At 41.7% G+C, this 576,716-nt stretch overlaps 11 protein-coding genes and 1 pseudogene across 22 annotated transcripts; 5 read left to right on the top strand and 7 right to left on the bottom strand.

The window, feature by feature from the left end:
- Positions 1 to 21,936: 21,936 nt before the first annotated feature.
- Positions 21,937 to 58,284, bottom strand: TMEM272 (transmembrane protein 272). 2 transcript variants are annotated; one of them, XM_045567302.1, is made up of 5 exons: positions 58,020 to 58,284; positions 41,013 to 41,093; positions 33,076 to 33,135; positions 29,162 to 29,244; positions 21,937 to 22,597 (listed from the first exon to the last, which is right to left on the bottom strand). In XM_045567302.1, exons 2-5 carry the CDS (start codon positions 41,068 to 41,070, stop codon positions 22,328 to 22,330), a joined length of 471 nt encoding a protein of 156 aa, XP_045423258.1. In that variant the 5' UTR covers positions 41,071 to 41,093; positions 58,020 to 58,284; the 3' UTR covers positions 21,937 to 22,327. The 2 variants fall into 2 exon arrangements, with proteins under 2 accessions (XP_045423258.1, XP_045423259.1); XM_045567303.1 differs by lacking the exons at positions 21,937 to 22,597; positions 58,020 to 58,284 and adding exons at positions 24,014 to 24,376; positions 48,133 to 48,261.
- Positions 58,285 to 58,969: 685 nt separating this feature from the next.
- On the top strand, positions 58,970 to 59,853 carry CCDC70 (coiled-coil domain containing 70). The gene has a single exon (XM_045567301.1). The coding sequence runs from the start codon at positions 59,049 to 59,051 to the stop codon at positions 59,715 to 59,717; it is 669 nt and encodes a 222-aa protein (XP_045423257.1). The 5' UTR covers positions 58,970 to 59,048; the 3' UTR covers positions 59,718 to 59,853.
- Positions 59,854 to 100,066: 40,213 nt separating this feature from the next.
- On the bottom strand, positions 100,067 to 168,248 carry ATP7B (ATPase copper transporting beta). Of its 3 annotated transcripts, XM_045567297.1 has the most exons (22): positions 167,973 to 168,248; positions 167,536 to 167,671; positions 137,398 to 138,631; positions 132,962 to 133,219; positions 131,265 to 131,428; positions 128,527 to 128,688; positions 126,473 to 126,549; positions 124,788 to 124,962; positions 123,238 to 123,471; positions 122,437 to 122,528; positions 115,431 to 115,558; positions 115,172 to 115,326; positions 114,829 to 114,963; positions 111,770 to 111,964; positions 110,434 to 110,616; positions 109,083 to 109,233; positions 107,744 to 107,887; positions 106,351 to 106,493; positions 104,837 to 105,040; positions 104,639 to 104,756; positions 103,024 to 103,126; positions 100,067 to 102,456 (listed from the first exon to the last, which is right to left on the bottom strand). In XM_045567297.1, exons 2-22 carry the CDS (start codon positions 167,584 to 167,586, stop codon positions 102,183 to 102,185), a joined length of 4,380 nt encoding a protein of 1,459 aa, XP_045423253.1. In that variant the 5' UTR covers positions 167,587 to 167,671; positions 167,973 to 168,248; the 3' UTR covers positions 100,067 to 102,182. The 3 variants fall into 3 exon arrangements, with proteins under 3 accessions (XP_045423253.1, XP_045423254.1, XP_045423256.1); XM_045567298.1 differs by lacking the exons at positions 111,770 to 111,964; positions 114,829 to 114,963; positions 167,973 to 168,248 and having other exon boundaries at positions 167,536 to 167,782; XM_045567300.1 differs by lacking the exons at positions 100,067 to 102,456; positions 103,024 to 103,126; positions 104,639 to 104,756; positions 167,973 to 168,248 and having other exon boundaries at positions 104,844 to 105,040; positions 106,326 to 106,493; positions 167,536 to 167,782.
- A 260-nt stretch (positions 168,249 to 168,508) lies between these two features.
- ALG11 (ALG11 alpha-1,2-mannosyltransferase) lies at positions 168,509 to 183,477 on the top strand. The gene is made up of 4 exons (XM_045567296.1): positions 168,509 to 168,660; positions 172,765 to 172,995; positions 176,526 to 177,454; positions 181,311 to 183,477. The coding sequence occupies exons 1-4, from the start codon at positions 168,617 to 168,619 to the stop codon at positions 181,580 to 181,582; spliced, it is 1,476 nt and encodes a 491-aa protein (XP_045423252.1). The 5' UTR covers positions 168,509 to 168,616; the 3' UTR covers positions 181,583 to 183,477.
- Positions 183,478 to 185,313: 1,836 nt separating this feature from the next.
- Positions 185,314 to 233,406, bottom strand: NEK5 (NIMA related kinase 5). 3 transcript variants are annotated; one of them, XM_045567293.1, is made up of 23 exons: positions 232,921 to 233,406; positions 231,323 to 231,461; positions 226,732 to 226,828; positions 222,124 to 222,221; positions 220,408 to 220,491; positions 220,249 to 220,319; positions 219,773 to 219,859; positions 217,480 to 217,534; positions 215,317 to 215,517; positions 215,158 to 215,239; positions 213,889 to 214,022; positions 211,579 to 211,763; positions 208,638 to 208,704; positions 207,690 to 207,806; positions 206,585 to 206,671; positions 204,998 to 205,090; positions 200,790 to 200,870; positions 200,491 to 200,559; positions 198,367 to 198,493; positions 194,266 to 194,361; positions 192,781 to 192,930; positions 189,674 to 189,788; positions 185,314 to 186,196 (listed from the first exon to the last, which is right to left on the bottom strand). In XM_045567293.1, exons 1-23 carry the CDS (start codon positions 233,199 to 233,201, stop codon positions 186,022 to 186,024), a joined length of 2,691 nt encoding a protein of 896 aa, XP_045423249.1. In that variant the 5' UTR covers positions 233,202 to 233,406; the 3' UTR covers positions 185,314 to 186,021. The 3 variants fall into 3 exon arrangements, with proteins under 3 accessions (XP_045423249.1, XP_045423251.1, XP_045423250.1); XM_045567295.1 differs by having other exon boundaries at positions 198,367 to 198,457; XM_045567294.1 differs by having other exon boundaries at positions 192,781 to 192,918; positions 232,921 to 233,405.
- A 1,098-nt stretch (positions 233,407 to 234,504) lies between these two features.
- NEK3 (NIMA related kinase 3) lies at positions 234,505 to 257,900 on the bottom strand. Its single transcript, XM_045567292.1, has 16 exons — positions 257,766 to 257,900; positions 254,667 to 254,840; positions 253,277 to 253,370; positions 253,091 to 253,188; positions 251,786 to 251,869; positions 250,010 to 250,077; positions 249,831 to 249,917; positions 247,433 to 247,487; positions 245,730 to 245,930; positions 245,097 to 245,169; positions 243,113 to 243,159; positions 240,533 to 240,635; positions 239,861 to 240,004; positions 239,471 to 239,605; positions 237,401 to 237,527; positions 234,505 to 236,950 (listed from the first exon to the last, which is right to left on the bottom strand). Exons 2-16 carry the CDS (start codon positions 254,781 to 254,783, stop codon positions 236,869 to 236,871), a joined length of 1,515 nt encoding a protein of 504 aa, XP_045423248.1. The 5' UTR covers positions 254,784 to 254,840; positions 257,766 to 257,900; the 3' UTR covers positions 234,505 to 236,868.
- Positions 257,901 to 261,985: 4,085 nt separating this feature from the next.
- On the bottom strand, positions 261,986 to 278,746 carry CKAP2 (cytoskeleton associated protein 2). 2 transcript variants are annotated; one of them, XM_045567291.1, is made up of 9 exons: positions 278,530 to 278,746; positions 277,567 to 277,651; positions 274,193 to 274,268; positions 273,209 to 274,077; positions 272,384 to 272,588; positions 269,983 to 270,153; positions 267,673 to 267,742; positions 262,762 to 262,993; positions 261,986 to 262,260 (listed from the first exon to the last, which is right to left on the bottom strand). In XM_045567291.1, the coding sequence occupies exons 1-9, from the start codon at positions 278,726 to 278,728 to the stop codon at positions 262,005 to 262,007; spliced, it is 2,163 nt and encodes a 720-aa protein (XP_045423247.1). In that variant the 5' UTR covers positions 278,729 to 278,746; the 3' UTR covers positions 261,986 to 262,004. The 2 variants fall into 2 exon arrangements, with proteins under 2 accessions (XP_045423247.1, XP_045423245.1); XM_045567289.1 differs by lacking the exons at positions 261,986 to 262,260; positions 267,673 to 267,742 and having other exon boundaries at positions 262,843 to 262,993; positions 278,530 to 278,743.
- Positions 278,747 to 285,512: 6,766 nt separating this feature from the next.
- Positions 285,513 to 312,667, top strand: VPS36 (vacuolar protein sorting 36 homolog). The gene is made up of 14 exons (XM_045567288.1): positions 285,513 to 285,716; positions 293,115 to 293,183; positions 294,835 to 294,905; positions 297,297 to 297,411; positions 298,474 to 298,563; positions 299,287 to 299,373; positions 302,693 to 302,725; positions 302,844 to 302,921; positions 303,556 to 303,690; positions 304,972 to 305,037; positions 307,082 to 307,146; positions 307,754 to 307,838; positions 309,145 to 309,221; positions 309,316 to 312,667. The coding sequence occupies exons 1-14, from the start codon at positions 285,621 to 285,623 to the stop codon at positions 309,407 to 309,409; spliced, it is 1,161 nt and encodes a 386-aa protein (XP_045423244.1). The 5' UTR covers positions 285,513 to 285,620; the 3' UTR covers positions 309,410 to 312,667.
- An 89-nt stretch (positions 312,668 to 312,756) lies between these two features.
- On the top strand, positions 312,757 to 341,525 carry THSD1 (thrombospondin type 1 domain containing 1). Of its 4 annotated transcripts, XM_045567284.1 has the most exons (7): positions 312,757 to 312,896; positions 313,518 to 313,633; positions 315,260 to 315,349; positions 318,517 to 318,614; positions 322,275 to 323,240; positions 331,321 to 331,479; positions 339,893 to 341,525. In XM_045567284.1, exons 4-7 carry the CDS (start codon positions 318,557 to 318,559, stop codon positions 341,278 to 341,280), a joined length of 2,571 nt encoding a protein of 856 aa, XP_045423240.1. In that variant the 5' UTR covers positions 312,757 to 312,896; positions 313,518 to 313,633; positions 315,260 to 315,349; positions 318,517 to 318,556; the 3' UTR covers positions 341,281 to 341,525. The 4 variants fall into 4 exon arrangements, with proteins under 4 accessions (XP_045423240.1, XP_045423243.1, XP_045423241.1 ...); XM_045567287.1 differs by lacking the exon at positions 331,321 to 331,479 and having other exon boundaries at positions 312,757 to 313,633; XM_045567285.1 differs by lacking the exons at positions 312,757 to 312,896; positions 313,518 to 313,633; positions 315,260 to 315,349 and adding an exon at positions 315,625 to 315,723.
- An 18,050-nt stretch (positions 341,526 to 359,575) lies between these two features.
- LOC123649081 lies at positions 359,576 to 360,592 on the bottom strand (annotated as a pseudogene).
- Positions 360,593 to 370,643: 10,051 nt separating this feature from the next.
- On the top strand, positions 370,644 to 396,400 carry ESD (esterase D). 2 transcript variants are annotated; one of them, XM_045567283.1, is made up of 10 exons: positions 370,644 to 370,733; positions 372,013 to 372,081; positions 376,938 to 377,012; positions 381,089 to 381,177; positions 384,149 to 384,247; positions 386,094 to 386,218; positions 387,371 to 387,490; positions 388,973 to 389,071; positions 390,765 to 390,932; positions 396,168 to 396,400. In XM_045567283.1, the coding sequence occupies exons 3-10, from the start codon at positions 376,945 to 376,947 to the stop codon at positions 396,246 to 396,248; spliced, it is 849 nt and encodes a 282-aa protein (XP_045423239.1). In that variant the 5' UTR covers positions 370,644 to 370,733; positions 372,013 to 372,081; positions 376,938 to 376,944; the 3' UTR covers positions 396,249 to 396,400. The 2 variants fall into 2 exon arrangements, with proteins under 2 accessions (XP_045423239.1, XP_045423238.1); XM_045567282.1 differs by lacking the exon at positions 370,644 to 370,733 and adding an exon at positions 370,759 to 371,013.
- Positions 396,401 to 408,731: 12,331 nt separating this feature from the next.
- On the bottom strand, positions 408,732 to 575,831 carry LRCH1 (leucine rich repeats and calponin homology domain containing 1). Of its 2 annotated transcripts, none has more exons than XM_045567279.1 (19): positions 575,268 to 575,831; positions 496,350 to 496,494; positions 480,587 to 480,713; positions 470,375 to 470,480; positions 465,932 to 466,068; positions 464,115 to 464,242; positions 462,911 to 462,974; positions 459,405 to 459,510; positions 456,844 to 456,968; positions 455,106 to 455,173; positions 453,349 to 453,435; positions 449,048 to 449,137; positions 448,906 to 448,942; positions 444,977 to 445,030; positions 444,203 to 444,275; positions 433,999 to 434,108; positions 431,246 to 431,383; positions 425,944 to 426,021; positions 408,732 to 409,766 (listed from the first exon to the last, which is right to left on the bottom strand). In XM_045567279.1, the coding sequence occupies exons 1-19, from the start codon at positions 575,578 to 575,580 to the stop codon at positions 409,656 to 409,658; spliced, it is 2,097 nt and encodes a 698-aa protein (XP_045423235.1). In that variant the 5' UTR covers positions 575,581 to 575,831; the 3' UTR covers positions 408,732 to 409,655. The 2 variants fall into 2 exon arrangements, with proteins under 2 accessions (XP_045423235.1, XP_045423236.1); XM_045567280.1 differs by lacking the exon at positions 408,732 to 409,766 and adding an exon at positions 418,318 to 418,614.
- Between the last annotated feature and the right edge of the window lie 885 nt (positions 575,832 to 576,716).

Raw genomic sequence — 576,716 nt, 5'->3', positions numbered from 1 at the left:
ACACACACACACACACACACACACATACATGTATCCGTCTTCCACACAATAGGATAAGACTATGCATTGTTTTACATCCTTCTTTTTCACTTAACAGTGTCTTTCATTGTGCTAAGAAAAGTTTCTAAAATTTTTTATTTTATTGTGATAAGAATATTTAATGTGAGATCTACCTTCTTAACAAAATTTTCAATGTATGATCCATTGTGCTGACTAACTGGCATTTTATGCCCATGGATTAGTAACTCCCCCAGCTCCTGGCAACCAGCATTCTACTCTTTGACTCTATGAATTTCGCATGCTTTAGATATCTCATGTAAGTGGAATCATGCAATATTTTTGTCTTTCTGGGACTGGCTTATTTTACTTAATGTCCTCTAGGTTCATCCATGTTGTTGCAGATGGCAGGATCTCCTATTTTCTGGCTGAGTAATATTCCATTGTGTATATATACCACATTTTCCTTATCCACTCATTGGTCAATGGGCATTTAGGGATGTTTCTACATCTTGGCTGTTGTTGAATGACACTGCAATGAACATGGGAGTGTGAATAGTTCTTTGGGATCCTGATTTCAATTGTTTTGGATAAATACCCAGACATTCGATTGCTAGATCATACAATAGTTTTATTTTGAAATTTTTTAGGAGCCTCCATACTGTTTTACATAGTAGTTGCACCATTTTGTATTCCTAGAAAGGGTGTGCAAAGATCCCAGTTTCTTCACAGCCTCGTCAACACTATTTTTTTATAGTAGCCATACAGAGAGGCATGAGGTGATATCTCATTATAGCTTTGATTTGCATTTCCCTGATGACTAGTGAGGTTGAGCATTCTGTCATATTCTTGTTGCCTATTTCCATGTCTTCTTTGGAAAAATGTCTATTCAAGTTCTTAGCCCATATTTAAATCAGGTTATTAGTTTTTTTGCTATTGATTAACAGTAGCATTAACAATAGGATTAATAGGTCTTGGAGATGTTTTTATAATATATAAACCTACCCTATGCTTTTTCATGGCCACATAATATACCATTGCATGGATATGTCATAGTTTCCTGCTTCCAATAATTTAGGGGTTTTTGTCAATATTTTCCTGTTAAGATAATACCTTAGGCATATCATAAATATAAGATGACAACTTCCTCTGCAGCCCTCAGTCTTTGCTTATGGTGCGAATCAGCCTCTGCCTTGTATTGTGGTTACTGCTGGACACAGCTGCCTTCCTCAGAGACACAGAACTCTGTGATGGAGGAACCATGTCTAAGGCCCCCTCTTCTCTTAGGGTAATACACACAGTCAGATGCATGCTGGATGATTAATGGACGTTGGTTGTTTCGACCTTTTTCTGCAGTACATGAATCTAAACTTGTATTCTTAACATCCAGCAAATGCAAGGGCAGCCCCTCGGAGTGTCAGTGCACATATGTGACTTATCACCAACCCAAGGCAGCGATTCTTGCTGATGCAGAGATCTGGGTGCTTAACATACAGATGAGGATTTGAGCAATAGCCACAATTCCCTTGATAAAGCAGAGGAGGCCTGTACCCTGCCTCAGTTTCCCCATTAACTGAGCCATAGAACCCAAAGCTGTAGTCAAAATTTCTTTCTGCTGATCTTAAAACATATTTTCTCACACTGAGACAAAGACTCAGGGAATAAGAACACAGAAGCAAGTCCACATTTTCGTGATTCAGAAACTCTATAGTCAGCTCAAACACCATATTCATCTTAAGCCTGGCACGACTGAATATTCCTCTGCCTTCAGAGGACAGGAAAGGTATTGTCTGTACAGGACTATGATCTTTAAAATGTGTGTGGAGGCCCTCACTCAGCCAGAGCCGACGCAGGCTGCTGACTCATGCCTGCATCAGACACGAGCTGTATCAGTGACTGAAAACCAAGTCTAGACACCTAATCCTTTCGTTCTGAGACCTTCTCCGCAACCACCTAAAACTCTCTTCCACCCGACAGCGCTGCGAAGCACGTATACAAAATCCAGGTTCAAAATATCAAAAACGAGATTCAAGTGAACTAAAACCAATTCTGCTTTGAACATTCCACAAGCTCCTTGAGCTTTCTGGAAGCACCGTAAGTATCTCAGGATGAAAAGAAGTAGCAGCAGGGAAGAGAGAATCCCTGTCCTACACAAAGGGGCTGTGGAGCCTGCTGAAATAAAGCAACAGGAAAAGACCCAGGAAATCATCTCTCTCCCTCTGGGCCAAAATAGGAAGCCAGAAAGCTCCCAGAAGGAGAGGCCAGGTGTGGCCAGGAGAAGAAATTGGGAACAGGTGCATGTGTGTAAAAATCCCGACCTGCGGGTCCACACGATGGAAGGCTCACCCTAGGAGCCACTGTGCCCCACTGGACTAACTCTTTAAACCCTGGCATGCAATGTGGTTACTGACATTGAGCCTCCAAACTCAATTGGGATCCTTTCTGCAGGCGAGCCACCATCTAGCAGCTGTGTGGCCTGGAAGTCAGGAAGTGACATTGTGGAAACCAATCTCCTTATGTCGGAGCAGTTCTCATGATGAACATTTGTAAACAGCAATGGTAAACAGCATGGGAACGTGCTCTCCCAAGTAGAAACTACTATGGAGGGATGAGGCAGTATTTAATATTCATGCTGAGTACTCAGGAAACCAATCATTCTCAAGAAGCTGGAGATCCATCTTGGCCTGGAAGCGCTGGAGAGTAGAAACCCCTGTTTTTGATCTTGGTGTGTGATGAGGCTGGAACTGTTCCCCCACAAGACACGAGGCACTTCTGCAGCAACCTCAGCCACAGCAGGAGGGTGGCCGGAGTGAACATACTGCCCAGACACCTGTACCACTGGGATCTTTCCCTCTAAGACCCATAACTCCAGTTAAATCATGAGAAAGACATCAGACAAACCCCAGTTGAGGGACATCCTACAGAATGCCTGAGCAATACTCCTCAAAACTGTCAAGACTCTCACCAAAAACTCGGGAGTCTGAGAAACTGTCACAGCCAAGAAATGATGACTAAATGCAATGTGGGATCCAGGAACTAGGAAAAAAATGTGAATAAAGTATGAGGTTGAGTTAATAATGCTGCACCAATATTCATTTATTAGTTGTGACCAGTGAACCACATTCAGGTAGGATGGTAACAACGGGGTTACTACCTGGAGGCAAATGGAAACTCCCTCTATTATTTTTACAACTCTTCTGTGCATCTAAAACTATTCTAAAACAAAAAGGTTATTTTTTTTTAAATGTTGCCCATGGAGGAACCTGACAGACAAAAGTCTGGTGCCTTCCCTACCGGCAGCAAGATGGGGATGAACTACAACCACAGGCTTAGGAAGGAGGGTCCACCCCTTGGAGCCTTGTGCCCAGTGGACGGCTGAGCAGGGAGTTTGCTTTACGATAACAAGCACTGCTTGCCCAAGCTTGGGCCATGCACAACCTCTCTAGAAAGGTCACCTTGTCATGATGTTTACCCCTCCATACAGCCACACTCATGATCTTACCAAACCAGTGTGTGCAAGAGGCTCAGACTCCCATGTGACTGTAAGTCTTACCTGGGACCCAGCCTGCCTGTGCTTGCCTGACCCAGACCCTCTCATCCAGGGGACTTCTGCTCTTTGATGTCCACCTAACTGTGCAGCCAGGACCGGCCTCTCTCGTGCCTGCACAGCTCGACCACACACCTCTGCTGTTTCTGGGAGCTTGCAGGCTTCCACCTCCCACTAAGCAGAGCCTAAGCACTGATTAAAGAGAACTAGGGAACTTGTAGCAGAGACTGTAAAGTTGCGAGTGGTGATAGTATTAGCATAAACAATAATAATAAAACCAATAATAACAATATCTACTCCTATTGATTGAGAACTATACACGCTTATGACACCCTGAGTATCCCGAGTTGTAGCCCTTAACACGGATTTTGAGACAGGGCCTAACAGAAACCTCTTTCAACAGAGGGGACTGAATGCAGGGATTGGTTTCCCAGGCAATGAAGGAAGATGAGAACTCAACAGGGATTGGTGAAATAACCAGAGATTAGTAACAACAGGAAGCTACTACCAGCTCTAGGATCAAGGAAAAAAGGGAGAACACAGTGTGACCTGAGCCCAGGAACCAGAAAGGAGAACCAGAGAGGAGACTCGGCTATCACCGGGGAAGACAGCATCCTGGCTTTCCCCTTCCTCTCACCTGGCATTCTCCCCTAATATCCACCACTGGCCAAACCCAGGCAGAAGCTGTCTCGTGTAGGAGCTGGAGGAACACATACCTGCATACCACCAGCTCCCCAGCCCACCCCCGCCGTGCTGCAGAGCAGAGCAGGCAGGCCCAGGGCAGGCACACACGCTCCAGAGAAATCGCCTGTTAACCACCCGTATCCTACGTCAGACTGGAGAGCGCTGCGTCTGCCTTGATCACCTCTGGGCCCCAGCTCCCAGCACACTGTCTAACATATGGCTCACACTCAAATACATACTCAAAAAGTAATGTCGCCCTATTTTTCAATGAGGAAACAGAGGTTCAGGGCAGCTGAGAATGTTGCCCAAGCTCACAAGGCGAGTGCAGAAGCAGGACTCAAATCAGCGCACCGCTCCCTCCTGGATGCCACATTGTTTGCCTAGGGGCTGCCTACCAGTGGGGGGCCAGGTGAAGCTGGGAGGAGGGCTGCTCATAAACAGGGAGGGCAGCTGATCCCTGGCAGGGCCGGGAGGAGACACTGAGTCAGGGGAATCCCAGGCACAGGTATCAGCTGACAGGTGCCCTCAGCCCTGGATGCTCCAGTTGACTTACAAACACAGAAGAGGAGCAGATTTCCTGTGTGCGCTCAGACCCCTGCAACTCCCCCTGCGTGTGTGGAGTGAGGGGGCAGCAGGCCCGCGCTCGTGTTCTCCCCACCCCGGGGCACACGCTTGCTCCCGGTTTTGCTCTATCCGCCTTCTAAGGATGGTGAGACTGGATATCAGGATGGCTTGATATTACAGACAGAACCACATCATCACCTTTTTCCATGTAAATCCCCCTTTGAAACCGTGTGGCCCGCACCGCAGCAGGCTGGCATCCAAGCAACGCTCCTCCTGCCCATGGCCTGAGATTAGTATTCTGGGTGCATCTTGTAGCGGCACAACTGCAAGTGATCAGCAGGCAGACAGCCAGCGTTCAATCTCGAGAGCTGCAGCCCACAGATCTCAGCAGCGCTCGCACACATTAGAGGAAGATTTAGAGACCCTCACACTCACCTCACACTAAGCCTCTGTAAGGCCGCTGATGTCGTGAGACAGGGATTTCTGTGAGAAGGGGAAAGGAACAGCCACTTGCTTTGAAAATGTTATTGCAAAGCCGATGCAAAATGTTTTATTGTAGATTGGGGCATTTTTCTCTTTAGCCATGATCCATGCCTGGGGGTGGGTGGCCCCTCTCCAGCCCCCCTCCCATGCCCCTCCCCAGTTGCGGGGTCTCCTGGGGAAGGAGGCTCAGAGGAGAGAGGTCAGAATAGAGTGAGGGCATTCTTTAGTGACAGTGAGCAACAGCAGTCAGTAGTGACAGAGGGGCCTCCCCAAGGTCCTTCCTCTCCACTTGACAGCAGGGGTCAGGGTTTTCCACCAGGGCCAGCCTCACGGTTGCTAGATGAATCACAGGAGAACAATCTGTACAGCAGCACAGACCCACGTTCGGGAGTGAACCAAGCACAGGCTGAACCAAGCTCAGCCTTTGCCACCTCGAAACTCTTAATAACTTTTACATGAGGGTCCCGCATTTTCATTTTGCACTGAGCCTAGCAAATTATGTAGCTGATCCTGGTTCTAACTCTATCAGAAGAGGCAGGTCTGAAAGCCCTGTTAGAAAGTAGCTCTCTTGGCTGGGTGCGGTGGCTCACGCCTGTAATCCTAACACTTTGGGAGCACAAGGCGGGAGGATCACTTGAGGCCAGGAGTTCGAGACCAGCCGCCTGAACAAGAAAAATTAGCCGGGCATGGTGGTAGGCACCTGTAGTCCCAGCTACTCTGGAGGCCCAGGCAGGAGGATCGCTTGAGCCCAGGAGTTCAAGGCTTCAGTGAGCTCTGATGGCACCACTGCACTCCAGCCTAGGTGACAGAGCAAGACCCTGTTTCAAAAAAAAAGTAGCTCTCATCAAGACCACCATGCTGGAAGACCACTGGGTCAACGCATGGTTTGGTGGCACCTGAGTGACCCTTGATGCATTTCACTGATGTGAGGTCCCTCTGGGGTGGAAAACCCAGCAGTGCCATTGTCCAGTGTAATGTCCCTGCAGCAAGGATGGGCCCCTGCCTGCTGGCCTCCGCTGGCTTTGTGGGCAGCCAGGGCCCCCACTTACCCCGGGTCAAACCTAGCCATTCAAAAGCAAGACTCCAGCTCTCCGTTGGCTGAGGGTGTTTCTGAAACACAAGTGCAAACACAGGCCACTGCCAATGCCAGGAGGGGACATGGGCGGGAGTCCAGCCTGCTCAAAGGTGAACACGGAGGCAAGAAACCCCAGCAGGAGGGTGAAGAGCAGCTCACCTGGCTACTGCTCTCCCCACCCCCCCATGGATGATATCACCTTTGGCACCTTCCTCTGGATCATGACAAACCAGGTGAACTGTGCCACCTGCTGGAATTCAACGAAACCATCTGTGAGTTATAGCTAGGGCTACAGAAACCAGCTTTGCCAAATGAAAAATTAAGGCATGTGGGCTCACAAAAAGAATACCTGAAATTGAAGCTATTCTGTTAAATCCAGATGGTTGGTCCCCACCGTTAGACGGGCCAGGGCAATAGCGAGGGTGATACTAGAACCTTCTCTTGCCTATCTGGGCTGATTGACAGCACAGCTGGGATAACGTCCTGATTTTGTTAAGGGTCTGAATACATCGAGGATAAGAGCTGTGGATCTTGGTCACAGCTCCGTCCCTAGCATCCAGCACAGTACCTGACCCAGAGGTCTCAAGCCTGGCTGCACTTTGGACTTACCTGGGCAGCCTCTGACGCTCCAGAGGACGGGCCCAGGCCTGCCTGTGTTTTACAAGCTCCCCAGGGGATCTAACGTTCAGCCAGAGCAGACAATCACTGGCCTAGCATGTAGTAGGGACTCCATAAATATGCCCTGAATGTTGAATCCATAAATGGCCCTCATATTACTCCAGCAAATGCTGTACCATCTTCGATCAAGGTCCATTTAAAGGAGAATGCGTTGGCCGTGACAGTTAAGAAGTAATCATTACGGAGCCTGCTTTCTTCACTAAAAATCACCCGCTTTACTGAAGGGGGTGTTTCACGGGAGGCTGCCGCGGACCTCGGGGCCAGCCCTGCCCTCCTCCCCACAGCACGTCAGAGTGCTCCCCGTTGCTAAGGCGCAGCTAATCCTCTCTCTGACTTGGCAGATAATTAAATAAAGCTCCAAATGATATAATATTCCCCTGGAAAATGTCTAACTTGGTTTTTAAGAGGGAAAAAAAAAGGAAACATCTTCAGCATCTTGAAAAGTGATAAATCCCCAACCTATTTCCCCAACTTGAGCTGGAACATCAATTTTTCCTGGAGAAGAGGCTCCAGAGAGACGTGCCAAAGTTTTTCTGGCCACCACAGAGCCCTGTGGTGACCCAGGGTAGTCGAGGTCATACAGGACACTCTGGCATTTACCCTGTGGAAGCCTTCAGCTGACTGAATGATCTGCGGGGCACCCGGAAGGGCAGGGCAGCAGAAGGCTGCTCTAACCCTGTCGGCCGGACACCAGCAAGGAGGAAGCTAGTTCAAGGCACTCCCCTCTCCAGTTATTTTGGGAGCATCGGCTCTTAACCACAGTCCACGTCCCAACTGCGGTGGACTCCAGGCTCTCCCCCAGCCCCCTCAAGAAATTCTCATTAGAAGACATGAGCCAGAAATCAGGTGTCCATAGGGTTTTTTCTTTGTTGTCGTTAAGTTCCCCTGGGGATTCTGATCACCAGCGTTCACTTGAGCCCCTCCCTGCTCTTAATCAGAAAAGCCTGTGACCTGTGGGCTGGACCCATGCACTCCTGTGAATTATTTAAGTGCTGAGGGAAGGGCTCCAGTCCAGTCCTTGCTCTATTCACACCTAGCTCGAAGCTCAAAGCACAGCTCAGAAAGCTGGCAGCTGTGCCCATGACCACAGGATGGCTGTCCAGGACTTCCTGACCTCCCCATGAAGCCGGGCGCCCTCCTCAGTGTGGACCAGCTGCAGCCTGGCCGTAGGGCTCCGTGGACATACGGGTTAGCAGGCTGCTCACCTCACTTGGCTATTCCAAGGGCAGTTGCTTTTCCAATGCCACTGTTCCCTCCAGTGACCAAGAAGACTATTCTAGGAACTTGGACTTCCAGTCATCAGGGACAAAGTCCTTAGATGCAGATTCATAGCCACTCCTAGAAACAGGAGACCCACGGAAAGGACAGCTGTAAGGAGCTGGAAACACAAGCCCCTGCAGGGAGAAAGCCTAATTCTAGGGTTGCCCTCTGCCTCTTCCAATGCATCACACAGCTCCTTCCTCCCTCACCCCCCTCCCTTCCCTCCCTGGTCTCAAGAACAACATCAGCTCACGGCCTACACTTCCTGGACCATTGTCTTCTGAACTTTTAAAAATATTTGGAGATTCCAACATTTTGGCATCCAAACTCTCTCGGACTGCCTGATACTGGGAAGTGGCGTGCACCCACACAATCCCTTGACAGATGGATTGTTTTCTCCCATTTGGGGGCAAGGGAGAAGCTTAGGAGACCATTAGCATCATGCTTACTGCATGGCAGGACAGGTATCACTACCTAATTGGAGAAGTGGGGGAGATTTGCAAGTAGGGAATGAAGGAGGAAAAAGGTAGAGTTATTTGAGCTTTGCACCCCATCAGAGGAAGCCGGGATTCCTTCAGGGCTACAGGGTATGTGCTGCACAACTCTAGAGGGTGCCATTCAGATCACAGTGATGGGAGATTTGTATCTGCACTGTGACAATTTTCTGGCAGATGACAGCAAAGCATACTGCAGAAGAGGTGCTTTTGCTAATTTCCACAAAGGCAGTGGACAGATGCAATCCTGAGTTCTTTAACTGTTTCTCTCTCCCCTTCCTTTTGAGATACTTCTTCTACCTTTACTTTCCTAGTATTTCCTGGTTGTGAATTGGCTGAGGGCAGTCGTGGCAGAATGGTGAGGTTGGCAGGAGGTGGCCCTGAGAGCAGACTGTCCCCACACTCAGGCAGGCTGGGTTCTCAGAGCTTTTACCTCTTACCCACAGAGCCAAGGTTTTCTCCCCTGCCACGCAGACACCCTGTTCACACACAGACTGCTCTCCTGTCCCACATCCTGGTATGACGCATCTGCCAGTGACACGCCCTGGACACTTGGGGAAGAGGCCAAAGGATGTTTATGGGCTTGGGTTTGGTTTGGAAGTCACTGCCACACGGCAGGCAACCCCTCTTGTCGCAGTCAAGCCAGGTGTTCTTAACAGAATAAGAATGTTCCTGTTCCCACCATCTGTAACTCACTATCTGTGACATCCAGGGCAGCTCAGAGAACACCCTAGCCACGGCTTCTGCTGTGAGTGGCCCAAGTTAGTGCGACAAGCAAGACCTCTTATTCCAAAGCCTTCCTGAAAGGTTGACTTAAAACTAAAAATAATATCAGTTAACAAGGGTTTGAACAACCTGGGGTAAGTCAGCTCAGCCTCCTAATAGCTGTGTGTTCTTGTGTGTTGACTTAACCTTTCTGAGCTCTTATCTCCTCGTCCGCACAAAGGGGATAAGAAGAGCTGCCTCTCAGGCAGCCTGAATGGGCTGGTGTGCATAAGGCATTTAGCTCAGCACCTGGAACATATTAGGAGTTCAAAAAATAGTAGTTGCCACCATTGTTATGATTAATAAAAACAATACCTTCCATGTTCAAAATTGGGCTCACTTGGCCCCCAAGCCTTCAAATCAGTAGGCACTTTGAGAGCATTTTAAACTACAGAGAGGAAGCTAGAAGATTTTTTTCCCCTATGAGTGCAGGTGAGTCCTGGAATCACGGTGACAAGCTTCTCTGGAAGAGAAAGGGGTTCCCCAGAAAGAGCCATGACTAGGGGCCTCCCCAGGAGAAGGGCCGTGGGGGACGAGCGAGAGCTTCCCAAAGCACAGCAGAGCCCGGAGAAGAGCGGGCCACCGGAGCACGTGTCGTAGGAAGATCCCCTCTTCAGCGGCAGGAAGCTGAGAGGCTTTTCTCGGTGACATCCAGCTAGAGGAGACATTAGCCTCTGGGCTACCACGTTTATCCGTATTAGAGGCGAATGTTTGCTGAGGGCGGCTCCTGTGGATTAAACCTCTTTCTCAGACTCCGTGCTGGGAGCGCTGCCAAGCGGGCAGTGCCAGCCTGGCCTGCAGGATGCGCCCTGCCCTCCTGCTGTCCTTTGCCTTGGCTCTGTGCCTTCTACGCAAGCATTTTATCTTCACAAACTCTTGACATCAGTCTATTTTTCAAAGGCAGAGACATAAATGACTTGCCTAAGGTCACCAGACGGGAGATGATACAGCCAAAGGGGGGTTTCCATTCTTCAACACACAGGCCAACCGCTAAGAGGCAGTCCCCAGCCAGGCAGCGTCAGCGTCACCTGAAAACCTGTTAGAAACACCTTTTCTGCCCCTGAGTCAGATACTTGGGAGCGGGGCCTGGCAATGTGCGGTTTCACAGGCCTTCCAACCCGGTTTGGATTGAAGCTGAGAGGACCATGGTGCTTAGCAGTTTCCTAAACCCCAAATTTGCCAGGGAGCAAGCTCACAGGCCTAGTATCCCCCCTCCCCGACTTACCCAAATATGGAATTTGCTTAGGTCCCATCCACCCCTGCCAGGGGCTTAAGAGTCTGTTTAAAACTGTCCCAAGGAACTATTAGGTTAGGGGCAAGTTTAGGAAACAGACTGGATCTTGCTGCCTAGGGGCCCAATACAGGGAGGCTTTATAAAAACCCCGCTGTGCCAAGGGAAACACTGTAAACCCTAACTACGGGCTCTCACCCTGAAATCAAAATGGGCTTGTTGTCTTTCCCTCCCATTCACTAAATCTGCAACAGCCAGGAAACCAGCCTAAGTTTGCCAATTCCCTTCTTCTACCCTCCCCCACACAATTTGCTGTGGCCTGAGCCCCCTTGGCCTGACTTCTACCTTCCCTCAAGGTGGGGAAATCAGGATGAAAAGAGTCCCAGGAGAGATTTTTATAAGTTTGCTTTCCCTCGGGCCGGCCCCTGGGTTGGAAGCTGACTCAAGCTTCATGCTGCTTTCTGTGTAACGTGGAAAGATCCAGCAATTAGTGGCCACTGCCAGAGGACACCCCTTTCAAAGAAAGAGGCTGCCACTGTGTTTGCGGCATCCACTGCACCGTTTTCTGCAGCAGGCAGCCTTAAGGCGGGTCTAAACTTTTTCCAGGAAAGATGTGGGGTGAAGAGAAGTGAGCAGCAACTCCTGCCTCTCCCAGGAGTTCTGCCTTGTGCCCTGGGATGATGGAAATCTGCCCAGGCTGCCTTAGGAGTTGATAAAACTCCAGTGCAGGGAGGAGAGGAAGTCTCAGATGAGAATGACCAGGGGGATTTTTACAAATGCCAGTCCACGCCCCAAGACAGCCCCACTGACTCAAATTCTCCATGGGTGGGGCCCGAAAACTGGTACTTAAGTTCTCTCCCTCATGATTCTAACGTGCAGACAGAGTTGAGACCCACTGGTTAGCCCAATTCATTTTAAGATTAAAAATCTCAATGTCTCTTCCGCCGGAATGTGTCGCCCCTTAAGCCCACAAGGAGGCAGAGAGCCGGGGCACGCGCGGCGGCGCGGCCGGAGCCAGGGCCACGCACCCTCCCCCGAGCGCACGCGCCGGGTGCACGGCCCACCCTGGCCCCGCAACCCGGGCTCGGAAAGTTTCCGCCGGGGAAGGAAGTCGCAGTCCACGTGCCGCATCTCCTAGGTACGAGAAGACACACCTAGGGAAGTACTAAGGCAGACTCTTGGCTAGCGATTTAGCGCTGGCCCTGCCGACGCCGCAAGCTGCCCCGAGAACAGCTCCCGCAGCTGACGCCCAGGAGCGCGCAGCGGGGCGGGCTCGGCCAAGCCCCGCCCCTCGGGCAAGCCCCGCCCCTGCCTCTGGCCCCGCCCCACGCCCACCTTCGGGCTGCCAGACCGCGGGCGCCGCTGTCGCTCAAGGCTCGCTTAGTCCGCGCAGCGAGATGGCGAGGGAGCGGCGGGCGCGTCCCCGCCGGCCCTGCGCGCGCCCGCGCCGTGGCTTGCCACGTGACGGCCCGCCCCTCCGCCCCGCCCGCGGCCCCGGCGCCGCCCGCCTCCCTCGGCGGGTTCGCTTAGCCCCTCGGCGGGGTGCGCGGCGCTGCGGTGCGGGGACGCGGACCCCCTCCCCGGCGCGGCCTTCGCCCCCGTCCCGCCCCCGGCGCCGCCCGCCGTTACATCATCCCGGTTATGTAAGAGCCGCGGCTTCCGGGGCTTTGCTCCCCCGGGAAGGCGGGGGTCTCGGAGCCGGCCCGTCCGCGCCGCCCCAGCCTCACAGGCGCGGGGGAAGGAGGGGCCCGGCCGTGGCCGCGCTCGAGGGCGCGGAGCCACCGCGGGGTGGAAGCCGGGCGTCCGCGCGCGTGCGGGAATGCCCGCCTGCTGCGCGTGCAGCGTAAGGCCGGGATGCGAAGATGGCCCGCAGCGCACCTCGCGGGATTTGGTTACCTGGAAAATAATGCGGAATAAAACGTTGAACCTCATGATGTTAAAAAGATTTCTCCATCTAATGGGTTTCATCATAAGGGTCATGGTAATAACCAGCATCCTCCAAGTTCCTACGTGTATTAGTTCACGCAGTGCCCTAGTACATCCCCCCTCGCCAGCAGGTGCGGTCAGGTTCAAGTGCAGGCAGTGACACAGGTGGCACGTGGCAGGGCTGGGGCTCCCACCCGAGAGGTAATTCTGCCTCCAAAGTCTATAGACTTTTGCCACTAGTTCTGCAACTTCAGGCAGTGCCAAGGAGGGTCCCCTGATCTCCCCCAAATCTTCATCAGCCTCCCTCTACCCAAGCCCAAATAAACAAGCGGTGTAAGCAAAAGAGAGAATGGTTGCTGCGTGAACCCAGATCTCAAGACTAGTCATCCGGCCCCATAACAAGTCCTGTTATGTAGGACTCACACCCCTGGCCACATCTGACCTCCAACCCTAAAGCCACATTTGAGTTGGGTCTTACTGCTGTCCTCAATCCCAGGCACTTGGTTAAATTCTGTGCTGGCTTACCCAAGTCTCCCAGAGACTGAGGCACTCTTACATAAGATGTACGGAGGCCAGCTGCTTTAATGGCCTCATTACTTAGGACATAGGATCACTGCCCACCCCCATCCCCCAGTGGTCGTGTTTCTACTTCAAAATAACTTTTGAAATAAATCTCCCCAGAACAGCTTGCTCCTCAGAACAGGACTCTGAAGTTCCACTGCGTTGCTCTTATTCCTGGCAGAGTGATGAAAGGAAGTTTTAACAAGTGGCATTTTGCAAAACCACCCAGCCTGGTGTGACTTTCAATGCCTGTCCGGTTAGGCTGGGAGAATATTTTAGATCCCTAGGGTTACACACTGTGCTTTGTACACTCTGCTTTGTGTCAGTGATGGAAGAGGTGCCAGTCTGCTCTGAATCTCTCTGACCACCTCAGGAAACATGCTTTTGGTTCACACAGAGGGGGTGAGGAATTGTTTTGAACCACAAAGTCTATTGAGGGTGTCAGCAGCTCTTGAAGTAAAAGGGTGGATGGAAACCCAGCTCTCTCAGTTAGCCATTGAGCCTAGGCATGCTGCATAACCAGTAAGTCTTAGTTTTTTTATTTGTAAAATGAGTATGAATATGCTCACCTCATGAGGTGGTTGTGACGATTAGAAACATTCATTACAAAGAGCTTAGTATCATATGAAGTGATCAGAAGTGTTCATTTCCCTCCTTACGCCTTCCTCTCACTCCTTTTACCCCCTATACTTACAGCCATGTCGTGTACATTCGATAAATGTTCCATGAGTGCATGAAGTGTCTAATGTTTAGCCTCAGACAAATATCCACGAAGTAGTTAATGTCTGTGCTATACACATTTCCACAGGAGGTTTTAAGAAAAGCCATCCCCTGTCTCAAAATGAGCTTCCACTCTTGCTTGGATGACAAGTAACACATATGCAAAAACAAAGGGCAGCATAGAGTTAATGTGGGGGGGTGGAGGGTCAAGGAGCAGCTGAGCTGGATTCTACTCCAATTTCTGACATTGATTCCCCGTGTGACCTGGGGTAACAGTGTATTGAAGGCTTAATATGTACCAAGCATTGTGGGTTACAGCACTTAATCCTCACGGTGACCTGTGAGGTTACTCTTGCTATTATCCCCATTTTAGAGATGAGCAAACTGAGACTTAGAGGGGTTAAGTAACTTGACTGAGGGCACAGTAAATACATGGCAGAGCCAGGATTTGAGGCCAGGTAGTATGAGTCCAGAGCTCCTACCTTCCCCACTGTATCACACTATATGGGGGCAAGTCACTTATCCTCTTTGGGCCTCTGTTTTCTCATCTGAAAAAAAAAAGGGGGTCAGACTAGATGATATTTGGGGCCCCTTCCAGCTCCAACTTTCTGTAAGTCTAATAAGAAAAGTACATAAAGATGTTAATTAGGCCCAAGGCGCTTTTAAGAGCAACATCAAAAGGGGTATGGTTGCTTCCTTCATTTCCCAGGGGTGGAAAGCCTCTAACATATTTCTTATGTGTCCCTGGTTCTAATTTGCCACTCAAAAAGCCAAACAAAGAAATCATCCTTCAAAGCTTCCTTCCCATTGATTTAGATCCCTGAGGCTAATTTTGACCAAAGTAGAAGGAGAAGCAGAAGGTGTAGACTAAGAAATCTATGGCTTCCTGCACAACAGATATACATCATGGGAAGTCTGCATCATCCTCTAACACACACACACACACACACACACACACACACACACACACCAGTGTTCATATCGCCTTCCACTGACGCTCAGTACCAGTTTCTCTAGCCAAGTTGTCATGGCAACACCAGCTGCCAATGAGATCATGGAAGACAAGGTCATAATGGCAATGATGCCTTAATATTTTACCTGACAAAGCCACTTAGTTAATAAGATGAATAACCGTAAATCATAAATCCATAGGAAGCTAGGCACCATTCACCGTCCATGTTTAGTGTGCAACTGGGGGTGGGGAATAGAGATGAAAGCAGAGGGGAAGGAACAAAAAGGAAGAGAGCGTGAGGCAGGGGGTGGGGAAGGTCTCTGCTGCCGATCCGTGTTATTTCTCAGTGTAGATCATGCACAGGTGCTGACCCTGCCTGTGCATGGATTAAGGAACTGGGCTCTTCCTAATGACAAGGAGGGAGGGGTGTCACAGGCTCCCAGCCTCAATCACACAGGCTTATGAGAAACCCAAGGCGACAGCTTCCTGGTGTTCACACTCGCAGAGGAAAGAAGCAGCCCAGGGAAGACGGTAGAGAACAACCCGCTCAGTGGCTGATAAAGTCACCAAGTGGTGACGCCTTTGTGGTGGCCTCCTTGCCTCTCTTGATGACATCACCTTGTACAGACTCACTTGCCCCAGGGTTGTCTGTTGCCCATCTGAGCCAACTTCCTGAAGAACAGAGCAAGTTGAGTTAAGGGCTTCCTTCCTTTCACAAGGAGCTAATCACAGTGTGCGCCTCTGGCAAGAACTTGGCCGGGGGGAGTTGAGGTGGGAGACTCCATGTACACTGCATGCCCCGTGTGCCCTTTGATGTTGTACCGTGTGCGAGATTCACTTCTTCAGACAACAAACATGCAAGGATCGCCCTTCCTTCCCCAGCCTTGTCTACCCTCCAAGGACTGGAAGCATTGGCTGTGAGACCGGCCAAAAGTGGGGCCAGAGTGACCCGGGTAGATCAGTCCCCAACCGCGTTGATGAAGAAAATGATTTCCCACAAACGTAGCCCGTGTTGGTTTTAAACTCTTATGAAGCCTGTTTCTCAGGCTCTCGTATAGCAAGCCGGTTCTGTTCCGAGGGCAAAGCCAGCAGGTTTTCCGTGGTGGCTCTCGGCAGGAGGCGCTGGGGGCGTGGTGCTGCCCGGGATGCTGCCGCAGCTCACCTTCCTGCACCGCCTGGTGCCGCCACTGACCCCGGGTAGAGGGCACCATCGCGGGCGGGAGGGGGGTGCTCACACCGGGTGGCGCCCTGGCGAGAATGGGATCCAGTCGGAAGACCCACATTCAGTGCCGTCGCCTCTTCGGAAAAGAAACTTCACCTCTCAGAGCCTCAGTTTCCCCTCCACTGGGAGTGTAACTGTACAGGCCTCACAGCACAGTGGTGAGGATGAAGTAAAGTTAAGTTTCTCTTATTTAACAAACACTCACACTCCACACACTATGGGCCAAGCCCTGTCCCAACCTCCTTACAAATGAGGAAAACCAGACTCAGAGAATTTAAGTGGCGTGTCACAGTCACAGTCACACATCTGGAAAGCAGCAGAGTCACACGCTGAAGGCCCTTTCTGTAAGGATGGGGGATGTCCCTTGGCGGCTGCTTCTCAGTTTCTTCTTTTAGTAACTTCTTTGGGGGCCTGGAACTTCCACCACAATCCCCTCCCCTTTTGTGGTGGGCTGATTTGTTCCTGGGTGTGACTGGGTAGCTTGTAGTCCCACAGCCCCCTCTGCCAGCAGTCCTCCCGCCCCCGAGCCCAAGCCAGAGGCTCTCAGAGATGGAGGGTGGGCATCGGGACCTGCCATCACAGCCTGGGAGTGTGTGTCCCTGCATATGCACGGGTGACCAACGACCCTGTGCTTCGGCTATTTAATATTGGTCAATGCTGTCATTCTTCAGAGGCTTGAGAGGATAAGGAATACATATACATATTTTTTTTTTAAAATGTGGTAAAATACACGTAACACGAAATTTACCAGTTTTAACTGTACAGTTCAGTATTAAGCACCAGTGATGGTGCAACTATCACCACCATCCATCTCCAGAACTTCTCATCTTACCAAACTGAAACTCGGTCCCCATGAAACACTAACTCCCCCTTCCCCTCCCTCAGTCCCTGGTAACCACCATTCTCCTGTCTCTATCAGTCTGATTACTCTAAGTATTCATACCTCATTTAAGTGGAATCATACAGTATTCGTCCTTTTGTGACTAGCTTATTTCTGTTAGCATAATGTGCTCCAGGTTCACCCACATTGTAGCACATTGCAGCATTTCTTTCCTTTTTAGGGCTACATACTGTTTCATTGCATGAATATACAACATTTTGTCCATCCGTCCATCTGTTGATAGACACGTAGATTGCTTCCCTCTCTTGGCTATTGTGAATAATGCCGCTATAAACATGGGTGTGCAAATATCTCAAGATCCTGCTTTCAATTCTTTTGTGTATATACCCAGAAGTGGAATTGCTAGATTATATGGCAATTCTATTTTTAATTTTTTGAGGAACCTCAATACTGTTTTCCATAGCGGCTGTATCATTTTACATTCCCACCCACATTGCACAAGGGTTGCAATTCTCCATATCCTCACCAACACTTGTTATTTTCCAGGTTTGTTCTTTCTATTTTAATAGTAGCCATTTTAATGGGTGTGAGATGGTGTCTTGTGGTGGTAAGTTATTATTTTTTATGCATCTTAAAATAATGTAATAATTTCTGCGATATTCAAGTGCCACCTCCATCTTGTGTTCATTGACTAACATATCTTAGTTACACGTACACACACACCCACATCATAATGAAAGGACAGTTTGATCCTTAGGTATGTGGTTTTGTTATTGATGCTCACATTCCTGGGACTATAAGAAGAACATATAACCTAATTCACCTCTCTCCTCTCAGGAGCTTAATCCATTGTTGGTGACAGGTGTGTCCTCAGATGAGTCACATGCCTTAATCTAAAAGGTCCTGCACCCGGCTTCCTCAGGACTTCTGGCTCAGTCAGAGGTTTACTTACGCACACAACAGGAGGATGGCGAATATTTTCTCAAACTGAGCTCTCAGTTGTTCATGTGGCAAAATGAAATTTCACATTACTGGTTTTCCCACTTGGATTCCTGGAAATGACAGACCATGCCAGCTACAGGGAATGTGCCTCTTCAAACGAGTCTTTGAATACTGGTCATGCTCGAGGCAGATTTCTGCGTTGATAATGAAAAGACATCCATGATACAGGAGTGGAAAAAAGCAGGTTGTAGAAGAATATGAATATTGTTCTACAGTCTGACATAATTTATGTAAAATGCATATATTTATGCTTAAACATGCATGGCATATTCTGGAAGCATACTAAAAACAAACACTGGGAACCTTCTTGGAAACTGGGACTGGGGGTTGAGGTGGGTCTTGAAATCTTTTACATTTTACTTCATACCCTTTGACACTGTTTGAATTTCTAGCCATAGCAGGTATCACTTTTATAATAAAAGTAAAGCTTTAAAATAGTCATTTTGGGAAAATGAAAAGCATTATAAAAGGTGATATATGAGTAATTTTGCTCATGCCTCCAGCTGTGGAGAAATAACTGGGTCTTAGGCTGGGTTCCCTGGAAGCAGAGTCTGAGATGGGGCTTCCTGGAAAGCGATGTGTCGGGGGCGTGGTCTCAGGAAAACAAAAACGCAGGGAAGGAGGACAGGAAAAGGGAAGACGGACGGTAGCTTCCACCCCATGCCTGTGGTGAGCTCTGTAGCATAGATAACACCACAGGTTTGACCCCCCCCCCCCGAAACAAGGGGGTTGGGCCTTCTCTCCCTCTGCTCCGCGAGTCCTTAGCTGTGGGTACCCGGCTGGGGCGAGGAGAGCGGTGACTCCCAGGCACCCCTCGGCAGCTGGCTCCAGTCAAGCAAGGACAGGCCCCAAGACGGGGTGCAGGTATGAGCCATCAGCGGCCACACCTGCTGCTGGGGGCACTGAGCTGACAAAGAGGGATCCCAAGGGAATCTGGGCCACAGTCTCTTTCCCCGGTGACTTGGGAATTGAACCCAAACTGGCTTCCTTGTAAACAAATTTATAAACTGTAAATTGATTTATGCAATGTTTTTCTTTTCCTTTTTCTTTCTTTCATTTCTTTTTGTTTGGGCCATGGAAAAGTACAGACTATACCGGACATTTTAGAAGCTGGAATACTCAAAAGGGAAATAAAGAGTAAAAACAAGTCTGTTTGGAAGAATCCAATCAGATGGCAAGAGTTTGGCAGTTGTGGGGAAATCACTGGAAGGCTGGAGCTCAGAGCTGCTGGCCAGGGAGGGGCAGCTCCGGAAGGAGACAGTGCGTTCCCATCGGGCTACTGATGGTTGCAGAGAAGGCTTTTTTTTTCTTTTAATTTCACGGACAGTGTATATCGTATCATTGATTATATCTCCCTTTCTGCTTTGCATTTGAGAAAATTCAAAGCCAGATTTGAATCCAGGACTAAGTAATTCAGGGAATAAGGCCAAAGGGCAGGGGTTGCTCTGGGAGGGTGTATTGTAAGGCCTAACATTTCACAGGCTGCCTTGACATCTGTGAGCTTCACAGGGGCCCAGAGGCCTAACTGTGACTTCTCCTGCCCTCACCAGAGATGCCCCTGACCCGGCGGGCAAGGCTCCCCTCCTGGCTAGTCCCATATCAGTCGCACTGGCTGCGTCTCACCCAGGCACCAACCTAACGGGTTCCACTCCCTGCCAGCCTGTGAGATTACCCAAGCCTATCACATCCTCCCATGGGATCCCTGGGTTACCGCACCCTCTTGCTACACACAGCGTGGCCCCCACAGCCCCTACTGGTTCTCTCTGCTCCTGAGAGCAGCCCCACGTGGCCCTGCTGGTACTGTGTCCCCCTCCCCTGGGCCGTGAGTCTATGTGATTAATAAGCCGCTGTCAATCTCATGTGTCCAGTGTGAGGGGGCATGTGTTCAGCCATCTTATACTCTTTAGGGCAGGGACCCCTCTCTCAACAATGGGGTGATAGGATGTGATCAGAACACAGACACATTTTGAGTCACAGGGGTCTTTAGGAGCCTAATTAGAGCATGCTGATGTCCAAACCCTTCTTAATACCTTTCCTTTGCCTATGAAGCAGAGCTTTACTTCCGTACGATGCAGTCAGTTTTTAAACTTTAAAAGTGATGTCACAAAGGAAATGTTCTAGAGAAAACAACATATGCATTTGAAAACACCCCCCTCTTATTTCACTTCTGCTTGCAATGGCAAAATGCTGTCTCCCAAGATATCCAGGATAACTTGGCTGCTATGGTACTAGGCTAAGAAAGGCAATCTATTGAAATTCTATCTCTATAAAAGAGATTTGTTTTCTTGTTAGTTCTATACTTATAAAAAGAGAAATTACCACTAGAATCACTAAGAAGGATTCCCTGTTAATTCATTTTTCTAGAATCTCCACTACAGACTCATCTGCCCACCTGAGGATTTTGAGTTTTATGGAGCAAAATTTGTCCAGAGCAGGCTGGTGGTTGTCAGCTTCTGTGTACAGAGTCTGTGCCCTCAGGAACCCACTGGAAGAAAGAAAAACAAAGCATCCCAAGGACGGGAGCATTCTCTTCCCCAGGGGTATTCAAGGAAGACACTGGGGAACAAATTGTATGAAGTTTATTCCATCAACAGTGAAGCACAAGATCCAGTCATACAAAAATGAAAGCTATTGACCACTTTGCCTCTTCTCATACTAAAATAAATGGAAATAACATGAAGTACTGAAATGACATCACATTGTCCTCATGGCGACAACCACGATACGCCTGACGTGGGTCAGTCCACGCTTTATTCGGGGCCTGAGTGCATGAGTGTGGTTCTCTGGCCCACCGGATCAGAACCAGTGAGGCCCCATGAATCAGGATTCCTGGGGGCCGTGATTCTGCATTTGAAACAAACCCCTGGGTAGTTCTAGTTCCTCACCGAGGTTTGAAACCACTGGTATGGCTGATGCCAGTGAAATGGTCCCACTTTTACCACTTTCAACAGTCATTTGTATAGATTCGGGCACAGAATGATTTTTAGAATGATGCCCAATGTAGCAAATACAGTTGAAGGGCTTCAACATATAGCTTATCTTTGCTGCAGTCTTTTTTCAGGTGGGAACAACTGATTATCTCTGGATTTGTTCCCTTGAGCTTTCATAGCATCCAGAAAGTTGAGATGTTTCCATGTCCATTTCCCCTGGAATGCCACTGCCTTGCCACGTTCCCACCGAGGAGGGATGGCCGTCTCCTGCGTCAGTCTTGGGTGGGCACTTCCAGTTTGCAGCTACGCACAGCCCGTTTCACCAGGGCAGCAAGCCCTCTTCAGGCCATGCCAGTAATTACAGCCAGGAGCTGCTTACACTCACCTACCTAAATTTTCCCCCAGCAGAGAGAAATAATGCTAACAGGGCGTCACTTAAAGCTTTGGTCCCCAACCCCCGGGCCTCAGACCAGTACCAGTCCGTGGCCTGTTAGGAAATGGGCCGTCCATCACCACCTGAGCTCTGCACCTCCAACCCCCCCAACCCCAGTCCATGGAAAAATTGTCTTCCATGAAACTGGTCCCTGGTGCCAAAAAAGTTGGGGACCACTGACTTAAAGGCCATGCAGCCCATCCCTTCCTAGACAGTCTGATGTCATCTCTGGATTAAGCAGAACTTCGAAGAACCACAGTTGTAGGCCATTGCCTTGGCCCCAGAACTTCTTTCTTGAAACATGCCTCCTAATAGCCATCTCACCATCCATTGAGGAAGGATCAATGGATCCTAATAAATGATCATTCAAAGGCTGCTATGCTAAAGATGGCACCCAATGAATCACTATGTATCCCTCTATGAATTGATGCCCATGAACACTATCTTTCAGACTTAACCTGTGTTTTTCCAGAGGGGGAGAATATTTTTACTCCGGGGAAAACGTGCAGCCTACAACTGATCATCATCTCTTCCTTACTGCTTGGGTGGCAAGGAAACTCAAAGCCAAAAATGTGGTCCTGGTTCAGCAGTCATTCAGGACCGACATTCTCCATTGCAGCAGGGGGTAGGGAGGGGGTTACCCATGAGAATGAGCACACTGCGTCCGCCGCTCCCTCTGGTAAAGATACAGATTTCTGCCACACTCCAGGGATATCCACGCCTACCAGAAACTGGGACTCTCCAACATTTGAGACATAGCACTCACCAATATCTGCCATCTGCTAACAGACAATTTTACACTCGTGGTTTTTCACTGGCTCTTTCCACCTTTGCCAAGGCCCTAGCAACGGGAGCCGGAGACACTTCCACGCGGGAGATGTGCAGGGGTCCCTGGGCTCAGGTCTTTGCTGCTCAGAGACATCCAAACGTTGGCTACGTGACTGGGAGTGGCTGACAAGTCATCATCTGGGGAAAGGAGGCTGGGAGGGGAGCCCAAGGCACACCCACCCAGCCCGCAGCCTCTCCCCGGCCCCAGCACAGAGAGGGCAACATGGGGCACGATGAGGGAATTGGGCATCACAGGTGAGGCCGGATCCACAAACCACACACCAGGCATCTTCTTCCACCGCTCTAGTGAAAATGAAGACAGAAACTGCCCCGAGGGCCAGGGGCAGAAAAAGGGCCATTCCTCTTTTGCCCAGCAGAGGGCGCACCAAACACCTTCTTCTCACCTGGGAGGAAAAGTGGACAAACCTGACTCCAGGTGACAGACCCTGGGGAGCGCTTCCAAACTCAAGTGGCACGTCTCCACGGGGCTTAGGGGTCCTTTTCGCTGAAAGCCACAGAGAGGAGTGAGCCTCTCAGTTTGAGCTGATCCTTCTGATAAAGGGGGGTGCCTCACATTGATGGCCGCTGAGGGGTTGGTTTGATTATAAAGCAAAAAAAAAAAAAAAAAGCAGCTCAGCTCAGCACCGCATAAATACACAGACAGGCTGTGCCTGTGGCTGAGAGAGAAGCACAATTAAGCAGGTGCCGTGCCCCCCCCCCCACTGCTCCTAGAGAGACACACGACAGTGTCTTTATCTAAAATCCTAAAGCTAAAATTCTAAAGCCTGAGGACGTCCCTTGGCAAGAGGCTGCCCTGCTTGTCAGTACGGACACACTGACCCAGCACCCCAGCTCCCACGAACTTCATCTTTCAACAGCGGCAGCAAGAGGCCAGGTTAGTGGCCGCTCTTTGGTGTCATCCTAGACTTGCAGACATCTTGGTTTACAAAAGGCTCCCAAGCCTAACCTGCTGCTAGGTAGAGGAGCTACTGTATGATCTTTAAGCTCAGAAACCAAAAAATACCTACACTGATGGCACCTTAACTCATGCAACGTGGCCGGAAACATATAAAACTGGCTCATGCCACATAGCCAGCCACAAATCACAAAGAGGTACCCAGCTAACCAGGGAAAGAAACAGAGTCAAGGCCAAGCAAAGAGTTGGCAGTTGCAGCACATGGAGCACACTAGGAAATGCCGGGCTAGCGGGCTGGCCCAGACCCCAAGGTGAAAGCTGCTTTCTTGACCTCGGCAGATTTGACAGCTGTCCCTGCGATGTCCCTGCCCATCAGATCAAACTCGTGTGATTCGGGGTTAGGAGAGACTGCTTCTTCACTTTCCTGAAAGGCAGCTGAAATCATTAAAACGGCACCTTTCTCCTTTTAATAACAAAAGCCATCATTGCAAGTGAAGCCAGGATATGTCTGGATATGTCTTGTTTGAAAGTCTGTGTTCTTTCTAGGACGTCACGGTGCTCGTGGTTGAACGACAACAGCAGTAGCAGCGGGAACTACAACCAACCTTGCTCCTGTACCACCCAGGGGACTTGCACCACGAAAGGGTCTCCTACTCTTTGCCTCCTTCACTTCATCTCCCCTCCAAAAAGAAACCCTTTGAAAACTCCTATGAGTACAAAGTTCCCATCTTGAACCAGCAAAAGCGCTTTCCCCCTGTGCCAGGGAGGCAAGTGTTTCTTTCCCCTGCTCTCCAATCAGCACATGTTGGTGGTTTCCTGAATGCCTGGAGGGAAGGTTTTATTACCCCTACGGTGTGTCCTTGTCCTGAAACTGTGTGAGCGTGTGTGCTGGAGGGGGTGGCTGTCAGTCTTCATCGGCAGCAACTCTCCCCCTGGAACACACGTAGACACAGGCGCTGCCCAGGATGAGCAAGGCCAGCGCGGTGTGACTGAGCGCCAAGACCCCTACCGCAAAGAGGTACAGGGTTTTGTCACAGTAACCCTGAGGGTGCTGGAAAGGGGGAATGAAATCAGGCAGGTACACAGAAAAGACCCAGTAATTGCCCAGGATGAACCAGAGGAAGAGGAAGAGACTGAGGATGAGGTGGAGGTAGTACTTGTGCACATTCCGCCTCCAGGGGTACTCATCCTCGTCATCATCATCGATCACCACGGCCTTGGACAGAAGCCGCCTCATCCTGGTGGAGTCATACAGAAGGAGAGACACCTGGGTCGTGGCAGGGAATGAGGGTCGCAGGGCAGAGCCGCGGGGGGCGCCAGTGGGAAGAGAGAGAGAGGTGTTAGTTAGAAATGCCACGAAGCAGCAAAATTAAATTTGAAGAATTAGAATTAAAACTGGCAAGGCTGAAGGCATAAATCCATAGTCAGCATCCTCTGTGGCATTTTCCTTTTAGATGTGTGCCTTGGCTTGGACAAAGGCTTAGTTGATGCAGCTCATCTCTGCAGCGAGGCTCGGACCAGCTTTCGCCTGTATTGTGCCGGCACATTCGAACCCCACGTGGCATTATAAAAATGACACCTGGTTCAGATACTAGAAGACCTCGAAATAGGCCCCTCCATCTTGCGAGGAACCCCCAGCAGACTTCCCCCTGCTATTTGCAGGCCACTTCAAAGGCCTGGCACAGTACCTGACTCCAGGTACTGCCAGCTCTTTCCTCCGGCCCCTGCCTCTGCCCCGCCTGCTTTCTCTTCTCTTGGGCGTTTCCACTGCTCCCCATCTCAGGCACCTAGGATTCCCTAGTGGGGCCATGGAGTGGGAGTGTTGTCCCTCCTGTTCTCATGTGTCTTTCAAGTCAAGAGCACAGGCCCTCGTCCTGCGAGCCATACTCCTGGGGGGGACAAAGACCATCTGGGTGGATGGTCCCTGACTCCAGCCTGACACTCCTTTGAAATTCTGCTCCCATCTGGTTACACAAAACACCACCGTTCCCATCCAGCTCTGACTGGCCTCAGTTGCCTTTGCTGCAGGGGAACAGTTTTCCTCCGAGAAAGCAGCCGTGGGAGAAGGCAAGTGGTCCTTGCTAAGGCATCCTGCCACAGTTCCCTGTCTTCTGTCTAGCAACTGGACCTGTGATTCCTTTTCCAAGCCCAGCCTGCGTATCTTCCAGGCTCCCCACCACTGCTACCGCCAGCCTCATGGTGCCCCTAACCCTGGAGGGCGGGGCTTTAGAAAGAGCCCTTTGGCGACGGAGAGCGTGGTGGGTTGGCGAGGGGGAGAGCCCAGCTGGGGTGCAGTGGAGGGAGAGGCGCGGCCGCCCAACCCCAGTGAAGCCAACGAGAGAGCTGGGGGCAGAGGAACCCAAGCTGTGCCTGGGGGGGAGGGGTGACTTCAGGTTTGGACTAGTTCCAGATGGAAATTCTGGATGGAAATGCAGGTGCTGGGGGCCCACAGGGGGCGGAGTGGGGGCCTGGAGGCCGACAGAGAGGTGAGGGCTCACATGGAGGAGCTACTGTGCAGAGGCCACAGTGACAGTGACGCTGGGAACACACCTTGTATAAAAGGACCCCCGGTGCCGGGTGAAGCGGTTGATATACATTATCTCAGCTAATTCTCGAAGCAGTCTGAGGTGAGAGGTATTAAACAAATACGGGCACGGGAGGACCACAACTGGAGCCATCGGGCCAAAACGTCAACAGCGACTTTCTCTAGTGGTGGAATTTACAGGTGGCTTTGATTTTCCTCTTTGTGCTAATCGGTATTCTTTTATTTTCCACAATGGCAGCGAGTTGTTACTTCTGAAAAGATAACGACGCCTGAGGGAAGGGTTAGTTCAGCGCTTGGCTGCGTGGGCTGCTTTAGCTCATACGAACCTCGAGCTGCCTGTTACCATCTGTGTTGCCCACAGGAGGAAACTGAGGCTCAGAGAAGTTAAGCGGCTTCATCCAGGTCCACAGTAAGTAAGAGGATGAGATGGGCATCGGTCCACACCTCCCTGACCACTGTCTACACCACACTACACTGATAATTAAATCGGAGGACGTGAAAGTGGAGGTTTCTCTCCAATGTGGTCTAACTGCCCAGGTTTTCCAGGCATAAGACCTGCAGCCTGGCTGGGAAGCAGAACACTCCCACGAGAAAAGGCAAGTAAGAGCTTGGAGGAGTTCAGAAAGCCACGCTCCTAGAGCTGATGTCAGCATCCAGGGAGGGCTTCCTGGCAGAGGGGGCATACTCCAGAGCCCTGTGGGCAGGGAGAGGTGGGTGGGGCCTCCTCCGAGGGGGACTGTGAGGTCAGGTTGAACACCAGCCCGGCCATTCCCTCATCCGAGCTGGAACCCGGAGTGCAGCTCGGGTTTCTGTCACTCAGACCCACCTCCCTTCCTTGCAGGGCCCACTCCTTGGGGGAATCCCCCACGCACCACGTGTCCGAAGCTCTGGCTGCCCTCCCGGGACTGGTTTTCGGGCACCAGGACAGGACTGAGTAGCCGCCACCACTGAGAGGGGGATGGAAGATGCGGGAGTGTGGGGCAGAGAATGGTCACTCAACCAGTGTTTCAGAAACTTGCTTTTAACACGGCTCCCAGTAACAGATACATTCTACATCAGGGCCCGGGAACTGGGTGACTTCGTGTCCTTGTTGGCTCAGAGAAGCCCTGCTCTATGCTGCTGTCCTGGCATGATGATTATTAAAGCCCCTTGTACTGTCAAAAGTGTCCCACTGTGCATGATAAATTATATGGTCAACTCACCCAGCGCTACATGTATACAAAGGCAAGTATCACGCAAAACTTACTAGGCACTCTAATTTTCTATATTATTTTTTAAAAAGCAGATCACAACCTCCTAAATTCATTTCATGATCTTCTAATGGGTCATGACCCTCAGTTCTTTTTGATAACTCCAGGAAATGTCTACTCACTTCCCTTCAAGTTTCTGTTTGTAAAACGCAACCCTGGGATGCCATGTGACGCATTTCATGAAGGATGCCAGGACTCCATGTGCCAGTTCTGAGGTTAAATGCAAAGTGTCATCACCACAAGTAAACTCCTGTCTCTGGGGACTCCCTGAACCTGTCTGCCACTGCTCTATAATGGTTTTGGACTCACTGTGTATTACGTTGCTATGATGAGCACAGAAATTTAATTTGGCTTCAAACAGTTTTAGATTGCCAGGGGGGAAAAATCAATGCTGTTTATTAGGGCCCTCATTTATTCATTAACATAAATTACCTTTGGGTTCTGGGCTGGCTTTTGCTGTTATTAAGAGGAGCAGACCCCGTGGACAGTGACATCTCTAAAGAAAAGTTCCACTCTGTCAAGTCGAGTGAGGGAGGGTGGGGCAGAGGTAATTACTGCCCAAAACTCTGCCCTTGTTTTGAGTATGTCTATGGTGCTCAAACCATCAGAGCCTTCCCCTGACACCGTGGGGGCCGTGGGGGAAAATGCAGCCCTGTTGAGCCAAGAGCCTTTGGGTTTCCTTGGAGCTAAACAGAGTCCCTGGTGGATTGCACAGGGATGTTGTTATGGGGACCGTGTGTATTTGTACATTCCACAACATTGCTCACCAGCTGCTGTCAGGAGATGAGGAAGTAACAGGGAAGCAACCCCAGACAAAAGGCTCCAAGGGTTTGCCCCAAATCAGACGTTTCCTAAGATAGAAGTGAGCTTGTGGCTACCAATTGCATAAGAGAGTGGCAGTTTTTAAGACGTTCCTTTGATGTCTTAGATCAATAGCATGACCAGCGCCACTGGCCAGCATCTTCTGAAGGACCCCAGCACCAGAAGGGAGCTGACAAATCGGACAGTGGATCCCAGTGAAATTTCATATGCAGTGCTCTGGCTTCCGTTTTCTCTTGCATTATTGCTTTGTTTTTATAAAACTGTTTTGGAAAAACAGATGCTTGTGTTTTCTAGCTTTTGATACAGACAGCTGTGAGGTGGGCTCGGATGGTCGGAAGAGTCATTGATACATGGAGGTTGGCCTAAGGTACTTTTGGTAGGTGTGGTATTTCCGTGGGCCAGGGATTTTGGAACCTCAACTTCAGGCTAGCCTGACCCTGCTATTTCTTCTTCAGTTGCTTTTCCTGTTTAAAAAGATGTCAGTACAACCCATGAGCAAATCAGCTGTACAACTTGAGAGTCCCAGAGAAGCACCCCTACCCCCAGACATAAGGGTTTCACGGTTAATTGATAACTGCAGCCAATTTATTCTATGGTAGTCAACTGAGAACTAGGAGGTACAGTTAAAATATGAACTGCTAAATCAAACACATTTTAATCAATGTCAACTCTCCTGCATTGAACAGGAACTTTTCTTAAAACAAGCACAGAGAAAGGCCATGAATTCACTAGGTGAATTCAACGGTATAACTGGCAGCCAATGACTCCTGTGAATCAACTCCTGTTAGACTAAAAGCCACAACTTAACCCGTGGGACTCTGCAGCAGAAGGAAGCTCTTGCAAAGATGCACAGCCCTGGGTGAATACCCTGCATCTGGAAAACTCCATGTCTCTGAAGCCAGTCACTCCAACAACCATGCTTAGGCGGAAGTTGTTCTGGCTCCCATGAGGGTAGCAAACAATTAACAGATGCGTTCCACAGTGCTTGCAAGTTAAGTTTCTGCAAGGACTGTTACTGAAAGCTGGGCACCTGTAGGAAAAATGGTAGACCTTCTCCTTTCAAAATCGAAATTTTCTGCCTATCAGCAGAAATACAGAGCTTTTAAAGGGAGTGCCCTCAGTTCTGGGCTATTGTGGTTAAGTATTCTAATCTTCCTTTCTCTGCCAAAGACAAAGCCCCACCTCTGCCCACCTGGGGGGCTGGCGTCAGCCTGGGATAAGAACAAAAGACACTGGCCTGAGGCCGGGATGCAGGTTTTAGTTCTCAGAAAGGAGTGCAGGATGTTTTAAAGAGACAGAAAATATTTTTGCCCTTTTTTTCAGGCCATTCTTTCTGTTACGTATTCCCCACTCTCAATTTTACGCTTCCGTATCTATGGGAGGAGGGGTGATTACTCTGTTACAGGACTATAAACAACAGATAAATATACTTTACCTTTAAGGTTCCGACGATCCCGCCCACTAGCAAATATAAAGGAATGAGGGGCTGTATAGGGCAGTCCTCCAAAAACTTCATTCCTACACAGGGCAAACAGAAGAGGCTTGAGAGAAATGTACACAGGGCCTGGTTATGAAAATGAGTGAAACAGTTACAAAAGCCAAAATCTTAATCATGCCAACTATATGCATCATTGCCAACCTGCTCCCCAGATGCTCAGAGGACTGACACAGCGGAGCCCACTGGCAGCAGAAGGGTGGCACGTACACCATCAGATGGCAGGGACCAGGGGCCACTGCACCTTTGTCTGGGCATTAACGGGCCATGGGTTGTACTCTGCTTTTATGAAAAGCCAATGTATGACAGTTCATGTTTTCAAGGATTCAGTATTCAAAGAATCCCTTTAAATATACAGTTTCCTTGATATGTTTAAAAGAAGACTATTTGTGGGTCCCGTTTCTAAATGCATCCACCGGGTAAAGTGAGGCTCTCATTTACTCTGCTCCCAGGGCCAGGTAGCAGGGAGGGGCCGGCAGAGAGCTCTTCCTCCTTGGGCAGCGAACCCGCTGCTATTTTATTCATAGTCACTGTACTATCACCACCGGCCATGTCACTTGCCGGACCCCAGGCTGGGAAACCTGTGTGTGCTGACATATCCTTAGCAACCAGATATACTACCAAAGCCGGCTTAGACCCCCACCCTGTATTTATTTGTTTATTTTTTGTAGACACGGGGTCTCACTATGTTGCCCAGGCTGGCCTTGAACTCCTGGGCTCGAGGTGATCCTCCTGCTCAGCTTCCCTAGTAGCTGGGATTACAGGCGTGAGCCACCATGCCTGGCATTCTCTACCTTTTCTTAATGGTAAGCTTTCTTCCTAGAGCAATACTTTCTCTACTTTTCTTAGGTCTTCATCTTCTAGGCCTATTTTAACCAATGATATGATGCTCAAACGGCCAGGTTCCCTATGGCTTCTCACACACATCTCTGCTGTGCGGGGACACTGACCACTCAGCCTGTGCCCCCACATCACCCGGCCCTTTGTGGGACGCAGGGCTGAGTGACAGTTCTGAACAATGGGCTGTGGGACTCTGTGGGGCCAAAGCATTAAGAACTGATACACGATCCTTGGTTTTCTTCCCCTGCTTTAACCAGCTGGAAGCCATGGATTGAGATGGTTAGTTCTCAAGATTGAGTCAACCTGGAGGATTAAGTCATCCCATTGCCTGGGGGAGGCCCCTGGGCCTTGGAGAGGCCCCAGGTCCAGCACCGCATTTGTATAAGCAAGAAACAAACCTTTATAGAGCTAAGCCACTGAGATTCCAGGGTTAACTTGTGACTGCAGCACAGTTGGATTACTCTGACTAATACAACACATTGGTCAACAGGGCTCCAAAAAGGGAATTCTTACTGCAGAACCAAAGTCTCCTGTTTAAATGACATTTAAACTCTTAGCTTTGATTTGACATTTTATTTCCCATAAGCGCCTTGATACTTAAGCAGAGGAAATAAACCACTTTATGACTACACTATATTCTGTGGAAATTAACAAAAATTTGTAGGTATGCAGACAGCCATAACAAGCCAAATCCACACGTTGATCCCATCGTCAGCCTAGCTAGAGGCTTGCTTTTGTGCTGTCTCTGATGTTTAGCTGCATCCGTTATTAGATGGCCATGCTTCCCAAGTCTCAGCACAACCTTTTCACGCAAAGACCTTTAAGAACTTGATGCCAGATTTCTTGGGTAGGAACTGCCTTTCAATTCAAAACCCAGCTGTGAAATGAACATTGAATAATGACTTATATAGCTGCTCATTCCTAATGAATAAAAACAGCTGCTGTTCACAGGAGAGTCAATCAGTGCACAGATGGCTTTAAAAGATCCTAATAAATTTAATAAAAGCTGTCTTTCCCCTGTGTTCTTCACATATTGCTTAGGACCTATCTCAGCTCTAGATTTTCTTTCTGTCTGATCTGTAGTGTCACAATTATTCCTTTTGGCTTTAGAACTCTCTCCCCAATGCAGTTGATAACAGCTACCGGATGTAGCAGGGGTTTTTTGTTGTTACATTTATTACTGTGACAAAATAGCTAAGCAAAAAAATTGTCATTTTAACCATTTTATATGTACAATTCGGTGGCATTTATTACATTCGTCATCTTGTGCAGCCATCACCACTATCGATTTCCAAAATTTTTCATCCCCCCCAAAACACAAACTCTATAACCAATATTGCTCTATAAACAATAAATTCCCAATACTCCCTTTCTGCAGTGGGTGTAGTAGTGATTTTAGTAAAATGTCCATGGGAATTGGCCTTGTGGGATCATCTCATTTAAGCAACCTTGTCGATGAGTGAATCATTCCAGTTCAGTTCATTTGCCAGATAATAAACCACAGGCTCCAAAGCCTAAGCTTCTCACTCTACAGATTTTGCATACCACACTCTGACGGGTGCTCCTGACTTCCTAACCAGGCTATACTCACTATCTTATGAACTCTTCTGGAAAGAGCAAAGCCATCTAATAAATGTTAATTTTTGAACTGTACTGTAATAATGACAGCTTCAGGACCTGCTGAAGTGGTTCAATTGTTTGCTCTTACACCAACCAATCCCAGACTACTCTGCTGTTTGAGTTCTCTGCAAACTTCAAAATTTTTTCTTATCCTTTTATTTCCTGTCAGGCTGTCAGCTTCCATGTCTTACAGATGTAAGGGTACTGTTTTAGTTTTTTAGTATTGTTGCTTTTTTGGAAGGTGGTGAGAGTCACATAACATAAAATTAACCATTTTAGTCCAGGCATGGTGGCTCACACGTGTAATCCTAGCACTTTGGGAGGCTGAGGTGGGAGGATTACTTGAAGTCAGGAGTTCAAGACCAGCCTGGGCAACATAGTGAGATCCCTGTCTCTACACAAAAATTAAAAAATAAAAAATTATCTGGGCCTGGTGGCGTGTGCCTGTAGTCCCAGTTACTCCAGAGGCTGAAGTGGAAGGATTACCCTATCTTAAATTTAAAAAAAAAAAAAAATTAACCATTTTAAAGTGAACAATTCAGTGGTAGTTATTGTATTCACAATGTTGTACGACCACTACCTCTATCTAGCTCTAAAATATTTTCATCACTCCAGAAGGAAACCCCATATCCATTAAGCAATTAGGGTACTGGTTTTGTTGTTATTGCTGTTGTTATTGCTTTGCAACAACTCCTATGCCCTTTGAATTTCTGCTCCGATGTGCTGTGAGCTTGACGTAGAGCACCGGGCCTGCTGGGCCTCTGAGTAAACAGGGGTGGCTGGGTTCTGCACGCAGAGCTCAGGGGCCCCATTAGCAAAGTTCAGGAGTGTGAGACTAATTCCACTGACACGTGAAGATGATTTTTAGCTATTCAGGGAGCTTCCCCTATCCCATCTCTCCCCACACCTCCCTTCTTCTTCACACTTCTGGATTATGAGGTTGTTTAATTTATGTGATTTGGGGAAGTATTTATTCATTCATTTAGCAAAAAAAAAAAAAAATGCGTAGAGCGCCCATACGTCACCCTAGCACGAGATGCATCTTTCATACTGCTCACGACAGGCTTCCACATGGGAACACAGGCTCTGGGAAGGGACCCTGCAAAACCTCTAGCCCAGTGGCTCCCAAACCGGGGCTAGAGGGACTGGAATCATCTGGGGACAGATTTTAAAAAGCAGATGTCTGTCTCTACCCCAGACATACTGTATCAGTACTTCCCAGCGTGGAGCACAGGAATCTGTATTTTTTAAATGCTCAACAAGTCATTCTGAGATGGCAAGTAGGTGTTTGGGGATGATCGGTCTGGCCCGTTCTTAAACACACGTTTTCTGTTTAAAACTGAAGTGGGTGGGCCCACGCCCTGGCCCGGCCTTGCGGCAGCTCAGCAGCTCACCTGTGAAGGCCATGGACAGCGGCAGGGCCAGGAAGGCGAAGAGTGCGCAAACGAAGCAGGCTGCAGGGAGAAGAAGAGTGGGCTCTGGATTAGAAACACGGACCCTTTCATTTCCTCTTCATTGCAGGTTACTGACACATCCCGGGAAGCCTGACCTTCTCTCCCGTGGCGAGAAAGCAGACTGGAGGAGAAGGTCACTGCTTGCCCAGGGCTCCCGTGCGGTGGGTGCTAGCCAAGACTTGCATTTCTCAGAGAGCAGAACATGCTAAGGCCCAGATTTCCTGCACGACCTCTCTGAGTCTGACAGCTCTGAGAAAAGGAGTTTATAAACCGTGCTCTGCCCGTGCCAGGATGCCAGGAGCCTCCGGCATCACCGAGCCAGACAGGATCAACCCTGTGCTTCCTGGGAGCCTGTACCCAGGCCAGATGGCTGTTCCCTGGATAAATTTCACTGACAACTCACTTTATCACTGAAAGAACTTGCCTCATGAAATCTTTTTCCCTTTCCGTTGGTTATACATTCCACAGCATGTGCTATTAGGTGATCTCCTAAACTTCCTACTGACAAACAGTATAATAGAGCTCTGAATGGACCCTCCATGCCCATCTTGACCTTCACCTCCAGGAGATGTGCAGGGGGCAGTCATGTAGAGCGATTTGACCCCATGTCCACTCCTCCCTCAAACCAGCTTTGCGGGCAACCTGTGCAGGCACTCGGCCCGCGCTTAGGAGGACCCAGCGTCTGATGTGATGCTCTTCTGGTGCCATCTTGCAAACCTAAGCGATTTCATCTTTGAACTTGAGTTCCGTGAGTGCAGCCTGCTGGGGCAATGAAGCATGGGTGTCAGCAGAGGGACCCGCACGATGCTCGGGTCTGCCACTCCCCGCTGCCACATTTGCACACTGTGTTGGTGGATGCTGGTGGGCCTGTGACGCGTGGGAGGGAACTCGGCGCTGCTGAAAGCCAGCACAAGGCAAGCTGCTGCGTCTTCGACTGAGTAAGCGGGTGCTGACAGCCCTGAGAGGCATGTTCGCCTGTGAACCAGCACTCGCTGCAGATGCAGACAGAAGGCGATGGTGTGCCAAGAAACACGAACAACCAAGGAGCCCCATCATCTCCTTTCTGACTCATGTTACTTCCCTGCATTTCGTGACATGGAACGAAGGGAAAGATAGAGCAGTCCGTAGCTCCTTTTCTTTGCAGACCTTTCTAATCATCAGTAAGCAGAAGGTAGAGAGTGTGGGGAGACTGTGCCCATATCAAGAAGCAAAATGAAGACAATTAAGTTAATTTTGTGCAATGGTTCCACTGTTTTGGTAAAAGCAAATACACGTATAAGAGCTATGAAATACAAATTGTGCCATTTCTGCGACTCCACATACAAGTTAAATGCTATTATGATTGCATTTAAAATGGCATTATATAATATTAAGATAAATGGTAAAATTTATGCTAAGAATTAAAAATTATAATTTCCCTTTACTTAAAAGTGATGTTAACTAGCACATAAAAACACTGTACCAGGTCAAAAGAAAGATTGCAATAAAAAGGAAAAAGCTTATATTTTAGTACCTTGAACATGTGCTATTTTCTTGCTGTTTGAACGAGGTGCTCTGCATTTTTGGTTTGTTCCAGGACCTGCAAATTATGTGGCAGGTCCTGTTGGTTGTGGGTGACACAGTGCTTCTGGCAGGTGTGGTGAATTAAAGAGAAAATTTCAGTTAATTTAGCTACATCTGTTTAATTTAGAGTGGGGGTCAAGGAAGGAATTTCTTACTGATAAAGGATAGAAAACCAAGGGGCTGTTGAATCCCATTTCCTATTTCTGACCTTCAATCTTGTTACAAACATGAGAAAAAGCAATTGACATCCCGGAAAAGCCTTCAGTGTGCCACAAGCTTTGGACAGATGATGCCACCTGGCCACATGTGTAATTCGGGTGTTGAGTGACACAGAGACATGGGGCAGCCACCTGCAGAGGCACCTGCCACCCAAGCCTCCTACTGAAGAGTGACAGTATTCTGCCACCCTGAACTATGCCACTTTGGCATAAAGATTATTTGGAGCTAAAGACACTTAAGAAAAATAGCAAGTGCAAGAAGAGCACCCTGACCCTCCCTTTTTTCTTCTTGAAAGTGGGAAATAAAACCCCCACTTAGAGGATGTTCTCCCTATACTAAAGGAAAGTAACGTTCTTATCATCAATGATGAGCAATTGGGACCAAGAGAATTCTGTACAAATAGATCTTGTCGAAATCACTCTTATCTCCCTTTGGCCTCCCCACAGAGCTGGTGATTACTTTCCCACAGTTTTCTGTCTTTGTTCAGCCTAGTATAAAAGCATTCAGGTTTTGCCACTGCTTTGGGTCTTCATTCCTTATAAAGACTTGCATGTCACGTAAAAGTTGTGTTAAATAAATCAAATCCCCATCCTCAGGCTAAGCCCCGGCTTCATTAGCGTCAGCCCCTCTGGGTTGTCACAGTCGAGGTCTAATAAGGCTCAGTCTCACTACCTAAACCTCAGAGCCACGATTCTCAGAGTCTCGGTGGCCGCTCTATGCTTAACAGACTGGAGTCGCTACAACCAGGGCCTGGGAATCTGCATTTGAAGCAACTCCCAGGTGATCATGCAGTAGCCGCCTTTCTGTAAGCAGGGATGGAGACTCTGCAGAGTCCTCCTAGGGCCTGTTTGCTCGGGGCAGAGTGAGGCGCTGGGGCTGTGGGACCCACCGGGACGGAAGTCACAGGCAGTTCACAGCACTAGAGCTTCTTTACCACTCAGTCCTAATAAGGACACCAAGCCACAGTCAGGGATCGGGGAACCCCACCTCTCCCCGGCTTCCTGCCTCCTGGGGCGTCTAGTTGCCCAGCCCTCGGTTACTGGAGCTCTCTGGAACAGACGTTGAGTTTCCTGGTGATGCTGCCGTTTCCACAACGACAGTTTGACAGCATGGCCACCACTGGCTAAAAGTGCTCTCTGCCTTTGAATTTATTAAGCACTGATTCCCGTGCACCTCAGAGCGCCACATTCTGGCTTCTGATAAAATGAAAGTTTCTACCTATAAAGTCAGTTTGAAAGACCTGAGTGAAAGAACTAAATCAACTGAGGGCCCCGAGGGAGAAAATACTTCAGCAATCGTGGGGGGATATTGGAATCGGAACATTGGAGCCAAATCATTCTTTATGCCAAGAACACAGCTTAGTTCATGCTGGACTTCGTGAAAGTTGCAAAAAGACAGAACGTTGGGAAGGGCGCCCTCCTGAGGCCGGCTTGTGTATTACTGGCTCAGGACTCACTTGCACCTGGAAGTGGGTTTAATGGTGGGCGGCTCTCACCATTGCTGGTGGCAGCTGCTGTGACTATCAGAGGCACAGGCCTGTTAGCAGGTGTTAATGGGTAGCCAGCAGCATTAAAACCATTTTAAGTGGGTAATGTCAGCAGGAAGAGTGAGGAGCTTTGGGGTGAGTTTGCGCTCCAAAATCTGTTTCCTGTCAACAAGTGTGTTCCTGATCCTTTGCTTAAATAGTGAAGTGCAGACACCGAGACCAGGTCTCTGTAGTTTTTCTCTGCAACACCACCCTTCGGGACCTCCACGGAGCTGCCAAATGCCCACGAGGCAGCTGGCAAAGAGTGTGTGAGGATAAACTCGAGCTAAACTTCTCTCTGCACTTCCCTGTGTCTGTGGTGGCGCCAGGGCACTCTGTCCCCTCCTGCCACGTCCAGCAGTTCTGTCTCTGCCTCGTGTTTCCCACCCATCCCTCTTCCCAACCCCTGGACCCAGCACCCTGCGTTGCCCCATTCCACAGCCTCCTGCCACTCGGCAGGGAGCTTGGTCAGCAGCAATTGGTATGAGATGGTATTTTTTTAACATCTAATCTGCTTTATAGATTCTAGGAATGGACTTCTCTATAGATAGTCATCTATTCATTCCTGCTTTCAATAAAGGTTGGGGAGCTGCAACACGCATGAGCCTCAGCAGCACAGACTTCACGATGCCACGGTGGGCATGAGATGTGTACCCACGGGGCAGCACAGGTTGGTGTGGGAAAGGGCCCAGCAGAGGTGCATGAGGCAGTGAGGGAGCCCGGAGAGGGGAGTCCTGAGGGAATCAAGGAGGGGCTGAAGGAGAACCGACATTGGCGCTGTCTGGATGGATGGGTAGGATTTCGACAGGCTGAATTGCAGGGAGGTGGCATTTCAGTCAAAGGGAAAAGCCTAGAGGAGATAAAGGATTTGAGGAAGAGAAGCTGAGTGGCGAGTCATCACCCTGAGCCGTACCTAGGCGACCCAGGACAGAGAAATGAGAGATGAAGTAGGAGCTAGACATTGAGACTAGAGGGCGTTTCCGCGCTGCGTCAGGGCGTTTGGATAGTATTAGGAAGATAAAGAGAGCTGGGGGGGGGGGGACGTGGAATCGAGAAGTGACATAATCAAAGTCGAATCTTTGGGAAGAGGCTGGAGCCAAAGGGGGTGGCTCTGGGGACACAGAGACCGTGGAGGAGGCAGATCAGCGATTTAGCCCCAAGAGCAGTCGTGAGGCTCAGGCAGGGCCCCAGGCGCTGACCCCGTGTGGGAATGAAGAGAAAAAGGAGTAAAAAATGACTCATGCTCTTGCTCGGGTGACAAGAATGGTGGAGCCGTTGACAGAAGTGTGGGATGGAAAGCGGCAGGGCTTTGGGGAAGGGATATGTTTGTTTCAGAATTCACTGCATGTAACGTGCCGGGTAAATGCACCGGAACCTGGGATTCCAGGGCTCCAGGAGTTTCTAAAACCACCTCCGTTGCCCACTTTCTTCACTTTCTAAAGGCTTTCAGTTACACCTGAACAGGCTGAGTTAGTAGGAAATACTGGGCCCTTCCTCAAACACTGGTGTTGCCAACTCTTTCCCCGATTCCTGAAAAGAGATGGAGACCTTGCGCTCCCTGGAGCCCACTGAGAGCAGTTCTGTGGGACTGTCCCAAGGAGAAGGGACAAGGGATGGGGGAGGAGCAGTAGAGGGGAGCCCATGCCAATGGAGTTCTCGGATGGAACCTGTGGCTGTGGCTCCTTCCTTGCAGCGCCCAAAGGGAATTGCTACAAGGCGCACCTGGGGAGTGGACACCCAGCCCCCAGGCTTGTAAAGACCCTGACATGCCAGGCTTGGCACCGGTGCTGGCCCACCAGCAAGGACAGGGTGTGCTGCTGCGCAGTTAGTGCAGAGAAGGGGGGGCCTTTGTGACGTTAAGGGGGTGACTGGAGGGAGAGGGAAACTCCTCTCACCTGGAAGAAGGGCACCTTTTCTTCCACCAAAAGCACCGTCTGTTCCTAAGCTGTGTGTCCTTGAGGCCACCACTACTAGGAGGACACCTTTGCAAAAGTCGCACAAAGGGTCCGTAGAGGCTCCTAATGGCCTTGCCACAGAGCAGAAGCATCCCCTGCCCCAGACCCACAACAGAGGTGAACCCGATGCCCCCCAACTCCCACACCTGAATTCTCCGGGACCCGCAATGCCCAGGCTTGACTCTCATGTTACTCTGACAAGTGGGAGCTTGTAGTCAGATTAATTTTACTTAGAGCAGTTTTAAAAGTACATTAAAAAAATTTTTTTTAAGTGCATTATTTCTCATTGCCAGAATTGTAGAATAAAACCTGCCACTCTCTATTCAGTACGCTGAGTTGCGTGAGCCTCTCTCATCTCTGGGGTGCTGCAAACACCACCCAGGGTCACGGCCCTGTCTTCCAGGCTTGGGTGGAAGGCCTCTCTCCCTGTGTCTCCCTGCAACTGGGCTCTAATCTGCTGCTGTCTCCGCGTGGAGTTAAAGAGGGCTTCCCGGGACCCCCCTGACAGGGGCAATGACCTGGGATCACCACACTTGTTCATTTAATTGAGTTATCCCGTGAGGGCCGCAGGCCGCTGCACACACTGCACATGCATTCATCACGATTTCACTGCTGCCCAGTCAGGGAAATCACCCTCCAGGGCAGCAGCAGGTCGCAGGGAAGCAAATGTTCCGCAGCAGAGAGACAGCTCAGCAGAGAGAGCGTGCCAGATGGGGAGGCCAAGGGCCAGGGCTGCACAGTGGCCCAGGAGAGCTCTAGAAAGCTCCTTCAGGTGGCTCGCTGGGGTCTGAGGGCACGGAGACCACCCTGCTCCCTTGACGGACACCCAGATGGACAGGCCACTCCTCTGAGACCCCAAACCTTAGCTAACTCCACACGTGGACAGGGACAGCCACAAATCAACCCAAGGGGATATCTGAAGATTGTTCTTAAAACATAATTTTTTCCCCTGATTCTGTAAGTATGTAAATTTATAGGAAATATGGAAGATGCAGAAAATAATACAGAAGAAAATTTAAAAGTCACTTGAAAGGAAAACACTATGGTATATGTGCACCAGATACATAAACACATGCATCTAGTGCACTATTTTATGAAGTCTGGGATCAGGCCAAGGAGTCCAATTTTTCCCAGCCTAAATCCTAAAAGGAAAACTAACTGTGAAAATTCTTAAACATTCACAGAAGTATAGAGAGTAGCAGAACAAACATTCAGATACCTGCCACTCAGGTTTTTGTCTGCATGGCTTTTCGTTTTGAGTTTTTAAACTTTGTAGTTGGAAATAATCCCAGCATGCATTTCCTAAGTATAAAGATGCCGTCTTACATAACCTTAGCACAGTGGCAGCTTCTTAAGTCTACACTGATACGATACTTTACCATCCATATTTCAATGTTGATGACCTAATAAAGTCCCTGGATCCAACGTAGGGTGAGGTATTGGTGTCACATCTCCTTTGCCCCTACTATGGTGTGAACGTGTCCCCCAAAGCTCATGTGTTGGAAACTTGACCCCCCGAAGCACCAGTGGTGGGAGGTGGGGGCTAATGAGAGGTGACTGGGCCACGGGGGCAGAGTGAGTAGATTGCTGCTGTCACCACGGGAGTGGGCTTGTTACAGAATGGGGAGTCCACCCCGTCTCTCTCTCTCTGTCCCCCATGTGATGATGCAGCAAGAAGACCCCTCAATCTTGGACTTCCACCCTCCATAACCGTGCGCCAATACATTTCTGTTCATTATAAGTGACCCAGTCTTTGGCAAGACAGCCCCCTTGACTGTAGAACATTTTCACAGCCATTCTTTATTTTCTATGATGTCGACATTTTTAAAGAATACAGTCTTCTCTGTTCTTCGTAACAAAACATTCCTCACCTTGTGTTTGTCAGATGTCCCTTTGTGTCTAGATTAAGGTTATGTATTCTTGGCTGCATTACTGCATAGGTGATGGCCATCTGTCCCTTGTTAGCGACGTTAATTTTAAACTCCAGTCAAAGTCTGGCCCAGTTTCTCCACTGTGTAATTATTTTTTTTCTCCCTTGCAATAAGGAGCCTGCAGTTCGACTTTAAGACAATGCAAACATCCTGCTTATCATTAACGTTTCCTCTTAGACTTAGCATCTGTTGAGGAGGCCTCGCCATCATCCAGCCTGAAGGTGGAGTTGTCCACAAAAGCAGGGAGATCTCCTTCAAGGATCAAGGAGACAGGTAGGTTGTGTATATGGGGCAGGGGAGTTACTTTCAGGAGGATACAGAGCAGCAGTATAGCCAATGGTGTCTCCTTTCCCCCTGGCAGTAAACTGACCTGTGTGTCTCCCCCCAGCCGAGGATCAGAGCCTCTGGGCAGAGGCTCAGCACCGCCGCCCACTCTGGCCCCCACACCGGTGTGCATGCTCCAGGGGTGAAGGGAGGCGGGCCTCAGAGCCATCCCTAAGATCAATAAGTAACGAGTAGAAGCAGAAGGCAGCCAACAGAGGGCAGGGCACTGTCCACCCCATCTCTATGCCAGGCCCACCCTGAGCCGAGCACAGAGCTTCCACACGACCCCCCCTGGCTTTAACTCATCATATGATCCCCAAATCCTACAAAACTAGGGCATTTCTTAGCACCGTGACTCACCATTGCTGGCGATTTTAGAAATGCACTGATGACACGCCTTCTCCAGACCTCCTGGCATCGTGCTTGCTTGCTGACAAAGTCCTGGAATCGAAAATAATTCATTAGAAAGGTTGGCAGAAGGATTTACTCAGCACCGACAAATACCTGTATGTGTGTCAGCTGTGGGCTGCATGGCCTCAGTCAGCCTGGGAGTCTGGGTGCCAGTGTCAGGCCTGGTCTGCTTGCAGGTGTGGCCTTGTCAGTGGTTGGTGGGGCTGAAAGAAACACCCCTTATTTCACAGATGAGGGAACCGAGCTCAGAGAGGTTAAGGGGCTCACCCCGCAACACCCAGACAGGAAGACACAAGACCCGGAGGGGAGATAAGAGCAGCTATCAGTCACTGAGCATGGCAGCACGCTGGGCATCGTGCTAGTTCTTTATGTACATCGCCTCATATTCAATCCCACAACGATCCTCTCTGGGAAGTATTATAGACTCTGTTTCACAGATGGAGCCTTGGAGACTCAGGTTAAGATTCACCCGAAAGCCAGAGCTGGCAGCAGGCAGAGCCCAAATTTGACCGAGGTATGTTATGGATCTGGGTGTAGCTGCTGGAGCCCTTCTCACTTCCGGACTCAGGTCTAGCGCTCCGCTCTCCAAGGGCCCGAAGTGGGAGGGGAGCCCTGGACGACCGGAGCAGGCTGGGCTGTGACCCGAGGGGCCTGGCTAGCTTTCGGCCTTCCCTGCGGACTGTGTGGTCTGAGCAAGGTAGTTGACACCGTGGGAAAGAGTTTCCCTTCCTGGGAAGAAATAGCCATAAATTTTAAATTCACAATACAAATCCACCCCATCAAGACAGCAGATTTTCCTGTGCAGTGGAATGGAGTGGCCCTGCAGACAGTCGGAGAGGAGGGGCATCCCTTGTCCCTTTGTCCCTGAGGCCTGGGTGTGGGCAGTTCTACCACTTCCTACTATTTCCTTGCTGGGGCGTGAGCCTCCCTGGGGGCTGGCGGGTTCGGACAGGATCTGGGCAAACATGCTGACTGTACACATAGCCTGTCCAGGAACGAGTCCCGAGGAGGCGCGGCTCCCTTTGAAGGCACACTTTCCACCGTCCTGCAGGGGTCTGCAAGCCAGGGGACCCAGCACCTTGGAAGCGCTGCCTTCGGGTCCTCCTGAGCGAACCAGGCCTTAGTGGGGGTGGGGAGGACATGTGGTGCAGGGACAGAGGTGGGGATGATGACGGAGGGACGACAGCGGGCTCTGGGCAGAGCCGCGGCTCACTGCAATTTCCTCCACGGCTAGTGGGTGTGGGCTGAGGGCAGGAGGCCATACCACTGGCAGCTCTTCCTCTGGCAGCTTCTCTCTCCAGCCGACTGACACACAGGCAGGGTGACTCGGCCAGAGCTTTAGGCTCCCAGGATCAGAATGAGATATGGGATTTTATTCCCTGTCACTGTGTTTCCAGGCTATGCCATGGCCGAAGCCTGGCTCTGGTGTCTGCAGGATGTTTACTGTGCGGGGAGGCAGCGTGACGGGAGATGGGACAGTCCCCAACCAGAGGCGCAGCCCCAGTGCCTGCCAAGGTCTTCCCCTGTTACCTCATTTCATCCCCCCACTTCCCCCAGGGGCAGGCATGCCCCCATTTTCCAGAGAAAACTGAGATTCCGATTAATTCGCTTGCTCAAGGTCACCCAGCTGGTAAGTGGTAGAACAGGGATTTAAGATGAGGCCTCTGTGACTATGTGAAACCAGGTCTCTGTGACTTCAAAGCCCACAATCTCTTCCCCTCATCCCAGAGCAAGAACAAAGGGGAAGAAACCTAGAAAGAAAAGGCTTCCTAAAGTGAGGCAGGAGCTATGCAAGGGGGTTATTGTATCTTCTTAATCAGTCCTGTGGATGCACCATCTTATTTAACCAGGTAAGGATTATTATCCCCATTTTACAGATGAGGAAACTGAGGATCAGAAAGTTAAGGACTCGCCCGAGATCACGCAGCTAGATTGGGACTCAAGTGTCTAAGAGCTGCCAAACTCGAGGTGCCTACTCTCTCTCGACCAGAACTGACTTGGACAGTTTTGATTGCAGGGAGGTGACAGGACACATAGCACCAGAGCTGAGCACCAAGGGTTTGGTGGCTCCTGAATCCCCTACAGAACTCAGTGCCTGGAGAGTCCCAGGTGTGCCTCTGCCGTGCCACCTGTTGATGCCACCTTTCCCACCTGCTCTTCTACTGGAAGCAACAGCGGAGGACGCGTGTGTGTGTCTTTGTCTCCCAGGCACATAGTATAGGTCTTCAATATGTTTAATGAATAATTCCACAAACTACTATTCAACTGTCCCTTCACAAGGCTCCATTTTTTCCACAATGTCTCTGTAAAAATTGTGGCTGGGGTGTCCTTACACACAGAAAATCAGGAAACCTGCAGCCCTGAGCAAACAACAGCTTCCTTCCGCATCCCTGTCCTTGGGCTTTTTTAAGGATCGAGGTGAAATTAGACCCGTTCTGTGGCCTAATGGGCTTTGCCAAGTGCACACGTTTTTTGTGAAACCGAAAGTAGGCCCTGAGTCATGGACAAAAGGCTACTGTACGACTTACAGATTTATTATCGATGGCCACACTTAATGAGGTCGATTACCACAACAGTGCTAAGCCACTTAAAACCCCGTCTGCAAAAAGCAACCCTCCTCTACCGAAGACAAGCCCAGTTACCTGGAGCAGGAAAAGTACAGCCCATCAGGGCTCCTAACGGCCCAGAAGGTCAGTTCCTTTCTTCACTCTTCTTGGGTGACAAGGAGGGCACCTCACATGAGACACAGAGCTCTCGCTCTTGTCCTGTGAGGGAGGCCCCTCCGCTCCCTCGGGGTCTGCTGAGGTGTCTGGAGTCCCCGGCAACACTACAGAGAAAGTCCCCAGCGCCTACACACCTGTCTTCCTGAGTCTCAGCCCCAGGTGTGCTACGTCCCTGCTCTGACAGCCCTTGTGGCGTTTAGGACTCGCGAACTGCAACAACCCAGGCCCCCTGTACCTGGGATACGGTACGGAAATGTCATTTAGAAGCTAGTGGACTTTTCTTCTCAGGGGTGGGTGTGGACCTCACATCTAGCCACGAAGCACATTTTTCTCCTACATTATAGAAGGGACGTAACAGAGGGAGGGGAAATAAGAGCAAACTGCTTATACTTGTGCTGTGGCATTGCTACTGATTTATAAATTTCCTTTGAAACACGTTCAATTGCTTCTTTCACACCCACAACCCAAGACATTCCAGTCTTTAAATCCACAATAGCTTTGTGGACACCATCCGTATTTGTCTGTGTCACTTTATAACAACACATTTGAACCTTGGGCCACTGGGATAATTTATGACTGGGGTAAGAGGTGCATGCTGTAGTTTCCTGTGAATCTTGAAGAATGACGTTCTGCTTCACAAAGCAGTATCAGGCTGCACATAGACTTTTCAAAATTCAAGTACCCTGAATTGGCTGTTCTCCTTAGCCACTACACGCAAATAATGGTAAAAACATCAATTAAAAAAACTATGATATCCTTATTGGTAATAATATTAGACCCAATGAGGCGGGAACCAGCAGAACCAAGCAACACAAGGCATAGGTACTAGATCCATTTTATAAATGAGGCGATTCTTATTCCTTCAAGCCTGTTATTTTCATAAACCGGCAAGATAGATGAGAACTAAAAAAAGAATGACGTGCTGTTAGTTCTGTCATGCCTTAAAGAATGTTCCCTAAGAGACAGGTAGCTGTGACAGTAGAACTCAGCTTTGGCACCCCCACCAGAAAGGGAAGGAAGAGGAATTCCATGTAGAATCCCAAATGCTGGTCAAGAAACTTGGCATATTGTGTTCAACTTCACTTATACGGAATACAGAGTTAGTTAAAACAGCCGTGAGGTGTCATTTTTCACCTACCCGATTGGCAAAGATTAAAGAGTTTAGGATTTTAGTGAGGAGGGAGGGAAACAGGGTTAAGGACACAGTGTCGGTGAGAATGTAGATGGGTGCCACTTGTTTGGAAGGGAATTCAGCACAACCTGTCACAATTTGTGTATGCAGTACGCAGGGTGTTATATATAATACGATGTCATTCATGTAACAATGTCTGCACATCTACGTAAATGCACCAAGCCACTGTGAATAACCATTGCCTATTGAGAGAGGTACAGGGAAACAGGGCCCCCAGGGCTGGGGTAGGGAAGAAAGCGCTGGAGAAGGGGACTATTTTCCCTTCTACTCTATACCCCAATATTGCCTTGATTTTTCCCCATGAGCATATTTTACCTTTAGGAGGCCAGTATTTTATCCATTAGGAACCCAGGCTTCTGTGTTTTACCTTTATAATTTAAAACTTTTTATTTAAAACCTTTTAACATTTAGGAGCATTATTTGAAAGGAAAAGTAGATTAACTGTTTTTCAAAAGTCCAGAAATTTTTTTTAAAAAGTATCTTGTAGTGGCATAGAAAAATAGGAAGGAGTAAGTCTACCTGGGAGCAGAAATGAAAAGGAAAGAGATGATATGATGGTGGCGGGGAGTATTTTTCTCTTTTGGAATATTTTCTTTAAAATTATGAAAGTAAATTAGCAGAAAAAAATTAGATCATAGAGAAAAGAAAATTACCTGTCGTTATAAACACCTGCAGAACTTCTAGCCTAACAAGTCTTAGTATTTTGGAGCTTTTCTTTTAAGTACATGCATACGTATACGCACATACGTTACGTACACACATGCACACATTTTAGACGGCTGTAACCATCAGGCATGTTAAACAAACACTTTACATTTGGATGTAAGGATTCTTTTTCTTTGTGGTCTTCATATCTATCATTTTCACAGCTGAACCATATTCCATAGAGTAGGCTATATCAAACTATATTTAACCATATCCTGTTGTTGGATATTTACTTTTCACTATTATAACTAACCCTTAGAGACATACCTATCCATGAAAATTGGGGTTTTTTTTTCATGCATTAGATAGCTCTCTTGGAATAAATCATTACTTAATTAAAAAGCATAAGCAATTTTTTTGCTTTTGAGATAAAATTGACTTCAGAAGAAGCTGTATCCATTTCCAGTGCCAACAGCAATATGAGAGTGCTAGTTTCACCACACCCTAGCCAGCACTGGGTGTTAGAGACACTAGAGCATTTTTTACTCCTTTCATAAGCAAAAGTGGAAATTAATACTTTTAACTTACATTTTCATTACTATTGCACAATAATATTGCACCAATAATATTACACATTCTTTCTAAGCTTGTTTCCAGTTGTATGTTCCCCTTTGTGAATTTGTTTTTATGACCTATAATATGGATTTATTTCAATTCAAAGCCCACAAAGAAAGCTGCAATTTGAGAAACTAGCAGTGAATCTGCTTTTTTATTCACTGAAATCACTGTGTGAATTTACAGATTCAAATATGCTACAAAAGACCTATTCACTATTATGGTGGAAATTTGAAAAACTCACAAAACACAATCACACACTCCCCCTAGCCTTTTCAAATGGCAGCTCTTCTAAGAGAGAGAGAGGGTCCCTCAAATACAGGAGACCTCAGTGGAGTGGATCCCTGCTAATGTTGGCAGTAATGACACAGCTTGTAGTCAATTTCTAAAAATTCCATCTACTAAGAAAATGCACATTTTTCTTATTTGGTAGAAATTTGAAACAGGAAGAGACTAGGGTCGTAGGCTGGGTAGTCCCTTCTCTCCAGTGAGAACAGTGACTTAGAAGCCCACCCTTGTGTATTCCTGTGATAGGATTGCGTGTCTCACACTTGCTTCTGCACAAATAAGGGTGTGATAATAGCCCTTGTTGTTTCCTCTCCTAGAACTTGAGTGATAATAAAAGACATGAAGGGAGTTAGTCAATAATCATGGCCAAATGACATTCTCAACACATTTTCCATTTTCATTCCAAATGGTATATCTCAGTGGTTCCCAACAAGAGGTGATTTGTCCCTTAAGGGACATTTGGCAATATCTGGAGACATTTTTAATAGTCATGACTGGGACAAGGGCTGTGAAAAATAGAGACCAGAAATATGCTAAACATCCTGCAAGAAACAGAGCAGTCCCCTGCAAGAAACAGAGCAGTCCCCCACAAGAAAGCATTATCTGGTCCAAAATGTCAGTAGTACTAGGTCTGAGAAACTCTTTTGTATCTAACATTCCCAGTTTTAGTGTTCACATTTATAAAACACTACTTTATGTTAAACCTCTGATTTGTGTCATAAATCAACAGTGAACCTGTATGTGTAGGTGTGTAAGTTTTTAACACGTAGCACCGGGTCAGCATTTAGCATTACTTATTTTTACCCCAAAGCTCCAACCTGAAGCAGCAACACATCTTTGATGTGGTGACTGTGTTTTTAGTGATTGACCTGGTAAATGAAACTGCTCATTCCTAAATTAGATGTGAAAAGCTCATTGCTTGGTCTGTAATAAACATTGAATGTTAGACATTAACTGTGCCCATATCCGTTCCTTCAAAGACCGGTATTGCTGAACAGTTGCAACAAACGTTTGGGGTGCTCAGGACACAACCCTTTCTTCTCTGTAGCTCTCTGTGTGTCCTGTGCTCTTTCCTCCCCTAACTATGCCCTCATTTATGAATCCAGTGGAGGCGACTGGATTCATGTGTCCCTACTGTGTCCAAGAGGGGTTCCACCCCCTCTCTAGAATTTCTTCATCGCTTGGCTCCTATGAAATGAAAAATGTACTTCTGTTGAGCTCTACCACACTGTTAAAATGACCAGGCCAAAGGCACCTGCTCAGAGCCCCGCTAGGTGAGACACGGAGGTGACATCTGTGATCGCCACTCGCTGCCCTGTGGTCGGCAAGTTGTTCCTGGCAGCCCAGCATAGCAAGCGCGCCTCCGCCCTGCGGCTCGTCACCCCTTACCGTTATCCCCTCCGCTGGGAAAACCATTTTCTTTGGACTTAGGGAAGATCGTTTCCTTTCTCTCCACACAGTTAAGAAAAGCGCTTCCACAAGGCACTCATTTCCTTTCCAGGAAGCATAAATCAGCACATTGTCGTCTTCCTATGAATGACTCGGAGAAACCGTCTGCTAGGAGTGTGTCCAACTTTGCGGGCTGCACGGAGCCGCCCCGACTCACCTTCCCAGCCGAGCGCGCGCGGGATCCAGAGGCGGCCGCGCTCAGCGGCGCGGGGGCCGCGTCCCGGGCCAGCTCCGTGGGGCTCCGCTTCCTCGCGGCTCCCCTGCCTGTCGCAGCTCGCTGTCTCTCTTTCTGGCTTTGGAGTTCTCTCCTGCAGCGCGACAGCACCTCGCGGCTTTTCCTCTCAGGGGCGGATGATCTGCATCGCCCTCTGCCCCGCGTGGGGACAGCGCCCCCGCGCCAGCGCTCGCACCCCGGAGCGGTCCCCAGGCCGCGAGGGGGCAGCACAGCAGCCGGGGAAGGGGCTCCAGCTTTGGGGACCTTTTGCGCTCCTCTTGCCCCTCGCCTTACCCGCCTGCCGGCGCGCGCGAGCGAGAGTGCGCTGCACGGGGCTTGCTTGGGAAAGAGGGTGGACGTGCGCCATCCACGCGCGCTGGCGACGTGACAGGTGCCTTATGTACTTGAGGACTGCCCCGTGGAGGAGGACCCTCCCCCCACTCCGTTCCAGATGCCACATCGGAGACAGAGTGACGTTACAGGGTCGCAGAACGGTGCCCCGTGGCATTAACTTTCTAACAGCTGCCGTCTTAGACACGAAACAGGCTATCTGAGGGGCTGTGTCGTCGATGTAAGCAAGCAGCCAGCAGCACAAGTTCTCCACTGTCGATTTATAAGAAGTGCGGAGACACTACTAAAAATGCAGATTCCCCACCGCCCAAAGATTGTGAACCGTAGGTCTGGCCTTGGCTCCAGGAATCTGCATTTTAGACTCTGCTAAGTCTCGGGTGCTCCATGGACCGGACTTCGAGGAATAGTGGCATCATGTGACATTAAAGGCATCCTCCAACCCTGGCATTGTACGCTTTTTGTTGTTGTTTTAGTGGAAAAGGCAGGGCAATAGGGACAGGACTGGGTGAGATGACTAACAGACAATGTAAGGAGCTGCTCGGATTCAAGGCTGCCCCTGCACTTGCTCGGCCTGGGAGTGGAGCCTCCTAAAATCCGGGGCCCTAGGCCACTCTCCCATCCCTGAATCCACACTGACCACACCACTCCCCGTGGTGGGTGGGGCAGAGGAGCAGGAAGGGAGGGGCCCCATCCAAGGAAAGGATGTGTAGCCACATAAGGACGTTTCTTTCATGGACCAACCACATATACGACCATGGTCCCAGAAGATTATAATGAAGCACAAAAATTTCCTACTGCCTAGTGATGTCATAGTGTGACACATTCCTCACTGTAGTGATGCTGGTGTAAACTAGCCTACTGCACTGCCAGTCACATAAAAGCCTAGCACATGCAAGACTGTGCTGCTGGTTTGTGTATTTACTATACCATACTTTGTATCATTATTTTAGAGTGCGCTTCTTCTATTTTGTATATTTTTTTTAAAAGTTAACTGTAAAACAGCCTCAGGCAGGTCTTTCAGGAGGTATTCCAAAAGAAGGAATCTTTATCATAGGAGATGACAGCTCCATGCGTGTTTTTGCCCCTCAAGACCTTCCAAGGGGTAAAACTAAAGTTTGTTGGATAAAAAATAGAAAAAAGAAAAGAAAGAAGACCTTCCAATGGGACAAGATGTGGAGGTGGAAGACAATGATATTGATTATCTTGACCCTGTGTAGGCATAGACAAATGTGTGTGTTTGCTTCTTAGTTTTTAACAAAAAAAGTTTAAAGAGTAAAAAAAAAAAAAGATAAAACCAGAAAAAATCTTATAGAATAAGGATATACAGGTAGAAAATATTTCTGTATGTCTACACAATGTTTGTGTTTTAAGCTAAGTGTTATTATAAAAGAGTCAAAAAGTTTAAAAAAATTAAAAAGTTTATAAAGTAAAAAAAGTTAGAGTATGCTAAGGTTAATTTATCCTTGAAGATAGAAAAATATTTTTTATAAATGTAGTGTAGCCTAAGTGCACAGTGTTTATAAAGTCTACAGTAGTGTGCAGTAATGTCCCGGCCTTCACATTCACTCACCTGTCACTGACTCACCCAGAGCAACTTGCAGTTGTGCAAGCTCCATTCATGGTAAGTAAAAATGTACCACTTAAAAAATCTTTTATACGGTGTTTTTACCGTACCTTTTCTATGTTTAGATACACAAATACTCCCCATTGTGTTACAATTGCCTACAGTATTCAGGACAGTCACATGCCCTGCGGGGTGTGTAGCCTAGGAGATATATACCATTTAGCCTAGGTGTGCAGTAGATTACACCATTTAGGTTTGGGTAAGTGCACTCTGTGATGTTCACACAAGGACAAAATCACCTAACAGTGCATTTCTCAGAACGTGTTCCCATTGTTCAGTGACACGTGACTGTTCTTGAATCTCTTCACACACTGAGCAAGTTGAAGTAGAGTGGTTGCAAGCAGCAAGGCCGGAGCCTTACAGATTCCGTGCTCCCATGGCGGCATCAGGGAGCACATGGTGATGAACAGCCTGGCCTGGAGCTGGCGTGTTTCAGCCCAGGGGTCAAAAGAGACAGCATTTCAGGTGATAGGGCAGGCTTCCTGGGAGTGATGGGGGTGACCCAGAGATTAGCAGTTGACAGAGGAAGCAGCTGCTGTCCCTAGGGTTGATGAATGGAAAACCACTGCTGCAAGTGCTGCCCAAAGCAAGGTAGGTGCTGTTGATATCCCCATTTCACAGAGGAACAGCATGAGGCACAGAGAGATTAAGGTTGGATAGCTACTAAATGTGTAATGAATTTAAACTCAGGCACTGTGATACAGACTCCATGCTCTGATCCATTACCCTTTTGCCATTTGAATAAAGGGCACCTTGGGGGAAACAATAGTAGAATTGAATGAAAGTTGAATTCAGAGTATGAATTTTTTATGCATGTTGTTAGTTGAGGTGGCCCTGCTGGTAAAAGTGAGTTCATTCATTCATTGAACAAATACTGCTTACTCCAAGCCAGACACTGAATAAAAGGATTATTTCATAAAATCCAACATATTCCATAAGGAATTTTAATTCAAATGAGTTAATGAGTGTACGCCTGAATTTAAGCACAAAGGAGTCTGTGACTTACTGACGGTATGCCTGACTTCTTGACAGAACTGTAGAAATGAAAGCAGACTGCAGTTGCCCAAAGACCAGGCTGTGTACCCCATCAGGAGCAATCAGAAAGCCAATGGACACTGATGAGTGTTCGCTCTCTCTTTTCCCCAAGATTATGCAAAAGATTATTATTTTTGTCTTTTCCTGTGTTTTATTCCCAAATAAATGCGTTCTGTGTAACCATTCTCATTCTCTTCATGCTTTCCTTGGAGAGTTTTCCATTCTGTTACTCTTCTGTTTCAGTCACTTTGTCTATATTTGCCATCTGCTAAACCTGACAGCTTCCTAATTTGGGAGAAAGGCTTCAGGCTCCCTCACTTGAACTTCTACCTGAGTCAAAAAGCATTTCAACAGAAGCTCTCATTTCCTTTTTCACTTTTGTCAGTGTTATAATTTTCCTGAAGATAATTTAAGAAAACGAGAAACAGGATGTCTGAGTCCTAAACTAGTTCATAGTCCAGAAGAAGAATTAAACAACATTCAACCCCTGATCGGTACTACAACCTGGATGAATACTGAGGTCATCATGCTAAGTGAAAGAAGCCACTCACAAAAGGGCAAATACTGTGTGATTGCACTCATGTGAAGTACATAGAATAGTCTCCTTTCACAGAGATGGTGTAGAGTGGTGGTTGCCAGAGGCTGAGGGGAGGAGAGAATGAGGAGCTATTGTTTATTAAGTATGGAGTTTCAGTTTTGCAAGACAAAAAAGAGACTGATTGCACAACTGTGTGAATACACTTGACACTATTGAACTGTACACTTAAAAGTGGTTAAGATGGTAAGTTTGATGTTATGTGTATTTTACCACAATTTTATAAACACACTGACTCCTGGGTCTGGGGAGTTGGGGGGAGTCAAGCCCTAACATTCTAAGGAACCGGTAGTTGTACAAGGTGCTCCGGGAAAATCCCAGGGTCTCCTTCAGGGCAGGCTGTCAGGTTGCCAGCCTCAGCCCATTTACTCAGGGCTCTCACACGACTGGAGCCTTAGCATGGGCTTGAGGAAAGGAACAATGCCTGTCTTCTTGTCCCTAACTTGTGGGCGTGTGTCAGGGTTGGGGAGATGCACAGCGCCACCTGCTGGGGGCTCTTTGCCCTCGCTCCCACCGCCTCCTGCGGGCTGTCCACCTTTCCGTGTGCCCGGCTGTCTCATTGAGAAACAGTTGCCTTTCCCAGCTGTTTCTTAGCTGCAGCCTTGGCAGCTGGCGCTCTCCTACCTGGGGTCCTAAGGCAGAAGACATTGTAGCAGCTGGCTCTTCCTAATCTTTCTCAGATATTTATTTTTCCGGATTACTTTTTTTAAGGTGGTTATTTAGTCAAGTTTCTCCTGGAGGACGAGAGGGAAACTTCGGTAATTTTGTGTGAGATTGCATTAAGTTTAAATATCAATTTGGGGAGAATTGGCATTCTACTCTTATTTTTTCCTGATTGTTATCAATTCTAAAATTTTAAGTGATTCTCTCATCTACAAGTAATGATGATTTCTTCCTTTCTAATATTTGTACCTCTCGTTTAATTTCCTTGTCTAATATATTGGCTATTGTATACAAAATTGTGAGTGCTAGCCACTTTGTCTTGTTCTTGATTTTAATAATATCTTCAGGGATGATTTTTTTAAAACATTTAAAAAGTGGACAAGGGCCCTGACCCATAAGAATGGAGGCACCAATCAGAAGAGTTAGCAGCTGTAGCTGGTTGGTACCATTAAATCACTGTGCAATTATGGACACATAGCCCTGAGTGTTTTATCATTAAGCATGATGTTGTTTGCTGATTTGTAATAAATGTAAAATAATATTAATTCATATTTTATCAAGAATTTTTTCTCAGGATAGAATCAAAGGTCTTTATAACCTGGTTTCAGCCTGTCTTTCCAGCCTGGTAATTCTCAACATGGTTCAACATCCACCTGCCCACTCATAAATCCTTCTGCAACTCTCTAGCATTAAAAGGTCCAGTCATGCAAAACAAGGGCTTAAGGATCTGACCCCTGAGTTCCCACACCTTTCTTACGGGCTGTTCTCTGTCTTGGAAACCCTTCCCACTAAGAACCTGCAAACACACCCAGCTTTCAGGTCTCAGCCCAGACATCCCTTCAGAAATATTCCTCGACTATCTCCTGCTTTCTGTGCACCCCAGTCAAGAAAGAGTTGATCCCTTTCTCCTTCATGTACCCCAGTGTATCCTGGACACATGTCTATGGTGTTTTTCACACTATGTTTGTATTTTGTTGTTTCCATTTTTTCTCCATTTGTGGACTGTGAGCTCCTCTATCCTTAACAGTGAGCACAGGGTTTGACGCTTATTTAGCACTCAACTAACATTTGTTGAATAAATGAATGAATGCAAAAATCAGTAAATCTCATGCTGAGCATGAAGATTTATCACGTAAAATGGATATAACATTTTTAAAAATGTTAATTGGATGTATTTTCCTTTGCTTTAACTTATGATGCCATAGTAAGGAAAAGAGCAAGTACCACGGTTCTGATTATCTATTGCTGTGTAACCTCTCCAAGCTAAGGAGTATAAACAACAATGATCATTCACTATCTCTCTCAGTTCTAGAGGTTGGCAGGCCTCAGCTGAGAGGTTTTTACTTGAGTCGCTCACATGAATGCAGACAATGGCTGGGGTTTCAGTCATCTGAAGGTATCCTCACTCACATGTACAGTGGCAGCTGATGCTAGCTGTGGCTAGGACCTCAGCTGGGACCATGAGCCAGAACTGCATGAACCTTTTCATGTACCCTGGGCTTCTATTCCAGCATGTGGGCTAGAATTTAAGAACAAGTGTACTAAGAGAGAACCAGAGGAAACTATCACCTTTTATGATCTAGCCTCAGAAATAGTGGTTTGCTGGTAAATGTTTATCAACCAGTGCTGTGTGTGTGTGTGTGTGTGTGTGTGTGTGTGTGTGTGTGTGATTTGTAGCATTTGCCATATATTTGTAGCATTTATATCTCATGATATAAATAATCCCTCTATGCCTGTTTCAGGCTGTGAGCATGGAGTTGGGAGCAGATAAACACTCTGGCTGGCTGGTTGAAAGGGCTCCAGCACCCTGCTGTGCAGCACACCACCACTTTTCCTGTGCTCTGTTGGCTTAAGCAACCAAAAGTCCACCTAGGTTCAAGGGGAAAGGGATGACTTTGCCTCTTGATGGGGCATTGGTGAAGTCACAGTGTAAGAAGAGTATGGATGGGGGATATTAAGGCCATCTTTGGAAAATCCAATCTGCCACAACCACCAAGAACAAAGATCCAAAGGAATCCACACAGGCAAATGTGATGTAAAGAATGTCCCCAGAAATAGGCAAGATGAGGAAAAGTCCTTCTGCCACCGGAAGAAGAAACTGGGGAAGGCAAGGATGAAAACTTTTCAAGGATAAAAAGTGTAATGGCAAGGAGTAAAAGCATAGAAATCACATATATATAGAGAGAGAAAACCTGCCAGTAGAGATCTTTTCCTCTGCTTCTTATTTGAAACTCTATTCATTCATTCAGTCAATAATTAATACATCAATAATTAATAAATCAAGGTGTAAATAGGATGGGTTTCTTATGAGGCCTCTCTGTATCTTGCAGATGGCCACCTTCTTCCTGTGTCTTCAAATAGTCTCACCTCTGTGTGTGTCTGTGTCCTAATTTCCTCTTCTTAGAAAGACACCCATTATATTGGACTAAGGTCCACCCTATTGACTTCATTTTAACTCCATTACTTCTTTTTTTTTCTTTTTTCTTCCTTCCTTTCCTCCTTCCTTCCTTTCTCTTTTCTTTCCTTCCTTCCTTTCTCTTTCTTTCCTCCTTCCTTCTTTCCTTCCTTCCTTCCTCTTTCCTTCTCTCACCCCAAGTAGAGTGCAGTGGCATCATCACAGCTCACTGCAGCCTCAAACTCCTGGGCTCAAGTGATCCTCCTGCCTCAGCCTACCAAGGAGCTGGAACTACAGGCGTGCACCACCACACCCAGCTAATTTTTCTATTTTTGGTAGAGATCAGATCTAGGTCTTGCTCTTGCTCAGGCTGGTCTCAAACTCCTGACCTCAAGCAATCCTCCTGCCTCGGCCCCCCAGAGCACTAGGATTACAGGTGTGAGTCACTGTGCCCAGCTTCTGTTACGTCTTTAAAGGTTTTATCTCAAATACAGTCATATTCTGAGGTACTGGGGTATGAGGGTTAGGACTTCAGCATATGAATTTGGAGGGGTGGCACAACTCAGCCCATAACACCTGCCAAATAATGGCCAAAAACTTTCAAATTTGATGAAAAACTGCATCCAATCTGCATATCCAAGAAGCTCACCAAACTCCAAGTAGGATAAACTCAAAGAGATCCACACCATGACACATCACAAGCAAACTGTCAAAGACAAAGACAAAGAATCTTGGAAGCAGCGAGGGAAGTCATTCACCACGTACAAATCCCTCACTGCAAGTGATTTCCCAGCAGCCCACTCCTGGAGACAATCCAGACAGAATCTGAGGTCATAATCATTGGTGAGTCATCAACTGCACCATCCCATTGATGAAGTCAAAGATGGAAGATGGAGAAGTCTTTCAGACCTTTCAGGTGCTCTCTCCTTTCCTTCAAGTCTCTAGTTCAGGGCCCCTTCTTTGCCCTCTCCATCCTGTGGGGCAGGACGGAGAGGTCCACAGGGGTCACCGCAGGCAGTGTTGGGGTGAGGCCGCACCCACATCACTAGGGATCTGACATGACAATGATGCCCTGACCTCTGAGGGCTACAGGACTTGCCCAGTTGGGAAACAGCTAAACAGTAGGTAACTGTTGGCTTTAGATTGTCTAGTATTTGTTCTAATCATAAGGTAATATATAACATTTCCCTTAAAAATAAGTTCCTAGTCTTAAAGTATAATTATGAAGACTAGGCAGGTTTCTTTAATTCATGTTTTATATCTACATAGATGCACATCTAGTTTTATATTGTAGTTTATATCTAAGTATACATCTACGTATTTGATATGGTACTTATTTTATTTCTTTCTCAAAGATAGTTTAGTAGTAACTTGAGAAAAACTTGGAGATGAATTTTTTCCAACATTCTAACCCACGAAACTGTCGTTCATTCAGCCAATATTTCCTGAACATCTATCTTGTGCCAGACATTGTTCTGGATGCTGGACATAGAGATGGGAGATGACAGGAGGGGCATACACTCAGCCTGAGCTTGGCAAGGGGGCATCAGGAGAGGCTTCCTGGAGGAGATGACTCCTTATCTGAGTCTTGAAGAATCATCTAGGTGAACTGAAGTGAGGCTGGGCAAGGCTATCCAGGGAGAGAGACCAGCACAGCATGGAAGTGGGAGAGAGCTTAGCATATTTGAGAGCTTTTAGACAAAGAACCATAATAGGACATAATATACCAAATCAAAGTTCCAAACTTCAATTAAATTCTGCTCAATTCAACCAACATTTTTATCAATTCCCTCCTACATGCACAGCTCTATATTAGATGCTGGGTTACAGAGATGTCAGGATGACATATCCACACATCATTTCAATCAAGTATGACAAGTATTAATAACAGGAGTACATCGAGACAGGGACATCAGGGAGGTGGTGAGGAACCTTGTCTGGAGGGTTCGAGGAGCTTTCAGAGGGCCAGGGATGAATAGGAATTCAAGCCCACAGCAGGAGGAAAAGGTAATCTCTGCACAGGACATGGCATGTGCTTCTGCGTAGAGGCGGGAGACTGCAGACAGGGTCCTGAGAACTGAATATACCTCATTGTCACTGAATCTTAGAGTTGAGTGGAGACTGGGTAGGATAGCAGGACTCCGGTTGCACAGGGCCTTACTAGGGTGTTTGGTTTTGATATTTGTGCTATGGGGTCTTTGAAGGTGTGTAAGCAGGTGTGAGACGATGGGACAGTGATTTGGAAACGCCCCTAGGGCCACAGAGTAGGGGGCAGATGGGAGGGTGATGTGGCTTTAAGAAATGTTAAGTAGGAGAGCTTGATGGTTGATGAAAAGTCTGGTAAGGGAGAGGAAGAGGTCAAGGATGAGCCCCAGGTTTCTGGCTTGTGTGACTGGGTGGCTGCCCACAGTGCACACACACACACACACACACACACACACACACACACGCCAGCTGTGTGCCTTTCCTTCTCCCCCACTCCCTGCTCCCAAACTAGAAATGGGAAGACACACACAGGGAAAGCCCCTACAATCTCGAAAGGTCTCATGTTGCTCCTCAGCACGGTGTTTAGTGAGGTCCACTGAGTGAGGCCAGACGCTGGCAGCTTCCTCCAGAAAGCACAGAATGGAAACCAAAGCCCTTGCTGTGCGCACGCGCCCTGTATCATGCTGCTCTGGGGTCTCCCCTGCACCCTAACCGCTAGCCCCTGCCCTGTCCTTTTCCTCACCCCTCGCCCCACCTTTGTAGTTGCTGGAATTTCTGTGGCCAGTTCTGACATCTGACACCTCAGATACTTGACAACAATTTGGAGATCTTTCTCCCTCTCTCTCCCTCTCTCTCCTTTCCTTCTTTCTTTCTTTCCTCCCTTCTTTCTGTTTCCTTTTTTCTTCCCCCGCCCACTTCCTGCTCCCGCTTTTATTTCATTGTGTAATATACTGTATTAATTGAGGTACATAAAATATCCATATACAGCTTAACACATTTTTATAATGACACACATGAAACCACCGCCCACGCAAGGAAACAGAACACTGCCAGCCCCGCAGAAGCCCCTCGCAAGTGCTCACTTAATCACAGCCCTGAGTCCCAACCCACCACCCCCGCACGAGTAACTGCTGTCCTGACTCTGGGACGCACTTCCTCGCTTTTCTTTTTTGTGAACTTACCTAAGTATGTTCCTCTAAACAGTGGAGTTTAGTCTTGCTTCTTTTGGAACTTTATTCTTTGAAATTCCTTGCTCCTCCTTCTTTCTGCATTGTGTTTATAAGACTCCCCCACACTGTCGTAGTAGGTAGCTGTGCTGTCCATCATGTGGAGATGCCGCCATTTTTTATTCCATTCTATTGTGACCGTCATTGGATTGTTTCCCGTATTGAGCTCTTATGAACAAAGCTCCTCGAACATGCTTGTATGTGTATCCTGATCACAGTTTGTAAGTTTCCTCAGGGCTTGTATCTGGGACTGGAGCTGCTGGGTAAATGTGGCATCTTCATAACTGTTAGCTATTATGCAATATTGTGTGAGAGTCCTCTTGCCCCACATCCTCACCAACATTTACCATTGCCTCTCACCTTTTTGTTTTAAACCTCCGTTCCCAAAACAGACTCCTCTACTAAGACAGACTCCCCTAGGTCAGTGGGCCTCACCCTCTGTGTCCCAGGAGGCTTGGAGCAGAGGACAGTCACATGTGAGGCCCCTGCTGTGAGCATCCGCCCCCCACCTCCACCCCAGGAGGATATGAGCACTCCCAAGTGAGAAGGCCCAAACCTTAAGTTAATTCTGAGTGATTTAACAAAAGTCAGTTCTTTCTGGGCTGTGGGACTTTTAGTGACACACCTTTTACCATGTCACACTTGTGTGCTCTGATGCCCTGGTTTAGAACCACTGTCCTTGTGGGCTGAGAATCGGTGCAGCCTTGAGTGTGAATGTACTGACAGCCTCTTCAGCCCAAGACCACGACCACCCAGCACGTTTCTCTACTGAAGCTTGTCCCTCACAAACGCCACCACAAGGACAAAGAGAGCAGGGGTCAAATTTTCCCAAACAGTATGGACCTGAGGGCTGCCCCTGGCATGTGGTACTCATGGACGTGTTCTCTCTGGTGCCCCCACAGGGTTTTTAACCAGCTGACCTGGACTTGGCCAGCGGCCCTGCCCTCCATCGCGGCCACCCTGCCATTCTGGCTGGCGAGGAAGATGTTCCCCTTCAACGTGGGCAAATGGATGGGGCTCGCCTGCGTCCGATCCCTGGTGTCATCTCCTCCCAGTATTCGCCGGAAGAAACTCATCCACAAGCTGCAGGAGGAAAAGGCTTTTCGGGAAGAGATGAGAACCTTCCGTGAGAAAATAGAAGACTTCAGGGAAGAGATGTGGAATTTCCGAGGCAAGATCCGTGCTTTCCGGAGCCAGATCTTGGATTTTTGGGAAGAGGAGAGACCTTTCTGGGAAGAGGAGAAAACCTTCTGGAAAGAGGAGCAAACCTTCTGGGAAATGGAAAAATCTTTCCGGGAAAAAGAGAAAATTTTCTGGAAAAAATACCGTACCTTCTGGAAGGAGGATAAGGCCTTCTGGAAAGAGGACAATGCCTTATGGGAAAGAGACCGGAACCTTCTTCAGGAGGACAAGGCTCTGTGGGAGGAAGAAAAGGCCCTGTGGGTAGAGGAAAGAGCCCTCCTGGAGGAGGAGAAGGCCCTGTGGAAAGACAAAAAGTCCCTCTGGGAGGAAGAGAATGCCCTCTGGGAGGAAGAGAAGGCCTTCTGGGTAGAAGGTGGCGGCCGCCTTGCTGGGGAGCGGATGCCAGAGGCCGGGCCCTACCAGGCCCTCGGAGGGCAGCGATTGCCAGCCTCCTCCCGAGGCAGGGCCTAGTGCACACAGGACATGCAGGGCCGCGTGGGGTCCAGACTGCTGGATTGAGATTCAAGTCCAGGGTGATCCCATGTGCTGAAGAAAAAATGCACTTATTCGTCTCCTTGCTTTGAAAGACCTAATAAAATCCTGAGGAGACGTTGTGGAAAACCAACTTCCTGAAGGAAGGCTGGCTGTGTTTTTTCCAGGTTTTGTGTTTCTCCAAGGTCATATTCCCACTTTCAGGCTGTATTGCTGGCCACAGAGTCCCATCCCGGGCAGTTCACAATGACTGTGGTCTGTGCAGGTGTTTAGGGGCAGAGACACTGTGGCTTTCTCTGAAAGAGTAAGACTGGGGCGGAACGGCCCAGGCAGCACAGCCAGAGGACACAGGGATGGAGAGGGGCTGGGACCGTTCTGCCTCGGCCACACTGGGGGCATAGTGTGGGGGCCTGGCGTGGGCTCTCATCTTTCCAGAAAAGGCCACAGTGCTGTCAGCAATTCATCTGTGCCTCTTCCTCACCCAGCAGATCACTTGGAACACACAGGCAGAATCCCCTAACAATCCACTCACTGGTAGTTCTGAGTCCATCACGCTTCTCAACTGCACGCTCTCCGGCGGCATGAGAAAGGGGCCTTAGCATTGGGCTGAGGTTCAAGAGTGCAGCCCACAGAGGCATGGACCTTCCCTGACAATGGGGTTAAGTGACCCATGGGATGATCTCAGAGTTATAAGAGAGTCTTCCCAAACGGGCCCACTCAAACAGGTCTCATTATCGATTCCTTCCTTTGGGTTTCCTGCCTTCATTCATTTCAAAATTACAATGCCCCTGGGAGGCAATATATTAAATGAATGTACACTAATGTGGTCAAACAACTTATGTGCCCAACTTTTCTTCTGGGGATGGAGTAATGAAATGGTCTAAATGGGGATTGGTCCAGAAACGATCAGAACTGGGGGAGTAACAAATGCCAAGGCAAACGTGTCCTGCTGTCCCTTTTCTCAGGCCTGGTCCTCATCATTATTAACACATGAGCTTCCCTTGCTTCTGTGGGTCCCCTTCCACAAGCACTTTCACACTTGCCAACTCATGTGACCTTCACCACAACTCTGTGGGCTGACAGGGAAGGTGCACAAACCCATTGTACAGATGAGGAAACAGAGACCCAGAGCAGAAATGATTGCATGTGGCCAGCAAGTAGCAAACGGAAGGATCGGGACTAGAACCTACGCCTGCCATCTGCCTCTTGGCACTCCAGTCCTTCCCTAACGCTGCCCTAGTTCATGGGATGGGACTGCAGAGCGGCTCGGCCAACAATGGTGTCAGTTCTGGGTGAGCCTTAAAATGTCTTGGGATCTCACTATGCCTTGGGGTGGTGGCGGTGGAGAGATGGGGAGGGGACAGGACAAGGGACTTTACGAAGTTTCCTAGCCATGCTGAACAGAGACATTCCTGGTGTCAGGAGAGTGGGCTGACTCCCAGGAGCAGCTGGGCCTCTGTGGCTCTAGATCACTCTGGAAAAGTCTGGGTTCCCTGTAAGGCCCCTGATGCTCAGAGGCATCCAGTCCTGCATAGTAGGAGCAGTTTCTCCTGGGCCACAGTCCCATCCTCAGCTCCCCACGGCTCCCTGCGCAAAGACGCTGGCAAGCTGTGGCACAGCAGGCTGGCATGGAGAATCAGGTTCCAGGAGAGGCTGCCAGGGGCCCACACTCAAGATCTCCGCAGTGGACGGTGCACAGGGTGGCAGGAGCCCCAGTGCAGCAAAGGCTGCAGATTCGACAATCCCCAGGGATTGTGTCAAAGATAAAATCAGAGTGTTGATCTTAAGATCAAAGAAATGTAAAGGCAGGAGGTAGGAGGTGCAGTGAGTAGAAATGACCCCTAACAGCGTCCCCCAGAATCCACTGGGGCAGACAGCTGTTGTTTGACAGAGGAGAGGATGGTGGGTCCCTCTGGGACTCTATCCTTCGCCCAGCAAACAGCTGTGAACTTCTGTCCCCAGGCTGTCCTCTTCCCTGTAGGTGGGGAGGTGGGCAGGTGAACAGACCTGTGCCTCGAGGCAGGGAGGGCTGGGAGAGACAGCCCATGGGGGGCTCCCATGGTGACTTTTACCTACTGAGCAAGTGGGGAGAGTGTGGGGCAGGAAAAGGGTGATGTCTGGGTGACGCCTAACAGGCAAGGTCAGGGCCTGAGAGAGCCCATCGATTTGAGGGATCGTGGGGGACACAGGACAGGGGATCGGACTAGCACAGCTGACACAACGACTGTGGGCAACAGAGAGCCACTGAAGAATTTCCAAGAAGGGAATAACATATTTAGATTCAAATTTTAGACACAACATGTGGCTACTCCGCGGACCAGCAGCCTTGGCCTCACCCGGGAGCTTGTGGAAATGCGGCTCTCGGACAAGGTCCCCAATGGCTTTAGAGTCAGAGGTGCATTTCCGCAGAGTGAGTGAGGGAGGGAGGCTGGTGTGGAGAAAGGATGGGGACATTCAGCGGGTTGTGGAGGAACCAGAGGAAGGTTCTGGAGCCTCCCAGGCGGCAGTGGGGTTGGTGAAGAGAGGCAGGTAGCTTGGAGAGTTGCTGGGAGGAAATGACGGTTCACTAGGGAAAAGGGGGGTTGGATTTGGGCAGGACGGGAGAGGCAGGGATCAAGGATGCTTAGTCACCAGAACACCATGTTACCCAAACTGTAGGCGGCATATTTTAAGCCCTCTAGGCCATCTCCTTAAAGCCCTTCTCTCTCTTGACTTGGGGTAGGAGGTAGCCTCTCCCGTCTCTTTCCCTTTGGTGGCAGTAGAGGGATTCTCTTTATAAAGAAATCTTCCAAAATTCCCCAGAAATTTCCTACTTTTGACCCTTTAGTATTTTCAATGTGTGTGGGTAAGGGTTTAGAAGTTATGTAAACAGGTTTTAGAAACTTCCTTGGTAAATTCTTCTGGAATTTGGTGTCTATTGTCTCCTAGTGCTTCAGCCAAAATTTCCTTTTAATATTTTGTTACATCTCTATAGAATTCAGACTAATTAGATGACTGTAGCCAGCCCACACCTCACTGTAACCTCATGAGAGACCTCAGCTAGAATCACCCAGCTAAGCTGTTCTAGGATTCCTAACCCACAGAAATTGTAAAATAATACAAGTTTATTTTTTTAAGCCATGAAGTTTCAGGGTAATTTGTTATGTAGCAATAGATAACTAATGATTCTCCCCAACCACCACCACCTCCCCCCACACACATAATTTCCAGGCTTCCTTCCCCACTCAGCTCCCATGTCTTTGTGCTCATCTTCCTCAACGGTTCTGCAGCCTTATCTTCCAACCCACTTTTTGAACTTTTCATTCTTGTTGTGTCATATTGCTAATAACTCTTTTTCGTTTTTCTGAATATTCCAAGCATTTTGTTCTTGTTTTAGAAATGAAATGTCTTATTTCTCAGAGGATGTTAATAATACTCTATTAACTTTTAAAAATTTCTTTTCTGTGTATAGCCTCTATTTTCTCCAAGTTACAGTTATCTGTTAATTTTAGGCTTTGTCATATTAGAGGCTTTCCTAAAGTGCCTGATGATCCCTGGACATCTGCTTATGTTTAAGAGAGGAGCAATAAAACAGTTACTGGAAGTTCTTTGTGCATGGGTAAGTCCCCGGAGTTAGCACTTCTAGGCCTGTTCTCCTGAAATGGTTAAATTCTCCAAAGAAGATACTTCTAGTCTCCTAGACAAAGATAAGTGGGGGAAGTTAAACATGAAAAAAAAAAAAAAAAGAGGCCTGGTCCAGGAGTTCCATCTTCCAAATAATGAGATCCAGAAAGAAGAAAGGCAAAGAATATAGAGGAAGAAATGGTCAAAGAAATCATTCAAGACCATGTCCCAGAACACAAATTTGCAGATGGAAAGGGCACATGAGTGCCAAGAACAGTAGATGAAAATAGTCCAACCAGGACATATTACCATGGAATTTCAGAGCACTGGGGGCAAAAAGAAGATCCTAAAATCTCCCAGAGAGAGAAAGAGAGAGGGGAAGAGAGCAAGAAAAAGTAGAAAATTAAAAAGTCACATAAAAAAAGACCAGAAACCAAAATAGCTTCAGATTCCTCACATGCCACAGGAAGATGTTGGAATAGCGGAAGACAAGGAAACAACAATGTCCACATTCTGAGTGAAACTATTTCCAACTACAAGTTTTATACCCAGCCAAATTATCAAGAGAATAGCCTAAAGGCATTTTCAGGCACACGGGATCTCAATTGACCACTAATACATCCTTTTCTGGGAAGCCCCACCACAATAAGGGAGTTAAGCGAGACAAGGGCAGAAGTGACCCCAGGAAACAGGAGACCCAACACAGGGGCCAGGGGAGGGGAGACAGCAGGGGACAACTGTGGCCCAGGCCCAGACAGGATCCCAGTCAAGAAGGCATTAAAAAAGACTTTTTCAAGAGGTGAAATTGATGGAATACCTGAAGTAATTGAATGTGTTAAGAGGAGAGAATGTGAGCATAAATAAGTGGTAAGTATGGAGAAAACTCAGCAACTAGGGGGAAAACAACAGTTTTATATTAATGTAAAATAAAGATTTGTGCAGGAAAGAAAAATAGCTATGGTATACTACATACACAGCTGTGAATCACATTTACATAATTATGTAAACATGCATACCAAATAGTGATCAACCCAAATTACAATACACAATACTGGAAAGAGAGGGGAGATGGGAAATCTGCTCATTTTTTTATTGTGGGAAATTATTATATAATGCCTAATACTGAAAATTCAAAAGATTGCAAGATAAGCATATTATTTAAAGCCATGTTTCTCAAGCTTTCCCATACATGGAATCACCAGGAGGGCTTGTTAATTCAGGGCATCCGGAGGATTGCTCTGCTCCAGCCCCCTCTGCTCCAGCCACACAGAACATCTCTCCCTTTTCCGAACCTGCTTCGCTCCCTGTGACGCTGGACTCTTGCACTCATCACTTCCCTCAGCCTTCCCCATGATGAGCTCACATTCAACCTTTGAGTATCAGCCTAGATTGGGCTGCCTCTGGGGAGCCTTTCTTGACCTTGTTATCTGAGTGGGGGATCCTTCTGGGGTCCCTCTCGCACCTGCACTTCCCCCGGCCCAGCATCAGCTACCCTGAGGGGACTCCTCTAGCAGACTGTGAGGTGCAGAGGGCAGAGACGATGCAGGGAATTGTCGAGAGGCTTTGTGGCTGCCCAACACTTTGGAATACCCTTGTGAACAACTGTGAACCCAAAAGGGTCAATCCTTCAAGATGGACCCTGTGTGGCTAAAGGCCTAAATGTAAAATAGAGCCAAGTGGCTATTTGCTCACTAAAGGTAACACACTTATTCTGAGTTCCCCGAAACCCACATAGCTCTGTTCAACACTGGGATGGTTAGAGCTCACCTGAACCAACCAATCAGGGCTTAGCTGTGTCAACCAACTGGAACTAAGTTTCAATCCTTCATTTTCATAAACTGACCTGATTTGGAACTTTTACTATAAAGCCTGAGTGAACCCTCTCTTTGTTCTCTGGAATGCACATCTTTGTTTTACATCAAAGGCTGTATCTCTCAGGTTTATAAACTCTTCACTGGAATAAAGTCTCTTTCCTTCAAATTCCTTTGCAGAGAACTTTTGTTCACACTCTTCTTATGTTTGGGGAATTTCCTATCTCATAAGTGAAAGAAATTTAGTTCCCATCTTCCCTTGCAGCCAGGGCACAGACATGAGACCCAGACTTCACCAATCATAGGCACCCCAGCCAGACCTCAGTGAAGAAAGAGATGCCACGTGCAAGTCATGGAGTGAGGGCAGGAAATGAAGCTTTTAGAGGCAGCGGGGCCAGAGGCCCTGGCAGAGGGGTCCCTGCTTGGGACCGTGGTGTGGGCCGCAGAGCCCATGCCCAGCTGCAGGGGCAGTAGGGGCTCTGTTGGAGCAATCCAGACCTGTATTCCGCACACTGTTCCTGGCTGTGTAGCCACCTAGGCTAACTCTCTGAATGTTGGGGAAATTTCCTGGGCTACTTAATGCCCTTCAATAAATACTTTATCTCATAAGCTAGCTAGAGTAGGTTTATTTTCTTTTTTTTTTTTTAACTAAGAACTAGGACAAGATAGAGAGTAACTGTCTTGCTTTGAATTTTATCTTCAGTGCCTAGCAAATCTTGGGCATGACATAGATACTTAATACATGTTTAATTATGTAGATGAATGAATGAATGAATATTTGAGGGAAGAACACTCCTCCTGACTTCCCTGAGAGAAGGGGTGTGGGTGTGGGACCACGGTCGGGACTGCCCATCCTGCCCCTTCCTAACATGGAACCACATACCCAGGTTTGCACCCAGGCTGTGCAACCTCAGACCCACAGGAAGGAGAGATGGCCCCTTGATCCAGGGAGGGTCCCATTCTGAACATTACGATCATCTCTCTAACCCCGGGGAAGGCTGCGTCATTTGGGCGACTTCTCTCGCTGCTCCAGGTAGGTGGGAGCATACCTCATCATTTGTTTTCTCATTTTTTTGCCCATTGTGAGCTCCCCCAGCTGGAACCGCTGTTTTTCCTCATGCTTTATGACTGTGCTGTCTGTGCCTGCCCCCCTCCTCCTCCACAATCTGAAATGAGCTCAAAAGTAATATAAAGCAATGCTTAGCCGCAGTCTGCCGGGGCTAGATTCCTGGGGGCAGCCCCAGCACACCAAGCTCCAAGCTGCGCATTTGGAGAACTCAGAGCTGGTTGCTTAGCAACAAAATGAGATGCTGGTTTAACTAGTTCTAGACCCACATTTCCCTAATCAATGCGGCTTTAACCCTCTGCTTCAGAGCAGAGACCCCAGCAAAGCCTGGAGAACAGAGATCAGTCGGTGAGGTTTGTTGAGAACTTCTGCTTTAAGCGCTGTTCTAAGTGCTGTATACCATGTTACATCTCAGTTAATCCTCACAACAACCCAGTGAAGTGGCACTGGTATTAGCTTCAGCTACAAATGAGGAAACTGAGGCACAGGGAGCTCAAGGTCACACAACCAGGACGAGGTGGAACTGGGATTTGGATCCAGGGCGTCTGGCTCCAGAACCCAAGTTTTTTTCAACTAAGTTAAAATGCCCCATTCCGTAGCCACTCTCAAATGCCTTTCCCTGAAAGCAGCTAAGGCAGGAAGCTCATCTGAAGGACAGATGCGCGTTCTTTAGCTGCGTGGAAAGTTAAGCTGGGCTCAACACGCTCCTTACGGCTCAAGTGCTCTCATCGTGAATGACCTGGTTTTGATGCCAACCATGTTCCTCATCACAACATGACACACCACCAAGAAGATATTCTGATGACAATTCCCTTGAGCCTCCTCCCACTCATCCCTCTCCAAACCCAGCAGAGTGCCACCCAAATTCTGCCTTGGCCCAGGAGTCATTTCTTGACCCCAATGTCCCCAGGGGAGAGGTTGTGGCTACACAAGGGGCCCAGCTGGGGGCAGAGAACTGGAAGGAAAGAATCTGCTTGTGGGAGCTGCTGACCTGGGCATGACCACAGCCCTCTGCAGGGCCCGGGGACAACCTCCCGGTCGGGCCTGGGTCCTACTTGCCTGTGCAAAACCAGCAGGACGCCCCTTACTGAAGGTGAGTAGGTAGGATACCTGTGTCTCTTCCTCCTCAGCCACAAAGATCTGTGTAGATCCCGACTCCAAAACCAAAGCTCTTCACTTCTCCCCTGCCCTCCCTCCCTCCTGGGCCTTCAGCCCAAGGCGATTGCCTTCTAGCTGCTCTTCACTGTCTGCCTCTGGGCAGCCGGGCTGCTGTTCCTAGAACAAATCTCTTTTTCTAAGTTGAGGCTTCACTGGCTGCCTCCTTTTCCTCCTCAGTCCTGTGCCTGCCCTCCAGTTTGTTCTTTGCAGCTCTCCTGCGGGTGCTCCTGGAAAGGAGGGACCATCTGTCACCAGAGGGCGATCAGGAACCATTTGGCAGAGCATTGGCCTCTTGGCTTCTGGAACATCTTCTACATCCTCATTAGACTCTACCATGACCTCTTCCCAAATTATGTTCCTTTTCAATAGTTCCTGGTGGATTTTTCCTTGAAGCATGGTCAGCAGACTACTGTCTGACCCCTGGTGTGGCCCCTGTCTATTAAGGGGTCCTCAGGCATGGGATTCGGGGAGTCACGAAAGCATTTCATTAGCATGCATTCCACCCATTTGAAACGAAGCTTAATCGTGAGTACAGAAATCCTGTTAGGTTGTTAATAATCATTACACATGCACAGATTCACATGTGCTACAAAGATTACTCTGTGCCTGGCTTAATACTCAGTTAACTTCTTTTGATATCATTTGTATTTGCGTTACTATTTACTTTTGTTAAATTTGCATGCTCTGATTTTATTATTGTGTTGTCTTATATCCTCATTTCTGAAATGGTATCATTGGCTCCAAAGTGGCTTATTAAATGGAATTTGATGGAATAGAGAGGATGTTTTCGGGAACAATGGGTGGGGAGAAAGCAGGTACTGGAGGGCCTGGAAATTTAATTTTTTGGTGTATAAATTTGTTATCAGGTATTGGGGAACCATTACAGGTTTATGTTTGTCTGCTTATTTGTTTTTGTGTGTGAAAATTTCTTCTGCTGTTTAGAACCCCAGCTAACTTACAGGAGATGGGATTCCATCAAACAGAGGGGTCTTTGTTCGAGGAACACTCTGGAGTGTTTGAAAGGCAGACTGGAAAGCAGGATGAGGGAGAGGAATTTCTCTGGATGCTGGTAGGAAAAGTCTTTGGGAGTCCTAGGCAGTGATGACTCCAGAATTCTACACTGCAGGAAACTGAAGATTTGGTTGGAAGGAGACCTGAAGCTAAAGTGCCTTCTTCTGGCCAAAACTTGATACTCATCATTGTGACCTGAGAGGCAGAGAGTGAGGACAAGGGATAGGAGAGAGAATGGAACTTGGCAAGATGCAGACGGCTCGGTACAAGCTGCACGGCATGACCCCAAGTTATCACTTAAATGCTGTGTGGCTAAATACCTCAGAGGATTAAATGTGACGATGTATGTAAAATGCCCAGCGCACAGTAGTCCCTCAGTAAATGTCTACTTCATGCCTTTTCTCCCACTGCCAAACAATATGCTGCATTGCACTATAAGGCAGGGCAGAGATTGTGCCTTGTCTGTCTTTGTAGCTTCAGCTCCTTGCACAGAACGCGGCTATAGTAGGTGCTCAGTGAATGCTTGTGCTTGAGAGAATGGGCCGTAATTTACTCAGCTATTCTACTAAGCTGTTTATTAATCATTGAACCTTGTGTTTGTTTCAAATCTTTCTTCATTATAAACATCACTACAATGAATATATTTGTTCCTACTTTGGTTTGTTTCTTTAGACTCAAGAAAGTAGAAATAGTAAATCGAGAGGTAAATTTCCCCATAGTATTTTCTGACATGTTTATATTGATCATTCTGCTGAAGTTTTTAGCATTTTTCTTGCCCATTTGTGTGAAATATTTAGGTATTATAGATGTTAACTCCTGTCTTATTTGCTGCAAATTCTTTTCCCACTCTGTTGCTTGTTGTGTTATTTAAGTACTGATATATGATTTTATTTCAGTTGTGCTGTGGTCACCTTTATTTTTTAAGAAATTTGAAGTCGTGATTTTTTTTTCTAGAAAATTTATCCTTGAAAAGTCTCTTCCATATACAAGTTTGGTAAATATTCACTTCTATTTTCTTCTGGTTTTTTTTTTGCCCCCTCTGATAGCTTATTCTTAAGTATGTACCTCTTGAATGTATATGGAATTAGATTGGTAAGTGGTATGTGGATAGAGGTAAGGGCCATAGATATTTTTATGAATTTCTAATTAGCAATTCCCTGGCATTATTAAATAACTCTTCCTTTCTCCATGTGGAGCCTCCTTTGTCATATATTCAATTTATATGTACTATATTTGTATCTCTTATTTCTACTTAAAGCTTTATTGAATTTGTTAGAATTTCCAAGAGGACAGTATATAAAAAATGGTAACATTGGGCTTCCTGGTTTTGTTCATGGTTCTGATGACAGGTTGATTTGTATTTAATTCAGAGATTCTGAGAATTTAAGATTTCTTCCCTTAGAAGAAGCCCCAGGCAAGAGAAGCCCCAGCCCCGGGCCCCAAAGATTATAAATACCAACAAAGATTTTTTAGTTTTGTACCTACTTCGATCAAAGGGAATGATGGGAGAAGACCTCAGTTCGACAGCTGTCTTGAAAACTCAGGAGTTCTTGGCAACGGGCATCTTCTGTTCACACGGCTGAGGAACAGAGAAAACCAGTCTGCAGCAGGAAAAAACACACTTGCAGAGAGAAGCCAGGGACAGGGGACATCTGTGCTCCTTACAGCATACGGGTTTCTGGTCCCTGATGTTCTTCAGTCCAGCTTACTCTGTGAGATACTCCAGTGTCCTTATTAAGACTTTCCCTTTTTCTTACACTAGCTCATGTTGTTCTTATTTCAGAAAGTGAAAAAGTCCTAAGTAACAAGAAGGGCTGTGGATTGCATGAGCTGTCTATGACCACCGATCGCAGAAGCAATCCATCAACTCAGGGATGAGAACATTGCTGATGACTTTAAGGTGTTCCCTGTGTCATCCAAACCAGCCTAAAGAGACTGTAACAATTAAAAAAATCTCTACAATTCAGGGGAAGATTTGGAATATGGGTTGAAGTTAAGATGAGTGGCAGCTGGATAAAGGCAAATGAAAAATGTGTCCTTCACCTCCTCATGCCCCCTCCCCCAACATACACACGGCCCTTCTGTTTCCACCTGGAATTTCAGATCACCTGCTTTGTGCCAGCACTAAACACACAATGGCAACTTATAGATAGTCATTGTCATCAAAGACACTAAAATATAGTGGGGGAATGAGACTTAATTTCAACAGAATGTGGTAGGGTCTCAAAGAGAGGTTGGGAGTGTGGAGAATGGTCGTTTAGCACAAGAAGAGGGTTCAGGAAGGGCTCTCTAGAGATTAAGAGCAGGGAGTCCAGCCATCATGGATGCCCCAAGTTGACACCCTTGGTAACAGCGAAAGAGTTAGATGCTGCAAACATTCTCTTGGAACAACCAGAATTCACGTGATGCTGCTTCCCCTAACATGCCATGGGGTGGGGAGGATGGAGTGGGGTGGGAGGAGTGGTCAATGAAGCTATAGAGTGTTTTTAAGCTTCAATTTGATTTGAGAACATTAGTACTAGAACATGCAGGGTAATAAATAATAGAGTCTGTAGTTTTGATGGGTGCTTATTTTTGGAAAGCAGTAGGCGGCTGCAGTAATTTTGAAGCTTCTAGATTGTTGACTTTTAAATTCAATTCCTTCCACCCAGAAGAAGAATTCTAAGCTAAGCTATGAACAAAGAAGGACTGAGAGTCAATTGAAAAGAACCTCTGTAATTATGATTCCCTTCCCAGAGGCAGGGGCCTGTACTAATAGAGTATTAATATTTGGAAATGAGAATTGGTTATTTTTAAAAATGCTATTGGTATATTTTCAAGAGAGTAAACAATATTGATACATATTGGGGAATTTCTAAAAAATTAATACTTGTTGTTGTACAAAGAACAATACAAAGGAAAAAGTCAGTTCTCACACTCCCCTCCCACCTTATAGCAATCCTACTTTAGTGAAAAAAACAAATTGACAAAATACACAAATACTAATGACTAAAAGGGGAAATCTATAAGTGGAAGTGATTCAAGACTGTTTTTTTCCAGTGGGATCACATTTCTAAACCTAGGTGACAAGCTCTAAGTTCCATGGGCACCGTGAGAAAACCACAGGTCCTTTCAGTTAGCAGGATCTAAATTCTAGACAAGGTGTTGAGAAAGTTGGAAAAAGGTGACTAAAGTGTTGAAAGCTTGTGCTGAAACGTTGGGGGAACTGAGCTTGCTCAGCCTCGGAAAAGGAGGCAGAACGGGGAGTTAGTAACAGTCACGGAGTGTTCCGAGTGTGCCCAAGCAACAGAGTAATGCCAACAGGCAAGGTGTGGAAGCCGTAGCACGTGGGCATTTAGGTCACACCTGCTGAGGCACCTACCCTGACGGTCATTCTATCATGGAAAGGATGAAAAATCCCTTCTCTGGAGCTTCAAAAACAGGTGAATTGTTATCCAGCAGGGATAGCTCTAATATTAACAGCCTGAAAGGCTATAAGAGAACATGATGCTCCTTGGTAGTTTATTACTGTTTTTCCCAATAATTACTCTACAAAAAAAATCAGAGAATGGGAAATGCAGGAAGGACTAGAAAGGTAGGAGGGGGAATTGAAGAATTGAAATCAATCTATCTAATAGAAAGTAGAGAGAGAGGGAGGAGAAGGAGCAAATGTTAAGTGAAACAAGACACAAGCACAAAAAGACAAATCTCTCATGTTCTCACTGATATGTGGGAGCTAAATATTAAAAACAATCGACCTCATGGAGACAGAGAGTAGTATGTGGTTATCAAAGGGTGGGAAGGGCTGTGGGAGGAAGGATAAAGCGGGGATGGTTAATGGGTGCAAAAATATAGTTAATGAAATAGAATAGATAACGTTTGATAGCACAACAAAGTGACTATAATTGAATAATTAAAGGAGTAGAATTGGAATGTTCCTAACACAAATGGTAAATGCTTGAGGTATGGATACCCTAATTATCCTGATTTGATTAATACACATTGCATGCCTGTATCAAAACATCACATGTGTCCTATAAAGATAGACAACTATCATGTACCCCAAATAATTAAAAATTTAAAAAACCAAAAATGTATGCTTAGAGACATTTTGGAATTGGACTGTTGGATCTTTGTATTGCTAGGACTTCTTACTTTCTATTGAAAGAAAAGCTGGATACATTGTCTTCAAGTGTAAGTCCAGCCTATTGTCTGATCTTAAACAGTATATTGAAGTATTAGCACCTCAAATGATCCTCCTTAACTTGCCTTTAGCCCTGGTTTTATAAGCTGTTACAGCACAAATTAACTTCTTAAGAATTAAAAGTCAGATGGGTAGAAAGACCAAAGCATGGTCAGAGTATTTCCTAATCCAGTCCCGTGTTTGAATGAATATTGAAGACGTGCAAGGGTGGCGTGGTGGGGGGCGGGGATGATGAGGATGAGCTAAGCTGATACATGTAAAGCACTTAGGACAGTGCCTGGAACACAATAAATGCCTGATGATGACGATGACGATGATGATGATGATTAAACTCACCAAGCCTCCATCTACTTGTTTGTAAAATGGGGCAAATAATACCTAGCTCATAGGGCTGGTATGGGATTAAATGACAGAATGTTTCAGCACCTAGCACAATTGCCTGGGGCGTGGCAGATGCTTTCAGGATCTGTGGGCTTGGTGCCATGATTCCTATGCCAGTTAAAGCCAGTCATGGTCATTCCACCCCCAGCCACTGATAAGTTTAGAAATGAGCACCTGAGCCATTTCCGTCCATTAAGACCTGAAGTTCAGTCTGCTAGGACCTTCCGTGGAACCTTTTGTCGCTCCCAAGAGAAAGCCACAGGAAGAGACTGTCTCTGATTTGTGTCTGGATGTGACACTTCTCGGCCTTTTTACTCAATTGTCATACATTGTATAACGACAAATGAATGTGCATGTATAAAATAAGTGGTTGCCAATAAATTACAGTAGAATAAAATTCCTGTAGACCAAAAAGACTTGTAAGGAAGCCGGGCTCTGGGCTAGCTTTAGTCTTCATACAGAAGCAAGTTTCCCCCGAGGGACACCCCTTTGGATACTGACAGGCAGATACTGGTCTTGTGGAACTAGTGTCTTAGAAACATAATCTACTACCCACACCACAGGATTCCAGCTTTGAGTCTCTGTTCCACCTGAAATCTAGCCAAACAAATTAATGTCCAATAAGAACAAAGAGTTTCTAAAAAAATGGCAAAGGACACACACAAAGGTTGCTTGCCTTATGCTCCCAATAAGAACTTGAGGATCATGAGGTTTCTTAGGTCACTGAAAACTCCATATGGGAAGAACGATTACATCTTCAGAAGGTTTCTTCCCCATGTTCAGTTTCCCAGCCTGGTGCCTGGACCTTTGACCACACCTGGCGCTCTCCTTATTTACTGTAAGGCTTTTCCTCTCAAGATACTTGCCTGGGAAAGTAGCAGAGCGATCCAGAGGGAAGAGACAAAGGCTGATGCAGGCAGCAAACGGACACATGACAACAGACTCTGGAAACAAGGAAAGAGATGCTGGTTGGAGACACTGGGATTAAAGAGCCAACAGGTGGAGGACTTTGGTTTTAGTTTTAAATAACTGTCAAGTTATTAAGCAATAATATTTACATTCGTTGAATGGTCAGTATGTGCCAGGCAATCTTTCAAATACCACATATATATTAACTCATTTAATCCTCAAAATACCCTATGAGGAAGGGACTTATATTGTTCCCATTTTAAAGATGAGAAAAATAAGACACAGCTGTTTAAGTGACTTACTCAAAGCCACCCAGCTAGTAAATGGCAGAAGAGCATTTGAAACCAGGCAGTCTATCTCCAGAACCAGTGCTCTTAACATTTCCACTGTTGGCATATTCAATAAATAAAGACTTTTTTCTTTAGATACACATTCCCTACATCATTCTGACTTTAAGCCATAGTTACTACAACATAATCCATTATAAGCAAAAATCTGGAGCAGTGCCTTGGAGTTCACTGTCATGATATTCCATCTGTGGTTAAGTTCCCCATTATGGGAAATTGGAGGGAGTAAAAAATTTTAGTGGAGAAAACTAAAACCAAACATAGTTTCTTGTCCCTGAGTTAAACAATGCTGAGCCCAGGCAAAAATAACTTAGTTACTTGCTCCAGGAAGTCATTGTTTCTAGAGGATAAGACTACAAACCAACTAAAATAGTTAACTAGTGAGGACTATGAGCTGACTCCTCCAAGCTAACTTTAAGATGCTTACCATATTGTGCTCACCATCCAAAGCTGTTATGTCAGAAATTCTTGCCAGTCCCAACCAGTTCCAGGCTTGCAAGACGCACCTTAAAATCACCCAGTGGAAGACCTACAACTCTATAAAGATCTTCCCTTTGTTTTCCCTTCTGAGACACTAAGACCCTGCAAGGTGGTGTGCTCTCTATTGCAGTAAGTTTAATAAACTTGGCTTTGCTCAGTATGTACGCGTGTCTGGTGGTCTTTTGGGGGAGCTGACAGTTGACAGTGGGAATGCCTTCACCTTCTAGTGCTGGGCTACCCATACTCCTTTCAGTCACTCTGTAAGCACCACTGACTGACTAACCTGGGCAACTACTTGGCAATGACCTTGAGCACTGCTTCCATTCTCAGGTGCACTTTGGCTGCACAGCTCTGAAGAACGAGCCCCTGAGACTGGTAAAGGAGCGCCCAGGGCACTGCAATTTGAGCCTTCTTTATTGTGTTTCTTAGGATTTTTTTAAAAATAAAAAGGGATGATATTAACAAAATCTTTGCATTTCAAAACTGAAGTCCATCATGCTACACACCAGCATTACTAGCTGACGGGCTGCCCAGGACAGAGAGGACAGGCCAAACAATGAATGTTTCTGTTGTGAAAGTCCTTGGCTTTGAGCTGTTTTCTTCACACTAATCCTGTAATGCATACCCTCGTGTGGCTCATTTGGGGCCTACTTAAAAGGAATTAGAGGTATTTGTTTCCATGACCAGACCACAGCATGAGGAAACTTGGGAGTCCTCCGGGACGGTAAATTCTTGAAGACTCTGTCAGCTATTCTCGATCCTTCTCCTCCCACTCTGGAAGATTTCAGGCCCGTCTGGGAACAGGAGGCACCTGGTGGAAAGGTGAACCTGGCCTTTCCTAGTTCATCTGATTCCTGCCCTGCCCAGTGCCTCTTAACTCCCCAGCGCCGGCCACCTCTAGTTTTCTGGGACAGCGCTGAGTTTAGTTCATTTCATTTGACTTAAAAAATATCTTTAAGCATACACACACCTATATAACTTTACATAAATAATAAAATGTGATCATCTTGCACATATGGTATTTTTAGTTGATGCAGCCTTATAAAAATTCATTTTCTCTTTCACAGTCCCCACCTCTGCAATCTCCCTGTCGTGACCAGGTGACATCAATGTCATGTTAGTCCCCTTCTCCAGCAGCTTCCAGGCAATCCTTGCTAACAACCTTTGCAATCATGTACCAACATAGGCACATATTAGATTTGTTTTCTAGTTGTTTATAATCACCCTATGCACGCTTTTCTGCATCTTGCTTTTCTCATACAATAGCATATTATGGAAATCCTTCCAAGTAAATTGGTACAGTTCAAATTCACTCTTTTTAATCATGTAGTCTCTGGTGATGTATATTTCACTGTGACTTTTTTTAACCATTTGCCCACTGATGGACATTTACATTGTGTTCAGGTGTCACCATTTGCCACTATGACGGTGCTATGTTAAGCATCCTTGGACACATGTCATGTTCATCCTTACCAGTGGTTTTCTAGCTATGGGATAATTTCTTAGGAATAAATTGCTGGGTAGAAGAGTATATTTTTTAAAATTTTAACATATACAATAGATATTGCCAAATTATTTTCCTGAAAGGCTGTAGTATTCACACTTTTCCTCATATCTCTGCTGCTGTGGACTGAATTGTGTCCCTCCAAAAGCCGTATGTTGAAGCCCTAATCCCCAATGTGACTGTAATTGGAGATGGAGTCTTTAAAAAGGTAATTGAGGTTAATGAGGTCACAAGGGTGGGGCCCTAATCCAACAGGACCATGGCCTTATACGAAGGGGGAGAGATGTCAGGGATGCATGCAGGGAACCGGCCATGTGAGGACACGGCAAGAAGGCGGCCACCTGCAAGCCAAGGCGAGAGGCCTATGGAGAAACCAGCCCCGTTGGCACCTTGCACTTAGACCTCCAGCCTCCAGAACTGTAAGCAAATAACTTTCTGTGGTTTATCCCACCCGGTCTGTGGGATTTTGTTACAGCAGCTGAGAGAGAGGGCAGCAATGCAGAGCGAGGGGTGCCGGTGGCAGGCCCCCCAGAGCCCTCGGGGTTGCAGGCCAGGTGCTCACAGTGCTGAGCAACCGTGGCAATGGCTGTGAGAGGCTCCCGGCTCAGGTTGAGCTAGAAATACAGAGGTGCAGTCAGCATCTTCAAGGACTCTGCCAATGGTGGGAGCTACAGGTGCTCAGTGGAGACAAGGTCAACACTCCCCACCCCCCAAAACTGCGTGCACACAGATGCATGTTAAATAAAACTTAAGAGAGGCCATTGTTACGGGCTGAGCTCCTGAACTAGGCCGCAGAGGACCAGACCAAACCAGGATGGAGTCGCTTGTGCTAGGTGCAATGTAGTCAAACCCAACTTTAAAACAGGCCAGCTTTCCAAAAAAAACAGGAGATTCACAGCAACCAATCAGAAGGGAACCCGTGTACCCGAGCCAGCTGATGAGGAAGTCCCCTCTGCCTCAACCCTGTAAAGAAAGTCACTTTGAACTGACCAAGCTGCTTCTTCTTCCCTGTTTCTGCTTCTTTAGCCTTTTTCTGCCTATTCTACCTCCTCCACTCAGCCCAGATGAGCCGATGCTACTCAATTCACAAATGTCTAATAAAAGCCAATTAGATCTTTAAACTTGATTTGTTGAAATTTTGCTTTTGAACATTTCCTTTCATGAATGTTGTGCACACGTCTCTTGGAGTGGACATGAGGTCCCAGGAAAGGTTTTGCTGCAGCCACCTCTGTGTCAGGAGGGCCGTGACCGGGGAAGAGGGCAGGTCACCGACCAGGCACGAACGTAAGTCATGGGCTTGTGTGTGGGGCCCACGGGCGCTGCGAGCCGTAACCCGGAGATCGCTCAGCTGAAACGAAGGAAATGCCCTCATTATGCAGCTCCTTCCCTTTCTTTTCCATCTTCTTGGAAATTTCTGTCAAGGAAAAGAAAATTACCAAAGGAAAAACCTTGATATCTGTTCAGAACTTACAGTTTACAAATCACTTTCAAATCGATTACTTCATTTGATTCTTTGCTGAAAAGCCTTGTCCCTTGAGAAGAGAGATTATTTTCCTCCTCTGACAGGCTCATATCAGCCAAGGGGCACACAGATAGTAAAATTTAGCAATCTTTATGACAAACCTAATTTATGTTCTGTCTCCCAACGGATTTGCTAAAGAGTTTTATGTTCTTTTACTGAATTGCCCTGGAGCAGGAATTTGCACAAATTCTGCTTTGAAAAGGCTCAGGGATGCCAAGAATGTGTCTCAGGGTCCCCAGGTTGGGAGGGGTGTGGAGAGGCTTGGGGTGTACAAAATTCAGGCTCCTGTGCCAGGTTCAAGCACAGCAGCTTTGCTTTCCCTGCTTTGTGTACTATTTTCCTCAGCCGAGATGTCTGCAGAAAGGACTCTGCAGGGGTGGATTGGGGAAGAGGGGCAACCATTGTTTTAGGAAAACAGAAGGACAAAGAGGCAGGATTGCATCTTATTCATTTTTGAATGCCCAGCTTCTAGCCCTCAGTAGATGCTCAATTAGTATATTTGGAAAGAGTATTTGGAGAGGAGAAGGGTGAACTTGATCAGGGTTATTTAGGGGTGGGGCAGGGACAGTCAGTGGAATGGAAATGAAAGTCAATAAAAACATTGGAAGGTCAATGATTTTTTGAAAATATTTATAAACTTGGATTAACCAAAACTCTGAAGAACAGGTGAGTGAGTAGTGTGATGCAAAGTCACTTTTAGGGATTTTGCTTTCTCCCAGTGAAAATAAAGTCTTATTTTCAAGCTGGGAGGTGGAAGGGGTGGGGAAAATGTGGGCCAGAGAAGGGGGCTGAAAGACTCTCCTTTCCTCACTTCATCTGAGTCTCCTGCAGTGCTGCTGGCTGCGGGGAAACTGAGGAAGAGCGGCCCCTCAGCAACAGAGGGGTTGTTATCGAGCAAATAGGCTCAACTTCCCGCTGTGCACAGAAACCAATAACTATGGCACTGGCTCTTGAGAAAAGAAAGGCTTTTATTATAAAACTGGTCAGCAAGGAGACAGGAGCAGGCTCAAATCTATCTCCCCAGTTTGGGTTTGGGACAGATGAATGGACTTGAGGGTGTGGGAAAGGATTTAGGAATGCTGGGTTGGCTGGGTCCGATTGGGGAGCTTCAAATTTGACTACTTATGGTAAGGTATGTTGAGGAAGATTTTAGCCCTGGATCTTGTGGGCCCATAGACCCCTCACCTTTGAAAAAGTTCTGGTGTTCAGGTTCAGATCATGTCCTGGCATTCTTGGTTTCAAGCGGAGAAATTGTCAGTTCTGGGTGTCGTTAGTGGTCAAAGCTTTTTTTTTTTTTTTTTTATTGAGCATGCCTGGGGTACATGACTTGCAGTTTTTAGCTCTGTTATACCTACAAGGTAACTTAACATTTTGCCATCAACAGAGTAGGCTCAGTTTGGGCTGGTCTTATGGTTACAAACACCCCCTGCCCCTTTTGTTTTTGGTTTATCCCTCAATCTTGAAGGAACTGGGGCAACGACTGCTCTAGCTACTTTTTGTTGACAAGGGGCATAGGTCTGGGTCTAAGGAATAAAATTGTTTTGTATTTAATTATAAATACTCACAGGTCCCAGGTTGTGGTCAAACAGGGAACTCTTTTGTATACTGGATAATTATTTTATGAGCAAGGGGGAATTAATTTAAAAATATAAGAGAGACAACAGGTACAGACCTTGACAAGAAGGAAGAGAATTTTCAACACACGTGGAATTATAATTCTTAGTTTAAGTGGACCCTCAAAGATAGATCTTATTCCCAGTGGAAACTATGAAAACAGGTTTTCTAACATATCTATGTTTATTAGGGGTCACCTGATGGGACCAAATGGCTTCTTGTCTAATTTTATTTAGATGGGTCTCAACTTTTGTAGAAGTGTTAATGTAAACACAGCATGACAAATTAGCCATAGCACAAACACCTCCTTGTTTAGCCAGTATATAATCTAGAGCAATTCTATTATCCAGCACTATTTTAGCCAAGGAATTTAGCCCTCTCTGTTGAGCTGCTGTGGCCAATGTGGTCTCACTGGCAACCCTTTCCAGGGTGATGGAAAAGTTTTCAGTCACGTGTTTATGAGTGGCAGCTCCGCACCACGGCAACAGAGTTTGCCCAAAGAAATATGTTACACCATCTAGTAGGCCACCTGGTAAATATTTATCTAGGAGGGGGTCTAACGTAGATTTTGTGGCCCTCGTAAACAGTTTTATGGTGTTAGTCTAATGCCGACCACCAGAAACGTTATGGACAGAGAAAGGAGTGACCAGGTACCCTTGTAAACAGATGCCTCCCAGGTGCCAGCTGTCAAGGCATTTATAAGCCCAGGGAGTTCTCATTTTTAGGGATTTTATTTAGGACTTCATCAAACCAGGGGTCAGTGTACAGTGGTGTCCCGGAGGGGTTATCTAACTTACAAATTGATAAGGAAGTGGGCAGTCTTTGAAGGAATACTCGATTTTTTTTTCTATTAAAATCTTGACATAAGTGTGTAGACTTCCAGTTTGAGGATGCTCTCTCGGACCAGAGGGTGGGAAACAGGAAGCGGAAAGTAGGTGTTGCCAAGCAGACCGATGACTGCCTGTCCCTCCGTTAGCCAAGGTCGGCTTGTGCGGGCACCGGCCCCTCTGCCTTTACATTGCTTTTAGCTGTCAGCACAGGTGTCGCTGTGGGGCACGTTCATGGAAACAGGGCACTGACCATCCTCTGTCAGCCGATTCAGCCCGATAGGTCATACTTGTGGGTTTTTGATCACAGGTGACTGTGACATTTGGCACACTAGAGAAACTGATCACAGGGATAACCAGGGACCAGCAGGACCAAGGGCGGATGGGGGAGGGTGTGGGATGACACACTCAACATTTAGGTAATTTCCTGAGGCAGCTAAGAATTGGGGAATTCTCACCAAGGAATTATCCTTCCATGCTGAAGTTAAAGCAAGCAAAAAGTGAGGGAGAATCGGGGCATTTTTAACAGAGGAAATGGTTCAGTCCCTCTGGGAGGAGACAATTGACTTGTAGGAAAAAAAGGATTAGAAGAAACTCTACCCACGGGAGGAATCAAAGTTTCTGAGTGATTTTTTGAGGTTAAATCAAGGAGGGAGGGACGACTAGTTAGATAATGTAGAATAGTGTGTATGACAACAATGTAAAGATTAGGTTGAATTAATATAGGCCTGCTGGGGTATCTTGGGCAAGTTGTCTCTTAATTGTCATCTACTTCTGGGCTCCTGGTTTGATCAGGTGGAGGCTGGTTTCAGAGACAGGAACAGCTTTTTATTTATCTGGAGATCCAGGAGCTGTTTTGGTTTTATTGTGTTTTCTGAAAAGTAACTTATGATTAGTTAGGAGTTTGCAAGTGTGTTTCTTGGTAGAAAAGTCAGTCATGGGCCTCCACAGCCATCTGGTATTTTGTTGATCTGGTCCTTTTGTTTCTGTCTGTCAAGGGTGTGAGCTGTTTGGGAATTATAAAGTAGGCAGGGAGAAACCTGACTATCAATGGGTATAACTTTTACCCAGAGAGGCCAAGAAGAATCTAGACAGACAGGCCTTGCTGGGTTTCCCCACTCTGTCTATTAGCCTTAGATCATACCCTTTTTGTCCAGTCATATTTCTACATGGTGTGCATACTTTGTTGAGCCTAAGCACAAAAAATGAACAATTTCCCCTGTATCTTTGGGCCTTCAGTCTGAAGGCTCCTACGTATACACATTAAATAAATGTGTATGCCTTTTCTCCTATTAATCAGTCACTGTTTCATGGCAGTGATTTTTCAGTGAACCCTTAGGGCAAAGGCCTTGGTCCCTCCATCTGCACACACTCCTTAGACACCTGCCTGTCCTTTGCAGTGCTCCCCAGCAGAGCTCCCCAGCAGGGGATTTGTACCAGGGTTCTTCTCTCCAAGGGTTCACAGGAACAGAAGGCAACCAAGGAAGGCCTTCTCAGATGGAAATTAGTTTAATTTGCTTTCTTTGCATTTCTCAAAGATTTGTTTAGGAGATTAGTGGAGAGTTTAAAATATATGTATTGTTTTAGTCATTTAAAAAGAATTTGCCAGTATTAAATGCATCAAAAGTTCCCTCTCCCTCAGTAAGGAAGTAGAAGCAAAAAGCATCCTGAATTAGAAAGTTTTGGCCTTATTCCTGTGCTGCAGACTGTCCCACCCCGCTCCCCACCACCAATCTCAGACCCCCTCCTTCCTTCTAGCTCAACCAGGGCCTGCTGCCTCAGAATCACTTTGGTCCTACAACTCGTCAGAAAAACAACAGCATCAACAAGGAATGTGTGCTTTTCTGGGGCTCTCCAAAAACAATTTTTATTTTAGAGAAGTTGTGCAAAAATCTCTTCCTCTAGCTCTCTCCATATGTGCTTCTGCTTGGCTGCTCCACCCCAAGAATATGAACATTCAAATGATCACCACCAGCCAAAGGCTTGATCACCAGGGAGTGTGACAGTGCTCAGAGGAGGCCACACAGTCGGTTCCGTGTTTTGGAAAAATGTTTCTTATTTAATTAATATTACTGTTTATTGGATCCATGCCCAGAATTAAGATCAGACCTGAAAATGATGTTTTTTTAAAATGTAAAAATCATCCCAAAAGTTTGCCATCTTGTGGAGAAAACAAACACATGAAATCCTCAATGCCAAACTTTATATGATTTAAATAATAATGATGATAATAAATGATTAAAACATCGTGCTGTAAGCAGAGTGAGGAAGGAAAGGTTCATCACACGGGACAGAGTGTAGGGCCTGGGACAGGCCCGCACCCTGTGCTTATTGTCAAATAGAAATTAAACGGATAGAGACACCCCCCAACCTGTGCTGGGGAATTGCGTGGGGAACAAGACTGTATTAATCGCAACTTTCCTAGGTGGGGCCTGGTGGAAGGTGTTTGGGTCATAGGGGTAGATCCCTCATGAATAGCTTGGTGCTGTTTCCTCAGTCGTGAGTTCTTGCTCTCTTGCAAGGCTGAATTAAATATTTTAGAATATAGGTTTTTTAAAAAGTATGTCATTATAGGTCAGGTTCTCTAGAAGCTGAGCCTGAAGTGGGCATTCTTGCTTGAGCGATGTATTAGCGGAGGGAGGGAATTGAAATAAGCGTGGGGGGGGGTGGTATGGGGTGGGGTCAGGGAGGGAAGCCAGCAAGTGGTCTTGGCTGTAGTCACACACAGCCTGATCCACGGGGAAGCTCTGACTATGAATTGATCCACAGAGTTGGCCCCTGTGGTGGTTTGATCCACAGAGTGAGCCCCCGGGTCCGCCCGCCTCAGTCGAGCCTGCAGATGACTGCAGCCCTTGTGGACATACTGCCTGCAACTTCTTGAAAAACCCAAGCCGGAACCACTCGGCAAAGCTGCTGCCAAATCCCTGGCCCGCAGGAGGTAATAAATGTTTATTGTTATTTGAAGCCACTAAGTTTTGGAGTAATTTATTTGGAGAAACAAGTGACTATTAATAATACAGCCCTGATGGCAATCAGTCACTGTTGTGGGATGCCGAGGGAGTGATAACCTCCCAAGCATGTGGCTCCCGTTCTGCCAAGGGGAGTTCTTCCGGAAGCTGGCAGCTGCTGCGAGCCAACGCTCAAAGCTGGGGGATGAGTGCACCTGCCTGGGAAGGGGGGCCTGGGTGAGGCACCAGGAGCACCCACTGTAGGTATTGATTATAAACTATCTAAACATAGCTTTGATTTTGATAGTTCTGTATGCACATACACACACATGATTATGGAAATACTTCGCACTCCTCTCGTGGGTACCATCATTTTAGTGTGTGTAACCAGGAGGTACACAACCAGAACTGCATTCCTGAGGAGCAGCGGCAGCAGCGGCAGTGGCAGCGGTGGCAGGAAGCAGCAAGGTGATCTAGAGGCACTTTATTTATTACTCACTAGGTCCTGCAAAGTGCTTGCAATATAGAAAGTGCATGCAGAGATGATCAATAATAACTAACTATAGTGTCTTCCTTTCATTACGATTCAAGTCTTGCTTCCCAATGTTACACTTCATAACTCACTCCTAAGTGTGCCGTTGGAAGTGAGGGGGAGGGAGGGGTGGCCCCGGGAAGAGGCGGGGAGGAGAGAGACTCCACAGCGTGGCTGACAGCACCTCGGCTGTCACTTCAGATTCCGGTTGCTTTCTCCAATGGACAGGTTGGGAAAGCCACCAAATAGAGGACAAACTGCCCCCAACCTACCCCAGCACACCCTTTGTCTCAATCTCTAGGTATAGAGGCAGGAGGGCCTCAGCATCTAACTGAGTCAGATGCTAAGTTAAGACACCCAAGAGTCCCAGTTTCTGGGGGCCAGGGTAAAAGGCAAAGTGCAATTTCCACTCCAGTGTTAACTAAAAAGTGGGAAAGACTAGTGGGGTGCGGGTGGGGGCAGGATGCCCCAGAATGCCCAAATTTTGGTTTCCACAGACTAATGGTAGCCATAGTGCAGTGGTGGGGGCAGAAAAGAGGAACCAAGTAGGGCTTTTGCTCTGGCAGAATCGTACCTGGTTGGGCAGCCTGCTCTGATGTGCATATTTAGTGACATGATTTGGGTTTCTCTGTGTGTGTGTGTGTGTGTGTGTGTGTGTGTGTGTGTGTGTGTGTGTGTACGCACACACATGCATATTTAGAAAGAAGGACCTTGTCACTAAGGGCTCAGATGCCAATAACTCTTAACAAAAATGCATTCACACTGGACAAAGTGAACACTCAAGCCCAAGACAGGCGTGGCCCCGGCTGCCGGCAGTGTGGCAGAGCTCTGCTGCACTGTTCCCCATTCCCCACCAGCCCGGTTTGCAACGATGATGACCACAACCATGGTGATGATGATGAAGATGTCATTGTTGATGAGCCCATGGACCCGATTTAGTACTGCCTACCTTGAAATTAAGAAATACATGATGGGCCGGGCGTGGTGGCTCACGCCTGTAATCCTAGCACTCTGGGAGGCCGAGGCGGGCGGATCGTTTGAGCTCAGGAGTTTGAGACCAGCCTGAGCAAGAGCGAGACCCTGTCTCTACTAAAAAAATTAGCTGGACAACTAAAAATATATAGAAAAAATTAGCCGGGCATGGTGGCACTTGCCTATAGTCCCAGCTACTCAGGAGGCTGAGGCAGAAGGATTTCTTGAGCCCAAGAGTTTGAGGTTGCTGTGAGCTAGGCTGATGCTATGGCACTCTAGCCTGGGCAACAGCTCTGTCTCAAAAATAAATAAATAAATAAATACATGATGGCAGGAATTGAATTCAGGCAGCATTTGGCTATAGACAATGGACTGGTGACTGCCTGTTGGGTAGCTTATATGCAATCCTATGACAATCCTGAGGTCGTTGTTGTTGTTGCTGCTGCTGCTGCTGCTGCTGCTGATGATGATGAAGGGATAGATCTGGAAAACCTCCTGGCCTCCAGAAACTAATGCATAGCAATGGATATAGTAATGGATGATTTTCCCTGGGCTTATATAGGAATTACTGGTATTGGCATGGTGGAGAAGGAAGCTCTAGACCAAATGAGATAGGACAAGCCATGGTCCATTTTCAATGTATTGTAAAAAGCACAGATTGTGCATCTCTAATCTAAAAATTTGAAATCTGAAATGCTCCAAAGTTTGAAACTTTTTGAGTGCCGACATGATACTCAAAGGTCATAGCCAAAGGCAGGGCTCATTGGAGCATTTCAGATTTCAGATTTTCAGATTAGGGATACTCAACTAGCAAACATAATGCAAACATTTCAAAATCCAAAAAAAATCTGAAATCCAAAACCCTTCTGCTCCCAAGTATTTTGGACAAAAGATACTCAACTCATACTGATGCTGAAGTTGAGAATCTTGGGCTTTATTTACTAGGAAAGGGGATCCCATCATCAGTAGGGTTTCTTAACCCTGCAGTCCCCAACCCCTGGGCCTCGGACAAGTACCAGTCTGTGGCCTATTAGCAACCAGGCCGCACAGCAGGAAGTGAGTGGCCAGTGAGTGAGCAAAGCTTCATCTGTATTTACAGCCGCTCCCCATCAATCACATCACCGCATAAGCTCCTCCTCTCCCCACCCCCCATTGCCAGGTTCCATAGAAAAATTGTCTTCCATGAAGCTGGTCCCTGCTGCCAAAAAGGTTGGGGACCACTGTCTTAACCCCGTCACTATTGACATTTTGGACTGGATAATTCTTTGCTGTGGAGGCCCGTCCTGTGCAAGTAGGATGTTTAGCAGCACCCGCGACCTCTGCCCACTTGATGTCAGTAGCAGACCTCTAATAGTTACCAACAAAAATACCTCCAGACATTACCAAATGCCCCGGCAGTGGGCGGGAGGTCAAAATCACTGAGCTAAGGGGAAAGGCAGACACCATGGAGGAGTCAGAAGAGAAGAGTCCTGCACAGGAGAGGAAAAGTCGGGCTGAAGGTGGCTCATGCAGGGACAAAGAGATTGTCCTCCTCCAGAGAAAAGTGTTGTCAAGACACTGGAGCAGGGCCCAGGACCAGGACTTCAGGAGCAACAGCTGTAGAGGCCCGTGATTCGAGAGCAGCTGTGCACCTGCTGTTGCCACATTAGGATGTGGCAGGTCCTGCCCGTCTTGGCTGGACCTGTCCCCAACCCTTCCCCCAGTCAGGGAGATGCCATTGTCCTCTTGAGCCCCTTTCATTTGGAAAGCATCTTCTACAAGGCCTCCTGAGGGAAGCCAGAGTTCCTCTTCAGCAGATATCTGAGGTTTTTTTCTGGCAGCCTAGTGATCTCTGTTCACGAAGGAAACACCCAGAAGCAGAGATGCAAGAGGACAGACACCTCCTAGCAGCAGAGTCCATCTCCAACCTGGAAATCGAATCCTGAAATATAGCTGCACCTGAAACCTCCTGGGTCCCTGTGGGCATTTGAGACACCTCTGAGTTCTAGGACATGCAGAATGTGTTCATGGACCAACCAGTATTTAAATGACTACACTCTGGTTTCCAAAGAAACAGGGTGTTATTATGGGAGACTCTGTCCTCATCAGCCTCGGTTACCGTCAGTGTGTGTCTGAGGACAATCCCCTGTGTATGACATGGGAGAGTGACTCAAGCCATGATTCAGCCCTCTTTGCCTCAACCCGATGGATAACAACAGCTTCACTTGGGGTTCTGAGGCCGACAGGTGGGTGTCTAGCTCAGACTCTTAGATGCAGAACAAATGACTCACCAGGATGAGTCTCCATCACTGCATGGTGGAATACTCACTGCTCCCCAGAGGTGACTTGGGGCTCGGGCTTTGAGAGCCTGTTTGGCTCTTCACCGGCAGGCTGTGTGTTCTGGAGGGACTGAACTCTTCTCCCAGCAAGTGGAGGACCATGCTGGGGTCCTTAGAGCAAGAGCTGCTGGAGCAGCAGGCAGGGCCGGGCTGTCTGGCGGTGTCAGGGTAGCATCCCCCGGCAAAGGCTAACTCCTCAGTAGCCTCAGGGGACTCCCCGAAGCATCTAATTCAAAGGGTGAAATAATCTCCTAGTGAGTACAACCACAGAACAAGAAGGTATGAGGGACAGAAGTGACTCACTGAAGCCCCAGTGTGAGGTGGGGAGGCATGGTAGGGCCCCCAGAGCTTCACCCCAGACCCCTAGCTGTCCCTGAGCCCCACAGCCTCAGGGTCCTCATACGAAGACTAGGATAATGAGGCCTAACCCACAGGTGGCTACGAGCACAAATGAAAGAACATACGAGAAAGTGCTTCCTGGGCCCTAAATTGTGGGGTAAATGTTGGTTATTACTGGCCCAATTCTACATGCTTTACAAATGGCATTTTTATTGTATTATAAAAAAGCATCCCCATTTCTATGGGAAAAGTTATAGGGTTACTTTAACTCCTGATAAGAAAATCATATGCCCATGAGAAAGCCTGACGCTAAGGCATTCAAACAGTTTGCAAACAGGCCCGGGCTCCCCGCCAGAGCAGGCAGGCACTCTCCCGGGATGCCAGGCCTTGAGTTAGTCGGAGGGACAGCAACGTACAGTCGTGCCAACCCCCCTCGAAAAGTACAAAAAGTCCCTGCAGGCTCCTGGGCAAACACCCAACTGACCCTCAATGCTGGGACCAACTGTGCTTGGGAAGTTATACCCTGTCCACACACAGCAGAGACAAACGAGCTGGAGCTCAACTTCTTTCTGCTCTTCCTGTTGGATCTAATCAGCTGAGAAAGGCCCCGGCAGCATCCTAAAATCCCATCTTCTGTGGTAGGTTGTTTGCAAAGATGGTTGCAACAACCCTCCCATCCCGCACAGGCGGTGTTCATCTCTTCTCACCGAAAGCTGGGTCCGTGACGTGCTTTGACTCCTGGGATGCAGCAGAAGTGATGTTGCACAACTTCCAAGCTTGGGCCTTACGTGGGCCTTCTGCTCTTGCTCTCTTGAACTGCCCTTGACATCCTGAACTGCCCTTTACATCTGTATCCTGATGCTTTGTCACCTGGAGGCTTGCTGACTTTGGAGGGACTGTCCCTCCCAGGGTTAGCCAATTCCTAGAGATAGTAAAAACCTTGCCCGTTGGCATGCTGTTCCTACACAAACCAACCAATCCAGATCCCATACCCCTAACCACCTACTTTATCAGCCTCTGAGTCACTATCCATCTGCCCCAATTACCCCAGGGCCAGCTACCAGACAGCTAGGCACAGCCCCTACCCCCAGAGCCTGCTGAAATCACTCACACTAGCCAACCCTAAATCTGCTCACCTTGCCTCACCCAATCCTTCCCATGGAAACCACAATAAAGACTCTTGCCCATGTTTGTCCATCACTCCTTCTGTCTTCTGATTGACCTGTGCTTCCCTGTGTGGCCCTGGGTGGCATAGCGTGTCCCCTTCTCTTGGATCTGTAACAAGCTACCTTATCAGTGGTAAGCATCACCTGATCTCTTGGCCCCACCATACCTAAATAATAATAAAACCTATATTTTAAAACAATACCACATGGAGAGAAAGACCCTGGTGACCCAGCATCGCAGCTGTGCCCAGCTGTGTGCTGACTCTGTAGCCAAATGCAGCCACATGCACGAGCCCAGAAGAGACCAGTAGAAGAACCTCCAAGTTGACAGAATCATAAGGAATAACAAATCATTGTTTAAGTCATTAAGTTTTGGAGTCATATGTTATGCAGCAGTAGCTAACTGAAACACCTGCCACCTTATCACTTTGGTGTTTTGGTGTTTGTGGTCTGAAATCATTGGTTTGGGTGCTTGATTAGTTTTATACAAATTTTTGCACAAATTTTCTTATTGATCTTTGCTTTACTGAAGATAGGTTAGCTCATTAGCTCCTACCAAATAAGACAGATCGTGCTTTCCAGATTAGAGCCCTGCAGGAAAGGGCAGAGTGGTTCACCTCTGCCTAACATGATCCTCAACTGTCCCATGTACAACTGAAACTCACCAACCTTGTCCCCACAGGAAGATCCAAGGCACTTAGAGCAGTGCTAGCACACAGCGAGCACTCCTCTTTGCCTGCCCACCCAAACTTACCTGCTGTGTGGCCATTTCTAAGACATGTGACTCCTTCAACACAGATGCCATACTGCCGGCAATGAGTCATCATCTTTGTGCACGCACAGCCTCTGCTCCTCCAGCGGGCTCACTCCTTCAGGACAGGAACCAAACTACCTACAAAAATGTCCTTCATGCACTAGATGTTCTACAAATATTTTTGCTTAATTGGTTTCTGCAGACAGTGATTATTATTATTATTTATTTTTTTTTGCTACGCATCAGTTCACTGCTCTGACGACTGGGCTCATATTGAAACATAAGTCACATCACACCACTCCTCTGCCTGCAGCCTCAACTGGCTTCTTGCCTCGCCCTGGGTCAGAGCTCCACGGCCCTCTGTGCTTGGCCCAGCACCCTCTCCTCCTCTCCCGCCATGCTCCCTCCATCCCTCTGCTCCTGCCTCCCAGGCCTCCCTGCATTTCCCAGCACTCCCCAACGAGCTGCCTCAGGGCCTTTGCACTTGCTGTTTCCTCTGCCTGGAACATGGGTACTTATGGTATCCACATGGCTACTCCCTCAAGAGTTTGCTCAAATGTCACCTGTTGGTGTGGCGTCCTCTACCCACACCCCAGCCCTGCACCCTCCATCTCCTTTCCTTCCTTTATCTTTCTCCATAGCCGTCATTCTCCATCACGGTCCGACTGACCATAGATTTGCTTGTTGGTTGATTGTCAGCCTCCTCTTGTCACTACAGAAAGGTCCAGATGGGCACAGATGCGGTGGTGTTCTCTGCTTGCACCCCCAGTCCTGAGGACAGCGTGCGTAGCAGTATTCAACTTCTACTGAAAAGTGAATAGACACACGCGAGGGAGGCAGGGCTCCTGGGACCTGTGTTTTCCCGTTTGTGCTTGTTCTGTGTCACATGGGGGCAGCAGCGTGGGGACACCCGCAGCATGATGAGCACATGCAGTGCATCCTCGACAGAGCTGCCAGCGCACGGTGCGGGCTCCGGAGATGGATCTCTTACTAAAAGCTGCGGGGTCCTGGAGAGAGACGGGACACAGTACCCCATTTGGCCACACTTTCAACATTTCCCTTTCAACAGCTTTCTCTGTCTTTCTCCAAAGTTCCTTCTCAGCCATCCCTAACTTATTTCTCCAGGACTTTTCCAGGAAGCCTCTGTCCCCCTAGACCCAAACATGCCCCCGACCCTGGGCTTTCTGCGACAGCAGCACTGACCTTCCCCACCACTGCCTGGTAAGCAAATCAAAGGCAGGGACAGTGTCCCCAGTGCCCAGCGCCGTCCTGGCATGTAGTTCGCATTCAGTGAACACTCGCTGAATGGATGAACGAGCACGTGAACGAACGGGGCAGAAGGGTCTGTAACGTCAGACTGATGGAAATGACGACTGGAAGGAATTTCACCCTCGTGAGCCCAGGGATTTGTCTGACATTCGGGACGAACAGGTGTCCGTTAAACAAAGCTTTGCAAGCAAAGGAATTTCACCACTTCCCCTCTTCCTCTTTCTGCCAAAGCCTGTTGATTCAGACACCAAATTAAGAAATAGATGAGTGGGCAAATCCCATTCCCGGGGCTCAGTCCATGCTCAACATTGTTCTGAAACTAACGCTTTACGTGGAATACAGTTGAGGTCATCGGGTTTAAGATCAAACTCCTCCCTTTAATCCTGGACACCCCCTTTCCCCAAAAGCAGGGTCAGGGGCTTCAGTCCCTTGCAAAAACCATTCTAATGAGATACATTAACTCCTAAACAAATAATCAAGGAGCTAAATGAAGCAGTGTGATTTTACCTGTGGCATTTTGAGAATTACCAAAAGATTTTTTTTTTTAAATTGTATTGGCACCAAAGAAATGGGAGGGGTGCTCCCAAAAGGGGCCACACAGCAGAACACATCTCTTGGAATGACTGTAATTATGTTGCCTCCCTGCTCTCCAAGCCAGTGACAGCGTGTGCTTAGCAAGCCATTCACTGGTGAGCAAGTCCCATGTTCCTCTTTTTCTAGATTTGCATCTTCTTTGCAGGGACAGCTTAGAAGAACCCAAACCCAGGCCAGGCTGCGAGGGAATGTTAGACCCTCTCGGCTACAGAGTTGAGGGCAGCACGGAGCAGAGCCTGCAGCCTTTACGGAGGAGCATGTCCTTCTGGGGAATGCTAATGACCAGGAAGCCTCCAGACGATTGGGACAGCGAGGAAACACAGCCTGCCCCCATCCCTTAGCATTTTCTCCTGGAAAATGTGTCCACAGAACAAACATCGGCAGCCTCTAGGAAACAAATACAGCTACACGTGCTATAAAGACGACAAAAATCACCGCAGCCTGTTGTCATCAGGTGGCCAGGAATTTTGGTGCACTGGGGAGGCGGGAGGAAGGAAGAGAATGCCTGAGGCTGGCAGCCTGCTGCACAGCTGCAAATGCACTGACACAGACAGGCAAAGCCGACATCTGTCGGGGAACAATTAGCTGCCATCAAGCCCTTAGCCTCTGCTCAGCCCTCTGCAGGGTGTGAGATGTTTCCAGATGTCCTTGTGTTCTAACTCGGTCTCTTCTTCACGCACACTGAGAAAAAGGAAGCCGGGAGTACATGCTGTAAGAAGCAGTGACCTGATTTCCAGTGTCAGCTTAGCCCAGGAACAACTGCGACCAGTCTCGCGGGTGCTATGGGCCAACACACACGGGGTGGTATCATGTAACTTGTCATATAACGCCTCATTTAATCTCTGAATAACTCTGCGAGGTGGGTCATGTTAAGCCCATTTAATGCACAAGGAAACTGACACTCAGCAAGGAGCTCTGTCTCTAAGGCGGAGGCAGCCAGGCAAGCCGGGGCCAGCCAGGTACGTTTGTCACACTGGAAATTCCAGTGCTCTACAAAGGCCCATCACAGGGCACAGGGGACCTGCAGACAGGAGAGGGGCAGGCCCCCCAGGAAGTGTGGGGGCTAGAAAGGACATTCTTCTTGGGGACCCTGGGCTGACTTTGAAGATTCCCCACTTAGCCCACCTGCCACCAGGTAAGCGGGTGCTGCTGGATCTGTGAGTTCAGCCACTGACCCTGCCACCCTGGGAAAGTCACACGACCTCCGGAGTGGCAAGATTCTTGTCAGCAAAATGGGAAAGTGCCCACTTGCAGCTGAGTGGTTGGGAGGTTAGAGATGGTCTGTGGAAGCTACTCAGCCCATGGGAGGAGCCCCACGCAGGTGTGGGAGGGAAGCTGGGCAGTGAAAAAGTTCAAGAACCTTCACAGTGCCACAGTCTCCCGGGTTGGAATGAGGGGAAAGGGGCCTGTTGATGAGACAGACTCCACTCATCAGGAAGCAATGACAATGATCTAATCACATGGTGGTGGCACACGCCTGTAGTCCCAGCTACTGGGGAGGCTGAGGCAGGAGGATTGCTTGAGCCCAGGAGTTTGAGGCTGCAGTGAGCTATGATGACATCACTGCACTCTGGCTAGGGCAACAGAGCAAGACTCTGTCCCCAAAAAACAAACAAAACAAAAAACAATGGAAAATAGGGTCGGCTTTCTGATAATTTCTCAACTTAATTGCCCTCTTATGTCACCACCAATAGTATAGCCTGTGAGCACTTTCCACAGAATTTGAAAGAAACAAAGAATTTTAACAGATGCTAACAAAGGTAGAAGTAATTTTCTTTACTTTTACTACTACAGACTGTTTAACAGTATCAACATACACACACATACATATAACATACACACAGATATAGAGATATCCAAATGTCCTCTCAGTCTCGTTAGCTATGGAGCGATACATAGAGACAGGAACATTTCCTTGTAACTCACACCCCTTCCACGCTTTCTGCCAGTTTGCCAAGGAGAGGCCTCCTGCCCGTTCTTGGACTCCAGCCAGCGGGTGCTTCCAGGCCTCTGAGGGCCACCTCCAACACAGCCAGGCCACCCTGCCTCGCAGCACAGCCCAGACCAACCAGCCTGGCCCCTGGCTCTCCCCTGAACACCCCCTGCCCCCTCCAGGCCTCCCCTTCACGGTCTTCCATGAAATCACACTCAGTGCCCAGCCCAAATGCTCCCCTTCCTCCCCAAATCCCTCTCCTAAGGCACAGGATCTCATTCTGCCATTAGCTGTCTGTGTAGTGTTGCATGTGTACATGTGTGTAGTGGTGTGGGGGTGTCATGTGTGTGAGGTGTGATGTATGTGTATATGTGTGGTCTGGAGTGTGTGTGGTATGTATGAGGTATATGTGTGGAGTGTATATATGTGGTATACGTGTGTGTGGTGTATGTGTGTGGTATGTAGCATGTGTGATGTGTATGTGTGTGGTATGTAGAGTGTATGCTATGTATGTGTGGTATGTAGTGTTTGTGGTATGTAGTGTGGTGTGTATGTGTCATATGTAGTGTGTGGTATGTGTGGTATGTAGTGTGTGGTATGTAGTGTGTGTGGTGTGTAGCAGGTGTGGTGTGTAGTATGTGTGTTGTGTGTATGTGTGTTATATAGTGTCTGTGGTGTGTGTGGTATGTTGTATGTGTGTTGTGTGTGTGTTATATAGTGTCTGTGGTGTGTGTGGTATGTTGTACGTGTGGTGTGTGTATGTGTGTTATATAGTGTCTGTGGTGTGTGTGGTTTGTAGTATGTGTGTTGTGTGTATGTGTGTTATATAGTGTCTGTGGTGTGTGTGGTATGTTGTATGTGTGTCGTGTGTATGTGTGTTATATAGTGTCTGTGGTGTGTGTGGTATGTTGTATGTGTGGTGTGTGCATGTGTGTTATATAGTGTCTGTGGTGTGCATGTGTGTGTGTGGTATGTAGTGTGTGTGGCGTGTCCGTGTGTTCAGATGGTGAAAGCAGGCTCTGTGCCTTACCTGAAGGCTTGCAGGGGTCGGCATGGGCTCAGGCCTCATCTAAGCACCTGGTGAATTGAGCTCATCCTGCAGTGATGGTCCTGCAGTGGCTTTGCTCTTCCTCACTGGCCGTGACAAAGCCACCCCCAACGCCACAGCCCTTGCTCTGGTAACTTCCTAGTCACCAGGGGAGGCCAAGGTTACTCGGATCCCTCCAGGAGATCCGCTTCGTGGGGCAACAGACACAATTCACCGGTCCTTCCCCACTGCTGAGGGGAGGACACAGTGGGCGAAAAGCAATGGCGTTAAAAGGTGACAGCACAGGAGGGCTGAAGCAGCCTAAGTTTTTAGGCTCAGGAGGAAGGAAGAGCACAGGAGAGGCAGAGTAAGGACGCTTTGTCATCGGCTGCATGAGTGTCTGTGTGCGTGGGGCAGGTGGGGCGGGAGGGGGGCTGGGAGTGCCCTGAGGTGGGACAGGGAGCCAGGATAATTGAAAGTGAAAGCACAGGTGACATTCAAACATTACCTAGATCGTTTCACAGTGTATCTATACTTCAAAACATCATGTTGTACATGATAAATACATACATTTTTACTGGTCAATTCAAAAAATAAAATAAAGCAAAAAAATATAAAACACTGTTATCCAGCAAAAAAAAAAAAAAATTATAATACTTAGAGATGGGTGGAGCTTTCAGTGAGAAACAAACCCCCCAGCCTGAGGCATCTAGTATATTTCATACTTTACAGGAAACCCCCTTTGACTCCAAATAGGTGTACCCAACGTCACAGACAGGCAGCGTCAACTTCCTTTAGGTTCCCAGAAGTGATACGTGCCAACACGTAACTGAGGTCTAAGCTCATATGTATCTGGCCTTAATTCTGAGCATTAATCAGCAAAGAGAAGCCGTAAGTTTACAAAACACCTACATTCCTCGAAAAAAAAAGTAAGTAAAAGATCCTCTCACTGCCCTGAACCCCAGGAACTATTAAAGGCAGGTTATTCTGTGACTACATTCACACGCTGCCACAGCCCACTTGCTTCTGTGATGGAAATACCACACCACTGTGCTGGGTTTTATATTTAGCCCCCAAAGCTGGGTCATCAGAAATAGTACAGCAAGATTGTTCTATTTGAGTCAAAAATTAGTGCATTCTTTAGGAAACCATACCTGAAGGTAGTGACGTAATTCTATCCAGGAGAAAGGGGAAAGACATCAAAAAAGATGGGTGAAAATGATCAAATTCCTGAGTATAATTCAGGTGGGTTGAATGAGACAAGATCCTGCCTTCTAAAGGCATTTCCAGACTGAAATGCCACATTAAAAATAAACCACTTTCCTTTTTTCTGCAGCTCTTGTTCACTAGCACCCGTCACACTCGTGTTCTCGATTCCCACCGAGCACCTGCATCACTCGGACAGTCAGTATTTCCCGAGAGCCTGCACCCCGTTCCGGGACCATCTCAGATCTCCCCCGAGAGCCTCCGCTCCAAGGCCCTCCTTGGGGACCCCACATCAGTGTAATTTTACCGATGACTGCCTTTTACGAGGGTCTACTGTGTGCCAGGCACCGTGCTAGGCATCGAACACACACAATTCCATTTAACTGTCACAAGCCAATGAATTAGGAGTGAACTCATTTTACACTGATTCAGGAGCTCAGAAAGGCAAGTGACTTCCTCAGAGGGGAAGCCACGTTTTGAACTCAGGTCTGCCCAACTCCAAGGCCAGTTATTTAGCCTCCCCCACATTATGTGGCCTTACGTCCTTCCTTGAACACAGGGCACACCGAGGCAGAGGTCACACGCTAGCACCAGCAGGAAACAAGAGAATGGGGGTCTGGCCTGGCGTCTAGCAAAGGCAGCTCCTTTTTAAGCAAACTCCATTAACAGTTCTTCTAAGTCTTAGCATCAACCTATAAATAAATAGGCTCTTCCTCTGGCCCAACAGACAAAGGTGGCTTTTACCCGCTTAGGGGAGGAAGGCTGAGCTGTTGTTGTTGGTTTTCTTCTTTCTAGAATACAGATATCATCACTCATGACAGCAACGATGACGATAGCAGCTAACGTTGAGCACTCCAGATGTGCCAGGCACTGTCCTAAGTGCTTTACTCAGACGACATCATGCCCACAGCAACCCTGTGACACAGGAACTATTATTGCCCCCATTTGTGTAGACGAGAAGGCTGAGGCCTCAGATCACACTTTTGTTATTTTTTTCATTTGCAAAGAGGTAGATGATCTGGAGACTGGACGACACGTTCCCTGCCCACTGAGATTACCTGGGATCACTGGGCCACGCAGGTTTCCTATGGACTGTCCCTTCCATCCTCGTATCTCAGGACAGGTGAGAAAATAGGGGGCTGGAGCAGGTGAACCCTCCTCAGGGTCAAGCAGCCCCCAGGGGCCTTGGTGAGGATCTGCCTTCCAGGCCACTAGGGTACCAGCTCTGTAATCGACACTGCTGAGGACAGACTTCTGGCCAGAGGTTGAGGTGGACTCCTGCAGTCCCAAGCCAAACACAGGAGCCAGAACTTGGAGCTCTGCGAGCCCTTTAAAAACCTTTTTTTTTTCCTCTTAGATAAGTTCAAGACTAAAAAAAAAGAAATTATCCAAACATACAAGCATATTTAACATGAAGCTCAGCACATGATGATAAAGAGAAATATGACGATCGCCGAGTCACCCCAACATTACTCTGCACGGCTAAATGCAAACTTGAGGAGGCCCTGAACCCCTGGGCTGCAAGTACAGGTGTTACATATATTGTAACGTAGAGGTGCCCAGTGCCAGGGCTGAACCCCAGCCTCACCCTCTTCCCCTTCTCCTGTGTTTTCATTATGATCACGCTTATCTGAATTTCCAGATACATAAAAAGCGATAAAGAGAATTGGCTGTGGCTGCAGACTGGGAGGTTGTTTTGGTCAGAGAGACACCTGGTGGCTCTTGAGATAAACCACACTGTCCTGCCAAAAGACACAGCTTGCACCACTTAAGGCCAAGGGGTGGGGAGCAAGGAAGCTCAGTCTCTCTCTAAGGGGGGCAAAGGCGTTCACTTTTGGGAGGAGGAGGGAGCTTTCCAGAGGGAGCACTGGCTTTGGGGCCAGAGCCAAGCGGGTGTGAAGGCCCCGCTGCCTCCCGGACAGCCAGCTCCACAACCTGAGGCTTGGTTCCTGTCTGTGGGACAGTGATGCAAATAGCAGGCCCACCAGGTGAGCGACGGAACCCGCCCGGGCACCCAGCAACCTGGAGGTATCTGACCGGGTCCTGAACCAGCTCACAACAGGTCCCCCCAGGGCCCACTGCAGCACCTCTGTGCTCAGATGGCTGCAACTCGGTCAGGAGTTGGGCACCAAGGGGCAGGAGGGCTTTGCTGCCTCAGTGTCCCGATGTGGTCAACCCACAAAGGCCATCCCCCCATGATATAAATCATGTTCATGGGCTTTCCTTTTGGGGCTGGGAGGAAAGCATTATGGGAGCCTTTCTCCCCTATTTTCTATATTTATGCTTAAATTTTTGCTATAAGCAATTGTGTTTACAACCAAGAAGAAATAATAGCCATTTCTATTTCAGAGGGAAAAAATGCAAAATTTCCATCAATTCTTGTTTTCATTTTAGCCCTTGGATGATTTTACATCTGTTTATTCATCCTTTTGAATAGAAGAAAGGAGATTCTGGGATTTCGCAGCACTACTTAACATTCTCATATTCTATCCTGTAATTTCAACCGTTGTCATTGTCTTCACACAAAGGAAAACAGCAGACGAGTAGACATCTCCCTCTGGAATGAAAACGCAGACAATGGTGTTTATGTGCCTGCCCAAGCCGAGTTTGAAAATGAAGAAAGTAGAATGGTTTCATTTCTACCAGCTCCAATTTGGTACTTTGTCCAGTACCAAATCAGCTTTCCCACACATGGACGTAGTCTGAACAGGGAACCAACAGTCAGCACGAGTGGTTGCTTGAAGCATTTCTTTGTATATATGTTACTTTACTTTTTTTAAAAAAAATAAGTAAGAAAAAATTGTATGCAAACAATTTTCTAACTCAATTTCATACACATTAGGGAATTTATCTACTGAAATACAAATTTTTTAAAGCAAAAAAAAAACCCTTCTGTAATTTATCTTTTTCTAATAGAGGTCACTTTTCTTAACTTGGTTCCTTAGAAAAGTAACAGAATAATTTTTTTTTTTTTTTTTTTTGAGATAGAGTCTCGCTCTGTTGCCCGGCTAGAGTGAGTGCCATGGTGTCAACCCAGCTCACAGCAACCTCAAACTGCTGGGCTTAAGCGATCCTACTGTCTCAGCCTCCCGAGTAGCTGGGACTACAGGCATGCGCCACCATACCCAGCTAATTTTTTCTATATACATATTTTAGTTGGCCAGATAATTTCTTTCTATTTTTAGTAGAGATGGGGTCTTGCTCTTGCTCAGGCTGGTCTCAAACTCCTGACCTCGAGCGATCCACCCACCTCGGCCTCCCAGAGTGCTAGGATTACAGGTGTGAGCCACTGCGCCCGGCCTAGAAAAGTAACAGAATAATTTGAAGATTTTTTCACACATCAATTTCCAGATGGTTTTTTTTTTTCTTTGAGACACAGTCTCACTCTGTCGCCCAGGCTAGAGTACAGTGGTGTCATCATAGCTCATGGCAACTCCTGGGCTCACGCAATCCTCCTGCCTCAGCCTGCTGAGTAGCCGGGACTACAGGTGGACGCCACCACACCCAGATAATTTTTTCTATTTTTAATAGAGACAGCGTCTTGCTCTTGCTCAGGTTGGTCTCACTCAAACCCCTGAGCTCAAGCTATCCTCCCGCCTTGGCCTCCCAGAGTGTTAGGATTACAAGGGTGAGCCTGGCCCAAATGCCATTTGTTAAAAGAAAGCTAGAATTATCACATTCATTTATTTAAAAGGTAATCCCATCACAATTCTCCACTAAGGTCTTAAAGACTGAAAATTTATCAGGAATGCTATGATTTATTCTGGTGCTTGGTGAATCTATCAGGGAAATTTGCTCAAGTTTTAGAAACCATGTTATCTTCTAAAGAAGTGGGATCCCTTCCTAAGGTGGTATCAACCCTTGCTTTTCACAACGGGACATGCACACAACATGAAATTTCCATACCTGGGCATCCACAAAATCAGTCACGTGCATGTGGCATTTAGTCCTCCAGGGGGTGCCAGCGGGCACTGTGGCACAGCAGCACATGGCGCCCTAGGCCTGGCCATCTAGCAGTGCAGTCATTTTGAGCACAAGATAATCACCTCAGTGATTCCACAGAGAAGTGTTGGTACCAAGACGTGGATATGGGAGGAAAGCTTGAAATATGATAAAGGATTGTGTCACCAGCACGTCTCTGGAATCTACAACTGTGCAAAGCTCTAAAGTAGGTAGTTTGTGTCAATGGTGACTTCCCAGTGTCTATTTCCCTTTGAAGGAAGATGGCCACATGTTCCAGTTTGTCTCGATAGTCCCAGTTTAGGCCAGTTGTCCCGGCACAACTATTAATAGTGCCTCCTTCCACTCTTAAAAGTGTCCTGGTTCAGATGACAAATTATACTGTCACCTCCCTTTAGGTGTACCCCACTTAGGGCCCCCTTGCTACCCTAGGATGCCCACAGAGCTTTCCTGGCAGAGCCCCTTGGTCCAGATTTTTCTGCTACTTCCCCTGCCCCACTCTTTCAGGGCCAAGGAACTCAAAACAGATCCCTTCTGATTAAGATGTGTGTGTTTGAGAACAGCCTTTTGCAGAAAATCACCCTGAAGCAGAGAAGCCACATGATGGGGTGCACTGTGCCTGGCACAGTGGGGGGACTGAGCTCTCCCCACACACCACTGAGGCCGGCCACATTCGGCATTCGAGAGAGGGGTAAACATCAGTGCCAGGGATGGCAGATCAAGAGGGCTCCGGCCACCCTTACGTCCCCCGCTGTTAAGACCCCATCCTTCTCTGCCCCCTAAATGCGTGGAGCTGAGCCAGCGCCTCGAGGTCATCACGAGGTCATCAGGGCACACAGGGCCCCACTGGCCTCCGGCCGTGCTCCTCTCACAGGCAGAGCCAGCAGGGCAGACTTTTAGAGGAATAAAACAAACTTTATTCTAGTATTGCACGGAAAGTTTTTGAATTAAGAATTACCTGACCGAATCCTTTATTCTTGAACATCTAGAAGGTTATTTTCTGTAAAATTACGTAAATATTTTCATGTCCATATATGAACATGGAGTTTATGGTCCTAAAAGTTTTAAAAATCAACACAATTATTTAGATAATGATTAGCCTCGTTAGAAAACAAGACACATTCCCCGAGCAACAATAAAGAGAGGACACAACTTGGGATAGACAGTCGGGGGGGGGGCAAGGCAGAGACTAAAAACAATGAAAATGAGACAAAACCCTGTGCTGGATTTAAAAGATAAAACCCGGCAAAAACTACATTAAATGCAAAAATTGAAACTAATCATCCAAGGTGAAGGTGAGATGACCTCGGGAATCAACTGCAATCTAAACTGGATACAGCTAATACGTCACCTGGCTGACGTGTCCTTCCAGGAGGCAAAGACCTTTTCCTTGTTTATTCTTATCAAGCAAACTGATATTCAAAGCAGCAGCAGAACTGGAGAAAAGCCTTCAGAGCCAACAGACTAGGCATGTATTAACATATTGGCTGTGTGATCCCAGGCAAGATTCAGCTTCTCTGAGCTTGTTTCCTTGCCTGTAAAATACAGACAATAGCTACCTTGCTGGTTTGGTGGGAGGATTAGAGATGACCTAAAAAAAGTGCTACTAACACTGCCCCTGGCAAATAATGGACACTCAATAAATAACTAAAATTATTTTGTGTGTGAGACAAAGGCTTCACTTTAGAATTTAATCTGATTCTAGTACTTGGTCCCTTGTGGTTCTGTCAATCGCCAACGACTTCAGAGTCTAAAACTGGGCCTGTTCCTGCCCCTCTGAGGTCACACAATCACAAAGAGCCACCGAGAGGTAAAAACAGACTCTCCCTCTGGGGAGCTGCGGCCACCTCTTCCCTAAGGTGCCTACGCAGCGTGTAGAAGGCAGGCTGGTGGGGGAGCGCCGTGCCTTCCTCTTACTCAGGCAGCACTGCTTCTCTGAGTCACCAGGGCACTAGTGACATGAATTCTCTGCTGGACCCCATGAGGTGACAGAAGACCACGTAAATGAAGCTCCTGGGACCATGCGGGGAGGCTCCTGCGTACGCACACCTCCCCACAGGGCACCTGTTTCAAGCACCACAGGCTGCCCAGGGACACGGAAGGAGCCCTGGTCGTGAGCACCTAGACCCCACAGGAAGCCAGGCTTGGACCCTCAGGCCGGGCCCCAAGACCCTCACTTCAGCTGGCAGCAGCAACCTGCTCTGGGAAGAGAAGCCCCAACTCCACGGGCAGGCGGCTCCTAAGCGAGAGAGAGCTCTCCTCAGCCGGAGCAGGGCGTGGCGGGCTGCCCGGCGGGCTGTGTGGGCCGCGTGTGAGTGAGGCGGCAGATTCAGGCTGGGCACGCATATGCCACAGCGTCTGCAGGGCCACAGGGACAATGGGCCTGTCCTCAGAGGTGACAGGCATGGGGAGCGGGGTCCCCAGCATCTAGGACGCCAAGCACACAGAGGGGAGAAAAGGAAGAGATTGGGCCAGCAGAATATGCCAGGTGCACTTGAGGTAAACTGTGGTCTCAGAAACACGATGCACATAGGTACGGTCAGAAAGAGCCCGACGGCGAGTTCTGCACGAGGTCTCCGGAAAGGCCCAGCTAGGCTTTCAGTCCCACTGAGACTGTTCCTCATTAGGTAAGCAGTCGTCCCAAATACTGTGAGCAGAGGTCTGTGAGCACTGACCTGCCTCTCGTATTCTAGAGTCCAAGCAAGGCTTCTGACGCAGCCCACGCCAACACCGTGGTGAGGCCATGACGCCCCGCCCCGCACCAGACGGACCCAGGCAGGGCAGGACTCCACAGGCCACGCCATGTGCTGCAGGTTGGGATGACCAGAAACATCCAGGAAGTAGAAGTCCCCAAGGCCGGGCAAGCTTTGCCCACACTGCTGCTGGCTACTGGCGCTGCACCTGCTCGGCTCAAGCAGCGAATGGATGGATGCCAGCTCCCTTTCGGGAGGAGTCGGCCGGCTGCTTCGCTGGAGAGAGACAGCCCTGCCCTGCCCTGGGCCTAGGGCTTCTAGATGTACTGCTCCTCGTCCCTGTCATTCAGGAGCAGAGACCACTTGTCCCCACCGTCGTCCACTGCAGTGGTATGCCGAGACGGCCTGTCGGGACTCAGGGAGGACAGAGACACCTGGCTGACGTAGCTGACCTGGTCCCACGGTGTGGCCCTGGGGGAGTCTCGCCGCCGGTCATCCATGCCAATGTACACACTGACCTGGGACGCGGTCAGGGGCTTCATGCGGCCGTGGGCCCGAGCCTCGTACCTCTCCGCGTCGGGCTTCTTATAGCTGGAACGCAAGAACGCAAGAGCATCTGAGCCTTTCTGGACACAAGGCTCTTTTTTTTTCCTTGAAGCCTGGCGAGGGCCTCTCACGCATCTTTGAATAACATGCAGTATCAAAACCTCATGTATTTCAAAGAAAACAGACATTAAATGCCTATGGTTTAAGTAAAGTTCACCTGATTTAGAAAGTTCCTAAGAAGCAAATGCCTTACACATAGTAGGCTGCCATTAACTTTTGTTAAATCAATGCATTAATAAATGAAAAAAGATAATACACAGGGATCTCCTGTCCATGTGATATTCACATAAACAGCCCTCGAGCAGCAGAGTGAGAACAGTCCGGTGCGCTGACTGCTGGGTGGTAAACCAGCTGCCCGTGGTCCCGATGACTCACTCCACACACACACCTGGCTGCCACTGTGGGGTGTGCCTCAGGTGAATGAATGGGGAGCGTGCACGCACGCCCATTCTTACCCCAGGCAGTGCACTGGGGAGCCCCAACCTGCCGTGAGCACACAGTGGCGGAGCCTCCGGGGAGACTCGAACAGATGCCCCAGCCCGCGGGACTCACCACTTGAGCTGCAGCGAAGAGAGCACCACAGACACAGAGGAGGCCGCCATGGCCGCCGAGCCCATCCAGGGCTGCAGCACGATGCCGATGGGCATGAACACACCTGCCGGGGGAAGGACACGCACTCACACCAAGGCAGAGGTAAGAGCAAGGAGCAGATCTCCGGCACGGGGGGAGGGGGGAGGGGAGAGGGGATGGGGGGTGCCAGGACCCACCCTCAGCCACCCCTGCCCACGTTGCACCCACAGGCCCCTGAGGGGAGGCTGTGCTAGAAAGCTGGGCACGGGACACTGTCAGGGACCTGGCTCTCTTCCACCTACCCTGCCCTTCCCAGAACCTCCCACGGAGGCACCCCGTTTCAGGGAGTGTTCTGGGGAGCAGAGGTGCAGAGGAGGAGGGAAAGCAGCAGGAGGCACAGGAGCCAGCTGTCCTGAAGCCAAAATCCTCGTCTACATAGATCATCTCACCTCCAGGGCTTCACAACACCTTTACAAGTGAATGACAGGAGACTTGGGCCAGGTCTGGTCAACCGTCTGTGGCAAACGCCCAGACGCCAGTGTGGACGAAGCTCCCGAGCCGGCTCTGGGGGCAGGCGGGACACCTGCCTGACTCACCAGGCTCAGGAGGCCAAGGCAGACACGCTCATCTCTGCTATGGGAGGAACCGCTAACCACTCGGACGCAACAGGGGGAACCAAGGTAGGGAAGCGTAAAAACTACAGGTCTCCTCAGCCAACAGAGGAGCACTACCTTGCAGAAGGGCCTGGAACTCTTCCCAATCAGGTTCCACAGGATTCGAGGGGGAAGGGGCAATTACAAAGCAGAAAAAATTCATTTCTTTCCATGATCTTTGTGAGAGTCAGAAGGAAACCTGGGCAGGATTAATCAATTTTTTTTTTTTTTTTTAAGAGTCTCACTCTGTTACCCCAGGTAGAGTGCAATGGAGTGATCACAGCTCACTGCAACCTCAAACTCCTGGGATCAAGTGATCCTCCTGCCTCAGCCTCCCAAGTAGCTGGGACTACAGGCGGCACCACCACGCCCGCCTAATTTTTCTATGTTTAGTAGAGACAGGGTCTCGCTCTTGCCCAGGCTGGTCTCAAACTCCTGGCCTCAAGTGATCCTCCCGCCTCTGCCTCCCAAAGTGCTAGGATTACGGGCACTCTCCCCTGATGAGGATCACAGGGCACGTTTCTCCCCACTGCACCCAGCCTCTGGGCAGGATTAGTCTTTAAAACAAGGTTTTGAAACACCAATAGTGGTGCCTAGCATGTGGCAGGTACCCCATAACTCTTATTAATGATGATTTTTCAGACTCTATGTCTTAATAAATGGTTCAGAAAATGGGGCCACATAAATAAACAGCCACGCCTCTCGACCAGCTTTGTAGGGAGGACCAGTGTGAATGAAGGTTTGGGGTCCTCTCAGCAGTTTCTCATTTCCCGTTAGAGACGTGTAAATACGGCAGGGACTACAAGGACACCAGCCTTTCTAAAAGGCCTCTGGCCAGCCAGCGGGCGGGCTCCTCACTGAGCTTGGCAGGAACCTGGCAGGGAGCAGCCTTCCTGGCCCAAGCTGGGGCCACAGGTAACAGAGCAGGCGAGGGCCACCCCTACCTGCTGCGATGGGAACCCCAACCAGGTTATAAATCAGCGCCAGGACCAGATTGACTCGGATTCTGCGGACGGTCCTCTTGGAAAGGTGAATGCTAGCCACCACGTCAAGTAGATCGTTCTGGAGGGGAGAAACACGTGGTGAGGAGGGGTCTGCTCCACACCTCGCCACTCCCACGGCCTGGACACAGCCGCACTCACCCTGATGAGGACGACGTCGGCCGCTTCGATGGCAACGTCTGTGCCTGTGCCAATGGCGACACCCATGTCCGCCTGGGCCAAGGCCGGGGAGTCGTTAACCCCATCTCCCACCATGGCGACCTTCTTCCCTGCATTCTGGAGCTCCTGGACCTTGGCCACCTTGTGAGAAGGCAGCACCTCTGCAAAGACTTTTTTGATGCCAACCTACGAGGAAAGGAAAGCAACATCTGGTGTTGGCCAAAGATAGCAGGCGGTGGTAGAAACCCTAAGTCACCCTCTCCCCCTGGCCTTGGCCTCCAGGACCAGTCAACCAACCACATCCTGCAGGTCTGTGGTCACAGGGCACATTTCTCCCCAGCTGCCACCCCAATGTCCTGCACTGGCTTAGGCCCTGTCCACATCTTAGCCCTGCAACTCTCCTCTCCACGTGCCATCCTAGACATCTTTCCAAAACAATTGTTAATCATGTTAATCAACAATCATGTTAACCTCCTGTTTCACGTCCTCCAGTGGATCCAACCCACCTCCCTGGGGACAATAGCTAAACTCTTGGGGATTTGCCTTCTGAGGCCCCTGGGTCTGGCCTCTGGCTGGTGGCCCACAGCTAGGGCCACACTAGCCTCTGCACCATGCAGCTCCCTGGAGCTTCTCCAAATCACCGTGTCACTCTGTGCCCCTGGGTGATACTTGTGCTGCCGGCTACAGGCAAGGAAGGCTCAGCTCTCCTTTCCCAGGCCCTCTCCTGCTTCTCAGGTCTATGCCCCATCACAGCTCTGCCCTATTTCTGGTCTACCCCACCGCAGGGCCACGAGCCCCTCTTCACTCCTCACAGTGCTTGGCCCTGTGCTTGTCTGTCACATTCACGGTGCTTCGTGCGGGTGAACCAGTTTTAACCAGGAAAAAGCGGGAGGACACTCAACAAATCTGTCATTAACAAGGAAGACCACGGAAAACAGAAATATTGCTGCTTCCATCACAGGACATAATTAATTTTCAAAGCATACAGCTCGGCACACCTTTGTGGGAGAGGGGGAGTACAATTTTCAGGAATTCACGCTGGAGCTGTGCTGTGTGAGGAGTCAGGCAGCCGCCCTGCCATGCTGTCCTCCTGGCCCAAACTCAGCACCAAGGGCCGCTGGAGCCCTGCCCAGGACCGAGTTATCTGGGCACACAAGTGACAAGAGCCAAGCTGGCAAAACCTTCCTTTAACATGAAGATGTCTTTTAGCCCTCAAGCCATAAACTATTTTTCTCCTATCGCAAAGACGGGGACATGGTTACAGAAACTAGAATTGCTTTTTCCAGGGATGTGTGCACCCGGCCCCAGGGACAAGACCTCTATGGCGGCAGCACAGCAGTCTTAGATGCTGCCTAGCTCGGAGCAGAACGGGGTACGCAGGGCAAAGAGCACCTGGGAAGAGCAGAAGCAAAGCTGAGCGCTGGGTCCCCTGGTGCTTATTTTTGTCCCTAGACGCTTCTGTGAACTTAACAGTTTGTAGTCTTGAAGGGCCGAACCTGAGTAGCAATGGCTCTGGCTGTCTTCCGGTTGTCCCCTGTGATCAGAACCACGTCGACACCCATGCTTTGCAGCGTGTGCACAGCCAGGGCGGCCTCCTGCTTCACAGCGTCTGCGATGGCGATCATCCCGCAGAGCATGCCTGGAGCAGAGCAGCCTGCGTCAGCGCGCAGGGGACGGGGCACCCCAAGCCAACGTGACGTCATGACCTGCAGCAGCTCTCACCATGTAATGCTACGCGCAAAACACTACTACACCAGATTATGTAACATAATATGGTTTTGGGGTTTCTTTTTTAGTTGTACACATTTAGAGATGCACACAAAAGTCTGGAAGCAATATAGAAATGTTCACAGAGGCTCCCTGAGGGGTAGGGTTGTAAGTAGTGCTTTCATTTCTTCTTTGTGGCTCTCTGAATTTTCCAAATTTTCTGCAAGGAACATGTATTATTGTCCAAAGTACCTGGCTCATAATAAGAACTCAATACATGTTAGCTATTAAAATTTGAGAAATGTAACAAATGTTAAAGTGATGAACATCCAAACTAGAAAAAAAAAAAAAAATCAATCCTTTCTTTTTGTCTTTTCCTACAGAAAACATTTCTGCAGAATTTTTCTTTTAGTGCATCTTTAGGCACCGAAGTAGGTTTCTAGGGCCAAGGTGTGAACGGGAACAGAGTGAGGGACGGATGAGAGGGCATGACTAGCCAATTCTAGTTTGACAAACCGAGGGGACTGTGGGTTTACAAATACTTAGAAAAAGGGAAAAAGAGAAAAGGGGAGAGGAAGATATATTTAGTTGGAGCATTCAAAATACAGTACATAAATTATTTCTTATTTGCACATAGTTTTACTTCTATTAGCAAAACTAACATTAACAGAGTAAAGATTCTACTCTCTTTAAGACGCAGACAGACAGAATCTGAGTACTAAGACACACGCAGTCTCGAGAGGCTCTGCACACCCAACCTGTGCACAGCAGACAGGGAAGAGCTGTGGGGATCACATTATTTAAACACCACCCTGTAGTTAAAACTGTGGGAAGTGAATTCCTGCGTTGTCTGCACGGACGAACATGAAGGAAGACTTTGAACGACCCACTAGGACAGGAGCAATGATGATGGCAAAGATAGTTTAGGATTCTAATGGCAAGAAAACCAATGGCAGAACAGAGCTGGCTCTTGGGTCAGATGGAGACAGCCAGCTGGAAAGAAAGGGCTCAGGATGGGAATGAAGAGAAAAGACAGCAAGACAACCTTCTGGAAAACAGACCTGAAACTAGCCAAGAGGAAGATTCATTTAAAAAAAAAAAAAAAAGGAGGGCTCCTTTTGCCTGACATCCACAGAAGACTGCATTTTGAGAGACTGGAAGGAAGGTCGGAGCAAGAGGTACCGTCGATGGCCACCAGGATGGCTGTCTGCCCTTTCATCTCATGGTCTGTCATCGCGTCACTGACGTCGCTGGGAATGGTTAAGCCATTGCGCCTCAGCCACTCGCGGTTTCCAATCAGCACAGAGAAGGTCTGGGGGGCTGCATCTATTCAAAAGAGACTGTGGTTATTCCTAAATAGTGCAGTTTCACTATTAACTGAAAATCATGCCATCCTTTTCACAGCAAATATCTATTTAATCCTTCTGAAAAACGATAACCTGGTAAGTGCCTCTTGTAACATCATCCTTTAAGACCAGGGGGAGAAGTACAATTCATGTGCAGGACAGGTGGGTATGAGTTAAAATGGGGTGTTAACAGTACATGCTGTATGTGTGAAGACGTTATAAGCATATTAGGGCATTGTCATACGATGTCCGTATCTGCCTGTAGAGGTATCCACTGACTCTTTCCCCACAGGGGTTACAAGCACTTAGTTATTAGCCCCACACCCAAAGCAAGTGTTGACTAGATTCATTACTGCTTGGTATCAATGACCCCAGGTAATCAACAAATAATCAGAAAAGTCTATTTCTATGAAACATTTTACCCTATACCTCCTGCATCTCTCACCTGTCACCTTCTATCAGTGTGCTGCTGACTGAGGCGTGACTGCACGACCAGCCCCTAAAAGCTAGCGTGGAAAGGTCACCCTGGGGCTTTCAATTGGTAGAAGGTGGAGGATGGTGTCTAACAACACAATCCAAATCAAGATTTCACAACCCACATACTTAGAAAAACCACTAGACGCGGGGTTTTGGGGTGTCTCCCCACCCCACAGTGATGGCAGGCAAGCTGCCCTTAGAATAAGAAAGGCCATTCTTCGAAGGAGGCGTCGCTCCAAGCAGCATCCCTTCCTGGCTTGGACAGGACATGTCCATCTGTTTTCCCTGAATCCTTATGCCAGCTCTGTAAATACTACGCATCCCATCACGGTCCAACCACATGGGAGGCAAACAAGAAGAACAAAAGTAGAAGTCCCATCTGTCTACTCTGTAGCTTATGAGAAGCATACTCGATTTGCGATAAGAAAGAGGAGAATCAAAATAATGGGTCAGCTAAGCAGTACTCCATGAATCTAAGTCATGTCTACTTCTGCCTGCCATAGGCATCAAAGAATACAAGGGAGGAACTGCAGGCTTCCCTGGGGAGGCAGGTGCAGGTACCCCAGCCATGAGCCACCTTCACCCCCAGCAGGGAAATCATGGCAGGCGGGCCCAGCTGGGTGCTCTCTGTGGTTCGGCACACTCCACTTTAACCCAGCCAGGCCCAGATCTAGCGCAGAGATAAAGGCCAGGAATACCTTTTTCTGCAGGAAGGCTGCCAACCCGTTCACCCGGTGGGCGCTCACTGTGGGCCAGGATGCCTTCCACATTGCTGACTTTGCACCCGATTCCACAGCCTGGCACCGCCTGGAAGTCCGTGCAGTATCCCAAGGTCTCTGTTCCGAGTTCCTGCAAAGGCAGAGAGAGCAGAGGAGAGGGAGCTGGAACCAGAAAACTGAGAGGGGTGAAGTGGGAGGGAGGACAGGGACACAGGGTGAAGGCAGTAGGAACAGCATGAGGCAGGAGAGGGAAGTGGAACTGACGGGGAAGGATAAGAGAGCAACTGGGAACTCAGCAATTAATTTTCTCTCCTCTGACACTGATATTATAGCTAGTGAATTGAGTAAGACTCATCAGCCTAAAATCTCTGCCTGGGTGATGCCTCACCTAGTGAACGGGCTGCAGACTAGAAAGGAGAGAGGCAATTCACACCAAACACCTCAAATTAAAGAGGGGTGCAAAGCGAGGAAGACATCATTTTTATGTTGCCAAAAACTTCATTAAAATGAGGGAACAATCAAGTGGTGATAAAGCTACCTTGAGGATCAAGTGAGAAGTGCCCATGCAGCAGGCCCTGGAGGAGGGCATGAGGTGGCGGGGAGGGAGGTGAGCAAAGCCTCACGTGAAGGGTGGGTGTGAGCCCTTGGTCTGTCTGACCCTCCATGAAGGACAAAACCAGAAATGAGGTTTCTGGAAGATCCCCTGTCCAGGAAGAGGTGTCAACTTATTTTCAAGGCATCCATCTCACCTTTCTACATTTACTATTAATAATACCAATATTGCTCAAATCGTTTAAAAATTGTCAGGGCAATATCCCAGCATGTTCTGCTGCCTCTATATTCAGATTGAAGACAGAGAAAACAGAAATAGGACCTTTCACATGGAGAGAAAGCTTCTCCATGCCTGTGCCAAGCACCCACGGGGCATTCTGGCTTAGCCCTGCTGGTTCCTCTCCATTTCAGATGTCCCCGGTGCAGAGCACTTCTCCCTCCCTCACCCCAATACTCCCATGTCACCTTTGTGTTTGTCAGCACTAAGCGCTGGCAAAGGACTGAGTTTCTAGACTGCCTGTCTTCCCCTCAGGCTGTAAGCTCCCAGGGGGCAGAGTGTGTTGTCCCAAGCGCAGTGCCAAGCAGATGCTCAGCAAATGACCGTGACACAGAACTTCCTTTGTGATAACGTGGAACTGTGACAAGGGCCGGCCTAGGAGCCTGCTCAGTGGTTTTCTAGACCACACAGTGGAAGGCCCCCTGGGGGCAGCTAGGAGAGAAGGCTGTGGTGAGGCATGGAGGGGGGGCCAGGGGCAGGGCCACACCCAGGTCCACGTACCTCCTTACAGTATTTGGTGACTGCCACACCCAGGGGGTGTTCGCTGCTGGCCTCTGCAGTCCCCACCACAGCCAGAACCTTCCTGAGGGGCAGCGTGGCCATGTCCACAAGCAGGAGGAACCGCATGACTCTGGGGATGCCATGGGTAATGGTGCCAGTTTTGTCAAACATCACAGTCTTTATCTGCCAAAAACAACCGTGTCTGTGTGACCACGATACAGATGTGAGGGGCTTTCACAGTCCACACAACGCTGAGGCAGAACTTAAACCACCTGCCTCAGGCAGATAACAATACTCCTTCATACCTTCTCAGCATAACCCTCTGCAGTCAGTCTACAGCAGGGCTTCAACAACTGCTGCTCTGAAGAAGCTGTTTCCCCATCTGCCCAGTCAAAAACACCCGCACTGTGGCTTAACCTTGACCAGGTAAAGCCAGAACTCTCACTTGGCTGTACAGGTGACACTGTGGCACTGTCTCCTGGACAGTGACACCATTGCAGACTCCCTCCTGTCAGGTCAGGAGTCAGGACCCGGGGTGTCCTCTGCCTCCCTGTCGACTGCTACCCACCGAGCCCAAGCACTGTTTTCTCTTGCCTGCCTAAGTGCAAAAGCTACCGAAAATACAGTCCTCACACTCCAAGTTCAAGAAAGGAAAGGACTATTCTGTGGCCATAATGACAAGTAACCCCCACCCCCCTGCCCCCGGGGCCAGTTTTAAGTCTGTCCCACTTGGTCAATGGCAGTTTGCACCAGTCCCCCGTGTCTGACAGCGGCAGCCACACTCAGCATCTGCACTTCCATGGCCGTGGCCAGCCGGGCCCTTGCTTCTGGAAGTCCACCAGCCCTGACCTGCACGCGTCCGAGAGCCCTAACTAGGGCCAGCAGGCTGCTCGGTTCAGACCATTCCCACGGCTCTCCCTCATCAGCAAACAATGGCTTCAGCTTTTTGTTTCTGACGCTGAGTGTCGGCCTCTTCCTTCAACACCACTCACTGATCTTCTTCCAGTGATTCTTGCCTCCTTCACTCTGCAGCCACAATGATCCTACTGACACGGAGTCCGGTCACATCACCCAGGCGCGTCACAGCCTTCCATGGCTCCTGTCGTCCTTAGGGAAGTTCAGAACCCCTCACTAAACCTTCAGGCCTTCGTGCTCTGGCCCTCCCTCAACACCTTCATCTCCAGTTTCTCTCTCTCACTCAATGATTTTCTTCCAGCTCCTCATTTATTCACTCAGCTAGTAACTTCTGAATGCTTTGAATGAGCAGGTGCTAGGCTAGACGCTGGGGACACGAGGAGGAGAAGTTCAGTCCCTGATCTGTGGAGCCCACTCTGACCTTGTGCGCCATCTCCAGGGGCTTGCCTCCCTTGATGAGGATGCCGTTCTGGGCGGCCACGCCGGTGCCCACCATGACCGCCGTGGGCGTGGCCAGCCCCAGGGAGCAGGGGCAGGCGATGCACAGCACCGTGATGGACGTCTGGAAGGCAAACCGGATGACCACCTCCGTCTGGGAGATATTCTTGTAGGGGCTCTGAGAAGGGGAGAGAGGCAGAGGCGGGTGGAGAGTTCAGTGAGGAACCTCCCAGAATTCTCAACACACAGGGACATTTCAGCGGGCTGGCGGGGCCTGAGACAGTGGGGTGAGCTTGGGTTTAGGGAACACGATCGCATTTTGCACTGCTCCAGTAACAGAGCTCACTTGACTGTCGCACATCCCAGTTTCCAACTTGATCCCACAGGCTTTCCTCAAAGAGGCACTACAGGAGCAGAGTCTCGCATAAAACTCCTCCACAGGGGAAAGAGCACAGACTCTGGCATCAGACCAGGTAAACCCACATCCTGGCTCTAACACTAGCTTCACCTCTCTGTGCCTCAGTTTCCCCATATACAAATCGGAGATAATACCCAGCTCACAGGTTGTTGTAAGGATTAAATGAGGCAATACACATACAAACACATATAAACATACACAGTACAACACATGTATGGAACAACAACATGGTATAGGAAAGGCATCTAATCTAAGAAATTGTAACTATTACATTACCATTTTTATCATAATTACAAAAGCTTTAAAAATGATGGGCATCCAAAGAATTTCTCCTAAGGTGACAATCATACAAGGGAAAAAAGATACAAAGATATTTATCACAGTGTTTTGTTTTGTTTTTGTAATGGCAAAATAAAAACAACCAACAGGAGATCAGTTAATTAAACTGAGTATGGTGTGTATAACAGAACACTATGCAATTGTTGGAATGATGACACGTATCTATACTTACTAATATGGAGAGATACCATAACACTGCGAAATTAAAAAGCAAGTACAAAAAGGCATGTGCTGTGATTTTATTCGTGTAAAATTCTCTATCTACATCTGCATATAGCCTTTCAGCAGTACTGGAAAGACGTCCACCAAAGTGTAAACACAATTACTTTTGGGAATGTGAAATGTGATTCTGAGTCATCTTTATTGTCTTTGCTATATTTTTCACTATTTTCTCTGTAAACCCAAAACAAACAGATAAAATATGGGTCTACTTTTCCAGATAGCTGGTGGCACATATTGGTATTATTAGGTGAATTCTGAGAGTTTGAATTGTCTTCGTTTGTTTTTTAAAATGGCCGGTGGCTGTTGGTATAATCAACAGATTAATTTTAATTTTGTAATTTTTTAAATTTTAATTACAGTAAAAAGCACATTTTCTAAATCAAGGATACAGACCACAATCTCTTTAGTTTCCCCCTACACTCTATTCTTTGATTTTGAAAGGCAGGATTCCAGAATAAAGTATTTTATTAAACGGTTATTTAATTTCACAGAAACCGTTGTATTTAGATAGAAGGACCCCTGTTTAAGATAAGATTTGTAGAAATAAAGATGATGGGATTAAAAAAAAAAAAAAACAAAACTAATTCTTGTCAAAATAACGCCTGGCATTGTGATCAGACTGGGTAGATTTCTAAAGTTAACAGGAACCCTTCCCTACAAATGATTTTTGTATAGCAGAGTGATGACAGTATCTTACAGGAACATGCAGTACCTCATTTGCCAGCATCCTCCCTGATTTTGCAGATAAAAACAAAAGAAGGCAAAGTAAGACGGAGAGGCATGCAACAGTAGAAAGCCACATATTCTAACTTGTTTAAGACTGAGCCTTCCCATGGCCACATGCCAAACGGGCTGAAAGCAGAAATGTTAGGCGGTCAGGGGCCACGAATAGCCGCTGGCAAATTCTAGGAACACATTCATAGGTTACTCTGAAAAGCACTGAGCTTCCCTTAGATGGCACAAAGTGCTTAACTTGGACATTTTTCAATTTAAGATAGGAAATTTGAGGGAGAAAATGACATTTTAGTAAATGACATGCACACTAACATTTGACATATCTTTAAATATGGGCAGAATTTTTTTAAAAAGAAGAAAATTATCTATTCCCTATTTGTAGTTTCTTGTTCGAGGGCTCTAAAGTAAAACAAGCATTAGGCAGGGCTAGGTATGAGATAAGGTAAAACACTGTTTCTCTCGTTGGGCAGCTTTAAATACCACTCTGAGCTGTAATATAGCTTTTTACGTATATCAAGATTTCAACCTTGACACGACTGACATTTGGGGTCAGATAATCCTTTGTTGTAGGGGCCTGTCCTGTGCCCTGTAGAATGTTTAGCAGCACCCTGGCCTCTACCTACCAGATGCAAGTATAACAGCATCCCCCTCCCCCAGTCACAGAAACCAAAATTGTCATAGCTCCCAGTGGAGCATCATTGACATACATAGTTCCTACTTCTCAAGCAGATAAGTCTTGAGGGAGAGACTGTATTTCCCACTTTTTTTTTTTTGAAGTTTGATAAAAATTGTATTTCCTATGATACTGTTCTTCATCCACTTTTTTTAAACTCAAAAATGCATATTCCATTGTCTCACTTAAAATGTTTAACAAATATTTAATTATTAAAAAGCTATTAGCATTACTTAGAAAGTTGGGAGGTCAAAAATGGTACTTGGGGAAACAGCAAAAAATATATTTTCTTAAAATCTGTTAAATTATCATGCCATGAAAATTCGAAGTGAACTATTTTCTATGATGTATGCCTCATAACCTCAAAAACGGCCAATAATGCATCTTGCAAGTGTCAGCACTACAACTGAGAGCCAGTTGGTGTCTGTGAAAATTATCTAAGTAGAAAGCAAACGGCAACTTTAATAAGAACCTGCAGAAGGGGAGTGACTGACCATCCTAGCCTGGCTTAGATTTTGTTGCCAATAAGTGAAGCAAGCAAATAAAACATAATGAATAATTAGAGTTCAGTGAGTCTAAGACACAAATGAATAGGATTAATGGCAGTAGATTATTTAAAACACAACAACCATATAGCCCAAGGCATTCAACTTACAGGAAAGTATTTCTGAACAACACCAAAATCGATAAAACCGATTACAATCCATACCACCAACGTCAAAGTTGAAATGACGATGATAAATGGGACAAAATATCCACTAAACCGGTCAGCCAGTTGCTGAATGGGTGCCTATGAAAATAAAACATCAAGACCATGGGAAATTACAACCTACAAAGAAATGAAACACCACAAGCGTGGATAGAGACTGGGATTCTGACCTCCCTCGTTTACTAATCAATCTTTACTCAATAAAATTGCCCGATTCTATGGAACCCCTGAAATAATTTCTAAAATGGGGAAACTGAAATGACACTGTTTTTTTAAATTTCTTCATTACCTTTGACATCTGAGCCTCTTCCACCAACTTCACAATCTGAGCCAAAGTGGTGTCATTGCCCACGTGAGTAGCTCTAATGAGCACAGAGCCATGTGCGTTTATAGACCCAGCGATCACGGTGCTTCCAGGTTTCTTAGTGACTGGCATGGCTTCACCTGGAGGTAGAGAGGAGATAACCAACACTCACTCAGTCCCATCCAGCATCCCTGTGACCTGGCAACTGCTGTGATGTCCACCAAAGGGAAACAAGCCACCTAACCTGTGATGAGGGACTCGTCAGCCATGGTATTGCCTTCCAGGACTTTCCCATCCACTGGGAACTTTCCCCCAGGGACAACCTTGATGATGTCACCCCGCTGCACCAGCTCCATGGGGACTTGCTCCTCTCTGCAACAAATGCCACTCAAGTCACACACCCAGACACTCACAGCAGCTCACCCTCTTGCACTGTCACCCAGGTCAGGTTCTAGACGAACTGTTGGGCTAGTTACACTACATTTGCTTTAACATGGACAACAGCGTTCACTTAATCTGTTCACTTATAGATTGAATCAATATTTATTGTGCAGCTACTAAATGCCAGGCACTGTTTTAAGTACTGGGAATACCGCTGTGAACAGCATAACAAAATCCTGACCCTCAAGAAGACAAATTCTGCAGTGGAAACACACAAGCAAGATGGTATCAGGTATTAAATAAGTGCTAGGATGGGACTAAACCAGGATAATGTCACTAGAGGGCTTCTCTTGGAAGATGACATTTAAGCTGAGACCTAACTGACAAGAAGGTCCAACATGTGGGGAAAGAAAGTTCAAGGGAGAGAAAACAAAAAGGCCTAAGGCAGGCAGGAAGTGTGTGTTTGCGAAGCAAGAAGGAAGCATGGCTGGCAGGAAGTAAGTGAAGGTCAAGGTGAGGTCAGAGAAGCAAGCGGAGTCCAGATCTTGACGGGTTCTCCTAGAGCCAAGAATAGGCTTTGGATGTGAGGTTTTTAGCAGGAAAGTGACACAATCCGATTCACGTTTTCAAGTGATCACTCTGGCCACTGCATGAGAATGACCAGTAGGGGCAATGACAAAAACCAGGAGAAGAGCTAGGCTGTTGCAGCAGCCCCTGTGAAGGACAGCGGTGACTTGGACTGGAGGTGGAGAAGAAACAGGCAGGCTGTTTCCAGCGCACACATCCACAGCATGTGAAAATGCAGTCGATGTGAGGGCCAAGAGAGCAATCAAACAGGAGCCCCACATTTTCATTTTGAGCAACTGGGTGGATAGAGAAATCATTTAATGAGATGGAGACAACCATGGAGAAGCAGCTGAGGGAGGGTGAAGGAAGAGAAGGGAAGGGACAGTGTGAAGAGCTTCATTGGACATGTCAGGTTTAAGGTGCCTATTTGACTTCCACGTAGAAATGTCAACTTGGGGGCTGAAAATATGAGTCTGCAGTGGAGAGAAGAGGTCAGAGCTAGAGGTACAAATCTGGGAGTTTTCACAAACAGATGGTGCTTAAAGCCATGAAATGGTATGAGCTTCCCCAGAGTTAAAGGGAAAAGAGAAAGGGTCCTAGCACTAAGCCCTGGGATACTCCACTACCTGGAGGCTGAGCAGAAGCCGAAGGACCAGCCAGTGACACAGGAGGAAAATGAGACAGCTGGGAGACGGGAGATGGGAGCACCCATCCAGCTCCACCAAAGGCTGCCAAGTGGCTCCACGGGGCAAGTACACGCAAAAATTCATCACACTCTACACTTGGGGTCTGTGTCGCAGTACATGCCAGTTATATATTAATAAGAAAAAAAATTCAAAGAAACAGAAAAGGGGGGAAATGCTGGTGAGGCTGAAATGAGGATTTTAAAAAAGCAAGGATTAGATTTGGGCACATGGAGACTATTTGGTGGCTTTGGCCAAAACAATTTCAGAAACTGCTCGAGTCAAAAGCCCAGCTGGAATGGGTGGAGAGAATGTGAGGTGAGGAAATATGGACCACAGCTAAAGTCAAGTTTTTAATGAAGGTTTGTTGTCAAAGGAAACAGGGAAACAGAGCAGAAGGGGGGGGGGTCAAGGCGGGGATGGTGTGTGTGTGTGTGAACGGCACACTGGCGGGAAGGGCCCTGCAGAGAGAGAGAGAGATGTTGGAGAGAGAGAGAGGGGAGGGAGGCATCGGGGGACCGAGGGCCACCGGACAGCACCTCTCTGGAAGCACCACATGGCCCAGATAGAAATCATTGTATTTTAACACGGGCTCATGAGCAGATAGTGAAAAAGTCAGAAAAGCAGGCCTGGGGCTAAGCTATACCTTCCTTTCACTCTATAAAGACTATATGTAAATTGTCATGGGGACAAAAGCCACCTTATTTATTTGGGGAAAAAAATAGACATTTACTGAGTGCTAGGTACCATGCTAGACTTTTACATGTTTTATTTCATTGAATCTTCCCAAAACCATATGAGGTAAGTGATATTACCCCTATCTGAGCAAAAATCTGAAGACTTCTTAGAAAGGCACAAAATTGAACATACTTTCTTACATGTTGCTAGGCATAAATACACAAAACTTAGTAACCAGCATATACAGACAGGTATGTTAAATATTTGCATCCACAAGTTCCTTTTAAAAAATTGTTCAGCAATGTTCTCTGTAGTGAGGATTAGAGGCCTGTTGGTCTCCCAAGGCCAAGCTCCATGCACCATGCTCCCACCTCCCCTCCAAAAGTGTGAACACACCCTGCTTCCAACCAGGTCTTCAGTTCTAAGGGGTGCCAAATACTGAGGAATGAAGGCTGCTTGATAAGACTAAGCCCCCAAGATTTACCACGCGTCGCTGTGGGCCACTGTACACCAGGTATCACGACAACGGTGAGCAAATCAGACCCAGCTCTGACCGCCTGGGACTCAGAGTCAGCCTAAAGATGCTGGGGAGAGTCCCCGGGCAGCAGTGTGACCTGGGGTCCAGAGCAGGTGCCTCCGAGTTAAACAGGCCTGGTTCAAAGCCACCGTTTCCTCCTTTCTACAATGGCGATTTTGTTTCCAGGATCAAAGGAGACACGTGTAAAGTGTTTAGCACCGTGCCTGACACATGGTAAGTGCCCAGAGAATGCTGGCGATTCTTATTAATGACATTTTCACTGTTGATTGGCCTCTGTGACCCAGGTAGCAGGCTAGGCTGGGGTTACACAGAGGACAAAGTGCAGCCTTCCTCTCAGGGGGGTCACAGCCTGGTAAGCTAAAAGCAGAGACGTAGACGGGCAGTTAAGACAGTGAATTCGGTAATGGCAGTAACATAATAAATGGAATACTGAAAAGTCGGCTCTCAAAGACGGAGCCTTCAGTGCGGGGAGCAGGTATGTGAAAATCAGTTTGGTGGCTGGGGTGGGTCAGTAAGCCAGAGGGAAGGACCTCGATCACCCACGAATATTCTCAGCTTATATTTAAAGCCTTCCGGCGATGGAGAGGTCCAGCTCACACCCCTGCTGAGGCTCCATCTGCATGACCTAGAGTTCTCATCCCAGCTGCCACCACGTGTGCAGCAGGAGCAGCCGCTTCACTTTAGGAAAAAAAGACCCTGAGGACTAAAGGGCAGACCTTTCCCCTCAGCAGAACTTACTCAGTTTTAAAATGTCTGCTTCTGCAGGGAGACTTACAGAAAATTGGCACAACAATCCAACTGGTGCCTAAGAAATCTTTAGGAATGCTAATCTCTGCTTAATCTAACTTTGAATTTCTCCTTTGATCTAAATTAAACACATCTTTCTAACTCTAACCAGCTTAAAGTGAGCAGCCCTTTATGGGTGCTAGCAAGGCTCCTTCTGGCGAATTCCCAGCACAGTTCTTCAGAAGCTGATATCGCCCCCAGATGCTGAGTGGTGGGCTTTCCTCAGTATTTCTTCAGGTCTAAGGCTTCTGCCAGCAGTTTGCTTACCTCCCCTTCTCTACTCACCTTCCTTAGCAAACATAAGGCAAAAAACAACGGTCACTGATCTAGATAAAACTTGTAATTTTGTTTCCCCTCTAATTATAAGAAACAGAAAATTTCAACATGGGGGACTGGGGGCCGGGCTGTGCTAGCCCTGTGCTGCCCAAGCACGTGCGTGTGTGCAGCCAGTTTCTTAACATCTGACAGCAGGTCCAGCTTGGGCGCGTGCAAGTCACAGAGTGCTTGGTCTGAGCCAGGACTGATGGGGAGTCATTGAAGGATTTTCCACTACAGAGTAATGTGATCAGATTTGTGCCTTCTAAAAGATCACTGATTTGAATGTGGAAATGCTTAGAAGGAGACAGGCTGCAAGCAGGCGGCAATGAGAAGATCGCTCTGGTGCTTTAGGGGTAGGTTGCAGGGGCCTGGATGAGTGTGGGGGCCATGGGGGCAGCAGATGGCAGCCCTGGAGATCAAGGAGCTAGAGCCATGAGGAGGGAGCCCAGATGTGTGGGGGAAGGCAGGGGAGGGGCTGCAGAGGATGTGCAGGCTCTGCCCAGGGAGCTGGTGTGAGGCCGGCACCCCCTGAGACGGACAGGCACCAGGGAGGTGGGAGAATCTGGAGGGAAAGGGGAGGGGGCTCTGAGCCTTTGCGAGCCACCCAAGAGAAGGGTTCCCACCGGATCTGGAGGTGGGTTTGGGAATGAGCTCCCCAAGGCTGTTAAGTGAAGACATAGGGGAGACAAGATGTCCCAGCAAGTCTGTAACATACAAAGGGGCCACCACCCAAACCCTAAGAGCATCCATAATTAAGGCATAGGGAGAGCAAAGAAAGTCCACGAAGGAGAATAAACAGCAGCAGCAAGGGAAGAAATTACAATGCGCCAGATTGACTGCACCTATAAATGCTCTCATCACCCAAGACTGAGGATAAAGAGAACGGACACGTGTCCTAGCAAAGGGAGGGAGAGGGAGCTTGGCTTAAAGGAGCCAGTTATTCAGGAAATGCCAGCGGCCTTCAGATGGCATCACGGATTGTCCGCACACGCAGAGGCCCAGGCGTAGGAGGTTCCCTGCTGGAGGCAGAGGTGACTGGGGGGTGGGGGGCGGTACCCAACATGCCTCAGAGTACAGAATGGTCGAGCCCCTCAGGAGAGGCCTGGACTGCCGCATCGGGCAGCAGAGGGAGTGGCCTCGGCCTAGGAGAGCAGAGTGTGATGACCATGGGCCCCAGGTACCCCGTCAGGAGGGCAGATAGGAATGACCACCCCAGAACTGTGCATGAAGCATTACTGGACACTCTCTGAGCACACAGCCCATCTGAGGAAAAGCCAGAATGACTGTTGTCTTCTGGCTCCTAGCTTAAAAATGTTCCCACCACGCAGTGATGGCAGTATTCCGGCCCAGTGTGCCCACAGCCCAAAAATGAATCAGCATCCTTGGAAAGGAGCTGAGTAATGACAGGTGTGGCCCGTTTCACGGGCATTTCAGCTGGCTTGTGCCTTCAGGCAGATGCCTGTCCCCTGTGTTCAGTCACTGGAGCAGTTCCAGCGGTGGCCAGCAGGGCACTTGCAACTGAAAAGCAGATCTAGCAGGGCGAGTTGGAGGAAAGGGGAGTCCAAACATTGCTCCCCGTCTGAACGTGTTCACTCCTCAGGAACTTTCATGTCATTAATTGATTAAGAGGCCAAAGTGAGTGACTACTGCAGAACCACCGGCCTTGGGAGCCCAGAGTGCCAAGTGCTCCATCATGCAGGGTCTCCCTGCCCCAGGGAGGGGACGGTATAGCATGGTGACTATTGGGGGCTCTGGGCAAGTTACCTCACCTCACTGAACTTAGGCTCTTCCTGACGAAAGCAGGATGATGACAGTACCGACCTCACGGACGGCTGTCAGGATTAAACTAGACAATCTGTGTACAGTGCTGAGGAGTGTACCTGGTACATCACAAGGACTCAAATCTCAGCTATCACTACTGTAATTATGATTATTACTTAAAATCCAGCACCGGGAACAAAACCAGTGCTGTGCCACAGCCAGCCTGTGCCTCAGCCAGCCTGTGCCTCATGACCTTCCCGTGCACCTGTGCGGCCTCACTGGTTCCTTTACTCAGCCCAGGCCCGCCAGCCCCATGGGGAGGCAGAGGGGCTGCCCCAGCCCTCGCAGTCTCGGAGGACACAATTACGCAGACTGGCTCCGGTAACAGACTGATGAGTGGGCACGAGCATGGGCGGCGGGGGGGAGCCAGAGGCTATCGTCTCTGACACCCAGAGGGTTTGGAGTCCACATCACACTGGATGGTAAGAATCAGCAAAGACCACAGAGAGAACCAACAGAGAAGGGCTCCTGAGCAGAGGCCCCAGCAGCCGCCCCTCCTTCCACTGGGCAGGACGGGGAGGTGTGGGGAGGAGGCCAGCTGAGCAGGCGGAGTGACAGGGGACAGGGGACTGGTGGGTTTCCATCTCAATGCTTCTACTGTCAGAGTCAGAAGTGAGACCACAGGCTAAAGGGGCAAGTGGTGGGGCCAGAGAGAATTTAGGAATGTGAAGGAGGCCTGAAATAACCATTGTGCAGAATATAAAAAAGAGGCTAACCAAGGAAATACAGAAGCCTTAATTTCTAAAAATTTCCATGTTATTAAATATGCTTTAAGGGTCAATGTGTATAAGGATTAAAAACACGGACTCTGGATCCACCAGCCTGGAATATCCCAATTCCACTACTTAATACCTCTGTGACCTTGGGCCACTTGATTAGCCTATTTGACCCTCAGTCTCCTCGTCTGCAAAATAAGGGTATTAATAGTCCCATCCATAAAAGTTTTCATTCCCCCTTTGGTTAGATGAAATACAAAGAGGTTAGAATAGTGTCTGGCAAACAGTAAATGCAATATGAGTTTCCAGCAATAAAGACAATGATTATTATTTCTAATATCAGGCAACCTTATGAGGAAGATAAATACCCCTCCTCCCATTTTTACTTTTTGGCAAGTTGAAGCCCTTATCTCTCTGCCCGTCTGAATCCATATCTTGCAAGGAAGGCCCAGTTCATGTTCCATGTTCTCTGTGAAGTTTTCCTCGACCACCATTAGCCTTCCTCTTCCAAGCTCCAGGCATACTAGTCATCTACACCTCTTATTTGCCATTTAGCATACAGACACCTCCTCCAACTCTTGCTTGCTTTTTCATATTTAAATGCCTTGTTTTATAACTGGATTGAGAGGAGGGGTCCTACTGCAAGTGTGTCTCTGCTCGCCCTCACAAGGTCTAGTGCAATGTTGCTATGTGGTGGGTGTTTGAATCATACCACACAGGTTGAGGTAAACTCATCAAAGACTTCTGATGAAGACAACCCACCTGATGATTAAGTTGTCCTCACCCAGGGTCACAACGGTGGCTTCTGTGGCTTGGAGAGACATGAGTTTGGCAAGGGCTTCTGAGGTTTTGCTCTAGGAAATGACGAGAATGTAAAGTGAGAGCTACCATAAGCTGACCTGCCCAGACCCAGAGCCTGGCATTAGAGGTGTGAGAGAAACAGCTGGAGAAAAGGCAGCTGCCTACCACAGCCACGCTGCACAGCAGAAGGCTCTTCAGGGTGGGCGTTACCCACCGCAGCCATGTGTGTCATTGCCACACATTGTCACTGCCTGTGAAACTGAATTCTAGGAATTACATTTCAGATTGGAGACAAATACCAGTCTGCCCACTGACCACTTTCTTTTAGGTTCAATCTAATTTCTTTTAGGGCCTGAGTGGCACTCTCTTATAGGGGACATTTCAATGCTGGGGTCAATGGAGGGTGTTAAAAATGGCGTGACCCTGAGGTGGAGATGTGGATTTCTAGACTAACAACTATGTACTCAGCTACGCACGAAGAGATAATGTGGGCTCTGACCTGAAGGCCAGAATTCTTTCCTTTACACAACACACCTGAACAAAGGTTTTAATATAATAATTAACCAGATTAGCTGGGATTTCAGAAGTAGCGTCCAATTTGGAGATTAGTGACTAGAGCACCTAATTATGTGGAGGTTTCCTATTTCTTTAAGTCTGTCCCTATATTCTATATAATTAGTAATTCTAAACACAGTGTTCAGAGGAACTGGGGTTTGTGTTACTAAAGGAGCAGCTCCTTCCTGACCCTGAAGCTCCTGGTACCTTTGCCACGTGCTCCAGCCACCGCCCCAGGGCGATGAACACGAAGAGCATAGGGGGGGTGTCGAAGAACGTCACAGGGCTCCTCTCAGCCTTCTCGGCCACTGCAACCACCAGGATGACCAGAGAGTAGGCGTAGGCAATGCTTGTGGCCAGGACGATGAGCACGTCCATGTTGGCTGACCTGTGTCTCAAAGATTTGTAGGCCTGAACGTAGAAGTACCACCCACCGAGGAGCTGCAAGACAAGGAAAGCTCTAGCTGTGTGCACAGTGCTGACATCACTTTTCCCTCTGTGATGGATGGTTATGAAACACACTTGCTGATTCAGAGGACTACTGGCCACAGCAGTGGATGACCCAGAACATGAGAGAGCTTTAAACCCAGAGCAAACAATGCAAATGTCCTTTAACAGAGGAATAGTGAAATGGTGGAAAAAATTATGATTCACTTATACTATGGACAGTGCAACCCAGAGCAAACAATGCAAATGTCCTTTAACAGAGGAATAGTGAAATGGTGGAAAAAATTATGATTCACTTATACTATGGACAGTGCTATGCAGTCTCTGAAGACAATGTGCTCTATCTATAAACCACTGGCATAAAAGATGTCCATAATACATGGTTAAGTAAAAAAACCAGTTACACATCAGTATATCTTATATACCATTTTAGTTTAAAAAGTCTGCATGTATTATGTGAACACGTATATACACAATACATAGATAAACACACAAGTGTGCATTTTCTCTGTATAGATAAGTATCTGGAAAGATGCATGCTCAGCTATTGATAATACTATGGCAACACTGTGGAATGGCACTGGGCTTGGGGCAGGATGCATTTAGTAAAAGTATCTTCCCTTTTTCACACTTCAATATGGCTTAATTTGTTTATAGGAAGTGTACATTATATTTGCAATTTTAAAAATATAGAAAAAAACAAATTCAGCCTATAAATGCTTGCCCCCAAATATTCCTAAACGTTACAGTATTGAGTTTAGTTTTATATTCCAAAATATATGCGTAGAGGCCACACTTCCCACCAGGCACACATCTAGTTCCTTACTATCACCACCAGAGGAGACATTCCCTGAGGTCTGTCTCTTTCAAATTATAATTTCCTCAAAGGTAAGGACTACATCTCCGTCTTTCAAGATAGAAGCATGAGTTCCAGGGTGATCCAGCTGCTGCTTCTAACAACAACGGTACATTAAGCTAAATAATATGCCAGTTGGTGACACACAGGTTCACCAGTTCTTGCAGGGAGAATGCTGCTATTGCAGGGAGAATTTTGATCACCTGCAATCAACTGTGAAACTGACAGTGAAACCAAGACCTTCTTAGTCCCCTACACTGGAGGACACCTCCACCCCCCCAAGCTGGTCATAAGACAGGAAAAAAAAGCAGCAGCTTCCTGGGTAGGGCAGGAAAACTGCAATACAGTGTCACTTAAACCAAGCTAAAGGACCGTGTTTGGCCTAAGAGGCAGAATATCCACTGGTCACACTCAGGCATGTAGGCAGAGGTCTGCCCGTCTTTCTAACACGCACCTGGACAAAGGTACACAAGATAAAGAAGATGAGATTTAGAATGGACAGTCCTGGAATGATGTTGTGGTCCAGGACCATAGATTCATGTGGCTCGTTGCTGGGTATTAGCATATAGATCATTAAACCCATAACAGGAATACCAAACACCAGGCTGCTCAGGAAGGACTTCCTCCACCTGGAAAGCAAAGGCAGCAACACAGATAGATTAGATACCACTTGTCACCTGGATTACAGGCAGGTCCCCTCCTGAGGATCAGGCTTTTAGACTTGCCTTCGTCACATGTCTAGGACAGACCACCAAGGGCTAAAATGGAACTAAGGATCACTTCCTGACACCAGCCATCTGAGGGAACATCTAAAGGTCACACATCGCTGCAAAGATGTCCCAGAGATGTCTAGGCCTGGCCCCTGCCTGTACATGCTGATATGTCATCTCCAATTCGTAGGTGAGGCAACTGAGGCCCAGAAGCTGAACATTCAACCCGAACGAGGTCTAATATCCTTAGCCTATGGCTGTCTACAGCTCTTTGTTCAAAATTCAATCGTATACAAACCCCAAAGAAAAAAAATATACAAAAGCAGCATTGTATTAGTGTAAACTTATTTACATATTCAATTTTTAAACAATTATTTAAAATAGAGTCAGTGAGAAGAGTGCGGCTGTCCTGATGAACACCAAAGCTTGAAATCAGGGGTCATGGCTGCCAGCTGTGGCCTCACATTAGCTGCAGCATTCATGAAATTCCAACCAAGAGGGTGCAGAGCCTCTAACGCACCTTAAACACGGCCTGGAAACCAGTAGCCTGTGAGGCTGAAGTCCTAGGCTCTCAGGCCACTGACCACGGCTTCTGGACACCCAGTTCCACCCATTGACCCCCAGATGCCTCTCCTGTGCCCAGCATGCCGATCAGCAAGCCTCATTCCCTGCCTGTCAACCCCCAGCCCCGCCGACTCCTTTAGCCTTGCAAACTTCCACTCATTCTCTGAACTTAGATCTTAAGCCCCCTGGTTGGAGGTTTCCTAGACCTTCCAGAATCTGCCTGAAACATTGCTGTCGTTGCTCACTCACTCTTTCCCAGCCCCTCTAAGGTGGGAAGACATCCTGTGCATCCTCAGCACCTGGCACAGTGCCCTGCACATGACAGCAACCTTTAGTTTACTGAAAGAATAAGTGACCATCTGAAATAATGAACGAACCCAGGTCTCCTGCTGCCAGGCCATTGTCTTTCCACTCAGTCATGATGCCTGTCCTCGAATTCTTGTTCTAGAACCCATGCAAATAAAGTCTGAAAATATCTACACTCTTTTCCTCCCTCCCACTCTAAGCACTGTTCAATGTTAGCACCTGCCACAGGTGGTTATTTAAATTAAAATTAAATAAAGACTAAAAATTCATCTCTATAGTCACACTAGCTGCATTTCAAGTGTTCACTAGGCACACGTGTCTAGTGGCTTCCACACTGCACAGTGCAAACACAGAGCACTGCCACCATCGCAGAAACTCCCTTTGGACAGTGCTGTATTAAAGGGTTAAGGTTCCAAGGGTGAAGGCCACGAACCCAGATGGAGGCACCGTGGGAAGCCAGGGCAGCAGGCACACCGGCAAGCAGGAGCCACAGAGCAGGGCCCAGGGAGAGGAAGACATTTGGACAGGAGCTACAATTCATCTTTTGGGTTCTACTTACTGCTTTATTTCTATCTTGTGGTCCAAGTGATGAGCGCTGGGGTTTCTCTGGGCCACGGAAGCACGAAAGCCGATTTCCTTGTTATTAAAAGAGAGGGTGGGGATAAAGGAGGAGGGTACCTGGTTAAAACATGCATCGGCAGAAAGTACTTTACAGCTTTGGAAATTAGAAAGAATCTAAAAGTGCCTCAGACGACTATAGTGGGTTTCCTCTCACAACTTCTTTACCCAAATTGCCCTGCGAACCCTGTTCAGAAGTTCGGGCCCCTGCTATGCTTAGGGACTGAACCATCCCCAAGAAGAGGGCATCAAATGGGAATTCCTATTCCTTCTGTCAGCAGAGACGTCAGTGGGTTCTGGCTCGATAGCGTCAGGCCCCAAAGCTTATCAGGCCCCAAAGCTGACTTAAAAACTCAGAATTTTTGAGTTAAAGAATCCCAAGCACTTAATAATCAGATACTTTCATTCCATGCCTGAGGAAGCTGAAGGTCAGAGGTTAAAGGCCGTGCCCAAAGCCATAGTGTTATCAGAGCTCCAGTCTCCAGACTTCTAGCCCGGGCTTCTTCCCACTGGAGCTCAACGTGGCTCCTGCTGTGGCCCAACAGACTGCGCCTAAACCTTGTGCTTTTCTCATGGATTCAAGTACCTCCGTCACCACTTTAATCTGATCACTAAGTCTCTGATACTCTTTATGAATATATACAGGACAACTGTTAGGAAATGTCAGTCAGCACAATATAGAGGGACCCCAGAACTCTGGTGCTGGGACTTTTATCCCAAAATTAAAAGTTATGGTGGGAGAAAGAGAATCTAAGATTGTTTAAAGATAAATCTTTTCACATCTAATAACAGCCTAAATACATCAGGAAAAGATGCCCCAGAGATGCAAGAATGGAGGCCAGACGCTGGCACTGTGCCTCGTGAGGACAGAGAGGATGCCGTGCCAAGCTCGTGGGCCGGGCGGAGGCATGAGAGGGTATTAGAGCTCAGAAAGGGTAACTGAGACGTGTCTGAAGGTACCACTCTCCTTACTGCTGACTGCATCAGTCTGACATCTTAGCTTCATCAATGCCACACCACTACCGTTCTTTAATATTTGTGGTGTACGAGAAACAGAAAGGCTGCTGAGCTTGAAACCGTAAGTCTGGGTTTGAGTGCTAGGTGCTGGGTACCAGTGAGCAAAGTCACTTAACCGCTCTGAGGATCTTCTATCATTTGGTAAAACAGCTGTGATGTCTGCCTCCAAGGGTGAGGCCCTAAATCAGCAGCAGTGTCAACATTTCCATGTCAAAAAGCACCACTAGGCCATGCACCAAAGTCTCTCTTTAAATACACACACACCACATAAAATGAAGAGAAAATTAAGGACATTATATGAAGCCTGCTACAAGATGTCTCACTTCATAAGCAGGCGCATTAAGTAGTAGTTCCCACTAAACTTATCCTTGCCACTAGCTGTTGCAGGTTAACCTCGTTCAGTTTTGACTGTCTTAACCCATTCAGCTCTGATGCACACTCTCTTACGCATCTGCTCTGGCATATACTTTAAAAAGGAAATGGACAAACTGAGGGAGGGAGCAGAAGGTAGGGCATGCGTGAAGATTCTGATTTTCTAATACAGAAATGACCCAACTCTCCACAAGAGAGGCCTCCCACAGTGGGAAAAGGCAATGCCAACATTTCTCTGGTCTATAGATACTTGGTACAGACATAAAGAATACTTAAAAATTACAATTAGGCGATTGGACCCTATGTACTAGTATCTTGACAATATTGCTATTTCTCAAGGACTATCTGAAATTAAAACAACAATCATGTCTTTTCCTCACCTTTTTCTTACCCATTCACTGATATCTCCCCTCAGATTATTTAATATTTACTTATCTTCACAGTTTATTTAAAATGATTGAGCTTATTTCTGTGGGAAAACTTGAAGGATTTGAGGTGATTTTTGTTTCTTCTTTCTGCCTAGCTCTATTTTTTTTCATTTTTCTTCAATGATTATATATTACTATTTTTAAAAAGGTGAGTATAATTTTTTAATGAATGACTTACCTCAATGATTTTGATAATATCCCGTGGACCGATAATTTCCGGATCAAATTTAACAAGGGCTTTGCTGGTGGCAAGGGCCACAGAGGCATAGGTGATGCCATTTGTCCTCGTGAGCTTGGACTCTATGTTGTGGACACAGGAGGCACAGGTCATCCCTGTGATCTGCAACACAGGATGACAAGAATCCCACAGACCTAACATCAAGATGGGCCTGTTATCAAAGGCACTTCAGGGAGCCTGGGTAACAGGCAGCCATGAGCCTTTTCCCCTCTACAGCGACATTCTTGAGTCTCTGGACCCTACCTCCAAACCCCGTGTGCAAGACTCTCATCGTGCCCCTAGTGGCTTCAGGGACATAAACAGTGGTTCTTCCCCAGCTCGGGTACAGGAGACAGCCACTCACAAAGAAGATGACAACAGACCAGGGCATGACTTCTGGCTCTAACAATGATGGGCTTTCATTAGCTACTCTCCACCCCTGTTTCAGTTATCTCATAAGCAATACTGGGATAATAATTGTCTCCAAAGGGTAAGGATGTGCACCTCTGCAAAGCCCTCTGAACTCCTGAAATACTCTCTGTAATCCCGAGTGTTGCTGGCATGTGGTCTGCAGCTGCTGCTTGTACCCTCCCTACTTCAGTGCTCTGCTGGCTCCATGGCTGGCGATGTCAATAACAACAGGACGAAAGGACTTAGGAAGGGACTGATGGAGGAGACGGATCGGAGGCCCAAAGGGTGGATAGGGTGTTGACAGGTGAAGGTAAGGATACCCCTAGAGGGAGTAGCTTGGAAAACACAAAAGGCAGTGACAGCACAAGGTGCTCAGACAACGACCAACAGCCAGGCTGGCTGGCAGAGGATGCGGGAGGAAGAGGAAGGAAGGTTGTGGTGTTGGTTAGGTCCACAGCCTGAAGGCCCTTGAGCAGCCAGCTGAAAACTTTGCCAAGCCGGCACTCAATGCCAAGTCACCAAGGGGCAGTGAGTATGGAATGACATGACTGGAGCTACACTGTGAAACTTGCATCAGTGATCCCAGAATAAATACCAAAAGAGATGAGAGAAATCCTATCTGGAATGCGAGGGTAGCTCATCTGTAGTCAGCATGCATTCAACTCGGCATGAGACCAAGGAAAAGACTGGAAAGTGAGGACCATCAGGCAAACTTAGGCGCTTACCTGCTGCACTAACAGAATTTTTTATCAAGTCTCCAAATAGTTCAATGGTGCCTCTATGCTCTCCTTTTATTTTTATAATAATAATAATAATGACAGGTAGCATTTATTGTGCACTTGCAACATGCCTGGTACTGTCCCAGGCACTGTGCTGCTCACACCAACCCCACAAGGTAGGTCTCAAAACTGCAGTTTTAGAAACTTGTCCAAAGTCGCACGACCAGCAAGGGGCAGAGTCCAGAGTCTGCTGCAAGCTGCCACCGATTGCAGCATGAAGTGAGCCTCCCCCAGAGCAAGCTAAGAAATGTCCCTGCAGCGACAGGGCCAGAATTCAAACCCAGCCGAAGCCAAAGCCACTTCTGCCAAGTCACGCTGTGCACCCTGACGTGAGAAAGCGAGTCTCAGGGTGCCGTGCCAGTGCTGGGGTATATCACTACACCAGGCAAATCAAACAGTTCACTCTTGTGAGCATCAGTAGTCAGCATTTCCTAGAATACTAAATATAGGAGTTTCCATAAAATATCTGTGAACATGTGATGACAAAATAACTATTGATACAGCAGAGTTTTAAAAAAAGAACACTGCAATAAAACTGTTGAAAAAATTTTTCACCTTTTCCAGTAACACTCCTGCAGTATTTATTTTCCACACAGTAGTCTGCGCAGCAGAGAGGTCCACACGCGGAGCCAGAGCTGTGCAGCGGGGACCCTGCGCCTCTCCCTGGCTGGCCCGGGCAGCACCCTCCACTCCCGGGGGGCCCAGCCAGAGCACAGGACCTGCTCCACAGGGAAGGCCACTCTCCAGGAGCGCACATGCCACTCTGCCCTCAACACTTTCCCTCAAACATTTACTTAGCACTGATGCAGAGACCACATGCACTGCGGGGGGTAGAAGACTCTTTCACCTGGGTAAAGCGTGTTACTAATTCTCTGTGGGTTCTCCTAAGACTCTTTGTTTACACAAAAAGAGCTGTGTACAGAAGTGCTTTCAAACACAGCATGTTCTAGGTACCAGACACACCCAATGTTTTCAATGATTTGTTGACATGTGCGGCTGGTAACAACAGACAGATGGGAAACAACACCTCCCCGCCCACACTGGCAACCACCACCACCTTGGGCATTTGCCTCAGACCGAGGGTGCCCTACAAACAAGCCCGCTCCATCTTTGAACGGCACTTGCTACGACGCAGCCTCACCTCGTCTGCCTCAAGATACCTGCAGGTATGCCAGCTTCTCTTTAGCACGGAAAGACTGTGTTCATGTTCAACCTCCCCCAAAGCACCCAGCACAGGACAGCCCATCGCTTTTAATTCCTCCTTCTCCTGTACTCCTGCGAGTCACCACCGCTTCCTCCTGACAGCCCAGATGCACAGGATCCCTCCTGTGACTGTTAATATGACTGACCTTCCTGCCCAAAGTGAATGAGTCGTTGTTGGCTTCAAAAGAAAACAACAAAAAACCCAGCAACAACAACAAACAGGATATATCAAAGGTGGGGGAAATTTACCAATCACAAAGATGATCTGCTACCAGAAACTCATCTGCAAACAGCCATCGTACTTACAATCAACTCGATCTCACCAACTGAGCCTGCGTAGTCCTCCATGACTGCTGCCTCAAAGCCCTGGTCTGTGACGAGCTGAGCTATCTGGAGCGGCTGGATGACTTCCGGATTGTACTTGACCTCTGCCTTTCCCGCCATCAAGGCAACCAACACGGAGAGAACACCTGGAACCATCGGGTCATGGTTGTAACACGCTGGCCAACGCCTCTGGGGGTCAACATGATCTAATGAAGAAAAACATCTCCCCAGAAGCCTCCAGAACAGTGGTTCCCAAACTTGGGATAAGCAAACAAGGATTATGTGGGGAGCTTTTAACAGTTGTCATGCCTGGCCCTTAACCCAGGCCAGTCAAATCGGCATCTCTCAGTGTAGGTGCCAGGCATCATTTGTTTTAAAAAGCTTCCCAGGTGATTCTAATGGACAGGCAAGTTGGAGAACCACTATTCTACAACAATGCTTCTCAAACTGTAATGGGCATATGAATCACCCAGGGAATCTCTATTTGTTAAAAAAAGAGATTCTGACTCAGTTGGTCTAGGATGAGGTCTGAGATTCTGCATGTCTGCCCAGCCGCAGGTGATGCCCATGCTTTGGCCTGCGGGCCACACTGTAGGTCAGGCTTTAGAAGACACCCACGATGCCATCAACTACTGCTACAGAAAGGATATAGTTTTTCCTCCAGATACTTTCATACAAAGAAAAAAATTAAGAATTTTCAAAAGTGGTTTTTCTTAAACTTTTTCAGTTTCTAATAGCTATCAGGAGTGAAAAAGAAATTTCAAACTATCTTGCTGACACTATTGTGTTAGTTTGGGGGGGGTGGAGGGTGAAAGGAATGATGTGCTGGAAAGCATGCCATAAGGGACAAAAATGCCACAAGGGACAAAAACGAACGATCCAAGTGAGGAACAGAAACACAGGCATCAGGGAACTACAGGTTTGTTTTATGAGCAGCCAGACCACGAATGAGGAAGAAACTCCTATTAACGCCTCAATTTGAGAACAGTCATTCCAGAGCTCCAGGAAGCTATAAAGCACAGTGAACGAGAGGCTGGAAAAATGTGTCATCCAAATTCAGGGTTGATTCTAAACACCAGAGACCCAGCAAAAAGATACACGGAGCCACTGGGATGAGGAAAGAAAGTGACTCTGGTGGCAAGGTAGAGTCACAGTTAAGATACTTTCCAAACAAAAAAATGGGACAGGATTTTTCTTGCACTTTCAGGCTTAAAAGTATTGGGAACGTAGTTTGGAGGACAAAACTTTGGCATTTCCACAACATTCTATGGTTTACAGGGACAATAGGGCAGAATATTTGAAAATGGAACTTGTGCACAAAATGCAGGCTATTTATCAATTCATAATAAGGGGTTGATGGGAGGGGGAAAATATAGAATAATATTAAGACAAGCCAATTGAGAAGTCTATCCGTAGAACGTACAACGACCTTTAAACTGGATTTTCCATGGCTAACTTACTCAGAGATATATTTTATCTCAAACTAAATACTTCTTAAAGAAAAGAATGCCAATTGTACAAGAACATCAGACAAACATTTAATACTATCATATGATCATATGATGAACTTGCTTCCCGGTTATCAGGGCTACTGATAAACAGTCACTGGAGATTCTAAAGGGAGAATACAAGGTCTATAGACGGCATTCCCAAGTTCAACATGGGTGTAGATCTCTTACCAGCTTCTTTCTGCAGATTCCTTTCAATGTTAGACACACAGGACGCACAGGTCATGCCTTTGATCTGTAAAAAACATTTCTGTGGTGCCACTGTTCTGGGAGACTGAAGGGACTTTGGTGAGTGGCTGGGGTCGTGGTTTTGAGGGGCACCCCCGGCATGGGGAGCCACTTCATGCACAGACACATGTGTGCCACCTGTAGTTTGCACCATGGAATTGCTAGCACTGAGGTTTCCAGCAGGGTTGGTAGAATGGTTTCCTAGGATAAAATGCCAGAAATAATTCAAATTAGAAGAACAAGTAATAGTTTATTTTCCAGAACAAGAGGTTCACGCCTGACAATACTCAGATTAAAGCTCTTGGAGAGGCTACATGGACGTTGGTGTTTCCATTCTGTCTCTCCATCCCCACAACCAGAGACAGGCCCACAATTACAAATACACAAAAATATACCAATACTTCAAGAATGATTGTTCTTCTGATTAGGCGAATGCTCTAATTAAATGATAACAATAATAATAATAGTAATAGTAACTCAGCAGGCACTCTGCTAAGTATGATCCCCTTTAATCATTAAAATTGCCCCATGTGGTAAATACTATTATCCCCATTTCATAGATGAAGAAATGAGTTACAAGAAATTAATTTGCCTCAGATCCCTCAGGCAGTAAGGAAGGAAGCCAGTCTCTAAACCACGTCTTTCATCTCCAGGCTCTGTCCCTTTAACCACTCCCTCATTCTGGGAGTTTTGGCTCCCTCTCCACGAGAATCATACCTTTATTGTCTGCCTTTTCCTGATTGTTTGTACAAGTTCTATATAAATTCTAGCTATGACGCTTTTGTCAGTTGTATGCATTGCAAACATCTCCTCCCAGTCTGTGGTTTGTTTTCACTCTACTAATGGTATCTTTTGATAAAAGAAGTCCTTAATGTTAGTGAAGTCCAAATTATCAATCTTGTTTTAATAGTTAGTACTTTTTGTGCTCTCTTAATACATGTGTCTACTCAACAGTGTGAAAATATCCATGACATTTTCTTCTAAAAGCTTTACTGTTTTAAAATTCCACGTTAAAGTCTACAATACACTTCAATTACTTCCTGTGTAGAGTTTGAGGTAGTAAGTCACATGGCATCTGGGGCCCAGCAGGCCCTCAGCACATGGGGGATGATGAGGGAAAGGTGCCTCTGAAGTGGTACCTATTTACAAGAGCGGGAGGAACATGTCATTCATGATGGTGACTTCCTCACACTACATTCATATTGTCCACTCATCCGTTCATCCACTCATTCAAAAAAACACCACGCAAGCAAGTGAGCAAATGCAGAGCTGCCTTCTAGGTAAAAACCAGGTCTAATTGTATTTACAGTGTGGTGAATTGCAATGCCTGTCACTTGCCTGTCTGCTCTCAGACCCGTTCCCCTCCTTCCCCCTGCTCCACTATCACAGAGTGGGGGTTGGTGGGAGAGGGGCCTGACCCTACAAACCGTTCTTCCTTGCCCACTGGTTTCTGATTACATTTGGCCCATGGAAGGTTAACAAACGGAAAACTGTAGGATAGAAAAGGGAAAAAAACCCAAAGTGTTTCCGCATCTACTAAGATCCCAGCTCCTGCCCCTCCCTTCCTGGTTTCCGTGGTCCCAGGTCCCACCAGGTAACCTCAGCCCCAGGGCCCTGAGTAACTCCTCCCCTTGGTCCCTCAGGTCCTCCAGCCCTGGAGGAGGTGGCTTCCTGCTGTTACTCTCTGGGCTTAACAACAGCCTGTTTGGATTTTCACCTCTCTAACACCTTTGTCATTAGTTCCCTGTATTAAATCCCTCCACTGAGCTACCTACGACTCTGCCTGTCACAGCCCACGACTTCCTCTTTCATCTCCTTCACAAATACCTACTATGTGCTGGGTGTTAGTGGGTCCAAGGAGAAACAAATCACACTGGTTTGAAGACTGTCTTCAAGGGGCTCCTAATCAATCAAGGACTGATCAAATACTTAACCAGCATTTAAACGGTTGTAAAAGACAGTCATATAAAAGACAGTCATCAGCACACTAATGGTTTATTCTAAATTAAAGTTGCCAGGTAAAATACAGGATATCAGTTAAATTTGAATTTCAGGTAAAAAACAAATAATTTTCTAGTATGCCATAAATACTCAATTCAACTATTCTGTAATATGTAGTTCAATGTTAATTTCTCTTTACCACCAATAACCTGACCGCACTGTGGAAAGACTTTAAACATCACACAAAATACAGATGATATTGACCTTATTCTGTATTTCTTACCTTTTGAGTATAGGACTTATTGTTCTGTTGTTTTCCTTATTGATTTTTATTTAAAAAAAAAAACAAAACTCCTTCCTGAAACTTGGTACAAGAGACAAAGCACCTAGCCACTCCACGACTGCCCACTCCCTTCAGCAGTGTGTGTGCTGTGTGTACAGAGGGGAGGCAGGAAAGAATCACAATAGAGTGAACTTTTCAAGGAAACAAACGTTTTATCTCAGTGGCCATAGGAAACAGGATGTGGGAAACCAAAGTCCAGTTGGCCCTGAGCCCTGGGGGGCTTGTCCCTGATGCTGACGGCAGCTCTTTCCAGTGCTGGGCCCTCTGCTCCCTGCAGCATCACGCTCAGCCAAAGGCGGGTGAAGCTGGTCACGTCCAAGTCCAGGCTACAGAGCTGCACGGACGTACAAGGCCTTCATCTGGGACCTACACAGTTACAACACACCACCCACAGAGCTGCCCCTCACAACACCTCCCCTTCCCTCCTGTTTCCACCTCTCTCTTAACCACCACTCCCATCTATCGCTCTCTCCAGCACTCCCGACCTAAACTACTGGTGGTCCCCAGGCCCTCCCCACAAGGCAGGCTGGGCTCCCACCTTCCTGGGGTCCTGAAGCAGCTGCCAAGGCTTCTGATGGCCTCCCCCAGACCACCCTGAAAGACACGGTTCTGACCTTAGCCTCTGTGCTCTGGCGTCACATCCAGGATGCCTGGGAGACTCCCTTCCTCTGTGCCCCCTTCTTCCCTCTGCTTCTTTCCCATCCCACACTGTCTCTCCCTGGGTCTCTGTCATCTCCCAGGGCCCCGACACTCAAATCTGCATCTCCAGCCCCCACTCTCTCTTGAAACTCAAGACCCTTCTAACCCACTGTCCTCTAACACCTCGGCTAGGGGCTCACCCAGGAACCCCCCTCTTCTCTCCATGGCCGCCCCCATCACAGCCCCTGGTCGGCCCCCAAGCTTGGTGGAGCCGACCTCATCATGTCTTTCAGCTCCACGTCCTGCACTCCAGCCCCACTCGCTCCTCACCCGGCCTCCCACGTGCTCTCACTGCCTCAATTCACGCCGTGACTGACACCAGATTGGGCCTCTGAGACATAATCTGGCCTGTGTTTCCTTGCATTGGACCCACTGGGGCTCCCTGGCCTCTCCCTCTTCTCTTACAGCCATCAATGGGGCAAGGGGAGTCACTGTCACACCCTTCTCTTAATTCCCACTTCTAACAAAATGGTCTCTGGGTGACAAAACTAAGGTTCTGCTGTTTTTATTATTCTATTTTGTTTAACAGGGCAATCTTTGGAGGTGATAATAGTTCCTTTGGTAAGAGAAGGACCTGACATTTCCAGAATGCTCTATTTCAGAACACAGAGTTAGAATTCTCTCCCGAAAAGAAGCCCAAATCCAAGGAGTTTCTGGTATTTGGGTGTGCTATGGTTTGAATGTATCCCCCAAATTTCATGTGTTGGAAACGCAATCCCCAATGTGGCCTTTCTCTTAACCTTCTCTCTTAACCACCACACCCATCTATCGCCCTCTCCAGCACTCCCGGCCTAAACTACTGGTGGTCCCCAGACCCTCCCCACAAGGCAGGCTGGGCTCCCACCTTCCTGGGGTCCTGAAGCAGCTGCCAAAGCTTCTGATGGCCTTTGCATCAGCTTCTGATGGCCTTCAGCATGGAAAGGTGGGGCCTTTAAGATGTGACTAGAACATTAGGGCCCTGCCCTGGTGAATGGATTAATTCATTCATGGGTTAATGGATTATTGAGTTACCATGGAGGGGAACTGGTGGCTCTATGAGAGGAAGAGGCCTGAGCAAACATGTCAGCACACTCAGCCCCTGTCCCCCACCATGAGACACTTCAGAGAGTCCCCACCAGCAGGAAGCCCTCATAAGATGCCACCCCTCAACCTTAGACTTCTCCATAATTGTAAGAAACAAATTCCTTTTCTTTATAAATTACCCAGTTTCAGGTATTCTGTTATAAGCAACAGAAACGGATGAATACGAAGAAAGGTGGCAGGAGTTTGTTAAAGTGTCCGTATGTGAGGCTGCGAGCAGGGCTCCCCTATCGCACCATCAGGAACTATGTTATAAGACTCAAAGAGAAGAGTAGACGACCCCAGGACATGCTTCGAACACAGATCGACTACATACCAGCAGAAATGACTGAAGCCTCAAATCCCATGTCTTCTATAGCAGCTCTGAGTTCTTCTGAGCTAATTACAGAGGGATCATGAAGAACTGTTCCGGTCCCCTCAGCCAAAGAGACTGATACCTGCTGCACCCCTTCCCGTTGGGAGATCACGCCTTCGATGGACTGGACACAGGATGCACAGGTCATGCCAGCAACAGCGAGCTCTGTGGTACTGCACGTGCCCTGCACCTGGTTTCTCTGCGGTGAGCCAGGGGAGAGACAGTTGGAAGACCCAGGATCTGTCTCACTCCCTTCTGCTCCATCAGGAAGAGAAACTTTAAAGTTCCCGGGTGGAAGTGCCTCAATGGCCCTCTGCAAAGACACTGGGCTCGTACGAGAAGGGTCATACTGTACTTGGGCAGTTCTGTTCTCCAGGGACACTTGAATATTTTGAACCCCTGGGAGTTGGCCTATATTTCCTTCAATATTCAAGACGCAAGAATTACAGTGCATTCCACCTATTCTCAGTTGGAGGGTGACCACATGGCTTCCTTGCTGGCCCGAGGTCTCAGAATTACTGAAATTCTGGTTAGTAAACGCTAAAGGTCTCTTTGGGTTAGTGCTTTGTAACCGCCCAATATCAATCGGTCCCAAGCTTAAGGGAGTCACTTTGTTCTTGATGGCAGCTTCAAATCCCATGTCATTTACATGGTCCCTGAGGTCTTCGGGTTGAATAAGATAAGGCTGATAAGTGATGATGGCCTCTTGGTGGCTGAGCGAGACTTTGACTCTCACTACTCCTTGCAGTTTCCGGATCTTGCCTTCGATGGAGCTGACACAGGACTGGCAGGTCATGCCCTCCACCCGGAGCTTGACCACAGCCTCCTGGGTGGGCAAGGACCTTGAGGGCCAGGAGGCAGCCTTTCCTTCTGCAACGCTGGCTTCAAAGCCCATGTCCCCAATTTGATGGCAAACCTGTCGCAGGTTTATGACTGATGGCACATATTGCACAGTTGCACTGCCTTGTTCCAGGGAAACCTTAATGCTTACCACACCTTTCAAGCCGGAAATCATGTCCTCAATGGATTTTACACACGACTGGCAAGTCATACCCAAAATCCGGATCACGCTGGTGGTCACTGGAGAAGGGCACAGGCTGTCCACAGTACCTTCGAAGCCAACGTTGTCAAAGGCAAAACTCTGCTTCATTGTTGGTTCCCAGTCACGGGCAGGCAAAGAAAGTTTAGATAAGATCTAAAAGGAAAAGATATAACATTTTTTAGCCTTACAACTAAGTATTTTCTACAATATTCCAGTTTGCCTGGCACTGAGAAAATAAAAAACAAAGCCACTGGTGTAAAAACATCCCAAGGGTATAAGAACATAAAATACAGAGAAGGAAAGTTAAAGACATCATTTATAAAATGAATGGGCTCAAATGGGTTCCTTTTAGCTCTTGACATTCTGTGATTCTGAACCTAGAAGCCAACTGGCTGCCCTCCTTAATGAAATGTCTTTGTCACCCAGCAGATGTGGAGGATTCTGAGGGAGAGAAGGAAAGTATGATGCAGCTTTATGCATAGAACACAGCATGGCCAGCCTGCAGCAGAGGCAGAGACCACTGTGGCCAAAGATGGGAAGGCACAGGTGTCACAAGAGAGCTCCCTATCTCTGGCTGATACCTGAAACCTCCCTGCAAAACTTGGTCTTTTCAGCTCAGACTTTGGGGGTCCTATGGAATTGCAAGGCCCAGAATAGGCAACAGCACATTTCCGTATCTCTTTCTAGGGGGATTTGTCTGATCCTCTTAGCAGGGGTTAAATGTGATTAACATTCTTTGGGTGCAGGCTCCAAATGCAGCTCTCCCAGGCTCCCAGGATCAGAACCTGCAGGTGGGCCACATGGCTGTGAAAAGAGTCTGTAGGTACATACACTCTCTGGACAAGGCGAAATGAGCACTGTGGCTGGGCCAAGAGGAGCGGGAGGGGACATGCTGGAAGTACAAGAGTTAAGTTTAACAAGGAACTTCACAGCTCTGCCTCTGTCACTGCCCTCCTGGGTGTTCAGGAGAGTGACAGTCATTACTTAAAATTTTAAGTGCATCGCAAAATTAAATGGACCTATTTTCTTAATGCACCACAGTACAAGTGTTATTTCCTGATTCCTACAGATGATGATGTAGCCTCAGCCACTCTATTAATGAGACAAAATCTTCCTTTCACAGGCTCCCAGCCTTTTACTCTCTCAATTAGATGTGGTTTTTACACCAGTATTATTATGTGTGCTTCAGAAATTTGGGAACAGGCTCTTATATATGATACATAATAAAAAAATCATGTTTCTTTCTACTTGTACACAATCCTGGTTATCCTCAGATGAATCCCAATTACATGGATGGATCATCTCTGTATCCCTGCACATAAAATGCAGGTCTGTCTAACTTTGGCTTGTGAGCAGCTTAACAAGATGAAGGTTTAGATAACTTTTAAAATGGAGACTATACATGTTGATTTGTATATCTACAAAGGGAACAGTAAGCTAGTCTGGGATTAATCATTATAAAGGATTGTTTTTTAAAATAATCACTGTAGCATTTCCTAAGATAGCAGAGAAAAATGGAATAATTAAGTAATTTGGGGGACAGCAATTTAAGTGTTTATTGAATTCAATAAATACAGTTATGTGTTGCCTTTGATGATGCTGACGCAGGACTGGCAGGTCATGCCCTCCACCTGGAACTTGACCACAGGCTGGGAAACGAATCATTAAGTGATTTTGTCACTGTGCAAACATCAGAGTGTACTTACACAGACCTACATAGTACAGCCTACTACACACCTAGGCTGCATGGCACAGCCTATTGCTCCTAGGCTACACACTTGTATGGTGTGTTACTGTACCGAATACTGCAGGCAAATGGAAACACAATGGTAAGTATTTGTGTATCTAAACATAGAAAAGGTACAGTAAAAATATGGCATAAAAGATAAAAAGTGGTACATCTGTATAGGGTACTTACCATGAATGGAGCTTGCAGGACTAGAAGTTGCTCCACATCCCACCTGCCAATAACAAGCAGGGCTAACATGCAGGTGAGCTGAACTGCCTGGGCCGGAGCCCTGACTTCAGCCCTTAGTATTACCTGTCTCTTCAGAAGCACTTGCTCTGCTTTCCTCAATTGCTAACTGCAAACACACTGGAGGCAGCCCCACTTACACAGGGAGGCTGGACACAGGCTGAGGTGGCAATGGTTTCCATCTACATCATCCTGAATACTTGGGAATGAATCAGTGCCTTGCTCAGACTTCTCTAAGAATTCTCTGAATACCACAGTTTCACAGGGGAGGGAGACTCAGAAAGAATGTCTGACTCAAGAAAGGATCTTAACCAAACCACCCCAGGTATCCAGGTATCAGTCTCTAAAAGCCCCACTGAGGAAGAATTGAGGAACAATCAATATCCCCGTGTTAAATCTCTATGTATGTATGTATGTATACAGGGGTATAAACTTCTATATTAATACACAAAATTGAGGTTAATATAAGTGAGTTATGACATATTGATTTTTTAAGTATCTGTATATATTTTCCAATTTTTAAAAACGTAAATTAAAAAAACAAGTGTTACTTTTATAACCAGAAAATAAATGTGCTTTTGCCATCTGTCTAAGGCAAGGAAGAAAATATTTTGTTAAATCACTCTAATTTGGGCAACATTAATAATTGTGATAAAGATGATCAAAATGATGAATTGATGATACATTTGTACACTGCTTTATACTCTAAAGAACATTTTCGCATATATTTAGTTAAATATTTGTCTTTCCTACTTGTGAATTTCTTAAGGGTATGTCTGATAGTCTTGGGTACGAATCCCAACCTTGTCTGAGCAAATCCAGGCCTGTTTCCTTTAGGTATAAAATGAAAGTAATAATAATGCCCACCCTACAGTAGCGCAGGGAGGCCTGAGAGCCAAAGGGGACTTAAAAGGTTAACACTGTGAATGTTTGATAATGAACTGAGGACAAACTTAGCCAAACAAGTAGGCTACAGAGCACTTTACATTTTCCCCCCTTTTACTGATAAGGAAAAGGAATCATTAAAACTTGTGTACATATTCCTCCCAACCCCCAACTCCAACCGTTACCCTGTCCTTTAACATTGTTTCACAAAGGTCCAGAAAGAACTTCCAATGATAATTACCTAAATTTTATCTACTTAAAAAACTCAGGCATTCATTCAAACATGTATGAGAGCCTACTATGTGCCTGGGCTGTGCATGCATCAACCAGATCTCTGCCCTCCAGAGGGCAGACTGTACACTTTCTGGGTAATTCTGAACAAAGGGCTCTCCACTGCCTGTTTCCTTCTCTCAACCACAAGGGAAAATGTTAATCTCACTAAGAACCAATATGCAGCATATTGATACTCACCTTGGAAAAAAATATTAACAACAAATAAAATTGACAAACCTCAGTCAATACACACATACATACAAATGTGTTGTTTTCGACATACAACAAAATAAAATTTAGGAATTCACAAATTATGAAACAATGGTAGTAACCTCTCGAAGGAGCACTTCACAGTATTATCTCAGAGGACCCATTTGTAATCTCCTGCCACACAGCTTTACCACCGACCGTTTCAGACCAGAGAATTCGTTGCTTTTAACTTATGCTGACTGTAACAACCATTCCATCAGACTTTTATCAATCAACAGCACTTTTCTGCTTCGGAATCTTCTCTGATAACACTCCATGTTTCGAGGCGCTCCCCAAATGAAGAACTTTTAAATAAGAGGCTCATCACTATCAAGCAACTGTTAGCAGCTTGGAATATTTTTTTACACTTGAATGAAATAGTCTAATTCAAAACCATAAAGTCATAATTCCTTTATGTCATTTCCCACAATTATGAATAAAATCATGATGTAAAAGACCTATATGAGATACGTGAAATATTATCATTAGTTAGAAGAAATGTCAACACCAATGACATTAAATTAATTCAGACACTACATGACAGAAGTCAATTGACTCAGGATTATTTTTGTTGATAGACTGCAAATGATTTTCAGATTGGATAAAATAATGCCATTAGTGTTTTATTTTGTCACACAAAAATATAGACGATAATGGCTAATGACTGTATTGCTTTCTGCCTAGAATTATAGGTATGACCAGCTACAAATAAAACAATATATTCTTTAAAAGACAGGTATAAACCTAATGTTTTCAAGTTAGCACTACTCTATAAATGCATCATGGGAACTTGCTACGTAATCCTCAGAAATAGAAATACAAGTATCTGATAAACCTTTTTTAAATTAATAAAATACAAATTTAAACAAGTTATCACTTTTCACTCAAAAGGCCGGTAAAAATTTACAAGTTTGATGACATAGTGTTACGGCAAGTGTTACAGCAAGCGGTCCCGAGGACAAACCGAGCGGCACACGGAGAGTCGGAGAATCAACGTTTGTTCGCCGTCAGGCTTAGAGGGGTCTCACCACCAAATTCTGAGCCTCATCTACTTAATTTTTCCCATTTTTATTAAGTTGGGGTGATCCAAGGGGAGGGGGTCTCAGGTGACTAATGCCCGCCAGGTAATAAGTTTAGTGTCTGCACCAGGCAATAGGATTAGTGTTATGCTGATGTGCCAAATGTTAGGTTAGTGATATGTTAATGTACCAGGTGTTAGGTTAGTAATATGCTAATGTGGGTCCTCCGTGAGGGGTGGGGGTCTCAGGCAGCTGCTGCGCCAAGTAATAGATGGGGGTTTTCCTTATCAATAGTGAACAAGAGTATAAGGAAAAATAGTTCTTAACCACTGTTTACAGAAAGGTAAATTTATACCTTTTTGGAGAACATTCAGGCAATATCTATCAAAATAGTAAATGCTCACTGCCTTTGTCCCAGTAATTCCACTTCTGGGAATTTCATCATATAGATATACAATTATGTGAGAATGTTCATTGCTACATTTAAATAGCGAAAAACTGGAAACCATCTAAATATTCTTCTATAGAGACTGGTTACATAAAATATAGTCCATCCAATAGAATTCTATGTAATGTTAAAAAAATAGGTGAATTCACATGCATTGACATGGAAAGACATCCATGATACGTGCAAGGAAAAAAAATGCAGAACTGTATAAAGATAGTATTATTTGTCTACAAGGAAAAAAGCCCCACACTTTTATACTTTGTTACTGATGTTTATATCCAGCAGATACCACTTTTAGGAAAAACTAAAGAATCCAATTATTATGTTCTCTAGAAAAGCAAATAAAATTCTAGTAACAACTGATGATGATTTCATGGGAATAGATAGTCACTTCTACTTCTGTAAGTGACTAGATCGTCCCACTTCATCTTTTCCCCTTTATTTTAGAAGGGATATGCCTGTGCCAGCTGAGTCATCTTGATTTCATCTAGGCAAAATCAAAACCCAACCTAACCCCCCCTCACCTAAGACAAAATTCTGTATCTTGTTTTCTAAAAATGGTAAGTCCACACAACCTTAGGGTCATCATCAGTTCAACATGTCCAACATCGGACCTCTCTGCTGCAATATAAATTCACTTCTAGTTCATTCATTTGTTCACTTATTCAATAGTTTGATACTGAGGACTGAAGTCTGCCAGATACAGGATACGATGACAAATAAAAACATCAGCCAAGCTTGGCCAAAGAGGTCATGTAGTAAGGAGGCTTAGGCAGTTGTTTCTGGAAAGAAAGGGGAATTCTGTACACACATGGAACAAGTTCCCAGTAACCTCCAACCACTCCCCACCCCCAAATGCAGGTAGAGAGGTAAGGAGGGGCTGGAGAAGGGGGAGTCTCACAGACAGGCACTATCCACCCTCCTAGGCCTGAAAAGCCATGGCCCAGGGAGGCAGCCCCGAAGTCTATGGAAGCTTCCATGAGAACACTTCAGGCCAAAGCACTGAGGCCCCTGCCTTCTGCTCTCTGGTTAGCATGCTCTCCCCAGCAGGATATGGGGAGATGGTCTCTTCCCTATCCCTCCCCTTTTCATAATGAACTGCCTAGGAATCTCCCCAGGCTTACCCCTGTTCACCACAGCAAAGAAGAGAGATTTTCTAATGGGATGGGGAAGCGTTCTCCAGACTTCCAGTTTTTACTAGTTATGCCTTTAAAAAAAAAAAAAAAAAAAGACTTGTTTTCCCTCTGCCTGTCCAAAACATAGAGGAATAAAAAAACTTACAACTTGCTCACAGTCATGATTCCACCCCAAAATGCACAATCTATCTACAGTGTACAAGAAATGTAAAATATAAGTGAACAAATCCACTAACCATTAATAGCAATTTTTAAATATTCATAGCTACCTGTGTCTTTTGTGAATAAAGTACCACCTGAAAGCTAATTTTCCATTCGCTATAAATTAGCAGCTTTTCAATACTCAGATATTTTCAAAACTCTATCTCACTCAGTATATTAAATAAGACTTCAATGGCCCGGAGGAAAAGCAAGGGCTTCTTGCTAGATGGACCTGAAATTAAATCCTAAGCTCTCGGCCTCCGCTTTCTCATCTGTGGAATGAGAACCATGGGGAGTGACATACCTTCTCAGGTTGTTAAAGTGATTAAGTGATAGAGCAAGGCACCTACCACATACCAAGTGCTAAATAAGTGCTAGTTACCAAGGTCCAAAGTTTGATTTATAACTTTAAGTCAACATATTGTTAACAGTGAACAAGGACTCAACTCTAAAGGACTATTTTAGTTTGGTTTTCATAATTATAAACCAACTACAACAAATTTCCCCTATTTGAGGATAATTAATATAAATTCTAAAAATAATCCTAAATTTAACAATGGACTGCAATCAAAAATGATGATATAGATATGTGTGTATATATATATATAAATATATTGACATAGAAAATTGTCTACAAAATATGAAGTAAAAAATGCAAGGTGGATAACAGTATGTACAATCTGACCCCATATTTATAAAAAAATACATACATGTATGTACACATAAACAGACTTGCATATGTGTCGGGACAAAATGGTTGTTTTGATTTTCTTCTTTATACTTTTTTATTCCTCTCGCCCCATGGTAAATTTGTTTTTTATAATGAGCATGTGCTACTTTTAGAAGCAGAGCTTCAGAAAAAAACAGTTGCAACTGTGCTCAGACAGATTACTGTGTTAACACAGTCCCATCCAGACAGACAGCACACCTAATAGATCTCAGAGTTGGAAAGTCTACTGAAAAGCATAATTTTGGCAAAAGTAATACTATTTTGCATTTGTATAATAATCTACAAAGTGAGGCAATGAGGAATGGGAAGTTCGGGGAGTCCAAGACTCACCTGCCCAGGCCCCACAACCTGTAATCAGCAGAGTGTGGATCTGCACTCAGTTCTGCCCCCCAAGGCCTCTTCCCCAGCCCTCCTTTCTGAAGGAATCCTCTAATCAGGTTCAGGCTGCCCCCCTAGTCACGGGAGATTAATGCTGGCCATTAAAAATCACTAGCATATGTCACGTCCCCAAACTTCAGATACAGGTTGGAATTCATAAAGTAATAGTTTGGGCATTTTAAAGAAATGTTCTCAAGCTTCTCCCACCCCAAATATTTAATATTTCACTATCTTAAACACTCAGTTAAAAATATAAACATTCACCCTGCATTGCATAAATAGGCAACATATGAAAATCCACATTAAATGCTTTGTCACTCTTTAAGATTCTAAATGATTTAGCACATATTAGTTTAGCTAAGAGATATAAAATTAAAACTGTAACTTTGGAAAGCAGAATAGTTAAAATTCACTGAGCATGGAGTTTGCAGGATTGTATCTATCACCTGGCTCCCGTCCGCCCACCCCCAAATCACACTAAGCCCCACTCTGTGTCAAAGCTACCCAACTGGCAGCCACTGAATAATGATTCTACACTTCCTGTTATTAGATTTGCCTGGAAAGAAACCTTGAAACTTCTTGGAATTTTCCACAAATTCAACACACCAAAAAACACTTTTGGTATTTTAAAATAAATACTTCAGAGCATAATTATATCCTTGGTTTAAAAACATGACAGCAAAATGCAGAATCTTTACTCAAAAAGAGTTTCCATCTTCAATATTCAAGTACTACACGACTTCAACATATATAAATCTCACACACAGCACATTTCCTAAAGCTCTTTTCACAAAATTTCCTTTAGTTTTTGGGACTTTTTAAACAACAAACACCAGAAAAATAAGTCTTAGAGGAGGCAAAGTACTTATAAGTACTTTCCTTTGTATCTAACTAGTAAAATGCCTTCCAAAGTACTTTTTTTCCATCTCTGTCAATGAAAAAGACCCCATGCAGACCACCAGTCCCACTCAGAAATGCTACTAAAAAACCATTTTACAAAATGTTACATGGCCCTACTTTTGCGCATGACCTGACCTTTGGATTAACAAAACTCTCATTTGCTTAAGAAAAGCAGCTTCAGGGGCCGGCCCAGTGACTCACGCCTGCAATCCTAGCACTCTGGGAGACCGAGGCAGGTGGATCGCTCGAGGTCAGGAGTTCGAGACCAGCCTGAGCAAGAGCAAGACCCCATCTCTACTAAAAATAGAAAGAAATTATCTGGCCAACTAAAATATATATAGAAAAAATTAGCCGGGCATGGTGGCACATGTCTGTAGTCCCAGCTACTGGGGAGGCTGAGGCAGTAGGATCGCTTAAGCCCAGGAGTTTGAGGTTGCTGTGAGCTGGGCTGATGCCACGGCACTCACTCTAGCCCGAGCAACAAAGTGACACTCTGTCTCAAAACAAAAAAAGAAAAAAGAAAAGCAGCTTCATTGTGCAGCAACATTTTGAAAATGTTTATTTAGTTGAAATATGGAGATTAACAAACTATGGTAGTCACTTTAAAAAAATAAAAAGGGGGAAGGGCCCATTTTTGTCTGACTTGCATTTTGGAAAACTTCTGCTCCACAGCAGCTTACAAAATATCCTAGAACTAGGAAGCCACAAAACCCAAACCTCACCCATGGTGGGATTAATCACCTAGACTCCTGCTCACTGCTACATTCCTACTCTCACTCCCTACCCCGACTGCTTCCCAAGCCCTCCTACAAGAAACTGGAGAGAAACCTCCATGCTAAACTTGGTCCAAGCTCCCTCTGGCTTTTTAGCCCGCCTGCAATTGCACTGACCTGGTTGGAACTCATTTCCCAGCTTCCGTTCAAAACTCTCTGTGGATATTCTCCCTCCTCTGATGGGGAAGTGCCTTCCTCCTCTGAAGAAACTGGCCTGGTCAAGCGACTGGCCCCAGGGCTTCTCCTAAAGGACCACTGCTTGTGGACAGACAGCAGCGTCACATACAGGTCACTCGGTTGCCAGGAAGGACTGCTCAGGGCCTGGGGCACCTCACCTCCAGCTTTCTCCATCACCCAATCCAGTCACACCTTCACTTCCACTAACACAGTTCACCTTCACCAGAATATTGGTTGTATTAGAAGGAAGGGTTTTAAAAGTACCCTCCTAATTAGCAGGGAGAAGGCACCCGTCTGCTCCGGGGCTGGCCCAGGAGAGGATGCCGGCAGTCTTCACTGGCAGCAAGCTTCAGCAACTTGGACAGGCTGCACACCACTGCACCTATTTGCTTCTGTTTATCTACACCCGTCCCACCAGCTGGCACCCTCTCGCTCCTCACACTGCATGCAGCACTGTGGATCTCTGCACACAGCCCGAGCACGCTCTCGCCCAGCACTGCCTGGATACCCAGCCAGTCTGTCTGTAGGGACCGTCCCTGGGCAAGAATTGGCTTGAGCCCAGAGTCGGCGAAGCTGGACATGCTTCTTGGGTCCAAAGGTCAGTAGGTCCAGAACACTCCTTGAGGCCAGAAGTCAATAGGTTCCAGTTCTCATAAGGCGGGTTATTGGAGCACAATAGGCCAAAAGGTTGTTATCTCTCCTTTTCCATCAGTACAACAGAGTGAGCTTTATGCTATCTGCCTTGTTTTACAAGATTTTTCTGCTAAACCCATTAACATTGTTAGTGACTCACAGTATGCTGTTTATGTTACTTCTCATCTTCCTACTGCCTCACTGCCTCTTAATCCCCAAACTACATTACAAGGTTTGTTTACCCATTTACAGACACTCCTTCGTATGCGTCATCATCCTGTTTTTATTGTCCACATTCGATCACATTTCAGACTCCCTGGGCCATTGACAACATTGACTCTTTACTCATAGCCTCTATTCAACAGGCGTCACAGGAACATGACCTCCATCACACTAACACAAAAGGACTTCAACACCATTTTTCTCTTACACGCAAACAAGCTCGTGCTATTGTGCATTCTTGTGCTTCTTGTGCGCCCTTAACCCCCTTCTTTACCGCCAGGTTGTAATCCACGAGGCTTGAAAGGTAATCATATTTGGCAGATGGATGTTACTTATGTTACATTTTTTGGCTGTCTTCATTATGTTCACCATACTATTGATACTCATTCTCACTTTCAGTGGGCTACTGCTCAAAACTCTGAAAAGGCTGATGCTGTTACCACTCATCTATATTCCTGTTTTGCAGTGATGGGCCTTCCGGCTATACTTAAAACAGACAATGCCCCCGCCTACACTTCTAATAAACTTGCTTCCTTCCTTCAACTATATGCCATATGCCATATCACAGGCATTCCCTTTAACAGTCAGGGTCAAGCAATCATCAAGCAGGCCAATCGCACCCTAAAGCTTCAATTACAAAAACAAAAAGGGGGAGTCCCTGAGTCTCCTCATCGTCATCTATTAAGAGCACTCTTTACCCTTAATTTTTTAAATCACTGGCAGACTTTGAATTCCTCTGCAGCAGAACGTCATTTCACGACCTCGTCCTCTCCCCCACCTAACATTTGTGATCCTGTGTATGTGCCCACACCAAATGGAGAATGGAAGGAGGGAGAGGTTCTACAATGGGGTCGAGCCTATGCTCATGTCTCCACAGGACAGGGCTGTGAGTGGGTTCCCACTCGTCATCTTATGGCAAAGAGGATCAGGACCGAGGACTTCCTCAAGGAATTCGAGAATCTGACTGTGCAAGCCAGCGCCGGGAACGACACGTGCGGTTCCACCGACGTGGGGCCAACTCAAGAAGCTGACTCAGGAAGCTGAGACAGTCGTCTCTCGGGCTCAACCATGTAACCCAAGTACTCTGTTTTTAGCTATGTTAGCTACTGTCACCTGTCAGGTAAGGGCCTGTGAATCCTTCACGTTTATTGGACTTATGTGCCATATCCTCCCTTGTTTAAAGCTGTCTCTTGGGGGGACCCTCAAGTTTTAGTCTCCACCTGGATGCCGGCACCGTATCGGGCAGGTTCCTCCCATCCGAATGAGGAGTGCCGGCTGGTTAGTAACTATTCTTAGTGCAAAAGGCTTTCCCATTTGTTTTGGATATGGTCGTCATTGCTTAAACATTTCCCATAAGGCATGGGGCTTACAATATAATACTTCAACCTTTGCGGCCTTCACTGTACTGTTGTCAGTCAGAGGGCTTAAAGGCAAACCTACTGATTGGTCTGAGGGACAGCCTCAAATACCTTATTGTTCCATGCCTCGTATTGACCCTTCCCTGTCTCGTTTGGCATGGAAACAGTGCCAGGGATTGACTCTTAAACAAATACATGATTACCCTCAGATTGTAGATTGGAGCCTTCATGGTGATTTTCATGAAAAATTCTCTAACCATTCTTTACGATGGCACCGTCAGGGAAATCATTTAAGTGCTAATGAAACTATCATATGGTCAGACAAGGGTCTTGCCCTACCTCAACCTCATCTTTTGGGAACATCACATGATCAGGGCCATCTATGGAAACTATTAGCAGCTGGAGAATTAGTTAATATATGGATTGGTAATATGTCACTTAACCATTCAGCTTCTGCTCCATTTCAGGTCGATCTTCATACTAATGTCTCTCGGCCTTTACTGGCTTGTGTGTCCTATCCTTATTTGCTGCTACTTGGTGTTGCTCGGTGGAATGAGTCCACAGGAAATATTTCCCGTCTTAGTAACTGCTCTTTATATACTTTCCTTAAGCACTCTTCATGGGCTAACTTCAATGCTAGTTCACAAAGTTTATATGTTTTAAGGGCTAGGACAGAGCTTTGGATTCCAGTTAATTTATCCAGGCCTTGGAGTGAATCTGCCTTAATTACCACCTTTTTAAACAAAATAACTTCCTTGAGCCACCGAGTTAAGAGAGCTGTCGGTCTTATAATTGCCGTTGCGGCAGGATTAATATCTATAGCTGCCACAGCTGCTACTGTGGGAGTGGCATTGCAACAGTCTGTTCAAACCGCTGACTTCATCCGTAAGTGGCATGAAGACTCCCACGGACTATGGCAACACCAACAGGAAATTGATAGCGGTTTAGAAGGAGAAATCTTGCACTTACAAAGTACTGTCCAATGGCTGGGAGATCAAATTGAAGTCCTAACCACTCAGTCATTTTTGCGTTGCGACTGGAATTCTTCCAGGTTTTGTATTACGCCTATTCCTTTTAACAGTAGCAAACATTGGCGAGTTCTACGCCAACTGCTAGCTGGAGGACGTAACCTGACGGCTGATTTACAAAGCCTAGAACAAGAAATAACCAGTACATTCCAGGAAAATTTGCCAGAATTTAATGAACAAGATTTCTTTCAAGGTTTGGCAAATTGCCTGTCACAAGCTAATCCTTTAACAACTTTTAAATCTTTCCTTAATAACATAGGAACTAATGCCGGAACTTTAATTGTCTTTATTCTTTGCCTGTTTTCAGTCTACAGATGCTGGCACTACCGAAAAATAAAAATCAACCAACGTAATCAAGATACCATGACGGTCTTTAAGCATATTCAATCTCAAACTTAAAAGAAAAAGGGGAGATGTAGGGACCGTCCCTGCGCAAGAATTGGCTTGAGCCCAGAGTCAGCGAAGCTGGACATGCTTCTTGGGTCCAAAGGTCAATAGGTCCAGAACACTCCTTGAGGCCAGAAGTCAGTAGGTCTGGACGCAGCCTATTGACTGCTGAGTGCTTCCTGGAGCTAGAGGTCAATGGTCTATTGAACAGACAAACTGTTCCCTATGGAAAATAGCCAAGGGCCTTAGGTCCTGCACCCAAGCCAAGGCATGTCTCATTGTCCTGCAGGCAGTAATGAGGTCCAAAGGTTAAGATGCAAACGTCTGCCTTCCTTGAGCAATTCCCATAAGAAATGGAACATGTCACCTCAGGGCTCTAAAGATAGTCACGTACCAGAAAGTAGCTGCTGGACAAAAGGAGTATAAAAATAAAGCCACTGGTGCTTTTCGGCACTGCAGTCTTGTACCGTCTTTGTGTGTCTGTGTGTTTCTTTCTGTGTTCATCCCCCGTTCTGTAATCGGGCCGCTACACTGTCCATCAGCCCAGCACGTAATCATTTCCCAAAGTTAAGCACAGTTTCCTTTTGCCCATGTGCACTCCTAGAAACCCAGCCTAAAGGCAGGGGAGATACGACACTTCCTTTTATTACCAAACTGCCAGTGTTTTCTTGGAATAACTTCAGCTGCCTCTTCCAAAGCTCCAAGGTTGGCAGGGTGCAGAACACTTGGTCAGAGAAGTATTCCCCAGGCAACATGACTTGCATTTTCAAGAAGGTGTAAGAAAGTTCCATGTATCCTGAAGCTTTGTTTTCCCTTGGACCAAAGGCTTGACTTCAGTACGAACTGACTGCACAAACTCACTGGCTAACAAGGCTCATCTGCTTTTATATGTGGCACAACAGCGGGGAACCAATACACAATTCAGGCTTCTCAGGCTACCTGCTGTTCCACATGAGGATTAATAGGAGGAGTCACACGACAATGTGGTAATCCAGGCAGCCGCCTGCTGTCTGCCAGCACTGACTTCCTTCCTAACCCCCACCCCATCCCACCCCACCAGCTCAGAGTCGGGAAAGAGGAGACCTCATCCCCTGTGGGAGGAACAGGTCTGCCTGCCACTAATCCTGCCAACACCTCCTGCTACAAATGCATATGCAATGTCCACACTGCAGACTGAACTGGGTTGGTTGGTAAAACAGTCCCATGGTCACTGAGGATTCTGCCTTCTATGGGTTTCCCACAATGACCCTTCCTCCCCCATTAAAACTGCCATCGCTGTCTCCAAGAACTGACCAAGAGATCTGTCCTATTTGAGGGAAGGTGGCCTCACTGCTGCTCCATTCACCAAAGGTCCTTTGCACCTTCACTATTCTGCAGCTTCTCTCTTACTCCTGCGGATTGGAGGACCTGCTTGCTTGCGCTTCTAAAGCACACTCAGGGCAACCGACTCCTCCAAAATGCGTTTGTGTTTGCTTATCTTCCAAGTGCTCAGCCAGAAAAAGAATCTGCCTCAATGTCGCAGAAACGCCATTCAAACCAGAAAGGCATATTTTCTGCTAAAGGCCTTGGGGCCTGACCCCAGCCTCCTTGCCTGAGCCCAGCGCTGCCTGGGGCTGAGCACCTGCCTCTGGAGCCAGTGTAGAACACTGAGTATCTGCCATCACTTCCTCGTGTTTATCAAAGTCTTGCTTGCTTATCTACGGCTCTCTCTTGCTGACAGGATCTAACAGGATCTCCACATGCCCTACTGACCACATTTCATTTATTGGATGTCTTAAGTGGGTTTTCCAGGTAACTGAAGCTTATCCCTTTTAAGCACTAGATTTTTTAAAGATTCCAGCCATTTTGGGTAAAAATCTTCCCCAAATCTGGCATCTATCTTTCTGCTACCTTTTAAAACATGAGTTATTAAACATATTTTAACTTTTCCTTGATGATATGAGATTATAAACATAAAAGCTTCTTCTGTACTGTGGCTATGAATGGCTAACAAGGAAAGTATGTTGGGAACCTATGTCGTCAATGCTTTTGAACAGCCATGAACTGTTGGAAATTTAAATATTCTACCATCCAAACCACATCTCCTAGATGGGTCAGGCCCAGAACACAGCCAGAAAAAGGGGCTGGGGCCAGGTCCGACACGGCAGGAAGTCTAGACTTGGTCCTGTGGATGGATGGTGCAGAGCCACCGGGAGTGTTAAAGCAGAGGAACTGCAGAATCTCTATTTGTGATCTGAAGTACAGTTTGGGCAGGAATGAGAATGAAGACTGAGAGGAGGCAGGGATTATAAGGGGCAGGGAAAATTAATAGTAGAGTAGGATTAAATACACCATCTGGCTCAGTGATCAATGGATCATAGGAGGTGACACAAAGACAGGACCTGAGGATGACAATGCCATTTCTAGTTTGGCAGATTGAGTACATGGTGACGTGTAAGCCAAGATGAGAAGAAACGGTGGGAAGGAAGCAAGTCTGGGGTGAAAACAGTCGATCTTCCTCTGTTCCCACAGAATCTAAGGGACCTGTGGAACAACCTAGGCATGAGCCACTTTCCCAGGCTAGAGAATTAAGTCCAAATTCCTCTTTCTGGCACCTTCCTCTTTCCTCACTCTTGACCCCTAGGTCCCTCCCACCCCCCTCTAATCCTCCTTATCTTTTAAGTCCTGCCTCTCCACGGAGCTGCTGACAGCCTCCCTGGCGGCAGGGCTCTCTCCCTTATCTGAATTTCAACATCACTAACTCCAACACCACTTGCAGCTGGCAGGCACTCAGCCTTTATCACTACTGGAGGACAAGCCTTCTCTGTCCACTGAGGCTGCAATCAGATCAGCTCATGCTTATTACTGCTGCCTAGCATGTGCTCTCTCCGGGAAGCACAGTAAGCCCCTGGAACACAAGGATCTTACATTTTAGCTGCCTCAGACTTAATACGGTGATGGATATCAGACATTAAATAAGTATATTTAAATAAGTGGTTAAGTATTTACATGTTTAAATTTTAATAAGTATATTTAACTATATTTAAATAAGTTTATTCAAATAAATGGGTTGAACTATATACAGATCAGAATGTGTTTTCTACCTAGAATTTAATGGTGTTTTACCCCCTTATCACAATACAAGGGTGAACTCTATTAGTCTCTCACACAGTCCTTCCAGAGTGACAGGTCTTCAAGGGTCTCCGTGCACTAAACTATTCTGCCTTCCACATGTGCACATGACACCAGCCATTTTCCAGAAAAAAATTCACCTTGTTTACCTCCTAATCACCCTCTCAGTCTTTGTGGATCTTTTGTGCATAAAAATAAAAATCTCCTTGGTGTCCTAACCAATCCTGTTGCAACCTGAGAAGCCTGGGCCCAAAGGCAGATGGGCAGCTCATGTTTCCATGAACCTCCAGGACAAAGGACCCTATTTGGAGGAGGGACATCTGGTTAAAATATTTCAGCACTCACAAAGACTACCTGCTCAGCTGGGCGGGGCTCACGCTGGGCGGGGCTTCCCAGAAACACCCTGGGCCAGCACTCGCAAGATGGGCAGAGGAGTCCTGGATCTTGTGATAGCACAGGATGGCAGAACCCGACACTAAGCTGCACACTGGGAAGCAGTGGCCCGGAAGGTTCCCATACTGAGAATGAGAGCATTGCAAACAGCACTTCCACCAACGGTCAGCCTTCCACCAGCCCATCCTTCACCACAGAGGCAAGTGGGAACAAAATGGGTATCATTTAGAGCCAGTGAGTCAATTATTTAAGTGTATGCACAACAGAAGACACATACTGCCCTCAGAAGTTTATTAGCAAGTCAGGAGAGAACAGCCGAAGGCAGTATTAAAGTACTAAAGTACGAAAAATCATTCAAACATTAGGTGCTAGGGGTGGGGGAGGGAAGGATCAGTGGACTTGGAGAGCTGCTGGGCTTCTCCTCCCACCACCAGTGGCTGGTGATTTCCAGACTGAAACAGCTCGTTCTACAGCACTTTTATACAAGCTCATCAACATAACGGGAGACAGAAACAAACAAACACGATACCTATGCAAGCTCACTGGAAGGAGTGCTCTTAATTAAAATTGCACTTGGCTGAACAATCTTAAGGGAAAAAAATTACAACAATTCTAAATTATAAAGAGAGTGAATGGTGCCAAAAAGAGAAACACAGAGATTATCAAAAGTAAAAGCCAACATTTCAATTTCACCACTCGTAACATGCACCTTCAATTCCCTTGACTGCCCTCATCATCGTGCTGGCACCTACCTGGAAAACTCCAACACTGGTTACTCTAAGTTCCAACTGGTTCCACACCTGTCTCTTTGCAGGTGAACAAGGATGAGATCGAACACATGTCCAGGCTGGCTGGCCGCACTCTGATTCAGCTCCACTAACCTGGCGAGGACCCTTGGTGCCACTGGCAATCCAACTACATCCCCCAAGCCTCTCCCCCTTCACTGCCCTAGAAGATGATCCTACACCTCCCTCCCTGCTCCTCAGACCTCCACTCCCCACTCCCATCCTCACTCTCAGCCAATGACCCTCTCATTGCCCAGGGTGACCTGGACTTGTCCCCAAGGTCAGTCTCCAGGTTACCCCACCCTCCTGGTTTTCCTCCTACCCTCCCTGCCAACAGCTCCTGTTCAGAGTCCTTCACCAGAGCCTCCTAGTCCCCAAACCTCCAAGTGCTGGAGGGCCCCCAGCTCAGCCCTTGGATCTCTTCTCCATCTGTACTCATTCCTTGATGATCTCATCTAGTAAAATAGAAATGTCAGCTTTCTTAGTCCGTTGGGGCTGCTATAACAAAATATCTTAGACTGAGTAATTTATAAACAACAGAAACTTATTGCCCACGGTTCTGGAGGCTAGAGAATCCAACAGCAAGGCTCCAGCGTATTTGGTGTCTGGTGAGCGACGCTCTCTGCTTCAAAGATGGAGCCTTGCTGCGTCCTCACATGGAAGAAGAGCAAAACCTATTTTATAAAGAGCATTAATCCATCCCATTCATGATGCAAGAGCCCTCATGACCTAATCACCTCCTAAAATCCCCACAACTTAATAGCATCATTTTGGGGGTTAGGTTTGAACATATGACTTTTTTGGGGGGGGGACACATATAATCAGACCATAGTACTATGTATAGCCAACAACTCCTAAACTGCACACTTACGGACTCAAATGCTTCATCACCATCTTCCTCGGATGTTTAATATGCATCCCAACTTGTCTACAACTGAGTTCCCAATATGCTGCCCCTCCCCTGCTCCTCCCACAGTCTTTTCCTTCTGAGTAAAGCAACTCCTTCCTTCCACCTGCTTAGGGGAAAAGTTTTGGATTCCTCCTTTATAAGAATCGCCGCCTTCTTTCAAACCCACATATTCAGCAAATCCTGTCAGTTCCATCTTCAAAATACATCCACCATCCAACCATTCCTCAGCACATCCACTACAGTCCTGTTCCAAGCCAACAGCACACCTCGCCTGTGTTACTTTAACACATTAACTGCCATGTGAATTGTATTTAACTCATGCTAGTTTTGAGCCCGGAGCATAGGTAACTCACGCGTCTCTTTACCTTGGGAGCTACGTGGCGTGCAGGCGACTCACGCTGCCATGCTGCAGCATACATGTTATGTGATGGGTTGCCCCCTGCGCAAAACCACAGACAACAATAAAAAGTAACAAAGGTTTCATTAAATTGGAAAGGATCATTTTGTTTTCGAAGTTTTTATTCTATCTTTGTAATAAAAGGCCATGGCCCCAAGGAAAAAAAAATTTTTTGTAGGGTGGTAGTCAATATGTTAAAAATCTCTTAAGTGACATCCTAGCTTCTGCTCTTACCTCCTAAAAGCCAGAAGAATCCCTTTAAGGGGAAGTCAGAAGATGCCATTCCTCTGAAAAGCCTCCAGAGGGTTCCCATGTACTTAAAACCTAAAATCCTCACAATGACCTGCAAGACCTTATGTAGTCTGCCCCCCTCCCATTACATTCCAATCCATCCTCACACTCCCTAGCTCACTCTGCTAAACCATTCTGATCTTGCTGTTCCTGAACCCCAGGGACACTGTTTAAGCTGTTCCCTCAGCTTAAACATACCTGCCCCCAGTGCCCCATATCCAGGTGGCTCACTTCCTCACCTCCAGGCCACTGCTCAAATGTCAGCTTCTCAGTGACTTCCCCCAAATTACCCTATTTAAATTTCAGACACTCCCAGTTCCCTATCATCCTTCCCTGTCTTATTTTTTTCCAGAGTACTCAAGAACCACATGATATAATAATATATATTTTATAGATTTGTTTAATAACTATCTCCCCAGCTAGGATATAAGTTCCAGAAGCTCAGGAATGCTTCATCTGTTTGTTTAGTCACTGCTGTATTCTCAGGACTAAACCAGTGCTTTCCTGATACTTAAAGTTTCTCAATAAATATTTGTTGAATGAATGACAGAGAATGCCAAAAAACAAGTTACACACCGGTCTGCTGAAAAACAGACTGCTAAACTTTCAGACAAATACTCAACATTCAGATAGATGGTGCCCCATGCAAAGCTGGCTCCCTCCTCCTTCAATTACTCATTCCTTTACTTCTCCAAGCCAGGGATCTAAGCTCAAATAACGACATACCTCTGAGATATTGTGGGTTTGGTTCCAGATCACAATGAAGCAAGTCATAGGAATTTTTTGGTTTCCCAGTGCACATAAAAGTTATGTTTACACTACAGTCTATTAAGTATGCAATAACATTGTGTCTAAAAAAAAAACCAATGTGCATACATTAATTAAAAAATACTTTAGGGTGGGTGTGGTGGCTCACACCTGTAACCCTAGCACTTTGGGAGGTCAAGGTGGGAGGACTGCTTGGGGCCAGGAGTTGAATACCAACCAGAGCAAGAGTAAGACCCTCCCCCCTACAAAACAAGAAAAATTAGCCAGGTGCAGTGGCATGCATGTGTAGTCCCAGCTACTCGGGAGGCTGAGGAAGAGGATCCCTGAGCACAGGGGTTTAAAGGTTGCAGTGAGCTATAATGATGCCACTGCACTCTAGCCTGGGTGAGACCCTGTCTCAAAAAAAAAACTAAAACAAATTTTACTGCTAAAAACTGGTAATGATCATCTGAGTCTCCAGTGGGTCATAATCTTTTTGCTGGTGGAGGGTCATACCTCAATGTTGAGGGCCTTGTTCTGGATTAGGCTTTGGCTTAAAAGAATGTTAAAGCTGGTTCGAACTTCTATCCAAACCAATCAAACTTTCTCCATATCAGCAATAAGGCTGTTTTGCTTTCTTATCATCTGTGCGCTCACTGGAGTAGCACTTAATTTCCTTCAAGAACTTTTCCTTTGCGTTCACAACTTGGCTGTTTGGCAAAAGAGGCCTAGCTTTCAGCCTATCTTGGCTTTTTGGCATGCCTTCCACACTAAACTTAATCATTTCTAGCTTTTGATTTAATGGGAGTAGACTCTTGCTTTCACTTGAACATTTAGAAGCCATTGTAGGATTATTAATTGGCTGGTTTCCATATTGTTCCATCTCAGGGAACAAGGAGGCCTGAGGAGAGGGAGACAGGCAGGGAACAGCCGGTTGGTGGAGCAGTCAGAAGACACATAACATTTATTAAGTTCACCGTCTTATATGGGCAAGGTTTGTGGGTTACAAAACAATTACGGTAGTAACATCAAAGATCACTGATCGCAGGTCACCATAACAGATATAATAATAATACATTTGAAATATTTCGGGAATTACCAAAATGTGACACAGAGTCATCAAATGAGTACATTCTATAGCAAAAATGGCGCCAACAGACTTGCTCAACACAGGGCTACCACAAACCTTCAATCAGTAAAAAATGCAGTACCTGAAAAGGGCAATAAAGCAAAGGTATGCCCGTGCTTTCAGGAGCAGGCAGTGACCTGAAAGAGTAGAACAGCCTGGGTGGGGGGGTTGTGGCCACATGAAGAGCTCATGCCCTACCTGGAAGAAGAAGCTATTCCTGAACTTCAACCAACTGCTGTCAAAAGGCCTCGTGTCACCATAGCTTCTAAGAGGAGGTAGATAGATGGAGTTTTATACAGTAAAATCTTGCAATTTTAAAATGTTGAAAATCTTCCATTCCTTGTTGTGGCTGTATACAACATGAAATAGACGGCTGGAGCCCTGACGGCCGTCTCAGGCCATGAGATTTCAGAAAGATGGAGTTGCACCCTAGCTTGTGTTTAAAAATAATTAACTGGGAGATCATTAGGCTGAGACAGCCCAGAGCCTCAGGTTCCTATGTAAGCAAACACAAATTCAACTCAATGTAAACAGTAAAATGAAACTTAAGCCTAACCAATCAGAAACCACCAAATAATCTCTAACTAAAGACTTCATCAATCAGAAACCACCAACTAACCTCTACCTAGGGTTTTTCCACTTGAACCAATCAAATATTTTCTCTGTTTTGTTTCCCTGAACATTTCATAAGCTTTCCCCTCACGCCCCCAGATGAAGCCCTGAACTGTGCACCCATCTGGTGCGGCCCCAATTCACGACTCTGCTGGGCACTGCTGTAGCAGGGGCTGTCTGTGGTGGCCCTGCCCCCCGGAGAATTTTTCTGCCTGGGCCTATGGCTTTCCAAGCAAGATATCCTTTGAAATCTAGGTAGAGGTAGCTATACCTCCACAGCTCTTGCACTCTGCACAGCCACAGAGTTAGCACCACATGGACATCTCCAAGGTTTAGAGCCTGTGCCTTCCGCAGCAGTGGCCCACGCCACACCTGAGCTACAGCGGGGTGCCCAAGAAGCACTGCACTGGATTGCAGGCAGCAGACTTAGGGTGGCCTTGGGCTGCGAGCCCCACGGGCACCTTGGGACACTCCCTTCAAACTGTTCTGCCCCCAAGGCCCAGGCAGTCTGGGCCAGTGGTGGCTCCCCTCTCCCCTGACCACCACCAAGATCTCCCAGACGCCTTCAGGGTCATTCTTCCAAGCAGCCTTTTTGTTTTTTACAACCTGGCCAGGCAGAGCATTTTCCAAATCTTTAAGTTATGCTTCCCTTTTGATTGTAATTTCCATCTTTAATTCATTCTACCTTCTCACATTTTATTACAAGCAATCAAGAGAAGACATGCAGCACCCTGCACACTTTGGTTAGAGCTGTCTTCCACCAAATACCCTAGTTCATTGCTCTGAAATTCTGCCTTCCACAAAACATTAGGACATGGACACAATTCACCCAAGTTCTTTGCCACTTTATAACAAGGATGGCCTTTCCTCTAGTTTCCAATAAAGTATTCCTCATTTCTGTCTAAGACCTCATCATAATGATCTTTACTGTCTATATTTCTATCCCCATTGTGATCATGACCACTTAAGCAGTACCTAAGAAGATTCAGGCTCTGTCTACAGCTCTCCTCTTCTTCTGAGCCCTCATCAGAATCACCCTGAGCTCGTCATTCATAACCATCTAGGCTTTTTCTAGCACGCGCCTCCACACTCTCCCAGCCTCTATCCTTTCTCCAGTTCCAGAACCACTTCCACATTTTCAAGTACTTGTTATAGCAACACCCCAACTTCACAGAACCAATTTCTTCGTCCATTTGTGCGGCTATAACAAAAATACCACAGACCAGGTAATTTACAAACAATGGCATTTTATTTCTCAGTTCTGGAAACTGGGAAATACACGATCAAAGTGCTGGCAGGCCAGGCAGACTCTGGTAAGGGCTACTCTCTGCTTTACGGTGCAGTCTTGTTGCCACAGCACCAAAGGGAGGAACACTGTGTCCTCACATGGGGGAAGGGACAAAAAGGGGCAAACTCCATCAAGCCCTTTCATAAAGACACCTAATCCCATTCATGAGGGCCACACCTCTTAATACCGTTGCCTTGGGAATCTAAATTTTAGAGGAACAAAAACATTCAAAATATGGCAGAAGCCATTAAAATAAGAGTTGGGGAGGATATGCCCTTGGCATTCATGGAAACCTAAACAAGAAAGGATTCAGGACAGTGGTGAAGGCAACGTCAGAGGACACTGAGCAAAGCAGTTGATAGACTGTCCTTGTGCACCAGGAGACACAAATAAGAATGTTCGTGGCAGAGCTGCTGCTCGTAACTGCAAAAACCCACAAACCACCCAATATGCTCCAAGGAGACAGGATAAAGTGTGCTATTTAGCCACAGTGGCAAATAACACAGCAATGAATCTTAGAAACATAAGATTTGAGTGAGAAAGGTTAGTCCTTTAAGACTAAACACACTACAGTATAATTTTTATAAAGCTCACAAACAAGCAAAACTATATAATGTATTGTTTAAGCATTCATATATGTGTGGAAAACTTTACAAAAAAAATAAAAAGCTGGCTTATAACAAACACAAAATTGAGGATGGTTGTTACCTCTGCAGTGGGCACTTCTATGGGTCACGAAAAAAGACGAGAAGGAGAAGCTGGGTGGATGCCATGGCACTGGTAATGATCTTGTTCTTGGGTCAGGTAGGGATTCCTAGGTGTTCTCTATGTCTGTGGTCCCCAACCCCAACCCACCCCCCACCACCAGCTGCAGAGTGGCCTGTTTGGAACCAGGCAGTACAGCAGCCTCTGCCTCCTCCCTCCCACTCCCACCCCCATCCATGGAAAAATTGTCTTCCATGAAACCGGTCCCTGGTGCCAAAAAGGCTGGGGACTGCTTCTCTATATAATTATGCTTTATAATTTTATATATATATATATATATCTTTCATAGCCAATAAACTGATAAAATAACAAAGGAAAAACCTTAAAATGAATGGAGAAATGGAAACAAATAAGTGCAGACTATTCTTTCTAGAAAATGAGGAAGAGAGGGAGGAGAGAAATAGTATAAACACTAGTGGGAGACACAGGTAATGAGAGAGATTTTAGAATAAAAGCAAACCGGATGGCTTCACAGGCAGAAGGGGAGAAGTCTGCAGAGAAAGGGAAAGACTGCAGGTGAAGAAAAGACATGACCAATAAAGGCTCCAGAGCAAGTAGAAAGGAAGGGGACAAAGACACTGGTGGGGGGATGACCTTGAAAAGAAGGCAGGGCCATCCTCTGATTCTAGAAATAAGGAGATAAAAAACAGGTCTTAGGCCAGGGGGAGGCCCATACCTGTAATCCCAGGACTTTGGAAGGCCCCGGCAGGAGGACTGCTTGAGGCCAGGAGTTTGAGACCAGCCTGAGGAATACAGGGAGACCCCACCTCTCCAAAAAGTTTTTTAAATAAAAAGGTAACCAGGTTGTAGGTCTAAATAAAATTTGGAGAGAAGGTGGGTAGAGCTAGGCAGAAAGCTGAAGAAAAGCAGACCCCATGGTGTCAATCTCCTTGAGGCAAGGAGTCAGGGCACCTGCTGAGAATAAAGGACAGCAGAGACTGAGCAGAGGGCTCCTGCAAGTAGTGAAGGCTTGCAAGAATCACAGGAAGTTGACAAAGAACAAGTAAAAGGCATTCAAAGGCACAACTAAGATTAAAAACAAGAAATTGTTAGCAGCACCAACCACATGCTTTCCTGATTATCTGGTTCCAACAAAACTGATATGTTCTGAAATGACAGATTTTACAATTCCTGGTGTTTTAAAAGTCAACTTTGCTATGTTAGTTACATCACAATAAGTCACTCCTTGCTTTGCCCTCTATCTTATTTACCTTTGATCTGCTCAGATTTTCTCCTTTCACTTAGTCTTAAAAAAAAAAAGTCTGAACCAAAAAAAAAGCCACAGACATTTCAGAATTTCACTTGGCAATGATTCCAATTTTCTCCTCCAGATAAAAATAAAGCTGAAGTGGATACCTCCTCGATACCCATGCTGCAGCATCAGTGAGCAGTGATCATGTCACTGGGCAGTCTCCATCCTCCCCATTCAGAGGGAAATGTGTGTCCAGTAAAGAAGCATTTAAAATCCAGCTCTCGAACTCCCTTAGCTTATCACCCAGCTACACAGGCACCAGCTGCACTTTGTTTTTCTGCCGTTAGGACTACCGCTGGCCTCTGACAGTTGAATCTGGACAGCTTAGTTTCTCTACTGAGAAGACAATTCCACAGCAAATCAGGGTAGAACAGTCAACTTCCAGTTCTTTTTCAGTCTTTTCAGCCACCCTCAATCCGGATGGAGATGGCCATTTTCAACAGCCTCCAGCTGGTCTCCCAGCAGCTCCCTGCCCAGTTCGCCCTTCTCCTGGCAGGAGTGCCTCAGGCAGTTTTCCTACACTCATGGTCTCCAGCCCCTGGAGTAAAGTCCAGACTCCTAGCCTGATAAACAGGGTCTTCCACAATCACTCTTCCAGGCTTGCCAACCCCCTCACAGCCTCCTAAATGCACCTTTCCATTTCCAGTCCTCTGGACCTTTGCAAACGCTGGTCTCTGCCTCTAACGCCTTTCTTGCCATGCTACTATGTGTGCCCAGCCTTGGCTCTTCCTGCAAGACCCACGAGAGCACCACCTCCTCTTGATTTCCTTTTTGTGCCCCTTCCGCCCAGGAGGGGCAGATCATTCTTGCCTATGGGTGCTGTGTTGTGTGGACACCTCTGTCCCAGCACCTTTCAAGCACAGGGCTCACCTCTCTTCATCTTTGCATCCCCCTGTTTGGCCTAATACCAGGCAAACAGAAAGTGCTCCATGTTTGTGGACTGAAGGCCAAATGACCCAGGTCACCTGGTCACTACTGCCCCACAGAGAGACCTCTGAAGAGAAAACAAAGTAAGGAAATCATGGTCTAATTCATTCATTCAAGGACAACTGCAATGCATCTATTATATCCTGTGGAAAATATTTTTTCAGCAGTACAAACCTGGTCCCCACATCCAAGAAGCAAAGAGTTGCAAATAAAAGCTATATTCATTAGTTTAAATAATTATCCCAGGTGGTATAACCAACTGTCAAGTAAGTTTGGAAAATAATACATACCTGAGAAAGTCAGACAGGCCTGGCTAGGACTCAATTCTAGATCTGCCACTTGTCAGCAAGGTAACTTGGACAAGTTACTTAACGTCTCTCTGCCTCAGTTTCCCCATATGTAAAGTGATGATAAACTCTGGTCTCATGTTCTACCAATCCACCCTCCCTCCCTCTGCTCTAGCCACTCCGACTTGGCATTCCTATTGTTCCTCAAACACTAAAGTCACTCCTTCTCTACTGTTTTTTACTCATGATGCTTCTGACATCAAACATGTAGGGTTTTTCTTCACACCAGCCAATTCTCCACTCTCCACCAACTGGGTGCCCTATAATTCAATTCAATTCTGACCCTAACTACTCAAAGTTAGCACAGATTCATAGGGTCCTGGCTCAGTCCCACAGAACCGCTCACACTCCAGCCACCAGTCGCCAAGTCTGGCCCATCCATCCTTTGGTAAGTCAGGGGGTTCCTACAACCCCCTCCTCAGGTTAGACAATTTGCTAGAGCAGCTCCTAGAAGTCAGAAAAGCACTTTATTTACCACCATTAGTTTATTATAAAGGATACAACTAAGTAAAGGCCAAATGGAAGAAACAGAGCAAGGGATAGGGAGGGGAGGTTGAAGAAGCTTCCACACCCTCTCTGGACATGCCACCCACCCCCCAGCAACTCAATGTATTCACCAACCCAGAAGCTCTCCAAACCCTTTCTCCAAACCCATCATGTAGGGATTTTATGGAGGTTCCATTTTGCAGGCACGCACCGGCCATTGGTGATTAGCTCCAATTAACTCCAGCTCCTATCACCTGCCCAGAGGTTGTGGGATGGGGCTAAAAGTTCTAATCCTCAATCACATGGTTGGTTTCTCTGGCAACCAGCCCCATGTGGAAGCTATCTAGAGGCCCATCAAGAGCCAGCCTCATTAGCAGAAACTGAGGGAAGGGGAAGGGAGCTTGTTATGAATAACAAAAGATGCTCCCATCATTGTGACTCAAGAAATTTCTTGGGTTTTAGAAGCTGTGTCAGGAACCTGGGACAAAGACTAAATGGGTATTTGTTATCACACTTCAGCCTTAGGACTTTTAACACTTTCTGGTTCTTCAACTTAGAACATGTCCTTGAAATCTGAATTATTCAGGTCTCTACTCAAATCCTACCCTCCCAGAGAAATCATTCCCTGACCACCTACTTAAAACAGCATCTTCTTCCCCACCCCTGTCATTCCTTAGATTGTCACCCTGCTTTATTTTCTCCCTAGCACTTACCAGTACCTGAAATAACACTATGGAAGAAAACCAAAATATTTCACCCTAATATATACTTCTTTGACATATTTTGAGATGGCTGTTCAGAAGGCCTGAAGACAGAAGTAGTCCTACAAAGCTGTGGGGGGACATTTGCGTCTGTAGAGAATCTGCGTTGATACAGCCAGGCTTTCTCAGAGGCCTCCTTTTGTCTGGATCTAGGAGAGATTAACTGAGAGTCTGACAGTTTAAGATCTGAAAGAAATATTTAATCTCTCTCAGGAGGGCCACCTGTGAGGTTTCATCTAGATAATGAGAACACCTTTGCTAGCCAGGCCACCCTTTCTCTCCCTCCCATAACCTGATCTACCACCACAACCTGGTTTTGGTCATGCTTCAAGCCCCCATTCTTTCTGCAACCTCAAGATGGTATAAAAGTGGCAACCACTTTGCCTTTCTTTTAGGTCCTATTTTATAAGACTCCCTTGGCACATTAATAAATTTATATGCCTTCTCTCCCATTAGCCTACTTTTTATCAGGTGATTTTTCAATGAACCTTCAGACCATGAAGGGGAAGTTTTCCCTTGGCCCCTATCCTACTTACTTGTTTACCCTTTTTCCAGTATTTCCCATTAAGATGTAAATTCCTGAGGGCAGGGTCTTGGTTTTACCTAGAGCCTGAGTGCCTAAAATGCCTGGCACACAGCACTCAAAAAAATATTTGTTGAATAAGTGGTAATAACAAGATATAACACCTACAACAAAGGGTGTTGTGATTAAACGAGAGAGTGCACATAGAGAGATACAAAACCCTTAATACAATGCCTAGCACAAAGTAAGCTCAATAATGTTGGCCAATGCTATATCATCAAAGGAACCCAGAAGAAAGCGAGGTTAACATGGGCAGGGGCAGTTACAGGTTTCAAGGATGAGGCAGGTCTTGATCTTGATCCGGAAGGATAAGGATTTTTTTCTTTAGCTGGGGACACTGCAGGGATTTGAAAGTGTCTCCTCCGCACAAGCCACCCCTTCTAGACAAGTGCTCTCTTCACAACCCTATGGAATGCAGAGTCATCATCACACTGCAAGAATCCTCTACTCACCAGCCTCTCTCTGCCCCTCCATTAATCCACTTATCTTTCTTTTCTATACACCAGAGCCAAGAGGAATCTCACTACTGAAGGGCATTCAAGGTGGTTGAATTAATTTCAAAAATCTGTGGAAAAGGAATAGCCCACCCTTCTGTGAAGCCTAGGTGGACACCCAAGGCCTAGGTGTCTACCCTGAAGAAATACTGAAGTGTCAGCATTAAAAATCATGTACAAGCATGTCCACTTGTGAGAGAGACAAAACCAAGCAGCAACCAGAATGTCCACCCACAGAGAAATAAACTATGGTGCATCCATACTGTGCAGAGGTTAGACTGAATAAGACACGCACTTAGTGAAACAATCTCTAAAAGATATTGTTAAATTGAAAAAAAGTTGGAGAATACACCCCATGTTATCTGATTTAGGTAAAATGAAAATTTTAAAACCACACACAAAACCTAAAAATTTCTGAGTATGTGTATATATTTACATAGATAGATATATATCTTGTTAACCACTGTAACAACGCTTCAACACTGTGCCTGAAACACAGTTAAGTTTTCGTTAAACACTAGCTGAACGAAGGCATATGTACATGAATAGAAAACGTCTAGAAAATATATCTGCTTTTCATGCTAAGTATTTCTATCATCTCTGCATTTTTTAAGAGACCACATTAACGTATTATTTGTACAATTAAAATGAATTAAAAATACTTAAAAAAAAAAGTTCCAGCACCTAGATATACCATAAAGGGGTCCAGGCACCAGACTCTGAATAACTTCCCCAAGTAACTACTTTTGTTGTTTCGAGCAATTAGGGCTCTAACACACAACTCGACCCCCACTTTACCTCTCCAGCATCAGACCCCTTAACGGCAAAAAGATGAATAAAAAAGTGCTGGGTTTTCAATTGTTCCTGAACACCAGTTCACAGCACGTCCTTTCTAAAGGGCGCTTTTCTCCCAAACCGCGACTCCCTGGCGCTGGGGCTCTCGCTCTCGGCCTTCCCTGCGCAGCGCCGGGAGCCGGGTAAGGACCGAACGTGGGAAGGAAACTTACTTTCCGGCTGGCCCCTTCTCTCGCTGTAATCTGTCTCTCCTGCTCAGGCATCGTCCCCCGCAGACACCAGATTCTTCTGCGATCCGGCCGACAGCCCAAAGGTCACCTGGGTAGCGGAGAAGCGCGGTGTTAAAACCTAGGGAGAGCAGGAGAAAGGGGTGTGAGGGCGTCTGTGCGGCCCGGCTCAGACCCCGGGAGGGCTCCGGGAACCCGCCCCTTCGTTAGGACTTGAGAATCCGCAGCTGCCCCCCAGCGAGTGATTCAAAGTTGCGCGCCGCCGTGCCCCGGACTTGGGGGGCGCGGGGATGAGAGCGCGGGCCTCGGAGGGGGGCCTGGCGGTCCCGGCGCAGAAGGGGTTGCCGGACCGGTGCCTCAGTGTCCCCGGCAGTGCCGGCACCGCAGAGCGGGGGCCGTCCTCCCTCCGCGGTCTCCGTTACCTCAGGCTGGTGCGCTCGCGAGTCGGTCCTCGGATCTCAGGCGTGTGCTGGTGAGGCAGGGAGGGCGAGCAAGCGGCGCCGACCCGGCCCGGAGCTGGAGCGCCCAGGGCTCGCCCACCGTCTGGGGGCAACGTGTGCTGTGGCACTGCGTCGGGTCTGCTCCGCGCAGCCACCCCTCGGGCTCTGCGCCAGGATGCAGGGCGCCGCGGGTCCCAAGCGCAGCGACCGCGGCGACAGTGAACTCCGCACCGGGAAAATCGACCCGTGATGCGCAAGGGCCAGCCATCGGCCTTCAACTGGCGGCGGGCAGCGCGCCGGGGGCGGGGGCGCCCGAGTAGGGGCTTCCAGTGGGGGAGGGGGCCGAGGGCGGGAGCACCGGCTGTCCATCACAGGCCACGCCCTCCCCAGCGCAGCTCGCGCTGCGGTCCTGCCCAAGGGGGCGGGACCCATGTGCGCCACGACGAAAAAGTTGTCCACGCCTCTGCAGATTCTATTGGCTGGAAGGCCGTGGGAAGCTGCTACCAGAAACCAATTGGAACGCAAAGTTGGCCAGCGAGGGCGGGAGTAAGAGCCGCACCCTTTCTCAGGAGCCAATAGAGAAGAGGAACGATAAAGCGTTTCCTGAGTTCGGGGGTCGGCGGAAGATGGCGGCCGCCGAAAGGGGCTGGTGCTTGTGCGAGTTGTTGAGGTGAGGAGCCGGTGGTGCGGGCTTGGAGGCGTTTTTTGTTCTGTGGTGGCACTTACTCGTGCAGTGCAGCTAAAGTTTAGGGAGAATGGCCTTCCTTGTCCTGAATTTAAGGCATTTTCTCAAGCCAATGAACAGTCTTCGTCTCCCTTCCGGGGGAGTCCTCGAAACAGGCTTGAGCAGAGTAGGTATTAAAGATTCAGTGTGCCGCCGTTTCTTCACCTGCCTCACTGCTGGCTGAGGGGTCGAGTTTCCCTCCCTGCTTCAGTTTTTCTTTCTCTTCTTCACACTCCAATTACTCTGTCATAAATTGTTCATATCCATTCCTCATTTTCCTTTGCGATTGAACCGCGAGAGATTTCCCAATCATGTCTCTCTTTTCGTTAAAGAAGAAACCAGACCTTCCTTGTCATCTCTTAGTTTCCCCACTTTAACTCACCAAAACTGCTGTGGTTAACACGTCACTTAAATATAAAGCTTATGTTGAATTCTCTGCTGCTTTATCATCCATCGATTTATTCTTACTAATGTAAGAATAGTTATATAAAATATTATTACCTTTATTTTTGTTACATAGATAATATACTGTTTCTTCTAGAAAAGTTAGGAAATAGATAAGCAAAAAGAAAAGTCCCCAGGAATGCTACCATCTGGAGATAGTCTCTGTTAACATTTTGGTGAAAAAACTCCCATACTTTTTTTCACCTTTGTTATTGTAATACTGCTGCATTTTAAATGCCTTGCCCTAAACTAATAAAACAGAAAGCCTCGTGTATTCTACCTACCTAGTTCTTTTAACACCCACATATTTTTGTTCGGGTTGAAAATTTATAATTAACACCATAGCTTCCTGAATAGAGGTATGTACATATTCTCTCTGAAGTTCAGGTATTTCTTCTTCATTTGTATCCCCTCTACTTCAAGTTCTAGGATCATTATTTAAGACATTCTAAATGAGAAACTCTATTCTCAGAGCCTTTTTGTTCTTCCTGCCAAATGGAAATATTCCTGACTCAGTACTTTACATTATACTGGCTAAATAAATTTGCTGAACAAATGACTCATTGTTCATAAGAGCTGTCTCTTTAAAACCTTGTGTTCAAACATGGGTAAACATTATTTAGTAGTACATATTTTAGTTATATTTAAGCATATTCTAAAATGGATAATTTTGATGTGCAAATACTGTGGGGTAGTTTAATAAATTTATTTATAGAACCTTTAAGTGTATCTTTGAAACTAACGATATTCCAAGGACTGGAATAGTTCAATTTGAAAAGCCTATCATGATTTTTCCACCTAAATCATTTGATGGAATTGTCATAAAAAACCTTTAGATTCTATGGGTCAGCTACATTTTAAATAAAATGGGCTTTTGAAAGCTTGTCCTGGGAAAACAAACTGTCCCATATAGTGTTGCTTTTATGAACTCATATATTCCAAATGTTAAATAAATGACAAATCTTACCACTTCTTTCAAACTCTGTTCATCTTTTAAGGCAGTAGTTCTAAAAGTGTGGTCCGTGGACCCATGCAAGTCCCTAAGACCCTTTCAGTGGATTCTCAAGGTCAAAAATGTCTTTATAATAATATTAAGGAAACATTTGCTTTTTTTACTGTATTGATCAGTGCGAAAGTAACAGTGGATAAAACTGCCGTACCACGAATGAAAGGCTGACACCAAACTGCGCTAATATTCATTGTGTTTTTCACCACTATCACTTACCAAAGCCATGTTTACTAAAGCGAATGTCCTTGATGAAACAGTAAAAATTATTAATTGTGTTAAATCTGAGCCCCTTGAGCATATATCTTTTTAATATACTTCATAACAAAATGAGAGTATACATAAAGCACTTCTCCATACTGAATGAGGTATGATGGTTGTCTCAAGGAAAACGTTATGTGATTGTCTAAGTTGCAAGCTAAATTAGACACTTTTTTTTAAAGAGACACCATTTTTACTTGAACGAATGACTGCTTATCAAGTCATGATGTTACAAAATCATGGATAAAAGATCCATCCGAAGTACAAGACAGACCATTGGATTTTAATTAACAATATGAAAAAGATGTTGATAGGTTTTTCAGATTCTGTGTTCCAGCTGACCATTAAGAAATTGCCTAACTTGTCTAATTTGGTATAGTGTAAAAGAATATCTTTAACTATCTGAAAAGTTAAATATACATAAGATAAATACATATTAAAATATACTCCCTTTTTCCACTAAATATCTGAGTTTGAATTTTCTTCATATACTTCAACCCAAATAACATGTAACTACAGATTGAATTCAGAAGCAGAGAGAAAAAGCTATTATCTGCCTTAATGTTAAGCCAGATGTTAAAGAGATTTGCAAAAATGTAAAACACTGACACCTTTCTTACTAAATTTCTCTTTTTGGTTTGGAAAATACAGTTTTTTATGTAAAAATATATTAACATATAATGGATTTATTGTTCTTTTAATGATTCATAATTTTTAAAAAATTCTTCAGCTTTCATTTTTAATATGCTAAATATTGGTAGATATAATCAATATAAACCACTGGTTCCCAACCAGGAGTGATTTTGCCCTCCACAGGACATTTGGAGTTTAGCAATGTCTGGAGATATTTTTAATTGTCACCATTTAGAGGGTGCTACTGGCATCTAGTGGGTCACAGCCAAAGATGCTACTAAATATCCTATTTAGTTGTTGTGGGACAGCCTTCCACAACAAAGAATTTTCTAGTCCGAAATGTGAGTAGTGTTGAGATTGAGAAACCCGGATATAAACAAAAGCTGCATTGGGTCCTCAGTAATTTTTAAAAGTATAAAGGTATCCTGAGGTCAAATTATTTTAACAAGTCTAATACCTCTTCAAGTAATAGATTTGTTCACAGTAGGAAATCTCACATTAGAAACTTATTTTAAAACTAAATACCAATAAAATATTTCTCTGAAGAACTTATTATGTTTTTTCTACTTATGGACTATGAAAAAACTATGTAACTACACAATATATCCCCCTATTTGCTTTGGTCACTAAGCAAGTAACCCATAGCCCAATCTGCTGTTTACTACTATGTACAAACTTATAGCCTCGACCCAGCATGCACACCATCTTTCACTCTATTTTCCCTGGTCCTGACTTTGTATTATTTAAGTTTTAGTATTATATTGTTTTTATATCTTAAAGTTCCTCAAATCTTTTATAAGGGGTAGGCAGGATACAAAAAATATTGTTCAGTACCAACTGTATTAGCCAATCCTAAAAGAAAAACATACCTGGAAAATTTAATATACATCTTAAGAGACATCTGAAGAGGTAATAAAATTGTATGTTCAGTCAAATATTTATTGGATGCTTTCTCTGAAAGGCATTATGCTAGGCACCGGGGACACAATAGTGAGCAAGCCTGGGTCCTCGCTTTTGCAGAGCTTCAGTCAACCTGACAGTAATAGAGAACCTTCTAACAGTCAATTTGTGAATGAGTTTACTAATGTGCATTAAGTAGAACATAAGTGGCTTTTCACAGATCATTCAGAGGCACAGAAGGGAAAGTAGTGGTGTTAAGTCATATAAACAGATCAAATGCAGAACTGAGAATAGAACTGGAGAAATCTAAGTTCCATTTCTTTTACCCTACTTGAGGTGAAATGAGAGAATAAAAATTATTTACTATCTTGTGAAACTTTTAACTAGTGGAATATTTCTTTGGGTTACATATTGTCATTTTGAGAGTTGGATGCCATTCCTAATCATGCCTTGTTTAGGTTAATAGATTTGTTTTTAATCCCTTAATGTATACACAGAGTTAGGTGGCTCACTGTTGGTTTCTACTGCTCATTAAAGTATATGAAATTGCATGCTATGAAGATTGGAATTAAAGGCGACTTACACTTTCAACATTGGATATTTGGTAGCATTCGAATTTTCATAATCGAAAAAAATTAATATGTGAGTATTTTGTTAGCAGACTTGCAAACTACAGTTCTCTCTTTGCTACATAAATATATATATACATATATATAAAGTAGATATGTCAAAGTAGACTTTAATTTGTAGTCTTTTTTTTTTAAATGGTCATCATATTGATATTCAACTTTCTCCTCTTATTTCAGGTTTTTTTATTCATTATTCTTCCCTGGGCTAATTGTATGTGGAACTTTATGTATATGTTTGGTCATTGTCCTTTGGGGGATCAGACTGCTGCTACACAGAAAGAAAAAGTCCGTGTCAACTAGCAGAAATGGGAAAAATGAAACGGTGGTTGCATTTTTTCATCCATACTGCAATGCTGGTGGAGGAGGAGAAAGAGTTTTATGGTGTGCCTTAAGAGCCCTGCAGAAAAAGTAGGTATGCATCTTTCTTAGTTAATTTGCTCTGTTGTTACCACTGTTTAAAAAATTATTAGCGAGAAATTCCTCTTTCTCTGTGCTTTATTGATATCCAGGAAATCCTTTAACTGTTCTTCAGTAAAAAAATATTTCTTGCCAGGTGTGGTGGCTCACACCTGTAATCCCAGCATTTTGGGAGGCTGAGGCAGAAGGATCGATTGAGCCCAGGAATTCAAGACTGCAGTGAGCTAATCACGCCACTGTACTCCAGCCTGGGCAACAAAGCAAGACCCTGTCTCTATTTAAAAAAAAAAAAGAAAGAAAGAAAAGAAAGAAACTGTTTCTTTCATATGCCCACCTGCCTTATATGATCTTATTGAATTTTAGTTGATAAAGAAACGGACAGAAAATATCTGCCTTTTTATGGCATAATTTAATGGGGATAACTAGTCACCTTAGGAGAATATATGCAGAAGAGGTTAAATAATAAACAGAAGTATACCAAGTATTGCACAGCACTTTAAACCTGAATACTTTTAGTCCATGGTGGTACCAGAAATAATCTCTCTAAAAGCATCTGTCTGATTCTAATTTTGATGTCATTACCAGTTGTATAGTCTTAAATTACCATGTTAGAAGGAATATGGTGTTACAGATCATTTAATGTTTTAGGCTTCCTCATCCCCACCTCCTATATCCCCAAAGTATTTATGATTTTCTTTTAGAAAGAAAAAAGCATAGTAAAGTATAGGTTCCATTATTGTTTAATCACGTGAGGAAATCTGTTATCCTGCTATGGTTATTACCCTACTACCTGGCACACACCCTTCATTCAGTTCCAAAGCCTTCACACATACTTCCCTCAGCTATACATTTCTATTTCTTGGCCTATCCTAACTTCAGCCACCACCACTGTATTTGCTGTGCCATCTTCTGTAACTGCCAAACTCCAAAGAATTCTTTTAAATACCAGCTCCTTGAAGCCTTCCCTACTCTAATCATTACTGCTCTTTTCTTATAACTGTGCATTAGCTTTGTCTCTCTAACTAGATTATCTAACTCTTGAGGGCAGTGGTAAAGTATCATGATAATCTGTACACATAGCCCCCAGCAACCCCTATTACTCCTAATGTACCTACAAGAAAAAAAAAATCTAAATAATTAGTATGACATAGAAGATACTTTTTCAGCTCACTCTGGCCACATTTGGTTTCTTATCCCTCCAGGTTCCTTCACATATTCTCTGCTCCAGCATGGTGAAGTAGGAGCAACTCCCTAAGGCATTGTGCTCTCTCTCGATTCCTTTCCTTTCTATATAGTGTTCTTTTTATTCTGAAATATAACCTTCTTCTCCCCAGTTAATTCCTACAGGTCCTTCCTGACTCGGCATATGCTATAGTACACTATTAATTTTCACTTTGGGGACCTGTTATGTATCAGGCACTGTTGTAGAAGTTGAGATTAAGTAATAAACAAGATAGATCAATTCCTTCTTTCCTGGACCTTAGATTTCAGTTGAAAGAGACAAAATAATAAGCAAAGAAGAAAAATATCAAATAGAAGTGCTATATAAAAAGTTAAAATAGGATAATATAAGAATGCCTTGCTACTTTGGATTAAGTGAGTAGGGAAAATCTCTGAGGAGATAACAACACTTAACTGAAATCTAAGTGACAAAAATGGCTGCATTCACTGAGTACTTGTTATATGTCAGGCATTGTTTGAAGTGTGTTATATCTGTTAGCCCACTCAGTCCTCATAAAAACCTTATGTGGTTATTACTCCTACCCTCATTTGACAGAGGAGGAAACTGAGGCATTAGAGCCCAAGTTCTGAACCACATGTTAACCCGCCTGCCTTATAAAAAGACAGAGTGAAGAAAAGAAAAGACTGTTCAGAGCAGGAGCAACAACCACAGCTAGTTCCCTAAGGCCGGGTGGAGCTTTGCTTGTTAGAAGAAAGGAATGCCAGTATGGCTGCACCCTAGTCAGCAGCAGAGAGCATGGAGTGGGAGGTTACAGAGGGAGACAGGGCCCAGATCACACAGGATTTGAGTGAGCAGGGGATGGAGTTTCGATTTTATTCTAAGTGCTATGGAAAACCATATGAAGATTGTCAACAGAGAGAGAATTCTCTGATTATCTGCTGCTACATCCAAATCACCCCAAAATTTAATGGCTTAAAACAAGACTTTATTATTTCTCATAGTTTGGGGGTTGACTGTGTCCTCTGACATAGTTTTGGGGGTGCCCTGTTTGGAGTCCATCATACCATTGCAGTCAGATGGCAGCTGGAGCTAGAAGCATCTGAAGGCTTCTTCACTCACATATCTGGTTCCTGGACTGGGATGACTGGAACAGCTAGGGGCTGTGGGGCAACTCTCTCATCAAGCAGCCTCTCCGTGTGACTAGTGGGCTTGCATACAACATGGCAGTCTTGGGATGGTCGGGTGCCCTTACATGACAGCTGTCTTCTCCTAGAGTGAGCATTCCAAGAAACAAGAAGTAGGCGCTGCCAGTCTCTAGGGCCTGGGTTCAGAAACTGGCATGATAACACTTTTGCCATATTCTACTGGTCACAACAGTCCCAGAGAGCCCACTGTTATTCCATGGGAGGGAACATAGATGCCACCTCTCATTGGGAAAAGTGTCAAAGAATTTGTGGCCATCTTTAACCTACCAGAGATAAGTCTGTTTTTACATTTTAAAAGGAGCATGTGGCTGCTCGATAAAGAGTCACTTGGAGAGTGGCTAGGGAGGAGCAGTTAGATTCTCGTCCTGTGGCTGCCTTTATCAATACATATCCCACAGTTTTGCAGTCACTTGTTTATATGTCTCTTTTCTCCACCGGACTGAGCTCCTTGAGGATAAAGACTCTCTCATCCCTGTATCCCCCAGAATCTTGTACTAGATGCTTAATAAATGTTTTATGACTCGAAGAATAAGTATAAACACAGAGGGGGAAGCCGAAGTATTAAAAGTCAAAAGAATATACTTTTTGATACTTCCATTCTAATTATATCAAATTGTGATGCAGGCAAAAGATCTAGCTTTTAAAACCTTTTTGCATTTCTCAGATAAAAACACTGAATAATGCTTGAGCATTATGATCCTATCTAAAGGTAGATTTGGTGAATTTAACTCTCATTTATGAGTATTTTATTAATATTTTATTACCATTTTTATACTGAGAACATTGTCAACATAAAATTTATTGCTTTTTAAAAATGAAAACGTCCCATTCATAAATGAGCAATTTCTGTTGATGCCTGCTCTATATGCAACCCTCAGTGGAGCAAACAGCAAAGAACTAGAAGACAGGATCTCATTTGAAGGACTAACATTTTAGTCATAGGGCAGTGGGAGACTCAGGAAAGGGTGGTGAGGTCAGTAGTTCTAACTTAATGAAAGAAAAACAGTGGAAAAATTTTGTTTTTTAGTATAAAAATAAGGTTCTTTATGACTGTGAGAAAATAATTATCTACAACTTTTTGCTTGATTTTAACCTAAGGTAATAGCATTTCTAACCATTTTATTCTGTTTTAGGTATCCTGAAGCAGTTTATGTTGTTTATACCGGCGACATAAACGTCAGTGGTCAACAGATCTTAGAAGGTGCTTTCAGAAGATTTAACATCAGATTAACTCGCCCAGTGCAGTTTGTTTTCTTAAAGAAACGCTACCTTGTGGAAGATTCACTCTATCCTCACTTCACACTGCTGGGCCAAAGTCTAGGATCCATTTTTCTTGGCTGGGAAGCTCTGATGCAGTGTGTTCCTGACATTTACATCGATTCAATGGGATATGCTTTCACACTTCCTCTGTTTAAGTACATAGGGGGTTGCCGAGTTGGAAGCTATGTTCATTATCCCACTATCAGCACTGACATGCTCTCTGTAGTTAAGAATCAAAATGTTGGATTTAATAATGCAGCCTTCATTACCAGGAATCCATTTCTCAGCAAAGTAAAACTCATCTACTACTATTTATTTGCTTTTGCTTATGGACTTGTTGGTTCTTGCAGTGACGTAGTCATGGTCAATTCTTCTTGGACACTGAAGCATATTCTGTCACTGTGGAAGGCTGGGAATTGCACTAATATTGTTTATCCACCTTGTGATGTACAGACATTTCTGGACATTCCCTTACATGAGAAGAAGGTGACCCCAGGACATTTACTGGTTTCTGTTGGCCAATTTAGGCCTGAAAAGAATCATCCTTTGCAGATCAGAGCCTTTGCTAAATTGCTGAATAAGGTGGCTGAGTCATCTCCTTCTCTTAAACTTGTCCTCATTGGAGGCTGTCGTAACAAAGAAGATGAACTTAGGGTAAACCAACTAAGAAGGCTGTCTGAGGACTTAGGAGTTCAAGAAGATGTGGAATTTAAAATAAACATTCCATTTAATGAATTAAAGAATTACTTGTCTGAAGCAACAATTGGTCTGCATACCATGTGGAATGAGCATTTTGGGATTGGTGAGTTTGGCCTTTAAACAACTTCTTTGATGCCACGACATGTACATTTTAGGTTCTTTTGGTAAAATAATACTCTGGAAGTCTGCCTCAAATCCTGATTCTCTTCCCTTGATCTACCAAGTATGCTTTCCTCATTTGAGACCCTGTAAAACAGTAGTTAATAACACCTAATACTTATTGACCACTTACTGTGTGCTGGTCACTGTGTTGAGGTTTTTCAAGTATTATCTAATTTAATTCTCTCTAAAACCCTATTTAATAGGTATTATTGTTCCCGTTTTTATAGATAAGGAAACTCAGGTATAGAAAGCTTTTTGCACAGGGTCAGTCACTTAGTAAGTAAGTGGTAGAGTCCAGATTCTAACTTAGATACCTGTGCTCGTAGCTGCCACATCTTGTCTCCCATCTAACCCCATCTATGTACTGGTACAGATTCCTTCAGATGTACACTGTCCCTACTGTTTGGCCAAATCAGAATGGCAGCACAGGACCCAGGTAGATGTACTTTGATAAAGCTGCTCAAGTGATTCTGTTGTGCATTAGAAGTTGAGAACTGCTGTCTTCAGATGGGCTTCTCACAGTAATTCTCTTGGTCATTTATTGATTCTATTACTCATTGTTGGATCGGCCCCCTCTCTCTTTGTGCCAAATCCCGTAAGTGTTCAACTTTAATCTCCTTGCCTGTTAGCCTTTCTTGTTTATTCTAGCACAAATTGCTATCTCTATCCTGACCTCCTGTTGAGCACACATTTTGTTATAAAATTAAGTACTGCTTTGTGTCTAATTTGGGTCAGCATATATTTCTTTTACTTTGTGCCTCACACTGCTAGTTGTTAGGGGAAAATAGGAAAACATAAAGTGAAGTTTCCTATACTAAGACAACAATTTCTATTATACATTTCTTTTTTTTAAGAGACAGGGTCTTGCTCTATCACCTAGGCTGAGTGCAGTGGTGCAGTCCTAGCTCACTGTGATCTCAAACTCCAGGGCTTAAGCGATCCTCCTGCCTCAGCCTCCTGAGTAGCTAGGACTACAGGTGCATGCCATCTCACCCGGCTCATTTTTTTTTTTATTTTTTGTAGAGATGGGTCTCACTATGTTGCCCAGACTGGTTTTAAACTCCTGGCCTCAAGTGATTCTCCTGCTTTGGCCTCCCAAAGTACTGGGGTGATAGGTGTGAGCCACTGCCCCTGGCTCTTTTATATTTTTTATCCCTAGTTAATGGCAGAATGGTTGGCCCAGACATTCAGCAGGAACTTGTTGATCCAACCATCTGCATGGGTTCTGACCTCCTGTGCTTCCCTCCACACATACTCACTGAGCATTCACTGTATGCCAGGCACTCAAGCAGGTGCTGGGGATGTGATGGAGAAGGCAGCTGTTCTGCCTGTCAGAGGCGTCCCGCCCTGGAGAAGGCTACACGGGCTGTGCAGCATGCCAAGTGCTGTGCTAGGAGAGTGCAGGTGATGTGAGAGCACCGAAGAGAAACACATTCCATGGACTTAGCGGGCAGGGAACTATTATTGCTCAGTGAAGTGATGTGACACTCAAGCTGGGACTTGAACAATAATGAGAAGGTAGCTGGGCAAGAGGGTAGAGTTTCCAGCAGAGGCAACAGCACTGTGACAGGAGCGAGCACACGAGTGTCAGCAGGCACATTCAGGGCACTGAGTGCAACATGGCCAGAGCCTGAAGGAGAGACGGCAAGACTACAGAGAGGTGATCTGGGCCAGGTTAGGCCAGTGGGAAAGGTTGGAAGGACGTTAAGTATTGCTGTTTGACGTTAAGTAAAAGCTGTTTCTGGCCGGCCACAGTGGCTCACACCTGTAATCCCAGCACTCTGGTAGTCCAAGGTGGGAGGATCACTTGAGCTCAGGAGTTTGAGACCAGCCTGAGCAAGAGCAAGAGCCCATCTCTACAAAAAATAGAAAAATTAGCCAGGTGTGGTGGTGCACATCTGTAGTCCCAGCTACTCAGGAAGCTGAGGCAGGAGCCCAGGAGTTTGAGGCTGCGGTGAGCTATTCTGACACCACTGCACTTTAGCCAGGGTGACAGAGCAAGACTCTGTCTCAAAAGATAAAAGAATTAAAAAATAAAAGCTGTTTCCTAAAGTCCACTCTGGCTACAGCGTGGGGAGTGGATTGGTGAGGACAGAGAGAGCAAGACTGGGAAGGCGGGAGTGGGACTGCCGCAACAACCCAGCGGGGAGGTGCTGGCGGACTGAACTTGGCAGGTGAACGCTATTGCGAGAGATTCCAAGGTAGTCTCAAACAGGACTTGGTGGTTAAACCAATGTGTTAAATGGGGGAGGAAGAGGAGGCCTAGATGACCTCCTAGGGTCTTTGGGCAGTGCAGCTGTGTGAATGGTGTTGACTAGCCCCCAGAGAGGGAACACACAAGCAGAGACAGTTGGTGAGCCAGATTTTGAATCTGTAGCGGTTGGATTGTCTGTGGGGCCTGTGAGCGCGTGTCCAGGAGGTAGTGGTATGGAGGATTCTGAAGTGGAGGAAGGGATCTGTCTGGTAATACAGATCGAGGCGGTGTCCTTGTGCAGGTAGTTACTGAAGCCCCCGTGGGTATGGATAAGATTGTCTGGGGGATGTGTGCAGAGGGGAAGAGGCTCGTAGTACAAAATGCAGGGAACAGGAACAGTTGAGAAGTGGGCAGGAGAAGAAATAGAGGAAGGGGGAAAGCTGGCCAAGCATCATGTCCTGGAAACCAAGGAAGAGAGTGCTTCGGGAAGAAGGGAAAGGGCACCGATTCCCGTGCCGCCCAGATGTTGGGAGAGGTAAGGCAGTCATTGGTGACCTGCTCAAGAGCAGTCTCAAGGGAGAAGTGGAAGCAAAAGACTGTGAGCAAAAAGTCAAAAGTTGAGCATTAAGAGGCAGGCAAGTGGAGCTGGTGAGTGCAAACCACACTGAAAAGAGGGGCAGGGAGATACAATGGCTGGGGAGGCCGCTGCAGCACCTGAGGAGGGGCGTGTGGCTCACTAGTGCTTCAGTGCTGGTGGGAGGGGCCGGTAGAGAGGAGGAGTAAAGTTGACTATACGGTCTCTGAGAAAGGACCAGGGGATGCTCTGCATCCTCAAGCAGAGTATAGTCTGAGCTGCTCAGTTGTGTTCTGCAGGGATTTTGCCACGGTTAAATAAACAGTTGGAATGACTTAACTTCCCTCTGTGGGGTCTAGGATGATATCAGCTCTGTACCATCTTTCAGAAAATTGGGAAAGCAGTCACTTAAATCATTCTCTGAAGGGCTTAATTCTAGGACTATGGCTAAGAAAGGCTGGCTAGAGGAATTTATAGCCTCACCTGAGTCATTTGGCAGAAAGTAACCACAACTTCCATTCAGTTCAACACTACTATTGGGCATGCAGTAGTCTCAAATGTGCCAGAAATCCAGGCAGTAACATAAGCACCAGCAATAGTGTGCTTCACTAAGGTGCTTTGCATATTTTCTTTTTTTTTGCTAATAATATAATCTGAACTCTTAAAATTTTGCTTTTGTTATCTTTTTACTCCTTTTATCTAATACCTGTTAATATTCTGCCACCTTGCTTTCTCTAGTCTTCTACTTTGTTTAATTAATCTATGAGAGATCTATTTGTTATAGGCTATTCCTCCACCTACTTGTCTGTTTTAATTAAGAATGAAGCAGCAATATGGTGAAGACTTGAAAACTAAACTTAAAAATTTTTTTATTTTGCACTATGGAAGTTAAATGAGCAAATTTATAGACATACAGACATTGAATTAAATTTTTATGAATCTCTTAAAATTTGAAGGTTTCTGCTCACCCTTGTTCTTGTGAACACACTCAAAAACTTAAAAGACTACATGATTTTTTTTCTTTCTCAGGAGTTGTGGAGTGTATGGCAGCTGGGACAGTCATCCTCGCACACAATTCAGGGGGCCCGAAGCTTGACATTGTTGTACCTCACGAAGGAGACATAACTGGATTTCTGGCTGAGACTGAAGATGGCTATGCTGAGACTATGGCTCATATTCTGTCTATGTCTGCAGAAAAGAGACTCCAAATCAGAAAAAATGCTCGTGCATCTGTAAGCAGATTCTCTGATCAGGAGTTTGAAGTGACATTCCTATCATCTGTGGAAAAGTTATTTAAATAATGCCATATACGTACAAATTAAAGGTATTTTATATAAAATGGTTAAACACCTTCATATGCAAATATTTTTCTAAATTCATTCCCTATTGTAATAAAGTCAGCCTGTGCTATATTCTTAGCATTATGTATATAGGCAAGATATTTATTTCAATGAAAAAAGGCAAAATTACCTAAATGGAAAAGGTAATCTTATATAGCTTAAATGTAAAAATGTTAGATTAGTATTTCGTCTTAAATTCTGAAAAATGTGAATCTGAAAGAAAAAAATTAATCATGAAATTTGCTATAATCCATATTATTTAAATCCCATTTTTCAAATCACTTTAGGAAACAGGAAAGAAAATTTCCTTTTAGAAGGAAATTTTCTGTCAGCGTCTACTTGTGCTAAAAAAGAAAGAAAGAAAGGAAATGTTGAAAAGAAAATGGATGACTGATAACTGGTATTTTAGAATTGTTCTGACATTTTTGGAACACAGAAAAATTATGGTACATTTAAATTCTAAACAATATTGTGGGTGATACTTTTTAATATGCCTATGATTTTCTTTAAAGAAACTGTAAACAGGCTTATTTAATCATGTTCCCAAAGCATATAGTCAAGAGATGAGACTGATGTTTTATCATTGCGTGTAAGTATGTAGAGGCCAAAGTACTGCCAGCAGTTCTTTCCATAGCTAGGCATTTGTGCAAATTGTTTTTTGTTCAGGACTATCAGCCCATTTGTGTGGATCTCTCATTATCCCTTAACAGCTCCACATCTCAGAGGCTGGAAGTCAGCCTTAAAGTCTTTCAAGAGAACCCCAAGTCGTTTTTCTGACAGAGACCCATGTGCAAAATGCATTTTGAAAAGAGCACTGGACAAGCAGTTAGCATTCCTGAGCCTACCTTCAGCTTCATCTTTTACAAACTTCTGACCTTTTGACACCAAAGCTGCCCCTTAATCTTTCTGAGTTCAGAGTCTTCGTTTATAATCTGGAGATGTTAATATTAAATACCTATCCTCACTACCTTTTACAGTTGTGATACTGAGGTGGAAAGTGTGTGAAACTACTTTGAAAATTATAAAAGTTACTTTAATTAAAGGTAACAATATATAGTAAACGTTTTATGTAATGCTATCTTTATCAATGCATTATTACAAGTTTATGTAGATTCTTGGTTACTAAGTCAATAGCTAGGAATTGGTATAAATTTAATTTGATTTCTATCCTGAATAACTGACATATTAAAGTGAATATGCATGTGTGTGCAGATAATGGCTGTAAAGACCTATGACTTTTGCATTTTCTGCAAACATAGCATTTCCTTCTAGTTCAGTGAATGGAAACCCTACATACAGTGTGATTTATCTTTGTGTTGCAGCCTCCTCTCAACCATTCGTCAGTCGGGCCAGCTTCATTATCTGCTCCTTATGTTGTTGGTTCATCTGCAGGCCATCTTGTGTCATCAGATCAAAAAACAAAACAGTCAGTCGCAGGATGTTCTGACACACCAGCATAGCTTTGTGTTTGAGATGACTCCATTTAGAAAAGAAAGACTGGTAGAAATTGGAGTGAAAGGAACCCTGCAAAATCTCTAGTCCAGTTTTCTCTTATTTTCAACTTTACAGACAAGAATGATTTAAAGAATGTAGTAGACTGCTTCAGTGTCACAAAGCTGTTTGAAGAAAGAATCAGGATTATAACCTGAATATATAGCCCAGTGCTTTTTCTCATTTCATACCTAGTCTTTGAAGTAAGATTCATAGTGTTGCCCACTCAACCTCCTAGTCTATGCAAATTATGGGACCAAAGCTAAATTGAAATGGACAGAGCAAAAGTAGAGGATGTAGTGAAAGAAAAAAGTATTCTGGAATTCCTCCTGCCTCAGCCACACGAGTAGCTGGGACTACAGGCACTTGCCACCACATTCAGCTAATTTTTTCTATTTTTTCTATTTTTATATTTTGTAGAGACGAGGTCTCGCTCAGGCTGGTCCTGAACTCCTGAGCTCAAGCGATCCTCCCACCTTGGCCTCCCTGAGTGCTAGGATTACAGGCATGAGCTACCATCCCCGACCTAGGAGTTCCATAAAACTTTTTAAAGCTTTTTCTAAATGATTTTCGTATCACAAACATATCATTGAAAAATACAATTTGCGTATATGTTCACTTTCAATGTTCCTAATATGGTGTTACATGCATTTTTATTTTTTCTGGAAGACTGATAAAACTGAAAAGTGTCAAAGTGGTATGTCAGCTAGAGTCTGGAGAACTTCTGGAGGACTGTTCCACTAAGATATCACTGTTTTCAGAAGTTGTGCAAAACAGAACTCCTGCAGGGTGCCTGTTAGTGAGAGAACTCATAGGATTGATCTTTAACTATTACTGGGGAAACTGTGGGATTAGGTATTTTCCTGTTATTTTTGCAAGGCCGCTCCTTTCAGCTGGGACTGCAGGTGCCACGCCCAGGTAACTGTTTTTTTTTTTTTCTTTTCTTTTTCTTTTTTTTTTAGTACAGGTGGTGTCTGGATCTTGCTCAGGCTGGTCTCAAACTCCTGAGCTCACGTGATCCTCTCATCTCCAGCTCCCAGAGTGCTAGGATTACAGGTGTGAACCACTGTGCTTGGCCACATTCCCCGCATTTAATAAAAATTATACCAACTGTAAATACTAAGCAGAACCTAGAAATAATCTGACCAACCCCTCCGCATCTTTGTTTTCTTAGCTTAACAATGTATCAATGTGCCATTTCAGTTTTTGTTTTATCATAGAGCAAATATTTCAGGCAGAATTCTACAACCTTGAAATATAACCACCCTCTCCTTCCCAGCAGCAGACACACCCCCTAGGATTTGAGGAAACATCTGTTAAGCTCCAGGCATATGTTCAACATTGGGATATGATCCATACAAAAAAAAGTTTAAGTCTTGTTTCCTGCCTCACAGAGTTTACAGTGTTAACAAGAAGATGTATTAGCATTTATTAATTCAAAATATTTCTGGCACTATGCTACTAACTGTATCTAAAAAGACCATCATAAGATGTAACCAAATATATTCCATGCCCTCAAGAAGTTTACAACCTATACACTTGAAACTATTAGAAAACAGTTCAATAAAACATAATAAAACGGTTATTTAGTACATAATTAACATGGCATGCATTATTCCTCACTTTGCTCACTTGCCTTACATGAGTGTCAACATTAGCTTCAAAAAAAGTGTATTCAATATAAGATATAAGTTAAATTCATGGCCAGGCACGGTGGCTCACGCCTGTAATCCTAGCACTCTGGGAGGCCGAGGCGGGCGGATTGTTTGAGCTCAGGAGTCTGAAACCAGTCTGAGCAAGAGTGAGACCCCATCTCTACTAAAAAAAAAAAAGAAAGAAAGAAAGAAATTATATGGACAGCTAAAAATATATATAGAAAAATTAGCCGGGCATAGTAGCGCATACCTGTAGTCCCAGCTACTCGGGAGGCTGAGGCAGGAGGATCGCTTGAGCCCAGGAGTTTGAGGTTGCTATGAGCTAGGCTGACGCCACGGCACTCTAGCCCGGGCAACAGAGTGAGACTCTGTCTCAAAATAAATAAATAAAAATAAAAATAAAAGAAATTCAAAATCACAGTTTTATAAAATGGCAGATTCATTATTTTGAATGAATGAATCTGTATATTGTATTAGTTTTCTATTGCCATCCTAACAAATTATCACAGACTTAGTTAAAACAACACAAATTTATTATCTTACAGCTCTGCAGGTCAGAAGTCTGAAATGGATCTGACTAGGCTGAAATCAAGGTGTTAGGAGAGCTGTGTTCCTTCTGCAGGCTTTAGAGAAGAAGCTATTTCTTTGCCTTTCCCAGATTCTCTGCCTGCGTTCTTTAGCTTGTGGCCTCGTCCTCCATCTTCAAAGCCAGCAACATCAGCCTCAGTCCTTTTCACGCTGCCTTCTCCCTGGTTTTCTCTTTTGCCTTCCTCTTCCATTTTTAAGGACCCTCCCTATATTAAAGTCAGCTAATTAGCAAACTTAATTCCATCGGCAGCCTTAATTCCTCTTTGCCATGTAACAACACATATTCACAAATTCTGAAGATTAGGATGTGATGTCTTTTGGAGGCGGGTGTTTGAGCCACATTATTCTGTGTACGACATATATTATCTAAAAGATTTCTTAACAAAAGCTTTAAAGTAGAAATAATAATTTCTACACTTAAAAGTTGGTTCTATTGTCTAAATTGAAAGAAAAATTAATAAATCCTTGGGATTACTAGAAAACCTTTACAATAAATGGACATTTATGACTGTACTCAAAAAAATACTATAGTTAATGGATATTAACTTATTTAAGAAAAAGTACAATAATCACACTTGTCTATTTTGACTGGTTGTTCATGTTCCTTGATCTTCATCAACAATGACAAGTTTGGTCATTAGATGGAGTCAAAATATCCTCCAAACCTTATTTTAATTCTTCAGATTTCAGGATGCTTCTCCCCTCTCTCTCTCCTGACTTTTCAGAGACCTTACAGGAACCAGAGGCCTCTTCTCCTTTTTCTTCCTCTTTGGAAGTAGCAAGTTTTTCTAGGGATTCTACTACTTCATCTCTCAACTCATCTTCAGATTCTTCAAAATTTCTGAAATAGTAAAAATTAACATTGTGATGTGAAAGCACTGAAGAATACATATGAAAACTAGTTTCCCTTTTCACTCCCCATCCCCACTTGAGCAACATGAAAGTTGCATTTTCACTCAAGTAATAAATTATTTATTATATCAGCCTGGTTTTTCTAAAGGTGATAAACAACCAAGCTTGGGAGGATCAGTCTTCTGTTTAGTTGCGTTTGTGTTAAACACCTTTCAGTATACTTACTAATATCCATCTTATGCTTAATATCACTGGTATGATTAAGAGGAGAGGAAGAAAGAAGAAAAGGGGAAACAGTTGCCATATGTTCAACCTTTACTGCACGCCTGTCACTGTCCTAGGGCACTTACACATACTATATTTCATCTACTACTGACAACACTTTGAGGTAGACATTATCATCATCACAGATACCAAAACTCAAAGGGGTGAAAAAGTGTGTCCAAGTTTTCACAGCTACTAATTAGCAAAACCAGGAAATGAAATTGTGTCTAAGAACTACAACATTAGTGTTTTTAGAAGGGAAGAGGGCAGGAGACCAAGAAAACAATCCAAAGATCACTAATATTTACGTGGCAGGTGAAGGGGACTGAGTCAGAGGTGATAAGAGCCAAGAAAATGTGTATCATGGGAGCCAAGGGAGCAGTCAAATAAGATGAGGACTAAATGATGATCTTATTTGGCAATTTTCAAGGTAACAGTCCATAGAGAGTCTATTTCAGAGGAATTCTACCAGTGTACCATGGGTTGAGAAAGAAATGGGAGGGAAAAAAATGGTGCCAGTGAGCTTAAATTAAAACTCCTCCTTCAGAGAGCCTGGCTCTGAGAAGATCAGTGTTATCTAGAGAACCTGGGGGCAATGGTTTTTTTGGCTTCATAAGATGGGAGAGATTTGGGCATGTTTACATGCTGAGGGAAAGAAGGTAATAGACACTAAAAAGACAGTAGATGCCAGGCTTGGTGCTGTGCACCTCTGGTCCCAGCTACTCAGGAGGCTGAGGCAGGAGGATCACTTGAGCCCAGGAGTTGGAAGTGCTGTGAGCCAGGCTGACGCCATTGCACTCTAGCCTGAGCCACGGAATGAGACCCTGTCTCAAAAAAAACAAAACAAACAAACAAAAAACATCTGGAATGGGACAAAGAGAATAAAAAATATGAAAGCACAATTAGGTATTATTAAGCACAGATTGAGAAGCTCCAAATTATATCTCATTAGAGGACCAAAATGGAGGAAATAAGAACAGCAAATATAAAAATTTTCCAGAACTAAAGAAAGTCATGGATTCTTAAAAGAAAGTGAAGCAAGCAGGGTAAAAGTGATTTCCAGACCTAGGCACACTATCATAAAACATAAGAACACAAAGATAAAAAGCAAATTATAAAAGTATCAGGGAGAAAGTTAGCATGTCTATAAAAGAAAAACAATTAGATGAAAGCAGATTTCTCATCCACAATAACAGAGGCCAGGAGAAAAATAATTGTCAACCTAAAATTGTGTGCCCAGCAAAATTACTGCTAACAATTAAAGACAAAATAAAAATAATTTTTGATATGCAAAGAATAAGAAAGCTTACCACCCACTGACCTATCATAAAGTATTATTAAAGGATATACATCAGCAAGAAGAAAAATGAAACCAGCGGGAAAGGATGGGATAGGAAAAAAGTGGCAAGTTCAGAAAATAAACTATGTTGGCAAATTGAGTTAAGCTTGGGAATAATATATATTACATCACTATATAGAATAAAATATATATAAATTTTTGTTTTAAAAATGGTAAAATTGGATTTAACGATTTGATGTCTGAAACTTAAAATATTCTACTTACAAAAAAAGGTAGAATGTGGGGATAGAATAAACAATGTTTATAAAGCTGGATCATGGATACAAAAGGGTTCATTATGCTCTTCTCTCCACTTTTACCATATGTTTGAAGTTTTCCACAATAAAAAAAGTTTTTAAGTAAAATTATAATTCTAGACAAAAAAAATATCAGAATGCAAGAGTTTCAGTGGTTATTTAGATTGTGCTTATCACATTTGGGAGGAAGGAAGAAATATTGAGCAACTTTGGAATTTGTTAGATCAATTTGTAGGTAGTGTATAAAAGGTAACCATTAAAAGAAAAGAAATATAATCTATATACTCAAAATTAGAATAGAGGGAAAAAAGTAGTATAGAAAAGTTTGTCAGCCTAGCAAAAGGCTAGGAAAAAAGGGGAAAAAACCAAATGAGAAAGGATAGTAAACAGAAAACCAAAATGATATGGTAGAGTGAAACTCTAATATGTCAGCAATTACAATGAATTTTACTAAATTAAGCTAATTAAAAGACATTATCACATGACCAGGAGCACATCAACCAGCTACATGCACATTATAAAAAATACATCATGGGGGGGAGGGGGTGGGTGTGTACATACATAATGAGTGCGATGCACACCATCTAGGGGATGGACATGCTTGAAGCTCTGATTGGGGGGGGCAAGGGCAATATACGTAACCTAAACTTTTATACTCCCATAATATGCTGAAATAAAAAAAAAACATCATAATGAAAATAAAAGAATAGAAAAATACATGTCATAAAAATAATATAAAATGAAGAATTATAGAAGTTGGAATAGTAATATCAGTAACAGACAAAATAGAATTTAAGGCAAACACCATTAAAGGGACACTTTACCAAATTAATATAACAATCATACATTAGAACATGGCTTCTATGTATTTAAAGTATATTGGAAAAGAGATAGAATTATGAGGAGAAATCATAAAAATCACAAACATAGTTGCAGATTTTCATACACCTCTATTAGGAAGTGATAAAGGGGAAAAAAAAAAAGACTACAGAACACTTTAACAAAAAAAGTTTAAGCTTCCTAGCACTCTGGGAGGCTGAGACTCAAGAGTTCGAGACCAGCCTGAGCAAGAGCGAGACCCCGTCTCTACTAAAAAATAAAAAAAAAGAAATTAGCTGGACAACTAAAAATATATATAGAAAAAATTAGCCGGGCATGGTGGCACATGCCTGTAGTCCCAGCTACTTGGGAGGCTGAGGCAGAAGGATCGCTTGAGCCCAGGAGTTCGAGGTTGCTGTGAGCTAGGCTGACGCCACGGCAATCTAGCCCAGGCAACAGAGTGAGACTCTGTCTCAAAAAAAAAAAAAAAAAAGAGTATGCAAAGATGTATACGATGAGTAACCGGCAACAATGGCTAAGATAATTCTGAAGAAAAAGGTGTGGAGACTAAAAGAACGTGTGGGTACTAGGCTTACCAGATATCAAAACGTATGACAAAGCCGGAGTAATTAAGACAGAATATCAGTGCTGCAAATATATAAAACAATGTATTGAAGAATTGGAGAAGAACCTTAGCTAGGTTTCTATGGGCTATCTTCTCTGTCAACAACAGCATTTTAACTTTCTACCAGTGCTTGATTTCAGTATCTGCACATGACCTACTTACGTATCATCATCATCAGATCTTGGATCCAGTTGTTCCTCATCTACTTCAATGCCAGGGGCCATATCCACCTTCCCTTCCTCTTCTTCTTTAGGAAGCCATTGTCTTAATGTTCCCACTGTTAACAAAATGACAGAGAGAGATACTAACGCATCCCAGCCTATACACCCAATGAGGAGTATATACCAAAAATTCTATAGTGAATGTCAACCATAAGGGTAAAACCTTTTAATCATTTCCACTAAAACAGAGAATAAGACAGGGATGACAACTGATACTCAACTATTTGGCATTGTCCTGAAGGTAGTAGGCAACGCAACCAGACAAGAAAAAGAAGTGGGATGAGAGGAAGCACAGAGGAAGAGACATGTATGAGTCCTCTCATACATGTGCAATCACGTGCCAGCCTAGCTGGGGGCTTGCTGGTCTAGGATTGCCTAACTTGGGATGGCTTACCTCTGCTCCACATGGTCTCTCACGTTCTAGCAGGTCAACTCAGGCTACTTGAGAGCTGGACAGGTTCCAAAAGAAAGAGCAGAAGCTCACAAGGCTCCTTGAACATGCAGACCTAGCACACTACCACTTCCATTGCATTCTACTGGCCTAAGGAAATCACATGGCCAGTCCACTTTCAAGAGGGTAAGGGAAAAACTCTACTTAATGATGGAGCTACAAAGTTGTATCACAAAGAGAATGGATACAAAGGAAGAGTAAAGAACTATGATTATTTTTGCAATCTACCATAATATACCTCTCCCATACATAATCTACAACTATCTGGTTACTAGGGATTAAAAGAGTGTTTCACTTTAGTCACCAGGAAGAAAATCTCTACCCACTGACACCCATTCTACAAGTGTTAATGTTAACTGGGGCCCAGGCATGACATATGTCAAGACTAACACCATGTACTGTATGCTGCATCCCAACTTCAGAAACATTAAAAAGGGGTGGAGGGTGCATCTCAGAATTGGTGTATTTCAGGAAACTGAGGCACAGAAAGGTTAAATGAACCGGGCAGCTATGGCTGGGTGAGGGAGCAGTCACATACTCTGTGTTGTTCTCAGGTGTTGTAGAAGTGTCATAGGACCTCCCTTTCTGCAATCAAGCCAAACCAGCTCCTGTTGCTGGTGCTGAGATAAACGGTGGCTGGAAGCCCCCAGCCCCAGCCCCCAATGGCCATTTGAAAGAAACATCGGACAGAGACTTCTGGTTTGGGGCTTGGACACCACCTAATCAGGCTGGACTATTTTGACCAATCAGGACTGAACAAGTTTGAATCCTTCATTTGCATAAATGGGCCTGATTGAGAACCAGGGCAAGAACTTTCCCTATTTAAGCCAAGCCTCCCTTTGTCCTTTGGGGAGCACACTTTCACTTGTACTGAAGGCTGTGCCTCCCCAGTCTGCGGATTGTTTTTAAAAGAAACTAAAGCTCTCCCTTTTTCCTCTGCAGATCTAATAGTATTTCATTAATAGACTGAATGTGTAATTCTCAGAGGCAGCTAACAGAGAAAAGACAAGGAGACAGTAGACAAACTTGAGGACTTCGAGAAAGCTTATTAGAATTTTTTTGGATCAAACAGAAGCATATCAATGAAGTTACAGGCTTTCTCTCATTCATTCAAAAACCACTTATTCAGAATCTACTACATTCCAGACATCTTTGCAAAGCCCAGTCTGGTAGGGTAGGGGGAAAGTGGGGAGAAAACATGACAGGAAAGCACAGATGAGGCCACGCAGGCCCAGAGCTTCCTCCACTCCACCCCTTACACATGATGCTTTACCCCCAGATAGCAGGGGGCAGCCAATTACACTGCAGCAGTTAGAAGGTACTGGAACGATGACAGAAGGCAGCATCTCTGCCTTTCTGTCTCTCTCCTCCTAAGTTTGAAACAACAGTGTGTCCATGGAGATAAGTAGTAACACCAAAGGACTTCACGGGGACTCTGGCCCCTTCTACTGCTCCTAGATTTCAGTCAAACTGGCCTTCTCAGTTGCCAGCACCCATCTGCCCTCTGCAAGTCCATTCTTCACATGGTCCTCCCCACCTAAAATGCTCGTCTCAACAAAACCCTGTACATTTTTTAAGAGTCAACTAGACAGCTGGAATTTCAGATTCCCCCTTTCTTGAGCTTCACAAACTAGCTGACCCACTCTTCAGTAATTATTTAGGTACCCTTCTTGCATTATTCTTGATATTTATATATATACATACATACACACATATATATATATATATATATATATATATATATATAGTTTAGAGACGGGGTCTCAATGTCCCCCTGGCTGGAGTGCAGTGGTTCGATCATAGCTCACTGCAGTCTCCAACTCCTGGCTCAACCGATCCTCCTGCCTCACCCTCCTGAGTAGGTGGGACTACAGGCATGCACCACCATGTGTGGCTAACATTGTATATATATTTTTGTAGTGCTATTTATCAGTCTCTGTGACTACCTAGTTTTTTAGTTTATCTCCTTTTGCCTCACATCTCCACAAAGCAAGGCCCCAAGCCTCACACCTATGCAGATGCTTGTTGAATCTCTGCCTGCCTGCAGTGGCTTTTCTTGTGGCACTTCCTACCTGAATACCTGACAGAACCAAATTCCCATTGTGATGTGAATTCCCTAGAACTTTAGAAAATGACGGTTGGCTTCTCTTAAAGTAAATAAAAGCAGAATCTTGTTAAAAATTGGAGACCAAAAAAAAAAAAAAAACCCTCAAACTATATTATGATATATTTTTATTGCCCATAGGATAGTAATTTGAGTCCACTGAATAGCTGTCAGAAATAAACTGACTGTGTCAGGTAGAGCTAAGCAATAGTAGATCTTCAGCTACAAAGCCACTAGTCCCACTTACTTAACTTTTCATCAGTTGTCAGCTGATTACATTAAAGAACATTACACCACTCTCTTTGGAAGATCACGTCTTTTGTTAGTAGCTTTTGGAACAGGCTTGGACAAAGCAAATCAGTGTCTGAAAGGGCTAGACACCCTCCCAATTCTCTCTCCAGGCTGAAGGTATTTTTATCCCCTTTCTGCATTTGCAAATCTTTGACGAAATTCCTCTGGGGACTGGTCATGTTGTTAAAAATAAACTACATACCAAATTCTCCCTCATTGGCAGAAAATGAGCTATTCGTTAGATGTGCTGCAGCCAAAACACTCATCAAAGTTTCTGGTGCCTCATGCCGCCACTGTTTTCTATTTTCTGGAATGCCTTCGATCACAATAACTTGGCCATCTGAAGAGGAAACTTTGTTATAGAAAATAAAAATGCTCCTTTATTTGAGTTTTTACAAGATTACAGAATGTTAGAACCTTAGAGGTAACCTAATCTCACTTCTCATTTTATTAATAAAGAACTGAGATATAGAAAAGTTTAGTGACTTATTGTCATATAGCTCATGGGTAGAAGAGTTATTTATTGCTTTGTAAACCGGCTTTTATGGTGCGATAAATTTTCTATTCTACTTACCTACTCCAAGTTGGGTTTTCCCTCCATTGTCTGATTGAATTATAAGTCAATTCACACACCTACCATTACTAATTTCAGTGATATACTGACATATTTCAACTTTCATCACAGGTACAGGTATACATTTTAGCTCTCTCAGCCCCATGTTATCAAGAGGAACATAGGAAATAAGTAATAAAAATCTTTACCACCTATGAAAATAACACCCAGAGGTGGGAGGTTGCTATGAGCTCTCTAAGGAAAGGCAATGTCAGAATTTCAAATTGAAACAAAGGAATTTAGGTTGAAAATATCATCATATCCTAAACATTCCTAACATTTAAAGAGTGCATTGGCTTACACAACAACTTATATGTATCTTTGCACTGTTAGCTCTCTAAATTTTGTAGGCATAGCTATTCCTTTTCTTTTCTTTTTTGTTTTCTATTCTTTCTTTTTAGAGACAGGGTCTCACTCTATCGCCCAGGCTGGAGTGCAGTGTGGCATGATCACAGTTTACTGTAACTTCAAATTCCTGGGCCCAAGTGATCCTCCTTGCCTCAGCCTTCCAAGTAGCTGAAACTACAGATGCGCGCCACCACGCCTGGCTAATTTTTCTATTTTTTGTTTTGTTGAGATAGGGTCTCACTATATTGCCCAGGCTGATCTTGAACTCCTGGCTTCACCTTCTGTCTCGACCTTCCAAAGCAGTGGGATTACAGGTGTGAGCCACGGCACCTGGCCCAGCTCTTCTTTTAATTCTAATTTTATTGGTGATAAAAAATGACCCTCTGCAAAATAGCAAGGGAGTTGTTGAGCTGGCATTGGAAGGTAAATCAAGTCGCCTGCCCTTCCTTGTGCATTCTCCCTCACTTTGAAGAACGTGGCGTTCTGGATTTGTCTTCCTTTACATCTGGTGGCTAGGGTGGTGATTGGTCTAGGATAATTAGCAGGCAAGTCTCTCTGGGGTAGGGAGAAACCAAAACAATGTCTTTGAAAGGTGTTTGATACAAAATCTACAGGGATTGTACTGAGAAGCAGGACTGTCACATCAGAGTGAGCAACACAGCCATGTCGGGGCCTCAGTCTTCCCTTCCCTTGCTGATGACTGATGCTAACTGAACACAGACTCACCATCGGGCATGGTGGAACAGGTGGAGGTGACGTCGGCCACTGCCATCATCTGCAGCAGAGTCTGAGGTGCTCCTCTATCCCACTGCCTCCTGTTTTCTGCAGCAACAGCATTGTGTGTGGAAAACCCCGAGTGTAAGGAAATAACTCGTTAATTCAACAGCAGCTAAAGTGTTGACTAACTGCACCAAACAGTTCTTAGGAACCCAGAGATCTATCAGCTAGTAAGTTCAGACCAGAAAATGACCACCCTCGTTCTAAGATAGATCATAAGTTGTAAGACCGAAATTATAAACAGGTGTAAAATTGCTAGACTTTTATTATTAACGTTTGATTGAGTAGCCCATATAGCTAAATGCTAAGGAAATATTAGTGACACAAATGGACAAATTCCTTGAGGCATCTATGAGAAATTTTACTTGAATCAGTTTCTGCAGAAATGCAATCTGTTCCATTTTCTTAATTAAAAAAATAACTTGTATTATCTTTTTATTACTATGTTTTCACTATAGAAAAATTTAAAATCTGATAAGTAGAAGAAAATAAAAATCACCTATAATCTCACTTTCCAGAGACTATTAAAATTTCAATTTTTCCCCTCCATATAGTTTTTGCTCTGTTTTGAAACAAAAATTCGGCCACATACCACCTACCCTCTCATAACTTGCTTTTTTCAATCAGCTACATGTCATATCCAGGCCATTAAATATTCTTCTGTACAACCATTTTAAAGCAAACACAGTATTCTGTCTCATGAATGTATTGTAATGTAGCTAATTCTTTTTTGCTGGACTTTTAGGTTGCTAGTGATTTTTCACTATTATAAATAATGCTATCGTATAATTGCTTCATTTACAGCTGAATTTTCATGGACATTTATGATTATGTACCCTAGATAAATTATTGAAAATGATACTTTCAGGGGCTAGTATTATTTGCTTTACCAAAGCTTTTCATTGTTAAAGTTGAATCTATTATTAATTTATTATGTGATTTTTTTGTATGTATTTTGAAAAGCTAGCTCTTCCCTATTAAAAAAAAACTTTTTTAATCTTTATTTTCTTTTACTTCATTTCTAATGTATAACTTTTTACATATAAACTCTTTGATTCGGGGGGAATTTGTTTTGTTGTATTAAATATCATAGTATGTAGGGTCTGATTTCACAATGTTTCCCAAATTGTTAACGAAATGGCCCACTAGCATTTATCTGAGGACTCCTTCCTTTTCCCACTGACTTGTAACGTCACTGTTAGCACACACTGAATTATGATACATACTAGGGTTTGTTTCTAAACTCTCTCTTCTTCCTACTGCTTTATCTGTTCTGGTGCTACTATCATATTGTTTCAATGACTATAATTTCTATGATATATTGTAATGTTTGGAAGGGTAAAGTGCCCTTTGACTGTTCTTCATTTTCAAAATTTTTTGGCTAGTTAAGAAACTTCAAGATGATCCAATCTTCCAAGATCTCCCTACACCAGAAAAAAATAAATCCTATTGTGGTTTTGATTAAAATTGCCATGAATTCATATATTAATTTGGAAAGAATATTTCTAGTACATAGCACTGTTATTTCTCTCCAGTTAGTCAAGTGGTCTTTAAATACCTCAGTAAGGTTTTACAGTTTTCTTCATATGACTTGCACATTTCTTGTTATGTTTATTTCTAAGTGAATAAACACCCCCCACACACACATATTTGCTATTGTTACTGACAGTGAGATCTGAAGACCAACTTGGGAAAACATTTGCAATATGTATTACAGGCAAAGGTTTGATTTAAATCAGTCTTACCAAGAAAAAAACAAATACACTATTTTCAGTAGAGAAATGAATGAAAGTCGTGAGTACATAATTCACATGAGAAATATAAATGGTCACTAAACATATGGAAAAATTCTTCAGCCTGAATAATAATTATAGGAATGCAGATTAAAATAAGAAACAATTTGCAGTATCAAACTAATGAAGGGTTTTCTTTTCTTTTCATCTAAAAAAGAGCCAACCCACTCTGTCCTCTTTCCAGCAAATTTGTGCAAAGATAACCTTTGAATTCACCCCTTGTGCCTTAACCGCTTTCACTGAGACCAACAATGGCTCCCAAGAGGCCAAATCCCACCTCCTCACCTGGCCTTTCTCTTTCAGTTAATGCTGCAGGCTCCTGTGCCTTCTTCCTGAAATCTCCTCCTTCAGTTTCACTCTCCTGATTCTCTCACCACTTCTCTGAATAATGCTAGCGTTCTTTCCTAAGCTCCATTTCCTTCTCACTCGAGCCCCTCCGCCCAGGTACCTTGAATACCGTGGATATGCTAAGGCTGCCGAACTGTATCTTTAGCCCTGATGTGCTCAGGCCTTAAGTCTGACACAGGTGGTACCTGCTAAGCATCTCCAGCTGATGCTCATAGAGACCTAAACCTCAACATGTTCCAAACTTAAATCACTACATTACCTCTACTGACCGCCTTCTATGTGCTGTGTATTTGGTTGGGGACTGCTTCGTGCATCTGAATTAGGAAACTGGGAGTGTTCTTGAGCCCCGTCTCTTCCCCAAGCCCCACACTCAGCACCTCTTCTCCCTGCCCTGCTCTGGCTCGAGCACCTGTGGTTTCCCACCTGGACTATTCTGCTTCAGCCTCGCCCCTGCCCGCCATCCTTCACTCTGCAGCCAGCACAGTCTTCCTCAATCACAAATATGGTTTAATCCACCACCCACACAGGATAAGGCCCAAGCTACAGGGCACGTGCCACCCTGGAGGAGTGGGGACCCCTGACTCTCCAGCCAGCTCCCACTCCGACAACGATTAACATTTCAGGCTCAGAAAACATGTTTTGTACCTCTTTTCTTTTGCTTGTGACATTTCTGTGATATTGAGGGCAGGGTTCAGGCTTCGTTCATCTTTGAGCTCCGTGCCACTGAGCACAGACTGTGGCATAAAGAAAACCCTCAATAAAATGCCTGCTGAGTTGAATGAGGATTTTTCGAGAGGGAAATGAGGCAGAGGGTATTCTAGGGAGAGGAGAGTGAGCCCAGACAGCCATGTAAATGCTCACATAGCTATAAGAGAATATGGGGGCCCCAGCAGGCTGTGTGGGAACCCTCATCACTGGAAATAAAGAAAGCTGGGGTAGGAAAGGGGTCACTGCAGGATCAGGCCTCACAGCGTTAAATGTGTTACTATGTGGAGCAGACCTTATCCTGCAGGTGGTATCGAAGCAAGTCTGAGCAGAGTAATAATATGACGAGATAAATTTAGCAACCAGTCAGAGAATGAAGGACAAGTATTAGAGAAAAGGAGGTCACATAAGAGAATAAGGCAATCCAGTGGAGGAAAGCAAAGGGAAAATTAAGAGAAGAGCATTTATGAAGCAACTAATATGTGCCAGGTACTTTATATGTCAAATCTCACTTTAGTCGTTACAATAACCCTGTGTGATTACTACTGTTACTGCTATCCCCTATTCCTAAGAGGAAACTGAGATTCAGGGCATTGGAGTAACTTGAGAAAGAAAGGTCACATGACCAGAAAGCGTCAGTGCCAGCTGGGATTCAAACTCCCGTCTGTCTCCAAAGCCCACACATGACCTACCACACCACACTGCGGAAGCTGCGATGACAGAGCCATAAGCCAATGGCAGAAGGAATGAAGAAGGAGGACTCGGAACCACCCTGAGGGGGTGCATCCTGGTGATGGCATTGACCAAAATAAAGGGTCATTGGGAAGGAACGGTGCAGAAGAGCTCGATTTTACACATGCTGAGTTGGAGGTGCTGGTGGCACTTGTCCATGGAGCTTTCCAGGGGACAATGAGAAAGACTGGTGAGTGTGGATGGAGCTCCTGGGAGAAGCAGAAGCTACAAGAGGGAGCAGGTGAAACTGCCAAAGTGCAGAGCAGGAGCACAGGGCTGGGTCTCAGGGAGTGTGAACACCCCAGATATCCTGCGGATGGGCAGGAGAAGAGGGACTGAGTTTCTGTCCAGCTGGGGAAAAGCAGAGAGGGTCAGGTAACAGCAGAGCCACAGCAGACACGTGGGGACAGAGCGCAAGATGACTGCTAAGTAAACAGCTCCTTCTCATCTCCAGTTTTCAGAGGACACATACCTGCTTCTGGGCAACAGAGTTTTTCAAATGCTTTGTCTGCATAATCTTCATGTTCCTTTATACTTTCATATTCCTTAAACTTCCTGCTGTCCTCGAAGGCCAAAGTTTCATTTAGTATATCCTTTGCCTAAATCAATCCCACAGTGTTTCATGAGAAATAAGCCATATTTTGAAAAAAAAAATATTTGAAAATATTTTGTATTCCTAATAATACTAATTAGCAAGATATATGGTAAATAGTCAATATATGTTTAATAAACAAATCTGTAGAGTTTTAAAACTGGAACTATGTTGGAATAAGCTAGAAATGGGAATGTTTTCATTTCTTCTCCTTGTCAACAGTGACAAGCACTGGTCAAAGGGCAACTTAATTTTATCCAGACTTTCTGCCTTTAATATTATTCTACTGCAGTTCCATTCCACAAAACTCTCCAGGTCTTCTCAGCCATGCCCCACTTTTAAGTATATGACGTTCCTAACCAGATCCCTGAAGTTGCTCCTAATACTCCATAACTGATACAAAAATAATCACTACGTTTCAAGCCTATTGAAGCACAGAAAAAGGAAGAATGAACAGCCTGGCAGTTCAAACTTTCTGGACTCCATTCCTTCATTCCAGCAGGGCAGTGTCAGCACCTCCTGCCACTGAAGCTCTGTGTTCCAGGTTCCAACCCAGAAACAGGTCCCCAGGTCTGCTCCTCTCTGATCTCACAGAGGTCTAGGTTGAATAGAGGTGAGCACTAACTATCCCCACTCTAATGAAGTCTTATTATTATTTTTTTTTTTTGAGACAGAGTCTCACTCTGTTACCCAGGCTAGAGTGCTGTGGCGTCAGCCTAGCTCACAGCAACCTCAAACTCCTGGGCTCAAGCAATCCTCCTGCCTCAGCCTTCCAAGTAGCTGGGACTACAGGCATGCGCCACCATGCCCAGCTAATTTTTCTATATATTTTTAGTTGTCCAGCTAATTTCTTTCTATTTTTAGTAGAGACGGGGGTCTCACTCTTGCTCAGGCTGGTCTCAAATTCCTAAGCTCAAACGATCCTCCAGCTCCAGCCTCCCAGAGTGCTAGGATTACAGGCATGAGCCACCGTGCCCAGTCTCTAATGAAGTCTTTATGTAGCAAAACACTGGTAAAAATAAGAAATGATAACATTAAAAAGTTTTAAGCTAATAAAAACGTGAAAGAAAAAATTGAGTGTTAGGTATGATTATTCAAACTTAACTTTTACTAACTTAAAATGTGCATTCAGGCTGGATACCATAGTTCACAAATGTAATCCTAGCACTTTGGGAGGCCAAGGAGGGAGGATCGCTTGAGGCCAGGAATTTGAGGCCAGATTGAGCAAAAGCGAGACCCTGTCTCTTCAAAAAATAGAAAAATTAGTCAGGCGTAGTGGTGCACACCTATAGTCCCAGCTACTTGTGAGGCTGAGGCAGGAGGATTCCTTGAGCCCAGGAGTTTGAGGTTGCTGTGAGCTATATTGATGCCACTGCACTCTAGCCTGGGCAACAGAACGAGACCCTGTCTCAAAAAAAAAAAAAAAAAGTGAATTCAGAGAAAGTAAATGGAAAAACAAACCAGTTAATTTTGACATTGGCAAGTCTGATAAAAAGTAGAATAAAAAAGATGTTAAAATCAAATAACAAAATGAGATTTTATTTATTGTATTCATGTATTTATTGCTGTGGCAAGGACAGCCCAAATGCATAATTGAGATTGAACCAAAGATCTGGACAAAGTTATTAATAACTAATTAAGACCTAAAATAAATGTTCATAGTTTTAGGGTACCTGTTGAATTTATATTAGTATATCAATATATAGTTCTCGACTGTGTTGACTGTGTCTCTTAATGTGGCTATGATAAAAATTGATATGAGGAAAATAGCTCTTTTATAAAAGCAAAATAAATTAAAATGGAATAATCCATCTAAGGAAATAACCTCCATTTTTAAAAATAGGAGAAAAAAGATTTGGAAGACTCATTTAAACATCAGAGACCCTTCTAGGAATACTTACGAAAATTTTTCTTACAGCCTGTGAAATAATTTCATGAAACATGCTAGTAAGATATACTCATTTTCTCATACTTACTAATGGAAATGTATACTTAATGGCATACCTCTTCCTCTTGGAGGGTGTTTTCATCAGAAATACAGTTGTCTAAGTTAATTTCAAACTTTACCCCTCTCTAGGAAAAAAACAAGAAAAAAAAAATCTTAGTTTGGTAATTCAATAAAAGCCTTAACATTACAACTCCCTAGCTCAATTTTATTTGACATTACAGATACTTAAAACCATTAGTCTAACATCATAAAATAGGGCAATTCCATAAAATAGCACAGGGAAAATCATCCAGATTGCAAAGTGTAGACTCCCCAGCTTTTCAATATGGAACCAAAAGGCAAAAATGCTTATTACCTTAGCTTTACATTTCTGTTCTGGAATTTCGCTTTCCTTTAAGTTCTGAAGCCTCATTTGTTTCAAGTCTCCTTCCATGTCCTGAAAGTTTAGAGAAAAATACAATTCTACTGTTTAAGATTGATCAAAAAATTATATTTTCACAACCCCTGAATTCACAACACCGAATGTCTACATGATTTGAATTTCCGGATTGAAATTGATGATTGATTTGAGAATAAAAACATGCCTTTGTTAAGGAAAGTTAATAATAATTTGCTGAAAACTTGGCATGATATCCAGTAACTTGAATATGAATACACTTAATATTTCAATGGATAAAATTTTATAATGTGATAATGCTTATCATTCCTGTCCAGTCCAATCAAACCCAATCCAATTCAAGAATGTAATTTTGACTACAGGATCTTTCCCTTAAGTGGCGTATGATCTTCAGGAAAATAAGAAAAGTGCACAACTCAAGATAGTATAAAGGAACGAGGGCTCTAAAAACTGACAGGCAATTTCAAGGAGAAAGAGAAGAAAACTGCAAAAGTGGATGACAAGAATTTCAAAGGATCAGCGGAGAGGTGAACTCTGTATGCTAAGGTTTCTTAGGGTTCCAGCCCCTGCTTCTCTCTTCCTCAATACAAGGGGGTCTCATTCATGCTTATGAATTTAAATGTCACCTTTATACAATGACACTTTTTTTTTTTGAGACAGAGTCTTGCTCTGCTGCCCGGGCTAGAGTGAGTGCCGTGGCATCAGCCTAGCTCACAGCAACCTCCAACTCCTGGGCTTAAGCGATCCTACTGCCTCAGCCTCCCGAGTAGCTGGGACTACAGGCATGTGCCACCATGCCCAGCTAATTTTTTCTATATATTTTTAGTTGGCCAGATAATTTCTTTCTATTTTTAGTAGAGATGGGGTCTCGCTCTTGCTCAGGCTGGTCTCGAACTTCTGAGCTCAAATGATCCACCCGCCTCGGCCTCCCAGAGTGCTAGGATTACAGGCGTGAGCCACCGCGCCCGGCCCACTTCCTCATCTGACACAACTAATGAGCCAGATCAAATACAGAAACAGTGGGTTTTAATAGATCAGACATTTAGCAAAGAAAGAGAAATGGAAAACAAATGAGACAAGCCCTACACCTGCCCCAGCCCTAGCCTACTGTCTTGAGAGAGTCTGCAGCCCCTGGTGCAGGGATGGGGAGCCCAGGCTGAGCCTGGCAGCCTCCCTGAGTTGGTAAGACCAAGCTGAGGACCTGGGATATTAAGGCTGCTAGAGTTTGAAGGACAGAGTCCCAGAGAGGAAAGAGCCATGCAAAGAAAGTATGGAACTCACATACGATGCTGGTGGGAGGGTAACACAATACAACCACTTTGGAAAACCATTTGGCAGTTCTTAAAAAGTTAAATATACACCTACTATATGATCCAGCCATTTCAGTCCAAAGTATTTACCCAAATGAAAGAAAAGAAGCATATGTTCACGCAAAGATTTGTACATGAATAATCATAGCAGCTTTATTTGTAATAGCCAAAAGCTAGAAACAACCAAAATTTCCATCTACAGGTGAATGGATAAACAACTTTTGACATATTCATACAGTGGAATATACTCAGCAATAAAGAGGAATGAGGAACGATTACTGTGTGCAATATGGATAATCTCAACATTATTATGCAAATGAAAGAAGCCAGACAAAAGAGAGCACATGCAGTATGACTCCATTTACATAATGCAAACTAATCTAGAAAATGCAAACTAATCTACAGAGACAGAAAGCGGATCTGGGGTTGCCTGGAGGTGAGGTTGGAGGAGAGGCAGGGAGAAACAGGAGAGAGGAATTTACAAAAGGGCATAAACAAACTTTTGGGGGTGATGGGTATGTTCACCATATTGATTACAGTGATGGTTTCCTGGGTGCATGTGTCAAATCTTATAGAGTACAGACCTGAAATTATAGACAGCTATCCCTCAATAAAGCTGTTTTTAAAAAGGGAAGGGGGTCCCAAGTCCTGCTCTGTGGCAGTACACTGGAGTGGCGGGCGAGAGACTGGACGCCAACTTAGAGCTCCCACCTCAACAAAGATCCCAGTCCCCAAGGCTGCACGGTCATCACTATTCACAGTGCCACGGGGGCCCTTCCCACCACATGACACTGGGGAACTCTACAGCAGCCTGAGGCTGAATTTCCCAACCATTGGGGTAGATAGGGGTTGGAGTCTGAGATCACTGTATTTTAAGGGAAATAAAGCAATATGACACTTATTGTATAACTGAGACAACCAGGCTACCCAATCAAATCAGACAACCAACTTCACAAATATAAGATACGTTAAGTCACAGTCCTGGTTTTAGACTTCATAATATTGCAAGGCAGAAAAACACCCTTCCCAAGGTTGCAGGGCAAACAACTAATAATGCTTCAAACTGACACACGCTGTGTGTGTGAAGTACATAGAAATGCCGTGGAAACACATTTGTTAATTCTAAGGGAGAGAAAGAAAAAAGCTGTGCTAGAAACTTCACCAGGAAGTCTGATAGGATGGGTTTTGCAAGAAAAGAGGAAAGGGAAAGGATATTTCAGTAGATGAATGAGCATTTTTCAAAGGCTTGGAGGAGAAAAGGAAGATGCCTTTTGTAAATATGTACAACTTTTTTAAGAAAGTAGTTTGAGATGGCTAGACCTTTGGGTGTGTTTGGAGGAATGGTGAGAGATGAGGCTGGAACATTCTAAGAAATGGGCTTGCTAATGCCATGCTAAGAATATGGGCTTTATCCTATCCACAAAAGGGAGTTGCCACAGATTGTCAAGCAGAGGTAAACGTGTTCAAATTAGTATTTTGGAAACTCTACAAGTAGCACAAGAGACTTTAAAAACTTGTTTTATTGTGTAGCTGCATATTCCCTTCAAATAAGACAAAGAAAACCTAAATTCAAAAAGTGGACAAATTCGGGATAATTATTTCCTTTACAAAAGTTTGCAAAGGGATCTGCTATTGGAGTCCTCCGGAGCCCAGCAGCCACTGATACATCAGATGCCTTTTCTGTGTGAAGATTTTGATGAAAATGCTGACAGAACTAAGGAGCAGATATTTATTACACATTTTTGTAGTAAAAGTACTGTAACCTCTTTATAAAAAATTTAGAAAGTAGTGAAAAAATAATCACCCCTATTCACCACACTGATTTAAATACCTCTAACTAACACTGTTGGCATTTCGGTGTGTTTTGTTTCAAAGTTACTCCATAAAACAAAAGACGTTTTATTCATCTAATTTCTGATTTCAACTTTTTTAGAGAAGGCATCATCATTTGCCTGCATTCTTTCCATTCTTTCCTACGCTTTGTTTATTTTTAGATACTTGATTTTTTTTTAACATTAAGGTATTAGATTTCTTTATATTGCTAAAACCAGGTTAAAACATGAGAGAAAGAAATGTCTGTAAAATCTGAGCTGTCTTTCCATGGGTTTGACTATGAGCCTGCTGGCATCTTAGAATGTTTCCACAGATGTTACAAGTTTACAATATGTTAAGGATCTCCAATTTCCAGTTGACTCCGGACTAAGCTCTAACAATAAATATAATTTAAAATGTAAAGAATTACTCTATATAATTAAATAACTCGATTGATAATACTAATTCCCAGTATAGGCCATATCATTGAGAATCTTATTAAGTAAAAATAAAAGCACACTTGGGCTTCTTCACAAAATCAATACAACTCCTTGTAAAGTAAAACATGTGATCACAAGAGTATTACTTATGAGGTCATTTCACAGGTTGAATAATTTTCAGAATTAGTTGAAATCAACAGATTCATTTGGCATTATAATCCTATAATCTTTTCTCAGACAGAAAAAAATCTCTCTTGAGATCCATCTGCCTGGCCTCCCGTCCCCATCAAAAATGTAAGGTTTTGAAATGGAAGACCAGGTGACCACCAGACTTCACGACCAATGTGTCTGAGACTCCCACCATCCCGAGAGCTGAACATATGCTAAAAAGCAGCAGTTCTCAAACTTGGCTGCGCACTAAATTACCTGGCAAGCTTCTGCAGACAGGATGCCTGAGTCCCACCCACACCATTTGGGGCAGAGCCTAGACATTTGAGTTTTTTAAAAGCTCCCCACAAGATTCCGTTTGACAGGGAGGGGCAGGAACCAGTGGCCAGAGGCAACTCACTGTGCACCGGACACGTCTAACAACAGCCGTCACTACCTGCACGGGAGCCTCCTCCTCAGATGCATCTTGGTGGATGGGCAGGTCACTCTTCCTCACCAAGTAGGTGTTGGGACTTATTTTCGAGTTCTCCTTTAACACAAATTACACACAGTCAACACCACTGGTTTTGCGTGAGTTCTGAAGGCTACTCGGCAGAGGCGCTGTCAGTGGGAGTGGCAGGATAGAGCCCTCTTTGCTCCCTTTCCCTGCGGTGGCCTCAGTATTCATTCCCCAGACGCTTCTTTCATGGTCTCTGTAGAAACATCTGCTACCCACCCTTCCTGCACTAGGCTCCCCATTGCAGACCTGCCTTACATCCAAGGCTGCTCGCCGCGAACCAAGCCTCTGCTCTGGAGGGAACCACCTCCAAGCTGCGCACACGCCGTGGGAAACTTCGCGTGGCTCTTTCAGAATGCCTCCCCCTTAGCTCTGCCTCCGCCTTAGCTCTGCCCCTCTACGGTCCACTCTTCTCAGACCCACCCCCTCCTACCATAAAACCCGCGCCCTGCTCATCGTCCTCATGTTTGCTCCTGTGCACCTGCAGGGCTTAGCGGTATTGTGTCTTACTCTGAGTGTTTCATACGTGTGTCTTATCTCTCCAGCTATGTGTGAGTAGAACTGCGTATGCTAGAAAGAGTCGGGGCCTTCAGAGTCAGATATTTAAACAGTTAGTCTGCCTTGTAATATCTGCATGACTTTGGATGAGTTCATTTCTCCACTCTGGGGGGTAAACGAGAGGAAGTTCGTATGCGAAAACTCTAGTTCACAGCCTGACACATACAGCTGAATTGTACCACAAGCTCATTGACTTATATTAATCCGTCTGCATGCACTAGGGGTGGAGGCGAGGAGGAGAGAGGGAGAGAGGCCTATTTCAGCAGCATGGCCGTCCTACTCAATGAATGTGTCGCCAAGTGCATGCGAGGCGGGAAACAGCATCCCAGGGCCCGCAGGCCTCTCATAGGAGTGTGTCGGGGCCCTGAGGGTTTCTTGCCATGTGTGTTTCATACGACACGGTCTCCAAACACAGGCTAGCTATTTCATCTGGACCTCTTCTGAAGAAGCAGCGATCTGCTCGAGCTCTAGAGACCTTCCTGAGAGCTGCAAAGATGAATTTTCCATGTGGCTCCTTTAAGGGCTTTTCAAGAATCATCTCGACTGACTCAGATGTGGCCTTATAACAGGCTTGAGAACCTTACCTCTGTAGACAGTTGAATTCAATAAACACTAGTTTTTTTCCCCTCCTGGGCATGAACTTTCTGCATCTAATCCAGTTCTGGCATAAAGCAGCCGCTCAGTAAATACTTATTGACTGATTCACGAGGAAGACAATCAACAAGTACTTTTAATAACAGCCATTCCTAACAGAAACTCAGACATGCCTATCACCTTGTGAGGTCTCCAGTAAACCATAATAAAATGAAGCTTCAATTAGGTCTGACAGTTTTCCTATTAAAAAAGAAGTCTGCATCATGACCTCTAGGATAAAAATTTATCTTTTCTATAAGGAGATCATTACTTTTAAGCTCAATTTAGTTAGCTCTAAATCAATAGAACAACTTTCCTCTGGAAGAATGAATTTACCTCTGGTTCTCTCCCCATCTTCTTTCTAATTTCCTTCATGTCATTGTGGTACTGTTGGCGTATTTCCTCTAACTGCTTCCAATATTCCTGGAAAGCAAACCCATTCCAAAAACTTTAAACATTTGTACCTTCACAAAAATAATCTCTATGCAGCCTACAAGTTTTAAAACGTGTAATATAAAATGGGAATTAGAAAATCTGTTGCTCCTAAAGATGATAATCTGCCGTATGTTTTGGCTGTGGTACTTCTCACCCTGTGAGACAGCGGATTGAGATACAGATCTCGCTGTTATATATAGCCCCAAGTGTGTTAACGACATACAGTTACTTTGCAAGTCCCACTTTTATATCTAATCCTGTTATGGGTTGGATTTTATTGCCCCCAAAAATGATATGTTAAGGTCCTAACCCCCAGTGCCTCAGAATGTGACCTCATTTGAAAATAGGGTCATTGTGATATAATTAGTTAAGATAAGGTCATACTGGAGTAGGGTGGGCCCCTAGTTCAACGTGACCGATGTCCTCATAAGAAGATGGCCCTGTGAAGACAGAGACGCACAGGGAGAACACCATGTGACAGAGGCAGAGAATGGAGTTACACAGCTGCAAGCAAAGGAATGCCAGAGTTTGCTAACAAACCACCGGAAGCTAGGAAGAGGCAAAGAAGGATTCCCCTATAGGTTTCAGAGGGAGCCTGGCCCTACTGACACCTTGATTTTGGACTTCCACTCTCCACAATTGTGAAACAATAAATTTCTGTTGTTTTAAGCCACTCAGTTTGTTGTATTGTGTTACAGCAGCCCTAGGAAACGAATACAAGTCCTAAATATGTAAATGATGATGGACAATTATTTTATCAATCCAAGGTAGAAAGCCTTATGAACTTAGCTATGTTGTATTCTCTGAGAAACTGAAATACATTAACTCTGTATCCCTCGTGACACCCAGCAGGGTGCTTTACATACTGAGTGTGTCCAACAAGCATTTATGCAACAGCACCCTCTCCAGTACACTGTAGGAAATGCAATAGAAGTAACACCCTATGGCAGGACAGAAGACAATAATATGAGTACAGTGGTAGCCCTGGAATAAGACTGTTTTTAACCTGTTCCTTCATTTTGTTTTTCCTAAACTGCAGCTCCTGGAATCTAGGCTCTTCTCCATTACTTCTTAGCTCTTGTCTCTGGTTGTGATTTGGCTCAGCAGAAGATGGACAAAGACCCTATTTATTGAATGAAATAATTTATAAAGCAACTTGCATTTTGGAAACATCTTCTGATTTGATCTTGACTTTTCCCTGTAAACAAGAATTATATCACCAAGCAAACTAAGTATTTGGGAGTTTTTTATGGTAAGTAGCAGAAGTTCCTTAATTTAAGTATGAAATATTAAGCAATTTATAAAAATTAATTTAACCATTATTTATTCTAAGCAATTGATATTTTATGCTACCTAGATTCATTTTCTGAATTTGTAAATTATAATTGTAATATTAAAGTTCTATAAAGGTTTAGCAAACCCTGGAACATGAGATTAGGTAGGTGAATAGAACTACCGCTTTTAAGCAGTTCAAAATAGGAGTGTTACACACAGGATGCATATCCAGTCTCTCTCAGCTCCAGAATTCTGACATAGTATTTCAGGGTAAAGGTTAACTTTCATTTCAAATAACATACAATAGTCACTTTTTGCAAATTTGCATAAGAGTCTTTAATAAAATAGAATCAAAGCACTGCAGCACTGAAAGGGAACTTGAAGTTCTTCTACTCCAAAATTGTCATTTATAGACAAGGATATTAAGGCTCAGAGAAGTTGCATGAACTGCCCAAGGTCACACAGCAAGTGATAGAGCCAGGGAAGAAACCAGCCTTCCGAGACTCTGATTCAAGCCTGTTCCCATTATTTTCTTTAGCTATTAAAAACTGGGGACTAATTAAGGGTAGTCTTGACCTTCTAGTGGAATGAACTCTGACTTAAGAATCCATGAATATCTGTGAGCAGGGAAACTATTAGGAAATTCCTGATTGTCTCCCATATTTGATATTTGACTTACCAATTGCTTTTCCACTTTTAACTTATATTGTTGAGCTTCAAATTTCCTCTGAAGGTACTCAGCAGGCCTTAGGAAATAATAATGTTCAGCTTGAGTCGAAATTTTAATGCGTCTTAGGCACCAATATGACAAATGGATTTTCAGCTTAGCAATAAGATTCACAATTCACCTATGGTTGGAAGTTCCAAGTTCTAGAAGTCATTCAAAGTTACAGAAAAGTTACATTGGAAAAGAAAATTTTAAAATCCAGAGGAAAGAGGGGTAAAGAGAAGAGTAACAGTTAGGGATACAGGAGAGAATTAAACAGAAAAAGATTCTGATCCAGCGATTTCTCTTCAGGGCAGGATTCTGTCCTTCCGTAGTCTATAATATGTTGAGTGGAGGGAAACAAACCCATGCCCAGGTCTTTTCACGATTTGTGCAGGTATCTAATGCACAGGTTGTCACTCCTGATCTGACAATGGCTGTGTATCTGTTTCCTGCACAGAAAACTGAGAATAGAATGCGTCCTTCATCCCTTTACCTTACCTGATGTGCTGGCACATAAATGCTTAATGAATAAAGCAGTGATGCTTTTGCTGTATCTCAAAAGTTTAAGGTATTTTGCCAGCACAATTCTGGCCAATTATGGTCAAACCATTTTCAGCTTTATACTTACATTTTATATATCCATCTTTTTTTTGCAGAATTTCCTGCAAAGAATTTTTGTCATTACAGGTTGCTAAATGAAGACTGCATAGATAAACTATATGATAAAGAGTTTTGGAATGCCAGTAACTTCTAAGGCTCTAAAGATAGGACTATCATTTCAGAAATAACTCCTTTAGGAATATCACGATAAGCAGTCCCCAATTTATTAGAGTCAAGTTAAGAATCAGTTTAGAGGCCGGGCGAGGTGGCTAACGCCTGTAATCCTAGCACTCTGGGAGACTGAGGTGGGCGGATTGTTTGAGCTCAGGAGTTCAAGACCAGCCTGAGCAAGAGCAAGACCCCGTCTCTACTAAAAATAAAAAGAAATTATATGGACAGCTAAAAATATATATAGAAAAATTAGCTGGGCATGGTGGCGCATGCCTGTAGTCCCAGCTACTCGGGAGGCTGAGGCAGGAGGATCGCTTGAACCCAGGAGTTGGAGGTTGCTGTGAGCTAGGCTGACACCATAGCACTCTAGCCTGGGCAACAGAGCGAGCCTCTGTCTCAAAAAAAAAAAAAAAAAAGAATCAGTTTAGAAAAATGATGAAATGCCAAGCTAGTTAAGGTCTCTGGGTCTTAGTTCCCTATCTGTAAAATGGACACAGTACCATTTCACAGGGGTTGATGTGAGGATTAGAAGAGATTAGGGCTGTGAAGGTTCCCAGCCAGTGTCTGACACATAGATAGTGCCCGAATCAAATGAGGGCTAAATTGTAGTACTCATCCCTCTCAAAAACCCAACTTGTACGTGTAAGAATGTTTCTCTTCCTCCTTACCCCTCCCTCTACCCTTAGGCCCCCTCTCTCCAACCCTGTACAAATTCCTCTTCCTCCATCCCATGCCCTGGAATCAGATCTCCAAGAGAGAGGGTGTACAATGAGGAGGGGTTATTGGTCCTCAGAGGGGCATCCTGGGAGACAGTGGGATGGGGCTATGATGGGGAAGAGAAGGAACTTTCTACTGTTCCATGTGAGAGCTTGGGAGATAAAACCATACATAATCAAAATAATTGATAGTTTGTCAGTTCTCGAATCTAGACAAAGAGGGGAAGATATATTTTTCTGGTGGCTGAGCAAAGGGAAAGGGAGTTTTGTAGACACAGTTTTGTAGCTCTCAGTTTATATGTAAAATGTACGTCCTTCATTAATTGAGTCTGACATGGATATTACAATTTGAACTAATGGAACACATAACTTTTGATAATCAGGGGGATAATTTAAAATGTGTTACAGAGATGGATAAAACCATAAGAGCACCCAGTATCTCTAAAAATAAAACATCTAGCTGAGTGTGGTGGCATGTGCCTGTAGTTCCAACTACTTGGGAAGCTAAGGCAAAAGGAACACTTGATCCCAGGAGTTCAAGACCAGCCTGAGCAACATAGTGAGATCCTGTCTCTAAAAATATAAAATTAAAATAAATTAAATTTCCCCATGATGCATTTCTGAAGAAATCATTCTTTCATCATTCTTGCTTACCTAATTTTCATTAGCTGTTAATAAGATCACTCTCCCATAGTTTCTTGTATTTTTCATGACATTCAAAATTTCAACAATAAGTAACCACAGTCATCAAAGTTAGCAAATTCCTAACCGTGAACAAAAAAAATTTGATGACAAAAAATAACTCTCAGACACAGGTCTTCAGCCCTGTGCCAGGTGTCAATGATCCTGGACACAGAAATACTGACATCAGTGTGAAAAAAAAAATTGAAAATATTGTAGATCTACAGAAATCTGTTATGGAGTAAACTTTTTGAAAATTTACTTTAAGAATATTAAATTGCAGTATATTATTTTCTTTATGACATATCCATATTTTGAAAATCCCTAGAATATAAATGCTAAATGAAATATATTTCACTTTTCAAAATGTCTCAAATGATCATTTGATTTCAATCATTCAATTATTAATTCACATTAATAACCTCTTTGAAAAATGGATCATATACAACTATCTTTATCACCCCTCAGAGGAATTTACTAGGAGGAAAGAAAAATATTACAAATTCAAGAGTATGAATCTGTGCCTATAGTTAAATGGCTCCATGAATAAGAAGATAAGCTATATCAGACTTGAGTTGAAAAAGGGTGGAGGGAATTGTGGATTAAGGATTTAAAATGAAGATTTGGAAAGTTCTCCCTGGATTATTTATTTTAGGAGAATTTGGAAGGACTTCAGAATAGAGAATGTTGATATATAAAAATATTCTCAGACAACCAAGGCTTAAGGTAGACTACAGTATTACCATTGACCTGGGGATGGGTCAAGACTTTCTTCCCGATTATAATTTTCCTCCATTCCAGTGTCTTTTTGGGGAACAGAGTGATAATTTGGTCCATGGGTTCTCTTCCTCAACAGGTCAAGTCGAGCATAATAATAATCATAATGTTCACATGCGGCAGCAAGTTGGGGCCTTTCTATCATTTTTATCTGAGGGAAAGAAGAGAGAATATTTTTTTAAAAAGTAACACAAACAATTTGATGGCCACCATAGCTAAGACAAGATATTGAAAGCGTATTTTTGTTGTTTTTGCTCTGCACTTGTCTTCAGAGTAAAATAATCTTAGAGGTCCCGAATCCTAGAGTTGAAAAGGCCTTAGAAGTCTAAGTAATGTGTATATAGTTTGTAATTTTGCTAAGGTGTGGATATGAATCATGCATATTTCACGGCTAGGGTGTGAAAAATACTTAGCTAGTGAGTATGTCTCACCAACCCAAGATCTGAAACTATAAACTATTGTTTTCTATTTCTTATAAACTTGTTTATAATTTACTGTACTTTATGGGAGAATAAACGTTATTGTGCAACTCACAAATTTGGGGATTTGCAACATTTTTAGTTTCTGATAAATTGACTAAATGCAAAATGGTGTCATGATTTGAAGGAAAGAAGATGCTGAGTCATTCAGAGTTATTCTTCCCCGAGAAACACAAGGTGATACAACAGCTGTGACAGGCATGTCACCACCCCAAGCTACTCCTCACCACTCCTCCAACCAGAACAGAATGAGAGGAGGCGAACTGGAAACAAAAGTTTATCTTAGAGCTGAGTAGAGATAGGAATCTTACAGTTGAGCTAGAAGATAGGAATCAGATCAAATTAAGATACGAAAGGCAGTCAGGACCCTGTTACTAAAGAGCAAAGTAGGGTCAATTTAACATTAAATGTGACAACTCTGCCTACTTCACAGCTGATAATAAAAGAGAAAAGATCAAACCACTGAAAAGACCTAGTAACTGGTAGTTGGGAATAAGAATAACTAAAAAATCATTAAAACTGAAATGTTCTCACTGTAAAGAGGTAACACACTACACTCTTTGTTCTTTTTAATGCTATATGGATCATACATACGTTAGATTGGACCATATATTGGTCAAATCATTAACCTACAAAAATCACACTTTCATATGGTTCTATTTAAATATTAATGTAAATGTATAAAATTTGGCTTATTAGTCTAAGCATAAGTTATATGTTTATTTTTAGAATCCTTTAAAGCAAGAAGTAGTTTTTTTGTTTTGTTTTAATTTCACCTGCCTATAACCCAGAAGAAGGTACTAGTAATTACTTGTTGAAAAATGGTTAGAAATAGAAAAAAATATTGGAAGGAAATAAACAGCTTTTTTTAAATTTTCTCTAAAATCCCAAGCAGTAATGGGAACATCAGAGGTGGTTCCCATGGAAACCCACTTATTTCACTCCATCAGCAGAAGCTTTTCAAAGGATTAGAAAAAATGTCAACTTGTTCAACAGTTCTCGTAATTTATTCCATACTCAAAACTTTTGGATTTTTTTTTTCTTCTACAGGTCTGATACACAGCATTCTGAATCATGGCATATTTTTCTTATTTCTTTAATAAAGTTAAACTACTTTTTATTAAATGAGCAATAATTTAACCAATAGTTTTTAAAAAATCTGTTTATACAACAACACAATTTCTAAAATGTCTCTATGTTAAGTAAATACTTAGTAAATATACTTCCAAATGGTCCTCTAATTATACCATAAGTCTTCTCTAAAAATACAATTCTTCAATTAAAAGACAATAGCCATTTATCATTTATATCCCAGAAGCATTTCACTAGCTCACTAGCATGAGCTACAAGATTCAACACTGCCAAAGTGGATCCAAATAGCTAAGCATAAGGAATCCCTATGAAAAGATCAATTATTACACAATAAAAACCTCTTAATTGTATATATAACATGTTAGAATTAAGTGTATGAAATGCAAAGTGTTTTCTGTTGCTACGTTACTTGTCCTATACAGAAAAACCTTATCTATTCAAAGAAATTAGAAGAATTTTAATTATAAAAAGAAAACAAAAATGAATGTATACTGATAATAAAATACAATATTGGTTTATAAAATATAAAAACTAGAAGTTGCCCAATGAAGTACCACTTTAATGCTCATTACAGAATGATTTTATTATAAGTACAAAACGAGTGGACTCTAAATTAATGAGCTTGTACCTCATGAACATGTGCAGATAGGTCTGTCAGAATATATCATAGCTAAGGAACCAGAGAGAGGGTTTAGTAGGACTTACACATATGGGCTTCTGGGCTCCAGCTGGTGGTCTCCATTCACTTTTGTGTGATATGTCCTTCCTTTTAATTGGCACTGATATCCTTGATCTTGGTGGGCACTTTTCCTGGAATCTCACTTTCTGCATTTTAGACTCTTATTTAACCAAAATAAAACAACTTCAATTTCTAAAAATTTCTACACATTTAATATTGATTCTTGTAAGAATATAAACACAAGCTACATTTCATAAAGTAAGTTTACTTTAGCCAGAGATGTTTACATACACAGTGAGAGAAGAACTGATGAAAAATCACTATGCATTTTCTTTCAATGGAGAAAACCATTCTTTTCCAGAGTTCCTTTATATGTTTTTAGTAACACATAACATTACGTTTTTAAAAACTAGGAATTAATATTGACATTTACAGAAACAATATGCATGAGATAATAGTCAAAGTCATGAAATGCAGTCATCAAAGCTTGGGTTATCAGGCCACGCCATTCATGTGCGTTGTTGTTTCTGATGTATGAGTAGGTCTTCTAATATGTTTGTCTCCATCAAAATTTATTCTTGTTTCCCTATCTTTTCTATGTTAGAAGTGTGGACAATGTACTTTCTCTCATCCTCTACTTCCCTACTTTCTAAACATTCTCAGTCTAGACTGGTAAATAACAATGCCAGTCAAACCAAATGGCAAACAGCTTCATTCATTTTCCCTTTATAACATTCTTAACTTTTCTATCACAGTGGATAACATGCACCTACCACAGATTCCTTGGAGGGATTTTCTGTTCCTCCTGACCCTGTCAGTCCAGATATTTGGTTATGGCTAAATCTTGGGTCTCTTTCACAGCATCAGTTGAATTAGTAATTTTCTCTTCCTTACCACAGGGCACTTCATCACTTCAGATGATCCCTTTTTTCTTTCTCTCTCTCTCTTTTTTTTTTTGGTGTGTGGTGTCATGATAGCTCATAGCAACCTCAAACTCCTGGGCTCAAGTGATCCTCTGGCCTAAGCCTTCCCAGTAGCTGGCGTCACCACACTGGGCTAATTTTTTTTGTGTGTGTGTGTAGAGACAGGGTCTCACTCATGCTCAGGCTGGTCACAAACTCCTGGCCTCAAGAGATCCTCCCACCTTGGCCTCCGAAAGTGCTAGGCTTTGCTCATATATTTTTTTAAATGTCTATGTTCAATATATTTTGTGGAATTTCCCCACTAACGTTGCCAGCCGTATATGATAACGTGCTGTGTGGGACACTTGTAATAAATTCATAAATCACTCTTACCCTGGACCACCTTCCCAGCAGGTCGAGATGCTGACGCTCTTGCCCTGTGTATAAGCATGTGATTGAATTCTTCCCGAATGACCTAAAACCGAACACACAAGTCAAGGACCTACAAACCGAGATCTCTGTCAAAATCCAAACAGTCACCTCAAAACTCACCTCAGGAGCCAAGTATTTGTCAATAAGCTTCTCTAAAAAGGGCTTTCTCAAAATGGAATTAATAGATGGTCGATCTCGAGGAGATACTTTAAAGAGTTGAGATATCAAGGACCGTAGGTCACGAGAAAACCTTGGAGATATTGGGGCAAAGTGTGCCTGACAAATCTTCAGAACCAGCTGGTGTAAGTTGTTACCCTCAAACTGAAAGGACAAGGAGTAATGATACTAAATCAGAGAAAAGTTAAATAATACTAGTATTATAATAATAAACATGCCAAGAAAAAAAATGTTTTTAAGCTGCGGTTATACACTATGACCCACCCTAACTTGTTTTCATCAACTCATCTTTCATGAGTAGATATTGCAGACAGTTACTTAATGAGATGCCATGTTATTTAAAACAAGTTTTTTTGTTTTAATTTTTTTCTTATGATCAAAATAATGTTTACTCATTATAAAAAACTGGAACGGGCTGGGCGTGGTGGCTCATGCCTGTAATCCTAGCACTGTGGGAGGCTGGGGCGGGTGGATCGTTTGAGCTCAGGAGTTTGAGACCAGCCTGAGCAAGAGCGAGACCCCGTCTCTACTGAAAATAGAAAGAAATGAGCTGGACAACTAAAAATATATATAGAAAAAATTAGCTGGGCATGGTGGCGCATGCCTGTAGTCCCAGCTACTTCGGAGGCTGAGGCAGGAGGATCGCTTGAGCCCAGGAGTTTGAGGTTGCTGTGAGCTAGGCTGATGCCATGGCACTCTAGCCTGGGCAACAGAGTGAGACTCTGTCTCAAAAAAAAATAAAAACAAAAACAGAAACAAAAAAAAAACTGGAAGGTATAGGAAGTTATAAAGTCAGGAAAAATACATATAATTTTACCGCTCAGAGGTATATTTCCTTCCAATCTTTTTTATATTTATTTATTTATTCTGAGACAGAGTCTCGCTCTGTCACCCTGGCTAGAGTGCAATGGCATCCTCACAGCTTGCTGCAACCTCAAATTCCTGGGCTCAAGCGATCCTCCTGCCTTAGCCATCCAAGTAGCTGGGACTACAGGCACATGCCACCAAGCCTGGCTAAATTTTTCTGTTTTTTGTGGAGATGGAGTCTTGCTCTTGCTCAGTCTGGTCTCAAACTCCTGACCTCAAGCGATCCTCCTGCCTAAGCCTCCCAAAGTGCTAGGATTACAGGCGTGAGACACTGTGCCCAGCCTCTGATCTTTTTAAAAGTAATGTTTATTTAACAAAGTTAAATAAACTGATATGAAATTTTATGTCTTACTTTTACTAAATTTACATAAACATTTTTTCATTTCCTCAAAAACCTTCATAAACCAGAAAATCTCCTATTGGATGAAACTGTCAGTTATTTATACATAATAATAATATTCAACAGCATGGTGTGGCAATAAAGGTACAGGTTTTGGTCAGACACTAGCTTTGTGACCTTCAACAATAATTAATAATAATAATAATAATGTTGACAGCTCTGTAGAAAAGAGTTGACATAGCAGGCTATCCTTAGAAAGGCCTGCTTACAATGTTGGCCTGTTGGCTGGTATCTGAGAACTTAGATATCTGGAGAATTCCCATTATTCCCTAAATGTTAAGAGTGGCTCTCTGTCTAAACTATTTATGCAAACAATATGGTTCATGCTGAATACTTGCTTTCTTTCTGTGAGTCCGGGAGTTTGGTATATGCCAAACAGAGGGTTCCTACATGACCAGTACCCAATGAAAACCCTGTGCAGTGGGTATCTAATGAGCTTCCCTAGTAGGTAACACTTTGGTGTTGTCAAAACTTGTTGCTGGAGGAATTTGCACATCTTGTGTGACCAATGGGAGAAGACTCTTAGAAGCTTGTGCCTGGTTTCCTACAGACTTTGCCCCATGCACCTTTCTCTTTGCTAAAGATACATATTCACACACAATTTATTTTTAGTGGAAATATGCTATACATACAATTCCCCAGCTTGGACTTTTCACTTTAAAATATTGCTCGAATTTCTTTCCAAGTCAGGACATACAGATCTATCATTCTTTTTAATAGCTTATTCGTATAGTTTTTAACAATCTAATAAAATCAAACATTAACCGTTTTCTCCCAGAAGTAATTTCATTTATATGATTTCAATAATTCAAGATTAATCTGATGATTAATATACTTACAGGATGCTTGAGTGTGCAGAGCTCATATAAGACACAGCCAAGAGACCAAATATCCCTAGGGAAGATAAGGGTTTTATATGTCAAGAATATATCCATAATTTTTATTTTATTTTATTTTAGTTTTTTAGAAATGCTCTGTTGCCCAGGTTGGAGTGCAGTGGCCCAATCATGGCTCACTGTAACCTTGAACTCCTGGGCTCAAGTGATCCTTCCGCCCCAGCCTCCCAAAGTGCTGGGAGTACAGGCATGAGCCTCCAAGCCCAGCCCATAATTCTTAATAAAAGCTTTTATCCTTATAGTGCCTTAAATTTGTGTAGCTTTACAATTTTACATAGATTGATTAGTTTTTACAAATGCTTTTAGATATATTATCAATTCTTACTCTTAACTAAAACAAGATGTAAAATAAAAACCATGAGTATTTTGTCAGAATGCTAGTACTTTGCCACAATCTGATGGCTCAATATTTACATCAGCTTCATGATGAAAGAAAATGTGTGCATGAGGAAATTTTGAGCAATTTGGAGGAGGGAGGCAGGACTCAAATATGGATTTGTTTTGACTCAAAAGATAATATTTGGTTGATTTTGAAAGGTATATTCTACCCAAGGCTCTTGACAGAATCAAAGTTATATTACATGAGGAATACAGTATTTGGTTCTCAATAAATATTTGAAAAATGTACTCAAAAAATATGACTCAAGCTTTGCTCTCTACAGACTTAGTATGTAGTAAATGTTTACATGTGATTGGTTTAATAAGGAGTTATTTTATAGAACAAAAACACAATTAAATCTAATAGACCAAAGTGCCAAAATTAGGATGATTCATTAAAGTGAGGTAAATGGCTCCACTACATTGCAACAATTCCTCTGTGTGTGTGTGAGAGAGAGAGGCTTATACGGAAGGTTTGAGTATAATAGAAGGTGATTCCAGAATTGATAGGAAACAAATTTGAATGCTTTCCAGAGTTTCTAGAAACTCACTGCCCACACAGAATTTTGTCTTTCTTTACTCAGTTTTCCATAGGCCCCCAACTTCTCTTCTGTTTCCAGAGTGCCCTCTGTGGCCAGCGTAGTGAATTCACAAGCCCAGGGCTCAGGCCTGTAATGAAGCCACCTGGGGGCTGGTGGGGCCATTTGCAGACCTGACACCACCTCTGCATGATGCGGACTATGTGAACCAGGAAATGATCTGCTGGTTTAAAGGGCTCTGGGGCCACCCAGCTGATTATTGCTAAGATCTTCCAATTTTCAGGAGCACTACATCCGCATGTTCTAAAGTCTTTCAATATTTAAATGTTGACTCAAATTCTTAAAAAGCAGTACAAGAATGCAAAACAAGCTGCTAACCTAGGGCTGCCCGCTGACAGTACCAACCCTCACACTCTGCCTATATGACTGCACAACTTGAGGCCAAACTCTTTGGTGCCAGGGGATGGCTCCAAAAAAGTCTGTTATTTTATTATGCAGAAAAATTCTTACTATTCTTTCTATGAATCTCTATCATGTGGGCTTTGCCTTCCAGTTATCTTTTTCAAAGTCCAATAGCCAAATATCCCTTGGGTATTTTCCTAAACAAATGGACAATCAACTCCCAAAGGAAACTCACTCTTATTGAGGCCAACTTGTTCAATCACAAAGAGCTTTGAAAAATGAAGTTTTTTTCCTTCTCCTTACACGGAGGTAAAAACTACCTCCTCTTTGCCTTTTGTTGCTGTGTATATTAACATTACTGCTGAGAACTAGACTCTGATGTCACATACATAAAAACTAGTTGCATTTTTAAGCTGGAAGACACCGTAAAGATGACCTTGCCAATACTCTCATTGTTACAGGTTGGGGAACTGAAGCCCACAGAGATCAACTGACTTGGTGAAGTTAGTGACTAAGCCAAGACTAGGATTCCTTGCTCCTAACCAGTGCTTGGTCACCAGACCACATTGCCTTCTACCTGATACTCTACAACACTTTCTTGCAACAGACGAAACAGTGCTTGAAAGGTATGAAAATAAAATACACAGACAGCACAGTGACTGTGATTTTCGATGTTATTTTCTTTTATCACTTATATCTTTGAATGAAGAGAAATGGCTCTCTTTCTAAATAAATTCAAAAGCTTCAGGGAACACTGAAGAGACAGTCCCTGGGATCCCCATTTCACACATGAAGAAAATGAAATTACAAAAGTTACCACAAGAAAGAAAGAAGGAATTAGAATTTTAGTTTCTGGAATTGTAATTCAGTATCATCCATCAGATTTTACTGACACTTTCAAACTGATAGCAACTCACGTTTTATTGTTGTAGGGCTTATTCTGACAGATCTCTGGGGACAGGTAGTAAGGTGTTCCAACACAAGTTCGAGCAAGTTCCATGGAACTAGTAAGATATGTTAAATAATAAGATAGCATGATTTATTATTGGAGCAAGAAAAGGCTAAAGACATGGACATGCAAGAAAAAAGTATAAAAATGGATAACACAAAAGACGATGCATGCACATATTAGAAGAAAGTAAACATTGTACATTGGTAATAGAGTAATAAGATCACACTGCACAACATTACCAACATCATTCTATTATGTCACAATTTATCTTGGGAATTTTAATGTCAAAGTACCATCTGAATGATTTCATACATTTATATAAAGTTACCTGAAATTATTTGGGCAACCAAGCTTTTACTATCTCCTTAATTCATGATACCTAAAATTACATATATCGGCTGTTCTGAATAGAAAGAGAAATTATTTTTTAAAAGTACTTACTTATTCAGAACTCTTGCTATACCAAAGTCCCCAAGCTTTGCAACAATTCCATTCTTGCTAAGAAAAATGTTCTATAAATGGAGAAAATGTTATATTGTTTAAGATACTTCAAGGAAAGAAAAGATGATTTCTATCTTGGTCTCCTCTCTGAGCAGTTACCTGAGCTTTTATGTCCCTGTGTAATATCTTCCTGTCGTGAATATGTTTTAGTCCTAGAGAGATCTGTACAAACCAACTCAGGATCTGTAGAAGGAATAGGAAACAAAATTATTGAAAAGTCTGGTAGTCGTTGAAATGTCTTCATGATAACATGCAAAAAGAGAGAAATTATACAGTGTGTATGTGTATTTATAGGAATAAAGCTAATAGATTCACCTTATCATATTATTATTTTCATTGTACAGATAGAAAAATGGAAACACAATCCAAACATCGCTGGTATGAAAGGGAATTCTAAATCCAGAAAAAGACAAGTAGAAGCAAGGGAAAGACAGAGGTTAGGTCAGTGATTTTCTTGATTTCTTATTTAACACTGGGTTACTGACTGCCTCAGGGGTAGTGGCCAGACAGCTCTGTTTTCTGACCTGCCTGGGAACATTGGATCTCAGAGAGAGAAAGAGGAAGACATGGAGAATCTGTGAGGTTATTAGCAATTGTAATGAAATATCTATCTATCTAATATAAAACCAACAAATATTTTACTTTTAAAACTGAATTTTATTTCTTAGTCATGATTTTATTTTATCTCTGTTGGCCATGAGCCTCTTTATGAAAATGTGTTCTATGCCTATGGGGATTTATTTAAACTATTCTAATATTTCACTGGTTCTTTGTCTACCAAATAATACAGGAAGAGGAACATAATAGGAATAAAAGCTATATTCCAGACATTACTATTCAGTTGTAATTTTAGTTCATCCCCAACAAAGGGAAATGTAATTTGAAATTGTGTCATGAAAAGCATTTTTATAAAATGTGGCAAAATAATACCTAGATGAGAAGAAAAGAGGGTTTCTATGAATATGGAATTTAATACATAATGTAAATGAGCATGAGAAGAATGCTTGATTAATCTTACAGAGGCTAGAGATATTGGTTCTTTAATCATTCATATATTCAAAATATTCAACTCTAGGAGGAAATTATATGGGCATATTGCTCTTACATGCAAAAGTGAAACAAAGAAACAAATGGCCAAAAGAAAGATGGGCCATTCCTGGGTGCTGTTCAAGGCAATGGCCTTCCCCATCAATCACACGGAACCTAATTTGGATTCCTCTCCACAGAGACAAACCTGTGTCCTTCATGAGCACAACTCCCAAGAGGGTTCCAAAGGAGGCTTTGGAGTATAGAAGAAAAATGTTTGTACAAAGAGAGAATGGGAACTGAGGCCATTACTCTTCACCTTTTCTCTCCCCGTCTTAATAACCAATGAAACTAAACGGGTATGGCTAAGATCTTCTATCTTCCCTGGCAAAGTGGGATAGCTATTTCAAAACAAGAGTATCAAATGGTAAAAGAAAGAAGAGTGAAGCTATAAACATGTCACATTTTAAATGGCTAAGGAACTCCGCATTCAGAATTTTTTTTTTTAGCCATGAAGATTTATCTCAGAGGCATCTGACATGAGATTGTCCAAAGAGATGATCTTTTCTCCAGAAAATTTCACCCTCAAAACCAGATTCAGTTTAAGCTCAATTGCAAACTTGTTCAGGATTAAAATCTACCAAGAATAGCGATCCACTATTTTACGGTTTGAATTTCTCCACCAAAAGTCATGCTTCATATAAACATGGTCTACTACTTATGCCATTATAAATTTGATTCCCCCCTCACACACATATAAATTAGAACGTGAATTAGAAGTGTTTTTACCTGATCTTCACTAAATAACACTCCCCGTTGTCTATTGATCCTTTTCATGAGATCCCCTCCATCACAATATTCCATTACAATAAACAGCCTGCTGTTCTCTGTAAGAAAAGGGATCATTTGGTGCTGGAAGTGTTTCAGACATTTATCAGTCATTTCAAGTTCTAGAAGGTGGAGAATATAACAGATAAATGTAGTATATAATAGTTAAAAATTCTGGCTGTAGAATCGAGATGGACTGGGTTCTAATCCCACTTTACCACTTATATTTCTTAGCTCCGTGATGCCAGGCAAGTGACTTTAATTCCTTTGTACCTCATTAGCTCATCTGTAAAATGAACATAATAATATAGAAATTTTCTCTGAGGAAATTTCTATATTATTATTCAGCCATGCCATTGAGCACTGACTGTCCTCTGCCTAACCACTCACTAGGTTCCTGGACACTCCGCATTACTGTTGTCCCTCAAGGCAGACACTAGTGGCTACCAGGCTCTCTCCTATGTCCAAGGACCTCTGCTCCCGCCAATTAAACTGATTCTTACCAACATCTTTGTGCTTGTTCCCAAATCTGTTTATGCCATTTACTCTTGTCATTATTACATAAACCGATGAAATATAAATGGAAAATGAAAGAGGTGATTATTTCTACAAAAACTACATTGAATGTTTTGGAGGACCAGTAAAAGTGAGTAGCTTTAAAAAAAACAAAAAAACAAAACAACACTGACCCAAATACTGGATGGGACAAGTGAAATATAACTGGAAAACCTCTAAAAGGATTGTGGACACAGATTATCCATAAATTCTCATTCTGCATTAAGGAAAGGAAACTGGAAATTCTAAATAAGGGGTGTAGTTTACGTAAAAATGAATATTCAGAATTACAGTTAGTAGATTCATAATCAAAGACAAGGCTTTGGTCTTGCATTGAAAGTTTGGCAAATGATTGTATTTTTATATAAGAATATGTTTGTATGATTGCTATGGTCTAAATGTTTGTGTCTCCCCAAAATTCATATGTTGAAATCCTAACCCCCAAGGTGACAGTATTAGGAGGCAGGGCTTTTGGGAGGTGACTAGCTTATAAGGGTGGAACCCACATGATGGGATTAGTGTCCTTATAAAAGACCCCTCTCCCCTTCTACCATTAGAGGACACAATGAGAAGAACCATCTATGAAACAGAAAGTGGATCCTCACCAGATACCGAATCTACCCACACCTTGATCTTGAATTTCCCAGCCTGCAGAACTGTGAGAAATAAGTTTCTGTTTTTATAAACTACCCAGTTTATGGCATTTTGTTATAGCAGCTGGAACACAATGAGATGTATGATTTCCTGCTTTAACCAACTTTGTTCATTAGCCAGCCAACTACCAGCTGGGATCTTACTAGAAAAAAAGGGCTTCAACAAACTTGCTGGTCTACACTTTATTCTTTTGTACCTAGCTGGCACATGAAAGCGGCTAAATAAAAGTTTGTTGAGTGGACTCCTAAAAATACCTAAGGAACAAAAAACATACACACCAAAATCAGGCTTATAAGCAATTGTTAATCTTTCTAGTATTTTCCCCTGTAGTTATTGGGTACCCACCTTCATGATAAGGTCCATTCTAACCACCCTATTTAAAACTGCATTCTCACCCCATTCTGTTTTCTGACGGCATTTATCATCTTTAACACACTCTATAATGTACTTAGTAATTATGTTTATATTTATCATCCGTCTCTCACCACTCCCCCAGAGCAAGAATTATAAGCTCCATAGTTGTAATAGGCAGAATTCTAAGATGGCCCTGGTGGACAAACCTTGCATAACTCTCTCCCCTTGAGTGAGGGCAGGACTTATAAATATAATGGATATCCTTCCTCCTGTGGTTAGGTTATATAACAAAGGGGTTTTGCTGATATCATTAAAGTTACTAATCAGCTGACTTTGAGTTAATAAAAAAGATTATCCAGGTGGTTCAGACTTAATCACATGAGCCATTTAAATCTGGGTCTAGAGGTCAGGGCCAGAGCAAGGGAGAGATTCCCAACTCTATTCAAGGGGGCCTATGGAAGAGAACAGAGGTTCACCTGCAGAAGTAGTTCACAGCCAGCAAAAAAGTGGGGACCTAAGTACTACAATTGCAGGTAAATTAATTCTGCCAACAACCTAAACAAACTTGGAAGAGGATCATGAGCCGCAGATGAGATAGCAGTCCTAAGCTGACACCTTGATTGCCACTATGTGAGACCCTGAATGAGAATCCAGCTAAGCCAAGCCCAGGCTTCTGACCTACAGAAATGAAGAGAGAACAAATAGGTGTTGTTTTAAACCACTAAATTTGCAGTCATCTGTTACACAGCAATAGAAAACGAACACAACAGTGTGGGACTTTTTGCCCATTTTGTTCGCTGATATATCTCTGGGACATGCCTAGCACATAACAGACACTTCCTGAATATTTACTGACAGAATTTAAGTGGAATCAATTTAGCCTTAGGAAAATATCACTACATTCTTCTTATTTTCAAGTTGCTTCAAATGAATAAAAATGTCATATTTTCCATAGACAAACATTACGGCCACAGTTCTAATGTTGTTTGTAGAGGTAAGCTGCTTGAGGGCAAACAAAGCCTTTGTCTACACTCTCTCGCAGGCAGGTGTGTCAAGGCTCTCTGAGGCTTTGGGAAAAGCTTGGTGGTTCAAGTCCCAACAATCTGCCAAACACACTCAAAGGCATCACAATAGCTCTGGTTTTCCTAAACACAGGGGTGCTCTACTTTAAAAAAAAAGGTCATAAGAAAATTTAAATTTACAATATAAACAAACTCAGCAGAGGTCGTTTATATTGTAAAAGTGACCTTAGTTCTGTAACAGTATCCAGTGTAAACTGTCTTCAGAAATCAATCTTGCATGGTATAAAGATATACCCCAGTCTAGGAAAGGGGTCCAGTCCGTTCTCTCATTCAGCAAATATGCATTGAGCAGCTACTGTGTGCTAGACGCAAGTGGTGAGCAAAAAAGATGAAGTCCTGAAATTCATTAAATCTACTGTCTAAAGGGAAACAAATATTAAACAAATTCATAATTAAGTACACAAATAGCCACACACACATAAGTATAAGAGTGCTGTGGAAGATCAGCAAAGGGAGCTATGATTTGAATTATGCATTCAAGGAAGGCCTGAGGATGAGCAGCACTTAGCTAGACAGAGAGAGTCACAATAATAAATCAAAACAGGAGGGAAAGAAAGATCATCTTATGGCATTGCTAGGAATCAGTCGACAGGAATGCAGGGCTGTCCTTAAAAGTCGTTCTGTACAACTCAATCCTTGCCCGTGTGCACTGCTCTGCTCCCACAAAGATCTCAGAAGAGTCCCGAGAGCTCTTTCAAATATCCAGGAGTTAAAGAAAGGCACACACAGAGAACTAATCTGAATGCAGTAGTCTTAACCAGTAAGAATCAGTGTCCTGCACAGTGTAAAAACTCAAGAAATAGCAGTTGTATTTATTTGTGTACTAATTTTTACCCACCTGATGATGCCTGAAGATACCTAGGTTAACACTCATGCTCTATCAGCTATTTACCACTCTTGAATTAAAGCAGCCCAGTGTGCTGGGGGTTGGGCTGGGGCATGCCCCCTGGTCAACTGTCGGCACATCTAGCCCTGTCACAGTTTAATAAACACCTGACATACTGTATATGTATTTATCACTGGTCTCCTCCCATTAGAATGTAAACTTCATGAGGACAGGGATTTTCATTTGTTTTGTTCACTGCTAGGTTCCTGACACCTAGAACATTGCCCGGCATACAGTAAGCACTCAGTAAGTATCTGTTAAAGGAATGAATGGTCTCTGACCAATGCTCCTTCATTTGTTATTTCTTTCTTTATGTATTTTTTAAGCTTTGGGATGGAGTGATAGACGGAAGCAAGGAGGGATGTTGTATTCAGGTGTGCAGAGGAAGGGAATTCCTTCCTTAAAATCCGCCCCCTCTGTTTCAGCAGTTTGCTTGGCTGTGCTGTGTGGCTGTTTGCTGCTCTCCGTAAGAGGATTACACAGCCCCACCTGTTGCAGGGCCTCGTGCAGGAAGAGTACACACACACACACACACACACACACACACACACTACATCCTAGCTGGGCTTGAGAGTGATGGCATGGTAGGACTTTGTCTTCCTTTTTCCTCTTGCTCACAAGAACAAGAACAGCTTGCTCCACACCTGGGCTGCTCCTTCAGGCTGGACCCCAGACCTAAGACCCCAGTGCACCACAGCCAGCATGTAATGTGAGTGAGGAATAAACGTGTATTATTTATTGTAGGCCACTGAAATTTGGGGGTTGTAACTGCAGCAAAGCTAATACCCCAATCATTAACCATCTGGGGGAGTGGGAATTAAGGAGAGGTGGAAAAACTTAAGAAAACATACAAAAGCTGTTTACAAAAACTCACTAGAGAGGAAATAATGACCATGTCACAAATTGCACTTTAAGTAAATGGGGAAATGATGCATTTATAAAAAATAATTTGTACACAGCTCTCAGGAACATATCTTTTATGTAATCCAGCATCCCTATACTTTATTAAAATCCTTTAAGAATATTGGAAAATCAAACCTTGAAAGGAACTGAAGAAGGTTACAATGTTGGGATGTTTCATCTTTGCCAGAAGAATGACTTCTTTCTTCGAAGCTTCTTTCTCTTGGATGGGCATCTAAATGACAGCAAGAGACAGAGTAGTCTGTAAAGGCAACTTGCTTTTAAGAACATGCTTTCTTCACTCCCATTCCAAATTCTCCAGGATTTCAATGGCTTTTAGTGTCAGTTCTAAAACTGATCACTCAAAGGCAGGAAACGACATTTCTAGAATTAGCAGAGTACCCTTTGTCTAATCAATTGTTGACAATCAATCAAGAAAATAAATATTCCTGGTGAAATTTGCTGTATTGAAAGTTGCCTTGGTGGTATTATATTCATTATCTAGACATCTGGAGGAAAGTTATTGTAATATCTATCTTTCAGTGGCAAAGGAATTCTTTATAAAAATGCAACGTCCCAGCAGCAATCACTGCTAAGAAGAAACAAATAAAATCTAAAAAAAGAAAATGTACCATATACCACATAAATCAGACCAGTAAGAGTCTGTATTAAGATTAGTACATTTGTCATCTTCAAATAAAAATTGCCTCTTGTGACTTCATTTTAGATTTACTGTGTTGTCTTATTATTCTATTTGTCATCTATGGACAATACTTTTCAAGAGTTTTGGAGCCAATACCACTGGTCACACCTCATTTCTACCTTTCCTTCTTCATCCTTGACACATTACCGATGTGTCATTTCTATACTGACTTCCGGCCCCAGGCTGCCACGCCTTTCTGGCCTCCACTCATTAATGTTCTTCCACATTGGCCCACACGTGGTGTGTGAGTTCCCAAATACCCCATTCTCATTTAGACCTAAGAATTTTTCTTAAATTAACATTCTCAAGTCCAGCTTCACTACACCCCAGGTGAAGGATAATCCTTCAGTAAGTTATTTACCCTAAGCTTCAATGTTTGCACCTCAATTTAAACTGCATACGAGTCAGTACCTATGAGTTTCAAAACAAAAATAACTGAATTACTCCGACCAGATTGATAGATTTAGAAACTTAAAAAATGTTAACTACTATTTTTTCAAAAGAATATTATAAACAAAAAGGCAAACATAAGTTAGGTAAAAATATTGGCAACAGGCCAGGCTCAGTGGCTCACGCCTGTAATCCAAGCACTCTGGGAGGCTGAGGTGGGAGGAGCACTTGAGGCCAGGAGTTCGAGACCAGCCTAAGCAGGATCAAGACCTGGTCTCCACAGAAAATAGAAAAATTATCTGGGAGCAGTGGTGTGCATCTGTAGTCTCAGCTACTCAGGAGGCTGAGGCAGAAGGATCGCTTGAGACCAGGAGTTTGAGGCTGCAGTGAGCTATGATGATGCCACTGCACTCTAGACTGGGCAAGAGAAAGACCTTGTCTCAAAAAAAAAAAATTGATAACATACATGCTAAAGATTTTTGTATATATAATATATAGACTTATGACAAATTAATGAGACAAAAAGGCAAACACTCCAATAGAAATATGGCAAAGTATATAAATAGACAACTGACAAAAAAATAAAAGAAATAAAAAGGGCTGATAGAAAAGATATTCAATCTCACCCAGTAATCAAAGGAATGAAAATTAAAACAAAATTTGATATAACGGTTCATCTGTGAAATTGACAAAGATGAAAAGAATGTTACTAGCCACTATTGGCCAGGATGTAGCAAAATGGACACTCATATTTTTCTGGTAAAAGTATATAAATTGGTAAAATCTTTCTGGGAAGGGAACTGTACAGTACATAACATGAAACTTCAAAATGTTCCTATTTTTGACTTACTAATTCTTCTAGAAATTTATTCAAGGAAAATAAGAAAAAGTGTGTCTAAGAGATATCATACAAAAACCCTTCATTACAGTGTTTTATTGCTGATTTTTAAGTTACTCTAACAATGCATGCTTGTGATTTTAAAAAATATTTTAAGCCAGATAGAAGTGAATAAGGTAAAAGTGAAACATCCCCTTTTCTTCCCCACCCATCCCATGTGGGGTATTCCCCAGGGATACCTGCTGATAATTGTTAGACTCTTATTTCATGCAATATATAGGTAAACATATATACATAGTTTTGTTTAATAAAAATGAGTCATACTTTACATATTAAATATTTAATCATAGCCCCCAAATCAAACAACATAACTATCTGAATATAGAAGAAGAGTTAAATAAATTACAGTGGCTTTTTTTTTTTAAGATATGAGTTTTGCTATGTTGCCCAGGCTTGATTCCAACTCGTGGGCTCAAAGGATCCTCCCACCTCCACCTCTTGAGTAGCTAGGACTACAGGCATGCAGCAGTGCACCTGGCTCAATTATAGTATTTTTAACCTATATACGGTCATACTATGCAGTCATTAAACAGCAAGGGAGGCAACATGTTATTGTGGAAAGAGCAGAGAGTTAGATGGATCTGCTGGTTACTGAGCATCTGTGAGCTGATTACTTACCTACCCTCTTTGATCCTTGGCTTTATAAGGAAAGTAATGAGATCTACCTTTTAGGATAGTTGTGAGGACTAAATTGAGTTGGTATATATGAAACACTGACCAGCGTGGTGGCTCATGCCTGTAATCCCAGCACTTTGGGAGGCCAAGGAGGGAGGATAGCTTGAGGCCAGGAGTTTGAGACCAGCCTGGGCCACATAGCAAGAACCACCCTCCAGCCCTGCCCCCCCCCCAAAAATAGTTAGCTTGGCATGGTGGTACATGTCTGTAGTCCCAGCTACTCAAGAGGCTGAGGCGGGAGGATTACTTGAGCCCAGGAGTTTGAGGCTGCAGTGAGCTGTGATCACACCATTGCACTGCAGCCTGGGTGACAGGGTGAGACCCTGTCTCAATAAATAAATAAAAAAACACCTAGGATGGTGTGACATATAATAGGTACCCTGTAAGTGGTAACCATTATCATTATTATTATTGTGAACATTTAATATTACTATATGAGAAGATTTTATTACATAAAGACATTGAATGACATGAGGAAATATTCACAGTATGTTGCTACGTGTAAAAGGATATCACAAAAGAGTATATTGATCATGACATCAATCATTCTAATAATTTATAAAGTATATTTATGCACGAAAAAGAGAGAAATTTACAAAATGTTAATAGTGATTAAGAGAGAAGTTATAAGTTATTCTTATTTTTCTCTAAATGGTCTTATTTTTCCCTTTGGCTTGTTTCAGAATTTCTACAATGAACATTTTAATTTTTATAATCAAGAAAAGAAGGCCGGGCGCGGTGGCTCATGCCTGTAATCCTAGCACTCTGGGAGGCCGAGGCAGGTGGATCACTCGAGGTCAGGAGTTCGAGACCTGCCTGAGCAAGAGCGAGACCCCCGTCTCTACTAAAAAAAAAGTAGAAAGAAATTATCTGGCCAACTAAAATATATATAGCAAAAAAAATTAGCCAGGCATGGTGGCACATGCCTGTAGTCCCAGCCACCAGGGAGGCTGAGGCAGTAGGATCGCTGAAGCCCAGGAGTTTGAGGTTGCTGTGAGCTAGGCTGACGCCACGGCACTCACTCTAGCCTGGGCAACAAAGCGAGACTCTGTCTCAAAAAAAAAAAAAAAGAAAAGATACAACATTTTTTTTGAGGCAAGAAATGAAAGAACATGCTTGGTAATGGTAGGTTGATGAGAGAAAATACTAGCTTTTTGGTACTTGTAAGAAAATAAGCAATTTAAGTTCTGGGGTGTAGCATTTACTGAGAAGAGAGGGATTGGAGAGGTGAAAAGAAATGTAAATTTGTCTAGCTAAGAAGTAATAAAAAACCACATTAGAGCAGAAAGGAAGAAAGAAGTAATAAATGCTAATGCTATGACACAGATGTTACTAGGCAAATTTGATAACATAAAAAGATATGGGAAAGCAAGAATAATAAGGTCTAATATAACACTCTACTTATTTATAGCATGGAGATAAGAGTAGTTCATGAGAAAAATGATGGAAAAAATCAGTGCTGTATTAGAAAAATATAGTCAATTTTTTTATAGAATAGGAGAAATGCTATGAAATGAATCAATATATATTTTTTATAGAAGATTCATCTCCCAAATAGTTTCTCTTTACTTAGAATTAAAATGATTTTATAATTTCTAAGTATGTACCAGCTTAACAATAGAGGAATAGGGCCTGGAAGTATCTACCCATTGACTCATTTATCCAATAAGAACTCATTGACTACCGACTGGCACCAACCGTGATCAGGGGCTGTGTGGAACACCAGCACGAATCAGACATGGGTTCTGCCTACAAAGAACATACAGCTTTGTAAGGGGGAGAAGGCACAAAATAAAGCCAGAGCACAGCAAAGTAGAAAGCAGTCAGTATCAAAACAGAGGTACCAATAAAAGCCACGTGAGTTTACAGAGAAGGAAAGATTTAGAGTGGGAAGATACTGGAAGGTATGGTGGAGCTCAGCCTTGAACAAGTAGGATTTTGATGCTTGGAGACTGGCAGACAAAGACCCTGGGGGGAAAAAAATGTGTCCTTTTCGTATTGGATTAAAAGTCAGCTGAATATCCCACTGAAAAGTAACAAGAATTTTAATTTCTTAACTTTACCTTTGCAAAATTGATCTCTTTTATGACACAGAGCTTGCTATCAGATTTCTCTTTAGCCAAATATGCTCTCCCAAAGGCACCTTCCCCAATGGCCTTTATCACATCATATTTATCCATGGTCTCCAGTGCACGGAGGTTCCTGCAATTAGAGTAATGGAAACGTACCACACACTTCTCATAATGACTAACAAGGTCAGAAAATTGATGACGAGTGTAAAAGAACCCGCTTTGCTAAACTTTCTAGACTTGCCAAGACAGAGACAAATAACCCCTTGTTTCCACAGGTAGCAGCCAAAGTGAGACAGAGCTTCTTGGTGGACTCCCAGCTTTGATACACTGTAGTCTTGTGATCTTGGGCAAACCACTTAACTTCGCAAAACCTCACTTTCCTAATTGCTAAAATGGAAATAACAGTGCCTGTGTTGCAAGTTTGTTCTGAGAATGAAAGGTGTATTTCCAGTGCTTGGCCCCTCGGTAAAAAGCAGGAATGTCCTCAGGCTTCTGTGGTTTCACAAGTCCAGCCTGTCTCAGTGAGGAGGCACTGCCCCCTAGGGGGCATTTTGGAAATATGTGGCGGTGGGGTTCTGTTCTCCCGAGATCCAGACGGCATTTAGAGGTTGTTGGGGCCTGAGATGCTAAGATTCTGCAATGCGAGTGACAGTCGCGCACAATAAAGGATTTTTCCGCCGCCCTACAACCTTGAAAGTCTTTCCATACATTCGTGTGCATGGAAAAATCGGTTTATAACTATCAGGGGATAGAACCAAACTCCATTTAACATCTAAATACAAAATATTTTTTTGCACAGTTTTAATTAACACTGGATTTTTCTAGAAATGCAACTATGCGTAAAGCAAGGGTTGACTGCACTTTGTTTTGTTTGGAACTTTACCAAGAGTCGGTCACCGTTTGGGAAAATCACGCCCTCCCCTGGCCACGCTGCTCCCGGGATCGCAGACCTAACAATCTGCACTTGCTGCCGCCACGTTCAGGGGACTCTGCCCAGGCGCTGGTACCTGGCTTCTTCACTTCTTCGCGTGTGGTGGTGCCAAGTCTTACAGACCTAAACACAGGCTTTATTTATAAATTGCTTTCCTATATGTCCCCTTTATGCTACAGTTGCAGCATAACGCAGGTTTTTAAAAACTGGGTGAGCAAGCAGGTTGTTTTCAAATAATTTCATGTCAGAGTAGCAAGTGGGTACGAATGGGGTGCAGGAGAGGACGTGGACACCCGAGGACCCGGTTCTGTGGGAGGCGGACGCAGAATCCGGGCTCTAGGTGACCGGCCCGGGAACCGAGGGCCCGCGATCCTCCCGCCCAGGTGGCACCAGGAGGTGGAAGCCCCCAGGTCTGGGAAAAATTCTCCTCCCCTAGGGCCACCCGCGGAGGCGGCCGGCGGGTGGGTGGCAGAGCTGTCGCCAGCCCCTGAGCTCCGCGTGCTGAGCGTTGCCATGGAGACTGACGCGGGCCCCGGACGCCAGGCAGCCCCTCGGCCGCCCCCGTCAGCCCCGGCGGGATTCCAACCCCTTCCCCCGCCGCTCCCGGAGCCCCGGGTCGGCGCCGGAGCAGGGCGAAGGCGGCCCACCTGCAGCATACCTGCTCTGCGGGGCCAGCGAGGCGTCCGGGGTGGGTCCGGTTCTCGGGGCGCTGCGCCTACCGCGCCCGGGGCGGAGCCGCGCGGGGAAGCGCGGGCGGGGCCCGAGTGGCTGGAGGACCCGTCCACACCGCCCACCTCGAAAAGCGGTCGGAGGCCGGGAGCTTGGCGACCCGATGGGGTCCCCACCGCCCGCTGCCTTCGGTGGGGACTCCTTTGCATAACACTCAACAATACCGCTCCCCGTCTGTTCTCCCCGCACCGCGTGCTTCGGGTACATCATCTCTGTGCTTTACAGCAACCCTGCAAGGTAGTAGTCGCCCAAAACAGAGAGAGGAAGAGCGTTTCTTGTGCAGAGCCTCAAATATTGCCAAGAGGTAGACGTGAGACTGAAAGCTCATCCCACTTTGGGCCACAACTGGCGCCTCCCGCCGGGTCCTCTAACCCAACAGGCTGCGGCCCAGCCCCAGCGGTCAGCACTCACGCGCCTCCCACCCGACCATGCCCCAGTCGCTATTTGCAATCAGCCTGCCGTCTAAAACGTTTCATCGTGTTTAGTTGAAAAGGATGTAATTTTCTACAGTTGTAAATACTGACACGAGTAACACATATCCAGTGGAATCTAAGTATCACGGTGGTATCATACCCTCCATCGCCCATCGAAAACAAAACAGCACAAAACTCTTAAGAACCAGAAAGTTTACGTCATAACTTTTTCTCCTTGGAACGCTATCTCTATCCCACTTTTCTGATTTAATTTTATCCCAGGGTTATCTTTTTCATGTTTCAAAGTCTTACTGATCGATCACCCTATCATACTGCTCTGAAAGAAGTACATACATGGAAATTAATTTATATTTCCTGATCATAGAATCTTAAGGGTTTTTGATACTTACTAAATATACACAAGCAAAATTCTACTGGAAATTCATCTCTTAAAGACCTGGATGGGCTCCCCATGCCTCATTACTACCTGTGTCCACTGACGAATGCTAACTTCTTGCTAGAATAGACAAGGTTCAACACTGATTTCCTTCCATTTTTTTCTTTTAAAAAAATCTGTAAGTGCTGAGAAATCTCATCCAAATAAGTACATAGGAATGGAAGTTTTGTTACAAGGGTCCCTCAATTTCTGCCAGGTTGGATATCAGAATCATATACCACCAGTACACGGTGGCTCATGTCTGTAATCCCAGCACCCTGGGAGGCCAAGGCAAGAGGATTGCTTGAGGCCAGGAGTTCCTGACCAGCCTGGGCAATATAGCAAGAGCCTGTCTCCACACACACACACACACACACACACACACACACAAATGGCCCAAGGAGGTGTCATGCACCTGTAATCCTAGCTACCGGGGAGGCTGAAGCGGGAGGATAGCTTGAGTCCTGGGGTCTGGGGTTCGAGACTGCAGTGAGCTATGATCTTGCCACTGCACTCCAGCCTGCACAACAGAACAAGGTCCTGTCTCAAAAGAAAAAAAATCATATAGCAATCTATCGCCAAAAATGGTTATGGTTTATAATCATCAACTGATAATTCATTAGTCTTCTGAAATTGTATTAAATGTAAAACTCTGCAAACCATCTGATATTCAAAACGATTTATTATCCAAGACTCATTCAGTCTCTCAATAATTATACATAATTTTAAGTTCCCTTTGCTCGGTGGTTTGGAATGTTCACATCCTGGGTCAATGCTAAGATTTGAGATGACTAAGAGGTATAGCGTACTATATATATGGAAGCTGAGTATCTGGAAAGATCCTTAAAATGATCCATGCCTGCTTTAATATGAAATCCTCAAGAGTGGTGAGCTGCCGTTCAAGGAGCTAACTTAAGCAAAATCAGAAAACAGTATTTGACTGCAAACTGCGAGGCAGACAATAGGAAAGATATGTAAACTCTGTAAATTTGTTTCTCACAGGGTTAATGATTTGGAAACTCCTTTACAAGTATACTGGGGTTGAACAGCTAAGATCAGGATGGCAGATGATGCAAGCTGGGTTTCTCATTGTCAGGGAGAAGTTACAGAAAAGCAAGTGGTGAAGGCTAGCCTGAAACTATGGTACAGGATTAGTTGGGGCATCAGTAGGAATCCACCCTTAGTTTAATATGCATATAGATGGACAGATGCAGAGATAACTATAGAGATGTGTGGGTCCACGGGTTAGTATACACGCATGTATTTCCCAGCTCTGTCTGCTGGGAGGACCTAGAAGAAGTAACATACCAGTAGAACAAGTATACCCAGCACCTAGATCTTGGTTTCTCAACCAATGAAGGGAACCAAGGCTCCTTGGTAAATGGATGATTCTGAGGCTGGGGCAGAGAAGGTACAAGATGAGCCTGGAGTATCTTCTTATAGTGCCCGCAAGGAAGAAAGTGCTCAAAAAGGATAGGAACATGTCAAAGAACACAAGAACCAACCTGAAACAACTCCCAACGGCCCAAACTAGAAAAATTCAAGCAACAATACAAATGACATAGTATTGGATTATACCCCCACTTCCTTCCCAGGGGTAGAGACCAATTTGTCTCCACTTCAGTATGGGCTAGACTTAATGACTCATGTAGAGTGAACAGAGCATGAAAATGGAAAATTAGCAACTTTACAGTGGAACGCTGGCAGACACTGCCTTAACCTAGTGATCAAGGTGAATGCCACCAGTAATGTCATGTGGATGTCACCTACTCCCCGATAGGGTGTGATGAGAAGGGCACTTCACCTTTGTCGTTTTCCCCCAAACCCTTAAGCTCAGTCCAATCAGGAGAAAAATATCAAACAAACCCAGATTGAGGGACAGTCTACAAACTATCTAAGCAGTACTCCTCAAAAATATCAAAGTCCTGTAAAACAAGGAAAGAGCAGGAGACTGCCAAGAGCAGAGGAGACTAAAGATGACTACACGTATAAGTAAAGTGTATGATGGGGATGGGGGTCTACACCACAGGTTTTGTATGTTAAGATTAAAAAACCTGTTAAATCTTTAAGAGATGTACATAGTCCAGATTTTAGCAAATGCTCATTAATGTCACTACTGTATTTTCCCCTTATTCTTTACTTTAGTGCTGTTTCCTATACCAGTTTTACACCCCTGTAAAACAGATCCACTGGGAAAAGGCTGTTTCTTCTTTAGTAAACTATTCTCATCTCACTGAAGTATCATGGACCCAGCATGCGTGTGCCGTGAGTCCCCCCATTCGTTCCACATCACTTTCCAGTTTCTGACACTTCCCTATCTTCTCACCTTTGGCCTCATGGCTTTGTCACCTACAGGGCTGCCCCCTTCTGCGAGATCTGCAGCCCACGCCACTCCTCCCATGGCTGGCCCTCCACCCTGGGCTCTTCTGGGCATCCTGTGAGGGACCGTATTTAAGGACAGCTGGTAGTTGGTGAAGATCTTCAAATTACCCATAACTGGGTCTATTTGAAAAGCGGCACATATTGTTATGTTATAATTAAGTACATTTAGATCTTTAACTCTTTAGGAAACATAAAAAGAGTTACGCAGTAATAAACCCAAATCATAACTGCAATAATAACATAAGGGCTGCTGTGATGGTCTATGGTCAGCATCCCTGAGGTAGGCATCATTATCCTCATTTTATGGATAAGGGAATTCTGGCTCAAAGAGGTTAAAGTAATTTCTGACAATCATACAACTAGTTAGTGGCAGAGCTAGGATCTAACTTCTGCTCTCCTGTACTGCAAAGCCCAAAGCTCATTCCATTCTGCCAGAACTTCTCCCTTGAGTTCAAAAACTCACAGGAGTTCTAGATTTTTTACACTCCATGATACTAATCAGGAACAATTTTAAATATTAACAATTCCCCCCTCTTCATTCTGTTTCCAAAGGAAAATATACATCCTGTGAACTAATTATTATTCCAACATGAATTCCTCATTTGCAGCATCTCCTTAGTGTGACTCAGGGACATCTCCTTGGGCATTATCCATCAGATACACCTTGCAGTCCAGCTCGTTCCTTCAGTTCTGACACCCAATCGGGGTTGTCGTCTTCCTCAAAGTCCCTGTGAAAAAACAATGTGGACGATAAGTCTCTCTATTAGGGGCACAGTATTTATTGATGGATTCAAAGCAGAACACCATGAGAACAATATTTAAGTTTTTGAGAAATGAGTTCCATAAGGCAATTGAACAGAGAAATAATTGTTAGTTCTTCCAAAAGATCACTTCTTTCATGTTTCTAAAATTTTTTTTCAATGTACAATCCAATATATTAAAAATAACTAGTCCAAGCTGAAAGGTTATACGTATAGGGCTCGGCTGAGAATTTTGTAATATCAGAACACATTACGCATCCCAGACAAAAGATCAGGATGTAAAAATTCATTTAGGATGAAAAGTAATGTAACAAGATCCTACTAAACCTAAAATTGTTATGGTCTAAATTTATGGTTTAAATTAAACCACAGGTGCACACACCACAACTCAAGCTCCCCAGGTATGTTACAACGTACGTGTCCTCCTCCTCCAGCCCAGGCTTCAGTCGCTCTGGATCCAAAATGACAGAATCCTGGCCTCCATCAACACTGTCTGATGCTTCTGTTCCTTCAGACAGGGGGCCTTTCAAGAAGTCTTCTGAGCCTTCAGGGAATATTAACAGAAAGTATGCCCATTGAAACAGCATTTACTTATTTCCTGCATTTCGACTAAAATCCTCTACAAGCTTGCTGGCTACTTAAAGACAATGCCACGCTCCATATTTCTTTTGCAGTATCTCCTCACATTACCCAGCATAATTTTTGGCATAAAACAGGCCCAGGAAGCATCAGGATGTGGACTGAATTTAAAAACAGTAGTTTCTTCAAGAGGAAAAAAACTCACAAGTTAAAATAAAAACCTTCAAATATAAGAACTTACATTAAGGCATTAAAAGTTATCTTTGGAAGTTAGATTACAGTTAATTTTTTTTTCCTTTGAGCTTTCTCCTCCCCAGTTTTCACAATGGAGGGGAAGAAGGGTAGAGAATTAAAGGAAGACCACATGCATTTGCTTTTAAAGAATTTTGTAGGCAGTGATTACTTTTAGGATTTTTGCTTACAGAATAAAAACCTAATGTAAAAATATAGGCTAAATCTTATAAAAGTCATTTCAAAATGGAACTATGATATATTTTTTAGACAGGGACTTTCCCAAAATGACAAAGACTTCACCATTAGACCACACACGAAATCCAGGATCTAAAATTGCTAAATTGAAATTCACAACCATTAATCTTCCTTAACATCTTGCTCTCCTTGGGGCTCCCATGATATTCTGTGCACGGCTCTATCAGAATGCATATACCACAGGGCACTACAATTCTCTGTGTGCTGGGCTCCCAGGTAATGAACTCCTTCATCCCTCAAGGCAGGAATCGTGTTTTATTCTGTTTTTATCTCAATCTAATACACATTAGGCACTCAATAAATATTGACCAAATAAACAAATACGACTAAACCTGTTACAATAAATATAGTTAAGACTTGCCATACCATTACATGCTCTATTTGGTACAATTTATCTTAGATCTTAACCTAGCCAGGTGGTTTAGTAATTGAATTATCAATATTACACACAGATGTGCACATCCTTAATGTAGTCCATTGGCCTAGATTCCAAAGGATAGTATTATAAAAGGTTATTTTATGTATTTTAGTAAAAATGTCTATGGAAAAAGATTTAAAAATCAAATCCTAATTGTTGACCCTTTTTGAGCTCTACTCAATGTAACAGAATTCAAGTACACAACAAAAGAAATCTTGGCGTTGTCACTAAAGCGGTGGCATATTTACATGGTAAAAATAGGCTACTCTTAAAGGAAGTAGTAGCACGATTATTAAAATAAGCAAACTAATGAGCAAATAGAAGTAAAGCAGCTCTATGGAAAATTTTAATTGTAGATGAAGATTAGCTAGAAAAGATTCAAAAACACATAAAGCCAGGGTGCTGTGGCTCATGCCTGTAATCCCAGCACTTTGGGAGGATTGCTGAAGCTTAGCAGTTTGAGACCTGCTTGGGCAGCATAGCAAGACCCCAACTCTACATAATTTTTAAAAATCAGCCAGGCAATGGTGGCATGCACCTGTAGTCCCAGCTACTCAGGGAAGCTGAGGCAGAAACATCACTCGAGCCCAGGAGTTCAAGGCTGCAGTGAGCTATGATCATGCCACTGCACTCCAGCGTGGGTGATGGAGTGAGACCCTGTCTTTAAAAAAAAAAAAAAAAAAAGAAAGACAAGAAAAGAGAAAAAAACACCGAAAAATACAATGTTATGAATTATTTTATAACTTTAAAATTAAAGGGTTTCTGGGAGGGAGAATGGGAATGGGGAGTTATTATTTAAAGGGTACAGAATTTCAATTTTGGAAGATGAAAAAGTTCTGTGGGTGGATGGTGGTGATGGCTGCATAACAATGTGTATGTACTTAATGCCACTGAACTGTACATTTTAAAATGGTTAAAATGTTAAATTTTATGTTACATATATTTGCCACAATTAAAAAAAATCAAAGGATTTCCATGGTCACACAACAGACATGAATTACCTGGTCTGTATATTGTGTATGTTTGAAATGCCAAGCTGAGATCAGCGTTCTTAAGGATGTTCAACACGGTGTCAGGGGTCTCTTTGAGCCACTGCTTACGAGTATTATTTTCACTGTACTTTATTACAGAACCACCTAGTTGTAAGAAGATAAAAATTAGTGCCAAATAAAAAAAGATTTTTCAGCATCTATCTTCCAGATCATATTTCAAGCAAAGTTAATTATATTTGGCCTTCATCTAAAATCTATTTCACTCACCTGTATGAGCAAGCACTCTGATGTGTGATACCAAATATCCCTCAAAAACATTAAAGAAAAACCTCTAGCATATTGAATAACTATTAGAAAACGTTCTATAGTAAAATCATAGTATTGGATCTAACCACTAACCTCTATCGCCCTCTGCGGGTAAACTGGAGGTAAGTACGGATAAGTTTTCCAAGGCTGTAAGAGCTGTATTGGGTGCATCTTTCTCCCATTGTCGCCTCTGAGGGCTTGGTGAGCTGGCTTCCCTCAGTTGGAATGATTTATTACCTGATTTTACAGTGTGAAAAAGGAATGCTGAGCATATTATTTTATTTATTCATCTACATCCACGCACATACTCTAACAATAATATGGAAGCATTTCTTTTCTCTTTCAAACTCAGATCTAGCAACAATGTTCTTTCAAGTCTAAGTAGCAAAGGAAATGAAAATAAAATCCAAAATGAAAAGCATAAAATGAATCATTAAATTGATTTTTAAAAAAACAATATGTATATAGTTCCATATTACACATTGTTTAAGAATGAACCCCTGAGGGACTTACATACACACAGCGTGCTGTGTGTATACTACACCATATACTACTTTTCCTAATGGCTCTAAACACTAGTCTCTCTTTTCAATTTTTTTGGTGGGTAAATAAAATATTCCTGTAACATTAAATAAATTACTGGATAAGCAAATATCTGCCTGTATACTTGCTTATGATAACTAAGACCTAGTAACATGAAAATTGGTACTCCTTCTATATTCTCTAACTCCCACCTAAGCAATGATCAGAATTTGAATAACTTACCTTTTTCTTCTCTGTTTACTCTCCTCAATGTACTTTCAGCCACATTTTTATTAATGCTTTTTAAATCAGTATGGCTATACTTTCTGTCTTGTTCTTCCTCTTTCTTTAAAACAGATTAAAAATACAGACTCAGTGCTTGAATTGCTACAGAAAAGGTTAACAAATATGCAAAGTCAGCTATTTTCATTTTAAATAAAAATTAATGAATTAAAAAACATTAATAGTCATAGAACACCAAATACTTATATATTATATCATATAGACACACATAACATATGCATACATACACGTATATTAACAACCATAAACCTACATGCATGTAAATATATATTAATAATAGCTATATATTAATACATTAACAGACATTAATATCAATGATTACAAATATGAAGAGGATATATAAAAATGACAGAGATAAATGACAGATCTTTACTGAGAAAAAGAGTAATGGAACATTTCATTATGGTTTGTTATACTGGGCTTTTCATGCTGAATTATCAAAATGAGCTATTTTATAAAGTTGCTATATATGGCCAAAATGTTCTCACTTATTTCAGTATTTTTCAGATTATCAAAGCCCTTGATATATTTCACGAAGTAAAGTAACACTATGTAGTTTTTATTAAATCTGCATATATTTTCAGAAGGAATACAGATTTAGTACCTAGGCAGTCCCAGGCACACTGGGGCCTTGGCTGGCACATTGAGTTTTCTTATTTCTACGCAGTGGTTCTCAAACTTCTCTTCTCACACAATGAGGAGACACAAAAATGTCTATCACTTATCAGTGGTGGCTCACTATAGCGGTCGTTTCAAAGGCTCCCCCCACCCCAGTACCCAAAGACATCACAATCTTGGAGGAGTGGTGAGGGGCTGTTGAAAACCCCCAGGAGGTTGCAGCCTTCCCTCCCCAGCGAGAAGCACTGCTCTCTGCTCCTGTAGCTCCGCCAGCTTCCGCTTGGGCCAGCTCAACTCTGCCTTCTTCCCAGCGCACCATGCTGGCCTGCACGTAGCTCTCTGCCTATCTCAAGTCCTCTCTGTTATCTGACTGACTTTTTGGCCTTGTCTCCATTCTGTTTATGTATTGTACCCTTTTCCTTTTGCAAACACGCATCACTGTGTCCACTACAGGTGGAATTCAGACTATAGTGGTGGCTGCCTAGGGCAGGGTTCAGGGCCTTCTGCAAAAGGGCATGAGGAAGCTTTGTAGAGGGATGGAACTTCTATATCTTGACTGTGGCAGTGATTACATGGCTGTATAAATACGATTACCAAAATTTATCAAATTGTATGCTAAAAATGGGTAAATTTTATTGCATGTAAATTGTACCTCAATAAAGCTGGAAAAAAAAAATACCCAGACATTATCATGAAAAGAAAAAAAAAGCGTAGGGGCAGGATATATTCCATTTGTAGCCATGTAATGGTGGTATATTGTTATTTATTTATAATCTACGGTTCATTCAAACAAGTTACAAGTTTAATTATTAGTACATTCCATGTATAGAATAATTTGTTGCCAGTACATCTTTTCCTTTTTGAATTAAAATACTGAAAAAAAAAATCGTCAATACTACATGAGTTGCTAGGGTGGGTGTGACATTATTATTCACAACTTTATGGCACCTTCAGTGTAAAGGAGCATCACAGCTGCCCAGGGCTGGACAAGATGAACAAGGCCTGAGTGCCAGGCTGTAAAATGATTTGTGAGCTAACAGGGAGGCACTACGAGTTTTGAACAGAAAAGTGTTAAGCCCAGAATCGTCATGTAAATGTTATTAAGCTATAAAAATGAATGAAGTTCTGACACATGTGACAACATAGAGAAACCTTGCAAACATTAGCTAAGTGAAAAAAGCCAGACACAAATGGACGAATGTTTTACGATTCCATTCAGATGAAATATCTAGAATAGGTAAATTCATAGAGACAGAAAGTAGATTAGAGGAGACCCGGAGCTGGGGTGATGGAAATGGAGAGTTATTGTTTAACAGGTACAGAGTTTCTGTTTGGGGTGATAAAGTTTTGGAAATAGATAATAGTGATGGTTGTACAATATTATGAATGTAATTAATGCCGTTGAATTGTACACTTAAAAATCAGCTAAAATAGCACATTTTATGTTCCATATATTTTACCACAATAAAAAACAAACAAAAAGGCAGGCTGAAACAAGATATTCATGACTGAAAGCAGGACAAAGTTCTCTTGCATCCGTATTAAAACGGCCATCAATAATTAAAAATGAAAAAACAAGCACAGTAAGCTGGGTGCCATGGTGTACATGTGTAGTCCCAGCTATTGAGGAGGCTGAGGTGGAAGGATGGCTTGAGCCCGGGTGTTTGAGACCTGCCTGGGTAATATAGCAAGACCTTAAAAAGCCTCTAAAAAAATTAAAAAACCCAAGCACAATAAACGGTGACCTGAAGTGGCTCACCTGGCAGTGTAAGACAACAGCTCCAGATCACTCCCCATGATAACACTGGAGCAACCAGGTCATAGTCTTCCAGAGATCTCACAGCACTTAAGGGCACCCAGTACCCAGCAAATGTTTCATAAATTCAATTTTAAAGCGCTTACCACCATGCTTGCTTCATTTCCCAAAGCTATCCTGATTCTGCTGGGGTCTGCTTAAAAATAGACACAGAAGGTAGAAAGAGAAGGCATGTAAAGACTCATTCAGTTCCTAACATGATCTGCATAAAACTAGACAGACAGGTGACATTTTTAAAGTCAAAGAGCCAAAGCTCTTTGCTATCCTAAATAGGGATATCAAGCTGTAGTCACCCAGTAATACACCCCAGCTGTTGAAAGAGGCTATTTCTCTTGTTTTATTCCCCATGTTAAAATCTGAAAGTTAAAAGACATCTCCATTCACTTATGCCAACCTATTTAAGCACTAAGTGGTAATATACTCTGCATACTTGAAGGCTGCTATCCCCCTCAGTGGATGCTAGTGGAGCCTGTGCTTTTCCTGACAGCTGTCACAGCAGGTGGGACAGGTATTCCCAACAAGAAGTGAGCTGCTGATTCACTCACAAGGGACCAGCAGGAGTCAGTGGAGAACTCTGGCAACTGATCCCTTTGGCAGGGATGGCTCCTGCCTCATTTTCCTCTGGCAGAGCCCAGCAGTTCATGTGCCTTATTCACTCAACATTTTAAAGATTGCTGTTGAATATCTATGATGATAGACACTGAGAACACAAGAGTGAGCAAGTCAGACATGATCCCTGCACTTCATTGTTCTGGTGTCACTATCTATGGACTACGAAGACATCATCGGACGCATGGTTCCAATACAGTGGCATTTCTCTAACTCGGAAGGCTGGGTTTATTCCTCAATAAACTACTTTAATCCTCTCTTTTTAGAAATTGTAAAACTACTTTTCCAAACTATCTTGAAACTTTTCTTAGTTCTGTTTCCTTTTGCCCAGTATTTTAAAACTAATTTCCCACTATGCTGGGATGTGAACAAAAGCTACAAAATATTAATAGTATCTAAAGTAAAATTAATGCTAAAGCAAAATTGGTAGAACAAAGAAAACTGGCTATCTCTTAAGTAATGGGGAAAAGCTTGAATTATAAGACTGAAAGGGTTATATCCTTCCAAAAATAACAGTTAACTTTAAGAAAACAATAGAGTTTTCCCAATGTTTCTTTTGTAGTACCTGAGTGTAACACTAAGATAAAGAGCAACAGACAATGGAGGTGTTGCACATGTCCCAAAGGTGGGCGATTTTTACACTTCTTAGCTCTTCTCCCTTATTCTGTTCATACTACTATCTTTGTTGGATTTCTTCAGAAGGAAGTCATTGATGACAAATGAAAAGGAATAAAAATAGCTTTGAAAAAAATTCAGAGATGACAACTTCCAAAGAGACAATAAATTAAATTTGATATTTGCTCAGGATAGACTACAGCTATTATGTGGATGGTTCCCAACTTTTAAAAAGGCTCTGGCTTTTGTTTGTTTTTAATTAATAAACTTTATTTTTTTAAGCATAGTTTTAGATTCACGGCAAAACGGATCAGAGAGTATAGACATTCCCACATAACCCTGTCCTCTCCACGCCACCTCCCCCATACTGCACCATTACAATCTATGAGCCCACAGCCATTGTCCCCAGTTCACATTAGAAAAGGCTCTGTATTTTTAAAAGAATGGTGGTTCTTCAGAAACCTGGGGATATATTTTTCCTGTAAGATCAGTGTTATATTTTCATGGTTAGATTCCTAGGCCAGCTCACAGAAGCCGTCTACCTGACCCACAACAAGCCAGAGTAAATATGGTACTAACACTATGCGAAGAACAATCTTTACACACTAAAGTGTCCAACTAGGCTTTTTTTTTGTATCCCTGTTATTACAGGGAAAAAGATAAAATTAAATAAAATTAAAAGATAAGATTCAGTATAAAATTATGTCTGAAGTAACAAAAAGGAAATTTTGATTTGAGGAGTATCTCTGATAATGATTTCAATAATTTGAAAATTACATTTTCCTTTTCTGTTCTACTGTATTTTTAAGAGCATTTAACAATAAATAGTCCTTCCAACATTCTTACCCTTTTTGCTTGGTGTATTATGCTTAGTTTTTTTTGTTTCTTCTACTATCTGTTCACCATATTCTGTGATGATCTGAAATGTAAAGTTAAAAATTTAAAGATATGAAATATACTGTTCTATAGACATTGCCATAATGTCATTTAATTGTCAACATTCCTCAGCACAATAATATTTAAAGTTGAAAAATAAAAATGCCATTTAAAGAATACATATTATTTAGATGGTGAGACTAACATAGACATTTATTTATGTCTAGAATAAGGCCTGGAAGGATATGCAAACTGGAACCGTGATTATACTTGGGGAACAGCATTGTGGGGGAGAAAAGAGGACGGGGAGAAGTTTTAACTTTTTAGTTTTTAGTACACTTGTGCAACATTTGAATGTTTTTCTTTTTGGCAGGAGTGACAGGGTCTCACTCTGTTGCCTGGGCTGGAGTGCAGTGGTGTCATCACAGCTCACAGCAACCTCAAAGTCCTGGGCTCAAGCAATCCTCCTGCCTCAGCCTCCCGAGTAGCGGGGACTACAGGCATCCCCACCATCCCCAGTCCATCATCTGAATTTTCACAAGTGTGTGTACCCTGTAATTGTGTTTAAAAGATAACACACTATTTTATCATACACCATCGCACCTCAGGGGGTAAGCACTTCTGGACAAGCCGAGCCATGCTGCGTCTGCAGAGCAGCGTGGTAGCTGAGGGGCGATGTGAAGGGTTCCGTTTAAACATCTGCTTGACGAGACACTGCAGCTCGTAGGAGTAATGCGACGGCAGTGGACTGACGGACCCTTGACATATTTTCAAGATAAGATTTTTCCAACTATTTGCCTGAAACTGAAAAGTAAAAAATTTAACTTTAAAAGTGGATTCGGGGAAAGAAGATGGAAATCAGACACTACCAGCAGAACTGAATGCATATAAATTATTTTAATTTTATAAATGTGTCAGATGTCTGGTCATTTTTCTTTCTAGAGGGATCCTTAAGATACTGTTCTATAATTTTATGGTGGTTCAGGAGAAAGGCAACACATGAATAATAAAAAGCTGCCCCTTTTAGGAAAAGTCTTTCCATCAATTCCTACTTTGGGTACTTTGTCATAATCAACGTTTTTGCAGATATATATTTTTATTATACTTTGAAAATCAAAGTAATACATACATATGGCTTTTTAAAAAGTCAAATGATAGTAACAGGCTTCTAAAAAGTATAATATTCCTCTGCTCCACTCCTTCCCCAAAACCCCCGGGCGTGCTGCAAAGCAACACACACTTCAGACTTTTCCAGTTCTCCTGCAAAATCCTTTTCACCACTCTTGTCATTAAAGTCAAGATTAAAGTTTCATAAGTAACGGAGTGGGATAACGCATAACAGACTGGAGTAACATTTTAAAAGTTTTCAACGTATAATAAATATATTGGAACTAACATTAGACTTCAGCCTTATAAGAACACATTGGCATTCTGCCTTGAAAGTATATTGCCCTACTAATAAAAGATGCAAGCGAAGATATCAAAAAAGAAAAACCAACAAATAACAAAAGAAAAACTCAGGTAACGAAAAATAAGATTGAATCTGCTTCGCCTCTGGCTTTTTAGCCATTATACTGATTTTCTCCATTTCCTACAGGTTTGAGAGTGACTTTTGCCTTCACGTAGACGAAAGACAACAGATCTTGTGCCAAATATTCAGGGCGCTGTAGTCCTTAATACTTACTCTTGAGAGGAGAAACAAGAATGTGTATAGCAGTTACCAGGGGCTGTGGGAAGGGTACAATGAGGAGTCACTATTTAATGGTTACAGAGTTTTTGTTTGGAGTGATAAAGAAGTTTAACAAATAGATAGTAGTGATGGTTGCACAATATTGTGAATGTAATTAGTGTCACAGAATTGCATACTTAAAAATTGTTAAAGTGGAAAGTTTATGTTATATATATTTTACCAAAATATGATAAAAAAATTAATAGCAGCAAAAAGAAGGAAGGAAGGAAGGAAAGGAGGGAGGAAGGGAGGGGCGAAGGGAAGGGAGGAAAAGAAAGGAAGGAAGGAGAGAAAGAAGGAGGGAAGGGAGGAAAAGAAAGGAGGGAAAGAGGGAAGGAAGGAGGGAAGGCTGACAGGCAGGCGATACATAGCACAACAGAAAGTAAACAATGGAAATTTCCTATTAGTATATGCTACAAAAGCGGCTCAAGGCAAAGATGATGGCAGTGGAAACATATGAAAACTTTTATAATGACTTCATCCTAGAGAAGCAAACTGCCAGCTGGAATTTGGCACATTACTTAGGACTTAGCCAGATATGACAAGCTGCCTCTTCCATTTTGCACGCCATACTTACTGGATGCCTAAGGGTGCAGAGTTCATACAGAATGCATCCCAAGGACCAGATGTCACTGGAAGCACAAAGAAGCAGTGTAATAACAAGTGGATTATGAGTTAACACGTGAAAATATATGGATTTTCTAATACAGAAAAATGAAAAATTATTCTACCTTTAATAAGAATAGATATCACAAGTAATTCCTAGGTATTAAAACATACAGTAATTTTGGTCTAATACTTAGACACTTACTAAGAGTAATCTTCACAGTAAAACTCTCTGCTTCCCAACCCTCACCCCTCCAAATGAGAATGGTTCAGATATCACTCCAGTAGCATATGGGAATTCAGTAGCAAGAGGGAATATTTGCAGACTCAGATTATCATTGCTGGAAGAAGGACTCTGGAAGACATTCAGTGCAGCTTCCTCTCGGAATGCCCTGTGCATCCTCTGACTGCATCTCCTAATGGACAGCTCTGTACCTCGGTCACAGTCTGTTCCCCTGGTGGACAGTTCTAAGCGATAGCATTCTTCTTTATCAAAAGCCAAAATGTGGTGGGGTGTGGTGGCTCACACCTGTAATCCCAGTGCTTTGGGAGGCCAAGGTGGGAGGATCATTTAAGGTCAGGAGTTCGAGACCAGTCTGGGTAAAACAGCGAGACCCTGTCTCTACAAAAAATTTTAAAAATAGCCGGGCCTGGTGTCATATGCTTGTAGTCCCACATACTCAGAAGGCTGAGGCAGGAGGACCGCTTGAGCCCAGGAGTTTGAGGCTACAATGAGCTGTGATCACACCACTGCATACTCTAGCCCGGATGACAGAGCAAGACTCTGCCTCTTAAGAAAAAAAAGGCAAAATGTGTCTCTGAGAACTGTGGGAATTCTCTCTACCCCTCAGAGTTATCTCTGTGTTCCCAAATAAAGAGAACAAGACTACTGATTCTTCCACAAAATAGCTCTTCAAAATCAGAGGAGTTTTATAGTTGGCCCTATACCCTACTCTGTTTCCTCCATCATTCTCACCATCTACTAGTCAGCTTCCAGACATTGTCTTTGCCTTTTTTTTAGAGATGGAGTCTTGGTATGTTGCCCAGGCTGAAGTGCAGTGGCTATTCACAGGCATGATCATTGCACACCACAGCCTTGAACTCCTGGGCTCAAGCAATTCTCCTGCCTTAGCCTTCCAAGTAGCTAGGACTATAGATGCATGCTACCATACCCAGCTAATTTTTCTTATTTTTTGTAGAAATGGGGTCTTGCTATGTTGCCCAACTTGGTCTCGAACTCCTGGCCTTGAGCTATCCTCCCACCTTGGCCTCCCAAAGTGCTGGGATTACAGGTGACCCACCATGTCCAGCCTAATAACATTATTTAATATTTAGTCCATACTCAAATTTCCCCAACTGTCCCAATAAGTCCCTTCAGAACTGTTTTATCACAAGTTCAGTCAATTCTACTCTAAAAGGAATCTATTTACATTTTCAAAAAGCAAGTCAGCAGAAAGTAATGAGATTCTACTTCTAGGAATCCATGCCAAAAATGTGATATAAAACAATGTCATACTTATGCACAAAAGGTATGTTAATCACAGCACTATTTATGGTACTGAAAACTGGAAATATACAGCCAAAACCAGAGGAATGATTATGTGGGGAAATGAATATGATATAAGATAAAGTGAAAAAAACAGGAGACCAAATTATACATAGAATATATCAACAGTTTTAGGGGGAAAAAGTGAATGGATGGGAAAAAAAATCCCATCAAAATGTTATTAGTAGTTGTGAAAAGTGGGTGATTTCCATTTCTTTTCTTAGACATCTCTCTATTTCCAATCCTCCCCATCCACCCATCCACACAATTGGTACATATAACTTATATTCAGAAAAAATATTGTTTTAAATTATAAGGTCTTCATACTAACTTCCTGCACTCAATTAACCTAGCAACCAAGTGGTTATGATCTAGCCATATAAATGTTAACTCAATGATATAATCTATCAGTTCCCAAATGTTAGAAGTCACCTGGTGATCTTGAAAAATTACTGATGCCTGCTTCCCACACACTGACATTCTGATTTAATTGGTATGGGTGCAACCTAGGCTCCGGGATTTTTAAAAGCAGGAGGAGCAAAGTTTGGGAACCAGTGATACAATTCCTATTGTCTCTAGAAATGACTAGTCTTTCTTTCAGCATTTACAGTTAGCTCCTCTCAGCTCTGATTAAAACAGTTGGAAAACTATGACTTTCATTTAGAAGCCTAGAAACATAGATTCCATACTGCTTTCAAATATATATGTAAAAAACCAACATGCTCCATGCATCTGCTTTAAAGTGGCACCAGACTCTAGCATTGTTTGCAGGCTACAATGCCTGTCACCAGTCACCCATGCACCAAATAAGTACACTACTTACCTTTTATTGTTATAAGGCAGGTTTTCCCAAATTTCTGGAGGCACATAATAAGGCGTTCCCACATAGGTGCAAGCAAATGCCATCGGACTAAAACCATGAAAAGGCAAAGAATGATTACAGAGCATTCCTGAAAATGGACATTTTGATTACTGTCACTACTATAGAGCAGAGATACATACTTGGACAGAAGACGGGCAGATCCAAAGTCTCCCAATTTTACTTTTCCATTTTGGGTGAGGAAGATATTCTGTATTTAAAAAGAAGAACTCAGATTATGTCTGCTGTCATTCAACTATGAGGCAGAGGTCTGTGGAGAAGCTGTCTTCCAAAGCCCGCTGACGATGGAGATTAAGCGTAGAAGTGCTGACAGCCGAGTCCCTGAGTGGAATGGCACCATCCCCTCTTGACAGCCACACGTTCCTCTGTGTGGGAATTCACGATGGCTGTTCGAAACCTAGCAAGCAGGTTTCAGGCTGTATCAGCAGACCCAATCAACCAACTAGGAACCTGTGTTAGAGTGACTTCACCTGGTGGCAGACCCAAGTGTCAACATATGGCTTTGTAAGTGGTCACTAAGAGAGCTGAGAAAACATTAACATATATTGTCATGCACCGCATAATGACATTTTGGTCAACAGCAGACTGAATACATATATGATGATAGTCGTGTAAGATTTTAATACTGTATTTTTACTCTACTTTTTCTACATTTTAGGTATGTTTAGCTACACAAATACTTACCACCGTGTTACAATTGCCTGCAGTATTCAGTATAGTAACCTGCTGTACAGGTTTGTAGTCTAGGAGCAACAGGCTATACCACATAGCCTAGGTGTGCAGTAGGCTATAACACCTAGGTTTGTGTACTCTATGATGTTCACACAACAAAATTTCCTACCAACACATTTATGAGAATGTATCCCCTGTCATTGAGCAACACCTGACTGTACTACTACAGAGATTTCAAGGACTTTTTCTCAAGTAGTACCTTATTTGGTTAACATATTAAATCAAAGGGTACAAAGTTTCAGTTAGAATAACTAAGTTCTAGAGATCTACTCTACAGTATGTTGACTATAGTTAATAATAATGTATGTTATACTTGAAAATTGCTAAGAGAGTAGATCTTAAATGTTCCCACCACAAAAAATGGTATATGAGGTGATAAATATGTTAATTAGCTTGAGTTAATCATTTTACAATGTGTATATACACATATACATACATCACGATATCATGTTGTACACTGTAAACATATATAATTTATATTTGTCAATTATATCTTAATAAAGCTAAGGGAAAATATTTTTAAATCTAAAAAGTAGGTAATATATAAATAAATAATAGGCTGACAAATACTTCTAAACTAAATAAAATATGTCCCCAAAGGACACAGAATAACATAGAAAAAAGACAATGAAATAGTCTTGGGTTTCTTTTTTAACACATCAACTGCCATGTGAGTTGTATTTAACTGACACTAGTGTTGAGCCCGGGAACTTGTGAAGCAAAACCTGGGCAAAACCCTGCAGTTGGTTTGTGAAAATATTACTTGTTGATGTTCTTATTGTTACAATTAATATCGACAATTTAATTCTAAAAACATGGATTAAATGAATAGAAGTCAATAAATTTCATTTTTCCATTTATGTTTATCTTTAAATTATACTTAAGCCGGGCAAGTCAAGAAAAACACTTTACCCTTATGACCTATGTTTTAAGTTGTCACATTACTTTTTACATTACTAATTCCTAAGTTTTTTATATCACTTTTTAATTGAAAAAAACACAGAAAACAATAAAAAATAACAAATTTTTCAGTGAATTAGAAAGGATCATTTTGTTTTCGAAGTTTTTGTTCTATTTTTGTAATAAAACACCATAGCCCCAAGGAAAAAAATTTTTTTTCTAATGTGGCAGTCAATGTGTTAAGTCTAAAAATGTATTCCACTCACCTTGGACTTGATATCTCTGTGTAGCACACGTTTCTTGTGAATGTGATTTACTCCAAGGCACATTTGTGTAAACCAATTAAATATCTGTAAGAAAAAAAGTATGAAAAATTTGCAAAAATGCAAATAACTTCTTCATTTTAACGCAAAATTCCCAAATCACCTCTAGGCCTTAGTTGACCAAGGTTTTATATAAGTTCTGAGTACAGAATTCCTGAAAGTAATAGTTCAACTAAGATTCAGTATTACCTAGAGAAATTCAGAAAAGCTGTGGTTCCCATGTTCCATTATCTTATGTATGATCCAAATAGCAATTTATTTTACTAAAACTTGCACTATATTTTTCTTATATTTAACCAAATAAAAGTATTTCTTAAATCCATACATAAAGATAGCTCACTACTTAGAAATAAATATGCTACAGTTTTCCTAGTGTAATCATTATGTTGGGTTTTCATTGACTTTTTCAGAATATTCATATGGCAGTGTTAAAAGATTTGATTATATTATAAACAATCCTTTGAGGTCAGAAATTTTTGCTTATAAATCCCCAGTCAATAGTACCCACAATTTCTAGGTGCCTTGGGGGCTTACAATTAAATGTCAAACTGATGGGGTTTTTTCCATTTTTGCTATGGAGATTCATCCATTTGAAGCCAAAGTTGACTTCCTTCTATGGAGCCCATATTTTTAACCATACAAATTCTAAATGAAGAATATTGATTTATATTTATTGATTATACTTTCATGATTTAACTATAACTTAAATCAAACTAAGCCCCATTGGCGCTGTTTATTTAAATCTTTTCCTTAGCCAATTCATTACAAAAATATTTAGTATGAGATTAAAAAGGTAGCAAGTCCTGGACTTATGGGAACATTCTGAGCTTTAGAAGGAAAAAGGTTGAGTATAGGTACTTCTAAGAAAAAGAAATGGCAGGCTTCATTCTTCTGATGGTCTAGCAATACACAATAAACATCTACCTGCCTTCTAAAATTACAGTACAATAAAAATCAAGATTTTAAATATCTAGTACAAAATATGATGAGTAATACAATTTTGAAATTCTTCTAAGCATGCAAGAATGCCTTAATATTTTATAACCTGTACCAGTTTTACTTCCTAAAACCATTTCAGGTGCCCACATCCTGCAGACACTAAGCAGTTAACACTGATACAGGAGTCAGTCATTTCTAACTAGTGTGTCAGGTAATCACAGATACCAATGCTTTTATTTTAACTTATACAAACTTCATGAGAAAAGTTGCTTCTAAACCCTGAGGAAACTATGTAAGTCAATCTCTTACCATATCTTCAGGAAATAACTTTCCTTTTTGCTGTTTAATCTTTTGCATCAGATCCCCTCCGTCACAATATTCCATCACAATATACAGATGTCCTTCAGCTAAAACAGAGATAAGACTCTTTAGGAAAGCAGTAGTGGCCATAAATCAAAATCAGAAATGCACATATTTGGGGGAACTCATATTTACCTTCAAATGATTCTTTAAAGGCAACAATATTGGGGTGTTTCATTTTGGCTAACAGAACAGCCTCCTTCCTAGAACTCTGTGTATCAGAGAAAGACTAGGAAAAGATTTTAAATAAGCACAAATTTAATATTACACTTAAAAAATAGTTTTCTAATAATATAATTACATTATTATATATAATAATACATAATACTTCAGTGTATGATAGTGCTAGACATAGTTTTGTAACACTGCACTTTGACCCAACTTAAGTTTATCAAACTCCAGGAGAAAATATGTGGTGATTTTTTCAACTATGGCTATATTTCACATGCATGAGCTGACCCCTTCTTTATATTTTTATGTTTTTTTTTCATTCTTTACACGTGCAGAACATAAACTAGTTTTAATATGAGCCTAAGTGTCATCTGACTTGGAGAACCAGTATGCCATCAAAAACAGTATATCCTAAAAGAAAAAAAAGGGATCTCATATTTTGACTGTCTGCATTTCATCAGTCTATGCTGCATTTCATCAAAGACTATGCTGGTGTATTACTACATCAGGGATGCAAAAAGATGATATAAAAAGTAAGTTTCCCAAACTGTTTATCCCTAACTTACTCTATGAGGATGAAATCCTCAATGATTTATTTATTTTACAACCAAGAAATTGCCACTGATCGTGTACTAGCATAAGGGTTCTCAGATCAGCAGAATCTGCATATATCGGGAACTTGTTAAAAATGCAAATTCACAGGCCCACCCACACCTACTCAATCAGATTCTTGAGGGTGGGCACAGCAATCTGTTGTCACAGGCCCTCCAGATGATTATGATGCCCACTCAAGTTTCAGAATCACTGAACGAGTTAAGAATACATTGGGAAAAAAAGATCTACCACTCTGAAAATTTTATTAAAATGTATTTTTAAAAAATTCATCACAATATTAGTAAGTAGTCTCCATGGCATGGATTCTTTCATAGGACAACTATAATATGCAGTAATAGTCTACGGAAAAATAAAACCCATAAACTTATCCACAGAATAGGTTCCTAACCTAAAAGGTTACCATTTTAGTTCTTTGTTTTTCATTTTATTTTTATGTTCCTTTTTCATTAATATTGCACCTGATTTGCTTTTTGTATACACTGTTGGGTATACAAAAGTGTAAATTATTACCAATCACTCAGTGAGATAAAATAAACAGTAATCACCACCAAATTTTTCTCCCTTTGTTAATTACAATATCCTAAGAATCACATAAAATGTATCAAGTCCTTGTAAAACTAATGAATAAAGTGATTATGTCTTGCATGAAGGAGAAGTTCCAGGTTAAACATCAAGAAGTTATTCTCTTACACAAACTACATGTACACTTTCAATGTAAGCGAATTTCTTTAGCAGTGACCTTAGGAAGCCTTATTTCTTTCATGGCAAACATCCGATTACTGCTTTCCTGCTGAACCAAAAGAGCTCTGCCAAAGGAGCCCTCCCCGATCACTCTCAGGACTACGTAGTCATCCATGCTGGGGCAGCCTCACAGCTGGGCTCCACTCATTCAGTCATCATGGGCTCTTCCAAACTACACTCAAAAACAGAAACAATTGAGTATTAAATTTACCTTCAAAAGGCAGAATGAATTCAAAGTTGTGTAATTCATCATGACAACAGCAACTTATTCCTTTTGAAAGGGACTGGTGTATGTCACACCAAAATACGCCACTTCAGTGTAAGAATTGTTTGGAGCTGAAAGCAATTTGCTCTTTGCCCTCCTCCTTTCTGTCTAAATGTAGGGCACAAATTTTCCTACGTACAAGCAACAAATTTCCATTTGTAAGTGTGTCTTCCTCTCCAGTACTAGGAAGAGAACAACTCTTAATGGGGAAGGCACCAACTTGAGTCTGTATAGCAAACTTTACTAAATAACCCTTATCTTGTTAGTTCCCACATATTTATCTTCCTACAATTTATCCAAGAAGCCCAACCTTCCCTCTCCCTAGTTCCTTTTCCATAATTTACAACTCTTTGTTAAAATGGTATATAAGCTCCCTGGTCTAACACTTCTTTACATTCATGTATATGTAATAAACTTTTTCTCCGTGAACCTGTCTCTTGTTCATTTATTTTGCAGGGCTCCATGTACTGAGCTTAAAAGGGTGGAAAAAAAGTTTTTCTTCTCTTCAAGGTAGACTCTCAGCACCAACTCTGAGTCAGATGTTATAATCCTGAACAAATCTCTCACAGTCACTGCCATTGTGGACATCCCATGCAGAAATAACCATAATCCTCAACAAATGTAAGGTGGTGAGTCTTACAGAAAGATCTATGCTGGCCTGCAGCAGAAACATCTAGGGGAGTTAGGAAAATGATATTTAAGCTGAAGCCTGAAGGATGAATGGAAGTTGGCTAGGCAAAGAGGAGGGACAGAGCCATCAAGCAAGAGGCAATCACATATTTAAAAACTAAAGAGATTGTGTTCAGTACCAGAAATTGAAAGAATATAACAACAGGCTAATAAGGTAGGGTCTTATCTGAAGGCCACTGTAAGCCACATTTAAGTGGCTGGATTTTATCCTCAGGATAATTGATGGGCTGTGTCTGAAGCAATATAAAATCATCATATTTGCATATTAGAAAAATCACTCACTCAGGCTGCCGACTGAATGGACCAGATGGTGGAGGGGCAGGAGGCCAGATCAGAGACAGGCCAGTTAGGAGCCCCCACAATAGATAAGGCAGGAAAATAATGATAAAATGGAATAGGGTGGTGGAAATGGGGCTGAAAAAATGGGAAGGAAGTATGCAGTAACAGTTGACAAGCTGACAAGATTCTTGGTGATAAATTTATGCAGGACAACCAGGGAGAAGGAGGCAAGGTTGACTCTCAGGTTTCTGGCATGAACTGGATGAATGGTGACACCATTCCTGAGACAGGAAAGGCACAATGATTGTTATGTCTGGTTTTTTATTTGTCTGATTTTTCTGGTGGTGGGAGTGTGGCAGGGGTGGGGCAAGACATGGGGGAGAAGGGAGACAATGTGTTCCTATTTGGACATGTTGAGCTGGAGGTGCCTGGGACTCAAAAGAGATATTAAACACTCGTCTAGAGTCTTTGACTTCAGCTTCCCCCTCTACATTTCCAGGATGAAGCAGCTAGTAGGACTGCTTCATACATGAGAGAAAATGAATAGAAAGTTTCTGGGCCAGGTGTGGTGGCTCATGCCTGTACTTAATGTAATCCCAGCAATTTGGGAAGCTGAGGCAAGAGGATCCCTTGAGGCCAGGAGTTCGAGACCAGCCTGGGCAACATAGCAAGACACTGTCTCTGCAAAAAATTAAAAAATTAGCTAGGTGTGGTGGCACGCACCTCTAGTCCCAACTACTCCAGAGGCTTGAACCTCAGGAGTTTGAGGATGCAGTGAGCTGACTGCACCACTGTATTCCAGCCTAGGCAATAAAGCAAATGAATGAATGAATAAGTTCCTAACATTTTGCCTGGTACATAAAACGTCTGGAATAAGTGGCAGCTATTATTATTATTAAACCTTAGAAAGGTGATTTTTTTTTAATTACAGGAAAAAACACTATAATGAATACTTGGATTTTCAAAAAGCTTACCTACAGTGTTTTTATTTTTCTTTAAAAATTATACCACAAAGAATCATAAGGCAGAGAAAGAATGACAGGTAAAGCAAAAGTCACAAACTAAACCCTATAATATAGTGACCTATAAAATGTCCAGTTTGTACTCCTGCTTATCATGGAATTACCAGGAAATCCTAGAAATAATTTCTCCATATAACCACATCAGATGCATTGTTTTCAAAAACAATTCTTTTCAAGAACATTTAGGTCTTGAAGTGCGTTTAGGCACGTGAAAGAAGCCCTTTACCATTATTCAAACTGACCCCTGGTATTTAACAAGGAAGCCAAGTTTTCCCATGCTTCTGCTCTTTGTTTCTTCGGGGCCTTATTCTATGCAAAGGAGAGTAACTGGAAAGCAAGAGCAAACAGACTTTTCTTAGCTGAAAACCACATTTGGTCCTGTCTGTCCTCACTCAATATTACACCCATAAGATCATCACAAGACCTGAGTATGATCTGAAAGTGTCAAGTATATCTATTGGTCACTTCTCATGTCGATAGCAAAAAAAAAAAAAAACCAAACAAAGCAAAAAAACCTAATAAAGTGTTTTGCAAATGCTCAGAAGTGGGATCACCGGTGAGAAGGTTAAGCTCAGCAAGTGCACGCGCAGTACAGGCACAGCAGGGGGACTCGTCACCCCGTTCACCCGCGACCAAATCCGTATTCCCGGAAGCCGCCGCCCCGCCCCCCACGAGGCATCTGGCCGGGACCCGCGCGCTGAGCCCCGCGGGCTGCGGGGGGTCTGCGGCCCGGACGGTGGATGCGTGTCTGCCCCTCGATCCCGCTCGTAGGGACCCCCAGCTCCCCAGGCCCCACGGCGCGACCACCCGCCGCGTTCCTTCCTCCAGAGGCGCCGCTCACCCGCGTCCCTGGCGGCCCGCGTCGACTCCCCGCCCCGCCACTGGCGGCTTCCGCGGAGCGCGCCGGGCCGGTTGTCTCTCTGGTTACGGTAAAGGAAGCCGCCTGGGTCAGGCGGGAGGCGCTGTTCTCGGAGTAGCCGGGCCTAGGAAAGAGCACGTTTTAAAGCTTGCTCCAGGTTGTTTTGGAACAATGCTCATAATATTGAGGGAAAGTGTCCCCCCCTCCTCCCCGTAGCATGAGTTCTGTCTCCAGTTTAAGGGAACAGCCTATGCAGGTAGGTTTCAGGGGCACAGCACTCAGGGCTAGTTAGCACTTGCCAACCGTGTGACCTTGGGCAAGTGGGGAGGGCAGAGTAATGCTTCCCCATCTCCACTCCCCAGGGTGGCCACGTCCAGCTCCCTGGAACCTGTGCATTTGTTCCCTCAAGTGGCAATTAAGGTTGCAGATGGCATTCAGGTTCCTGATCAGCTGACTTTAAAATAGGAGATGATCTTGGATTATCTGGGTGAGCTCAGTGTAATCTCAAGGATCCTGTAAAGCGGAAGGTGGGCCAGAGAGGAGGTCGGAGTCAGAGGGAGATTTGAAGATGGAGGAAGGGGCCCCAAGAAGCTGGAAAAGGAAAGGAAACAAATTGCCCCCTTAGAGCTTCCTGAAGAAACCAAGTCCGGTTGACACCTTGATTTTAACCCAGTGTGATCTACTACGGATTTCTGACCTTGAGAACTTTGAGGTAATAAATTTATGTTGTTTTAAGCCACTACGTTTGTGATAGTTGGTGACACCAGCAATAGGAAACTAATACAGCAAAGTAACTAAACTTCTCTATGTAAAAATACAGTACCTCGCTTACAGGATTATTGTGCACAATATCTAGTCATATTTTACTTGTAAGTGCTTAATGTGTTTACTATAACAAGTGTCAACCAAAGAGTCACAGAGACTGAAATCCAAGTAAAGAGGTTTACTAGTGGTCTTAGAATTGCAAATCCAGCTGCGGGGATTCCAGAAGCATCTCAAGTTGTATCCTGACCAGCTATTTTGGGGTAGGGTTCTTAAAGGAAATAAAGGGAAGTTAGTACTCATTAGTTCATTCATGACCAACTGTTTTGCTTGGTGGTAGAGGGTTAGCATATCAGTTCATTAGTTTCTAGGCAAGTTCTTGATTCAGGAATTTGGAAAAAACTCAGTACTCTCCATAAAGTCCTTTTCATAAGAGGCAGCAATTTTGTCTGCAGCATCAGCAAGTCATTCTGCAGTCAGGCAGTTGCAAAATGTCACTCAGGAACAAAATGGCGTTGCTCTGGTCAGCTGGTTGGCTTTGTTCCACACACTCTAGTGTGGTGATAACAGTAGGGGCTCTGGAGTATAATGTTACAAACGGTCAACATTTGCAATATCTGCACTGCTTTCTTTGTACTCAAAAAAAAGACTGCTTTCAAGTAGAAACAAACAATAACTACTACACATGCCTGTACCCAGAATGCTACTGTAGCTTGCATTCCTATAGACTACTGCTCCTAAGAATTGAGCAATGGGCACAGATTTCGATCACCTTAAGTTAGTAATGGCATCAGGGGAGAAGGTGACAAAGGTGCCCAACTCCTTTTTTCCCACCCAGTGTTGACAGTCATGAAAAGGATTCCTCCTTTGTCCCATCAATGTATTGGTTTGCTCAGGCTGCTGTAACAAAGTACTACAAACTGGATGGCTTAAACAAACAAATTTATTGTCTCAGAGTTCTGGAGGCTAGAAGTCCAAAATAAAGGTGTTGACGGTGTTGGTTCCTTCTGAGGGCTGGGGGAGAAAGATCTGTTCCAGGCTTTTCCTTGACTTGCATGTGGCCACCTTCTCCCTGTGTCTCTTCACATCATCTTTCCTTCATGGGTGCTGTCCCTGAGTCTAAGTTTCTCCTTTTCATGAGGACACCAGTCATATCATTTGGGGGGCTCACCCTAATCCTCATCTTAACTAATTACATCTACAACAACCCTGTTTCCAAATAAGATCACATTGTGAGGTGTTGCACATTAGGACTCCAGCATATGTTTTGCGGGGAGGGGTAGACAATTCAACCCATATCACAGCAAGCATAGACTGGTGAGGGTCAGGGAGAGGGAACAGCGAGAGGTCTGGCCTCTTTTCTATGCAGCTGTTGCCAAGCTATGGATACCCAGCCAGGGGAGCTTCTAAACTGGGTAATAGCCAGAAATATATAATAAAATGCTCTTATTATAGACAACATATGAGTTACTAAGGGTTGGGTACTATTTTAAATGAGTTAATACATGTAAAGTGCTTAGCTTAGGACCAGATAAGTGTTAGCTATTAACTCACTTAAACCTCAAAACAACTCTAAAAGTAGGTACAATTATTACCTCTGAAGCACAGAGAGGTTAAGTTATAAGCCTCAGGACCCACAGCCAATAACTGGTAGAACCAGAATTAGAATCCAGGTAGTGTGATTCCAGAGTCTGGCTCATAACTACAACACTGCAGCAATGTCAGAAAGAGATATTATAGCCATAAACAGTGGTTGTGCTTGAAGCTGACAGTTACGATGTCTGAAGAAGACTCATTGGATTTAGCAATATGGTGGTCATGATGTGTTGAGGAGAAACTAGACTACAGTGATTGAGCTGGGATGGTCAGAGGCAGCAAGGAGCGTAGGATACTTTTAAGAAACTTAGCCAGGAGGCCAGGCGCGGTGGCTCATGCCTATAATCCCAGCACTCTGGGAGGCCGAGGCGGGTGGATCATTTGAGCTCAGGAGTTTGTGACCAGCCTGAGCAAGAGCGAGACCCCGTCTCTACTAAAAAAAATATAAAGAAATTAACCAGACAACTAAAAATATATAGAAAAAATTAGCCGGGCATGGTGGCACATGCCTGTAGTCCCAAATAGGAGGCTGAGGCAGAAGGATCGCTTGAGCCCAGGAGTTTGAGGTTGCTGTGAGCTAGGCTGATGCCACGGCACTCTAGCTTGGGCAACAGAGTGAGACTCTGTCTCAAACAAAAAAAAAAACCCAACATATTTTGGGTTATTCATCATACAAAGTATGAAAAAAACTAAAGACGATAGTTATTTCTATTAAAGTGAAAAAAGTTGCGTAACTAATTTTTAGATAAGTAGATTGATGATCATTTTTTACAAGGAAATACACCAGTAAGCACATACTTAATTCATGTGTCAAAAACCCCAAGTCAAATCTTACTACAATGTATTTCAAAAGCAAAGCTCAAATTCATTCACTGTGGTTCAACTGCATTTCGTAAAATATTTGTTGAAATAAACATCACTGGGACATCATTATACAGACATTTTTATTATATAAGTATTAGGTACACAGTTAAAAAAGAATAAAAATCCTACTCTCTAGAACATGAGACAATAAACAGAACAGAGATATTATACAAATGAAATGAACATAAGACTATGTATGTGATATTCAATCAAATTCATATTACATACATGGTTTCTAAACTCATCTTTTACACTTAAAAATTCACTTATTTGAAACTATAGAGTTGATAGAGGAAGTATGCCATTTAAGTATTAGTTTGGGATCTTATAAAACAATATTACTGGTGGTATTTATGAGTGGGGAGAAGAAAACTATTTACTGTATGTAACTATCATGTTTCAGGGGACATGATTTAACAGTGATGTTTTTATATTATGGAGAAGAAAGCAAGTGTAAGTAATGGTTATTTTGGAAATGTTACCAACTAGAATGATATTTATTAAATATTATATTTCTCCCTAACTCTACTCTAATAGTTTTATAAACTATCAAATGAAACTTTGGAAGTTAAAATTTTTAAATTTTAGGTAGTCAAGTTACTAAAGGAATTCTGATTAATGTTTTGAATATCCACTAAATTTAGCACCTATTCTTTCTTACACAAAGTACCTTTTCTTAGAAATGGGGTATGTAGTTAACAATCCTTCCTGGTGGCCTCAGGTACAATCAAAAGAAAGAGGCCAAGAGACTACAGGTGCAGACTCACTATCATTGATGAAAAGTGAGAGTGAAGACCCAGAGGCAGTCCAAATGACACAGGCACAACAGTCTGGGTTGTGCACAACTCCTGCTATAAAATGAATGTTAGTAAAGGAGCTCCCTGCAATGAATACTTAGGATCCACAGGTAATTGGTCAACTCCAGATATTAGGGAAATACAAAGCTACATAAAACAAAACACCCCAGGAATAATAAAAACCCTATTTCTTATCAGAGCTTTATTTCTCTTCTGTTGTTTCAGTCTCAGAGTATATCCTGCACAGTGCTACATTAGGGCGGCAAACAAAAGCATCAGTTTCACTTCCCAACTCTGTTAACTGTTCCAGTGAAGACACACAAGGATAATGGTCTTTTAACATATCTGGCAATTTAGAAGTTTTTTCTTCAAGACGTCGAGAACGTCTCACTGGTGTTAAGAACTTCAGCTCTTTAAATGTTGGATTTGTTTCGTCAAATTGCACCTTCTTTTTTACACTGAAAAAACACAAAATTATTCCTAGAATTCTAAAACATGTTAACAACATTTTTACTTTGTACTTTCATGCTATTTATCATACTATAACTTGTATGTTATAAGCATGTGATTGGTTGTCTTATGGAAAGGAAGAGGTACTGCAAGTAATGAGGAACTTACTCTTTTCTCTATTTGTCGTTACAACTTGTACATAATAGATACCTGAGTATCAGTAGAATTGACTTAATTCCTCAATTCCAAGACCAACTGTTGTTAATAACACAGCGATGAAAGTAAAATCATGTAAAAGTTTTCTTTTTCAAAATGACAATATTTAAAGAAAAGGAAAGCAAATATTGTATTAAAAAGGTGAAATGTTCCAATGACATTCCATTTGTTTGAAAACTTTTCTATATTAATAAGTGGTAGTTCTAATCTGAAACTATCTCAAAGACTTAAAAATACCTTATGATCCCTAAGCATGAAAACAAATCACACCACATTACATTTTAAAAGCTTACCTTTGCAAGTATGGTGTAGTAGATACATTATATTTAATTAAGCAACTTCCCCTAGTTTCTGTATTGGGGGTTTTAACATCATTGGTTGGCTCTTTTTCACAATCTTGAAATAGCACATTTCTATGATGTTTATTCTCTATTTCTGGTTTTACTGGCTCTACATTAACACCTATATCTTCACACTTGATGTCTTGGACTTCTTCCTTGGTTGCACAAACCTCAATATTTTCGCCTACAGAAAATACATGTACAGGTTAAGCTTTTGGCCAAATTTTAAGAACAAAATCAGAAGACATTAAAGTTATTCCTAGTTGGCCAAAGTTTCAAAATAAAAGAACAAAACTGCCATCTCCTAACCATTACTTTTTCTAAGCAAATACTGCTGCTAGCCATTTAACAAATATTTACCATCTTGTATGTGTCAGGGATTATAGATACAAATGTAAGAATGAAATCATCCCTGTACCTTAAATTTACATGCCATGGAAGAGACACACCTGAACAAAGGTTTATTGAAACCCATAAAAAGGAACTAACTTTTTTTTGTGGCTAGGGAAGGCTTCACAAGTAATATTTATGCTGGGTCTAGAAAAATGAGTACTTGACAAGACCGAGGAAGACAATCTTGGTATGAAGCATAAAAGAAAATTGTCTATTAAGATAACATTAAAGAGCAGTGTGTTTAGAATATAGGGTAAGAAGCAAGATGGGAGTGGGAGCAGGAGATGATGAGCTCAGATAGGTAGGCAGGGGCTGGACTGTAATGAGCTTTATATGCAAGAAGTTTGGTAAAATATTCATCAGAGAGACAATTAGATTTGGTCAATGTAAAAGACTGTTTAGGATGGCAGGGAATGAAAAGTAACACTCTGATTGTAATAGCCAAAGGAAGTTAGTAAGAGGTCAGATAGGAAGGAAGGGTGCAAATGAGAAATATTTCTTTTTTTTTTTTTTTTGAGACACAGTCTTGCTCTGTTGCCTGGCCTAGAGCGCGCTGGCATCAAGCTCACAGCAACCTCAAACTCCTGGGCTTAAGCAATCCTTCTGCCTCAGCCTCCCAAGTAGGTGGGACTACAGGCATGTGTCACCATGCCTGGCTAATTTTTTTCTGTATATATCTTTAGCTGTCCGGATCATTTCTATTTTTAGTAGAGACGGGGTCTTGCTCTTGCTCAGGCTGGTCTTGAACTCCTGACCTTGAACAATCCTCCCACTTCGGCCTCCCAGAGTGCTACGATTACAGGCGTGAGCCACCGCGCCCGGCCGAGAAGTATTTCTAAGTGAGAATTTAATGAACAAATGAATGCATGTCTGTGTCTGAATGAGTGTGCACATGTTTTAGGAACATCTCTTCTAAAATTTCTTGCTTAGAGTCATTAACAAGAGAGGAGGGCTTTTTCATTTTCTTTTTTGAGAGAAATGGGTATGGAGAAGCAATGAGAGAAGACAGAGTTCAAAATAAAACGTGGTAGATGTGAAATACTTGTGAGATATCCTGGTATATCTAATGAACTGAAAAGACCTCTGGATTTAATTATTAGCAAAATTATTAAAGATTTTTACTAAGAGATGTTTGCTGAAATGATGTAACTATGGTTTTTTTAGTGAGTAGAAGTTAAAAAGCTGAGGGAGGCCCGATACTGTGGCTCACGCCTTTAATCCTAGCACTCTGGGAGGCTGAGGTGGGAGGACTGCTTGAGCTCAAGAGTTTGAGACCAGCCTGAGCAAGAGCGAGACCCCGTCTCTACTAAAAATAGAAAGAAATTATCTGGACAACTAAAAATATATATAGAAAAAAATTAATTGGGCATGGTGGCACATGCCTGTAGTCCCAGCTACTCGGGAGGCTGAGGCAGAAGGATTGCTTAAACTCAGGATCTTGAGGTTGCTGTGAGCTAGGCTGATGCCACGCACTCTAGCCCAGGCAACAAAGCAAGACTCTGTCTCAAAAAAAAAAAAAGATGAGAGAAAGAATATAGATTTATTAATTCAACAAATATTTAAGTGCCTAATATATGCCATGCATTGCATTAGCACTGGAGATACAGTGGTCAGGAAGATCAGACACTGTCCTTGTCAACATCAAGTTTATAGTGTAAAGACAAGACAATAAAATATGCAATCAAGTACATCAAATACTGCATAGGGAAAAAACAGGGAGCACAAAACAGGTACCTCTAACCTAGGTTGCAGAGGGAGGGGAAGGTGTATCAGGGTAGTTATCAAGGAAGGCCACTCCAAGGAAGTAAGATTTGAATTAAAGTCTAAAGGATAAGTGGCAATTAGGTTAAGAAAAAGTAGAAGACTAGCTTGGAGAGTTCTGGAGGGAAAAGATGGTATAATCCTTTGTAGAAAATCAAAAAAAAAGAGAAATTCAGGGAGGGAAAGTAACGAGAAAAGGCTAGAGTTAGGAATTAGAGCAGATAGTGACAGGGCATTTTGGCTGCAGTGTTGAGATGGACTGGAATGAAGCAAGAGCAGAGAGGTAAGAAACTGAGTTTGGAAACTCAGTCCAGGTAAGAGTTGTAGGTCATCTTGGCTAAAGTAATGAGAGTAAGGATGGAGAGAAGTGGATGGATTTTAAGAGATACTTAGGAAGTTAAACTGAATTTGATTGACTAGGGAAAAAGGATTGGGAGGTAGGAAAGAGACTAAAAAAAAAAAAAAAAAATCACACCAAGATACTGACTTGGACACCTTGACAGCACTACTCATTGAGATAAGGAACAGACTTAGGGAAAAATGGTGTTCAAGTGTGGATATTTGGGTTTGAGGTAGCTGAGAGACACCCAAGTGGTGCTTGTTTCTATTACTTATCTTATATTTCCCACGTAAGTTCTCTTGCTGTTTACAAGTAACTTTGATTTATAAAATTGGTTTTATATCCAGCACTTATAATTACACTCAGAAAGCCAACAGTTTATGGATAGCTTTTATTTTCCCCCATCTAACTGACGACTAACAAATATCCTACCTGCTAGAAAAAACTAGTGTTATTCTATTAAGGAAAAATAAGATATGGAGAGTAACTTAATCAGATTAAATACTAGTTTTATCTTTCCACCTATCTTTACAGCCAGTAAGAATTACGAGGAAGCCTTTTTTAATGAAATTTTTATTTCCACTTTGCTGTCTTTTGTGAGTAAGAGACGATCGGGTGATTCTTAAAGCTTTTCTCTTCCTTCTGTTTTTGGCATGCTAGCCTTTCCTGAGTTTCTTTCCTCTCTCCCTGACCATTCCTTCTCAAGCTCCTTCAGTAAATACTACTAGTAAGATCACATCATATACATCTTCCATTTGTTCCCAAGTGCATATTAACAGTCACCATAAGTTGAAATAATCCCTGTTGAACAAAGCATAACTGCCAACAGAAGTAGGACCTCCTGGAACACAGCCATTAACATATTAACCCCATTGAACAGGTTTGTTTTTTTTTCTGGTAATAACAGATAACCAAAAGCTTACATAACACAATTTAGAATTCCAGTATGGTCTTTGCTTTTATTTAAAGTATAGCCCTTGACCTAGATCTCTACATTTTAAATTCATTTTGTGTACTAAAAATAAGGGTACACAGCTGGGTGCAGTGGTGTGTGCCTGTAGTCCCAGCTACTCAGGAGGCTGAACCAGGATGATGGCTTGAGACCAGGAGTTGTTCAAGGCTGCAGTGCCTGTGACTAGCCACTGCACTCCAGCCTGGGCAACACAGAAAGACTGTCTTAAAAAAAAAAAAGTAAGAGTACTATACCTGCTCTGGAAAGCAATTTGATAGCATATAACAGAAGCCTTAAAAAATTCAAACTGAGGCCGGCCGCACTGGCTCACGCCTGTAATTCTAGCACTCTGGGAGGCCAAGGCGGGCGGATTGTTTGAGCTCAGGAGTTCGAGACCAGCCTGAGCAAGAGCGAGACCCCATCTCTACTAAAAAAATAGAAAGAAATTAGCTGGACAACTAAAAATATATATATAAAAAAATTAGGCGGGCATGGTGGCGCATGCCTATAGGTAGTCCCAGCTATTCGGGAGGCTGAGGCAGTAGGATTGCTTGAGCCCAGGAGTTTGAGTTTGCTGTGAGCTATGCTGATGCCACGGCACTCTAGCCCGGGCAACAGAGTGAGACTCTGTCTCAAAAAAAAAAAAAAAAAAAAAATTCAAACTGTTTGACTTTTGTTAAAATTAATCAAAAGAAAATAATCAGCTACAAGCTGACTGTATATAATATACACTGAATCTGACTAGGTGATATATAATGTTATAGGAAAAAATTAGAAATAATTTTTGTAAACATGGGTACGAATTAGCTTACACTTATATGTTGATTTCCTTTCCTACTTAAGTGTTAATTACTATTCATGGTTAAAATTTAACGAATTTACTATGTGTATACAGACTATGATACTTGCTTTATAAACATTATTTCATTCAATGGTCCCAATAATCCCATTTTACACATCAGCGGTTAATTTTTTGCCTAACGTCATAGTAATTGGCACAACCTTCATCTGAATCTAGAGAATGTTCACACATTTTATATGACTGACAGTTAATGAATCTACTATCTAGCAAAGAGAATTCTTGAATGAGTTTTTTTTACAGCATACAACAGATCATAGAATTTAATAGGTGAAAGGTCTTTAGAGATCATCTAATCAAACTGCCTCATTTTTAAGACAGGATATTAAGGCCTAGAGAGGTAAACGACAAATTTGGGTTTTAAACCAGACCTCCTAATTAAAAATTCTTTATATTACATAAAGCCACTTATTTTAGAGGTCGGTCAACAGAAGTATGTACAAAGAAAGAACCTATATATTTTTAAAAGTAACTTAATAAAAATGATAAAAAAATTCAGCAAAGAAACTTAATAAAACCACAATTCACTTGAAGGAAACAAAAGAAACTGAAACTTACCAAAATTAACTTTTTCTTGACTCTTCATTGTTAGAATATCTACAATTGTGTGTCGCATCTCTTCAATAGGCTTAATTTTTTATAATGAAAAAACCATACTCATATAAGTTTTACATTCTCAGACATTAACTAGGTTGTCCAAGTTGAAAATATTAAAACCAGTGATTAAAACTTCATACAGTATTTTAAAATAAGGCCATGGATCTTAAAACATGCTTCTCAGAACACTGATAGAATAAAAATGAACTTAAAGGATAGCATTTCATCAGTTTGAAAATTTCCTTCATAATTTTTCTTAAGCATTTGATAACTATTGCTGCTTGCCTGGTATGAACAAAATTAATGAAGAGATAAAAGAGCTGGTTATATTAAGTTTAATAATTTTTCTCCTACATTGAAACTAAATAGTTATATTTTGTTTCACGTTTTAAATGTATCTCTGAACAGCTTAAGGCTGATGTATTTCATTCATTCAAAAATTTACTGTGTCCAATTCACAATTGCAAAGATGTGGAAACAACCCAAGTGCCCATCAATACATGAGTGGATTAATAAAATGTGGTATATATATATATATATATATATATATATATATATATACACACCATGGAGTACTACTCAGCTAAAAGAAATAATGGTGATATAGCACCTCTTGTATTTTCCTGGATAGAGCTGGAACCCATTCTACTAAGTGAAGTATCCCAAGAATGGAAAAATAAACACCACATATACTCACCATCAAATTGGTTTCACTGATCATCATTTAAGAACACATTTAGGAATAACATTAAACAGGTGTTGGACAGATGTGGGGGGCAGAGAGGATGGGTGTATACATACATAATGAGTGCGATGTCATTGCACCGTCTAGGGGATGGACACGCTTGAAGCTCTGATTGGGTGGGGGAGGGCAAGGGCAATATACGTAACCTAAACTTTTGTACCCGCATAATATGCTGAAATAAAAAAAAAATTTACTGTGTCCATTATTTGCCAGATATTATAAGCACTTATTATGTTCCATACAACGTATTCAAGATATTGTAAGGGAAGCTCTGGCTCACAGTCTTAGTTCCAGAACTTAGTCCTGAAATCCTCAGCTACCCTTTCAATTTTCTTGGCTAATTTTTTTTTTTTTAAGAGACAAGGTCTTGCTATGTTGCTCAGATTGGACTTGAACTCCTGGACTCAGGCAATCCTCCCACCTCAGCCTTCCATGTAGCTGAGACTACAGGCATGTGCCACCATGCCTGGCTGTCTTGGCTAATTTTGATTCTTGGTTTCTAGTTTCCATATCTTTCTCTTTATATTACTGCTTTCTATGTGAGCCTTGGCTCCAATTTTGTATACTAGCTGCACTGCAATAAGCTGCCTTAAGTAATGTCCTTTCTGAGTCAATGTAGTAGAGACCTAACACTCCGTTCCAGGTAGCATTCTGTTAATATAATTAACCTTCTAGAAAGAGTTTTACATATGATAGCCACTGATAGACTATCTGCTGAATATCGGATTTTTGATTCAGGTGAAAAGGCAAATAGCATTTGTTGGATTTAGTGAGACTGAAGTGAATAGACCTTTATTCTAAAAAAGGCTAAATAGAGGAATTAAAAAAAGTTTTCTATGTAAACAATCTCCAAGAATGTGTTTCTGAGAAACTTGGTCAAAAGGAAGTAAGTTTTAGGAACACTTATCCATAAAAACAAACAAAACCCAACCAAACAAAATTCTGGAGAAATGACTTATTCCATACCCAAAGCTTTGTATATCAAGACTAGAAAAGGTGAGAGAGGTATGGTATCAAGCCACCATGGTGGTAATCATGTTAGAGAAACTAGTTTATTATCATTTATATGTAGGCAGGACCAATTTATACTGAATACATTCAGGTATACGCCTAAAGTGAAAGAGTTCTCTCATAAAACTATGGGAGGCTGATAACATTTTAAAAGCTAATTTAATTCCATTTGTTTTATATTCAAAAAGTAAATTTTAATATTAAAAATTTAGTTTCCCAGGTAAATTTCCCAACCAGGAAATGTACACAATGACACGCTAAAATATTTCTCATAGAAAGGTTCATTAAATTTACATTTCAGCTTATATCCATTTCCTAAAGTCTGATTATCCCTAGTATAGGAGCAAAGTTTTAGAAGGCTAAGAAACAGCTTTTATAATGTAATCCTTGTGGCCTTTAAACATTCATTACTACTACATATACAACCATATCATCAAGTTACATTGTGATGTGGTCCAAAATAATTGTGAAACGTCTACACTGTAATAATAAAGATCAGCAAATTTTAATCTCACCTGAGCCCCTGCCAGAATGGCCTTCTCATAGATTGCAATAATATTTTCAATAGGACTCGTGATTGGTTCAGTACGTGCAAGACATATCCAATATTTAACAAGTTTTGTGGCATCTGGAATATTTTTAATCAGGTCATTCAGTGTGACCAGTATTTCTTCTTTTGGGCATCCCTAAAACAGCAAGAAATAATGAGTGTAACATATTTTAGCCTACACACTGAGAACAATTAATAATTGGGTCTACTATAATCAAGATCAGTGATAAAGGCAGAAAAAGTTGATAGTCATAAAAACATTCACTATTATCATCCTCCTTACCCCAAACTTACTTTGAATAGCTAACAAGAAGCATATCAGCCATGAGCATAAGGCAGCAAAAATGAAATATTAGTTGGGATATTTATTAGCAAAAAGTGACTAATGCTTTACTTGGTCTTGATATTTATCCTCTTATATAGTGTGAGATTCCATTTGTTAATACTTTCTACCAAACATTTATGAACAAGGATAGTCTGCAGGGGTTTTTTCCCCTTATCTTTGTCAGGTTTTGATATTAAGGTTGAAATAAATCTATAATGGTTTATATAACAGTTATATATAGTTAAATAGCAGCACAGAAAAATTCTATAGTATCAAAATGAAAAAAACCTCAACTGACCAGAAAAGAATAGAATCAGAGTTTTCATGATTGTAACTTTCACTGGTCCTCAGAACCACAAAAGGTTTAAAGATGCTCATGAAGAGTAGAGTAAGGTTTGAAATCATACCTTGCGTTCAGTCTTGCTATGGATTTTAGACACTAGTGAGTGACCGAAATAAGATTAAAGAGTAGCAGGGAAATAAAGCAAATATTCTGTAGTTGATTATTATTCCCCATGGGATTTTGGTCCAAACAGCAAAATTCTGAGGGATGGGAACCTGCAGCCTTCTTATTTTGAGATTGTTCTTTTTTGAGCAACAAAGGAGGCAAGAAAAGCTTCATCTTTCTCTGCTGCACCTCTTTAAATAAAAGGATTTGTTCAGTAAAATTTGGATTCAGTCAAAAGGCTGCAGTCAAGGATCCAGAAAGCCAGGGTGGCCCCAAGGCTGCAGGGTCCTCATCCTTTGTAAAATATGTAATGAGTGGAAAAAAATTTGTGAATATATTTAATAAATGTAAGAAACAAAATATTAGATGTGAAAATTAAATATCCATCCCAGCCTATTCTATATTAACATATTAGAGAAAAACAATATTTATAACTCAGGCAGAAAACCTAATTATCCCTTTGATACAGGTTGAACATCCCTAATCTGAAATGCTCCAAAATCCAAAACCTTTTGAATGATGACATGAGGATGAAGATGATGATGTTAACACTGCAGAAAAAGTGCCCACTGACAACATGGTGAAAACCTGTAATGGACTTATTGAAGGACTAGAGTGGCATGCATTCATAACAGAACAACAAATCATGTCAGTTTGTAAAATCAAAAAGAGACTTCTAAGACAAAAACTATTGTTAATGAGGCAGTGACTCTGGAGGAAACATTTAAAAAACCCCTCTAGCAGAATGCCTCCTCAACCCTAGAGGACACAATTCTTGGTCCCACAACTGCTTCTGATGTTTCTTCTCACATAAAAAAATAAAGACAGTGTACAGTAACCTTTTAATCACAAGATAGCATCAAAGGTGGAGACTGAAAGCCTGCCATTGTTTGTTATTGTCTAACAGCTGATACGTGTATTCTGGTAATGTTACTATCCTGCTTACTTACCCTGAACACATTTTTTCACAGTTAATGGTATGTCCTATTTTTTTCTGTTAAGTGTACTTATGTGTGATTAAGTGTGAGAAAATGACTGCTTATAGGTAGCATATAAATTCAGAGTCAGGAATAATGGTGATGCCAAACAACTATAGATTGTCCACATGGGTGGATGACAGTGACACCTTTGCTTTCTGATGGTTCAATGTACACAAAATTTAATGCACAAAATTAATTACCTTTAGGCTATGTGTAAAAGATGTATATAAAACATAAATGAACTTTATATTTAGACTTGGGTCTCACATGTCCAAGATATTTCATTATGTATATGCAAATATTTTTAAATCCAAAAAAAATCCGAAATCACTTCTGCTCCCAAGCATTTTGGCTAAGCGATACTCAATCTGTGTATTAATATGAACTCAATGAAAAATGCAGTCAATTAAAAGCTAACAATCTCACAATGAATGAATGAAGCAGTATATCTCACAATTAACTGACAGTGAGAATAATCTCACAATTAATGTTAAGTCAACATAATATCCCTGACATCACCTTGTCAAAAAGATTGACAATATAGTAAGATAATGTTTATGAAGGTAATTTGCAAACTGTAAGACATTATACAAATATAAGATAATGACTCTACCTCATTAATCAGGTTTAGGCATTCAGAAACTGTGTTGTTTACTTTATCAGTAAATAATCTTTGTTCATCTTCTTCTGCCATGGTAGTCCAGAAGGACCCAACTGGTTTTTCATTTTGTCCTTCAGGCTCACGCTGGGTAACCAATGAGTTAGGGGGCCTTTTCAGCACTCTTCCTTTGCCAGCTCTCCACTCATTCAGATGAGCTCTGCAGTTAGAAGCAACATATAAACATTACTTTGATATTGCTGATAGAACTCTGTCAAATACAGGAAAAGTTAGAAAGTATTTCAGATCTTTAAGTAGTTCTATACTAGTAGCATATACATAATACACATTTGAAGTAAAAGAAAAATAAAACATACCCATGTCAATTACATGCTCAAAGACCCCACAAATGCATTTTTAAATGGAGAGGTTATAAAATATTTCCCAATTATTATTAAGCATTTAATTTAGATTAAAAAAGGCATTCTGGCTGTGCACAGTGGCTCATGCTTGTAATGCCTGCACTCTAGGAGACCCAGGTGGGAGGATCACTTGAGCCCAGGAGTTGGAGGCTGCAGTGAGCTATTAATGTGCCACTCCAGCCACAGCCAGAGAACAAGACCCTATCTCTTAAAAAACAAAACAACGCAGCCTAATAAAACACATTTAAGCACAATAACTTTTAGATTATATTGTTTCACAACATAAATTTGCCCGCATATGACAGAAAAGAAACCATGAAAGAAAATTCTAATACATTCAAGGAAGTTACAAACCAAACCCACAATAATACTCTATTAAAATTAAAGTAATAAAATAAAGAAAATTACATCTACTTACTTTCTCTGTTCTGAGGTTTCTTTGGGCTGAGCTGATCTATCATTAACAGTTGCTTTTGCTATGGTATGTCTTCGCTGGTCGGTGAGTTTTGACTTTTCTATCAGTTTGGTATTAGAAGAAAAAGCAGGCCTGTCTACAATTTCAGATGCTATGCTTCTTGATAGTACTTTATTTCTTTTTATGTCCTGAGAAGAACTGGTTTTGACACTGTATAAAACTGGTTTTGACTGTAATAATTCTTTTTCATGAGGCCTTTTCCAGATCGTAATGTTGCTAGAGGGTCTACTGATGCCTTGTTTCATGGAGTCCTGGGTATTATCATGGTGACTTCTAACAGGAGGTCTTGAAAGTTGTGTGTTCTGAGATGTAGTGCGCACAAATTTAGTGATAGCAGTAATATTTGAGGGTCTATCACTTTTCACTTTGACACTGCTGGTGTTTATAGGCTGAGGCTTGGTGGCTTTAATGATAGTAGTTGAAAGTTTCTTTGTTTCTGCAGAACTCTCATCTTTGACTTGTAGAGGTTTTCTAAATGAATTAACCTTAGACTGAACAATTTGGCCACGATAAGATCCAAGCACAGGTTTCTTGGGCATGTTAGCATCTTGCTTTGATTTTTCTGTAGTCATCTGTTTCTTTTTACTGTTGTTTTTAAGGTAAAATGCCTGGCTTAATGTCATATGTTGACTTTGGGGATCACCTTCATTTGGTAACAACTGCAGAGTTTTATTATTATCCTCACATTTATCCATGTCAATTACTATAGTTGAATTGGCTAATTCATTAGAAGGTTTTAAAGGAATACAATTTTTTTCCACCATTGTATTATTTTTGCTTCCTGGAGGTCTATTGACATTTTCTTTATCAGCCTAAAAGAGTTATTTAAAACAAATCAGTATTTCAGAACTTATTTCTTTCAGAAAGAGTTTAGAAAAGGAAAACGGAGAAAAGAGATAGGTTATGAGTGTTATGTCCACCTCTTACCATTTTTGTTTTAGGTTTCAGAACTTTTGTCCCTTCTTGGACTTGATTCTCAGAAGTAGCTACTCTGTGGCCTCTACTAAAAAACATAAAATAAAATAATTAATTAATCCTGTACCAAGATGGTTTCCTTTTTGGAAAGAAGAATAGGGAGTTATTAACAATTAACTGACCTCATAATTTTATATTTTAAATTTAATCAAGACCCGAGTTGAGATTTATTTGTCCTAAGCAAGACTTTTAATAGTTTTTAAAGTGTAAACAAATGGCTGAGGACGTCAAAGATTTTCTTAAAAGTCTTAACAATCTCTCCCCATAGAATGTGTAAACACTTGATAAACTTATTCCAAACCATTCCTCTCTAGTCACTCAAACAAGTCTTTGAAAAATCTTTATTAATACCACCTTCTTGGGTTAGTTTTAAGTACTTAGAAACAGACGTACCACATTGAAAAAATTTTTAAAAAGAGCCCTCCCAAAAGAAACCCAAAATTTACCATATACCATTTACAGCTTAATCTACATTAGGATACACTTAGAATATGGACCTTAGTTTTTAGGTGGTATTGCATTTAGGCTATTTATCCAAAGCAAATGCTTCCTCAAGAATCTGACCTAAACTCATTTTCACAGGTATAAACCTGGCAAATACAAGCCCTGAGAATCTCTTAGCAGGTAATTGTAACAGTTTTGTGTACTATAAAGATAGGAAAAAACCTCTGTCGTTCAGACATGCCATCGAGTCTAAGATAGATCCCAAGTTCAGAGATCATGTTAAAATGTGGAAAAAAAGTACATTTTATAATCAATAAAATTTGGTACCTTCATAGTTAATAATTTTGGTTACATTGCCTTTCACATCTATTTGCCCAGTCAGCTTGGAGAAGGGGCAAAACTTTGACACGGCTTGTACTATGTACATTTTTGATGATGAAGAAGGATCAAAATGTGCCATTGAACAGGGTATCTGGGTAGCTAACTGCTAGCCAAAAATTCAGGATGACAAGAAGAACCCATTGTACTCACCTGTCCAGTGTGGAGACTTAAATGAAAATATATAATCCTATTCTATCTTGTTATTCTAAAACTGCCCTCAGAAGGGTTATGTAAACAAAGGAGTCTTAGCATATCCACACTTTACAGATTGTGAAATACAACTGTTTAATTCTGAAAAGCTGCTACTCTGATTGGTTGTCTTATTTAATAATTTGCTGCTCCATAACGTTTTAGAATTTTTCCTTCCTATTATGTTTAAGAGTATTATAAACCCTTGACCCTGTTGGATTCCTTATTTAAATATGCAATAAAGAATCAACTTATTTGAATATTTCATTTACTTACTCCCTAGTAATCTCATTCTATCCTAAGGTTTTAAATAAATATCTTTACACTAATAATTTCTGTTTATGTATCCAGCTCTAACCCCCTCCCCTGAACTTCAGACACATAACTATTTGGCATATCTTGTTGATACCTCAAACTTAAGTTAAAACAAAAATCCTGATACCCTGGCTCTTCCTTCAGTCTTCCCCAGTTCAACATGTGGTATCATCATCCACTTAGTTATTCAAACCGAAAACCTAGGATCATCTTTTTGTCTTAAACAAAAAAATATGAGATTTGTGAAGGAGAAAATGTTTATTCTAAACTAAATCTACTTATTAATGTAAAGTTAGAAATTATTTTTAAATTTTTATGTCAAAATAATTTCAAACTTATACAAAGTTGCAAAAATATACATAGTTCAAAGAATATCCATATTCTCTTTACTCATATCTGCCTACTGTTAACATTTTATCCCATCTGCGTTATCATTTACACCCTCCAAATATGTGTATGGAGTACATACAATTTTTTACCCAAACCATTTAAAGGTAAGTAATATACACCATGGCTCTTTATCCCAAAATATTTCTTAAAAATAGGAACATTCTCTTACATAACCACAGTACAGTTATCAAATTCATAAATTTATCTTGATACACTCTTTTAACCTACTGTCCACAATTTAGTTGCCAACTGACCTAACAATGTCTTTTATACCATTTCCTCCCTCCAATACAGGAGACAGTATAGTATGAGGTATTGTATTTAGTTGTCATGTCTCTTTAGCCTTCTTTAATCTGGAACATTCAGGATATCCTTTAAGTCCACTCTTTCTTTTACATCCCATACCTAATCCATCACTAAGTCCTACCAGCTCCATCTCCTAGAAATTAGCATAATCTGACCACATTCTCCCATAAGAAAGGGTATCAAGCATTCATAAAGGCAAAATATATCAATAAATAAAGTACCTAACATAAAGAAGTGCAGATGAAAGTGAGACTTTTTTTAACCTGTAAGGATGCCAATGATGCCGAAAGAAAATTAAGAAAACCAGGAGAATTAACTATTCCAAGAATCAGTCCACTGTATGTAATGTCACTGAGAGATTATTAAAAAATACCTCCACTTACTGGGCTCTCACTATATACCAAGCATAACACCATGCACTCACTATCTCATTTAATCCTCAAGAAGCATGCATTACTATCCCAATTTAATATAAGTAAACAGACTGAAAGACAGCAAGTAACTTGCCTGAAGTTACACAGCTGTAGTAGGAGACTTACAGATTTTAGCCCAGGTCCTTATTCTTAGATGCAAAGAGCCTGGAAGGATGTTATTAGTTGTTATCTCTAGAGTGAGGGGACCTTTGGACTTTCTGCTTCATCTGCTTTCGTGGGTTTTTGGTTTTGCCACAACTATGTACCATTTAAAAATTTTTAACTAAATAATACAAGGATATTTCTATAGAGGGTTGAGACTAAAACAAATAATCTCCAAGCATTTCGGAGGGCCACTCACCCCTTCCCTGAATAACGACCCCCCATACGCTGAGTAAAAGCCTTGCTAAATTATATAAAGACTGATCGTTGTAGCACTGTGTAAACCAAAAGTCAATAATCTGGTTTATATACATAATTTGCTTTCAAATTGTTTTCTCTTAGATTATGAATTTATACAGAAAGCCATGATCTAATGCTGTACCATCCAGTTAAGTAGCCACTAGCTAAATGTGGCTATTAAGTATTTTAAAAGTGGATACTCCAAATTGAGATACGCTGAAAGTGTAAAATATATACCAAATTTTGAAAATGTTGTACCAAAAAAGGATGTAAAGTAACTCAGTACTTTTTAATATTGCATGTTGAAATAATACTACTGGGGATATATTGGTTTAATTAAAATGTTATTAAATTTCATCTTTTAAAAAAATGTTCAAAATGTGGCTACTAGAAAATTTTAAATTACAGATGTGGCTCACATTACATTTTTATTGGACAGCTCTGATACAGTTTTACAGAACTGAAAAGAAATAAACTTGACCTCACCTAGATAATATCTGATTTTCCTGTTTGTATGCAAACAATGTTTTTCTTCTCAACAGATGTTCCTTGAGTTTTTGTCTTCTTTGATCTAAATAACATAAGGAAAGAGCTACAAGTCAACACAAGTTAAAATATCAAATAAACATCAAATAACAGCAATACTGTTGACTGTACAAAGATTTTACTGTTCCACTTGAGATCACATCTTCTATATAACAGAAAATTTCCCAATTCCATATTGCCTTTGAGAAATAATCCCATTAATAAGACATTATTACCATAAAAGGTCCCCACTACCATTCTGCATAAGAATCACATTCTCTTCTATGAAAAATCATTTTCAGCATACGGTTACTGAAAGCCAAGCTTTAAGAAATTAAATGGTAGAGATGAGAAACTCTATACTCCCAAGTTCTAATTTACCAGAATTGGGTTAGGTGAGAATTTCTTTCTTCTGTTTTCCCATGTGTATAACGAAGGAATAACAATATTATTTTTTAAAACTCATCCAACCCTAGGTTTCCACAGAGTCCAAGGCGAAGGTGTGAAATTGTCAACAACAGATCGGCCGATCCCACCCGCCCAAGAAATTCGCTCCTGATTCAGGAGGCGGGAGGGCCCGGCGCAGGCGCAGTCGGCCTGGGCGCCCGCCCCCTCTAGCCCCCGCGGACCGCGGGCCCCATCGTGGGTGGGAACCGGAGTCCAGCGCACGGGTCCCGCTAAGCGGATTCCTCCGCAGGAGGTCTTTCTCCGCGGCCGCAGGCACTGCTCCTATGACCCGTTCCACAAATGCCAAGAACGCGACTGGCCTAGGCCGAACGACCCGTTTAGGGCTCTCCCACGACCGGTTAGGGGTGAAGCTGGTCAGCAAGCCAGAGGTCCCGGCCGCTGGGGTCGTGTCCACCCGCGCCGGTACCCTCAAGCAAACAAGCAGCTTGCGCCGCTGAAGCCACCGCGGCCCCTCACCTTCGAACGCGGGCTGGGCCCTCTGACTCGGGGGCAGCTGCAGGTGCTGGGGCACGGCCGGGGTGCTCATCGCACGCAGCCGGGGGTCGGAGCTTGCGTCTCGGGTTTGACCACCTCTGACTCCTTCGCGGTTCTGCGGCGGAGACTGCAGACGCCGGTTCGGCTCTGGCTCAGACGGCGCGGCTGCGCCTCCGCCCATTGGTGCCTGCGTGAATTGAATGGGCCAATGGGCGCAGGGGGGGCGGAGCTTGGACTGCCGTTGCCGGAGGCGGGCCTGGCGTCTGCCCTGTTCGGTTGGAGCTAAGTCTGCAGGTTTCAAACCTAAATAACGCTCTTCATCCTGAACTTGGAATGCGTCGGCCTCCTAAGTCCCCACCGTGTGGCGGGACTAGGTTGACAAAGATCCAAGATAGGACACATCTTCAGACCCTCACAGTCCATTGAGGAAGGCAGACGAGAAAAAGACAAAGTATTGGTTGGCAGCGCCTCTTACTAGACATCAGCGTGTTCACTCAGGACATAACACGTACCAAAAGCATGTGGATTTCCCTTTCACAAATATTCCTTCATTTTGAGCATCGTAACTCTGAAATGGGAGGTTATCATCTCTTGTTTCACAGATAAGGTGACAGGCTTAGAAGTTTTTTGTCCATGTTTGCAAAGGGGAACTGAAATTGGGGATCTACTTTCCATTCCTTTATACTACGGATGCAAAAAAGGGAAGAAAGAGGGAGAACCGGGTAAACTGAGAATAGAGCCCACCCTTTCCCCAAGGTTATATATAATCCTCCTGTGAAGATCAAATAACATTTGTTGTAGACTTTGTGCGTTGTGTGCTGCCGTAATCTTTCAGTCCTCCTCGTCTAAAAATATCACCTTCATAAAACCCACAGAAACACCCAATACACAAGACAGAAGTAAACAATTCGGAGCTATAAGGTCCTAGGGGTGAGAATGGGGAAGTTAGGGGAGAATCTGGACTATGCCTTCCTGGTTTTAAGCACTGGGTTCACATTTCTCCCGCTTGCCTGATCACTGCAGTTAAGGCTGGACTGAACTCTGTTCCAGCCAGGTTTTAAGTGTGGGGACAGAGGCAGGAGGATGTGATTTTCCCCTGTCTCCCTCTCCCGGGTCTGATGGTCAGTTTTTCCCACTTTTGTCTCTTTTTTTTCTTCAGACATCCTATGGTTGCTTCTTGCTCATGAGGAATTTGGTTTGGAATTTTCAATAGTTTTTTACTTGATGAAATGTCCCCTTTTTAGCATAACTTTGCCTACACTTATGGCCACCTCTAGGAGAACCAACAGCCAAACAGTGCCTATCACCATCCTTAAGACATCACTGCTGTTTACATACTGCTGTCACTACTGTTGATCATTTCCTAGATTTCACCAGATTGGGTAACCAAGGACTCCCATTAAGTGGTGGAGAACAGTTTAACAAAATAGAACAGTTGACAAGTGACTCAAGAACCTCCAAAATATTATGCTAAGTGAAAGAAGCCAGGTACAAAAGGTCACATATGGTATGAGTCCATTCATATGAAATACTCAGAATAGAGAAGTCCATAGAGAAATAACACAGTTCGGTCGTTGCCAGAGGGTGATGGTAGGGGAACCCGGGGAGAGATTGCTTAACGTGGAAGGGGTTTTACTTTGGAGTAATGGAACTGTTTTGGAATTAAATAGAAGTAGTAGTTGTGTGACATTGTAAATGTATTAATGCCACTGAGCTGATCACTTTAAAATGGTTAATTTTATGTTATGTGAATTTCACCTAATAGTTTTTTTAAGTGGGCATGGTAAAAAAGAAAGTGACTCAAAGGATACCATGGAGATCTCAATAGGCTGAGATGGTGAGTAGGAAAACCTGCAAAACTGCTAGATTTTCCCATATGGCAATTCTCTCCTAATCTCCAGACTCACCCACTTCAAGGACAGTATGTTTTTTGAGACACTTTTTTATATCATCATCCCACAATTGTTGGAAGTGAGGCAGACTCTTTTCTAAAACATCCAAAGACTTTCTTCCAGAACAGATCTTTGCCAACATAGCTGATTATAAACTGCAGGCACCTGGAGTATCGGTGATTAGCTTCAGTTGTTCCTCCTGTGGTCACGAGAAGCAGGAAAGGTACCTGTGAGAGAACAGGGTGGGACAATCCAAAGGATAGAAGGACAATGATGACCGGGTGATGGCACAAAGTCCAGGGAAAACAAAGGCTTAAGAAAGAGGGAACTGACCACAGTGTTGGGTGCTGCAGAAGTCTAGTAGGATTGAAATTGAAAGGAATCATTAGATTCAGAAGGTAGGAGGTTCTGGTAAAAACATTCTATGGAAAAGTACAAAATAGTGCTGAGAAAAATTAAAGAAACTCTAAATAAATGGAGAGATATAACACATTTATGGATTGGAAGACCCTATATTGTTAAGATGCCCATTTTCTCCAAGTTTATCTATTCAATCCCATCTCTATCAAAATCCTAGAAAGCTTTTCTGTAGAAACTGACAAGTTCTAAAATTTGAGTGGAAATACAAAAGATCTAGAGTAGGCAAAACAATTTTGAAACAGAACAAAGTTGGAGGACTAACACTACCTGATTTCAAGACTTGTAAAGCCATGGCAATGAAGACAGTGTGCTACTGGTGTAAAGTAAAATCAATGAAATACAACAGAGATTCCAAAAATGTGATCAAGCCTATCTGGCCAATTGATTTTTACAGTTTCTAAGACAACGGAGGAGAAAGATAATCTTTCCAACAAATGGTACTGGGGCAATTGGATATCTATGTGCAAAATATTAACTTTGACCCTTACTTCAACCCATGTCCAAAACCAAAAACCTCTGTCAGGGTAAACTGTTGAAAAAAAAAAAAAAGGAAAAAAACTCAAAAAACTCAACAACCTCAGAACGAAGCATAGACCTAAATGTAAGAACCCAAACTACAAAACTTCCAAATGAAAACATAGGAGAAAATATTAGTGACTTTGTATTAGGCAAAAAATTCTTAAATAGGAGACAAAAAACATGAACTCTAAAGGACAAAATACACTGGACTTCATCAAAATGAAAATCTTTTGCTCTTCAAAAGATAACTTTATAAAACCAAATAAATCCTGTTGGTTCTGTTTCTCTGGAGTACCCTGAGAATACACATGCCTTGTTCTCCTCTTTGGATGGATAACCCAGACCGGTCCTCTGGCCTCCGTTCTCATTTCTTGGCATATCTAAGACGTGACATTTCTACTGGCTCTAGCCTAGAAATAGGAAACTCTTGTACAGGTGTCTATCCCACCAGCTGTCATATGTCAGGCTTCTTATTTGTGTACTACAGACTGCTCTTCAGGGGCAAAAAATATAACCTCGTTTCATGTCCCCACTGCCTAGCATTTTGATCATTGCAAAGCCCAGGCAAAAATGCACATTTCTATATCTGATTAGGACACTTAGTCACATGCTACTTTCAACAGGGGGGAAAAAAAGGCTAAAAAGTTATAAACAATCTAATACTAAAAAAATCAAGAAATGACAGTATTGTGATATACAATGATGGCATATTACAACTAATAAAATGTTTTCAAAGAACTTTTAGTTATATGGGCATAAGGTCATGCTATAAATTGAAAAATACGAAATACAGAACACACAGTCCAGAAACAGACCAAAATACACACAGAATTTTAGACAGGGCAATTCAATTCAGTGGGGAAAAGATGGCTTATATTCATTAGAAAGAGCCTTACCTTTCTTGTAGAGCCTGGCAACAGACCACTGACTCCATGACTACGGTGGATGTGCAGCCCTGGGAGCAGAGAATGAGCCTGCCATGTGCCCTCTACCCACGTGGGCAGGCAGCTTTGTACTTGAAAGACTGGGATGAGGGGAGGTGAGTGAGGCACTCTGCTTACTCTAATCCTGGCCTGTTGGATTCTGCCTTTGTTTAAAGTGGATATTTTATTTATCATGGATTTTTTGCATTGATTTTGATCTTTAAAAATGATTTAAAATATCATTTTTCTTGATGACTGAGTTTTTTGGTGGCCCCTTAAATTTTGCCCCTGGGAGGAGTGCCTCACTTGCCTTACCCTAGAGTCCCAGCTCAGACCAATTGGGAGAAACCAGCTGTTTCTCTTGCCAGCAGCATTGGAGAAGAAATACCCAGAACAGTGCTGGACATATAGTAAGTGCTCAGCAAACATTTCTTGAATATTTGTTGAATGGGTAAGTAGGCTGAGACTGAGAGGCTTCTCTTGACATGACTCAGAAGAGAGGTTTTCAAACCTACTGACCCAATTACCTCTGGTCCCCTGAACAAAAACACCTGCCAGTTCCCTGATAGGCTGACCTGCACAGGTGTTGGTGGATCTCACATACACTGATACCTAAAGGCAAAAGTGATCTTAAGCTGCTTATGGAAACAGTAGCTCAAAGGGGAAGGACCAAGATGAACCAGAATAGGGGGCTACTATGGAGTGCAGAGCTCAGGAATGTAATAGAAGAAAACGATATTAAAAATGGGATGAGAACTCCCAAGCAGATGCAATTAGAACATTCAAAAACATTTTCCCAATTTAAAAATCCAAATAGAAGAATTGGAAAAGTGAACGGTCACTCCTAAAAGAAAACAAAATTCAATCTGAAAATATACAGAAATGAGCATCATGAGGGAAAAGGTAAGGACATGGGAGACAGATAGCTCTGCTGGGCTTAAGAATCAACAAATAAAAAGGTCTCAAGGGGCAAAAAAGAGACCAGAAGTAATAATCAAATAAATAACAGAGGAACACTTTTCTGAAGAGAAAAAAAAAACTTGAATCTTCAAATTAAAAAGCTTCACCAACTCACAGGCAGAACATCAAAAAAGGATACCCACCTCTTGCACCTGGTGAAATTTCTGAACCTCCAGGATGAGGCGAAAATCTTAGGTGCCAGGCAGAAAGAACAGGTCTCTCAGAAAGGAAGAGGAGTCTAGCACCAGGCCTGCTTACACACTTCCCTCTCTCTGCTCTCGATCCATTCGTTGGCAATGCCTAGTGATGCCTGATTAAATCTGCCTCTTCCCTACTCCCACCCTGGTTTCACTTTACATCCATGTCAGGGAACCTCAAGTGGGCCAGGCAATCATACCTTCCCTACTGCATCCGTACCTCCTCTCTCTCAGCCTCACTTCCTCCTCTAAGTAACTGTAACAACCCAGAATCTTTGCAGATTCCCAGCACAATATCTACTCACCTCTGCACACCTGCACTCACATACTCCTCCCTCCTCCACCATTAAGAAACATTTCTGACACTCTTTTGTGTGTTCCCTCTCCCTTATTCAAGGACATTGCTCAAACAAGTCTCCCTTCTCTCATACATCAATTTTCTGCCCTCAATCATTGCCATCAGCACTCAAACATACTGTTATTTCTTCCACCTTAAAAACAAACAAATCAAAATTCCTCTCTACCCCACTTCTCCTTCCTATTACCAACCAATTCTTTGTTCTTCTTTGCAGCAAAACTCCTCAAAGAGTTGTCTATACTCCTCGTCTACAATTCCTCTCCTCTTTTTCTCTTTTGGAACCACTCCAATAAGATTTTCTCTTCCTGAATTCCACTGGGCCCACTGTTGTTAAGGTCACCAATAACTCCACGTGGTTAAAAGCAGCAATCAATTCTTGGTCCTGCTAGCACTTGACATATCAAGAGATATTTTCCTTTCCTCCTCCCTGACACACTTTCTTCACTTGGCTTCCAGGACACCACACCCTCCTGGTTGTCTTGCTGCCTCAGTGGTGGCTACTTCTTGGTTTCCTTTCCTGGACCTCTTCTTATGACCCGTGTTAATTTGGTCTAAATTAATATTTGTATGCTCTTAAATGGAGGCTGTCTAACTTTCATACATTGTTAGCCAGTCTTTAGGATAATGATTTTCTTTTGATTAAAAGTTATAGAGAAATAGCCTTAGTAGTGAGGAAAAAAGAAACAAAATTAAAATAACTGTCAAGCAGCAAAATTTAACAAAAATGATAATGACTATTTAGCCAGGGCTACCTGTCCTGGGAAAAGACCAATTTGCTGGTGACACTGCATCCTGGTTAAGTCAGTCACCAATATCTGGTTGCCTTTCTAAAATGTGTTTCTACCCCTTAAAACAGTAATTCTGTTTTGGGAAAACACGCTAAGAAAATAATCCTAAAAAGAAAAATGTATGTTAGTTGTAGAAGGACAAATATAAGTGGTGCATTTATAAGGCAAAATACATAAATAAAATGGAAGGGCTAGTGGTGGTGGCCTGGCTGGTGTGAGCAGTGGCCATGGACAGACCAACAAACAGCCAAACTAGGGAAGATTTACATATTGAAACATTTTCTAAAGTAAATTCATGAGGTCTATATTAACATTATGAATGTTTAAATAGTATTTTTTTGAGACAGGGCTGGGGGTATGGGGGAGTCTTTATGTTGCCTAGGCTGGCCCCCCAACTCCTGGGCTCAAGCGATCCTCCTGCCTCATCCTCCGGAATAGCTGGGATTACAGGCACACGCCACCGCGCCTGACTAAATAAAAATAATCTTAAGGGGGGAAAAGAGTAGCACAAAGTAGTACTTAACATACTGCCTATAGCTCTATAAAAACAATTTGTGCCATAAATATTCATTTGAAAAAAAGGTTATTATCATAAAGGTTATTGCCTTTCATGAGCATGGCAACATGCTGGGCAGTGACAAGAAAACTGCCACAAATATGCAGGCAATGCAGGCATTATGCACAATAATGAAGTCCAAGCTGTGGTATGGGTCCCCTCCACGTCCCCTCTAAAATCTGGGTTTAGGATGGGGTGCACCGCCTGCCAATCAAGGGTTCCAAAAGGCCGTCGGCGGACGCAGCGCCCGGGGGCGCCCCACGAACGCCTGCTCCTGGGCTCACTGAGCGGCGCCCGCTCCGGGCCCTCGCAGAGCTCTCCGCTCCCTTCCTCCCTCCCGGCCGGCCTCCGCCCCGCCCGCCGCCAGGGGGCGCCGCAGGCTGCCCGGCGCGCGGCTCGCGGCCCGGGAACGCCGGCGCGAGGGAGCGGGTGAGCGGCGGAGGCCGGCCGGGCGGCGGCCATGGACCGCTTCGTGTGGGCCAGCGGCCTCCTGGAAATCAACGAGACCCTGGTGATCCAGCAGCGCGGGGTGCGCATCTACGACGGCGAGGAGAAGGTAGGGCAGCGAGCCCCCCACGCCCCGCGGCCGGCCCTCCCGAGGGGCTGGCGGAAGCGGAAGGGGCTCGGGTGGGCGCGCGTCCTGGCTCGGCCCGGCCCGGCCCCCGGCCTCGCTCAGGGCCCGCAGCGCCCGGGCCGGCCTCGGTGTGCCGGGTGCCGCGCTCGGTCCCCTCCCCGCCGGCCGGTCGCCAGTGGCCTGGGGCGCCCGGGCGTCTCCCCGGCGTCGTCCGCGCCCGCCGAGCCTACCGGGACGTGCCCAACTTTGGAGCGGTTCCCAGCAGGCGCGGATTGGGGCCACTTCCCTCCGCCCCCCGAAATTCTGAGGGGGACACAGCCGGGGTGCGCCTGGGAGGCGGCTTGCTGTCCGTCTGCAGGCGGCGGGGTGGCGATAAGGACAGCTGAGTTCTTTGGCGTGGTTTCCGAACCTCTAATGACACTGAGGACAGCCCAGTTCCGCCTTTTTGTTGGGATTAGCTGTGGTTCTGCGTTCCCTGACCCTGCGGTAGCTTTGCCCTGACCTTATGGGAGTCGGAGGGATTAGTCTGGCTGCTTTGGGCTAAGAGATGAGATTGCTTTGAAAGGATTTCCGAAAGAGGTTGCTGTGTCTTCCTCATTGGAATGTCCTTGCCTTATGTTCTGGGGCTTTTTTGGTAATTTCTTTAAAAAGGAGTTTTGACATGTTTTGTAAAGTGATGTATTACAGTAGGCCACGCCTTGTAAGGCTAGCACAAATCTTAGGAGATGGGTTTGCAAATTGAGAAGAGAAATATGAAATGTAAACAGTTGGTGGATACTTGGTGAAAGTACAGAATATCCCATCTTGGATTGAAATGTGTAAACTGGAATTAGAAAAAATTTAAAACTCGCCCATAAGCATTTTTAGTTTCCAGAAGTTTTTACTTGTTACCTCTGCTTTCTTGCCGTTTTGTTAAGGAACTTCTCTCTATACATTTCCTGGTCTGTGCTTACAGCTACCTTGCAGGCACAGGTGGCGTTGGATCGGGCCCCCTGAATCTCCTGGGGCCATTTCTCATGGAGTATGTTGCTTCTGTTATTGAGTCAAGGTGTTTCCTTAAATAATTATTTGGACTTAACCTTATTTACTGCCTTAACATTTTTGTTACCTTGATCTCAAATTGGGTCTTGCATTTGTTCTGTTTTGTTTTGTTTTGTTTTGTTTTGTTTTTGAGACAAGGGCTTGCTCTGTTTCCCAGGCTAGAGTGTAGTGGTGTCATCATAGCTCACTGCAACCTCAAACTCCTGGACTCAAGCGATCCTCCTGCCTCAGCCTCCCGAGTAGCTGGGACTACAGGCATGTGCCACCATGCCCAGCTTATTTTTTAATATTTCTTGTAGAGCTGGGATATTTCTCTGTTACCCAGGCTGGGTCTTGCATCTTTAATTGGAGTGACAAGCTATTTTTTTTTTCTTTCTTACCAAGTTTCTATCTTTGGAACTGTTTTAAATAGGAAGTTTAGTTGACCTCCCCTCCCTTAGCTGGTTTGATTTTGCCCTCACTCTAAGAGGAACTAAATGTCAACAATGACAGATCTGTCCTCAAAGATTCCACCAATGCTGCTCCCTGGAAGTCATGCTTTTGCAGAGCATGGCACTCTATTGTTCCATGGAACTCCAACATACAGATTAGGAATACCTTTGCTGGCAGACAACATAGCTATGATATATAGACAGACCAGTGCTCTAACCCCTAAGCTATGGAGCCAGCTATGATATATTTAAAACAATGTAAAATCATAACCATTGGTACCTCTATATATTTAAAAAAAGCATTGTTGAACCAACAAATTCTAATTTTTCCTTTAAAACTTTTGCTGCTTGTTTTAGCAGACAAGTATATAGATGTCAGAGGTTTAAGAAAAAAATCATGGGAAAAAATTAGTTTAGCCCCTTTGATCTAGTCAAAAATTCTTAAGTCTCTTAAAAGCTTGAAATTGGAATGGAGCTCTAAGAGGAGCCTCCTCACCACTGTGCCCAGGGCAGGTCCTACTCAGTCACTCGCCGAGCTGTCTGCAGCTACTTGGTTCCTGGACTGAGTGAGGGCCAGACTGATTCCTGGGGGAAAGTACTATGTCCTGGCTTCTTCCGACTGCTAGGTGGCTTCCAGAGTTTATGTGGTGCTAGAGATGCTAGGAGGCTGCATATCAGCCTCCAGATCTGATCGAGTTAGTCTCCCATTCTGAATCCCTCACTGGCACCCTTGACCTGGGGACTGCAGTCTGGACTGCTTAGCCTTCATAGCAGCCTCCATAGGTTTCCCGGGCAGGTGTGCACATGGTTGTCTTCTAGACCAGTTAGATGCTCCTGGAGGGTGGAGAATGTGCCTTACTCATCCTTGTACCTTCTGGCTTGTTGTAGATGTGAGACACATTTGAAAAAACCCGAATAATTAAAGTACCTACTGTGTGCCAGGAGCTGTATATATGAGCTCATTTAATCCTCTCAACAGAAATGTGAGGTATTTTCCTGAAAGAGAATATAATACACAGAAATACAGTGACTTGCCTGAGATCCACAGAGAGAGATAGTATTTAAATCTCTGTTGCTCAGACTGCCAAAGCCTGTGCTTTATTGCTGGTGCTCAGCACTTCAAAATATGGTGGTCACCAGTGCCACTCTTGATGAAATGTTAAATATAGCTAATTCTCCCGAGGAGAAGGAAACTGAGACCCACTGTTGAACATTAAGAAAACTGTGAGCTGTCCAAGGTCGCACAAATAGTGATGGGTGGAGCTAGAATTCCAAACCAGATCCAATGGACTCTGGTCTTTCCTATGCCCAAGTGCCTCTCATGAATAAATGCATGCTTGCTCGTTTATATAGGCACAGTTTTCATGGCCCCATTATGACGGGATAATGTGTTGTTTTGTTAAGTAAGGTAGACAGGTCATTTGTTTGACTTCACAGACGCTTCCATAGCTTCAGCTAATTTAAAAAATAAGAAGTTTAGTACTGTGTAAAGTGTCAAGTTGGCAGCATATACCAGAAGATTTAGAAAATGCTTATTCTCTTCCAGCTAACTATTTCACTTTTAGGAATTTACCCTTGGGAAATAATCAGAGATGCATAAAGATATTACATATGAGAATGCTCATCTCAGCATTCTTATATATTATATCTAATATTATTATGTATAGGGGACAATTGGAAGCAATCTGAATGTGCACCATAGAAATTGGTTAATTATTAATAAATTATGGCATGCCCTAATTAGCATGAGGAATTGCTAAAGATAGGCTGCTAACTACATTTTATAACTATGTTTATAGTTATAAAACTATAAATATTTTATTTTGTTTAAAGATTATGCATATATGTATGTGTGTATATAAACACACACACACTTGCTGCTGTGATTATGAGTGATTTCATTTTCTTTTCCAGACTTTTCTTTAAATATTTTCCAGATTTTCAACAATGAATATGTATTCCTTTTATAACAGAAAAAAATGTCAATTAAAAAAATAGGGTGAGAGCTTTTCAGTGAGTGCCTTAGGTCAACTTTTAAGTATTTAAAATTATTCTAGCTCTGAGTAATAGACGCAAACCAGCCTAAACTTGTCTATCAGCTTTAGATCACAATCCATTGAAATCCCTGAAGGGAACTATTACACAATTTCTTCACTTAGAGCAGCAACATTTAACATTTGTGCATTGTTAATTGATGTAGCTATGGAACATATTCTGGCCTGAGCTTTAAATTAACATCCATATGCTTGGATTTCAATAAGAGAAAATACGAAGTTTCTTAATTGGAACTATCATGTTCTAATGCAGCATCATGTATTCTCAAGTTAATAAAGTATTTGCTTTTGGAAAAGGGAAGTTTACTCACTGGCAAAAAAGAGATTTAAAAAATATCTTAAACTCAATTATTTGGTTTTGCATAAATGAGATTAACCAAAACATTTGAAGCCAAACTGTATTAAGTGCTATGAGTACCTACGTTTTACCTCTGATTCAGAGGAAAACATGGAACTCATAGGGTCTCTTCTCTGATGTGTTGAAGTGTCTTGGTAGAACAGTCGTTCACAAAGTGTAGACTAAATGGTTCAGCAGTACTTATCCTTAAAGTTGATAAACCATATCATTATTTAATACTTAATAATATTAAAACATTAATAATACAGCCAGACCCTACTCTTAGAAAACAATTTTTAAAAATATATGTCTAAAAGTGTGTTGGTTATTTTTAAACAAGGACTTTTTGACACATGTTCCTGTGTGTGATTGCTTTAACAAAAAATAACGTATACATTTCAGTTACATGAAGTTATATATTCTTGTGACAAATTTCTTATTTTATTAGATAAATAATAAAGTTGTTAAATATGGATAAGCCAAAAGAAGAAACTTGAAATAATCAGTAATCCTACTCCCCCTAAACAATTACTTTTGACATATTCTCTGTGTGTGTAATCATCCCATATATACTGTTGTAAAACTTGGATTTTTTTCCTACTGTATGTTAATATCATGAGTCTCTTGTATTGTCAGCTGCACTCATAATTTATGATTATTTTTATTTAAGAATGATATATAATAATACTCCAGTTGGTTATTTACTTGACAAACATTTTTAACCACATTATTTTAAACTCAGAAGAATTTCATTATTTCTTTAATGAACTGGACCCTCACTCAAACGCTTTCCTTAGAGTTTGTGTTGTAAATGGGACCAGCCTTGTAACTTTTAAAATAACTGAATATTCCTAGAAAGGATACAAGCAAGTCATACTTACTGCAAATTCTATTCTCTAGTAATTAGAGTTAATAGAAGCTTCTGATATATTTCATGCTTTTAACAGAAATGAAGGGTTTAATTCATTAATCTCTTGGATTCCAACTGTTAAATTTGCTTATTTATATAATTTTCAGGATATCATAACAAATCATGAGAGTTAAAAGATTTGGTTCTGAAGACCGAGCCGGCATTTTTTTGTGACTACTGTAGTTTTAAAAAACATTTTTAAATTTATAGTTTGAATAGGTGATACAGTTCCCAAAGAGTATATCTTAGCTCAGCTGTTATGACAAAATGCTCTATCCTGGGCAACTTAAAAAACAGGCATTTATTTCTCATCGTTTTGGAGGCTGGGAAGTCCAAGCTCAAGGTGCTCGCAGATTTGGTTCTTGGTGAGTGCCCTCTTCCTGGCTTGCAGATGGCTGCCATTTCACTGTGTGCTCACATGGTCTTTTCTCAGTGTGTGCTAATGGAGGGAAAGCCTTCATGTCTCTTCCTCTTCTTATGAGGATACTAATTCCATCATGAGGACCCCACCTCACTACCTCATCTAAACCTGATCACCTCCCCAAAGCCCCATCTCCAAATGCCATCATCTTGGAGGTCTGGGCTTCAACATAACGAATTTAGTGGGGACACCAACATCCAGTCCTTGATGGAGTATGAAATCTTCCTACGCTTGCCTCTTCATCATCCAGTTCTCCCTCAGAGGCCACTAGTGAGAGATCTATGTATCTGTGTCATATGTAGGTATTTGTGTGAAATATATTGTTTTTTCCTTTTTAAAATATAAATTTGTAATGTACTCTGCATACTGTTCTGAACCTGCTTTTTTCACCTAATAACGTATCTGGAGAATATACCATATTTCATCAATTCTAAGTGTATTTTTTCCCCCCACATTTTAACAATTTTGAAATCAGGAAATCACTGGTATCTCAGAGTTTATCAAATACAGTATAAATATATAAAGATTCTCCATATTCTTTTTAATGACTGCCCAGTAATCCATTGCGTGGGTGTACATTTCCCTGTTGATGGACATTTGAATTGGTTCCTGTCTTTAGCTTTTACAAACAGCAGTGAATAACCCAGTACTATATCATCTTGCACGTGTGAATTTATCTTTAGGATAAATTCCTGGAAGTGCCAAGTACCCTTGGTTCAAAGGATGTGTGTATTTGTAATTTTGATAGATATTAACAAATACCCCTCTACAGATTTTGTCCCTCCAGCAATGGATAAGAATGCCTGTTTTCCCAGCCTTACCAGCACAATGTTATCAAACTTTTGGACCTCTGCCAATCCCGTGGATGAAAAGGGGTATCTTAATGTTCTCTTAATTGGTTTTATCTTACTATTAGGGAGGTTGGGCCTCTATTAATGTGTTTGAATCAGTTGTAGTTCCTTTTCTGTCAGCTTTCTGTGCATAGTCTTTGTGCATTTCTCTAGTGGATTATAGGCTATTTCCTCATTGATTTGTGAGAGTGCTTTATATATTAAGGAAACTAGCCCTTCATTGCTGATGTGAGCTGCATTTATTTTTCTCAGTCTGCCATCTGTCTTTTGTCTTTGTCCTTGGTGGGTTTTGCCATGAAAAATTTGTATATGATATGTGGAGTTGAATTTATCAGTGTTTTCCTCTAATGTCAATGGGTGTAATTCCTTCTTAGAAAGGCCTTCTCCATTCTGCCATCTGTCTTTTGTCTTTGTCCTTGGTGGGTTTTGCCATGAAAAATTTGTATATGATATGTGGAGTTGAATTTATCAGTGTTTTCCTCTAATGCCAATGGGTGTAATTCCTTCTTAGAAAGGCCTTCTCCATTCTGAGATCGTTTAAAAAATTCTCTCATGATTTTTTCTAGTGCTTTTATAATTTTTTTCCTTTTTCTTTTTTTTTACTCAAATATTTGATCCATCTAGATTCATTTTGGTGCAATGTATTAGGTATAAATCCAACTTTATGGGTTTTTTTCCTGCTTGGCAACCTGGTTGTCCCAGTGCCATTGATTGAGTCTCCATCCATATTTATTTTTGTATGTGTTTGTTTCTATTTCTGGATTTTCTTCTTTAAAAACAGTTATATGAGTGTTATACATGAATTCATGCTCTAGTGAAGTGTAGGGTTAAAAATGGGCTCTTTGTTTGCCTTCCACCCATTCCCTCACACTTTTTCTGAGATAATGATTGTTAACAGGTAAGTGTGTGTTCCTTTTAGACCTTTTTCTACTATTCATGTGTGTGTATGCACACACACACACAACATATGTGATATGCTCTAAATTGCTCTTTTTCCCACTAACTTGAAGTCTTAGACTTCTGTGATAGTCTATACAGTTCTACCTCATCATTCTTTCTAACCTCTGCATTGATTGCATAGTATGGATTTATTATACTTTATTTTAGCACTCCTCTATTGTTACACATCTCGGTTGTTTACACTTTTCCTAATTCTGTAGAGGCTGTATAGCTAATGAAGTGTATAGCATTGCTTCTCTTTGATTTGTGATAAGCCTGTTCTAAAAGTAAAAATGTTTACTTACATAATTGGCTTAGTATTGTAAAATTCATGAGGATGAAAATCTGGAACACACTGAGTGACATGTTATTAATATTTTGTGATGCTCTTTTTAGATAAAATTTGATGCTGGGACACTCCTTCTTAGTACACATCGACTGATTTGGAGAGATCATAAAAATCATGTAAGATACAATTTTTTGCATCTGTTGTAGGTTTGTTTGTTCGTTTATTTATTTACTTATACAGATAGGGTCTCACTATGTTGCCCAGGCTGGAGTGCAGTGGCTATTCATAGATACAATCATAGCGCAATATATCCTTGAACTCCTGGGCTCAAGTGATTCTCCTGCCTGAGCCTCCTGAGTAGCTGGAACTATAGGTGTGGGCCACTGCGCCTGGCTGTAATGTAGATTTTAAGTCACTGAAGTTTTCCTTTCTCTTTTCTGGCAAAACTATAAATGGATATAATAAATTTTGCTTTTCAGGGTATCAAAAAGTGTGTCCCATATGATTTTTCTGAGTGGAGTACAGAGATAGGAGTTAGGGTGTTGTCCCTTATTCAGCTTCAGAAAAGTCTGTGTAGTTACTGGATGGGGAATCATGGTGACTCCTATTTTGCAAATGCCAGTCAAATCCTAGTCCATACCTGAATGTCACATGTGTAACAGGGGAATAATTCTCTCATCAGTTGTGAGAAGTCTTTAAAAAGGGCTCCTGTGTCCTTAAAACTACTGCTTCTCCCATGTTGTTGAGAATCAGGAGGACAGGTCTGCCGTGAAGTGTGTACTTTTACCTAAATATTGAGATATTGCTAGGTGTTACTGCTTCTAAGTCAGCAAGAGGAGAAGCCACTCCCTCCTCCCAATTTTTTTAGGAAGAGAAAGTTTTACATATATAGAGCTGATATCTTTATTCTGAGGAGCTTCAACTTGAAAGTATATATACATTAGTCTTAGTGTGGCTGGTTAGATAGCTATCTCATGTATGTTTTTATTTTCCTAATTGCTCCCCTTCATGAAATTTTAATACCACAAATAAACTATTAATATATACTGTACTGTGGCCCTTGAAAATATGTTAACCATTGCAATATCTGACCTTTTTGCTCCCCAGGAACTAATTTTTGTCCCCTAAGTCTGATATTGCCACTGTTGATAATGCATGCCTGTTAATGTTGTCTAATTCTTTTAAAAGTAATGTACATTCAGGAAAGAAGTCTTTTGGGGAAGGATGGGGTGGGTGTGTTGGTTAATTAAACTTAAACTATATGTTGATTAATTAATCTTAGAATAATTTTTTGATTATCGTATAAAGAGGCCAATTTGGGGAAATCTTTAGACCTATTACATGCTATTCATGTATAATAGTTTTTGAAATTAAATGTACCAACAAAGGGAAATTAATTCAATATTTTCTGTTTAAAACTAATTTTGTTTGTGTTTATAGATGAAGTATGGAAAATTATAAAGAAGATGAAAAATCACCTATATAATGTACTCCTTCAAATTGTTTTGATGAAGGTTTAAATTTTTTGCTTTGTATATAAGAAAATATTACATGTAAAAAGTTTTCGTACAAATATTTTTCTTAGAAAATGCACCTATGATAAAAACAAAAGTAGTTACAGCTGCTTTTAAACCTCTTATGTTCTTCTATGCAGCAAAATGCCACCACCATATTGTTTTTATTTAATCTTTCCTTAAGTTCATTAAAGGAATAAAATAATATAATTTTTCATTATTTTCATTATTAAAGTATATGGCACTCTAAAGCTATAAAACAAGGATTTCTGATAAGTGTTATGGATCTTGTTTTCTATTCATTTCCTCCTAGGAGTGCTGCATGGCCATTCCTCTTTCCCAAATTGTGTTCATTGAAGAACAGGCAGCCGGAATTGGGAAGAGGTGAGGTCTATATAGTACAGTCTTTATTCACAAAAAATATTTCCTGTCCTGCTGTTTTGGTCAGGAGGTCGCCTAAGGCATGGTCCTACCTCAGACTTATTGATGTATAAAGTCATTCTTAAAGCATGGATAAAGTACAAAGGTTTGCTATAATGACCTTGTTTTATTGTACATGGGACATAATAAAGAATTGTGGCCCAGCTATCACTGGACATATTTCCACAGACATTTTGCTTTCACATGTCTGTATACCTGTCATTTCATACTTAAAATCAGAAATAACCCAACTGACAAAAATAACTGACTTTGCTCCTGTTTCTAGCTGGTCATTAAGTTTGTTTTCTCAAGTTCAACTTGTTCAGGTATCAGGATTAAATAGTATATCATAATAGATATTGTGCATAATGGGACATTTGTAAGAATAATAAGGGGTACAGTGAACAATTAGAACAGGGTAATGAGCATAAATGGGACTATCCCAGGCAAACCAGGAGATGTGGCCACCCTGGTGTAAAGGCATAAGTTCAGATATTCCTGTTAACTCAAATGTACCAAAAACTTGGCATTATATTTTAAGTACATGTAATTGAGAAGACTTATGAACAAATATTTTTGGCATGGAATTTTTTTTCTTATGTATGCTCATCTTTAGGTTTAGCATAACTAGGCAGTTCAACAGAGAGAGGTTAAACAATGTTGAACTTCACTGGACATGCAATGTATGCCTTAATCATAATGTTATAGTTACCATAAAATATTGCTTATTTGACGCAAGAGAAACTAACACATTTTGAATTGATTAATAAGCCATAGATTTTTAAAAGTGGATTGCTCCTATAATGTATATTTTCCCCGTTGTCATTTTTCTCCCTCTTATCAAGTTCTAGAAACTAAACTTTAAGGTTGTTCCAGATCATTTGAATTCTCCTCTGTGTGTTCCAAGGAAATCTAAACTCTATAACAAAAATATTTAAAATATTTGCCTTCACATTAGTGGTCTTATTTTTTAAACATTTCCAGTGAGGAGGAATTCAGTAATATGCCGAGTTAACTTTTCTCATATATTCTCTTTAGTTCCCAGCCCCTCAAAGAGTTACCATATTGATTTAAAAATGTGTATTTTTTGACCTTTTAATGTCTCTGAACTCAACATCTTTCAGTTCATAGATTTCAAATTTGGTGAAATATAGTGATTGAATGACTCAATAAAAGAATATATGAAAAATGTGTCATGAATTTTTTTATGCTTACTTTGGGATTTTTAAACTTTATTTGTATCATAGTCTTTTAGCTTTTCATTGGGTGTCCTTTGACAAAATCTGATAGTATGGTTGAGGTTTTTAGTTTCAAAGATTGTGAAATGCTTTTGCTCAGCCACCCTACCATAATTGTCATAGTTTTGTTGTTCTACTTGAAGATTTATTTCAGACAGTCCTCTGACTCTGCTCGTGTAGTTTATTTGTTCACTTCACTTAAAGATGTTTACCAGAAGGGAATAGATGAAGAGTGCTCACAAGGCTGGCCCCAGTTCACTAAGGAGAGAATTCGTTATGTAGAGGAGGCCCAACACCAGGTTTTCCAGTTTTATAGTGGTATTTAGGCAACCATATGGGCACAGAAAAAAGTAAAATTGAGTAACAGGTATGTACCTATAATGTGATCATAGAGAAAAAGCTCTAGGATATTTTGACTATGAGTTTTTAGTTTCCCTAATCTTTATAAAAGAGTGCTTATTGAGCAGGTTGGATAAAAAGAGGAAAACAGACTTATAAAGCTGAACAAATACAGTAGTAGTTTTAATAGCATAGAAGATAATCATAGTCATAAAGATAATGGTAGTTTGTGTTCCTAGAGCAGCAGTATTTGAGAATTGTTTTTGTTATTGGGTATCTTTCTACATCATACTGTGATCAAGTGGCATTTTCCAACAAATGACACTGTAGAGTGTTAGTTTTGGATGGAGTTTTAATAAAATATCAGCTGGCCGGTTTTACAGATAAGTTTTCACATTTTGTTTTCACATTGAGTAAGGTAGTATGCTTTGGCAGTAATATAGGCCCCCTGATAACCTTTGGGGATGATTGTAGATGGAAAACCCTCATCATAAACTACTCAGAATTTTGCAAGTTTATTTTGAACATATTTTCTAAACCACATTTTAATTTAATCTATAGAGTTAGTAACTTGAAACTTTTTGGTTCATAGCTTAAGAGATATTTTTGAAAGCTTCATTAATGGTGAATTAACACAAACTTCAAAAAAGGATGCTTTTCAGGTTGTTCTTTGTTTCTGCATGAATTTTAAGAGTGATTTGAAACATATTAAAAATTATGAAAATAGAATTAGTGATTTTTAAGGCAATTAAATACATTATATTTGCTCTTTCTTCAGTGCCAAAATAGTGGTTCATCTTCACACGGCTCCTCCTAACAAAGAACCTGGCCCATTCCAGAGTAGTAGGAACTCCTACGTCAAACTCTCCTTCAAAGAACATGGCCAGATTGAAGTAAGTTTCTATATGAATAAAATTGTGCGAGAAAGGGGTGTGTGTGTATTTTTCTTGTGATTTGTTAATACAGTGGAAAGCATTATTATACAATATACCAGGTTTCATCATATTTTTACAATAAAATTTTTGTTATATCTTAAAGACTTTTCAGAGAATGGAGAATATAAGATTTAGGTTTCAGTGGGATTGGAAAGCAGGATGTGGTCACAGGGAGCAGAGGCTGGAAATATGCTATTAAATATTTGGCTACTGGTAAAATTTTTAATGGTATAGTTAGATTAAAGGGACAGAGTATAAATGCAGTGAAATGTTAAACTACCTCAGTATCTGAAAGTTTGGTCAACTTAAGCAGTTTATCTTAACTCCATATAATTCTAGTCACTAAAGTACTTATTCTGCAGTATAATATAGTAATAATATTTTATATGTTCTGATTAATAAGTTGCTATACATCTATTCTTAATACACTCAGAAGTGTGTTTTTATTCTCCCCATCAATATAATAAATTATATATGTTTTGTTTTCTATAGTACCTCACCCAGTGTTCCTCACACAGTAGTCACTAAAATATGAGTGACTGACTGAGTCATTCTCACAGTTGTTGAAAAATATATTTGATTTTTCATGGGCATGGGCATGTTTTGGCCCTATGTTTTGGCTTCAGATTTTAACTAGACAGATTATTCTCTGCTTCCTTCATGGAAAATAGCGGCATGTTTTTCCTGGTACTATGTTTGTTTCACTGTAGATTGAAAACAATCCACATATACAGGATTGTTTAAAGTAAGTCTGTTTATTTCATTGTCACTCATCTCTTTGTTGAGAATAGTCCACTTTCTATAGAAGGTCAATTCCTTCTTTTTTTTTTTTTCCTTTGTGCTTTCTGAAGTTGATCCAAGAAAAGAACTTCCTCTGATTTCCTTTGATGTCTCTGAGAATTCTAGGCTTGTTGCAAATGACTGAACATACCTTTAAACTAAAGAAATGTTAAGTAATGATTTGTGTGAGGATACCACAACCTGAGTGACTCATTTGAAGTGTGTGTATTTGCATAACAGTTTTACAGGCGTTTATCAGAGGAAATGACACAGAAAAGATGGGAGAATGTGCCAGTTTCCCAGTCATTACAAACAAATAGAGGACCCCAGGTATTTTTAAAAATATTTGCTCATCTGTATCTTCAACTCTGTACTTACATCTTCAGTAGGAAAAAGACTGTGATTATAGAACTTGTCAAAAACAAAATCCTGTAATGGTATTCTGATAAAAAATTTATTTTCACAGCACTAATTTAGTGCTCTAAAGACAGTAGAGACTTAGTAAATATAAATGCCTGCTTACCAGAGTAATTTTGAAGGTGGTAGAAGTTAGATTTCACTTGCATTCTGTTCTTCATAATTAGTGTGGCATTTGAGAAAATAGATAGTGCAGCCAGGTGATATTTTCCAGGCTAGTCTAAATTAATCACCAAGTATAGACAGGCACTCAAATGTGTAAAAGTAGCTTGGATAATAGCTGTTAAGTACCAGAATTTTTAACTATAATTTTCTGTAAATTTGAGGCCCTATTAAATATGTGATACATAATACCTTGCCAAAGAACAAAAAGGAATAGAAAATTTAATTTACATCTAAAATGCAAAGTAAATATGCCATTTATTATATATTTGGTTTTTCCTTAATAATTTGAAGATCATTACATATAGCAAAAAACAAACAAATGTTTTGAAAGGAAGCTAGCTGTAATTGTATGCTGTTTTTCTTTGGTTCTTTGTGAGTCCTTTCCCGCCATTGAAAACACAATGGGGTGGGTTACAAAAGATTTTGTTTCCTTCCTATTTTGTATGTTTTATTTTCTACCTTTTTTTACAGCCAGGAAGAATAAGGGCTGTAGGAATTGTAGGTATTGAAAGGAAACTGGAAGAAAAAAGAAAAGAAACTGACAAAAACATTTCTGAGGTAACTCTTAAACAAGTTCTGGTTCACCATCTTTTCCAGCCATTTGCATCTGTTCATTTGGATACATCTGTGATTAATTTCATTCTATAATTTGGAGTATATTTATTAATAGTTTGCCTGAAGCTACATAGCCTCTTATTCCCTTTAACAAATCTACCTTGGGTTGGCAGAGTTTAACCAAAACAAGTTTTAAAAAGCTTTTTCTAAAAAGAAATAAAAAACACAAATTTGTTTTTTGTTAGAAAACATCAGAATGTTGCGTGTAAATTTTAAAGTCTAGATGGAATTGATTGGAGGATATTCCTAATGAGCTCAAGGTCCTCTGTATCATTATTTTGGAAGTTTGGCTAAGCTAGTTGACAGAAAAATGGTGTTCTGTGGCCTCTGTCCCTGGCCAGACACCACACAGTTTTATGCTTATGACCACTCGGGCACCAGACACAGTAAGAATGGCTCAAACCAGACAGCCCACCACTTCTACTAGAAAACCTAAGCATGTACATTGCAGTGTTTCTGAAGGCTCATCATACATGAGGAAATTCAAGTGACAGGGAAAGAACTCTAGTTAAGAAAACTAGTTATGCATTAAATTCTATAATTAGTTAATACATCTAACCATATCATTGGTTTTTCCATGTTTATATAAAAATGGTCTTGAATTTTTATGAAATGATGCTATAAAATAATTCTTTAGTGTTTTATAACGACTTGTAAGGTAAATTCCACAGTCACCATCTCCTCTGAATCCTTCTGTTTTTATATTGTGATTTTGAGAAATTCAGAAACTATGCTGCCACAGTCACCATCTCCTCAGAGCCCTCTATTCCCATAAAATTCCCTCATTTTAGCGTTAGAAGGGTTCTTATTACCCAGAGAAGGTATTTGTCTCAGAGCAAGTGACTAGATTTGGAACCAGGCAGATGAGAACCCAGGTCTCCTGGTTTGCAGGTAGTTTACAGGTGCTGACAGTAGGCAGCATCGCCACCCAGAAGGTGCTGTTTCTGTCCTTTTTTAGCAACACCCATTGTCATCATCTTTGTTTTGCCACTTTCAGAGATGGCATGGAGCAGTGAAATAATTTTGTGTTATTTGTATTCCTTTTTTTGATTGCTGCCATTATAACTTAGTGTTATATTCAAAATAGTGTTTTTCTTAATTTATGAAATAAGTTATTCTGTTTCTGCCTAATTTTCACGGAGTCCCATAGCTCAGAGGATTCTACCCAAGCATTGTGCTCTATCACGCAGATCATTGATTTATTCATCAGGAAGTCATTCTCTCTACTCTGTGCTGGGCCCTACATCAGGGGCTGTGGATACTGTGGTGATGCACCAGACATAGGCAGGCAAAGAGGCATTGTCTGCCATGGGAGAATTTCCTTGTGAGGAGAAAGTACAGGCTGCAGTAGGGACATAGAACATGGCCTCTAACTTCTGTTGGCATCAGGGAAGGCTTGTTAGCAGCAGGAACATGGAAGTCAAAGCCTGAAAGATGAGCAGGTTCTAGCAGATAACCAGCAGGGATAAGAGGGATCCAGGTAGAGGGAATGGAATATGCAAAGGCACAGAATCAGGAGTCAGTTCAAGAATATATTAATAGTCACTGAAACTAATAACCAAAATAATGACTGAAAGTCACTAAGAAATAATGCTATAACTCACCTTAAGAAGGTACATTATGGTTTTAAAACAGGTGCCATTTTTATCAAAATTGTAGTGGCAATTTGACTATGGGTGTGGTGGAGGGATAGAAGGTTCTATAAACTGGCAGATAAAATAATAGAATGGTTATATGCATCTATTTTGCTTTAATTTTTATTGTAGTTTTTCCACCCAGTTTTTGATAGTTGGCTAATTCCAAATTTTAGAATAATAGAAATAAAAGTAAGGAAGCTCTTATTTGTGTTTTATAATTACTTAAAATATTTTATAGACAATTCTTTCAAGGCACTAAAATATTTACTATATTTTTATTGATTATATAAGCAATAAGGGCTAATTTATGTATTCCATGTGAACTTTATTATTTTAACATTTTTTCTGCAAAAATATAATACAACAAATAAAATTATTTACCACGTAAAATTTTAATAGTGTTGTCTTATTAGTTTTCTTTACACAGGTAAAAGAAATCTATTAATATTTTATATATCCAAACTAAAATGTTCATGTGTTTTACTTTTGAAAACTAGCTTGGTATGTGACTTGCCCTCCATTTAAATGTTAGCATTGACTTAGTTTCAGAGCTGGTGCCCAGAGTTTCTCACAAAGGGTTTCCTGCATCTGCTGGCTCTTGCTGATAAGAAGCCAGTGTTTCAGCCTTTTGTTTATCTGAGGAAATTCCTGTTAGGTGTGTGAACATTCCCCTTTGTTTTCAGTATTAGCCTCAGTGAGTTGGCCATAAGAATTCACAACACACTATTCTTCTGGCAAAATCCTTTTGCAGGTGGGGAATACTTTCCTGCAGATGGGCATAAGCAGATCGGAGCCACCATTATATATATCAGAACGCTGTGTAAACCGACTTTTCAGCTTATGACAAGTTGCTTATTTGGTTTTTAAAAATACCATCCGTGCACATTAATTAGACAACATATTCTGCACTGGCAGTATGTTTTTGGTAACTTGAAATAATTTATTAGAAATTTGTCTGATTAAGCTTGCAAGGGCCTTTGAAGTGGATACTTGCTGTAGTAAAGTAAATAATTGATGGGTTTTATTTAGATTCGTTTTGGTGATATGTGAAAGTTTTTCTTTTGTGATAGCCACCACATCTGAAGCTACAGGTATAATGTGTTTAATATTCAGAGGCTGAGGCTTGCTGTTTCAGTTAAATCACATCTGCTTTATATTAAAGCCAAAATTATTGTGCCTAAAGAAGTATTCCTGCAGCTGTGTATTGTCATTTTCAACCAGGAAAGCTTTGCAGTGCCTTTGGTTTTTTATTTCCTATCAGGAAATGATTTTAGGAAAAACCATTGACAGATTTTCTTACTTGTGTGAAATAACAGTAAATAAAATTTTCTGAACTATTAGTTATGTCACCTTTTGTTTATTTAATCAATGATAATTTTCTCTTTGAAAACTTGAAGTTTTTTTTTTTTTGCAGTTTGTTTTGGAAAATTTATGGTTTCTTAGCTAAACTGAAATTTTATAATAAGGTAGACTGATTACTTATATAAATATTTTATTAATAAATTGGTATTTGTAAGAAAATTTCATAAATTTTTATCATAGGGAAAAATAGAAGGTGCTTCATTGCTTTAAAACATTTTAGATTCTTTAGACAGATTTCAACCAAAACTCATTTCTCATTCCAGGCCTTTGAAGACCTCAGCAAACTAATGATCAAGGTATATGTCATTTACGTCTATTAAATTCATACCAATTATGATATTGTTTTGAAAATATATTTTGTGAGCAGACACTTTGGGGACTATTTCTTTTCAGTCTTTACTTTTCATTTGACAGGCTAAGGAAATGGTGGAGTTATCAAAATCAATTGCTAATAAAATTAAAGACAAACAAGGTGACATCACAGAAGATGAGGTAAATAGGTTGCTTTTCTTAAGGCATTAGAAACTGGATTACACAAATAATGCAGTGAGGTTTTTGTGGTTTACCAGTTTGCTTTCTCAATGTAATGTTTTATTTCTTTTGGGACTTGAGGGGCTATGTCAATGTGCTAAAGGAAAAAGTCAACCATAAAAATTCTGTTGGAATTAAAGGTTATTTCCATGTCTTTTTTGGAGTGTGGAAAACAGAGATACTGAGATGTGTAAGGGATGGCTGTTTTATACATATCCTTAAGTTTGATGTCTGTTTCATTAAATTTGTCTGCATTCTGTTAACAGCCATTTTCCTTCCTAAGTTTTCAGTTGTATCATTTGGTTAGCATTAAATACAGCATAGTTGTTATCTAAGTCTCCTCTCACACCAGACTTGTGAAGTGAATGGCGTATGAGAAACCTGGATAGAAGGAAGGAGAGCAATTAGATTTATGCAGGGAACTACTAGAAATCTGCTCCCTTATAGTTCACAGCACAGAAGCACAGTAGAAGAAAAGGGTATATATAGAGATAATTGAGTGGAATTGAATTTATGATGGAAAGATTTCAGTTATTGGGGTGGGGAGGCTAATTCTGCATAGTCTTTTTGTGCATTTTCTCCTCTCTTGTTATAGACCATCAGGTTTAAATCCTACTTGCTGAGCATGGGAATAGCTAACCCAGTTACCAGGGAAACCTACGGCTCAGGCACACAGTACCACATGCAACTGGCCAAACAGCTGGCTGGAATATTGCAGGTGCCTTTAGAGGTAAAAACCAGACCTAAGTGTTCTTTTAAAACTGTGTTAAATTATTCTGTCATCAGAAATGTTAACAAGAACATAACTCCTTTCATGATGTGGTTATTGTCAACTGACATGTTACTTTTGCCTTTCAGAAATATTAAATTAGTTCAGTGTACTTAGGATTGTTTGTAATCTTCTACATTGTTTCAGTTTTCATCGTAGACATGTATAACTTTCTAAATCTATTTTTTATGAAGCTTTTCTTATTTTCAAAAGGAAATATATGTTTGTGTAGATATATTTCCATATATCTAGTCTTTACTATATAATACTGTTAATAATTCCATAATACAGATTCATCTTCTAGTCACATAGTATTCAGGCAATCAGAAATTTATGCCAAAATAGAATAGCATAATGAATCCCCATGTGCCCATCATCCAGCTTCATCTGTATACCAACCTCCACTCAAAATTATTTTAAAGCAAACCCCAGACATCATATCACTCTATCTGTAAATATTTCAGTATATAACTATAATGGTAAAGACTTCTTTAAACACAACTATAATCCCATTCCACATCTAAAAAATTAAAATAATTCCTTAACATCATCAAATGTCCAGTTAGTATTCACAGTCCATCTGCTTAAATCAGGATACATTGCAGTTAGTCAACTTTTCTGTCAAGTTTGGTTTGTTTTTTAATTCCATGGGTTTCTCCTTCCCCATCTCTCCTACCTGCCACCCCACAATGTGTTTATCTTATAAAGTGTGCTTCCCTGTCCCTTGTATTTCCTATAAACTAATAGTTATAAATAAAAGTCCATTCATTTTTTTTGCTGGCAAAAATATTTTACAGAGGGCATTGTGCACATCCATCATGAGGTGCATAAAGTCTGATTGTTTTTTTTGTGTGTGTGTGTGATGTTAGCAGCCATTGACAGTCATTACCTAGAACCGTTACTTCATTAGGGGTTGCAAAATGGTGATATTCTTATTTAATTCTATGCTTTCCTCATTTATTAGCTGGAATAACTTAAAACATTTAAATGTACTTTTTGAAACATGATATAGAAACCCTCTTTTCGTTTAAGTAAATGTTAAAATAGTAATAATGACATTAAAGTCCAAATATTGAATTTGAAGTGCTTTGTGGTATATGAATAGGTTCTCCTGTGTGTAAATACAGTTTTTCAAAGCTTCTTAAGAAATTTTCTGATTTCCCTTTGATTATGATTTATGTTAAGAAATGCTAACTGGTGCTAATTATAACAATACTTTTAAAATTTTTCATATTTTAACAGGAACGAGGGGGAATAATGTCACTGACAGAGGTGTACTGTTTAGTAAACCGAGCTCGAGGAATGGAAGTAAGAATAGAATATTTAGATATTCTTTTAACTAAATATAGACTTTCTTGATATAATACAAATTCCCTACAATGAATACAATTTGAGGAAGGGTTGTGAATATCAAAGCTATTTTGAGAAGCAGTGTGGTACAATGAAAAGAATACTGCTCTGGGATCCAGGAGGGTAGATTCTATTCCTGATTTGCTGTGTGACCTTGAGTAGCTTACTTATCCTCTCTGGGACTCAGTTTTTTTCTTTTTAAAATTTTATTTTTATTTATAATTACACATAATAATTGTGCATTTTTATGGGGCACCATGTGATATTTCAATGCAGGTATACATTGCATAATGATTAAATTAGGATAATGAGCTTATCCATCACTTTGAACACTTATCATTTCTTTGTGGTGACAACATTAAAAATCCTCTCTTCTGGCTCTCTTGAAATATACACTGCATTGTTACTGTCTGTAGTCTCTCTACTGTGTAGAGAGCAATAGAGCACTAGAACTTATTCTTCCCACCTAACTCTAACTTTGTACCCACTGACCAACCTCTCTCCATCCACTCCTCCCTCCTACCCTTCCCATCCTCTCGTAACCACTGTTCTTTTTTAGATTCCACATATGAGTGAGATCCTGTGATGTTTGTCTTTCTCTGTCTGGCTTATGTCACTTAACATAATATCCTCCAGGTTTGTCCATGTTGCTGCAAATGACAGGATTTCATTCTGTTTTATGGCTGAATAGTATCCCATTGTGTATATATGCTACATTTTCTTTATCCCTTCATCTGTAGATGGGTACTTGGGTTGATTCCATATCTTGGCTATTATGAATAGTGCTGTTTAGGGACTCAGTTTTCTTACCTTTAAAATAAGGGTTTGGACTGAGTGATACCTTTCAGCTCTAATTGTCTCTGGCTTGTGATGAGTAAGCTTGCTCAGGAAGCCGTTTCTCTGCGATAGCTAACTCTTCAGTTAACTTGGTTAACTGATTACCTGGTAGGTAATGCAGAGGGGACGCTGCCCTGCCCCTTTGGCTGTGTATCAGCAGTGGTTATTCTTCAGCTCTCGTTGTCCCTTCACATCCAGATATCCTTGGCCTCCAAGGTTCTGTCCAGGTACTCTTTGTGCCCCAGCAATCAAACAAAGTCTTGTGGTGTTACCAGTCACCTCCATGCAAATGACTCACCCCAGTCCCACAAGTTAAGCCTCTGCTGTGTGTTTTTATTTGAATAGTGATTATAACCGCCATCAGTTAGTACTTACTATCTGCTGGGCACTCTGCATGTGTTACCTTATTTACCTTCCCAATAATTCAGTGATATAGCTACTTTTATTGTTCTCATGTAGGGGATAATTTGGGAATTATGAAATTGAGGCTTAGAAAGATGAAATAATGTGACAAGGGCCATACCCAGAGACAGTGGTTTGACAGGGATTTGGACCCAGGCTGGGCTGGCTCTGGTGCCATTCTGTTTGACTCACAGCTGTACTTATCACCACTGTACTGTGCTGATTTGTTAAAGTTGCACTGTCCAAAAGGGTAGCCACTAGCTATTAATACCTCCATGTGATGAATGTGAACTTGGAATGTAGTTCATCCAAATCGAGATGTGTTGTAAGTGTAAAATACACACCAGATTTAGAAGACTTAGTACAAAATAAGGAAATGTTAAATATCTCATTAATAATTTTTATATAGATTATATGTTGAATTGGTACCATGTTCAATCTATTGGGTAAATAAAATATACATGTTAAAAATTTGACCTGTTTCTTTTTACTTTTTAAATGTGGCTACTATAAAATTTAAAATTACATATGTGGCTTGCATTATATTTTTGGGGGGCTAGCACTGCTTTAATGAATACTTAGTTAATAGTTAACTACTTTAATGAAAACTTAGTTAATCTGCTTTGCCTTGCAATGATTAAGTCACCTGAAATCCTTGATAAGTGATAATTTTTTGATTTCCTCTTCTGTTTTAGTGATCATTATAATTATATAGCATTACTTTATTAATTTGCAGTGTAAACTGGATTTTTTTCTCCATTAGTTGCTCTCACCAGAAGATTTAGTGAATGCATGCAAGATGCTAGAAGCACTGAAATTACCTCTCAGGTAAAGGAATCTCTGGAGGAAGTTTGCCACCTGTAACCACGATTCCGCACAAGGTGGATGGGAAAGCCCAGCCAAGGTTACCATCCTGCGTGTTGAGCCAAAGTGTTGCCCTCTTGAAATTATATTATCTGTGAGCAGGATTCACCTGGCACCACACGCGTCTTCTGTTATCCTAGCTTTCATCTTTATCAGGGCCGGGCATGTTCTAAAAGGCTAGAAGGCAGACTCTTGTCCATTGAGGGGAAGGAAAAAGAATGTGGCTCCTCCCATGAGGTCAGAAGAACTAGCCCCTCTTCCCTTGGACATTTTGTGTTATTGTTTGGAGATATTCAGCTGTGAATTTTATTTTCTTTATCCTCAGGTTACAAAAAAGGTAGCCAGACATTTTATTTAGCATGTAGATTCTAGTTCATAATTTTATTATCTGCTTATTCATAAGCTTTTTAGTTATGCCATAGTTGCTTGTGTTGGATAGGTTTTAAATGTTGTTTTGTGTTAATCTTGCCTTCATCCCTGGGCATCAAAGAAAGTAACAAAGATGTGCTCCTCCTTAGCGGCTGAATATCCTAGATGATTCCTGCTTTGTTCTTGCACCTGTGGTTTTCAGGCTCCGAGTTTTTGACAGCGGCGTCATGGTGATTGAGCTTCAGTCCCACAAGGAAGAGGAAATGGTGGCCTCAGCCCTGGAGACAGTATGTGAAGCTGGTTTCCTCCAGTCTTTAGAGCTTGCCACCAAGACCCAAATGCTTAGCAACTTGAGAAACAGGATTTCCTTTTGAATTTAACTTTACTGAAAAGTAACATTTGCAGACTCAATTAAAAAGGGCTTATTGTTAACAATGAATCAGTATTAATCAAAGTCATACACTGAGAGCTTTTTGAAACTTTTTGACACTCGTAACATCTTATAAGTAAGGAGAATTAGAATTAGTGAGGTGCCTTGTTTTCTATTGAAGCTCAGTTTTAAGAGCATCTTTCTAACTTTGTTAATCAGAATATTAAACATAGTTGAAATTTTTCTTTCACTAACACCTACTTAAACAGCATTATAAAACACTACAAGTTGTTTTGTGAAATAATTACTTCAAAAAATGTGAAAAGCAACTGTAATTTAGATGGATTTTTTTTTTTTTTTTTTTTTTTTTTTTGAGACAGAGTCTCACTTTGTTGCCCGGGCTAGAGTGAGTGCCGTGGCATCAGCCTAGCTCACAGCAACCTCAAACTCCTGGGCTGAAGCGATCCTCCTGCCTCAGCCTCCCGAGTAGCTGGGACTACAGGCATACGCCACCATGCCCGGCAAATTTTTTCTATATATACTTTTAGTTGTCCAGATAATTTATTTCTATTTTTAGTAGAGACGGGGTCTCGCTCAGGCTGGTCTCGAACTCCTGACCTGGAGCGATCCACCCGCCTCGGCTTCCCAGAGGGCTAGGATTACAGGCGTGAGCCACCGCGCCCGGCCTAGATGGATTTTACTGGCCAAACTGTCAGTACCTCTCATTAGGATACTTGAAATAGTACTATCTTCCTAGCCTCTGTGGTGAGCTATGTGAGTATAATTTGAATAATATATTTATTAAACTTCTCATTTTTAACTAGACAAAACCCCCAAGACTGGATATTTTTACCACATATTTTAAACTAAACTTATATATAGGTTCCCTTACTGGAGCATGTAATACACGCTCAGTTAGAATTTGTTATATGTTCCTTTTCAGACTATCAAATAGTTCATAAGTTCATAGGCTTTAGTACAGTGCCTTTGTTGCATTGTAGAGAGCTTCATCTTGATATATTAGCCTCTAGTATATCTGTTCTGGGGTCTTCAACTTTTGTAGGATTAAGCATTAAGACTGACTTCTATAGTGGATATTCTTTGGATTTTAGTAGAAAATTCAGTAAATTATTTCCTGCATATGCTGGTATACATTCTGCCTAAGGTTAGTACCGAGGTGTCCTAAATTAATCACGTTTTTTCCTGCTGTATTTCTCTGTTAGGTTTCAGAAAAGGGATCCCTAACATCAGAAGAGTTTGCTAAGCTTGTGGGAATGTCTGTCCTCCTGGCCAAAGAAAGGTAAGTAAGATCCTTGCCCTCCATTTCAACATCATGTGTGTTTGTGTTTCTGCATGGACAGATAATTGTGTTTTTTTCCTTTTTTTTTTTTTAGGTTGCTGCTTGCAGAGAAGATGGGCCATCTTTGCCGAGATGACTCAGTGGAAGGCTTGCGTTTTTACCCAAATTTATTTATGACACAGAGCTAAGGGTTTTATATTTGAAATCCCTTTTGTCCATGTGCTTGCGTCATGTAGAGGCTGTATGACATTGAACTAAGAGACAAACCCTGATCACCTGAGAATTTATTGGAACTTCGCAGTAGAATATAAAACTTTCTTAATTTCTCCCTAAATATTATGATCCAGGAAGCTTATTTAGGATACATATAGGAAAATACAGAAAAATGAATGCCAATATGAATTTAAAATCATGCCATAGCTGTGCAGAACCCTCAGAGTTTAACTTGAAATATGGTAGATTTTAACTTGATCCTCACATCTAACCATTCTATAAAGAAGGGAATTTAGTTTTGCAGGGAAGAAAAAGAGAAGTGGCATGTTGGGACCAGGTTAGCTTATTATTTTGGTGTGACTAAAATTCACTGGATTATAAATGAGGTTTTTCTCTGGGCCTGTTGTGCCCATTTTGGTGGGTTTTCATGAGGGAAGTCATACCCTGCAGGGCAGTTTAAGAACCTGGCAACCTTGGAACAAAATATCAAACTGTAGCATGCCTTAAGAGGCTCCTCCCAGGAGCTTTTAGAAACAGTCATAGGCATGTCTTCAACAGATCAAATAAAACACCTCTGTGAAAGGAGAGAATTTTATTTGACTTACTATATACTCCAGCTAGCTTCTTTTCATTTTTTTAAGTGATGATCTCATGGCTAGCATTTAAAGAATGCAACTGTGTCATTTTATTTAAAAAGTGCTGTGGATTTTGAAACTGAATTAGAAAGCTGTATAGACATGCCCAGAGTTATGATTATAAATTTGGGAGGCAAACAGCTCAGGAATTCCCTAGGATTGTTGTGCATGTGGAAAGGCAGAGGCAACCTTTAAATAGCTTCACAGGAACCTTAGTGCTCTTTTACCTCAAAGCCACAGACAGGAAATAGAAGTGGAAACGTAATATGTCTCCTTTTCTTTCCTTTAAGGAGTTTCAACACTGAACTTTAAAAAAATCTGTCATATTCCAGCAATATTTTTTTCTATGCCCCATACATTATAAGTTGTGTGGGGAAAATATTTCAGTAAAAGCCTTACTGAGATAACAGAAACTGCCTAATACTGCATGTAGATTGCTTGAGTTTTAAAGTGGACTGCCTGACTTCATACATTACTGTGCTGCTGCCTGCAGTATGTTGGCATTACCTCAAACTCAGGGACCCCACAGGATAGGAGAATCCCTTTATGACACTGAGTTAGAAGTGGAAGGGTAATGATGGTTTTGCCCAAGCCTCTGGAAGGGATACTGTGTGTATTGGGAGAACCCCTGGGACTAGGAGGAGGGATGCCCAGGGTCACATTCTAGGACCCCTAAGACGTTGTCACTGCGTGAGGTGGAGGGAGAGCCACTTCGGGAGGCTGCTGCAAATGACCTCTGGGGGAGTGCTACGGACCCTCAGCTGCAGACCCAGGGGATCCCAATCCCTGATCCCTGCCTGAAAAGTCACTGTTGCTGCTTTGTGTCCTCCAGTGTCACAGGAATGCTGTGGCCAAGACATCCTGCTTTAGTCTTCATTTTCTAAACCTGTCACTGCCTCTTCATTGTGGTGACAGATCCCCTGATTCCCCCTATTGCTCAGCCTCAGGTTTATTTTGGGGGTAATTCAGCATCTGGCCACCCAAGTCTTTAGGGGTTAGTTGGACCGTTGTGTAAGTTTGTTTGCATGTCTTGCCTCTCTCTGGGTTGCACTCACACTCTCACACTGCTCTGGCAAACTTATACACACACACACACACACACACACACAATATCTCACCTGGCTAAGGTTTTTAAAAGTTTACAAAGATAAACAATAATCTGTTTCACCAGATGGAATGAGTTGCAAGTAAGATTATTGGAGTTATTAGATCTAGCTCTAATGGTTTGGATTCATTGCTGCAAACCTACATAATTCAACATATTTATTTACTTTAGTGTGACAACTGATTAACAAAAATGGAGCAATCTGAATTGTGTAAGGTGAACTATGGAGGAACAAAAGTAACATATGAATATATTTTGCAAATGTCACATTAATTAAAAAACAAGTATGATTGATTTTGTCATTTTTAAAGTGGCCATTCTTTACTGTTTCCAGACTTTTGTATGTATTTATATCCTTTTTTTTTTTTTTTTTTTTGCCAAATAAGGTGTTTTTTTCCCTGTAACGTAAAGGTTATTTTTAAATACAACCAATCAGGCCCTAAGTGCAAAAAAGTTCTGTCTTGGTGCTTATCACTGGTATAATTATTCCTTTTGTTTTCCTAACTTTGCTCTTAGGAGCATGAATCTCTTTATAGCTTTATGGTAATGGAATATTTCTAGTCATTTACTGTCAAAAACAAATTTTTTACATCATACAAGTGAAGATTGTTTTCAGGGTTAAATGATTGGTATTAATGTATATAAAGTAAAATTATTGCAAAATTTTAAAACGATTTTTCTTAACTTGGTGTTCTTTTTAAATACTCTTTGAAAAATATATGAAAATGATAAACCTTTGGTCATACTAAGCCAGTATGTTAAGAATTCTTTTAGATTTTATAATCAAGAGTTGCTTATAAATATGACATCAAGCTCTTACTATTTTAGTTGTCTTAAAAGGATAGTAAATGAGTCATGAATTGGTTTGGTTATTTTAAAATTCTTGATGTGAATTTCACCATTGATCAACCATGTGTATTCATATAAATGTACTTTCTCTTGTTCCCTGTTACCAGACTAATCTTAGAGAACATGGATTTCTCATGTCATTAATCTCATGCTCAAGTACTTAAAATGGTTCTCTTTTGTCCAACAGTCTGAGAGTCTTCATTTTGGTACAGTGGAGTCACAGCTTTAAAGTGGTTAGGTTTTAAAGACTGTGCCTAAGGACAAAATCGAGCATGCTCAAAATGATCCTTGAAAATCTAAATTGCCAATAAAATTCTCTTTATAGTCTTAAAGTTTAAAACCCTGGGGAGTGTAGGTATGAATATATTATGCATATAGTAAGTATAATATATATTAACTACATATCAACATTTGACTTTTATAGCATTAATAATTACACTTTTTAAATGTGTGTGTCTTTTGCCATTAGGTATGGTTGAATTTATGTATATTTATTGCTAATCCTATCCCTTATGATAGATCTAGAGTGTAAGCTCCACAAGGGCAGAGGTTTTTATCTGGTTTATTCATGGATCTATCCTCAGAGCCTAGAACAGGGCCTGGCACATGCTAAGCATTCAATAAATATTTACTGAGTGAATGAACTCTGATGTATATACCTGTTTATAATTTGGTTTCACTTTATCCTACTTTAGCTCCCTTTGAGTTCAATGAAAACAAAACCTTTTTTTGAATGTACATCAGTTTTGCGTGAGGAACTCTGTGGGGCAGTGAGGACAGGAGGTGAATAAGATGTGTCCTTGCCCTTAAGAAAGGACAGTGGCCTAGCTGGGGAAATAGACATGTAAGCAACTTCATTGAAGAAGGAATGAGGTAAATGCTGTGGAAGGGGCATGGGAGCCATGCTGTGGGGGACAGAAGAAGGAGCCTTTAGTCCTGAGGGAGGGCTCTGGGCAGGCTCTAAGGGAGAGGAAGGGCCTGGTAAACAAGGCCCACAAAGACCAAGAGATTATAAGTGGAAGGTGTTGGGTCAAGGGAACAGTATGAGGTGTGCCCTTCCTGTTCCTGGACACATTTCCCTTGTCTTTCCAGATTTCCTCTCATTACTTCTTCCCACTCACTTGCCCCCCGCCAACTAATCCAGATTACACATTGCTCAATCCCACATGCTCTAGAAATATCAAGGTCCAGTACACAGCTCTACTAATACTGTTTCTAAACTCAATAAAAGTTATTGTCTGTCCCATATACTTGATTATATTTTGTCTTGTTTTCTTAATTGTTGTCTTGATGCCATAAGAAAATAGAGAAATTGGGTTTGAGTTCAGAGAGTGTTATATAACACTTCTTTTGAATTCTCACTGGCCTAGTCAGCAACTGTACAATGGTAGATTCCTAGTTAAGTATTAACTGAATTGAGTGATGGTTGGATTATAGTACTGTGTTGTGAGTTGATTAGCAGCCTAAATCTGTGTCTTTTACCCTCTTCCCAAGAGGCTTCTCAGCCAGACTTGTCGTGGCTCAGCCCATCTGAGATCTTATTCAGATTCCATGACATGGGCCACATCCATGATGTGGGAAGCACTCCAGAAAAGTCCGGTTACACACATGTAAGATCTTCTTATTACAAGTTGTGATTACAGTGTGAAAATTGGGTCATTTGTGTTCTTTGTGTCCTGATACGAAATCATGAGTCACTTATAGCTTTCATCTCAGAGTATTACCCAAGGAAATAAAAGATCTCTCCATTTGTATAATGGGAGTTATTGAAATGATGGTGTATAAATACACAATTTGCAGATCACTAGAGCAGTCACTGACCCAGAAAGAGAATTATCTTGAGAGTTGTATTAGTTTTAGTTCAATACTGACAAGACCATGACCACTGTTCTTGGGAAAGCTTTCTTTTTCCCCCTTCACTTTTATATTTTCTTTTCAAAAAGATTAAACTGTATCTTAATTGCCCAATAAAGACAGTTAATACAGTTTGGCAGGAATTCTAATGAAGATGGAATAGACCAAGCATCTCAGTAAAGCTGTTATTTTAAAAATGACCAAGCATGTTGATATAGCCACTTGTATCTGGATTACTCCCACCCCTGAAGAGTGGCTTTTTGGCGAGAGTGTGTCTGAAAGATTAAAGCAGAGCAAGTTGCCTTCTATATGTTTCACTTAATCACTACAGATCTAAATGAAGATTTCAAAGTAACTATTTCAAAGTGCTTTGAAAGTAATTTTCAAAATAGTATTATTCCAAAATAGCATTATTTCAAAATAACTATTAGTATATGCCTTTTATAATATGGGCAAGGAGGGATTATAATTTACTTAAGTTTATAGAGGAAGGGGTGGAATTCAATCTAGGATTTATCTAACTCCAGAGCTCACTCCATTGAGCTTTTGCTTTCAAAACTGAAAATGCCAGGATCTTGTGGCATGTATTTGAAAAGAAACCCCAACTTGAGTTGATGAATGGATATTAGACTAGATAAGCCTACTGGCAGTGAAACTGGATGATGACCTTAAAGCCTTCTTTGAAAATTTGGATTTTATTAGTACTGTTACTATTAACTATTTGACAAGGTAAGTACTTAGAAAATTTGGTACCTCTGATAACATATAAATAATTGTAATACCTTTTAAAAAATGAAGTGATAGATTCAAGGGCCTGCAAATGGCATATTTGTAAAAGTTTTAAAAATTGAGGTAAAGTTTACAAACACCTAAATGTATACATCTTCAGCCAGATGAGTTTTGACAAATGCATAGTAAATCCGTGTAACTCACACCCGAACCAATAGAACATATCCATCACCCCCCGGAAAGTTCCCTGGTGCCTTTCTCCAGTGACCTGCTCCCCAGAGCCCACAACTGTGCTGTGATTTCCATCATCAGACATTAGTTTTGTCCGTTAAGTGGTATATTTTGTGTAAAAGAAAAGCAAATGGTAAGCCGCATTGCACATGCAGCTTGGTTGCACATGCGGTTGGTTACTCGGTAACCAACACAACCATTAAACAAGGCGGAATCCATCCTCTCTTTTTAAAAGACAACTTTTAACACTTGCAAAGTAGAGTTTTTTAAAAAGTTTAGCGTAATTAAATAACCAATTCTGATTCCAGGGAAAGGAAAACGAAAATGCCATTTACCTGAACTGTGTTGTTTTGAAATCCTTCAATAATTTTTGGGAAAGAATGTATATGCAGCTAAAATGACTTATTTTTATGGTCTTCCAGAAAAAAATGACACCAGGGGAGACGGGATTGAATTTGAAGTGCCAGGAGACTGCTGGTTCGCCCTTAAAACCCCGGCGGGCTGCGGGTCGGGTGCGTGTTGGGGTGATCTGCGGCTGCGGCGGCCGCACCCGGTCCCCGCAGGACCCTGGCGCGCCCGCGCGCTTCCCGCGGGTTTCCTGCCCGGCAGCGGCGAGCTGGGGGCGGGCAGGAAGGGATGCGCTTCCCAGAAGGTGCGGAGGCGGGCCGCGCCCGGTCCCCAGTGCCCCCAGCCCCCGGTACCCGCCCTCCCTGCGCCGTCGGGGGCGGGCCCGGGCGGGGCTGCGGGAGCGGCGCGCCGCGGAGCCCGGGCGCGCAGTCGGGACGCGGGATGCTCCGCGCTCTGCCTCGCGGCCCCTGAGGCCTCCCGCCCGCCTCGCCGCCTCGCCCCGCCGGCCCGCGGCTGCTGCACCCGCCAGTCCCGAAAGGTAAGAAGAGCGCTCCGCGGCCCGGTGCCCGCTGGGGTCGGGAAGTGCCCCCGGACCCGCCACCTCCCCGCAGCCCGAAAGCGCAGGTGGACGGTGGCGTTCTCTCCATGCACCCGCCTCCGCCCCAGGGGACACGCTTTAAAAAGGCGTCCGTGTCCGCAGGTCGGAGCCCCGACTTTGACCTGACTCGGCTCTCCCCGGGCGCAGGTGTTGCAGAGTGACTGAGACCGGCCATAGAGCGGTGTTGAGTCCGCACTGTTGAGACTTGAAAAATCGCGTCTTGGGAATGATAAGCGTTGCAGAATAAGTTTGTTTCTCCCCTACCCCCGAATAAAATCCTTTCTGGGACACAAACAGTGTGAGAGAATAAGCATTTCAAAACAGTGCTCATTCAGAGAGCCTTATGCTGACGACCCCAGGGCTAGATTTCCAGGCTTGAACTTGACTTGCGGGCCTTTGGGAAGTTGAGTAGATGGGGCGAGCGCGCAGGTTCCCAGGGAAGCTGCACCCAAACCATGGGACCAGGGCAGAGCAGACTGCACTGAATACATACATAAAGCCTGTTTACACCAGCTGCTTTGGAATTAGGGATTTTCTTCTCATAAATATTATTTTTAGATATACACATGAGCATGTGCATGTTTGTCAGAAGGGACAAAATCACTTTGCTTCTTTTTGTTTTACCTTTTATTCTTTGACAAGTCATCGGTCCCATGGATATTAGCCTAATTCATTTTGTTTTTCTGCAGCTAATGAAGGGGAATATAGAAGCGTCTATCTTAGCTGGTTTCAGCAAAAACGTGGGGTCTAAGGTTGAGTGATGCTATTAGCCATTGAGAATGTTCACTTCTCCCCACCCTCACAGCTGATACATTTAGAATTTCTCTATAAACTTTTATGTATCTGAATGCTATATAAAGGTATTTTAAAATGTGTTAAAGTATACTTAAGTTCTTATTTTCTTAGAACGATTCTCAAGCCAAACATTGTAAGTAGCAAGTCGTGGTATTGGGAACAACATTTCAAAGAAAATAAGCAAGTAAGGTTGGAAAAAAAAATTACAGAAGCATGTTATGATTTTGATATGACAATAATTGATAGGCTGGTTTGTTTTATAAGTCCATTTCCATTCAGTTCTAAACATAGATTATCACACAATTCTGTTTTATCGGTCATTTTCATCAGAAGGAAAATGTGTTATAATCACAAAATCATTTATGATCAGGGGCTTTAACTTCTATAGTGGTAGAAGTGAGCAATGTGGGAGTTGCCAGTTCAACTTTGGGGAGCTAGCTTCTCCTTAGTTTGGTTACTGAGTATCAGTGACTTAAAGGAAGCATTTTGATTTCTCAAAGTACCCACGCTTGTCCAAGGAATACGGTGATGCTTTCTGCAAGGGCTTCACCTGCCGTCTTTGGCCAGGTTTCCCAGTCCATGTTCGAGGAAGGGATTAGGCCAAATCTGTGGGTAATTCCACTAAAACAGAATTTTCTGGTTTTTTCATTTTCCTTTTTTCTTTCTTTCTTTTTTTTTTTTTTTTGCTGGGGAAAGGAGGGTGCCCTAATCATCCCCATAATTACACTTCAGATCCTTCAAATCTCTGCTTCCCTTTGAGGAAGTACAGTATTTCCTTTGTTCAAGCAACTCATACTGACAGAAAGCTAATAGAGACACACCAGTTTCCTTTCCATTGAATTTTGGCTTATTTCAACCAGTCCTCTTAATTCCATTAATTTCTGCTCTTATCTGAAGGGATGTAACATGTATTTGGAATATACTATATTTGCTTATCAGAATATGTTAACTAAGAGTAATAGGAGGACTGTAAACATTAAGAAAATATGTTATTTGGTTATGTTTAAAAACAGATAGTTTGTTAGACTCTAGTATGAAAAAAATTGTTCTTAAATGCCCTGCATCTTGTTCTATGGTCTAATAGTCTGTTTATATCAAAGTAAGTGCTTCTTTCCACAAATCACTCTGAACCACAGGCCAACAAGGCCTTCCCTGCCCTCCTAGGTAGTCTGGAAGACTGCTGTGTGAATCATCTGTCTCCTGGTGCATACCAGCAGCAATGGTATTGCAAGACTGACAGAGGACGATAATTGTAATTTACGTGTTTTCTCCTTAGACTACCCTAAACAAGGGAAGTCAGGGCCACGTGAAGTTCACATTTAATTGTAATACTGTTGGTATCTTTTTTAAAGCTCTGATCGTTTGCTGTACCTCCTAGGAATCCAGAAATGAAATAATCCAGATGACACATCGGTTGGGCAAGGAAGTGTTAATAGCCCACTTGTGGAAGCCAGGCAGGGATGGTTTGGGTGTACACAGCACAATGCTAAATGAAAGTCTGGCAAAAATTTAGTAAATTGATCAGTGTGAAATGCCAAGCAGATAAATAGTGTGAAAATGTGTTATCCAAATTGGCTATTAGCTTTGATAAAATTAAGCTAGTAACAATAAACTCTCCGCTTAAGGATATGCTATAAAGAGCAGAGACTTTGGTGTTTTGCAAAGATAATCTTGGTGTTGAGCATACCTGGATGTTCTTGACAGGTGAGCTATAATGGAATAAGGGGCTTATATAAGTACAGGTCATTGCCCCAGGGAAAATTAGTGTCCTCACTAGTTTCCTTCCAGTATCACTTACGAAGTTTGATTTCTTGGATAGTTTTGTCATTTCATGATTACTATTTTATGAATCACATTGAATGGAGCCATCATTTCTTGAGGTTCTAATTTCAGGTGTTTTTTTTTTTTTTTTTTAATCACAATTTGAATGTGAGAAAGGACATGAGGAGACTAAAGACCTGGGATTTTGCTGATCAGAATGAAACCAATGTTGAAAGACTTCTCAAATCTATTGTTGGTGGTGCTCTGTGACTATGGTGAGTATTGTGAGTATACTTAATGCTACAGGTAGCAATAAACGTAAGTGTGAGGTTTATAAATGCATTATATTGATGACTCTTCATGAAAGAGGCAGGGTAGAGTCTATAGTGCAATATCTTTTAAAGTGTGATCTTTGCAGCCCTGGGTTCTCTTAGGGGCTTCGGGGGTTCTGCATGATTGATTCAAATTTCATTTTAAATGTATCTTAACTCTTTTTAAAAATAATAAACAACAGCTTATTTCCATTTTAACAAATTGGAGACAAGCATGATACCTTGAGTTCTCCTTGATTTTCCAGTAATTCAGTATAATAAATCACAAACATGGTGTGATGTTTTGTATACTGAGGTTCTCCTTAAGATTTCACTTGACAAGAGAGTTTTGATGCTAAAGTATCTTTGGAACCAATCTGAATTTCAATCCTTGATGGTTGTGTGCTCTTAGACAAGTTTCTTAGTCTCTTTCAACCTTAGCAATAATATTGACTTGACAGGGTTGTTGTGATACAATAAAATCAAGAATATGAAATACCTTGAATGTCTGAGCATATAGTAGGTGCTTAAAATTAGTTCTCTTGGCCGGGCGCGGTGGCTCACGCCTGTAATCCTAGCTCTGGGAGGCCGAGGCGAGTGGATCGCTCGAGGTCAGGAGTTCGAGACCAGCCTGAGCAAGAGCGAGACCCCGTCTCTACCAAAAAAAATAGAAAGAAATTATCTGGCCAACTAAAAATATATATACAAAAAAAATTAGCCGGGCATGGTGGCTCATGCCTGTAGTCCCAGCTACAAGGGAGGCTGAGGCAGGAGGATCGCTTCAGCCCAGGAGTTTGAGGTTGCTGTGAGCTAGGCTGATGCCACGGCACTCACTCTAGCCCGGGCAACAAAGTGAGACTCTGTCTCACAAAAAAAAAAATAAAATAAAATAAAATTAGTTCTCTTCATTCATTTTGTTTCCATTCTCAGAATTTTATGCAACTAGTGAACCAACACAGTCAACAATATAACATAATCTTCACTACTTTTCTTTTGATGATTTCCAGATATTTCATAGACATCTAAGCAGTTGATGGTATGGGAGTGGAAATTGTTTTCAAATTTGATGAAAAAATTGTCATCCAAAAGATAAAGAATACTGGCTTGTATAATATCACTGTTACAGCCAGTTAAATGGATCAGAGCATGTGCTGTTCATTTCACTTAGTAAATCTCCTTTCTCAGTCTTTTCTTTTTTAAGGAGTTTATTTAAACAAGAAGATGCTTCATTTAAGGAAAACTAATGTGGAATTTAATTCTGTTAAAGTAATTTATTCCTACCTAAAACCAGATTGCTCTACATGTAACAGCCTTCTACAAAAATTTATAAGTCTCCTTGGTTGCATAATGATAAATAAAACATCAAAATTCTCCATTTAAATCAAGTGTGCAAGGATGTTTGTTGTTAAGAGCAAGATATCTTAGTAGAATATAAAAATAAAAGTTGAATCAGTATAAAATAGAGCATAGAGTTTGAGTTCATAGGTCACAAGGAAAGTATTTTCATAGATACATTTTTTTCCCGTTTATCTCCACTTCATATTGATCAAAATATACCATTACAGGTTAGCTTTTTTTTTTTTAAGCAACATGCTTATATAGAGACACCAGTTACTTTAAATACAATAAAGAAATGGGGAGAGGGAAGATGAAAGAATAGAGAAAACTATTATAGTAGTCAGGATGTGAAAGAACCAAATCGTAGTTTTCTAAATGAGCATGTATTCTTGTCTGTAGGAACAGGAGTTCTGGAGTAAAGTAGCAAGTTTTCCCTTTATACACACCTCCTATCTGCTGCTGCTGGAATCCATCAATTGCATCTTTGTTCTCCATTTCCAACTTGGCATGCGTGTCTATGTCATTGATTGGCTCCCCATTAAATCAGAATCTGATCTGCCTCATTGACAATTTCTGTCATTCATAATAGACTTTCATTAGTTAACTAAGTAGTATATATCTCTTAATCTTAAAATGCACCATAGAGCCATCCTGCTCCCTTCAGATTCAAATTAATCTGATTTTGTTCTCAGTCTTAACTTCTTCCTGTGGCTGTGGTAAGTGCTGGAGTCTCTTTAGCCCTAGCTCACGAAGGTGCCAGGTCAGCTTTGAGCTAGCACACAAGCTGCACCAGAATCGGCCACCTTCCTCAACCTTGAGTCAGCTCCAAGCAAAAGGGAATTTTCTTCAACTTCTGTTTTGCCTAAATGGAAAAAAAAAAAAAAAGAGCTTTATCCTGTTATAGTTTTCAAACAAGTGATCAAGAATTCAAGCCTATCCAAATTTTAGATATTTTATGTCACCTTATCTCAGGTAAGAACTAGGTGAAGTGCTGAGCTAATTAAAACAAAAAAACCACCTCTGTGTGCCAAGATATTCATGTGCTGATTCTAATAATCACTGCCTGAATATCTATAAGGGTATTTTAAAGACTACCAGCCAAAACCAAAACACATGAGCCCCTTTGTATCCTTTGGACATTTATGCTATGTGTGTATTATATATGTGTGATGCATATATAATAATAATAAATTCATAACTTACGTAAGTTGTTTTTCAAACCTAAAGGGCACTGTAGTCCCTTAAATCTAGAATTCTTACTCTTGCCATGGGCCAGCTGATTGTTGCATTGCCAAATTCTGCCTCCTTTGATACGTATTTGGATAGGGTTCAAAATAGAAACAAGGATTCTTGTGTGTCTGTGCTCTTTGTCCTCTTCAGCTGCTCTGTGGGGTCTCTTTTTAAAAGGTATAATTGATCCTAACTGAATGATACTTGGGAAGCCAGTAGTCATTTGTCCTATCGAGGCCAAAACCAGTCGCTGTAATGTCATTAAAATTGCCAAGGACAAACCAAGTTATTTCGTAAACATTCACCCAATCCCTGGGGTTACCCATGCAGAGTAAAGTGTCAACATTTCTTATCCATCTAAAACTTTCTGCCTCACACAAACTGAGAACACTGGTTCCTTTGCTGGTAAAAATTCCCAAGTGTTTGTCTTGACTATCAGAAAATAATAACTTTGAAGTAAATTTAGGGTCTTAGATTTAAAATAATCTACAGCAGTTTGTATTGTGTCATTTAAATAAAGCTTTCTCTTACTCCTCTGTATATCCATTTTCCCTAAATACCAGAATATGATTAAAATGGAAAATGAGAGGTATTAGATTTTTGTCCTGAGAATTGTCAGTTATTCTAGCTTTATAGGTTTTCATTACAGATATATTACATTGTTGAGCATTGTGAATTCAAAGTATCGTTAATTATTTTAAACATAACTATGAGAAATGAAGATGACCGAACAGAGCCACTTTAGAATGGAAAGAGCACAATACCCAGTTCCCAAATCTGTACTCGGCATCATTTTGCATTACCCTTGGCTCAATTCTAATCTCTAGTCTGTCTAAAGTGCTGTTTTTGAGCTGGGAATGGTGGGGTGTGCCTGTAGTCCTGGCTATTCGGGAGGCTGAGGTGGGAGGATTGCCTGAGTCCAGGAGTTTGAGGCTGCAGTGAGCTATGATTGTGCCATTGCACTCCAGCCTGGGTGACAGAGCAAGACCCTATCTCTTAAAAAAAAAAAACCAAAAACATACGTTTTAAAAACCAACCCTGACCATTTTATTTCAGTTCTTGGAAAAGCTGAATATCTCTTCTTGGGAGAGCCAGGCCATGTAGCACTAAGCAACAACACAGTGTCTGTGAATTTCCGGTATTTTGATGGTGCCAATGGGACGCTGAGGAATGTATCTGTCCTGCTGTTGGAGGCCAACACCAATCAGACTGTTACCACCAAGTACCTGCTGACCAACCAGTCCCAGGGAACACTGGAGTTCGAGTGCTTCTATTTCAAGGAGGCTGGTGATTACTGGTTCACAATGACTCTGGAAGCTACAGACAATAGCACTCCAGTCTCCTGGTGGGAGAAGAGTGCCTTTCTGAAGGTGGAGTGGCCTGTCTTTCACGTTGACTTGAACAGGACCTCCAAGGCAGCAGAAGGCACCTTCCAGGTGGGCTTTTTCACCAGTCAGCCACTATGCCCATTTCCTGTGGACAAGCCCGACATCATGGTGGACGTCATCTTCACCAACAGCCTTCCCCAGGCAAGAACAAGTCCGGGGAAGCCGCTGGAGATAAGAGCCAGCAAAAGGACAGAACTCACTCAAGGTCAGTGGGTTGAGTTTGGCTGTGCACCCGTGGGGCCAGAAGCCTATGTCACGGTGGTACTGAGGCTGCTTGGGCGAGACTCGGTCATTACCTCCACGGGGCCCATTGACTTGGCCCAGAAGTTCGGATACAAACTGGTGATGGTGCCAGAGCTCACGTGTGAGTCCGGCGTGGAGGTGGTGGTGCTGCCCCCGCCATGCATCTTCGTCCAGGGAGTGATCGCTGTCTTCAAGGACACCCCCGGACACCCTGCGGGGAGGACTGTTCAGCTGGCCGAGAACAACCTGCCCCTGGGAGAGAGGAGAACAGTATTTAACTGTACTTTGTTTGACATGGGGAAGAATAAATACTGCTTCGACTTTGGCATTTCAAGCAGAAGCCATTTTTCCACAAAGGAGAAGGAGTGCATGCTAATCCAGAGAAATATAGGTTGGTACTGAGATTTTAAAACATTTTTAAGTCAAATCTGTGTCTTTGTGTAATCAAAATTATTGTTGATAATTTAGGTGAACTTTAGGTGATTGTACCATCATTTTTATGGTTCATTCCTTATACTTTACCAATTGACATTATCATCCTTATCTGAAAAATTAAGACTAGCGGTAAACAGACCCACTTAACCTCTTTAGGTCTCAGTTTCCCCATCCATAAAATAGGGATAATAAAGTACCTACCTCAGAGTTGTGGGGTTGAATGAAATGAACATGTAACCTTCTCAGCTTGCTACCTGGCATACAGAAAGTGCTCAATAAACATTAGCTATTGTTATATTTTAAAAATCCTATTATTACATTATATGGTAAGTCCATGGCAGACATGACTAGAACTCAAAGCTATATTCCAGACTGTAGTTAGTAATTTCTGTCTGCCTCTATCTGAGCATTTTCTCTTTTCTCTTACATCATTCATTATAGGAATGAAGACTTAGAAATCAAAACAGATTTCTGAAAACTTCTCCAGATTCTGGGTTCTTGGTGTAAGGCCCTGCCTACTCACAAAGAAGCGGGGTTGTGACAATTCCATCCATTCTCCACGCTGCTCTTTGCATTTCTTTCATTTTTCCTAGGTACAAGCCTGGTCTCAGCATGGTTTTAATTTGGCAGAGCTGGTCTGGTTCGCTTGCCTGCTGTTCTTGTCTTCATGCCCACTAAGCCCAGTGCCCCCGACTGCACACGCCTCTGTGTGTGTCTGTAGCCCCGTGTTCCTTGCTGTAAATTTACCCACTTCCTCTTCCCAGAAGTCCCTTTCCTTCGGCTCTCTCCTCATCCACTGGCCACGTCCCTGCTTGCACTTGCCTCTCTATCCAGCCTAGATTCTGTGGTCCATCTCTTTCACTACCCTCCCACCAACATCCTAAACTCCTCTACCCTGCTGTCCTTTCAGGGCACCTGCCAGGGCACACCCCATCTTTGCATGACTTCAGCCATCTGCCAGTCGCCCGCTGTACCCAGGCTGCCAAGACTGCATGACAAAGTCACACCTAGGCAGATAGTTACCACTATGGGTGCATCATACCTTCACCATCAGCAGGGCCTGGATGCTGCCTGGCATGTCACCCTGGCCAGGTCATGCTCCCGGTCTGTACAACAGCCCTTTCAGATCTCCTCCACTCCCCGCAGGCCTCAGCCCCTATCTGCTGGTTAACTCAGAGTTGACTTTGCCAACTGCCGCACAGGGGGCTGAGAGCTGTTAGGTGGAACTCTGCACCCTCCCACCAAAAGATCTGTCAGACCCATCCTCTCCCCTCCTTCCTGTCACCGTGACCTGTCACTCCTCCCCTGCACTGTGGATGCCAGCTCCTCTGCTCATTTCAGGAACCTTCTGCTAGTCAGTACCCTTCTCTCTCTTCCATCTTTAACTGTCCCTCCTCTACTGGCTCATTCTCATCAGCTTTGAAATGTATTTAATTCTTTTATCTAAAAACAAGACGGAAACCATCTCTAACCATCTCTAATGTCTCCCCAGACATTACCTTCTTTCTCTCCTCTTCCCTTTATGGCCCAAAAACTTTAAAATAGTTGCCTACCCTTTTGGGTTCATTTCTTTGCCTTTCATTCTCTTTACAACCCACTGCGAACTGGTTTCCGCCCCCGACTCCTCCCCTGAAAATGCTCTCACAGAAGCAGCCGGGAATAAATTGCAGGTGCCCAGACCCAGTGGCACTTCAGTCCACATCTTCATTGACCCTGATTCTGGGATGTCGCATTCGTCGGCTCACCTCCCTCCTCCCTGGCTGCTCCTTCACCACCGCCTCTGCCTGCCAGTGCCACCACCTGTCTCATCCCCCAGGTGCTGGTCACCTTCTCTTTTATGTCACACACTTGCCAAGTGATTAGTCTTGGTGCTAACGACTCCAGATGGTTGTCATCCCCTGCTCTTACCCTGCGTCCAAGCACTGCCGAATAGCTGGCATCCCTCCGGTGTCTCCCAGGCACCTCAAAAGCAGCATGTCTGAAATTAGACTCACCCTTGGACCCCCAGCCCCGCTCCTCAGTGTGGGACTCCACCACCCATCTCACTGTTCAAACCAGAAACCAGGAGTCTTCCTCTTCTCCTCCTGTACACAATGCACCACTGCGTCCTATGGCTTTGTCTCCTGAGTGTCAATCTCTCCACTTCTCCCTGATTCCACTGTCCTACTTGGGTTAAGCCTCCGCCACTCCTCACCTGGACTCTTGCAACAGATTCCTAATTGGATCCCTCCCTGCCTCCACTTCCTTCCCTCACTGCAGCCAGAGGGACTGTTTAACATTCAGGTCAGCTGAGGCCATTCCCCTGCTTAAAAGCTTCCAGTCACCTCACTTGGCATGAGGATGGGAATCCTCTATGGATTCTCCCCGACCTCTGCAGCCACTGTCTCTGGGCTGGCGCCTAAGACACTGTCCTCCCACATGCCCCTGGTTAATAATCACCCATCCTCCAAGTCTCCACTCAGGTTACTATTCCTTGACCTCAGGCTGGGTCGGTCCCTTTGCTGTAAGCTGGTGCAGCATTCTGTAGGTCTTCTTTCATGGCGTTTATCACTTCTGCCATTGCTTGTGTAATGTCTTCCTCTCCCTGCCTTTCCCCGACCCTGCAGACAGGGAAAGCTCATTTGATGGCAAAACTCGACTTGTGTTGCCATGAAGCTTTTTATGTTCTTTAGCCCACTCAGTATGCCTGGCACGTTAATAGGTGCTCAGTACGTGCTTATAAAAGTAAAAGTTGAACTCAGGTCTGGCTAGTCTCAGCTAGGTATTAGGAGAAAAACAATTAGATTGAACTAATTTAATCATCCAAGATATTCTTGCCTTTTCTAAAGAAAATACATGTTTAGTCAAAAAAGTTCTGACTGAATTTAATGGTTATGAATGGTGGGAAGTCAAGAAATTTGAGCCATTTGATTAAAGGCACATGGGGGCAGGAGGGCTCCCTCGTTGGTTTTCCAAGCTGGTGGGCTTTTCACGCGTGGTTCAATTCAGTGTCTAAAGACTGGGGTTCTTAAAACCCGCAGCACAAACAGTGGAAAGATGCTGGAAAGGGGCAGAACGGGGGGTGGTTCTCACGTGTCCAGGGTGAGGGTGGTCCGTATGGGGCTGCCCCACGTAGCAGCTGCCAGACACACCCAGCGGCGGCGGGCCTGGGGCAGGAACTAGAAGAGCTAAGCACACCTGGGGACCCCCAGTTCTCTGTGTGGCTCTCCCACAGCAGCTCTGGCTCTGTGGGGCTGAGAGATGAAATTTAGGCTCACAGTAGGAATCTCAGTGACTTTCTGTGTTTTTAGTGGATAAATTTATGACTGAACTGAGCGAGTTCCCTTTTTTTCATTTTCTATTTAGATTGATAGCTCTAACCAGTAAAAAGTGTCTTTTTTGCCAAATGGCATCATTTAGGGACCCACCGTGACTTGTGTGAGCCACTGATTCACACTGAATTTCTTATTAGTTCCTTTTGAAAATGGAATAATGTGTATATGTTTGTCTCTTTTCTCCAAATATGTCTTAGGACCTTAGGATAGTATGTAAATAACAATTTAAAGCAAATACGTACTGTATGTTGCCAAAAATGACTATTTATGATCTTTAGTTCCTTCCATGGGATAAATAACATGTATATAACATGATTACTTTGCAGTGGGCACTGTTCTGAGTTCTTTACAGGCCCATTTGGTCCTCATAACAACTCTATGAGTTAGGCTCATTATATTGTCTATGTTATAGGTGAAGAAATGGAGGCACAGAAAGATTAAGTAATGTGCTCAAGGTCAATGGTGTTTAAGTGGTAGAACCAGAACGCAAACCCAGGTAAACTAGTTTGAGAGTTCGCTTTTACCATTATTCTGTAACTGCCTTCCATATAGTCAACTGTCAATCCGTCTATTAAACAATGTAAAGCTTTTAGATTGGAAAATCAGAGATTCTATTTTTTCCTCAACTCACTGGCTCATCTTGTGCCACCCAGCCCTCTTGGACGACCTGTAACCACTTGGGAGTCCACTGGCCCAGGCATAAGCATGACTTGTTCAGTGTAAGTGAGCCTTGTTCTATGCAAAGAAAATCTGAACTGCTTATCACAGGGCCCTTGCTCCTGCTACTCCTTATAGCTACTCACTTATGTCTGTAGAATTTTCTTATAAGTATAATTTGTTTAGTTACCTTGGTCTTTAGAGCAAAATGTCTTGCAGATATGAATATTTCATAGGTTGTATTCTTTCAGATAGTGTTGGGGTCAGAAACAAATCTCCCTTTTCACATTCCAGACACATTTTGCTCATTCAGGATTGATATCCTAATAGCCTGAAAGGCATTTAGCCTGGCCAAGTGGGTTTGTTATACAGCATGAGTGTATGTGTGGACATCTAAGCAAGACAAAAGTAAGACCATTTGAGGTATTGGTCATCTTGCTTTTCATTTCTGATACAAAAACTATAGTTATCTATGAGTTCTCATTTTGCCAGGTATTTTCCTTAAAGTTTTTTTTCAATTGAGATAGGGTCTTGCTATGTTGCCCAGGCTAGTCTGAAACTCCTGGGCTCAAGCAGTCCTCCCACCTCAGCGTCCTGAGTAGCTGGGTTTATAGGGAGGTGCCATCACGCCTGGTTTCCTCAAAGTTATTAGCTCAGATCTTCAGATAGAGTTACTTAAGGCATTTTTAAATTTTTCTGATTAAATTTGATCATTGCTTTATTTGAGTGATTTCCTGTGTTTCTTGTTTGATTAATTTGATTTAGAAATAAAGACATAAAAACTTAGGTCAAATGTTTATTTTTTATTTTTAATTATCCTATAAGCTATGATTTTATTTTCAAGGGAAAAGAATACTTAACATTTCAAAATGGAATTTTTTGACATTAACATTTATGCTTTTATCAAAACTTTGATTGTTTTGTGATCCCCACTAACGGGACTTTTGTTTTTAGTTTGACAAATGACTCTATGTAATTAAGTGAATTATATTTATATAAAGTAAAAGAAGAGCTCAGAAAGAATAACAAAAGGATTTTTAGTTTTTTTAATTCTGCCTTTTGTTGTCTTAAATATGAGCACAAGGGAAGGGTGAACTATACATTGAATTAATTTTCAATTTCGATTTCATAGTAGTGGGATTCCCAGTAGATTTAAAAAAAAATCACAATACTTTAACTCAGAGAGATTTTAATATGAGATTCTCAAAGCTTTTTAAGCACTGGAGGCTTAGTGTTGGAACAGCTCTGAAGCCTTGAGGACAAAGCCAGCTCATTGTTCTGCCATAGGAGGAGCTGCAGTGTGCTCTGGGAGGCACAGAACCAATATTGTGTTTAGTTGGACCTCTGGATGGAACATAATTACCATGCCTCAGTTGACGCTGCTCCAGGATACTGGTTTATAATGCTCCTACTCTTGTGAAAATCCTCAGAGACTTTTAATTGCTGTAAAGAACTCATATTCCATTACTCACTCCAAAGATTGCACCACTTGGCTCAACTGAGATTGCATCTGCCCTATACTTACATGTTTTGTAATGCTTTATATACCTTTGGCTACATTAGAAGTTATTCTCCATAAAGGATGAAGAACAACCTTTATGCAGAGGATGTTTTGGTGCCTGGTGTTGGCAGGACCTGATAGGTTTTAAGGTTGGATGAGTGCTGATAGAGAGGAGATTTAGGTTAATTCTTTATAGAGAACTATTCAGTTATTCTACCTAGCAATAATTATGTATCTGCTTGGAAGAGAAGTTTGCATTCATCAATCAATAATGGCTGTTCTGGGAGGGTTTTGTGTGTATCTTGAAGCTCTGGTGTTAGGTGCATCCTCATTTAGGATTATTAAATCTCCTTGCTGAATTGAGCCCTTTATCATTATGTAATGTCCCTCTTTATCCCTGGTAATATCCCTGGCTCTGCATTCCATTTCTTCTGACATTAATATAGCCACTCTATTTTTCTTTTTATAATTGTTCATAAGGCATATATGCTTCTATCCTTTGACTTTTAACCTATAAATGTCTTTATAGGCAAATCTGTTTTTTTTTTAAAACAGCATATAGTTGGATCACACTTTTTTAAAAATCGAATCTGACAATCTCTGTCTTTTAATTGATGTGTTTAGATTATTTATATTTAGTGTTATTGTATGGTTGGATTAAGATCTGTTTTGCTGGATTTATGTTTGTAATATCTGTTCTTTGTTTTTCTTCTTTTTTTCTGCCTTCTTTTGGATTAATTGAATATTTTTATAATTTACTCTAACTGTACTATTGGTGTATTGTTTATGCCTTAAAATGTTTTTAGTGGTTGTCCTAGAGTTTACAATGTATATATTTACTCTCAATCTACTTTCAAGTATTATATTGCTTCACGTGTAGCATAAGAACCTTTGAGCAGTACACTCCCAATTCATTCCTCCCATTCTTTGTGTGATTGTTGTCATATATTTTACTTTCTATATGCTATTAAACACATAATACATTGCTACAATTTTGCTTTAGACTATCAATTATATTTTAGAGCATTTAAAATTAGAAAAAATGGATTTTATATTTACGTTTATATATACCATTTCTAGCACTCTTCATTTCTTTGTAGAGATGCAAGTTTTTGTCTGGTATCATATTCCTTCTGCCTGAAGGATTTCTTTTAACATTTTTTGTAGTGAAGGCCTGCTGGTAATAAATTTTCTCAGTTTTTATTTGTCTGAAAAAGTATTCCTCCTTTAATTCTGGGAAGATATTTTTACTGGGTTGGTAGTTTTCTAGTTCTCTTGATTACTTTGTCTTGATAGTTTATCGTTTTTTCCTTGCTTCTTTGTGTGTTTTGTAATTTTTGGTCGAAAGCTGGATATCTAGTTTGGAACTATAGACACTAAGGTATTTATGCCTGGAAATGGGCATACCTCTGTTTTTGCTAGGACTTTAGTGTGAGTATTGGGTTAATGTAGTAAGGAATTGAGCCATGTTTGGGTTTTTCCTGTTGCTAGGGCTGCCCTCAGTGCATCACAGATTTCAAAATTTTCTGATGTTACTTTGTGTTTAGGGAAGGTATTGCATTGCCAGAGGGTTTTTCTCCGTGCTTCTTTTCCATCTTCAGCTTTACGATTGAGCCTGCACATCAGAGAGGTTTTCACCTCTTGCTTTGCGTCTCTTCCACAGTGGACTACTGTTATTTGATACTTGGTACTTGCTAGCCTGAAGTGGGGGAAGGGCATTCCCTTGTACTGGTTCAGCCTCAGTCTTAGGCAAGTGCTATGTCCATGAGTATCAGGGATGGGGCCTTCTTGGTGATCTGCCCCTCCCCAGTCGGTCTCTAGTAGTCTGGGCCCAGGATATTTTTGCCTCCTCCCCAAGGATGAAGGAGTTTTTCTTATTTCATTCCTTGGCAGCATTTAGTCTCTACTCGTACTCTTAGGATGACAGGCTTTGCTGCCTTTCCCCCAGTGGTTGAGGCTTTTGTTTGGTAGAGGAGCTGGGGAGAAGGATTTGGGTGAGGCTTTGTGTCTTTTCCACAGTGCTACCCCTTCCCTCCTCAGGCCTCCACCATGAGGGAGGCTTTGTCTGGGCTTGCATCTGCCCTCAGTCCTTCTTGTGAGCATTTGGTGAGATCTGTGGAGAAAAGCCTGCAAGTGGTTGTAGATTCTGCTTGTGTATGTGGCTCCTCAGGATTCTATATTCTATCCTAGTCCACATTAGGCTTTTAGCAATTCATTACTTTTTTTTAGATGAATTCCTCTCACCAGCTTGTATGGGGGCTGGTATCTGCCCCAGGTAAACAAGTGTTGCATCCCATCTTTCCTTATATTGCAAGATAGTCGGTTGTCCTGTGACCTCAGCTCTCTAGTGGGTTCTAGGAAGGTTGAGATTTTGTAAATTATGCAGCTTTTCTTTGTTTTAAGGTTAGGAGCAGCACTCTTTCCAGCTTTCTGCATCTCTGGGAATGTTTTTACTCACTGACTTTTCAAGGCCTGAGATTTGAGTTTTGCTGCTTCATTTGGGTACAGTTAAATACTGAATCTCAAATGAACTAGCGTTAAAAGCATGACTTATGTCCTTGCAGAAACTTGGGGACTGTGGCAGCCGTGGAGCCAGTGTAGCACCACATGTGGGGATGGTGTCAGAGAGCGTCGCCGAGTGTGTCTCACTTCCTTCCCCTCCAGACCTGGCTGCCCTGGAATGTCCTCGGAGACCTCCCTGTGTTCCCTGGAGGAGTGTGCTGGTAGGTATCCTTGCTTCCTTTGGGAGTGTCTCCATGGAGCCTCCATCAGAAGGAGTATTGAATCCAGGCCTGCTTAAGAATCACTAGGATGAGTTCAGGAGTGGACTCACTAATGCTCTGTGATTGCTGTTGGTTCTACTAACCCTGTACTTGTTAGTGTGGCTAAGACTGGGAGTAGCTGGAAGAGAAGCCTACCAGTGAGAGGATGGGATTTAACACTGCAGAGGATAGGAAAATGACAAGGAAATATACCTAAATTAAGGATTTAGCTGTATTAAATAATTTTTAAAAATACAAAAATGGGGGAGGAATAATCATTTCTTCCTAAGATTTTTTGTTATTTCTCCCTCTGCTTCTTTTTCTCCCCATCATGCCAAATAAGCCCAAGGGGACCACATAGACCATTATTTATAAAAAATGGGCTAAGACTCATTGTCTTATCTATCCCCTGACTGGCATAAGTTTATTCTTTACCACCCTTATGCCGGAGGAGGAGGTAGGGACATTTCTTTGTCTTTTTTTCTTTTTCTTTCTTTTATTTTCTTTTTTCTTTTTTTGAGACAGGGTCTTACTCTGCTGCCTGGGCTGGAATGCAGTGGTGTGATCACAGCTCACTGCAACCTCAAACTCCTGGGCTCAAGCGATCCTCCTGCCTCAGCTTCCCAAATAGCTGGGACTATAGGCTGTACCACCACATCTGACTAGTTTTTCTGTTTTTTGTAGAGACAGGGTCTTGCTCTTGCTTAGGCTGGTCTTGAACTCTTGAGCTCAAAGAATCCTCCTGCCTTGGCCTCCCAAAGTACTAGGATTACAGGCGTGAGCCACCGAGCACAGCCAGGACATTTCTTCTTGCTATCACCTGGGGACTGGCCCTTCCCACACTTTCTAAACATTTATAAGGCACACACTAGTAGTTCTTCAATGAGTATTTGATGTAAGTGGCCTATAGATGTGCTGCACACATGGCTGAGTTGGGTTTACTTCAGATTATGGAGCTGAATCTCATTCATTTACCATAAGTTACAGCAATGAACAATCCTCCCTCTTCCCACACACCATCCCACCTTCTGATGCACAACCTCCTTTTGGTTGGCCGGCCTTTGCTCTGGTTCTGACCCTTAGATAAAGTCCTACTGTCAAGTCCTGCCACCTTCTGCTCTCCAACTAAGTTAACCATCCTTAGTTCCTTATTTCTTTGGGATCTGGCTGGAGGAGTTAGGTGCTTTTCTGTGTCTGGATCTCAGAGTACATTTTAGCCAAAGCACCCGGCAATATCTCAGCCAATGTCTTCACCTGTGGCCTTAGAAACTCCTTCTTGCTATTTCATCTTTTCAGCCAGAACCATAAGCCTTGTTCCCTTTATTCCAGCATCTTGAGGACATTATTCTCCCTTCTGTTGTTTCCTTATGGCAGCCTCAGACCTGGGCTCTTCTCCCAGCCCTCCATCTGCCTGTCTTCTTTCATGAGGCCCGGGCCCCACCCCGAATCCATTGTTTCTTTAATTAGATCTCATACTGTTTTCTAAAGCTCTCTTCTCTGCCTCCTCTTTTCTTTATAAGTCCCCTTCACTTTCCACAGCTCCTTCCTTGTGTATAACTTCCTTCATATACATCCCATCCTCTCAATTTTGGGATGGCGTATTGTATTCAGACATTCCATCCAAAGTTCCATATACTCAAATGAATTTAAAATCAGTTTCCACTGGCATTGTCTTACCGTTCTTTTAGAAGTGACAACAGTGTCAACCATTGCTTGACCACTTGCTGTGTGCCAGCATTTTAAATACATCATCTCATGTAAAAAAATCATGATATTATTTCATATTCTGGAATCTTAATTCTTTAATACTGTGTGGGAACTGGAAATTTGTACATTAAAAATTAGCAAGAAGGGTAAGTGCCAGAAATTCCCCTACTTCTACTCTAAGTGTTCCTCAGATAAATGAATATGTGGGTAAAAATGATCCTTTCTTCCGAGTGTTCTTTTTTCTTCTCAACCTGTTTTCCTTTCCTTGGGAATGTAAAGATCTGTTTGCAGGATGCATAGCATCAGGAAATCTCCTTCACTGCGGGTGAAAGGGGAAAGACTAGTTGAGGAAGAGATGGGAAAGCCCAACAGCTTTGGGCTTTTCTCCAGCTGTGGTTTTTAAGGGAGCTCGCTAGAGTCATAAGATAACAGCTAAGTGAAGAGGTTCAAAATGTGGAATAGCAATGCTGCTACCCAGTGTCAGCAGCAGCTACCTCAGATGAAAGAAGTGATACAGCAGGGAACAAGTCTTTCCTCATTCAACTATTTCACTTGGTTAGGAGTTTAGAGGGGTTTTTTTGGCCTTAAAAGAATGTTTTTATGCCAAGGTCTGAACGTAGCTCTATGTCTATCTTGTTCAACAAGGGAGTAGGAGGATCCAATTGCTGTTGCACCTACGTTCTGTCTAGTGGAACGCTGATCATTTTACTAATACTTTTTAAACAATGAATCAATCAATTAATTAAACTGATGTTTATTGAGTACCAACTATGTGCAAGTCCCTGTGACTGGGGTTGGGAATATATTAATAAGACATGGCCCTGTCTTGAAAGCTCCTATGATATAGTAGCTCAGAAGGCCCATAAATAGGCTTAATACACAGTACCATATAAGGCCTGCAATGACAAAGGTATCCACAGCATGCTATGAAACCTTGAAGGGGTGATAATCCATGCTGGGAATACCTCCATTCTTGGAAGGGGTGATACTAGAGCTACAGATTGAGAGTAGAGAAGGTGTCTCCCAGCTGAACGAGGTGAGGAGGGGAGTTGCAGCAAATGGAGCAGCGAATGAAGGCACGGAAGGTGATGGTACATTAAGAGACCTGGAGAACTGCGATAGTTCAGTGTGGCTGGAGGATAGAGTGCCGGGAGGGAGTGGGAGAGACAAGGCCTGACAAGTAGGCAGGGGCCAGATCCTGAGGGGCTTCAGAGGTTTGGACCTGTGTGTTTGAAGATCTCCCTGGCTATAGCATAGAGTATAAATCAGAAGGGTAGGTATGACAGCAGAGGTGCCTGTTGAGAGTTTTTCAGACACTCATATGTCAAATGAAGTGCTAGCAGTGGTGATGTGGGAGAGGAGGATTCAAAGACTCTGGCAAGTAATGGAGAGGGAGGAATGAAGGATGAAACCCAGGGGTCTAGTACTGGCAACTGCGTGGACCTGGTGCTATTCCCTTCAGACCAGGTGTATCAGAGGAAGCACAGATGCTGGGGGAAGATATTGAGTCTTGGGAATGTTGAGATGGAGGTCCTGGGACATCCAATGGAGACCATAGAGCTAGTGGAGCCAGGGATGGGATCTAGATCTCCCTAGCTCCAAAATCCATGCTTTTCTCTCTAAACTACACAAGTGAGTGTTTTCACTGACACCAAGAGGGAGATAAAGTTGCAAGAAGTATCTAACAGTAGCCAATGCTGCAGGATGAATTTGAATTTGGATATTAAGACCAAATTCATGACCTTGGCAGGAGCTGGTCCATTGGAATGCTGGGGACAGGTTGTAGGAGATCAGAGGTGATAATATGGGACCAGTAAGTCAGCAAATATGGACTCCTTTTTCTGTAAGCGTGGTTGAGAAGACCAGGAGCAGGATATGGCTATGGCAGTGTGGAAGGGCTGGAGAAGGGTCTTTCTAAAGTGAGAAAAGGCGGAGGGACAAAAATGGCAGACTAGAAGCAGCCTGCACATGCCACTCTCATGGAGAGCACTGAAGGTGCCCGGTAGATATTTACCTTTGGATTGATTGACTAAGGGAGAACATTGGGAATCAACAGGAAGGTAAAGAGAGGCTCCCAAAGTGAAGGAGAGGGAAATAGGGTGACCTGCTTGGCAGGACTGGAGGTAGCTGGGGAAGGCATCCACACGTGGGGAAGGGACAGAGGAGAGAACCCTGGGACTCCACACTCCCCTGCAGACATTGAAATTGGAGCTGCAGGAGGGCCTCCCCACCACAGCTGGCCTCTGGACTGACACGGGGGGCTGACTGGAGACTATGCAGCAGCATTGCTCCAGAGAGAAAGTACAGCAGAGTCCCACTGGCTTACGAACCTAGGGTGCTGCAGCTGGTGCCATTTGAGGTCCCAGGTCCAGAGCGCTGTGTCTATCCCAGTGTCAGACCTGTTGCTGCCACCTCCCCACTGCCCCTGGTGGGCCAGGGCAAATGCTCATGCTGCACATGCTGACTGCCTGTGACAACTGCAGGGGAATGGAGAGATGCAGGAGAACAGCAGTGTTAAAGGCTCACAGTGCACCTGCTCCTCTACTTTCTGGTCAGTCTTCCAGAGTAGAACTCAAGCACACCATCCAGGGGCCTCTCCTTCTCTTCACTGAGCAACAGAGTTCCCAGCAGAGATCAGGTGTACTACATAGCTATCCATCTTGAGCTGAGAGAAGAGGTTCCAGATGAGAAGGAACCAGCATAAGAACTCTGGCAACATGACAAAACAGGTAGTTTTGACATAACCAAAGGATCGTTATTGTTCTCCAGCAATGGCCTTCATTGAAATGTCAGATATGGAATTCAGAATATGGATGGAAAATAAGATCAACGGGATCGATGACAAAGTTGAAAACCAACACAAAGAAACCTCCCCTCCCCAAATTCAGGACATGAATGAAGAATTCACTAAAGAGATAGATAATATAAGAAAAAATATGACAGAATTTCTAGAAATGAAAGAGTCATTTAGGGAATTTTAAAATACAAGAGAAAGTTTTAATAGCAGACTAGACCAAGCACAAGAAAGAATTTCAGAGCTTGAAGACAAGACTTTAAAATTAACCCAGTCAAAAATGTAGAAAAAAGAATCAAGAAGAATGAATAATCTCTCTGAGAAATATGAGACTATGTAAAGCAAATGAATATAAGAATCATAGGTATCTCTGAAGGAGAAGAAATAAAGCAAAAAGCATAGGAAACCTATTTGAGAGAATAATGAAGAAAAAATTCCCTTGTATCACTAGAGATTTACACATCCAGGTGCAAGAAGGGCATCAAACACCTGGAAGATTCAGGCAAACAGGACATCACCAGGGCACATAATTTAAATTAGCAATGGTAAAAATAAATAAATAAAAAAAGACAAAGACAGTCATTCTATAATGATAAAGGGAGCAATTCAACAAGAAGATATAACAATCCTAAATGTATATGCACCTAACACAGGATCTTCCAGATTTATAAAACAAATTCTACCAGATCTAAGCAAAGAAATAAACAGCAACATCATAATAGCTAGGGGCTAGAACACCCCACTAACAGAACTGGTCAGATCATCAAGGCAGAAAATCAACAAAGAAACAGTGGATTTAAACGGAGACTCTAGAGCAAATGGACCTAACAGACATTTACAGAACTTTCTACCTCAAACTGCAAGAATACACATTCTCCCATCCAAGTGCTAGCCAGGCCTGACCCTGTTTAGCTTCTGAGATTAGGCATGTTCAGGGTGGTATGGCCACAGACATCGGCAGAATATACATTCTTTTCATCAGCACATGGGACGTTTTTCAAGATAGGTCATATGTTAGGCCACAAAAAGTCTCAGCATATTCAGAAAAATCGAGATCATACCATGTATCTTTACAGACCACAGTGGAATAAAACTAGAAATCACTTCCAAGAGGAGCTTTTAAAACTATACAAATACATGAAAGTTAACCTGTTCTTGAGCAATCCTTGGGTCAATGATGAAATCAAGATGGAAATAAAAATTTTTCTAATTGACCAACAAAGACTACATACACAAGCTTCCCAAATCTCTGGGATACAGTAAAAGCAGTCCTAAGAGGGAAGTTCATAGTCTTAAATGCCTACATCAAAAAGACAGAAAGAGCACAAATTAACAACATAATGTTACACCTCAGGGAATTAGAAGAACAAACCAAACACAAAGCTAGCAGAAGACAAGAAACAAGATCAGAGCAGAACTAAACAAAATGGAAACCAAAAAAACAATACAAAGGATCAATGAAACTAAAAGTTTATTTGAAATGATAAACAAAATTGATAAACCATTTATTAGATTAGCCAGAAATAGAAAAGAAAGGACTCAGATAAGCTCTGTCAGAAATGAAAAAGGAGACATTATAACTGATACCACAGAAATATGTCATCTATGACTACTATGAAAACCTCTATGCAAACAAACTCCAAAATCTACATAAAATGGATAAATTTTTGGAAACACACAACCTCCTAAAGTTGAATCAGGAAGAAATAAAAATCCAGAACAGACCAACAATGAGTAGAGAGATTAAAACTATAATAAAAAAGCCTCCCCCCCCAAAATAAAGCCCAGGACCAGATGGATTCACAGCTGAATTCTCCCAGAAATACAAAGAAGAACTGGTACCCATTCTCCTGAAACCGTTCTACAACATCAAGGAGGGAATCCTCCCCAATTCATTCTATGAAGCCTGTATCACCCTAATACCAAAGCCAGGAAAGGACACAACAACAACAAAAAAAGAAAACTACAGACCAATATCCCTCATGAACATAGATACAAAAATCCTCAACAAAATACTAGCAAACCAAATCCAACAGCTCATCAAAAACATAATTCACCATGATCAAGTGAGTTCATCCCAGGGATGCAAGGATGGTTCAACATGTGCAAATCAATAAATGTGATTTATCATGTAAACAATTAAAAATAAAAGCCATCTGGCCAGGCGTGGTGGCTCACGCCTGTAATCCTAGCACTCTGGGAGGTCGAGGCGGGAGGATTGTTTGAGCTCAGGAGTTCGAGACCAGCCTGAGCAAGAGCGAGACCCTGTCTCTACTAAAAATAGAAAAGAAATTATACGGACAGCTAAAAACATATATACATATATATATATAGAAAAAATTAGCCGGGCATGGTGGTACATGCCTGTAGTCCCAGCTACTCGGGAGGCTGAGGCAGGAGGATTGCTGGAGCCCAGGAGTTTGAGGTTGCTGTGAGCTAGGCTGACGCCACGGCACTCTAGCCTGGGCAACAGAGTGAGACTCTGTCTCAAAAAATAAATAAATAAATAAAAAATAAAAGCCATCTGATAATCTCAATAGATGCAGAAAAAGCATTCAATAAAATCCATCACCTCTTCATGATAAAAACTCTCAACAAACTAGGCATAGATGGAACATACCTCAAAATAATAAAAGTCATATATGACAAACTCACAGCCAACATCATACTGAATGAGGAAAAATTGAAAGCATTCCCTCTGAGAACTTGAACAAGACAAGAGTGATTACTGTCATCAATTCTTTTTTTTTTTTTTTTTTTTTTTTTTTTTTTAGACAGAGTCTTGCTCTGTTGCCCGGGCTAGAGTGAGTGCCGTGCCATCACCCTAGCTCGCAGCAACCTCAAACTCCTGGGCTTAAGCAATCCTCCTGCCTCAGCCTCCCGAGTAGCTGGGACTACAGGCATGCACCACCATGCCTGGCTAATTTTTTTTTTCTATATATTTTTAGTTGGCCAGATAATTTATTTCTATTTTTAGTAGAGACGGGGTCTCACTCTTGCTCAGGCTGTTCTCGAACTCCTGACCTCGAGCGATCCGCCTGCCTCAGCCTTCCAGAGTGCTAGGATTACAGGCGCCGCACCCGGCCCACTGTCATCAATTCTATTCAACCTAGGACTGGACATCTTAGCCAGAGCAATCAGGCAGCTCCAGGTGGTGCCTGCACTTGATGAAACATTTTGACGACCGTGGGACAAAGCAGTTTGAGAGAACAGGGAAAAGAAGATGAACCCACACCACGTGGAAAGTAGGAAGGCGAGTGGGCAGCTGAAAATAGAAGAGGGAGAAAGCAGCGGCTTTAGCACTTAGCAAAGACAGTTTCTGGATATTATTAAACAGAAGGGGGAAATAAGTTGTTATTATATTGCTCACAATCTTATTTTCATCAATTAGTTTCTCTTACAATGTGCAAATTAGGCTACCTAAATTTAACATATCTAAATCATTTTGCATTTCAAATTTTATACTGGGCAAAAGTCTCCAATGTGCCTCTCACAGGTATGTTTAATGAGATACCATGTCTACATTATTGTAAGGGAAAACCTTGATTTTCCCTTGGAATTTCCTGCGTGCTGCTTCTGTGCAGAAAATTCAAGGTGAGTTCAGCGGGAGCTGGCGAGCACAGGCGTCACCTTGATGGTGGCTCACCCAGTCGCCTCACTTCTATGGGTCTCTGTTTTTGTGGTGTTCCCCCTTTGGTGGTGACCTTGTTTAGCTTCAGCTGCCAGCAGAGATCCATACGTAAGACCAGCAATTGCTTATTTTCCTTCTTTCCTTAACTGCTAGATAATTAGATCAATCCATTCAGAGCCCTTACAACCACACGGAGAAAACAATACCGGAGAATACATTTGTTCTTTCCTTTTTTTTTGCAGCCTTCTGGCCATCCAGCCCGTCTCCTCTTCAGCCCCAGGTTCCAGTGAAGTCCAACAACGTCGTGACGGTCACCGGCATATCCTTGTGCTTGTTCATCATCGTGGCCACCGTGCTCATCACGCTGTGGCGGAGGTTCGGCCGCCCCCCGAAGTGCAGCACCCCGGCGCGGCACGGCGCTCTGCCCGCCCCCGGCTTCCGCAAGAACTCGGACGAGGAGAGCATCTGCGAGCTGGGCGAGCAGCGCGGGAGCTTCTCGGACGGGGGCGACGGCCCCGCGGGGGGCCCGGGGGACGCGGGCATGCCCCTGACCTGCAGGCGGAGCGTCCCTGCCACCCCCGAGGATGATGCCTCCGGCAGCGAGAGCTTCCAGTCCAGCGCCCAGAAGATAATCCCCCCTCTGTTTAGCTACCGCCTCGCCCAGCAGCAGCTGAAGGAGATGAAGAAGAAGGGTCTGACGGAAGCCACCAAGGTGTACCACGTGTCTCAGACTCCCCTGACGGACACTGCCATTGACGCCGCCGCCAGCCCCGCCTTAGACCTGGAAAGCCCGGAGGAAGCCGCAGCAAACAAGTTCCGCATCAAATCCCCGTTTCTGGACCCGCCTGCGGCCGGCGCCGGGGACAGGCCTCCCCCGCGGCTGGATTTCAGCGCGTCCCAGGCCGGCTGTGCCGTCAGCCCCAGCCAGACCCTGATCCGCAAGTCCCAGATGCGGCACGTGGGCAGCAGGGGGGGCCCGTCGGAGAGGACCCACCCCAGGAACCCCCACTTCCGGAGGACGGCCAGCTTTCATGAGACCAAGCAAGCCCGGCCGTTCAGGGAGAGGAGCATGTCCACCCTGACGCCCCGGCAGGCGCCCGCCTACGGCTCCAGGACGCGGACCTGGGACCAGGCAGACGACAGATTCAGGCCTCCGAGTCGGAGCGCCCACCTGCTTCCTGAGAAACTGGAGCACTCCCAAGGGGCAGGCGGAACCGGTGGTCCATTAAGCCCTGTCCCTACTGTCCCTAGATCCCACACCGTGGGGCAGCCCTCAAGGAAACCGGACCTAGGGGACCGCCAGGCGGGACTAGTGGCAGGAGTTGAGAGAACAGAACCTCATAGAGCCCGCAGGGGACCGTCCCCCAGTCACAGGAGTGTCTCAAGAAAGCAGTCTTCCCCCACCGCCCCTAAAGAAAGCTACCAGAGGGTCAGTCCTCTGAGCCCTTCTCAGTGTAGGAAAGACAAGTGTCAGAGCTTCCCCGCCCACCCCGAGTTCGCCTTCTATGACAATTCCTCCTTTGGCCTCACAGAGGCCGAGCAGAGGATGCTGGACCTCCCGGGATATTTTGGGTCAAATGAAGAGGATGAAACCACAAGCACGCTTAGTGTGGAGAAGCTGGTAATCTAGACCAAGAATCAGCCCAAGACTTTACACGGCTGGGCTGAGCTGCTCACATTGTTCTGTGGACTGTTTTGTATGACTGTTTGTGCTGTAGGACAGAATGTGGGCAGGAAACAACTCCCACCAGAGGAGGATGTGTGTGTATGCATGTGTTCTCATTTGTAAGGAAGAAGTTATTTATCCTGAACTTTTCCCTTTGTTGCTCTATTTCTATTGGTTTATTATTAATAACAACGATAATAAAATTTAAACAGCAAATGGGGCTTGGTCTGCCATATGGATATGAAAGGTGATAAGATGTGACTCGTGGGTATGACATGCTTTGAACACTGTATTGGCAATTTCCAACTTGACGCAGAAATCTGGGAGCCTGAATTAACAAGGGCCGGAGCAAAGTTAACTTGGTATCACAACTCTTGACTTGTAATTTATTAAGTTATGAATACATTAAGAAATTGACTCCTACCAGGACAGTGTAGGTTTTATATTTGTCTGATTAAGTTAATTATGACCATTAGACCACCAAGCTACTTAGAAATGGTGATAACACAAGATATTCCAGAACTTTCAGGCCAGAGTTGGGTGATATCTTAAATGTTTTTTAATGCAATGAAGAGGTCTAGGTGACTTGACAAAATTATGTGAATTAATTGTGCTTTGGAGAAATAGCATAAGCTGATTGTCTGGGTAGTGGGTCACATGAAGACCTATCTACCGTTGTTCTAAGCAAATAGTAAACATTTTGGAGAGGAAGGTATTGTCTCCCGAGAAAGCATCAGCTGGAAAATGGGCAGTAGGTGCTGACTGGGACACTGACCTGACACCAGGATCCTGAACATGTGTCCCTGGACTAAACTGGTAGCAGAGACCCCAGAGGGTGTCGTCCTGAAACTGGTGCACGCATATCTTTAAACATAACTTAATCATGTTATTGCGAAAATGCATGATATTAACCTTAGGTATACAGAAGGCAGGTAGGCTAGTTTATGATTTTACAGTTTAAGCTTTTTTAATTAGAAGAAAGAGTTAAACAGGGAAAAAGTGGCGAGAAGTCTTTTTTAGAAAGTTAGAGTCACGTTTGCTTATTCAATCTTCCACATTTTACAGACAAGGAATTTGGGACCCAGGGAGGGTAATTAACAGCATTGGATAGGATAGGGACTGATACCTTATTCTAGATACCATGCTCTTTGCACTCTGCCACCACAGCCTTTGCGAGTCCTCTCCACTAGCAGAAACCAGGAGAAATCTGTCCCTTTTTGCAATAAGAGGGCATAAGGAGACACCTCTACTAGGTTTTCCCAAAAGAAGCAAGCTTTCTGCTGCTTAATGAGATATTGGGACTGGTCTTGCAACTGTCTTTGTTTGGAAGTCTGAACTAAACAAATGAACTTGAAGGTTGTGTTCCTTCATTGGAAGCCTGTGGTCAGTGACCACGTGGGCACTCTGCAATCTCACACACTTCCTTTCAGCCCTCAACCTAATGACTTATCTGCATACACTTGAGCAGCTGCACTTTCCTTCTTTTTCACCATGACCTCTCTAACTGCCACACCCATCCTGCCCTTTTAGATTGTTTTCCTTCTTCCTTTTAGCGTTTATCAGGATGTCAGTGATGGTGAGGTTTCAGGGACCATTGGAGAGAGCAGAGTCATTAATAGTTGGGGGAAAGAATCACAAATCCAAATCCTGTGATTTTGAAAGTTTCTCCCATATTTGTTGCATTGCCACTTCATTTGTGCCATTTTTACTTAAAATTAAGATATACCTCCTTTTGGAAATGATTTAATAATAACTATTTACCTTTCAGGAACAGGAGGGGTAGATTATTCAGGGCTGTCTGACAACTGATATGTGCTGATGCAAGGAAGAGGAAACCAGGCTTTTTAATCTTCATTTTCTTTGTTTATCATATTAGAAAGCTTTGTTCTCTTTCCAAGTTCACAGGCCTGCGTGCCAACCTTTGAGGACAGAGGGTACAAGCTCACTCATTCCTGATTTCACAGTGACTTACCCTACAGTGTCAAACTGAGACCGAAACAGCTGTGAGAAAGGTAAAAACTAAAGGAAAACACTATGAATGAAAGATTTTCTATTAAATTATATTTTTCTCTATTACAGTCACCCTTCTAAATTAATATTTCAGTGAGCTAACACCAGCATATAACATGTTCACCTAGCCCTGTTTTCTGGGGCTCTCGGCAAGAGTCAATCTCTATGTTTCAAAGTTAAGCTAATTTGGCCTCTGCCTCTGAAAAAGAGAAAAGAAAATGCCTCAGCATTATCTTTGGTGGATAAGTGGTAAACTGCATTAGAAATAATCTATTTTTCACCATCGTGTCCCTAGGTCCTAGCCATAGTGGCTACCATAGAGAAGGAACTCAATAAAGATTAGTTGAATAAATGACCATATTCAAAAGCCCTCAAACTATATTTGTGGTTGGATTAGAATAATTCTATGTAACACTTTAAATCTTAAACAATTATGAAAGGGATGTATTCCTATGAGATACTGTGAGATTTTAATTTCTAGATGTTTCTCTTTCCACACGTGAAGGCATTCTCATCATTTTGGGCTGTTACCCTGGCTGAAGGTGAAGGTGTCTCTGGAGTCTGTTGCAGTCTGTGGTACACAGTAGTCACTTAGTAAGTGTTGAATGTATGTGAGGGTGGCCTCCAAGGAGAGGGGGTGCTCCACCTTCCGAGCAGTCTCCATTCACCCCACTTTCCAGAGTCTGCCCCGCCTCCAAGGCCAGTGCTCCCCAATTGCACCTTCTACTTCAGTGGGTTCAGTAGAGCTGGGGCACTCAAGTGTGCCAAGCCCCAGCCACCACTGCCCAAGGATAATCCGGTCCTTCCTGCCAATTTGTCCTCCTCTAGTTCTTCACACAAACCTGATATACAAAATATGTGAAACTGCTGTTTTATGACTGGCAATTTTTCATTTTATGCTAGATATGTAACTGTGTAAAAATTAAATGGCTCTGGGTCTCCATGCCACTGCTAAGGAGAGATCTCTCTTTCCTCCTTCAGTCCTTTGGCCTGAAATAACTCCAACCCCCCAGGGATGCTTACGCCTTCTCTTCCCGAGGTGTCACTCTGGCCAGAAATCTGGAAGTCATCCTAAGTGCCTCTTTCCTCTTCATTCTTCAGATCTAGTCAATACTAAGTCCTTGGAAAAATTAAGCACCTCGCCCAAGTTACATAGCATCTGATCAGTGGGCCTTAGGAACCAAAATCTAGTGCTTAGGAGTCTTGTGCTAAAGCACATTGCACTGTTCTTAGGTAGGGTTATGCTTATTGGGGGCTGGATGGAGGATTCAGAGACCAGCAGATGTGACCCGGAATGTCAGCTTTGTGGGTGACTTAGCCACCTGCTCGTATCTGAGCAAGAATGGGGGATCCAGGAAAGAAAGGGATTTCACAGAACACAGAGTTGGAGGAACTTGAAGATACAGTATAGCCAAAGGTTGAATGAAAATAAGCAACTAGAAATTATTTTTTAAAAAAAGACTCTATAAGAAAATCATAATGTAAATATGAATCATGTTAAAATAAAACATTAATGGGCTTCAAAAAGAAAAAGATTCCAAGCAATAGAATGGGTAAAATGGCACAGATTTCCTCTTTCAACAACAACAAAGAAAACTAGGGGAAGGAAGGAAGGAAGGAAGAAAGGAAGGGAGGGAGGGAGGAAGGAGGGTGGGAAGGAGGGAAGGAATGGAGGGAAACTAACCATGATTTTGAGCAGGTGAGCAGCCCAGAGTTGTGACCCGTGATTACAGAGAAGGAAAATTAATCTCAGCACACTACTTGGCTCTGCTATGAACCAATATTTTCATGAACATGCTAATGTTAATACTGTTTTTTGCTTATGGTCTGTTAGATTCAACTTAAGGACAAACCACAGAAGACTTCATTATAGTTACAGAACAGAATGTAAATGTTACCAGTCATGGAAATCTAAGAATTAGAGCACAGCTTTGAAAAGTTTGGAGAGGTGAGGAGTCCAAGAGGAGTAGGAGCCCAGATATCCCCCTCTCACCAAATGAAGAGCCAAGAGATGCTGTCTGCATTTGATAGAACTAAAAAGTTTCAGGATATTAACGTTACAAAAGTGAACAACAGGACTAAAAATAGTGGTGTAACTATTGTGTTGCAAGAGTCAATAATTAATGTCATAAAATAGCAGCTTAATCATATTTATACAGTTGAAGATCATCAGCGGAAGAATTTAAAACCACAAAGGTTAAGGTGATTTTGGAAGTGAGACGGAGGCAGGGGAAATAAAAAGCAGGGAACAATTGCTTTTTGTTGTAAGTCTTCCTGTACTATATTCACTTTATTTTTTTTTACTTTGACGATAAAAAAAAACCAAACACGACAATCAAGAGATAATCTATTTTTAATGCTCAGAAATATAATCAGTGAGCCATCTTGTGGCTAGTATTAGGAGAGTTTGCTCCTGGTGTTCCTGGATCTCCAGGCTCCGCCACCTCATTTTTTTTCCTTCCTGGGGGACCCTGGATGGTTCATACCCGCTGCTGTCCTGCCCTGCTGACAGCTCCTCTGTTATTCCAGCTGCAGTTGTCGCTCCCTGCCCACCTCTTCTCAGGACACCACCTCCGCTGCCGGGGTGGGCGCCTCCCATCCTCCCCTTGCTGTCTTGCCAGTTTCCTCCTCAACTGCTGCCAAAACACATCAAGCAGCATTCTGTCATTATAAACTGATTGATATATGTTTATTTTATAAGTTCAAATGTATGGACTTAAAAACAATATTTAGCTCATAATTATATAATTACTCACAATTTAAAAATATATATCTCATAATATACAAACCTTTTGCTATTTGAGTTTTACAACATAGAATCACTTTAAAAAATAATTTTTCCTTAAAAATTAATATATTCTCATTATAGAACAGTTGGAAAATAGAATTGCTCTCTTCCTCTTCATCACCTTGGGGCACAAAAAGAAATCCCATTTGGCCAATATTAAAATTAGATGGCTCTGGGTCTCCATCCTACTGCTAAGGAGTAGATAGATCTCTCTTTCCTCCTTCAGTCCTTTGGCCTGAAATAACTCCAAACCCCCCAGGGATGGTTACGCCTCCTCTTCCTGAGGTGTCTTTGAAGAGAGCCTCCATGCTCTTTTCCATAGCAGCTGTACCATTGTCCATTCCCACCAACAGTGCACGAGGAGTTCAAAATCACATGCTATTATTACTACTAAAAATAAAGGTACAGAATGAAGTTGAAAATGTCTTTGAAATTCTCTTTGTCCTTATCATATACAGCAGTAAGATGTATCATCAGAGCACTGTGTTTAAAAATTCATTCAAAATTCTTGTCTCTGTATGGTTATCTTACCAATTTGATAGAGTTTGCATAATTTGTTTCAGTCTGTTTTTAATTTTAGGGTTTGCTTGTTTTTTTCTTTAAATATGTAAAACATTTACGTGGATCACAAATAAAATCTCTATAAAAAGATACCTTCAGAAAAGTCTTATTTCCATCCCTACCTCTTCTACCCCATCCCCCACACTCCTACCCCAGAGGATTTTGATTTGGCCTTCCAGTATTTATGCAAAAATAAGCCATATGTCTATATCTATCTACATATTTATATTCTTATTTCCCCCATTCCTTACACAAAGTGTAAAAGTATTAGTATCTTGAAGCACTTCACTTTAGAGGGATGCATCTTAAACTCTCCTACTTAAAAAAAACTTCAAAAAGGTGCATAATAAACAACTGCATATGAACTTAAGAAATTGCTCATTCTAAATGGTAAATAATAGATACCTATTTAAAAATAAGATGGCAGTGAAGGATACTCATTGTATCATCATGAAAATTTATTACTATTTTGCCTTTGTCATTCCTGTTCTTCCTCCCTGCCTGCCATAAATATGCAGCTGCCTGGGAGAATTTACAAGCCTATATTCTCACAGTACTTTGCCCATAAACCAGTTTCCCATTCATCTCATTGTTTTATAGTTATTTATTTGCCTCTTTTCCCAATAATGTGTGAGATCTGAGAGCAGGGCTCGTATATCCTATTCCTTTTTGTATGTCAAGCAACATGTCATAGGGGAAAGTTCATTGTCTTTGAAATCTTGGCTCTACCAGCTCCCAGCTGCATGAGTTTGTGCATGTTACTTCACTACTGTGGACTTCAGTTTTCTCATTTATAAAAGACTGTTAGCAACATTAAGTGAGAAAATGTGAGTAAAGAGCCCAGTGCATGGCCCAAACATCCTCTGAGCCTCCAGTGCCACTTGGCCACCGTTTTGCTTATTCCTAGATTCAACTTGCCTTTCTGTTTGTGACATCAGCACTTTTGATAACTTTTACATATTTATTTGTTTGTTGTCTGTGTCCCAACCAGTCAAAACCCTGATATGCCTGTATTTGCTCTATCGAGAATAAATGTTCTTGCTTCGTAATTTAAAGCAAAAATGTAACGAAGGGGGCGGGTTGGGAACACCTGTTTCACAACTCCAAGGAGCAACATTCCCACAGACTACAGAGTGATGAACGGTGCCGTCTGAGGTTGCGCAACTTCACAGCCTTGCTTCCTGGCCTCGAACTCACAAACCTGTCTGTTTCCAAGCTGTTTTTTGTCTGCTCTTCCTCTAACTCTTCTACCCATGCTTAGGATCTCATCCCTTTATTTAGCGCCAGTCTTCTTGGAGAAGTTATTTACTCCATTTCCTCCTCTTTTATCAGCAATTTTCTTCCTCTTTTCTATTCACTCTACAATTCATTGCAACCTAACTTTTGCCTTCCCTAGACTGAAACGTATTCCAGTAAAATCACTCTAATTTCGAGGCCTTTGCACTTGCTCACTAAGACCTTTTCATCACTCTCTTTACATTGCATTCACACCTCTCCCAACCCCAACTCCATATCCTTCTTACCTGATGTATTTTTCTGCAGAGCACTTATCCAATACATTAAACTTTCACGTATTTGTTTACTGCGCTCCTCATTAGAATGTAACCCTAGAGACAGGGATTTTTATTTTCTATTTTATTCACTGATTTATCCCTGGTGCCTTGAACAGGATATGCTCCTAACAGGTGCTTAAGGCACGTTCACTGACTTGAAAAAATAAATGACTTTCTGATTTCCAAATTCATGTGTCCTTTTCTCTGTCCTCCCTTGACCTCTTAGGCACATTTGGTACTCGCTTCCCCGAGCTTCCATGACCACACTTTCTCCTGGGTTTCCACCTGTTTTCAGACCACTTCTTATTTCCCTTTGTAACCGTCTTTTCTTATTATTATTCTTAAACATTGGCCATCCTGGTATTTTCCTTGTTATTTTTCTCTTCTCATTCTACACACTTTTCCAAACAAGCTTATCCACACTCAGGAATTCAACTACCATCCACAAGATGAAAATTCTAAAACCTATTTCCAGCTCTTGACTGTGCTCCTTCCATCTTCAAAATGGTCATCCCCATCCTAGATCTTTTTTCTCCCCAAACTTCTCTAAATTCAGGTAAAGCATCAACACACAACTGATCGCCTAAGTCAGAAACTTAGGAGTCACCTTGAACTTCTCCTTCCTTTCTCCAGCTCTCTGTGTCAGTAAGTCATCCAACTGTGCCAGCGTTATTCCTGCTAGCCCTATCCTCATTGCACTGCCTTATCATTTCTTGCTTGTACTATTTCATTAATTTTATAAAATTGCCTTGCCTTTATCTTGCCCTCCTCTAATTTATTCTACACATGGCAGTCAGAGCATTCTTTTAAAAATGCAAATCTGACAATACCACTCCCCTTAAAGAATCACCCTTTTTGTGACTTTCGTCTGTCTAGAGAAATCATTCAAACTTCTTGACACAGCACAGAAGGTCCTTCAAGAGGTGGTATATCTTTTCCCCAGACACAAATATCCTGCACACTGTGTGGACCACTTGAAGTTCCTTAAAGAAGCCACGCTGTTTCTTACCTCTTGGACTTTGTACATGCTGTTCTCAACGCACGGATGCCCTTCCGTGCTTTGTCCATCGGGTGTTCTCCGATATCCCCAGGCAGAGACAGGAGCTTCATTAAGTACCTAGCCTCCTTCACAGCACTGACTGCATTACAGCAATTGCTTTTCACACATCTGTCTTCTTCAAGAACCAGTGAGCCACAGGAGGGAATAAACTACATCTTAATCATGTTCATTACCAGAGTGCTTAGGGTAATGGCTGGCACAGAAATTTTACTCCAATTTATTAAATTGAACAATAAAAATACTACCCTTCATCATCATCTCACATTTAACATGAGATTCTTATTTAACATGTCCCCAAGACATGTACATTCTGGGTGGCCCAGTGTTGGACAATTGCACTACAGAAAGGACATCATCCAAGTGCAGTGGCAGAGGGTGGCTTGTCACCCAGAGGCCCAAGTTCCTTTCTCTTGGGTTCTGTGGACTTTGTAGGGCATTTAACCCATCAGGCTTCAGTTTCTGCAACTATGAAATGGGGATAGGAACAACCTGAGTTCTGAGATCAAACAAAAAAGTAGAACTAAAGTAACAGCCATGACTCTGAAATGGCAATCAATTTATAGGCATTACCATTCTAAAATCAGCTCTGTGTACTTTGTCTCTCCTTGTGGTGCAATTACAATTCTGTGTATTCATTATATATGTACCAGAGTCATAGGTGGTCATTTTAGATCATAAACTCCATAAGGACAAAAAGCCTCTGAACCCTCAGCATGTGGTTGAGTGTCTAGTACTGCATATACACTGGTTGAAGTGACTTCAAGAGAGTTCAGAACAACTTTATAGCAAGTTCAGAAATGACAAGATTAGAAGCAGATTTGCTGTGACTTTAGTTACAAGTAACAAAGAAAAAATAGTAAATGGAAGGCATTGGTTTATCCAAAGGAATAAGAAAGAAAATTGATGGCTTGATTGGCAAGACTCAAATCCTTTTAGTAAAATAGGAGCTGAGAAATGGAAAAACCTGCCCTGGATACATTTGCAATATTTTCTTATGCTCAGAGTAGGTGCTCTACAAACACCCACTGGGTGACTGTTGCATGACTCCAGTTACTCCACCACATAAAGCTTTAATGAGTTCCCGGGAGTAGCTCGCTGTATCCCTTAATAGTGCCTTGCTGCCGGCAGCTGCAAGGTATGCATGATGTTAGCATGGTTTCTAGATGATGGAGCAGGAGAAAAGCCAAACCTGAATAAACATCTAGGAATTTAGTTAGAAAAGTCTAGCAAAGAACTGCATAAAACAGCAGGTAAAAAGACTGGATACCGGTTAATATAAACCTCATTCAGTTAGATATACCAATTTTTAAAAAAACAAAAGCTGATGTCTGGTAGCTTGAGCACACCCTCTGGCCTACGGATGAGTTTTGGACAAAAAATTTTAATTTGAATTCTTTTTTTGATGGGGCCTATACGATCCAGTTTTCCACAGTTTCCAACACTCCCTGTTGTCTTGCTTCACTCGTTTTACAACCTACGAGACTTCTAAGATTTCCTCCTGGCTTAGAGGAAACACAAACTAGAAAAAGAGATTTTTGAGTACCAAACTGGCCTAAAGTTAGAGTTTGGTCTTCAAAATTGGTGTAACCAATCTTTAAGAACTGATAGGCCCATTTCTTTACCTAATTTATTCTAAAAGCTTTGTTTACTGCTGCAATGTGTGAAAGACTTAAAGGAGAAGGGCTTGTTATAAGTAATTTTCCAGAGGACCTTACAGGTAAGCATTTTTCCAATAATTAAGAACAGTTTATTGTGTGCATTCTATGTAGCAGCCTGGGTGCACAGGTAGATGGCACCTCATGGAATTTAGACAACTGTGGGAGCCTCAGAGAGAAAGGACCTCCTCAAGGCTGCCCAACGGTCACAGAGGAGGGACTTGTGCATCTGCTGGTCTCAACCCCATGTCCTTTCCTCTGCTCCACGAGGCAACACATGACTTCCTGTCATATTGAGCACTGAAAAGAAGGATAACAATTTCATAAGTGATCAGCCTGAAGAAAAGTCTGCTGCAAGATTAAAATAAAATTAAAATAGCTAACATTTATTGAGTGCCTACTATGTGCTGATATTGTCTTAAGTGCTTATATGTATTAACTCAATTCTCACATCAGCTCTATAAAGTATTATTCTCATTTTACAGTTGAAGAAAGGGAGGTACAAAGATTTTCGCCCAAGGGCACAGTTGGTGACTGTCTGAACCAGGATTTGGATCCAGGTAGTCACATGGTATACACATAACTCTGTGTTCACATATTATACACGTATAAACTACATTGTAGCTATTTTCTTTTCATTTTATGGGGGCTGGAGGAGAGAGGGGGTGGGAGACAGTAAATTAAACACTAGCCTACATTTGAAATCCAATGAAATATTTCTGGTGAGAAGTCCATGATGTAATCTTTATTGGTATTTTTATTGACATTCATCATTTTATTACTAGAGCATCCCGTGACACAAATGGTCAATTTCTCTGGAGAGCTCTAGAACTATAAAATGTTTTTTGAAGCTAATGATATGGAGACAGGCTGTGTTTACTAGGAAAACAAGGAAAAAACCATGGGATATGCAGCTTTCAGCAGGAGAGCCACAGCCCCTCTTCCATGAAGCCACCATCTGTTTCTACTCTACCGTTGCTGAGTCCAGATGTTCTCATCCTCCTAGCAAATGCTTCCAAATGGAACTTCTTATTCAAGCACATCGGAGCAGAGCAATGTTTAATGTAGGTTGGACTTTGGCTGTTTTGAGCCATCCATTATTAAAAGACATGCAAAGAAATTCTGTTGCTTTTGTGCTGTGTTCTCAATCAGTAAGAAAGCACCCACATTCACTAAATTAAACTTTGGTTTTGTATCTCAGAAGAAAAGACTTAAATTTAAATCTGAGGTAGTACAAGAATAAATTCCTTCTAAAGTATTAGAGGGACCAGGAACTTCTCAGTTGTAAAAATAACATTATGACAGGAGTATTTTTCTTGACCTAGCTTTTTAAAAACCAGTTGATTCTGAGGATTCATAAGTTGATATTCACAAGTAATGATTGCTGAAAGTCATATGAATAAAAAGAGGATAGTCATTAATGAGTAATTTTAACTTAGTTTCCATATATCTGAAACATGGTGATAACCCAAATTAAGTGACTGAGGCAAAGATCTCAATGAATGGAGGTTTATTAAGCCAAAGTTTGAGGATGTGCCCAGGAAAATCACAAACCACAGCCGTATCTGTGATTGTTTTTCCAAAGCAGGATTTGGGAACTCAGGTTTTAAAGGGGAGACTGCATACAGAAAGAAAAAAAGGAGAGGGGAGTGGACAGTGAGACAAGTGGTTACATTCTTGTGAGGCCCAGGAAATCTATATTTTATATAACATAAGGCAGATGTTAGAAAAGAAAAAGGGTGAGAAGGAAGCAACAATTACATAGATATCCCTGGGTAGGTAGAAGAATGTATGATCTTATCTTGTCTCTGTTCTGCACCTGGGAAGATAAACCTGTAGTCAACATTTTTAGTGTGGAATTGAACGGACTGTAGTTTTAGGATCTAGAGTTAGCCTGCTGACCCAGAGTTATAATTTGCACATCCTTGTTTATGGGAGGCCAGCAAAGAATTTCCTTACGAATGATCCTTGGGGGCCAGTCCTTGTAGATGCCTGAGGCCTTTCACCTTTCCATGGGGATCTGGCTGATGCATAATGTTAGTAACAGCTGTTCATTTGGAAGAGAGTATTGCATGACTCAGACTTCAGGCTCAACCTTCCCTTTTGCATAAGAAATTTAGGGGGGGCTGTCCTGTGATTTTTATTTTCCTTTATGGTGGTTTAAGAGCAAAGGAAGCTTTTGAAAAAGAAAAAAGATGCCCTAGATTTCTATTATTTAACTTCAGTATCATGACCTATCCTGTAAGACAACTCACATGAAGCAGGAGGCTTCTCCCCCTCCCCCATTTTAAAACAATTTTTAAGTACAGTTTACTTTTGGGGAATTTGACTATTTTCTAGAATTCAAGAGGGTGTGATGACTATTAAAACCAACAGCTGTTTGTTGATTTATGTAGATGTTATACAGGCTTGGCAAAGGTATAGTGTCTGAAAGTATTTAAAAAGCAAAACTAGTAAAAAAAAAATAGCAGCTGCAAGACTAGGCAATGATTATGAGTTTTGGATGGGCTAGGAGCCCTCCCAAGTGGTATCTCTACATTGGTGGTGGTGTGCCAACAATAGGGCATGAGAGCAGAGGTCAATGACAAGATTCCATGGGAATGAACAAGGCCTTGAAAATTAATGTGTAGAATTGCAAATATATATAGAAGTAGCTATAAGTCCATATACTATTTATATTTAAAGTGTTCTAGAATATTAAAGAAATAATTTGCCAATGTTGTGCAAGAACTCAGGACCACTGTATTTTTTAATATCAAAGCTAAATGGGTATGATTTGGACATTGGAAGGTTAACTCCAAAGACTTTGGTCTGCTTGGAGTTTGCCCACAGGGCACCAGTGTATGCAATCCCAGCTGTCATTTGCTGAGGTCTTCCTGTGTGTGAGGCACTGGTGAAGGTATTTGATATGTCTTCAGTCATTTAATCTTTTTAAAAATTGTGTTAAAAAATACATGACATGAAACTTACCATCTTAACCATTTCAAAGAATACCGTTCAGTGGCATTAAGTACATTCACATTGCTATGCAACCAATCTTCGGAAGTTTTTCATCTTTCGAAACTGAAATGCTATATCCATCAACTACGCCATTCCTCCTTCTAGCCCCTGGCAACCAGTATTCTACTTTCTGTCTCTATGAATTTGACCTCTCTAGATACCTCATATAGGTGTAATCATATAGTATTTGTCCTTTTGTGACTGGCTTATTTCACACACACAAACACACACACACACACACACACACACACACACACAGTTTTATCCTTTCATCCATCAATGGACAGTCAGGTTGCTTTCAACACTTGGCTATTGTGAATAGTGCTGCTATGAACATGGATGTGCAAATAGCTGTTCGAGATCCTGCCTTCAATTCTTTCAATTCTTTTGGATATATACCCAGAAGTAGAATTGCTGGAACATATGGTAATTCTATGTTTAATTTTTTGAGGAATTGCTATACTGTTTTCCATAATGGCTACACCATTTTACATGTCTACCAGCAATGAACAAATTTTCTAATTTCTCCACATTCTCACCAGCACTTGTTATTTTCTATTTTTTTTTAATAGTAGTTGAGAGGTCTTTTTTCTGACACTAAATACATGGAATTTTTCCCACACCAACAACTAATTCTCTAGCACCAACTGGGTATCCAACAATTCAATTCAATTTTGATACTAACTCCAAGAATTAACACAGACTCCATTGATTAAGGGCTCAGTCTCACAAAACTGTCCCCACTTCAGACAGTAGTTGAAAGTCCCAGGAGTCACTCATAATTTCTGACTGATCAGCTATAAATTTGGGGTTCCTACAGCGCCTTCTTCAGGCTTGATAATTTGCCAGAATGACTCACAGAACTTAGGAAAACATGTTACTTAATGTTTACTGGTTTATTATAAAGGATTCACACAACTCAGGAACAACCAAATGGAACAGATGCAAAGGGCAAGGCATGGGGTGGGGATGGCTGTGCAGAGCCTCCATGTCCCCTCTGGGCAGACCACTCTCCCAGCACCTCAATGTGTTCGCCAACCCTAAAGCTCTCTGAAGCCCATTGTTTAGGGGTTTTATTGATATTCCATTAAATACGAATGATTGATTAAATTATTGGCAATTGAGCTTAATCTCAGGGCTCCTCCCCACCCAAGAGATTGGGAAGGCTGTTGGGGGTGGAGGTAGTGGGGGTGGCTGAAGTTCTAACTCTGTAATCACCTGGTTGGTTGATTCAACCTTGAGGCTATCTAGGGATCCCTGCCTTGGGTCATCTCATTAGCATACAAGGCAGTAAATTCCAAGAGTTGGAACCAGATGTGTTTACCTACTATGCCCTTTGTCTACTCTTTGCTTTCTTCTATAATTATAGTTACATTTCACTTACTTCGTCTATAGGTTAATTCTAAAATTTAAAGCCAATATATAGAATTTGAGAAATGATTTTGTACACATAAATCATTATAAAAACAAGTAGGTAGATTGGACCCATTCAAAAAGAAAATTCCACTCATAGGTATTTACCCAAGGGAAATAAAAATATATCCCCACAAAAAGACTTGTACTTAAATATTCATAGGCTTTATTCATAATGGCCCCAAGGTGGAAACAACACAAATTCCGTCAACAGAAAAATGAATGAAAAAATTGTACTATGTATAATGGATCATTACTCAACAATAATAATAAAAACAAAAGGAACCACCAGTACACAGAACAACTTGAGTCACCAAAACGTTATGCTAGACAACAACTATTGCTTCTGGATGTTCGTGGAGTACGGTGGTCCTTGCCTTGAAAGGCCACAAGGGAACTTTCAGAAGTGACAGAAATGCTCTGTATCTTGCTTTGCTTAATCTTTACACAGTATTGTGTATGAAATATATCTCAATTAAAGAACAGCATAATTTTATGTCTTTGTACCTTGGCTGCTCAAGAGAGACTCTTTCAGAAATCAAGTCCAATGAGCCATTTTATTTTCTTTGTAGCTTCCTTCACGTCTGGATCATACTCAGAGCTCATGTGTATTAATTACATGTGAGAGGTTACCTCACACGCCTCCTATAGACTTCGACTATGCATGTGATTTTATGACCCTACATTTCTCACTCCCAAGCCTACCTCAGATTAGAAGCAGCTGAAAAGTACACCAACAGGTGTATCACCAACTGGTGATAGTGAGTAGGCTGATATCCTGACAGTGAAGGAAAAAAGAAACACTCCAAGTATGACCTCAGAATTTAAAAGCAGTGTGGGCCTGGAATAATTAAGACAAAAATCACACAGAGCTCTGTATTTCCCTAGACACAGGGCATCACATTTTATAATAGGGTTCATCCAGAAATGTTAAACTATATGCAGTATACTCTATTTTAGGTACAAGGATGCAGAAATTCTCTAGAGAACAGCTTAAATATTTTTGTTTTGGTGCTTGAAGGGAGAAAACCTCAGATATTTAGATTAATCTGGGTAAGGATTAAAGCCACTCCATGGTAGAACCTAGGACTGGTGGTAAAGGAACCACCTTCAAGGAAATGGCTAACATTAAACAACTAAGTGGAGCTCCACGCAATTAAAAAGGGGTCATGTAATCCCAACAAGTATCGACTTAGCCTCCTTACTGCCAGCATGTCATTTTCTTATTTCCATAATGATGCTGAGTAATGCAGAAAGCATGTGCTTTCCTTGGGTCATGTGATTGTGAGCACTCCATAGGGGGAGGCCTTGAAAAGGTCTTGCTAGTTCTTCTGGAAGCAAACCATTCTAAATGGGCTCCCAGAGAGGATTTGTACTCTACAGAGATTTTATTATAGAAATGTTCTAGTAAACTGGAAAAAAAAAAAAAAAAAACCACCTCACCTTCCTAGAACACTTACAGCAGTACTGTACAAGGCAGGGCAAAGTATTAAAAACACTTAGTTGTTGGGTTGAAGGAGAAGCTTGAAGAGTAGAACTTTGAAACAAGAGAAAAAGGTGGAATGGTAAAGATGACGATTGTCAGAGACTAAGGAAAACCTTGCTGAACTTTTGCTGAGAAGAAGCGCCTTCCCAGGCTGAGGCATTGCATCCTTGAGCTCAGATTCATACTTGAATAGAGGCCGTGTTTCTGCGGGGATGAAGGCCCCTTGGAAGAGTTCTTGCAGGCAGGCGGATACTGTTGGAAGGAAAGAGACTGGAATGTCCGTAGTGGTCAAGAGAAATGCATATGCGGGTGTGTGGGAGGGTATCAAGGGAAATGATCACTGCCAAGCTGATTTATTTTTTAACTGCCAAAGCATTCCTGGGACATTCTCTCTAGTTGCTAGGATTAGAGAGGTAGTGAGTTTCAACAATACATTTATCTATTACAAGTACAAGCATTTTTTTGGTAGATGTATTTTTAACTCTAAAAAGACAATGATAACATTAAGAAAACTGAAGCGAAATGACCCCTCACAATTCCACTAATGTTTAATAGGTAATATTGTATTTTTGTGTTTTCTTCTAAAAATTCTCTTTATTTTAACAATACTTTTGGGTAAGTTGCCTCTTGGCATGGTAACAGTGAAAGCAGTTTCTGACCCCTAACAAGCTGGGAATAATTCTCCCATCCTGTATCCTTCTGCATTAAATTGGAAAGCTGAACCTCGGAGACAAATTACCTGCAAATATAATTTCATGACTATTTTCAAGATTCCCCCTTTCAACAACTGCTGATGAATGGCCATTCGGCTGGTTGAAGTAAAGGAAGGCAAACATTATGGTCAAGAAAGCCACTCCGCAGTTCTCCAGAGTGGGCTGAAGGATCATCCTCCCTAACTCGTTGTTCAGTTAGAATACTGAGGCCCAGAAAGGTCACAGAGCTAATAAATGCTGCAGCTGAGACATGAACCAAGGTCTTAAAAAATAAAACTTTAAATTTTAAATAATGTTAGAGTTACAGAAAAGTTGCAAAAAGAGTACAGAGAGTTTATGTACACCCTTCACCCAGCTTTCCCTAATTTAACAATTATACAACCATAGTTAAATGATCTAAAACAGAAAATTAACATTGGCAATACTATTAAACTACAAACCTAATTTGAATTTTATGAGTTTTCTCCCTAGCATCTTTTTTGCCATTGTTGGATCCAATCCCGAAGCCCACACTGCATTTGGGTATTATGTCTCCTTAGTCTTCTCCAATCTGGGAGAGTGTCTCAGGCTTTGCCTTCTATGACCTTGACCATTTGAAGAGTACTGGTCGGGTATTTTGTAGAATGTCCCTCAGTTGGGGTTGTCTGATGTTTTCTCATGATTAGAGTGAGGTTATGGATCTGGGGCGAGAATACCACAGAGGTGATGCACCCTTCTCAGTGCAGCATATCAGCAAATACGTGATGTGGACGTATCCTATTGTTGGTGACCTTAACCTTGATCACTTAGCTAAGGTGGCATCTATCAGATTTCTCCAGTATAAACTCAGTGTTTTTCCCTTTGTAACTGATAGATATTACATCTTGGAGGAGATACACTGAGACTGTGCTGATGTCCTGCCTGTTTGACCTCAAACTTTCACCCATGGATCCTAGGATCTATCAGTAGATCTATCCTGCAACAATTACTATTGTGTTGATTATACAATAGTGATTTTGCACTCTCCTCATTCCTCCTGTATTTATTTTATTTTATTATCCTTATTTAGCAGATACCAGTTAATTCAACATGGTGCATAACTCAAAGCATTTGATAGTCCATAGCCAACAAGATTTCCTACTTCTCTATTACAAAATACTGGATACCCTGAATATAGCTAATATAAAGTCCTTCTTCCTTTTCTTCTATATCTAGAATGAAACAGATTTCCTATTTAGTACATATTTCTCCTTCACCAAAGGCTGTGGGCAGAAAGAGAAATATGGCTTATAACTGCCCCTCTGAACCAAAAGGACTTAATGTTGAAAGATAAAACACAGAGTCACCCCACAGACATTCCTGTGTGTTCAGATTGCAGACCTTTAGCATACCATCACTGGCCTGCGTGGGATTCACAGAACAATGTAAAAGACACTGATTTCCTTGAAAAAACAAAGTGTATTATGAATATAAAGGAGTCACCACCACCCCTGAAAATAACACATTCAGAGAACACTTATTTTACATGATTAGCATCACCCAAGGTTCACACGTTAAAAAAAATAGATAAAAAATAATCTGCCATAAATTCTCACTATGAAATCACAGTAGAATCTGATATCACTCTTAGAATGTGGTAGAACCTCAGAGGCCATGTTGTCCACCTCTCATTTGATACATGAGGGCCCTGAGGCCCAGGAAAGGCAAGTGTTGGACCCTGGGGTCTAACTCCTGTGTCAGAGCCTGGGTAGGACGCAGGCCTCCAGAAGCCTGGTTCAGGCTTCCCTCCACTCCCCTTCCTCTTTCAAAGACTCTCCAAAGCAAAACATGGAGATGATCTCCAAAGATGCACCAAGCAATAAAGCGCGTGCACTGACACAGGTCAGCGAACTGGTCTTGGAAGATGGTTACTTTGGCCATTGGGCAGGTTTGTAACCAACCTGGGGATGAAAATTCTTTGCATAAGATCTTCAGAGTTCTGAGGGAAGCCCAGTGCAGATTAGACACAACTTCTTGGATTCGGGAAGGCTCTTCTTGGCTGTCAGTCCATGATGGGCAGGTGGACAGCCACACAGCAGAATCCCAGATTGGAAGCAGAGCTGTCAGGTGTGTTCCAGCTTGGAGCAGCACAGCAATACCTATGGCAAGGAGTTTCTATGACACATGGAAGATCCCTTTCCTCACCTGGTGTTTCCCAGAGGGGGGCCTTTAGGGTTGAATGTTTCTTTAGAATGAACGGGTCCACCAGTCTGAAGTCCACTCCCACACATTTCCCACTGTGATGGATAAGCCATAGCTATTGGAAGGAAAGGCATCAATGGGTACAGTTCCTCGGAAGCCATCCTCTCCAGTGTTGATCACCGGAAACGCCCTGCCAAATGTTGGCCTTTCAGCTGCAGTTTGCTGCCCCAAGGGAAAAGTCTATTTCATAGGCCTCCTTGACAGCTATGTTCCCACTCAACCTCTATGGGCAACCACTTTCCTGCCCAAGTGCAGTAGGCAACCACTTCGTTCCAGGAGACATGGAGAACTGGATGGTCTAGTCTGTGTAGACCAGTAGAGTCAGGCCCTTCCAGTTAGCACCTTTCACAGGTAACCACCAGGGAGCACCTGCAACTGCCTGTTGGATATCAGTCTTCACTTGCTCACTCAACGTGCCTTCAAAGGCAAAGGAGTTGCCAAACTTCTCAGCCTCTGTGGAATAGCCAGCTGAGTTCAAAAACTTCTCCAGTTCAGCATCACCGACTTCAAAGGCATCCATGTAAAAGGCATCAACAGTAACTCTCCTCACCAGTGCTTCCCCGTTCTCCTTTACCCAAGGATCATCTGTGCCCATTGTAGGGCAGGATGGGGACCATCTTGGTGGGCATGAGCAGCCGCTCTCCGGGGACCTGGCCTGGACGTTCAGGTAACATGGGCAGCCTGCATTGCCAGGGGCCCCAGGCCACAGAGCAGGAGCCCATGGGGGACTCATGGGTCCCTGCCTCCTCCCTCCATGCCACCCACACAGCAGCAAGAGCAGAGGCATCCAAAGAACAACAAAAAAAGCCTTCTGCATTTATTAATTACAATTCTCCTATAAAGAAGAGCTTTCCTTCCTCCCTGCATTTATTTATGTAGGTATTCATTCAGTTATTTATTTATGTTGCTATGTATGGACTCATGGATATTTATTTTATTCTGCTAGATTATAATCCAACACTATCATTTATTTTGTCACTCACATTGTTCCAACTTTGGCCATTGGGAACTCCTTTAAGTTGACTCCTATGTGCTTTTGACATGCCCCGTCATTGTGGGGCTGTTGGTTGTGGTGCTTTGAGTCTTTCTTTATTTTCTGACACCACAAGATTTTCAGGCTCAATTAGGTTTTCCCTGCTCCAGGCCTAGAATCAACCACTTCTCCGAGGAACCCCGTGAACTATGACCTTTTGATATAAATCTCTTATGTTCCACCAGCTCACGTTACATCTTACACAATTTAGACTTGAACCCTTTACAAATTTTCTCAGATGTATACTGTAAAGGTAGGTGGAGTTTGTACTTGCTGAGTTTGTTCTAGTCGATGAACATCGCCTGCAGTTGATCCCAGTGCTCTTCCGTCCACTCTATTGGTGAGAATGATCCAGTTATGAGGGGCAGGAAGATGAGAAGGTACGAAATTGGGTTTGAGCTAGATAAGGGTGTAGAAATAGACAGAGGTGATATGGATGCAGGTGAAGATGTGGATAGGGAGGCTGGGGAAATCCCTGGATGGGATTCACATATACACACCTGAGTTCTTTTTGTTTCACCAGTATGCAAATCAAAAAGACACAAAAGTTTTAACAGCAAGTCAGAATTTTTGAAGTTTGATTTTTTTCTGGCTCTTCCCTACTCTGCCTGTAGGGAAGGTGCTCTTTGTGACCTCGGCTTCTCTTCTCTTTCTCTCCTTCTCCAATTGCCTCTGGCAGTTGCCTGGGCTGGTTTATGGGCTCCTGGCAAGCCTGCTTCTTGTTGAATCTCACACACTCATTGGGTGTGTATTATTGTATGCCCTGTGTTCGGGACGAATAAAATTAAACATATGGATATTAAATGAAAGCAGAACTAAGTTCACAGCACAAATTAAAAGGAAGACTGGAAACAAAAACTAAAATCTAGATTCTCATTTTTTGCATAAATAATAGGATTTTACAAAACAGCTTAGACAAACTATTCCAGATAGATGTGCGTGAATCATGATTTACATACCTGAAGTAAGTCCCATGTTCTAGCCCAGAATTTAAGAACACTCAATGATAACAATTGCATATTTCCTGGGTTGCATTATGAGTGCAAGATTGTTTTTATGCTCTATGAATAGTCATTCTGTACCTTTTTATTTGTAATTTTCTACAAATGACACTACACTTTTCTTCTATGTACTTGTCCCCATGTGTGTGTATGTGTGGCATGTGTATGTATGTGTGTTTATGTGGGGCGGGAGAGAGAAAGAGAGAGAGAGAGAGGAGAAAGAGGGAGAGAGAGAAAGAGAGAGAGAGAGGGAGAGATGACATGTTAGTTTCTTACTTTTACAGGAAATTTAATACATGTCAGCACAAATCTAGACTGAGACTGACTCATTTGGCAGGAAGGACAAGTTCACATGCCAGAGTAAACAGAATGGGGTGAGATCTCAAGAAGAAGGAAAGAGTGGGAAGGCAGTTTACAATTTAAGATATGAGTAGAGGTATTTTATTAAAATTATTTTCAATCTCCTAGTCAAGTTAAAATTTTATCCTGAACTACCCAGAACTTGTTTGAAACTGTCTAGAAAATTTCCTCCTCCCTTCTGATCCTCACAATCATTTAGCCATTAAGTCCAACCTGTTCTACCTCCTCCACATCTTGGGTGTTTATTTTCTCCTTTCCATCCCCATAGATACTCACCTGATTTTGTCTGGACCGTTGCTGTAGACTTATTCCCATTCTCGACTGCCTCTCAATTATTCACTCCTGAAAACCCATCCCAAGCATCTTGTACTCAGTAAGAGCTAGCCATTTCTCTCTTTGTGCCACCATGGCACCTTGTTTTAACCCATTCTAGGATTCTGCCCCGGGTATATTCTAATTGATAGTTTATATACTTTTGTCCCTTATGTGACTGAGGCTGTGAGCTTCCTGAGGAATGGGGATTGTATTCTCCTTATCTTGTACCCCCAATGCCCAACAATATTGGGAAAACTAAGCGCTTGATTCATTCTTGGTCAGTGAATGAAAAAATGAACAAATGAATGGGTAAATAAATGAAGGAGTTCACTCAGTTCACGGATGAAATATTAACGAGTGAACTATTTATGATCAATCCCAGCAAACATTTCCCCCGGAGGGCAACAATTCGTAACGTGGAAGATTATTTCCTTTAAAATGACATCTCACAAGCTGTAGTTTCTTTTCTGCAAATAAATCATTTCCTCAAAATATCCAGTTATTTTTCCTTTTTGAGAGCATTTGTTATTATTATGCCTCATATCTCCACCTAGTGCAGCAAACTGGTAATACAGCAATTAAGATACTTGTGTATGAATATAAGAAACACAGTTGTGAAAAATTATTTATAGAAAATTAACCTTCCTTCTCAAAAGTTCAGAAACCTACAGTTGTATCTACTTTGTGCTTTCCTGAGTTCAGCAAAGCTCTTCCTTGCCAAAATAGCCTACTTCTAAATATCTGTAGTGTCATGGAAAATGTATGGGTATAGAAAAAACATAATTAGCTTGTCTTTCACCACTTTTAAATCAAAGAGCCATTGATATTTGTTAACACAGATGTTATTTGGATATTTTATAGAATAACATTTTTGTAAACTATGCAAATAATTCTATCAATTTAACTTAAATATTTATTGAGTGGTTTTAACCGCCATATCCACCTGACCTCTCACCAACCGACTACCACTTCTTCAAGCATCTCAACAACTTTTTGCAGGGAAAATGCTTCCACAACCAGCAGGATGCAGAAAATGCTTTCCACGGAATTTTACGCTACAGGAATAAACAAACTTATTTCTTACTGGCAAAAATGTGTTGATTGTAGTGGTTCCTATTTAGATTAATAAAGATGTGTTTTAGCCTAGTTGTAACGGTTTAAAATTCATGGCCCAAAACTGAAATTACTTTTGCACCAACCTAATACAGTGGGATGCTTTACAGCTGTGAGACTGAATGAACTGCAACTATATGCAACAACGTAATTGAATCTCATAACCATACTGTTGCGTGAAAGAAGCCAGACAGGAGTAGATACTGAATAATTCAACTCACATAAATTTCAAGACTGGCACAACTAATTATGCCATTAGAAGTCAGGATTAAGTCAGGTAGCGGTTGCCCTCAGGAGGGGAGTGACTGGAAGAGGCATCTGGGTACTGGTAATGTTTTGTTCCTTGGTCTAAGTACCGAGAACATACTGTACTGTATATTCACACTGTGAGTGTTCATTGAGCTTTATACTTGTGATTTGTGCACTTTTCTGCATGTTGGTTAGAACTCAACCGAAATTTTACACCTCACAGAAGTCAACACTGTCCTTCATCACCTACCCCTCTACCCCATAAAAAAACTCACAAACTCCAGTGTGGTACTGACACATACTTAAATAAACTGATCAATGAATCAGAACAGAGTGTCTATAAATAGACCCTCACACATGTGGCAGTTTATACTACAATAAAGGTGACTTTTCAAGTTAGTGAGAAATAGATAATTTAATAAATGGTGTTGGGATAAATGAAGAGCCATTTGGAACAAAAATTAGTTTAGCTCTACTTTATTTTTTATTTGTTTACTTATTTTTGAGACATTGTCTCACTCTGTCACCCAGGCTGCAGTGCAGTGGCATGATCATAGCTCACTGAGGCCTTGAACTCAACTCAAGTGATCCTGCCTCAGATTCCTGAATAGCTGCAACTACAGTTGTGTGCCACCTTGCCCAATTATTTTTTTATTTTTTGTGGAGATGGGGGGGCGTCTCACTATGTTATCCAGGCTGGTCTCGAACTCCTGGCCTCATGCAATCCTCCTGGCTAAGCTTCCCAAAGTGCTGCGATTACAGTTGTGAGCCATCACTTCTGGCTAGCTCTACTTTATAATTGACACCAAGATTTCAGATGGATCAAAGATTTAAATTTTAAAAATCAAATAATAAAATCAGTCAAAGAAACATTGAGAGAATATTTTCATATCTTCAGAGTGAAAAAGTTTTTTTAAAAGCACAATATAGTGAACCCCCCCATAAAAGAATGGCGAATCCCATTGTATAAACTTTAAAAAATGTGCAGCAAAATCCAAAATAAATAAAAAGGTGGACAAAAAGTTGGGAAAAATATTTCCGATTCATAATGCATACAGATGGCTAATATCATTGGTATAATAAAGCTCTTTCAGGTCAATAAGGAAAAGACCAATAAGTCACCAGAAATATGGACAAAAAAAATATACAATCAGTTCATTGATAAAAAACAAAAGTGTTTACTCATCATGAATGAAATAAAAATGAATGCTACAAAGGTATTATTCGTATAATATTGGAATACACTGAGGATAACAAAAATGTTTTAAAATACACTGAGTTGGCAAGAGTACTAGGGAGTAAAAGTTGGTGAAACCTTTAAAGAAAACAGTTTATTGATGGGTACTATCTATCAATATTAGAGATGAACATATCATTTGAACTTACTGTTTGGCTGGATAATTTTACTTTGGGGATATATCTTACAAACATATTAGAACATAAGTAAAATCACACACACACAATTATTAATTTTAGCTTTATTTGGAATAAAAAAAATTGGAGAAAAAAACTTCTGATGTCTATCACTAGAAAACTGGTTAATAAAATGCAGCCATCAAAAAGAATGAAAAAATTGGGGTTTTTTTTACAGATATGGAACAACTTCAAGTGAAGAAAGCAAGGTGTAGAAAGTGTAGAATATTATATAGTATCTGTTATTTATATTTTTAAGAGGTAAAAAACAACATAGTTTATAGATTCAAACAAATAAAATTAAAAAATAAAACCATAAAATCTAAGTGAATAGTAAAGGGTTGACTCAGCAGATTTGAGATTGCTCATTCCAAAGAAAAGACTGGTCCTTGACTGGCTATCAGCCCTTGAAATATCCTAGCTGGTAAGAGTATTTGTATGTCTGTGGCCTTGGGCCATGCCAGATAGTTTGTGTTAATAATGTGATTTATGGTGAACACCTGTCTTTGCTCACCTGGGGCCCTGGGTCATACTGTATCAGTTTCACCTAGAGGGGAGGAGATGCGGTGGAGGTTGAGTAGTTAGGGTCAATCATGTCGGGGCTCCATGCCTATGTGTCTGACCTTGGACATAAGGGTTTGAGTGAACTTTCCTGGTTGACAAAAATTTGTCCGTATCGTCACACATCGTTGGGAGAATCAAGTTTTGTCCATATAATTCCACAGGGAGAGAACAACTGAAAGCTGTGCCTGGTTCCTCCTGAACTCTGTCCTACATGCCTTTTTTCTTTTTTTGATTTTCTTCTATACCCTTTCATTGTAATAAGCCACGACCATGAGTATAACAGCTTGTCTAAGTTCTCTGAATTCTCCTACCTCATTATTGAACTTGAGGATGGCCTTGGGTTTTCCCAACATAGTAGATAAAGTAGTAATTAGAGGGGAATTTATTTCTTCAGATTCTGGCGTTAAAGACTACTGAATGAGCTAAGCATCCAGATTAAGATGAAAGAAGAAGGACAACAGAATACACTTAAATAAAATACAAGGAAATAATAAAAACTAGAGCAGAAATTAACAACAAACAAAATTCCATGAAGAGATAACAAAGAGGATCCACAAAAATCAAAATTCATTTCTTTGGGACAAAGAACCCCAAAATAATAGAAAATTTCTGACATAATTGAGAGACAGAGGGGAAAAAGAAAGGAGAAGGAGAAAAAAATCATGAATAGCATTACCTATATTCGGAACAAAATGGTTAAAGAGTCAAGGGAATAAAAGACATAACAATTGACAAAAATTAATAGCTCAAAGTAAAGATATATTTCCTCCCTTCATAGTCGGTAGCATTCATTTCCTGGATCAATAAATTTCATTATGTATATTTTACCATAAATAAATAAGTAAACAAATAGGAAAGGGGAAATTTAAAGAAAAAAGTCAACCAGTAAGTCCTAGAGAAAAAGGAAGAAATAAAATGCCAACACCAGAACCCAATCTCTTAGCTAACAGAGCTGGTGTTAGGAGAAAGATACCTATCTAAGTGAGGTATCATTTATATAAATAGAGTGAAATACACAGATCTTAAGTCCACTTTGATAAGTTTTGATAAATGTGTGCACCCATGTAACCAGAACCCAAATAAAGATGTAATTCTAACATCTATGCCAGGGTCAGTAATTGAATTACTGCATGGGAGTATTTCCTCATTTTTATCTACATCAACCCAATTTATGAATTCTCGTCCTGTGAATGTACATCATCTTCCCATGATTAACACCACAATGATCACCTCCTTCAGAGAAGTCCTTATCCACTTATAAAGATAGAATTGGGTCATGAAAAATTAATACTTTTCCATGAAAACTGTGTGATTTGCACACAAATATTCGTTGAATTTTAAAACTATGTAAAGGAAAAAAGATACTATGTAAAAGGTAGGTATTGCTCTACATCAGAGCTGTCTAAAAGAACTTTCTGAGATGATGTAAATATTTATATCTGTGCCACTCAATACAGTAGCCCTAGCCACATGTGGCCTTTGAATCCTTGGGTTATGGTTCATGCACACACCATAGGATTAGAATTTTTCCAACAAAGTAACTGTTGTCAGGAGGTATAAATTAATTAGTTAATTAATTTTCACCAGAACAGTTAATGAACTTGTCTTTCAATGATTAACAAGTGTCAATGATTAACAGGTGGCCAGGGTCCATTTTGTTTCTAATAAACTATCAGTGGGACTTTGCAAATTATGAATAAACTGACACATTGAGGATCAACAAATATGTAGAATGTTAAAAAATCGAAAGAGTACTGTAATACAGCAAAAGTTGGCAAAAGAATTGAAGTCACTCTGAATAGCAATAAATCTATAGTTTTAGTTCTCAAGCTAACAAAAATAATAATGACAATGGCTAATACAAATGTCTGGGTCTGTGGCAGTTAACATATTAACTCCATCTTTTTGAAACAAATCAGGAACAACGGAGAGTGTAAATACATGATGTAAACGAAATATGGGCCTTAGGTTTTAAGAAAGTTTTAAAAAATTTGGAAAATAAAATGGAAATGAATATGTGAAATTTGGATATTTGCCAATATGAGTGTGACTGAGAGAATCTTTGCTAAGGTTTGTCTGTACTTACTGTACTGCACTTTGCAGTTAGAACTAAGATAAAAAGTCAAGGTGGAAGAGTGGCATAGGGCCATAAGTTTGCATACTTGGTTCAGTTCCCATAATCCAAAGTCTGGTCCTCAGAGTAGAGGACCAGAAACTCAATTTTATAAGGTGAATACCATGTTCAGAGGTCATAAGCCTCCTAGGAAATGTATCATCCCAACTAGATTCACCAGAGACTAATGCATTATTAATTTAAGTTCTGATTTCTAAAATAACAATGGAGACTATTCTTTTTTGAAATGTCACTGGATGAGAATAGAATGAAAATAGAGGGAGTTTTGAAATATTTATCTAGGCCAGTGGTTCTCAACTAGGGGAAATTTTGCTGCCCCTCTCCTCCCTCTACCCCCAGTGGACATTTGGCAATGTCTGGAGACATTTGGGGTATTGAAGCTTTTTGGGGGTACTACTGACATCTGGCTGGTAGAGAACAAGGATGTTGCTAAATATCCTACAATGCACAGAATAGCTCCCCACCCACCACAAAGAATTTTCTGGCTCCAAATATCAACAGTGCCAAGGTTGGGAAACTCTGATCCACTCTGTGGAAAAGCCACAAGGATACTTCTCAAGTAGCATATCTGATGTCCAATAGACATCATTCTCCATGTATGGTGCCTTTTCTAGACTCTCTCAAAATCATCTCTGCTATGGACTGAATGTGTTTCCCAAAATTCATATGTTGAAACCTAAATTCTTAACATGATGGTATTTGGAAGTGGGGCCTTTGGGAGATAATCACATCATGAGGGTGGAGTCCTCAAGAATGGGATCAGTGCCCTGATAAGAAGATGAAAGGACCAGACTCTCCTCCAACCTGAAGATATATAATATCAAGAAGGTGTCTCTCTGCCAATCAGGAAAAGGGTGCTCACCAGGAACAGAATTGGCCAGCACTTTGATCTTGGACTTCCCAGTCTTCAGAATAGTGAAGGAATAAATTTGTTAAGTAACTTAATCTATGATATTTTTGCTAAGGCAGCTGGAGCTACAACAAAAGATGATCTCTTTTTACAGACTTTAAATAGATTTGTTTTTCTCACTTTCATTGCATTGCTTTATTGCCTCCCTAAAATTACATCCTACTCATTTCAGTTCAAAACAAGAGTCCTAAATCTCCTAAGCCACATGTTTACAGATGATTTTTCATTAGACTATTTCTTTAGGTAGTTAATATTAATCCGTTTTTATTACTAGTTTCATTATCAGAAATGTCAACTTTAATTTGTGATTTCAGCTTACTTTGCTTCCATGTCCAAATAATAATATATCCCTAATATATTAAAGAAACAGAACTTTTTCTATTTATTATAATTTTGCTTTTTCAGGGTGAAAGAAATTTTAGCTCTAATTATTATCACACTGTTTTAACACAAGAAGCCTTTAGTAAAGGACTTCATGCTTACAGTTTTTAGGCTAGTCTGCACCCCACAGCAATCAATTTGTTAAATGTAAACGCTTTGACTTTGTTCAAATATTTATCAGTTCTAAAGAACTTGCAAAGTTGAATATTCTCTTATTCTGTTTTAATGTTGAAACTCAGCTTGAAGAAAATTCCCTTTTCAGCGAGTTATATTTTAAAATAGTAAAAATAAAGTAAAAAAATTCATTTCAATGCTTTCTCAAAATGAAAACATTATTGTGATTAAATATTATTTTCAGTCTGAGTCCCAATTGATCCACAGGTCCACAGGTTCAGTCTACAGGTTAATTCGGTTCCAAAAGTCAGTATGGCAGAATGGGCCTGTGCCACACAATAGATTCTGGCAGGTAATCTGTGTGGCAGCTCATCCACCCGTATTTACGTCAGGTCCACAGGGGTCATTTCAGGTACTGGTGCTTTCAGCAAGACCAGCTACACAATTTGCAGGGCCCAGTGCAAATCGAAAATGTGGGGCCTGGGTTCAAAACTTACAGAGAGAATAAAACCAAGTGTAGGGTCTTCTGACCTAGGAGACCTGTGCAAACACAGGTTGCATGCCCATCAGGTCGTGTATTTACAATCTGTCAGTCTTATCTTACCACCGGTGAAAAAAATTTAGCTCTTTTGTAATCAGGTTTAATTTTCTCAACGGGCAAAGTACACTCACGGTCAGTTTGTTAAATCAGAGAAGCAAAGGTTAAGGGAAGATTTGCTGTGAATTACCAACCAGCAACTCTTGCTCAGTTAAACTAACGTTTATTGAGGGAAGAAAGGAGGAAACAGGACGTTGATGCAGCTCCCACTACATGTCAGCCATTGGAGATTCCAAATGACTCTTGTTTAACTCGTTACCAAGTAGATGAAGCAGAAAATTTGGGGCGAGGGAGGGGGTACTCGAAATTATGCCCTAGTTTCTCAATAACTGTGGAGTTACACGGAAACCCTTTCCACGAGGTAATTGAAGCCAGATCTCAGGTCTGTTAACATTTTGGCTGCTTCCTGTCTCCTGTGGGCAGAGTCTGGGCGCGCGCAGCGGGCCGATCCCAGGCAAGGGGAAGGGCTCTACCCTCAAACACCCTCCCGGCTGGGCCTGACTCTAGCGCGCGCGGAGAGCACCCGGGCGCAGAGCCGGTGCAGGTGGGGGGGACCGGGGACAGGACGCCCACGTCGAGGCGCGGGGAAGCACTGTGCCAGCCAGGAGGCGGGGCCGTTGGGAACCCCGCCTTGGAGTTAGGATCCGGAGCCGGCGAGCTCTGAGGGGCGGACCTCGTGTGGGCGGGGCCGAGGTGAAGCCCCGGCGGCCATGTTGCGCCTCCGCCTTTTACTTCCGGCCGCTTCTTCCGGCTGAGCGCTGCCGCCCGCGGAGGTAAGACTGAGTCAGGGCCGAGGCCTGGGTGCCCTTCGCCCGCTTTCATTGGCGGCTGCGGCACCGCTAGGCAGGTCCGGGCGGACGCCGATGTCTACAAGCAAGAACGCGGAGACGGCGGGCCCGGGCCCCGAGCGCCACCCAGGCGTGGCAGGAGGCCGAGGACCTCGTCCCGAGACGCGCGTCTTCCCTGATCCCTTTTGCTTCGCTGAGCTTCCAGCAAAGTGTCACCCGGGGCGCTCGGGCGTGCTTCATCCCAGGGGAAACTCCCGCTGATCTGGTGCCCGCTACATTCATTCAACTTTTTCTATTTCACAAAGACTTCCCTGGACCCCTGCCCGAAGTAGATGTGTGCTATTTTATTGAGGAAACGGGCTTCAACGCATTAGTAGCGGCCACGGACTCCTAATTTGCGGGGCGTGGGCTGGCCGGCCGCCCTGGGCCGCGTCCGTGTCCGGGCATGGGGCAGGACCGCGCAGTGCGGGGTGGCCGGGGGCACCTGCAACTTCGGTGTCCCTGCGATCTGCTCTGGTGGTCAAATGGTCTCAGCGCTGTAGGGGGCCGGAGGTCATTTCTGATGGGGCTGTTAGGGAAATGGCATTTGAGCAGACCTTGAAGGAGGGCTTTCCATGTTGCAGGAAAATAATAGCTCTTATGTGTGTGCATGTCATAGCAAGCCGTATTCTAAGCACTACGTGAGTTAACTCATGTAATACCTGGAGCAACTCTATCAAATTGATAGTATTATATCCTCATTTTGCAGGTGGGGAAATGAGGAATATAGAGATTAAATAGCTTCCCCAAAGTCGTGGAGTCATAAGTGGTGAAGCCAGAATTTGAACGTCTGGCTCCAGAACCTACTCTAAAACCATTATGCCATAGCATTAAGTAAAGTCACCCGATGGAAACATCCAGGCCATCCTAGAATTATACGTGATTGGGTTTGACTAAATTAAATAATAGGAAGTAAGAGCAGAAAAATAGTGTGGGACCAAATTATAGACAATTTTTAGAGCCAAGTGAAGGTGTTTGGAGTTCATAAATGCTATAATTTTTCCCCAGAGTGTATTAGAAATTTGTATGTGGGCAAGCCATGTGAATTTTTTGAAGGAAAAGAGACTTAGTACACAGGTGAGATGTGACCAAGGAATGCATGGAGTTTTATTCATCCTTCTCTCTCTTTTTGTCAGGGACTCTTCATAGTTTCAGTTTTATGAAATTGTAATGGCATTAAGCTTGAAGAAAATTATAAAATTAACCGCATTGTCTTCCATTTCAGTGACTTACTAGTTCTCAGCTCCTGGCCTAACAGCAAGGAGGATTACCTCTCTGCACCTGTAGCAGCCAGGTGGGCAAACACTTCTCATCTGCTAATTAATATGGACTAGCTAACTGTTGTTTTTAAAAATGACTAACGGAATATACTTAACACTACTGAAATATATACTTACAAATGAGTAGGATAGTAAATTTTATATTATGTGTTTTTAAAACAATTTTTACATAATAAAAATGACTAACACTTCCATGTAGGCTGTGGTAGGCCTGAAGATGAGCTGTTTATAGGAACCATTAAGGGGTAAGTTAAGTGGATTAAAACCCTAGGCTTCTGTGCAGGATTGGTTGCAGAAAAAGTAGGAGGCTAAATTTTAATTCTTATATGTATATAATTAGGATGATGACAGTGGGAATTCAAAGAAAAGGTAACATCGAGACATGTCAAATGTTGATTAGGCAAGACAGCGTGGATCTGGAAAAGGGAGGTAAAGAAAAATAAAACAATTGGTTTGAAAGTGAGAGAAGCTTAATTGTAGATGTGTTGAGTCTTAATATCTTGGTAGAAGGGTCCACCAAGGAATTTTAATTTGGGCACTAATACTTGAGAAAGATTGGCTGTAGAGAAGCAGATTTAGATTCTTTCACACCGAGAAATAGCTGAAATGTAGGGTATAGGATTTGGGGGAGAGAGTATGTGAAGAGAAAAGCAAAGGGAGATGGTAGGAGACAGAGTGGAAGGGAATAACCCAGATCCTGAGTTTCATGAAGAGAGCGTTTGAACAACAAAGTGGTGGTCAGTAGCGCCAGTTGCTGCACTGCGGTCCATTGGTTTTGAGGTGAACTGTCTAGGTTGTAAGAGCCAATGGAATAGGACACGCTGGAAATGAAGAAATAAATCAAATTCCGAGGAGTCTGAGAGAATGAGAACAAAAAACACAAGTTGAGATATATTGAAAACTTGTGAGACTTGTGTGAGGAAGGAAAGAATGGATAAAAGTACAAAGAACTCAGATTTCTGAAGGTAGATGACATTTAGCTGCAGTAAGTTACTTAAAGGGAAGAACAGTAAGATTTGGCCTTGGGGGAATGGATGCTTTGTGAATAAAGATGATTTACTTTCTTTAATGATTTTTACCTGATTGGCTTGTCATGTATCACGCACTGAGAGAACCTTTCTTCTCCAAAGAATGTTGATATTCAGTAACTTTCTAGAAAATTCTATAACTTTCATTGGCCATATGAAATTGTTTTTTGTTTTATTTGGGGATTTGGGGGAAGGGGACAGGGTATTGTTTTATTTTTTGGTATTCTACACTATCATTCATTTCTCCACAAAATCTGTTCTAGAACTTAAATATATATCTGTTCTAGAGCCCACACAAAACATCTATCAAATGACACATGATAGTGTCAAAAGTAATTTGGTGCAAAAGTAATTGCAGTTTCAGACTGCAAATTTTAAATCATTGTAACTAGGCTCAAACACATCTTTATTAATCAAAATAGGAACCATTACAAGCAACATATTTTTGCCAATGAGAAATAAATTTGTTTATTCCTATAGCGTAAAAATCCATGCTTCGGGATTCCACGAACACTTGGAAAGCATTTTCTGCATCTTCCTGGTGGTGGCAGTCGTTTCCCTGCAAAAAGTTGTCGAGATGCTTGAGGAAGTGGCAGTGGGTTGGTGAGAGGTTGGTGAATATGGCAGATGAGGCAAAACTTCATAGCCCAATTCATTCAACTTTTGAAGTGTTGATGGTGCTACGTGGGGTTGGGCATTGTCATGGAGAAGAATTAGGCCCTCTCTGGTGACCAGTGTAGGCTGCAGGCATTGCAGTTTTTGGTGTGTCTCATCGATTTGCTGAGCATGCTTCTCAGGTTTAATCATTTAGCCGGGATTAGACTGGCAGCAGACCACCAAACAGTGACCAGGACGTTTTCTTCATGCAAGTTTGGCTTTAGGAAGTGTTTTGGAGCTGCTTCTTGGTCCAGGCACTGAGCTGGTTGTTGCTGGTTGTCGTATACAATCCACTTTTTGTCGCACATCACAATCGGATAGAGAAATGGTTTGTTGTTGTTGTGTAAGATAAGAAAAGACAACACTTTAAAATGGCGATTTTTTTTTGATTTTCATTTAGCTCATGAGACACCCACATATTGAGCTTTTTCACCTTTCCCATCTGGTTCAAATGCCCAGTGACCGTAGAATGGTTGAAGTTGAGTTCTTTGGCAACTTCTCATGTAGTGCATAGTTGTAAGAGGATTAGCTTCAGCAGTTGCTCTCAATTGGTCATTGTCAACTTCCGATGGCCGGCCATGGCACTGTTCTTCAAGGCTCTCGTCTCCCGTGCAAAACTTCTTGAACCACCACTGCGTTAGTTAGTTGTTGATGTTTCGAGTTGTCTCTGCTGCTTTATGACCCATTTTGAACCTGAATAAGAAAATTGCTCAAATTTGCTTTTGGTCTAACATCATTTCCATAGTCTAAAATAAATATAAACGGCAAGTAATTAGTCATTAGCAAAAAAACATAAAGTGAGAAATGTACATTAAAATGATGTATAACATGACCACATTTATGTCAGAATGTATTCTGGTATCAAAGGGCAAATGTCAACAATGCTAAAACTGCAATTACTTTTGTACCAACCTAATAATTAGATTAAGGTCAGGGTGAAGTGGTGGTGTGGTATTCCATCAGGGTAGACAATCACCTACCTCAGAAGAAGAAAATGTCTCTAATGAGAATGTGTATGTGTGTATATAATCTCTGTATAACCTTTGCTGTGGCAAGTATATCCCATTTGTAAACCTTTTGGTTTGTTTGTCAGGATCATCTGCCCTTTGGTGCAGCTGAAAAAGCAAGTAGTAGCATTTGCACAGGTTTTATTTTTATGTGTTATTTTGAAAGTTGAATGAAAAAATCTAAAAACTCGGTTTAAAACGTGTTATTTTTCACACAAAAAATTTTTATTGGAAAATATAACTACTTAGTGTATCATATCAGATGTGGTATATCACAGTATATCTAGTTCTTAGCTTATGTCATATTTTTTGTTAAGCCTAGCATTTTTCTTGATTTATAATTGAAGATTTTTTCTAAAACAGATTGTTGGGAGGAAAAAAGCTTTGAGTTTTTTTTTAATTTTAATTAAGGTACACTCAAAGAGAGAAAATTGATAACTTGTGGTTTATTAAAATAGATGAATAACAACATATAGAAGGATAGAAATAAAAGCCAAGCTAATTTTTTCAAGTTTCACATTATTAATATGTATATAAGAAGTTAAAAAATTGTTCATTAATTCAACAAATAATTATTAGGTACCCCTTATATACTAGGAATATGCTCATTGTACCATGTTTGGGGAAAACAGACATAGTCCCTGCTAGGTATAAGAAAAGTAGGTTTTCTTGTAGAATAATTGAGCAAATAAATTTTATTTCTCAGTCTCATGTATGTGTATTAAAATTATACAGTGTCTTTGTAAGCTCATTGTTAATTTAAGATGGGATTGTGAAGAAGAATAGTTGAAATTAATATTCAATAACTGATAACATCTTATGGGAGTTTGTTGTTTAAGACTAGTTTTTTATAGATTAAAGCATAAAGTTATTAACAGAGAGTAAGTTCTTTGTGTACAATTGTACTACTCTAATCCTAAAGAATCAGTCACTCTTAGAGTTAGGACAGCATAGCAGCTAAGAGTGGGGGCTCTGATGTCAAACTTTCTGGGTTCCAATCCTAGTTTTCCAGGGTAAAGTTATTTGGATTTATTGAAGAGATTACTTAAAGATGGGATTGAAACTAATTTTTCTTACAATTTTACAAAGACATTTCCAAAACTAACTTTTTAAGATTATTATTACATATCTTTGTAAAAATAACCCCCAAACTGCAGCTTATCAGCATATAGTAGCGTATCAAACTGAGAAGACCACCAGAGTGGTCATACCTGTTCCTGTTCATCTAAAGTTTTTTATTTAGTATGCAGGACTGCTTTATATTTTAGTGCTTCTAGGGATAGGAAGGGAATTCTTCCTTGAGAAGAGCACATCGGAATCAGTGTGGTTCCCCTTTGCCCAGTAGGCACTTGTGATAAAGACGGTTCACCAACTTTTTTCTTTATTATTAAAAAAATAATGTGTGGTATTTTATGTGTAAGTTTAAAAGTATTTTTATATGAAAATTTAAAAGATTTGTTGGAGAGAAAACACGCTAGCAGGTTTATCTTTTATTACTTTTTGGTTTGTTATAAAAAGAGAAATATTGATTTAAAAGTTTTGTATCACTTTCTCAAAAACTCCCACAGGATAAGTAATTTGATCCAGTTTGGTTATAGAAAAATGCCTATCACAGTATTAGTGTTCAATAATGTTATTATCAAAATCGTTAGTATCATATCATGTTTCTTCCACTTTAAAGTCAACCATAATCATGCTAATTTTTGGACTTTGTTGCTGTTGATAGGTAGACGATTAACAATTTTTAATCTTCTAAACTGAGGTAATTTGTTGGTAACTTATTATTTTTTTTTTTTGCTTACTCTCATCCCTAATGACAAATCTGCCTGAAAGAATTTGGGGCAGTTCACAGCAACAACAACAAAAAGCTTCTTAATAAATTAGTTATGCTATACCAACCAAGGTATTAATGTTTTCTAAAGTGGATAACAAATATAAATATATAAATCTGTGCATGCAATTTAATCAGTCTCTTAATATTATTTGCCAGAGAAAAAAGGCTTGTGAAAAAAAATTCTGAGTGGAAAACAATTGTTATGTTCAGATAATTTATCTGAAGACATTAGTTTTTTTTTTTGAGATGACAGAGTCTGCAGAAAGAAAAAAAAGAAATGAAAACATTAGTTTTGTTTCAAGTTTTTTTCTCTAGAAATTAATGAGATTAATCTTTACTAATAGGGGAAGAATGACATTGAAACAGATTTCCAGCAACAAGTGCTTTGGGGGACTGCAGAAAGTTTTTGAACATGACAGGTAACTAACTATTAAGGAGATACAATTTTACATATCTCTCATTTTGTTTGTGTTGTTCTGTTTTTAAATAAATCTTTAGATATTACGGTGCCTCATTTTACTTTTAAACCTGTTTATTCTCTCTTTCTGGTTATCCATTTGACAACTTTACCAGACTTAAATGGCTATGGATTTGACTGTGTGACGTAAAGAAGAGCCTAAACAGAGAAGTATCTTCAGGCTTTGACTTGATATTCTTCTGCAACTCAAAATACCTATGTTGCCAGTAAAAATTCTAGGAACATCTTCCTTGGGGATCTTTTAATATAGAAAAGACACCTGGACTGCTTAGTAAAGATGGCAGATTAAACACATGCATTTGTCTCTGCTGCTTCCAAAATCTGACTGATACGGCATTAAGTAAAGGAATTAAACACAAGCACACATACATATACCTACAAAGGAATAAAGAAGTGGGGGACAGGAGTTAAGAACAATATTTTAGAAGCAGGAAGACAGATGGACAGGTAATACCTGACTTAGCTAAATTCTGAGCATCAGCAAGAGAAAGCTGAGAAATGACATAATTTATATAATGCCATAGGAATTGGAAGCACCAGGTATACCTAGAAGTAAGAATAAAAATGGAGCTCAGAAAAAAGAAGATTAGTTCAGAGTCTGTTTTAAAAAGTAGATCTCAGACTGTCCAGCTCTCTGTGCAGCTAGGCCACTGCCTCTCCCCAACTCTGGCGAAAGATTGGAGGTATATTCTCTAGAGAACGTAAACAGAGAGTCTGTACTGAGGAGTACCCGGCACAGTTGGTGGGAGGTGTGACACTGAAAACAGATTAAGAGAAAGTTTGCATGCTGAGTTTCCTCCACTAGCTTCCAGAGTTTGAGGGGTTAGGGTTATGCTCTTTCAAAGAGTTTCCTTGCAGGGTATTTGACTAGCTCAAAAGAAGAGATCTCAAGATATTGAGATTTGCCAACAGAATGGTCCAGCCAGACTTTTCTCTATAGTGAAGCAGTGATTGACAACCCCACTCACAGGCATAATGCTTTCAACCAATTTTTAGTGTTTCACTTTTGAATATGAGTGGACAGCTAAGATCATTAGATAGTTGTATAAAGCTTCTAATTTGAAAGACACTTAGGGATAAAAAAAAGCGTTAGAAAAAATGGACTGTGCAGGGAGACAAACTTCAAAAATACTGCTGTTAATATCAAAGACATAAGAGAAGATAATCGACCCCTGACCTCAGAGGAGGATGCTAATAAAAATAGTAAAGAACAAAAAAGAAGCTGAGTGCACATGCCTGTAGTCTAAGCTACTGGGGAGGCTGCAGCAGGAGGATCACCTGAGTCCAGGAGTTTGAGTCCAGCCTGGGCAACATAGCCAGACCCTGTCTCTTAAAAAAAAAAGAAACTAAAAAGAGCCCAGAAACTTAAAAGTTGATAGTAGAAATTACAAAACTCAATAAAAGGGTTAGTTGATAAAGTTGAACTTTCTAGAAAGTAGAATGAGATAAAAATAGAAAATCAGAGAGAAGAGATTAAAAAATTAGAGGACCTCCAAGAAGCTCAACATTAAATATTAGGAGTTTTGAAAATTAAAACAAATAGAAGTGTGAGTATAAAGAATAAAGAAATAATTCAAGAATTCCTGGAACTGAAGGGTTTATCTTGCCAGATTAGAAAAATTGTCCAGTGCCATAGGTGGAAATATTAATAGACTTACACCAACAACACTGTGAAGTGTCAGAGCATTAGGTACAAAGAGAAAATTCTCAAACATTCAGAAAGCAGAGAAATGGTTTAAGAGTTTTCAAAGGCATAGGGCAGCTCAAGAACAGTTCTGGAAACAGGAAGGCAGAGCAGCCAATGACCTATCAAACTGTCAGTTATGCATGAGAGTAAATGAAGACATTTTCGTATATGTAAGGTCTGAAAGGTTTATTTCCCATGTAGCTCCTCTTCTAGAAGCAACTGAATGATAATGTTTCACCAAAATGAGGGACTAAAGCAAGATAGCTGAGGCCAAGAGATGGAGCAAACAGGATCAGAGGAGAAAAATTGCCAGATGGATGTGGTGGTGCTAAGGTAGCAGCCAGAAAGCAGTCTGGAAAAGAGCAAGTCAAAAAGTTGGAGATAAAATACCCAGTGGTTACATGCAGCCATTTAAGATAAATTAATTAAAATTTAAAAATTCAGATCCACTAGCCACATTTCAAGTGCTCGGTAGTCACATGTGACTAAAAGCTGTTGTATTGGACAGTACAGAAATGGAACATTTTTATCATTGTAGAAAGTTCCATTGGACAGTACTGGTCTGAAGAGATTTTTTTAAGTAGATGAAATTGATAGAATTGACTGTATTGGAGAGGAAATTTATGAAACTGGGGGTGGGAGATTGGTGTTGAATTAGTCGTAAGTACAGAGTGGCCACAGCAAATCTCTATGCATGAGATTATATTCCTTTGGTAATTGAGTAGCATCCGGATGACATGATAGGGACAAAGGTTTCAGAAGATCACTTGATAATGCTGTTTTTTACTTTTCTGTAAGTGTTAATCATACTACTGTTTGAACATGCTTCAGAGCTAATTTATTCCACAACTGCTTGAGAAAGGATTTTTTAAAAAAAATTTATTGTGGTAAGGACACTTAATATGAGATTTACCCTTTTAACAAATTTTCAAGCGTGCAAGAAAAGTCTTGAGGCACCAATCATCCTTGTAATAAGATTATGCTTACTTAGTTTACCATTTGATAACAAATATCTCTGCACTGGGTATCAGATAATGAAAGATATCCCTGCGTTGAACATGGATTTGATATGGCACATAATGAAAGAAAATGTCTCAACTCCTCTAACAACAGTTGAAGGCCTAAAAAACAGATGTCAGAAACTTTTTATGACTTCCAATCACTAAGAAAAGATTTTTAAAATAACGTGGAAAAATAAAATCAAGATGTGCAGAGAATAGAAGGGAACATAAAGAGCAGTTCTCATCAGGACTGATGGGGCTTTTGTGGGAGTCTATACCTAAAGTACAGCCAAGTAACAAAAAAGTTATTAACTCAATGGGAAAAAAAAAATTGAAAGAAAAAGGCAAGTATTTTAGTATACCAGATGGCTCATCTCTGAATAGCGCTTGTAACTTCTTAGTATTGATCAACCAAAGTTACATAGGAGAGGATGGTGGAAAGAGAAATATAGGAGGTGCAGAGAGCAAAGACAGGGAGGTGAAAGTTAACTACAATCCTTCCATAAAAACCAAAAATCAAGAAGTAGCAATAAAGGCACATTAGATAGGGAGGTAAATACCAGAAGAATCAGCTAAAGAGGTAAAGTGATTATCTCTGGAATGTGGCAATGAGAAGGTTGTAGGGCAGGGGAAAACTAGTCTTACATAACAAAGTTTGTAGAATAATTTACTTTTTGCAGTTACTGTTCACTTTATATGTACATATATAACTTTAGTAAAAAGACAACGGTTTATTCTGAAGTAGTAAGAGTTTACTTCCATCTGTGTGATTCTTTAAATAAACCATGAAAGATCAGTGTTGCATGAATTACTGCTTACATGGAAAAATATCTGTGGTTTTTATCAAAATTGTCTTATCCAGTTGTATTAATAGTGATTGTTATAAAATATTAATGATTAAAGAGATGTGGTACATTTCAGTGCCCATGAGCAAATGTATAATTTAAGATCTTTGGAATTCATTTTTTATAAAAGGTGATTTGTTATTTCATACATCTCTTTGGAAACAGAAACAATTTTTCTTTTAATAATAAGTAAGTGCCACATTGAGGATTACATTCATTTTTTAAATTTGTTCTGTGCAAAATGACATTGGCATGCAAAACATAGGCTCGGGTTGGTTAATAGATCAGTACCCTAAACTGGCCCCGTTCTTTCTTTAAGGGGCAAAGAATATTCCTTAAATGTTGGGTGGAATCACATATTTTGGACATTAAGTCACTTATTTTGGACCTTTACTGTATACCTTACTTTTTACATAGTGCTTAATTATTTTATTTCTGTCTTGATCAATTGAGGGGCATTAATATTTTGTTGTTAAAATTACAGTGTTGAACTGAACTGCAAAATGAAATTTGCTATCTACTTACCACCAAAGGCAGAAACTGTGAAGTGCCCTGCACTGTATTGGCTGTCTGGTAAGTATTATGCATTGAGTGTTCTAAAGTAGTTTCTTTTTCTTAATAACTGGCTTATCTTAACCTCTTATCATGTCTTAGTATGCTTTTGGAGCCATTTATAAAAGACTTTAGGGGCCTCTCATAGTCTACTTTGTTACTTTATCCTGAGAATAATTTCAGGCCTACTGAATTACATTTATTTTACTTCTTTTTCATTTAGGTCCAGTAATTTTGCAGAGAATATGAAGTTCTGGACTCAATGGCAAGGGCTTAGAAAAGTTATTTACTTAATTTGTACCCACCTAAGCATTTCTGGAGTTTATAGAACCTTTACCAGTCAAATAAAGCAATATTAGGTGAAACCAGGACACCGTAATGCACTAAATAGAAACCACAGTCAAGTAACTTCTTAAATTGTTCTGTAGAATATTTTAATTGGACTCCATAGAGCTGCTCTGGCAACAGTCTGGAAAGTCACAAAAGAACACTAGTGCTTCTTAATCAGTATTTAATATTAAAGACTGTAGAATAGATTGTGAAGAGAGTAAGAGTTTGAGGCCAGCAGTTTTGAACCTCTGTGCTAACTTTTCTTTCACAAGACATTGGCACATCATCTTTAGAAGCAAACATTACAAGTAGAGAATCATAGCAACTAAATTGTGTCATGGAGTACTATTTTAATTTTGTTTCCATAAGATTGGTTCTTTTCATCAAGGATAAGCCCCAAATACCAATCTTTGAAAATAAGAATAAATATTCATTTTAAAAGTTAAAAATTAAGAGCTTGTCTGATTTTTAACTCAGATGTGACTGAATGAAGAACACAAATTTTGCTAGAACATTAGGTATTTCCAAAAGCAATGAAAACAAAATTAGATATTTAATGTTTTAGAAAACATGATATTGTATAGCTAAAAATAACATTAGAAATTGTATAATCCATAGAAAGAAAACTGAAGCACAAAGAAGCTAAATATTTCCCAACGTCACATAATAGTGTGATGTTGAAAAAGTTTTTTTGCATTTTGCTTCTGGTGAGAGCTACTAAACTCATACCTCTTGGTTAAAGAATATTAACCTAAATCAGAAGTACTAAGTAAGATATTGTGTCATAGGTACCATAATAATAAGGCCTTAAACATCTAACCAAAATTGAAAACTGTCAAGACATATCATCCGAGCTCCAGGAATATAAAATATAGAATTTTATTTGTTTACATCGAATGACAGGACAGTTTTCTTAGATTGTGAAGAACAGATAGACCTTGGAAATTAAGGCTTGATTTTCTGAAAAAAGGTAAGATTGCCTGACCAGTGCACTTGAGGAATAACAAAAGAATTTCAGGAGGTTTGCTTCCCAGTAAGTTGAAGGAAAACAATGACATAAAGATTACATCAATTGTTAAATATTGCTAAAATTGATAAATAGGCTGAAATCAAAAGATCCAAACTGAAATCCTAAAAGTCTGTATGTAATGGTTTGTATCTTTCCTAAGTGAAGGTGACTATCAAAATATCCCTTCATTAGCTATGTACCCAAGAGAATTGAAAGCATATGTCCACATAAAAGCTTGTACGTGAATGCTCATAGCATATTATAATAGCCAAAAAGTGGAAACATACCAAATGTCCATCAGCTGATGAAATGATAAATAAAATGTGGTATAGCCATATAAAGAATATTATTTAGCAATAAAAAATAATGAAGTCTTCATACATTCTACAACATGGATAAACCTTGATGAAAACGTTATACTAAGTGAAAGAAGCTATTCAGAAAAGACCACATATTGTTAAATTCCATTTATATGAAATGCTCAGAATAAACACATCCATAGAGACAGAAAGTAGACTAGTGGTTGCCTAGGGTTGAGGGAAAGGGGTTTAAATAAATGGGAAGTGACTGCTAATGGGTATGGGGTTTCTTTCTGGAGTGATGAAAATGTTCTAAAATTACGATAGTGGTGATGGTTGCATGACTGTGAATATACTAACAGTATTGAATAGTACATGTTAAATGGGTGAATTGTATGACATGTGAATTATACTTCAATAAATTAGTTAAAAAAAAAATCCAGCTCTTCATATGAAATAAGTATAGTTGATCAAGTAGATTTTAATTAGTAACCATCTACGTAGTCTTGAGAGTAATCCTTCTAGTGTAATTATCTTCATTTCTGTGAATCTACAATTCACTCCCTCCTACTATAGTCAAGGAATTTGTATTCTAGCTGGGAAAAAAAGCACCAAATTTTCCTCTGGTATTTAACAGATTTACATTTCTCAAGTACAAGACACTGTACACTATGTCCCAGACACAATTCATGGTTCTTTACATGTTATCTCATTTAATCTTCCATATGGGGTAGAAATAGGAATACTGTCTCCATTTTTCGAATGAAAGAACTGAGGCTCAGAATATTCGAGTTGGTTAGTTAATAAGTGGCTGAGTTACACTTAGAACCAGATCCTGTCTGAAATCCAAAACCCATGTTTTCTATACTGTTACCCTGCCTTTTTACATTAAGGTCAGCAAAATTGCTCACTTTTTATCAGTATTTGGGGTACTTCTCCACCGTGGTATCACTCCAATATCTCTGGAAGTTTTACTGGAATGGATTGTAGTAGGTCAATAATGGTCTTGTTCTGCTGCCATGACTTGTGAAAGTCTTGTATTTCCTAACAGTTTAACCATATTCTGAGTTTCTAAACACATCTGACCAAAGAATTTCAGCAGTTGAAACTTTAGTGATTTTAAAACAATAGTTATGGGATCATTTAAACTAACACAGTTTTTAGATTAATGCTATTATAGATTTTGTTAGAAATGTAATTTTAGTGTCTTACTCAAAATTATTTCTAAAGCAAAAAAAATTTTTAATATTAATAATAGCAAGTGAGCTTGTTTTCCTGTATTATATAATAAAAAGATTAAAACTTATAAACCATTCACAGTATAGCATGAGATAACAGTATTTTTGATCTTCAGGTTTAACGTGCACAGAGCAAAATTTTATATCAAAATCTGGTTATCATCAAGCTGCCTCGGAACACGGCCTTGTCGTCATTGCTCCAGATACCAGCCCTCGTGAGTGTTCTTAATCCAGAGACCCTTTGAAAAAATCCCAATCTCTAAGACTAAGTTATAAGTGGAATAATATGTACATTATACAATTCATTTCATATTTTTGTTATCATCTCTTAATCTTTTAAGTGACGTCGTGACTCCAAAATACCGTGCTATACATTTTCCTCGCTGAATTTTACTCATGACATGGCTCTTTTGAGAGGGGACAGCTTTGCTATTCCCATTGTACAGATTAAAATACTTCAAAACAGAGACATTGAGCAACTGAATTCATATGTCATATTGGCACTAATTTCAAAATACTAACGTATAAATCATAGGAAATTATTTTTTCTGTTCCATAGCTAAACTGTCTAGCCACATGATAATTATGTCTTTTTTTAATCTCTGTTAATCATCAGTCATACCATTAAACAAGTATTGGTTTTAATATAAATGATTACAGTGTTTTCGTTAGAGAAATGAAAATACCAAATATTTGAGAGAACTCAATCCATCTTGTTTTATGACTGTGGAAGTGTCAGGAAATGGAATTTAAATGATGGCTAAAACTATCAAAGTTAATGGCTAGCCTTGGGAATTAGTGCATTTCCTTTCACAGGCTATATTACACAAAAGGAAGACATGTCTAGTTAGAAATATAATAACAGATTTAATTCAAAATAGCATCAAAAATATAAATACCTAGGAATAAACTTAAAAAAAATTAAGATACAGGCCGAGCACGGTGGCTCACGCCCATAATCCTAGCACTCTGGGAGGCCGAGGCGGGTAAATGGTTTGAGCTCAGGAGTTCGAGACCAGCCTGAGCAAGAGCCAGACTCCGTCTCTACTAAAAATAGAAAGAAATTATATGGACAGCTAAAAATATATATAGAAAAACTAGTCGGGCTTGGTGGCGCATGCCTGTATTCCCAGCTACTCGGGAGGCTGAGGCAGAAGGATTGCTTGAGCCCAGGAGTTTGAGGTTGCTGTGAGCTAGGCTGACACCACGGCACTCTAGCCTGGGCAATAGAGTGAGACTCTGTCTCAAAAAAAAAAAAAAAAAGTTAAGATACATAAAAAAGAAAACTAAAATTTTGCTGAAGATCATAAATGAAGACTTTAATAAATAGGAAAATGCTGTTTGTAGATGAGTAGACTGAATATTATGAAGAGGTAATGTCCTTCAAATTACTGTACATGTTACTGTCATTCTATTCAAAATGCCAATGGTTGGCTTTTTAACTGTGGTTGGCTTTTTAACCACATGAAAGTATATAAAATAAAACCTAATAAATTTAAAAGGAATATAAGAAAATTCCACTAGGGGTGAGTAAATAGGGAAACATGATGGAATGATTCCAAAGTACATTAGTAGACATTTTCAGTTCGAGATAGTGAATTGTCTCCCTTCCATTTTAAAACCACAGTGATAACAAGAATTAAAGAAATGTTGGTAGTGGGAGAGGGTCATCAGGGAAAGGATCACAATACATTCTCAAAGATAAAAAAGGATGTAAGGCCTTTGACAGGTAAAACAGAGTAAGGAAGCATATGTTCAGAATATATAGGAGGGAACTTCATCCACAAAGAAAGCTAGTGTGTCTTACCTTGGCAGCTGAATACTCCAGCTTTGGAAGGTCATTTCCCCCTCTCACCTCATTGGCCAGAACTAGTCACATGGCCCCATTCAAGGGCAAGAGGGCCAGGAATTTTAATCCTACCATGTGCCAAAGGCAGAGAGCTCATAATATTTGGTGAACAGCTCTAATGCAAATAGACTTGCAGATTCATCTAAAAGTATGTTATTAAACATAGGGTATTACTATGGAGTAGATGAAACCACAAGATTTTTCCTTGATAGGTGGCTGCAATATTAAAGGAGAAGATGACAGCTGGGACTTTGGTACCGGGGCTGGATTTTATGTGGATGCCACTGAAGATCCTTGGAAAACTAACTACAGAATGTACTCTTACGTAACAGAGGAGGTAAGTTAATTTGTGTTGTAATTATTAACTGATAACTACCAAGAGTTTGATTTTGGACAAAGTCCTTCCAGTTCTGAGGATTTTAAACTAGGGTATGGTATTGTTCAATTTATTTGACATATATTTGTAAGTTAGTGACAATTCTGAAGTTTACTAGTACTATAGTCCTATTTACTATAATTTAAATAACAACAAATACAATTTTAAAGAATTTATCAATTATATTGAGACCTGTGTATACCACTCAGAATATCAAAGAAAAAAACTTTCATTTCCCTGCAGCTGGTTCATGTGGATATATTTACAGTGTTAAACCAAGGCTTAATTAGAAAGGATAAACGAATGGTAAAGCATTACTTCTATTAGTAATACTTATGTGCTATTTATATATTTTTCTAAATTTTATATAATCTTAATTATTAATATGTATATCACAAAAAGTCAGAAACAGGCTGGTCCAAAGATAGTGAGTTATCTCACTTGATTGTTCACAGTCAGTTACATATTGAACTCCTTGTTCTACTACTTTCCCCATTTCTCACTGCTGCGCTTGACTAGTCTTAAGAAAATAGAAAAATAAAAACTCAGAAACAATAATACAAAATTTTAATCATCCATAATTCTATTTAAAAATTACATCCCAAAGAACACTTAGGTTTTGGCATATTTTTATCCTTTTTTTAGTTATGTAAATAAATATTTCCAGTATTATTTTCATAACTGTAATATTCTATCACATGCTATAATTTACTTTTTTCTCTTATAGAATATTTATGTTTTTACATGTATTTTTACCATAATAAATATTACTACATTGATTATCTTTGTGTATAATATTTTCTCCCTAAGGATTTTTCCATTAGAATAGATTCCAAGAAGTAAAATTACTAGGTAAAAAGTATGGAACATTTTAAAAGTTCTTTCTGCATCATCTTCCTGAGGTTGCTTTAAGGAGTCTATACCATAAATTCTCCAGTGATATTTTAATAACCATGGTCTGAGGTTTTTGTTTTGTTTTAATCATTACTAGTTCAAACCGTTGTAAGACTGTGATTTGGAAGTATTGCTTATGTAATTGTTTTATATAACTTTGATTAAGTCTAAACTTATTTTCTCTGACATCTTTTGTCACACTATTAAATTTTTTTCTAGCTCCCCCAACTCATAAATGCCAATTTTCCAGTGGACCCCCAAAGGATGTCTATTTTTGGCCACTCCATGGGAGGCCATGGAGCTCTGATTTGTGCTTTGAAAAATCCTGGAAAATACAAAGTAAGATTATTTAAGCTTCTAGTGAGAAACACTTCTCTTGAGTAGTATAATATTAGGAACCTTCAAAGATTGAAATTATAATATTTTTTAGTATTAGGACTAAACCTTTCTAGTGTTGAGAATTTCAGGGGTTGGGGTAGTATTAAATTTGATCATACAGTATATGCTACAGAATAAGAAGCACAGGAATTCTACCAGCATGGTTTGTTGGCATACTGGCAGAATTATATAACGTGGCTTATCTTTTTTATTGCTATTATTCATATGATAGTTTTGAACACATTCTTTTTTCTTTTTCCTAAAGGTTTGCTATTCTTGATTAATGTTATTGTGGCAGGATCTATCATTTATTTATATTTTTACCACGAATATCTTTGTAAAGTTGACTTTGATTTTCTGAGGTGGAAGAAGGTATTCATGATTTGTAGAAGCTTAAGCATTCTGTTCTAAATGCCTTTAATGAAAATTGAAATGCAGCTTGATGGAAAAACATCACACTAAGCTTTTCCCATTCTTTATTTGAAGCTTTATAGCTTTACATTTTTTTGTTTAAATGAGTCAAGTTTGAATAACTACCATAGGTAGAGTGTCATACTGTGCAGAGCAGTATATTACAAGAGTTGAAAAAGGGATATGTTGAAGCAATTATCATTTTAAGAGTGCTACTGTCTTTAAAATTAGAGGGCTATTCATGACCTTAAGATTTGTTTCATTCATTTCCTTCCCTTAGGAAGGGCTTATTGCTATTGGAAATGAAAATATTTCTCATAGCAATTTCTTGCTGTGGTATCAAATATTTTATTTGTCGTAAGCTTCATTATGAAGTTGAACTAATTCATGGCATGACAGTGGGTTTTTTAAATAAGTTTCACTTCCATTTCTTAAGGCAGTCTGTTATCTCTGAAGTAGAAAAGCAAACTTAGTTGAATTTCTTTGTCCTTTAAAAAAGGTAATAGACATTGCTAAACATATACATTGATAAGTATCCTGAAGTTGAGAGATCCCATCTCTGTACCTTATCCAGTGAAAAATAACATTGTACAGAACACAAAATTGTATTTAAAAATCTGTCATATTTAAAAGCATTGCTCACTGCTTTCTTGGCACTGTTAGAAATTATGTCCCATATTTAATAACCTGTTCACTAAGGCAGGCATGAATTGTTTTATATTACTACAGATTAATTTTTAGTGCAAAAAAGGAATAGAAACTCTGAACATAAAATTTTGTTTGTACGTAATTAAATTGTAATGCATTTATTGCTTTGCATTATTTTAGCACCTGTTTATTAACTCTCTTTATAGAACACACAAAAGATGTATTAATGGAGTGGCCTACAGTCTAAGCCCATAACGTAGCAAAGGGAAAATTGTTCACAGGGGTTTTCATGACAAGTCAGAGTTTTTAAGCAATTTGCAAATACCTATTCATATTTAATTTAGCAAACTATAACTTGTTTTAAAATTTCCTTTGTTTCTCAAGTCTGTGTCAGCATTTGCTCCAATTTGCAACCCAGTCCTCTGTCCTTGGGGCAAAAAAGCCTTTGGTGGATATTTGGGAACAGATCAAAGTAAATGGAAGGTAGGTACTGGATGGCTATCTTAATACTCATTCTTAAGCTTTCAAGTTTCTTAAAAGGCTGTACACATCACAAACATTATATTACAAGCCTGCTCTAGTTAGGACTCTAGAGCTAAGAATAAGTTGCAAAAGTGTACATAGATAAACAACAGAAACCCTACTTTTTAATTGCATTGAATCATGACAGTTATTCTGAGTCTATATTTTTTTCAGTTAATGGTTAATTTATATTTTTATTTCTAAATTAACATTACTGCTAAATTGACGTAATTAAAAATACCACATATTATAGCTTGAGGGTCCCTAATCCAAAAATCTAAAATTCTCCAATGAGTATTTTCTTTGATCATGACCTTTGAGTATCATGTTGTCACTCAGAACATTTTGGGTTTTGGAGCATTTCTGATTTCAGATTTTTAGATGAGGACTGCTCAACCTGTATTACTAAATTTAGACTTAACCTCTTACTAACTATATGTTCAATTGTGTAATAGGAACCAAGAGGCCTGACTTTTTAGTTATTTTGTGTATTTGTTTCAAAATCCAGCATTTCCCAGGTCTGGATTTTAAATTCCAGACTTAAAAGTCTTTAAAAATAGATATTCTAATATATACACTTAATGTGAGTATTCCCACAGTAAGATTGCTTTTTCAAGCTTTGGAGCAGGTGCTTCAAAATGGAAATAAAAATGACGCTTTCTCCTGAGAACCATTGTACTCTTGTGTGGAAATAGGCCATTTGCAAACTGCACCAGGAGTTTGAATATTTTCCAAAAGAACTCATCATCATGTGCATTTTAACAAGCAGAAAATACTTACATGGGGAAAAAACCCAATTTCTTTGTCTTACAGTAGTTAAATTATAGTTCTTGTTCAGGGTCATTCCCACATGGACCCCTGTTTTGTTTAAGGGTGATCATTACAGTTCTATTATAACAAATTGAAGGGTTAATTCTTTAGTCAGTAGATTACAGTTTTGTATTGTTTAGGCTTGGATTTTTATGGGAAGAGTGCTGGAAATTATTAGGACTAGATCCTTTGAGAACTGACGCTAAACGTACATTAGTGTTTTGAGTCTTCATCATATGCAGAGTCCGTGCTGAGTTCTGAGATGTTTTGTCACAATGATAATGACCCTTTCATGTCCACAGTGGCTTAGACAGTCTAATAGAAGAATTGGGTAAAAGACCAACTAACTAGGAGTGTAAAGAGGAGAGATAGAGGTACAGGTAACCTAAAAGGAATCTAGTTATGTCATTTTCTCTGAGTAGCAACAGATTTTATTGTCTTCATTATTTAATATACGATTGGGATCAGGGCCATGTAGAATTATAAAATCATAGAATTTAGAACTAGTTAGACTTTATAGGTCCTCTCCCACTCTCCCATTAAAGATTTATAAGGAAAAGGCCATGTTGTGAAGAATGCTCGACATAAAGGATTCTTGCCACTGGCCTACGACTGCTTGAAAGTGGGGAAGAGGCTACTATTAGGAAATAGAATTTTGAACACCTTGTAAATAAAAACCTGGCAAGTCAGATTTTAAGCCAACCTAAAAGCGTATTTCTGATTTAATCTGTCTTAGAGCTTAAATAACTTTAAATTTCTATTTGGTTCTAGTATAGTATATTCTGAAGAATATCTTTCTGGGCACTTTTAAATTTATTTTTCAATTTTTGTTCACCTTTTACAGGCTTATGATTCTACCCATCTTGTGAAGTCCTATCAAGGTTCTCAGCTAGACATACTAATTGATCAAGGAAAAGATGACCAGTTTCTCTCAGATGGACAGTTACTCCCTGATAACTTCATAGCTGCCTGCACAGAAAAGAAAATCCCCGTTGTTTTTAGATTGCAAGAGGCAAGTATTAGGAAACCTTAGTTTTATCTTAGTAATGTCTAATGTCTAAATAAAAAAGCAAAAAACTTTATTTTAGAATAAAAATCCTACCTCTAGTAAGGTAGTTTCCAATTAAAACACTTGAAGTGAAAGTGTTCCTATTAAATTAATGATATCTGAGACCAAATTTGATAGAAAAGCTTTTGGCAGTGAAAAATATTTACAGTTTTCTCCCTACTGTCAAACCAGTAAATAACTAAAAGTTTAATGCTTGAATGATAATTAATATGCAACATTAATGGATATTTCTTTACATATACACCTTTATTGCCATAATGTAAAAAGGGCAAACTTCTACCTCAATTATTGTTTATTTTATGTACAAAAGCTGAGTATTATTTGTCACACACATGTGCTTTATATTATTTGACTTATATGCTGATCTATTCATTATGCTACTTGATAGTTCTAATTGTTTAAGAATAATTACTGAATTTTAATTTGCTTGCAAATTTTCCGTGACTAAAATACTGTCCACTATTCACCTAATTCTATTTATGCTAGTACAGTTATAATTAAAGAAATTCTTTTATTTTTTTAAAAAATATTCATAAGCTTTAAAACATAACAAAATCCTTTTTTCAGGGTGAAATATGAGCACTGAAAATTATACATGATCATGATTTTTAAATACATTTTTATTCATGTTTAAGGGTAATATGTCAGGCATGTTGACCTAAAATGTAATTATGATGGTGAATGTTCAAATCTAAATCCATGTATGATGTGGTACATTACAGTTTACAAAATGTTTTCACAGAATTAACTCATTTTTCAACCCTTATAACACCAAATAAGAAATCATTTCTTTCCTGTCCATTTGTTTTAAAGATGGGGAGACAGGCTCAGAGAAGGAACCTACTTACTTAAGCTACTAAATGGTAGAAACAAGACTGGAAGCAAGGTCATTTGACTGCACATGCTGTCCTTCGTCATCTGTCTAGCCATTCCTAGACAGTGTGATGTGCTCCTGAGGAACAAAGCGATGGAATTAGAGCCAGCACAAGGAGAAACTGAGCATAGCCTGCTACCTAACTTATGCAGCAGATCTTAGCAGTCTTCCTATTTTGAACAACATGTATACCCTGTGGGAAAATATGTCAGAAACCAACACTTACATATACTTTGTTGTCTCTTAGTATCCATCTCTAAGTAATAGAATTTTTTTTAGATTTATTTGAACATTTCCCATCACAATTACATTTTACATCAACAACCAGCCTTGAGAAATCCAAATACCAATTTCATTATAAATACAGCAGTGCATTTAACTACATTAACTATAGCTATGAGTGACATACCAAACCACATATTTTTCCAAATGGCCTTAACTTCTTGGCACTAGCCATGTCAGATGCTCATCTGCTTCCCCTCTAAGGCTGTGCCAGGAAATTCTGCTGTTTCTACAAAGTTTCTGCCTGCCAACAAAGTCTGAAAATCTCTTGAGTTTGTTATAAAAACAGCATAGAGTTAGAACATGGATGACATTCTTGGAGGGAAAAAATAAACCAGCTTATTTATTTCCAAAATGCCTGTATCCCAAGGAACTAAAGAACATAGTTGGCTGTACTTAATGAGGAGTCAAGAGAAAGCATTCAGTTCTTCCAAAAACAGTAAAAAAATATTCAAATCATCACCAGAGTCACAATCTGCAGTTAAGGCACAATTTTTCATTCACTTCACTTCTAGCAGGAGAACTACAGTCTGAAACAGATTGTGTTTAGATTTGTCCTAATTGAATCAACAACTGAATGAACATGCCTGAGTAGTGGCTCCAGAGAGGCTATTTCAGATTTTTCTAACCAGCTTCCATTGATCTCAGGTTACCTCAGGTCTGAGAGTTTTATCACCTAAGTGTGATATAATTGTATTTTGTGAAATAGGAGCTGTGAAAAATAAAATAAGCTGAAGATAATAGGGATTATGTATAAATAAGTGATCTAAGATGGAAAAAAGAAAATGATTACAATTATGTGTGATTTACCCAACTTCATTCCTTTACTTCGTTTTAATGGTGTTAACTGCTCACAATTTATACTGTCAACTGTCAAATTTTTTTGAGAAGGAGAGATTACTATATGGGGGATATCTATTTGGTTATTATTTCATATCATTTTTCTTTTTCTATTTTGGCTTCAGGGAAGCTAAACTGAAAAAAGTACTAGATAGTAAAATTGTGATAGCTAATATACAAAGATCAAATCCTAGTCTGAAAAGGACAGGTCCCAGTATGTCTTATCTTTAGTTATTGAAGGTACATAATGAGAAAAAAATTCAGTGGCCTAATACTGAGGAAACTGCCAGAAACAGTATTCCCTTCTTGGAGACTAAGAGGAGAGGCTGTGCTACCTCCTTAAACCTCAGGACCTTTTTGAAGATTCAGAGGTGGTTTTGACCTCTGCATCTGCCTCTTAAGAGAAGAGTGAAAACATGGCAGAGAATTCCAAAATGTAGGGATCTCACTCATCTCTGTATCCCCATGCTTAGCACAGTTATCTAGCACTTAGACTCCCAGTGTTTGTTGAATAAATTAATACCTTTCTTCTTTGTGCTCTGAAGAGACCTAATAACCTGGGGATTCATATCCAAGCTTTTCTATGGGTCTGGAAAATATATAGGAAAACACTGCCTATTGGAATAAATGCCCATCATAGCTGCTGGAGCACTGTTTCCTTTTTGAGAGTTGAATGAAGAATGAAAGAAAGAATATGTTCTTTATTTTTACAGTCCAGGAGTCAGGGTTTTGCTACCAAGGATTTTTCCATTTAAAGTGTGAGGTAGAGGAGGAAAGTAAGGCCCCTTCAAGTGTCGCTAAATGTGAGCAATTGCACAAGCTGTTTAACACACCAAACCAACTCATTAGTCAAAGAATTTAATGAAACAAGCCACCCCCATTTAATAAGATTGATAAACAGAACTTGAAATTAGTCAGGGATGACACACTTAGCTCTAAGTGTATAACTGCAGCAGAATGCCAGTAGTTGAGATAGGCTCTAGTGCCTTTGTGTTGATATTTTTTAAAATCCCTCTTGGTTCTTCATGACAGGCATTTTCTGCTTTCTCCTAACAGTGAATCTTACATTAAGTATCATTATGGAAGTTACAGATATTTGCTTTGGATTTTAGATGAATACAGTGTTATCTTGCAGTATGTTCCCTAAGAACTCAAAAGTGTCACTTGGGTTTACCCTGGGACTTCTCTGATAATAACAACAATAGTAATGGTGGCTATCCATTACGTGCCTGAAACTGAGGATAAAAACATGGCATATTCAGTCACATTGGGGCTTTTGTCACACAAGTCTGGCGGTATCTGTTTCCCGGTATCTGTGGCTATTTTCTTCAGGTCCACCTTTTGATCTGTGCAGAAGGGCCGATGTTACTTGGTACATTTCACAGGTTTTGTGTCCTAAAAATCATAGGCCTGTTTAACTTCTTAACAATTCTAGAATTATATGAGTGGATAATGTTTTCCTTTAAGCTTCTTTATGTAACAAATTGTCCTTTATCTCAAATTTAACTAACTGGCTGGGACTAGTCTAATCATTAAGAGATGTGAAACCATGTAATTCTGAGGCTCAGCCTTAATCTTGACAACATTCCTGTCACATTCACTTCCATGGTAGAAGACAGATTTGGCTTAGAAGAAGACATAGGTTACTTTGATGACATTAAACTAGAAGTTTTCATTAACTGCTGTTCCCAAGATAAACATTTTATACTTCTCTGGAAGTAAGAGATTGAGAACATCTACTGATTCATCAAAACCTTGGGGATTTGCCTTGTTCTCTGAAACCCCAGTGATATTTTTATTGAATCTATTTTTGTTTCTTACGTACTTAGGAGAATTCTCATTTTCCCCCATAGGAGACCATTCACTAGTTCAGTTAAAAACTTAAAAAAATAATCTTTCTTAGACTTTTCTTTCAGTTTATCCCACCTTTTATTTTAATTGTAGTTAGGGATAAATTATCTAACACCCTTAGAAAGTTCTTAACATCTTAATTTTTTTCTTTTCCTTTGGAGGCTACTTCTTGTAGGAAGTAGGAGGAGGTGTCATAGTCACCAGGGAAGGGATTGCCTTGTCATGTCCCTACAGCAGTGGTTTTAATGGACTAGACAGATTGAGATCTCTTTCAAGTCAACTGCTTGGCACATTATGTTTTCTATTTCATGATAGTTTTCAATAGGTTTACTGACTTTTTATCCACTTTCATATATTCCTAAGGGATGTCAGGGTTTAATGAATCATTTCTTTCTCCTCAAATAAAGCTATGGTATGTTTTTACTGTATAGGCGGAATTCTTAACTTGATTTATGATGGCTGTGTTTGACTTCCCAAATAATGATAGAGCATTTAGGCATTTTTTGTGGGTTTTTTTCTATATTATTTGTGTACTTATTTTGTATTCTAGCAGTCACTATCTTACTGATGATATTGTGCTGCTTTTGTGAATTGATACATCTTACCCATGTTTCTAAGCTCTGTAAATCTGAATTCTTTTAATCCTTGTTGAAATGACCCACGTGTCTGCTCTGCATATTTAATGTGTTACTTCTTCTCTTTACATATTGATAGCAGCATTTAGAAACTGGACTGTGCAGAATGTTTAATTTTCTTTCTTTTTTTTTTTTTTTTGAGACAGAGTCTCACTCTATTGCCTGGGCTAGAGTGAGTGCCGTGGCGTCAGTCTGGCTCACAGCAACCTCAAACTCCTGGGCTCAAGCAATCCTCCTGCCTCAGCCTCCCAAGTAGCTGGGACTACAGGCATGTACCACCATGCCCGGCTAATTTTTTCTATATATATATATATATATATATATATATGTTTTTAGCTGTCCGTATAATTTCTTTTCTATTTTTAGTAGAGACGAGGTCTCGCTCTTGCTCAGGCTGGTCTCGAACTCCTGAGCTCAAACAATCCGCCTGCCTCGGCCTCCCAGAGTGCTAGGATTACAGGCATGAGCCACCGTGCCCAGCCTTCTTTCATATTTGTGCTGCTCTTTTAATGTACAGTGAGAATGTTGAAGTACAAGTATATGGTGACCTTGATTTTGATTATAAACCTTCCTCATATTGTAATATTTTGACTACAAGCAAATTAAGTGACCTGAGAGATAATATTGAATATGTCTAATATTGATATTTATGAATGGTAGATAAATGTTTTATTATCTCTGTATTTTGTCTTCTAGGGTTATGATCATAGCTACTACTTCATTGCAACCTTTATTACTGATCACATCAGACATCATGCAAAATACCTGAATGCATAAAAAACTTCAGATAAGAGAATCTCTTCAGGATTACAAAAGATGTAAAAACAGAATTACCAAGCATAAAAAGATTTCAAAACGTTGGATTTTATAATGCTAAAAGAGCTTCATTCTATGATTAAATCACTTTCTGAATAAAGATATAAAACCTACTTTTGATTTAAAAAGTTATTTTACTCGTGTTCACATAGAAAATCTTTAGTACTTTACAGCTTTCAGTGTTATTTGGAAATCTTTATATTAGTCCCAGATCTCAGAATATGAATGCAATCCTGTTTAAATCATGGAATGCTAACTCTGGAACAGAGGATTTGAAGGTGATTTAGCCCGAACTCCTCACCTTTCCAGGCTTTAAGCCTCTGAGGTCATGGGCTGTCATGTTCATAAGTGTCTAGCAAGTACTTGATTTCTAGTAAGTATTCAATAACTCTTAGCTATAGAATAAGGAGGTAGGCTCGGAAAGGTTAATGAATTCCCCATCATTACAAAGCTATTTGTGTGACATTAGAAGACAGGTTTTCTAAACTCCAATCCAGTGGGATATTTTCTTACCTATTGAGCCAAATACATTTGTGAATGTTGGTTTTTGAGTGTGTTAAGACTCTCAGGAATTAAAGAAGATTCTATCTGAAAATGGCCAGATAAGGAAACTTTTGTTTCATATGTTACTGTAAACACATTTTCCCTTAGTAACACGCAGAAATTTAACTTGTTAAGCTTACCAAGAAAAGTTCAGTCTCTAAAAATACCAAATTGTGTTCCTTTAAGAACTTAATAGACAAACTTTTTTGAAATATGATAGGTAAAGCCTAGTTGCTTTAAAAGTATATATTTTTCTGTTAAAGAGCACAAAGGCTATACATTTTAAACATTCAACAAGAGTGCGTATTAAATGGTAATTGAAGAAAATGCCATCAGGTTGTTAGTTATAAAATTAGTACTATTTTAAATATCAGTAGTCAAGATTGAGCCCTAGATGGTGGGACTGCAAACTAGTACAACCTCTGGGAAGCAATATGGAGATACTTCAAAGAGATACAAGTAGAACTACCATTTGATCCAGCAATCCCATTACTGGGCATCTACCCAAAAGAACAAAGGACATTCTATAAAAAAGACATCTGCATTTGAATGTTTATAGCAGCACAGTTCACAATTGCAAAAATGTGGGAACAACCCAAGTGCCCATCAATACATGAGTGGATTAATAAAATGTGGTATATGTATACCATGGAGTTCTGCTCAGCCACAAAAAACAATGGTGATCTAGCACCTCTTGTATTTTTGTGGATAGAGCCAGAGCCCCTTCTACTAAGTGAAGTATCCCAAGAATGGAAAAACAAGCACCACGTGTACTCACCATCAGATTGGTATTAACTGACCAACACTTAAGTGTAAATATAATAATAACATTCATCGGGTGTCGGGCAGATGGGCAGGGGGAGGAGGGGATGGGTATATACACACTTAATGAGTGCAGTGTGCACCGTCTGGGGGGATGGACATACTTACTCTGACTTGGGTGGGGCAAGGGCAATACATGTAACCTAAACATTTGTACCCCCTTAATTTACTGAACTAAAAAAAAATAGTAAATAAAGGAAATAAAAAAGATTGATCCCTAGAGTGAGCTACATATGGCTCTAGTCTAAACAGTCTTGTGTCCTCTAATAAGGAAGATCATGTAATTCATGGATTTTTTGCATGTTAATTCATTTGTGAAGAAAATCCTGTTATCCTAAGATCATTGTATTATTAATAGTTGAGCTTTAAAGTACAGAAGCAAAACTGCAAGGAGATATATACAGGAAGGGAAGATCAGAGCAGGATGGAACTCACTGAGCATGAGCTCAAGCTGTTGTCCAGAGGAGGAATTTCTTCTCTCTTGGGAAAGTGTCTTGCTTTTAAGGCCTTCTAGCTGATTAAGTGAGGCCTACCAGATTATGTCTCCCTTGTTCAGAGTCAGCGAAGAAAACATGGGCATTTCTGTGAATGGTACTGCAAAATTATTCTTTGGCAGCTTTGTGGAAAAAGATACATACCAAAAGAGACCTGTGCAAGGGCATGCATTGCAGCCTTGCTTATAATAGAGCAAATATGAAAATAACCCCAAAACTCATGAATAAAATAGATTACTGAACAATGCACATAATTTGATACTGATTATATTTTTAAAAGCCATCGAAGCGATATGTATATTTGCTACAGGTACAAACATTTCGTAGGAAAAGGTCTGAATGGAAATACTGGCAGTTGCTTCTGAGAAAGAATTGATGATGATAGAGGCTTTATTTTTAATGGATGATGTTATTTTTACAAACAAGTTTCCCCTGTATATTTTGAGTTGTAGAATATTCATTTTAAACATGAATCTTTAGTAAATGTTGAAAACCCAGAAGGAAAAAACAGTGTTCCGCCCATCTGTGCCAAGGCCTGGAAACACATCTTCATGATTCTTTTTTTGTTTATACTCCTGAGAATCTAAGTTCTGATTCAAGAACACATTGTTTTTTTTTTTTTTTTTTTGGTAGAATTATCATAGCTTACTGTGTGCAACAGCGAGGCTTTCCGGAAGAAGAAAAGCCGGTGTGAGTCCTGCTTTCTAATTCAGGCAGGTCATTGCATCATTCTAAGGCAATGATTCCTCATCTGAAAATGGAATAAATACAAACCCCTACATTGTCTAACTCACAGGGCTGTGGGCAAGACAAGATGCCCCCTTGAAATTGCTGTCATCCTATCCAGATATTAGTGACTAGGTACACGAGTGCCACTGAACTCCAAAGTGAGGTGTGCCTTTCTTCAGAGGTGCATGAGGCCATCCAATGGAGTATATTAGAGCTTCTGTTTATGTTTATTTGTATTTCATCCTCTCCTTTTAAAATTTTTATTTTTGTGTATGTCTTATAATATATGTAGCATATTGGTATGGTAATATATATGATTATAAATACAGTTCATATATTGTGGGTGCATGTGGCAAATGTGCTTTCCAAATTCCTCCATCACAACTTTTTTTTTATTAACCACAACTTTTTGAGTAAAGGAAAAGACATTGTGAGGGCCAACACACAGAATATCTATCATATCAGTTTGTACCCTGCCTGTACCAAGGCTGGTAGGCTGTAGAAATAAAATATTTTCCTCAAGGAGAACATAGTTCATAAACTTTCCATCCTTTAGTAGCCCTGGCAAAATGTCCTTTTGGTTTCAGAGATAAAAAGAATCTATACCCTTGTTGTATTCAGCCCAAGTCTGAGACTCCAAACCCAGATCAGTGAATTTCCAATTTTATTTGTGTGTCTTTGGCACCAGGTGTCTGGTGCAACACTTAACGAGCTTCACTTTCTGGTGATAGTATGTAAAAAATAGAGAATCTTAGCACTTTCTTTCTTGGATCATAATGGTATGCTTAATTAATGAAATAAATTAACATTTTCATCTCATTGGATTTATTGGACAAATTCAGATACCACTAGAAATGAAGCATTGGGGTGATATATATATTTTTTTCAATTTGTTCAAGATATTATTTTGGGCGTTCTGGGGTGTGTGGGGGTGTGTGTGTGTATTTAAACTCTGCATTTGGAGTTATAATAATGAGCACAGGCAGGGCTGTTCAGGTGGTATATTGAAGGTAGACTGCCTTACTGGTCATTGCTAGTTCAATCGGACTATTCTTCATGGAAGAATAAAGCCTACTCCTTTTGTGGCTCTTCTGAAACCATTTCAGTAAAAACACTGCCACCCAGTGTTTCAATTAGGAGAAACAATAGACCACGCACTCTTGAAAATAAAGTTTTCCAGACTGAACGGTAAATAACTCATTTAATATATTCAAATAAGGCTTGACAGACTATAGAACATTTCCTGCTTTGAGTGTAGAATAATCCAGCCCATATCTCGCTACACAGGGCAGGGAGGCTATCCCAGATGTTGGAATGACTGTTTGATGCTCGAGCATGAACTCTAAGATAATCCCGCAAATATTCCAGCTTTATTCAGTCGTTCTGACCTGGCTTAAGGTGCTGAGTGCAGGTGAAGGGAACTCTCACAATTTGAATCCTTCTCTGAGCCTTTCTGCTGCGGTCACGTCCACCCATCCCTCAAGAAATGATCTCCAGCACAATCCAGAACAACCTTAGGTAGCAGCTGCCCTTGCAGGGCCCACATCTAGAGGAGCCTGTGTTCTGTGTCTCACCCCAAGGGGACACGCGGCTCATGCCCAGCCTCTCCTCTTTGCCCGCTACCCGCAGAGGGACCTGTAGCTCAGGTGAGCTTAGGTTTGCCAGGTGCATCAGATACCAGGCTTCTGTGTCAAAAATCCCAGAGACTACACATGAGAGTTTTCAATGAGTCTCTTCCGTGCCCACCTAACTAGGCATGACGGGGAGATGAAGCAGCCCTCTCCGTCCCCAGGGCAGGGAGGGTGGGCAAATGCACAGCGCTCCAACCTCTTTCCCTGACAACTTTTGGCCTCCTCCCCTCATCTAGCACTCTTCAGAGGGTGTGGGGCAGAAATGGTTTTTGCAATCTCTTTGCAGATAGTCTAGCACATTCTTTTGGAAGGTGGTGGTAGAGAGTGCCCGTTATTTTGGGATCCTTGTTAGACAGAAGGAGCCACAGTAACATCCTGCTTACACATAAGTAAAAGAGGTATGGTGATAACAGGAATTACCTCCTAGGGTCACTGAGAGGACCCAATGAAATCACCCAAATAAAACCTTCAGCTAGTTACTCTTCTTTTTATTATTATTAGATAATTGGTCAGGGACTTTTGGGCAATACAGCAAGAGGTAGCAGCATAACGGTTAAGAGTATGGGTTTCAAGACAGACTGCAGGAGTTCTGAGTTCCAACTATACCACTTAGTGTTCATGGGCCCTCGAACAAGTAGGATGCGAATTACTGTAGATGCTGCCTCGCGGGATTGTTGCAGGACTTAGAAGCATCACTATGCATACACCTGAACAATGAGGTTAGGTAGTAAGCACTTGTATTAGTCAGGGTTCTCCTGAGAAACAGAACCATCAGGATAGATAGAGAGACAGATAGATAGATAAGTATATGAGAGGAGATTTATTACAGAGATTGGCTCACGTGATTATGGAGGCTGAGAAGTCCCAGGGTATGCCGTCTGCAAGCTGGAGACCCAGGGAAGCTGGTAGCACGGCTCAGTGACAGTCTGAAGGCCTGGGGACCAGAGGAGCCAACAGTGCAGCTGTCAGTCTTAGGCCAAAGCCCTGACAACCTAGGGGGGCTGCTGGTGCGAGTCCTGGAGTTCAAAGCCTGGAGAACCTGGCGTTGAGGAGGGCAAGAGAAGATGGTGTCGCGGCTCCAGGAGAGAGAGAATTTGCCTTTCCCCTGCCTTTCTGCTCTAGCTGGGCCCTCAGCCAACTGGGTGATGCCCCCCACGCTGGTGAGGAAAGATCTTGCGTACTCAGTCCACTGGTTCATATAACAATGTTGGTCGTGCGGGGTTTGGGGCTGTGCGGAGGAGCTCAGGCTGGGGCCAGCTGTGGCACGCACTGGCTTTATGGAAGCAGCCTGACTTTTATAAGCTCACTGCATTTTTTGCTTATCAATAATTAGCTTGATATAGAAAGATAAGAAAAGCTCCATATTGCATCAATTTGGCTCAGGGAGATTCCTTTGCTTTACCTTTCTTGGAACTCTACTGCCTGTAATCCTAGCTCTCTGGGAGGCTGAGGTGGGAGGATCACTTGAGGCCAGGAGTTCAAGACCAGCCACCACAAGAGGTGAGACCCGCCCCCCCCTCCTGTTTCTACTAAAAATAGAAAATATGGCCAGGCATGGTGGCCACGTACCTGTAGTCCCAGCTACTCGGGAGGCCGCAAGGCAGGAGGATCATTTGAACCCAGGAGTTTGAGGTTGCTGTGAGCTAGGCTGACGCCACGGCACTCTAGCCCGAGTGACAGAGCAAGACTGTCTTAAAAAAAAAAACAACTCTATTGTTGATCAAAAGTTTGAGTACCCATCTTTTTGTAATTAAATATTGCATGATGATTTATCTGGTTCTAGGAAGAAGCCTATCCAGTTATCTACTGAGAGATTATATTGCAGCAGCTTCAGCAGGTGAGTGTCCCGTCTGCACCAGTACATGAGAAGGCATCATCACTCTTCATCTACTTTTTAGATACTGGCAACTTGGTATTCAGATGATGATATTGAACCTTGCTTCGTAACTTAAAGTATGTAAAAAATTCGAGAGATGCAGTGTCTATTGTTTCCAGCGAATGGTGGACTAAGTGGGGCAGAGTAGAGGGCTAACAGAGGAAAGGGCTCCATTCCCCAAAATACAGTGATGAAAAACACATTCAGAAACTCAATCAAAGTATTTTCACTGGGGAGAGTTATTCCCTTCTTTTTATTACTATTTTTTATTTTTATTTTTGAGACAATGTCACTCTGTCACCCCGGCCAGAGTGCAGGTGTGTGATCATGGCTCACTGCAGCCTTGAACTTCTGGGCTCAAGCAATCCTCCTGCCTCAGCCTCCCAGGTAGCTGGGACTACAGGTGCATGCCACCACACCTGGCTAATTTTTAAATTTCTTTATTTTTTGTAGAGACGGGGTCTTGCTATGTTACCCAGGCCGGTCTCAAACTCCTGGCCCCAAGCGATCTTCCTGCCGCAACCTCCCAAAGAAAAGACTTCTTACGCTTCTTCCTGAAAACATTTGTCCTGCATTCTCAGTGACACTGTGTTTAACGCAACAATCCTCAGTTCCAGACCTGCCAGACGGAGCAGTGTCTTCTGCCCATAAAGATGTGTATTTCTTTCTTTTTTTCCTATTTATTTATTTTTAAGAGACAGGGTCTTGTTCTGTCAACCAGGCTAGAGTACAGTGGCACAACCATAGCTCACTGCATCTTTCAACTCCTGGGCTCAAGCAATCCTCCTACCTCAGCCTCCCAAGGAACTATAGGCACACCACCATGCCTGGGTAATTTTTTTATTTTGTAGAGATGGGGTCTTACTATGTTGCCCAGGCTGATCTCAACTCCTAGACTCAAGCAGTCCTCCCATCTTGGCCTCCCAAAGTGCTGGGATTACAGGCATGAACTGTCATGCTCAGCCCATATGTATTTCTTAACAGAAAGATGTTTTGGTTGGACATAGCTGTCTTAGCCCTAGGCTTATATTGACATAGATTTCCTGCTTACCTATTTAGATGGTCTTATTCAAAGGCCTCGGCAAGCTTTCTTTTTATTTATATTGGTGGTACCTTAATCATTGTGTGGCATCATGCTGTCCTTTTACTTCCAATCTATACCCTTCTATCTGATTGTGTCTGTAAATATCACATAGTTGGATTTCTAAGAAATCCGACCTGCCTTTCAACAGTCTAGTTCATTACTATTCATGGCGCTTGCAGAGGGATCTGGGTTTATTTCTACACTGTTATTGGGGCTCTTCCTTTTACCTGCTTCTTCTCCGCAATCTACCTTCTTCCTGTCACTTCTGGAAGGGACTGTCTAACTTCATATTCTTCTCTTTACTCATCTGAAAGAGACAGACTCTCTTTTCTTTCCATTAGAGTTTAACATTTACATTTAACACAGTTGAAAATAAATCAATATCTCTACCCTCCTCCAAAACAGTATAAAGAACTAGAATATTTTTAACTTTGATCATGCCTTCTCATCTTACATGTAATAACTGGCCAGAACTTTCTATTTTTTTTTTTTATAGCAACCATACCCCAGATTAGCCATGAATATCATTAACATACAGCCAATATTTGTTTGGCTATGCCGACATAGTTACATATTTATTTTTTGGCCATTCTTTTTTAGGGTTTTAAACCTTCCTTATCCCTGAAACATATCATTCAGTGCAAGTGTGTTGATGGTGAATTCAGTTTTTGTTTGTCTCAAAATATTAAGTTACTTTCTCTCAGCACTTTCTATTACTCTATTGTCAATTGGTTTCTGACTGTGCTGTTGAGAAGTCGGCTGCCAATCTATTTGGCTTTTCTCTTTTGGATGTGTAATCTGTCCTAGCTTTTAGGGCTGTTTTTGTCTGCAGTTTCAGCTCCCTCTCTGTTTAGAGATTGTAGGGAATCTTCTGATTTTCTTATGATAACCAAAGCATTGAAATGGGTCTGTGTTTATTTTATTAAGCTTTACTATTTTTTTTTTTGTTTGAGACAGAGTCTCGCTGTGTTGCCCTGGCTAGAGTGAGTGCTGTGGCGTCAGCCTAGCTCACAGCAACCTCAAACTCCTGGGCTCAAGCGGTCCTCCTGCCTCAGCCTCCCGAGTAGCTGGGACTACAGGCATGTGCCACCATGCCTGGCTAATTTTTTCTATATATATTTTAGTTGTCCAGATAATATTTTTCTATTTTTAGTAGAGATGGGGTCTTGCTCTTGCTCAGGCTGGTCTCAAACTCCCGACCTCGAGCGATCCACCCGCCTCGGCCTCCCAGAGTGCTAGGATTACAGGCGTGAGCCACCGCGCCAGGCCATGCTATTTCTATTTCTAGGTGTGTTGTTGGGGCAATTTTTTTTTTTTTTGGTATAAATACTTCAGTTCCCTCTCAGGAGCTTGACTGGGATAATTTTGCGGTGTGAGATGTCCTCTACCATGTCCCAGAACTTCTGCCAGGATGGGGCTTCAGGTGTTCACTATGGAGCGGGTTTAAGAGCCCACCTGCTATGGCCACCTGCTCTTTCCTGCAGTCCCTCCTCACCCCCTGCTGGTTTTCTGTGCCCAGCGAAGACCTACAGGCCCTTATCTTTATTTCAGGTCTGTGAACTTCTAGAGGAAACCTCTAAGATTTCCTGGGAGTGCCTGCCCAGTGAATCCCACTTTTGCTTATGGCAAACAATACTATCCCGGGGTAAACTGTGGATAATCTAATATTAACGAGGAAAAAAGTCAGTATGTAAAGTTGTACTATGTAACAATGCAAAAGAACACCTCAAAGAAGATATTTTAAAAGCTTAATTGTTCCCTGTAGGGTGGGATTATGGATGAATTCCCCCAACTTCTTTATACCTTCCAAAATGTCTATGATAAATGTGTCACTCTGATACACAGAGGAGAAAAATTCGAAAATTAAAAAAGTAGTAATATTTAATTAAATTCAGAGAGAAAAATGGCAATGAAACTGGAGGCTTTTCGGTAAATCCTTTTTTTCCTATTTTGGTCTGACAATCTGTCTTAGCATTTCAACTAGCCCAGATAGGCTCAGCTTATCAGGTTTTATCAGGTGACTGTGCTTTCTTTTGTATCACCAAACATCTTAATTATTGCCCAGGACTTTTTTTTTTTTTTTAAACTCTAGAAATTTCACCTGTGTCAGCTCTGCCGGGAAGCCTTTCTGTATAATGAGGGCACGGACCTGGCACAGCTGAGCTGGAATCTGACTCGCTCTTTTTCTTACCTGCCGTGGCCTTGATTGAGTTACCCGAACAACTCTGAGTCTCAGCTTCTCCTAATTAGTTTGCTTTTTTTTTTTTTTTTTTGAGACAGAGTCTCGCTCTGTTGCCCGGGCTAGAGTGAGTGCCGTGGCGTCAGTCTAGCTCACAGCAACCTCAAACTCCTGGGCTCAAGCGATCCTCCTGCCTCAGCCTCCCGAGTAGCTGGGACTACAGGCATGCACCACCATGCCCGGCTAATTTTTTCTATATATACTTTTAGTTGTCCAGATAATTTTTATTTCTATTTTTAGTAGAGACGGGGTCTCGCTCAGGCTGGTCTCGAACTCCTGACCTCAAGCAATCCACCCGCCTTGGCCTCCCAGAGTGCTAGGATTACAGGCGTGAGCCACTGCCCCCGGCCAGTTTGCATTCTTAATTAGAGTGATAGAAGCCCAACTGAGATTGATTTATGTAAAAAGTTATAGCATCTTGGCAGGACTCATGAAAGATTTTATTACCCAAGCTTTAGGAATACACCATTCCTTTCCTACTGGACCCAAGAATGCAAACATTAGGGTTTTCTTTGCTGTCTCTTGTCCTCTGTATGTCAGTTTATCCTCCAAGTCTCTTCTGTGTCTTCTGTCTTCAGCCACTTGAGGAAGAAACTTGTTAGTCAATTGTGAGTTAAGATGGCTGCTCCTGAACTAGTGAACAATAATAGCAAGGTGGGAAACGTCATGTAAGGGCCACAAAAACCTCATGGTATGTGAGTCAGGAGTGGTTCCTAGAACCACGTGGTGTTAGATGGGCAGTCTCATAGGTGTCCACTACAAATGTTCCTTACACAGTATGGCAACCATTTCTGAGCTAATGCATATAAAGTTTGTTAATTCTTCTAACTGGCACCTCTTTGGTAGCTACCACATGACAAGCACTGTTCTAGGCACTGGAGAATGAGCAGAGAAAAAATAGGCAAGCAGCCTTGTTCTAATGAAGCATATAGTTCACACATAGCACCTGACTCACGGGAGCCACTCCATAAATTACACACACACATATATTCATTCTTCTGATAGCTATATATGAATATATAGTCATGCACTGCATAACGAAGTTTTGATCAATGACAAACTGCATATATGATACTGGTCCCATAAGATTTTAATACCATATTTCCACTGTATCTTTTCTATGTTGAGATACAGAAACACCATTCTGTTACAATTGCCTACAGTATTCAGTACAGTAACATGCTGTACAGGTGTGTAGCCCAGGAGCAATAGGCTATAGCATCTAGCCTAGGTGTGTGGTAGGCTATAGCATTTAGGTCTGTGTAAGGTCTCTATGATGTTTGCACGTGACAAAATCACCTAACAACGCATTTCTCAGAACATATCCCTGCCATTAAGCAATGCATTATTGTACTTCCTTCTCCAGAGTTTACACATACATATATGCATGTGTGCATATGTATATTCACATTAGATGATTGCTACAAACTGTTTCAGGAATGACACTCCATAATTTTTTGTGTGTCCAGAGTCAACCTTTGCATCAGACAGATAAGTCAATCAGAAGGTGGTTTGTAGAAATCCAAAGTTTTAATGGCTGTTAAATAATAAAAAGAAGGATATTTGCACTATATACATTCTGTCCACTTATCGTACTGTCAGCTTGTCATGCACATTTTATTGCACATATAAACAGTGTACAAGGATCTTAAAGACGTCTTAGCCATCTTAGCCATCAAACGATTGCATTTAAAAGAAAAAAGAAGCCACTTTACAAAATACTGAAGCCATTTATATTATACAGCCAACTTCAGGAAAATAATAAAAATTAATTTCAAAAGAAATATTTTAATTTTGAAAAAAAAAAAACCTCTCAAAACAATGATTACAGAGCTTCATGTTGCCATATACATACATGTAAAAAAATATTTCAGGACCCTGCATTCTGAATGCCCGTGAAGGTGCAGCAGTCTAAATTCCTATTTATATAATCAACTTTCGAATGTTGCTTAAGCTGTATACGCTCTTTGTTCAAAATGTCTTTCTTCTTTACATCACTAGGCTATTTGACAAAACAGGTATTTGTGCAGTACAGAAAAATATTAAAATATATTTTAAGTTAAGTTAAAGTGCACAGTACATTTGATTGGAAGTAACTGCTAGCTGCCAATCCAAATTTCCATTTTCAGAAAGCCCTCCCTCTTCCCTAGAGCAGAGGGCAGCCTTTGCACTGGTTCATGTTGGTCTGTGTGGAATGCCCGCCGTCCTCCCCCGGTGTCTTTTTTTGTGTGTTCACCTCTAAATTTGTCTTATAAATTGTGTCTGCTGCTGCTCTAAAAATTTCTAATGGCTTTTGGCAGAGGTGAAAGTGTAGTCAGCATTCAAAAGACTTTGAAAGATTAATTCCCGTGATATCTGTAACTGCAGCGTGAGTGTGCATGCAGGAGACTGCCTAAAATAGGCTGTGGTGTTGTGTGATGCCTGCTGTGAAGCTCTCAGACCCACACGGGTTCCTTTCTTCACTGGTTCTTCGCTACTCCTATTGTGTTTGCACCTACTCCTTCCTTGGCCACTTAGCCTCACAAACTCCACTTACTTTACCTTCTCCTTAGCCTGCCTTGGTTGGTGCATGGAGCTGCCCCTGGGCTCACCGATGACTCACTTCTGAGGTTTCACACTAGAGACCGTGAATCTTGCAGGATATTTTACAGACTCCTCTGAAAACCATCAACTACATTAAAATAAAATGAGCACATCTCAGAATCATTTCCTCTTTTAAAACTGGCAGTTGTAAGAAGTGCTGGTTTCCTGATCCAGGGCCTATGTGCCTTAAGTAACTTTTGATCACTCCTTCGAAGCTTCCCTTAAAAAACTTTTTGGTTAAACTAACTTTTTATCATCTCCACTTTCCTATACCATTTCCTCATTATCTACCTTTGGTGCTAGGCTCTCTTGAATGTAACCCAAGTTACAGTGCAAAATTATACTTCAAGACACATGATGCTAATAACACTTGTTACTTCTTCGTGTTAAAACGTGAATGTTTTGTGCATAGCAAAAGAAGTATGAATCCAAAAAAATAATTGTTCACATTTTATCTTCAAGTTTAATATGTCTTTTTTTTCCCCATCACAGCTATTTACAAGTAACTTTGGGGTGCTCCCTTGATTTCAGTTCATTGTATTGGGGGACAGTAGGGCTGCTGGAATGTAGGAAACTGGATGGAATGCAGAAATATAAATAAGACCAATGTTCCACAAACCAAAGTGTAAAGAAAGCCTCCCCAGAAAACAGTTTTATCACAGAAGCACCTGTTTTTGCTTAATTTTTTTTGAATCATATACACCAGAAAACATGATTACCAAGACCTAGAACTACTGCACACCAAAGAGGATAGAAAATAACTCAATATGTATAATATTAAAATAAAGTGTTTAACCACAAAAAAGCAGTAATAAAATAGTTTCCTAATTTACAATTTGCATCCAAAGGATGAATAACAACTCACTAATAAATAATATTTATATAAATATTTTGTATGTCGAAAATAGTTTTTTAAAAGGCAATGGTCTCAAGAAACTTCTTGAAAAATTTGGTGGTGAAAAACCTGATTGTGTCCCCCTCCCCCCACTAAACATGTGATGAGTTTGGTTTTAATAAAACAAATGGCATCTTGCTGCAAAACGGTTGTGCTTGGCGTTTTGGTAATGGCAGTCGGTGGGCATGGAAGGGATGAAGGAGGCTGTAAAAGGCATTGATGTGCTGTTCAGTTCCGACTCCCCAGCTCCCTCACCGGTTCCAAGATAAATACCTGTCAAGTCTTAACTAACGTCCAGGTCAGCTCTGAAAGGTAGAAAATCCTCCCTTAGGCTGAAAACATTTTCAATGCAATTGGAGTCGGGGAACCCACAGGCAGTGGGTGGGAGAGGTTTGAACAGGGAGTGGAGTTCAGGATCCCTGGGGGGAGAAGAGTCTGAGCCCACCCAAAGGAGCCGGGGTGGGGGGTGGTTTCATGTGAATAGAATCTTCGTTACGGTGACATCTAGTAACGCTTGAACTGTAATGCCCACTTTGACCAAGCCTTTCTCTTCAAGGATGTGATGGGGTAGACACAGTTTTTCCTAAAAGGAAGAAGAACAAAACATCAATTTTTAGATGATCAGACTCTTCATTGTAAAGTCCTGCTACATCCTGGATGGAGTTTAAGCTGAGTACTCTCTATAATATGCCTGTTTGATCACCTTGGTCTATGCCCCTTCCCTGACCTGCAGCCCACTGCAAAGACCTTTGCTGTGTTTGCAGAGAAAGGAATGGTTTTTCACATGCGAGAATTGTTTCAGAAAGCCTCCTAATCACCCTGAAATCTGCACTAGATCTAAATATTAGCCTTTTATACTAAATAACTGAGCTCCATAGAGTTGGCTGAAAAACACACATCAAAAATATAACAGCTTCTATTCTGATAAAGCAAAATTGCAAATAGCCTCTAACACATTTTAAAGGAACTCAAATATTCATTTATACTGACCACACACCGTTCTACTGACCATAGACCTTGATTTAATTCATTCTAGTTCCTGCGATCTCTGGGGTACAGGCATGTTGACAGACTGTCCTTCCTTTAATTTTAACTAGATCCCTCAATAGCCTCCCTTTTAAGACCTTCATAAAACTGTCAAAGACACAAGTGTCCCACTCCTGGCTCATGTTGCATTTTTGTTCTTGGGAAATACTGCTCAAGAAAAATAATAAATGCAAGTCACTTCTTGCATGTGGAACCTTTCACGCTCCACACGACAGTTTACAAAAGAACATGAAATAATTTCACACCTTTGTTTTTTGGCCCCGGTCTGACACCATACAAAGCAATCTCCTTCCAGGGTGTGTGTCCCTGGCTGGGAACGGAGCCCACAGCAAATACCCCGTCTTCTCTACCTAAGGATAGTGTGTTCTCCACAGCCCAGTGTTCTTTGTTTCTTTTTTCTTTTCTTTCTTTATTTAATTGACAAGAAAAATTGTACAACATGGTATTTTGATAAAAGTATATACACTGTGGAATGGCTAAATCAAGCTAATTAACATATCTCTTACCTTGAATACTTATTTTTTTGTGGTGAGAACACTTAAAATCTACTCTTAGCCATTTTCCCATATACATTATTATTAACTACAGTCACCATGTTGTACAATAAGATCTCCTGTACTTATTCCTCCTAAGTGAGATTCTGTATCCTTTCACCAACCTCTCCCCATCCCCCCTGACCTTCCCACCCCGCCTCAGTAGCCACCATTCTCTTTGTTTTTGTGAATTTGACTTTTTTTGTTGTTGGCCCAGAAGGCAGAGAATTCAACTTAGATTCCAAATATTAGATTTGTCACATATTAGTGAGATTTACCAGTATGTGTCTCTCAGTGCCTGCCTTATTTCACTCAACATAACAGTCTTCTAGATTTACCCATGTTGTTGCAAATGACAGGGTTTTTTTTTTCTTTTTTTTCTTTTTTAAGGTGGAATAGTGCTGTTTTTAAGGAGAGTTTAAATGGGATCTGTGTCAAGCCCTGGGGCACTCAGCCTTTAGCAGAAGAATCACAGTGCTCTGCACAGGAGGGCTGCCTTCCACGCGACTCGTGCTTGAGGACCCAGATCCCTCTGCCGCCCCAGTGTAGGACTCTCCGTAAGTTAGCACAGATTCAGGCACCCTGCACTGAAAAAGACCTTCAAAGGACATGGCATGACATCGCCAGTAACTTGCTCCACTGTCTCCAATGCCAGTGGGTCCTACACTCTCTCGCCATTTTACTGTCTCCCACCTGTCCCCCTTCCCTAACTTGTGGTAAATTCAGAGAATCTCAGACTTTGACCCAGGCCTGAGGAAATGGCCCATGTCAAAAGAAGACAGCACCATTTTTAACCACGATTTCATGTCACTGCTATGTATCAAAATCGCACTATCTTGTCAATGGCGTATCAGGTGAGCGTGCAAGTTTATGTCAACCTGAGAAAGAATGGGAGGTTCTGTCCGAGCTGTAGCCAGGCTGCTAGGGATGGTGCCCCCTTTTGTGGGACAGTGAAGGCCATCTGCAGGCAGACATCAGCGTCTGGCCTTTCCTGGCACCATCTGCTTGTGAAGTCACCTGAATCTGGCATTGCTTTGCTAAGGAGGGTCCTCACAGGGGCAGGGAGGTGTCTTCTTCATTCTTAGGGCTCCTGCAGCACCCAGGTCTACATCTGGCTTAGCAGCACATTATCAGTGGCTGCTAAGCACAGCTCAGCTCCTGCTGCTGGCATTACTTGGAGAAAGTAGGTGTTCACTTAATACCATATGCTAAAATCAATCCCAAATGCATTAAAGAGTTAAATGTTAAGGAAAAAAACCCAAAACACCCCTTCTAAGAAAATAAAGATGAATATTTAATATTTTCTCTGATATATGGATAGGGAAGGATTTTCTAAGCTAAAAAAAGCAGTATTAAAAAATCACAAAGGAAAAGATCAAAACGACTGATTGCTTAAATACTTAACCCTTCCATGTGTCAAAAAAAAGCCCTCGAATGAGAAGGTAAACAACAAACTGCAAAAAAGTATTCGCATCAAATCACAAAGGGTTTTATATGACATAAACTCAACAAAAGCAGTAAGAAAAACACTAAGAGAGCACTAAAACAATGGGCAATAAATGTAGATAGAAATTTTCAAATGACGGGTTTGCCCAAGGCAGTGGAGCCGGACGGACTCTGTGCTTCTCAACTGCAGTGTTTACTTACGTTTAGTCCTGAATGTGCCTAAACTCTAGTACTAATATTTCCACTGAGCCCAATCTCTATGTACAACATGGCTTTTATGGGGCAAGGTGTCCTGTCCTGACTTTGACGGGATGATGGGAGAGCGGCCCATCCCCCACAGGGAGGGACTGCCCGTGCATGAATGAGCAGGGGCTCCAGGGGTCTCCAGGGTTCTAAGCTGGAGGGCACAGGAGAGAAGGGCTGGGGCCTCCAGAGAGACAGGAATGGAACAGTATCGGGGCCTCTGCCTCCCACCAACAGGACATTTGGCCACTTCACAGATTGAGTTGGGTTATGGTTACTCTCTTTCCCAGGCCCTTATTTTTCCAACCGGCATTTTTCACCTTCCGGGCCGCGGCGCTCCTAAGCCAGGTGCATGGTCTGAGATTCTTCCTCCCACCTTTGCAGGTAGTGATGAGGAGTAAACAGAAGACATAAAAAGGTACCCCTTGCATCCTTCCTGCCTTTTGTTTCATCCAGACCCCTGAAGGAGCCCAGAGGTGCCGTCTGCTGGGGTTGCAGGTACGTAAAGAGACTAGCATAGGAAAAGAGAAACCCTGTACAAGCATCGTAGTTCTGGTTATTTTATCACAGGAAGAGGGGGTGCAAGGAGACTTTGAGGGGAATCACACTGGAGGTGCTGGCTGGAAGGGTGACCAAGGGGAGCTTGCCAGAAATGGGGAGGGTACTGAGGACTGGCCTGAGGCCATTTGCTGTCACACCAGTTGGGACACTGCATCTCCTGCAGGGAGACGAAGTGAGCGTAGAAGTTGGAATGGGGAAGGAATTGCTGTTGATTTATAGTTGGACAAAGGATGACACAGAAGAGAAGAGCCTTCCATGGACCAGGCAAGTGAGGTGGCCTTTTCAGAAGACCCCTTGTACATAACGGACTTACGGGAGAAACAACTGTGCATTTACATGACTTGAAATGGATTTAAGTTGCATTGTTATAGGATCCTAGAGGTTTTTATTGAGAATGTGACAGCAGACTCTTAGCATACCCATGGACCTCCTTCATTGTGTTTCTTTTTAAAGCACAAAGTGGAGTCATGAAGTAGTATCTTGCATAAAAATAATGCTTCTGACCCCAATGAAGAACTCAGGCTTTGTGTTACTTCTCCAATGGCGGAATCTATTAGGTTCCCCTCATTCACCCTTCACCCTTCTGAGCCACAGTAAACGGTGTTAGAAAAGGCAGCAAGCAATAAAGACTAAATGCTAACTTTGAAAAACTTCTTGGGTACTTCCGGTATGTCTAGTACCAATGCTACAGATTTGCATTGGTTATTTCTTTATGACAACTCCGCAAGGCAGACATTAATATCTCCATTTTACAGATGAGAAAACTGAGACAGAGTTCAAGAAACTTTGCTAATGTTACACAGCTGGTAAGTTCTGAAACCTGGATTTGAGCCAAATGTGCTTGATCTTAGAGCCGGGCTCTTTCTATGACATCATGACAGTTCCCATAAATTCCTTAATCAGCAGATGAGTATGTTCAGTCTGTGTTCATGATACAGGAAGGGGTCCCTTGGTCCTCGGAGTTCTTTGATGGCAAGTCCCATCAATTTCAACATCAGGTGGGACCAGCGAATCCTCAACTCAGGGGCAGGGTTGGGTCTGCCACTCTGCTCATTTGGCTTCTCTTCATAGGGAGGGACAGACATCTTGTCCTGGCAGAAAATGCACTTGGGGAATAGGCAGGCTGTCACTGCCTGGCTTTCCTCTTTCTACAGTTTCTTATGCTCCCAAAGAGAGACACGCCTACTTCCAGGCCAACAACTAGACTAAAATGAAGTCACTCACACTAGCACATTTCATTTTGTTCAGTCTGCTTCTTAAAAGTGAAGTCCTGGCACTAAATTGTTTGAGCCTTAAAATAAAACGATCTGTGCATTATCTTAACGTAAGAGAGTTTCGGGTTTCAGCTCTGCCACTGAGGGTCAGTTTCTTGCAATGTAAAATGGAAACACTGTCAGCCTCGTACAGACTGAGGGGATTTCTCGTCACCCCTCCCTGAGTTCTTTACTTTGCAGCTGTGCTACCTTCTAGTCCTTCTGTTCCCTAGAACACTTCATTCTCCACACACACCTACCCCTTCACTATCCTTTCTCCCTCCCCTCCCCCTCCACCTGGGTATTCCTACACCTCTTACTAAGTCTCAGTGTAAGCATCACTGCCCCAGGGAGCCTTTATGGTCCCCTTTCCCTGTGTTTTAGAGAATCCTACACCTGATTTGAGACAGGTCCTTATCACCTGAATTCCTTTTCATTTGTCAGATCAGGGGCATGCAAACTATGGCCTGCAGGCTTATTCAGCCAGCAGCCTGTATTTCTAAATAAAGTTGTATTGGCACATGGCCATGCCCATTCATTTATGTATCATCTATGACTGCATTCATGCTGCAAAGGCAGAGTTGAGTAGTCCCAACAGACTGTATGGCCCGAAAAGTCTAAAATATTTACTATCTGGTCCTTTACAAAAAGCTTGCCGACTCCTGGTATAGATTGTAAGCTTTCTGGGGACAGGGCCATGTGTCATGGTCACTTTTTTATCCCCAAGACCTACCACTGGGCCTTGCAGAGAGTGTTCATTCAATACTTGAGGAATGAATGATTGAACATAGAATGAAAACAGTTGGAGTGAGAAGCCAAGGAACTGGACTCTGACAGTCTTAAAGAAGGGGAAAAAATGCACATTCTATATACCAAATTGATTTTTTTTTTTTAATTTTCTTTTTAGAAACAGGATCTTGCTCTGTTGCCCAGGCTGGAGTACAGTGGTGTGAACATAGCTCATTGCAACCTTAAACTCCTGGGTTCAAGTGATCCTTCCACATCAGCCTGCCAAGTAACTAGGACTACAGGTGTGTGCCACCATGCCTAGCTAATTTTTCTATTTTTTGTAGAGAGGAGGTCTTGTTATGTTGCTCAGGCTGGTCTTGAACTCCTGGTCTCAAGCAATCCTCCTGCCTCAGCCTCACAAAGTGCTGGGATTATAGGCATGAGCCACCTTGTCCAGCCTTGATTGCTTATTAAGAACTAATTTTGAAATCTGAAGCCTATTTTTAAAAACCAAATCCCCTGAAATAAAATCATATTAAAATAGTTTTCACCTAATCCAAAACTACTTTCAGACTCCTGAAATTTTAAAACATCATCCTTACTCTTTCTTCACAGGTAAAACACCCTTTGTCCTTATGACTCAATCAGCCTTCTATGTGAATTTTAGAGAGATAATCTAATCTACTACACACTCATTTTAATTTCTTACAAACAAATAGCATTGGGATACCAAATCCCTTTATTTATCCACTCTCACTGATGAATTTTCTACTCAATCATCTTACTTTTGGGTTCTGTGGGGCCCCTTTCCACCAGCCCTGTTTCATAAGTGTCTCTCCCAAAGGACGACAAACCAGGAATCCATAAATAGAAAGCACAATTATAAATTAGTTGTCACAAATTTGAAAAATCTTGACACTGAATGGAGTTGCCACCAGTTGAAGAAGATGGAGACAAAGAAGACAAATGGCTATTTCAAAGAGAAAATGTAAATAAATACTCGATGCTTTTTATCTAAGACACTGGAAAGTACTGAAAAAAATGATGTTTCTTGTGACAAGGATATTTAATAAGCAAAAAAAAAAAAATAACATAACTACATCCCTGACCACCTCTCAGACTCTAAGCAGGTCAGCCCTGTATCCCCGTCAAGCAGCAGGGAGCTCATTAGCATAGGTGCTGGTGCTTACCCTGGAGGAGAACCACAGAGAGGCTTAATATTTTGATCAGAAATTAACGGCTTGGCAATGGGCAGGACAGTTCATTCAAAGTTTTGCCTAAAGGGCTCAATTAATTGTGTTCTGCTAGTTACCATACTACTTAATGAAAAAATATCATCCAATAAATCCCAAGAAGTGCAGCACATTAGGCTACCGATAAATTAATGACATGAAAAGTGAAAGTGCATCCAAAGAATACTTTGGGGTCCAGAATTAAAATATAAATGTATTCTAATATGTCTTTTAATTTAATATGTTTTAGTTGAACTATGTCAAGTCAATACTGAAAAATAAATCTAATCTTACACGATTGTTCTACTCAGTTTTTATTGATAGAATTTTCTTCAAAGTGGCAATTCAGGGGAAAAACAACCAACCAGCGACCATTAAAGGGAAGCCTCAAAGCGCTGCAGAGTTAGATGAAAATGCTGAGCGCTACTCTGGATGTGCATCAATAAATGTATCAATGGGCTGATAAAAACTTGGAATAATCACCGGAAATGTGTTTATTAAGCAACTTATGGCTCAGGGTGCTCGTTAGACATTGTACAAAGGGATTTTATTGTGTTACAGATTGAAGAGTACAAGATAGCACCAAGGGCAATTCCGTACATCTGCGGGTTATTTATACACAACTGAGGTTAATTAGATAACTTCCACATACCCTGTATTTCACCAAGCAACACAAAGGAGGAAAAAGCGCAGATAACTCGAGATAGTATCATGTAAAGAATGTTTCCTGTTAGAAAATCTGATCTGATTTAGCAGCAAGGAATCTTTACAAATACATTCTTCTAACTAGGTGGGCTTTCCACATTTTCAAGTCCCTTAGATTCATGAAAATGTTCAGAAAAATAAGAGTATCTTCTGTGTAGCCATGTATGAGGACTCTGTGCATCTTAATAAACTAGAAATTTATCTTTAGGAACTCGACCATCTCCCCAACCTACGAAACAGTATTTGGCAAATAAGCTGTGAAATGAAGCACAGTGGAGGCTGGTCTGACCTTGGAGCAGGGCCTTCTCATATTATAAAAAGACATCCCCCAAATCCAGGAATATCCTGGCCTAGATAAGATTCTAACTTTTTTCCCCCTGCTAATTACAAACCGATCACATTGCTCCAAAAGCAGATATAGTTGATATATACTCCTTTAAGCTGACTTAAAAATAAAGCAGTTTGCCAGTTAATGCCATTGGAAATGAACGATTAAATGGACATTTCAAGTAATAAGAGAAACTACATTCTTCTAAAATAAGAGCAATCTTCTCATTGACTCCTATCAGAGTAATCCAGGCCCAGGACCTAGAATGTTCCATAATATACCCATGGCTTTATTTGAACATAAACACAGTCAAATACATCACATTCTGGACCTGCAGTTATTATGTGATGTAGCAGAAAAGCAAAACGATCCAGTACATTATTCAAAAATAGAAATCCCTTCTGGAAAACGCTTTCCTAAGCGCCTCAGAGTACACATAACGAGGAGTAAGTAAAACTATACGGCACCTGGAGTGTAAGCGACACGCTCCGGGCGGCGCCCTAACAGGCTGCGCGCATCCTCCCGCCGCGCCTCTTCCGCACCGGCGGGGGCGCGCTCAGGCAGGACGTGCGCGCACCCCTTGCAGGAAACCAGGAGGAATCCAACTGAATGGCTGGCAAATCAGTCATTCTCCAGATGGTTTTTCAACTCTTCAATAGTGGTATTATTAAATACTTTAATAGATCTTACTGGGCCAAAATGTTGGCCCTCCTCTGCAAGGCGCCCCTCTACAGCTCAATTGCCCAGTCCCGAATTAGGATCCCTGTTAAATACTGACCCGAAGGAAAGACTTCCATATGCTAAATCCTGTCTGCTCCAGTCCTAGAGCCCTGCTCCCCTCTGCCTAGAACCGCGTAGGTAGCACTGCTGCTGGCACTATGTCACTATGTGGACGGGGAAGCACGGGGTGTGGATACACTTTGCTGTCACTGTTGCTTTTCAACGAGAGAAATTATTTAAGGGGAACAGCATTCTACAAAGTTTGTGCTTCTGGAAAATCTGATTTGTGAACGTTCAGCTTCAAAACTCGAGAGATCACTGAAGAGATGACAGAGATGGAAGCTGGCAAGGCAAAGGCTCGAATGGAGGAAGGGCCCTGCAATGGATCAGGGTGACAGAGCAGAGCGTTTGGATGCGCATGCAGACGTTATGCGGACAGAGCATTCCAGTGGTAAGTGATATAGACCAGCACTATAAAGAGAATATGGACAAGACAGAAGCCTATAAGGTCCCTGGAGCGGAGGGCAGAAGTTGGTTGTGGGGCTTTCTCCCCGAGTGCCAGCAGAGTGTCAACAGTCTTTCGAATGTGACGAAAATCCAACTGCAGGATGTCATACGGAGAGCAGAGGTCAGCCTATTCCGAGGGCAGCCATTAGAACAGAAAGAGACAGTGCATACAATTAAAAATACACAGAAGAACAGCTGGAAAGAAGCACACATTTTTGGTTACTAGCAAATGGCAGGAGTAACCCCTTATTTCAAGCAGGTAAAACCCTTTCCAACATCAAAGATAAATTTTAATCCATTACAAAAGAATACCCAATGTGTTTTACACGAATAGGCAAAGAAATCCTTCAGCCACGATCTCACTATTGAGGAACAGCGTGTTCTGCAAGTTATACATCATTCTGGAATTCAAACAGTTTTAATATTCAAGTGGTATCATGTGCTCACCAGTGGCATAAATATAAGGGGTTTTCACTTGGGACATTAAGGACTTACACTTACTAAAGGAAAAAATATAAACTTTAAAATTTAATCTCTACTCTGGTACAATGAATATTATACCTTGGTCTATGTACAATGAATATAAAGTATTTGTCTCTGAAAGTTAACACACACACCTAATTTATTTTTGCTTTAGGATTGTTGACAAACTCTGGGAAATGCTAATCCTAATTATGTTTCTGCATGTGTCAAAAAGTACATTAAGTTTCAGAGTGTTGCAACTACACATTAGCCAAAAATCTAGAGGAGGCTTCTCTGATGTGCAGTTAGTACAAAAGTACATCCCCACATAGGATTATTATGTAAATTCCTTCGCCACTTTACAGGCATGTTGCAGGCAAAGACTTCCATGTTTTATCTACTTGACAATTACCATATAAGGAGGCAGAACATCTACTTTATCAACTAAATGCAAAACTAAGATGCTTAGTCTGCTGAGTTGACCTCGGACAGCCTAACTACTGTCAGGAAGCAATTTTCTGATATGCTGAATTCCTGAAGCACAAATGACCGCAGCTTAAAATTAACAGTGATTATGACTGTTATGTCGGTAAGAAAGAAAAGCTGTGGTTTTGTTTCCAAATTAAATAAGGAGTGAAAATATTTGTGACATATTTCATAAATGCAGGTTTATTTTCAAATTAGGCAAGGCATCTAACGTATATATAACATATATCTTTTACATGCTTTACTACAACAGTGCTCTTTATTTTAGCGTCACTGCTGAGCAGATACAAATCACAGAACAAGTGGAAGATGATTCTAAATTAGAGGTTTTGTCTCACTGTATCCTTTGAGGTTAGCTTGATGCCCTCAGGTAAGTAGGAATACAGCACTATCAGATGGCTGAATAAGATTAAAAACATTCTAATTTTATTTATGAAGGTAGAAATACTCTTAACATAAGATTAATAAATCACGTTATGTGTATTCAGATCTTGCATCGTTTCTCAGTGGATTTGGAGAAACCAAGCTACCACTGTTAGAGTTCTCCCAAGAATTAAAACGACTACACATAGACTGGATTTCAGTGGGAGACAGATGCTGGTTACAGATTAATAGGTGAGCTAAGAAAAGTTTTCTATTGCAATAATTATTTTTAATTGCAATGTTTTGCTTGATCAGTGAAATCCAAGCAAAGCAGACATAAAACAGAAGGCTTATATGCAAACAGAAATGTTATTTTCACAAAGGTGGTATTCTCTTGTTAAAAGCAAACCATCCTATCTTCAGCAAGTATTTCAGTACATTTCCCAGAATATGTCTGGTCTGTTCCCTGGCTACACCATCAGAGAGCCAGAATGAGATCAGCTTTGCAGTTTTCAGTAGGACTCTCCACATGGAGGCAAGCAACACAGACTGTCCTGGGTTCCCATCCAGGGAACAATTGCATGATGCCACAGGTTCTGGGCTCAATTGAAGTGGGTAAGACCTAGAGTCATAGCCCATGGTGGTTGGCTTAAATTAAATCATGATCTCTCAAGAAAAAGGAATGAATCTAAGACTGTTTGGTAGACAAAAATCTGAATCACCATAATTAATGTGTGGAATGTGGGCTGCTGTGGCCATCTGAGAACTGCTCTGTGATTCAACTCCATGTCACATGGCCAATAGTCACATCCAGTCCTTGCAATGAGGCCGTGATGCAAACCAGGGCTGAAATTCTTAATTTCTGACCTGGGATGTTCTGACCTTTGTGCTTCCCAAAATTTGGCCTTACTGAGAGGGACTTATTATTTCTTTGTGAAAATTAAAACTGGAAAATACTAAAAAGGAAGGAAAATCAAGAGGCAAAATGTTACCATGTTTTTACAGAGCATTTGTGATTACTGGAAGGCATTTGAAAAATACAGTTAATTCAGACTTGCCAGAGGCAAGTGCAGATGCTAATTCCCATTAGAGTGAACAAATATCACAATTTTGAGAGGTTAAATGATTCTCTTCGAGTGCACCCAAGAGTGTGTGACCGATATTGCTATTAAAGATTGCCTCAGGTTTCCCAAACACTGTGGACACAAACAGAAATGTAGACAAATTTGGCAACAGGTCTAGTTTTTATAGGAGTTCTGGGTATACTACAGTCTAAATTCTAAGGGCTAACTGTATCTAAAACAAAAATTTTATCTAGAAATTTGGAACATATTTAATTTATTTAAATATAATTTTAATTTTAAAAGTCAATATGCTTATAAAGTATTTTTTAATCTAAATTATCATAGCATAGCAATGTTGATGGTCATTATGAAAATTTAAAATCTAATTTTGTGACAAGGTATAATATAATTTGGCAGAGAGAGGAGAGAAGGGGTGGAGGAGGATTCCCAGTTTTTTCCAAATATATGACAACTATTTACTAATTTTATGGACTTAGAGGATAACTTAATATTGGTATGCTAATTTATTTGGAAATGTAATTTAAAAGTTTTTTAAGATGCTGCTTCTAAAATGATTTATTCTTGAATATGCACATAGGAAAGGCTGTCGGACCACTGCTGGGAGGTGACCAGGAGGCATACACCTGGGAAAGGATGCTAACATGAACAGTGAACACATGCTAGCTATAAAAGACGCAACTGATTTTATAAGCTAGAGATTGGCTCTTTTTTAATAAATTATGAGTTAAAAAATTTATGTTAATGAAATAACCTGTCAGTCTGTACCTCTGATTTAACCAATAGAATTTAACCTCAGAATTAACCAATATAAATGGAAAGTTAAATCTTATAATAAGAATCTCATCCCTCCCAAAAAGTGTGAGTTATGATTTAAATGAATACTGAAGTCATTGATTTGGGGAAGAAAAAGAGGCATAAGGCTCAAAGAGGATAAAGAATTTGTTTCTTCTTTTTTCAAGATTAAAGGCAAAAAAAAAAAAAAAGTAGACTCAACGTACAGGCCATCTTTCAATAACAAAAATTTTTGATCAGTTACATATGTATAATTTCCTGAGCTCTCAACAACAGGTGTAAAGTAGGAAAGTTATTACTATTACTTTCAAATATAAAATGTCATTGTAAAACACAACAAAAATGCAAATATGAAAGGTACTGAAAAGACGAAAAACTCTGCCATAATTCCAGTTATATCCACACAGTCATCGTTCGCATCTGAATGTACATTAGGATTTTATTTTTAACTCCATTTGGCTGCTGTGGAAGCTGAGGGGCACCAAGTGACCTATCCTTGTGCACGTGGAATGAAAACCTACCTCCTACAGTCTTGAAAACCCCCAGGCAGCGCAGACAGGCAAGCTGCCTTTAATTCTCTATTTTCTCTCTAGAGATACTAAGGACGATGAAGGGCTGGCAGCTAGACAACAATGTGCATTTCCATTCTAAGTCCCCTCCTCATCTAAAGAGGGCAAGTCTGTTAAATTAAAGACCTTAATCCTCAGAGGTCTGAGACCAAGACTCCTGTTTAAAACTGAGTAGACAAATTTCCCTGAAGAACCAATTAAATATGTTTTTTCATACTTTTGATGCTTCATAAATTGGAGATCTCTCTCAACCTAAGAGAACCTTAACAGCCCTAAATTTGGATCCATCTGGAAGCCCCCAGTAGCCACTTGTGAATCTGCCACACAGATGTTAGTTAGAGGTCAGGCATGGCCAAGCTGACCCAGAAAAGGCAAAAGAAGCCACTGTATATCCATAAAAAACATCCTGATCCCAAGGCCTAATTGGAATCAGATTCTTAGGTGATATAAAGAATGTATCCTGAAGAATGTGGAAGCCCACCAAGGCCTGTCTTCAGGGCCAAGTTGAAGCTTACACCAGCGGTCAAAGACAGCTGCACAACGTGACCAGCAGGCGTTACCACCACAAAGGGATGTGGAGTGGTGCTTTACGCTGCCTGTAATTCTGAATGCAGCCAACTCTGTGAAGCCACATTAAAAATAAGTCACACCAGAACCCTTCTCTCCTACCCTACTGTAAAGAGCAAGCTTAAAATACCACTGAGAGATAGTCTCACCCACTAATCTCTATTTAGTCACTATTTATTCATTGACTTTAGGTGCTATGCTGCCACATCCTGCTTGACACATTTCCTGGATATTAGAGAAACCACAGGGTGGTCCTGTGGCTCTGGCTGCTGAAGCACAGACAAATGTTTCATAAGCCTTGACCCACCCCGGAGCAAATATCTGGGGTTGTGTTCATGGGACTTCTAAAGAAAAACGGAGTAAACTATAACACTCAAAACAATTTTAAAATTGTTTCCATCCCATTGTATGACTTTACATGTAATAATCTAACTAAATCTGCTCAGCTACTGTATTCCATCTATACGAACCTGATAAAATTATACAAATTGCTGACCCTGACTTTGGTTTGTCGTTTCAAACTGATTCTATTACAAAGGGCAACACACACAGGCTTAGGGCACAGCTGTGACTCTTCGATATCTGTAGGACGATTTATCATTGTCAATTAGATATTCAGCTTAGAAAATGAAGAACTCAAGGTCTCCATAGCTTGTGTGTATGTGTAGATAAGTTATGGATGGAGAAGTGGAAAAAGCTTGCAAATTAGAGGGAATTAATTATGCTGATTACTGGAAAAATCAATGAATATTTTATTACCCAAATATTCTTATTGATGCAATAAGAAAAAGTAATGATATAGGTCCTCTGTTTTTTTTAGGTACCAGTCTTTAAACATGTCTAATTGTAGATGGAGAATTTCTGTAGATGGAGAATTGTAGATGGAGAATATCTTGTGATTCAATTATATTTTTAGTGTAAATCATCAATTGTACTGTGACACACCTACACTCAAACATCAACCCCCTCTAAGTAGTGAAAGAAGTATAAATATCTAAGGGGGAGGAAGTCATCTGATCCCTAACTTGGTGTTATGTTCCTAGATGAAAACATTTCTTCATGCATTCTGAGAAATGAAAACATGCTGTTTTGCATATGTAGGATGATTTGCCAATTGCTTTCCAGTTGGGAATTTCTGATTTTATACAAATTTTCCTTATTTATTTTAAAATTCTCATTAAAGAAATTCAACTGTTAACAGACTTTTCCAGTAGCAATAAATCTAAAGTAACTCTAGTCACAAGTAAAATGCTAGTGGATTATCCGTCAGGATGGATATATATGTACACGTACAAGTACACAAACACATACACACACACAGAGAAAACCTGAAAATCACCTAAAACCTTAAAGATAATTTCAAAAATATCCTGAGTGATATACTTCTTATTAAGCATAGTTAACTGGGTCATTGGCAAAAAAGGTCATTCATACTCCTTGTATTTCAACCTTTTTGGGAATTACGAGTTGCCTATTTGTGCTAGGGGCATAATTCAGAAATTATGATAAATTTTGCTCTGCATTTTTATGGTAATTTAATTTCCTTTTCCCCATCTTAAAAGGAAATTGTAATTACCAGTCTTTACTCACAATAAAAGGTAAAGGGCATTTGCATTTCATTTTGTAGCACTGTAACCCAAAAAACATTGATGAGTTTTAAAAAATTGCAGGGGGTTAGGTCATAACTCATCAGTGCTTTTTAGCACAGACACGAATAAGGCATCATCTGAAGCTTGGTCTAAGAGTTTTGATTCACACATGGGAAACCTTACTAGCCCATGACAGAATCAAATCATTAGAAAAGGTTTGTAAGTGTTTTCACACTTATTCAAAGCCAAGACTGCATATGCAATATTAAAATATATACACATAATATAGACACACAGATTAACAATGTTGAAAGCAGAATTGATCACAAAGACATTTAGTGTATTATGTAAAAATTACACTCTTTTAAAAAATGAATTTGTAAGTTTCTTTTATTGATACAGTTCTGACTTAAAGATATTTTAATAATAGTATCCTTTTCCTCAAATAAGATTTGAAGCCTACCACTAACCCCCACCTTTAAATCCCACTAAGCTAAAAAAAAAAAAAAAAAAAAGAGGAGGAGAAAGGAAGGAAGGAAAAAAAAGGAGGAAAGAAAGGAAAGAGAGAAGGGAGAGGGAAAAAAGCCTCTGTTAATTTCAATAACTAACTCCTGTCGCTGAGTAGAATTATACTGAAATGCAATCCTTTCACATGCTCAAAAATAATACCGTGTAATAGATTTTTTTATATCACCCCAGGGCATTAGGGAAGATAGAAGAAATCGTAAGAAATACAGTTTCCATCCATTTCTGTTTATCACAATGATGATATACTTCTCAGTCATATGGTTACCCCCAAATTCTAAGTGAATTGGCTCATATCTCCCTAAGAAATCATTTTATGTTCTAATAGCAAACTCTTTAAAAGCCCCCAAATCAACCATCTGCCTGAGGCTGAGGCTGGGGCTGAGCTTAAGAGATGAAAAAAGTGGCAAACTATAGCCAGGCTGCTACAAGGAATTGCCAATTGGGCCTTCAGCAAACTAAAGGAATAAAATGTAAATGCAAACAGTCAACAAACTATAAAGCAACATATAAACATTGTTATTATTAAAGATAATACTTAATGATAATACTAACTATAGTATTTTCCGTGTTGATTTTTTTGACTCACATACCCAAAATGCAACTACAGAGAATGAAAATCAGTGATTCATAGGCAACTACAGGTCTTCGCTTAAGATCTTGGGATAAGGAAATCATCAACTCCAAAATGTCACCCCGTGGAACCAGCTCACCTGCAGCCTCAGCAATGTCTGCTCTCATAGAATCAAGCTGATTAATTTTTTTTTCAAGTTTGGAATCTCACATTTACTTATTTTCCCTTTTTCCTTGGAATTGAACATACTACATAAAGCCATTTTAATTTTACTACAATAGATCAATTTAAATTAAAATTGTACATATTTATTCAATATTATTCTTTAAGAAAGCTTGAGAGTAAAAAAATATATAAAGCTTTACATCTATTCAATGGTTCAAACACATATATTAAATATAATTTTTACTAAAACATGGATATTTGAACTAAGTTTGATGTTACCTCTGGCACTCCTAATTTTCGGCATGCTTCCAAAAAGTTTTCCACATTTCTTCTGCATTTGGCCATGCTAAGTTTGGGCTATAAATGCAAACACACAGAAATAACATAGTGTTAAAACACACACCATTTTATTAATAGGTCAAATTTTAACTTTTCTAAATGGCACAAGTAAAACATGTTTATTGGAGAAAAAGAAAATAATATGTAAGCAAATAGAAGAAAACATAAAATTACTAGGAAACATCCATCTAGTGATAAAGACTGTTAATACTTTGGGTTGTATTCTTCCAGACATTGTGTGTGTGTGTAAGCATACATAGATATATATACACATATATGCATGTATATAGATACATGTATCTGATGTTTATACACTGATAAATACTATACAGTTTTCTGCACACATATGTATATATGTGTATACATATATATAAAATGTGTATACATATATAAAAAAATACATACACTATATATATATATACACACACACACACATAAGTTTTTACGGGATCATACTATTGTGTAACTTGCTTTAGTTCACTTATAATACACCATAAACATCACCGTTCCCCATCAACAAATATATTTCTACGTATAGGGTTTCAATTTACCAGGCCAATTAATCTCCTTCCCACCAAAGCCAGTTAGGAAGAGATTACATCAAAGTGAACAGTGATGAAAATGGTCGATGTTCAGGACTTCACCAAAAGCTTCTCACAAAACCTTGGCTGCATATGACCTCTAAGGTGTGGGGTGGGTAACAGGTACATCTAATTCATACAGTATAATTTTTATGTGGTAAGCTTTAAACACCTTCCTGCTGTATTTTAATATTCCCCCGTTAGTTTCCTTAAAGCTAGGAGCATACACGATCCCAACAGTGTAGGTGTAGGAGCCATGTGTTAGAAAGACTCACCTCATCCTGTTAACAGTGAGAATGAAGTGACTCTTATTCCATCTTACAGGGGCACAAATGAATTATCAAAATCTAAATTTGTAAAGGGTTTACTTAAAAAAAGATGGAAAGGACTCCTCCCTCTCAAAGGGAAAGAAAGCCTATTGTCATATACAACAATTTAGTTTGAAGTCTAAACAAATACTTTCCATCTTGGCTAGAGAGGAAGTCTCCCTTCACATGAGACCTACAAAGGCGTGACAAGCAGCTGCTTGGGAGGCTTTGTTCACCCCCCTACCCACGTCTTAGGACGAGACCATCACGAAGCCTCGTGCAAACAGGAGGAACAGACCTGAGGAATGCGACAGGAGGGTAACAGAAGTGAAGATCGTGGACCTGTCAGACAGGGTGTCAGGGCATTTGTCTCTCTGATCCTTCCCTTCCTTCATCTACTTATGATTTAGGAGGGTCAGTTCTGAAACTCCAAAGATGCCCCACATCTTTCAAAGTTCTTAGGTCAGCCCAGAAGAAATCAATGCAAAGTGTGTTTCAAGCCACAGAAAGACAATTTTCCATCTTTGGGAGTGAGGGAGGGCCTCTTCTAAGATTCTTGCTAGCTTCAGGTAGAAAAGTGCTTGTGACAAATGCAATGGCTATACATAATGAGTGCGATGTGCACTCTCTGGGGAATGGACATGCTTGAAACTCTGACTCGGGTGGATGGCGGGGGCGGGGTGGGGGGCATGGGCAATATACATAACCTGAACTTTTGTACCCCTATAATAAGCTAAAATAAAAAAAATGCAATGGCTAGAGGTTCAACCTCACCATTGGTCAAAGAATCAAAAATTATACCAATTACACCAATTGAGATGCCATTGGTTTGCTTATCAAATTGTTAAAGACCAAAGAAATCCATTTTTCTAACAAACAGCCTCTTAGCATATGGACGATCATAGTGATTCTGTTCAACACTGTATTCCCTCAGCTTGGCATGAAAAATGGACAATATCAGTTTCATGGATGAAGAATTAGAATGCTTAATGCTGGCCATAATAACGGCACTCTAATCCAAAGCCAGCAGTGAGGACAGAATGGTATTTCTTGCTTACTCTGTGTCTGTACTATACTTGGTGCTAAAGATACAACTGTGGAGACAAACGAGATCCTCATGGTCACTTAGCTCCAGTGTAGCTGGAAACATTAGTAAGTTAACAAAATTATAATGTAATATAGGCTAGTTCTTAATGTGATGGGGTTGCTATGATGGAAAACAAACAGAACAAACGAGGAAACGCAGCCGTAAGGGGTCACGAAGGGCCAGCCTGCCGCGGACACCGAGGTGGAGGAGAGGAGGGCGCTGGCCGCGCTGGAGGGCAGGGGGGATGTGGAAGGCGGGGAGGGCGCAGCGTCCCCCGCAGAGGGAGCAGCCTGTGCCCAGCCCAGGGCAGAGAGCAACGGCACCGTCAAGAGACAGCAGGTTCTAAGGCTGTGACCAGGTGGCTGGGCCTGGTCCCAAAGGGCTTCCAGATGCTCACTAAAGAATTTTTTGTAAGTGGACATTTAGCAACAAACTGCATTCCTAAAACGGAAAACTGCAGAGAAGTAGGTTCAAGATGGCTGACTCGATGCAGCTGCCTCTCCCACGGAGCGGATGCAAAACAGCAAGCAGGTATTCACCTTTGGCTAGATCGCTACGAGACAGGAATGGGATTCAACAGAGAAGCGAAGGAAGGCACCAGAAGCAAAGGAGAGAGAAGTGAGGCAGGGTCAGAAGTGCCTGCACACTCCCACTGTGGGCTGCACATTCCTGGCTGCAGGAGGGCCCCTCCACTCTCCCGGGCCTCCGGACTAACACAGGGAGCTGCCCAGAGATTGTGCGGTGGCACTGCTCTGGAGCGGGACACAGCGAGGTCCTGCAGGCTTCTGAGCCCTGAGTGCTGCAGCCAGTGCCACTCTGAGATCCCAGACCCAGAGCGCTGCAGCGACCTGGGGCCAGAGCTGCATCCTCATCCCTGCTGCCTAGTGGGGGGCAGTGTGGGGGGAGAGAAGCTGGGCACTGTCATGTGCTCCAAGGGCAAATATTGCTGCTGCTGCTGCTCTGCTGCAGGACACAGGAGCAAGCAAACCCCAACAGCCTGCCCTGCCCCTGCCTGAGTTTTCTGCAGTGGCCCGGGGACCAGCCTGCCCCTCCACACAAACATTCCCCGGCACCTGGTTGGGCTGTGACAACCACAGGGGAATGGGAGACTTGGGAAAGCAGCTGTGTTTCCGGAGTTCTGAACTGCAGGGCAGGCTGCCCCAAGGGGTCTGGGAAGTGCCGCAAGTGCCCTTTAGAACAGGGCAGGGCCGAGTGGGCGCTTCACTGCACCAGAGAGCACCTGGCTGGTGATCCGAAGTTGTCTGCATCCCTCTAACTAGAGACATGAGTGCAGAGACAAGCTTGTAGGGTGGGAGAGTGTCCCCACCCTAGAGCAGAAGCGGCACTGGAGCCCGGGAACGGATGTGGGGACAAGGACCTCCCCTCTTCCAACTACCCAGTGTTGCAGACATAGCTGCCTCTGCGCCCAAGCATGAGCTTTTGGCACGGGTGAGCTGTGGGTTGGCCAGTGCTAGGCTTGCAGGGGGACACACCCCCAACAGAACTCTCCACTCCTGAGTTCTGTGTGGAGGGTGCTGCTTATGTCCCTCCCTTCAAGAACAGGCAGTGTTTTTGCAGCTGTCCTGACCCAGAAATCTCAGCCCTTGCGTCTCTACATCACTGGGTCCACAGCCAGCGCTGCCTGGCAGCCACTTGGACCACAGCGGCTTTGTGGAACCGGTGAGTCTTTTTCCTGAAGAATGAATAAAATATACAAAGGTGTATGGATACACGATTCACGGTGTCCTTTTACACCTTGCGACATGTTCATTGTACATTCACATTGAAGTTCAAGGAGTCCATAGTATTTCTTTCATAATTTGGGAAAAATTATCACACGAGAATTGGGGACACAGCTCCAATAACTCTACGGCAGTTTGGACCTCAGGTGCAAGAGATACCACAGAGTTTCACCCTGTCCAATGGATCAGAATTTGCTGTCCTACATTCAGGCTGCTACAGGAAGATACAAAAGAGAAGACAGATTGGTCTTTTTTCTCCCCTATGTTTCTGAGACAAAAAAAGGAGTCAAACTTTTGAAAGAAAAAATATGTTCAATATTCTAGAAAGGAAACTAACAGTTGAAATGGGATCATCAGCTAATTTTTTTCTGCTGCCAAGAGCAAAGGAAGTAGGACAGATAACGCCCCTGGGAGGCTTTCCTGGGGAGGAGGGGAGGGGACAGGGGCGTCACGTGACCTTTCGCCCAACACATCCATTCCAGGACATTTTATGAACATTGTATTTTGAGATTAGGGCCTTCAGATTTTTTAAATCTGCCCTATAAACACTAATGATAATAATGGCTTATATGTATACATTATATGTAGCACCTCATTTCATCCTTGCAAGAACATTTCCATTATAGAGAAGCACAAATCAAGTTAAAGACAGGATAAATAACTTGCCCAAAGTTATATGTATTTTAGACATAGATTTGGAATTTGAATCCCAACCTTGCATTCTTAGCTCTGAAACTCTTCTGCCTTTCCTAACAAACAGCAAATAGTGTGAGCAGAGATTCTTCTCCATTTGTCTGAAGGGAAACCGTATGTAAGCTTCAAAGACAAGCCCATCCTGGATTCCTTCACTCTCACCTGAATGACCATACGACCGACTCTGTAGCTCTGTGATGTCTAGCAAGAGGACCCCGCATGCAGGCTTTGTCTCCCCTATGGTGGAGACGCGGATTTGGGGGCATTACGGAGTCTCATTCACGTCCACCGTCCCCACTGTGTCCCAGTATCACCCACGTGTCAGTGAGCACAGTGACTGATCAAGGAATTGTTGAAATCATAACCGGCTGACCGAACTCTCAACAGGTTATTAATGATATTTTCCATAGAATTCATGTCTTTTCAGGGCTATCCTAAAATCTCCAAAGATGACTCCATCTAGAAGGGAAGGGACCGACCAAAAGGAGCTTTCTGAAAAGGCTTCTCACTGTTTATTATGATCCCTTGGGAGATATGAATCCTTATGTTCCTATAGTCTTAAAGTTAGCACCTCAATCAGTAATTCCTTTAAAGTGATTTGCTTGATATTTACCTATTTATTTTTAAGTCATCTCCCTTTTTACAGTAAAAATGTAGCTTCATTCAGACCCATTCCTTCGTTCCTGTTCTGCTCTTAGGGTGGTTTGGGGCTCAACAGAAGAGATTTGAGCAAGGTCCTAGTGACACCACTGGCTTCCTGCACCAACAACACTGCCCCGAAAGGGTGTGTTTTAGGTCAAGGTTAGTGTCCCTTCATATGGTGCTACTTACAACCGCTGGTGAGGGGACGTGGATGCTTGCAACAGACCGCGGGCGGATGTGGTTGACCAGATGGCAGAGGACGACGCCATCCATGAGCGCTGCCCCCAGGTCCTCGTGCAGACTGACCTTCAGCCTCATCTCGATGCTCTGTTGGGGAAATCAGAAGGAAGCCAGTTGCTATCGACACTGAGGCAGCCGAGGGTAAAATATAATTATAGGTATTTATGAACCGCGGCACTCATTTCACTATGGGGGATGAGGATAAGAATGTCCCGAAAACACTGCTATTATTTACATCTTCTCCAATAATATTAAAAATCCTTCTGCGTAAAAACAAATTTAGTTGTGTCTAAAATTTTTAATTAGCAGAATGAAGGAAATCATGGAATCGCTTCTTGAGCTCAATGCTTCCTCAGCCTTGGCTATGAAAATATACACACAGAATGAATTGATAAATAAAAACCAAATCTGACTGGTTCAGACGGTCTGCATGGGACAGAAGAGGGATTACGAGATGCCTTTTAAACTATGTTTTAGTTGAGAAATCAATTTTTGTTCTTTTTTAAAAAATTAAACTTTTGATTTTGAGATAACTTGAGATTCATATGCATTTGTAAGAAATAATACACAGAGATTCCACATATCCTGTGTCCAGTTTCCCCCAGTGGTAACAACTTGCAAAAAGACAACCAGGATATTGACGTCGATAGAGTCAAGACACACAACATTCTCAACACCACGAGGATCCCTCCAAGTCTGAGATACAGGAGGCAAAAAGCAAGCCCGTGGAGCTCATTCTCATGCTGCTCCTCAAGTCCCAAGGACCCTGGCCAGTCGGCTTTCTTCTCTTTACCTTTCAGAGTGTTCTTCTGTTTGCTTTATATATAATGTCTAGGAGTTTAAGTGCATTTAGTGGGAGGGAAAGGGAAAAGTATGTCTACTTCATCCTCTTGTAAATCATTTTTAAAACCTCAGATAAAAGTTTCTGCTTTGCAACAGAAACTCCTTTTAACTGGATAATGCTCTATGAAAGGACGAATTAATTTGGTGATTTACAATACGTGAACACTTAAAAAAAAGTGCATATGACAGAATAGTGTTACATAAATATCTTGCAGAATCGTACTGTTTGTAGACACATTTCTTAAAGTACTCTTTCAGTCCCTAATTTTATGTCACGAAATTAAAACATAACTGATCAATATGACCCATGCCTAAGATAAAATTATAAGGTATCACTCTTTGAGAGGCATATCTTAGCTTCTGGTCTTATTGGCATAGATCTTGCAAAGTTCGCCTTCCAAGTTTACAGCACATCCAAATACTCTAAATGACAGGGGTCTGACTTTCCCCCCTTGTGCTTGTTGAATCAACCACCATGGCTTAAAGTGGTGGTAAAGTTGTTTTTTTTTCTTTCCTCTGGACCACCTACCACCTGCTAAACCATATATAGAGTACCATTTGCTATAACAAAGATGCCAATGTACCTTAATTTAATTTAAATTTTATTCACAGGCTTCATTGCTCATTTGTATAACTCAATACTATCTAAAATTGCATATTTATTTGTTTCCTTCTTATTTACTATCTCTTCCCAATAGACTATAAGCTTCATAACAGCAGGGACCTTCTTGTTCTCTCCCTATGTCCATTGCCTGGAATGGCAGTCAATAAACATTAGTTACTGAAAGGAGAAGATTTAACATAAAATGTATCTCCTCCAAAAAGATTTCTTATACTTTTCTAGTTAAGAGCTATGGTACTTCTCTTGGAACATAAAGCACTTATGTAGCAATTCATAATGTGCTGCCCTTAATAACTAACACCAATGTCTTCTTCCTCGGTAACTGGCCTCTGTGCTGTTATTTAATCTTCCATGTGGGTGGACAACCATCTACAGAGTGCCCACCAGGAACTGAGAAATGCAAAAGGAATAAGACAGCCATGGTCCCTGCCATCACCAAGCTTGAAATCTATGGCACCCAGCACATGACTTCATCCTTGGTAGGAACTCAGATGGTTTGTCCATTGAATGATTACTTTAAAAGCTCTGACCACTTTGGGGTACAAAATGAGGATAAGTCTAAATATCTTTAAATTAATGTAATATTATTATTAAGTAAATAAATGACAGGGCATTATTTTAAAGTATACCTGAATTAAAATAGTGCTAGTATTTATACATATATATTAAGTATTTTTCCTTACATTATCTCATATTAATATATTCCTCACAAAACCCCACTAAAGTAGATTAGAACTAGTTTTTAGTACAGGAAGAGACTGAGACTCAGTGTTGTTATATGACTTGCCCAATATTGGTCAGTCAGTAAGTGACCTAGCTAGATGTGAATCTAGGATTGTTTGCAATACTTCAAAGTCCTATTTTTTTAAAGGTAGAGACGGAGTCCCATGCTGTTACCCAGGCTGGAGTGCAGTGGCACCATCACAGCTCACTGTGAACGTGGAACTCCTGGGCTTAAGGGATCCTCCGTCTCAGCTTCCCAAGTCACTAGGAGTACAGATCTGGTCACTAGCCACCAGATCTGGCTAACTTTTTAAATTTTTTATAGAGATGGAGTCTTGCTATGTTGTCCAGGCTGGTCTTGAACTCCTGGCCTCAAGTGATCCCCTCACCTCAGCCTCCCCAAATGCTGGGATTATAGGTACAAGCCACTGTGCCTGGCCCTATTTTTAAAAAATATAGAATGTTGCTTCACTTCTGAAAATTATTCCTTAGTTACATAATATTTCTTGGGTACCTCACGGAGTTGTTCCACCAGCTCTTTTTCTTCTCTCATCTGTTCCATTTTCCTCCGGATTGTAAACTGTGGGTCTATAGATTCCAAATTTCTCTGAGGTCTTAGAAACACTACAATAGAAAGGGAAAAAAAAGTTTTTATGTAGTGCCTTATACAAGTTGCCACATAGCACTATTCATATTAAAACTAAACAGTGTTTTTATGTATTGAAAATAATTCATTTGCCACTCGAAGAAACAAAAGAAATTCTGATTTCACAGGGAAAGTTTGATTCGAGTACTCTAAAAGAGATTATGTTTTAAACGACACTGGATTGTGTGGACTAACAAGCTGTATTTTTTGGTGATAATAAACCGAATCCGGGGAAGGGTCTGTCATTGTTGGGACCATTCCAGGCCACTTCTCTGACAGATGGCCTTTCTTTCTCACCTTTCCACTGTTTTCATTCTAAGTTTTAATTTACACTTACAAACTTTTCATTAAATTCAGAAAATTTCTTTCAAATAGATGGCTCTAGAATTGTTTTGCTTATTAAAAATAAGCACAGATTAATGTTTTTGTTGGCATAAAATTTTTCTGGGTTAAGAACTAAGTGATGGGTTAAGAACTAAGTGATGATACAAGGATTACATATCCGAGTGTGAAGTGGAAAAATTCTGCCTCCTAACCTGTCCCTGACAGGGTATCCAAAAAGTTAGCTCTCTGGAGATGAGCACAGACTTCTTTTAGAAAGGCTGGCAAGATTAGAGACAGCTTAAGAGATCATCAGTGGCTTCAGGTCCTTAAAGTTACAACCTCCAAGAATAGCAACTAGCAGTGTGCTCCCTCTATAAGGAGTGAAGAAAATGCACGCTCTTAACCTCTGAAGACTAACATGTTTTAAAGACCAATCAAGAAGGTAAAAATATTCTATATGGAAGAGTGATTCTGGCAAGCGCATTAATTAATTTTTATGCTAGAAAGCCCAGGGCAGATCTAAACTTAAATTTCTGTCTTCTTAGAAATTTTTGTCTTAGACTATCAACTTTCTATGCACACAGAGGGAACAAAAAGCTGTTAACAGCCCAGATTGGGGTGGGGAAGGGAAGTCCTTCAGAAGATTTTGGGCAGGAAACTCCAATTTTAGAAGTCAATACTGCATAAAAGGCTACACTGGTGTACTGCAATTGCAGTAGTTTCAATCACTATAACTTAATGTCAAAAAAACAGCATGCAACTTTTATTCTATCCTGACAAACATTTCCTATGGGCCACTTTAGGAATTATTTCAATGTATTAGGTTTTTAAAAATAAATATAGTTTACAAATATAATATTAATACTTTGGATAAAAGACTCAAGTATATATTCCATATAATAAAAAATCCTGTGTTTGCTTAACTATTAATACATCATTTTAATCTCATGTGTACCTCTGAACATGCATTATGCTTCTCACATCTCAGTATTTTATTTCTAAATTAGTTCTAGGATATTTGCATCAGCATTCTGATACTCTATGGAAGAGGAGAAAGTGGACATATCTTAAATCCTTGACTGTACAGTTCCTGAAGAAAGAGGATGATCTAATGTACATAAGCCTTTCGCCTTCCAGAACCGCAGAGAGGCGTCAGCTTGTGGCCGGGGCCTCTGCCGGACACCACCGAGGGAAGTCACAGGCAAAAAGAGTCAAAGGCATGTCACAGAAGGGCTGTCGCCAAGTCCCACGAAACCCAAACCTCACAGGAAGTGAGTCCAATTGGTTAAAAAAAACAAAGCCATAGCCCTCAAAAGAAGGACAGAATGGCCAGACAGGGAATGATGAAAAGTTCACGGAGCAAAGGGAAACAAGGAAAAATTTTGCAAACTAAGAAGCATGGAAGAAATTGGAGAATGAGTTTAACTTGCCTTTACACCATCTCAAGCGAAACAACAACAAAAAACCTACCTATTTAAGCATAGAAACCAGAAGAGAAATATATAAAAAGGTAAAATCTAGAAATAATTCATACCCACAAACAAGAGTCAACCAAATTTTACCAAAAAAGTCAAGGAATGTGGGTAGAATTGGGTAATACACACATGCGCCAGCAGGGGGCGCCTCAACATCGCTTAAACAAGTCTTTTTTGCCCTTTTTTTTTCTGGGGGTAATCTCATCTAATACAGCGTGTTTAATATTTTCAATATGTTTTTATTGGCATATTTCATTCTGAATATGAAACTATCAGGAAGTTAAATGACCCATGAGCTTTTGTTCAACAGAGCACAATTTGAGTATCTAGGCCTTATTAGAGCACTGTGTGAGATTTCAGGATAATGAGTGGTGTCTGGGTTTTAATTTCCTGGAATCGTTTTTCATTTTAAATTCCTGCGCAGGTTAAAAACACAACATGCACGTTTGGGCATTTGCCCTATGAATGTTAGGCAATTAAAAAGTGTTAAAAAAAAAACAACACTTGAACTGTGGTTTTTTAAAGTGAGCACTTCAAATGTACATAAAATTATTGGAAACCATGACTATCTTACTACTAGTTTTCTAAGTGCATTAATTACTATGAAATATATGAGAATTTAAAATAATCTATTTAGGCTCATAATAAGCCTACCAAGCACACAAATGCTTATTTTGCTGGGTTTGATACAACAGAATCATTTTACTGGGGCCAGTAAGGTAGCACTGATTATATTACTAGTTTTTTTTTTTTTCTTTCAAGTCCTATTTAAATAATAAATCCAGTGACCAGTCAAGCCTTCAGGAAATTGATCTATAATAGAATTATTCTGATTTTCCTTAATTTCATGTCACTAAATTTCAAGAACTCCCTTACATAATCCAGGAGAATAAAAGTTTAGCTTGAGGCTATGAGACAATATTAAGGAGTAGCCCCACGGTGAGCACCTGTTTTTCAAATCAAACTACCCCTGACTGTTTAGATGTAAATAAGAAGGGAAAATTAGTGGCAAGAGAACAGTGTGTGTATGAGTGGTTGTGAGTGTGTGTGTGTGTGTCTGTGTGTGTAGGAAGAGACAGGGAGGTAGGCTGATTTAAGATAAAGGGGAAAAAAAAGAGTCCTGCTTAAGCTAAACTTACAGTTTAATTACTATATGTCAAAGAAGTAACATTTAAATGAAGATTTGTTCATGTATGTAATTTATTTAGCAGGAGAGATGAACAGGTGCCCTGCTGGGAATGGTGAGCGATCTTGTGCAGAATATCGAACTCACCCTTGCAGGTGCAGGTCAAATTCTACTGATTTTTCCATTATCTCTACATTTCCTTTCACCCTCCTCCCCACCCTCATCCCTGAGCTGGGAATAATTTCTGTCTCCTGCAAACTACAAAATTCTTCATCTGTCTCTCCTGTGACACTCACCACTTTCTAACAGTAGAGCTATAGTTCTTTCCATTATAGATTGTTAAGAGTTTAATGTCTGTTTCCAACTAGTACCACCTGCCCCTGCCCCACAAAGCTATGAGTTGGGCAAGATGAGTTGTTGAATGAATAAATGAAACAAGTGTTTCAAAAACTCCCTCATTCAAACATCAGTCTATTTGTAGAGTGGCTTGCAGACATTATCCTGTCCTAATCATCAGTCATCTGAACTTTTCCTCTCATAAAAAATCTCCTAAGCTTAGTTTCCATGTTTGAATGTATTAGACTCTGAAATAAAAGTTCCATGAATCTCAGCAGATCTTGGCTGCCTTTTTCAGAGCTGTGTCCATAGTAATGAGCTTCATGCCTAGCACATAATAGGCACTTGATAGACATTTAAGGATGGGTACAAGAAATCCTTTCTCTAACTGTAAGAACATCTTTCAGTTAAGCAAAGAAAGCAAGCCCAATGCTCTAAAAATTGTCCCAAATGTACTTTATCACTTAATTATTGCATGGAATGCACTCTTCGTATAAAAAAAATCAACCTATGTTATTATCCTTCATGACCTAAATTTAACTCAAGCAGAGATTTCTTCTCTGTGGAAATACGAGATTTTGAAATATGGCTCTCAAACTTCCGTTGGAAATTAAGAATCTCCACTGGGTAGGCTGTTAAAGATATACAAAGTCAAGGGCAGCAATATGGTAGCTTTGAAAAAATATCATGTGCTTTAGATTAAAAAAAAACCTATCAGTGCTTACTCTCAATTCTACACCAAATAAATGAGCATCTCTGAGTGTGGAGCTTAGGTATCTCTAGTTTTAAAAACACCCAGGTGATTCTAACACAAAAGCTGAATTGAGAACCACTGAAAAGCTTCCCAGTTCCACAGTTTACTCATTATTATCATGGGGAACATAATACCTGTAGCACAAGATTATTGTAAAAAATTAAGGAAAATGTCTGTACACTGGCTCAAGATGAATATGCCCATTCATTCATTCTCTGGTCATAATTTAAAGATCAATTTTTCAATAAGTATAAAGTTAGCACCTACCAATTCATTACAAATGAAAAAGCAAAAGTGATCTAAAAGAAGCCAGGAGGGGTTTTAAACTTAAAAGTGAAGGGGAACAAGAGAGATTCGGTGAGAGGGCACAGAGCAAGGGAACGCGGAAGTTTAACGCGGAAGTTTTCAGGTTGAGAACAAACTGAGGTGGGACTGCGCACCCAGTTCCAGGCGTGGGAAGATCTCCAGGCCAAGTTCCACATGCTCCTCTGCCCATCCAGGAGGCAGAACTTTGGGGACTGTGGGAATTCAAACTCCTGAGGAACTTCTAGCCAGTTGCCATCTTTAAAAATCTCTTTGAAGAATAAGTTTTAGAGAGAACAGGGAATTTAAAATGAGATAGAACTGGAATAAAATATTCGAAAGAATTGAAATAAAAGGGGAATAAAGAAGGACAGTGAACAAGGTATAAAAACGACAACTTTACCACGAATAACAACTAAAAAATATGAATGAAAGTCAAGTTACATTATGTTCGGCTGAGTTGGTAATAAGATGCTGTTTACTGCCGAAGGTTATTTACAAAGGTAGCTGCAGATACTGAATAATGGAGAAAACATGAGGAAACAAAACTGATGTTGTAATCAGCTTTGAAATGCCAAGAGAGGTCGCTAAACGGTATCCTCAACTGAAGAGGAACCAGTAGGAAGACACAAAAAGTAGGCTGTGTCCCTCTCACGACACCAGCTCACAGACTTGTAGTCATAGAGTGCAGCTTCTTTAATTTAAAAAATGTGTTGGAAAATGTATTCCAATCACAAGGCGAAGTCTAGAACAAAGAGAATGAAGATCTACATAAAAGATCAAATCTGGGAATATGCACAAATATTTGTAAAGACTGTTTCTGCCCAGAAAATTTTCTGTTGCCCGAGGCACAGCAGATACAAATTGCAAGTAGGGAATAATGACAACCGCTAAACATCTGACATGACTGACACAGCCACGTGAATATTGAAAACAATGCCTTTATTATTATTGTGATACAGGATCATAGCTGCATGTGAAATCCCTGGAGTTTTCACTCATGGAAAAAATACCAAATAATTATTGCAAAAAGTATTCTATTTTTAGAAACATTTTCACAATGATTGTTATCTCTAGAAATCTTAGAATTTTTAATAAAAAGAAGGCAGCCTGGCTTAATACTCTGTATCTAGTGTCCTCTATAAACATCTGTAGAATGTTGTGGTAGGGATGACTCAAGAGTTAGTAGCTCTTGATCTCACCTCCACCTCTGCCCTGCAGTGTCGTGACCTGGGCAGCTCACCGCACGTTTCTGGTTATAGTCAGTTCATCCATAAGGATAGAAATTCTACCGCTACATAACACATCTAATTCTTTCCCAACTTTAAAAAAAGTCCTTTGGTTTCGGATATCATTCCTAAGGAAATACCAAACCACACATAAATCTTTCATTCTAGGCCTTATTTCCTTCAGACAACATCAGACCCATAAATAGCTATGCTTTCTGAAAAACAAAAATGCCTCCCTCCTCTTTTTTTTTTTTATAATTTATAAGTAAAGGAACTCTTTATCAAGAAAGTTTCCATCTAGCCCTCTTCAACTTTTAGAATTTAAAACAGGATGATATAAGGAGGGCCTTTGGTTTCAAGATTATTGTTCTTTAATCGTACTTATTTTCAGTTAAAAAATTTAGATAGCTATGAAATGTTCACATTACTTTTAGAACTAACCTGCCAAAGTATTCACTAACCTTCCACATAAGGAAATTGTAAAAGCATTTTGGTTGAATTTTAACTAAAAATCACAGCAAGTGTTTTCATACACATTTTCCAAGTATTACCTATAACAGTTAGATAAAAAGATAAGTATTATCAGAAAATATATTTTTCCATTGGGTTTGCATTGTGGGGATACCTCACATCTCCCTTCCCTGTAAGTCATGCTCTCTGTTTCATTTAACATGACTACAATCACTTTGTATTTTGAAGTAAAATGTTTAAAATCTGAACTAGCATGAGTCTAGAATGGAGATTAAGATATATGTGGTATGTAGATCTAACTAAACATATTTATTTTATTTTCATCTCTTAGGCTATTTAATGGCACAAAATTAAAAGATATCTACATTAATCCTAGCTCAGTGTCCTCATTTGTTTATTTATACATTTGATTCTCAGGCCAAGTTACTATTAATGAATATTATACAGATGAACTTACATACAAGGTGTCAAAGATCAAAACATGCAAATAATTTGGAAAAAAAAAGGAGAAGGCAAATGATTTCTCTTCATCTTTAGAAATTTCTCAACATTAACATTATTTTCAGTGCAACACTCTAGGATCAGCTGCAGTACATTTTAATTACCTTAAAACTCTCATATGGTAAGCATAAATAATAAAAGGTCAAACTCTAAAAGCATTTAGTTCAGATGTAGGAGCAAACAGAGATAATCCAAATGTGTAGACCCCAAAACTTGGTAAACAAGCAAACCAAAAAACCCAAGCAGAAAAGGTAGGAAAGAGAGTATTAAAAAGTTTTCCCCAAATTCAGAATATTCAAGATAATTAAACTGTAGTTTGACAAGCTGCTGGAGAACACTCCACATGCACTTTTCTGGACTTCATTTTCTAGGCTTACTCATTATCTCTTGTATCAAGCATGCAGGAAAATACACTCTATCTTCGCTGCACAGAACAGAACGTTCAATATTCTCACTGGCTTATTAATGAGAACATCAGAGAATAGGTACAAAGCCACCTACCATTGTCACTGTCTCCTTCAGATGGAACACTGTAGCTAGAGCTGTCCCATGTCTGTGCCTGTGTAAGTGTGTTGAAGGAGATAGGAGGAAGAATGAGGGCTGGGTCTGCAGGGGAGCCAGAGAGCCAGTCCGCGTACAGTTGCACAAGGACCAGGAAAAACCAAAGGGGCAGCAGCATTTCACAAATGGCATAGGGTTTATATGGAAATGGAGAGTGGATTTCATTTATATGGGGTTTAATTTCAAATGTACAATACAGGAGAAGAATGAAAGATGGCGCATGGAATAAAAAGAATGATAAAAACTGAGTGTTAGTACTCATCAACATATACTTTGCATGCAGTTAATATCGTTAATCTTAACAGTTCCGCAAGCCCACAGCCTTTAGAGCATTAATGAATCAGGTCAGCAGAAAGAAAGAGTACCCACAGGTTAAGTAGATACATACTAAAAGAGCTACGAGATACCTTTCTCAAAGACTTTCTAAATAACTAACAATCTTAGCAAATACGATTCACACAAAAAATTCGGTCACACAGGACAAAGCTTAATATCTGTAAATATATCTATTATTTAGAAATAAAACTATTATAGAATCATCGTTTACCATTAGTGATTTCTTTTCCCCAAGGCAAAGTAAAATTTCTTTTTAAAGACATCTATAGGTCTGCTGTCACGCATTCTTGACAGCTGAATCTAGCCAACTGTTTCCTTAATCCTTGACATATACTTTTCAATAGTGTCTTCAATATTGCTCAGTAAAGAAAAAAATCCCCCCAAAACCCAAACAATTTTGGTCACTAGTAGAGTCTATTTAACAACAAACCCAATTAAACAATAGATGTCAATCAATTTTAATAATTTCTGAGTTGGTCATTTATGAAATGATATTCCTTATTTTTGCAGTAAATATACATATAATAATTCCATATTTAGGAAATATCTATGTAATTTTTTATTCTATCATAAGGCAGGGCCAGTAAAATAAAAGGACATGGTTCTTGGAATGAATATTTTGGTATGTGCAGTTGTCTTTCTTTGGAGGGAAAAAAGAGAAGAGAAAAATATTTATTTTGAAGAAAACTGTCAGCCCACTTTAAGAATCTAAGTTCTCATTCCAACTTGCTAACTTGAGCAGTCTGTTTTTACTGATAACAGAAATCACATAAATCCACATACTTAATTTTGAAATAAAAATTAATTGGCTTTAAACATTCTAAAACAATAAAAAAATCTATCTTTTTTAATCATATGATCTCCAATTGAGATAACCAGGTGTACTATTTTCCAGAAAATGTGAAAAATAGATACCATACTATTTAAAAATTACTAAATCAAATGGAAAAAAAAATTCCAATACATAATGCTAGTTTGTAAAGTTCCAACATGCCACTTGATGTTCCTGAAGATAAATCTACATTATTTATAGCAACCAAACTCCACCGAGCTTTCAACATTTAGAACAATTTCCACATTGGTTAGTCAGCATTATAGAACGGCTGAAAGCTTGGAAAGGAAATTATTTTTGTTTTCTGCTATTTAAAATAAATACTCCATTTATTTCTCACCACTGCAAAAAATTTGAAATGATTTAACAGTACCAGTACAATGTAAGCCTTAACTTTGATAAGTTTAGACGCCATAAAAGGGATAAAAAAGTCACTGAAATAATTATACAACTAAATTGCAAGTTGCACATTCAAAAGAATATTATTCTTTGGAGATCCGTTCACCTTTTGATTTTCTCCATTATGAATTATTTTAAAATTGTGCAAAACTTCCTACAAGGATGAGGAGGAAGTCTGCAGCCCTATGTGACGTCCTCAGTGTGTAGAGGTCAGTCTCCTGCGGGTTATCACTGCAGGCATAGATAAGGCCTGTCCATACTCACCTCCATTCCTCCCAGAACACACCTGAGACCATGGAACTGGGAGCCCAGCTCAGGGCCCTCAGCCCAGATCTGGTCACGCTCACTTAGTTCCAAACACGAGAGGCCAGCCATTTGAGTCTTACTTCATGTACAATTTAGCTCCCCCTATAGCACCCATTAACTCTTGTCACATCCAAGCATTTTCTCAAATGGCTTTTGTCCTAACAGCCCGTTCAAACTGCCGGGAAACCATCACACTTGGCTACATGTTAGCCATCAATCAACTTGCTTCAAGAATGAAAAACATTTCCTTTATTAAAGAATCATCTTTTGTTTGTTTTTTTCCCAGGTTCCCAAATATACATATGTATACCTCTCACTGTTGTCAAAATGCCTTACTGGAAAACCTGAGAACATCTGAGTTCTTGACCAGCTTTTGCTTAAACATGCCTGAGTCCTTTATCAGCACTTGCTTAAAAGCATTAGTAGTGAGTGCAGGCTAAATACTAAACAGTCAAAAATATCAAAACAAAGAAAGATCTAAAAGAAGGAAGGCAGCATAAGAACTTTAAATAAACGGAGAAATCAAAAGAACCACGTTTTTCTATAGAGTCCTTTTTAACGTCAATAGTTGTTCTGCACATTGCTTCGATTTACTTTTATAAATAAACTAATAACAAATTAAAGTTGGTAATGCTTTCCCAAAAGACTTTTTTTTTTAAATGACCCCTGACCACTCATGCAAGCCTTGACATGATCACCCCGTTAAGTGAGTAAGTACATAGAACCTACCAGGCTCAGAAAGCAAATGAGGATGTCTCAGAAAGGAGACACTCTCCCAGAGGAAGGCTACCCTTTATCTCAGCAGAGCACCAGGAACCGCTGGGGCAAAGGGGCAGTTATTTTATCTTCCTTGTGCAAAACCGTACATGTTCCACTTACTTGCTCCCATCTTTTTTTCCTTTGCTTTGATTCCAAAGCAAGGTAAGATATTCATTAGCTGATTCACTGAAAACAAAGCTCTAAACTCTAGCCTCCCCCAGCTGTAGCAAGGTTCTGATGCCAGGATTTCAACTCAGCAGAATCGACAAGGATGTTCACATTGATAATGCATACATTTAAAAGGCTCTAGAGAAACCACTGAGTTATTTAGTGTCAGAATGGGCTGAGGCTTTCATTTACCTGATCGAGGCTTCAGGCCAAAAGGAGCTGTGCTGTTTGTGGTAGGAGAGACTGCAGGGGAGTTCTCTCTGATCTGTGGTGTTAGAAGGAAAGGCAATTAGAAAAAAAAAAAAACAAGTAAAACTATGCGTGCTTTTCTGCGTTCAAGGATTATAATAAAACCACTACCTTTTTGCATTGGCTGCATTAGTCCTGGCTAAAAAAGATGACGCTGCAAATATTTTAAGTGGCATAAGCAACAGAATATTGCTTTGCGGTGACCCATTCAATTTTTTATTGGCTCATTATAAAAATATTTTACAATCACATGAAATTGGCAATCCTCTTCTCCTCCAGCACACTTGTGTGCATGGGTGCGTTCGAGCGCGCGCACACCCCCCCATAACAGAAAGAGGGCGCATCTGATGAAAACTCTCACAACACACTGAGATGAGGAAACAGGTAACACTGAACAGATGTCTCACCTACAGAGAAACCACATGCTGAATCATTTATGGATAACAAGACATTCTAAATGTTGCCTATTTGAGCGATTTTCATTCTGTCTTCTTATAAAGAGGTTCCCATATTTGGTTTTCAAAGAAATATCTTATAAAAATCTTTAACTATGAACAGGTAAGGCTATGGTAGCTATTGAGCATGAGACGGATTCCCCAGAGACTCTTTGATAAACTCATTAATCACAACAGTCTTAGATTATCTATTTCTGTAAAAGACATTCCAATTCAGGCTTCATGAAATTCCTCACCTTCCATTAATCTTCAGGAAACTTACCTCATTTGGAGAATACTGGCTCCCATTACTCTCTAATGTTAGATCACTTTGCACCTTAAGAAGAGGGAAAAAGCCATTGTTATGTTCCATTAGCCTGTGAAACTCATGAGGCAAGAACTGCATCTTTCTTTCTTCCCTCACATCCCTGGCCCACAGCACACAGTGACTATATGTTGAATTAATGTGTTAAGTAGCTAAGTAGGTCAACTTCTATTTTCTGAAAACATGCAGCTATATTCATAGAACAAAATACATCTAAAGCATTATACAAACTAAGATAAATAATTTTCCACAGCAAAGAGTTTACCCCAAAGTATTTGTGGACATCAGCTTACCTTTCTAGGTTACCAAGCTGCCTCTTGGCTCCCACCCCCATTTTAATTATGGACTTTTAGAAATGGTACAAGGCAGTTGTTCCTAAATATGCAGAATCACACTGGGAGCTTTTAATAAATACAATACACATGTCTGGACCCCAAATTACCTGGGCAAATCTAATGTTGTCAGTTCAACATCAATTTGCTTTGGCAACTACTGGTTAAGAGAAAATTTTTCTACAGTAAAGCATGCAGAATTTGTAATTGGCCACCGAGGATAGTCAAGATGACATACTGGTTTCCAGAAAGAATGACTGGGTAGGGGGTGGCATCACTGAATACCACTGAGAATATAGGAGCAGTTCAAGTGGAAGTTGACAGCTTCAACTCAGCTATGCAGAGAATGAGATACTTATGGGGCCTGGAGATGAACTCTGAATACTGGGAACGGGGGAGGGATTAGGGGCCTGAGCTATAGATTTGAAAGTCCTTATTATTTATGGGGTGCGTGAGTCCATGAGCGTGGCCAGATGGTCCATGGAGACAGCATAGAGGGTGAAGAACAGTTGCTGAAGGCAGGATACTGACAAACCAGCATGAAAGGGACACACAGCAACAAGAGGCCCAAACAGACGCACTTTAGTTCATCTTAGATCTGCCTTCTTTATCTAGTAATTAAGAACCCCACAGATCCACTCCAATAAAAAACTGGGTGATAGCTAATATAAATGTCCTCACATATGCCACCAAATTAGTGTAAATTTAAGATGCTTGTTCCTGTTCATTGTTGAATGCTATGAAAAAATATTCTGGACTTGGACACAAATCCAAGGGAAAAACATATTTTCAGAAAAAAAAATCATTAATATCTCTATCCAATGAAATGGCTTTGTTAGAACTGCTCACAAGTAACTTCAGATTTGATTCTTTCTAGAAGCAACCTCTTCCTCTAGTTTTTCCTGTCCTCCCCTGACACCTCCCCCACCTTCAATATTATTTATGTAGGAGCATGCAAGTCGCAATTCGTCCTGGAGGGATGCCAGTGCTACTCACACGTCATGTGAGCAGTCACCTAAAGTATGTTTAAAGTCTGACAATGTGATGTGCTACCAATTACAAACCGCTTCAGAATCCTGGCCTCCCCTTTCCGCCCGGCTCCCACACCCCGCTGACTCTCCCACGGCCGGGCTGCCTTGGCTCAACAGTCTCCTGGCCATGGCTCCAAATCCAAAACTGCTCAAAGGTCTAAGCTAACATCCCTCTCCTTAAAGTCTCTATCCATCCCCAGTCTCCCAGAGCACCTAAAACAGACTTGGGATTGCAGACCAGCTGATATTCTGCTCTAAATTTTTCCAAGATCCAAATCTTTTTTCCTCCGCAATTCTTAAAACTCCTTAAAAGTGAGGAAAACTTCATAGCCTTCATATTCCAGTCCTCTACACCACAGACAAAGCTGAATCCAGCACAGAAACTCAACAAATACTGGCTAACTGATGCAAGATTATGCCGAGAAAATATAAAAATAACCAAATCATAAATTGAGGTTCATCTTTAAGTTCTGCATCATCCATGTCACTGAGCACTTTCTTTTCTTTTCCTTCTTCCACCAGAGCCAGCTATTTCCCCACCCCTTTTTAAAATCATGGAGACGTCTCTGTCAAGGACAAGGCATTGCCCCAGAGAAGGAAGACAAAGAGTAAGAATCCCTTACACCAGACAGATTTTTCATTCAAACAAAAATGAAAAAAAAAAAAACCTTATACTAAAATAACACAAAACATTGTAAGTTGGAGATGCAGTAGAGCTATATTTTTTCCTTGGAGTATCTGTGTCTTCCTGGTACTCCTGAAATCATGGACACAGGTATATGCCTTTTCCAAATTCTACTAGAGTGAAAGTTCAAGGACATTTTAAAGCAGCAGGCTTAAATAAAGGTGCTGAGGTAGGTTGGACCTGGTATATCCTGTGCATGCAGAATAGTAATACAATCTGCTGGATGAGAGCAGAAAATTCACTCTGGAGGAACGAGTGCGGTAGCTGGCTGGGAAGCCCCAACAGCACTGAGCACCAGGCCTTGTGCAGATCTGCAACTTAACACCTGCTGGTTTAAAACATGGCAGGTTGGCTGATGGAGCAAACAGATTCATCGTTAGAGACAGGCTGGGGTGGCCTAACTGACCGAATGATTGATACATTGCTTGGAAGTCAAACTGCCTACTTTAGGAGGACACTGGGCTTTTCCACATAATACAATGATAGCAAGCATGGTTCACTGTCAGGAAAACCCCATGAAGCTTTATGGGCACGCAGAAAAGTGTCAGATGAGTTTCAATTTAGACAAGCACAAGAAAGTGCATTTAGAGGAACATAATGCACAGTTTACCTAAGTGATGGAGTGTTTTCAGCTCGTAGTTAAGACCCAGAGATTGATCTCAAATGGAGAGCTTGATGAAACAGGTCCAGGGCAGCCTAAAATAAAAGGCTTCCTAAAGTGTCACTACTGGGTAATTCAGTGATGCTTCCACTCAGGGAAGAGGTGGTACAGTGATTCTGCCCAAAGACCACACCAATAGCAATAACAGCATAGGAGACCAACAGCTAACATTTAGGTGCCCTGGGTTGCCAGACTTTTCTTAAATCATCTCATTTGATCTTTACAATAGGTATTATTATGATCCCAATTTACAGAAAATGAAGGTAATGTTTAGAAAGGTTACTGATTAATTTGCCCATAGTTAGCAAGTCTTTGAGATGGGACTGATACCTAACATAATTCCAAGCCCTGAGCTTAACAATGAAGCCACACTCTCTGGGAACATGGGTTTTCCTTTTACAGTGTTTTTTTCCCAATTTCTTTAACACCAAGACTTAGCCAGCTGAGAGTGTGAAACTGCTTTCCAACAGTACACGTGCAGACATCTCATTGGTTTGTACACAGTCTCAGTACCTAAATTACCCATCCTAAGCCTATTCACTAAAAAGGAATGAAAATAGGTTGTAACCTATGTTTCATTCCCAAATTATCAGCTGAAATCTCCTTCTTTATGACTGAGGTAACTTAATCTTTCTCTGGAACCTTCTAAGCCTATCTCTAGTTTTATGTCAAAACTGCTTTCTCTACAGCACCTACATTTCACCCCATGTAACTCCACCTAATCCACCTTCACCCCCACCAGTGTCTCTTCATGATACCATTTTAATTCTAGACATTCCCAAATTGTTTGTTCTTGTCTTTCAGGTCTTTTCTAGCTTATTTTCATGTGGCCAATTCATAGGCTTCTTTCTCGGCTCTAAAATCTGCATTGAATGGTCCTCCCTCCAGTTCCTGACACCGAACAGGTTCCTGATGTGATCCCAATTGCCATCATCTGACTCAGCAAGACTACATGACGCAAAAAATTTAGAGACACTAATAGAAGTAGCCAACTCTCATCTTTAATGGAAGGTGAGTTATAATAGGCAGAACTAAAGAGGGTGAAAGTTGAAAAATGTGTCTTGAACAAATCTGAATATTGGCCTCACTAATAAAGATGTTTTACCCCCTGACAAATCTTTATAGAATATGGTAAAGAACACTGCACGCAGCTCTGGTTCATCCAAGAGCAGCCTTACCTCACACCCCGGAGAGGTCTCCAGCTGTATCTGACCACTGTAGGAACAAGGAAAGGAAACACAAGATGTGAAGTGGAATTTAAAACCTAAACGCTTCAATGTAAAAAGAGAAAATATACTTTGCTATAAAAGGTCAACATACTTTAGTGCAGAATCTTGTAATTCTAAGTCTTCTGTTGATCCTGTAGGATACAGGTTTAAAACACTTCTCTCTGTAATATCCGGGCTTAATCTAGAGAGTAGGGGAAAAAAAGATGTTAGTAAATTTATAAAACTTTTGTTTTTAATAAATTCTATTGGTCATATTTCATTTAAAATTTTAATATATTAAAAAGTTGTGTTTATCTTTAAGTGATGAAAAGCTTGTGACGGAAATTTCAAACTATATGGTATTTTCCCACCATATGCCAAAATACAATTTTCCATCTGTTGCTGGTATTGAAATCCAACTTATTTGTACTATAATAGTAATTTGCAATAAAAGCAAAATTTTCATAGGTAGTATATACTAAATTTTATTCTAGAATTTTATCATAAGTTGATAGAAAACTTGAACAAATTTACAGAAGTAAAGTTGCTAAGAGTATTACATTACAGTAAATGGACAATGGCATATGGTTTTAAAAGAAGCTCTCTCTGATACACACTAATACTGTCGCTTAAGAAATAAGAATTCATAAGCAATCTGATATGCATTTTTACTTTTGAAATTGTCTTACATATAGCTCCTGAATTTCTGCAATTTTACGAGGTGAAATTTTATTTTTTTAAAGATCTCTAAAGCCAGGAATTTCTGTAAATTATATAAAAGTTATAAAGCCATGTTAAAGGATAGGGATGAATTCATATTATACATGCCTATGAAAATACTGCCAAACTAACAATGAGAAGGCTTTGAGAGAAGAAACCAATATGAAGGCAAAACAGAACAGCAATATCCAACTAAATTTTTTAATGTATAAAAAGTAAGCCTCTAAAATTTAATCCGATAATCAGTGACTTGACTTAAAAAAAACTGCATCTATGAAATATGAGATAAAGGAAAAACCCAATGTAAACTTTCATTGCTAATATTCAGTCCAAGCAGCTAGACATAAATGACCTCTTGTGCCCTGTTTTTATCAGAAGCAAAAGCAGGGCTCTTCATTGCTACTACACTGGCTCACAGAAATGCTATAAAATTAGACTTGTCATACTATAATACCATAATTATTTCAGGATAAACAACAACAATCTAAAGGAGCAAAAGTAATAAATTATTTTAGGGAAAAAATGAAATCCACATAGAGTTTTACAAAATGATATCATTTAAAAATAGCACTCCATAAAGATGCAGATTCATTATCACTTGGAGGATTAGTTGGGGTTGTTTTCTTCCACAATGCGGCACACACCCACCATCCCCACTTGTTCGACATCCTTAGCAATCGCTGCCTTGGAAATTTCAGAGCTAGAGAACAGTCTAGAGATCCTCAGAGTTCAACCCCCTCCTCAACAGAGGACCAGGAACTGAGCCACTTCTCCCAGATCACTCGTATCTCACCACTGGTTCCAGTCCCAGACACCCGTGCCACTGCCATTTTCACCAAACTAGGCTGGTCTTTTTTGCTTTGGGGCTCACATACTAATCAATCTAGACTTTGTAATAAAATTTATTGGAAAAGTAATACAAAATTTAAAAGACAAAAGTATTAAAATAACATCAAGTTTGAGTCCAACTGGGGCCTTCACTCTGTCACATCAGGTTTTAAGGCTGTGTCCTGGACTGACGTTCCCTTCCCATCGACATGCTTGCCCTTGGGCACCTCATCCTCTTGTATGCCTTCTCTTACTGTGGCACCTTACAAAAATGACTTTCAAATCTGAGTCTCTAAGCCCCAGAACTGAACATCTAGCAGTTCAATGGGCATTGCTACATTGGTACCTCGAATTCTATTCAGCATGTCCTAAACTGAACCCAACATTTTCCTCCTCAAACTTGCTACCCCTCCAGGTTCCCAATCCCAGATAATGAGGTACCAGCAACTCAGGCCTAAAACACCCCGGACTGTTCTCTGCGATTCTTCTTACCACCCACCTTCAAACAATCACCAAAGAACAACAACAGTACCTACCATTGAGTATCTACAATGCAATAATTTAGAAATATCCACAAAAAATCCATCTTAATATATTTCCTTCCAGTTTTAATTTTTTCTAAGATTCTTACACAATTGGGACCTAATTCTATCTATATAATTGGGATCAAACATTGTACATTTTTATATACTTTTTAAAAGTTAACATTATATAATAAGCATTCTATAATATCACTGGAAACTTTAAAAAACATTTTATTGTCCATGTCATGTTTCATCTTATCAATGACCATAATATATTTAAAGTACCCCCAAATTGTTAGATTTCTTTTGCCCCCCCCCCAAATATTTGCTGTTAAAAATACCTATTCCTTACCTTCTCACACTCAAATCTTTGTTCATGTCTTTTTGTCTCTTAGGATAAATTCTTAGCATTCATTTTAAAGGCTTATATTTTTTTTAGACTTCTAAGATGACTTTTGGAATGGTTCTGCCAATTTACCTCCCCACTAACAGTTCATCTATTCCTCACAACCTTAAAAGGCAGGCATTCATAACCCCGCCTTACAGATGAGGAACCAGGGTACAGAAAAGTCATATAACCTACCCAAGTTTACTGATGTTGGAGCTGGGTTTGGAATCAATCTCTAGCTGGTTCCTAGTCAGTTCTTTCCCCCACCCATGCTACTTCCCAATTTATGATAATTATACACACATATACATGCATGTGGCACAAATGGACATGCATGTACATGCACGTACACACACAGGCTCTCTCTTGTCCTGTTTCCCTCTCACTAACTCCCCTGGTTTAGGATCTGGAATTCAGCTCTTTGAACATACTTTAATTAGATGCCTATTAAGCCAGGCCCTGAGCCAAACATCAGGGAGAATTAACAACATGAACAGTCATATTTAAAAACCACCATTGCCAGCCTTCACAATAGTCTCAGATCCTTAACCGAGCATTTGAAGCCATTCCCTGCCCCACTCCACACTGTCTGTCTGGTGACTCGCAGTCCGGGCTGCACCTCTGACGCACCGGCTGACTCTGAGTCCCGGGGTAGTGCCTGGTGTCTGTCATGAAAAATTTCCACTAGTGATACTGAAGCACGCCAGGGTGGAAAACCTCTGTTCTGCCTGAGATTTTCCAAGCTGGTCCCTTTCTTTCATACCTTTCCTGTGCTTTTTATTCAATCCAGAATTTGCTTTCTCCTTGAAACTGCCAGCCACTGAAGCCCCAGGTTAACTATGTCACCCTTCAGGAAGGCCAGCCCAGCCCCCTCCCCTTTCCTGAGGTCAGGCACGCACTGGAGTTTATCACTTTTTACCTCCACTACAAGCACTTGAATCAATTACGCTTATAAATAACTGTGCAAGGCAATCTCTAGCTGCCCTAGTTTAAGATCTTAGATGGCAAGAGCTGTGTCTTTTTCATCTTTATATCCCCTGAGGTGCATGTTGTAGATCTTCTCATACTCTAAGCATTCAGTTAACATCTGCAAAATTGAAATGCTTTTCAAATCCATTGCTAAAGCCGTCTAATCATACTCAACCTGACCTGCCACTGTTCTTTCAGAGCCAGACAGCATTGGTGTGTATTCTCATTGGCACCCTGCGATTCACTAACTACCCTCTTCACAAATTCCCAGAACCTAGCTAGGATTGCTGTGGTGATTCTCACGTTTACCATGTTATAAGACCACATCAGTTTACCAGGGATAAGCTTTGGGTCTATTCCCATAGCAGATCATGTAGTTATTACCTAATCCCTGATATTGCCTTATTGAAAAATATTTTTGTCCATGGGAACTCCATTGCCATTAGCTAAGAAATCAAAAAATATATCCACTGCATATAGTGCCTATTACTGACAAAGGCCAATTCAAACTTTACAATTATCCTGTAACCCACATCTTTAGAAATACTTTACTTGGTTGACATATATTTGGCACTCCCAGAAATAAATATAGTGGTACTTGATATACCAATTCTTTCCTTTTCGGAAAAATTTTCTTTGTATTTTTATAAATCAAGAGTTTAAACTTTAAGCATTATGAAATATGCTTAAATGCACTTTTACCATATTTCTGTTTTCTAAGAAGTACACCAAAAATTCCCACATGAATTTCATGAGGGGTGAAGGAAGGGTGGAGATGGGGGAACTGATCTCATTCCCTCCAGAATTTGACTCTTTTACTTTTGGATCTGGGGAAAAGAAGCAATGAAAATGACTTTTCTTTGTTGGTGGTTAGACTGAGCCCCGGTTGTTTGTATAAATATTTTAGCAACTGAGATACCGTACTCAATAAACTAGTAGGCACCATTTACACATGCAACCTGCCCCGAAGAGAGACACGCGTACCCATTGGGATCCTGCAGCAAGTCTACCGCTTCTCTCAGCTGCTCCATCAGAGCGATATCTATGTCTTCATCTTTGGATGAACTTATTCTGTAGCCAAGCAGGAGAATAAAAATGATCACTAAAACACAAATATCATCTAGGCTCCTAAGAGCAAACTTAGAAAAATCCATGTGACATATAAAAATGATTTTGACAAATGCAACATTATAATGAAGAGGTGCCTGTACCCGCCAGGGTGGGATGCTAGAGTATGGTGGGACGTGCCCCTGGGTGGGTGAAGCAGCTCACTCAAGATGTCAGCGCTCCAATGGGCGCCCAACTGCTCCTGTGCACAATCAGCCCAGGGACCAGGCGAGCCTCCCAGCATGCTGTCCTGAGTTCTAGTGGGCTTCACGGGGGGCTCAGCTGGGCAGGTCTGTACTACTTCCAGGCCTTCCAACTCCAACTCTACCAGTGTGGCTTAGTTTTATTACTTTCATGCAGTTCAGGGCTTCAGTGGGGGACAGTGGTTCTCAGTCCAGGCTCTATATGCAGCAACATCACCTGTGGAGCTTAATAAACATGGCAGGCCCGATACTCCCAAGTCAGTCTCACTACGGGTGGGGCATTTTATAAAGCTCTACAGATGATCCTGATTTACAGCCAGGGTTGAGAACAACAGATAAAAGATCGAGAATAGAGTTTCCAAAGCTTTATATAGTTTAAAAACAACTATCTCTTTCCCTATGATTCTATAATCAAGCTAGGCCTCCTTGGCTTCCCAGAAGAATATCTAATGAGTAGCTGGTATCCACACAGTGAGGGGAGAGGAACTTTCCAAAGCTTTTAAAGGGCAAGAGAGATTAGATGCTGGCAAGCCCTTCCCACTACAGAACATGAGCCAATGACTTTCTGCAAGTAGAGAAAAATTTTAACAATGTAATAAATCCTCACTAAAGAGGAAAACCCAACAAGGTATGATGGAAGGTCAATACCTATATCCCAGATCATGGAAAATAAAATCCTGGGAACCAAAACTCAATTCCTCTGGAAATGGTTCATCATCTGATAAAATCACTCATCCTTTCCCCCATAAATCTTGCCAACAAATCTTTATATACAGTAGAGAAGAAGTAATCTTCATCTGGTGTGAGATTCCTTGGGTTCAAATGCTGACCCTCTGTGACCTTGGGACAAGATAGTCAATCTCTCTGTGCCTCAGTTTTGTCATCTGTGAAATGGGGTACAAGAACAGAGCTTATCTATTAGGATTATTATAAAGATGAAATGAGCTATGGCTTGTAAAGTATTTAGCACAGTGCCTGATGCGTGGTATTTAGTAAGTGTTAGCTATGACAGTTATTAGACTTGGGACCAGGGCATGAGATGTGTATGGTTTTCTCGGATCTCTAACTGGAAGACTCTGTGTAGAGATTGAGACCAGTACTACAGATTGCTTTAGGTCCAGTTGTTGGTTTCTTCAGTCAAATGGAAGGAAAGTAGAACCTCCAGGTTAAAACTTCCATCTAATTCTCTGAATGACATTTCTACCCACAGCCTCAAATCTGATAAAACTCAAGGCCAACAAGAAGCACAACCTTGTGCTTCACTGCCCACTACTGTGACAGTAAGTATCAGACAGAGAAAAACTGGCAACTTCCTATCATCAGGTAAGAATATCAGCTTGCCCACAGAAAAGTGGACCAAAATTCTATTAGGACAGGCTGCCAGTCTTGGGACTTGGCAGGGATGGTGGTGACCAGGCCCCTGGCACTCACGTGCCCTCGGCTTGCCAGTGTGCGTCCTCTTCTATCCGTAGCAGTTCTTCACAGTCTTCCGCCCTGGCCTGTGGACAGAACACACGGGTTTCCTGAGAACCTCTGGCCACTCAGCAGTCAGGAGTCAGAACCTGCCCTGGCCGGTGTTTATGGCGGTATTATCCACAATAGCGAAAAGGCAGATGCAGCCAAACGTCCATCCATGAGTGAATGGATAACAGAATGTGGTGTGTGCACATAGTAGAATATCACTCAGCCTTAAAAAGGAGGAAATTCTCATGTATGTTGCACACATGGATAAACCTCAAGGATACTGTGCTAAGTGAAATAAGCCAGTCACAAAATGACAAATACTGTGTGATTCCACGCATGCGAGTTATCTAGAATAATCAAATTCATCAAGTCAGATGGTAGAATGTTCGCTGCCGGGGGCTGGCGGGACGGGGAGTGGGGGAGTTGCTGAGTGGTACAGAGTTTCAGTTTTGCAAGATGAGAAGAGTTCTGGAGATTGGTTGCACAACGTGAACATACTTAACACAGACTGAACTGGACCCTTAAAAATGGCTAAGATCATACAGTCTATGTTAGATGTACTTGACCACAATTCTAAAAAATTTAAAAAACAAAACAAAACAAAAACCACCTGGCCCAGGACAACAGCATCTGTTAACTCATCGGCAAAAACTGAAAGGTAAGCTGGATTTCTTACTGCCCTCTTAGCACCTCCCGGGGTTGACAGGTGCCTCCTGGAGTCTGCGAGTCACAGGTGAGTGTGTGTTCTGGTGTTTGTGAGAGGAGGGATACGTGTGTGTGAGTGTGTGTGTGTACACGTGTGTGTTGTTGGGGGGAAATGTATAAGTACTTAACAACAGAAAGATGCCTCAAATTGCATCTGATTTTTATGTGTTGCATTTCCGTGAAGGTGAAGTAACGCCCAGAGATATCAGTTTAGGCTGAGTCCAGCCATCATGACACAGCTTTTGAAAATAAGGCTGAGCACTTAGCGATCCCATTTTTGGCTTCAATGTTGTACAACCCAGAAATCATCTCACGAGCGACAGTGAACTTGAATGTTGCCAAAACAACAATCCTCATGATTCTTGGGTGCCACAACCTGAACCACAAGGGCTGTTGGAAACATCCCACGGCACCTGATCATGTCGCAAAGTGGAACCTCAGCCACCTGCTTCAGTAAAGGGCTTTCCCTCCTCCCTTTGCTGCCTGACAACTTAGCGACTTCACCTGCCCTTCAATGCCTCAGGAATAGGCGTCCCCAGAGTGACCTTTCCAAAAAGAGAAGACATTCATTGCCAGATTTTAAAAGTCTCCACTTTTCTCTCTACACTACGGATACACTCCCAAGAAAAGCACTCCCCTAGGACACGTTGAAAAGAATGTGAATCTTTGTCCATTTTAGCTTTTAATGTGCAGTAATGGTAATTTTAATGAGTTTGCTAACTTGCAGGACGCACTGAGTGATGGAACACTGAGCAACTTCTGAATACAAAAGAAAATCATATACACGAGTAGACAGATGGAGAGGCGCGCACGGCAGGGCCAGCTCCTAACATCCGAAAAGTAAAACAGACACGTTGAGCTTTGAGGTGTTCTAAAGGCTTCAGGGAGGAAGTCACAGCAAGCTGGACACTGAAGTGATGGATTGGTAACCTTGAACTTAAATTCTAAGGTGCCAAAAGAAGAAAAGGAGTAAAACAATGAGATGACCCTCAAAACCTGCCTTATAGTTCACAAATTCCGAATGGAGAACATCTGCTCCATCAATAAACTGGTCTCTTTCCTCTCCTGAGTTGTCATTGCCACCCAAAAGGGAAGGCTTCGGTTGAAATTCCTGATGAAATTCCCCTGTTAGGAAAATAGAGAGGTAGAAAGCATGATTTCATGAAAAGAAGAGCAAAGCACAGTTGATCCTCAGATATGTTATCTAATTATTTTAATCTTCTCTCTTCCCTAGGAAGAAGCTATATGAGTGACCCATGTTTTCTCTTCCCTGCAGGATGTGAGGAAAAGTTAACAACAAAAAACCCAGAAAGCACCAAACTGAACTTAAAAAGTCAAGGCCCCTGTATGGTTTAGTTCCTCAGGAAAAAATGAAATCTCCTCTTACTTTTTTAAGGAATGGAGCAAAGAAAGTACAAAAGATGGCTTTTGTGTCCTCTGTAATATGTGACTAAGTATTTCAAATTCAAAATTCAACAACTATTTATTGAATGGCTACTAAATGGTAGGTATTATGCTAACCATTTGGGGATTAAAAAAAAAAGTCAAATCTGACTCCTGTCCTTCCTTAAGCAGCAAATAATCGCAAGGAAGAATGTGGGAGGGGACCAGCCAAGAGCCCCAAATCATAACAACAAAAGAAGTGACTGCAAGAAAGGCCACATCAAGGTGACAGCAGACTCGGGCAGAGCACATCCACCTGGAGTGTGTTCCAGAGGATGTGGGAAGGCACGAGAGCACCACGTGGAACTCTTCTGGCTGATCTGAAGACTACAAAGGACCAAACAGGGCTACCCTTTCAGTGCTCTGAGCCAACAGAATACTCATGTGGAGAACAGAGGGGGAAAATCTCACTTGTAATGAATTATGTAATTTTTATTTGAAAAATTTGTCTGAAATACTACCTCCCATCCAGCATAATGTTACATGGTTTATCTGAATTAATAGAGTGGTAATTACATTTGTATATATACTGTTGGCTGGGTGCGGTGGCTCACGCCTGTAATCCTAGCACTTGGGAGACCGAGGCAGAAGGATGCTTGAGCCCAGGACTTTGAGACCAGCCTGAGCAAGAGTGAGACCCCATCTCTACCAAAAACAGAAAAAAAATTAGCCTGGCACTAAAAATAGAAAAAATTAGCCGGGCATGGTGGCACATGTCTGTAGTCCCAGCTACTGGGAAGGCTGAGGCAGGAATGCTTCAGCCCAGCAGTTTGAGGTTGCTGTGAGCTAGGCTGATGCCACGGCACTCTAACCTGGGCAACAGAGTGAGATTCTGTCTCAAAAAAAAAAAAAAAGAAGTATACTGTTGTATTTTTGGACAACATATGGTTCTAATCATAATATCAGGTAAATGGAAATGTTAAACTTAAATGCTAAACTTAAAAATCTAAACGTAAGAAGTGAAAGCAAACACTAAAGTTTGAGTTGATTTAAACAGCTCTCTCATCACTAATTAAAGTATATTCAAGCTATTAGGGAGCTAATTAGTATATGAATCCAGTTCTATACTATATTCATACACCATGAAATAGTCTCTGCCGTAAATTAGTAAAGATTAAGTTTCAGTATTTTCCTTAAAAGTCATTGAGCAAACTGGAGCAATCAAAATATTGCCATAATGTAATCCAATGAGGGCTTCTCACCAAGATATGAAACATATTACAAGAATTTTGAAGGTACATAAGACAGAGTGTTTAGTGATCATTTGATGATTATTAAAAAGCTACAGAATTTTAGAGCTACAAAGGACTTTTGAGATTGTCTAATTTAATCATCTCATTTATAGGTGAGGGGATTAAGGTCAACTGCCTTGTCCAAAGTCAGGTAGCTTCCTGACCACAAGCCTCAGCTACATTTCTTACCCTCATTGTGCGATGTGGCCATGGAATGAAGTCTAGCTTACAAGTGACAGGCACTCCTTCTAGACCCAGCCCACAAAAGCCTCCCATGAGCAAACCTCTGTGTTCTTCCTCTTCTGGCTTAAAACAGACGGACACAGACACTTTGGAAGCCCTGTGTTAAAGATGTTAGGGTCACAGGATGAATTAAAGAAGCTTGGGTCCTTGAATCAACAATTGGAGGCAACTTGCCTGCCAACCACTAACTCCCATTTGGACTTAATTTAGGTTATGTTAAGCCACTGAGATTTTGGAATTTTGTGTGTTATAGCAGCTAGAGTTTTCCTAACTAATAGATCTACCATATTAATATTTTCTTCCCAGGCAAGAATGGATTTAAAGAATTCTCTCTAAATCTTCAGAATGAGAATAGTTCTACTACTTACTATAGTAAGTGGTAGTGGCTATGTGACCAATGGCAAGTTACTTATACTCTCTGAGCCTTTTCTCTCCTACAAAGTGGAGATGATCAGAGTATCCACCCCAGACTTTTGAATTTTAAATGAGGTCACTTTCTCAGATGAATACAGTGCCTGGTGCATAGGAAATGCTAAGTAAACATTAACTATTATCATTGCCGTATCTGTGCACATGTTAAATTTTAAACATCACATTTGAAACCAAAAAACAAGCACTTTCTCCACACTTTTCATTCTCAGACCTTTAACTGGGCTAAGGCGATGGCACGAGTCCTCCTTGATGATCTGTTCTTCTTCCATGATATTTGACATTGGCACATTGAGGCTAATGGTGTCTTCATCAGAGGGCTGAAACGACACAGTGCACTGTTTCATTCAAGGACAATTTCACTTACATAAGTGCAAAAACAGCAAAATTGATCCATGGCGTTTGAAGTCAGGATAGTGGTTATTCTTGGGGTGGGGGTGGGGCTTTCTGGGGTGCTGGGAAAGTTCTGTTTTTTGAACCGGGAGCTAGTTATATGGGTGTGCTCACTTTGTGAAAATTCATGGAACAAACACTTCTGCACTTCTCTGTACGTATGTTTTGAGCTGAAATCTTGTCAAGTACCTATCTTTTCTAACCTAAGAGTCATAGTCATGGCACTAAAAAGCACAAAACAAAGGAATAATTGTGAATACACTATCACATTAGGACTAAGTCTAATCAATTGTTTTAATGGTAACAGTACTCTGAGATCTGACAATAAAGCTTATTTACCAAGACTACATCGGGCCTGGCGTGGGCTCAGGCACAGGCTTGCACCAGCACTCTGAGAGGCCGAGGTGGGAGGATCGCTTGAGCTCAGGAATTCGAGACCAGCCTGACCAAGAGCGAGACTCAATCTCTACTAAAAATAGAAAAATTAGCCAGGTGTGGTGGTGCATGTCTATTGTCCCAGCTACTCGGAGGCTGAGGCAGGAGGATTGGGTGAGCCCAGGAGTCTGAGGTTGCAGTGAGCTATGATGACGCCACTGCACTCCACACCCAGGGCGACAGAGCGAGACTCTGTGTCAAAAAAAAAGAAAAAGAAAAAAAAAAATGTTTTATGTGGCTAGACACAAAAAGCAGAGAGTCAGCCTCTGTGACAATATCTCATCTATTTAGAGTGTATCTTATGTGTGACATTAAGCTTCCGTTTATTTCTCTATTTCAGGTTGAGGAGGCTGCATTAAATATATGAAAGTGCTAAACAACTGTAGTAGTTAAAAGGAAAGTGTTCTGTGCAATTTTCGGAATAAAGTAATGGAGACAGTTCTCTCGGAGGGTCTCCTTTCCCACCCTAGCCGATGAAGTTTTTCAGAAAATCCATAATTCTGTTACAAATGAAATATGGAGCCTCATTCATCTTTCCTATATCTCCACTTCACTGCTGTTTAGTGAACAGCATTCCACATCTCAGGGATCAGGAACCTCCACAGAACACATCTCAGGTGATCATGGCTTGCTCCTAAATTCCCTAGGCTACCACTGAACGCGTTTACTTTTAGACACATGCACAAATTGTTTAGAAACGGACAGAAAACAAGTGTGCATTCCATTCATTAAATAAATACTCACAGAGCTTCACATTTTCTTGTTTATCTTGAGAAAAACACGCTCTTAATTTATGGATGACAAATGCTAAATCAGACAGTGGCAACAGCCAAAGAAAGAGAAGAAGGTGTGCTCCCTGAACCCCATAATGAACGGCAAATGGGGTGTGAGATCGACTGACATGGATGGTAACATCTTTGCCAAAGTGAAAACAGAAAGCTACATAAGGTAATTTAGAACCCTTATCGTTCTAAAAAAGCAAATCTCTTGGAGGCATTCTTGGGTAGTGAGGCTCTAAGGTGAGACAGGAAAAGGCCAACAGGAAGATGTGTGAATTTCATTCTGTTGACTATAATCTTTTCTATTCTCCCTTTTTCTTCCTTCCACCCTCCTCTCATCTTAAACATTTAGCAAAATTCCAAAGATACGCATCTAATTAAAAGGGAGAGAATAAATCCTTGGACTCCTTTTAGAATGATATTAGCATCCTACTTATACTAAGTGAGAACAAAAGGATAATGAAGTTCTTTGTATAATGTTTTATTAATGAACTTAATTAGTCTGAGGAGCGAGAGAAAGGATAAAGCAGAGTCTGTTTTAATTTAATAGAAAATATGCTTAGGGTGAGTAATTTCCAAAACAATGGTCCATTTGAGGGGACTTAAGAGTTTTAATAAAGCAGAACAAGATGAATTAAAATACAACTTATAAAGAAATGTGCTTACCCTCCCCTCACCCCCAACTCCAGCTGAACCACAGGGAACTATTCTTGTGGCTCCTTGGGCGTCATTTTCTTTTATTGACACTGGCCTTTTTCTGCCTACTCACTTGTCTTCCTTTCAAAATGTTCTATATTTTAAGGGATCCTATTTTCTTAATACACTACGTTATTGAGCATTTTGTGAAAAATAAATTCAAATACTTTAGCTACTTATTAAACTTCAAAGACCTGAGGAAAACTGGGAAAGGCTTTTTCCTGGAGTCATACATAGGAAAAATGTGAATTCCTTAGATGAGGTAATTAGTCTATTAATGACAACTTCAAAGAGTATTATAATGTTACAAAACTCAGTAACTACAAAAACTTAGTAACTTCCCTCAAAAAGGGAAGAATATCTGATACTTCCCCTACCACACCTTTTTAGTTTCCTGGGTCCAGAAGCTCCACTTCGTGGTATATTAGTGTGAGATTTGGGGGAATCTAATAGACTATATGTGAGATAATAAATGTGTTAATGAAGAGTCATTTATAACCACTATAGGAACCTCTAGTTGGTGAGGCCTCTTAGCTTACAAATAACCAAACTTCTATCCAGTTATCTGAAGAGAACACAGTCTAAGAGTTTTATTTTTTTTTTTTTTGAGACAGAGTCTCACTTTGTTGCCCGGGCTAGAGTGAGTGCCGTGGCATCAGCCTAGCTCACAGCAACCTCAGACTCCTGGGCTTAAGCGATCCTACTGCCTCAGCCTCCCGAGTAGCTGGGACTACAGGCATGAGCCACCATGCCCGGCTAATTTTTTTGTATATATATTTTTAGTTGGCCAGATAATTTCTTTCTATTTTTAGTAGAGACGGGGTCTCACTCTTGCTCAGGCTGGTCTCGAACTCCTGACCTCGAGCGATCCACCCGCCTCGGCCTCCCAGAGCTAGGATTACAGGCGTGAGCCACCGCGCCCGGCCAGTCTAAGAGTTTTAGGAAAACAAATATTGCTATAAAAACTATAGCAACTCATAAATACATTTCCTATGGGTAAACTGCTAAATATACACGTGACTCCTTAAGATTTATGCATGCCTACGAACAACTTTTTCCTACATTTCTCTATCACTTAAAACCAAACATATTTATACAAGTACTTCAGGGGCACTTGCACATTAATTAGTCGTTTCATAATATTTATGAAGCATTCAAGAATATTCTAGATAATGTGTGGCAGTAGGAGAAGAAGAAGATAGGGACTCTTGAGGTATTTGCAAAATATTAAAGATGCAGAATACGCTAACAACAGCTAATATTTACATAACACTTAGAGGATTTCAAATTGCTTTCATAAACGGTATCACATATTCTCATGCAAATGCATCAGTGCCCTTTACCAGAAAGGAGTTCAGTGAACACTGACAGATACATCTAGAAGCAGGTAGGAAATAAATCTGATCACTGACTTTACCTCTGTGGCAGACAATCGCTTATCTCCATTATCACTTCCAACTCCCGAATCAGAATCCTTCTTGCTGGGATGGATGTCATCAATATTGAATTCATTTAGAAAAAATTAAAATCACAAAGTTCACACCAGGATATATCAGTTTATATTCTAATAATGACTTGGTTATACAAATTATTATTATTATTATCATCATAAAGCAACAAATCAGTTCAGTATTAAAGAATATTAAGACAGGGGCCTAATGAAAATCAGACACTTTTACTGTCTAAATACAGTACAAGATAAATTCTTTATGTTCACGGTTTCATGGATTTACACTCTAACCAACTGGCCTGCTCTTAGATGTCAGGTTGTTTCTTTAAAACAGTTACCAATTTTCTTATTCTATTGATTCTAGCATGTAAAAAAAGCAATAAGCCACATAATTGCCTTTACCTCTTATGTGATGAAATGGGATTACTTTTAATAATTCTGTAAATTTTTATCCAGTGATTAAATACATTTGATAGGATCTTTACAAGAAAAATAATGGATACATATTTTAAGCATTATATAAAAGTAACATTAGGGTAGTCTGAAATTTTAAGTTACCTCACTTAGCAAAAAGTGAAGGAAAAGATTTCTGCAGTGAAGAATTCTCAAAAAGGACTTACATTTCTGTAAGTGTGTTTGGGTGGGAGTTTTGTTTTCTGGAAGCTCAAGGCTTGATTTATGCCATAAAAAGCCTAAGGATTTGTGAAAGGATTCTAGCACTTCCATTCAAAACAGGAAGTGGCAAAAACTACACACCCTGTATTTTTAAGAGACAATTAAAAAATAAAGCCTGCAGTATTTCTTAACAATGTTCTGGAGACATATTCAAAATTAATAATTGTAATAAAGGTGTATCTGAGTTTGATATAGTTGTTCTAAGGAAAAAAATCCCCATACTTATATTATAGATCTTATTTATATGAGTATATACACATGTACTCAGGAAGGATTGATTATTGATTGATTAATTATTATTGATTAGGAGATGGTAGATGCTCAAAATGTTCTCTACAGCATCAATTTTCTCTTTCTTATTTTAATAATTTCTCAAACTCCAAGTTAAAAATTTGAATTGGTTGAGTGAGCAAACAGATTTTTGTAGTTAGTCACCTGGAGGGTCTTGGCCTATGCAAATTCTAAACAGGGGCTTAGAGTGAAGGCATTGACTCACCTGTCTTCCACGTGCTGATGTAAATGTGGCCTCTCCATGGTGTGGAGATAAAGGGAGTCAGTTGTCTTAATCTGGCATGCTTGTATGCTCAGATACTTAAATATGTGCACTTTGCCCTTCGTGCAAATCTGTGAAGAAATTAATAATATATATTTATTTTTCAATGACAAAATGTGAATACCAGATCCTGACTCTGTGTATATCAAGTCTCACAATTTCATTTTTAGTAACACCCTAACATTGCACACTAAATTTGACCTCTCCAAAACATACAATGGGAATCATTCCCTCCACATTCTCCATTAAATAGAAAATCACGCTCAAGCAATTTCTAATTTTTCTTTTTTTTTTTGAGACAGAGTCTCGCTCTTTTGCCCAGGCTAGAGTGCTGTGGCATCAGCCTAGCTCACAGCAACCTCAAACTCCTGGGCTCAAGCAATTCTTCTGCCTCTGCCTCCCGAGTAGCTGGGACTACAGGCATGCACCACCTTGCCCGGCTAATTTTATATATATATATTTCAGTTATCTGGCTAACTTCTTTCTATTTTTTTAGTAGAGATGGGGTCTCGCTCTTGCTCAGGCTGGTCTTGAACTCCTGAGCTCAAATGATCCTCCTGCCTCAGCCTCCCAGAGTGCTAGGATTATAGGCATGAGCCACCGTGCCTGGCCCAGTTTCTAATTTTTCTTGACTTAAACTACAAAATTCTAACAGAAATGTATTCAAGTATAAATATGGTGTAAAAAGCATAAAAGTCAGGTAACTGACCCTGTAACATTCCAATCACAAAAGATGGCTTGAAAATTATAGGAATTTTCAAGCCCATAAGAAAGCAATTGAGAGCTTAAAAATAATTGTAGATTTAAGAAGTTGTTAAATTATTTTAAAAAAGAAAAACTTTAAAATATCTACATGGTTAATCATCTGAAAGCACATATACTTCATTTTGTTCTCATACAGTTGATATATTTGATCTTGAGCCCTATCTCTAAATAATCAACAATCACATTTTAAGATGTTTAAACTCCATTTTCTAGCTAACATTCAAATAAGAAATACATTACTCCTTTTATAAGCCATATACCCCATGAGAAAGCTTCCCAAAAAATGAGAAATAGGCTGGGTGCGGTGGTCCACGCCTGTAGACCCAGCACCTTGGGAGGCTGAGGCAGAAGGATCACTTGAGGCCAGGAGTTTGAGACCAGCCTGGGCAACACAGTGAGACCCCATTTCTACAAAACAATAAAAAAATTAGCCAGCCATGGTAGTGCATGCCTGTAGCCCCAGCTGCTCCGGGAGGCCAAGGCAGGAGGATCATCTGAGCGCAGGACGCCAAGACCAGCCTGGGAAACATAGCGAGACCCCCGTCTCTACAAGAAATAAAAAAAAGTAGCTAGGCAGGGTGGCATGGGCCTGTAGTATGTGCTCAGGGAGGCTGAGGTGGGAGGATAGCTTGAGAGGAGTTTGCAGAGAGCTATGATTGTGCCACTGCACTCCAGCCTGGGCAGTGGAACAAGACCCTGTCTCCACAAAAAAAAAAAAAAAGAGAGAGAGAGAGAAAGAAATAATTAAACATATAATCTGGGGTAGGTGTGATCAGAATAGTGGCCAAATGCTGGTAAATGGACTTGATGCAGCAGAAGGCAATTTACTGTGGTCAGATTCAGGTTGCATTTTCTGAAAGACTGTGGCTGCTAGTGATCATGTCTAATACCATCTTAACTCAGCAGAGAATCAAAAAAGCAGTCCTCAGGAGAGCTGCTTAAGTGCTACTGAGAGCGTATCCCACGGGTACTGGCTTTGCTGCCAGACCCCTCACCTGTGCTGGAGGAGACTGCAGAGGGTTATTCTCGAGCAGTAACACTTGCAGCTGCTTCATCTCTCTGAAACAAATGGGAATCACCAGCACTTTGTTGCAGGAAAAGTCAAACTTTACCAAGGGAAGATCTACCAATTCTAAAACAACAGAAAAAAGAAAGAAACGAAAAAACCTTAGAAAGCAGCAAGATTAAAAGGCTGCCTGAAAACGTTCAAAAATTAATTTTCTACTTATCAGGAAGAATATCATTTAGCATAACCAAAATCAAATCGTACATTAGGTATACATGGTATGTGTATATAACATTTTACTAAAGGGGGAAAATCTTTCATGGGGAGCCCTCAAATTTTAAACTGTTGTTCATTCTGGTAAGAGTTGGAAATACTTGACATTTACAATATCTATTGTTTAAAAAGCCTTTTATTCCAGCAAAAGAATCACCTAAGCCACATCACACAGAACATGTTTATGTTTTAACTTCAAACTGGTTCCCAGGAGCACTTGCTAGCACATGAATAATATGCTAATTATAGAATATTCTTATCTACTCAATGTATTTGAACTGGCATTATCCCAGAACTAGTTACAATAAATATGTCCATGATTTTTTTCAATTGCACTTAAAAAAATGTTACCTAATTCAGAGTTTTCTGACGGGCCCTGTAATTCTGGTTTGATGACGCTTGATTCTACTGCTTTTAAAAAGTCTTCTGTAGCTCCACTAACAAGACAGAACATTATATTTAGCTTAAAATCCCCACCCAGTGGCACAGTAAACACTCAGTAATTTCAAGCATTCAAACCAACATTGGCAGCTGCTAGCTACAAAGTCGAATATATTCCATAGAGCAGAGAGAGGCCGCACCATGCCAGACACCCAGGGTGACGCTGGCAAGCCACTGAGACGTCTGTCTGAGGCTATGGAGGGTTCATTTCAGAATGAGGCCTCAGAATTTTTTGTTATGAGATCTGTTAAGGGATGAAATATGGTTTTGAAATACTCAAGCAGTTCCAAAGGGAAGAAGGGCAAGAATGAGATCAAGAAGAGGAACTGAAGGCAGTGTTCTGGGGTAAGAATTCACACTATTTCTCCTCCCCTCCACACTGCCCTAGAGTTTCACTTCACTCAGCTACACTACTGCAAATGACACCGAGAAAGATTCTCCTAGTGACCAGTATCTCTTCTCGGAATTCAAGGCACTCGGGGGAGGTGAGGGACTTTCCTTCTTTATTACTTATCGGATTACTTTGTCTTAAGGAAAGAAGTAATGGGACTGCAATTCTTTCTAGCCTAGAGGACGGTGGAATCATGAAAGTGAAAGGCTAAGGAAAAGTGAGATCCCCTTTCACCTCACTGTTTGCTTCTGAAACAGCTAAGCATTAGGGGATTCCATGCTAAGAGGAATACTTCCTTGTTGCATCCCCCAGGGACACTAAAGTGTCTCCGACACGGTTAACTTTACTCACTAAACTTAGGTTGGCGAATCAGTGGCAGAATTTAACATGACTCTGGATCGTCAACAATTCGTTGACACTTAAAAAATGAAGATTTCAAAGTAAGACTAGAGGGCTTAGTCCATGGAAGACACAGCAGGCAGGAACTTACACGTAAATAAAATATGGAATGATTTTATAATGACTATTTCCCTTCCTTTTAGTTCCAGTTTGGAACATAATTGCCATTGTAATTTAGAAAAACAAGAACTGTACAGTTTTACAACAATAAAATGAGGGAGAAAGTGACAATCCTGCAACATCATCCCAGGAAAGGTCCAAAGAAATGAAGCAGAAAAAGGGAGTGAGAAAAAAATTAATAAATAAGAACAAATCTCACTTCTCTCTCCCCACTGCAAAGACAGGCAATGAATGGCTGTTTTAATTTTCTGTTCGTACTGGTCCCAGAAAGAATAAAATATGGTCTCTTCATTGCAGTTGTTGTACTAAACCATCACAAAACTGATAGGGGTAACTAGGCCACAAACTTTTTTTTTCCCCTCCTCAAATTGAAAATATATGAGGAGGGGTATCGAAAGAGGAAAAATATGTAAGTCAACCTGGAAAGTCTTTAAATTCACTGCCTGAAAGCATTATCCATGCTCTTTTGTCAATAGCGTTCTCCAGAGTGAAGAAAAAAAAAATTGATATTCAGGAAATTATATTATTATTATTATTTTTTTAGAGACAGCGTCTCACTCCATCACCGAGGCTGGAGTGCAGTGGCACAATCATAGCTCACTGCAACCCCAAACTCCTGGGCTCAAGTAATCCTCTTGCCTCAGCCTACTGCTTGGACCACAGGTACACACCACCATGCCTGGCTCCCTTTTCTCCTTTTTGTAGAGACAGGGTCTCCTACATTGTCAGGCTGGTCTTGAACTGCTAGCCTCAAGCAATCATCCCCTTGCCTAAGCTGGGATCATAGGCGTGAGCCACCACCACACCCAGCCCTCAGGAAATTGGAAAATTATTTAAAAAAAAAAAAAAAGATTTTCCAGTAAACTAAAATTTTAACTTTGAGTGTATTTTAAAATATCAAAACTGAGAAAACATAATTATAGAAAGTATAGCAATTTGTAACTGATCTTTTAAGGGAAAGGAATGCTTTCAAGGTAAGAGAATAAGGAGTGGTGAGAGAAACAAAAACCTAGATTTTGCAGGTGCACTTTCCATGTTTCTAAACTATTAAGGCAACTGCACAACGATTAAATTAATTTTTCCTTTTGAAAACGAGAGTTCAACCATCTGTGATGTTTTCATAATGATCAACATGGGAGCTTAGATTTAAATAAAATTTTCTTTAGCGCATAAAAGGTTATATGCATGTAAATTTGATTTTAAGAGTTTTCCCTTTGTACTTGCTTAAATTAAGAAAAACATTCAAAAAATGTTTCATACATTCAAAAAATGGGATTGCGTAAGGACAAAATGAAAAATCAATATTTTTATACTAAGTCATCTCAAGTAATAAACTAAAAAAATCTTATGCTGAGATAATTTCTACTTCTGTAAAATGCTAGTCAGCATGAGAAAGGTGAAAGATGGTAGGCAGACACTTGCACCTTCCATCTGTAATGGACACCACATTTTATAAAGTTCTTTCCCTTTCCTGAGCTCCATTTTCTTGCCTGAAATAAGGAAGCATTTCAAGGCAAAGATCTAGATGTGGGGACAGGACAGTAAAAATCACGCAGCTCTCAAACTGCTGCAGTAATGTCAGAGAACCAAATGCTGACTGGTTCCAAATATTTGCTTTTGTTTGGGGCATGTTTTTAAATATATATTTGAAAGTAGGTATGTCTAGAGTTCCTTAAACCAAAAGAAGGGAAATCAATGTGATCTTGAAAAGAGTATGTTGTGAGGAGCATTCAGAGTTCCAAGGCTCATCAATCCATTCCTGATCCAGGTCCAAAGCCAAATACAAAATTCAGACCCACTATCCCCTACAAGGCACCTTTCAAGCTCCTGATCGTAAAAAATTTCTGAGTAAATGTATCTTTTTCCTTGAGCCCCAACACACTGTATCAGAGGGACATCCTGTAGAAGCCCACCACTGCCAGGGCACAGCACGGCGTCTGAGGGATCTGGCATTCGTGCTGGGCGGCAGGGGAGCCAGGTCCCAATGCTGAGCCTCTGAAGCCATCGTCGGTGAAATTCACCAAAAACTACCAGGGGCATTAGTCCAGGCATCACTCCAACTCTCACCTGAAGAACAGATTCGAGATACTGGGGGTTCTAACCAGGGCTAGAAATCCTGACAGCCAGGATCTGTAGGACCAAGCATGTCCCCTAAACGGCTGGCTTCGTGTTGCAGAACATCACACACCCATACCAAAAACAATTCACATTGCCCCCTGTTATGGGCTGGCTTGTGGCCTCCACAATTCATATGTTGAAGCCCTAACCCCCGAACCTCAGAATCGGACTGTATTCGCAGATAGGGTGAGTAAAGGGGTAATTATGGTAAAATGAGGTGATTAGGGCACACCCCAATCCACTGGTGTCCTTGTAAGAAGGGGAGATTAGGAAAGACACACACAGAGGGAGGATGATGTAATGACACAGGAGGGAAAGATGGCCAAGGAGAGAGGACCCAACCCTGCTCACATCTTGATTTCGGACTTCCAGCCTCCAAAAGTGTGAGAAAATAAACTTCTGTTATTTAAGCCATCCCATCTGGAGTTCCGTCACAGCAGCCCTAGCAAACTAAAACCCCCACGCCACCCCTATGCCCGCAGAGCATCAGACAGGCGAATGATCTTGATGCTGTAGCACTTGACTACAATTCCAACGTGAGTATCACTATTCCGTTATCTGAAAGTGAAATTCAAATCATAATTATTAGTAATAAGCATACACGCAACATCTACTCTCTTCCCAAAAGTACACCAAAACAATAATCAAAGTCTCCAGTTTGCTTCATTTTTTTCCCTCTTTCTTCTTTACCTTGTGGTAAAACTTTAAGGTAATTTCTTCTGACGTTCAGTTCTCGTAGAGATCTCAACTGACCTATCTGCTGGGGCAGTGCGGTGATCTCGTTGCAGCTGACATCCTGCATCAAAAGCAGAGAGAGCAACAATAAACGTCTTTTTCCAGGAAGTCAAGCATTTCATGTGACATCTCCTTAAGGAATTTAAATATCTGGATAACTACACAGGTACACTCTTATGCTGGTCTCCAGGTCCCTAGCATTAAGGCTCAGCACAGATAAGAAAAAGAAAAAGAAGGTTCAAGGCTTTAAACACCCTCAGAGGAGAGAAGAAGGGAGAAAAGAAAAGATGTTAGTAGCATTTGGTAGCTGCTTAGCCAGCCTCTGGCCTGACACTTTCACCTGCTGCGATTTTATTTAATTCTCACAACAAACCCATAAGGCAATATCACTAGCCTAATATTCACAGATCAGAAAATTGAGGCTCAGAAAAGTTTAGCCAGTCACCCAAAGCATGTAAGTGCCAGAGTTAACACAGGGCTATCCCACAGTGACTCTAAACAGAAAAGAAAGATGACAATGCATCGTATCTTGCCAAACTATCACATTTTACAGTGAAAATCTATAACTATTAATGCACTGTTTGGATGCACTATTTATTTAAAATGGACTTCTTACCGTAGGGCTAGAAACCTTGTAGCTGACCACCTTTCCACACATTTTATAGGCAAGACTATGAAATGAGATTTTTGTCTCCTTTGCTTTAGACGGCAAATACTCCATTAATCCTTGATTAGAATCGCCTCTTGATGCATCCAACATGGAGGCCTTGACATTTATACTCTTCTACATCCTCATTATCTCCCCTAATCCCACTCTTCCTCTTGGCTCTGGGAGTTGTGCTCTGCTCTCCAGCTACCCCCTGTAGTCCAGACCTGCACTCCTCTCAGTCAGCTGGGCACTACGGTGGTCTCCTGCCTGGTTTCCATACATCAGTCTCCTCCTCGGATCCATCCTTCGCAGAGCTGCCAGAGTGCACATTTCATTATGTTGTCACCAGCTTATACACTTGTAGGGGATCTTCGGCAACTACAGAATAAAGTCCAAACTTGGAAGTAAGACCCAGTATCTATGATGAGGGCTGCTGGTTTCTCCACCACCATTGCTCTGAATATCCTTCCTTGTATCCCACACTCCAGCCATGTTACTGCTTCTTGCAATTCTCAGTGTGTGCCAAGCTGTTTTCACAGTCCCCAAACTTGTTCAGGCTCTCCCTACCAGATGTGCCAAGATTGTCTGTCTCTTGTCCCACCTACTCATCTTTAAGCCTTAGCCACCTCTTTAAAACCTTTCCCAAGGCTTCTCTCTGCCACTCTGATCCCACACCCGGGGACAATGACCACTCTTCTTCCTTTGTGATGCTACCGATAGTGGGATACTATAATTCTTTTGCTCACATGTTTGCCTTCTGCTTTAAGCCTGTCAGCTTCTAGGTGCAAGGGACTATATCTTATTCACTCTATCCTTCTGGTGCCTCATGGAGCACCAGGTATAAACTAAAGGCTCAATAAATGCTGGGTGAAACTTGTATAATCCACTTGTGGTGATACCCCATAACACTGTGGCTCCCTCTCATGGCAGGGACCCCAGGATACCCCAATATGCACACTAAACCCTGTGCAGGTCCCACTTGGTATCACAGAACCAAAGGTAATTATTTGGGCTATGAAAGAGCGCAGTGAGGTCAAGTCCTTAGATAGCCCACTTCACTTCTGAACCTGCAAAAACTTCCCCCTTTACACCTTAGAAGGCAGCAAAGCCGGTTTCAGACATCTGTCTGTTTCACTTTCACGCAGATGAGATGAACCTGTCACCCACCTATCCCCCGAAACCCCCAGGCTCCAGTTAGACCAGGGCTATACACAACACAGTGGGTCCCTGCTCTCCAGCCTCGTCTCATCTCACTCCCCAGGTGACCGGCCAACCTCTCATGGTCATGAGGGTACTCAGTGGATGTCACTTGATGAAGGGAACAACATTGCTGCTGCTAAAAGGGAACGAAGCTGCAATCTATAAGCCCGAGTGCACAGAGTGTAGTCCCCCCACCAAGCTTCTCTGCACAGCTGTCTGACGGGGCAGTGGGGTGATACGGCTGAGAGTGCTGGGTGTTCTGTGGCATCACCCTCAAGCTGCCGTTGGCTGCATCCCTCCTGGCCCAGAAAAATCACACACAATTTTAAGAAAAAACATCCCTGGTGTTTAAAACAAAAACAAAATAAAAAACTTCACAAGCACATCTGCAGAAACAAGAAGGTCTCAGGAAGTAATTACAGAATTAGGAGGTCCAGAGATTTGTTCAGTCACTCTCGGCCCCTTGCTGATTTGGTAAATTGCTCCGTCTTTCTGAATATATTTCCACATACGAGAAGTGAATGGTGAAATGCCATCTTTTCCCAATTACAATGGCATCTGGTCAGTCACAGAAGCCAAGAACCAAATCCTTTCAATGAAAGCTTTATCTTTCTTTGCCTTAACTAAGTTACAAATAAACAAGAGGTACCATTCCGTTCTATGGAAAAAGAGTCCTCAAACCGATACACAGGTGAGCCCTAGAAATACATGAAATCAAGCCATCCTATGGGACTTACGACCACGTGGTGTTGTTGATGGATGGAGAGGGTGTTGTGGGGAAGAATTCGTGGGAATTATTTTCCATCGATAGAGAAAATTTCTGTCATTGACATCTAAAATAAGTTTTTGTAAGTCTTGTGAGTGACAGCACGAGAAACACTCTTTTGCAGATCATGGAAATCACAGATTTTCAATGTGAAACTGACAATTTTCAGAACTTTTAAGGACATAATGTTTAAGAAAAATCTTTATTTTAAAAAATAAGGGTGGAGGGAGAAGGAAGCAGAAAGATAATTGATATATTTAGGCAGCATACTATTCACAGCATGAAATCTGCTGATATGAAACTAAGCCTTGGTCCATATTTTAGTGACTAATATTCACCTTAGTCTTTGCTGGTCATGCCTGTGTTCTCCATGAAATCAAGGTACGCTGTTTCTCTGAATATACGGTAATTATTTCCTAGATATATTTCTAACTAAATGGCTTTATCAAAGAAAACCAACTCCCCTCAGCTATATTTACTTATTACCAGTAGGAAAAATGGTTACCTAATTTACTTTAAAAAAAACTTCACATAATGATATACAAGTTTTTCTTTTGACTTACAGGACATCTGTAGACAATTAGAAACACAAAATCCAATTGTCCATTCACATTTTCAAGGGTATATAGTGAAGGTCAAATTATTCTAATAGCACTCAGCACTGCTGTCAGTTACTTCCTGTCCTGACAAAATAATTGGGGGGGCGGGGAGTGGAGGGCAATTATTGCCCAGGCAGATCTATCACATAAACAAGATAGAGACTTTTCACTATTGTATAATTAAATAGTGTAGAAAACAGTGAAAAATTCTATTCCCCACAAGTCACTGAACCTTGCCAAATTTTAAAGAAGCTATGAATTTCATCACAAAAATAAAGCCCCGTGGGCAATTATGTCTTAATGAGCTGGGGGATGAGGAGAAAGAAAGAGGAGATAATAGTCTAGGTGTTTGGGGATAAGATATTTCAGTTCTGAAAATATAAAAGCAATATGCCCAGAGTGGCCTTGTTCTCTAGAACACTTCTGTCCAAATCTAGCCTAAGATAAAGTATGAATTTTTGGAGTTACTTAAAGAAGATATAATTCAGGAAAATAAATATATAAAATAACACTAATGCCTCACACTTCTGCAATTAGTCAGAATTTATTGGGTCATAAATTTACAGATTCAGTTACTTATTAGAATAGTCAAATAAATCCCTCCTGAATTTTCTATTAGCCCTAAGCCATGTCTTAGAGAATAATTATTCCAAACTTCAGTGAAATCAAATTCCCATATATTTAGTGTTATAATATTACAAACATACAGGTAGATTAAAAAGAATCATTATGAGCATCTGTCATAAATATTTACTGAGTTTATTCTTTTCAACATAGAAATGGATCTAATTATAATAATATAACTATTCAAGCTTAAGTTTTTTATGGACAAAGCAGTCCAACTTTGTCATTTAGATAAAAAACTTAATGGAGAATTTGGACTATGACTTAAAATATACTTATTTTCCACTGGTTTAACCAAAAGCCACAAGAAAAACTTTGGAAATTAAGATTCTCTTTTCATCAAACTAAAAGAAGTCTCTAGTGTTAAATGCATGTTGGAGATTAATACATTTTTGTTACTAAGTACTAGCTGCTAATTAACTTTCAGAATGCAAAAATGACAAGGATTTAAAATACCAGAATAAATTCAAGGATTATTAAACTAGGTAATGCTCACTTTTGGAAAAAAAAATTTTTTTTTTAAGGAGTGATAGCTAATGAAAACCAACATAAATACTGAATGCAGATGATCTTGGTTAAAGAAGAGGTCCAGTGAGACTGGGCCACACTGTGGAATTGCAGGTGGTATTCTCACAAGCAACCTTTCTCTGACACTCAGGTTTTCACTAGTGTGGCGATACTATTGCTTAAGTCATATTTTTGTGATAAATCTAGCTATTTACTTATTTGAAGAAAATGCAAACGTTCCGACAGGAAATGCAAGCTATTAACACTAGCGTCCCATCATGTAACCATGATGCCCTTTTGTGGAAATCCCTTTTGTATGACTCACGGTGTAACTTGGGTAAATGTTATGTACTCTCTGTGTCTCTATCGAAAGAAGAGTTGAGGATTAAATAATTCTACTTTTCTTCCAACATCAGGAAAATTCATTTACTACATAGAAATAATGAAATGACTTTTGTTGAAACACAGATACATAACAAACTTAGTAATAACATCAATTTTGTTTTCTGAGCAATAAAAAAAAATCTCAATGCCTGTGGTCAGACTTTCTTTTTTAAAAAGAAAACTCAGTATGTTCATTTAAACTTGAAACTTTTTCAAGCAACCTCTGGTATAATAAATTATTACCTCTCACACCAGTGTCTCTTTCCAGTGTAGGACTCCACTTCATACCCCTCCTACGCCCACAAACACATGCCCTACCCTGCTGCTCTTCCCAAGAAAGGCAGAAATGGAAACAACAGAACAGATCTGAGGGAGCCCAGTTGTCCCAGAGAAACCAGAGAGGTCAGGAGGCAACTCCAGGGACCAAGACTGGATGAATGACTATGGCGGCCAGGCGAATTTATGTCCCCACTATACCTACCTCAGAGATCACATAAAAATAATGAAGAAGGGATTTTCCTCAGAAGCTGTTCGATACATCATGTGTCTATAATCAGTCCTTGAATTCAAACTCTCCACACAACCAAACATTTCATGAAAAGAGAATAAAAGATAGTGTATCTCGTTAAAGCCAAGAAATGTACCTTCCAACCAGTTATTACTTGAGCCACTGATTGTAAAAGCAGGTTTCTAAATCAGTGATACTGTGCTCTCTTACGTGAGAGTAAGAGCTAGAAGACACGATTTTCACATACTGCATGAGTCGGGGAGGACAGAATTGAGAAAAACCAAACAAGACAGCCCATCTCTGAACCTCACCATGTCGCATGTACAGGGGACCAAAGAGAAAACTCGTAGATCTTTGGCAAGTGCTCCATAAAAGGCTCTCAGTTTATTGTGTTCTAACTTAGTGTGTCTGTCTGCGCAGTTGCCTGTTAATTATAATATGTGGCATTATACAGCAGCTCTTACCAAATAAACCTCATTTTCCGGCATGATTTCACAGCAAGAGAACCATGTTTTCAAAATGTTAACAAGGTTTTAATGAGTAAAATAAGGTTTGGTCAACACAAGAGAACTCTACAGACCCCCTGCCTGCCTGCTGGTCCCACGGAAACAAAACAGGGAGAGAGACATTGCCCACTTGTACCCAACTCTTTTTTGTAACATTCTCCTGTTCACTTTCAGCTGTTCATGGCGGGCCACAACTTTCAAGGCAAAACCAGTTGAACCAGGGAACACCAAAGAAAGAAATCAGGGTCCCTGTCCATGAGAGGCTTACAGCCCAGGTAAGGAGACAGTGGCTGCATTGTGGTGTGGCCTTTGATCAGAAAAACCTGGTTTGACTCCAGCTCCACCACTTTGTAGCCTCATGGCTTTGCATAAGTAATTCCAAAACTGAAACTTGTCTGTAAAATGTAAACATGACACCTACCTTGCTGGGTAACTCTCAAGATTATAGGAAATAATACATGCCACGTACCTAGCAGAGAGCCTGGTATACAGTAGGTGCTAGGTAAATGTAAGTGCTTTACCACTTCCCCCATAGAAAGCACAAGCAGATGGACTTACAAAGCAACAGACAATGCATGCGGCTACAGTTGTAAGGTGACAGGGGGTACAGAAGTCATTCAGAGTGGCCACGGAGGTTGGAAAGTTCTAGATCATTCGCATCAGAAATGAACCTGCAGGGCCAGTTCCATAGAGTTAAGATTCTGTAAGTTCTCCTACACCTGCAACAATGTGGAAATACAACCTGGCCACTCTTGTTGACTCAAGAAAAGGATGTCTCAGTAGTACTTCTTAGTGGCTTCTTCAGGGGAGGAGGAACAACCACTTTTTGATACTCCCTGCACAGTCTCAAATGGCTGGACACGCCAATGACTGAATGGAAATGCTTTTTGTTTTAAGATTCTTAGACAATTGTGATATATTTAAAAAAGTAAGATATTGTTTTCCAACTCCAATTCCTTTTAAAAATGAGAAAGGACAACTGCTTTCTTGTAGATAGCTAAGCTGTTTTTGTTTTTTGTTTTTTAAGTGAATGTTGAATCTGAAATGTTCATTCACCCTTGGAAGAAAAGAGAGTTTTACAACTGAATTTAAAATACCCTGAGTCTGGCCAGACACGGTGGCTCACGCCATGTAATCCTAACACTCTGGAGGCCGAGGCGGGAGGATTGCTTGAGCAAGAGCAAGACCTGTCACTACTAAAAATAGAAAAATTGGCCGGGCGCGGTGGCCCATGCCTGTAGTCCCAGCTACTCAGGAGATTGAGGAAGGAGGATCACTTAAGCCCAGGAGTTTGAGGTTGCAGTGAGCTACTGATGATGCCACTGCACTCTACCCAGCACGACAGAATCAGACTGTTTCAAAAAAAAAAGGGAAAGAAAAAGATACCCTGAGTCTGATGTAAAAAATTTAAAAATATTTCTTCCAAAATAGTTAACAAACAGTGCTTAGACCTAACAAGGTTTTATCAGCACTGACACACTCAGGTCTTCAGGTCTTCTGAATGCCTGCGGAGCTCCCAAATATTTCAACAAGTTTGCTACGATGAGACTACAAAACAGAAGCCTTCTACCCTAATTCTAGAATTACTTTAGGCTCTCCAGGGAATTTTTTTTTTCTCCAATTGATAGCTAAAAATAATCTGGTATGGTCACCTATAGTTAACACTACTATTTTAAGCAAAAAGATATGAAAGATAAGTAAGAATGGATGGAAAGTAATCTTTTTTTAGTCTGTGACCTTAAGCAAGGCCAGTCACTCCCTGTGGTTAAACAATAACAACTTAATAAATTTTCACCAACTTCATAAATAAATGCTTTTCACAAAGATCATGTTTGCTCATACACATGGGGCAGCAGTGTCTGGGGGAATGGCCACTAGCCACACGGGGCCACTGAGCACCAGAAATGTGGCCAGTCCAATCTGTCCTGTGCTGTCAGAGTAAAATACACACCGAATTTTGAAGATTTAGTAAGAAAAAAAGAATGTAAACTATCTCATTAATATTTTTTATATTGTATACATGTTGAAGTAGTAATATTTTGGCTATTTGGGGTTAAAGAGGATGGAGCATAGTGGCTCATGCCTATTATCCCAGCACTTTGGGAGGCCAAGGCTCCAAGGCTGGAGAATCGCTTGAGGCCAGGAGTTCAAGACCAGTCTGGACAACACAGTGAGACCTTGTCTCTACAAAAAACTTAGCCAGGTATGGTAGCGCATGCCTGTAGTCCCAGCTACTAGGGAAGCTGAGGCAGGCAGATCCCTTGAACCCAGAAGTTCAAGGCTGCACTGAGCTATGATCATGCCACTGCATTCCAGCCTGGGTGAAAGAGTGAATTGCTGTCTAAATATATGTGTGAGTGTGTGTGTGTGTGTGCATGCACGTGCATGCATATAAATATATAATTTTACTTGCTTCTTTTTATTTTTATAAATGTGGCTACCAGTACATTTAAAATCATGTTTGCTGCTTACATTCTATTGCCACTGGACAGTGCTGGGTGAGGGTGTTTCAGCTTAGGTTACAACTTAGCTACACCGGGTTGACCTTCCATACATTGCTCACTGTCTCTCTGCCTTGAATTTCTTCATTTGTAAGATGTCAACAGCTTGGGCTAGATGCCTTTTATAATAACCCATGGCTTGAACATTCTAGGACTTGAGGGTTCAATGGCTATTGCTGGTGGAGAAAAGACACTAGGATCAGGTGCTGTAAGTGGCATGACAGTGCCGTAACTAGCATGCAGGGCTGTCCTCACTAGAGCTGGGCCCAGGACAGGGTGCCTAAGAAAAGCCTGGGGCCCCCTGAGAGCCACCCAGCAGCTCGTGTGTCCCAGACCTGGAGACAGCACTGTTTACACACGCCAGCCCTGCAGCTGACGAAGGGTATTTGAGGAAAGCCCTGCTCTAGTATGGGGCTGGCTTCCGGGCTCAGCACACATGCCTCCTGCTAACAGATGAGCTGGTCCACAGCTCTAGAGCACAGCTGGTAGATGGCACGTGGTGTCACTTAAGCCCAGGGTTCATGGGACAGAAACACAAATCAGCTGCCAAAAGGTTCCAGAAGACTGACCTTACCAGTGTGCCATCCATCGGCACAGGAACCGAGAAACAGGGGTAGGGGGAGTGGGGAACCAACTTGTCAACTTTGTTCACAATTGCTAAAATGTGGAAGCCACCAAGATGTCCTTCAGTATGTGAGTGGCCAAACAAATGCTGGTACATCCAGACAAAGGAATACTATTCAGCACTAAAGAAAAATGAGCTATCAAGCCATGAGAAGACATGAAGGAACCTTAAATGTGTATTATAATACTAAGTGAAAGAAGTTGCATGATTCCAACTATATGACATTCTGGAAAAGGCAAAACCATGGGGACAGTAAAAAGATCAGTGGTTGCAGTGGGTTGGGGGAGATGAATAGGCAGAGCCAGGGGGGTTTAGGGCAGTGAAATCTCTCTGTGTGATATCACAGTGGTGGATTTACCCAAGCCCGCAGAATGTACACCACCAAGAGCAAAACATACTGTAAACTGTGGACTTTGGATGACAATGATGTGTCACATGCCATCACTGCAGTGCCAGGTGGTCCCAAAGCACCAGCCATGCAAGACAAAACTTAATGGTCGATGATGTTCTAGACTGGAATCTACTGGAAGACAGGAACTGTGCCTTTTCCATCATTTTAGTCCCACTGAGGCCTGAGCTTGACACAAGGTCAGTACAGCATAAATATTAACACTTGCTTGCAGAATAAATTATGACTACCACGTTTTAGCCTCTTTATTCACCCTTGTTAGCTCACGGGAAACCTACAAGGGATTCAGTCTTTCCCAGTTTAGAAACAAGGTAAGTAATTAACCTAGTAGTGAAAGACTGAAATAGAACAGTCATGTCAGCCTCAGGCGCACATTTATAATGGATCTGTGTCCGTCTATAACTTGTTCTTCTTTTCTATCCCCGGGGACATAGTCACATTTTAAAGTTACATCGATTTGGGACAATGGTTTCTATAATCTTTACAGAATCAGAGCACTCTGTTCCTTTTGTCTTCTGATTTAATTATACGCCTTCATGAAGTGTGGCCTACTAACTTATTTGTAGATTACTTTGCCAGTTTAGCCACAATTTTTCATAAATTTATATGCAATCTGAAAAAAATATCTAACTACAGTGTGATAACCTGAATACTTCAGGAATGAACCTCAGGAGCTGTAAACTTCAGGAAGCCTGTAAATTTCAGGAACTGTGTCTGTCACAGCAAAGGCAAGGCTGTTCCTCTCCCCACTTAATGTCTTTATCATACACTGCGGTCAAACCAATCAGTCTCCTCCTTGTCCAACCATAGCAAAAAGTCTTTCTGAATACCTTCACAGGCTATGATCAGTCAACCAACGAAAAAGAGCATCTTAAAAATCGTAACATACCAACTCCATTAACTGTTTGAGCTGACCTATCTCTTCTGGTAATGATCCAAGTTTGTTGTTACTTGCGATTAAGACTTTGAGAGGCAGACCACACAGGCAGGCGGGCAGGGCGGACAGCTGATTTCGACTGCAAAGACAATACAATAAGAACACACGTAAACAGAAAGGCCACTTTGTACTGTCTGTGAGCATGTTTTTAACAAGAAAGGAAAAATGGAGTGATCTGAGAAGACATTTTACAAATACGAAAAACCCGATACATTTTCTATATGCAGAATAACGCAAATTACAAGTGTGTAAGAAATCAAAAATATATTTTAATTTAAAAAAAGGCATGGGCAGTCCTGAGGGGCACAGTTTTCCCCGATAGAAGAAATGCCATCAACCTCCTTGGAGAGGCTGAGCCCTCGGCCTGCCAGGAGGCAGCGGGACAACACATCCTGCACCAGCAACAGCAACAGGAAGCTGGTGCCAACTGTCCCTTCCTGACAATGCCTGCAGAACATCAGCGAGGACCAAAGCAACGAGAACCACGAAGGTGTCCTTTCGTTCATGTTAGCAGTGGTGGGGAAGATGATTTTGCTGCAATTCAAAAATGACCCGGGCCGATTTCCAACATTTTGACTCAGCTTCCTTTTGTTAAAAAAAAGAGTTGCTACAGTTAAAGTCTGCTTTGGTATCTGCATGAGAGCCACTTAAAAGTAAAAAAGGTAAAGCTGGTCTTTTGGCAAGGAGAAACTGTAGCCCGGAAGAGGTTTAGTTCTAAAGAGCAGCCCAAAAATTCTTGAGTTGCACCTCTGCTCTGCGTGAAGAGCAGATGTCTCTCAACTGTCTATCATCAATGCCTAGTTTTCTGAAAGACAGAAAAATATTAGATAAATGCAATCTATGAATCATGCATATGTATACGTCAGTCATCTATTTCAACCTCCTCCCCCACAAAAAGCCCTTTTTTTCCTGCTACCAAGTAAAGAGACAGATGGTTTTCAGTTTCCCTGACTTTTATTCTCTGCCACCCTGGTGATGAAGCCAACGACCACACAGTGAAACATTTAAAAATCTGTGTGTCATTTATTTCAACTATTTGAAATTTCTGTGTGTTTGTGAACATGCATTAATTTTCAGAAGTCGTGTTCCTGTGTATTTATAGGCACATGTATTAACTGTATCTGTGTATGCAAGGGAGAGAGACAGACAGATTGGAAACACTGCAAAATATCAGTGGTTGTTTTGGGATATAAGTACAATGAGTGTTTTTTTTAAATATTTTAAAATATTTTTTTAATATTTTCCAAAAATTCCTAAAAGTGCTTTTATAATCAGGAAAGAAATGTCATTATAAAATGATAAACCTGATCTGGTTGCTTGTCACATAGGTGCTCTATTTGTGAAAATTTATTGAGACATATACTTACGATCTGTGTGCTATTCTGTATATATGTTATGTTTCAATTAAAAGTTTTATTTTCCCCTCCACCCCCAGATGAGGGGCAGGAATGTGGTTAAGCAAAGGGCATCTCTAACTGATGGGCTCAGAAAAGGCAGGTGCTGTGCTGTGGAAGGAACCTTTCTCATCTGGGCACTCCCCCTGGCGACCCCTTGCTACCTCTCCTGCTCCAGGCCGCAAGGCCCAGGTAACTGGGCAAAAAGAGAGACAGTCATAGCTGCTCATCATTGCCCAGATCCACAAAGAAAGCTATTTCCAGAAAGAGGCAGCAAAAGAAGAGCTTTCTCTAAGAAGGTCTAGCAGAGGGAGGAGACTGAGAGCCCTCCTGGGGGGTCCCTGGCACAGGAAGGACCAGCTGTCTCTTCACTTCCCCTGGTTAGGAGGACAGAGAGAATAAGGGCAATGGGCCCGCACTGGCACTCTCCCAGAGTCTCTGGGGGCAGGGGGCAGCTGGGGCTGCCAGCCTGTCTTTCTGTCCTCTCACATCCCTGCCACTGCCCTCTCGCCTGCAGGGGCCCAGTGGGGCTCTTTTGGCTGGAGGAAGGGTCTTCCTGGTGCCCTGCTGGGAGGACTTTCTTCAAGCTCCAAAAAAGGCTCCTTAGAAGACACTACCTCCGGAACAGAGAACTCAGTTTATTAAAAGGTGGCAAGTAAATAAATTTGAAATGTAATTCGTGGTTATAAAATACTTATTAATATGCAATTGCATAACGTGAGGATTGGCAAATAAAAATGTTAACAGGACAATTTTATTATTTTGAAGCCATACTTAAACTTCCTTTTGAAGAGAGGATAATAAGAAGAAAGATTAGTATATTCAAGAAATGTCTACACTCCTATTTTCAGCAGAATTAACCACCACAGGTTGAGATCTTTCCTATGTTTCTTTGCTTGGAAACTCAAGAGTTAAAACTGTTCCCAGTCTCACTACTTTGATGCAGGCATCTGACCAGATTTGCAGATATAGAATTGGGAGAGTCATTTATCATACTATTTTCAGCAATGCCAAGAAGGCTCTGCTCACTCAGATGCATGAGTATTTGAGATTACACGGGCTTACTCTCACTGGAAGTCTTCCAGGGTGGGTACTAGTTTAAAATAAAATAAAATTTAAGCTTATGAAAGCATTCCTGTCTCTTTGATGGGAATGAATGATTTTTACACTAAAAGCTGCTGACTGAATAGCCTATCTCCTATTTATGCCACATACATTCCTTGTTTACACTGTAGTTATCATCTGTAGACTTACAATGATGCCACGATGCCAAGAATTTAGTCATAATGCAGCATGCCACAGACCTGGGGCACGTTTTGTTTCTTCTACTTCGTCCATCTGCTCCCTCAGCCTCTACTTCATATATTTTATCACAGGATGTTCCTGTATTACTTGTAATTTCCCCAATAGAAAAAGGAAATACACATGCATACAAAAACCCATTAGCTCTCCAGCAAATATTTAGACAGGAGAGGAGAAGCTGTATTCCCTTTAATCCTCGACCCACTAAAGACCACAGCAGCAGCCTTAGCTTTTTGAAACCACTCATCTGGCAGCAATTTTTCTCAAGCAAATAAGCACCTCAGGCCACAATCCACTATCATACCCCTGTTGGGCTCCTGCAGCCTCGCCGGTGCTATAAACAGGGTCTTTGCAGAAAGGATGTTTAAAAATATGGCCATAGAGTATCTGATAAGGTAATGGCCAACATTTATTTTCAAACCTAGTCTGTGAGCCACATCTAAAAGTAAAATTTAATTTGTTTTTCTTTTTCTTTTCTTTTTTTGGCTCACTCATTACAAAAAAAGTAAATCTGTGGGAGAAAAGGGCTACTCATGTAGAAGTAGAAATTACAGATGCAGTCATGGTGGCCTGAGCCTTCTTGCTGTCTCCAGAGCTGAGCCTGCCCCCACCCCCATCTCGTGCCACTGTCCCTGCCCACAGCAGCAGGGAGGCAGTGGGCTTTGACCACGCTTACTGCGAATGCTTCCTCTTTGCTTTTCTCAGGTGAAAGACTCCCTGCTAGATTTATTTGTCTATTTCCTCATTTCAAGAGGAAATAAGGCAGCTCAACAAAATTGAAACATTTTTGGTAGCCTAAATTTGCAGGATAAATGTCTCTTGGCTTTAAGTACCAGTAGCCCTCAATTCTTAAATTAAGGAACTCACGAGCCAAGTCACTTCTTATGGTTTTACTTTGACAGAGTCTTATTTTAATGTATTTTGACTATGGCACTTATTAATGTCCATATTTTGAGAATCAATGCTAGTATCTGATATTGTTTCTTACTGGTTTATCAAAAGGTTATTTTCTTGAAAATATGTGATTATAAAGACAAGCTATATTTTCATATGTGATTTTATTATTAGGAAATAATACTTACATTTTTTAATTCTACTGGAATATACCTCTATATTTTTAGTGTATGGATTCACTTAATAATGGAACATAGAAAATTATTTTCCCTTAGAAAATAATCTATAGAAAAATTCTTACAACATTTCCCTACTCAATTGGCTATTTGGTGTGTCACCAGTTATGAAATTAGAAGACCTAGGTTCAAATCCCATCTTTGCCGAAGATTATCTCTATGACTGTAGGTAAGTCATTGAATCTCTGGTTTTGTCAGCTATAAAACTGAGATAATAAGACCTACCTACCATGAGGTTATAGAAGCAAGAGTGCTTCGTCTAATGCTGCATCCATATATAAAGATTAAACCATAACCAACTGCTAATGTGGCAAAGCAGTGGGGAGTTGACCAAAAAGAGTATATGTGTGCTCAGCCTGATTTTACAGTCATGTGTTGCTTAAGACATGGATATATTCTGAGAAATGTGTCATTAGGCTCTTCTATCATTGTGGGAACATCAGAGTGTACTTAGACAAGCCTGATGACATGACCTGCTACCTGCCTAGGCTATATGGTATAGCCTGTTGCTCCCAGGCTACAAACTTGCACAGTACATTACTGTACTGAATACTGCAGGCAACTGTAACACAGGGGGACTGATTTGTGTACCTAAACATATCTAAACACAGAAAAGGTAATCTGTTGCACTACAACATTACCACTGCTACAACATCACTAGGCGACAGGGATTTTTCAGCTCTATTATAATCTCATGGGCCCACCATCATATGCAGTCCAGCATTGACTGAATCATCGTTATGCAGTGTATGACTGTATTTATCAATTTACTGTATTTCTTAATTGCTAAAATTTCAGCCATTTTAAAAATATGGCTTGATGTTTCTTTCACTCATTGAAAACATCTACCAATTAAAAATAAAGATGATAGCTCAGAGACATGCTGGGGAGAACCAGGCTGGGCTACAAAATTTCAGGCCAAAGCAAACCAAGTACCTATTTCCAGTCTGGATAACCAAGACTAGAACATACAATCCTACGAGTGATCTTTTCTTTCCCATCTTCTCTAATTCCAGGATGCCACCATTTCTCTAGGAAAACATGAATACCCAGGGGCCACCATCTCTAGTTACTACTTGGTTTTCAAACAGTAACAGAAATAATGATGTGAAACCATTAACTATCAAAATATTATTTAAAAACATGCCACAGGCCTGAATTTAAAGGGCCACGTAGAAAGCAGGGAAGGTTTCATGGTGTGGACACCCCAGGCTCACCCGAGACTGGGTTTCAGTGTATGTCTCAGTGAGGGAAAGGACTGAGCAAGTATCTGGTGTATCTGGTGGTTATTGTTACTGCTTGAATATTTTTGTCATGCTTGGCACTCGACCTACAGTAAACAGCAGTTTTTTTTTTTTTTTTTTTACTTTAGTCAAGTAAGTTTCCTTTTCATGGGATGCCTCACCCAATTTTGTTTTTATGTTGTTTTATGCCTACATTGTTTGCCTCTCATTACAGGCAGAGCAATTTTTTTTTCTGTTTTGCATATGACACCTGACTGTTAATTGTCTTCATACACACAGGGCAGTGAACAATATCCATAGAGAACCATTTCCTGTTTCCTGCTTGTCCCATTCTGAAAAATCCACTGTGGCAAAGTATCTCGCCCTCCTTTCCCCTAATGACTGAGTCCTTCCCCCTCATCACCAGCCCTCCCCCGGCATTCCTACCATCATTACTCCTCTGAGACAATTACCAACAGCAGCAACAAAAGCCCAACTTTGAGTTGCCTGGTGGTTATTTTGGTCGACTTTAATTTTATGCTCTAAAGCAAAAATCAAATAGAGACTATCTTTCCGCTCAACTGAACAACTAAAAAATAATATTTTATGTGAATTTTTTAAGACAGAAATTTAATTAAGACTAGGTGTATGCATCAAATCTAGCAGCCTAAGTTTACATCTAACTGTGAGAGCGATTATGCTAACTACAACTTGAGTAGCACAGTCATTTGAAAACGTAACATGTTTCAAAACTAGAAACCCCAAAATCATCATTTCACTTGAATCTTGAACCAGTTCTTGTTAGCTATACCAATCAGTTTCATATTCCACACACACAAAAGCCATGTTTTGAGAAAGTGACGAATTAACTTTAGAAAAGAAATTGTAAGAAAAAGAAGAAGGAAAAATGAGTGTCTAAGCAACTCAGCATTCAGGCAGATTTCTGCAACAGCTATTTCACTGTGCATTTTCACTGTGCATACCTGCACCATATTTGGGCTACTGCAACTGAACTGGTTTCCCACAATAACAGCCTATCAGTCTCCTCTTGAGTATAAATAAACCATTCTTAAAATATTCCACTTTTTTTACACCCCTAACGGTCAGCAACCACTGCTACCAATGTCTATAGTTAGATTTCAAAGGGCAGTTAGTTGATAACTAGCTTCATCTCGATTGTTTTCTCTCCTTTCTGCTAGGAAATTTCTTTAATTCCAAAAGCACAAAGCCTATGTTGTGCTTTAAAAACTATTACTTTAAATTTCCTTTATTTTAAAATAGATCTGAATGCTCAAAATCAAAGGAGCTTTGGATGTTCAAAAAGAACTCAATATCCAATATCAGCAAAAACTTGTCAAACATCTTTGGAGGCCACAATATACATGTGGGGTTTTAAGTATTAAGATTATAGCAGACTAAAGCCCTATGTTTTAAAAAAAATACCACTACGCAGAATATTGCTGCTGGCATATAGGAAAACATCTCTAAATGACTAGGAAAGATGTACTGGCACCAGAGATAATTCTCCCGCTTATTGGAGCTATATTCCAGTTTCTTGTTATCCAGAAGGTACTCCTACCTTCCTTTTCCATGTCATTCCAATAAAGCCAAGAAAATACATATTTTTTTACTTTAACATTTTAAAGAAGGGATACTGATACCGACTTAAGTGAGCACAGGCTTTACCCAAGGACATTGAGTTAATAAAAAATATTCAGACTAAAAATTAAGATACTTGAATATTATTGTTTACCATTTGAAGACGTATGTGCCTCTCCATCTATTTCTAGGAATTTTTGAATGTGTAATGCAGATGAACACGCATGAATATTAGTCTGTGTACGTCCTCTTTTTCTGACTCATCCTTCCAAGGAAATGAGTCTTCAGAGAGCTTCTATTGAGCAACTTGACAACCACTAAAAACTGGATTCTTCTTAACGACTTTAATATTTTTACACACTAACAGCATCTCTCTCTACCAACCATACTACAAAACCCACTTACTTTACTCAAATACTAGATCTTTCGCCGCTATGTTTCTTAACCCATATTGCAATTTGTACGATGACAAGCATGCCACAAAACTTGATTCAACGATTCAACAAACTTTTCTTGGGTAGTTATTATATAGAAAGCACTGTGTGGCACTCAGACAAATATTCTATCATTTATATTCACAACAATCCTGTAATGTACGTATTAATACCCTCCACTTTTCAGACACAAAAACTGACATTCAGAGAATTTAAATCACTTGCTCCAAGCTACGTGGCTAGTGAGTGGCTCTGTGCTCAGGTTTGAAACCACGGGGGTCAGGCTTCAGATCAAAGTCTGTGGTCTTCCCGCTACACAACATAGCCTCTTCCCATTTACTCTGGAATAAGAAGTGAAGCTAAGCCAGGAAAACTGTAGAAGGAGGGTATGGAATTCTAAAACAGCAGGAGCATAAACAGGAACAGGGATCCAAGATATGCTAACTTGGAAAAGAAAAAAAACTGGCTTAAGTTTAGCACATGCTGGATCCCGAGGAGTCACTAGGATATCTAAGAGTAACTGAATGTCAGGCAGTCAGGGAAATGAGGATTGAGGCTCAACAGAGTCGAAGGGTGGAGAATATATTTGAGACACAAGAGTCAGGTCTAAGAGAGAAAATTTAAGGACCAAAGCTTTGGAGGAGTCCAGCATTAAGCCACAGAAAGAGAAAGAACATCCAGACATGGGAATAAAGAAGGAACAGAAAAAAGGCAGAAAAGTGAGCAGGAAAGCTCATGATCAAAGCCAAGGGAGGAAGGTGATATGGTACCAAACACTGAAAAGAAGTCGATTATTTTCTACACCTGCTCGGTGCCTGCTCCATTCAAGCGCCTGTTCTAAGCTCTGAGAAAATACAAAATGTTTATGAATGCTAACACTTCATCTCTAACAAGATTAAGCAAAATCTCTCCGAGCTGATATCGCCCACATCCCACCTGAACACTGACCATATATTTTAAAAGTGCTGTAGGAGCAGATATTTCCTTCTGGAACTCTAAAGATTTAAGTGAGAAAATTTAGTGACTCCTAAGGTATAGAGAGAGACTTCCTTCGTGGATCTTATCATGTAAGCTGAAATGAAAGGATTCCAGGCTAGTCCTGAGAGCTCTCTATGCAAGTATCTGCAGACGTTGGCACTGCTGTCAAACGTTCAAAGGTTGCCTCTGCTGAAGATCCCAGATGGTCCTCTCCTCCTGGTACCGAGGTCACAATGGTCTCTTTCTCATACTGATCCACCATTGGAGCCAACATCGAAACAGTTTACCTAAACTCCCTGAAGATTACCCATTCAAAGTATTGACCAAACAAAAAAAATGCACTAACCTCAAAACACACTAGGTACTGCCTCAGCCCCATACCCCACACTGCTCCACACAAGCAAGTTCTCACAGTCCTTAGGGTACAGGATCCGAAAGGAAGAATTTCACAATCCTCCCTGAACATCACTGCTTTTTTTTCCTACCTATAGTTCTGTTCAAATAGTTCATGAAGCTATACAATCCTTGTATGTGGTGATATAAATTTGAATTATTTGGTGTACCAGGAAAAATTGTGAATGATTTTGCAATGGGCAAAAAGATTACTGGGTGTCTTGTCCAGTGCACCCTTCCAAGTTATCTTGGTCTACAGACACAAAACGTGTTAGGGTAGAAAAGATGTGAACCCCTGAATTAAAAAGTTATATTTAGTGGATTTACTAAAACACAACATACAACACCTAGAGAACATATAATGAATTTCAGTACATGTGGAATAGTCACAAAATTAACTATGCATAGGCTATAAAGCAAATCTTGGCAAATTTAAAGGGTCTATATTAAACAGAAAATGTTCTTTGATATAATACAATTAAATTAAAAATAAACTTTAAAAGATAACTTAAAAACTATTCTGTAGAAATTTAACACCCACGAGTAAAAGAAGTAATTACACTGGAAACTAGAAAAGATTAGGAGTGATTAAAAAAACACTGCAAATCAAAGCTTTTAGGAGTCAGCTAAAGCACTATGTACAGGGAAATCCATGGCCTTAAATGCTCCTGTAAGAAAAGAAAAATAACTAGAAATCAATAAGCTCAATATTTAAACTAAAAGGAAGAAAATGTGATAGAGAAGATCAGAAATTAATGAAAGAGAAAAGAAAGAACCAATAGAATTGGTCAATGAAATAAAAAGCTAATAAAAAAATAATTAAACCAACCTCTGAAAAATGAATAAAGAAAAAGAAAGAATGCACAAACTTGCAGTATTAGAAATAAAAAGTGGAACAAACTATAGATATAGTAAAAACTTTAAAACTACAAAAGGTTTCCCTCATTTAAATACTTTGGTTGTCCCCCTGGAAAATTCCCTAACAACTATTTTCACAATTATGAAACTGTCCTAAGGGGCAAGGAATGCAATGGAGATAGTGTTCAACACAAGCTGAAGGTGATTCGCAATCTATAAAATGTCAAAGAAATATATATTTATGAAATAGTGTGGCCTAGGGAAAACTCACTTTCCTATTTCCAACCTAAACGAAGGGTTGTTGAAGGCTCAGACACAATGGTGTGATGGCTAAATCCCACTTAGCTGTTAAGAAGTGGTGGTGCTGATGATAAAGATGATTCCAAAAATCCACACCTTCTTTCACAAGTATATGTTCTTCTTCTTTTTTTTTTTTTTAATATCTCGTCTCTCATCTACAGCACTTGTTACAAGACGTGGTAAACTGCAACGTTTTTAGAGGACATAAAGTAAGTTGATTATTGATGAAATGGCAATGTTTCTAAGGGCTTTTATCTGTCTAGTTAGAAAGATAAATGTAATTTGGAACTTGCTCATTTTAGGACGATACAATAAACTTTGAGAATTACTAGAATGAAAAATTTATACAAGGAATTAAGAATAGGTATTTACCTCATTTCCAGAGCACTAATCCCCAGCACAAAGATCTTAACAAAGATCTATTAAGATCAGAAGCACAACTGAAAACAAAACCAACAAATTCTGACAGTGCTCCAGCTATCAAAGCCATAATATCCCTTTTGTGTCTCTCTGTTCTTTTTTTCAGTACAAACACTGATCTCAAACAATATCTGTGATCAGGTGATGTGTACCACGGAAAAATCCTCTTTGGAAGTCTTGCCAAGTATGGGCTATCTTAAAAGGAATGGAATCTGATAAGACATATCCAATTATTAACTTACTGGCACTTAATAAAAAAACCCATCAGCTACCAACGCCAATGGACATAGCTTTATAGGCACAATAATTTGAAAAAATTTTTGACCATTGGCTGTAGGTTCCACCTTGAAAACAAATGACCAGTGAGCACTGAAACCATACATGGCTGGGCGTGCAGGTGGACTGGCTGAGCCCATGGCCTCTTCCAACCTTGCCATTCTATGAAAAATAGTTTCAAATTTTAAGTCAGTTCACTTTCAAATTCCAGCTCAGTTCACTGTGTTTTAGTGTCTTTCTGCTGATTGGTCATTTCACAAAACACAACCTAGCTACCAAGACCAGCTCCTATATACATATGTACACATATATATAACATATAAATACACACACACAAGTATTCTCATTTTCCCTTGGAATGAGATAAGATCATCATGAAAGGATATGGGATACGAGTTTTTATTGAACTGAACAAAACTCCTCCCCACTTTTCAGTTTAGGAAGACATCATCAATTTTCTCTTTTCTAGGGAGAAGAAACACTACCTTGCAACTGAGACCATCTTCAGAAATGTCAGTGCCAGGAGAGGAGACATTTCTTTGGGGCAATTAAAATTAATTTTCAGCTCACAACAAAAAATATAAAATCTGTGCTTTCTAAGGCACCCTAGCGTGCAAGACGCTTCCCCCAATCCTTCATATAGAGTGCAATACCTCTGAGTATTAAAGATTATTTTTCTGTATGAGTCCCAAAGGAATGTGGGGATACGGGTTATACGGCCATCAGGAAGTTGGCTCTTTCTGCACATTGTTTAGCAGCCAAAAAGAATGCCAGGCTGCAGAGAAAGCAGCCAAAACAGATTCTTTTTATGGTGTGATAACATTTTGTTCAAGAGACAGCCCTCTTCTTTACTGGCAATGCCTCAGAACCCACTCCTCGTAGAGAGATAGAGGTTTCTAATGAATAAACCAGGCCTGGCTAGGAGTATTTCACCCTAGGAAAGCAAAACCACTCACCAGCAGTTCTGGAAGCAATATGATCAAATGCTATAAAGAACTTTCATTTTTTGGCAGCCTCTACCCCTGAACCTCTCTAACATGAGACTTTCAAGCAAGGTCCCTATTCTTAGATTCACAACACCCCTACTGCTGCCAAGAGTTTTGCGACTCCAGGTTATTTTATTTTCCTAAAGTACATTTTCTTCATGAGCCTCATCAACAACAACCTCTCCAACAACTTAAAATAGATTTTAAGCTCTGTAAGGCTTTCCTGTGTAACTCAGGTTCAAAGTGTTTGTTCCTATATAGAAACAAGTCTCGCTTAATCACTTTTATTGTTCTTGGCCACATTTCTTGGATTAAGACACTTTATAACAGGAAGAGACACAGTGGCACATATACTAAACTAACATAACCTTTTGTTGTGAACACCAAGAAGTGAAGATTAAAAGCCCAGATCCTTCAAACACAGGCTACATAAACAGCAATAAATTAATATTTTCCATAAATATAACGTTTCTGTTATGCGAGAAAATGTGGGAAACATTTCAGTGTTTTTAACTACATTTCACAAGGAAGATTTTTTTCACTTGCTAAGTAGGCCTATTTCTAGGCTAAGACATGAATGAGGTTGTTGCCACCAAGCAGCTTTTTGACGTTTAAAGATGACATGTCAGGCAAGAAGTTGGGTAGGTAAAAACATACCACCACCACCACCACCACCACCACCATCATCATCATCATCACCATCATTACCATCACCATCAAATATTCACAGCTATTTACTCTGCTGAAATACAAAATATATTCCAGAGGGTGTAATCAATTCTGAATGTTTCCCATAAATTCAAAGTAGCTTTCCTACTTTGGAATGTACAGAATTAGTGACTTCTATATGTGATTTAGTAGGAGAGGAAAAAAATTTAAATATAGTGAGAGGAAGTTTAAATTTAAGTATAGAAACATGAAATCTGTAAAAATTTGAAAAGCAGCTTCATTGTACTATTTTATCTAAAAAGTCTTTCTTCCTAGTTAATAGAAATCCTAAGCACTACAGAAAAAAAGTGCTTGGGAGCACTTAGTTATAAAATTAAATAAACTTACCTATTTGTTAAAGCTCTTTCAGAACATGCTATATTTGCTATAATCTATCTTAAGTGTGGGTTCAAAAGTAATTTATAGTTTTTTAATTTTCTGAAATCCATATTGACTACTCCATACATCTAAATTAATGATGTCATGCATTGATTATATACTTCTATCTTGAATATAAGCTTCTTTCTTTGGCATAATACCCCATTTATAACTATAACAGAAAAAAAAAACCTAGATTGAAGCAACTCAGTAGCTCTTCCACAAGGCAATGTGTTTGCAGCACCCTGAATCGCTGTTTCTTCTTCAAGTAGGGGGATTTAAAGTCTCTTCCCAAAAGCCAAAAGTCAATGAAGTCCACCATGCCTCCTCACCATACCCGGCGAGAAATATATCCTATTTTGGTGGCTTAATAATATTCATGAAGAGCAGAAAAGACGTGAAAAAACCACAATAGCCAAGCCAGTTGTGGAGGAGACATAATGTCGTGATCACACACAAACACAATATTCCGAGTTCTGCCTGGTCACCAGCTTGGAGTGGCTGGGAGTGAGGTGATAGTTTGAGGACAGGAAGAACTCACACAGACAACACTATCATGTGGGTGCACTACTCAACATCTTAACAATTTTATTAGATGCCACTGGTATTTTTTCTAGATCATATTACATATTCACAAGTGAACAGATGTGATAGTCACTATTTCACAGATACAAATAAATCTTTTTGGCAAGAGCAATATTGCACTCTACCTCAATCACTCCCAAACTGAGAAATAACTCAATTTCAAGTGACCGATTCCTAAAAGACACGTTTCAACTATATCCAGTGATCAAATCGGAATTAAAGGCCTTGTAATAGAATAACACAAGATGACCATCTTCTGGATCACTTTAAAGCTTGCCCTCATTATTATTTTATGTTTATACATTTATATCCATGCAATAAATTTTATAGGTGGTATCAAAAACAATTATATATGTATATATAGTATCTGGCTTTCAAAAAAGTTTAGAGAATGTCCATATATTTTTCATACGCCCTTATACAATACCTCTGAGAGGTAAGAAACATGTTTTTTCTTAATTTTCTCCATTTAGTTATCAAATTCCTTCAAAGAGCACACAATACAAGAGAATAGGTCTCAAATGTGGTAATATTATTATTATTTTTTAAATTGATAAACATTCTTTTATTTCCGTACTCTTTGTGACATTTGCGGCACAGGCATTCAATCTCATGGGGACGTTAAAACCCACACTAGGAGGGTGTCCACTGTGTTCAGGTCCTAAATTTTAGGAGATGCGGCTACGGGCACTCACGGGCCAAGCCTGGAGTCCCTCAAGGGGAACTACTCATCTGTGTCACCTGCCAGGGTGGATGTGCTTCCTCCGAGTGATGAGCAACGACCTCCACCAGGAAAACATGGTAATATTTTAAGTAAAAGACATGAGCAAAGAAAAACAGAACAAAACCAAAAATGACCAATACAAACAGGAGAAAAGAGAGAGGCAAGCATGAAATTAAATAATTGCAGGCAGAAAAATGTAAAGCACTGGGTGTTTAATGGTCTCTTTAGTTCCTTCTCCTTTCCACTGCCTTAGGAATTCATCACAAAACTGTGTTTATAATGTGCCACACAGTCCTCTTCAGCCATCATCAATTTCAGTGATTTCTCTGTTCTTGTCTTAAATAATCCTGAGATCCATACTCTAATATATTCTTCCTACCCACCTGAAGACAGCAATAATCTATGCTCAGGTAGGTGCAAAAAGAACATCATCGTACCAAAACCACTTTTACTAATGTTCTAACTATATAATATGAATTTTAAGATTATATTATCTAGTTATTAGAATTTTAAAGTCTATATCATTCAAGAAGAAAAATGTCATTATACCCCCAAATTTCTCAGTGCATACGGACTTAACATAACCAGGCAAAGTTAAATCTATGGCCTTATTGCATACAGGAGTATCGGGGTGAAAATGTCACAGCAGGATAGGAATGGGTAAATAAACAGACCACTGCATATACTTTCCCCTTTGTGGGTTGGGATTAGAGGACAGATGTCTTAGAAAGACACTGAACCAAAATCTATAGACACCACTATGTTCCTTTCATCAAGCAATTCCAAGGTAATTAACATTCTGCTATGACAGAAACAGCAAGAAAACTCAAAATGGTCAGACAAATTAGAAACCTACAGAAGTGAAGATTAGATATAAAAACCTCCAGATTATCCTAACAGTAACCTACACCTTGCTTAACTAAAAATGAGTTAAGGCTACTTACAAACATGCCTAGTATTTTTCAAGCCTGATGAAAAACAAAGGCATTCCTATGGGAATGCGATGAAAACCCATTTTTGGCTGCAAAGAAAACAGGAGAAGGGCTGTAATTCTCAGTAGCCAACTAAATCAAAACTAAAAAACACTGGCATAGTTCTCTGGCAAACTGATGCTAAACCTGCTTCATTAGGAATTTTGAACTTTGAAGATGGGTATACTTGGTATGTGACACAAACCTTACTAACCATGTACTACCCGCTTTATACACCAAGGTGATGCAACTCACATGTGTCAAGGTTACACTCAGGCTTGAACTTGGAGACCTTGTTTTTACAGTAGAGACGGATTTGGTAAAATAGCTCCCCTCTCTCTTCCTGACATCCTAGATGTGAGGCAAGGATTTAGAATTTGACCAGACAGCATCCAGTTGCAAAGTCTAAAACCAAAGCCTTAAAATAACTGATTTTCTTAACTTCAGGGCTACTCAGGGACATTTTATGTTACACTGTCCTGTGCGTAATCAATCAGTGCAGATTACTATACCATTCTCAGCAAACATTGACCTAATTTAGAGGGATGTAAAGATAGCAACCTTCATATCTGGCTGGAGTTGCTTAACATTCTTAGGGAAACTTAAAGTGAATGGGTTTAGTCAGCACTGGGTAGCAAAGCCCAATGCTCCCAATAACCTCCAAAGACCAGCAAGGCTTTCTTCCCTTTTTGCCCTTGATAGGTTCTAACAACCAAACTCTTTTTCACTTTGTTTCTCCTCCAAAATCTACATGAATACCTGAAGACAACATACCTACAACCTTATAAGCATCAATTAGAAAAAGTATAAATGATGCAATATAAATCATGTTTTTAAAAATCTTGTCATACTGACATGCAGAAAATTCTAGCATGAAGAACAATATTAACAACACTACAAATTTATCACAAAAGATATCTCTTAAAAGAGTTTTGTGTGATTTACTCCAAAGAGTGATCAGGAATTACAAAGAGGAAACAAACTGACATAAATGAAAGCATAATGATTTTGTATTTCTTTCACTGAATTTGATTACAACTTTTATAGTTAACCTACCTCAAGTTTAGGTAAGTCAGCATCTGCAGATTGACGATGGCCTCAGGAATGACTCTGATACAGTTGTGATACAGATTAAGGATTTCCAGTGATACAAAATGGCACAATTCCATTGGAACTTCAACCAGTCTGTTTTTAGATAAATCTACGAGAAAGGGGAAGAATATGTTGTCAATAAATCTTCAACATAAGCAATACAATCTTATCAACCATGAGCACTGTTTTTCTTAACACTATAAATTTAGACCAACATTATCTTTTTTTTTGTACCTCTGTTACTACGGCATTGTGATTTCTATTTCCCTGCCAAATTCAGGGACACATGGGATACGGAAAAGCAAAAATACTGCTAAAACTTTTCAGTTCTATAAAAATGCAGATGACATATTTTTTAGCATGGTTTGAAACAGCAAAAGATGGAAAACAAATAAAATAGCAGAGGGCTGGTTGCATATTAATATACTGTTAATAAATATTATAAAATAATACTAAAATCAAATCAATCAATAAATATTAATAAAATATTAATTATATGTCATGTGATGGAATATAACATTAAACATTATATTCCATAATGAAATACTAATATTATGCAGCCATTAAAATGAAGGAAGCAGCTCTGTATGTGATGATATAAAACGAACTTTAAGATACATTGTAAATGTTTTTGAAACGCCAGTTAAAGAACAGTGCATAGAGTATTTGTGTTTTTTGATGAATATTTACAATTATGTTTGAATATAATTAGATTATCTCTGGAAGGCTACACAAGAAACTGGTAAATGTGGTTGTTTCTGGAGAGAGGATCTCTGGCTAGATGAACAGGAGTGAGAGGGGGAGACTTCTCACTGTAGATACTTTTGTACCTTTAGAAATATGAATGCATTGCTTATTTGATTACATATGATATGCAATACATATATATTATTATAAGATGCATAATAATCTACATTATATAAATACAAATAAATACATATATCGTCTTCCCATCAGTGTTCTTATTCTTTCACTACACAAAGAATTTCATTTCACTTGAAAAGACTTGAGAGGCCAGGACAAACTGTGAAGTAAGTCCCTTGTATTAAATTAAGGAAAACATTGAAGCCAGATTCCTTTAACGGATATTTAGAACCTCAACAGAAAAAAATTCCAGAAGTCTCTCATGTTCCTTCTTCCTGAAACTCTTTACTAGACATGGTGATTTTCATGTGTTACACTGCTGGAGACCTGCCCACAAAACTTGTTTGTGTTGTTTCCTTCAGGTTCAACTCCAAGAAAATTCCACGGGGGCTCCAGTTTACATTCCAATCTTTACCTTCCCTGAGAATTGCTAGAACTAGACTGTCTAGCTGAATGCAAAAGGTACAGAATAAACGTGAATAGTATGCTTCAATAACTATTTTAAGTAACAGTGATGTTTTCATGATTTGGTGTCACTCATTTTTTTAAACAAACAAAAAAGCGTTTTTGTAGAAATACTGTCATATAGCTACAAACCTTTTAAAAGATAATGGCACATCAAATTAACAATAGAAACCACTCTGACCTGAGAACCGGAGACCAGTTCTAAATCTACAACCACCTAAGATACTTGAGAAAGTAACTCAATATTCTAGGCCTTTGTTTCCGAATAGGTAAAATTAAAGTGTATAAAACGAGTTGAGTTCTAACTTTCCTTTCAAATCTAAAATTTCTGTGAACGAGTCAAATATATTCAGAACTTAAGTACTTTAAGTCAAAAGTATTCAGAATCCAAATTATTTTGTTTCATCATAATAATTAATAGCATCAGTTAAATATCATAAAATGTTATAAAATACAAACCCACATATACTCTAATTAAAAATCGGCACATTCTTTAATGAATTTGTCATTTCATTGTAGAATCTATCTTATATAATCTGAACTTTGGAAGTGTTTTGTTTTCAAACTTGGGGAAAATGTAATGTTAAGAGAAAGAGAACATAAAATAGCTTGTATAAATTAAGCTAATATTCAATTTTGGGCTAAACTTACAAATGGCATCATTATTAACAATTTGCTAAAAAACATGCTAGAATAATGTTGTAATTAGTGTATAAATCTGGTATTTTCAATATCATTTACAATACAGATTTTATTTGCTCTCCTTCCTTCTTACCTTTTCCTCCATAATCTCCAGATTTGAGGGGAAAGGCTGGCATTTTTCCTTCCTGGTAATTTCTCCCCTGGCTGTCTGGGCTCATCAAAGCCTCTTAAGAGGTGAGATTAGTCCTGTGTGCTAGGAGGTATACCAGTAACACCTTAACTTTCTCCTTATTATAAACTGCATCTGATCTCTTCTCTTTAACTCTTATTTTTTAATTGTGCTATTCTTTTTTTTTCTAGAGATGGAGTCTCACTCTGTCACCTAGGCTTGAGTCCAGTGGCATAGTCATAGGTCACTGCAGCCTCAAACTCCTGGGCTTCAGCGACCTTCCCACCTCAGCCTCCCAAGTAGCTGGGACTACAGGCGCGTGTCATCATACCCAGCTAATTTTTCTTATTTTTTTGTAGGGACAGGGTCTTGCTATGATGATCAAGCTGGTCACAAACTCCTGGTCTCAAGTGATCTTCCAGCCTCAGCCTCCCAAAGCACTGGGATTATAGCTGTGAGTCACTTTGTCTGGCCGTAGTGCTATTCTATGTTGCTATTGAATATTTATTGCTATTGCTATTCTATCCTAATTGTGCTATTCTTGCCTTTTTAGGATTCTTTTCTGAAAGGAGCCAGGCAATACATTATAAATACATGAAGTTATAATGTGTTAACAGTGGGCATCTGCCATGTCAGGTCTGCACTGCTAGACAAATGAGGAAATCTCCATGTCTACTGAGTTAGTGAGAATTTACCCACGCATTAAGTCCCTGGTCATCCTGGGCTTGTGCTACAGTTTCTACATACAAAATCTATACATAGCTTAAACTCTTTCAATGTCTATACCAGAACAGTTGCCTAGATCGTCATTGTTCAAGTTAAAACAAAACTGAAAAGCAGAAAACCCAAAGCTTTCTTTTTTTCTTAGTTTAGATTAATTAACCATATGCTGAATTATTTACGTACCATCAATATACCCTAAGGGTAGGGTATCTACAGAAATGAAGAACCACATAGGGTCTATTTTTAAGGAATTTAAACTTTGCAAAGTAAGATGAGGCAAACCCAGAAGGAAACATAAGGCAGGATGCCCTAATTGTGCTTTTGTAAAGGTACAAATAAAGAACAGGGCGCTTGGTGGGAGATGAAATACAGGTAGCCTACACTGAGCACTTTGAGCATGCCAGACAGTGAAAGAAAGAAATCTAAAACTTGGTTGTAATTAAAGACCTGAGCGGGCAGTCAGTTCGTGGTGCAGAGAGACGTGAGCATTCCTAACTCTGCAGACCCAGGCCAGAAGGCACCACTAATGATCACAGACACATCAAAGTGTGAGCAAGGAAGGTCACCCAACTCAGGAAACAGGCAGACTAAGCCTTCATAGATAACAGGCAAATGTTAAGCAGGCAATTAGTATCTTTATCTTGAATGACAACCAAAACCAGGGGGGCAAATGAGCCAGGAGCTATGAAAACACCCAGTGGGGTCTAAGCCACAGAAAGACAAGTAAGCTTTTAAAAGCTAGAAATACATATGGATGAAGATTTGTGTTTGTTTTTGTTCTTTATTGCTCTAATTCTATTATGAATATACCTGTATACAGGTATATATAGAGGTATCAAAGAATCAGCTTATGAGCTATTTTCCTGAACACAATATTTATTTGCCTAGTGTTTCTCAAGCTTGCTGGCACACTGAAATCACTTGGAAAGTTTTTAAAAATCCTGCAGCCTGGGGCTTATAGCCAGAAACTTTAGGGTGTGACTTGGATATCAGGATTCTTGAAATGTCCAGTTCATTCCCACCATGCCACGGGAAACCGGCTGAGAGGATGACCTAACTTATCTCACTTTCCTGACATAAACCAAACCTAAACAGGTGATGCTCTCCTAGGGACGGAGGTGACCCTCAGAGGGGTTGTGGTTTGGATACCAGGCTAGTACCTTATCAGGTATGCTAATTTGGAAAAGGAAATCTTATCTAACACAGAGTTAACTATTGCCAGATTAGACCCTTACTCTAAATTCCTTCTCAGCTAGTTTCTGATACAATCAGAGCAACAAAAATCCAACCTGGAATGGAGTTTTGCATGTTTTAAATTGGCCTTGATCATAGCAAAGGAGAGTTTTTTTCCCTCTTACTTAATCCTCACTACAACCTAGTGAGGCAGGTGCTATTGTCATTTCCAACTGTGTGCAGACACTTAGGACCAGAGAGGTTAGATCACTTGCCTGAGGACACAGAGCTAGCATGTGGCAGAGCCAAGAATTCAACCAGGTTAGGATAATAACAAAGTCCTGTCTTGGACCTTTGCTGATTCTGCCTCATAGGACTGTAATACAGGCAAGAGCAGTTGCTCATATGGGTATAGCTTATAAAAAGAATACAAAAAAAATAATAATAATAACTGACCCCTTTCAGGTGACTGGTTTGCAGGCATTAAAAAGATTCCATAGCTCTGTACTAAAAGCAAGTGAACTCTGACCAGGTCTCTGATATTTTTTCCAGAAAGAAGAGCAAGTGCCGTCGGTGCCTGGTTTCCTCCACTCAGTCCAAGATGGGCACTGTCCCGTCTTACTGCAAACCCAGCCTGGGGTCTAGATCTGCAGCGGGTAGTGGGGTACACCAGGGCTCTCGCAAACACACGCAGGCGGCAAACCGGAACCCCAGAACTACGTCCTCCCGTGTCTGCTTCTTAATTGAAGCATTCACACAAAAGCTGTGCAGCCAGAAATAAAACAATAAGAGTCACCACTGCCAAAACAAGCTTTGCAAATCCCTAAAATAAGTGGCCAGATGAATAAAAATAAGCAGGGTAGGGTAGAAAAACAGTCAATGGAATCTTGCGTGCAGTCAGCACGATCGGAGGCATGGCGCTGTTTTGTATGAAAAAGGAAAGTGGAGTCTCGGGAGGATCTGGATGAGGCCCCTGCTCTCCAGCAACAATATCCCGTTATCAGCCACCGCAGCCAGAAGCAGACGTGCTGACAGACCAGGACAGCTGGGAACCTCATTTGCAACGTCTTGCTTTACGGTCAGGAGAGAAAGTCTAATCTTGGCAGTCGAGATCATGCCCAGTTCTAGCAAGACCCAATGATACTAGAAACATGTTGTGATGGAAATTTAAGTTTAGAATGTTAGCGCTAATCATGATATCTCAACAACTGAATGAAATGTGTACCCTTCGCATATTAATCTAAAGCCCTGACCTGCCACCGAGTGCGAGGAGCCTGCTGTTTGCCTAATACTGGGGAGGGCTGCTCTGTGCCTGGCCATCTCCACCCTCTTGCTGTTCCTCCTGGGACCACTGCCTCAGTTCTCAAGGAGGGGATGGTCTAGGGTCACCTGCCCTTTTTGGACAATCCACACCCATCTTCAGCTGGGTAGGCAAAGGTCTCTCTAGAAGAATCTCAGTTATGTCTTTCTATCCATTCTGAAATTCCTCCCAGTGCTCTGCAACATCCTCGGTGTCTGCCCCTCACTCCCCACTCATCTTAGCACAGACATCCCACCCAGCCCCATGACTCAGCACCCACGGGGGCACACGTGTAGAACTGCACAGAAAGGAGTGCAGCTCCGGGCCATGCAGCAGAGCCCACGGGCTGACTCGCTCCTGACTGCAGGACAAGACCACCCAACGCTTCCAGGGCTAAATGGGCAGAAATAAAAAGCAGCTCCCTAAAAATTTTGAGTGAGCCAAGACTTCAGGCTGCTTCTCTAAGAGATTTGATAAGCAATTCCTCAGTATGAACCAGGAGGTCTTTGATCACCTAATAAAAACTTCTACATATCCATCTTCACCCCCTTTCTTTGTCCTGTGTTTTCTTTATTTTCTTAGCACTCAGATAGCTTTCAAATATAACATACCATTGATTCATGTACATTATTGTTAGTTTTCTCGCTCTCCCTCCTGGAATGTAAATTCCATGAAGGTTGGGATCTTTGCATTGTTCACTGATATACAGAAAGAGCTTAATAAATGTTTGCTGAATGGAGTGGATGAAAAATGTGGAAGGAAAACTGGTTCTTAGATCAAAGAGCTTGAGTTCAAATTCTGAACCCATCACTTAGCTAGGTGGACTTGGATATCATTATTTAATTTCTCTATGCCTCAGTTTCTTCACCTGTAATATGAGGATAAGAGTACCGGCCCCACCGAATTGTGGAAAGGATTAAATGAGAGGATGCATCCAAAGCCTGGCACACAGTGAAGTGCTCTAATAGTCTCTGTCATTATGTCAGCTATTACTGGGTTCCCCGAGACACCAAGAAATAAGGTCTGGACTGGGAAGGAGTTTAAACTGTAACTGACAAACACATGAAGCACACTCTATATGCAAAAAGAAAAAAAAAAAAAAAGAATAAAAGAAAGAAAAAAACCTCAGAAAACCCCAAATAATAATTCTGTATAACGAATGAAAAATCTGTATGTCAGTTTGAAGGCTTCTCTTCCCACTAAATTTGTTTCCCTTGCTCCATCCACTGATCAGTGTATCCATCTGATCCTCCCTCACCACAGGGCCAACCACATGGGCTTGGTTCATTTGCACCTGATAAATGTTGGGAAGAAGTGAGATGATGCATACATAGCAGTTAGAAGTGTCTGGAATTCAACAAATGACAGTTGAAAATGAAATATAACTAGGACATGGAGCCTGCTCTAACAATCTCACAGTACAGAAAGGAAGAGAGATACACAGCTCAACAGGTAAATTCTGGAAAGAATAGACATGGGTACAGATTTTTCCCTTGAGAAAAGGTCCCCAAGGCTGTGGAAGAGCCCACAGGGCTGCCTGGCAGGTGCAAGACAGTGTGGGACTCTGCTGGGAACAGGGCTCCCGAGACCCCAGGCAGGGCATGGGGCCAGTGTGGGGCCAGCCCCCAGGCAGAGGAGGCAAACAGCAGCAGCTCAGATAGCATGAGGGGAGGGAGGGCAGGGGGCCTGGGGTTCTCTGGGGTGCAAGAGGGAGGACAGAGGTCTCTGAAACTTCCCTTTGTGAGGCTATAGAGCCCAAATGGCTTCACTGAATCACACAATTAAGTATCTGAAGTGTAACAAATACCTTGCTGCTCGACTAAAGCTGAGCAGCTGATGACAATACCTTACCAGCCAGTTCACAGACAGACTCTGTCACACTGTACTCAGAGGAAGACTAGTTACTAGCGGTTAAGGGAACTGACAACTGCAGCAAGGTGAGTAATCTGGGGAATGCAAAGTGAGTCTCAAGGCCGCTGAGTTCTCGCATGCCCAAACGTACATTATATTATGCTGGGATCAGAGAAGGGAGGGGACTTCTGTAACGGGACACAGAATCAAGGCAGAGCAGCAAGGACTCCATGGCTGCAGCCTTGCCGGTGTTGTATCCTCCTTCCAGGCTTGCTACGAAGGCTGAAACAATGCACTGCTGTGCATTCGTGATTACACAGATATGGAAACTCTCGACCGTAAAAGAAATGTTATTTGCTGAGGAAAAATAAAAAGCCCTTTATAATAAAAATGGCCAAACCATAAAATTTTTCTGCGATTTTTGTTGGAAGCTTTTGAAATCAAATATATGGTAAAATAGTCTATTACCCTTCAGTTAATCCTAACCCTCAATGAATTAATTTCCTTTTATTATTCTGTACTTTTAAAATAGAAAATAAATACATTAGGAAAGCTAAAACTACCTCATGAAAGGTAAACAGTATGTAGAGCTTTTGTACTTTACACATTTTCACATATATGATTGATTTTCTCTCCTATTTAAAAAAGCCTTTTAGAGGCGAATCAATTTTTTTTTATTTTAATACAATGTGTTGTAAATAACTGCACATTTGGGATGGAAATGTATTAGCACTTTTTAAAAGACTTCCAAGATAAAGAAATGAATCTTCCGTTTTATCTGGACTAAATTACAGTTCTACTGGCCAGATAACCCGTTACTCAGGTTTTCCAAATACTTGTGTTAAAATACAGTGAGGGAAATAGCCAACATTTTGAAGAGAAATCATGCAGAATGCAAAATTTATACCATATGGTGTTAATTGCATCAAATTTAATCTCAAGTGAGGTACAAATTCAAAAGCTATTCACAGGCTCTATGCCAATTTCAACATATTGCTTAGGAAGTCAAAGGAGCCACCATCACGGCAAATTTTACCCAATTAAAAAGAAACTCTTAAAGATATTACCAGTGGTATTTTTAAGTAGATAAGATTCAAGAAATTTAAAGCTACTGTAATATATTTAATTTTAATATCCCATTAAAAACAAATTTTATATATGAGTCTATTTGAAAATCCATAGTAATTTTCTTGTATATAATGGAAATACTGTTTTTATCATGAATTACATATCATGCGTTCACAAATGTCCAAAGCAGTCTAAGTTGTAATTTCACTGATACGTCCTTCTTGGAAACCAGACATTGTTTTGGGGAATTTTAAAGTCAGCTTTGTTCACTTTTGGCTAAAATAAGAACTTGAAATTTCAAACAAAGCCCCTCGTTTAAAGACAGCAACATGGGCAATTAATGATGCTTTTCTGTTCTGTGAAAACTTCTCCACAGAGTCACTGAACACACGTGTGTGCCCGCTGTGTGCCAGGAACAGGTCTAAGCAGCAGGCACAGAGAGCACTGGAGAAACCCCCGCCCTCTGCAACTCACATTCTAGCAGGGTGATGTAAGCAAAACTATTAATAACAGGTAAAAACGCATGGCATGTTAAAGAGATGGAAGTGCTTTTAGAGAGAAAAATAAAGAAGAAAAATGAATTAGGAAGTTTGGGGGACGGGCTGCAACTTTAAACGGGGTGGACCAGGGGAGAAATTCACAACTCAGGTGACACGTGAGTGAAGGGCTGGAGGACGTAAGAGAAAAAGGTGCGGGGGTACCTGGGGCTGAGCCTTTCCCGAGGGACCAGCAAGTGGAAAAGCCCTCGGGTGGGGGAGGGTGGCACCCTGCAGGAACACCAGGAAAGGCTGCATGGCTCCAGCGGAGGGAACAGGCTGAGAAAATGAGAAAACGGGCGGATGGGGTAGCCAATCGCATAAGGCTTTCAGCTGCTGTAAAAATCTGGCATTTACTGGCCAGTGAAGGATTACGAGCAGGATCTGACTCACCTTTTAAAAGGCTTTCCCTAGATTTACTTTCAGACTCTAGGGCGGGGAGACCAGTGAGGAGGTGACTGCAATGATCTAGGGAAGACGGGATGATGGCTAGATGGGAGGGTGTAAGTGGTACTAGTCAGATTCAGGTTATAGCCTTTGAAAGTAGAGCTAACTGAATTTGCTGATCTGATGGGGGTCTGAGAGAAACAGAGTAGTCAAGTATGATTCCACATTTGGCCTCAGGAGTTGGAAGAATGGAGTTGCCATCCTTAGATGTGGGAGCCCACAGGGAGGTCAAGAGTTGTTTTGGCGACGTTAATGTTGAGTCGCCTGTTAGATGCGCAGGTGAAGAACTCAGGTAGGGAGATGAGCAAGGCTGGAGCTCAGGGCACACATGTTGGGAGCTGTCAGAGTATAAATGGCACATAAAGACATCACCAAGCAATGAGTGACAATTTGGGAAGAAGGTCAAATACTGTACCCTGGGACACTCCAACCTACAGAGGCGGGAAAAGGAAGGATAGTAAGAGGGAGTGCTCTGTGGGGAAGGACAATGGCCATGTGGGACCTTCCCCTGCAAAGGAAAACCACCCACACGTTCACTCGCTCTGTCATCTGTGGACGTCTGCTATGAGACAGGCGTCCTAGACAGTGTAGATACAGGCGCGAGTGAGACTCAATTCACCACCTCAAGCAACTCAGAATCTGACCAGAGAGGGAGACGGGTGAACAGAACAAAAGGCACAATGAATTACATCTACATTTATCGGCATAGTTAAAAACCCAGCTCTGTCTGTAAAGGTTGAGAAAGGTTTCAAAGAGAAACTGACCTGTAAGCAGAGTCGAAAATCCACTCCGGATTAGCAGGCGCAGCGTGGAGGAAGACCGGAGGGATGGGGTGGCTCTTTGAGAACTGCCACGGCTGAGGCACACAGGACTGACGCGCAGGGACCCATGGAGCCAGCTGTTAGAGGCAGTTGCTACAAAGACCCAGGTGGAAATGAGGTGAGCCTGAAGTAAGGCAGAGACAGGTGACAGGGAAGGGAGGAATGGCCAGGGGAGACATTTGAGAGGTAGACTTGGCAGAGTTTAGTAAATGAGAAAGTAAAAAATGAGAAGAAAGGAAGAGCTGGGGGCCTCTGGGGGTATCTGGCATGGGCGAATGCCTGGAAGTGTGCTACTTGCTCAAAAGGAATGCAGAAAAACAAATAGGTGCAGGGGTGATGGTCAGAGATAAGAGTCATGATGAGTTTAGTCTGAGACCATTGACTTAAGATATCTATGGAACAACGAAGCAGAGGGTCTGTTGACCATCGGGTTGTGGGTCTGGAGCCCATGAGAAATGTCTTGGCTACAATGCAGGCTTGGAAGACATCAGCATATAAATAAGGAGTGGCCATGGGTGACATTACCCTGGAAAATTGTGAAAAATGGGGAAAGAAAATGAGCTAGGACAGAAACTTCCAGCAGCTGCTATCACAAGGCCCATGCCTTTCTCTTACACATCACAACTTCTTGAAATGTGGAGGCTTGGCTCCATGGCTCACAGGCCATGGCAAGTCCTGGAATTCAGACCTCGTGAACCAAAATCCAGTGTGATTTCCGCTACAGTACTCTGCCCATGTGTTCATGACACAATTCAGTGATAATGATGGCATTCTACAGACACCCTCACCAACTGTGTATCACACCATGACAGAATTTAATTGCTATGTTATCACTCACTTTTTAGAAACCAAACATGATCCATGCTTTAGAAATAACTATTCTTTCAGCTATACTTACGGTCACTATCAATTCCCAAAACAACAAAAATATTGTAGACTAAACTACCAAAGCAATTGAGAAGTTAGACTCCTTCCAGAAATACTTCCTTGGGCGATTCTTTTTCCTTAGCCCAAAAATATGAAACAAAGGAAGAACTGTCTACAAAGTGCCTGATTTTCCAATTTTTAAAGTTCATGTTTAGCTAGGGCAGCACTGATAAGAAAGACATTTTTGTGACGGTAGCTGAATATAGTATATTCCATTGTGAAACGTGAATTTTAAGGCTAGAAATAGTTTATTTACTTCAGAGGATTTCTGCATCCTTTTTTATAGATCTACTTGGAAGCTTCTTGGTAACTTAAAAAGTAATAAAATTGTTGACAATAAAATAGAAACCATTTCACATTATTTACTAAAAGCTATAACAGAAACACAGTTTATCTAATTTAGGAAACTATATTTAACTGATATTATTTTCAAACATATCATTTCTAAAACACTTAAATGTAAACAAAAGGCTTAGTCTCTTGAGACTTCTCTTTTTCCTCTCATTTTGATCACATAATTTATACATCTAGAGTTCATGAATAACAAATAATTGTTGCTCACATATTTTTTTCAAACAAGAGGTTTTCTTAAAAGCTCTGAAAAGAGGTACTGTTTGTGGAATATATTCAGAAGTCTACCCTCTTTAAGCCTCTTGCATTATGCTTTAAACTTGAAAACTAAGTAGGTTTTATCTTTTCATTATTAATTGCTTTGCAAACAATTAGAAATCCGAATATGTTAAAAAATCTTTTTTTCTCCCCTGAAGTTAAAACTGCATATTAGTCCCACGCTAAAGTGGACACAAAAAGATTGCAAAAGTATCCAATGTTTGCAATGAGAATTTTCTAGGTCTCCGCCAGGATTCAGTGGGTAATAACTGCCATGACATATGCATATATAGGGGGCATATATGGCACCAGGCTCAAAATGCTTGTTAACTAGCAAATGTGCGCCTGCCGGTACCACAATGCTTCACGGTCACTATTATTGAGCAGTTACTGTGTCCTGTGCGCACCAAGTATTTTCTATGAATTGACTCATAATCTCATAATAATTTAGTGGGGCTGTTATTCCCACTTGCGGAAGAGGAAACTGAGATACCGAAAGGTAAAATAATTTGACCTCTAACACATAACTAAAAGGTAGAAAAGTTGTGAATATATCTGATGTGCCACCAAATTGTACATCTAAATAAAAATGGTTAAAATGGTAAATCTTATATATATATTTTACTATAATAAAAAAATCATTAAAAAAAATTTGGAGCAGACATGGTGGCTCATGCCTGTAATCTCAGAGCTTTAGGAGGCTAAGGCTGGAAGACTGCCTGAGGCCAGGAGTTCCAAACCAGCCTGGCAACATAGGGAGACCCAAGCTCTACAAAAAATTAGCTGGGTATGGTGGTGCATGCCTGGAGTCCTAGCTACCTGGAGGCTGAGGCGGGAAGCTCACTTGAGCCCAGGAGTTCAAGGTTACAGTGAACTATGACCACACCACTGCACTCCAGCCTGGACAAAAGAACAAGATCCTGTCTCTAAAATAAATAAATAAATAAATAAATAAATAAATAAATAAATAAATAAATAAAATAAACAGCTAGATCTGAACTTGATAGGTTGATAGGTAGATTAAGAATTTAACAGTAAGAAGAAACAATAAAATAACTAGGGAAAAAAGTGGAAAAGCTGGGATTTAAACCCAAGTAATCTAGCTTCAGAGTCCATGCTACATATTAATGGTCTTCCACAAATTGCTATTTTATGGATAAAAACTACCCAAAGTGCTAGTTTTTAGCACTGCCTCATTATCATCAAATTAAGTTTCAGAATAACTTAGCAGTACTTCGTGGCTTGCTGGAAAAGATGCACTGCGCTAGGGTGTCTGGCTGCTCAACCCATGAGGGACAAGCCCCGAGACAAGCTTGGAAACCACCTAGAAAGCCTCCAGATGGCAACCATTTCATTCGTTGTAAAGAGACAGTCACTCTCAATAAGCATTCCAAAGGAGAACGCATGCCAAGTGCACTACTTTTGGGCCTGTAGTGTGAGGGAAGTGTTTGCTATGGAAAGGGTGCATAAAATAATCACGCTCATGTTTGAAGAAACCACATGCATACAGCACAGAACAAACAAAATTACAGTTTTCCAAAATACCTCAGAGTTGAAAGCTTGCAAAAAGCCTCAAATCTTTACTGCAGATCTAAAATAGAGTTCAGAGAGAGGAAGGAGGGGGCAGATCCCAATCTTGAGGTCTCCCAGTGGCCTTCAGACAAAAAGATTCCCAGATCCAGGGAGCACATTTCTCCCTGAAGGCAGAACTAACCAGAAGGAAGGAGGGGTGGGATTGCAGAAAACCAAGGAGAAAACCAGATCTCCCCAAAGCCTGCACTTACACGGTGAAGAATTTATAAATGTTTCACACATATGACAGCCCACCTCATCCATTTTACCATCTTTCGTATATTAAATTAACTAGTGTTTTCTCACCATTGTTCTGGGTACCCGTTCAGCTGCATTTTATGAAGGAAGGAAGGTCAAAATGCACCTCTCCCCATGCATTCAAAGCCTCACTGCAGAGTATAATTTCCAGTTAAAAAACAATGCAGTCCTTTCCCAGTCCCAATTTCTGAATGCACACAAAAGCTTGGCAGAGAACTAAAAGAGAAACAGAACTGACTGCTTGGTAGAGCTCTTGTCAAATTGTGGGACTTCAGAGAATGAAGTATTATAAATGTGCCTTGGATTCTTACACAACAAGTCAGGCTAAAATAAGAAAGACTTATCTTTAAATTCAGATGCCCCTGATTTGTAAAACCCTCAGTCCATCCTTGCTAAATCTAAATAATCAATATCATTCATTAATCAATTTGCTGAGGAAGTAGTAATAATAAATAGTGATAACCTTCCATAATTTTGGAAGCTAGGACCACAAGGAGAATGCTCATTTTTAGGACTTATGATCAACTGTCCCTGGGAGGAAGAGAACAATATTCTGCCCCAACCATCTGCTGTTCCACCCACTGATGTCGCCCCAGGGACCCAAATCCTAGATAAGCTCTGGGACTTTCCATATGGCCATTATCATCAATTTTCAATGAGCACTTGTTGAGTGAGTGGCAAGAATATTGCAAAAGAAAAATAAAGTTAATCGGTTGCCCTGTGGTTCCAAGAATGAGGTTGACTGACATCATGATTATCATCTTCACAAGCCCTAAGGAATATTTCTGTATTTTACCCTTGTCCAGAATTCTCCCTGAGCCCCACTTTCCTTCCCCACCTTCATCCCTCCATCTCCACTTCCTCCAATCCTGTCTTTAAAGATCTGATCGATTGCCACCCCCAAGGGAAACCTCTGCTCCATCCGGCTGTAAGGATGTCTGTCTTTTCTAAGGCCTCCTGTAGGTGGGCCAGGTGAGGGCTCTCACGCACGTAGCGCTTATACTGTGGTTTGTGTCTGTTCAAGGTAACGGGCATGAAGGGAGCGACTCTATCAAGTTACTCGTAGGAAGTGATGTGGGACACGAATTTCAACCTGCACTGATAGCTCCTAATTTGTCCTCCTGCTCCCATTTTTCCCCATGTCCCAGTCTTTCCTGCCCACTCCCATACATACGCAGGCAGACAGCCCATTCCCCAGCCCACCTGGTAGCAGTACCACTGAGCCCTAAGTCTAGAGCCCGAAGTCTAGAGCTCTGCTGAGCATCCATGAGATGGGCCCTGAGGATGCTGGGGAGACTCAGGGAAGGCAGAGTCAGAGGCTGAGTTACAAGGGGTGCCGGTAAACGCCCATCAACAACTTCTGCCATCTGTTCCCCATCATTTTCAAGCCTTTCATGATCCATGCAGTTAGAGGCATTTATTGTGCTTACTTTTATTTTTGATTGGCACCTAAGATGATGCAAACTATATTTCCATAGGACTAGCATGAAAACATAAAAAATAAAAATAACAGGTCACATATTAAGAACTAAAGGACAAAAATGGGCTACAAACACAGAGACAGCAATCAATTTTCACTGGTACTGTTTCATTAACTGGGGAAAGGTGTCTTTTCCCCCCATAAAGGCTTTTATCCTGGTTTCATTGGTTTGCTGTTCTGCTCAACAGATATTGTCCCTGGGAAGTTCTGCAACTTTGCCCTTGAGCTTTTTTCATATGTTGTCCATAGCTTACCAGGAACATAGCATTAAAATACTTGGGAAAGGCCCTCTGAGATATCTTTATTTACTTCCTGGAGTTCAGGGAGATTTAGTGGGCCACTAAATCTCCCTGAATTCCAGGGAGAGTTCACTGTCAAATTTAGAATGAGTAATACATTCAAAATAATATAAAAACTTACTATATAGATAACCCAATGTATATATTCCATGATGTTTAGCAGCATCAGTAGGGCTGGATGCTGTCTGTCTGACTCTGTGACATGTTTCTATAACGTGAATTAGACTGATCACAGGGAACTGGTGGTGCCATAACGTAGGCGTCATGCTGGTTCATCCATGATTTGTCTCCACATGTTACTGTTTTGTGTCTCCAAGTAACAGCAGCTGGATGCAAAGAGCATAGGGAAGCTGAACAGAGCACCTCACACAGCACCCGAGTCCACTCTGCCTACTCCCTTCACGGTCTGAGCCTGTTGGACCTTGTGTCCTAGACGTGCCTTCTGCACGATTCTCTTTGCGTGATTCTCACGGATATTTGTGTATTTCCCTCTCTGCTCAATACCCACCAACCTTATACCCCTCCTTACATTTCCTTCTATCAAGCAACCCCACATTTTTTAACAAGTTAAAGTCATATTCACCAAAGCGTGTCTTTATACAGCAAGGATTTAATGTGTTTCTGAACAGTGCTCCTGTTTTTATGATGCTTTTTGTTGTTTTTGTTAGTGCTCTGGTTGCAAAGTAGCATAGATTTATTAGAGTGGTTGGCCCCAACCCAATATTTCCTGTAATCCAGGTTGTTCTGAATGCATGATTTTGCAGAACATGAGCTCTTCAGGAATATGTAACTGACTTATAGCAGAGACACCTGTAATGGTAATACAGGTCATGAAAACTGAGAAATAGAGAAAATAATGTGGATGATTCAAGCATATCACATGGATCCAAAAATGATGAATAAAAAGAAAAGCCTAGGAAGACGGAATTATATTTAGCCCTTCAAAATATGCTACTGTTGTAAGTGATCAACAACCAAGAACCATCATTAGCCAGGAACAGCAGTGGTAGCTCCAGTGGGAAAGGAGCCCAGACCCAGCATCCTTGTTGATCTTTGCCATAAAAGTATGTGTGTCTGTGTAAGTGTGAGTGTGTGTGTATGTACACATGAGGGTAGGGTGGACCAGATTTGAAGAGCAGGGAGGAGAGGAGGGAAAGACCAGGCAAATAGTAGGGCAGGCAGTGACATAATGACACAACAGAGCATTGGACAAGGTCCCTAACTCTGCCTTTAATGGCTTTATAATAACTCATTTAACTTCTCTGGGCCTCAATTTTCTTATCTGCCAAATAAAAATCCAGCCACATCTAAAACTCTACAATTCTAAGCCAAAGGGTTAGAAATAGAACCACCCCTTTGCACTACCTTAGTTCCCAGGAAGATTGCTCTAGCTTGCATCATCTTTGCATTTATAAATACCAGCATACGCAGAAGCATAGAGATGCTTAAGCCCAAAACGTTACTATTGAATTGTGTATATGTACGTACACTCTCAGACTCTGGTCAATTGGGTGACCTGAATCTTTCCAGTTAGTACAAGACAGGTATTATTATTTCTTCTCTTTCCAAGTAGTACATCTAAAGGTAAATGATAGAACCAAAATTCAAACTTAAGACCATCAGACTACAAATCCAAAGTTCTTTCCATTTTACCATGCTGTCTAAATAAGAGATGTAGGAGGCATTTCAAAACACCCAACCATTCCTCAAACATTAATTTGAGAAACACTCATAAAGAAATTAAAGGAAAATACCACCTGGCATTTATTTCATTTATAATAAAAACAGGAAGTCAGGAAAGTCAGGATACTATGATCACTTTCACTTTTTTCATTGTCTTAAAAAAATTTTGCATAAACCCACTGCTGGGGATGGTTAATGAAAGAGGACAAAGAAAACTAACAATAGCTATTTATTTGATATACTAACATATGTCCTCCTTCCTCTGTGGTCCTTAATTTAAAAATAGAAGGGCAACACAGCCTGCAAACAAATTTCATTATTGCTATCCACGCCATCCAGAGTCATAATAGTGTAATATAACCACAGGGACTGTGCTTTAGAAAGAGCTAAATGCACATCCATCTGTGCACACAAAAAGAGCTAAAATTGGTCTAATGAAAATCAAGCCCAATATTACACATTTTGCACATCATATGTCATTATCAAGATTCCCAGGCTTAAAATTTAATTAAAAAGAAGGTAGTCAAAACACAAAGGAAGTGGTTGACTTCACAATTCCTTAAATTATATAGAACATTACTGAATATAAGACCTATATGTTAAGCACAGTGGAAGATACAAAAACACCATAGTCTGGGTGGCTTAAACAACAAACATGTATTTCTCACAGTTCTAGAGGCTGAGGAGTCCAAGATCTAGGCTCCAGCAGATTCTGGGTCTGGTGAAGGCCCCACTTTCTGCTTCACTGACAGCTGTCTTCTCCCTGTGTCCTCACGTGGTAGAAGGGGAAGGCAGCTCTCCGGGGCCTCTTATTAGGGCACTAATCCCTTGGCGAGGGCTCCACCCTCATGACCTAATTACCTTCCAAGAGCCCCATCTCCTAATACCATCACACTGAGGGTTGGGCTTTCAACATATGAATTGGTAGGGGGTAGACACAAATACAATCTACAGCATTGTTCCAGGCCACTGTTTTGGGGTGATCTGTCCCATGGTAACAGATAGGTGGAATGCAGGGATATGCAAAAGATGTTAGAAGAGTTTGGAAGAGGGTACTCCCAACTAGGACTGAAGGAGTCAGGAAAGAAGTAAACACTTAAGTTCAACCTCAACATGCCAACAGGGCATCACTAAGCACTTGGGCAAAGCGAAGGTTGGGAATCCAAACAGATAAAATATCACAGTGATGATGTAGTGAATCTGCCTAATACAAAATTCCCCTCCACAAGTAAATGCTATTATTAACAACGGTTAAAATGTATCTTGACAAAGTAATTAACATACGGAGTTGCTAGATTAAGATCACAATATTGGGATTTTCCCATGAAGGTGTTAATAGTGTTTTCCTTTTCTCTCCATCCTGATAAAACAGATTGTGTCATCAGAATAAACAGATGAACTATAACTTTGCAAGGAGTCTCCCCAGCCCCTCCTGCCCGATCTTCTCCCATCCCAGGACACACTCACAATGGAAGCCCTCTACGTTTCACTGATTCCCTGCTAGACTTTTCAACTCACAGATCCCCTAAATCTCAGCAAACTCACCAATTTAAGATGCATTCATGTTCTCTCACTGAGGAAAAATGAAAGAGCATTCCCCTGAAAATGGAGATTGATCTGCTGCAATAGCCAAGTCTTAATGAACAGGGATGGGTTAGGAGATGGGAGAGACTGAGGAACTGCCAAAGCTGAAACTAAGTTAAGAGGATCATGGCCAGTTCTCAAAGTGCCTTCCCTGATAAGGCTCGGGACCACTTCCATTTTCAAACTCCACACCAGTCAAACCAAATGCCGGAGAACAAAACGCATGAAGAAGGCTCTTACAATGGAGTGTTCTATTTTGTCCACAAACCTTATAATCTTATATGAATTCAGTCTTGCAGAAAATTCACTGCAAGTTAAAAACAGAGACGAGTAAAGAAAAGGGGGCGGGGCAGCCGTGGAAGAAAGAATGGTTGGATTGGCACAATCGCTACGGGAAAATGACAGGCTTAAACATACCCCTGACTTGGATGGTTGACTTTGAACAAACAAAAATCAACAACAAAAAGTGGCCCTCCAAAGATGAGCAGACATTTATATAGGAAGCTAGAGACTGGACACTTTGCCTTATAGGTACTAAAAAGCTAAATTTTATAAACATTTTATTTAAGACTCTTAAACTAATCATATTTGTGGCTTTCCTTATCTTGCAAAATACTTGCTTTCTCCTCATTACAATCCTTTTATTAAATATTTGCCTTCCCCCACCACTACCACTTTTATGGCAAAGCCCCGACTCAGTCTGCACATTCTAAGAACCACAAGCATTACCTCTCACCAAGATCGTGCATTATTATTGTCATTAATAAGAAATTGCTCCCAACATGAGGCAGGATTGCACTCAACACACCAGATGATAGGTCCCCAGCTCACATGGAAGCCACAGCCCCCACCAGCTGCTCTCAGTGAAGTATAATGTAAAGCTCAGCCTGAAACCACTCGCCCAATTACAGTGCATGCAAATGACAGACCGGCACCTTTTCACTACACTAAAAGCTTCCAGCCCTGCTTACTCTGGGACACGTGCCAGTGGGATCAGCTATTACACCATGGGTCTCTCCCCAAATGCCGTTTTCCCAAGAGGCTTCGGCTCACTGAGCAGTACGACATGACGACAAAGCTGCTTTACTGAAATTACTAATTGCAAACTCTTCAAAGAAACTGAAGCACACGTAAAAGGTTCGCAACAGAAAAACCAACTTTATTGCTAGAAAACTCTGAAGGCTGTCAAGTCATTCAAATTAGCAAGTGATTTTCTTAGCTTCATTCTTAGCAAAAATTAATTTCAATAAATATACTACCCCCCCAAATTGGAATTTCTATTTCCCTTTCACCTTACAGGTTCTTTGGTTCTTTAACAGTTCCCCTGGAGTTTATTTAAGAAGCAGCATTATTTGAGTGGTACTAGTCATACTAGATATTCTAGGACCAAACTTTCATGGAAGCATGAAAAGAGTGGGGAAGCTTTACTGATACTGGGAATGCAATCCACTTACAAGGGTTCTGCAAGTTAATGCCTGCTTCTAAAGACAGTCAGGATTTGCACTGATTTTTAATGAGCTTCTACAGGTGCTACACTTGCAGATGCTTGCCTGTTTGGAAAGATGCAAATCACACCCACCCAAGCTGAAGTGAATTAAAATCTATTTAATAGCCGAGACTGTACAGCAGTAGATTATATTTTATATCCTCTGTTGGGTTCCTGTGTCACTAAGTTAATGATATACTCTATTAACCAGGCAGGTGGTTGGCCAACTGGAATTCAATCAACACAGAAGAGACGGGATACCCAGCCCTGGGAAAAATTATAGAAATGAGTGGGCTTACTTGACTTCAGTTTTTAAAAGTTCTTTATTATACAAATGTTTCGTTGAAGGGCTTCTTTAAATAGCAACTTCTGTTAGCACATTCCGCTGAATTCAATTTACTCAGGACTGATTTACACACAACTTAACATAAACATTTCCATTACATAAGGAAGAATAATGTAGTATTTGTTTTATGTTTGGAGTCCAATGTCTGGAACATAGACATAATAAGCCTGTACCTTATCCATCTTTTAAATCCCTCTAGCATCTAAGAGTATAGAGAAGGGACTAGATAAATGTCTGCAGGATTAAGAGATGAAGGCAAACTTCTCATAACTACACCCTCATCCACTTGACTTTTCTTTTTTATCATCATAACACAATGCATAAAAAAATCAATTGTTTTAAAAAGTTATCCTTATTGATTACAAGGCAGCTACTGTGTCAAATTTATCCAATTGCAAACACTGTAAAAGTCTAACATAAAATTTGCTTTTTTTCTGAGAAATCCAGTTAGAGCAATGAAAAATAAACAGTGCAGAGCCCCATCCTGGCTCACCTAGATTTTGCCAAAGCTTTCCAACTAATGCCTTCCCCATCCTCTCCCCTTTTCTAATGCCACTAAAATTAACTTAAGATGCAGACAGAAGCCTGTCACTCTTTTGCTCAAAAACCTTCTACTGTTTCCTGCTGCCCCAGATCCAAGTCTAAATGTGATGATATAGCATCCAAGCACCCTACACTCAGGACTGAGCTCCAGGGCGCCAGCACATTCCTGTTCATTTGACAAATATGCACAGCATTCCTACCATGCTGGCCTCTAGGGGTAAGGCACAGGGCTTGCCCTCAAGCTTCTCAGAGCTAAGCAGGAAAGATGGATGTATGAACAGATGCAGAAAACACACTGTGGTACCTGCATCATACCCCTCCCACACACACACTGGCAAATGTCATTCTGCAGGCAGAGAAATGTCAGACTTACTATATTTACACAGGACCGGAAGAACCCATGTCAGGGGGGAGGGGAGGGGGATGAAATGGCTGCTAGGTACAAAAAATGGTGCTCATTCACATCCCAACTTTAGGACCCCAAAGTGGCCTGGGTGCTGAGGCACAAAACGTGAAAAGCAGGGTCTTGCAGGGTCTTCTGGGAGGAGGGCAGGTGTGAACAAGGCAGATGTCAAAAACCCGGTCCCTGTTCTCAGAGCCAATTACACCTAAAACAATACCTGCTTAAACAGACTCAATGACTTAAATTACATTTCTTCTGTAAGCCAAGGAAGGTAATGATAAGTCCCCCATAACATTTCCACATGTGATATAAAGCAGTTAATTATCTTTGGTCAATGATTTACTTGATGTCTTTAAAATGGAAAAAGAAATAAATGCTTTAGTGCAGTCATAGTAAAATTCAAATTAAATGCTAAGCACAGAACTGTCCAACTCCAAAGGCAAAATTTTCCATAAATAATAAAGCAAACAGCAAGTCTCCATTGACCTTAGCTATAGTACTCATCATTGCTTCAGAAACATGTGGTAGGTCACAGACAGGTCCCTTCGTCACTGCATGGCTCCCATTCTGATTAATGACCTAACCAAGGTTTTCGCAGTGATTAGAACACGCTCTGCTTTGAGCCCCACACCTGTTCCTAGTGGAGAATACCGTACGCTTTCATTTTACTCTGTACTTTTCATTTTTTTCTCAGGCAATAACTGAATATAAATGCATACCCCATGGAGCTGTGAACATCGCATGTCATCATAAGTGTAAAAACAAGAAGAAAATAATCTGCGTTTGTATCTGTTGGTACGTAGATGGATATGCAAGAAACTGGTTACGTTTCGACACTGGTTACGTGGTCAGTGAGGTGGACTGGGTGGCAGGGGACCGACCTGGGAAGGAGTCTGCGAGTCTACACTCTACACCTTTTCATACTTCTCAAATTTGGAAACGTGTCAATGTATTACGGAATCAAAATATTTTAACAACCAAACACAGACACTAGAATTACATTATCTCCATTCATAATTTAAATAAGTACTGAAGTAAACAGAAATTTAATGTACTCTTTCCCTTGAACGTGTATTTAATCCAATATTGAAAGAAAGAAAATGTAAAACGCAGTTCTGCACTTCAGGAAATGTGTTACTGGCAGTAGTAACACATGGACTGAATACGTGGGTGTAGAATTGAAGAAAGGCTTTAACATAAGGATCCATTTTAGCTAAAATTCTCAACACATGAAATCTACCAGGCTCACAATTTACTCCATCTCCCAAAGAAAAAAAAAAGTAGTAAAAGTAACACAATTCCAATAGCCTCTTCATCCAAATGTTCACTTTCCTTTCTTCTGACTTCAAACACAGGGCTTTGTGTATGATTTCATTCTAAGTATGAAATTACCCTGAGGAGGATTTCTGTCCTGAAGTATCTTCTCTTTATAAAACTGCTACAATCTCTCAGCCTCTGTCCTACATGCTGGCCCTCACTTTGAGGCTGCTCTGCTGAGCGATTCATTCCTTAAAGCAGAGGTCCCCAACCTATGGTGAACTGTATTATTATTTCATGATATATTACAATGTAATGATAATAGAAATAAAGTGCACAATAAATGTAATGCACTTGAATCATCCCCAAACCACCCCCTCACCCCCATCCATGTAAAAACTGTCTTCCATGAAAACAATTCTGGTGTCAAAAAGGTTGGGGACCACTGCCTTAAAGGATTTCCTGAAAATACTTGGTTGCTGCTTCAAACCCAATGTCTTAAACTAAAAGAAGTCAGAGGAAAAGGTTTTAAATAAGAACTTTAGATACAAAGTTAGTCTAAAAATCCCAGGAATCTGATAGAAATTTTCTAAAAATATTTGTAAACTGTGAAGCACCCCATCACTATAAACATTATTTCAACCTAAGGGAAATTTCCCTCCCCTTCCCAAGACAAACCTACACGGGTAAAATACAGCAGAGGAGCAGGCAGAGCAGCAATAAGGCTCTAAGTGGCTCCTAACCGAATCCAACTTCAAGCCTCCTCACAGGCAAAACTAAAGAAAAGAAAACGTGACTAGTTAGAAAATGGCTATAAGAAAAAAACCTCTACACGTTTCTCAGACTACACTAAGTTTTGTTGTGGTGGTGGTTTTGCTTTATCTTAAACTTAAGTCTTAAAAGAAATGTCCACTGAGGGCCTTCATCGGGGGCTATACTGCAGCATAATGTCCAAGTCTCAACATCATCTCTCCAGGAAATGCAGAAGGTTCTGTATTTCCAAGGTCCTTTTGCAGCCCCTGTTAAGGGAAAAATACGAAAGCAAAACTCAGGCAGACAATGCAGAAGAATAATTTTCCCACGCATCAGGCTTCACTTAAAACTGAAGTAGCTACACTTTCACATACAGTTACACACCGCACAACAACCTTTCCATTAACAATGGATCACATATACAATGGTAGACCCATAAGATTACAATGGAGCTGCCCTATATAGGTGTACCATTTGTCATCTTTTCATTGTATTTTTACTTTTCTATGTTTAGATACACAAATAGTTACCATGTGTTAAAACTGCCTACAGTATTCAGTACAGTAACATGCTGTACAGGTGTGTAGCCTAGGAGCCATGGGCTATACCATGCAGCCTAGGCGTGTAGCAGGCTATACCATGTAGGTATGTGTAAGTATACTCTACGATGTTCACACAGTGACAAAATCACCCAACTACGCATTTCTCAGAACATATTCCCATTGTGAAGTGATGCATGACTATGTATGAACACATGTCACACATATTTAGTACACAGAGTATGGGGCACATTAACGGTATCACTATCAGGGCATACAGCTTCTTGAAAGGGGGGGCTATGTCTTATTTATCTTTGTGTCCAAGTATATAATAATACCCGGTGCCCAGCAGATTCTCAAAAATACTTGTTGAATGAATGAACGAACGAACAAACTAAAGGAAAATTAGGAAATGGCACCCTAACATGAGGGGAAAAAAAGTTCTGGGCTTATCTGGGATGAGAGCTTTTAACTTAACTGCTTACACTTAACTGCTACAGAGAGAAGGCTGGATCTACATCTCTTAAGAGAAGGGTTAGACAAGGACCAACGACATCCAAATTCCCTCTAGGGAGCAAAGAAAATGATTAGACGTCCAGGGGACCTGCAGCTGAAGCTTGCCCTGCGAGGACCCGCTCTTGGTTACAAGACAGCTTCACTCAGCCTCCCTGGGTAGCAACAGGAATGTACCACTCAGATGATCCCTGATGGCTCCTACTTCAGATATTGAGGCTCCAACTCACAAAAACAGTGTCGGCAGGGACCACACAAATTAGCCGATATCCTTATTTTATAAAAGGAAAAAGGGAGACTTAGACAAATGAAGTGACTTGCCCACACAGCTAGTCAGTAACAGATCTGGGATAACAACCAAGTTCTTCTGGCTCCTGGTCCAAAGTTGTGTCTAACTCACCACACTCCTCTGCCTGAAATGAAGGGCTGACTCCCTGGCTATTCCTGTCCAAAGCATCCACGTATAAACAACCAAAATCGCAACTTCAGACCTGACACAGATGGCCTGACAGTTTTGAGCACTGTGTGGTGCCATCCCTAAAAGGCAAGTAGAAAAGATATTTCAGATCAGTTACCTTCATGCAGAAATAAGAGATTTATTCTGGGGTGTGTTTTACAAATGATGGTTTACTCCTTTTTTTAATACATTACTATTTAAAGTTCTCTGGGAGGAACCTGGAACTAAGTGATTCAAGACATTACACTTCTACTTTCATTTTTAGAAACTTACTAAATAATAGATAAACATCAGCCTCCACTGCCACTAGGAACTTGCATCTCACCGTGCTGTGATTTATACAGATCACGCTCACAACCAAGGAAGGGGCGAGGGATGCTTTCAGGTTAAGGGGAGAGGAAAAATCACCTGTCAGATGATGGTTCTGTTTAAGCTTATTTTGATGGCAAATAAATTATTTTTATGGCGCTGTGGCATAAAAATCTAGTTTACGGGGCTCTGTTTCTGTTTTTTTTGCCATTTACTTTCAAGTTTTATTTTAGACGTTGGTCTTGTGCCCGGGGAAACTCATCTGGGAAGAGAAAGTACTGACTTCAGGGCATAGGTCTTGTATTGTTCCAATTCACTAAATAAAGCCATTTTTCTTATCTGCAAAACTGAAACCCACTCCAGGATATTTTTCTTTTCCCAATACACAAGTACTCTGCCAAATGCATTACCACATCATAATTCTAAGGCTCGTGTTTACATTTCTAAGAAACAATGTTTAATTACTCTAGAAGCAAAATATAAGGGGGCTACTCAAATTGTTAACAAATCATAACTATAAGAGTTGCCTTGTACCAAGGGTACAGTGAAGGAAGGCAGAAAAGGGACAAGAGACTCTGCTCCATCTGCTGGCTTCTCCTCCCCAACACTCAAAGCATAAAGCTTCCTGGGAAATTTTTCCATCAAACTATTAATAATGGTAACTCATTTTTAAGACCATCCACACAGAATACCATAGTTGGGCATATCTGTACATGTCAGAAATACTCGGAGAAAATACAGTTGAAAAATATCCGATCTCGGGGACAAACACATTACAGAAACACTTGTGCTTAAAGCCCTTTTTAGTCTTGGGAAACAGTAAGACAAAAGCAGGTCCCGGTGCAGGTTCACAATGAAGGCCTTGATGAGGGAACAGAAGGTGGTTCAAAGCTGAGTTCTAAAAAAGCAAAAACGGCTATAGTTGCATCTTATGCTACTAAGCCACGGAACGAATGTTTTTAAGAGTAACAACTAAGTTGTCAGTGTCAATAACTCAGATGCATTGCTATTCAATGAATTCATCAGTGTGGACAAGAAAATAGTGATAGTCCAAAAAAGAACAGCACCCTCACCATAAAATTTACAAGGAGGTGTGGCCACGGAATGAGATCAGAGTCCCAGATGCCCAAATGTCAGACGGTAATTCTGAAATGGTTTCCTACATTATAATACAACTCCAACAGGATTTTCTGAGTCATTGCCATCTTTTCCTGGGACAGAATGTTTTGATACTGCACTGTGATATACAATAGAGTAAGTCCTTCCTACGTCATTCTTCATCTCAAATGTAATAATACCTTTGATCGGAGTCTAGCAGCCCCTGGCAGAAGGAGTTAACCCAATAATATATAAGGGAGTTGAAATAAGGAGAATCCATTATATTCATTTTCAAAGGAAAAACAAAAATGTCTATCAAAAAACATTCAGGATAAAATTCTAAGTGTGATTGGGAAATAGTATCTACCACTAGAGATCAGATTTTATTAAATGTTCTTTTTAAATATTTCCTTAATTGTGTACGCTTTTCCCTCTAAGAACAGTTTGAGTTGTTTCATCTTTTATGAATTCAACATTTTTTTATCTTTCCTCATGTGGATCTGTTTGGCAGATATTTATGACTTTAATTTTATGATTTTGTTCATGTAATCATATCTTTAAGCTCTTTTCATATTCTTTCTTCCAGTCTTTCTCTAACAATTTCATCTCCCTGGAACCAGACAAAAGGTCCCCAGAATTCAGTGATGGCCAATTATCACACCACACTGCCTCAAAAGGCATAATTAGGAGGGGTGGGGAAAATGGGGAAATACGGGTCAAAGGATACAAAGATGCAGTTATCTTGGATGAATAAGTCTAGAATACAGCATGAGGACTATAGTTAATAATATTGTATTGGATACTAGAAACTTACTAAGAGTAGATTTTAGGTACTCTTACCACAAAAAGAAAGAAAGGTAACTATATGAAATGATGGATATATTCATATATTTGAGTGTAATAATCTCTGCACTATGTATACGTATATCAAAACATGTTGTATACCTTCAATATATACAATAAAAAAATAAGAAAAAAAATCTTAAAAAACACGTACAACCTGGCTAACCTAAGGAAGTGTAGGAAGTGCTGATACAAAACAATCTTCTAATGGTTTTAATTTTGGAAAAAAAAATGGTGTTTCTCCCAGGCTACTTCAAAAGCCTGAAGTGGACGGTAGGAATTTAGCAGACATTTAGGAACATACCAGACTTGGATGCTAAATTCTGTGGTCATCCTACTTCAGTTGTATCTATTTGAACGGTTTCAGCTACAAGCTACAGATAACCCATTTCAGGTCCTGCATCAGACTAATTAATTAAATCAGAATCTCTGTGAGCGGAGCCCAGGCATCTGTACTCTGAAGCTCCCAGGGCGATTCTAATGCGTGCTCAGGCTGAGAAATCACTGCTCTGGCCAATCACGCTTCAGCCTTTAGGTCTAAGACCTGGAGCACATGGGAGGCACAGCCCTAAGCAAAGCTGAGGGTTTATTATCAGGAAGAAAGGTGGGTGGGGACAGACATTGATGGCTGAGCACAGAGTGGAAGTAAAATTTTAGAAATTCATGGAGTTTTTTTTTTTAAGGAAATTGAAAACCTGGTAACGTTTGTTATGGTGATCTGAAATAATAGTGTACAAATCACAGGTTTCTGTAGTTTTTCATTGACTTTCAACAAATTACATTATCCATCAGTGCCCATATGTACATATATACTGAACCAGGAACACTTACAATTACTTAATCATTCCTTTCTATGATGTCAATAGGTTACAAGGAAAGTGTCTTCCCTAAATTTCAATTTTTAATTAATCAAATGCATAAATGACAAACTATGTAGCCTTAAACATGAGTAAGGAAATAGCTTTGTTATCTTCAAAATTATATTGTAATCTTTTTAAGAGATCATCTACTTATCCAGCAAGACATGCATAAGGAGTACAGAATTTTCCTTTTTTTTCATGATTTTGTTTTGAAAACACAAAAATAAACTCATTCAAAACAAACAGCTCCAACATGCTAGCTATACATCTTCCCTAGAAAATGCTAAGGTAAAATACAGTGGTCAAACGGATCTCACAGCAGGAGGGATGCTTCAAAATCAAGATATACAAGCCTATCTCTCCATAGAGGTGGGAGTTTCAACAAAACTGTGAGCTCTCCATATGAATTTATGTATGAAGCCTATAATATAATAGGCAAGGTACCAAAGCATTCTGGCATGTCAAGTTACTTCTTGCTTATACACATTTCAAACTATAAGAGTGAAAGAACTATTCATAACTATTCTACTCATTAAGATATTCATACCTTTATACTGAATATATAAGATACATACATTTTTATTGAAGGTGTTAACTTTAAAAAGCAGTGAACATAAAAGTCATTTCTTGATTTATTTTATTTCATTGCATAACTAATAAAGCTTCATTTATGTTACACCTTTTGAATATTTTCATCTACCTTTTACCTATAGAGCAGGCTGTCAGTTTCATTTTCCTGGGGAAAACTGAGGTCCCTTAAGAGCAAGACTTGTCATTTTATTTTTTAATGATAGTGACATTACAGTATAGAAAGGGTATCTACTTTGCCTCCTAGCACTGAATGCCACATACTAACTACCTTGGCAAATAGTAGCCTAGTATCTTTTCCTCAGTAAGCTCCAGATCAGTGCCCAATGATAGAAATATAATGTAAGCCACCTATGTAATTTAAAATTTTCTAGGTGTGGTGTGCACCATCTGGGGGATGGACATTTGTCCCCCATAATATGCTGAAATTAAAAAAAATAAAATAAAATTTTCTAATAGCCACATTTTTAAGAAGGTAAAATTATTTTAATAATATATCTTATTTAACCTAATGTACCCAAAATATGATTGCCTCAACATATAATTGACATTTTAAAATTACTTATTTTACATTATTCTTTTTTAATACAAAGTCTTTGAAATATAGCATGTATTTTACACTTATAGCATATTTCAACTTGGACATGAAATTTTTACTGGAAATCCTTGATCATAAAATTTAGAGTTGAAAAGGTAATTCACATACTCAAGTTGTTCCAATCATTGACTTGAATGACAATTTTAAAGTTTCAATTAAAATTAATTAAAAATAAAATTAAAAATTCAGTTATTCGGTCATAACACCGTATGTCCAGTATGCTTTAGCCAAACGTAGCTATTGGCTACAGTACTGGGCAGCTCAGCTCCAGTCATGAGAACACAATGGTGCTTAGACACTACCCTGGTATTCTCCGGAAGGAATGCTCCAAAGTATTATGTCCAGAGGAGCCTCAAGGAAAGAAGCTGTGGCAGCTCAAGCCCATATAAGGTTCACTCCAACGTGGGCAGGTTGAGAACGGTTGGCCCTCACTAGCCTAAATTGATGCTGTCAGGTAAGACTTGGAGGACCTGCACAGTGGATCTACCTTACCATGAGACAGCTGCAGAACTGGCTCTCAGAGGCAAAACGGACCAAGGACACTAGGACCTGAATCTTATCCTGAAGCTTCCTAAAGCATGGTGCGGTTAACTGAGACAAAAATTCCAAGGCCCCTAGATCCCAGCACCTCTGAAATTGTTTATAACTTTGGTTATAAACTGCCTCCCAAAAAACGTTTTAAAGTCACAGTCAATTCTTGAATACACATGTTAAGAGAATCAGCGATTATCCAGATAAATTATATTCTACGTCATTTTCCTAGGCCAGTTCCAGTCACTCTTGCAAATGCTGCTTCCTTAAATGCCTGGCAGTGGGGTGGATGGTGCAGAACGTGTCAGACGGACACAAACCTGATACCGTATTATCTCCCGGGAGGAAGATTTGGGTGGAAAAATTAACAAAATTTTACAAGTTTTTAAAGAAAAACTATAAATATAGTGACCATATTTTTCCCAAAATTAAAAAAAAACAGGATTATATGGTCTGAGAGAGGCAGAATAAATCAGTACTACCCTAGGAAATCTGCCTTTGAAAATAAAACAATGGGCAAAAATATATATATAGAATTAAGTACAATTAAGTGTTAAAATACAAGGTTTAAAAGATTAACTTCTACAGACGTTCAAAGGGACAGAGCACTCTGGATTATCATGTCAAACTCTCCCAAATAAATCTTTACCAGAATTAAAAGGTCTAAGAAGTGAGCATTCTACTCCCTCCTCTTTCTTTTTGTCTGATTTTGATAGTGAAGATGGTGAACAATACACAGGTCCAACTGCCAGCCATGACAAAAAGGTGACAAAGGAAATGGAGAAACTGGCTCCTGGACACCGTGGCTACCACAGCTCACACAGCGCATCCTTTTCTCCTGTCTTCATATGTCTTTGTTCAATCTAGACGCTTGTTTACGGCTTCCAGCATGTCCCCTTCCCAGATGGTCACGCACTCAGGTGGCTGTGTGTGTTTGACAATCCTTCCCCATCCCCATCTCGTCCCCTCCCCTTATAGGCTCTAACCTCACCTTAGGTGTGCTTGCCATTGTTTGCTTTAGTTTACAGTTGTAGATTTTTTTTTAAATGACTTGATTATTACCTGTCACCCCCAGATTGTAGGTGACATGAAGCAGGGGCTACCTCTGTTGTGTTCACCAAGTAAGCACATTTCCTAGCGTAGAAACTTCCACCCCATAGAGGTTTAATAAGTCTTTTGGTTGAATAAATTCATTAGCTACTTGGTGAGTTCACTTAAGACCTCTTTTCACTCTGAAGTTCTAAAACTCTCTATGACACCTTCCTTGAATAAAGCCCTTTCACCTTCAAATGAAAAGATCAGTAGCTGGGTGTTCATAAAAAATATATGATTTCTTTCCTTGTTGCCAGCTTTATCAAAAGGCAGTTTTTAATCTTAGAGATTATGCAACTGAATAGCAGTGGATACAAGTGGTACACAAACTCGGAGAAAATTGATGTCCCCATCTTGTCAGCAGAACTGTCACCCTCTAAGGAGGAAGAATGTAGATGCTTTGTTCAAGGCAATAACTCTGTCCCAGAACAGCATCACAAAATGGGGAAGGCACAGGGGCCTCATGTTTCACACCCAAATGCAGAGCATGTCACAAAGAGGCTGAGCACAGCAGACAAGACAGTGCTCGTGCCTGCTCACTGCAAGACGTGCTAATCTGGTTTTAAATTGTGGTGACAAGTTAAAGGACAAAAACAGCTAACTTATACTCAAATAGGTTCTAGTCAGTTAACACTGAAATATGCATTCTTCTCAATTATTTCCTCTTAAGTACAGGGGTGTGTGTGTCTGTGTGTGCGTGTTGCTATGGAGTGTACAGGGAGAGGTCTTCTTCTGATCACTTGAAAACATACAGCAATCAAAACATCTTTAGCCTGGCACCATGTCTGAACCTCTCATCTTCTTTCAGGTCTAAGGTTGATGAGGCTTTGTGGACACTAAGAAAATGCTTGGGAGGAGGCTGTTCATAACTGGTTCACTCCGGTGTGTTACACAGCTCGGGAGATCACACAACTACCTGCTACATGCTTCCCCTTCATGAGATGAGCAAGTGAGGGAAAAGCAAGTTCCTAACAGATTATTAAATTGTTTTTCACCAATTTTGCTTAAAAGAGGATGTATACCATGTGTGCTGTAGCAAATTCTAAAAAAATTTAAATTTCCAACTAACTTAAAGGGTTAATTGTCAGTTACATGGAAAATAAATCAATTTTTAAACACCCACTGCAGTATATAAAAAAACAATCCAAGTTAGAAAGTTCATATTTATGAACTCTTTTAGCAACAGACTGGCAAATGTCATCAAATTTTAAAGGCATTCATTTGCAACTCACTTTCATCTTTGCGATTGCAGTAAGAAAGGAAGAAAGAGGGAGGAAGGAAAAGATACAGGTTATGCTAAAAACTCTCCAATCTATAGACTCAGGAAGCTAACTTGGGTTTACTTTCCTGAAGAAGGACGGATAATAAAAGCATGTTCATCAAATACTTGTTATAAAAAGACTGTACGCACTCTACTGAGCATTTACTTCTATTTTCCAGAAATTACTCCAATTCTGTCTTATGGTCTTTTCCTCACACTGAGTGGAAATACAAGTCAATGTTACCCCAAATGACACAGGGCACTGTCAGTGGAAACTATGATCAGCAATAGAAACAACACGCATAAGTCTCTGTTTAATTCCAAAGCAAATCAGCTCTAATGATGAGAGTACCATCTTCCGCTTCTGTCTGCACCGCATCTGGAAGAGACATGGGAACATGTCTGCACTTCTCTTCTGCCCTGTGACTGGTGTGAATGCAAGGGACTGCGAATCAAACCTAAACTTGGACTAAGACGAGTAAATGTCCACTGGACCCCAAGTTCTAGTAACTTTGGAAAGGCATCTGTGACCTATGACCCCCACTGCACAAATCCCTGACTTCCTGGATCACACCACAGGGTCACAGGGTCACAGTGCATCCACCTGAACTCCCAGCCTCCTGCTTTGATCAAAGGGTGACTCATCACCTTTAATCTCCAGCTAACTCCTGGGGAGGAAACCTGGGGCAGCTCTGCTTCTCACATCCTTCCCTGCTTTCAGTTCCGATATACCCCAATCAGTACTCATTAACTATACCAGAAAGGAACAGACCCACTGCCTGCTGCAGACTCTTCTCCCAGAGCTAAAGTTCTCCATTAGGAAGGAGGCACACCTCTCACTTCTCCACCCTTCCCCGCCCTGCCGCCTCGCTTGCCTGGAAGTTGCTCACCTGGTTAGTTGACAATAAATGACAATCATTTTCCTAAGATGTCTGAGGTCCTGAGATTTTATATCATGCTTTAAATGATACCAATAAAAGTGTTTAATATACCAAATATAATTTAAAATATATGCGTGGAAGTAGGAAATTTAAAATGGAAGAGGGGTAGGAGTTGGTTATTTCGGATAGATAATGCCTGACCCTAACAATGTAACTGAACAGCTTCAGTCTCAACTCCAGGAAGGTAATGGCTGTGTCTTCCTTTATAAGAGCATCTTTTTAGGGTCTGGGGCAGCAGTATCTGCACACTGGAGACACTCAAATAGGTTCAGTTGGTTAACACTGACTGAATATAGTTCTCTTTCTCAATTATTTACTCTTAAGTATGGGGGTGTGTGTCTGTCTGTGTGTGTGTGCTGCTGCAGAGTGCATGGGGAGGAGTCTTCTTTTGATCAATTGAAAATATATGGAAAGCAAAACATTTTTAGCCTGGCAGCATGTTTGAACTTCTTCTCTTCTTTCAGGTCCAAATATCTGGGGTACTCATAGCCCAACAGGGATGAAGGAAAACTATAAATTTCTGATGCAAACGATGTTAGTTCCTACTGCCACTGTAACAAATGACCACAAACTTAGTGGCTCAGACTCTGTATTTGCCTACTTGCCATCCATTAATTACAAGGCCAACACACATTTATTACCTGACAGTCCTGGAGGTCAGAAGTCCGAAGGGAGTCTCACTAGACTGAAACCAAGATGGTGGCCAAGCTGCGTTCCCTCAGGAGGATCATTCCTTCCCTTTTCTGATAATGATGACCCCGAGGAAAGGTTAAATTATGTTCTACATAGTCAAGATTTTAGAGAGTAAAGTACTTAAGGGACAACTTTCACCAAAAACTGTTAAAATTAGAATGTGAGCACTTAAAGGATATTTCAGTTATCTGAAAAGTGACATCACACTGAACGCTTCTCCTCAGCAGCTGGGGGAGAGCTCTGCTCTGGAGTCAGGCAAAGCAGGTCCCGACTCCCAGCTCTACCGCTAACTCACTGTGTGATGCTGCAGAAGTCACTTCACATCTCTGAGTCTCCGTTTCCTCTAATGAGAAAATATATCGAACTAACTACACAATATCTAAGATTCCTTCCAGCTCTGACATCTTGTATTTTACAAGTGAACTGTCCCTCTTAAGCCTAGAATGTGAATTCCAATCGTGTATCTCAGTCATTACCACAAACTGTAGGTTTGTTTTTGCCTCATAACCAGAAATGTAATATTTTTACACAGCAAGGAAAGTGAAAGAGAAAAGAAAACCCAAAGGTCAAAACTACTCAAATTTCTCCTTAAGGAATTTATCTCATGAAGAAATACCTAACTTCCCCCCAATCAGGATGTTTAGAAATCCTAGTCATGAATGCTCAACAAAAATATTTACAGGCATGTGATAAGAAAACACATGATGATGATTATTTTTAAAAAGAAGAAGAAAAAGGAGGGAAAGGAAGGAGAGGGAGGAGGAGGAGGAGGAGGAAGAGAAGTTCCCTCATCCTCAGCACATACACAGTAGTCTGTGGAGCCTCTGAACAGAAAATACTTCACAATTTTTGTATTAATACCTCTGCTCCTACAGGACAAAAGCATGTTTTCAAAGTAAAGATGAATGGATAAAAGGCACAAGGCTTCTGGAAAATAAATATGTAAAGTAGCATGGAAAGAACACATTATTGTTCAAGAGTCAGGAAGCTTTGGAGCCCAGCCCAGGAAACACTCTGTAACCTAAGGTGTGCCCTTCCAAGTCTTGGTCTGTTTGTAAAGGATTCAGAGATAATTCCAGACATGTGTGATTTCACGTCAATCCAACTTTCCTTAGAGAAAACATGTTTAAACTCAGACTAGTTAAGATCTGGAAAGGATGGGTGAAAGATTATTTCAATATACTTTTCACTCCTGCTGTAGGCTAAGAAAGCAGATGCCTACTGGCTTGCCTCTGCAAAGGGAGGAATTCATAGATCAATTCCTTGAGAAAACAGCAGCATGACATAATTGGCCTGTCACTTAGCCAGGCATCAATTAGCCAGAATTTTCTCATCCATCTGACTTTTTGCTGACTATACCTCAGCCCATATCAAATATGGCTTAGAACATTCCCTCATGCACGCATTTCTCTCATCAAAGCATGAAGAATGGAAGAGTTGTGTGTTGTTAATTTGACAATGGTCAGTACATTGTCTGGTTCCTTACAATAAGGGTTGAAAACTCTGTGGATAGTGTTGTGATGAGATAAATGACAAAAAATTATTTACACTTTGAGCTCACTTAGTTCAAAGCACTGTATAAATTCCTGTCAAATTGTTCTGGTGTACCTCATTCCTTGGATAATGAAAAAAGAGGCAAAAGGATAAACCTTGCAAGAAGCCAGAAGCTGAGGGCAGAACAAGACCAACAAGTCTTAAGTTCTGTCTGCTTTGCTCCAGCTACAGTTTCATGCTGATTCAGTATTTTGGGGGGAAAACACAGACAACTGAAAATTAAAACAACACTATCATTAAGTAAACTTTTCCAGGACACTGGCCCACTGTGTTCCATTAGAATTAAACTATCCCACTGCCTTGAGCCATCACCATCATCCCAATCGGAGTGGCTACAGGGAGACGGCACAGGGCTAGACCCAGGGAGCAACCTCCACCTGCTGCAGCAAACTCCAGCAGCCACAAGAGTCTCTGAGACCTCTCCCCACCCCCACCCCTATCCTCATCCTCACCCCAGTTAGGGTTGCTAGATAAAGTAGAGGATGCTGAGTTAGATTTTTTAGTGTAAGTATGTCCCAAATATTACACAGGACATATGGATACCAAAAAACAATTGTTTATATGAAATTCACATTGAACAGGGTGTCCTGTATTTTTATTCGCTAAATCGGATAACTCTACCGCTAATTCTTTCAATACTCCTCCAAGGCCTTCTATAATACAAGAAGAAAAATAAAATCTGGCCAAAGAAACAACTAGAGAGGGTGAGGGAGAATCAACAAGCTAATTTAAGGGGAAAAAAAATTTCAACAATAGCAAGGGCAAATGATTTTAGAGAACACTGTAGTAACCAACAAAAAAAAATGCACTTGTCATTGAAATTAAAGGGTTTACCATCATTATTTGAAATAAACCAAAAAAAAAAGGCACTGGAGGTCTACAGGACATAACCCCTTTTCATAGTACTCTGAATACTGAAGTATCCAATTAGAAAGGGGAAAGTGGGTTAACAAGTTTTTAAACAGCATGTTTAAAACTCACCAATGCTAAATATGTTCTCCCATGCAGTTTGACTCAGCCGTCTGCAGTAAAGGCAATGTTTAAATTTCGTGGTGGCATTCAGTGCTACCTCCTACGGTTTTTCAGTTAATTACCTGCTTTAGTGACACATGCGAAGCCTCCCTAGATTCTTTTCTGTTATACACACAACACCTCTGGACAACAGCTTTGGAAACGACCCATCTGGGTTATGTAAGGAGGGTGGCTGACAGAAGGAGAATGGGGCTGACAGAAGATTTCAGGGAAGACTTGAGTCAAGGTCAGGAGGAGGAAACTGGATGCTTTCCCAGTACCTCAGAGCCACAGTGCGGCTGTTATCCCCAGTGATCAGACACACCCGTGCTCAGAACACAGGGCCACGCCAAAAAGAAATAAACTAGAGACTGTCCGTATCTCTGTTCCACACATACAATGAACAACACTGAGCCTTCTCCTTCCTAAATCACTGAAAATGCAAGAGGCATGGAATTATTTGCAAGATGGAGCCATGGGATATAGATGTTTTATTATAAAAATACAGCCATGTATTCAGCAAGAATTTATTTATTTATTTATTTGCCAAAAAAATTGTTGAGCCATGGCTATCAATAAACAACTCTCTAATAAACAGAATTTCAGCTTGGTGTTAAGATAAAGAATTAAGAATATATTCTATAGCAGCCTCTCCATTTTATTTTAAAGCATCAGTGCCCTTTGATTAAGAAATAATAAGAATGATGTTGAACATTTTTTGGGTGTCTGCCATTGTGCTAAGAGCTTTGCATAAATTTATCTCATTCAATCCTTATCACACCCCTATGAGTTCTTTTTTTTTTAAATCCTTATTTCTATTTAATTTGGCATGTAGACAGTCTGCAAGAAGTTAAGTAGTTTGTCTAAGGCTACAGACACGGTAAACAGCAGGGAACTAAGTTAGATCCACTGCAGACTAATCCAAAAACCATGCTTTTTACCCTGAATGGATACCCTATCACAGATTCAGTGACACAGTAAATGGTGGCATAAACTATTTCAGGAAACTCACTTAAATTTCTCCGGCTCTCCATTATACAATGAAGCCAGATAATCTTCAAAGACCTTCTGATGTCCAAAAATCCAGGCTCTACTCAATTTGAACCCAAAATTCCTCAGGGTCAGTTATACATAGTTGCATTTAATCTCCCTGACACCTCTGAGGCTTACAGAAGTTAAGTGGTTTCCTCAAGGCTACACTGCTAGAATGGCAAGAAATGATATTCAAATTCTGATCTTTCAAATCCACATCCTGGGCAGTCACCTTTAAACCACAGCTGGAGCCATGAGTTCTTACTTATATAATAACATTGAAAGTCAGTAGACACAAAAACATCCAGGTTACAAACTCAACTACAACACACTAGCTATTAATTCTTAGGTTTACCAAATGAGCTCATTTCTCCCAAAACAAAAGAAAGTAGCTGAAAACTTGGACTTGGTAATTGGATAGCAAGAGTTAGGCAGCATGGTGTGTGTGTGTGTGTGTGTGTGTGTGTGTGTGTGTGTGTGTGTGTGTGTGTGTGTGTGTGTGTGTGTGTGTGTGTATATATACACCACATTATCTTTATCCAATCATTAATTTATGGGCACTTAGGTTGATTCCATATCTTTGCAATTATAAATTGTGCTGTGATAAACATTTGGGTGCAGCGCTGATGCCGTGATCCGTGATGCAAGCCTAGCTTATGTCCCTAACACCCTGGGCATTGGTGACTTGTGGGAGGCCTGCCAGTCCATGCCTCCGCTAAAAGCAACCTGGTCCTACATGATCACTACAGGGTAAAAAGAAACTCAATGGGGCTGGGTTTAGAAGGTGACTGGGTAGCAAGCCACCTACAAATTGCTATGGAAATACAATTAGTCTTATTAACCTAAGACTTAATTCCTTTAGGGTTTTGTGATAATTTAGATGGAACTGAGCCCCATCTGGATTTAAAAGGATTTGATGAGAAAATTTAGATTACAAGAGGACACTGAACTAACCCCAGGGGACAAGTCCTTTAACCTTTTTAAAAGCATTTGTTTACCTATGAGCAATGACATAATTACTAATCACTCTCTTCTCTTTATTAAGACAATTTTTTAAAATTTCTAATCTTACTTTTCCTTTATTTAAAGATTATTTTCCCACAATTTGCATCAAACACAAGCTTTTACATACAAACAGTCTCTATCCTCCAGGCAAGTGACCCTTCACGTCATTCTACACCGTCTGTATGTCTCTTTCTGCATATAATTTTCTGTGTTCTGTAGGGAGGACGAAAACACAGAGGAGAAGAGGAAGAATGAGGAGACTCTACCAGACCAGAGGCTGATGCATATTCTCCACACAGGGCATCATGCTAAAGGCTCTGAGGAATAAACATGGGAACAAGACCAGCCCCTCCTCTCAAAGCATCCATGAGGGAGGCCATATTGTGCTATTCTAAGTGACAGTGAAGCCCAGTGGGCATGAACCTATGTTTCTAAGGGATAGGGTAGGTTGACACGTGATTTCCATATTGTTGAGTCTTCCTCTGTGAAGACCCCCTAACCCCCCAAGTATAAATCTGATTCTATGGAATATTCAACCTGTTCTGCAAGCCCCACTTCCCAAGGAGTAGCTGCCTATATAAATGTAAAACCAAATGGGCAACCAGAGCTAGCATGACTTTCACAATCAAACTGCTTTAAAATGCTGACAGAATCACATGCTGGCAATAGGTGATCAGTCACAAGCAGAAAAGCTGACTATTGCTATAGAATATGAACAACAAAATTCTATGATGCCAGTGCTCAGTGTTTGTTAAACTGCATGACCAAATAATGTCATAAAATCAATTCAGTGACCAGCATTTTATGTAAATTAAATGGAAATACATATCCTTAGCAATAACTGTACACATTTGCAACTTGCGACAAATAGTTTGGGTTCTGTGTGTGTGTGTGTGTGTGTGTGTGTGTGTGTGTGTGTGTTGTGTGTGTATGTGTGTGTGTGTGTGTGTGTGTGTATAAAACTGGTCAGGATGTAAAATGTATTTCCTACTGAGGGTCATGATTTATAAAGCTTGGAAAACATTCTTAGGCTCAGTAGTAAACTCAGTTTGGAATAATCACAGCCAAAGGGAACAGCAATAAGGACCATGAACCAAGGAAAGGCAAACAAAAATGAATAAAAATAAATACTTCCTTAGAAGGATTAACCATACAGTTCACGATCTTGACCCCAACTCTGTTATTCTTGGCTTGAAGTAATCCAACTATCTGAGAAAACTAGTGCCAAACACCTGAAAGATTTCAAATGCAGGTGTCTGGAAGGCACATACCAAAAAAACAAATAACATCAAGTTCTGAAAGACAGGAAGCCACCATCCCAAACCAAAAAGACATTACTAGAATAAAAATGTTTATGTTACCATGTTAAAAAGCCTACCAAGTAGACAATGCACACTGTAAACTTGAAGGTGGTCCCTGGAACACACCACAGAGACAGTGTCCCATGGGCAATACATTGATATGGGAAAATAGATTAACACATTTACCCAAATTATCTGTTTAATCTACTAAATGTTTACTTTGGGATATTCGAAACAAATATTTTCGTTTTTGAAATGGCTAAAGGGTTAACAAAAGAGATGGCTAATATGTTTACCCTGTATCTTTTCCAGTCCCACTCCAATCCATTTGTTATTTCCATAACAAATAATACGAACTGTTTTCATGGTCACTGACTCATTCATTTAACAAAAATTAACTGAGCATTTACTAGGCTGTAGTCACAGTTCTAAGCCACAGTTCAAATATAAGGTAAACTGGTTCTATCCAATTTGTTTTTAACCTATATAGTTGAGGGGCTATACACATGGAAGATACAAATATTTCTAAAGTACAACTATTTAAAACTATCACAGATGGCCAAAATTTCTTGACAGTGTAATAGCTCTTCAACAATAAATATCAGACTATTTAAAAAAAATGCAACAGAAAATAACAAGTGTTGGCAAAGATATGGAGAAATCAAACCCTTATACACTGTTGGTAAGAACGTACAACGGTGCAGCCATTACAGAAAACAGTATGGTGGTTCCTCAAAAAAAGAAAACTGGAATTACCATATGATCCAGCAATTCCACTTCTGGGTTACACAAAAAGGAACTGAAAGCGGGATCTCAAAGAGATATCTGCAATCCCATGTTCACAGCAGCATTATTTACAACAGCCAAAAGGTGGAACCAACCCAAATGCATTGACAGAATGGATAAACAAAATATACTGTATATATAAAATGAAATATTATTCAGCCATAAAAAGGACGGAAATTCTGACGCATGCTACAACATGGATGAAACTTGAGGACATTTTATTAAGTGTAATAAGCCAGTCACAAAAAGACAAATATTTTATGCTTCTACTTATATAAGGTACCTAGAGTAGTGAAATTCACAAAAACAGAAAGTAGAATGGTGGTTGCCAGGGGCTGGTGGGAGGAGGGAATGGAGAGTTGTTTAATGGTACAGAGTTTCAGTTTTGCAAGATAAGAGTTCTGGAGATGGGTTGCACAACAATGTAAATATACAACTGTACACTTAAATCAGTCAAGATGGTAAATTTTACATTTATTTTACCACAATTATAAAATATATATATCAGTGTTTAGCCCTGAGGTTTTACACATTACACAGTGTTGCCCCTGGTTCTGGAAGCAGAAAATTTTTCAAGGGCTCTGTGTAAGTTGAACCTCAGGGTGTGCAGCCACCTAAGCATTCCCCTTACAGAAAGCCCATCCCGGAAGTTCTGACTCTTTCATTCATTGTCTAACCAAATAGCCTTGCAAAACCATTTCCTCAAAACACAAAATAGAGCTGTTTTTTGTGTCTTTTTTTTTAAGCAGTGAAACTACAAAACAAAATGTTATAGGGAATGCATAAAGATAGACAACTTTTTCCCTTGAATTTTTCAAAATTAGATTTTTTATTTCAGCCTGTAGAATTTCATCCTGAAGTTGTTTTTTTTTTTTTTTTTTAAACCTGTACATCTGTTCAAATGTAAAAGCTTCTATAAATCTGCAACCATCTCTTCACCCAGACGGGCAAGTTCCTGTAATGCCTATTTTTATACTAATTGTACAATGAACCAGGCTGTAAGGGGGCCAGACAAAACCACCCCAGGGCTGCTCTGAAGAGGCCATTTTTGCACATAAACAAACAGTGGTGTTTCTGGAACTTCTGGAGGGAAGAGTACACTATACACTGATTTACTTCGAAAAATGCCTCAGAAACTGTGGAGTTTAAAACCTACTGTCATTTTGCTAGATTTATGGTTCTAGACCAACACACCAACATATATCCACCTTTGTAGTGATATACCGACTATAAAATAAAATCAAGAACCTTTATGATCTAGCTATGCTTAGAAATTTTGGAGGAACAGGGTAGGATGGAAGGAGAGGAGTTTCTACATACAGTGATTCTTGTTATTTGTGATGACAGTTCTGTTCTATAAAGTCCCCTCGAACACTGCCATTAGCAAATACAAATCCTTTGCTCCTAGGGGAAATACAGGGTTAGGTTCCTACAAGGCTCTGGTCACAACACTTTCATCAACAGGTCAACTCATAACCTTGTTTTATGCGTGTTTCCGTGTAAAAAACACCTTATCTAATATAAATTGTTGGATCATCAACATTAAACTCATGGCGCTATCACTCATGCTTGATGAGAGCTTAGCTAACACATGTATTTTTCTCCATAAGGCACATCACCGCCTTCTTGTGCTTAAAAACACTAGACAGCACTTCAGCCCTATGCTTGGGGGCCATTTTAAACAGTGAAATTGCCAATAAGAAGCACAAAAAATGCAAAAGACACGTCACTTAATAGAGTGCAACAAGGGCATTTGTTTATAGCATAAAAAGCGAGACAAAAAGGCAGAGAATCGCCTTGCTCATCCTCAGCTGAGTACACGCGCTGTGAGCTACTCAAATTTTTCCCTGCTCTGTATATGCCCATCAGTGACCAAAGAAGCACCTTGTGTACTGACTTGGGGGTTACAAACAAATTTTAGCAAATAGGCAGACTTGCAAATACAGAATCTGCAAATATTGAGGATCAACTGTATTAACCAACTTAAGAACTTTCTTAGATTTAATCTTAGAGTAATAACATGAAGTGTATTCAAACCTATTAGTGGGGACCCTTTTAAAAGGTCATTTAAAAATTCAAGGGTTCTGAGCTGCATATACTGAGCACTAGTCACTATTTGCTCCCTTGCATCCCCCAAATTCAGCAGGCAAAGTGCTGGGCAAATGGCCGATGGCCATGGACCTAGCAGTGTTGACTACTAGCACCCACCACCACAATGTCTGTTTGACTTTGACCCAATCACAGGCTGCTCATCTACCCAGGACGGGATTTCCCACAGTCTCCAGAAGGCACTTCCTCAAAATCATTCCCTTTGTCTATTCATGCCTTTAACAGCTCATATGAATGTAACTTCAAGTTAGAATTCACTGACATTCTTGCACATTCTAACAAAGATATCTCTGTTCCAAGATCTCTATTTCATCTCCATATATAAGCTAAAATTTAAGATTTAAAATATGCCTAAATTTTCCAATTTGCTATTCATGGAAACACCAAGTGTCTTACATCATAAAAACTGAAACATCTGACAGGCTGCAACTACTACAAGATCGTTGTAAATAACAAATGATTTTTTTTTTTATCTCCCTAGAGAAGTACAGACACTTTGATTTACAGTCACTATCAGACTGTACCAAATCATGCTCCCTCCTTGAAACATAATGTTTAGAGCCACAGTACCAGGTACCCTGGGAGTTCATTAGGATCACAGTATTTCTTCAGAGCTACAGGAAAAGTTCAAAATTCACTAGCCTAACACGCTCGGGCGTTGGAAGAGATAAGCACTCAGGATGTGTTCCCAGGGAAGGAACCGTTTTTGATCAAGTCCACTCCCTTCCCCACGATAACCATCCAAACCTCAACTCCTCCTTCTTTCCTCTGATACTAAAATAGGAAGCACTGGTCTCAAAAACTTCTGCTTTTTAGAAGTCTCAAAACTGGTTACATTTTTTCTAAAAGGCTTTTTGACATTACAACTAAAGATGCTTTTAAGCCTTCATTAAAGTTATGATTAATACACTTCATTTTAAAGATGTAATTGCTATTTTTAATTATTACCCCCACTTTCAACATCCCTTTCTTATATAAAATATTCAAAGCAAAAAACGTCTGGCCTTGCTTTGGATTTCATGTGTCTGATTTTACTCTGCCAAGTGCCAGCAAAATTCTGCGTCTGCAACCACTCGTATATGCCTAGGGCCTTTCCTGTTCTTTTTGTTTCCTTGACTGTATTCCTGTCAGGTGCAAACACTCCAGAAATGCAGAATTATGACACAGGAACTCACACTGAGTCATAGCTGGAACCCATCTCTCTCCTGAGTTCACAATTAAAAACAAATGAAATCTAAAATTACATTTCAAACATAAAGGTAGGTGGAAGTTTAAAGTGCAGATGTGGCTTCAGCCCCAGCTGGACACGCTCAGAGGAACAGATGTCAGTAATAAACCGAGGAGAGCTACAAAGGTTAGCTCATATCCATTGTGAGTCCTACGTGAAAATGCTGACATGAAGCTGTACCGCAGCTGCTTTTATACCCAATCTGAATGTGTGATGCGTAAAGAAACAACCTGGAAAGGAATCCAGAAATGCTGTGGAGACGCAGAGGTCTGCCACGTTAGTGGGGAGGCGGTCGGCGTATTGCATGGTTAGAGCAGTCTCATGCAGCACCATCAGGAAAGCTATGGTTCCTTCTAACAGCTGGCACCAGGCCTAGGCAACCCTCTTAGTTCCCCCAAGGAGAAAGAAAACATGTAACCCACCGTTACATTCATTCAAGTCTGCCACAGGGGCATACGCTTCTTGATGGGGTCTGGGGAGATGAGAGAACTATAAATGACCAGGAATGGAATAAAATTAAACCTAAAGCGACCAGAGCAAAAAGCAAACTTAGGAATGATCATCCTGAAGATGGTAATTTAAGACAGACTGTAAACTCAGAATAAGGTAGGAGAAATCCTAGAGCCTAACAGTTAGAGAAAGTTATAGCAGCAATACTGAAAACGTAAACGTGGCTTAGATGAAATCCGTTCATGCTTTCTTTATAGATATAGACGTATAATTACATAGATTAGAGTCAATCGGGTTTTTTTCTAATTACGCTTCTTACTGGATCTTATTACAGCATTCACATTTCAGAGCGAGGTATGTTTTCTTTTTAGAAAGCAGTAACTTATACACTTGAAAGTGTATAGTAGGGGCAATTTTCTTTTTCATGTTTTGCAGCCAGGAAATTTTATTCACCAAAGCTAAACGAAGCAGTCACTTATGAAGTCATCTGGACTAATTTAGCCCAGTCAACCTGCAGAACCTTAAACATTAAATTCTACTGTACAGTCTCAGTTGGAAGTCATCTCCCTACCCACCAACCTCCCAGGACACCTGGTACCTATCCTATGATCCAAACACTCTCTACCTCAAGGAGGCAGTGTGATTTGGCGTAGTCCACAGTGACTAGAGGTCTAAGACTCTGCTTCGCCAGGAAGATAAAGAAAAAAATCACTTATTATTTTGCAAGGATTCCTTCACTGGATTTTTCTCTGCGTCAGCAGAAAACAAATATTGCACACCTGTCCCGTGGTGACTTTCTTAAAAACTATCAGCAAATACATTTTTAAAACAACTTGCTATTAGCTTAGAAATGTACTACAGTTTGTTTATTTTGTTTAGTTGTTAAATATGCACTTTCTACTTTTTTTTTCCTGAAATTAAAGAGGATTCTAGTGCCAAACAGTAAGAATACAGGCAAGAATGAAAAGACAATGAATGTCTTGTTTTCTGGAGTCATACTGCCTGGGGTTGAAATCCTAACTCTGCCACTTCCTGGCTGTCTGATTTTGGGCAAGTTACTTAACCTCTCTGTGCTTCAGTGAGGATAACAACAGTCATTATACCTCTTGCGGTTGTTGTGAGAATTGAATGAGTCGACCAAATATATAGAGCACTTCAAATTGTTCCTGTCACATAGTAAATGCTATATGAGCGTTAGACATTATTTATTTATTATTATTTACATGACCATATCCCAAAATGCTGTATCATCTGAAGTTATAATATAATACTTGATCCATAATGATATCTTTACATTTTACCAAATCAAATTAAAATTAGTTTTATATAGGATATGATACATGAAAAAATATGTTAACAGAAAATAATTCCTTTTTTTTTTTTCTATATCATTACTGGTGGACCAATTTAACCAAAGCTACCACCACAGACAAATATGAAATCAGATAAGAACGAGTCTGGAATTGAGAAGGGCAAGAGAGGCTGACAGAGATTGGGAGTCTCCTGGAATAATACAGGGGTAGGACCAGCCTGCCCTCAGGCCTGGCCATCAGAGAGAAGGATGGCCCCACCTGGGCCGCTGCAGACACCAGCCCTGACTACCTGCAAATGCGCAGGCCTGGCCCACTAGCGTGCCAGGCAGCCACTCTAATCAATCCACACAATGAATTTACTCAGATCGCCTCACCTGAGACTGTGGCTCACATAGATCACACTGATGTTTCACTAAAGTCACTTTGGTTTCTCCCAGTTCTAAAATTCAGTGACTCTCTGTGTAGGTGTTTCGATTTCTGCCTTTGTATTTAATATTCTCCAGCATGACCTAACCAGCTACCAGGTACTGGGATTCCCAGAAATCTTTGAAGAATGGCATGTTCCAGTTAAGTAAATTTGTCAATTCAGGTCTTAGATGAACCACTCCCCAGCAAAGAAAAACCTCTTAAGAAAAAAAATATATATATTTTTCTTTCAAGAGTTGTTGAAAAATGTTTGAAAATACACTGATAAACTTTAGTATTGAATAAATGGAAATAATGGGAATTGCTTAATATTTTTTGATGACTTGAAGCCTAAGGGGATTTGAACAGATGGAGACTGGAGAGGGAAGGGACAGAGGAGTGCCAGGGGCAGGGAGTTTTAGGTAGAGAAAACCCACAAACTTACAGAAGCTGTAAACCCGAAAGCATGGTTCATAATGGTTTTCTGTACCAGTGCAAGAACGAAGGGATGTATCAGTCTATCAGTCTAGAGAGGTAAGACAGGGCCAGACCACAGGACAAACTAAAGAGTTTGGACTTTAGCCCATAAGCGTCAGGGAATCACCAAAGGTTTTTTAGCTCAAAGAACAGAGACTGGGAAGAGGATGACATGATCAAATGAGTGGTTTAGAATAAAACTGGAAACATGTAAATGGAGTGGGTAATGCTAAGTACCATTTGCAGCATACTTGCTAAGGGCTTAACATACTTTACCAATTTAATCTCACTTTATTGATGAGTAACTGAGACATCAAGGAATTAAATCAGTGATCCAGATCAGTGGGACTCGAACGTCCTCTAACGACTGCCAATGAGAACCAGTGGAGAAAACCCCATACCATTAAAGCAGTTGGCCCATGTGTGGGACAGAGTTAGTGCTCCATAATTGTTAGCTCTTCCCTCTCTTGCCCTTGCCTATTATGGGTTGCAAAGGGGAAATCCAGAGGGTAAAAGGACAGAATGACACAGTGGCATATTTCACTGGGGCACTAACACAGGCATTACATAGTTCAGGGGCCATGAGTGGTTAACTTGGGATTCAGTCTCCTGAAAATTGCTGCCTATAAGCCATCGCTCACTGTCACTCAGAAACACTCCTGTTTTAAACAAAAATTAGCAATCCAAAGTCAGGAGACCATCACTCTCTATTACTGGAGGCCTCCATGAGGTAGTGCACTTTAAGAAGCCTCCCAACCGTGTTTTCCAGTGGAGAGATTCGTAGGGTCTCAGCATTGCATTGCTGCATTCAAAATGAGGGCTTGAGTTTTGCCTATTCTGACTGTTTTAAAACAAGATTCTATTTTGATTCCAATAACACATGATGCTAAGGAAGCCTTGAAAACCAGGAACATTTTTTTACCCAGTTTCATGGCAAAGTTCAAGAAGGACTCCACAGTAAATACTTAGGTTGCAAGTAGATAACTGAGCCGCTTTCGTTTCCGAAATTGGGAATAATATTTTCCTTCATATTAATCTGATGAATTGAATTGAAAATAAAACTATGATTAGAGTAGGAAGAGGGCAATAAAGGATGCACTAGGCTCCACTCCACTGTTCTTCAATTGTTCAAAACACCATTATTGGTTTCAAACACTCTTGCTTGTCGATGGGTGTTAATATCTTATTTGCCTAAAGGCAAGGGGCTTGATCTGACGACTTTCTGTGGCCCCTTACAGGTCTAAGAACTCAAATTTAATTAGGCTTTGCTAGGCAGAGAGCTCTCCAAAATCTTGACTCATGTCTTAATTGCCTACAAGAACCTGGGGGCTAGTCTGGAACGCTAGTTGAATAAATAATACTTAAAAGTAAATGCTGAAAGTTGCCTTTCCTACTTATCAAATGCATATTCAGAATATTATTTCCTTTTCTTCCAATTTAATTAAAGTATCCACTCCATTATGCCTTTTCATAAGGGAGTCAGGTTGAAGTCATAATAATCTTACTGGAATCACTTTCTTTTCAGCAAATTAGATACTAACAAAGGTTTATCCTTACAACTGAAGAAAGGAACTAATTCATTATGAAAATGAATAACATACATATGTGCTTATCAAGGGCCACTTAAATAAATATTTTCATATGAAAACTGTGTTTTCATATCCTAAAATTATTTCCAGCATTTGGCATGGAGCCAAGGCAATTCAAGAACTTTGCCATTTATAGCAAAGTTTAGGCTAAGTTGCAGGGCACACCAAAAAAGTATACTTGCTTGACATTTTAAGGCCATAGAGCCAATCAGAATGTCCATGCTGGAAGGGACTTTGTCTAACTGATACTCTGAGCTCTGTGAAAATGAAAGAGAGTCCATATGTTTCTGTGGGTGTATACCTGTCAGAGCACTTAAGGGGTAAAAAAAGCCATAGGGAATGGAAAATTAAGGTCAGAGAAGACACACCTCAACTTCTAAAGGGGGAATCCAAAAGATAAAATGAAAAGACATTCACTGATACATTAATATAAACCTATCTTCTCACTTCACTTGGGAGTATGTGAAGACTAGAAGTGAGTGAAAGTAGCTACACTAGGGAAAAGAGAGAAGGTGAGTCCCTTCAGCATTCGAGAAAACATCTGCCTACCAAGCAGAGACAATTCAGAGGTGGATCCAGAAAATTCCTTTTCCCATCCAATTTAAGAAGAAAGTTTCAAATGAAAATAAATTAGCCTATGATGACATTGAATTGAATTGGGCTTCAAGAAATTACGGGAAAAAGCCAACACCATCCCTGCTGTTAGTAGCTCGCAGGCTGGCAGGCAAGACAGAAAAGCACATAAGACAGTTGCCATACTGGGTGAAATGCCCTATGAGTGACATGTACTCACGGCCATAGATGACCAAAGAAGGAGAGATCAGAAGGGATGGGGTGCAGGGGGGAAGGCAATGTTTATTATTCTCCACTTTTCTCAATATCACAGAGGCCTGGGTTTTAAGGAAAATCACTCTGCAAAAACAGGATTGACTTTTTCTTAATCTCCTCTAATTCACCTTCCCAAAAAAGATTAAATGACATAATGGCCTCCAAACGTCTGGCCTAACTTCCAGTTTGTCAGAAATACAGGCACAAAAGAAAAACTGAATGGCCCCACGGGAAACGATCCATCAGACACATCCTCCATGAGGGACTTTCTCCAAGGCAAGTGGCCTGGTTTCTTTAAAAGGTCAATGTCATAGAAAAATGTGAGAGAACTGTTCTAGACTCTAGAATAAACATAAAAAAGATTTTAGGGCCAATAAGATGAATTACAATGCATGAACAGTGACTTAATCTTAGTTCAGGGAAAAAATAAACAGCCATAAAAAACATTTTGGAGACAAGTGGAAAAATTTAAATATAGACTGGGTATCAGATATCATGAGAAAATTACTGTTAATTTTTGTATTTTGAAATGTCATGGTGTTTATGGGAGAATGCCCTTATATTTAGGAGATAGATGTTCAAGAATTTAGGAGGTATCATAACGTCTGCTTGTCCCAATTTACCTCAAATTATTAAGCAAAAAATATGTATACATACACACACACACACACACACACACACAAATAGGTAAAGCAAATGCACAACGTTACAAATTAATGAATCTAGGTAGCAGGTATATGGATGTGCAATGTACTGTTTTTTCAAGTTCTCTATATTTGAAATTTTTTATAATAAAAAGCTGGGAGCAGGGGAAGAAATGCTGCTAAGACCTTAAACATGTGAAAAGAAAGTAAGTACATCTATAATAAAACTTAAAAGAGTGAACAAGGAAAGTTATGTATTATTTATCATGTAACTAGCAGAGATATTCAATCAGACGGATAAATTACTTATCTTTGAAAATTGCTACCACTTTCAGTATCTCAGATTTGTAGGGGCTTTCTACTATAATCTATCCCAGATTTACTGTGTAAATAAAAAATATTTTATGACTTCAGATGGTAGCGAAACTGTATGGTTCTGGTTTTCATGCTTTAGTGCACAGCATGTTGTAAATACAAATGACTCCAAGATAAGACAGTCAGGAAAAATCAAATAACTCAGCATTTACAATTCTGTCAGACATGTATGACTAGATTTACCCATTAGGGAGAAATACAGCCTAGAGTTTGCACATTCCTCTGATTTTCTCATATTAAATTATATTTCAATATTCCCTTAATGCTAATAGTCATAGCTCCGCCATCCCTTAAATACTCTGTGGTCTCAAAATGAAATGGGAATCTTAAAAATAATTTCAGCAATTGAGAGGAGGAAGCAGAGAGATTATTAATGTCATACACTGTGTACAATAATGTGAGTGACAGATGCATTTCACTGTTTCTCATAGCTCGTCTAACCTACGCTAAGATTGTAATTTTAAGTCTATGTATTACCACAGATGTTAACAATAAGGTAGACTTGTTTTAACTTTTCACCAACAAAACCAGTGGCATTTAATGAAGTTCATCTCTAAAACTTCATCATAAAACAACACTAACAAGAACCAACTCTGAAATCTGTCTCTAATTCCTAACTTATCATAACTGTCAAAGGAAACATTTGGTACAATCTAATTTGTCTTGAGTCAAACACTTCCACTCTGGCATCCACAATATGTTCTATTACCCTTATTAATTTTCGTCTGGTACTTCTAAAATGTCTTTCACATACTGCAAGTTTACTCAAAAATGTCCTGAAAGGCTGTGTAATCTGCCTTAACTCATCAATGCTGAAAATCAGTTCTCAAGCATCATTTTCCACCTGATGGGTATTTCTTACTGTCTGTCTGCACACTCTATTTGTAATGTGCCGCTCAGGCCCTTGCAGAAGGCACACGACATGTACCGTCCCACTGACCGAAGACAGTGTGCTAAGGCCACCTCTCCACTCTTCTCTGGAATCGGGGCTAATGGAGATACGTGAGAGGTTTCACCTTGAGCAAGCATGTCCTTAGGGTGCTATTGTTAGACCATTTACAACTCAAGCAACTTGGATTGGTAAAGAAAGGTCAAGACTTATTAAGCCCCTTCTAATATCTGTCAGAGCTGGTTGATCCTTAGCAAACTACACAACATCTCAAGGGTATGAGCTGGAAGCCACTGCCGAGATCACGTAATGGCCAAAACTCCTTTTCGTGATAAGGAAATCAAGACTCAGTGAGATTCACTGTCACCACTGCTAAAACTCAGACAAAATCCTGGGTAAAATGAACCACATCTGTACAAAATGTCTAATAATCCTTTCTACTTGGAAAGATCCAATGCCAGGGAAAGTTGCTCAAGCCAATAAAATACGGCAGCATAACCCAGCACCCTACCCCTGCCCCCAATCCTTACTGTTACAGCTGCAGCACCCTTCCCTAATCCAGGGAGGGAACTCAGTAGCAGTTAACTGAATGAAAAAACAAATGGACGATGCTCCTCTCAGCCTTGCTGTGGCTGTCTCTGGCTGCCAATGACATGTGACAAGCAACTTTTGACCCCCTATGTGGCCCTCCATGAGCCCTTCCTGGGCAACACCTGCAATACTGAATTTAGTACAATGTGCCATCTCTGTGGTCACAGCCACTGATCTTTCTCCCTGTCTTTCACCCTTTCGTCCTCACTCTCTTTTTACAATCATTTATTTTGTGTCATCTATGAGTCAGCCTTTTCCTAGATGCTAGGCTGGCATTAAACACGTTCCATTGCCGTGTTCCCATGGCCTGAACCTGAGGCTTTTAAGGTTTTAAAACTCAGAGTAAAAAGTAAAAATAAATTTTAAAGTACATTTTCCCCTCAATACTGGCCTCATGTGTGACTAAGAACTGGGAGATTACAAAACAGAGAAAACTCTAAAAATGGACACCTGCAAAGCATAACCAAATCTGAATGTATGGTTTAGATTTCAAAAGGAAAAAAATTGACAAAGACTTAAACCACACTCTCTGTGGTTTGCTCCTTCAGCTGGAAAGGATTTCTTAGTACTGTAATTACACTTGTTATGCCAATATCCTGGGCGGGGGGGGGGGGGGGGGGGGGGGGGATGGCAACATTCATTCTTATCCCCAACACATCCAGTTATATCCACAAAAATAGAGAGGTGTGAAGAATAAAAATACTTGGGTGAGCAACACACATTTAGCTAAAGCACATTTAGGACAACTAACTTCATATCACCTTCCATTTCTACGAAATTATTTCAAGTTATAGAAATGCTGATTGCCTCCTTACGAGCAGCAGAAATACATGTGCCAAATGCTTTTAAAACATCTTAACAAGTAGATTCAAAATGTTTGAAATATATGTCAGAAATTCCACCAAATTGGTCCTGCTCATTTCCAAAACCTCACTAATCATGAGAGGAAAAAGACATCTGTTCATTTTAAAAGCTGGAAATGTTTCCAGTTACCTATGAAAAACCACTTCTTAATGTCACTATAACCTCATAAATTTCCCTTTACTTTACAGTAGTGAAACAAATTGAGGATTCTCTGTTCTTTCAATGCCTAGTTGGATGGAGGCAGTTTGAGGAAGGAACATCTATGGTAGACTTCTCCAACAGTTCCCCAATGACAAACAAATTCCATCCATATTTTACATATAGCCTCATCTCAGGAAGATCCACTTTTTTTTCATAACAAGTGGTGCTTTAAAAAACATTATTAATAAATTCCATGTGGGTTTTGACTATAAAACTGTCATCAGACTGAAATGGCCATGTTAAAATGAAGAAATAAACGATTAAGTTCAGAGCCCTTAAGAAGAAATCAGAGGGAAAAAAAACCTTAAGGGACAAAAGCACATGGGAGTACAGTTAAAGAGCCCGAGAGTGCAGAGACCACCACAGGCTCCGGCGGTGGCTGGGGGGCTCCACGTCATCGTGGGGAAGAAAGGTGCCTGCGTGTTTACAACATGAAGCAACGCAAGCGCCGCAGCCCAGACTCAGAACTGAAGATCTATTTGCCTTGCAACACCAGGAAAAATAGTTAACTTCAGTGTCTTGAGCAACGCTCTTAAAACTTTAATGAGCACACAGATCACTTGGAAACTTGTTAAAATACAGACTATGATTCATGAGGTCTGGGGTGGGGCCTGAGATTCTGCATTTCTCACAGGCTCCCAGGTGATGGCAGTGCAGCTGGTGTGTGGACCAAGCCTTGCTTGCATTGCAAGCTCTTAAATCATATGTGAAAAAATGGCATGAACGTAGCATGCTATGAGAAGGAATGAGGCTATGTGTGTAAGGCACTTCAGGTTCCTTGGAAGAAGGCCACCATGGAACTAAAATTAGAGCTACCCCCGTAGTGCATTGAACAGACTATAATTTAAGTGTCTTAATTATCCTATGTCTTTGAGTACAAATGCTATTGCCCAGAATTTCAGAGTTATACATGTTTTGGATAAAGTTATAAAGAGGCTGATTTTTACAAACAAATCTAATGTTTTTCCAACCTTATGTGGTCATTATGATAATTAAAATAATGTTCTAATAAAAGGTATGTGTACTTCCTGAGTTATTGGAAAACAACTACCATAGTTCCAGTAATTTTTTTTCTTTTCTAAGCTAAACATCATTTCTTCAACCATTCTTTTTTTTTTTTTTTTTTTTTTTTTTGAGACAGAGTCTCACTTTGTTGCCCCGGCTAGAGTGAGTGCCGTGGCATCAGCCTAGCTCACAGCAACCTCAGACTCCTGGGCTTAAGCGATCCTACTGCCTCAGCCTCCCGAGTAGCTGGGACTACAGGCATGAGCCACCATGCCCGGCTAATTTTTTTGTATATATATTTTTAGTTGGCCAGATAATTTCTTTCTATTTTTTTTTAGTAGAGATGGGGTCTCACTCTTGCTCAGGCTGGTCTCGAACTCCTGACCTCGAGCGATCCACCCGCCTCGGCCTCCCAGAGCTAGGATTACAGGCGTGAGCCACCGCGCCCGGCCTTCAACCATTCTTTGAATAATAAGATTTTTATTTATTTCACTATTTTCAGAAAATCACTGTATTTATCTGTTTGCGTCATTCTCCTGATTACTCTTAAAAAGCTATAAAATGGCCGGGCACAGGGGCTCACACCTGTAATCCTAGCACTTTGGGAGGTCAAGGTGGGAGGATCACTGGAGGCCAGGAGTTGGAGATCAGCCTGGGCAACAAAACGAGACCTCATCTCTACAAAAAAAATTTAAAAAATTGGCCAGACATGGTGACCTGTGCCTGTAGTTCCAGCTTCTCAGGAGGCTGAGGTGGGAGGATCCCTTGAACCCAGGAATTTCAGGATGCAGTGATCACGCCATTGTACTCCAGCCTGGGCGACAGAGTGAGACACTGTCTCTTAAAAAAAATAAAAAAGTAAAAAAGAAAGCTATAAAATAATAATGAATAGAAACATAATATTAGTATTTACTAAATGTTAACTATTTGCCAAGTACTGAGTGTTAGTAGATTATCTCACTTAAATCTCCCAACATTCTGTTTTATCTCATTTTGCAGAACAGGACAATAGGCCCCAGAAAGATGGGAGACTTGCCCTAGGCCACACAGCTAGCAGGTGGCCAGGCCAGGATCTGTAGAAGAATGAGGAGACTTCAGAGGTCCATGTCTTTAACCACTGCCTCTACAACATACCTAGAAAATATTCTCACGTGAAAAATGTTTCCTGACCTCATGAAATTTAAAATCTAGGTGACTAAACAAAGCAAAATCCCTTAGCTGAAACATTAGCAATAATACAAACACAAATAAGTGATTCAGTTAAAAAATTTGTAGTGATTGAGTCAGATCGAATCACATCGTTAACATTTATTCTATTTATTTTATTAAATAAAAGAACCTAGGAGGTTTAATTACCCTCAATTGCCCAGAATCTAAAAACTAGATAGCCTGTCCAGAGGTGAATACTGGACATAGTGTATGAAGCCAGGAATCTGAGGCCATCCTTGTAGCCCTATGTTCACAGAGTAGCTTCTGAGTTAGAAGATTTCCACGTCAAAGATCAAAAGAGTAGGTGTGCTTCAGAGGCGGGGGACAAAAATACACTACAACATACCAAACCAGGACCCTCAGTGCAGGAAACAGATCATCCACTTAATTTATCAATAAGGATGTCTTGGTACAATGAGCCTCATTCTTTTCAATTTGGCCGGCCTTCTCACTGGCTATATTTCTTTAGCACCCAGAAACGAGCAGATACTAGTGCCTTCAGCATGCCTAAATGCGGATGGGCATGAGGGTATAGCCAATTTCACCAGGAACTTTAAAAAAAGAGAAGCTAGAATTGACTTGTCTTGGTAGCTGTCAAAATTAAACATTTAATGTTAGAATCGATAAACTTAAGATAAAAAGTTTTCCAGTTGTATGACATTAAGATCAGTCTTTGGGGAATCTGTGGCAGAATAGTCCTTGAAAGAGCAGTATGTAGAAACTGGATGGTTTCTGGCTTGGATTAATGTGGATTTCTTGGCAACACATTTTTGAGAAATCTTTATATCCCTGGCTCTACCCTTGGCTGAATGGAACTGTCATTGCATTCTTCTTGGGACAGCAAGTCTTTGCAGTGGAAGGTGCTATAGGATTGGGAGTAGGAACCTTTATTCCTGAGCCCAGCGACCTCTGTGAAGTGCTTAGTAGCACTTACTATTTAATTCCATCGAATGCAACATGTTCACTCCTTTGTTAAGACATCCAAAAAACTCAAAAGCAACCACAGAGAGTCTCTTATTGATTTCAGCCACTGGAAAGATGAAATAACAACAACAACAAAAATAGTGGCCGGGGGGGGGTGGGCGGGGGGAGAGAGAGGGAGAGAGAGTAAGAGTTGTTTTCCAGAACCTGCTAACAAGGGTCCTTTGTGTCTTTCAACACATTCAGATTTTTAAAACTGTCAAGGCCCCGTGAAATGAGAAGCTTTTAGCTATGCCCCTCACTTTATTAAAACAATTTTTAAAAATTCTTTTGGATTATATAAAGGAAGGACAATCGATCATGGAATGGAAGGAAGCCGAAAAAGAACAGGAGTGCGTGGGCTTGGTTAGGTAGAATGATCTGAAGGCCCAAGCCATCTTTTGGCTGTGATTTTTATCCCACCTTTTCTCAGTGTCATATCAAGGGCATTCACTGGGGTCAGACTGCTTGGGTTCCACCACTAGAAGGACCACTTTTCTTTTTTTTTGAGACAGAGTCTCGATCTGTTGCCCGGGCTAGAGTGAGTGCCGTGGCGTCAGCCTAGCTCACAGCAACCTCAGACTCCTGGGCTCAAGCAATCCTCCTGCCTCAGCCTCCTGGGAAGCTGGGACTACAGGCATGCGCCACCACGCCCAGCTAATTTTAAATATATACTTATAGTTGTCTAGCTAATTTCTTTCTTTCTTTCTTTCTTTCTTTTTTTTTTTTTTTAGTAGAGATGGGGTATCACTCTTGCTCAGGCTGGTCTCAAACTCCTGAGCTCAAACAATCCACCCAACTCGGCCTGCCAGTAGAAGGACCACTTTTCAACTGAAAACTTATTTATCCTTTGTACGTCAGATTCCACATACCTAATATGGGGATGTTAACGATAACCCCTTGCCTGATAGAGCTCTTGTGTGACTCAGATGAAATAATAAACCTACCATGCTTGGAAGATGCCAGGTCCGTGGCACGGGCTCACTAGATGCTAGCTATTCTTACTGTACCTCTCTCTTTCAGTTCCCATCTCTGAATTCTTTGTGCCCTATGTCTTTTATTCCAATTCTCCATTCGTTTCTTGCTGCTGTCGTTTTGAATGTATTTCTGTGCCCAGCGTTCCCACCTTGCCTTACCTTAAAGCCTTTTCTTAAGAGTGCTCCAGGCACAGTCAACACCACATCCCATCTGGGCACAGAGGTCTTGGGGGGCCTGGGGCGAGAGACAGGAGGCAAAAGCTCTCCAGCTGTGGTGGGCTCCATCCAGGAAAACAAGGAAATGAGGAGACTGAAGGAGCCAACAAAACCCACACCTGCAAGGTGCCAAATGTCATGGCCCACTTCTGATAAAACAGTGCCACAGGGACTGTGTTTTACTTTACTTCATTAAGAAAGGTAATGCTAGATGCACCGGTGAGGCAGCCTAGTGGCTCACCTAGTGACATATTCATTAACAAAAGGATGAGTACCAGCTACATACTTCAATATCCAAAGTGCCATTAAAATACCACTAATAAAATAATAATAATAATAATAATAACAACAGAAGCCTACAGTCAGCCCTTGTACATAAACCCCTTTTCCTAGAGCTTTATTAGAACCAACTCGACACTGAAAACTTTGGAATTTCTACCAATTCCCCCTTGCCCTTTGTTCCAGAAGCTCTGTCCCTCCCAATGTCACTAAAATCCATTTAAACGTTTCCATCTTGGTCCACTCCATGTCACAAATGTCTCACAGGTGACAGTTTTCTCCACTGGTCTGTGCTAATTAACCCACATCTTATAGGATCAACAATGGCAAAAAGGAAGGGACTTTCCTTTCCGTCTCACAAAAAAGTTTCCCATACAAGCCCTGCTGCAAAATGTGAATTAACAGGTGGCTTACTGATTTCACAGATTTGTCCCAAGTCAAAAAGTGTCCCCAATTCCTATGTTAGGGCCCTTAGAGCAGAGAAGTGTGCACTGCCCCCCAAATGCTGGTGTTACAAGAAGACATGAGTTCCTTTATGTTTCTTTGCAGTGTTGTGGTTGTAGTTTCAACTGTTGGGTAGGATGCATTTTGCAAATTACCCTTTGGATGATTTTTTATTCCCTCATTCTAGCAACACAGGATTCTGGTAAGGAGGTAGTGAGAGAAGGGCCCTATGAGAAAAAATAAAATAACTGAGCTCTCTATACTATTTTAGAACTTTAGATACAGGCTACGTCAGGTTATAATTTGATTACAAGTGATACAATTAGTTTTAGAACTCCTTCTTCATTGAAAATCATTCTACAAAGCTTTTTCAGAGCTAGCTCATTATCAAACAGAACTTAATTATTTAACATTGGAGGCAGCTAGAGGGAGGCGTGGGAGAGGAACAAATGCTATGAAGAGGCCTTGGGCTAGAAACTCAAAACAAATTTTCATGCCAAAATGCCCCAGGGCTTCCCGTGGGCTTCCCACTCCACTGAGAGGTTTCACTTCTTCATGAGCCACTTTCTAAGCCTGTCTTTGCCAGGCACGGACTGCAGAGGCCTTTTCCAATCACTTCGCAGCTCCGAGAAGTCAGCAACGTTACAAAGCTGAGGTTCTTCAGATCGGGCACCTCAGGGTTTGACATTTAAAACTGCCAGATGATGAACAATTTGACAGATGTGTCTGAAAGAAGATTTTTGTTTAAACTGATAATTATTTGGATGTTCGCATTGCTCAAGTGCATCAGGAACAAAGTAGCCAGCTGCCTTTCCCTGCGTTTAAGGCAGGGTGAACTCAAACACAGGAACAAGGTGGCGAAAAGCCAAAAGCTAGTTTAGAAAAGAAATGGAAGATTATTTGCTCTTGTGATTATTGAGTGTTATTACCTCTTTATTATTCACATTATTGGATTGATAAACCCCAGAAAAGTAGCTGGTGACCGTACCCCCTACTCAACTCAGCCGAAGAAGTGATTGATAGAGGGAAAAATAATCTTTTTTCCCCATTAGCTACAAAGTGGTCGTATATGGGAAAAAATTCCCAAAGGGGAGGGAGGGGGAAACCTTAAACAAAAAGACACGGTATGTCGATCCATCGAATATTGACATCTTGTCCCATGGAGTTCTAGGATGGTCCACTTTTCATAGTGATCAGTGTTTCTCTGACAAGTTGAAGAAAACACTGCTGATTACCAACAGAGGCAGAGTTCCACTGTGCTCTGTGGGGCCGTATCAGGCGGCAATCCAGGCTGCAACCTGCTGTCCGTAATCAGATGCTGTAGTCGAGCATGTAAGGCCACTCCTGCTTGGCCGAGTCACTGGACCAGTGTTTCCAAAGAAGCCGTCTGTTGGCACATTTTGTTTTTATTCCGAGGGCTACCTACAAATTCTTGTTAATGCAGCCCACTCCCCGTACACAGCAAGCTTCTTTACTTCTCTCCTACCACCAACGTCCCAGGGGGAAACGGCCCCATGTTCTTTATGAGGGAGAGAACTTTTGTCAGCCTTAGGTTTTCTCTGCAGAGTTGGGAGGCTGCAGTCTGGCTGGACCAGTTAAACACATTAATAAAAATAAGAGAATGCCTCGCCACCCTCCCCCCAACGGAGCTCCCCCTGGTGTGTTTCCCCGTCCTTTCTGGCTCAAGAGCCACACCCTGTACATCCAGCTCCCTCCATGGAAGCATCTGACTGCATAATTCAGATGTCTCCAAATCCAAGCTAGCAACTGTCGTTTCTGCACCAGCTCACAGGGACCGCCTTGGCCACTGAGCTGTTTCAATTCTCAAGGGAGTCTAACGGATCAGCATATTACTTTTGGAGGGAATAAGGGAATTGAAAAAACAGGGATAGGCTACTGTAAAGGAGAGTAACATGGTACTTCCTGCTGAAATGCTGGTTTCTACCATCCAGAAAGGCACTCAGAATGCATCCAGTTGTTAATCAGACAAGACAAAGACTTTTACTGTCTGTACATTACCAGGCTCCAGCCCTCATATTTTCCTCCGAATTTTAATGAGATCCTCCAGCTGCTATTAATGTGTCATCCGTTTGCCTCTATGATGCACTAAAAGCAACAATGTTTACACAAGGTGGCACCCAGGCCCTGGAACTGTTGGGGCAGCAGGGCCATTGTCTGCATGGGAAGCTTCTAAGGTTGGGCAGAGCGGTATTAAGTCATGGAGACTTTCACCATGCAGGCGCCACGAAGCATGTATCCTTTCTGCTCTTCCAAATTAAACACAGACGGCCACTGTTCAATGTGATTTTAAAGCTAGCCGCAGCCAGGAGATTTGAAATTAAGGCTTCCTTTCCACACCTAATGCATCTCACTGCGGGAGGAGTCTAAGAGGTGGCCACATGTGCGTGCGGTTATAAGGGGGCAAATAAAGATTCGCACCAGGTTTTTCTTTCAGCCTAAGGCAGAGACTCGATCTCTGGAAACTAAAAGCAAAGCTAAAGGGGTTTCCCTTTACTGGGCGCCTCCGCCCTTCTGCGACTCCAGTGGCTAGGCCACAGGAGCAGAACTGAGGGGACACCCACAGTTGCTTAGTCTCTGAGCAACTGTAAACGGCAGCAGCCTAGGGGGTGGGGAGAACTCCTTGGCACACCCTCTGCAATCAGCCTGCGATTTATGATTTCCTTGGAAGTCCTTCTCTTTTTCCTTTCTTCCTTTCTTGCTGTGTATTCTCTTCTGTTTGGCTTACAGTCACTGGGACGCAGCTCACCAAGGATTAACTGCTTGCGACTGCACTCAGCAGTAAGGAACTCCAGACCAGCTCTCATTCTACATGAAAGTTAGTTACCGTGTTGCCACCTATGAGAATTCATTCACTTCATTCATTCATTGTTTCAACACTTTATCTGCACCCCCTCCCCTTGAGGGTGGGTGGATGGGACCGGTGAATATGATGGGATATCACCCCAATGATTACATTATCTCCTACGGCAAAGGGATTTTGCAAATACAATTAAGGTCCCTAATCAGTGGACTTTGAATGATCCTGAGTGGGCCTGATCTAATCAGGCGATGCCTTTAAAGGAGGGACTGGGACCCACCCTGAGGTCAGAGATATTCTCCCGCTGGCCGAGAAGGAAAAAGCCACCTTGAGCACTACCGCTACAAGGGACTGAACTCTGCCAATAACCTTGACGGTTAGGAAGAGGACTCCAAGCTCCACATGACAGAAGCCCCAGTGAACACGTTGATTACAGTCTGGGGAGCCTGCGAGTCGAGCGCCCAGCGAGGCTGTGCCTGGACTCCTGACCCACAGAACCTGTGAGACAATAACTGTGTGTTGTTTTAAGCTACTAAGTTTGAGGCAATTTCTTACAAAGTAATGAAAAACTAATGCAAATGCCAACGTAGGCATAGCACTGTGCTGGGATGCTGGGGACAAATAAATAGAGAAGTGCAATACCATAGGGAGAATATGAGAAAGGGTAAGTATAAAATTCTGTGAGACCACAGAACGGACCCTCTGATCCTGGCTGGGTGAAGTCAAGAACACCAAGAGAGAGAAGAGTATGTCTCCCCAACTCTTCAAAGGGCACCAAAGTAGACAACACTAAAATCCCAGAGCTCTAACCAACAACAGCAATGTGACCGTGTTGCAATAGCTTTCCCGGTCTCAAAATATACATAGATAATCACCATAAAGAATGCAGTTGTTTCTATTGAGTGCAGCAGCAACTGACACACGTCAGTCAGGACTCCCAGGGGTTAGATGGAAAGGCATTTAAACGGTTTCACTTGGGAATTCTAACAAGTTTTACACTGACAGCCTGAAGTCTATGGGAAAAAAAAATCAGAACAAGACCTTCTCATTTAGGGCCTGCCTAAAGGGAGCACTAGTATTAGAATATGCTGCCATTCGTGAGAACCTCGCTAAAAGTGCCTTTGAGTTTCTTGTTTCTCCAGCTCAGACGACCGCCCTGGAGGCTACATGAACACGAGGTCCCCGGCAAATGTCTAATCCATCTGGCTTCCCCCTGGTCGCCAGCAAGCCTTGAGGCTGCCACTTTCTTTGGCCATAGTCAGCATGTGCTTAAGGAACGCTGACTAATTCCGACGTCTGCCCAGGCAGGACCAAGGGAGGTAAATCCACTGCCAAAAATAAAAATGCATTCCAAAGTCAAATATTAGTCACTTTCAGATGATGTACTATTTTGTATCATTCCTGCCAGGGGTTTCCTCCTTTACTGCTATTAATCATGTTCATTCCCTCTCCCCCCGGATTTCTCCACCGATCTTCACTATTTTACCAAAAGCATCAGCTCAAGGACTCAGGAGACTGCTTCACTCTCTCATTTCGGCCAAAAAGAACTTCTTACAGGGAAAATTTAAAAAGAGAAAGAGACAGAAAAAAAAAAAACATTATGTACCTAAATATAAATTGGGCAATGGTTTCTGCATCATTCAATTCCATTTAAATCCATCCCGTGACACACGACGATCTCTGTTTTCAAGGCATTGCCCAAGGTTGAAGAAGGACTGCTGACACCTAGTCAACACAGGAAGCTGAAGAACAACAAACTCTATGCAATGCTTTGAAAACCCCTGGCTGAGGATTTTTACAAGTAGGAATGAGACCCCACCACCAACACCAGACGCACACACGTACACTCTCATGCACAGCTTTTAATTTTCAGATTCATGCTGCAGAGCAATGTGTCCTTCAGCTTGGAGACAGAATCATTTGTGTGCACTACACATGAATGAGAAAGCCCTCCCAAGCCCAACTCTACTGCCAGAGCCACAAGATTGCAATAAGAGTTCTTTATAAGTGAAGTATCACAAGAATGGAAAAACAGGCACCACAGGTACTCACCATCAAATTGGTATTAACTGATCAACACTTATGTGCACATATGCAAGTAACATTCATCGGGGGTCGGGCAGGTGGGAGTGGGGAGGAGGGGATGGGTAAATTCACACCTAGTGGGTGTGGTGTGCACTGTCTGGGGGATGGGCATGCTGTAGCTCTGACTCAGGCGGTGCAAAGGCAATATATGTAACTTAAACGTTTATACCCCTGTAATATTCTGAAATTTTAAAAAAGAGTTCTGTATTTAGATAACCATACACACATCTTGTGGTTCTGTGATGCTAAGCTCTGCAACAGGCTGTCTTCACCAATGTTTGGGGTGCATAGCTGAGCTTAAACTGCACCCCTAGAAAAATGATACTCTACAGCAGGGAATATGAACCTTGGCGCGGACAGCACCAGCCGCACAGCGTCCTTTCCAGCGATTCTCTGCTACTGTGGTCAGACTCACTAACAAAGTAGGACAGGAATGGAAAGAAGAGCAGACCCTAACGAGATTTCTAGCCATTAAAAGAAGGTGGTTCTTGTCCGTCAGGTATATGTTGGCTTGAAATTTTTCATTTATCTCATATCCATTGGCCAAAAGAACTTGTTAGTTCAATATTCCAGAACATACTTGCAAATATTTCCTATAAACCTCACCCAAAGACTAAGACTAAGCAGAGTCTTTATTCTTACCACTGCCAAAAAGAATTTTGCTGTCTGAATTTATGCAGACAAGGAAAAGATCAGGGGAAAACCAATAACCATCCCATATACCAAAATGAGAAAAACACACACACACAAACTAATTCCAGACCGCCAAAAGTAAACAAGCGAGTGTTTCATAATCAGTTTGAAGTTATGAGAAATAAAAATGAGAAAAAACCCATATAAACTAATTCCAGATAACCGTAAGTAAACAAGTGTTTTACAATCAGTTTTAAGTTACATGGGTCAACTTTTTAAAAACCTTTCAAATCATTAAAATTTGTTTACCTTCCTTTAAAAATCTTTAGAACATGCACATCATAGTTTATATGTCTGAAGAGAGGGAATAATTGAGATGGAAATGCTTTAAAAAGCAGAAGAGGAAACCCACAAATAATTATTTTAAGCCCTCAAATGGATGAAGGGAAAAAAGTGGTTTTGTTTATCAGTCAATCACCCAAAATAGTCTGAAAATGCCACCTCTTCCCTGATCACGTATTGCAGAAGCGTCCCACCCTGTTCTCCCCTTGCGTGGCATACGTGACCTTCTGTCATTACAAATCTCTAGGTTTCTCCTTCACTTGACTAACTGGCAGCTCCAAAAGGCAGGCACTGTGTTTGTTCGTGACTGTCTCTGGCGTAGCCAGTATGGACCTGGCCTCCACTCATTCCATTCATTCATCCAGCCATTTCTTCATTTACTGAGCTCAGATATTCACTAAGCTCCTACCCTGGGCCAGACACTGTCTGTCCTAGGAACTAGAGATACTCGTCACAAAAGAAAAGAAAAACAAGGTCTCTCTCAGCATTTAATGGTGGAGGGGGAGAATGAAATAAAGAAGCAAACAAATAAGTCAGAAACAAATATAACAGTGAACATCTCTCAGATGCCAGGCGCTGCTCTGTGCTCCTTGCACCTTCAACTCCCAAACGCCCTCTGAGACAGGTACTGTTAACATTTCTATTTACAAATAAGGCAACTAGAGCACGGAGAGGTTATGGAACTTGCCCAAAGTCACTTGGCCAGGAGATGGAGGAGCAGGAACGCTGACCCAGGCCAAGCGGTCCCAAGCCACCAAGCACGCTGCTGTCTTTATCACACGCAGTCAGAAGCAGTGGGAAGGGGCGAGCTCCTAGCAGTTTACACATACTAGAGAATAAGTATGTGCTGGATGAATGAATGAATAAATAAGATAATGCAGCACATCTTAATTTGTGAAATGTGTGTGTGAATGCACAACTTCTGGAAGCTTTTTAAAGTCTTCACAATGTTTTACGGCTTCTTTTATCCACACCCGGATACTACCTTCTCACTCTATCTTCTGCACCACCCCAAGTTGGAAGATTTTGTTGAGCTTTTTTTCTTTAGTCAATATAATGAAAATATGGGCATAAATATTTATTTCAAACTATACACCTGTCCCTTAAGAATCACCACTGTGAGGTGTTCATATTGCTATGCAAAATTAGCTTTTAGATAATCCTGCTCTCTCTTTCATAAATGAAACAAATTAGCACCTATTTCTCTCTCGCTCTCTTTCACTCATTCATTTTATCTTTCACCAAGAGCTAAGTCACCATGCCATATAACAGGTTGTCACATTAAAGTTGTCAAATTAAAGGCACAGAGCTGAAAGAAGTATTGCACTAAGTCTCAGGATGGTTCAAATAAAATGATAAACATATCTGGTCAGGGAACTCTAGCTTCAGAGGACCTGCTCCTGAAGCCTGGGAAAGAGAATCAAAGCCCTCCCCTCCAAGAGCAGCAAGCTTCAAGCTGGGGGGACAGCTGGATAGGGAGTCCCAGGCACTGCCTGGGATGGGGGTACCAGGAGGAAGAGGAGTGCAGGGAGTGGCCTCAGCCCCACGCTGGCAGACCACGGGAACAGAAAGACAGCTGTATGTGACAAGAGACATGTTCCCACACTAGTGACAGAGAGAGACAGATGCATGTCCCCAGCATGGGTGGGGATTGGGAGCAGTGAGAAGACCCCTCCTCTCCAAAAATAGCTCCCTCTTTGTGGGCACCACAGTTCAAAAAACAGCTCCTACCAATGTCTCCCTCTTACACACACACACACAGAGCCACCACCAATCTCTCTCTCTCTCTCTCACAGACACACGAGCCAAGTGCCATGTACTTAGAATCTGTTTTGTCAACCACTGCATCAACCCCATGAGATAAGCTATATTACTTTCACTGTACAGATTAGAAATCAGAAGCTCAGAGAGGTGCATGAATTGCCCAAAGTCACCCAACTATTAAGTGATGGAGCTGGAATTTGACCTTGATCTGCTGGACTCCAAGACCATCACCTAAACAGCTGCGATGGTTTTAAACCTCATGGATGGTAACAGCAAGAAAGGCATGGGAGCCAGTGAACAAAGACATCATGATTTGAGCCCTTTGGCATTTCATCATTCTGGAAGAGCATTCACATCACACACAATGCTCAAAAGCGCCATAGCCCTTGGAAATGATACAGCGAGCCCACTCTGAGAAAACCCAGCACACAGCTAGCGTTTCTCCAGTTATTGAGCACAAAAAGCAAAGGGTGGAAGACAGTCATTGCCCGTCTTCACTTAAAAGTCTACCCTTAAATCTCTGGCACTGTGCTAACGTGCAACGCTGCAAATACCACTGACAACTGTTCTCTTGGCACGCAGCTCGCTCAATAGTAACACTCTGCTGATAAAAACAAAAGTGGGGGACATATTCCAAGGCCCAGGAACTACATCTGATGCAGATCTGTCCTTTCTTCGTGCTGAGTTACTTGCAAGAACAGCCAAGAGGCACAAAACCGGTGGGCAGTTAAGGGAGCCGTGTTTTGAGCACCAAAAGTCTAACATATTGTAGCATATTTTTAGAACATAAAGGAGTTCCTTTTTTGTAGGCTTGGGATTTTTTAAATAGTGAGTTACTTTGAAGGATGAGCTCTATCTATCTCACCTCATCTTTGTTTTTACACTGTCTCTTCTAAAAATGCAACATTCTTTATGGGTTCTACTCGTCCCTACTGCCTGATAGGCTCATACTTCTAACAGAGTAAAAGGAACCTTTGATTTTTTTAAATCAACCTATAACTGACTGGAAAGTTTCACCAATGTCCAGCCTTATACTAGGCCCTGCAGAGAATAAAAAAGAAATAAAGAACGAGTTCCTCATGCACACAGCGTAGCATCTCTAGGGGCAGAAAGGTCGAGTTTAATTTTGATCTCACCACTTACCAGCTCTGTGACTGTCAGTTATTTCTTGATACAGAGCTTCAGTTTTTTGGAGGCCACGATAACTAATGCTTAGCAGTAGGGTAAGGATCACGTGAGACAACATGCTAACCCACCTCCACTCCATGCTGTAGGAAACGCACAGTAAATGTCAGTTTCCTTTCCTTTCTGCTCTCATCAAGGCATTTGTAAGGAGTTGGCAAAGAGCAGTCAAACTCAGGTCACACTGGCTTTGAATCCCAGTCCCGCCACTTGGTAGCTATGTGATCTCAGGCATTTCTCTCGAAGCCTCAATTTTCCAATCTATCAAATGGGGAGAAAAGGTGTACTTACCTCCTAAGATTGTTTTGGGAATTAGAGAAAGCCACGTAAAGTGGAGAACACAAGATCTGACTCAATAAATAAAACAATTATAATTGTTATTGTTTATTATTAAGTGGAGAGAAAAGACAGCAAATTAAAGTACAATGAAGGACTCAATCATTGTAAACTGTTATAGACCAAAAGATGGAGGTGAGTGACGGAGAGGGAGGCTGGAGTTTGGGGCATCCCAGAGAGGCAGGAGTTGAGATTCTGAGATGACTTATAGGGACTGGAGAACTTGGGTTTATTATTGTTGAGGCTGTTGTTTCGGTTTTATTTTATTTGGCAAGTGCAGTGAGAAAACAAAAGGTACAAACAAAGGCAAAGTAGAGGCACTTAACCTGAAACATATGGGGACATTTAAAAAAAAAGGCAGCTGGAACCAGGGAGGCCCTTGAGGAGGGCGAGAGGAAAACCCAGCAGGATAAGCAGGGTGGCGCCAGATTCCAGAGGCCCTGGGGATCCGCTGTCAGACAGCTGAGCCTGCCTGGGTGGGCGGGCAGGAGAGAGCCACACGCAGGGAGTGTGCAGGATCACTGTTGTGATTTAGGAAGTTTGGAAATGATATGCCACGTGGTCCAGGGCTACAGGACACAAGCAAGGGAGCCAGCCAAGTGCTCGACTCTCCCCAGCAAAAGATAGTTCTCTACATCGACAGTACGCTCAGACAACAGGGGTTCGACGCCCGACTCCTCCACTTCTGTGTGGGGATCTTGGGGAAGCGTCTTAGCATCTGTGAACCTCAGTTCCGCACGTCAGGAAATTTAAGGTGAGTGATACCTATTTTATAGGCCCAGGGGACAAATGAGATCATGTCTGCAAAGTGTCTGGCATGCAGTAGGCGCACAATAAATGCTCTTAGGCCTTGGACTCCGTTAGCTAACATCATCCCAGTGATCCTAGGAAATTTGGTGCAACACGAGATATTTCTATCAGTAAAATAAAATGCCACTTATTAAAAACAGAATTAGAATATTTTATGAGTGAAACTACATAAAGAGGGTTAACAAGCTGTTTCAAAATAAGGAAAATGAAAATCAAAGAACCTGTCCACTAAAATAGAGCTATTAGTCTTCTAATAGTAGGCATTGATTCAGCCACAAAGCCCCAGTTATTCTGTGTTTTAAAACAGTTTGTCAACAGGAATCAGCAGCAGGCAGAAAGCTAAAAAGGTATTGGAAATGTTCTACTTTTTAAGTCGGATAGTGGGTGCACAGGTATCTTTTTAGTCTACTTTATAAAGGTGTTTAATATGCTTTACCTGCAATAAAATACACCCATATTAAGGGCAGAGTTCACTGAGTTCTGACAAATTCATACACCTGTGTTGTCACCATTACAATTAAGACACAGAACATTTCCATCCTCTCTGTGTCCCTTCTCAGGTAATCACCTCTGCACCTCCAGTCTCAGTTTTCTATCCACTTTCTGGTGGAGGTGTTATTATTAACTAGGCCAGGGCGAGAAGTATAAACCCAGACCGTCCCTGGCAAATCTGGATTAGGATAACACTACTCATGACCATCCTCTAATAGCATCTCTTGTGATATCCACAGAGACCTACTATGTTCTCTCAAAAAATGAAAGAGCGCTGCACAGACTTATGCAAAGTGATATGCCCAAAAGCTGAAGTCTTTTATCCAAGGTGATGGGGTTTTGTCCAATCCAATCTACCATGTTGTATTAAGAGATTATAAATAAACTGCCCAAGGAGAAAAGGGTCTGAGACACAGAGACACAAGAGAGCGCACACCGAAACTACGAACCCACTTGAGAAAGACCCAGGCTGCCTGATTATGACAGCACTTAGCTGGGTGATACTGTCTTTGTCACTCACCCTCCTAAGAGGCAGACATTAAGGGCTCTATCAGGGCACATTACCTCAGCACTCCCACTGTGCAAATTTCACATTAAGACAAGTCTTCATTAACATACTGATTCCAAGGACTTAGCTGCGGAGGGCAGGGAGGGGACAAAAGCAAGTCTTCACAGCTGCCAACTGAATTTTATAAAATACATCAGATTTAGGCATATTTGTACTCACAGGTTTATACCATAGCACCTTTTAAAGTACTGCATAGATACAAGAAGGCATTAATTGTAAATATCTGAACAAACCCTGGCTAAGTTTAGGACAAGCCTATAACACTGGAATGACTGCTACAACTAAAATTAACTTGGATTTATTTCTAAAGGCAAGGGAAAAACACATAATTGCCTTAAATTGCGAGCAGAGATTATCATCTGATCTCCAGGGGAACTACACAAAGAGATCTATTTGCCTTCAATTGCACCGATTCCTTTAAATCACATTCAATTTGCATACATGCAAAAAATTCTGGGTTTCTACCCATAATCTTATGCTGCCCTATTTTATCTACAAGATTGTAAATGCAATTAATGTCCTAAAGGATCTTTATTACAAAATAAGACATATTTTTAGAAATCAAATCAATGATCCTTATTACTTAATAAAACAGCTTTTTGGAATGTATGTCCCTGTATCCCAAAGGTAATGGTCTAGAAAATAAACCTGGTCTCTCACCCAAAGGCTATTTGTTCATTTCTCATTGGAAGGAATAAAATCTAGTAAAATGTCAATGGACTGTTTAATCAGGTTATATATTATAAAGTCTAATAAGTAAAGTTTACACTAAAACTAAAAACTCAAATGTCTACCTACATTTTTTAATAAAAGACACCTTGAAGAATTTTTAAAACTAACAATTGTTGTTTGCTTTAAAACACAATTCTTAGAAATGGAGCTGATACCTGGCCATTACAAGCAGGTGAGGATTAGGGCTGGGACTCCCCGCATATACCTGGTCCTCTGCGCTCATTTTCAGATTTGTGGGGGAAATCACATTAGTTGGGAGTCTGGGTCCTACTCAGGGACAGACTCTAAAATCTCTACCCCACACCAAGGACCATCTATCAAATTGCCCTGGGCTTGATTCTCATCTGCAAAATCTCTTTCTCTGCTCTGTTCCTCGGGCTCTAAATATTCAGTGGCACTGAAACAGAGGAGGTTCCCATGCTTATTCAACAAGAGTTCAAGTTCAAATTTGGCTCTGGCTTTACTGGCTCTTCAAATGTACTCAGTACATTTCCCTTCTCAGTAACAGACGATTCTACCTACCTCCCCGGTGTTCTGAGGAGTGAATGAGGAAACATTCTGAAGGACCCTGGCCCTAGATGTGACTCTGCCCTAACAGACATCATCCCCCCAACTTCCACTCCCCTGTCAGTAACCCCAGGGCGATGCCGAACCTATCATAGCGTTCTCAATGAAATTACTTCTGATAGAAGTTCAAAATAAACGCAGGATGCCAGTTAAACAGTGAGAAAAGAAGAGATATGTTTAAATCTATATATTTACTTCTAAAGCTCTGCCTCCTCATAGACATTTTCTCAGTTCTTCAAGAAGTGTTTGATATACATCTTCCGAGCAGTTGCCAAGAACATAAAAGGATTCAAAAGTTGGTTTTTTGCCAAGAGCATGAAAAGGTGGTCAATTTTTTTTTAAATCTGGAAGAGCTTTTAAATCAATGGCGAGAGGGTGAAGAGATGCCCCCCAGGCCCTGCTCTGAGACCCTCCCTGTCCCCCCTCCAATGTCAAGGTCAAAACAGGAGCCGGACCTAGCACCCCTCACCTGCATACAGAACATGGCACAGGAATACTCTTCCCCGTTCTCCACTGTGAGAATCCTGAATTCATTCTTCTCTATCACACTCCCCATTAGAATTTCTTTGTCCTGGTAGAAATCAAATCAGAACTGAGAGCAATGTTAGGCTGAGGAATGAATGGAAACAGCATACAAACTCAGAAGATGTGGTCCTGACTCAACCACTGACTAGCAGCATAACCCAGGGAAAATCATTTCACCATCCTGCCTCAGTTTCCTCACATGCAGTGTGGAAAAATAAATACTGCCTATGCTACCATCCTTCCAAAACTGTCACAAGAATATAAATAATGCTTACACATACTATATGTGCTCAGTAGCATTTCCTGAGACTCTTAACCATGGACCCTGTAGGTAGCCAGTGAGCACTGGGCTAGATCCTGAGGACAGGATGGTGAACAAACAGGCCTGATCCCCGGCCTAGTACAAGGGCAGCATTAACGTCAGCCTCATACAAGCGCAAGGTCAGTTTACGCAGGCTGGGGGAGGAGCAGTAGCTACCAGCTACAGCAGGGGTGAGTGAGTGGGCGTTATGGGCTGAACTGTGACCCTCAAAATTCACATGAAAACACTAACACCTAGCGCCTGAGAATGTGACTATATTTAGAGACGGGACCTTTAAAGAGGTCATTAAGGTTACATGAGGTCCTGTGGGTGGGCTCTAATTCAATAAGACTGGTGTCCTTATCAGAAGAGCAAATTTGGACTCACCAAGAGACCCCAAGGATGTGTGCACACAGAGAGCAGCCATACGAAGGTGCAGGGAGAAGACCACCAGCTGCCATCCGGGAGGGAGGCCTTAGTAGAAGCCAACTCCTTGATCTTTGACTTCTAGCCTCCGGAACTATATGAAAATAAGTTTCTGTCATTTAAGCCACCCAGTGTACAGTGGGAGATGCTGAGAGGTAAAAAGATGCCATGTGAGAAAAATTAGGTCAGCACCAGGAAAATCGCAGCAGACCAGCAAAATGTGCACAAGCAGGGTATGGCTTCAGGGTGGATCCAAGGTGATGGACCAAAAGTGCAAAGACCAAGAGCAGGATGTTTACCTAGCACTTTCTGTGCTAGTCATGGAAGGCATATACAAAAATCAAGAAAAGTCTTATCTAGCCTAACCTCACAGGCCAACGAAGGAGGGAAATGCTTAAACATGGGAAGTACCAAAGGGGAAGGCAATAAAACAAAATAAAACTGCCATAAGGAAATAATGCAAAGATGCCTTAAGGCTACACATGATTCAGTGCTGAGATGTGCAAGGAGAAGTGGTGGGGAGACTGTTTGTTTTGAGCAGGTCTGGGGACTCATGAGAGTGGGGACAGTAGAATTTTACCGGGCAGGGAGGCGAGAGACAAGAGGTAAATGACTTGGAAAAGCAAAATGAAGGCAATCAAGAGGAAGGGCAAGTCAGTAGGCTGCTGGTGCTATGTTTGAATTGTCACTGTTGCCTGCAGAGATAAAGTGAGTTAAATCGGAGCTAAGCTGATTGAACCGGGTCAGACGTACTGATGCTACTCCTCAGCTGCATGGCATAAACATAGAAAATAAGAAAGAGTAACAGAGGGATACATCATGTGGCAAAGCCTATGTACTTCACTGCAGGGGTCGTCTGTCAAAAGCAAGGCCACGTGAGAAGCCAGACGATCAAAAAAAAAAAAAAATAAGATGGGGCCTCTTTCTGCGCATTTGGTGAGAACACTGGGCTGGAGGGCTCCAGCTTCATCTCACAACCATGTTAGGTCCTCCTCCTCCAGCAGAGGGACTGAGGGAAAAAAAGCAAACAGCAGAAGAAAGAAAAGCAAACATCTAGGGAGATCCCAAAATCAAATAATCTGCCCCTGATGACTTAAAAATATTCTGTAAGAGTTTCAGGTACAGTAAGTTGAGCTGCCTCAGCATGAATATCATATTAACACAGGAGCAATTTCTTATCAAGCAAAAAAAAAAAAAAAATGAAGTATTCTGTTATGCAAATCAAACATATTGTTCTTTGATTTTTTTTTCCCCCCAGCCATATCCTCCTTTATGGCCAGTGAAGGAAGATACAGTTGGGAAAAAACTTCGAACATATACAGAAATCTGACTATAAAGGCATTTCCCTTCTATTGCATTGCTAGACCAAGAAAGAGAAGCCAAATTCTCACAGTTCGTCGAATTTCTGTTCATGTAAACAATCTCACTCTATTTTTGAATTACTTTATGGGAACAGATGGCTTCCAAATGTACTATTTCTTACTACAGAATATGGAAGCAATATCACTGAACTCTTAAATTAAAATGAAGACAAACACAGGCGTATTTCAAGCTTGAGTCTCTATTAGTAGGCCTAGTTTTCCTACACTAAGTCTTACTTGGACTCCTAATCTTTCTTTTCTTACTATCTGAAATCTCACAGCAAAGTTCTGATGCAAAAAACCTTTCATGCAACAAAAGAATAGTAGCAATAACAGAAGCTAAGCTTCGCATGAGTTTTGCATAAATAAAGGCATCAGCTATGTAAATATAGTTGGGTTTCATGTCTTACATCCTGAAATCTTCTATGATAGATTATAATTTTGTAACTTGAAATAATTGCTGCAATTAACACCAAATTACATTAATTCCAACAACTGACACAATCATTAGAAAAGTTCACAAATTTCTGGAATTTCTACATCTAAACCCAGGCCAGGTTCCCCTGATATCTCTCTAAGACATCATTCAATTTTTCCAAAAAGCCAAACAAAATCTGGAGAGTAGCCTCACTAATTAAACAAAAGCTCAAGTCCTGTGGCCTGACTGATAAACCCATAACCACCTTAAGCAGAGTTAACAGCATTTCTGCCATTTTAACCAAGTGTCTGGAAAAGTACATACACTACAACACCTGCGAGGAGATGATTATTGGGAGATGTTAAGAGTAAGTAAACGCTGCCCAGCTGAAATATAAAAAGTCTTTATACATAAGAAAAAGGGGAGGAAACATAAAAGCACAAACAAAAGCGGGAAACAACTTACGTTTAAACAAACAATGATGAAGTTGAGTAATAGGGTAGAAAAAGTCTATTTACACACCAGAAGGACAACAAGGGCAAAGGGAAATTGACTTCTGAACTGACTGATATCAACATGGATTTGAAAAATTATCTATACCAAAGAATTACTAAACCATGGCATGAAAAATTTCAGTTCACTACCGTAATTCAAAAAGAATTCTTCGTCAACAATGTAAATAAAAATTTTTAAATGATAGAGTGTGCTAATTTTTGGCCTCATATCAAACACCCACCAAAAATCAAATAAGATGTTACAGTGACTAATGAACTATCTAGGAGAATCATTTCAATGATGCAGGTCAAACCTTGGGTTGTTGCTTTATAAACTGGCACAGACCAAGAATTCCCAGAGGTTGCCTAGCCTGTAACTGTATGCTAGTATTTTAGGAGCACGATTAGTAAGCTCTTGCCTTTTTAATAAAGCAGCCTATAATGCAAGTGGTGAGAATAGCATGTATGTTTGTGGAGATTGTTTTTGCCATACCACAGACATGTATGTGGAAGAGCACATCTGGACATGATTCAGAACCACTATATATGTTACCTTAGTCGCTCTAAAAGCTTTTATTTAATATTAGAAGTTCTCTATACCTTGACAAGGAGGAAACTGATCAAAAGAAAAAAATAGTAATAGGAAGGAAAAGGATATGACCTACGGTTTATGAATGGAGGAGTATTTAGAAAACCGTATATGTAATGAATAAAGATATTTACGTGATAGTGACTACCACAGTAAGTGATAAGTACACCAGTAACCAACATATTTTGCCTAGGTACAGTGGCTCATGCCTATAATCCTAGCACTTTGGAAGACTGAGGCGGAAGGATCACTGGAGCCCAGGAGTTTGAGACCAGCCTAGGCAATATAGTGAGACCCCCGTCTCCACAAAAAATATTTTAAAAATTAGCAAGACCTGCTGGCACATACCTATAGTACCAGCAACTGGGGAGACGGAGGTGGGAAGATTGCTTAAGTTCAGGAGTTAGAGGCTGCGTGAGCTGTGATCACGCACGCCACTGTACTCCAGCCGGGGTAACAGAATGAGACCCTGTCTATAAAATAAACAAATAAATAAATATAAATAACTAACAAATTTAATTCAATAGTAAAAAAAAATTCGAAACTGGACATAGGCTGGAAGAGGTGGCTTACACCTGTAATCTTAGCACGTTAGGAGCCCAAGGAGGGAGGATTACTTAAGGCCAGGAGTTTGAGTCCATAATTATGAAACAGAGTATGTTGTTGAGAATGAATAGATGTCTTTATCAAGTCTATGTGAATTCCAATGATTAAAGAGTGTTAATATCCCAAGGATTCCGTTGCTATAGGATGGAAGTGGGGTGAGGGAAGTCAGCCTTCAGGAGATAAGCCTGCCCACAAACCTCAGAGAAGATTCTTTCAGTCTGTCCAGACATTTGAGAGAGCTAGCTCACACAGTCTAGGGCATTAGTCCCAGAGGCTGACAAATCCCAGACCTCAGCCATAGCCGCAGTCCTCAATTAAAGGGTCACAGGAGCCCTGTGCTCTGCTACCCCATTATAAGGTGGGAGTGGGGTAGGAAGATATGACCAGACGGACAGGTTTCAGTGCCCTCTCTTCTTCTTTTCTTCATAGAATCCTAGACTGTCAGGTTCTCACTTCACATCTGGGAACCATCTTTCCAACCACAGAGTGTTCACGGGCCCTTCTATCCAAATCCTACCCATCCCTCAAAACCTGATCCAATCCTACCTCTGCTAGCAAAGTCTTTCCTAATCGGCTTCACCAAAATGAACTTTTCCTCTGACTTCTGCACACAGTGTCCATCAGTGCTACTTGACAACTCACCTTGACCTGCCTTGTGGCTCCAGTGGCTTCCTGGAACTGTCACTTAATCAGCTTCTCATGTATTCCTGCCTTGTCTTGCATATCTCCCACAGAACTCTCACACATAAACGGGTATTTTTTATGCTGCACTTTTGTATTCCTGCCGGGATAAGCTCTTCATATTAGTCTTTCCTGCTTACAGCCACCTCAAAAAGATATTGGCAATGAAACACTCCACCCTTTCCTTAACTTTCAAAGAGTGTTCTGCACATTACGTCTAAGAGTGTCCTTTTTGTTTTCTAGAACCCTCTGCAATCAGCGTAAGGCAGACACTTTTTTATTTCTCTTTTCAACCCACTTTATTTTAGTCATACAAACACCCTTCTGAATTTCTTCATCCAAACAATATTATTTGATAAATCAACACTAAAAAAAAAAAGTTTGCTTTACTGATGTGCCTATTTGTGTACTTCTTTTCCTCAGGCCCCATTTTATGCTTCAGTTTATATTTATTACCAGTCATCATTTGTGCTCTTGCTACAAGCCACCTCCAGTCAATACAAAGCAGCCTGTGTATTCATAGAACAAAGATACTGTATCTATCCTATAACTCTTCCTGCAAAATCTATTTCTTAATTTATCTCCCTGTGGCCCTGCAACTAGAATGAAAATCCGTAAGAGGGGATACAGAGATTCTCTTCTGGTCACTGCTGTGTCCCGGGTGCCTAGATCAGTGGCGTGCACTTAGTGGAGCTCAGTAGCTCCCTGTAGAACGAACGCTGAATGAATGCATCTCCGGAAAACTTCCCAGATTCCACACCTCTCCACCCCTTCCCTCTGCTGAATGGGGAGTGTGGTCAAGAACATAAAGGCTAAAGTGAGGCCACCAGGGTTCAAATCACTGGTCCACCATCTTGGTAGGGGTATAATCTTGAGCATATTACCTGGGTTGTCTCCATCTCAAACTCCCCATCTGTAGATAAGGGTATGACCAGGTTCCTAGTGACGACTGAGTGGAAAAAAAATGCAGATAAAGCACTTGGCATAGTGAAGTGCACCCAGCAAGTGCTAGTCATGGCTCTTTTGTCCCTTTCAGTCAGTGACACCTGTGCCATGGGGCCTGTGCAGATCAGTCTTTCTTTCCTCATCTCACTTGTTAAAAGACTAGAATCTGACAACATAACTTATTTTGACTCAAATATAAGTAAATTAATAGGCTCAAAATGAAAGCCTGAGAGTTTTTTCCTATGAACAAAGTGTACGCAGTGGGTGACAGCTTACATATCCTCTCAGTTTCTGTGCTTACATCTTGGTTTTCAAGGCTGTTCAGCTCTGCATAGGTGGCTGCCAGAAAAGTGACTTTTTAGAAGACATAAACCAAATGGTCTATATTTATACAACTTAACAATGCGAAAAAGCTTGCTATATCACTCCCTGTCTTAAAAACTTTATGGAAAAGTACACTCTACATTTTAGGTATTAAGGATCTTCATATGCCATTCTGATTTTAAGAGAGATTCTTAAACCAAATATGAGTCCAGGAGAAACCATTATCTTTATTATATGTGCTACTAATTATACTTTCAATCCTACTTGAACTCTTTATATGTAGGAAATGTCAACACTGTGCATGCTAGAGGTCATTTTAACTCTTACTTTTATTTTTTGCTCTTCCAAATAAGATTCTGTGATCAACTAAATGTTTCTTTAGAACAAAGAGAAGAATGTCTATAGTTTACAGCCAGCTTTTGACCAAGGCAAAGATGTTCTGCAGAAGCAAATCTTTAATTCATTTGGGTATTCAAATTCCATGCAAAATAACTGGGTACCCTGAATACTTTTCTCTCTTTATGGCATTGTCTTAAGTGTCTGCACAACTTAGGTGACATCCTTCCGCTCCTCCTCCCCCAGTTAATATTGTATTTTTGGATGAGGAATTAACATTGAGCTCTGAAATTTAACTAGTGGATTTTTCTGAGCACTAAGCGTGTGCAAGAGAGCTCAGTTAAAAACCTACAAATCTCACACCCTAAGCTGGCCATAAACAAGCCGAGAGAACAGAAACATTTTTAAGCACATACTTCAAATGGCAAGTCTCGGCTGAAAGATGTGGTCCCTGCTCTTAAAAGCACTGGTCTTCTCAAAGAAATGCCAACACAGCAAGCCTAACTTTGGAAATAATGCTCAGCATAACTGAAGTAGAACAACAACTTTAAAGCCCCCCTACTGAACTGTACAAACACATATTAGTGGTCATGCCAGCTCTATTTTCCGCAGTCATATCTAATCATTCTATAGTTCATGGTAAGCTCCATGGCAGAAGGAAGTAGAATAACAGATTTTTTTTAAGTTAATGATTCAGCCAATTCTTGGAATAACTTCCACTTGAGAAGATGTAACTAAGAGGTCCTATCAAAAGAAACTCTCCAGCTGTTACCAGCCCAGCTCTGGAAATTCCCTCTTTCTTGCCCATTCCTGACTGTCCCTAAATCCAAATTATAAGTTTAATGACCCTAGAGAGTCCTTTTGCCTCCAGTGAACTCAGAGCTCTATCTAAATACTCATTAGGGCTCTAAATAAATGTTTATTGATTTAAAAGGGAAAAGGGCATCGAAAACCTAGCCTCCAAAAGCCCACTGCCTGCTCCTTTGCCCACCCCGCTCTTCCTCTGTAAGAGGAAACTGGGAGATCTTGTGCTAAGAGTCAAGCCATCCAGGATAGGAGGCCTGACACTCAGTCCATGGGGCAGTGACAGCCAAGATGTCTGGGCAGTGGCTCCAAAATGGGCCACCCACTGCCCGGGGAAATGTCGGGCGCTTGCTATGACACAAATCCTCCTCCAAGGAGCTAAACCGGATGGTTGGAAACCAGGTCAGTTCTGTACAGACCCCGAGGCCCGAGTCCCATTCCACCACCCTCCTTCCTGTTTATAGATCGCGCTCCTGCAACTCGAACTACCGAACAGAAGGCGGACGTTTCAGAAATATGTCAACACATGACATAACTTGAAAAAGTTACGCTGCTCATTGGCGCGAGTTACGACTTGCCAGGCTCACACAGGAAAACCAGCTCACGTTAATTACTTTTCTTTTAGTTTGCCACGCGGTCCCTTCCGCCGCCCGGCAGGGATCGGGTTACTGAGAACCAGGTAGCCTCGGCGTCTGGAACCCACCGTGTGGGCGGTGAGCGAAAGGGTGGGAAGGAGGGAGCCGATCGCTTCCGAAGCGGCGGCCGATTCGGGTCGTACAATCCCAGCGGCTCTCTCCTCGCACAGGCGCAGGAAGAGGAAGCCTCGGCACCTCGCGGGCGGCCCGAGTTGCCCGATCGCTCGGTGATGTCGCCGCGGGGCCCTCGAGGCACCGCGCCGATGCCCTCGGTTCGGCCGGCCGAGGGCGTGCCACCTTTGTCTGGGTCTCCCCAGCAGGATGGGCGACGCCTCGATGCAAAGACGCCTAGAACTGGCTGGAGGCGCAGAAGCGGCTGTAAGCGCTCGGGTTCCCAGCCCCTGCGCGGGGCCCAGGAAGCCGACTCGTGCGCCTGAAACCTCCCACGTCCACTGCGCGCCCGCAAGTCCCAGACCCGCGGTCACTTCCCCCGGCGCAGCCGCCACGGGGTCGAGAGCCGGAGACCCGCGCGCTCCCGGGCGCAGCGGCCCGGCACGCCCCAGCTTTCCCCGCACTGATCTGCCAGGCGAGGCGGGGGCAACGTGCCCTCTGCACCCCCCGCTTCTCCCGCGCCCACGCGTGTCCCTTCCTAGGAGGAGCACAGGCCGATGACCCCCCTAGCGACACCAGATTTCTAACTGGCCACAGCGTCGGGAAAAGCACGACAGGCAGCCACCCAGACATCCCGCCCACACCCGCCGCCTGCCCCTCGGCCCTCTCTCACCTGCCTGCACCGTGTCCGAAAGGTCGTGCCCAGGGGCCGCGGTCCGGGGAAACTCCTTCAGTTTCCTGGCGCTGAGGTTCAACCCCCCGGAGTTGGCCGCCTCCTCCAGCGCGCGCTCCAGACCCCGGTTCAAGGGCAGGTTGAAGCCCCCGCTGCCGCCGCCGCCGCCGCCGCCCGCCCCGCCGCTGGCTCCGGTTCCTCCGTGGTGCTGATGGTGGTGGTGAGGGTGGTGGTGGGGGTGATGGTGGGGGTGCAGAGTAGATACCGAGAGAGCAGGGACGAAAGGTTGGGGTTCGCTTCCCGGCGTCGCCATCTTCTCCCGGGCCCCCCCACCCCGCCCCGCCGCTGCTGCGGGGGGGGGTCACAGCTTTGCCCGCGAGGGAAGACGGCGACTCGGGCTGCGTCGCCGCCGCGGGGCTCCACTCGGAGACGCTGGAAGAAGGGGAGGAGGGCGCGGCAGGCGCGCAGAATCGGGGGCGGACGGGGAGGCGGCAGTGGCAGCTCGGTCTTGAAGGTTTCCTGTCCCCGGGAAGCTAAGGACTGCGGCGGCGGCGGCGGCAGCGCGCATGTGTCTGCACCCGCCCCTGCTCCCTCCTCTCGGCCGCTCTCTCCTCCTCCGCCGCCTGCTCTCTCCGCCTCCTTCCCCCACGCGGTCCGTCCGGCCCGAGCCTTCCTCCGCGCCGAGCCGGGCTGTCCCCAGCTGCTTCGCGGCGACCCGCCCCGCAATCGGGGTACGTAGGGGGCTGCTCGGAGGTGACTTTCAGATAGGCGCCGCCTCTGGGTTTCCTTTTGTCGCCCAGGGGTTTTTAGGGGACAGGAGGCTTTAGGCGGTCTGAGAAAACAGCCGGAGGCAATGGGTGGCATTTGAAATACTGTGAGGTTGCGGGAAGGAGAGAATTATCTAGAGTTGTCTTAATTCTGCGAGTTATTCTGGTTGTTTGACCCAGAATTCCCCAAGAGGCAGTTATTCACTATGGGGTCAGCCGAACAGATGCCCTCTGGCCTTTGGGCGCTTCCAATAAACCAGGCACCGATCTAGGTAGTCCACGTAAATGATTAATCCAAGAACACCAAGAGTGGAAAAAATCGTTTCCCCCAGTCTACAGAGGAAGTTAAGAAACCTGCCTAAGGCGACCCTTGCAATCAGGTGCAGTTGGATTCGAAGTGGTGGCCCTCAGAATCTAGAGTTGCTCTCTTTCACTGTATACTCCTGGGCCAGACTTCAGAGCGAATAGACAAATACAAGCAGGGCAGGATGTTTCCTGAGCAATGGTAGAAATCTACAGACACAGGAAAGAAAGACTTTCAAAATGAGATCAGTTTCTATGGAGGACAGAATACATTATCATATCAGGGACAGGGGCTGGGTATGGCCGACTGTGCCCCGGGACTGGGTGGTGCCGGGAGAGGTTAGGATAGGAAGCCAGAGACCCCAACAAGCCAATAACT

Source organism: Lemur catta, chromosome 13, assembly GCF_020740605.2.
Source record: "Lemur catta isolate mLemCat1 chromosome 13, mLemCat1.pri, whole genome shotgun sequence".
In the NCBI taxonomy this organism is placed as follows: domain Eukaryota; kingdom Metazoa; phylum Chordata; class Mammalia; order Primates; family Lemuridae; genus Lemur; species Lemur catta.
This window is presented reverse-complemented; position numbering and strand designations above follow the sequence as displayed.

Coding starts and splice junctions, on each gene's coding strand:
- TMEM272 (XM_045567303.1), bottom strand. CDS start 41,070: ATGCCAGGAGGTCTGGAGAAGGCGTGTCATCAGTGCATTTCTAAAATC. Junction 33,136..41,012: donor TTCTAAAATCGCCAGCAATG/GTGAGTCACGGT, acceptor TTCTCCCTGCAG/CCTGCTTCGTTTGCGCACTC. Junction 24,377..29,161: donor GGATCGTCGGAACCTTAAAG/GTAAAGTATATT, acceptor GCCACGACCCAG/GTGTCTCTCCTTCTGTATGA.
- CCDC70 (XM_045567301.1), top strand. CDS start 59,049: ATGTTCCCCTTCAACGTGGGCAAATGGATGGGGCTCGCCTGCGTCCGA.
- ATP7B (XM_045567297.1), bottom strand. CDS start 167,586: ATGCCTGAGCAGGAGAGACAGATTACAGCGAGAGAAGGGGCCAGCCGG. Junction 110,617..111,769: donor CCCTGGAGATGGCGCACAAG/GTCAGAGTGGGC, acceptor TGTTTTTGGCAG/ATAAAGACTGTGATGTTTGA. Junction 109,234..110,433: donor TCACCAAATACTGTAAGGAG/GTACGTGGACCT, acceptor CTGCCTTTGCAG/GAACTCGGAACAGAGACCTT.
- ALG11 (XM_045567296.1), top strand. CDS start 168,617: ATGGCGGCCGCCGAAAGGGGCTGGTGCTTGTGCGAGTTGTTGAG. Junction 172,996..176,525: donor TTAAGAGCCCTGCAGAAAAA/GTAGGTATGCAT, acceptor ATTCTGTTTTAG/GTATCCTGAAGCAGTTTATG. Junction 177,455..181,310: donor GAATGAGCATTTTGGGATTG/GTGAGTTTGGCC, acceptor TTTCTTTCTCAG/GAGTTGTGGAGTGTATGGCA.
- NEK5 (XM_045567293.1), bottom strand. CDS start 233,201: ATGATGTACCCGAAGCACGCGGTGCGGGGAGAACAGACGGGGAGCGGT. Junction 222,222..226,731: donor CTTCTTCAGTTCCTTTCAAG/GTTTGATTTTCC, acceptor CTTTTCTTACAG/AGAACAGCAGGCTGTTTATT. Junction 211,764..213,888: donor GAGCCCAGAAGCCCATATGT/GTAAGTCCTACT, acceptor TCTTTCCCTCAG/ATAAAAATGATAGAAAGGCC.
- NEK3 (XM_045567292.1), bottom strand. CDS start 254,783: ATGGATGACTACGTAGTCCTGAGAGTGATCGGGGAGGGCTCCTTTGGC. Junction 249,918..250,009: donor TCTGCCCGTCTTCTGTCCAA/GTATGTATCTCT, acceptor TCATGGTTTTAG/TCCGATGGCATTTGCTTGCA. Junction 247,488..249,830: donor CTGCCTTATAACAATAAAAG/GTAAGTAGTGTA, acceptor TTGTGCTTCCAG/TGACATCTGGTCCTTGGGAT.
- CKAP2 (XM_045567291.1), bottom strand. CDS start 278,728: ATGGGCGGAGGCGCAGCCGCGCCGTCTGAGCCAGAGCCGAACCGGCGT. Junction 274,078..274,192: donor TGAAACCTAAAACAAAAATG/GTAAGAGGTGGA, acceptor TAACTCTTTTAG/GCTGATAAAGAAAATGTCAA. Junction 270,154..272,383: donor GCCTAAACCTGATTAATGAG/GTAGAGTCATTA, acceptor TTGCTGTTTTAG/GGATGCCCAAAAGAAGAAAT.
- VPS36 (XM_045567288.1), top strand. CDS start 285,621: ATGGACCGCTTCGTGTGGGCCAGCGGCCTCCTGGAAATCAACGAGACC. Junction 285,717..293,114: donor TCTACGACGGCGAGGAGAAG/GTAGGGCAGCGA, acceptor TGCTCTTTTTAG/ATAAAATTTGATGCTGGGAC. Junction 294,906..297,296: donor GCAGCCGGAATTGGGAAGAG/GTGAGGTCTATA, acceptor CTCTTTCTTCAG/TGCCAAAATAGTGGTTCATC.
- THSD1 (XM_045567284.1), top strand. CDS start 318,557: ATGAAACCAATGTTGAAAGACTTCTCAAATCTATTGTTGGTGGTGCTC. Junction 318,615..322,274: donor GGTGGTGCTCTGTGACTATG/GTGAGTATTGTG, acceptor ATTTTATTTCAG/TTCTTGGAAAAGCTGAATAT. Junction 323,241..331,320: donor GCTAATCCAGAGAAATATAG/GTTGGTACTGAG, acceptor ATGTCCTTGCAG/AAACTTGGGGACTGTGGCAG.
- ESD (XM_045567283.1), top strand. CDS start 376,945: ATGACATTGAAACAGATTTCCAGCAACAAGTGCTTTGGGGGACTGCAG. Junction 386,219..387,370: donor ACTCTTACGTAACAGAGGAG/GTAAGTTAATTT, acceptor ATTTTTTTCTAG/CTCCCCCAACTCATAAATGC. Junction 390,933..396,167: donor TTGTTTTTAGATTGCAAGAG/GCAAGTATTAGG, acceptor TTTGTCTTCTAG/GGTTATGATCATAGCTACTA.
- LRCH1 (XM_045567280.1), bottom strand. CDS start 575,580: ATGGCGACGCCGGGAAGCGAACCCCAACCTTTCGTCCCTGCTCTCTCG. Junction 444,276..444,976: donor GCCAGTATTCTCCAAATGAG/GTAAGTTTCCTG, acceptor CTAACACCACAG/ATCAGAGAGAACTCCCCTGC. Junction 431,384..433,998: donor TGGTGGAACAACTCCGTGAG/GTACCCAAGAAA, acceptor TTTCCCCAACAG/AGCATCGAGATGAGGCTGAA.